General features: G+C 43.2%; 1 protein-coding gene across 1 annotated transcript; it reads right to left on the bottom strand.

Annotated features, from left to right (window-relative positions):
- Positions 1-306,920: 306,920 nt before the first annotated feature.
- LOC120999139 lies at positions 306,921-567,198 on the bottom strand. The gene is made up of 67 exons (XM_040430012.1): positions 567,189-567,198; positions 566,879-566,998; positions 564,787-564,903; positions 563,262-563,375; positions 562,404-562,517; positions 562,205-562,318; positions 559,067-559,189; positions 558,856-558,980; positions 555,562-555,729; positions 555,086-555,259; positions 552,284-552,441; positions 551,888-552,006; positions 551,156-551,377; positions 550,034-550,046; positions 539,115-539,332; positions 538,848-538,967; positions 538,548-538,753; positions 538,371-538,440; positions 528,296-528,463; positions 528,017-528,130; positions 527,518-527,781; positions 526,929-527,075; positions 526,549-526,730; positions 526,270-526,450; positions 524,550-524,675; positions 512,002-512,127; positions 511,608-511,724; positions 510,878-511,111; positions 510,575-510,697; positions 508,978-509,100; positions 498,636-498,761; positions 497,975-498,097; positions 487,945-488,070; positions 486,243-487,850; positions 484,150-484,283; positions 483,896-484,060; positions 483,666-483,812; positions 483,435-483,562; positions 481,691-481,773; positions 480,678-480,857; positions 478,614-478,754; positions 478,364-478,483; positions 476,562-476,642; positions 472,800-472,924; positions 472,531-472,606; positions 453,616-453,792; positions 452,824-452,925; positions 441,112-441,348; positions 414,952-415,089; positions 414,366-414,544; positions 401,168-401,327; positions 397,651-397,746; positions 389,731-389,847; positions 388,082-388,198; positions 384,870-384,986; positions 383,223-383,339; positions 381,580-381,696; positions 379,941-380,057; positions 329,067-329,240; positions 328,735-328,808; positions 322,320-322,399; positions 321,444-321,616; positions 319,093-319,246; positions 317,046-317,228; positions 314,738-314,781; positions 314,511-314,620; positions 306,921-306,983 (listed from the first exon to the last, which is right to left on the bottom strand). Exons 1-67 carry the CDS (start codon positions 567,196-567,198, stop codon positions 306,921-306,923), a joined length of 10,419 nt encoding a protein of 3,472 aa, XP_040285946.1.
- Positions 567,199-576,716: the final 9,518 nt, after the last annotated feature.

Here is a 576,716-nt window from a genome sequence, read left to right as displayed (position 1 = left end):
TTTACCTGGCCTGGGTGGCCTGTAGTTCCTGCAGTCGATAGATGGTCTCTTCTCCAGGTACATTGAGCAGAACTGAGGATCATCTACATCATTGCAGCACCAGTCGTATGCCTGAAGTTCTTCATCTGCTAGGACATAAAACACATTCATTTCATTGCATCTTTTTGCAGTAATCATGATAGCACTGTCATACTTCTCCAGGTTTCCATACATTGTTTGATGAAATTAAATTCTCCCTTACCATTACTTGATGAATAGAAATTCCATGTCCGTTCCTGGAAACCTTCTAAGAACTGATTCTTGCGATAGTATACACATCTTACACCTGCGTTGTACCAAGTGGGAGATGTGCTGCGGAGCAGACTAATATAGCGGGATGCGCCTGAAAGTAAAAAAAATACATGTATAAGAAACTACTTCAAATACATATAGACAATCCTAAAAGATGAATTGCAGCATAAAAGATTGCTTTTACTAACAAATCTTTGACTTGATTTGACAGAGTAGAATTTAAAACCCCCTTGGCCTAAAGTTTGTATTTTGTTTCCATAGCAATTACAGCTTTACTGTAGATCATGTTTAAATGGTCAGGACTTGCACTAGACAAATCCATTGTGAGTATTGTGTACAGAAATTTGAAGATGAAACTCCAGTTTCTGACGAGGCTTGGCATGTGTGATCTCTACATTGTACACAGCTTGGCTCCACTGAAGCTGTCATTAAGTTGATGCTTTTGTGAAATCCATGCCAATTTTGAGATTGCTGTGGAGGGCATAACATGTGAACATGGCCATATAATATTACAACAATAATAATAAGAATAAAACGATGAAGAAGAGAAAATAAGGGTACGGCCACTTGGCCAGGTTTCTGCATCCAGTTTTGGTCGTATCTGTCTTGTATACTTTTTCTCCTTTTATGATCCACTCCTGATTTTGGCTACAACATCAATAAACCTGACTGTGTAACCGTACCCTAAGGCCTCTTTCACATGGGCGTTGCAGGAAAATGTGAAGGTGCGTTACGGGAACACCCGCGATTTTTCCGCGCAAGTGCAAAACATTGTAATGCGTTTTTCACTCGCGTGAGAAAAATCGCGCATGTTTGGTACCCGAACTTCTTCACAGAAGTTCGGGCTTGGGATCGGTGTTCTGTAGATTGTGTTATTTTCCCTTACAACATGGTTATAAGGGAAAATAATAGCATTCTGAATACAGAATGCATAGTAAAATAGCGCTGGAGGGGTTAAAAAAAAATATATATATTATTTAACTCACCTTAGTCCACTTGATCGCGAAGCCCAGCTTCTCGTCTGTCTCCTTTGTTGAACAGGACCTGTGGTGAGCATTAATTACAGGAAAAGGACCTGTGGTGACGTCACTCGGATCATGTGATGGATCATGTGATGACCGGAGTGACGTCATCACAGGTCCTGTTCCTGTAATTAATGCTCACCACAGGTCCTGTTCAACAAAGGAGACAGACGAGAAGCCGGGCTTCGCGATCAAGTGGACTAAGGTGAGTTAAATATTTTACTATGCATTCTGTATCCAGAATGCTATTATTTTTCCTTATAACCATGTTATAAGGGAAAATAAGAATGATCGGGTCTCCATCCCGATCGTCTCCTAGCAATCGTGCGTGAAAATCGCACCGCATCCGCACTTGCTTGCGATTTTCGCGCAACCCCATTCACTTCTATGGGGCCTGCGTTGCGTAAAAAACGCAGAATATAGAGCATGCTGCGATTTTCACGCAACGCATAAGTGATGTGTGAAAATCACTGCTCATGTGAACAGCCCCATAGAAATGAATGGGTCGGTATTCAGTGCGGGTGCAATGCGTTCAACTCACGCATCGCATCCGCGCGGAATACTCGCCCGTGTGAAAGGGGCCTAAGGGTATCAAAGTGAATGAATCCAACACACTTAGGCCCCTTTCACACGGGCGAGTATTCCGCGCGGATGCCATGCGTGAGTTGAACGCATTGCACCCGCACTGAATACCGGCCCATTCATTTCTATGGGGCTGTTCACATGAGCGGTGATCGCGAAGCCCGGCATCTCCTTCTGTCTCCTTTACCGAACAGGACCTGTGGTGAGCATTCATTACAGGTCAAGGACCTGTGGTGACGTCATTTCGGTCATCACATGATCTTTTACCATGGTGATGGATCAGGTGATGACCGGAGTGACGTTACCACAGGTCCTTGACCTGTAATGAATGCTCACCACAGGTCCTGTTCAGTAAAGAAGACAGAAGGAGATGCCGGGCATCGTGATCAAGTGGACTAAGGTGAGTTAAATTATTATTATTATTTTTTTTAACCCCTCCAGCGATGTTTTACTAAGCATTCCTTATTCAGAATGCTATTATTTTCCCTTATAGCTATGTTATAAGGGGAAATAATACAATCTACAGAACACCTAACCCAAGCCCTAACTTCTGTGAAGAAGTTTGGGTTTGGGTACCAAACATGCACGATTTTTCTCACGCAAGTGCAAAACGCATTACAAAGTTTTGCACTCGCGCGGAAAAATCGCGGGTGTTCCCGTAACGCACCCGCACATTTTCCCGCAATGCCCGTGTGAAAGAGGCCTTAAAGAGGTTCTCCGTGTACATGATTTACAGTGCCAGCTTACGCAGAATCAAGTGAATGGAGTCAGAATGCAGTTCCATATAACAGGGCTATAGGCACTCAATGTGCCGCTGCTTGGCATAATTCTTCTCTACAAGCAATGCTTCTATTGAATACTGTCTCTGTAAAATGGCTTCTGAAGAAACGTGCCATGATTCCATGTGAATCCATAAAAAATAATAACACTTCTGCTGTATTGGACCTTGAACAAAGGTAAACTGTGAGAATGAGCCCGTAGAGATAGAATAAGCCTGTTTTGAGAACTGCTAAAACTCTTTATGTGGAAATTATCACACCTTGCACGTAGGAATTATGGCTTCAAAGAGTATTAAAATACGTCACTTGCACAAAGGTAGCAACTTTTTGCTTTTTTTTTTTTGCACCATCGTTACCGTATTGAGTTTCACTCCAGATTTTTAATTGTAATTTTTTATTTATTTTTTAAGTTGTAAACTTCCTCCAGTAGAGGGGTGACATAAATGGAGTAGCATTTCTAGACAAAACAATGTGCGACATTGGATAAATTTGGCACAAAGTATGCCAATGCAGACTCAAGAAAACCTGACTTCAAATATTACCCTTATAATAAATATCCCCTTTTGACCCTTCTGTGCGCCTCGGCTCAGAGCTAATATGCAAAGATTTGAACAAAGTGAGACAGGAGGGTCCTTAGGGATTCACCACCTGACAGTCTCATGATATAGGTTACGGATTGACAACTCCACTAAAAGGCTTCTTGCACATGAACGATTATTTGTTCTGTTTCCGTTCCGTTTTTTGCGTTCCGTATGTGGACCATATACGGAACAATTTATTTCAATGGATCCGCAAAAAAACGGAAGGTACTCCGTATGCCTTCCATTTCTGTATTTCCATTTTTCCATTCAAAGATAGAACATGTCCTATTATTGTCCGCATAACAGACAAGGATAGTACTGGGGCCAGCTGTTCCATTCCGCAAAAAACAAAATGCACATGGACGTCATTCGTTTTTTTTTTTGCGGATCGCAAAATACTGAAAAAGCCGTACGGTCGTGTGCAAGAGGCCAAAGGCAGTTTTGTCTATCACAAGTGAAGAAGCTGTTCAGCTCAAACCTGGATTGGCACTGTACAGAGGATAAAAAGGAAAGTAGCTCAGCAGAAGTCATCGTGAAACTCCACATTTCAGTTTTCTAACACTATACTGTATTTAGGAGGAGAAGTCCCTTGATTTAAAATAAAAACATAAGATTCAGAAATCTTTCTCTACCTGCTTGTGTTGCTCTGAAGCGGGAATCAACCTGTCCTTGCCGATATAAACAGGGGCATGATAATAAACCGGAATTCCAATTTAAGGGATTGGGCTGAGCGTTGAACCAACTGAGACATTTCATACGACTGTTTGTCACTGCAGCATCATTCAGTGGATAAATCCAGAGTCCTCTCATATCTGCAAGAGTAATGTAAGAAACAGTGTCTCAATGTTAGATCTAGTGCAACATACTGTATAGTCTAAACATGTCAGCATCAAGGCTTCCTCCACACACACATTTGATTGTTTTTTTTGCTGTTAAACATAATGTGAAAATGCATGTGTTTGTCATGTTACATGCACATTTTACAGGCATGTATTTATTATAATTTATATTTGTCCCATATTGTTGACAGGCTTTAATTTCATGTTTTTCCTGAATAAAAATCTATGGGAAAACATCTGAAAAATTGCCGTAAACAAACAATGCAGCAAATTTTTTTTAAAATGCCACTGATCCAAAAAGTTAAAGAAAAACATATGCAGCAAAGAAAATGCACGTGAACAGTATACTGTGTTTTATAATTTCCATAGACTTACAGCTAACATCTGGAGGTGGTTTAAAAAAAACACAAGTCAGCAAAAAAGCCAGAAATTAAACTAGGCATGAAACCAGCCTTAAAAAATTATTTGGTTTGTATGCCATCTCACTGCAATGCACTGATGACTTTTAAGGAGAAGCAGCAGTTTATTTAGCTGGCAGAGCTATAAATGCTAGTATTATCTACTCTTACAAATAAAAGGATAAGCTGAAATATGGTGAATTCCAAATTTGTCAACTTTAATTTGATAATAATTGAGCTTAGATCATTGTTTTGGTGATCACAGAAGCTGCTGGAGCTGTCACACCCCGACTGATGGGTTTCACAGTGAATGACAATCTGCAGCTGCTAAGTGTTAGAATATATGTAGTCTGCAGAACAAAGCAGTTCTGTCTTTTTGAATAAAACAAATTACAGACCAGAAATGATTGCCAGCATTTTTTTTAATGTAAAAATCGGACACATACCTGAATTGTTTCCAATGTAGAGGTTTGGGCGGTTTTTATTCACAGCTATGGGATCATTCCAGAAAAATTGATCCTGGTTTCCACTAATCATTAAAAAAATACCATTTAGTTTTTCAGCGAAATCATATATTTGACCAATAAAAGGGGTTACTCAGGCTCTAGATATTGTAGATACTGAAGACTTTTTCTGAGGCCATCAGTATTCAACTGAATGGAAGCTGCTCTGAAGTAACCTAGCATGGCCTCTGTAATATTGCTGGCAGTGGTGGCTGCTGAAAACGTCTGATCAGGAGGTATGCTGGGTGTCAAGTCATCAATATCTAGAGCCCAGAAAACCCATTTAAAGAGGCATTCTGGTTTCATGACATTGATTATCTATCCTCATAATAGGTCATCAATTTCAGATCAGTGGGGGTCTGACTCTCGGTACCACTGCCAATCAGTTGTTTGAAGGGGCCACAGGTCTCTCTTCTCCAATGTTTACTTGCACATCCTCTACACTGTGGTGTCGGTGCAGTGTAATTACAACTGTTCGCCCCATTAGTCCCATTCAAGTGAGAGGTCATCAATATTAGAGATGAGTGAAGGTTTAGAAAGTTTGATTCGGCTGCTTTGCAGAACTTTACAAAAAATGTTGCTTTGTGATGAACCCCTTAGATGCCGCATTCATATATGATTGCGGCATCTGAGAGTAAAAACAGTGTAAAAATCTCGTGCAATCCGTCGCCACGCACGGGATTTCGGCCTAGAACAAGATGGCGGCGGCCGGCATGTCACGAACAAATGGAGGAAGTAAATATGATTTTTGTTTTGTTTTTTAGACTATTTCAGGTTAAATCAATTCGGTGGATTCGATTCGCTCATCTGTAATCAATATCACAAAACTAGACAAAAAAAATACCTCTTCAAGCGACATTTACAGATGATTATCAACATTACAACAAAGTGATTTGTGGAGTATTTTATACCATATTAAAACATACTATGCAATTCAAGCAACAGTGTAGCATCTAGAATTCACATATTGAAATTGAGGTTTTATGGAAATTGAGGTTTTATGGAACTAAAGGAGAGAAATTTACCTAAAAATATAGCACTAATCAGGTACTTGCTAGCTTTATCAGACACTTAATACTGGATGCTTCATTTAAAAGGCCCATTCACACAGGCAGATAATCTGCCTGTGATGAGCACCAATCAATGACATAGCGAACCAAATGATACTTGTCTGCTTCCACTTACGTGACACAATCATTGTCAGTTTGGATAAACAATCTTTTGTAGGATTATTTAGCCCCATACAGTTTGCCTTACTGCTGGTGGTGCATGATGATTTTTATGTCCACATAAAGGATACAATTGATGAGTGAACGTTCAAGCACTTGTCATTTGAATAGCAGATATGTTAACATGGGGGTAATGATTGTGTGGCCAATCAGCTCCCCATGTGAATGGACCTTAAGTGTTGGATTACTATTAGCTTCTATGGATATGGGACCTGCACTAATGAACCTCCTGAGATCTGATTAGCCAAATGTGAAGTCTTCAGCTGACAATTACCATTAGTAATCCTTACCTGCAATAACCAATTAGAGGACTTGGGTAACGAGCTATGTCCTCCCAATTCATTCCACCATCCTTAAACAGAATCAGCACATATGACTGAAATCCATCAGTGGTCAGCACTGCCTGGAACGTATTGGTCTTAAGATGTAAAGAATATGTAATATTAGTAAATGTGGTACAAGATGTCAAAATTGATTCTTTACCTTCACTTTGAAAATTAGTTGTTTTCTCATCTACCAACCTGGTTATTACTTAGTTTTGCATTATATGCAGGAATCTTTTCCCAGGTAATCTTCAATGTCCACTGAGCTGTGTACGAAATCTTTAAGTTGTTGCTGATGATCTTCTCAACGTCAGGAACAATACCATTTTTTTCTGACTTGTATTCCTGAGAAGTAGTAGATTTGAATTTCATTTTATTTACTAAGCTCCCTACTTCACTCCACCAGTTAAATATTGTGGTAAACCTACCCGGTAGTAAGTAGATCCCACAACACTGGACAAGTCTGCATCACTCCAATACACAGCAATGGAAGCCACATTACATGATTCAGTAAATCCATTGACTGGTGGGTAAGCATAAGAGAATATGCTGTTTCTGGATTCCGGGAACACAATTTGACCATTGTCTGTGTACTGCAAAAAGCACATACAGTTTAAGGTTAGCTTTCCATGACCTTTGACTTACTGAGGCAGGGTATCGATCCCTGCAAATAAATACTTACATAAATAAAGTTCCTTAAACTGTTTCCAAAGGGAAATCCTATTTTTGGCTGGAATACTGGAGAGGTAAAATCTGTTGATCCTACGTTGTAGGTGATATCACCTTCACTTGTTCCATATGGGAAAAGGGAAACAGCTACGGCAAAAAAGATAAAACTGTTATGCTACCATTCAAGAATAGTCACATGAACATTTTCTTTGCAACTCAAGATATGATTATCACAACATATGAAACTGAAATGGAAATAAAGCTCTAATCATATGTTCCACATTTGTATAAATAATCAACAAATACATATTAAAAATGAAATATATAAGTCCTATGTCATCAATTCCTGATCAGTGGCGGTTTCTACTACCCAGGCCCCCCATGAGCCTTAGAATAAAGGCGCTGTAGCTGTTCAAGCTCTTTGGCTCTTTCAGATATTTTCCGTGCACAGCGATGCTCCTGGCCTCCCGCTAAGCACACAGCTGCAATGCAAGCCCGTTCACTTGAAAGGACTTTGATGGAGTTCTTTGCACTTGGGGAGGGATGGAAGTGCTGCTTTGTTGGAAAAACTCAAAGGGACCTCTGTCTCCTTGTTTTACGGATTTCAAATCACTGGTCAAAATATTGTGAAATATGCTGGTGATATATCATAAGACTGCATAACGTTAATAACCCCACAGTAGGCACAAATGCATGCAAGTAAAAACACATATGACTCCAGTTTGTGATATCAAGTGATAAATTGTACGAAAACCTTATGTTGTAAAAGATAGCTGAGCATTGTACTTGGCAGTCCCATAGACAGTGAGTGGAATGGTTATTATACACAAGCACTAGCAGTTCATTTACACAGTTCTTGTAGGGGTCCCAGTGGTCACACCCCAAGCAATCACATATTCATCATCTATTCACCAAATGTCGTTCATGAGTTAGTTGCTTTAAATACTGTATTACTTTTCTTTGTTACTTCACACAAACATAACAGTATTTACATGAAATAATTTTAACCACTTAGTGCCGACAATATGCATTTTTACAGCAGTCACTATGGGGCCACAATGCCAAATTGCTGTTTTGTGCTTATTTGCCACCCAAAAAAATCGGGAAAAAAAATTGTTTAAAAAAAGTTTTATCCCAAAAATGATACCTGCAAAAAGTACAAGTTGTCCCTCAAAAATCAAGTCCTCACACTCCATATAACGAAAACAAAATAAGTTATGGGTCTTGGGATGCGACGATTCAAAAACATTTCCTTCTAAAAAGGGTTTCTATTGGGCAAAAGTAGCAAAACTTACAAAAATCTAGATGTATTTGTTATCGCTGTAATCATACTGAAATAAAGTTATAATGTTAGTTATGGCAAAAAAATGCACAGCAAAATTTAAAATGTAAAAACTCAGTGGCAGCATTGCTTTTTTTCCCCCATGCCTCCCCCCAGATAGAGTTAATGAAAGTTAAAAAGGGTTTTTTCAAGACTTTTATACTGATGACCTATCCTAAGTATCTGATTGGTGGGGGTCCGACACACAGGACCTCCGCCGATCAGTTGTTTGAGAAGAAAATGGCGCTCATAGTTGTGCTGTGACCTTCTCTCAGCTTTCTCTTGGCTATGTGATGTCACATTCATTGGTGAGCAGGGAGAAGGCACCAGTACCTTCTCAAATAGCTGATTGGCAGGGGTCCACCACCGATCAGATACTGAAGACCTTTTGAGAGGATAGGTCATCAGTATATAAGTCTCAGAAAACCCCTTTAATCGGTAAGTTATGCGTACCCCAAAATGAAACAATTAAAAACTACAACTTGTCCTGCAAACAACAAGCCCTCATAAAGCTGCAAAGACGGAAACATTAAAAAAAGTTATAGTTCTTTAAATGGGATAATACTCCTGGTTCTATATATTACTGTAACATACTTGACATGGCAGCCCTGGTGTTCCGATGATTTCCTCGTAAAAAGTCCACCTAATGTGTCCAGTGCCGATGGTCACACATGCTCAGCAGCTGAGTCTCACAACTTTGAACCCTGTGTACTTAGGCTGCAGAGTGCCTCCTGCCACACATGCTCAGTAGCTCAGTCTTACAACTTTTATCCCCTTGTACATGGACAGGAAGATGGTTACTGCTAATGTACAGATCAGCCAGTAAGAATAAGTGCAACAGAAGCCGCTTCTTCTCATCAGCACTGGACATGTTAGGCTGACATTTTGTAGGGGGAATCAAAAGAACACCTGAGGGTACCATTGCATGTATGTAACAACAATATCCATATACTGTACACAAGCATTTAAAAAAAAAAAATTCCAATTTAAACGTTACATTTGGTTGTGGGACAATCCTTTCAACTTACTGTTTGGAGTTTGGAATTGATGTTCAAAATGGAAAACATGCACCAATTCCCCCATTACATTATGTTGCTACGGACTTACCAGGAGTGAAAATTCCAGTGGTGCTTGATGGTGTAGATGATGTCAAACTTGTACTTGATGAAACTGTAGGGGTGGTTTTCAACCTCGTAGTTGTTGCAGTGGTTGATATTGAAGTTGATATAACAGAAGTAACTGTTGTACTCACAGATGGACTTTTTGTGAAGATTGTGGTATTTGTACCAGCAGTGGCAGTGCTTGTGTTTGTGACAGGAACAGTAGTGGTAATGTTCGTCTCATTGTCATGTATAGTTGGAACAATGGTGGAAATTGAGGTTTTAATGTCTGAAACTGTTGGACTTGTACTCGGAACTGTTATATTTACTCCTGAAGTTACAAGGGTGGTGTTAGTAATGGGAGAGGTGATAGTGGTCTGATTGTCAGGTATGGTTGGACTTGTAGTTGGAACTGTTGCATTTACTCCTGAAGTTACAAAGGTGGTGTTAGTAATTGGAGAGGTGATAGTGGTCTGATTGTCAGGTATGGTTGGACTTGTAGTTGGAACTGTTGCATTTACTCCTGAAGTTACAAGGGTGGTGTTAGTAATTGGAGAGGTGATAGTGGTCTGATTGTCAGGTATGGTTGGACTTGTAGTTGGAACTGTTGCATTTACTCCTGAAGTTACAAGGGTGGTGTTAGTAATTGGAGAGGTGATAGTGGTCTGATTGTCAGGTATGGTTGGACTTGTAGTTGGAACTGTTGCATTTACTCCTGAAGTTACAAGGGTGGTGTTAGTAATTGGAGAGGTGATAGTGGTCTGATTGTCAGGTATGGTTGGACTTGTAGTTGGAACTGTTGCATTTACTCCTGAAGTTACAAGGGTGGTGTTAGTAATTGGAGAGGTGATAGTGGTCTGATTGTCAGGTATGGTTGGACTTGTAGTTGGAACTGTTGCATTTGTCAGTGGAGTGTCAGTGCTTGCATTTGTGACAGGAGTGATAGTGGTAATAGAGGTTTTATTGTCTGAAACAGTTGGACTTGTACTCTGAATTGTTACATTTACTCCTGAAGTTACAAGGGTGGCGTTAGTAATGGGAGAGGTGATAGTGGTCTGATTGTCAGGTATGGTTGGACTTGTAGTTGGAACTGTTGCATTTACTCCTGAAGTTACAAGGGTGGTGTTAGTAATTGGAGAGGTGATAGTGGTCTGATTGTCAGGTATGGTTGGACTTGTAGTTGGAACTGTTGCATTTACTCCTGAAGTTACAAGGGTGGTGTTAGTAATTGGAGAGGTGATAGTGGTCTGATTGTCAGGTATGGTTGGACTTGTAGTTGGAACTGTTGCATTTACTCCTGAAGTTACAAGGGTGGTGTTAGTAATTGGAGAGGTGATAGTGGTCTGATTGTCAGGTATGGTTGGACTTGTAGTTGGAACTGTTGCATTTACTCCTGAAGTTACAAGGGTGGTGTTAGTAATTGGAGAGGTGATAGTGGTCTGATTGTCAGGTATGGTTGGACTTGTAGTTGGAACTGTTGCATTTACTCCTGAAGTTACAAGGGTGGTGTTAGTAATTGGAGAGGTGATAGTGGTCTGATTGTCAGGTATGGTTGGACTTGTAGTTGGAACTGTTGCATTTACTCCTGAAGTTACAAGGGTGGTGTTAGTAATTGGAGAGGTGATAGTGGTCTGATTGTCAGGTATGGTTGGACTTGTAGTTGGAACTGTTGCATTTACTCCTGAAGTTACAAGGGTGGTGTTAGTAATTGGAGAGGTGATAGTGGTCTGATTGTCAGGTATGGTTGGACTTGTAGTTGGAACTGTTGCATTTGTCAGTGGAGTGTCAGTGCTTGCATTTGTGACAGGAGTGATAGTGGTAATAGAGGTTTTATTGTCTGAAACAGTTGGACTTGTACTCTGAATTGTTACATTTACTCCTGAAGTTACAAGGGTGGCGTTAGTAATGGGAGAGGTGATAGTGGTCTGATTGTCAGGTATGGTTGGACTTGTAGTTGGAACTGTTGCATTTACTCCTGAAGTTACAAGGGTGGTGTTAGTAATTGGAGAGGTGATAGTGGTCTGATTGTCAGGTATGGTTGGACTTGTAGTTGGAACTGTTGCATTTACTCCTGAAGTTACAAGGGTGGTGTTAGTAATTGGAGAGGTGATAGTGGTCTGATTGTCAGGTATGGTTGGACTTGTAGTTGGAACTGTTGCATTTACTCCTGAAGTTACAAGGGTGGTGTTAGTAATTGGAGAGGTGATAGTGGTCTGATTGTCAGGTATGGTTGGACTTGTAGTTGGAACTGTTGCATTTACTCCTGAAGTTACAAGGGTGGTGTTAGTAATTGGAGAGGTGATAGTGGTCTGATTGTCAGGTATGGTTGGACTTGTAGTTGGAACTGTTGCATTTACTCCTGAAGTTACAAGGGTGGTGTTAGTAATTGGAGAGGTGATAGTGGTCTGATTGTCAGGTATGGTTGGACTTGTAGTTGGAACTGTTGCATTTACTCCTGAAGTTACAAGGGTGGTGTTAGTAATGGGAGAGGTGATAGTGGTCTGATTGTCAGGTATGGTTGGACTTGTAGTTGGAACTGTTGCATTTACTCCTGAAGTTACAAGGGTGGTGTTAGTAATTGGAGAGGTGATAGTGGTCTGATTGTCAGGTATGGTTGGACTTGTAGTTGGAACTGTTGCATTTGTCAGTGGAGTGTCAGTGCTTGCATTTGTGACAGGAGTGATAGTGGTAATAGAGGTTTTATTGTCTGAAACAGTTGGACTTGTACTCTGAATTGTTACATTTACTCCTGAAGTTACAAGGGTGGCGTTAGTAATGGGAGAGGTGATAGTGGTCTGATTGTCAGGTATGGTTGGACTTGTAGTTGGAACTGTTGCATTTACTCCTAAAGTTACAAGGGTGGTGTTAGTAATTGGAGGGTTGATAGTGGTCTGATTGTCAGGTATGGTTGGACTTGTAGTTGGAACTGTTGCATTTACTCCTGAAGTTACAAGGGTGGTGTTAGTAATTGGAGAGGTGATAGTGGTCTGATTGTCAGGTATGGTTGGACTTGTAGTTAGAACTGTTGCATTTACTCCTGAAGTTACAAGGGTGGTGTTAGTAATTGGAGAGGTGATAGTGGTCTGATTGTCAGGTATGGTTGGACTTGTAGTTGGAACTGTTGCATTTACTCCTGAAGTTACAAGGGTGGTGTTAGTAATTGGAGAGGTGATAGTGGTCTGATTGTCAGGTATCGTTGGACTCGTAGTTGGAATTGTTGCATTTGTACCAGGAGTGATGCCACTTGTGTTGGTAGATGCCACAGAAGTAGTGGTCATAGTCTGAACTGTGGAGTCATTTAATGATGTTGTTGCTGTTTCATTGCTACTAAGAGTTGTCGTTGGGAATTCAGTTGTAGTTTTTATAGCTAGAAAATAAAATTGTAACAACATTGGTATGCCATATGCAACGTATGTTTAGATATCTGAAGAACTATCTAAAGGGGATCATACTTGACTTACCAATACACTCGTGCTTGCCATCATCTTCAAATCCAGGCAGACACTGGCAGGAGTAGTTCCCAGGTAAATTAGTGCAACTGGAATTTGCAGCACATGGACTTGTTTCATTTTCACACTCATTGATATCTAAAAGATGTAAAACAAACATCAGAAAACATGATATTTGAATGGCAGTGATACAAAATAATTCACAGCATAATACATTGCTTTACTGTGGTTTTATACATTTGATCTCGTGGTTCTGCTAGGAAACTATATTTTGTAAATGTATTTTATTTGACACAGCATGACTTTAGCCCTGTTAAAAGGTGATGTTATTTTATAGCCCATTATATTGTAATACTTTTTTTTTATATCAATGTGCATATTTGTTAGTTTTGTAATAGTTTTGTCTTTAAAGTATGCAAGCTATTGTCTTATCAATGCAAGTTGTTACTTTCTTTATACCAAGGTTTACAGTCACACATGTAATGCACTGTATTATATTAGCATGTGTAGTATTTTCAGAACAGGGAGAAGTAACTGAACATTCATAAGTATCTGTAAATATAAGAAGCTATTTTAATACATGTCTACTTATCAAGAAATGTATAAAACATTAACTGTATCATAAGTCTTATATACTGTTTGTTAATTTGTATGTAAAAAGCTAATAATTAATATATCCATGTATAAAAATATAGACTGTACCATCACACTTAGAGCTGTTCTGTGCATTCACTTTGTAGCCATCGTTGCAACTGCAATTGTGTCCCCCTGGGAAACTGGTGCACTTATGTTCACAATAGGTTGTATTTAACAAGCACTCATCAACTATAAAAAAAAAAAAAGATACATTAGATGAAAAAGTCATTATATTCTCACAGCATTTTGTAAACCTATGGTGCTAAACTTTTCAGTTAAAGGGCTTCTGTCACCCCACTAAACCGTTTTATTTTTTATTTTTGGTTACTTATACACTGCGTGCAGAATTATTAGGCAAATGAGTATTTTGACCACATCATCCTCTTTATGCATGTTGTCTTACTCCAAGCTGTATAGGCTCGAAAGCCTACTACCAATTAAGCATATTAGGTGATGTGCATCTCTGTAATGAGAAGGGGTGTGGTCTAATGACATCAACACCCTATATCAGGTGTGCATAATTATTAGGCAACTTCCTTTCCTTTGGCAAAATGGGTCAAAAGAAGGACTTGACAGGCTCAGAAAAGTCAAAAATAGTGAGATATCTTGCAGAGGGATGCAGCACTCTTAAAATTGCAAAGCTTCTGAAGCGTGATCATCGAACAATCAAGCGTTTCATTCAAAATAGTCAACAGGGTCGCAAGAAGCATGTGGAAAAACCAAGGCGCAAAATAACTGCCCATGAACTGAGAAAAGTCAAGCGTGCAGCTGCCAAGATGCCACTTGCCACCAGTTTGGCCATATTTCAGAGCTGCAACATCACTGGAGTGCCCAAAAGCACAAGGTGTGCAATACTCAGAGACATGGCCAAGGTAAGAAAGGCTGAAAGACGACCACCACTGAACAAGACACACAAGCTGAAACGTCAAGACTGGGCCAAGAAATATCTCAAGACTGATTTTTCTAAGGTTTTATGGACTGATGAAATGAGAGTGAGTCTTGATGGGCCAGATGGATGGGCCCGTGGCTGGATTGGTAAAGGGCAGAGAGCTCCAGTCCGACTCAGACGCCAGCAAGGTGGAGGTGGAGTACTGGTTTGGGCTGGTATCATCAAAGATGAGCTTGTGGGGCCTTTTCGGGTTGAGGATGGAGTCAAGCTCAACTCCCAGTCCTACTGCCAGTTTCTGGAAGACACCTTCTTCAAGCAGTGGTACAGGAAGAAGTCTGCATCCTTCAAGAAAAACATGATTTTCATGCAGGACAATGCTCCATCACACGCGTCCAAGTACTCCACAGCGTGGCTGGCAAGAAAGGGTATAAAAGAAGAAAATCTAATGATATGGCCTCCTTGTTCACCTGATCTGAACCCCATTGAGAACCTGTGGTCCATCATCAAATGTGAGATTTACAAGGAGGGAAAACAGTACACCTCTCTGAACAGTGTGTGGGAGGCTGTGGTTGCTGCTGCACGCAATGTTGATGGTGAACAGATCAAAACACTGACAGAATCCATGGATGGCAGGCTTTTGAGTGTCCTTGCAAAGAAAGGTGGCTATATTGGTCACTGATTTGTTTTTGTTTTGTTTTTGAATGTCAGAAATGTATATTTGTGAATGTTGAGATGTTATATTGGTTTCACTGGTAAAAATAAATAATTGAAATGGGTATATATTTGTTTTTTGTTAAGTTGCCTAATAATTATGCACAGTAATAGTCACCTGCACACACAGATATCCCCCTAAAAAAGCTAAAACTAAAAACAAACTAAAAACTACTTCCAAAAATATTCAGCTTTGATATTAATGAGTTTTTTGGGTTCATTGAGAACATGGTTGTTGTTCAATAATAAAATTAATCCTCAAAAATACAACTTGCCTAAAAATTCTGCACTCCCTGTAATCCCTATATTGCGATTTATGCATACATACTGTAATTAATCATTTTGGTTCAGCAGATTCTTTTAAAAATGTACTTTTAAAATATGCAAATTACCTTGCTACCAGCAAGTAGGGCGGCTACTTGCTGGTAGCAGCCGCATCCTCCTATCCTAAAGACGCCCCCTCCGCATGTTGATTGACAGGGCCAGCAGACGGGATCGTCCTCTGGCTGGTCCTGTCTGCTATCACGATCTCGCGCCTGCGCCGTAACGGTATTCAGTCGGCGCAGGCGCACTGAGAGGATGACGCTCCTTCGGCCGCTCCATCCTCAATGCGCCTGCGCTGATGACGTCACATCTACACCCAGCGCAGGCGCATTGAGGATGGAGCGGCCGAGCGAACGTCCTCCTCTCAGTGCGCCTGCGCCGACTGAAGACAGGTACGGCGCAGGCACCAGATTTTGAATGCAAACAGGGCCAGCAGAGAAAGATCCCGTCCGCTGGCCCTGTCAATCAACATGCGGAGGGGGCGTCTTTAGGATAGGAGGATGCGGCTGCTACCAGCAAGTAGCCGCCCTACTTGCTGGTAGCAAGGTAATTTGCATATTTTAAAAGTACGTTTTTAACAGAATCTGCTGAACCAAAATGATTAATTACAGTATGTATGCATAAATCGCAGTATAGGGATTATAAGTAGCCCAAAAAAAATAAAACTGTTTAGTGGGGTGACAGAAGCCCTTTAAGGATTATTAAGGAATATGTTTTATATAAAACATACATTAATATATTTTTAACTTCATTTGATTAACATCATTGAATTTATGAACTTCAATTAAAGATAAGCGGAAATTTTCGCTGACCTGTACAGTTGACTCCGTCTCCTGTGTAGTTTACCATACACGCGCACACAAAAGATCCGGCTACATTAGTGCAGATTGCGTTAACTGAACAATTATTCATCCCAGGATCACTGCACTCGTTAATATCTGACAAAATAAATCAAATGAAAATATATCTGTAATTACATTGCTTACCTATCGATATTTCTATGTGGTTAATGGTAATGTCACATTAAATGTTAAACATATTAAACCTATGGATAGGGGAGAACTTCAAAAGTTGGCACATCCACTTTAAAGGGGTTGTATAGGGGTTTTATATTGATGACCTATCCTCAGGACAGGTCATCAATATCATATTGGTGGGGATCCAACACCTGGGACCCCCACTGATCATTGGTTTGAAGAGGAGGCAGTGCTGCATGCGAACACTGCTTCCTCTCCATTGTACTACAAGTTATCTCTCTTGTAGCGGCGCCGTAGTGTAATTACATGTACTCATTCTATTCAAGTGAAAGGAGCAAGAACTTGTAATTACTCTAGCTTCTAAAATGATGGGCAGTGTAAAGAAGAGGAAGTAGTGCTCACATGGAACGCCGCCTCCTCTTCAATCACCTGATCAGCGGGGGTCCCGGGTGTCAGACCCCTTCTGATCTGATATTGACGATCTATCCTGAGGATAGGTCATCCATATAAAACTCCTGCACAACCCCTTTAAGTCTTTCTTTAACCTTCCTATAATATACTATTTGAGGCTCTGCTTACACAGAGCAAAAGACAATAATGCTGTACCAGATGTGTCATACAACAGATCCAAAGTTCAACGTCTGACGGGCACTATTGGTTATAATGGGGACACCGAGGTTTCCTCCATTTTGACATCAAGAATAGCGCTGCATGCTGTGCCACTTTTGTTGTTTAGGATGGGGCTACTTGGCATTTTTGTAGGACAGCAAGTCTCAGAAAAGTGGCACAAGCAAAAACATTTGTGCGACCTGTCTGCATCTCTCTGTCACACGACTATATTACAGCTAAATCACAGAACGGTTGTAGACAAGCCACAGTCTCACGTGGCTTGCATTGTGGTCTATGATGGCAAGGTCACATGTACGTAACTTGCGAGCTGCGGCTAAAAATCCAGCAGATTTCTCTGTAATCTGACATGCTGCATGTTTTATCTCAACTCTACTGACAATCATTACAAATGATGTTACAGTGCAACCTCATGATCATGTAAACCACACATGTCGCCAGAAAGAAACTTCAAAGTAATCCCTGGGAGATGTGAACAGAGCCTAAAGCATCTGATGAATGGCCGCTCCATACACATGCACTCTTGGCAGATAATTTTTGCAGGCATAAGATGCATTAGTGTTCATTTCATTCATTTCCGTTAGACTCCATTTGTATAGGATCTAACTATGCAGTATATGGTCTCTGTGGATCTTTTCCATACAAACAGATGTTCTTACCAATACAGCTGCCATTGACTTCATTATAACCTGCTTGGCAAGTACAATAAAAGCTGCCTATTGTATTCATACACTCTCTTCCTGATCCTGTGCAGTACTCTGGTTGGTCACATTCTACAATATCTGTAAAAAAAAAAAGACATATATAGTGGAAGAAAGTCAAATTACCATCGACATTACCGTTGTAATATAGAGATGGTGAATAAGAGCTAAAGAAAAGCAAGAGGTAATTGCTGAGCAGATGTACAGAGCTACTGTGTCAGGTTTACTGCTACATGTGGCTATGCTACAGTATGTCTGCCTGATATGAAAACATTTGGGGTCATTTATTAAGACCGGTGTTTTAGACGCCGGCTTTAATCCCCTTGCGCCAGCACTTGATGAGGTGCCGGCCTCTACATAATTTAGGTGTATCTCCAGCTGGCATACAATAGCCTTAAATCTACGCCAGCTCCCTTACATCACTTTCTACTCCAAAAACTTTCTTAGACAATGAGAAATGAGATGGCCTTGTCTAAGTGCACAAAACTATCAAGGCTAATTAGCATTAGTGTTATCAGTATTGTCACTCATCTAACCTTCACATTTATAATGCATACTTCCACTACGACTGTATGATGACTGAATGATGTATGTCCACCAGTCATTTTTTTATTGCTATGTGACTGGTTTAGTATTGTTTTTACATGTCCTACTTCACATTGGTGCCCCTTGTACTTTTTTACTGGAAATTGTCTGCTACAATAAAAGCAATGAATGCGGTAACCCCGCTGAAGTGAGGTTGCGCTTGTGCAGGGACATGCCTAGGATCAGCAGCAAATTCAGGAAAACAAATCCAGCCCTGCGGTGACTTCAAGTAACACCTCTTCTTTATTGTAGAAAAATGTAAAAGAGTCTGAACACTCATCCAATAGTAGCATAACCTTTCTTACAAATCATTAGACATAGCGAAGTTATGCTACTGTTGGATCAGTGTTCACACTATTTTAAATTTTTCTACAATAAAAAAGAAGATTTACTTAAAGTCACTGGAGTTCTGGATTTGGTTTCTGGAAATTCTATGTGACCCCACCACAGCTCATTAGTTATAATGGTAAAGTACTACAGTATTAGTAGCAATAGCAGTATTAATATAGTAGTAGTGCTAATGGTTTAAATAGTTGTAGTGGTAGTAGTAATAATAATAATAATAATAATAATAATAGTATTAAGTTGAGTAGTAATAATTGTAACAGTAGCACTAGTAATAGTTAGTTGTAGTAGTAGTAATCTTTGTAGTAGTGATAGTAGTAGTGAAAGTTGTAGTAGTGGTTATAGTAGTAATAACAGTAGTAGTTGTATAGTAATAGTTGTAGTGTTAATAGCAGTAGTAATAGCAGCTGTAGTAGCAGTAGTAATAGTAGCAGCAGTACTAGTAGTTGTATAGTAGGAATAGCAGTAGTAACTCTAGTAGTACTACTGTAGTTGTAGTGATAACAGTAGTAGCCGAAATAGTAACTGTAGTAGTAATAGTACTAGCAGTAGTAGTAACTGTAAAGTAGTAGTAGTAATAGTAAGTGCAGTCCTACAATTTTACATGTGATTTATGTGCCATGGCACATTGGAATGTTTTTTATGTGGAGGGCCGACTCTTTACAAATATAAAAAACACAAAGGGGAAATGTACAAAAACAGGAGTTTCATACGCTGGTCTTTAGTTGAAAGTGCACTGGAGTAAGAGGAGATATATTTATTCAGAGACACAGAGACACGCTGTATATAATGTACGGTTTAAGCATTACTTACCCACACACGTTCCATTCACAAGTATAAATCCAGTATGGCAAGAACATTCATAGCTCCCAATCGTGTTGTTACAGGTTCCATTTACTCCACAAATGGAGGCATTTACAAGACATTCATCGATATCTGCAAATTGTATGAAGAACATGAAATTGCTGTGAGATATGGTAGACACGTTCAAGAAGCTGGAGGGAAGCATGAGACAGGGAATCATCGTGAAGAAGGTTAGCACAGATTGCCCACCCAGTTATAAATCTAAAAATGCAGATATGTGAAGTAACTCACCCACACAATCCGTCCCATTACCAGAGTAACCATTCCTGCAGGTACAGTCACAGGAGCCTTCAGTGTTGTGACAGTCCGCCCAAAAACTGCAGTTGTTTGTTGTTGAACACTCATCAATGTCTGTGCAGTTGGCACCACCATACCCTTGGTGACACTCACATAGGTATGAGCCAGGCAGGTTGGTACAATATGAATGGAAAGGACAAGTGGCATTATCCAGGCATTCATCTATGTCTGCAGTGGGGAACAGAAAAAACCTGGTGAGCAAACCCCAGAACAGCTGTGCGGATTCTGACAACCACCCTCAGAAAATATACAAGATGTTGTCACAGCCTGGTAATTGTTACTACGCTAACATACTAATGAGATAATACTATCAGGGTTCAAGAAGAAAGTTAAAAGGGTTGTCCCAGGAAAATATCCTACATTTTATAAACCAGCACCGGGATCTTAATACTTTTGTAATTGCACGTATTAAAATTTTTGTATCGCCACTGAGTCATCTGTATAGCACCACATGCAGTTTGTACATTTCCTCATTTCTCTGTCTACCTCACTGAGATGGGCTTATCTGCTCAGTCCCATCCTTCAGCTTCCACCAGCCAGATCTACGACCAGCCTGAAGATTACTTAGCAGAGCAATTGGAGCAGGGTCTGTGGAGATCCCTATAAATATATACCGGGTAATGCCAATTAAATGCCAACTTTCTGTATTTGTCTAATTAACTCTTACCTGAACAGTTTTCTCCACCATATCCTTTCAGACACTGACACGTATAGGATCCATTGGTATTCACACAGATTGATTTATTGGGACAGATGTACGTGTTAGTGGCACATTCATTGATATCTGTCAGAAATATAGGTATTAAATTAGTGGATATTATAAAATATTCAATACTAATTCACTGCAGTCAATGTATGGCCCGGCCATGTAAAGACAATACAGCCTAAGCAATGCATGTAAATGTGATGACAGAAATATTAGGCCTACAGACTCGACATCTTGAGCAGACCTGACCTTGGCTAACGTTGGTAAAAAGATTACAAGTATTACAGATTGATGGAATTTATGAGGTGCAGTATATATAGTTAAACAACTTTTAGCATTTTTCAGTAAGCCTTACCAACACAGAGTAATAATGGATCTCCTTCGTATCCAGATGAACATTGACAGGTATAATTTCCAGGAATGTTTTTACAGTCGCTGTTGGCAACACATTGGTAGCTACCATTTGTGCACTCATCAATGTCTGTGGAAAAGCAGAGAAAACAATAGCTTTATGGTAACTAATCGTATTTTTTCCTAAAATGGCTGCTGCACGTGTTAGCACACGGAGCAAGGAACTCTGGGAACAAGGGATTACCCACAATGCCATGCATGCAGCCAATCAGCAGCCAGCCGGCCCTGTGATGTCACAGCCCTATAAATAGCCTCAGCCATCTTGGATTCAGCCATTTTCCAGTGTACTTAGTGCCGGGAGAGACGTTAGCAGGCGCCAGGGATAGTGGTAGAAAAGACTTTAAAACTTTTATTTAGCTGTATAGAAGTTCAGGGAAAGTATAGGGAGGAATCATTTCACATTATTGAAGCAGAACAGGGTTCAGTAGGGGAGTTTATAGCCTGGGTAATTGGAACAATCCTATTACACCTTGCTGCACTGACTGCGGATCCAAATTGCCATTATACAGCTCTGTAATTCCAGTAAACCGTTTTTGTTATTGGGGTGCAAGTGCTGTTTGATACAGCCATTAACAGGGTTTATTATAAGGAAATATTTCTATGTCTTATTTGCCCTTGTGCGGTGCAGTTATATGTTCTAAAGCATTTTTTGGCTTATATTAGTGGGAAAAAAGGGCTTATTAGCTGCTGTGTGACAAAGTGAGAAAATTACAGCCCTTTTTGGCGTGTATTAGTGGCACAAAAATATATATTATTTGCTGTTCAGCGGTGCAGTTATATTTTCTAAAGCCCTTTTTGGCGTGTATTAGTGTAAAAAATATATATATTAATGTTGTTCAGCGGTGCAGTTATATGTTCTAAAGCATGCTCGGCCGAACTCGTCACATGGCGTTACTCGGCCAAGTACCGCATGTGCTCGAGCGCCATGCTCGAGTATCCTCCCCGCATGTTCAGGTAAGTACTGGCATAACAGTGATTGGCTGGCCGGAACGCGTCATCGGGAGCTATATAGCACCTAATGACGCATGTTCGGCTCATTCGAAGTCAGGGATAGCTGAGCATAGGAAAGGGACAGAGAGTGTAGGGAGTGTAATTGAATATTTTCTCCTGTTTAAAGTGTGCGCATCCCTAAAATATCAGTGACATCCAGTGTACTTTTTCCGTAGACAGTGTCTGCTGCGGACACTTAAAGGGAACCTGTCACCTCCCACAACCATCCCAAACCGCCAGCAGTACCTGCGTGTAGCCCACAGTGTGTTTCTGATGAAGTACTTTTACGGCATCTGCCTTCAGGAAGAAAGGCATCACCAGAAACACACTGCGGGCTATACGCAGGTACTTCTGGCGACTTGGAATGGTTTTGGGAGGTGACAGGTTCCCTTTAAATTATCCGCGCCACATCTCCTGTTTGAAGTGTGCGCATCCCAAAAATATCTGTGACATCCAGTGAACTTTTTCCATAGATGGCGTCCGCTGCGGACAGTGACAATAGCTACGCCACATCTGCAGTGTAACGTGTGCGCTGAAAACATTTATCTGTGTCATACAGTGTATTTTGTTTATAGATGGTGTCCGCTGTGGACAGTTACATTACCAGGGCCACATCAAAAAGTTTTCGAAGTTTTGAGAAATTCACTCATCTCTATTTTATAGGTTTCTTTTAGTTAAAGGGGTTTTATGAGATTTTTTTTACTGATGACCTATCCTCTGGATAGGTCATCAGTATGTGAGCGCTGGGGGTCTGACACCCAGGACAGCCACGATCAGCTGTTTGAGAAGGCAGCGGCACTCCTGTGAGTGCCGCGGCCTTCTCTCTGCTTGTCCTAGACCAGTGACTACACGTTCATCGATTACGTGTCCTAGGAGAAGCTCAGCCCCATTCGAATGAATGGAGCTGAGCCAGATACCAAGTACATCCGCTATACAATGTACAGCGCTGTAAGATGCGAGAAGGCATCGGTGCTCACAGAAGTGCCAATACCTTCTCAAAACAGCTGATTGGCAGTAGTCCCAGGTGTCAGAATGCCACCGATCACATACTGATGACCTATCCAGAGGAAAGGTCATCAGTAAAAAATTCTTGGAAAACCTTTTTAAGCATCTTCAACATTTTGACATATTTTAGTAGTGTGATATAATATCCTCTCTTGTTCTACAAAAACTACCTTTAGTAACCAAATCAGTGTATAGTGGAAAGACAGAATGGAGCACAGTGCATTACCGACACACAGAGAGCTGTTGTTTTCATCCACTTCGTAGCCTTCATTGCAGCTGCAGTTGTATCCACCCACATAATTATTACATATTTGCTGACAAGTTGATGTGTTGAGATAACATTCATCGATATCTGGAAATAAATAATTATGTTTAAAGACTCTAAAAGGATAAAAACTCAGGACTATTATAACACAGAGCGAACATCCCATGACATGCTTCTATTTTATGGCAGCCATTTAAAAATGACTATAGCAATGGGCATAGTAATGTCGCCATATCACATACAGTACTAATAATACACCATGTTGTTCTGTCCTACTCCTAACCACTACTGCCAGTGTGATTTAAAGGGGTTGTCTCATCTTAAACACTGATGGCATATAGCTAGGATATGCCATCAATGTCAGATAGGTGAAGGTCCCTCCTTTGTGACCACCTCCTATCTCCAGAATGGGGCCCCCAAAGTGAAGGGGAGTGCATCGCACATGCAAGCGAGTATGCTCAGCTATTTCTGAAAGAGATAAAACAAGAGTGCGCTGTGCAAGCATAGCCATCGCTCCATTCACCGCAATGTGACTGCTGGAAATATCGGAACTAGCGTTCAACTCCCATAGCTGTGAAGGGAAGATGGCCACACATGTGCGTCCTGGTGGGACCTATAACTTTCTGACATTGATGGTATATCTTTGATATATATCAAAAATGACATAACCCCTTTAAGTGGTTTTCAGAAGAAACAAATTAGATGAGCAGACCTTCCAAGTTCCTGTGTAATAAAATGGGGTCAGGATTAAAGCAGAGAGTAACAGGACCGAAGCAACATCGAAAGAGCAGCTGCAGGGAATTGGTACAGTAAGTATGGTGTTTTTTTTTAACCCTTGCTGTCACCTTTCATTAAAACAAAATAATCTCCATTGAAAAGCCCTTTAATATGGATCTAAAAAAAAACTTACTCTATGACATTTCAGATTATATCTCCAGATTTTTATTTTTTATTTTTTAAGAAATACAGTATCTATAAATATAGGCCTATCTCTTGCACTTGTATCCCATGCTTTTCAGTGGTGCTTTTGCTAGACCCTGGGATTCAAATAAAAAGTTTTTTTTGTTGTTGTTGTGGAAACAGTGCCCCTCGTTCCCCTGGGATGTGTCTGGTATTGCAGGTCATCTCCATTCAAGTCAGTGGCCAATCACTTTAACTTCTTGAGCATTTGGATGTACAACTATGACCTAAGGAGCTAACTGGCTAACATTTTTTCAGATAATTATTCTTGCTGTCTCCTTACAAACCAACTACTAGCTGTTGACAGGACTCTTTTTTCCATCATGCTTGATGGAAGAAAACCGAACCATTACCCATTATTTATGCCCATAGACATGTATTAGGAGAGAGCAAAAAAGAATGCCTCTCAAAGGGTTTCGTTTTGCATTCCGTCCTAAACTCTCGTTATATTCCGTTATAACCCTGTTATAACAAAACAATATAATGGAAATACGAACGCTAATGCGAACCCACCCTAACAATGTTAATAACACTTCATATGTTTTAAAGACATTTTAAAGCAATGCAATCCTGCTGAAGGGATCCCATGTCCCCAATAAATATTGGAGAGGGAAGCTTAATTTTCCTCACTGAATAATGATAGCTGAACAGTCAGATTTATATTTTCTAAAATCCTTAAAAAGTTTGCATGGAGGAGAAGAAAGATGAAGCTTTTACCGACCTGTGCAGGTTATTCCATCTCCAGTTAGAAAAGGAGGACATGGACCGCACTCAAATCCTTCCTGAGGTGCTTTGTAATCTACACAACTACTGCTGTTAAAACATGTGTTTCCTGCACAAGCATTAAAATCGTCTTCACAGAACGTCCCAGTCCATGCGGCAGAACAGTTACATCCAGCCACCTGCATTGTGAGACAGATAAAGCCACGTATGTAAATTATACAAATTATTAAATATGCTTTCTATTCTTGTAAACCATGATTGATATAATTGCATATGATAGCTTACCCGGAAGGTTGTGGTCTCATTTGCTACACTGGTGACACTATCATAGAGACAACTGCCATTGTTGGTGCAGTTGCAGAACACCAGAGTTAGAAGCACTGCAGTGGTGACTTTGGAATCATTAGCAATTACGGTGACGTTAATTGGCGCTGAACTGGTGGGGTACCATACCAACATCCCAGTAGCTGTACAGAAGTAAAGAAGGAAGAGAATAAAGCATATTTTCAAAGAAAATATATTATTACTATTATGGTAGATGAGAGAGATATGCTTTATATATCAGTGATCACAGTAAATTAATAGGTTGAACTGGATACTTTTAAACAAAAAGTCAGCTGAACCCATATAACCATCAGTACTACCTGACATAGATTCACCTGTTATATTGATGTCAGAGGAGTCTGTCTCCAAAGAGAAGACCACAGTATCATTGTTATCATCAGTGGCTGTGTAATACACTGTTATTGGCTCAAAAAGCTTGGTGTGGATAGTGGTGGGTCCAGTAACATTTGGAGGAAAGTTATCTGTAGAGAAAAGATGTACCATTTATTAACTGGAAGTATAGATTTGGACTATGTTGTCAGTTTGTTCATCTAGAGGATAGCATTTGTATCGTATGTTAAATGACTTGTTAAGAATATTTAGAATGGCCAATGCTGACTATTCTTGGAATTGTGGCCACTCCTACCGTGAATTTGGTTGTAGACTCTACTTTCTCATGAAAAAACCTATACAGAAACATACTAGCAAACACTTGATGGACTGCAATACACAAACCAACTAATTGGTGGCTGTAATAGACACATATAAGATAGACATCTCATGATACAATATCACAAAATGATGTCAAAAAGCTGGTCATCTCGTTCCACATATCTCCAGATATGCTGAGCTATGAGGAGTAACAAAGGACACATCTGTGTATAAAGTTAATGAAATCATATGAAACAGAGTAAAGAATGTTTCTTACTCATTGTGCTGCTTTGTTCAATGGCTGCACTAAGACTGTTAAGGGTGGCTTTTCCTAAAGCATCATTTCCAGTGCTCAGGATATCAAAAATACACTCATCATTTCCTTGACATGTTTGATTTGCTCTCTGGATGTCTTCACTGCTACTCGTCAAGAGAAGCTCATCATAAAACTTTGGCACAAATGTGTTATTGTTGTAGGTGTACCAGGATTCCCTGATTGTTTCATTGTAGATGAAGATGCTGTCCAAAGGAGTAGTTTTCCCTGTGAAATAAAGTAATTGATAATTAGAGATGTAAAATCTTTTTGATCATTTCCCCAAATGTATGCCAAATGGAGAGTCTTTTTGTAAATTCAGGTATCAGTATTCTATTCCATGGAACAGCGAATCAGCTAGCTAATTTACAAAACGCCGAAACAGGTGAATTCACTTGCTCACATCAGAACTGATAGCTCCTCTTAGGAACACTATACCAAATTTATTGATCTAACATGTCACTTACATGTCATTCCAATTTCAAAGATGAGGGAATCATTGGGAAGTTTCACACCATTAAATTCTAGCTTGGTCCCATTGGCTGCCATCAGATCATCTGTCTTATCATCATTGAAGATGCCTGTAAAAAATTTTGTTCACATAGTTATTACACAAAAATATTCATAGTTCTTTTTATTGCTTATATTTATAGCTGTAAACTGCAGTGTACATATCCGATCAATGATAACATATAAATACAGTATAGCAGTGAAGAACTGGAAGGAGACTGGATCTTACCCAGGAGGCCTTCTGTTTTATTCTTGTAGGATATATCTAACATTGTGGTAAAACTCAGAGCTCCCTGATCAGCGGAAACTGTAACTGATATCCCACCATCGAATGAGGCTTTTATTTCATCTTTTTCTGTCTTCTCCAGTGTGATTTGGGTTACATAGGTAGAGTTGTCTTGTAAGAGTTAAATTCGAATATATTAACCAGGTATATCCACACAAAACAGGAATTACATACAACATGTACAATATGCCTTTGGACATTCATTATGGCACTTGTAAATAGTCTTCAATATCTTTTAGCTAAATCTTGCTTCTAAAGTTATAATGTAGCAAGGCATCGGTTGTCCTGAATCTAGCGATCTAAAATCTTGAAACATGTTTCATTCAAGTCAAAAGATACTAACTTTGTATTATTTTATTTAAATTATTTGGTGAAAAAAATTGAAAAGATGCACATTTAAATAACATTCTTTATGTAACACCTGTTTGAGAATGTTATCTTACCTGGTAAAGTAAATTCAGTGCCATTGAGTTTCACAATAGTTGAATTGCTTCCCTGAAGTATCCACTCAATCTATATGAAGAGACCAGTGAAGAGAATGTTGTAGGATGAGTCAGTCATTGTGATTTTCGGCATATATAATGCCATCACAGTAAAAGTGGATACATATAAATCTTTACCGTTGTCCCATTTTGAATTATGGCGGCCAGTCCCACAAAGTTGGTTGCCTGCGTGTCATTGCCAGCCCTAGCAGTACGCCCTTGAAGCCTGAAGATAACCGTGCCATTCTCATCTTTAACATTGGTCAAAATGAACTCTCCCAAGCCATTAAAAGTATATTTTACTCCATCTAATGTGCTGATGTGGGGGTCACCAAATAGAAAGCCTAAAAAAGAACATTAAGCATTGAGTTTAACTGTTTAAAAAGTTTTTTAAAAAAACATCAAATTACAGCTAGGGAGCCTCAAGCTGCTTATGCTTACCAAAATTTGGTGGAAAATATCCAAAGCAGAAATCAGAAGGTCTTCTCTGTTGGTACAAGGAACATAGAGATGAAGAGCCGGAGTACCTGCAGCAGTTATTGTAAGGATCAACTTCAAGTTCTGTAGGGACAAGATAAATGTAAGATGATGGTAACATTTTACACTCAGACAGCAAGAGAAAAAATTAAATAACCAGATGCCGTTATATTTCATTGATCTGCTAAGAACCTAGAATAGTATTAAACTGCACATCATCAATGAGTATCATATTATTATTACCTTTATATTGATTCCGTTGTATCTGTAACTGTGGTAGAAAGTAGCTGTAATAATAGAAATTGTAGTAGTAGTAAGGGTTCCACCATCTCAACCAGCTGTTCTCATATTGCCACGGGGTTGGTGTGTATCTTTCTTTCTCTCCATAGGACAAACTGCCCCAGTAATTGTAGTAACATCGTGTGCCTCCTCCATACCATGATGAAGATGCAGTCTGGAAACTGTAGTATGGACTATACCAATCTGGAGGAGTAAATTGAAATAAATGATTTATGGGAAAATGGTTATTATTTGCATTTTCCCTGTATTTGTTACAACCCTTTAAGTTCCTTCTGATGTTCTTTTTTTAGTTTTTTTTTCTTCATTTTTTTTACCCCCTGCTATATCTTTTTTATTTTTCCGTTCACATAGTCATATGTTTGGGCTTGTTTTTTGACAAATTGTACTTTTTAATGGGGCCATTTAATATTGGATCTGATGTAGTGGGAAGCTGTAAAAAAATTCCAGATGGAGTGGAATTTTTATAGTTTTCTTGTGTTTTAATATTAAAAAATAAAATCCGTTGAATAAACCAACTTTTCTTTACATGACAATATTCTGACCCCATAACTTTTATAAAAAAAACCTTTAGTAACCACGAATATGCCTTTTTACTAACATAAACAAAAGGGGGTTTAAGATAGACAGCTGGCTTTTAATCAATAAATATATGTACCCAAAATAGTGTATTAAAAACTATAAATTGTCCTGCAAAAAATACCCCCTTATACTGTACATTGATAAAAAAAAAAAGTTATAGCTCCTGGAATGTGATCATGACAAAATGTGCATGGTCAATAAGGGGTTAAGTCTACAGAGAGCGATATGAGGACAAATTTTTTGTGGGGTAGTCTCTACTTTTTATTGATACCATTTTGGAGCGTTTATAACTTTTTGATCTGTTTATTAATTCTTAAAAACGGTGAATAGTCTATTTTGATTCTTTATTCACATTACAGTGCTCACCGAATGGGATGAATACATTTATATTTTAATAGTACGGGTGTTTTGGGACATGACATTATCTATTATCAAAAAAAAAAATGTAATGTCTATGTATTTTTATTTTTAATATGGAAAAAGGGCAGTGATTTGAATTTTTATATTTTTCCCATTTTTAACCCTTAGGATACTGGAGTTTTTGCTTTTTACTTTTTCTTCCCTGTCTTCCTAAAGCTATAACAGATTATTTTTCCGTTCACATATCCATATGAGGATTTGTTTTTGCGGGACAAGTTGTACTTTTTAATGTCACCATTTAATATGGCATACAATGTAGTGGAAAGCGGGGGGGAAAAATCCAAATTGAGGGGAATTCCTCCACAGTTTTATGTTTTTTTTCCGTACGGTGTTCCCTTTGTGACAAAACTGACCTGTGCCCTTCATTTCCTGGATCAGTACGATTACAATACCACAAATGTATAGGTTTTATATACTGAAAAAATAAATTAAAACTTTGAAAAAAAAAACTTTTGTCTACTGCTATGTCTACTGAGCTTGTGGGATGATCTGTAGCTTTTATTGATACCATTTTGTTGTGTGTGTGACTTTTTAATCACATTTTATAAAAAAAAATTGGGGTAAGAGAAGCAATGAAAAAATGGCGAATCTGCCATTTTAATTATTTTTTCTGTTACGCCATTCGCCTTATTGGAAAAATATTTTTAGTACGGGTGTTTTCGGATGCAATGTACACTATGCGGTTACAACGATACCACACTTGTATAATTTTTCTTGCGTTTTAATACAGATTTTTTTTTTAAACCTTTAAGGAAAAAAAAAATGTTTAACAATATTCTGACCCCTATAACCTATTTGTAGTTATGTGTATGGGGCTGTGTGCAGGACGATCTGTTCTTTTCAGTGATTTTTATAAAAAAATAATTGAGTAGTTGAAGTGATAAAAAATGGCAAATTGGCTGATTTTATTTTTTCCCCGTTATGCCATTAATATTGTTATATTTTAATTGTATGGGTATTTTCGCACAAGGCAAAGCCCATGATGTTTATTTTTTTATTGGTTAAGTATTTTTATTCATAGTGATTGGAACTTAAAATTTGTAATTTTTTTTTTCTATTTGTGAAATCTTTTTATTTCTTTTTTTTTAAAAACTTTTTTTTAGTCCTCTTGGGTGACAATAACTGGTAATCATTAGATTGCACATTTTGTTCATTGATGGCTACATAGCCATCATTGAACACTTCATTTGCAATATAATAATACAATGCTGCCACCTAGTGGCCTATATTGGTATATTCCTAAAATAGATACCGAAGCCTGCTTGAGGCTTCAGGCTATTTCAGCGATGTAACAGGTTCTAATTGGGGAACGCTGTTACCGGAGCGGAAGCGCGCGACTTGCGCTTCCAGACTGCAAAAATGAAATGGTCACATTTGACCACGGCATCTGAAGGGTAAAATGTATGCGATCAGCCTTATGGCCGCGGGTCTCTGCTATTTAAAATAGCAGAAACCCGGCGGCTATGGCACGTGCGAGGGATGTCATGTTTAGGGACCGGACTTCTGCCGTACATATACGGTGGAGGTCCGTAAGGGGTTAAATGTCTATAATCAGTGACAATGCCAGTCACAAACATTAATTCCGGGTGTCTGCTGTGTAAAACAGCAGACACCCAGCAGCTATCATGACCACTCAGCTTCTGAGCGGGCACCTTGTTTAAATACTGGACTTCCACCGTACATGTATAGTTGAGGTCCAGAAGGGGTTGAAGAGTATATTTCAACTCCCCTATTTTCTGCCAAATAATCATGTTGAGGAAACTTTTGTTAGAACTCTGCAATGTGCCATTTGGCTCCTTCTGGAAAAACATAAATAAAATGACAACTGATGTGATGATTTTCCTTGTTAATAAGATATCTGACACTGATTGTTAGCACAGTGTCTTATTGGGTAGAGACATGCCCCATTGACAGGGGGAATAGTCAAAATCAGTCATTAACTTAATTATGCTTTATATATTAGTTCATTATACAGTGTGAGCCAATAAAAGGTAGCCCGGCTCTAGTATGACAAAATGAATGAGCAAGTGGATTTATTTTTTTATGACCCACAAGTCGCAAAATATGCTTAACCCCTTAACGACCCAGAACAAGAATGCTCGTCCTAAATCGCCGGCACTTAGCGCTAGAGGACGAGCATTCACGTCCTGAAGTTGTCCCTCCCCCCCACGTGCGGTGCCGCGATCAGCGGCAGAGATCCGGCTGTTACTGACAGCCGGATCCCTGCTGCATCCACCAGCATCGGCGATAACGCCGATGCCGGTGGATTAACCCCTCATATGATGCGGTCAGCTCCCTCACCTCATCCATCGGTCCCCGCACTGCTGTGGCGGGGACTCGATGGTTACCATGGCAGCCCCAAGCCAAGCATGTACGGAGGCCTAAGAGGCCCAGCCCCCAGGCTGGGTCTCCTAGGCAACTGTTAGCATCTTACAGTGTAGTGATACAGTGTAGTGATACAGATGTATCGTGCTGCATTGAAACAGGGATCAGACTTGAAGTCCCAGAGTGGGACAAATAATAAAGTGGAAGTTTTACAAAAAAAATTAAAAGTTTCAAGTAAAAAAAAAAAAGCGTCCTTTTCCAAAAATAAAGTAAACAAAATGGTAAAAAATAGGGAATAGACATATAGACATGCTAGGTATCGTCGCATCCGTATCGACCAGCTCTTTAAACATATCACATGACCTAAGCCCTCAGATGAACACCGTAAAAAATAAAAAATAAAAACTGTGCTAAATAAACCATTTTTTTGTCACCTTACATCACAAAAAGTACAACAGCAAGCGATCACAAAGGCGTACGCCCACCAAAATAGTACCAATCTAACCGTCACCTCATCCCGCAAAAAATGAGCCCCTACCTGAGACAATCACCCAAAAAATAAATAAACTATGGTTCAGAATATGGAGACACTAAAACATCATTTTTTTTGTTTTAGAAAAGCTGTTATTGTGTAAAACTTACATAAATAAAAAAAAGTATACATATTAGGTATTGCCGCGTCCGTATCGACCGGCTATATAAAAATATCACATGACATAACGCCTTAGGTGAACACCGTAAAAAAAATAAAAAATAAAAACTGTGTTAAAAAAACAATTTTTTTGTCACCTTACATCACAAAAAGTGTAATAGCAAGCGATCAAAAAGTCGCATGCACCCCAAAATAGTGCCAATCAAACCGTCATCTCATCCCGCGAAAAATGAGACCCTACTTAAGATAATTGCCCAAAAACTGAAAAAACTATGGCTCTCAGACTATGGAGACACTAAAACATTATTTTTTTTGTTTCAAAAATGAAATCATTGTGTAAAACTTACATAAATAAAAAAAAGTATACATATTAGTTATCGCCGCATCCGTGACAACCTTCTCTATAAAAATATCACATGACCTAACCTTTCAGATGAATGTTGTAAATAACAAAAAAAAAAAGGGCCAAAACAGCTATTTCTTGTTACCTTGCCTCACAAAAAGTGTAATATAGAGCAACCAAAAATCATATGTACCCTAAACTAGTACCAACAAAACTTCCACCCTATCCCGTAGTTTCTAAAATGGGGTCACTTTTTTGGAGTTTCTACTCTAGGGGTGCATCAGGGGGGCTTCAAATGGAACATTGTGTAAAAAAAAACAGTCCAGCAAAATCTGCCTTCCAAAAACCATATGGCATTCATTTCCTTCTGCGCCCTGCCGTGTGCCTGTACAGCAGTTTACGACCACATATGGGGTGTTCCTGTAAACTACAGAATCAGGGCCATAAATATTAAGGTTTTGTTTGTCTGTTAACCCTTGCTTTGTAACTTGAAAAACAATATTAAAATGGAAAATCTGCCAAAAAAGTGAAATCTTGAAATTGTATCTCTATTTTCCATTAATTCTTGTGGAACACCTAAAGGGTTAACGCCTTTTGTAAAATCAGTTTTGAATACCTTGAGGGGTGTAGTTTCTAGAATGGGGTCATTTTTGGGTGGTTTCTATTATGTATGCTTTACAAAATGACTTCAGACCTGAACTGGTCCTTAAAAAGTTGGTTTTTGAAAATTTCTGAGAAATTTCAAAATTGACTTCTAAACTTCTAAGCCTTGTAACGTCCCCCAAAAATAAAATGTCATTCCCAAAATGATCCTAACATGAAGTAGACATATGGGAAATGTAAAGTAATAACTATTTTTGTAGGTATTAATATGTTTTATAGAAGTAGAGAAATTGAAATTTTTGGCAAATTTAGTATTTTTTTTATAAATAAAAATGAATTTTTTTTACTTCATTTTACCAGTGTCATGAAGTACAATATGTGACGAAAAAACTATCTCAGAATGGCCTGGATAAGTCAAAGCGTTTTAAAGTTATCACCACATAAAGTGACAGTGGTCAGATTTGCAAAAAATGGCCTGGTCCTGAAGGTGAAAATGAGCCTGGTCCTTAAGGGGTTAAAGTGTTCCCCGCTCACATCTAAGCATCTTTGGGCACGTCTCATTATGTTGGCTGTTACGGCTTGTGATACTGCGGATAGCATTTGTGATGTTTGCCTTGAGTTCATCCAGGGGATGTGGATTGGACACTTTCTATTTAACATTTTCCCACAGATAAAAATTACATGTGGACAAGTCTGGGGAACGCGGTGGCTATAACCCCTTGCTCACAGTTCGCTCCTCTTTAAACAGTTCATGAACCTTTGCCAGTGAGTTCTGTGAAGTGTGGCATGTTTCCCCATCTTGTTGGAAAAATCAGGACATTTTTTCTTCTGCAGCATCACTGTTGAAGAGCTGCAAGCAGTATCAGCCAACCTAATCCGACGTTTCAAAAGATGCATAGATGTGAACGGGGACCACTTTCAGCATCTTTTGTGACTTGTGGGTGATGAAAAAAAAAAATCAGCTTGCTCGTTCGTCTTGTCATACTATAGCTTGTGGCGGGCTACTTTTTGTGGGCCACCCTGTGCTATATGAGGAATAACAGAGGAACAGCACAAAACGAGGATGCTAGTATTTACTATAACACACATACCAGTATAGCTGAGAGGCCTTTTTAACTAAATGTTGCTTTATTATAGCCATATTTAACACATAAAGTAGAGTACAAGCCATTTTTTTCTCACTTTAAAATGAAATGCAAACTTTTTATGGATGTACAAAGATTTCATGGAAAATTGAATATTTAAGGATGCAAGAAAATTGTATAGACATTCATATATGATAAAAAAAGTACAGTACAGACCAAAAGTTTTGACACACCTTCTCATTCAAAGAGTTTTCTTTATTTTCATGACTATGAAAATTGTAGATTCACACTGAAGGCATCAAAACTATGAATTACCACATGTGGAATTATATACATAACAAACAAGTGTGAAACAACTGAAAATATGTCATATTCTAGGTTCTTCAAAGTAGCCACCTTTTGCTTTGATTACTGCTTTGCACACTCTTGGCATTCTCTTGATGAGCTTCAAGAGGTAGTCCCCTGAAATGGTTTTCACTTCACAGGTGTGCCCTGTCAGGTTTAATAAGTGGGATTTCTTGCCTTATAAATGGGGTTGGGACCATCAGTGGCGTTGAGGAGAAGTCAGGTCGATACACAGCTGATAGTCCTACTGAATAGACTGTTAGAATTTGTATTATGGCAAGAGAAAAGCAGCTAAGTAAAGAAAAACGAGTGGCCACCATTACTTTAAGAAATGAAGGTCAGTCAGTCAGCCGAAAAATTGGGAAAACTTTGAAAGTAAGGGCTATTTGACCATGAAGGAGAGTGATGGGGTGCTGCGCCAGATGACCTGGCCTCCACAGTCACCGGACCTGAAGCCAATCGAGATGGTTTGGGGTGAGCTGGACCGCAGAGTGAAGGCAAAAGGGCCAACAAGTGCTAAGCATCTCTTGGAACTCCTTCAAGACTGTTGGAAGACCATTTCAGGGGACTACCTCTTGAAGCTCATCAAGAGAATGCCAAGAGTGTGCAAAGCAGTAATCAAAGCAAAAGGTGGCTACTTTGAAGAACCTAGAATATGACATATTTTCAGTTGCTTCACACTTGTTTGTTATGTATATAATTCCACATGTGTTAATTCATAGTTTTGATGCCTTCATAGTCATGAAAATAAGGAAAACTCTTTGAATGAGAAGGTGTGTCCAAACTTTTGGTCTGTACTGTACTTCATGATATGGAGACTGACCTGCATATTTGTGTTGAAAGCCATAAGAGCTTATACGACTTGCCGGTGTAAAAGAAGAATCAAATATAGCCTGCCAATATGAGCAAGGGCATGGACGTGTGTAATACATCCAGTATGATGGTACGTTGATGTCCGCATAGTACCAATTCAAACATTTCTGCCTGTAATTCTGTGTGTTGGCTGTGTTCATTTCCAGACGATAAGCCCAAAAGCCTTTTTTGTCTGCCATAAGAAAAGCAAAGAAATTAAATGTTTGTCGACACAAAGCTACTGTAGGCTTTAATTTGAGAAATGTTGAGAACCGATACTGTAAAGCAATTTTCAAAGCCATTTGATGAACATGGCCATTCAATGTAAGAGAAGAGACAGTAAGTGGTACTGTCTGCAACAATGTGAAGTACAAGACAGAGGTGAGCGTCTCAGTCTAGTGGTCTGTCAGTAACATTCTGTAGGCTGGTCAAGGTGAGCAGATGCTATGGAATTTAGCATGGCTCCTTGTCTTCCAAAAAGCAAGTTTCTCTAGTCTATAGAGGTTATCAACCGCTACTACCCCTGTGGTATAATGGAAGATGTGGAAAGATTTTTTTTTTCTTATAGATTATTACAGAATCCATGTGAAAAAAAATCCATATATCTCAGAAAGAGTTGTGAAAAGATTCCATGGAAAAAGAGGCTGCATATTACTAGCTGTACAGAAGATAGGAAATTAATAAAATTATTTCTAGTGAAAGAAATGGAGAGTACTTACTTGTATTTCGCCCTATGTATTGATCTTGAGTATATCTCTTGACGATGCTAGCAGTAGAGTCAGTTTGTGGGTCGTTATATGAAGGGAAATTACTAGTAGGATACATTGTGGGTTCTCCACTAAAGTCGAAAAGACATTAAAGAGAAGTTATAGACATTGAGATGTACCCAATTAATATAACACTACATCATAGCTGTACAGTCTATGTTTCTGCAGTATAGGAATTAGGGATGAGCGAATCGACTTCGGATGAAGCAACCAAAGTCAATTTGCATAAAGCTTTGTCCTAATACTGTATAAGAATGTATTGGCTCTGATGAGCCAAAGTTATTGCTTAGTCTAGCGAGACTTCGCTCAATAACTTCATAAATGAATTTGTACTGTAAATTTTTTTTCCAAGGCTGCCATAGCAACCAAACTTCTCTCTTGATTTCTATGACTGGGAGCCGTTCTGGCCCCCAGGAGCATAGCACTACCGGGAAAAGCCTTCTCAGATGCTGTGGTCGCAATTGACCACTGCATTTGAGGGTTTACAAATACATGATCACCATTATCTCTATTCATGGACTTTGCCTGTGGGTGTCTGCTGTTTAAAAGAGCAGAAGCCCGGTGGCTGTGGTACATGCTGAGCTACTGAGTGGGTGTAATATTTAAAGACTGAACATCCACCAAACATGCCGTTAACAGATAAAAAATATGTTTAGCTCAAAAATGTGATTTAAACAATAGGTCATATTCTGAGGTAAGGCAGACATGCAGTGCACAATTAATAAACATCCATTGGAGTTATAGGAAGAAAAATTGCACTAAACTTTAAAACTAAAAATCATGCTTGGAGTAATATACCTTAAATAGCCCATTTTTGGCAGGTAATAACTAGGAAGTGAGTAATATCTCCAATTCATTCCTCCATCTGCAAATCGCATCAGGCAGAAAGAAAAGATGCCATCTGTGACTAACACAGCTTGGTAGGTGTTTGTCTGGAATAAAAATGTTACAGTTAGAACAATAGGTTGCATGCAATAGATTATTAATAAAAATATAATATTAATAAAATAGCTGTTAGTGAAAGTCTTTAATATTAAATCTAATATTACAGTGCCTAGTGATGTATATAACCATTGAATCTAAGTATTGGCTGAGTATTTACAGCTGTCTGCATTCAGTACTAATGATATTAAAAACTAAGAGTTAATAACCTATGAGTCCCGATTTACTGTAGATGGAAAACAGGTGGGAAATAAGCAGAGGCGGACATACTATGTATGCAACCTGTGCAGCTGCATAGGGGCCGAGTAGGTAATGGTGCCTACTGCTACCTTAAAATCAGCTTCCTACTGTCATTTCAAATGCAAGTGCCTAATTTTCTGTCCTTGCACAGGTGCCCTATGCATTCTGCTGCATGTCTGCTCCTTGGTCTAAGAACAGAAAGGTTAAGAGCATCAGTGTATAGAAATTACTATGGGTCAAAGCCATCTGTGATATGGATCACACTAATGAAACAAAATGCTAAGTTTGGCATAAACCACACAGCACCACACCAAATCTCAATCCAATGACCAGGTTATAGCAGTTGTTGTCCTCAAGCAATTTGACTTTTGAGCGTGGAAAGTTTTACAAGTGAATGAGGAAACATTTGAAGAAACCAATGTGTCTTGTCCTGTTGTTCCTAGTTATCTTACCTCAAAGGAATTGAAGAAATACCAAGGATAGGGCAGAACCTGATGCCATGTTATCTTTATGGCCCAAAGAGCTTGAAAATTTTTAGGAAGGGAAGGAAAATATGAATTTATTTCTGCTTCAAGTTGGCTTTTGAAGTTTGGATTTGATTTGGGTGAAGCTTGGAAGTTATATGTCTGAAAAAACAAAGAGCAGAGAGATTCAGATATTTTAGAATCTAAAGGAAAAGTGAACAGCTTTCAATTTTAATACTTTCCTAGCCTTTGATTGTACATACTTTTCATTCAGAGGAACAATATTATTCCAGTTAGTTGATACTATAGTCAAAATAGAATTCAGCAGATGCCATCATTCTTACATCAAAAACATAACAGAACTGGAAATATACAATAGTTTCTCTGATTCTCTCTAATGTTCTACAATTTAGAAGAGCTTGTGTCTATTCAATGCTGATATATTGAGAATTGAGGTATAGAAAGAAATATCTCACCTGATAGTAAAGTTCTCCCATTGCGGAGAAATCTGCATCTGCCCAGAAAACAGCAATCATGGGGGGTGTATAATAATCATTGTTGTAGAAGGTACTATAAGGATATCTCAGTGTATATAATGATTCATAAGAGGTTCGACGAAAAACTATAATGCCATTATCTGTGAACTGTTAAAAAGAAGAAAAAGAGTTTACATAGTTATTAGAAAATAGTTATTAGAACATACAACAGAGGTGTTGGTGTCCCCAAGGCTTGTCTAGCGCCTTCATGACTTGTGCCGTTTATAACACCAGTGTCTTCTTATGTGGCAGAGGAACCTTTTGGTGCACTCAGACTCAGTATAGCTATACCCCTGCTCTGCATCATTGTAGAACTGATATCGACAGTGCTTCTCTTAATATTTGTATCCCTGTAAACTATGTATTTCTTTATTACAAATGCTCTAATACAGATCACTCTCCACATTAATGAATGAGTAGAACCTGTTAAATGTAATCAACTGTTATTTACAGCCTTCAACAGACTGCTGGTATCTACTGTACACTTAAAGTGTGTGTATATATATATATATATATATATATATATATATATAAAATAAACTTTGTAATATATCTTATCAGAGAAAGATGCTTCCTTCTCTTCTTATCAATTCTTCTTATCAATTCACTGCTAAAATTCAAATTCAATGCCTTGCTCAGTGAAGAATCAGAATACATGGAAATCTATGAAGAGGGAGGAGAAGGAGGAGAGAAGGGAGGATCTGCTGGAGACAGACATTGCTGCTTCTCATGGAGTCCTGTGTATGTGCATAAACCCAGCTAGTCTACATCTGCCAGCTCAGAAAAAAAAATTCATTACCGATTGGCAAGGTAAAAGCTGCTAAAAATGTGAGATACAAGTTATATAATGACCAGAAATAATGATAATCCTTATGTACCCCCACACTTAACAGCCAAACCAGTAGTGAAGCCTACACAGAGATAAGGTATAATCGAAAAATTGACACCTCAGGCGAGAGGTGAGAACTCAGGCTTTTTCTGAAAAATTACAGTTACACTTTAAGTCCCTTTTTATATGGCCTGAGGATGGGGTAATTATCAGAAACGAGTGTTCATATGACCTCGTGTAAATGTTCTGCTGTTTATTTGGTAATTGCAATTTTGGGTCTTCTGTTCTGCTACTGGATCCCCCCATAAAGCTGGAATCTTATGAAAATGCAAAAATGGAAAATTGCAAGGGGTTAATAGTCTGTCCATGTAATGCAAGGGTGTGACAGGTCATGTCAATATTCTTTGTAGCCTTCTCTGCTATTGATAGTCTTGAAGAGTGAGCCACCACACTTTATATCCTCAGAGTTCCCTAATACAGTATATAAACCACACAATCGTTTTCATTCAGACATTCCTGTGATTGATCTGAAACTTTCATAGGTTTTCCATTCTGTATTATTGCAGTTATGAGGGGTCACTTATTAGAGCTGGAAATCGGAAACTTACACATAACTGGTTATAAAATGGGAAATCTGAAACTTACATATAACTGGTTATAAAATGATGCACCAAAAGGAAAGCCTGTTGGGATGTTAATTATAGGAGAAAAGAAATCTTGGGTGCGCTGTGTAGCTCTGCCATCAGATCGGTATTCAAACAATCTGTCCTCTGGAATAGAGACAAAATATTCTGTAACTGTGTCATTATCCCAAATGGAATAACTTTAGTCTAATAAACGTGTATACGACATACCTTTGCAAGTAAATCCATTACCCACATAGCCAATGTTGCAAGTGCAGTAATATGACCCCTGGGTGTTTGTACAGTTGGCATTAGGGCTGCAACTATGACGTCCAGTTGTACATTCATCTACATCTGGAAAGCATGAACAGGTACAAAATTAGAGGTTTAATGTAGATCAAATCAAATAAATAATGTAAAATAATAATAATCCATTACCAGTATTGCAGGTTGGGCCTCCCCAGTTAGACGGACATGCACAGGAAAAGCCATTTATTAAGTCAATACAGATGCCACCATTTCTGCACGGTGTTGGGGTACAGTCATTGATATCTACAAGAGAAAATATAGATATCAGTAAAGGTAAAAAGGTACAAATATACACAAAATGCCCCACACTGTGTAAGGTACTCACTTATTTCACAGAATCTACCGGTGAATCCAGGAACACAGGAGCAGGAGAAACTATTGACTAGATTATTGCAGGTGGCCCCATTTCTACAGGGGTTACTCAGACACTCATTAATATCTGTAGGGAAAACAGTGTTATATGTAAAATGATAATCACTTTAAATATAGTAATAATAATAGTAATATTAATAGTAATCATCACAAATACATATGTGACAAATACAATGGCTAGCTATAAACATCATCTTCTAGTACTGTATGTGTATTCTCATTACATAAGCAGTTCAACAACTGTACTAAGATGAAACAATCATGATTATCATAATCATTGAGATATTCTCCCATGTGAAGTATTTTATCTTCCTGACAATGATAGGCGATAATCTGTAGGATTACCAGTACCAGAGAAGTACTCCATAGCAAAGCTGAGTATGGGATCCCCTGCGCCGCCATTTTCCCATTACATGTGCATCAAACACTCTCAGACAATGCAGAATAGAAAGAGCAATGAGCCAGATCTCTGAAAAATGTACAATATTTTTCATTAAGCAGAAGAAAGTTTAATTAAAAAAATATATATATTTTTTTTTATCTTGGCCTCACCCACTTTATCATAATTCTATGTCCAGAAAAGTGGAACTGGTGCTTTTAAAATGTTCAAAATGATGGCGCTCATCCTGAACACCATATTTCTCAATGTATTTACACCAGGAAACGGTCATAAATTCACTGATAAATCTCCTGCTTTACTTCACATATTGCATAGCTCTTCACCTGCAGCCACCACTAGTGGGCGCTCTTTTATAGGACTTAATACAGATACTATTGTCTTTAAAACATGCAGTAAACATCTCTTTGCACTGAGCTCCCTCTAGTGGTAGCTTTAAAATTATGATCAGAAGAAGGTTTTCAGCGCGGGCCCCTCTTCGCTCAGCGTCTCATAGCAGTCAGTTGCATGGTCTGCCTCTGTCTAACTGAAGGGAGGACACTGGCAGTACACAAATTCTGGTTGACACTAAAATGCCTTAAAATAAATTATATATATATATACAGGTGAAACTCGTAAAATTTGAATATCGTGCAAAGTTCATAAGTCTCTTACCTTCATTACAGTTTACTCCAGTGTATCCAGGATAGCAATTACATCCATAACTACCAATGGTGTTATAGCAAGAACCACGATTTCCACATGGATTTTGCAAACACTCATTTACATCTGAGGGGGAAAAAATGTAATACATTTACTCATTTTTACTTATTTCCATGCATTCATTATGATAGAGCAAGCAAATAAAATGCAGTATAGTAACACATTCTGTCATGAAATAAACCTGTCACATTATGTACCATCATTGCAAAATGACAAAATGAATGTCCTGTAGGACCAAGGGATTTATTGGGCATTTCCATCAGGTTGATTCTTACTGCAGGTGAGGGAAGGAGTGCCAGCTCCTCCTGTGGGCGCTGCACTCTTGTACCTTACGTAAATGGAAGTCTGCTAGCATACCTCCCAACTTTAGAAAATTGTAAGGAGGGACAATATGTGCGGCGCTCATCACTTCACTTTTTTTCATACTAGGCCACGCCTCTTACTCCGCCCAAAGCATAATTACTGACTCTGCGGCAGCTGGGGATCGGTTAGGTGAGTATAGGTTCCTTTATATTTCTTTATAGCAAGTGGCGCCCCTGGGACAATTCTGTTCTTGTGTTTCAATATCCATTTAAATATTAAGGTCCAAACAGCACCAAATAAAGAAGTAATGGTCTAATATACAGGTGGAAACCATACAGATAGTTTAGTAAGGAGCAATTTAGTAAATGTATTAATGCACATTTATGCATTAATTCCCCAGGTCAAAAAGAGGGACATTTAAAGATCAAAGAGGGACAGGGGGACCTTGGTCAAAAAGAGGGACTGTCCCTCCAAAAGAGGAACACTTGGGAGGCATGTGCTAGGCGTGGCAGTAACACTGAGTGCCCTGAAGATAGCTACTTTTACACGGGCTTGGTCTGTCAAGAGTAACAGAAAATTGCATTTTTGGGCTTTTATCATTGATCTTTTATATAATTTACACTGACCAGGAACTGAGACAAACCTAAAGGTAACTGGACAGTATAAACCACCTCTTTGAGAGCTCTAGGAAGATGTCTGTACACCCCACCACCATCCACTGTATGCATCCACCTCATGCTCGTCTCCAACTGCAGGCGATTTCAGTGCAGCACATTAGAACTAGGAAAGGATTTTTCTATTAGACACATTGGGGACATTTATCAAAACTGCTGCTAAGGAAAACTAGTTCCCCATAGCAACCAATCAGATTGATCCTTTCCTTTTCCAAAGGAGCTCTGAAAAATGAAAAGTGGAATCTGATTGGTTGCTGTGGCCTTTGATAAGTGTAGTCCATTTTCTGTAGAAAAGCAGGTTTCTGTATTGTAGGCGGTATACTGTATGCATCCACCTCATGCTCGTCTCCAACTGCAGGCGATTTCAGTGCAGCACATTAGAACTAGGAAAGGATCTTTCTATTAGACACATTGGGGACATTTATCAAAACTGCTGCTAAGGAAAACTGGCTTAGTTCCCCATAGCAACCAATCAGATTGATCCTTTCATTTTCTAAAGAAGCTCTGAAAAATGAAAAGTGGAATCTGATTGGTTGCTGTGGGCTTTGATAAGTGTAGTCCATTTACTGTAGAAAAGCAGGTTTCTGTATTGTAGGCGGTATACTGTATGCAGGTGATACAATTCTGTTTGAGACAATTCTCTGTAAGAGCTTTTTATATGGTGGTATTTCCTAAGAAATGCTAATATCATCATCTGTGATTATGAAGGATCTCAGTATTTAACCAATTTACCATCTGAATGGTAATAATAAGTCACCGGTGAAAGGCAGATGGAACATCCTTGGAGTTTTACCTTCAGTACATGCTCGTCCTGTCCATCCCGGCTTACACAGACAAGTATAGGAGCCCATGGTGTTATTACAGGTGCCATGAAAACTGCAGGGGTTGTTTCTAGTACATTCATCAATATCTATAGGAGAAAATAGAAACAGAGACTGAAGTCTATGATAATACAGTACATACAACCCAAGGTCCAGTCATCCCCAGCCCAGCTGCAGGAAAGCTATAGGTAATGCATAGTATCTCATAATATCTGAAGCACTTCTGCTTTTTTACCTGTATTGCAGGTTGTTCCCTCCCATCCACTGAAACACAGGCAGGTAAATCCATATATTCCGTTCTGGCACTGGCCGTGGACACAGGGGGAATTCTTGCAATAATCGTTTTCTAGTGAACCGTAAAAAAATATATATTATTATTTCATATGACATTCAATGATGAGTAGTGTTGAGTGAAGCATTCAAAGCGGAATTCGGTACGAATTTTAGGAAAACTTCAATTTGCAACAAATCCAAATTTCCTCACGCTTCGTGGTAACGGATTCGTTTTTCCTAATATGGCAGCTGCACGTATTACAAAGTGAAAGTAAGAATCCCAGGAATGTGAGATCACCCATAATGCTGTGCAGCCAGCCAATCAGCAGCCTTTTAAAACTCTCATCCCACGCGGTCTCCACCATTGTCCTGTGAGCTGAGTATAGGGACAGTGTTGCTGAAAACGATTATTCTGCGTCAGTTTTATTTATTTATTCCTATATTCACTCATCCCCACTGCTCCCATTCTGACACTTACTGGTCCCTAGCGGGCCTCTACTTTGTGTTGCCTCTTGACACACATGAAAAGACTACTCAGCCAATCACTGGTGATAACCCACCTCCTGCATGTCAAAAGTAACCGGGAAGTTAAAACCAGCAGGAGACTAATAAGCATTCGAACAGGAGCAGTGGGCAATAGGTGAGGTTAGTGTGATATTTTTACTTTTTTTTTGTAAAGCATTCTCGGGCATTTCTCAATAATTTTTATCATCTGGACAAAGACTTTAACAACTTCTTGACCTATAATGAAAATGTATGTTTCAGGGGGTGTTTTACTGGTTGCTAGTTCCCAGTTTGCAAAGTACATCTTTATCCCCTGACTCCACGACATCAGTAGCAGGAGCAGGGCTGTAATACACAGCCAGGCTCTTGCTGCAGCTGCAGAATTGGAAATAACTTCCATCCTAGCAGTTTGGCCACTCAAATGCCACCATTAATAGCAACTGCAGCATCAAAGTGTGTAAAAGATGGATTGGTCTCCCCATTCATTCATAAACCCAACACAGCATTATTGCTGGGTGGAGATGGTTGCTATGGCAGCTGGGGAGCCTAGCACTGGCTATCTCCTAGGTCTTCCATGTACATATGTCTAGAGTTCAACTCTGAGAAATAAATAGTAAAAAAAAAAGTTAAATATAGTGTTTAAAAAGATACAAAAAAAAAATAGGAAACACTACTCCATTTCCCCATTAAGAACTGCTTTTATCTCATATTGATATAAAATAAATGAATGCTATGGTGCAGTAACAAGCTCCATTCACTACACAATCTGCAGAGCTGAGTAGTTCAGACACTGAAGAAACTTCATAATAGGTGATCGGCAAGGTTGCAGGGTGTCAGACAACACCAATCTGATATTGATGGCTTATCCGAAGATTAAATGGGTTTTCTGAGATTTTTTTCCCATCAGTATCTGATCGTGCAGGGGTGACACACAGGACCCCTTCCAATCAGCTGGTAGTAGCTCCATGGCCTATACCCTGCTTTTCCCAGGCCAAGTAATGGCATGTTCATGGCCTAGGAGCAGCTCAGCCCATTGAAGTGAATGGGGCAGAGCGTGATACCAAACACAGATGCTATACTATGTATGGCGCCGTGCTTGGTAAGCTGCGAGAAGACAGCAACGTTCACAGGATGGCTGATCAGTGGGGGTCCTGGGTGTCGGACCCCTACCAATCAGATATTGATGACCTATCCAGAGAATAGTTCATAAAAAAAATCTCAGAAAACGCTTTTAAGCTAGCAATATAAAAATCTTGGACAACCTCTTTAAAGGGACTCTGTCACCACTTTCTAACCCCCCCTTTTAAAAGTATTGTTCTCTCCATGGCGCCCTTGTGATTACAAAGGTGTTGTTATAACATAAATTCGCCGTCTCGTTTTGATAAAAAATACCTTTTATCTAACCTGTCAATCTTGTGGATAAGGTGCCCAGGGCGTTTCTGAAGGTCTGAAGCTGCCGCCCGCCGCCGCCGTTGGTGCCCAGCTCCTCCCCTGATCCTTTCAGCGCCGCCTGAATGTAAAGAAATCCGCCTCCGGCTCTCGCTCAGTGCCCCCTCCTCCTTTTCAAAGATCCCGCGCGTGCGCACAGGCCTGTGCCTGATGCGCCCGTGCAGACATTTAGAATCAGCCTCATTGAGCAAAGTGCGCATGCGCGCACTTCGCTCAACCTCCTCATAAGACGAGCACTGCAGCCAGCCACTCATGCGCACTTTGCTCAATGAGGCTGATTCTAAATGTCCGCACGGGCGCATCAGGCACAGGCCTGTGCGCACGCGCGGGATCTTTGAAAAGGAGGAGGGGGCACTGAGCGAGAGCCGGAGGCGGATTTCTTTACATTCAGGCGGCGCTGAAAGGATCAGGGGAGGAGCTGGGCACCAACGGCGGCGGCGGCGGGCGGCAGCTTCAGACCTTCAGAAACGCCCTGGGCACCTTATCCACAAGATTGACAGGTTAGATAAAAGGTATTTTGATCAAAACGAGACGGCGAATTTATGTTATAACAACACCTTTGTAATCACAAGGGCGCCATGGAGAGAACAATACTTTTAAAAGGGGGGGTTAGAAAGTGGTGACAGAGTCCCTTTAAGGTCCAAAATAGACAGATCGTTAAGAGGTTAAAACTCAATCTTACCAATACATTTTGTGTTGTCATTTGGATTTGGAGAGTAACCATCTTGACAAAAACAGGAATATCCACCAAAAGTGTTGGCGCAGGATTGTTGGCAGATATTCTGTTTACATTCATCGACATCTGTAATACACATACAGGAGGAATTCAGTTAAAATGAATAAAATACCATTTACTTAGTAAATCCTTTCTATAATCACTGTAAAGTGAAGATGGGCTTAGATAGATACATGATAGTTAGCGGATATCAGAAGTGGATATTATCACAGTATTCAACTGATACTATGGAAGCACAAAAAAGGTCAAAAACTCACCAATACACATTCTGTCTGATTGCGCAGGATCAGGAGTAAAGCCATTTTGGCACTGACAGGCAGGGGTTGTAGTTCCAGGCTTAAAATAACATTGACCATGTTCACAAGGAAGGTTGCAATAGACAATTGCTATTTGAAGAAAATGCCAATTAGCCAAGCAGAGATTTTTAGTTGAAATCAAGCTAATATCACCTAGATTCGTGTAACTTGTAAATGCAAATTTATTGTGTATTTTCTAGCAAAACAAGCTTTCTAGTAACTGATACAAATTATCCGCAAGACATCATTATGCCAGCGCAATATTTATGGTTCATGGCAAAGTAAATATATTTTGTTGTGCAATTTTGTGAATTTTGTACACATGCAAAACGATCAAGGAATTTGTGTCCACAATAAGGGCTTGGATGTGTGAATAAGCCCTCATAGGTATGTTGAACTGTTCTATAATATACTGTATTTCTTTCTGTATCAGTGGTAACCAACCTGTGGCTCTCCAGCTGTGATAAACCTACAACTGCCTGACAGACATAGGATCCAAGGTGTAACTGAAGTCTTTTAGTATGCTATGTATGACTATGTCATTTATAAATGACTTCTGAACTTAAAATACTTTCACTTCGAGTTAACACAATTTGTGAATTATTGGCACTGTAGTTAAAAAGTAAAACAAAAGAATACTCACTAGTTGTAGTTATGATTGTGGTTGTAGAGTTGGCTAATGCAGATGTAGATGTTGAGGGTCCAAACGTTGTTGTAATACCTGTGTATTTTCCTGCTGTTGATATCGCTGGTCCAAAAGATGCTGTCATAGGTGTATAAGAAGTTACAGTGGTATTCAAAATGCCTACGGTTGTTAATATGGTTGTGTAACCAGTGTTTACAATAGGCATGGTAGGTGGTGGAGATGAAACAGTTGTTGTTGACTTCAATATACTCATATTCAGTGAAGTTGTAGGCTCTATGGTTGTGGTGATGATGGTGCTTGGTTTGGTTGTACTGGTAATATGTGTGGTTGTAAGGCTGGTCGACGGTTGTGTTGTAATAGAGTCAGTTGCAGTCTGTGTTGTCATGGTTGCTGATGGTTTGATAGCACCGGTGGATTGTGCAGTTACAGGTGGTAAAGTCTCTGATGAAGCACTAGGGCTACTTTGTTCTTCTGTGATTGAGTCTGATGTATTGATTATGTTAGTTGTAGATTCCTGTTCACTTGTAGAAATGCCATGCATAGTAGTTTTGGTTGTCAAAACAGTAGTTGTCCCTAAATTTGTTGTAGATTCAGGTTCCTTAGTGGTCATGATTTCAGGAGTCAATATAATTTGAGAAGCACTGGTGGTTGTATCATGGCTGGTTGTTACCCTATTAGTTGTCCTTTGTTCAGTGGTGGATATGTCAGGTAAGTTACTGGTGATATCAGATATATTTTTTTCTGTGGAGGTGCTTATTGGAGATGTGCTGGTATCGACATTACTTGTAGAACTTGCTTTAGTTGTGTCTTGTTGAGGTTCACTAATAAAACTTGTGCTTACTGTTATTCCTCCATTAGAACTAGTTGTGGTTGGTTCAGGCATTTCAGAAGTAGAACTTCTAAATGATGTTTTTTCCTGTATAGTTGTGCTCATTTCAGGTGCAGTGCTTGTGTCCTGTGAATATGTGGTCCCTTCTGTGGTTCTTTCTTCTGGTGCACTACTAGTAAAACCTAGTGTAGATATTTCCCTGGTTGTACTTACTTCTTGTACAATACCAGTTGTTGTCTGGGTTGTTGGTCTTACTCCTGATGTGCTTAATTTATCCTCAGTAGTGCTAATGGTATCAGTTCCCAGTGTTTCAGCTGTAGCTGTGGGTTCAAGTGGTGTCTCTGTACTTGATTCCTCTGTTTTGGTGGTGAAGTTAATGGTAGATCTGCTGTCAGCTGTGGTGAAATCAGGTGCTTTACTTGTGATGGTATTTTCCAATGTACTAGTAGTAGACATGACATTGGACGTGCTTTCACTAGTTACTTCTACTTTGGATGTTGAGACCGATGTTGTTATCTCAGGAGTAGATGTTGCTCTGTGTGTGCTTATTTCCACACTAGTAGTAACATCAAATGTAGAAGTACCAGAACTTGTGCTTTGAGGTGGCAAGCCAGTACTTATCTCAGTTGTGTCTCCAACTGTGGTTAGTTCAGATTCATTGTTTGCGACCATATGAGAAGTAGGTGTTCCTCTACTTGTGATTGGATTACTGATACTTACATCTTCTGTAGGTCTTGCAGTACTGGTACTTAGTTCGCTGCTAGCTACTGTTGATGTGTCAAGTACACTACTAGTACTTGTCCCAGAAAATGATGAGGTTCCAGTTGTACTTGATTCCGACACAATAGTGGTACTTATTTCAAATGTTGGAATGTCTCCAGTAGTCTTGAGTTCAGGTTCACTGCTTGTAACTACTTCGGCAGTGCTAGCAGTGATCTCTACTGTGGTTCTATCTTCTGCTGTACTCTTTCTTGGTGCCTCACTTGTGTTGATATTAGCTGTTGACATGTCTGCAGATGTACTTAACACTGGATCACTACTGGGGCTTACAGAAGCTGTTGAAATACCTCCAGCTGTACTGACTTCTTGATCATTACTAGTATTTACTTTAACTGTCGTGAAGCCTTTAGTTGGGATCACTTCTGAAGCAGCTATGGTACTTATATCTGATGTTATAATGTTATCAGCAGTATTTATCAGAGTGTTACTAGTGCTTTTGTCAGCCGTTGATAGGCCTAAAGATGTACTTCCTTCTGCAGCATTAGTGGTACTTTTATCAAGAGTTGATAGTATTTCAGCTGTGCTGACATCTGGAGGGTTACTAGTATTTAATACATCTGTTGAAATGCCTTCACCTGTGCTTACTTCAGTAGCGCTGGTGGTACTGGTATCAGCTGTAACTAGGTCTGCACCTGTAGTCACCTCAGGATTACTACTAATACTTGTATAAGCTGTTGTGACTTCAAATGTACTCAGTTCTGAAACACCACTGGTACTTATAACTATTGTTGACATACTTTCAGTACTCACAACTGGTGTATTACTTGTACTGATATCAGCTGTAGATAAACTTTCAGTTGTAAATGTTAAAATTATTTCAGCTGTACTCACGTTTGGATCATTACTTGCACTGATATCAGCTGCAGATATACTTTCAGTTGTACTAATTTCTGGAACATTACTAGTACTGATATCAGCTGTAGATATACTTATAATTGTACTCACTTCTGGAAAATTACTACTTGTACTGACATCAGTTGTAGATATACTTTCAGTTGTACTCACTTCTTGAACATTACTACTTGTACTGACATCAGCTGTAGATATACTTTCAGCTGTACTCACATCTGAAGCATTACTAGTATTGATATCAGCGGTAGATATACTTTCAGTTGTACTTATTTCTGGAACATTACTAGTACTGATCACTGCTGTAGATATACTCTCAGTTGTACTCACTTCTGGAACGCTACTTGCACTGACATCAGCTGTATCTACACTTTCAGTTGTACTAATTTCTGGAACATTACTGGTACTGATAAATGCTGTAGATATACTCTCAGTTGTACTCACTCCAGGAACATTACTTGTACTGATATCAGCGGTAGATATGCTCTCAGTTGTACTCACTTCAGGAACATTACTTGTACTGAAATCAGCGGTAGATATACTTTTAGTTGTACTCACTTCTTGAACATTACTACTTGCACTGACATCAGCTGTAGATATACTTTCAGTTGTACTTATTTCTGGAACATTACTGGTACCGATAACTGCTGTAGAAATACTCTCAGTTGTACTCACTTCTGGAACGCTGCTTGCACTGACATCAGCTGTAGATACACTTTCAGTTGTACTCATTTCTGGAACATTACTGGTACTGATAAATGCTGTAGATATACTCTCAGTTGTACTCACTTCAGGAACATTACTTGTACTGATATCAGCGGTAGAAATACTGTCAGTTGTACTCACTTCGGGAACATTACTTGTACTGAAATCAGCGTTAGATATACTTTCAGTTGTACTCACTTCTTGAACATTACTACTTGTACTCACATCAGCTGTAGATATACTTTCAGTTGTACTCACATCTGAAGCATTACTAGTATTGATATCAGCGGTAGATATACTTTCAGTTGTACTTATTTCTGGAACATTACTGGTACTGATAACTGCTGTAGATATACTCTCAGTTGTACTCACTTCTGGAACGCTACTTGCGCTGACATCAACTGTATCTACACTTTCAGTTGTACTAATTTCTGGAACATTACTGGTACTGATAAATGCTGTAGATATACTCTCAGTTGTACTCACTCCAGGAACATTACTTGTATTGATATCAGCGGTAGATATACTTTCAGTTGTACTCATTTCTGGAACATTACTGGTACTGATAACTGCTGTAGATATACTCTCAGTTGTACTCACTTCTGGAACGCTACTTGCGCTGACATCAACTGTATCTACACTTTCAGTTGTACTAATTTCTGGAACATTACTGGTACTGATAAATGCTGTAGATATACTCTCAGTTGTACTCACTCCAGGAACATTACTTGTATTGATATCAGCGGTAGATATACTTTCAGTTGTACTCATTTCTGGAACATTACTGGTACTGATAAATGCTGTAGATATACTCTCAGTTGTACTCACTTCAGGAACATAACTTGTACTGATATCAGCGGTATAAATACTGTCAGTTGTACTCACTTCGGGAACATTACTTGTACTGAAATCAGCGGTAGATATACTTGCAGTTGTACTCACTTCTTGAACATTACTACTTGTACTGACATCAGCTGTAGATATACTTTCAGTTGTACTCATTTCTGGAACATTACTTGTACTGATATCAGCGGTAGATATGCTCTCAGTTGTACTCACTTCAGGAACATTACTTGTACTGAAATCAGCGGTAGATATACTTTTAGTTGTACTCACTTCTTGAACATTACTACTTGCACTGACATCAGCTGTAGATATACTTTCAGTTGTACTTATTTCTGGAACATTACTGGTACCGATAACTGCTGTAGAAATACTCTCAGTTGTACTCACTTCTGGAACGCTGCTTGCACTGACATCAGCTGTAGATACACTTTCAGTTGTACTCATTTCTGGAACATTACTGGTACTGATAAATGCTGTAGATATACTCTCAGTTGTACTCACTTCAGGAACATTACTTGTACTGATATCAGCGGTAGAAATACTGTCAGTTGTACTCACTTCGGGAACATTACTTGTACTGAAATCAGCGTTAGATATACTTGCAGTTGTACTCACTTCTTGAACATTACTACTTGTACTCACATCAGCTGTAGATATACTTTCAGTTGTACTCACATCTGAAGCATTGCTAGTATTGATATCAGCGGTAGATATACTTTCAGTTGTACTTATTTCTGGAACATTACTGGTACTGATAACTGCTGTAGATATACTCTCAGTTGTACTCACTTCTGGAACGCTACTTGCGCTGACATCAACTGTATCTACACTTTCAGTTGTACTAATTTCTGGAACATTACTGGTACTGATAAATGCTGTAGATATACTCTCAGTTGTACTCACTCCAGGAACATTACTTGTATTGATATCAGCGGTAGATATACTTTCAGTTGTACTCATTTCTGGAACATTACTGGTACTGATAACTGCTGTAGATATACTCTCAGTTGTACTCACTTCTGGAACGCTACTTGCGCTGACATCAACTGTAGATACACTTTCAGTTGTACTAATTTCTAGAACATTACTGGTACTGATAAATGCTGTAGATATACTCTCAGTTGTACTCACTCCAGGAACATTACTTGTATTGATATCAGCGGTAGATATACTTTCAGTTGTACTCATTTCTGGAACATTACTGGTACTGATAAATGCTGTAGATATACTCTCAGTTGTACTCACTTCAGGAACATAACTTGTACTGATATCAGCGGTATAAATACTGTCAGTTGTACTCACTTCGGGAACATTACTTGTACTGAAATCAGCGGTAGATATACTTGCAGTTGTACTCACTTCTTGAACATTACTACTTGTACTGACATCAGCTGTAGATATACTTTCAGTTGTACTCATTTCTGGAACATTACTGGTACTGATAACTGCTGTAGATATACTCTCAGTTGTACTCACTTCTGGAACGCTACTTGCACTGACATCAGCTGTAGATACACTTTCAGTTGTACTCATTTCTGGAACATTACTGGTACTGATAAATGCTGTAGATATACTCTCAGTTGTACTCACTTCAGGAACATTACTTGTACTGATATCAGCGGTATAAATACTGTCAGTTGTACTAACTTCGGGAACATTACTTGTACTGAAATCAGCGGTAGATATACTTGCAGTTGTACTCACTTCTTGAACATTACTACTTGTACTGACATCAGCTGTAGATATACTTTCAGTTGTACTCATTTCTGGAACATTACTGGTACTGATAACTGCTGTAGATATACTCTCAGTTGTACTCACTTCTGGAACGCTACTTGCACTGACATCAGCTGTAGATACACTTTCAGTTGTACTCATTTCTGGAACATTACTGGTACTGATAAATGCTGTAGATATACTCTCAGTTGTACTCACTTCAGGAACATTACTTGTACTGATATCAGCGGTATAAATACTGTCAGTTGTACTAACTTCGGGAACATTACTTGTACTGAAATCAGCGGTAGATATACTTGCAGTTGTACTCACTTCTTGAACATTACTACTTGTACTGACATCAGCTGTAGATATACTTTCAGTTGTACTCATTTCTGGAACATTACTGGTACTGATAACTGCTGTAGATATACTCTCAGTTGTACTTCCTACTTCAATTACATTTGTGTTCATAATAATGGTACTTGCACCTGATGAAGTATAATAGAATAAAAAATATTGTTAAAAAGTTGCGCATGCAAGAGATCTAACAACTAAACAGTGTCTATACTAATTTACAGCACTGAAGGTACTGTGTCTGGGTAAACTAATGATGCTGCAAAATAATGTCAATGGAATCATTTAAGATGGAACTATGTGGCTAGGTTTATTAATGTTCTGCATACATGTTTTAGCCCAAATTAAGGTCACATCTTTAAAGGAGGAGAGGTATAACAATATTGTTGTCTGTGTGGCTCAGCTCCATTAGCGGAGAAGAACCATGAAAATAATGGAAATAATGAAATGAAAATAATGGAAGTGCCAGATTCAGCAAATAACTGAAGCAAACTGAGCCGAACAGACCTCACTGACTATCATTTTGTCACAAGTGCCAGTTTGCTGCAAAATGTGTGACTTTAGCTTTTTCCAACACCCTCACCAAATTTCCAAAAATTGGACAGGGGAACCTCTGCAGACCAAAATAATTTAATAACGTGCAGTAGTTTTTTTTATTGAATGACCCCCTGAATCTATGAGTGCTTGCATACACTGCTCTCCTTGCAGAGCTGTTCAGAGTCACAGCGCTCAGCATGGCCCTTCTGGCCCTTCATTTTAGAAACTAATTGGGGTTTTCAGCCCCCGGACCCCACTGATCAAATCTTCTGGTGTCACTAAAGTTTTATGAAGCATTAAGTATACTTCAAAGGGTGAAAGAAATGTGTAGCAAGTCAAACTGCAAAGGTCATTCAAGCACACATGGTGGGGCAATTTTCATGGTGTAAAAAAGTAGCACATCCTTGTGTGACTTTTTAAACACCCATGCGCCTAAATTTAGGCACACACAGCGTTTTTATGTTTTTATGTTATTGCTATATTGTTTTGAGATCCAGCAGGGGATCTCAAATCCACAGAAAAATGCGTACGTCCTAATAATACAACCAGCTGCATCTGTTCAGAATGGATTCGGTTTTATTATATTGAAACTGAAGAGATCCATCACTAAAACCAAGTCCTTGGTTGCCGGATCTGGGGGTTTTTGTGTCCCCAAAAAAATGGATGCAACACCATTGACTTACATGGTTTTTGGTGCCATATCTGGCTTATTCAGTTTCCCATGCCACACACAAAAGCGATGTTTGCAGCGATTTTGTGTCCGACATGGGAACACGACAAACCGGAACGAAATTCATTCTGGTGCACTATGTTCCGGTTTGTCCCCATTGACAATAAATAGGGATAAAACTGAAGTGTTGTGCTGCGGTTTGGAGAGCCTGTGCCGGATCTCAAAAACACATAGCACAACACTGATGTGAAAGTTGCTCAAGATTTACACCATTAAGGCCTCTTTCACACTACAGTATGTCCATTTCAGTGTTTTGCGTTCCGTTTTTCACGGATCCGTTGTCCCGTTTTTGGGTTCCGTTGTGTCTCCGTTTCCGTTCAGTATGTCCGCAAAAACCTTTCAGTATGGTTTCTGTATGGTTCCCGTATACGGTCCGTTTTTCACGGATCAAAAACGGAAGCCACCTGTATTTATGCTCAGCCAAAGTTTGGCAACAAGAAACACATGGCCACAGTGGGCTGGGCCTAGCATTTGTTAATGACGGATATGCAAAAAACGGATGACATACGGATGACATACGGATGACATACGGATGCCTTCCGTATGCATTCCGTTTTTTTTGCGGACCCATTGACTTTAATGGAGCCACGGACCGTGATTTGCGGACAAACATAGGACATGTTCTATCTTTCCACGGAACGGAAAAACGGAAATACGGAAACGGAATGCATACGGAACACATTCCGTTTTTTTGCGGACCCATTGAAATGAATGGTTCCGCATACGGACCGTATACGGACCGCAAAAAACGGACCGCAAAACGGAAGAAAAAAACTGTAGTGTGAAAGAGGCCTAAGCCTCATGCAGACATCCGTGAAACACGGTCCATTAGATACCGGACTGGCATTGCAGGAGGGCACAGCGTCATTAGTTGCTATGACGCCGTGCGCTCCTGCAATGGCAGTCCGGTATCTCACGGACCGGGTTCGTGTCTGCATGAGGCTTTAAACTGAGGCTTTAAACTGATGTAAATCATGATTGAAATCTACTGCAGTCAGGGGCTGTAGTAGATTTCGATCAAGATGCACAGACTGGAGGAGGATGCGTCTAATTTATGAAGAGGCCTGCACCTTGTCATAAATTAAGTGCATCCTCTTGCAGCGCAGAGAATATCAAAGAGTGGCGTAAAACACCAGTCTTTTACTAATGACCACTAGAGTTGAGTAAATCGAATCCACCAAAGTGGAATTCAATCCAAATTTCAGGATAAATTCAATTCGCAGCGAACCTGAATTTCCTCGTGCTTTGTGATAGCAAATCAATTTAACCTGAAATAGTATACTTCTTAGGCTGCGTTCACACGGGCGAGATTTCCGCGCGGGTGCAATGCGGTAGGTGAACGCATTGCACCCGCACTGAATCTGGACCCATTCATTTCAATGGGGCTGTTCAGATGAGCGATGATTTTCACGCATCACTTATGCGTTGCGTGAAAATCGCAGCATGCTCTATATTCTGCGTTTTTCACGCAACGCAGGGCCCATAGAAGTGAATGGGGTTGCGTGAAAATCGCATGCATCCGCAAGCAAGTGCGGATGCGGTGCGATTTTCACGCACGGTTGCTAGGTGACTGTCTATACACTGTATTATTTTCCCTTATAAGATGGTTATAAGGGAAAATAATAGCATTCTGAATACAGAATGCTTAGTAGGTGATCAATTGAGGGTTAAAAAATAAAAAAAATTAACTCACCTTGTCCTCTTGTTCGCGTAGTTCTCCCGGTCTTTAGTTCTTTAAAAAGATGAACTATGGGCTAAAGGACCTTTGGTGACGTCAGATCACATGCTCCAATCACAGGGTCCATCACCGCGGTAATGTACCATGTGATTGGAGCATGTGATCTGACGTCACCAAAGGTCCTTTAGCCCATAGTTCATCTTTTTAAAGAACTAAAGACCGGGAGAACTACGCAAACAAGAGGACAAGGTGAGTTAATTTTTTTTATTTTTTAACCCTCAATTGATCACCTACTAAGCATTCTGTATTCAGAATGCTATTATTTTCCCTTATAACCATCTTATAAGGGAAAATAATAACATCTACACAACACCGAACCCAAACCTGAACTTCAGTGAAGAAGTTCGGGTCTGGGTACCACAGTCGTTTTTTTATCACGCGTGTGCAAAACGCATTGCACCCGCGCGATAAAAACTGAACATCGGAACGCAATCGCAGTCAAAACTGACTGCAATTGCATTCCTACTCGCGGGGGTTTGCCGCAACACACCGGGACGCATCCGGACCTAATCCGGACACGCTCGTGTGAACGCAGCCTTACTTGCCTCCTCTATTAGCTCGCGATGGGCCGTCGCCCTCTTGATTGAAGATCTCGACTGAAATCCCGTACGCGGTAATCATGTAACTCACTTTTTTTTATTGACAACATTATGGAGATTGTATGACTTTTTGATCACTTTTTATTTGATATTGGGGGGTGGGGGAAGTGAAGTGATGAAAAAAGAGCAATCGGCCATTTTCATAATTTTTTTTATTACTGCTTTCATGGGAATGGGATAATATGGGATACATTTCTTTTAGATTTTAATAGTTTGGACGTTTTTGGATGCGTTGATGCATATAATGCTTTTTTTTTGTTTTGTGTTTTTTTTTGTTTAATCCCATTCCCCGCTCATGCCATGCCCACAATTATAGACCTGGCGTGAGTGCAGTGAAGTTGCAGATTTCTTATTTGTGCCACCATCTGCGCCTGAAATACGCCTAATTTTAGTGTGTTTCAGAATAGTAAATTACCCCCACAGTTTGTAAAGGATTTTTATTATGTAATACTATCTCTCCTATTTCTGTGATATTATTTTATTGTAGTGGGGACTTTTTTCTCCAGTGCTCTTGTCAGTACCCATTTCAGCCTGCAGAGGTCAGCAGTGCCACTTCAACTAGGCTCTGTTCACTTCTGCATCATAGTTTTTTTTAAGAGCATCCGTTATAGATACTGTTGGTTTTGAAAAATAGTTAATTATAAGGCTCTGTTCAGATTGCATTTGAGCCTTTCCCTTAGAGCTCATGCACATAGGCAACATCCGTGCGGCGGCCAGGACAGATCGAGATCGAGATCGAGACCCATTCAACTTAAATGGTTCCGTGATCCGTCCACACCGTAAAAAAATAGAACATGTTCTATTTATTTGCGGTTCGGAGGCACGGACAGAAACACCACGGAAGCACTATGTAGTGCTTCCGTTGGGTTCCTATCAGTTCTTCCGTTCCACACCACACCGCATCCATTGTGAACGGAGTTCACAAGACCGTTGCCTTTGTATTGCGGACCCGCCGTATGCGGGCCGCAATACGGCCAGGGCCAGGCAACGGTCATGTGCATGAGGACTTAGCAGTATAAACTTCGGGAGGATTTCCCAACATATACTTCCGATGGAAGACTTAAATATATGTCACTTCATAGGCTTACAGTTGATACATCTGTGAGCAGAGTCCAACAACAAAAAATCTCCAGGAGAATGATCTGGTCAAGTATATAAAGACATAGGGGTTATATACTGTTAAATTAGATGTATTTCTGAAGCAGATTGCGGCTGTCTTACACTTAGAAGCGGTGGTGGATCCTCTAAACATATGTAAAGGCTGACACCTCTTCATAACTCCGGCAGATCCACCGCCAGGTATAGGGCTTATTAAGACTGGCATCTAAAATGTGCCCCTATAGGGGATTATTTATGACATATACAAGCAACTTTTTGGCATATATTTGTCTCAGATTGCGGTGCAAAGGATATTTGTGCTGCAATCTGTGACTTTATCCCTTTTTCCACCACTCACGCCAGGTCTAAAATAGTGGGTGTGATGTGGGTGGGGAAAAGGGCGGCTGGCAGGTCAGTCTCATTACTCATCTTGTATGCCTGTTTCAGGAGTAAAAAATGGTCTAAATCTACGTCAGCAAGGGAGCTGGCATAGATTTAGACAAGTGTAAAGTCCGTCTAAGGAAATTAGAGGCCGGTGCCTCTACATAACTTAGGGGGATGAACCACCAGCAAAGAAGAGACAAATCACCAGTCTTCATAAATGTCCTCCATAAAGTAGCATGATTATAGATGTCGCAGCTTTTTGTCTTTTGGACTATTTTGTCATCTTTTTATATTATAAATGTATATGTAAAACTTCATTCACATCTGTGTCAGAGAGAGCCTCCATAGCAGATTCCATTAAAAATGTGCATCATTTTTGGATGCTTGCACCCAGCAAACCACAGTTTTTTCCCCATAACACAGTGTGTGTTAAAACACCATTTGCCCTAATAAGGGTTAATTTTTGGAAGGTTTATAATATTAAAAATGCATAATAAATACAAAGGCGCAGTGTTTTTTTTTTTTTGGAAACACGCTGTTCGTTATCACGATCACCATGCATTTACCCACAGGTACATATGACAGTGTCCCTCTGACATTATTTTCTATTGCTGTTATTGCATTCCAGAGCTTAAAAAGGGGGAGGGGAGAAGAGAGAAAGAGCAGAGAAAGATATTTTAAAAAGTCCTAGGAGACCTCAGATCAGCCTATACCAGTGATAGGCAAACTGCGGCTCTCCAGCTGTTGCAGAACTACAACTCCCAGCAGGCAAAGACTGCCTACAGCTTTCAGCCTACAGCAGGGCATGGGGGGAGTTGTAGTTTTGCAACAGCTGGAGAGCCGCAGTTTGCCTATCACTGGCCTATACCAATTTTCATGCAAATTGGTGCATATTTTATTTGTGTAGATTCAATTTGAACATGAATCAATTAATAAAAATAAAAAAACATTTCACAAATCAGGCAAGAAATGTGCTCATCTCTGTATATAGCTGTATATATTTCAGAAGCTGTGACAGGCATAACCTTGTTGCTACCCTGGTCACTGGCCCTAGGGTAAAATACAAGCCTCGGGTGGACCATGGATAAAATATTGTTTGCTCCCTTATTTTTTTAGAAGGTCCACTAGCTATGTAAAAGATGATAATTACACAGCTATGGTACACACATTGCAGAACAACAACCGTGTAGTGCTCACACCCTATCTCCATCCAGAGTTCAAAGAACATCATGCTTCAGGGTTCGCACCATAATCACTATTTGCCCCACAGCCTGTGTGTGACTATAGTTTAGATGGCAGGAGACAAAAGTTTAAGTAAACATAGAAAAAGAAGATTGACAGCAGAAAAAGAACACCTGGTCCATCTAGTCTGCCCTTATATGATTCTTTTTAAGTCGTATAGTTTGGTTTGCTTAAGCATTGTTGGAGCTCCTTAATTACTAAATTGCTTATTCCATCTTGCAAAAGAAGAGATTGGCTAAGGAAGCATATCCATGTTGGTACACAACTGCTAAGAGTTGGAAATGAATAGCTTCATTATTACAGAACTCATGGCAATATATACTGTCAATGTAAACTTGTACTACATACAAGGGAAATATACACGAGGCTACAAGCTTTATAACCTGAATAAAAGAAAGTGGCTCCTGCTTTGTCCTTCTGTATGGCTATTGATCTTCAGGAAGACGTCTTAAATTTATAGTACAGGAATAGTAAACCAGATCATAGATCAAAGTCTTTATACAGCGTATTTGCTAAGTAAATATCAAATGATGTGTAGCAATTGTTAACACTTAAATCATAACATTTTGTCAGCTATAACCGGCGTTTATGACTTAGTTATTATCATGTGGGAGTTGTAAAATGTACCACATCTATCTATTTTCTGCATTTAAAGACAGATCTTTCTAGAAACTAGATTATGTTATTAGGGGCAGAGGACATTTATAAACCTGTCTAAAAGCAAAACTGTCTTTGCTGTGCACAGCAACCAATGAGAGTTCAGTTTTATTTTTCCAGAGCAGCTTAAGAAATGAAAGCTGAGCTCTGATTGGAGGCTTTCGGCACAGTCAGACAGTATTGGTAAATGAGGTCCAATTCTGTAAAACAGAATTGCTTTTCTTTCCTTTTTTATCTTTTCTTTATTTTGTCTTCCAAGACAAAGACAAGCCAAAACCTTGTTAGTGGCCTGCAAATGACACTGAATGGAGAACTGTTTCTGTTTAACTTTCTCATGAGTCAGTGCACTTCAGGTAATACTGGTTTTAGGCATGCTGTTTGCTTCCTTTCAAAGTTCTATGCGAATGCATTAGACTGTTAAGGTGGCCAAACAATAAACAGAAATTGATGAAAATGGATGATCTCAACCCTAATGAGCATTCGTCAGGTAAAATTTAACAACAAATGGTCAGTTAAGCTGAAGGATGAGAGACCTTCATTGTCTGGAAAAAAAAGTTGTCCATGTTTGAATTTTTCATCCGATGGACAAAACATCTTTCATCCATGAATGATCTTTCATTGAAAGAATGTTCCCAGAAAGATTGTTCACCTACCATCCAGTGTCATTGAAAATGTATGCCCAGTTTGAATGACTATAATGGCTAATACAGGCTGTACTGTGTAAGGTTGTGTCTGTGAAATGATCATTTACTCAACAGGTGATCAACCATCAGCCTACTTTCATCTAATGTATATGGTCACCTTTAGACACCTTTTAAAATAACAAAAGCCAAAACCATACCAATACATCAGTGTATTTCAGACATTACGGTAAAGCTTTGTTCACATGTCCCTGTCTGTTTTATGTCAGTGACAAAATAGTGATTTATCCATGATCATTTCTGTGAAGGGTTCTCTTTTGGTCCATGTGTCAGTTTGTGCCCTTCTTGTGTTATCTGTAGTCTATGTGCACTGCTAGGCTGAAAATTTATATTTTCAGAGCTTCTCCCCCCAGTGGATACGTGTACAAGTATCCATACTGGATACTTGTTCACAGTAGCGATAAAGTGGTCTGTCAGGATTTCCATTCCTATTCTTGGCATCAAAATACTGGAATCCCAACAGAACCCAGACAAAATCATTAAAAGTCAATGAGGACAATCAGGATTCTTTGGTCAGTATAACTGGGATGACTAAAGTTCTGATGCTAGTGTGAACAGATCCTCAGCCAGTTTTCTAATAGGCTGCCATTCAGATACATATAAGATGAATTAAATGGGTTTTCAATACTTTTATACTGATAAACAATGTCCTGGATAGGTCATCAAGATCTTATCGATGGCCGTCCGACACCCGGGACCCCCGCGATCAGCTGTTTGAAAAAGCATCGGCACTGACAGTAGTGCCTCTCTCTACTCACCAAGAGTAGCGTCATACATTGTACAATGGCTGTGCTTGGTATCCCAGCTCAGCCCCATTCTCTTCAATGGATCTGAGCTGAGCCTAGGCCATGTGACCAATGAATGTGCCATCACATGGCCTAGGCTAAGCTGTGAGAAGGCCACTGCACTACTGCAAGCGCTGATGCCTTCTCAAACAGCTGATTGGTGGGGTCTCACTGACCAGATAGGTCATCAGGTGCTGATGGCCAATCCAGAGAATAGGTTATCATTATAAAAGTCCCGGAAAACCCATTTAATGATAAAATTAAGCTACTTTATCATGCGTCTTGGGAATTTTTAAGGACATGGTCCCATTACACTCACTATTCTAGAGCCAATGGAGGGATTTTTTTTTTGCATTTAATTTGTTCACTTATTATGAATAAGCCCGACTTATCAATTAGTTGCAATAAAACAATAAAAATACTCCAAATTTATTAGATTACACTATGTAAAGTTCATTTAACCCTTTCATGACCCTTGGCTTACTAGTATGTGATGGCTGCAAGTGACATGTGGACTTTTGACATGCTTGTAGACATAGACATAGATATATCAGATATTGCTGCGTTCAAGTTGCTCTATAAAAATATCATATGACTTACGGCGTAATTTTTTTAAAATAAAAACTGTGCAAAAACAGCCATTTTTGGGTTACCTTGCCCCAAAAAAGTGTAATATTAAATAATCAAAAAATCTTATGTACCCAAAAATAGTACCAATAAAAACGCTAACTATTCCTGCAAAAAACAAAAATTGTACTGCATCTAACACCCCCCCCCCCAAAACATAAAGTAGACATATGGGAAATGTAAAATAATAACTTCTTTATGAGGTATCACTATCTGTCTTAGGCCCCCTGAACACGAACGTGTGCACCCCATGTAGGCCCCCTGAACACGAACGTGTGCACCCCGTGGTCGTGCTGCGGCCCGCAAAATGCAGCCGGCCGTTCCGCAAAAAGATAGGACATGTTCTATCTTTTTGCGGAACGGAAGTACGGGACGAAACCCCACGGAAGCACTCCGTAGTGCTTCCGTAGGGTTCCGTTCCGTGCTTCCGTTCCGCATCTCCGGATTTGCGGACCCATTCAAGGGTCCTCATCCTGGATCGGCACCCGTGTATTGCGGATGCAAATACGGTCTGCAATACGGCAACGGGAAGCACACGTTAGTGTGCAGGGGGCCTAAAAAGCAGAGAAATTGAATTGTGAATTTTTCCAAATTTTGGGTAAATTTGGGATTTATTTTTATAAATAAAGGTGAAATATATCAACACAAATTTAACACTGTCATGAAGTACAATGTGTCACGAGAAAACAATCTCAGAATGGCTTGGATAAGTAAAAGCGTTCCAAAGTTATTACCAAATAAAGTGACACATCAGATTTCCAAAAAAAAGGTGAAAAATGTCTGTGTCCTGAAAGGGTCAGAGAAACTGATTGGAGTTTGAATGTGTCCACAGTCCTCAACTCTACAATCACCCAGAACCTGCTCGATGATATGGGACAATTATCTGGAACAAGTGTTCGTATTCCTGAAAATTGGCCTGAAATCGTGCAGTCAAATCATGCTATCAAGCTGCTATCAGGCACCTGGAGAAAATGATGCTACTGTCTGCCGTCAGCAAACACATCTAGGAATGTTCCTCTACAGTAGCAGTAAGAAAAGATGAAAAAGGTCAAAACCTGTCAAACTGAGACGATCTCTTGATTCTATTTTATATATAGCGGTCAATAAACTATACAAGTACACATGACATGCCATCTTGAGACAAATCTACTTAATGCCAGGTAATAATAATAATCTAAGGTTAATATAAAAAGTAGGCAAATTAGAAAATCTTACCACCCAGAGATATGATACAGAAGATCAGATAAATCCAGGTAGCTAGTCTGGCCATGTTTTCCCTTTATTCCCCTTATTGGGTCAGAACATAGTTGCTGAAATGCTGTCCTCCTCACAGGAACAGGTGTATGTGACTGTCCCCTCCACACTGATTCCACCTTGTTCTTCTGTTAGGGGAGGGCAGCAGGTACTGTTATCTACTGTACATCCACACCCAGATCTCCAGACTCCTATCTCTTCCTTGGTGTTCTTTTTTTCCATTGTTAACACCTTCACTGCTGGTATATGAATTACTTAACTAGCCTGTATTATCGGAGAAGTTTAAGGACATGAGACACTATTAAAATGGAATAGAGAACAGTCTATTGGAAGTTACAGACAGGTCCAAGGAATAAAGGACTTTGTAAAAAAAAAAACAACAAAAAAAAACACTATATCAAAGGAGATGCAAAGTTAGAGAAAATACATAGACTCAAAACCAGTGAAAATTAAATGTATGGAAGACAAGAGCATATCAATAGCTGGTTGACAGAACTGATGAACTGAACAATGAAACAATGTATTGATATATTACTAATGCCTTCATGGAATTATGTGAGATTAACACAAGTATACAAATGGAATTTATATGTAGACATAAATACGCCAATTGCTCCATACACACACAGACACTTGTATAAAGTAGGCTTTTTTTTGTATTTCAGATCTTCCATATGAAGTGGATTTTTCCATGCTATTTCCACAAGGCATAGGTCCACAATGTAGCTCATATAAAGCGCTTTTTTTCCATGCGTGCATTGTAGTTCGCAATAAAATCAATGTGAGATATTGAAACCCAAAACCCATATTAAAATCTGCACAAAAAATGCACCAATAAGAGATACATATGGAAAACCGCATAAAAAACAGCATGGAAAATACACTGAACACTGAATTGTTATGCGAACTCTGTGTCTGTTATCAAGAGGAGTCATAAAACTACATTTCAACTCGGCAAATACACCACACAGATCCGTTGTCTGACTATACTTTCAGCTGATGTCCCTACAAACAGTAAAAGATCCCTAGACACAGCGGCGAGAAGATGTAAATTAAAATGTTTGATAATGTCTGATCTATTATCAACATTTGCATAGAACAACATGACCAATAAATGACCAACAATCTGACAAGATATTCATTATTGGTGGTTTTAGCAGACATTTAAAGGGAATTTATCACTTCCAAAATCTGTTTTAAAATAAGAATACTGTCATGTAGGGTAGGTGCCCAAGAACATGGCGATACCTTTCTTCTGAAACTCCGGCCTGATAATCCTCAAAAATGTTTCTCTTTATTTTTGTGCAAATAAAACGCTTTTGGTGCACTATGGACGGGGACATTCTGGTGCACCTGACCTCCCTTCTGTTATTACTACTGCCTCTGAAATCTCGGAGACTGAGGTGGTGGGCATCATTACTAATTACCTAATTTGTATGTATATATATATATATATATATATATATATATATATATATAGCAAACAAAAAACAGTAGCGCAGTAGTGCTGCTACTGTTTTTTGTTTGCTGTATTATGCCAGGTAGCTTGCACCTGCGATTTGTCTCAGGAGGTGCTGTTCCGTTTTTTTATATAAATATATATATATATTAAAAGCATTTTTCAGGATTAGAGGATCACTTTTGTACAAGAAAACTATGGTTACATGGTGGTATGCTTACTTTGAAACTGATTTTGGAAGTGACAGAGACCCTTTAACATGTGTATGGTTTACTTTCTTCTCCCTGCTGCATCTGGGGATCCTTATTTGTGTATGTTGGAGTTTTTTATTGGAATTTTGTATATCGTATTATCCAGAAGTAAAGTAAACAATTGAAATTCCATGTCTATGACCAGTTTTAGGCTAACATCGCACAAGATAGATAATTTCCACCACGTCTGCTGCAAATCCATGCATTCCAGTGAGTGAACACAGATTGTTAACGTTCTATTAAGAAAAACACTAGAAATAATTTTACCATACTGCATTTTGGAAACAATTTCACTTTGCCCCAAAATGCCATTAAAGCATCATAAATCAAATGTTTAGTATGTACACATTTTTATATTTCACTATAGACTTTTAACTAATTACAAGCAACAGGGTTTTACTGCCATCACAAAGCAAAAAGATGTTGAGAAAAAATACCTTTAAATACACCATTAACAGCGTTCCTGACAGTATACTCATTTATAGCCACTGCACATTTCATATAAATTAGGAATTTTGGCCCAGATTTACTAATGTGCCCGTATAAAAAATATGTTTAAAAAAGGGGTGCAAATTGGCATAATTTGGCATACGGTATCTAGTTTTTTTTTCTGACATGCAGCAGATAATAGCAGCAGACAGCTCAAATGTCCCTCCTAAAATACCACCCTGTTTGATTTGTACAATGACCATTACACAAATGGGTAAATTTCCACACCTCATTGAAATAACCTGCCCTACAACAAAATGTCCCTGTTTTACATTTATATACCAACTTAGTGGCATTCCAGTAACTACGTCAATTCTGGAATTCCGGATTTTACCCTTGTCCAACCTGTTTATCTCATAAATAGAATCTGACTGCCTACTTCAAAGAAAATCAAGGGTCAACAGTTAGAAAAGGGATTTAACTTGGTTTCAGTATAAGATCAAGGTGTATACATTTGTCCATAATACAGTGGGGCGGATTTACTAATCCTGTCCAATATTTAGACAGCATAGCTTGCTCATTTTACTCCAAAACTGTGTCTTATCTGCAGCGGAACAGATTTATAAATCATCTGCAGCAGAAATTAGAGCCATTTGAGCTATGTATGTCATTTTGTAACACTGGCTTGGAGAGTTGGAGGGTTTGTTGCTTAGACAGGATTTAGATTAATTTATGATTTGTGACTTTGTAAAATATAAGTTACAGAATGTTTGCATGTTAATACTCGTATACATAGTTTTTGGCATTAAGATGGCATCTCTAGCCACATTTTGATAGATCCCAATTAATTAATGTTGCCTCTAGGAAAACATGACAAAATTTTAAATTTGATGCCTCTTTAAACACTTTTGTCTACTTGCAACACCTACTGATTGGCTTACTTTACAACAAAATATTGATGCAATTTAGTTGTATCTTGGCAAATCTTAATCCATACCACTTTGATGATATGCCACACCCCATTCTCTCTAAGGCCTCTTGCACACGAACGTTGTGTGCCTGTGGCTGTATTGCGGCCCGCATATGGCGGGTCCGCAATACACGGGCACTAGCCCGTCTGCACTCCGCATCACGGATCGCGGACTCATTCACTTGAATTGGTCTGCAATCACGGAGATGCGGAACGGAAGCATGGATCGGAACCCCACAGAAACACTACGGAGTCCTTCCGTGGTGTTTCTGTCCGTGCCTCCGCACCGCAAAAAAATAGAACTTGTTCTATTTTTTTGCGGTGCGGACGGATCACGGACCCATTGAAGTTGAATGAGTCTCGATCCGTCCTGGCCACCACACAAACGTTGCCCATGCATTGGAGGCCGCCAATTGCTGTCCCCAATGCACGGAACGGATGCACAACGTTCGTGTGCAAGAGGCCTAAGCCATGGCTCTTGTCGAGCAATGGCACAAAAAGTATCGAAAACACAACATTTAGGAGTTAGAGTGGAAAGCTAAGTGCTCTCATATAGTTGCCACCAGATTTGTAGAGAATGTCCCTAATTTTACGAAACAGTCTAGGCAAATTTGGCATTACCGAACTAAAAATGGTTGGGGATTATATAAGCATTGCCTGCAAATGGATAACATAGCGATATTATTGGTCACATGGCTATGAGGTAATCAAAGGTCCTTTCTCTTTACCAGGAGTGTTTCTGCAGCCTGCAGGAGAAGTTTGCCATAATTGTGGAGCTTTTTTTTTTTGAAGATTACATCTGGAAAAGGTGAATGGGGCTGTTATGCTAATATACTGTAAGCTACTGTATAGTGGGGTGCTGTATATTGTGGGGTGCTATACTGCTCGACTGTATACTGCGGGGTGCTATATAGTGTGGAGTGCTATACTGCTCTATTGTATACTTTGGGGTGCTGTATATTGTGGAGTGCTATACTGCTCTACTGTATACTGTGGGGTGCTGTATACTGTGGGGTGCTATACTGCTCTACTGTATACTGTGGGGTGCTGTATATTGTGGGGTGCTATACTGCTCTACTGTATACTATGGGGTGCTGTATAATGTGGAGTGCTATACTGCTCTACTGTATACTGTGGGGTGCTATATAGTGTGGAGTGCTATACTGCTCTACTGTATACTGTGGGGTGCTGTATACTGTGGGGTGCTATACTGCTCTACTGTATACTGTGGGGTGCTGTATATTGTAGGTTGCTATACTACTCTACTGTATACTGTGGGGTGCTATATAGTGTGGAGTGCTATACTGCTCTACTGTATACTGTGGGGTGCTGTATATTGTGGGGTTGTATACTGCTCTACTGTATACTGTGGGGTGCTGTATACTGTGGGGTGCTCTACTGCTCTACTGTATACTGTGGGGTGCTATACTGCTCTACTGTATACTGTGAGGTTATGTATACTGTGGGGTGCTATAATGTTTTAATGTATACGGTGGGGTTCTATATAGTGTGGAGTGCTATACTGCTCTACTGTATACTGTGGGGTGCTGTATATTGTGGGGTGCTATACTGCTCTACTGTATACTATGGGGTGCTGTATAATGTGGAGTGCTATACTGCTCTACTGTATACTGTGGGGTGCTATATAGTCTGGAGTGCTATACTGATGTACTGTATACTGTGGGGTGCTGTATATTGTGGGATTCTATACTGGTCTATCTTATACTGTGAGGTGCTGTATACTGTGGAGTGCTATACTCCTCTACTGTATACTGTGGGGTTCTGTATACTGTGGGGTGCTATACTGCTCTACAGTATACTGTGTGGTTCTATATAGTGTGGAGTGCTATACTGCTTTACTGTATACTGTGGGTCCTGTATATTGTGGGGTTCTATACTGCTCTACTGTATACTGTGGGGTGCTGTATATTGTGGGGTTCTATACTGCTCTACTGTATACTGTGGGGTGCTGTATATTGTGGGGTTCTATACTGCTCTACTGTATACTGTAAAGGTGCTATATAGTGTGGAGTGCTATACTTCTCTACTGTATACTGTGGGGTGCTATATACTGTGGGGTTCTATACTGCTCTACTGTATACTGTGGGATGCTTTATACTGTGGGGTGCTATACTGCTCTACTGTATACTGTGGGGTGCTGTATATTGTGGAGTGCTATACTGCTCTACTGTATACTGTGGGGTGCTGTATACTGTGGGGTGCTGTATATTGTGGAGTGCTATACTGCTCTACTGTATAATGTGGGGTGCTATATATTGTGGGGTTCTATACTGCTCTACTGTATATTGTGGGGTGCTATACTGCTCTACGGTATACTGCGGGGTGCTATATACAGGGAGTGCAGAATTATTAGGCAAGTTGTATTTTTGAGGATTAATTTTATTATTGAACAACAACCATGTTCTCAATGAACCCAAAAAACTCATTAATATCAAAGCTGAATATTTTTGGAAGTAGTTTTTAGTTTGTTTTTAGTTTTAGCTATTTTAGGGGGATATCTGTGTGTGCAGGTGACTATTACTGTGCATAATTATTAGGCAACTTAACAAAAAACAAATATATACCCATTTCAATTATTTATTTTTATCAGTGAAACCAATATAACATCTCAACATTCACAAATATACATTTCTGACATTCAAAAACAAAACAAAAACAAATCAGTGACCAATATAGCCAGCTTTCTTTGCAAGGACACTCAAAAGCCTGCCATCCATGGATTCTGTTAGTGTTTTGATCTGTTCACCATCAACATTGCGTGCAGCAGCAACCACAGCCTCCCACACACTGTTCAGAGAGGTGTACTGTTTTCCCTCCTTGTAAATCTCACATTTGATGATGGACCACAGGTTCTCAATGGGGTTCAGATCAGGTGAACAAGGAGGCCATATCATTAGATTTTCTTCTTTTATACCCTTTCTTGCCAGCCACGCTGTGGAGTACTTGGACGCGTGTGATGGAGCATTGTCCTGCATGAAAATCATGTTTTTCTTGAAGGATGCAGACTTCTTCCTGTACCACTGCTTGAAGAAGGTGTCTTCCAGAAACTGGCAGTAGGACTGGGAGTTGAGCTTGACTCCATCCTCAACCCGAAAAGGCCCCACAAGCTCATCTTTGATGATACCAGCCCAAACCAGTACTCCACCTCCACCTTGCTGGCGTCTGAGTCGGACTGGAGCTCTCTGCCCTTTACCAATCCAGCCACGGGCCCATCCATCTGGCCCATCAAGACTCACTCTCATTTCATCAGTCCATAAAACCTTAGAAAAATCAGTCTTGAGATATTTCTTGGCCCAGTCTTGACGTTTCAGCTTGTGTGTCTTGTTCAGTGGTGGTCGTCTTTCAGCCTTTCTTACCTTGGCCATGTCTCTGAGTATTGCACACCTTGTGCTTTTGGGCACTCCAGTGATGTTGCAGCTCTGAAATATGGCCAAACTGGTGGCAAGTGGCATCTTGGCAGCTGCACGCTTGACTTTTCTCGCCTTGGTTTTTCCACACACTTCTTGTGACCCTGTTGACTATTTTGAATGAAACGCTTGATTGTTCGATGATCACGCTTCAGAAGCTTTGCAATTTTAAGAGTGCTGCATCCCTCTGTAAGATATCTCACTATTTTTGACTTTTCTGAGCCTGTCAAGTCCTTCTTTTGACCCATTTTTCCAAAGGAAAGGAAGTTGCCTAATAATTATGCACACCTAATATAGGGTGTTGATGTCATTAGACCACACCCCTTCTCATTACAGAGATGCACATCACCTAATATGCTTAATTGGTAGTAGGCTTTCGAGCCTATACAGCTTGGAGTAAGACAACATGCATAAAGAGGATGATGTGGTCAAAATACTCATTTGCCTAATAATTCTGCACGCAGTGTAGTGTGGACTGCTATACTGCTCTATTGTATACTTTGGAGTGCTGTATATTGTGGAGTGCTATACTGCTCTACTGTATACTGTGGGGTGCTATATACTGTGGGGTGCTATACTGCTCTACTGTATACTGTGGGGTGCTGTATATTGTGGAGTGCTATACTGCTCTACTGTATACTGTAGGGTGCTGTATAGTGTGGGGTACTGTATATTGTATAGTGTGGGGTGCTGTATACTATATACTGCTGGGAGCTGTATAGTGTGGGCAGGGCCGGCGCCACCAGTAAGGCGAATTAGGTAGTTGCCTAGGGCGCCATTTAGCAGGGGGCGCCCGTTGCAGTGTGTAAAAAAAAAAAAAAAAAAGTGGTTATACAGGCCGGCAGCGCCCCTCATGCTGCGCCGGCTGAGCGCTCACCGCTCTGAAGAATCTTCGGCCGCCGGCTCAGTGCTGTGCAGCCTGCCTGCGCCTGCTGTCATTCTGTGTCTGTGCTGTCCGTGGCCGAGCTCTGTTCGGTCCGCGGTACAGGAGCTTTTGTTTCCTGTACCCGGCCGGACTAACAGGAAGTGCTCACTTAGTGTGCACTTCCTTTCAGTCCGGCCGGGTACAGGAAACAAATGCTCCTGTACCGCGAACCAAACAGAGCTCGGCCACGCTACACTAGAGGTGACCGGGGGGGGGGGGGGGGGGGGGCTGCTGCAATAAGAGTGACAAGAAAGGGGGGGGGGCTGCTTCAATAAGAGTGACAAGAAAGGGGGGGGCTGCTGCAATAAGAGTGACAAGAAAGGGGGGGCTGCTGCAATAAGAGTGACAAGAAAGGGGGGGGCTGCTGCAATAAGAGTGACAAGAAAGGGGGGGCTGCTGCAATAAGAGTGACAAGAAAGGGGGGGCTGCTGCAATAAGAGTGACAAGAAAGGGGGGGCTGCTGCAATAAGAGTGACAAGAAAGGGGGGGGGCTGCTGCAATAAGAGTGACAAGAAAGGGGGGGCTGCTGCAATAAGAGTGACAAGAAAGGGGGGGCTGCTGCAATAAGAGTGACAAGAAAGGGGGGGCTGCTGCAATAAGAGTGACAAGAAAGGGGGGCGGCTGCAATAATGAGAGTGACAAGGAAGGGGGGGGGCTGCAATAATGAGAGTGACAAGGAAGGGGGGGGGGGCTGCAATAATGAGAGTGACAAGGAAGGGGGGGCTGCAATAATGAGAGTGACAAGGAAGGGGGGGCTGCAATAATGAGAGTGACAAGGAAGGGGGGGCTGCAATAATGAGAGTGACAAGTGAGGGGGGGGGCTGCAATAATGAGAGTGACAAGGAAGGGGGGGCTGCAATAATGAGAGTGACAAGGGAGGGGGGGCTGCAATAATGAGAGTGACAAGGGAGGGGGGGCTGCAATAATGAGAGTGACAAGGAAGGGGGGGCTGCAATAATGAGAGTGACAAGGAAGGGGGGGCTGCAATAATGAGAGTGACAAGGAAGGGGGGGCTGCAATAATGAGAGTGACAAGGGAGGGGGGGGGCTGCAATAATGAGAGTGACAAGGAAGGGGGGGCTGCAATAATGAGAGTGACAAGGGAGGGGGGGCTGCAATAATGAGAGTGACAAGGGAGGGGGGGCTGCAATAATGAGAGTGACAAGGAAGGGGGGGCTGCAATAATGAGAGTGACAAGGGAGGGGGGGGCTGCAATAATGAGAGTGACAAGGGAGGGGGGGCTGCAAAAATGAGAGTGACAAGGAAGGGGGGGGCTGCAATAATGAGAGTGACAAGGGAGGGGGGGCTGCAATAATGAGAGTGACAAGGGAGGGGGGGCTGCAATAATGAGAGTGACAAGGGAGGGGGGGCTGCAATGAGAGTGACAAGGGAGGGGGGGCTGCAATGAGAGTGACAAGGGAGGGGGGGCTGCAATGAGAGTGACAAGGAAGGGGGGGGCTGCAATGAGAGTGACAAGGAAGGGGGGGGCTGCAATGAGAGTGACAAGGAAGTGACCATTCACACGTCCGTATGTGTTTTGCGGATCCACAAAACACGGACAGCGGCAATGTGCGTTCCGCATTTTGCGGGCACTAAAAGAATATACCTATTCTTGTCCGCTATTGCGGACAAGAATAGGACATGTTACATTTTTTTCAGGATCGGAATTGCGGATCCCATAGAAATGTATGGGTCCGCAATTCCGCTCCGCAAAAAGAGACAGCTACAAGAAGCTGGATTAACCCTAAGGGAAACATAGCAGTTCTTTTAATTTAAAAGCTGAGAAAGGGGTGGAACATATGTGATGTCATGATATGGGCAGATCATCTGATAAGGGGGGGGGGGGGCGGCAATTTTTATCTTGCCTAGAGCGGCAAAAATCCTTGCACCGGCCCTGAGTGTGGGGTGCTGTATACTGTATAGTGTGGGGTGCTGTATACTATGGGGTGCATTATACTGTATAGTGTGGGGTACTGTATACTGTGGGGTGCTATACTGCACTACTGTATACTGTGAGGTTCTATACTGTATGTTATAGGATACTATACTGCATATTGTGTGGGTGTTATACTTTGTATTGCATACTGTGGGGTACTATATACTGTGGGGTGTTGTATACTGTGGGGTGCAATACTATATATTGCATACTGTGGGGTACTGTATACTATAGGGTGCTAAACTGCATACTGTGGGGTGCTGTATACTATAGGGTGCTATACTGCATACTGTGGGGTGCTGTATACTATAAGGTGCTATACTGCCTACTATGGGGTGCTGTATACTGTGGGGTGCTTTACTGCTCTACTGTATACTGTTGGGTGCTGTATATTGTGGAGTGCTATACTGCTCTACTGTATACTGTGGGGTGCTATATATTGTGGGGTGTTGTATAATGTATAGTGTGGGGTGCTGTATACTATATAGTATGGGGTGCTGTATACTGTATAGTGTGGGGTACTGTATACTATGGGGTGCTGTATACTGTATAGTGTGGGGTACTGTATACTGTGGGGTGCTATACTGCTCTACTGTATACTGTGAGGTGCTATACTGTATGCTATAGGATGCTATACTGCATACTGTGGGGGTGTTATACTATGTATTGCATACTGTGGGGTACTATATACTGTGGGGCGTTGTATACTGTGGGGTGCTATACTATATATTGCATACTGTAGTGTACAGTATACTATAGGGTGCTATACTGCATACTGTGGGGTGCTGTATACTATAGGGTGCTATACTGCATACTGTGGGGTGCTGTAATGCTGTATACTATTGTCACGGCTGAGGATGGGGGAAATCCTCAGCCGTGTGCAGCCCGGTGATGTTTCGGCTGCTTGGCCATGTAGACAGGATTAGGGAGCAGGTCACCTCCTAAGGCATCCCTAACCTGACCCTAGCTCCTAGCTACATGGGCCAACCTTGATGGTAGGAGGGCCCATGCTCCGGAACCTAAAAGTCCCTGCTGGCCCTCAAGATGACCCTCCCCTAGGAGCTAAGTAAGACAAGCCCACTCCTCCTAGACACGGAGGAGCAGGAGTCTCAACGGCCAAGCTGCAGGAAAAGGGGAGACAAACAGCACTATGGATATGGCAGGTGAACCAGAGTTCCACCTACCTGCCACAGCCTTGCTGACTGGATCCCTGTGTTAGCAGGGTGCAGATCATAAACGCATCCCCACACAGGGACCCAGATCCATAGCTGCACAAAGGGAGACATATAAAACATCACACGGACATCACACATAACTAGAAATAACTTAAAGCGACATTATGGTTATGACATTAAGGTTTATGACCACAGGGGTGGCTCTTACTGGCAGGTAACAAATACATGAGGCTGCTCTCAGCTAAGCATGGCTGAAGCAACCTGCAGGCCTACAAAAGCAATGAGGCTTTATAGGCCAAGAAGCCACACCCCACAGTCGGACACACCCAGTGATCACACACACTAGGAAGGGGATTAACCCTTCCAACACCAGGGAAGGGAAAACACCACTTAAAGGAGACGTGCACACAATAACATAAAACACAGTGCACACATCCACACATCACACACAAAACCGCATGCGCAGCGTAGCGAGCTGCATGGCACAGCTCAGCCTGCTACGCTGCCACATACATACTGTTGCCAGCGGCAACCACAGGTGAGGCCAATACCACAGCCCTCACCTGTGATTGAACACCAATGAAAACCGCTGACAACCGCATGCGGTTCAGGAGTCACGGTCATAGCCATGGCCGTGACACTCCCACCCCTCAAAGCCCCCCCACCAAAAAAAAGACACGTGAGGGACTCACACAAGGGGATGAGAGAAAGGGACGTCCACTCTCAGGACATGGTTCCCAGAAAGTCGCTGTCAGCTGCATCCTCTCCCAGCACACAACACAGCCAGTCCGACGAGGCCTGCAGCCCGCACCAGCGACACGGAAATGGAACCACTGAGAGTGGACGAGGGGACTCTCCACTCACGTCCCCACTCCAGTCGCTGCCAGCAGACACTCCTAACCAGCACGCAGCCGGACCACTTACGGAGTGCTGCCAGCAGACGACCAGAGATGGGAACATGGAGAGGGACGAGGGATCCCCAACACGGACACGGATAGTAAGGTAGCGGGGAATAAGCCACCAACCGTGCCGTTAACGGAGAACCCCCAGGAACGCTCTCCCTCCGGAGAACGCGCATGCAGGCCACAAGGATATGGCACTGCATGCTGCACCCTCTTTCGAAGGTGTGCAACTCGCACACCAAACAAACACCCTAGTGCTATAAAATCAGGGGGACGCCAAACGAGGCAACGGTGAAGGGAAGGCGGGGAAACGCCACTCACCGCGCCGTCAGAGGCGAAACCCCCAGAACGCTCTCCCTCCGAAGAGCGCGCATGTAACCCTTCCGCAGAGGGCGGTACATGCTTCACCCTCTTTCGAGGGATGCATACTCCCACCCCTCAAAGCCCCTCCCAACAACAAAAGGGGAAAGTTGGTGAGGCATAAGAAACAATGGGAGGGAGGGAGGGGAAAGACAAACAAAAAGGGGACACCAACACGGACAACGGTGAGCTGGGAATGCCACTCACCGCGCCGTAAATGGTGAAAGCCCCATAACGTTCTCCCTCCGGAGAACGCGCATGCACCCCATCCGCAGATAGCGGTGCATGCTTTACCCTCTTTCGAGGAAGCGCCACGTAAGAAGCGACTGTGGTCATACTGTCACGGCTGAGGATGGGGGAAATCCTCAGCCGTGTGCAGCCCGGTGATGTTTCGGCTGCTTGGCCATGTAGACAGGATTAGGGAGCAGGTCACCTCCTAAGGCATCCCTAACCTGACCCTAGCTCCTAGCTACATGGGCCAACCTTGATGGTAGGAGGGCCCATGCTCCGGAACCTAAAAGTCCCTGCTGGCCCTCAAGATGACCCTCACCTAGGAGCTAAGTAAGACAAGCCCACTCCTCCTAGACACGGAGGAGCAGGAGTCTCAACGGCCAAGCTGCAGGAAAAGGGGAGACATAAACAGCACTATGGATATGGCAGGTGAACCAGAGTTCCACCTACCTGCCACAGCCTTGCTGACTGGATCCCTGTGTTAGCAGGGTGCAGATCATAAACGCATCCCCACACAGGGACCCAGATCCATAGCTGCACAAAGGGAGACATATAAAACATCACACGGACATCACACATAACTAGAAATAACTTAAAGCGACATTATGGTTATGACATTAAGGTTTATGACCACAGGGGTGGCTCTTACTGGCAGGTAACAAATACATGAGGCTGCTCTCAGCTAAGCATGGCTGAAGCAACCTGCAGGCCTACAAAAGCAATGAGGCTTTATAGGCCAAGAAGCCACACCCCACAGTCGGACACACCCAGTGATCACACACACTAGGAAGGGGATTAACCCTTCCAACACCAGGGAAGGGAAAACACCACTTAAAGGAGACGTGCACACAATAACATAAAACACAGTGCACACATCCACACATCACACACAAAACCGCATGCGCAGCGTAGCGAGCTGCATGGCACAGCTCAGCCTGCTACGCTGCCACATACATACTGTTGCCAGCGGCAACCACAGGTGAGGCCAATACCACAGCCCTCACCTGTGATTGAACACCAATGAAAACCGCTGACAACCGCATGCGGTTCAGGAGTCACGGTCATAGCCATGGCCGTGACAACTATAGGGTGCTATACTGCGGGGTGCTGTATACTAAAGGGTGCAATACTGCATACTGTGGGGTGCTGTATACTAAAGGGTGCTCTACTGCATACTGTGAGGTGCTGTATACTATAGGGTGCTATACTACATACTGTGGGGTGCTGTATACTATAGGGTGCTATACTGCATACTGTGGGGTGCTATATACTATAGGGTGCTATACTGCATACTGTGGGCTGCTATATACTATAGGGTGCTATACTGCATACTGTGGGGTGCTAGGGTGCACTGCAACGCTAGGGTGAGCCGAGCCCCGGTTTTCTTCCTGAACTGCAGAGCGGTGCTCACTTCCAGCCTGAGCCCAGCTGCCCAGAGCACTGATCCTGAGCCGCTGGAGTCTTCAGAACTGTAAGTATTTACAGTCATTCACTGTACTCTATGAGGTGTGTGGATTTTTATTTTTTTTTAATGTGCGTGTTGTGGTGGAGTGCGTGATTGCATGCTAGGGTGTAGGCCGGATCCAAGGGGCTCCAGTAAATTCTTGCCCAGGGTCCAATCAATATTAAAGACGGCCCTGAATCCATATACACAAACAGTAATGGCCACATAGTACTAAACAGATATATGCATAGGTAAGATCCTGCTCACATCTAGTTTGGAGCCTCCCATTTTAGGTCTATATCTGGAGTCCCAATGTACACTTCCGATGGAAGGCTGCAACGTGACTGTATAGGCAGACAGTGGAATATCTCGCCTATACAGACGTCAGGGGAGGAACTGAGCTAGAGAAGGGAGAACAGCACACTGGGAAGGACCATTCATTGGGGCAAAGGAATAAGCAGCCACCCCTGAGGTTCACAGAGGAACTGATGAACCCCATGCAAGTTCAAATTATATAATGGTCCACATATGGACAATTACATGTACATCACTGGAGTCATCTGGAGAAGATCCAGTAATGTAACTCTTCATATATGGACATTTACATCACTGGTGGTCAGCTTCTCGGGGTACAGAATCCCAACGTCTGATTTGGACGGATGGGGCACAATTGCAATTTTCAGGGCTCAAGCAGAAGCTGCCCCACCACCTCAGATGAGCAGTCACATTGGTGGCGGAGTGCCTTCCCTGCTGTGCAGCTTCTTCTTCCTCCCAGTATCCAGCAAGAGTTCTGTAGCACTAAAGAAAATGAAGCTGCTGCTTTTCCAGTAGCCCCTTATTGCAGGAAAGGGTGCCTGCAAATTACCAGGTCTCCAAAGTTGTCCCTGGGTCACGGCACTTAAAGGGATTCTGTCATCAGAAATGAGCCCTATAAGCTAAACATATGGCGATGTCCCTTGTAAAACACAGAATCCTAAAGTGAGTTTATCAAATGCCCCTGTGGCTCTATATTCATAAAAAAAGCGGTTTATATCACCTGTCAATCACTTCAAAATGTGTCCAAGGGGACGTCTCATGGTGAAAAGTGCCCGGCTGCAGCCATGTCGTTTAGGTGCCCAGCGCCGCCTTCTGAGCTGAAATCGCCGCCCTCCCTTTCATGCGATCCGCCTACCTCACGTCATCACTGCCTCTCTAACCACCGCTCGCTTCATCCTGATCCCGCGAGCTTTGAACCAGGCTGTAGGAGGTTGGATGGCTGGGATGGGCTGTAATAGGGCAGTCAGTGGAGGTTTGAGCGAAGTGCGCCGGCTGGCGCATGCGCACTTCGCTATACGAGGCCGCTGCCAGTAGTCCGCACGGGCGCATCAGGAATACCTAGTGTGCACGCGCGGGATCTGGATGAGGCGAGCGGTGGTTAGAGAGGCAGTGATGACGTGAGGTAGGCGGATCGCATGAAAGGGAGAGCGACGATTTCAGCTCAGAAGGCGGCGCTGGGCACCTAAACGACATGGCTGCAGCCGGGCACCTTTCACCATGAGAAGTCCCCTTGGACACATTTTGAAGTGATTGACAGGTGATATAAACCTCTTTTTATGAATATAGAGCCACAGGGGCATTTGATAAAATCACTTTAGGATTCTGTGTTTTACAAGGGACATCGCCATATGTTTAGCTCATAGGGCTCATTTCTGATGACAAAATCCCTTTAAGAAAGCTCCAGTGATAACTGTCCTTATATGTATACTGATGTCCCTGGAGATCTCCAAACATATCTGTTTGCAGGGATGGATGTCCGACGGTGGAATTCGTCACCCATGGACTATAATGGCATTCGTAATGGACTATGGAGGAAGGGATACTGCAATTTACTACAATATCCCATACTTACTTTTAGCAATACGCTAGCATAACAAAATGACACTCTTTTGACTTGCATCTGGTAATAAAAGCCTATGAGAATCTTTAATGTGTATGTGGGCAGATTTCCTTACACCACTCACTCCAGTTTTTAAAAGTTGCTAAGAAAATGGGCATATTTTTCCTGTCAAGACTTACCTTATTAACTGCAAATGTTTAAAAAGTTGCAAAAATATTTAGAATCTTACTCCAGAATAACATCCCAAGACGAGGTGTACGGTGGTTATTACAACTGTATCACACTCGTAAAGCCAGTTCCTCAAATTTGTAGAGGGATTAACACCTTTACAAAACCTACCTGATCTGACAGTAAGAGCTGCGGATAACGGGGGTGCTTTATATATACAGTATAGCTGAGTGTTGGATGACTGTTTAAAGGATAACTATCACATTTAGACCCTAATTTCAATTTTCATATATGTAGTTACTAATAACATGATATTCCAGAATCAGTTACTATTAGACTGATTTACCCCATATTTAATAAGATTCAGCCCTTAGCAACCAGTCTGCAATTTCACTATTCAGTTAAGATGGCCGCCACTGCCCTCACCCTGAGGCTCACTAGCCCTCAGTAGCCCTCACTAGCCAGTAACAATAGCCCCCAAAAGTTTCAGTAACCAGAGCTCTCCCCCTAAAGGGTTAATCTCCTGCAGCACAAAGGGGTCCTCTTACCACATGTTGCTTTCATTTATACACTGAGAAGATGGGCTGCTCCAACTCTGCATTCTCCAGCTCTGCTGAGTGAGGGAGCGTCTGCCAAGCGCAGGGACAGGGAGAAGTGCACACAGCCCAGGCACTGTTATCAGCTGCTGGGGAGGACCTGGCTTTAATCATTTACTTACAGTCCCTGGCTGTCAGTAATCTGACCTTGCACGCAGCCTGCTTCTGCATCCTCCGTCCTTCAACAGATAGACGGACCATGCCTAGCAACCCTATTTTAAGCACAGGTAAAAATAGGCAGTACAGGGAACAAAAATGTGGAATTAAGGGGTAATTGAATACACAGTGAAAAGTTGAAATAGGGCCACCAAGGTTATATTAATCTCCACAATCCAATACTCCAAAAAATATATATATACGACAGTTATACTTTAATATATGTGAAAATACCACAACTGCTGACCCCTCTGCATTAATCTCTAATCAATTATAAGATATATTGGACGAAGTTTTTCCATTGAATGTAATCACACAATCTGAGTATGATTATTTACTTTGAGACAGTCCTACTTTTCCAGTATTTCATTCTTTGCTGAAAATTCACAAAGACTGATTCCCGCCAACCATAAGGCCCATTATTGCTGGAATTGGTTCTTTGTATGAAGGCGTATGTGTGTGGGTTGATTAACCCGGTTGTTAGACGTCCTGCATATCTTATGGACACTAAGCACATTAGTGTTAGTGCTGGGTAACAGCAGATATAGAATCACTATATGTGTATTCCTCATACATTGGCAATTTCTGCTGTGTCTTATCACTTATAGAAGTATTCTGGATACTAATAAGATATTGTTCAATTTCCTCTCATTGCCATTCAGTATCTACTGTCTCATGACTACTTTCTGTTCAATAATACTTTTTTCAAACAGCAAATGGGGAAATTGATAGGTGCGAAACTCTCAGTCTCGCTTGCCAACCTGTTTGTATCTTGGTTTGAAGAAAACTATATCTAAGAAATGAATCCTTTCATTCACTGTTTAGCATAGTATGGCCACTATATCGACAACCTACTGGTTGTTTGTTTGATTTAGCGGCCATACTGGCCTTCACTGATTATTTAAATAATAATCCTTTTTTTCTGATTTTCGCCTTTTCATTTAACAAAGACATGATTTCTTTTTTACATATGACTTTGTCCACCGATTCTGTTAAAGGGCATCTGTCAGCAGATTTGTACCTATGAAACTGGCTGACCTTTTACATGTGCGCTTGGCAGCTGAAGACATCTGTGTTGGTCCCTTGTTCATATCTGTCCACACTGCTGGGAAAAATGATGTTTTAATATATGCAAATTAGCCTCTAGGAGCAACAGGGGCGTTACCATTACTCCTAGAGGCTTAGTTGTCTCGGTAACTGTTGCACTCTATGCCTTTTGTAAACATTTACACTGCCTGGCCCTGTCAATCAATATGCAGTGGGCACAGCAGTTGAAGACAGCAGAGCCACTAGGAGTAATGGTAACGCCCCCGTTGCTCCTAGAGGCTCATTTGCATATATTAAAACATCATTTGTCTCAGCAATGAAAGAACATATGAACATGGGACCAACACAGATGCCTTCAGCTGCTAAGCGCACATGCAACAGGTCAGCTAGTGTCATAGGTACAAATCTGCTGACAGATGCCCTTTTAAGGGTTGTATTCACACATGTAATGCAAGCCCACACCCGTAACACCGTATGCTGCATCATGTCACCCCCAGCATGTAATTTGAAATGTACTGGTGGCAAATTATAAGTATAAAAAGAAACTGTTCTACTGATGATGCATTTATCAAGGAAAAATTGGCTAGTAATAAATGTTTAAAAAAATGTGGATATCTGCAATTGATTCTAAACAGAGCGAAAACAGTATGGTTTTTGTTACATTTAGCACTGAATTCCTTAAAATAAAACACTGTTTTATTAACTGCAATACTGAATACATAATTTATCGCATTGCGCGCACTACATGCAAGATAACTTATGTAGGGTATACTAGCAGACAAAAAACAACTAGAGAATGGTGTTATGGGTATGTGTCCTAGGCAGGACCGTAGGTTCCAGTGATTACGCCGTGCCTCACACTAGAGCAGCGGTTCTCCCCCTTTGGGGGTCGATCGGCCATTTCCGGGGGGTCGCCTGAGGCTTCCTATTGTGGGTCCAGGCCCGTCGCTAACAGACAGGCAAAAAAAGCAATTGCTTGGGGCCCCGAGCTGGCCCCGATGGTATATTCTAACCCCCAGGCGTTCCCATGGTGACGGGGACGCTTGCCTGGGGGTTAGAATATAACATCGGATCTGAGTTTTACGAGCTCAGTGAGATCGTAAAAACTCAAATCCGATGGTATATTCAAGCCCCCAGGCGTTCCCATGGTGTTAGGGACGCTTGCCTGGGGGTTAGAATATACAGGGCCACGCCGCTCACAGCAGTATATTTATAAACTAATCAGTAACTACTTTAACTTTAATCATTGCTCATTGCTGAGCTCTTTACTTGGATTATAATTTATTTGGATATGGGATATCTTACTGTGTCTTAGCTCCGGTAATAGCAGGCAGTGCGGGGGGCGGCTCTCACTCACTGACGTCACGCGCCTGCTCCTCCCACTGTGAGCGTCGGGGAGGGAGATCTGTGGATGGCACTGTAGGGGGATCTGTGGATGGCAGTGCCATCCACAGATCCGTCTACAGTGCCATCCACAGATCCCCCCTCCCCTAAACAGTGCCATCCACAGATCTCCCCCCAAAACAGTGCCATCCACAGATCCCCCCTAAACAGTGCCATCCACAGATCCCCCCTCCCCTAAACATTTCCATCATGGCACTGTTTAGGGGAGGGGGAATCTGTGGATGGCACTGTTTAGGGGGGATCTGTGGATGGCACTGTTTAGGGGGGGTCTGTGGATGGCACTGTTTAGGGGGGATCTGTGGATGGCACTGTTTAGGTGGAGATCTGTGGATGGCACTGTTTAGGGGGGATCTGTGGATGGCACTGTTTAGGGGGGATCTGTGGATGGCACTGTTTAGGGGGGATCTGTGGATGGCACTGTTTACGGGGGAGATTTGTGGATGGCACTGTTTAGGGGAGGGGGGTCTGTGGATGGCACTGTTTAGGGGGGATCTGTGGATGGCACTGTTTAGGGGGGATCTGTGGATGGCACTGTTTAGGGGGGAGATCTGTGGATGGCACTGTTTAGGGGAGGGGGATCTGTGGATGGCACTGTTTAGGGGGGGGATCTGTGGATGGCACTGTTTAGGGGGGATCTGTGGATGGCACTGTTTAGGGGGGAGATCTGTGGATGGCACTGTTTAGGGGAGTGGGATCTGTGGATGGCACTGTTTAGGGGAGGAGGGATCTGTGGGTGGCACTGTTTAATGGGGAGATCTGTGGATGGCACTGTTTAGGGGAGGGGGATCTGTGGATGGCACTGTTTAGGGGGGATCTGTGGATGGCACTGTTTAGGGGGGGATCTGTGGATGTCTTTGTGATTAATTACTCTGCTTTAATTTGTAGCAATAAAAATACATCCTGCATATCAGATATTTACATTACAATTCATAACAGTAGCAAAATTAGTTATGACGTAGCAAGGAACAAAATGTAATGGTTGGGGGTCACCACAATATGAGGAACTGTATTAAGGGGCCATGGCTTTAAAAAGGTTGAGAACCACTGCACTAGAGGAATTCGTTTATAGGCAGGTCACCCTACCACTGCCTCCTTGTTACAGCCTCAAGTGAACATCCATATCAGAGGCTGTGGGCTCCAGTTACGGCGCATGTTGCTCCTGATGAAGTGCACTTTTGTGCATGGAAACGCGTTGAGCATAGATTACATTGGACTGTGTCAGGGGAATCGGTGCTCTTGACACACTAGTCAGGGTCAGCGGTTCTCACTCTGTCTCAGTCCTGCACCTGTATTATTTCAGTGCAGTGGATGTCTGCGTGCTGACATCCACTGTTAGTTGTGGTGATATCTGGTGCTACACTTGGTACCAGGTATCCAGTTGTACAGTACTTCACCCAGGTCTCACACCCAGGACCCTGTGGTGATATGCCCCCTAGTGTTGGTTGGTTTTAGTTTGTGGGACCCACCGATCATTCTGCTCCAGTGCAGTTCCACCTTCACCAGTCTGGTTATTATGATGGTTGGTCCCATAAATCAGTGACGTTTCAATTAGCTGCTTTGTGCAGTTTGGGTAGACACCCCTATATTTTACTTAGACATTATAATAAAGCTTTTGTTATACTAGCAGGCAGCTAAAATCTAGAATTAGGGTGCACATAAATGGTGCAATTAATCTGTGTGCTAGTAACTCCTCAAATGTGTCTAAACGCCTTAGAGATGTGCATCTAGGGGATATATTGGGTTTTGTTTTCTCGGGCATAGAACATGTGACTATTTCAAGCAGAGGTGGCAACATAAGGAGACACCTTTTAAATAGGGAGTTTATTGGATTCTGATGTTGAATACATCTTTCCCACAGGGTTTGAATCATAGAACAAACTTGAGTTTACATTTTTCAATTATGTTGTATTTTATGCTTGTTTATGCTTGTAGGAAGCAAGATGTCCCATGTAAGTAGTAGCTTTTTGTCTTCTTCCATCAATTCAATGGAATGTAGATCTCCATTTCTTCAGGATCTATCATCTTGATAGGGCAAAATCATTTAATAAGATATGTTTCCTCAGTATAGTCGTGATATGAGCTAGCTTTTTGTGTAAATACATTGTAGCTGCTGAAAGATATATACAGTCAGGTAAATAAATATTGTGACATCGACACAATTCTAAGATTTTTGGCTCTATACACCACCACAATGGATTTGAAATGAAATGAACTAGATGTACAGGTGAAACTCGAAAAAATTTGAATATCGTGCAAAGTTCATTTATTTCAGTAATGCAACTTAAAAGGTAAAACTAATATATGAGTGTAAAGGGAGAATATTAATTACCAATATTTATGTAAATATCAATAATTAATATTCATAAATAGGCGTGGACCGTCTATTAATGACCCCGCCTATTTATGCCTTTATAATAATAACACACTATTCCTTTGCTTTACACTACCCGTTAAACTAGCTGCAAGCGCCTAACTGAGCTAGCTACCGCTAATAACCACACGTTACATAGTAGGTATGATACAACTAATACAAGATATTTATTATTACCTACAGTACACAATACACACAATACAGCACCATAAATACAGCACTAAATACACTATTCAATCCCAAGTTCCACCCACAAACTAACTATACAATACACTTACATACATTCATTAGCAGCCCACCCAACCTGGCTCTAAACTATCCCTATGGGAGAAAAAAAGGGTTAACACATAGGCAGGGCAGCAGTGAAGGTGTTTAGGATTACAGGGCAGCTACAGGGGTAACTGGGGCTGCCTCAAGAGTTCTGAGGTTAATGCTGCAGGAGGTTAGCAGCAGGGGTAAAAGGGTTAATGTAGGACAGGGCCTGCAGGGATAGGGATTGCAATGGGATGTGTTGGTGGCAGGGAAGGGGTTACTATTGTTGGGGATATAGGGGGTATGTGAGGGGTAGGTAGGGGCTAGACAGGTAGGGGTTAATCAGGGCAGCAGTGAATGGGTTACTGCTGCAGGGGTATACTTAGCCCTTTCAAGGTTACTAGGCCTTCTCCAGGGGCACGTCATGGAGCTGCTCTCTCCCATGTGTCTGTTTGTAGTCCAGTTCCAAGAGCCCCCTGTTCCTGGCTTGGGGTTCATATATCAGCCTCAGAAACAGCTCACCTCCCCCCTCCTCAGGGATTCGACATCATAGTGTGACTGTGACGTATGCCTGCACTCAGGACTCCCAGTTGGCCCCCTGAGGCTAGCAGCACCACACGCCCAGCCATGTCACAAACACAAGGTGGGGGAGAGCATAGTAACTAGGCTGATAAGCTGGGGAAACTCAACAAAAGGCCTCAGATCTATTGATCCCTTAGCCTTTGAAGTCACCAGCCACCTGGAGGCATAAAATTGGCCGCATTTAAGTATATATATAGATACTTGGGGCGCATCTATATACACATACAGTACAGACCAAAAGTTTGGACACACCTTCTCATTCAAAGAGTTTTCTTTATTTTCATGACTATGAAAATTGTAGATTCACACTGAAGGCATCAAAACTATGAATTAACACATGTGGAATTATATTCATAACAAACAAGTGTGAAACAACTGAAAATATGTCATATTCTAGGTTCTTGAAAGTAGCCACCTTTTGCTTTGATTACTGCTTTGCACACTCTTGGCATTCTCTTGATGAGCTTCAAAAGGTAGTCCCCTGAAATGGTTTTAACTTCACAGGTGTGTCCTGTCAGGTTTACTAAGTGGGATTTCTTGCCTTATAAATGGGGTTGGGACCATCAGTTGCGTTGAGGAGAAGTCAGGTGGATACACAGCTGATAGTCCTACTGAATAGACTGTTAGAATTTGTATTATGCCAAGAAAAAAGCAGCTAAGTAAAGAAAAACGAGTGGCCATCATTACTTTAAGAAATGAAGGTCAGTGAGTCAGCTGAAAAATTGGGAAAACTTTGAAAGTAAGGGCTATTTGACCATGAAAGAGAGTGATGGGGTGCTGCGCCAGATGACCTGGCCTCCACAGTCACCGGACCTGAACCCAATCGAGATGGTTTGTGGTGAGCTGGACCGCAGAGTGAAGGCAAAAGGGCCAACAAGTGCTAAGCATCTCTGGGAACTCCTTCAAGACTGTTGGAAGACCATTTCAGGGGACTACATCTTGAAGCTCATCAAGAGAATGCCAAGAGTGTGCAAAGCAGTAATCAAGGAAAAAGGTGGCTACTTTGAAGAACCTAGAATATGACATATTTTCAATTGTTTCACACTTGTTTGTTATGTATATAATTCTACATGTGTTAATTCATAGTTTTGATGCCTTCATAGTCATGAAAATAAAGAAAACTCTTTGAATGAGAAGGTGTGTCCAAACTTTTGGTCTGTACTGTATATACTCATTATAAACCTGGGGCATACATGGGCAGTTATAAGCCCATATATCTAAAATAAATGGATGAGAGGGGCACACCGACAACTAGAATCACAGTGGAGACCAGCCAGTATGTGAATAAGCTATTTATTAGCAACTCAATAAAATAAGGTGAGGATCCTCAAAAATCAATCGTTAAAACATACACATTAAAAGACATATAAAACCATAAGGTGGTGGTATCGTGAGATACAACAATAACACTGATGGATAATAATGTTAGCTGATTGTAACAGGTTTATATAGACGGTCTTTCTAGGAAACAATTCAGGTGCGCAGGTCTAATGCGCAATGTCTCTCTTGTTACTAAGAGTTCAGGCTAAGCCGATAATTGCAAGTACATGCAGAGTCTTTGTAGTATTAAATCTTCACAGCATATATCAATGAATCTGCTGTTAGACTGTACTGTGTATGGACACACTACTCACAGTTTCGATGTAATGGAGCGGCCGATCACTTGTGCTTAGCGTGGCGTCCCACGTGGTACAGCACCGATGGTCTGATTTTGGATCCGCTTATTTATACTGGTGAGTAGATCTCCAGGAAAATGCAAACAATAGGTTTAGGCGCCGGGGTCAAGTGTTTGTCAGGACCCAATAGGTTGTTCGGCGTTGCTGTGTGTCTTTTATCCAGACACAAGAAATCCTATGTTTGTGTCTGGATAAAAGACACACAGCAACGCCGAACAACCTATTGGGTCCTGACAAACACTTGACCCCGGCGCCTAAACCTATTGTTTGCATTGTCCTGGAGATCTACTCACCAGTATAAATAAGCGGATCCAAAATCAGACCATCGGTGCTGTACCACGTGGGACGCCATGCTAAGCACAAGTGATCGGCCGCTCCATTACATCGAAACTGTGAGTAGTGTGTCCATACACAGTACAGTCTAACAGCAGATTCATTGATATATGCTGTGAAGATTTAATACTACAAAGACTCTGCATGTACTTGCAATTATCGGCTTAGCCTGAACTCTTAGTAACAAGAGAGACATTGCGCATTAGACCTGCGCACCTGAATTGTTTCCTAGAAAGACCGTCTATATAAACCTGTTACAATCAGCTAACATTATTATCCATCAGTGTTATTGTTGTATCTCACGATACCACCACCTTATGGTTTTATATGTCTTTTAATGTGTATGTTTTAACGATTGATTTTTGAGGATCCTCACCTTATTTTATTGAGTTGCTAATAAATAGCTTATTCACATACTGGCTGGTCTCCACTGTGATTCTAGTTGTCGGTGTGCCCCTCTCATCCATTTATTTTAGATAATCAAACCATTTTAAAAGATTGGGGATATCTTTTTTAGGGGGAGCACCCATTCCATGCTAATAGAGGGTGAGCCAATCCAATCAACCAAACATATATAAGCCCATATATATATATATATATATATATATATATATACACTCACCTAAAGAATTATTAGGAACACCATACTAATACGGTGTTGGACCCCCTTTTGCCTTCAGAACTGCCTTAATTCTACGTGGCATTGATTCTACAAGGTGCTGATAGCATTCTTTAGAAATGTTGGCCCATATTGATAGGATAGCATCTTGCAGTTGATGGAGATTTGAGGGATGCACATCCAGGGCACGAAGCTCCCGTTCCACCACATCCCAAAGATGCTCTATTGGGTTGAGATCTGGTGACTGTGGGGGCCCTTTTGTTTACAGTGAACTCATTGTCATGTTCAAGAAACCAATTTGAAATGATTCGAGCTTTGTGACATGGTGCATTATCCTGCTGGAAGTAGCCATCAGAGGATGGATACATGTTCTCATTCTGTTTACGCCAAATTCGGACTCTACCATTTGAATGTCTCAACAGAAATCGAGACTCATCAGACCAGGCAACATTTTTCCAGTCTTCAACAGTCCAATTTTGGTGAGCTCGTGCAAATTGTAGCCTCTTTTTCCTATTTGTAGTGGAGATGAGTGGTACCCGGTGGGGTCTTCTGCTGTTGTAGCCCATCCGCCTCAAGGTTGTGCGTGTTGTGGCTTCACAAATGCTTTGCTGCATACCTCGGTTGTAACGAGTGGTTATTTCAGTCAACGTTGCTCTTCTATCAGCTTGAATCAGTCGGCCCATTCTCCTCTGACCTCTAGCATCCACAAGGCATTTTTGCCCACAGGACTGCCGCATACTGGATGTTTTTCCCTTTTCACACCATTCTTTGTAAACCCTAGAAATGGTTGTGCGTGAAAATCCCAGTAACTGAGCAGATTGTGAAATACTCAGACCGGCCCGTCTGGCACCAACAACCATGCCACGCTCAAAATTGCTTAAATCACCTTTCTTTCCCATTCTGACATTCAGTTTGGAGTTAAGGAGATTGTCTTGACCAGGACCACACCCCTAAATGCATTGAAGCAGCTGCCATGTGATTGGTTGACTAGATAATTGCATTAATGAGAAATAGAACAGGTGTTCCTAATAATCCTTTAGGTGAGTGAATATATATATATATATATATATATATATATATATACCTGGGGGAGAGCCATGGCAGATACACATATACAGATGTATGCACTGCATACACACATCCTCATATATACATCTACATAAGAGGGAATATATACACGGCCATACAGAGAATATATATCCCTATTGGCCATATAAGGGGGGCCATATACATACATACCTACACATATCAATGAAGGGGCAGATACATATATATATCCATATACATACGCCCACCTGACTTCCCTCTACAATGAGATAGACTCATTACATGCAAAGCGAGATATTTCAAGCCTTTATTTGTTATAATTTGGATGATTATGGCTTACAGCTTATGAAACCCCAAACTCACAATTTTGAGGAACCCTTTGCTCAGGGGATATGGATTAATTACCTGATTAGAGTGTGACACTTTGAGCCTAGAATATTGAACCTTTTCACAAAACTCTAATTTAAGCTGTATTAATGTAATTCCTTTTAATTTACATTACTGAAATAAATGGACTTTTGCACAATATTCTAATTTTTCACCTGTAATTTAACTGCAGACTGTCAGCTTTAATTTGAGGGTATTTACATCCAAATCAGGTGAACGGTGTAGGAATTACACAGTTTGCATATGTGCCTCCCACTTGTTAAGGGACCAAAAGTAATGGGACAAATGGCTTCTCAGCTGTTCCATGGCCAGGTGTGTGTTATTCCCTCATTATCCCAATTACAATGAGCAGATAAAAGGTCCAGAGTTCATTTCAAGTCTGCTATTTGCATTTGGAATCTGTTGCTGTCAACTCTCAAGATGAGATCGAAAGAGCTGTCACTATCAGTGAAGCAAGCCATCATTAGGCTGAAAAAACAAAACAAACCCATCAGAGAGATAGCAAAAACATTTGGCGTGGCCAAAACAACTGTTTGGAACATTCTTAAAAAGAAGGAATGCACCGGTGAGCTCAACAACACCAAAAAACCCGGATGACCACGGAAAACAACTGTGGTGGATGACCAAAGAATTCTTTCCCTGGTGAAGAAAACACCCTTCACAACAATTGGCCAGATCAATAACAATCTCCGGGAGGTAGGTGTTTGTGTGTCAAAGTCAACAATCAAGAGAAAACTTCACCAAAGTGAATACAGAGGGTTCACCACAAGATGTAAACTATTTGTGAGCCTCAAAAACAGGAAGGCCAGATTGGAGTTTGCCAAACGATATCTAAAAAAAATATTCACAGTTCTGGAACAACATCCTATGGACAGATGAGACCAATATCAACTTGTACCAGAGTGATGGGAAGAGAAGAATATGGAGAAGGAAAGGAACTGCTCATGATCCTAAGCATACCACCTACTCAGTGAAGCATGGTGGTGGTAGTGTCATGGCGTGGACAAGTATGGCTGCCAATGGAACTAGTTCTCTTGTATTTATTGATGATGTGACTGCTGACAAAAGCAGCAGGATGAATTCTGAAGTGTTTCGGGCAATATTATCTGCTCATATTCAGCCAAATGATTCAGAACTCATTGGACAGCGCTTTACAGTGCAGATGGACAATGACCCAAAGCATACTGCAAAAGCAACCAAAGAGTTTTTTAAGGGAAAGAAATGGAATGTTATGCAATGGCCAAGTCAATCACCTGACCTGAATCGGATTGAGCATGCATTTCACTTGCTGAAGACAAAACTGAAGGGAAATGCCCCAAGAACAAGCAGGAACTGAAGACAGTTGCAGTAGAGGCCTGGCAGAGCATCACCAGGGATGAAACCCAGCGTCTGGTGATGTCTATGCGTTCCAGACTTCAGGCTGTAATCGACTGCAAAGGATTTGCAACCAAGTATTGAAAAGTGAAAGTTTGATTTATGATTATTATTCTGTCCCATTACTTTTGGTCCCGTAACAAGTGGTATGCACATATGCAAACTGTTGTAATTGCTACACTGTTCACCTGATTTGGATGTAAATATCCTCAAATTAAAGCTGACAGTCTACAGTTAAAGCACATCTTTTTAGTTTAATTTCAAATCCATTGTGGTGGAGTATAGAGCAAAAAATCTTAGAATTGTGTTGATGTCCCAATATTTATGGACCTGACTGTAGCATACTGTATAAGTCAATATGGTGAGGAGCATGCAGATCCCCCTGCTTTCCTGAGGCTTCCAGCAATTTTTCTTTCACATGAAATAAATGTATTCTGGCAAACACATCTCTAGATGTAGTGCCTGGCACACTATGGGCCAGATTTATCATTAGCTCAGGTCAGAATAATGGAGTGAAAAAGTCCATTAAAAAAAGTCCCAAACGCTAAAACTGCGCACAAATTTGCGACTTTTTTCTGCTCTGCACTATGCTCGCCAGTTTTCTGAAAGTGGGCGTGTTTTCTTATGTAAATGAATCTCTAGACAGATTTACTATTGGGATTATTTAAAAAGTCGCAAAAAAGTCGCAAAAAAGTCGCAATTTCACTCCAGTGAGGACCATGCTTATCTTATGAGACTTTTTAATAGAACATGCGACTTTTTCATAAAAATGTGCGACTTATTCGTAAAGATGTGCGACTTTTGTAAAGCTGCTTACTGACGGATAAACTGCTACCGTCAAACCACATTTATTACAGTCTTAAAGGGCCGATCATAAATCTGACTTGGCTAAAACTAACTTTAGCCATATGTGAAAGTGGAGTGAGCTGTCAGAGTCATGATAAATCTGGCCCTTTGTGCCCTATAAATTGTGATATCATGAGCACCGCACAAAGGTAGTAGGGATTTATGAAGACTTTGTCAAATTTATGGAATGACCTCTTCAACCACCCTAAACTTGTCATTATTACATCTATGGTTATCTTAGTCAATTGTGTTCAGTATGTCATTATGAGCATCCAAAAGCTGATTATGAGATATTGCAAGGTCCTCCATTTTAGTTTAAATGTGTAGGACTCAAGATCCTAAGTTCTGAATTAAGGAGTGGATAGGGGAAATTAGCTTCTCAAAATCCTTGTGCACGGAGTTACTAAATATCAGTAGCATATCTTAAAGAACTGTGCCATATGCAGGTTGGTCAGCAGTATGGAAAATGTGAAAGGCTTCAGCTGAATGTGTGTTGGAAGAGTAAAGCTTGTAGTACACTGCCCGATTTTCCGGCAGATAATTGCTAACATGCATTTGCATGAATGCGCGTTAGCGATGATCTGGGAATTTAATACTGCCTGCGATTGCCATATGAACAAGCTTGATTACAGGCAATCCAAGTCTTTTGACATGTTAAAAAATTATCACTTTCAGGCGTCAGATCGTGGTGTCTAATAACCACTATACAGCATGGGGATGAGCGATGGCATAGTGATCACTCCTCTCCATGCTGTGGAGCATGTAATAGCAGCAGTTTCCTCCACTAGTGCGCATGTGATTGGTGGGATAAAATTGCTGCAAAGTAAAACAAAGTAAGAATGCTTTAAAAAATGGAACAGATTTTTTTTCGAATAACACATTGCAAAGTGAATGAACAACAGAGAAATCTAAATGAAATCAATATTCAGTGTGACCACCATTTTCCTTGAAATCAGCCTCAATTCTTCTAGGTAGACTTGCACACAGTTTTGGAAGAACTCGGCAGGGAGGTTGTTGCAAACATCTTGGAGAACTAACCATAGATCTTCTGTGGATGCAGACTTGCTCAAATCCCCCTGACTCTTCATGTAATCACAGACAGACTGAATGATGAGATGTTGAGATCAGGACTCTGAGAGTGCCATATCATCAATTCCAGGAGTCCTTGTTCTTCCAAAGATAGTTCTTAATTACAATAGCTGTTTGTTTGAGGTTCTTGTCCTGCCATTTATGCATCAGTCTGCTTTGACAGGTGATTGACAGGCCAGTGACAAACTAAAACCCAGCTTGCCTGAAATTTTCACTGGTCTATTTTTTATTATTCCTGCAAGGCAGGGGCGTCATTAGGTTAAAACATTCGGGTCCTGGGCACCGGATGTTTTGTCCCAGGCCCCAGATGTACTGTCTGCTGGACACATATGACTGTACAATTGAATCTCTCCACTGCAGGGTTACCACACTGAATCATTTGCTCGTGGTCCCCTGCTCAGCTGGTCCACAGATAATGAAAAAAATAAGGGTGACTACTGACCAAGATGCACTGCAGGAGCTGAAGGACCTGTGATGACATCACAGTCAGGTGATCTGTGCCAGAGGCAAAGCTCAGTGATGGAGAAGGACCTGCGATGATGTCACCTTCATGTGATCAGTGCGGGGGGGGGGGGGGGGGGGTGGGGAGCTCAGCTGTAAAGAGGTGATTTAGTGGAAAAGACACTAGGATGACTTCTGTGACATCAGGAGAGGTAAGTGAAGGGATAGATTCAGTGTGAGAGCCAGAGTAAGTTGCAGTTCTCTCTTATACCAACTCCCTACTTGGTTGAGGGAGTGATGTTATTTACATAGGACTGTATAATAGGGCTAAAGGGAGGGATGTTATTTACATGTGGAAGGATGTTATTTACATGGGACTGTATGTTAGGGCTGAAGGAAGGGATGTTATTTACATGTGGAAGGATGTTATTTACATGGAACTGTATTTTAGGGCTGAAGGGAAGGATGTTATTTACATGTGGAAGGATGTTTTTTTTTACAAGGGACTGTGTGTTAGAGGGTCTGAAGGGAGGGGAGTGATGTTATTTACATAGGACTGCATATTGAAGGGGCTGAAGGCAGGGGAGTGATATCATTTACATGGCACTGTAAATTGCAGGGGCTGAAGGCAGGGGAGGGATGTTATTTAGGCTACACACACACAAATGTGAAAAAATAGCTGTGTGACAGCAGTTTAAGTATTGTCCATCCCACAGCCATTTTAATAACCAATTGTAGTCTATGTGACTGTTTCTTTTTAACAGCCAGTGAATAGCGGCTGACAAAAAATAGGACATGTCCTATTTTTGGTCATTAAAATAATGGGACTGTTTTTAATGGCCATTTAGACAGGAGTGTGCCCATGTAACAGCCGATAAAAACAGGTACAGTGGTGATAAATGACATTTCAAGAGTTAAAATAATAAAAAAATACTCACCTCATCCAACGCGCGGACACACTGACTTCTCATTGGATGCAACATGATCATGTCAGGTCCTGCTACATCCAGTGAGGAGAAAGCGAAAGTGGATGAGGTGTGTTTTATTTTTATTTTTTCCGGCAGTCAAATGAAAAATCTGTGGGCCATATTATTAAAGCAGGGGGCCACTATGAGGAACATTATTACTCCTAGGGGGCACTATGGGAAACATTCTTAATGCTGGGGGCCACTATGGGGGACATAATTACTCCTGGGGGCCTCTATAGGGAACATTATTAATGCTGAGGGCCACTATGGGGAACATTATTACTCCTTGGGGCCACTATGAGAAACATTAATGCTGGGGGCCACTATAGCAAACATTATTAATGCTGGGCGCCACTATGGTGGACATTATTAATGTTGGGGGCCACTATAGGGGACATAAATAATGCTGGGGGCCACTATGGGGGACATTATTACTGCTGGGGACCATTATGGGGGACATTATTTATGTTGGGAGCCAATATTGGGGCATTATTTACAATTGGGCTGGTGTTTTGGAGTGCATTTACTTCATATATATATAAGTATTTCCATTCATCCTTGCTTTAGGGGTGATATTGTGGCCTGATACAAACAGTTTTGGGGTGTGTTTATTTCATATATTAAAGCACTTCCATTCATCCTTGCTTCTGGGGTGAAATTGTAGTCTGATACAACCAGTTTTGTGGTGTGTTAATTTAAAATACTGTATTTTCCGACCTATAAGATGCACCTGCCCATAAGACGCACCTAGGTTTAAGAGGAGGAAAATAAGAAAAAGGTGTGTTAAACCTTATTGGAGGTGGGGGGGGGGGGATCTGCTGCTGACAAAATATTATGGGGGGATCTGCTGCTGACAATGTTATGGGGGATCTGCTGTGACACACTTATGGGGTGGCTGACACTTATTGGGGGTGTATTACAGTGACACACTTATGGGGGGGCACTTTACTAACACTTCATTGGTAGCTTTTTCATAGGAAAGCCTCTTTTGACTGTACAGTGTAAACAGCACTGTAGATACTGCAGACTACAGCACTGAACAGCACTGACAACCTGTGGACTGGCCTTCTACTGTACAGGGTTGCATGTACAATGGACCGTCAATTGGGACGACGTAGAGGCGGAGCAGGCAAGTATGAAAGGAAAGCCTGCTCCTGTCAATCATCTCCCTGCTTCAGCGCACTGCCAATATTCTAAGCACATGGGCAGGAGCGCTGCCGGTCGGGCTCTCCCCTGCACACAGAAGCGCCCGGCTCTCTTCTGCACACAGAAGCGCCCGGCTCTTTCTTCAAGGTACCCTACCTGTCAGGATCGATGTCTGGTACATCTCAGGCTGCTGTCCTTATGCAGTACAGCCTGCGATGTACCGGGCACATGCAATGCGGTACATTTTTTTTTCTGTCTGTATTCATCCTATAAGACGCATTGTCATTTCCCCCCCCCCACTTTTGGGGGGAAAAAAGTGCATCTTATAGGGAGAAAAATACAGTATATAAAAGTATGTCTATTCATCCTTGCTTTTAGGGTGAATTTGAGGCCTGATACAATCAGTTTTGGGGTGTGTTTATTTCATATGTATAAGTACTTCCATTCATCCTTGCTTCTGGGGTCAAATTGCAGTCTGATACTATTGCTCTTTTACCCTTGAAGTTTCTTTTAATTTACAGTATGTCGGTGTCACAATCCCTCCCGTGACAGAGGTTAGAAGATCTGAGAGACTTGCATCACATGAGGTTATCTGAATGTCTCTCAGTTTTCACTTTGCAGTATTGTTGTTGGTATAACCACACCTCTTGTTTCAGGTGTAGCTAGTGGTTATTACTGCTCCTCTATTTAATCTAGACTCACACTTCTTACCATGCGGTTGATATTCTCTGTCTGTAGCTAAAAGAAGCTGGTGTGTTGTCCTCATCTGAGTTCCTGCTCATCCATTTTCTATATAGGATAAGTGTACTTCTCTTGGTATTCTGTTGCTCCCATTTGCTCGTCGCTTACTAGCCTCAGGGAGATGCTGGTTCTGTCATCTAGGAAGGAACCATTAGTCTCAGACCCTGTCACCAATCCTAGGGATTTTAAGGGTATCTGGGGCCTAGGTTTTCGGTGTATGAATATGCCCACCTTCAGGGTCTATTCATACTGAAAAGAGTCAGGGCTAGGTGTAGGGTTTCCGTAGGGGGTTGGGATAAGCCAATGAAGTTCATCCCTTTTCAACAGCCAGATGGCGAGAAAATTGTCATAAAAAAGGTGACAACGTGTCTGCTTTTAACAGCCTATTTAAATTTTTTTAGAAGTATATATATATATATATATATATTCGTGTGCATGTAGCTATACATGGGACTGTATGATGGTGGCGGTTTGGGAGTGAGTGAGTGATATTTCTTACATGGGTGTCATGCCTTCAGCAAGTTTATTGTTAATTTATGCATAACTTTCATACATAGTTAATATGTTTTCTGTATAATTCTCTATATATTGTGTAACAGCACCATCTAGTGGCCGTTTTACATACAATTGCAGCTATTCATACTACAAGTTTGGTCTACTTCAGCTTCCTTATCTTAGTGACATCATCATCCCTGCAGCCATTTTCTTTATTCACAGTCATCACTGCCTGAGGATAGCACATGGCTTGGAAGCCTCTTGAGACATCCTCTACATCTAAGCTCACAGTAGCATCGCTGGTATATCACATGGCCACATTTCAGCCTGTTTGCATCTGTTTGTATATGTATTTTGCATATCTCTTTCCTTTCCTTTATAGCAGCTTATAGTTATCAGCTAGGGACCATGCTTGTTATGCAGATAGGAAACATGCTCTGGTTAGATATGCATCTGTGTTTGTACATGCATTACTATATGTCATTAGTAAGCGCATTGTTTTTTCTGTTCCCCAGTTTTACCGCACATTTACATCCTTGCAATAAAAATAAAGTTGGATGTTACTCCATTGTCAATTAATTGCCGGGATAAGGTTTAGCTGTCTGTCAAGCTATGCACCTTCACACATAAGGAGGACAGAACAGTAAAACAGCGGCTGCTTACGAGCTAGATGCGAGGAACTGCGACTCCCTGGCCGCAAAAAAAGAAAAACGGCTTCTTACAAGCTAGATACTAGAAACTGTGATTCCCCAAACCCTGCGAGTCAACAACCTCTGACAGGCTGGACTGCATGGTACAGAACCCTGTAAAGTGCAGCATCGTCATCCACAACAGTTGCAAGTGTGAAAACCTGTTTGCAGTGTCATTATGTCGTCAAGAGAACCTGAACTGTACGAGATGAGGTCTCACATCTCGGCTAGCTCCAGAAGTTCAAAGAGATCAGTGAGCAGCTCCATGGTCGCCATTGCCCGCGCAAAAGCTGAAGCCGCCAAAACCCACGCAACATTTGCTGAGCAAGAAAGACAATTAAAGGCGACACTTGCCGAGCAAGAAAGACAGTTAAAGGGGACATTTGACGAGCAAGAAAGACAGTTAAAGATGGATGAAAGCACCTCTGGCTGAACAACAAGCACACATGGAAGCAAACATGCAAGCAGCTCTGGCTGAACAACAAGCAGCTCTGGCTGAGCAACAAGCAGCTCTGGAAAAACTAACTGTGGAAAAAAAATCTGCAGCTGCTTTAGCAGAGGCAGAGGCGTCAGAAGAAGCAACGAACTTCGCAAGTAATAGACCCAGCAGCATTGTTGGGCCTGAACCTGATCATAACGATAACTTGCAACGCACTTCAGATTACGTCATGCAGCATGCGGAGTCAGATGACAGCCTAAATTCAAGTCCAAAAGCGTCAACCCCTGCTGAAGAACCCCGCTTTGAACTAGACAACAGTTTCATAGGACATCAACTCCCAACGCAACCTGCATTTAGACCTACAAATGATCGCAGTATAGTCAAGTCCTTTAAGAAAGAACAAGTATATGGTGACTACTACAGCAACAATTCACCAAACAAAGATCCAGGTATGTTAGAGTTCCTAAAATTACTTGCCCGAGGTGACTTAATAACCAGGGGGCTCTCCAAGTTTGATGACAGACCTGAAAGCTATAGGTCATGGCGATCATCATTCAGAAATACAATAAGAGACCTAGATCTGTCTGCATGTGAGAAAATTGATCTTCTTGTCAAGTGGCTAGGAAATGAATCGTCAGAGCATGCAAAACGGATTAGAGCCATTAATATTAACTACTCAACACTGGGTTAAACATGATATGGGAGAGACTTGAGGACTGTTACGGCTCACCAGAAGTAATAGAGAACACACTCTTCAAAAGAATTGAGGATTTTCCCAAAATCCAGAACAAAGGGTTCCAGAAACTGAGAGAACTGAGTGACCTGCTGACAGAGCTCCAAGTTGCCAAAGCTGAAGGAGATTTACAAGGTCTGGCATTCTTAAATATGCACGTGGTGTAAACCCCATAGTACAAAAACTACCTTATAATCTGCAAGAGAAGTGGATTGCTCAAGGTTCCAGGTACAAGCAACAGCACAACGTCCGATTTCCTCCATTCTCTTTCTTTGTGGACTTCGTGCACCAGCAAGCAAAGACTAGGAATGATCCCAGCTTTGACTTCTCAATGTTTGACATCACTTACCCCAAACCAGGTAGGCCTGTCTTACTCTGTAACATGAAAGGTACACCTGTTGCAGTACACAAGACCAGTGTTTCTTCCAAAGACCCCTCAATCAAAACCTACAGTACCTCAGAGCAGTGTCGGACTGGGGTAAGTAGGGACCACCAGTAAAAATATTTTTGGGGGCCCACCGTATGGATACATTCAAATATAATAAATAATCTAACAATTTCTTTTCTGAACATAGGCTGGTTGAGGTGCTGTACATTGAATATATGTATGCAGTGCAGTAAGTCTAATGTGTTATGTGCCCCTTGTGCAGGGAATGGGAGACTAGGGGCCCACCTTGCTCAGGGGCCCACCGGGGGATTCCCCTGTACCCCTGTGGGCCAGTCCGAGCCTGCCTCAGAGATTGAGAAGATCTCAACAAAAGACCCATGCAGAGAATGTCCTCTACATAAGAAACCACACTCATTGCTGAAATGCAGAGGATTTAGAGAAAAACTTCTCAGGGACCGCAAAACTTTCCTCAAGTAGAACCACATTTGTTACAGGTGTTGTGCATCAACCTCTCATCTTGCAAAAGACTGTACTGTAAACATCAAATGCTCTGAATGCAACAGTGAAGAGCACAATACAGCCTTACACCCTGGGTCAGCTCCATGGACTTTCACACCCTCAGAACAGGCCGTAGAGTACAGCGGGGAGGAGAGAGACACAGTACCTTCGGAAGTGACACCCCAGTGCACCGAAGTCTGCGAAAAAGGTCTTAGTAACAAATCTTGCTCCAAGATCTGTCTTGTCACAGTTTACTCTATTGGACATAAAGAGAAAACGTTAAGGTTGTATGCCATCCTTGATGATCAGAGTAATAAATCTCTTGCTAACTCGACTTTCTTTGATATCTTCAATATTAAAGGACACATATTCACTTAAAACTTGCACAGGTGTAAGTGAAGAAAAAGGCAGAAGAGCTACTGACTTTCAAATTGAATCCATAAATGGTGAAGCATCCCTACATTTACCTACCTTGATCGAATGCAATCGGATGCCAAACAATAGAGAAGAGATTCCTACACCTGAGGCAGCATTACATCATGGACATCTAAAATCCATAGCACATCTCATACCTACACTCGACTCAGAGGCCCAAATAATACTTCTGCTAGGAAGAGATATCATAAGAGTCCACAAGGTAAGGAAACAAATAAACGGTCCTCACGATTCTCCATATGCCCAGAAGCTTGACCTGGGATGGTTCATTATAGGTGATGTCTGCTTAGGAAATGTTCACAAGCCTACCACAGTGAATTCTCTTTACACGAATACCTTGGCGAACGGACGTCCATCCCTCTTTCAGCCTTGTCCTAACAGATTCCTTGTAAGGGAGAAGCCGACAAGTGTGCTGTATCCTGACTTTTCGGAAATCGAGAACCATCCTTGTGGTGAAGACCAAGACCACTTGGGGTGCAAGGTGTTCCAGAGGATAAAGGAAGACTGCCAGATAGTTCCCTCTATTTTAGATGAGGCCATCTTAAACATAATGGAGCAAGGATTCTTCAAGGATAAAATGAACACCTGGGTCGCACCACTACCTTTCAAAACACAGAGACGCCGTCTTCCCAACAACAGAGACCAAGCCTTTAAACGCTTCTGTTCACTCCAACGCAACTTTCAGAAAAGACCATCAATGATGGAACATTTTTTCTTATTCATGGACAAGATATTGGAGAACAGTCATGCAGAAGTAGCTCCACTCCTAAAAGAAAAGGAAGAATACTGGTTCTTACCAATCTTTGGCGTTTACCACCCCAAGAAACCAAGATAAATCTGAGTGGTCTTTGACTCTAGTTCACAATATGAAGGAGTCTCCCTCAATGATGTTCTTTTGACAGGACCAGACCTTCTCGGTGTCCTTAGCAGATTCCGCAAAGAACCCATTGCTGTAGTTGCCAACATATAACAAATGTTCTATTGTTTCCTAGTTAAAGAAGAGCACAGGAACTTCTTAAGATTCCTTTGGTTCAAGGACAACGACCCTACCCCAGACATCATCGAATATCGCATGAAGGTGCATGTTTTTGGCAACAGCCCATCTCCTGCAGTCGCTTTATATGGACTTAAACTTTCTGCCCAAAAAGGTGAAAAAGTCTATGGAGAGGACATTAAGAAGTTTGTTGAAAGAGACTTCTATGTAGATGATGGCTTAAAGTCGCTTCCCTCACCAGAGGCCGCAATCGGTCTACTCGAAAGGACTCAAAGTATGCTTTCCTGTTCAAACCTCAGGCTGCATAAGATAGCTTCAAACAGCAAAGTTGTTATGGAGGCCTTTCCTACTCAAGCTCATGCTAGTGATTTGAAGGATCTAGACTTGGCAACAGACCCATTACCCATGCAGCGCAGCCTAGGGCTCAGCTGGGACCTCAAGTCTGACACCTTTACCTTTCAGGTCCACCAAGAACAGAAACCCTTTGCACGACGTGGAGTCCTGTCCACCATCAACAGTCTATACGATCCACTTGGATTTGCAGCCCCTGTCATCATCCAAGGTAAGACTCTGCTCAGGGAGCTAACCACAGATATATGTGATTGGGATTCGCCACTTCCCTCAGAGAAAGAGACACTGGAGAGACTCTTTAAAGGCATTATCTAACGTGCGTATACATAGGCCATATGCATACTTCTCTCCTGCTGAGGTTCAGTCCAAGCAGCTATGCATGTTTTGTGATGCCTCAGTAAAAGCAATCGCTGCAGTCGCTTACCTTAAAACTATAAACATTAAAGGCCAGGTCCAAATTGGCTTTACAATGGGCAAAGCAAAGCTGGCACCAAGTCCTGAGCTTACCATACCAAGATTAGAACTTTGTGCCGCTGTTCTAGCAGTAGAGCTAGCAGATCTTGTTGTGCCGGAAATAGATGTAAATCTTGATAGCACAGTATTTTATACGGACAGCAAAGTAGTGTTGGGCTACATTTACAATGAGACTAGGAGATTCTATGTCTATGTTCATAACAGAGTTCAAGGAATCAGGAGGTCTACACAGCCTACCCAGTGGCACTATGTACCAACTGACCTCAACCCTGCAGACCATGCTACAAGAGCCGTTCCTACAGCCCACCTTAAGGATACCACATGGCTCACAGGACCACCATTGCTTTACAAACCTGTCCTTGACACTCTTCAGCAAGACAAATTTGAACTACTGGAACCAAATATTGATGCAAAGATTCATCCTCAAGTTTCTGTACTTGCCACAAAAGTTTCTAACAGAGAGCTTGGATCCAAATGATTCAACAAGTTTTCTACGTGGAGATCACTGAACAGAGCTATAGCTGGCTTGATCCACATAGACAAATCTTTCAAAACCAGCAAACCAAGCATGGAGGTTGGTAATGTTGTCCTTGTTAAAGACCCTCAGTCGAAAAGAAATGACTGGCCTTTGTGACTGATAACCAAGGTGAAGATGGGAAGATCAGAAAGGTGCAAGTTAAAGTCTGCAGGCAACATGAGCCTAAAGTCTTCCTCAGACCCGTTACTGAACTGGCTTTGTTGCTCTCTCCAGAAGTGACTTAATGTGGTATCTTATAGATACCAGACGGGGAGTGTCATGCCTTTAGAAAGTTTATTGTTAATTTATGCATAACTTTCATACATAGTTAATATGTTTTCTGTATAATTCTCTGTATATTGTGTAACAGCACCATCTAGTGGCCGTTTTACATACAATTGCAGTTATTTCACACTACAAGTTTGGTCTACTTCAGCTTCCTTATCTTAGTGACATAATCATCCCTGCACATAGCAGCCATTTTCTTCATTCACAGTCATCACTGCCTGAGGATAGCACATGGCTTAGAAGCCTCTTGAAACATCCTCTACATCTAAGCTCACAGTAGCATCGCTGGTATGTCACATGGCCACATTTCAGCCTGTTTGCACCTGTTTGTATATGTATTTTACATATCTCTTTCCTTTACAGGAGCTTATAGTTAGCAGCTAGGGACCATGCTTGTTATGCAGATAGGAAACATGCTCTGGTTAGATATGCATCTGTGTTTGTACATGCATTACTATAAGCCATTAGTAAGCGCATTGTTTTTTCTGTTCCCCAGTTTTACCGCACATTTACATCCTTGCAATAAAGATAAAGTTGGACGTTACTCCATTGTCAATTTATTGCCGGGATAAGGTTTAGCTGTCTGTCAAGCTATGCACCTTCACATATAAGGAGGACAGAGCAATGGTATGTTGGATGAGGCTGAAGGGAGGGAATGATGTTTTGTACATAGGACTGTATGTAGAAGGGGGCTGAATGCAGGGGATTTACATGGGACTATATATTGGAGGAGGCAGGAGAGATGGTGTGATGTTATTTACATGGGACTATATGGTTGAGGGAGGAAAACAATATTAATTATATGTGCCTGTATGTTGGAATGGCAGGGGCATTATAATTTCTGAGGGCACTACAGGGAGGATTATAACTATGCGGGGCACTGCAGGGGGGCATTATAAATACAGGGGACATTATAGGGGTCCTGTTTGCTACAGGGGCCTCTATAGGAGTGCTTATACATCAGCCTTATTTCTACTGAGGGGCTGTAGTGAGCTTTATTACCACTGGGGCACAATATTGGACTGTATTTCTTCTGGGGCTCTGTGAGGGCACTATTAATACTGGAGGGCTCTTCTACTAATAGAGGCACTCTTTGGGAGCATTATCACTGTTGGGGGCACTGTAGGGGGCTCTATTACTAATAAGGGCATTCTATAAAAGAATTATAATTGGTGGGACTATGAGAAGCACTATTACTATAGGGGGACTATCTGTATGGCACTATTATTTCTTCAGGATAGTATTTGGGGGTATTGGGGAGCACAGCGAGCAGCAGAATAACACTTGTGGGAATCGAGGATGGAAGGAATGATAGAAATGTGAGGAACCTAAGAAGTCTGTGTCGCACTTTGCAGAGACGAGACGTGACTGAATAAAGTTGCCCAGACCAAATGGAGAAGATGATGACAGAGAAGATCTATACCAGAGGAGACGACATCTGGGAGGCCCTGGTTGTGAGAGGTATGTCGTGCTCTATACTCCTGTATGTTTGATAGTATCTATGCAGCAAGTAAAGCAAGTACAAGTAAAATGTCTTTAGTGCTAGTGAAGGCAAGGGACGTAGACTGGGGCCATATGCATTGGGGCTTGGGCCCTGGATCTTTTGAAACCCTAGCAAATGCCCCTGCTGCAAGGTATAAAGCATCTAACCATAAAATGACAAAACAATGTGAAATAGCAAGAACAATTTGATTTATTCATTAAAACCATCATTCATTTTTTTTTTTCAAGTGTAACATTTGTGAAGAAAACTCATGACTTTCATGGCATTTTACAAGCACCCCAAAAAATACACATAGGGGGTCATTTATTATCCTGAAATATGCCTATATTAAGCGTATTTCAGGCGCAGATTGCGGTGAAACAGTTAGTTGTGCCGCAATCTGCGACTTTTACCTGCTCACGCCAGGTCTAAAAAGTTTGTGTGGTGTGGGGACGGGCTGGCAGCCTGCTTTAGGTGTAGAAATGTCTAAATGTAAGACAGCAAGGAAGCTGGCTTACATTTAGAATGGCGCTGGATGTGCCAAGGTTATGTAGAGGCCGGCACCTCTTTATAACTTCGGAGGATCCAGGTCAGCTATAGGGGTTATTAAGACCAGCATCTAAAATGCCAGTCTTAATAAATGACCCCTATAGTGTTTCAGCACAGAAAATAAGTGATCTTCACATGTATGAGATATGATCTTGCACTCTCTCACTGTTTTGTTATCACTGTAAACTCATGATACTGGTGATTATACCACATACTGTCAGGAAATGAAGAGACTACAGATTTTCTTATACAGATTGCAAGACAAGAAAGTCTAAAATATCACAAGGTCAACTATGTCACAAAGCTGGTTGTGTGAGTTTAGGTAAGTTCTTTGCCATATATTTCATATGTCTCTGATAAGAATCAAGGAGCAAACTGTGAATGGGCAATACATAACTCATTTAGGCATTCTTTCACAATCATAAGAATGTAGCAAGGTCAAATAATCAGATTTACCGTAAGGGAACTTTCTATCACCATGATGGAGTTTTGCTACCTCAAACATTTCGGGAATAGTAATAGTAAATGTCAGTATTGCTTGATCAGTGGAAGACTTGGCTAATAGTAGTTAGATGTACCTTTTAACTGAAAAAATGTACAGTACAGTGACTCTTTTCAAAATATACTATTAACCCAAATTAACTTGCCAGAAAAACATTGCATTTGTACTGAACACCATTTATAAACTCACTGTAGCACTATTCATGAAGTGGGTAGGCCTTCAGAGTTAGACTTTTGTGACTTATTAAGATGAGAGATACTGTAGATAGATAGACAACAAATAGTCTATGGGCAACTTATGAATAAAGCCACACATACTCTATAATTATGTTAATTAAATGTCAAGTCCATACTGTTGCCAAGAGATGATTGCAGCAAGATGGCTCAGCTCAGTGATTAGCGCTGTCTCCTGGTTTTAAATCTAACCAGGGACAATATTTGCATGGAATGCAAAAAAAATATGAAATTAAAAAACTCCTAAAAATGGGTAACAAATGAGAAGCACACCAAACTGGTATAACAATTATGGATCTTGTTGCCAATTTTTTAAGTTTTTTGCATTTCAAGTTGTAGTAAGTAGGAAGTACCAGTGTGAAGAGTTTCCCGTAGCACTTGCTAACTAGATACTGATCAATCACTAGATTATCTTTTTGCTTTTGAATATACACAAAGTTTGCATGTTCTACCCTCTTTGAGTGAGGTTCCTCCCACATACCTGTCACCAACTTACCTGTTCGGTCTCCATCAATGTGGTCTGGGGATGCGGTGCCGCCATGTCGCGTCAGACGCAATGCAGGGCCACGCCCCCCTTGATGCCCTGTCCAGCCATGCTCCCTGGTAATGGATGCACGTCCATAGCAATGGAGCACTTGCTCTTTTTCTCCCTGCAGTGCATGCACACTGGGGCAGATTTAGTGGTTTGGTGTGTTGGCTTATGATGCAGGCTAAGTGACTGCTCAGCCTGCCTATGTCTGGACTACTCTGTTCTGGTCCAATGGGTTGCTGGTTCAGGTTTTGATCCAGGCACTCAGTGCTCTAATTAAAACCACTGCTGCCTTTGACCACTCTCTGCCTACTGATTTGTACTGTGACTCCCGTCTAGTTCTGATTTCGGCTTGGCTATTCTGACCACTGATTTGATACTCTGTCTATTGTCCGGTTCTGACCCATTCCCGTATGACCACATTTTTGTGTTTTTCTTATCTGTGACTGTGTTTGTCTTGCACTTAACAGAGCAGGTGACGTTGACCAGATGCGGACTTGCCATTTAGGGCTTTCACTGCAAGTAGGCAGGGAAAGCGGGCTGGGTTTCAGTTAAGGCTCACTGTCTGTGTGCTTCCTACCTACTATGCTGACAAAATAGCTGACCATATATTTTTCCCGGGTGACTTAGTATTATAGACACCATGGCAGCAGTAGCCACCCAGATGTAGGTACTTCCATCTGGGTGGCTACTACAGAAGGTTGTACTTCCATCTTTGGCCTCACTTGTCAGAGACAGAAGCACAGAGGGCATCATTATGTTCCTAAATCAGGCAGATCCTCAGGAATGGGTATTTTCCCTGTCGCCCAACTCCCCTGAATTGTTTTTTGTTGACCGCTTTTTCTCATCTTTAGGCCTTCTATATGATGAGCGGGATGGGGCAGCATATGCTGAGAGCTGTCAGTTTTTGTCTTTGTGTCAGGGTAAGCGACCAGTGGAGGAGTACTTTTCTGAGTTCCGCAAATGGTGTACTGCCTCTGGGTAGATCGACACGGCTCTTAGATCTCAATTTAGGCTGGGACTCTCTGACACACTGATAGATGTGCTTTTTAGCAACCCTACTGCAGATATATTACGGAACGTAAGAGAAAAAGATCTGTCTGCCCATCCCTCTTCTCTGTTCCTAAACCCCTCCGATCCAAGGCCCCTGAGGAGTCCTTATGGCTTTATTCTTATAGTATATAACTGGGTTAAATAGTCCACTGTATCCTCTTACTTGGTATATATTACTAGGTGCTATAATTTGCTGCACATTGAATCGGTATATAAAGTGCCAGTTCATACAGCAGTCTTTCTGTTATTGACAAATTTTATATATGTTACGCTATACTATTGATGAGTAATTTATACAATAGTTAGGCAAAGACTGTTGGTGTTATATTGGTATCTTCTTATATTACCGTTAAAAGCCTAATTGCAAAGGCTGCTGTGAGTGAGAGATAGATATCTCTTACCAGTCTTGGTGTTCCTCTGCGTTCGTCTCGCTTGTTTGAATGTGCTGGACGGAGTTTCTTCACGCATGCGCTCTTGGGTCTTACCCACGCCGGACTTCGGATAATGCTTTCTCTTTAGAGTTATTATTAGTGTATCCCCAGATTATATTTATGGTAAGTTCAGCCAGTATCACTGTCACGCTACACACCAGACGCGTTTCGGAACACAGTTCCTTCCTCAGTGGTAAAAAAGAATAAAGACATAAAGATCGTCATTGCGGATAATACATGCGTAAGCTCCGCATGTCATTATTTTTAAAGGGATCGTGACAGTAATTTTTGTGTTTTATGATTGCTATAGTATTATTGAGATGTAATTATGATTTTATTTTTATTTTTTACGGTTATTATAGTAACATAGTAAAATAGTATATAAGGACAAAAAAATACATTTTGTCCATCCAGTTCAGCCTGTTATCCTGCAAGTTGATCCAGAGGAAGGCAAAAAAAAAACTGTGAGGTAGAAGCCAATTTTCCCCACTTAAGGGTAAAAAAATTCCCTTACGACTCCAATCAGGCAATCAGAATAACTCCCTGGATCAACGACCCCTCTCTAGTGGCTATAGCCTGTAATATTATTACACACCAGAAATAAATCCAGGCCCCTCTTGAACTATTTTAGTGAACTCACCATCACCACCTCCTCAGGCAGAGAGTTCCATAGTCTCACTGCTCTTACCATAAAGAATCCTCTTCTATGTTTGTGTACAAACCTTCTTTCCTGGTAAACTATGTTATTAGCTGCTTACCAGATCCATCATTGCCCGCAACATAGTACATATGTGGCTGCATTGAGCTTCGGGATCTCTTGTGAAGCACCTGTTGATTTTCTTACATCCATGCTAGTGCCGGCCCTAACTTCCAACGTACGTTTTCCAACGTATGTAGTTCCAAACTTTGTGTTGGATGATTTGGTTTGGCTTTTTTTTTTAAATGTATGTCTCAGAGCGCTGACACTTAAATTTATTGGACCACATAAAATCTTGTCTGTTATTAATCCAGTATCTTTTAGTCTCCAGCTGACTTCATCATTTACAATCCATGACAAAACTCCTTGCTCGAAAGAGATGTAGCGCCTGCAATTCCTCCACCTAGAATTCCTGACCTGGTTATCTTGGAAAGGTTGGAGTATGAAGTAGAGAGAATCCTTGACTCCCAGAAGGTTCAAAGTTCTTTGGTGGCCCCTCATAAGAGGGGGTGTAATGTCACTAACTTACCTGTCCGGGCTCCAGAACTGCGGTCCGGGGTTGTGGTGCGGCCTAGCCATGTCATATGCCGTGCCCAGCAACGTCCCCTGGTAACACGAGCACATACATAGCAATGGATTGCTCACTCTGTTTCTCCCTGCAGCGCATGCACACTGGGGGAGATTTAGTGGTTTATTTGGCTTAGGTGTGTTCTGACCCAGGGACTCGGCGCTCTATATAAATCCCCTGCTGGCAATACACCCTTGCCAGATATAGGTTTTACTCTGTTGCTGTGCTCCCGGTTTGGATTGCTATTTGTTTTGACCTCAGCGTGCCTTTGACCACTCTCTGCCTCCTGATTTGGAACTTTGACTTCTGTCTAGTTCTGACTTTGGCCTAGCCATTCTGACTACCCTCTGTCTTCTGATTTGGTATTGTATTGTCCACCCAGTTCTGACCCATTCCTATATGACCACATTTTTGTGTTTTCTTGTCTCAGTGAGTGTGTTTGCTTTGCACTTAGAAGAGCAGGGAACATAGACCAGTTGCCAAATTGCCGCTTAGGGCATGCACTGCAAATAGGCAGGGAAAGGCGGCTGGGTTCCAGTCATGGCTGACTGTCTGTGTTTTATGCCTACAGTACTATCAACACCAACACAAGAAACATACTGATATGTTAATTTAAAATGCATATAGTAAGCCCCAGTGATTATAGGAATTATAGTAAGTGATGACAATCTCTGTACAGTACAGTGCTGTGGAATATGTTGGCACTATATTCCATGTACTGATTTCCAGCAGCATATGAATAAAAAACAGTAGACCGCTGTACTCCAGTGGAGCTACACAAGAGAAAAAAGAGTCTCTACTTGCTTCCTTTTAAATAGTTTTAGGAACCTTCATGGCCACAGAATGGATGTACAGAATATAAGGAATTCAGACAACTGGCGAGAGCAAGTCTGTTACTGTAGATAATGGAAGGGAAATAGTTGCTTTGCTTCACATTCACCAAGTGTGACTACTCAATAGCATAATCAAACATGTTTTTATTTTTGAGAAGATATTTTTTTTAAATCTGATTGTCTAATAGTGTATAAAAGAAAGTGCTTAAGAAAACTGTAAAGAAAATTTCACATTATAAATATTTCCTTACTGCAGTTTTGATATAATGTGGAGTAAGGAGGTTTACCCTTTATTCCTTATTTATTCCTTACTTTTTAGAGATGATACAAGCCTGAAAATTCAACCCATTTGTTTAGAAAAGTTCTAAAATGAACAAACCTGAAACTTGTGTGATTCGGTTCAGGAGAATCTCAGTGAGTGAGAGATAGATGAAAAGACTTTTAAAGGCTTTTAGGACACTTTTGGCTCAGGTTGATTTTATTTATTTCAGTCGACTTGGTTGACTAATTTGTCACAATCAGACACAAATTTTATCTAATTACTTTCTTCTCTTTGGGAAAAAAAGACCTCCCAAATAGTTCAAAATAGAATAAAATGCCTCACATGGTAGGGAAATACAGTTTTTCTCTTCTTGTCTCTAGAGTAGATTAATTTAAAAATGTCATATTCTGTCCCACTAGGAAAAGCAGTTAAAATAATATGCATAGGAAACTCCATGCTAAGTAAAAACAATATGAAAGCAGATAGCATCTTTACCTAAGAGCCCAGTTCACCCCTTACTTATTGCTGATGACACCAGACATCTCTAAAATGAACATGCCTGAAATTCTGTTTTGAATTTAGTGTTAAACATAACAAAGGTACATTCCTAAATGTCTTAATGATGAGTTTCTCAGAATACAAAAGATGTATACAATGATGTGGAATGAAGCAAGTGGGCCCAAAGTTCTTTTAAAGGTTTACAGGAAGGGCATTATGATAACTGGAAATTCTGGCTTTTCTTTTGTGCTGTTATGTGTTCTGACAGAGATCAGGTTAGACTGCCATATAGGACTCTTACACCATAGACATGCAGAACATTTCGATTATTTAGGATAAGAGTGTTTTAGTGACGAAAACTGCTGGCAATGTAAAACAAGACAAATATTTGTCTATTTATAGTCAAATAAGACATATTTAACAGGGAACAAATAAAACAGCAGATGTAGAAGAAGCCAAGCAGGGTACTATCAGAGAGTCTGTCACCTACCTTAAGCACTATAAATTGCATTTTTTGCTAATTAACCCTTAGAGGACTCTGCGATTTTCCATTTTTGCATTTTTGTTTTTCACTCCCCACCTTCCCATAGTCCAAAACTTTTTATTTTTCCGTTCACATAGCCTTATGAGGGCTTATTTTTTGCGGGACAAGTTGTACTTTGTAATGGTGCCATTTACGGTTGCATACTATGTAGTGGGAAGTGGAAATAAAATTCCAAATGGGGTAGAATTGGGAAAAAATGCAATTCTGACTTTTTTTTTTTTTTACACCGTACACTATGCAGTAAAATTGACCTGTTTTCTTCAATCTCCAGATCAGTATGGTTACAACAATACCACACTTGTATAATTTCTCTTGCGTTTTAATACTGAAAAGAAAATGTAAACCTTTGTGGGGAAAAAAAATCACCATATTCTGACCCCTATAACTTTTTTGTAGTAATGTGTACAGGGCTGTGTGAGGGCAAATTTTTTGTGGGACAATCTGTACATTTCAGTGATACCAATTTGAAGTGTGTGACTTTTTGATCACTTAATATTAAAAAATTATTGGAGAGTTGAAGTGACAAAAATTGTCGATTGGCTATTTTTCCGTTACGCCATTTGCCGTATGCCATTAATATTGTTATATTTTAATTGTATGGGCATTTTAGCACGCGGCGATGCCCTATGATGTTTTTTTTATTTTTATTGGTTAAGTATTTTTATTTTCAGAAAAGGGGGGTGATTTGAACTTTTATATATTTTTTTACTTTTTTTTAACTTTTTTTTAAGTCATTAGATTGCCCATTGTGTTCATTTATGGCTATATAGCCATCATTGAACACTTAATTTTCAATATACAATACAGTGCTGCCACTTAGTGGCCTGTATTAGTATATACCTCTAATAGACTCCGAAGCCTGCTAGGCTTCTGTCTATTAGATCAATGTAACAGGTTCCCTGAACTCAGCCGAGAAACGATGTTACCGAAGTGGGAGTGCGTGGCTTTCACTTCCGGACTGCTCTAATGCTGTGGTCACATTTGAGGGGAGAATGGTTGATTGCATACATGTGCCGTGGGTGTTTGCTATTTTAAATGCCAGAAACCCAGAGGCTATGGTGCCCGGTGCACGTGCGAGCGGGATCCATGTTTAAAGACCGGACTTCCTGAAGGGGTTAATATCCTGATTCAACCCACACACAGACACTCCAACCCCTGTTGCTCTACTGCAATACATTTTAAGAACTGGAAGTCCTCTCCATTTGTGTGCAAGCTCAGCAGACCTGACAATTCCAGTATTACAGTAGAGTTTTGCGGACACACAGAGGGGAAACAAGATATTAATTAACAATATCAGGTCAGTGGGACTATTACTACTCATGTAGTACTTAGGTTTATAGGCTTAATGTGGATAACAGATTCCCGTTTAGTACTTGTCTCATATACATCAGACAAAGTTAAACCCACAAATTATTTTCTGGCATGTTACTTAGTTGGATAATGACATGCACTGCTCAGTCTCATCATATTTAGGGTGTACCAAAAATCTGTATGAATTAGCAAATTGTTTTATAGAGGTGCATTGTTTTATGTCAGTGATTAACCAGATTTAATGTGTATTCAACTGTATAGATTAATAATGGAAATGATTACATAGGCAACTCACAGTAGTCCTATGCGTACCTCTAAAAAGATTTAGAAGCATCAAGAGCTTCTTCAGACAGTTAGTAAAATGCTCCACAATGTCCAAATTCACATTCTTGCCTGTAAGTGCAGTTTGATTGTAGTCAGTGCCAGTAAACTGAGGACAATTATCTTAGTTTGTCACGTTTCTTCTCTGATTTCTAGAGATTGTTTCAAAATCCTATTCCCCAGGATATTTTTGTCTATTTTCACAGCCAGATGGACCCAATTAAAATGGGCTCATTTTTATGTCTGTTTATACAGGAGTACACTATGTAGGGGGGGGGGGGGGGGGGGTTTGCGGACCATTTGACTTCAATGGGTCCGCTGTCAGCATTTTGCAGACAAGTTCTATCTTTTGCAGAACGGACGTACAGATGCAGAAGGCAGACATAAGTCATAAGTATGCATGAGCCCTGACAACCTATATGTGAATACTATATGTATGGTTTTATTTTCCAAAAAGAAGTGGATGGATTTCTGGATATACATTTTTGAAGTCACTTCAGGTATTCTACTTCCTGCCCTGGCTCTTTAATTTCCTTCTTTGTTTGTACTTTTATCATGGCAATTAGCCTTGCTTGATTTTTATTTTTTTTACTCAGAGCATTCACTGCAGCCAGAGAGCCCATCAGCAGTGACTCAATTAGAGCATCACACATAACACTACTAAGTGTAATGCTCTCTGTCGGCATCTTTATCTAGGCATGTCAGAAGAACAATAGAGCTGCCATATTGCCATCCAAAATTCTACATCTACTATTATACTAGCAGATAACATCTTTCCCTCACAGCCGCAGTAAACTAACAGTTGGGTCACTATCTATATATGAATTTTATCTTTCTGTGCTGACTGCTACAGGAGGACAATATTTTACATTAAATTTTTAATGGCATATTTCTGCTGATATGAAAAAGAAAAGCAGTCATAAATTTGAGTAAAGATTGTTTTCTGTGAATATTGAATGACTAAACAACCCCTTCTGACAAAAGCATCCCTTTCCATTAAATAATACACCAGTCACTATCCATAAAAAATGAAAGAACTAGTGCGCACAAACTAGATTTGCAGATGTGACGCAGAAGTTTAATAACTTAGGACACATTATCATCACTGCTTTGATATAAAATAAAGATGTATTGCCAAAAATATCTATCCATTACTCAAACTATGTATAATTGCGCGGTAAAAAGGAAGGTTAAAAATAATAATGTGTTTGATGAACAGTTGTGATATTTATAGATAAAACTGTAAATTCTGCAGACATACAGGTGAAACTCGAAAAATTAGAATATCGTGTAAAAGTCCATTTATTTTCAGTAATGCAAATTAAAAGGAATTGCATTAATGCAGCTTAAAATTAGAATTTTGTGAAAAGGTTCAATATTCTAGGCTCAAAGTGTCACACGCTAGTCAGCTAATTAATCCATACTCCCTGAGCAAAGGGTACCTCAAAATTGTGACTTTGGGGTTTCATAAGCTATAAGCCATAATCATCCAAATTATAACAAATAAAAGGCTTGAAATATCTCGCTTTGCATGTAATGAGTCTAGTTCATATATTAGTTTTGCCTTTTAAGTTGCATTACTGAAATAAATGAACTTTGCACAATATTCAAATTTTTCGAGTTTCACCTGTATATTATCCAGATAATCTATACTGTGCATTGTTTTTCAACCCAAGAGCATGGTTAAAGGTGTTATCGGGGGTGACGCTAGGGAGGCTCGTCCCTGTCTGCCATTGGCTGCTCTCCCCTGATACCGGATGTTTTCATCAGCGCACGGGGAGAAGCAGCAGTGGCGGTGAGGGGACTAGGAGCGGCACAAGGAGCGTGGACTAAGGTAAGGATATTCAGTGTGGGGGCATGGCATATGGGGGACATTTCATAGGATTGGATTACCCCTTTAATACTTTAACCACACAGTGATAAATGTATGTACATGTAGTTTGCAATGTATTAAATATTTTTTCCATGTTTGATATTACCTTGTCATTAAAATGTTTAGATCACTCTATATAATCTATATATATAAAGAAGGATTTATATATGTATGTATGTATGTTCTGCGATCACTCAAAATTGCAACCATCTATTTCAACGGAACTTGATATACACATACCTTGCTACCTGGAAAGAAATCTTGTGGGGGTCACAGCTCTCTAGCATGTACCATTCCTGAGATATTCCCCAAAAATGCAAATATGGCACATCACATGACCTATATTACCCAATAGAAGCCTGCAGATCTTTCTCTTTATATCCCAACTGCCATACACATGGTCACATGTCCCTTATCAGCCAATAGAAACTTGCAGGTCCTTAGTCTCCGCATACACACAGTTTTACACCAGGTTTCCATAACAACCCAGCCATTTTTCTTCACTGTTGCAGGTCACTTTAAAGGGGCAGGGCACTGTGGATGACACGGTTAAGGGAGCGGAGTGCTGTGGAGGTGACAGTTCAAGGGATTTAAAACCCCGCCCCCAGACCAAGCTAAGCCACTCCCCAATCTGGTTAGGTCACGCCCCCTCCAACTCTGCAGCTGTCAATTGAAAAAATGGAGGTAAAAATCAACTTCTGTCAGCTGCAGGGGTGGGAGGGATGGTTACTTTCTCCCTGCAGCTCACGCTCAGACAGCACAGTGCTGCTGTCTGAGAGTGAGCTGTTCAAAAGGACATCCCTGAGTGAGATATTCCCAAAAAATGCATTAGCCAATAGAATCCTGGTCACACGACCCTTATCAGCCAATTGAAGCTTGCAGGCCCTTAGTCTCCACATACACACAATTTTACTTTAGGTTTCCATAACAACCCAGCCATTTTTCTTCACTGCTGTAGGTCAGCTTTAAAAAAGCAGGGAGCTGTGGATAACACTGTTAACTCCTTAAGGACACAGCCTTATTTCACCTTAAGGACCAGGCCACTTTTTGCAAATCTGACCAGTGTCACTTTAAGTGGTGATAACTTTAAAACGCTTTGACTTATCCAGGCCATTCTGAGACAGTTTTTCGTCACATATTGTACTTCATGACACTGGTAAAATGAAGTAAAAAAAATTCATTTTTATTTATAAAAAAATGCAAAATTTGCCAAAAAGCTGGGAAAATTAGCAAATTTCCAAGTTTCAATTTCTCTACTTCTATAACACATATTAATACCTGCAAAAATAGTTATTACTTTACATTTCCCATATGTCTACTTCATGTTAGGATCCTTTTGGGAATGACATTTTTTTTTTTTTGGGGGACGTTACAAGGCTTAGAAGTTTAGAAGTAAATCTTGAAATTTCTCAGAAATTTTCAAAAACCAACTTTTTAAGGACCAGCTCAGGTCTGGTCACTTTGTGAGGCATACATAATAGAAACCACCCAAAAAAGATTTTTTGTAAAACTGATTTTACATACGTCGTTAACCCTTTAGGTGTTCCACAAGAATTAATGGAAAATAGAGATACAATTTCAAAATTTCACTTTTTTGGCAGATTTTCCATTTTAATATTTTTCATTTTAATATTTTTTTTCCAGTTACAAAGCAAGGGTTAACAGCCAAACTAAACTCAATATTTATGGCCCTGATTCTGTAGTTTACAGAAATACCCCATATATGGTCGTAAACTGCTGTACGGGCACACGGCAGGACGCAGAAGGAAATTAATGCCATACGGTTTCTGGAAGGCAGATTTTGCTGGACTGGTTTTTTAGACACCATGTCCCATTTGAAGCCCCCCTGAGGCACCCCTAGAGTATAAACTCCATAAAAGTGACCACATCTAAGAAACTACACCCCTCAAGGTATTCAAAACTGATTTTACAAACGTCGTTAACCCTTTAGGTGTTCCACAAGAATTAATGGAAAATAGAGATACCGTTTAAAAATGTCACTTTTTTGGCAGATTTTCCATTTTAATATTTTTTTTCCAGTTACAAAGCAAGTGTTAACAGCCAAACTAATTTCAATATTTATGGCCCTGTTTCTGTAGTTTACAGAAACACCCCATATGTGGTCGTAAACTGCTGTACGGGCACACGGCAGGGTGCAGAAGGAAAGGAATGCCATACGGTTTTTGGAAGGCAGATTTTGCTGGACTGGTTTTTTGACACCATGTCCCATTTGAAGCACCCCTGATGCACCCCTAGAGTATAAACTCCAAAAAAGTAACCCCATTTTAGAAACTACGGGATAGGGTGGAAGTTTTGTTGGTACTAGTTTAGGGTACATATGATTTTTGGTTGCTCTATATTACACTTTTTGTTAGGCAAGGTAACAAGAAATAGTTTTGGCACCGTTTTTTCTTTTTTGGTATATACAACATTCATCTGACAGGTTAGATCATGTGGTATTTTTATAGAGCAGGTTGTCACAGACGCGGCGATACCGATTTTTTTTATTTATGTAAGTTTTACACATTGATTTCATTTTTGAAACAAAAAAAATCATGTTTTAGTGTCTCCATAGTCTGAGAGCCATAGTTTTTTCAGTTTTTGGGCGATTATCTTGGGTAGGGTATGATTTTTGCGGGATGAGATGACGGTTTGATTGGCACTATTTTGGGGTGCGTATGACTTTTTGATTGCTTGCTATTACACTTTTTGTGATGTAAGGTGACAAAAAATGGCTTTTTTTACACCGTTTTTATTTTTTTACGGTATTCCTCTGAGGGGTTAGGTCATGTTCTATTTTTATAGAGCAACTTATTACGGACGCGGCGATACATAATATGTATACTTTTTATTTATTTATGTAAGTTTTACACAATAATATCATTTTTGAAACAAAAACAAAATCATGTTTTAGTGCCTCCATATTCTGAGAGCCATAGTTTTTTCAGTTTTTGGGCGATTATCTTAGGTAGGATATCATTTTTTGCGGGATGAGATGACGGTTAGATTGGTACTATTTTGGTGAGCGTACGCCTTTTTGATCATTTACTGTTGTACTTTTTGTGATGTAAGGTGACAAAAAATGGTTTATTTAGCACAGTTTTTATTTTTTATTTTTTACAGTGTTCATCTGACGGGTTAGGTCATGTGATATGTTTATAGAGACGGTCGATACGGACGCGTAAATACCCAATATGTCTACAATTTTTTTTCCCCTATTCTTTACCAATTTTTTTTTACTTTATTTGGGGAAAATGAAGTTTTTTTTTTTTTTTTTTACTTGAAACTTTAAATTTTTGGGGGGAAAACTTAGTTTTTTCACTTAATTTTTTTGTCCCACTTTGGGACTTCAACTTTTGGGGGTCTAATCCTTTACAATGCATTCCAATACTTCTGTATTGGAATGCATTGGCTGTATGAGTAATACAGTGAGTATTACTCATACAGCTTCCGGCCTGTGAGATCCAGGGGGCTGGATCTCACAGGCTTGTCACCGGAAGGCAGCGCTGATTCCTAAGGAAGGCATCGCGCTGCCTTCCATGCCATCGGGTACCCCCTACAGCCCCATGGGGACCCGATGGCACCGCCGCCGCCAACAACATGAAAAGCCGCAAACCGCAGGTCTGAATTGACCTGCGGTTTGCGGCGATCGCCGACATGGGGGGGTCACGGGACCCCCCCGCGCATTTAGCCAAGGTGCTTGCTCAATGATTTGAGCAGGCACCTTGTTCCGATCACCGCCCGCCGCACGGCGGTGATCGGAAATACACAGGGTGTACAGGTACACCCTGTGTCCATAAGTACCAGGACATCAGGGCGTACCTGTACGCCCTGTGTCCGGAAGAGGTTAAGGGAGCGGAGTGCTGTGGAGGTCACAGTTCAGGGGCAGGTAGGATGACCATTCAGGCTACCCTCAAAAGACGGACTTAAAAACCCCACTCTCTGGTCCCGCTAAGCCACACCCCCTCCCTCTCTGCAGCTGACAGGGATTGAAAAAATTAAAGTAAAAATCAACTTCTGTCAGCTGCAGCGGTGGGAGGGAGGGTGACTTTCTCCCTGCAGTTCATGTTTAGACAGACAGCACAAGAACATCCCTGTGTCCGTCCAGGCCCTGCGCTGGATGGAGGACAGGGAGTCTGAAAGCCGAACTGTCCGGCCTAAAACCGGACCTCTGGCCACCCTAGGGGCAGGCTGCTGTGGAGGTCACAGTTAAGGGGACGGTCCGCTATGGAGGTCAGTGTTAAGGGGCAGATTGCTGTAGAGGCCACTGTTAACCTCTTCAGGACACATGACGTACCGGTACAGCATGTTGTCCTGGTACTTAAGGACACATGACGTACCGGTACGTCATGTGTATTTCCGATCACCGCCGCCCGGCGGACGGTGATCGAAGCCCGGTGCCTGCTCAAATCATTGAGCAGGCACCATGGCTAAATGCGCGGGGGGGTCCCATGCCCCTCCCCGTGTTGGCGATCGCTGCAAACAGCCTGCGGTTTGCGGCGGTGATCGGCGGTGCCATCGGGTCCCCATGCGGTTGTGGGGGGGACCCGATGGCATGGAAGGCAGAGCGATGCCTAAGGAAGGCATCGCGCTGCCTTCCGGTGACGAGCCTGTGAGATCCAGTCCCCTGGATCTCACAGGCCGGAAGCTGTATGAGTAATACTCACTGTATTACTGATACATCAAATGCATTCCAATACAGAACTGTTGGAATGCATTGTAAAGGATTAGACCCCAAAAAGTTAAAGTCCCAAAGTGGGACAAAAAAATTAAGTGAAAAAAAAAGTTTAAAAAATAAAGTTTTCCCCCCCAAAAAATAAAAGTTTTAAGTAAAAATAAACAAAAACATCATTTTCCCCAAATAAAGTTAAAACAAATTGGTAAAAAATAGGGTGCGGGGGAAGTATACATATTAGGTATCGCCGCGTCTGTATCGACCAGATCTATAAAAATATCACATGACCTAACCCCTCAGATGAACACCGTAAAAAATAAAAACTGTGCTAAATAAACAATTTTTTTGTCACCTTACATCACAAAAAGTACAACAGCAAGCGATCAAAAAGGCATTTGCCTGCCAAAATAGTACCAATCTAACCGTAACCTCATCCCGCAAAAAATGAGCCCCTACCTGAGACAATTTTCCCCAAAAAATAAATAAATATGGCTCAGAATATGGAGGCACTAAACATCATTTTTTTTGTTTAAAAAAAGCTGTTATTGTGTAAAACTTACATAACTAAAATAAAAGTATATATATTAGGTATTGCCGCATCCGTATCGACTGGCTCTATAAAAATATCACATGACCTAACCCCTCAGGTGAACATCGTAAAAAAATTTGAAATAAAAACTGTGCTAAATAAACCATTTTTTGTTACCTTACATCACAAAAAGTGTAATAGCAAGCGATCAAAAAGTCACACGCACCCCAAAATAGTGCCAATGAAACCGTCATCTCATCCCGCAAAAATTATACCCTACCCAAGGTAATCGCCCAAAAACTGAAAAAATTATGGCTCTCAGACTACGGAAACACTAAAACATGATTTTTTTTGTTTAAAAAAAGAAATCATTGTGTAAAACTTACATAAATTTAAAAAAAGTATACATATTAGGTATCGCCGCATCCGTGACAACCTGATCTATAAAAATATTACATGATCTAACCTGTCAGATGAATGTTGTAAATAACAAAAAATAAAGACGGTGCCAAAACAGCTATTTCTTGTTACCTTGCCTCACAAAAAGTGTAATATAGAGCAACCAAAAATCATATGTACCCTAAACTTGTACCAACAGTACTGCCACCCTATCCTGTAGTTTCTAAAATGGGGTCACTTTTTTGGAGTTTATACTCTAGGGGTGCATCAGGGGGGCTTCAAATGGGACATGGTGTCAAAAAAACCAGACCAGCAAAACCTGCCTTCCAAAAACCGTATGGCATTCCTTTCCTTCTGCGCCCTGCCGTGTGCCCGTACAGCGGTTTACGACCACATATGGGGTGTTTCTGTAAACTACAGAATCAGGGCCATAAATATTGAGTTTGGTTTGGCTGTTAACCCTTGCTTTGTAACTGGAAAATTATTAAATGGAAAATTGGCCAAAAAAGTAAAATTTTTAAATTTTATCTAAATTTTCCATAAATTCTTGTGGAACACCTAAAGGGTTAACAAAGTTTGTAAAATCAGTTTTTAATATCTTAAGGGGTGTAGTTTATAGAATGGGGTCATTTTTGGGTGTTTCTATTATGTAAGCCTCGCAAAGTGACTTCAGACCTGAACTGGTCTCTAAAAATTGGGTTTTTGAAAATTTCAGAAAAATTTCAAGATTTGCTTCTAAACTTCTAAGCCTTGTAACATCCCCAAAAAATTTAATATCATTCCCAAAATGATCCAAACAGGAAGTAGATATATGGGGAATGTAAAGTAATAACTATTTTTGGAGGTATTACTATGTATTATAGAAGTAGAGAAATTGAAACTTGGAAATTTGAAATTTTTTAAAAAAAATTGGTAAATTTAATATTCTTTTTATAAATAACTATTTTTTTTTTTACTCCATTTTACCACTGTCATGAAGTACAATATGTGACGAAAAAACTATCTCAGAATGACTTGGATAAGTCAAAGCGTTTTAAAGTTATCACCACTTAAAGTGACACTGGTCAGATTTGCAAAAAATGGCCTAGTCCTTAAGGTGAAAATGAGCCCCATCCCTAAGGGGTTAAGTTAATTGGGTGTTGTGGAAATCACTGTTAAGGAGATGGGGTACTGTGGAGGTCACTAATAAAGGGGAGGCCGCTGTGGAGGTCACTGTTAAAGGGGCAAGCTGCTGTGGAGGTCACTGTTAAGGAGGCGGGATGGTGTGGAGGTCACTTTTAAAGGGGCGGGCTGCTGTGGAGGTCACTGATAAGGGGGCGGGATGCTGTGGAGGTCACTGTTAAAGGGGTGGGCACTGTGGAGGTCTCTGTTAAGGGGACAGTGAACTGTGGAGGTCCCAGTTAAGGGGACGGTCCGCTATGGAGGTCAGTGTTAAGGGGCGGGGTGCTATAGATGTCACTGTTAAGGGGGTGGGGTGTTGTGGAGGTCACTGTTAACAAGACGGTGTACTGTGGAGGTCACTAATAAAGGGGGGGCTGCTGTGAAGGTCATTGTTAAAGGGGAGGGCGCTATGGATGTTACTGTTAAGGGGGCAGGCCACGGTGTAGGTCACTGTTAAAGGGGCGGGGTACTGTAGATGTCACTGTTATAGTGGATACTGTCGATATCTTTTAATGACATACTGTACAGTCGTGGCCAAAAGTTTTGAGAATTACATAAATATTGGAAATTGGAAAAGTTGCTGCTTAAGTTTTTATAAAAGCAATTTGCATATACTCCAGAATGTTATGAAGAGTGATCAGATGAATTGCATAGTCCTTCTTTGCCATGAAAATTAACTTAATCCCAAAAAAACCTTTCCACTGCATTTCATTGCTGTCATTAAAGGACCTGCTGAGACCATTTCAGTAATCGTCTTGTTAACTCAGGTGAGAATGTTGACGAGCACAAGGCTGGAGATCATTATGTCAGCCTGATTGGGTTAAAATGGCAGACTTGACATGTTAAAAGGAGGGTGATGCTTGAAATCATTGTTCTTCCATTGTTAACCATGGTGACCTGCAAAGAAACGCGTGCAGCCATCATTGCAATGCATAAAAATGGCTTCACAGGCAAGGATATTGTGGATACTAAGATTGCACCTCAATCAACAATTTATAGGATCATCAAGAACTTCAAGGAAAAGAGGTTCAATTCTTGTTAAGAAGGCTTCAGGGCGTCCAAGAAAGTCCAGCAAGCGCCAGGATCGTCTCCTAAAGAGGATTCAGCTGCGGGATCGGAGTGCCACCAGTGCAGAGCTTGCTCAGGAATGGCAGCAGGCAGGTGTGAGCGCATCTGCACGCACAGTGAGGCGAAGACTTTTGGAAGATGGCCTGGTGTCAAGAAGGGCAGCAAAGAAGCCACTTCTCTCCAAAAAAAAACATCAGGGACAGATTGATCTTCTGCAGAAAGTATGGGGAATGGACTGCTGAGGACTGGGGCAAAGCCATATTCTCCAATGAAGCCTCTTTCCCTTTGGGGCATCTGGAAAAAGGCATCTGGAAAAAGGCTTGTCCGGAGAAGAAAAGGTGAGCGCTACCATCAGTCCTGTGTCATGCCAACAGTAAAGCATCCTGAGACCATTCATGTGTGGGGTTGCTTCTCATCCAAGGGAGTGGGCTCACTCCCAATTTTGCCCAAAAACACAGCCATGAATAAAGAATGGTACCAAAACACCTTCCAACAGCAACTTCTTCCAACAATCCAACAACAGTTTGGTGAAGAACAATACATTTTCCAGCACGATGGAGCACTGTGCCATAAGGCAAAAGTGATAACTAAGTGGCTCGGGGACCAAAACGTTGACATTTTGGGTCCATGTCCTGGAAACTCCCCAGATCTTAATCCCATTGAGAACTTGTGGTCAATCCTCAAGAGGCGGGTGGACAAACAAAAACCCACTAATTCTGACAAACTCCAAGAAGTGATTATGAAAGAATGGGTTGCTATCAGTCAGGAATTGGCCCAGAAGTTGATTCAGAGCATGCCCAGTCGAATTGCAGAGGTCCTGAAAAAGAAGGGCCAACACTGCAAATACTGACTCTTTGCATAAATGTTATGTAATTGTCGATAAAAGCCTTTGAAACGTATGAAGTGCGTGTAATTATATTTCACTACATCACAGAAACAACTGAAACAAAGATCTAAAAGCAGTTTAGCAGCAAACTTTGTGAAAACTAATATTTGTGTCATTCTCAAAACTTTTGGCCACGACTGTACAGTACACAAACATTAAATAAAATAAATGAAATATACCCGTGCGAAGCCGGATCCTTCTGCTAGTACTCAAATAAAAATATGGCTGGCTCACAATGCAATTAGTAAAACATTAATTTATTACAATCATAAATAAAATAAAAAAGTTAATAAAAAATAACCCCAATTAATGATAAATATATTATAAACATGCAGCTACGGTCCCTTTAAATGCCGATTAACTGCGCTCACACTTATTTGGCTATTTACATAAGACGACTCTTTTTCATGTCACCACTACTAATATTCTGTACTTAGAACTTAGTTCACTTTATTGCATTATTTATATATCTTGAGTTATTTAACCCCTTAAGGACCCGCGCCGTACATGTACGAAATTGGTGGACGTAACTTAAGGACCAGCGCTGTACATGTATGGCGGGTTGAGCCCAATCAGCGGCACAGACCCGGCAGTCACTGACATCCGGGCCCCTGCTGCATATGCTGGCATCGGTGAAAACATTGATGCCGGCATGTTAACCCCTTGTATGCCGCGGTCAAAGCTCACCGCGGCATGCAGAGGGTTTGCGGAGGGTACGGTGCCCTCCTCTTACCCGTCAGGTCCCCGCGCTGCAGTGGTGGGTACCCGATGGCAGAGAAGGCAAGCCCGATGCCTTCTATGGGCATCGGAGCTTGACTTCTACGGAAGCCTGTGAGATCCAGCCCTTAGGCTGGGTCTCAGAGGCAGGCTGTCAGCATAAAAGCTGACAGCCAATGCATTACAATATAGGTTGTATTGTAATGCATTGCAGTGGGGATCAGACCACAGAAACTGAAGTCCAAGAGTGGGACAAAAATGAAAATAAAAAATAAAGTAAAAAAAAAATGTTTTTCATAAAAAAAATATAATAAAGTTTCAAGTAAAAAAAAAAATTCCCCAAATAAAACACATAAAATTGTAAAAACAATTTAAAAAACAAACAAAAACCAGACATATTAGGTATTGCCACGTCCATAACGACAGGCTATACAAAAATATCACATGATCCACCCTCTCACCTGAACGCCATAGAAAAACTAAAATAAAAAAAGTACAACACCAAGCGATCAAAAAGGCATATGCCCTCCAAAATAGTACCAATCAAATCGTCACCTCATCCTGCATAAAATGATTTCCTATATACAGTAAAACAATCGGGTCAAAAAAACCAAACTATGGCTCTCAGAATATGGAGACACTAAGACATGATTTTTTTGGTTTAAAAAATGCTGTTATGGTGTAAAACTTAAATAAATAAAAAAGTAGACATATTAGGTATCGCTGCATCCGTGAGAACCAGCTGTATAAAAATATCACATGAACTAACCCCTCAGATGAACAGCGTAAAAAAAAAAAAAAAGTGTAAAAAAGCAAAAAAAAATTTGTCACCTTACATCACAAAAAGTGTAATACCAAGCGATCAAAAAGTTATACGCACCCCAAAATCATACCAGTCAAACCGTCATCTCATCTCGCCAAAAAAAAGCCCCTACCTAAGACAATCGCCCAAAAAATAAAATAAAACTATGATTCTCAGAATATGGAGACACTAAAACATGATTTTTTTTGTTTAAAAATTGCTGTTATTGTGTAAAACTTAACCCCTTAAGGACCCAGCCATTTTTCACCTTAAGGACCAGGCCATTTTTTGCAAATCTGACATGTGTTACTTTATGTGGTAATAACTTTAAAACGCTTTTACTGATCCAGGCCATTCTGAGAATGTTTTCTCGTCACATATTGTACTTCATGACAGTGGTAAAATTGAGTCAAAAAATTTCATTTTTATTGATAAAAAAATACCAACACTTCCTGAACTTTATGGCGGCCATTATGGCGCATAACAGGTAGTATTTAGTGTTAGGTTCCCGTCTTACAGAGATCGCCTTGACGTTCAGCAGATGGGCTCAAATGGTTTTGTACAAAATGCATTTGCCAAGCATCTCACTTTATAAATAAGCGTAGAATTAGCACTATAATATTTTTTGTGACTATGGCATTATTGTACTTAATCTGGTTTGCAGAGTGCAGTTACATTGTCTTTTTTTCTCTATGGTTTTAGCCATGGCAGCGTGCACCTGCGCATTGGGATGTGCTGACTAACCCCCTTTTCTTTGCAGATTAACCGATGCTGGCATTCTCGTCCAAGGTCCTTATTGTGCTAAATAAATAAATAAAAAGTAGACATATTAGGTATCGCCGCATCCTTAAAAAAAAAAAAAATGTCCAAAATTTTTTTTTTGTCACCTTACATCACAAAAAGTGTAATACAAAGCGATCAAAAAGTCATATGCACCCTAAAATAGTACCAATCAAACCGTCATCTCATACTGAAAAAATTAGCCCCTACAAAAAAATACAAAATACAATGGCTTTCAGAATATGGAGACACTAAAAAATCTTTTTTTTTCAAAAATACTTAATTATGTAAAACTGAAACAAACAACCAGTATTTGGTATTGTCGCGTCCGTAACAACCTGCTCTATAAAAATAGCACATGATCTGTCAGATGAACAATGTAAAAAACAAAAAACAGCTATTTTTTGTTACCTTGCCTCACAAAAAGATAGAGCAACCAAAAATCATATGTACCCTAAAATAGTACCAACAAAACTGCCACCTAATTCTGTAGTTTCCAAAATGGGGTCACTTTTTGGAGTTTCTACTCTAGGGGTGCATCAGGGGGTCTTCAAATGTGACATGGCAGCTTATAATTATCCCAGTGAAATCTGCCTTCCAAAAACCATATGGCGTTCCTTTCCTTCTGAGTAGGGATGAGCGAACCCAAACTGTATAGTTCGGGTTCGTACCGAATTTTGGGGTGTCCGTGACACGGACCCGAACATTTTCGTAAAAGTTCGGGTTCGGTGTTCGGCGCTTTCTTGGCACTTTTTGAAAGGCTGCAAAGCAGCCAATCAACAAGCGTCATACTACTTGCCCCAAGAGGCCGTCACAGCCATGCCTACTATTGGCATGGCTGTGATTGGCCAGTGCAGCATGTGACCCAGCCTCTATATAAGCTTGGGTCACGTAGCGCTGCACGTCAGTCTGCTGTTACAAGTGTAGAGAGAGGTTGCAGCTGCGACGTTAAGGCGAGATTAGGCAGTGATTAACTCCTCCAAAAGACTTCATTCAGTGATCGATCTACAGCTGTGGATCATTGAACTGCTGCTATTCAATTGCTCACTGTTTTTAGGCTGCCCAGAGCGTTTTTCATTCACTTTTTTCTGGGTTGATCGGCGGCCATTTTGTGTCTTGTGGTGCGCCAGCACAAGCTGCCACCAAGTACATTTAACCATCAATAGTGTGGTTATTTTTTGGCTATATCCTACATCAAGGTCAAGCTGAGCCTGTCAGAAAGTCCATTTAACCATCAATAGTGTGGTATTTTTTTGGCCAAATACTACATCAGGGGCAAGCTGAGCCTGTCACCAAGTGCATTTAACCATCAATAGTGTGGTTGTTTTTTGGCCATATACTACATCAGGGGCAAGTTGAGCCTGTCGCCAAGTGCATTTAACCATCAATAGTGTGGTTATTTTTTGGCTATATCCTACATCAGGGTCAAGCTGTCATCAAGTGCATTTAACCATCAATAGTGTGGTTATTTTTTGGCCATATACTACATCAGGGGCAAGCTGAGCCTGTCACTAAGTGCATTTAACCATCAATAGTGTGGTTATTTTTTGGCCATATACTACATCAGGGGCAGGCTGAGCCTGTCACCAAGTGCATTTAACCATCAATAGTGTGGTTATTTTTTGGCTATATCCTACATCAGGGTCAAGCTGAGCCTGTCACTAAGTTATTCTCAATAACTTCGCACACACGCTACTGTGCAATTCCAAGTCTAATTCTGTGTGTAAACGTATACCTGTCACCCAGCGCCTAAAAAATAGTCCTCAAATTTATATTCATCCAAATCTGTCATTATTGCTTTAGCTGGTCAAGTTATTTAGTGTCCGTCAAAGCACAGTTTTTGTTCTGGGTTGAAATACAATTCCCAATTTTGCAATTCTCTAAATTAGTGGTTTCTGCTGTATCAGGCCTACTTTAAATCTATCCCTAAAAGGGTATATAAGATTCAAGGTGCAGATAGGGTTATTTTCAATAACTTCACACACACGCTACAGTGCAATTCCAAGTCTAATTCTGTGTGTAAACGTATACCTGTCACCCAGCGCCTAAAAAATAGGCCTCAAATTTATATTCATCCAAATCTGTCATTATTGCTTTAGCTCGTCAAGTTATTTAGTGTCCGTCAAAGCACAGTTTTTGTTCTGGGTTGAAATACAATTCCCAATTTTGCAATTCTCTAAATTAGTGGTTTCTGCTGTATCAGGCCTACTTTAAATCTATCCCTAAAAGGGTATATAAGATTCAAGGTGCAGATAGGGTTATTCTCAATAACTTCACACACACGCTACAGTGCAATTCCAAGTCTAATTCTGTGTGTAAACATATACCTGTCACCCAGCGCCTAAAAAATAGGCCTCAAATTTATATTCATCCAAATCTGTCATTATTGCTTTAGCTGGTCAAGTTATTTAGTGTCCGTCAAAGCACAGTTTTTGTTCTGGGTTGAAATACAATTCCCAATTTTGCAATTCTCTAAATTAGTGGTTTCTGCTGTATCAGGCCTACTTTAAATCTATCCCTAATTGGGTATATTAGATTCAAGGTGCTGATAGGGTAATTCTCAATAACTTCACACACACGCTACTGTGCAGATCCAAGTCTAATTCTGTCCGTAAACGTATACCTGTCACCCAGCGCCTAAATAATAGGCCTCAAATTTATATTCAGCTAAATCTGTCATTACTGCTGTGCCTGTATTAGTGTAATACGGTACCTAAATAGATAGCCAGATAGTGTTAGGTGTCTGTAAAAAAAGGCCTGAATTTGAATTCAATACATTGGGCCAAATAATATTTTTCTTATTGTGGTGAACGGTAACAATGAGGAAAACATCTAGTAAGGGACGCGGACGCGGACATGGTCATGGTGCTGTTAGTGGACCCTCTGGTGCTGGGAGAGGACGTGGCCATTCTGCCACAGCCACACGTCCTAGTGTACCAACTACCTCAGGTCCCAGTAGCCGCCAGAATTTACAGCCATATTTGGTGGGGCCGAATGCCGTTCTAAGGATGGTAAGGCCTGAGCAGGTACAGGCATTAGTCAATTGGGTGGCCGACAGTGGATCCAGCATGTTCACATTATCTCCCACCCAGTCTTCTGCAGAAAGCGCACAGATGGCGCAGAAAAACCAAGCCCATCAGTCTGTCACATCACCCCCATGCATATCAGGGAAACTGTCTGAGCCTCAAGTTATGCAGCAGTCTCTTATGCTGTTTGAAGACTCTGCTGGCAGGGTTTCCCAAGGGCATCCACCTAGACCTTCCCCAGCAGTGGAAGAAATAAAATGCACTAACGCGCAACCATTTATGTTTCCTGATGATGAGGACATGGGAATACCACCTCAGCACGTCTCTGATGATGACGAAACACAGGTTCCAACTGCTGCGTCTTTCTGCAGTGTGCAGACTGAACAGGAGGTCAGGGATGAAGGCGATGCAGGGGACAATGAGGTCCTAGACCCCACATGGAATGAAGGTCGTGCCAATGACTTTCACAGTTCGGAGGAAGAGGCAGTGGTGAGACCGAGCCAACAGCGTAGCAAAAGACAAAGAGGGAGCAGTGGGCAAAAGCAGAACACCCGCCGCCAAGAGACTCCGCCTGCTACTGACCACCGCCATCTGGGACCGAGCACCCCAAAGGCAGCTTCAAGGAGTTCCCTGGCATGGCACTTCTTCAAACAATGTGCTGACGACAAGACCCGAGTGGTTTGCACGCTGTGCCATCAGAGCCTGAAGCGAGGCATTAACGTTCTGAACCTTAGCACAACCTGCATGACCAGGCACCTGCATGCAAAGCATGAACTGCAGTGGAGTAAACACCTTAAAAACAAGGAAGTCACTCAGGCTCCCCCTGCTACCTCTTCTGCTGCTGCCGCCTCGGCCTCTTCTGCTGCTGCCGCCGCCTCGGCCTCTTCCTCCGCCTCTGGAGAAACGTTGGCACCTGCCGCCCAGCAAACATGGGATGTACCACCAACACCACCACCTGCGTCACCAAGCGTCCCAACCATGTCACACGGCAGCGTTCAGCTCTCCATCTCACAAACATTTGAGAGAAAGCGTAAATTCCCACCTAGCCACCCTCGATCCCTGGCCCTGAATGCCAGCATTTCTAAACTACTGGCCTATGAAATGCTGTCATTTAGGCTGGTGGACACAGACAGCTTCAAACAGCTCATGTTGCTTGCTGTCCCACAGTATGTTGTTCCCAGCCGGCACTACTTCTCCAAGAGAGCCGTGCCTTCCCTGCACAACCAAGTATCCGATAAAATCAAGTGTGCACTGCGCAACGCCAACTGTGGCAAGGTCCACCTAACCACAGATACGTGGACCAGTAAGCACGGCCAGGGACGCTATATCTCCCTAACTGCACACTGGGTAAATGTAGTGGCTGCTGGGCCCCAGGCGGAGAGCTGTTTGTCGCATGTCCTTCCGCCGCCAAGGATCGCAGGGCAACATTCTTTGCCTCCTGTCTCCTCCTCCTCCTACTCAGCTTCCTCCTCCTCTTCTTCCACCTGCTCATCCAGTCAGCCACACAGCTTCACCACCAACTTCAGCACAGCCCGGGGTAAACGTCAGCAGGCCATTCTGAAACTCATATGTTTGGGGGACAGGCCCCACACCGCACAGGAGTTGTGGCGGGGTATAGAACAACAGACCGACGAGTGGTTGCTGCCGGTGAGCCTCAAGCCCGGCCTGGTGGTGTGCGATAATGGGCGAAATCTCGTTGCAGCTCTGGGACTAGCCGATTTGACGCACATCCCTTGCCTGGCGCATGTGCTGAATTTGGTGGTGCAGAAGTTCATTCGCAACTACCCCGACATGTCAGAGCTGCTGCATAAAGTGCGGGCTGTCTGTTCGCGCTTCCGGCGTTCACATCCTGCCGCTGCTCGCCTGTCTGGGCTACAGCGTAACTTCGGCCTTCCCGCTCACCGCCTCATATGCGACGTGCCCACCAGGTGGAACTCCACCTTGCACATGCTGGACAGACTGTGCGAGCAGCAGCAGTCCATAGTGGAGTTTCAGCTGCAGCACGCACGGGTCAGTCGCACTGCGGAACAGCACCACTTCACCACCAATGACTGGGCCTCCATGCGAGACCTGTGTGCCCTGTTGCGCTGTTTCGAGTACTCCACCAACATGGCCAGTGGCGATGACGCCGTTATCAGCGTTACAATACCACTTCTATGTCTCCTTTAGAAAACACTTAGGGCGTTGATGGAAGAGGAGGTGGCCCAGGAGGAGGAGGAGGAGGAAGAGGGGTCATTTTTAGCACTTTCAGGCCAGTCTCTTCGAAGTGACTCAGAGGGAGGTTTTTTGCAACACCAGAGGCCAGGTACAAATGTGGCCAGACAGGGCCCACTACTGGAGGACGAGGAGGACGAGGATGAGAAGGAGGTGGAGGAGGATGAGGATGAAGCATGTTCACAGCTGGGTGGCACCCAACGCAGCTCGGGCCCATCACTGGTGCGTGGCTGGGGGGAAACGCAGGACAAGGCGATACGCCTCCCACAGAGGACAGCTTGTCCTTACCTCTGGGCAGCCTGGCACACATGAGCGACTACATGCTGCAGTGCCTGCGCAACGACAGCAGAGTTGCCCACATTTTAACGTGTGCGGACTACTGGGTTGCCACCCTGCTGGATCCACGGTACAAAGACAATGTGCCCACCTTTATTCCTGCACTGGAGCGTGATAGGAAGATGCGCGAGTACAAGCGCACGTTGGTAGACGCGCTACTGAGAGCATTACCAAATGTCACAGGGGAACAAGTGGAAGCCCAAGGCAAAGGCAGAGGGGGAGCAAGAGGTCGCCAACGCAGCTGTGTCACGGCCAGCTCCTCTGAGAGCAGGGTTAGCATGGCAGAGATGTGGAAAAGTTTTGTCACCACGCCACAGCTAACTGCAGCACCTCCTGATACGGAACGTGTTAGCAGGAGGCAACATTTCACTAACATGGTGGAACAGTACCTGTGCACACCCCTCCACGTACTGACTGTTTGTTCGGCCCCATTCAACTTCTGGGTCTCCAAATTGTCCACGTGGCCAGAGCTAGCCTTTTATGCCTTGGAGGTGCTGGCCTGCCCGGCGGCCAGCGTTTTGTCTGAACGTGTATTCAGCACGGCAGGGGGCGTCATTACAGACAAACGCAGCCGCCTGTCTACAGCCAATGTGGACAAGCTGACGTTCATAAAAATGAACCAGGCATGGATCCCACAGGATCTGTCCATCCCTTGTGCAGATTAGACATTAACTACCTCCCCTTAACCATACATTATTGTACTCCAGGGCACTTCCTCATTCAATCCTATTTTTATTTTCATTTTACCATTATATTGCGGGGCAACCCAAAGTTGAATGAACCTCTCCTGTGTCTGGGTGCCGGGGCCTAAAAATATCTGACAGTGGCCTGTTCCAGTGGTGGGTGACATGAAGCCTGATTCTCTGCTATGACATGAAGACTGATTCTCTGCTGACATGAAGCCAGATTCTCTGCTATGGGACCTCTCTCCTCTGCCTGGGTGCCTGGGCCTAAATATGTGACAATGGACTGTTCCAGTGGTGGGTGACGTGAAGCCTGATTCTCTGCTATGACATGAAGACTGATTCTCTGCTGACATGAAGCCTGAATCTCTGTTATGGGACCTCTCTCCTCTGTCTGGGTGCCGGGGCCTAAAAATATCTGACAGTGGCCTGCTCCAGTGGTGGGTGACATGAAGCCTGATTCTCTGCTATGACATGAAGACTGATTCTCTGCTGAGTCGCTGACATGAAGCCAGATTCTATGTTATGGGACCTCTCTCCTCTGTCTGGATGCCGGGGCCTAAATTATATGACAATGGACTGTTCCAATGTTGGGTGACGTGAAGCATGATTCTCTGCTATGACATGAAGACTGATTCTCTGCTGACATGAAGCCAGATTCTATGTTATGGGACCTCTGTCTGGGTGCCGGGGCCTAAAAATATCTGACAGTGGCCTGTTCCAGTGGTGGGTGACATGAAGGTTGATTCTCTGCTATGACATGAGGACTGATTCTCTGCTGACATGAAGCCAGATTCTATGTTATGGGACCTCTCTCCTCTGTCTGGGTGCCGGGGCCTAAATTATATGACAATGGACTGTTCCAATGTTGGGTGACGTGAAGCATGATTCTCTGCTATGACATGAAGACTGATTCTCTGCTGACATGAAGCCTGAATCTCTGCTATGGGACCTCTTTCCTCTGCCTGGGTGCCTGGGCCTAAATATCTGACAATGGACTGTTCCAGTGGTGGGTGATGTGAAGCCTGATTCTCTGCTATGACATGAAGCCTGATTCTCTGCTATGACATGAAGACTGATTCTCTGCTGACATGAAGCCAGATTCTATGTTATGGGACCTCTCTCCTCTGCCTGGGTGCCGGGGCCTAAATATCTGACAATGGACTGTTCTAGTTTTGGCTGACGTGAAGCCTGATTCTCTGCTATGACATGAAGACTGATTCTCTGCTGACATGAAGCCTGATTCTCTGCTATGGGACCTCTCTCCAATTGATATTGGTTAATTTTTATTTATTTTATTTTAATTTTAATTCATTTCCCTATCCACATTTGTTTGCAGGGGATTTAACTACATTTTGCTGCCTTTTGCAGCCCTCTAGCCCTTTCCTGGGCTGTTTTACAGCCTTTTTAGTGCCCAAAAGTTCGGGTCCCCATTGACTTCAATGGGGTTCGGGTTCGGGACGAAGTTCGGGTCGGGGTCGGATCCCGAACCCGAATATTTCCGGGAAGTTCGGCCGAACTTCTCGAACTTAAACATCCAGGTGTTCGCTCAACTCTACTTCTGAGCCCTGCCGTTTGCCTGTACAGCAGTTTATGACCACACAGGGGTGTTTCTGTAAACTACAGAATCAGGGAAATAAATATTGAGTTTGTTTGGCTGTTAACCCTTGCTTTGTTACTGAAAAAATGGATTAAAATGGAAAATCTACCAAAAAAGTTAAATTCTGAAATTAATGGTAATTTTTTAATAAATAAAAATGAAATATTTTTACTCAAATTTACCTCCATATGGCCATACAGTGCTTACTTTGTCCCATAGCACACCTATACATGAATGTTATGGTACCTTTGTCTTTTTCGTTACTCTTGCAGAAGCTGGAAAAACGAAGTTTAATTCATATGCAAATGAGCACTCGCAGGTGCCCAGGGGCGGCGTTCAATGTGTTGGAGCCCAGACTGCTCTGCCTTTTTTCATTGTTTCCCCACCCCAGCCTCTGCCTATGCCCGCTCTCCTATTCCCTTGCATTATCCTTTGGTCAGGCCGAGATCCCGCGTCTGCGCACTGCCACGCCGGGCTGGGGCATGCGCACTACAATGTCCATTGTGGGCACGGCATTGCTTTAACTATTGCGCATGTGCTGACGAACGCCCCCCTGCCACTGGTTTCACACCGTTCACTGTCGGAGTAGTTAAAGCAATGACGTGCCCACAATGGGCATCGTAGTGCGCATGCCCCAGCCCGGCGAGGCAGTCCGCAGGAGCGGAATCTCGGGCATACTAAAGGATGACGCAAGGGATTAGGAGGGCGGGCATAGGCAGAGGCTGGGGCGGGGAAACAATGAAAAAAGGCAGAGCAGCCTGAGCTCCAACACAGTGAACGCTGCCCCTGGGCACTTGCAAGTGCTCATTTGCATATGAATTCAACTTTGTTTTTCCAGCTTCTACAAGTGTAAAGAAAAAGACAAAGGTACTATTACATTCATGTATAGGTGTGCTATAGGACAATGTAAGCATTGTATATGGCCATATGGAGGTGACAGACTCCCATAAAGGTAAAAAATGACAGGGTCCTGAAGGGGTTAATCGTCCCACGTTTTGTTGCACATTAAATGTCCTTTCTTTTCATGGGGCACCACAGAAGTGTAGTGTTACAAATAGTTTTAGTACAAATGATGCAGCTCGGATTTGATCACTTTCATATACAGCCTCCTTGTCGTTCACTCAATGTATCAATACATATGTTGAAACTGACAGCGCGTCTTACCCGCCTCAATATTTTGTGTGGTCTGCTGTGTCTTGTGGTTCCACGGATTGCTGGCTTATTCCTCTTTGACTCACCAGCACAGTTTACTTCGCGCATGCGCACCGACCTCTGCCGAACGCCAGCAATCCTTTAACATTTAGTGCGGTATATGGTAATTCAAATCGTGATTTTTCTAAGTATCTCCTCACACTTGTCTAGAACATGGCCGTCTCTTCAGCAGACACATTTCAGAACAAAAGTTCCTTCCTCAGTGGTAGCATTCATGACTATTCAGGGACCATGGCTTTCTTTTATATGCAAAGCAATTTCAGCAAAATCTGAACCTGCATGTTTGGAACATTCATATAGTACCATATACAGAACACTAAAAATTAGCCTGATCATGTCAGCTATGTCTCCAGCCCTCACTGTATAAATCCAAAAATCTCCACCTCAGTAGAGATGTCCCGAACTATTCGCCGGGCGAACAGTTCCTGGCGAACATAGCTTGTTCGCGTTCGCCGCGGCGGGCGAACATATGCGATGTTCGGTCCGCCCCCTATACATCATCATTGAGCAAACTTTGACCCTGTACCTCACAGTCAGCAGACACATTCCAGCCAATCAGCATACCCTCCCTCCCAGACCCTCCCACCTCCTATCAAAAAGCAAGGACAGCATCCATCTTAGATTCATTCTGAAGCTGCAGTGTTTGACTTAGGCTACTTTCACACCTGCGTTCGGGTGTCCGCTTGTGAGCTCCGTTTGAAGGGGCTCACAAGCGGCCCCGAACGCATCTGTACTGCCCTAATGCATTCTGAGTGGACGCGGATCCGCTCAGAATGCATCAGTCTGGCAGCGTTCAGCCTCCGCTCCGCTCAGCAAGCGGACACCTGAACGCTGCTTGCAGCGTTCAGGTGTCCTCCTGGCCGTGTGCGGAGGCAAGCGTATCCGTCCAGACTTACAATGTAAGTCAATGGGGACGGATCCGCTTGAAGATGACACCATATGGCTCAATCTTCAAACGGATCCGTCCCCCATTGACTTTCAATGTAAAGTCTGGACGGATCCGTTCAGGCTACTTTCACACTTAGAATTTTTTTTAAACTATAATGCAGACGGATCCGTTCTGAACGGATCCAAACGTCTGCATTATAGGAGCGGATCCGTCTGAGCAGACATCAGACGGACCCGCTCTGAACGGTAGTGTGAAAGTAGCCTAAGTAATTTGACTAAGTTGTAATCGCAATGCGAATTCAACTAAGAGCTGGGTTCCTAATGGTTGTATTGCTAGAATATAACGAAGATTGAGAATATAGTGCTATATTCGTTATATTCGTCAATTCTAGCAATACAACCATTAGGAACTCAGATCTAAGTTGTAATCGCAATGCGATTAATATAACCTGTATTAATCGCATTGCGATTACAACTTACATCTGAGTTCCTAATGGTTGTATTGCTAGAATATAACGAAGATTGAGAATATAGTGCTATATTCGTTATATATCTCAATTCTAGCAATACAACCATTAGGAACTCAGATCTAAGTTGTAATCGCAATGCGATTAATACAGGTTATATTAATCGCATTGTGAATTCAACTTAGAGCTGGGTTCCTAATGGTTGTATTGCTAGAATATAACGAAGATTGAGAATATAGTGCTATATTCGTTATATTCGTCAATTCTAGCAATACAACCATTAGGAACTCATATCTAAGTTGTAATCGCAATGTGATTAATATAACCTGTATTAATCGCATTGCGATTACAACTTAGATCTGAGTTCCTAATGGTTGTATTGCTAGAATTGACGAATATAGCACTATATTCTGAATCTTCATTATATTCTAGCAATACAACCATTAGGAACTCAGTTCTAAGTTGTAATCGCAATGCGATTAATGCAGGTTATATTAATCGCATTGCGAATTCAATTTACCACACTCTGTGTCAACTACGTAATTTTCCATGGGAGTTTTGCCATGGATCCCCCTCCGGCATGCCACAGTCCAGGTGTTAGTCCCCTTGAAACAACTTTTCCATCACTATTGTGGCCAGAAAGAGTCCCTGTGGGTTTCAAAATTTGCCTGTCTATTGAAGTCTATGGCGGTTCGCCCGGTTCGCCTGTTCGCGACATCTCTACACCTCAGCATTCAGTCCTGCAGGTGCCAAGGATCCAAATTCAAATATTCAAATATAATCTTTGACTCCTTTATTAATGACATCCTTGCTACAAAATCACCTCCCCTCCAATCCTTGCTCACTGACTGAATTGCCATGAATTTCAAACCACTTGGCAGACCTTAAAATTATTTGACAATGTGTGTGTTTCATACGCTTCCTTTTTATTATTAATATGCACATCTATTCTCACTTTTAGTGTCCTACCACTGCGTCAAATGTATTGTTTAGAACATGGACATTCGATTAAATAAATCATTGACTTGCTATTACACAATTGCATTTCCTTAATCTCCCACTCAAACCCATTAGCAGTATGTAGATTTGACTTTTAGAGTTTTTCTAGGGAACTTGGTTTTCTGACAGTTCCTACAAATTCCACCTTGATGACCATGGAGTTAATCTAGATTCTACTTTCCATTAATAGATGCCAATATGTATTGATTATACCTGAAATATGTTTATATTGTGTATTAAATGATAACACAAATGTTATCACGTCTTCATTATCTTGTGAGTCCTGCTTTTTCTCATCAAAGAAAGTGTATCTATCCATTTTTCTAACTCTATCTAATGATTTTTACAATATCTCCTCAGGATATTGTTTGTCAAGAAATTGAGTCTTCATTGCTAATGCCTCTTCTTCAAATTGTTCCTGTTTAGTACAATTTCCCTTAAAGGGCTTCTGTCACTCCACTAAAGTCTTTTTTTTTTTTTTTGGCTACTTATAATCCCTATACTGTGATATATCAATACATAATGTTATTAATCATTTTGGTTCAGTAGTTAATTCAAAAAACAGACTTTTATCATATGCAAATTACCTGTCTACCAGCAAGTAGGGCGGCTACTTGCTGGTAGCAGCCGCATCCTCCTTTCATAATGACGCCCCCTCCTCATGTTGATTGACAGGGCCAGCGAATGCGCTCATCCTCTGACTGGCCCTGTCTGCGTTTTAAATCTCGCGCCTTCGCCGTACCGGTCTTTATCAATTTGCATATGATAAAAGTCCGTTTTTTGAATTAACTACTGAACCAAAATGATTAATAACATTATGTATTGATATATCGCAGTATAGGGATTATAAGTAGCCAAAAAAAATTACTTTAGTGGAGTGACAGAAGCCCTTTAAGTCTTCTAAATTGGCTGGTTGGAACATTTAAAAGCCATCTTGGTAGGTGACAACTTATAATTAATATAAAACTATTTTTAGCAACCAATTTCTGATACGTACTGCATATAAACACATTTTCCTTCATTTCAATCTTTAAATCTAAAAATTCAACCATTTGGGTACTCACATTGGGTGTGAACTTAAGGTTCACTTGGTTGGAGTTGATCTCCTCTATAAACTGTGTAAGTTCTGCCTGTGAATTATCCCAAATTACCAAAATGTTGTCTATATAATGACACCAGAGCCCCAGGCATTCCTTCACCCGTGGTGTCACAACCTCCTGTTCCCACTCTGCCATAAAGAGATTGGCATAGCTGGGGGTGAACCTGGTGCCCATGGCAGTCCCAGTAATTTGTAAATAGTAATTAGAATCAAAGTAAAAATACTTATGTAAAAGCACAAATCGTATTACCTTCAAAATGAACTGAATTTGTTCTAGCTTCAAAATCCCTACTTTGTTGAGAATATTTGACACTGCTTCTATGCCTTGATTATGAGTAATACTAGAATATAAAGAACTAACGTCCATAGTAGCTAATATCCAATGGGGTTGACAAAGGAAAATGTTGAAGTAATTTCACTACTGCTATAGTGTCATTTAAATAGGAAGGACTGTCTCTGACATAGGGTGGAAGAAACCGATCCAAATATTGGGATAGGTTTGATGTTATAGATGCCAGACACAATAGGCCTTCCCAGAGGATTAATTGGATCTTTGTGCACCTTGGGAATACAATAAAATACAATCAGTCTCCTTAGGGTACCCAATATGAACTCTAACTCCGATTTATTCAATATACCCTTTTTCAAAACATGGCAATCAGTTCTTCATAGTATGCGTCCCTTGGATCTTTATCCAATCATTGATACGTGTCTTTATCTGATAATTGTCGTCTACATTTTTCCTCATATTTGTCAATATCAAGAATCACAATTGCCCCGCCTTTGTCTGCAGGGCAAATAGGGATTTGTTCATCGTGCTGAAATAATTGAATGGCTTTTATTTCCTCATTGGTTAAATTTCTATTTTTATGATTTACCACTCTTAATTTCCTTATATCTGCCTCCACAGCTCCTCTAAAGGCTGCAATTTTATGACCTATTTCTTGTCTAGTGTATTTTTGATTTTATTTTTAAATTCACATGCTCATATTCTGTCGCTGTGTGAGCATCATATGTTATAGGGCTTTTCAAATAATATTTCTTACAGCATAGTTTTCTAATATATTTTTCCACCCCTATATAAGCATCAAATTTGCTAAGGCGGACACTTTGGGCAAATTTTAGACCTGTAACTGAGCTTAGATTGATCACATTATCTCCTAAAGCTTCCCTATCTTTTGCCTCGGGCCTTCGATGTCTACCTCCTCCCCGTGTTCTCTTTTTCCCCCCATCCCCTATCTACACTCAAAAATCTCCATCCCATCCATTAATAAACAAGTGTATTATTATTATTATTATTACTTTTTTTGCCAAATAATTTATACGATGTATAGTACAATAGAATAAAATGTATATTATAAGGCAATGTATGCGCTTTGAAAATATATTGCAACAAAATTGTGCTTCTGTATATGGCATTATATGAATGATCCAAACATGCAGTCCAGATTTTACTGAAATTACTTTGCATATAAAAGGAAGCCATGGACCCTGAATAATCATGAATGTTACCACTGAGGAATAAACTTTTGTTCTGAAACACATTTGCTGAGTAGACGGCTATATTCTAGACAAGTGTGAGCAGATACTTTAAAAATAACGATCTGAACTACCACATACTGCGCCAAAGGTTAAAGGATTACTGTCGTTCAGCAGGGGTCAGTGCGCATGCGTGAAGTAAACTGAGTCGGTAAGTCAAAGAGAACTAAGCCAGTGATCCGTGGAACCACAAGACACAGCAGACCGCACAAACTGTTGAGGCAGCGTCAGCGTGAAAGTTTCAACATATGTATCGATGCATTGAGTGCACAACAAGAAGGCTGTATATGAAAGTGGTCAAAACAGAAGGTGCGGGAACCGCGCTCTAAATAAACAGTAAATGTCAGTAATGAATTCCTATAAGTACGGTAAATAATAAAGACTCATCCAAAAACCAGAGGTAAAAGTCGCTGAACCCTATTGTTCATGCGGAGATGAAATGAATTCTCCTACCACTGGTCCATAGATAATGTAATGAGTCTCAAATAGCTGTGACCAAGCTCCGAACCCAAATATAGGAAGCAGATACGTAGTGATCTCAAAAACCTCGTGCTGGTCCACAGATCTCGTGCTGGGGGTCCAACCACTGAATCCAAACACCGGACCTTCAAAAGGAATAAGACAAATGGTGCAATACCCTCGGTATCTTCAACGGTGAGGAATTTATTGTACTTACATTTAATAAGTTACAAACTTGCACATAACAATGCCCAATTGTCTTATTCCTTTTGAAGGTCCGGTGTTTGGATTCAGTGGTTGGACCCCCAGCACGAGATCTGTGGACCAGCACGAGGTGTTTGAGATAACTACGTATCTGCTTCCTATATTTGTGTTCGGAGCTTGGTCACAGCTATTTGAGTCTCATTACATTATCTATGGACCAGTGGTAGGAGAATTCATTTCATCTCCGCATGAACAATAGGGTTCAGCGACTTTTACCTCTGGTTTTTGGATGAGTCTTTATTATTTACCGTACTTATAGGAATTCATTACTGACATTTACTGTTTATTTAGAGCGCGGTTCCCGCACCTTCTGTTTTAGCCATTTTAGGAGATTGAACCTACTCCCTTAAGGGCACCGCTGCTGCCGTTCATTACTTCCATACCAGATAACATTATTTATTTGTATTTCTTGTATGAAAGTGGTCAAATCCGAACTGTATCATTTGTACTAAAATAATTTGTAACACTACACCTCCGTGGTGCCCCATGAGAAGCAAGGACATTTAATGTGTAATACATTTAATGTGCAACAAAACGTGGGAGTATCAAATAAGTCTGGATATATATATATATATATATATATATATATATATATATAATCTCCTCTATAACACACTCAGCATTGCATGACTAACGCATGCAATAAAGTGAACTAGTTCTGAATACAGAATATTACTAGTGCTGACATGAACAAGATTTGTCTTATTATATACAAATAGCCGAATAAGGCTACTTTCACCCTAGCGTTTCTATTTTCTGGTATTGAGATCCGTCATAGGGGCTCAATACCAGAAAAAAAATGCTTCAGTTTTGTCCCCATTGATTGTCAATGGGGACAAAATGTAACTGAACAGAACGGAATGCTCCAAAAATGCATTCCGTTACGTTTGGTTGCGTTCTCATACCGGAGAGCAAACGGCAACATGTTGTAGTTTGCTTTCCGTCCTGGGATGCGGAGCAAGACGGATCCGGCATAACCCCAACGCAAGTCAATGGGGACGGATCAGTTTTTGCTAACACTATCCGACACAATAGAAAACGTATCCGTCCCCCATTGACTTATAAGGGAGTTCATGACGGGTCTGTCTTGGCTATGTTAAAGATAACAACCGGATCCATTCATAGCGGATGCAGATTGTTGTATTATCAGTAATGGAAGCATTTTTGCTGAGCCCTGCCAGATCCAGCAAAAACGCTAATGTGAAAGTACCCTTAGCGTGAGCTCTGCTAATCGGCATTTAACCTGTTGGGGACACATGATGTACCGATACGTCATGATGTCCCGATATTTAAGGACAATGACGTAGTGGTACGTCATGTGTATTTCCGATCACCGCGCGGTTATCACCCTGATCGGGTGTCTGGGGTCCACAGACATTTTTTCGGGCGCAAGCAGTTATTTTATTTTTAGCGTCCGTCGCCCACCCCACCGCTGATCAGCTTCGGATGGCTGATCAGCGAGTTTGAATCTTTTTATTTATTTTTAAATTTTTTGGGCTTTTTTTTTTTCTGTTAGGTTTAGGGATAAGTACGTGAACACCCGTGCCCCCACACACACTAAATAAAGTTTTCCACGCACGCACACACACACATACTCCCCTATGGCCCGCCGTATGTTCTCGGCCAAGGAGGCATACGCCCAGCTTGCCTCCGACTCCGAGAGCCCCAGTAAAGACGAGGATGACCCCACTTTCCTTTTGTCATCCGCGTCCTCCTCATCAGAGCAAGGGGACCATCATGCCAGGGACCCTGTGGCCCACACTAGTACGAGCAGCTCTGGGGTTCGTACTAGTTTTCCGGCCCACCAGATAAGTCCACCTGAGCCCCCTACCGGTGAACTTGCATGGTGTACCCAGAGGATTTTGAGCCTGTGATTCCTGATTTTTTTGGACAACCAGGAATCCAGATTCCCACAGTGGGCTTCACTAAATATGACTATTTTAGTCTTTTTTTCAGTGACCACTTAGTGAATCTGATGGTGGAGCAAACGAACTTGTACGTCCAACAGTTCATTGCTCAACACCCGGGCTCCTTTTTGGCTCCTTTTATACTAGTATCCCCTTGTTCCAGTCCCTCGCCGCCAGATCCACGTCCGCTTGTGGGACCATGCGGAAAAATCAACGTGACCTCCCTACCCACCCCCTCCAGGTACCTATCCCTAGGGGTGAGACCCGTGCCCTTACCAGTGGAAACCTGTTGCTGGTCAGATATAAGGACAAGAGGGATGTCCTTGTACTGTCCACCATTCACGGTAACGGCATCACCCCTGTCCCTGTGCGAGGTACCGCGGCAACGGTCCTCTAGCCCTATTGTATCGTTGACTACAATCGGTATATGGGAGGAGTTGATCTCTCTGATCAAGTCCTCAAGCCATATAATGCCATGCGCAAAACCCAGGCATGGTACAAAAAATTTGTCTTGTACAACTCTTTTGTGCTGTCCCGGAGCGCTGGCAACACAGGGACATTCCTTCAGTTCTATGAGGCAGTCCTCAAGACCCTAATCTTTTCTGACCAAGAAAGAGCAGGCCAGAGTACCTCGGGAACTTGAGGCGCCCAGATCGTCCCTGGCCAACACTTTCCAGGTGTGGTCCCCCATACTGGAAAGAAGGAAAGACCCAAAAAAGGTGCAGAGTGTGTCACAGGAGGGGGATACGGAAGGACACCACCACTCAGTGTGACACGTGCCCCAATCATCCAGGCCTTTGCATTATTGTTTGCTTCAGGTAATACCACACTTCCATGGAGTACTAAATTTATAATCCCCTTCCCGAATTTTTATACCATTTAGACACTGACAATCGAAAAAAAAATATGGTTCTCAGACTTGAGACACTAAAGCAATATTTTTTTTTCTTCAAAAATATTATTTTGTAAAACTAAAATAAATAAAAAAGTAGACATATTAGGTATCGCCGCGTCCGTAAGAATCTTCTCTATTAAAATACCCCATGACCTAACTCCTCAGATGAACACTGTCAAAAAAATAAAATAAAAACGGTTTAAAAAAAGGTAATTTTTTATCACCTTACTTCACAAAAAGTGTAATAGCAAGCGATCAAAAAGTCATATGCCACCCCAGAATAGTGCCAATAAAACCGTTCTCTCATCCTGCAAAAAATGAGCCCCTACCTAACATAATGGCAGGGCGCAGAAGGAAAGGAACGCGATTTGGTTTCTGGACTGCAGATTTTGATGGCCTTTTTTTTTGGCACCATGTCCCATTTGAAGAACCCCTGATGCACCCCTAGAGTAGAAACTCCATAAAAGTGACCCCATATAAGAAACTACACCCCTCAAGGTATTCAGAACTAATTTTACTAACTTTATTAACCCTTTAGATGTTTCTCAACAGTTTATGGCAAATGGAGATTAAATTTCAGAATTTCTATTTTTGGTAACCTTGCCTCAAACAAATGTAATATAGAGCAACCAAAAATCATATGTACGCTAAAAATAGTCCCAACAAAACTGCCACCTTATCCCGTAATTTCCAAAATGGGGTCACTTTTTGTAGTTTCTACTCTAGGGGTGCATCAGGGGGGCTTCAAATGGGACATGATGTAAATAAACCAGTCCAGCAACATCTGCCTTCCAAAAACCACACGGCGCTCCTATCCCTCTACACCCTACCGTGTGCCCGTACAGTAGTTTACGACCACATATGGGGTGTTTCTGCAAACTACAGAATCAGGGCAATAAATATTGAGTTTTGTTTGGCTGTTAACCCTTGTTTTGTTACTGGAAAAAATGGATCAAAATGGAAAATTTGTCCAAAAATAGAAATGTTTTAATTTAATCTCCATTTGCCAATGACTCTTGTGGAATACCTAAAGGGTTAACAAAGTTTGTAAAATCAGTTTTGAATACCTTGAGGGGTGCAGTTTCTTAGATGAGGTCACTTGTATGGAGTTTCTACTCTAGAGGTGCATCAGGGGGGCTTCAAATAGGACATGGTGAAAATTAACCAGTCCAGCAATATCTGCCTTCCAAAAACCACATGGCGCTCCTTTTCCTTTACGCCCTACCGTGTGGCCATACAGTAGTTTACGATCACATATGGGGTGTTTCTGCAAACTACAGAATCAGGGCAATAAATATTGAGTTTTGTTTGGCTGTTAACCCTTCCTTTGTTACTGGAAAAAATGGATTAAAATGGAAAATTTGCCAAAAAATTTAAATTCTTAAATTTCATCTCCATTTGCCAATAACTCTTGTTGAACACCTAAAGGGTTAACAACGTTTGTAAAATCAGTTTTGAATACCTTGAGGGGTGTAATCTCTTAGATGGGGTCACTTTTATGGAGTTTCTACTCTAGGGGTGCATCAGGAGAGCTTCAAATGGGACATGGTGTAAATAATCCAGTCCAGCAAAATCTGCCTTCCAAAAACCACACGGCGCTCCTATCCCTCTATGCCCTACCGTGTGCCCGTACAGTAGTTTACGACCACATATGGGGTGTTTCTGTAAACTACAGAATCAGGGCAATAAATAATGAGTTTTGTTTGGCTGTTAACCCTTGCTTTGTTACTGGAAAAAATTGATTAAAATAGAAAATTTGCCAAAAAATTGAAATTCTTAAATTTCATCTCCATTTGCCAATAACTCTTGTTGAACACCTAAAGGGATAACAACGTTTGTAAAATCAGTTTTGAATACCTTGAGGGGTGTAGTTTCTACACAGGGTGGGCCATTTGTACACATTAATAAAATGGGAATGGTTGGTGATATTAACTTCCTGTTTGTGGCACATTAGTATATGTGAGGGGGGAAACTTTTCAAGATGGCTGGTGACCATGGCGGCCATTTTGAAGTCGGCCATTTTGAATCCAACTTTTGTTTTTTCAATAGGAAGAGGGTCATGTGACACGTCAAACTTATTGGGAATTTCACACGAAAAACGATGGTGTGCTTGGTTTTAACGTAACTTTATTCTTTCATGAGTTATTTACAAGTTTCTCTTTGTTTACAGCCATTGACATGTCGCCGAGGTTAACACGTGAGGAGCGGATAGAAATTGTGTTGATGTCTGGTGAACGCAGTAACCGGGTCATTGCAGAAGATTTTAATGCAAGACCACCCATCTCCCATGCTACAGTTAGCAAACTGCTTGCTAAGTTTCGTGAAACTGGTTCAGTGTTGGATTTGCCAAAATGTGGACGCATGAAATCTGTCTCTAATGAAGAAACATCAGTGGCTGTCCTAGCTTCATTCAGCAAGAGCCCACAGCGTAGCACTCGCCGCATGTCACTGGAGAGTGGCATTAGTCGAACATCCCTTCGGCGGATATTAGCTACTCACAAATGGCACCCTTACAAACTCCAGCTACTGCAGCATCTCAACGAGGATGACCCAGATCGGCGCACTGAATTTGCAGAATGGGCAAAACATAAATTGGAACAGGACCCTCAGTTTACGCAGAAGATTTTGTTCAGTGATGAGGCAAACTTTTATGTGAATGGTGAAGTTAACAAACAAAACCACCGCTATTGGTCTGACACTAACCCACATTGGATAGATCCCTCCAAGACTGTTGGAACAAAAAAATTGATGGTATGGTGTGGTATATGGGGTACAAAGATAGTGGGGCCATTCTTCATCAATGGAAACCTCAAGGCCACTGGATATGCGAAATTGCTACATGATGATGTGTTTCCCTCTTTATGCACTGAAGCTGGCACGTTCCCTGAGTTTTTCCAGCAAGATGGTGCACCACCACATTATGGGTGTCAGGTCCGAGCATTCCTAGATGAACAGATTCCTGGAAAGTGGATTGGTCGTCGTGGGCCAGTTGAATGGCCCCCAAGGTCACCCGATCTGACCCTCTTAGACTTTTATCTTTGGGGTCATCTGAAGGCAATTGTCTATGCTGTGAAGATACGAGATGTGCAGCACCTGAAACTACGGATACTGGAAGCCTGTGCTAGCATTTCTCCTGCGGTGTTGCTATCAGTGTGTGAAGAGTGGGAGAAGAGGGTTGCATTGACAATCCAACACAATGGGCAGCACATTGAACACATTTTATAAGTGGTCAGAAACTTGTAAATAACTCATGAAAGAATAAAGTTACGTTAAAACCAAGCACACCATTGTTTTTCTTGAGAAATTCGCAATAAGTTTGATGTGTCACATGACCCTCTTCCTATTAAAAAAACAAAAGTTGGATTCAAAATGGCCGACTTCAAAATGGCCACCATGGTCACCACCCATCTTGAAAAGTTTCCCCCCTCACATATACTAATGTGCCACAAACAGGAAGTTAATATCACCAACCATTCCCATTTTATTAATGTGTATCCATATAAATGACCCACCCTGTATATCTTTCACTGTGTTCTCCACACCCCTGCCATTCCTCACCCCTGATTGGTACCAAGATGCTCCTCTTTCCTGTGACTCGCTGTTCTAGCCCACACTTTTGATATCTCATTGAGGACATTATGGGTAATGCCCGGCACACATGAAGGTTAGGAGATCTGGGCACATAATTCAAAATCAAAAGGGGGATTCTCTTGCAGCACAGTGTACAGGAAAAAAATTCCCTCTTTTGGGTTAAGGAAATGGGAAAGAGCAGATCTTTCAAATGTGTTGAGCAAAGAGCCTATAACCAACAGTGGTAAACATGAAGTCCCATCCTCAGAATCTTAGGCATTGCACTAGTAAATACATACAGGGAAGGACTGGCCATAAGCCCTATTGGGAAGTTTCCCGGTGAGCTAATGCTAAGGGAGCCACCCATGCCCTCCTCTCTGCATAATGAGCTTTCAGTGGAAATTAATGCTGTGAGAATCAGGTACTCATGTAACCACATATGCCCTCCTGAATTCAACTGCTGTAGCCTGTATCTCATCTCCTAAGCAGTTTCTCACATACAATTCAGCCACGATTCATTGGTATTATGATCAAGCGTATGAGGAAAAAGTTACTCATGCTTCAGAATCTTCAATATATTTGTAGCTTTATTCTTCTTAATAAAAGACATATATGGCACACTTTTTGTTCAGAGGACACTGAGCTGTACCCCACTAGTTCATGCGCGACGTTTCGGGGGTCATGCCCCCTTACTCATGCGTGAACATCAGGTGTAACTAGCAGGCTTAAATGCTCATCTCATCTCCTAAGCCCCATGCTGTGTATTCTAATCAGAGACAACTGGAGGAGGACAGAAAATGGCAGCTATTGATGGCCCGCTTGCTTGCCCCGTCTTCTGTCAATTTGAACCTGCCTAGAACATGGGGCCACTTTTTTTTTTTTCCAGGACCACTTTAAGTTCCTAGTCTGCCCCTGAATACATATACACACATACACACACACACACATACACACATACATCTCCTACAAAATATATCTCTGTCCTGTTTCCAGAGATGTGTATTGTTAGATATGTTCATCAACTGTTAAAGGGGTTATTCGACACAAACAAATGGGCAACACTAGGGAGGCTTGTCCCCGTCACCTCCTGCCATTGGCTAACCCCCCCTCCCCTTCCCCCGACACCGGATGTTTTCATCAGCGGCAGTGCAGGGACCAGGAGCAGCGCAGAGAGTGGGGAGCCAGGTAAGTAGATTCAGTGTCAAGCGTCTGGCATATGGGGGAGCATTTGTTAGTGTTGGATAACCCCTTTAAGTTCTTTTTTTTATACTGTATAGAGAGAATGTTTCCTAGATAAATGGAAACATTTGCTTCACACATTGGAATTTATTTGAATCCACATTCTATCATATTTATAATATATAAATGTATACATGTACACATGTATAAAATTAACAACCATATAAAAACATGGCATAGGGCTTTGGAAAACCTGTGTTGAACTGTTATTTAAAGACATCATTTACGAGAAACCTAGGTCATACTATAGTTTTTGTTATGCGTAAAATAGAGGGTGAGGTACAGAATGAGGAAGCATTTCACATATTATTCTGCCAGCAGCTCATCCACACCTTGATCTTGAAAAAACAAGTCACAGTTATATACTGTATATATTCTGTGCAAAACAATAAAAAAATCTGGAAATTCTATTTTATACTGTGAAATTGCTGACACATAGCAGATTTAAAAGCAAACTTTATTGTGCAGGTTGACTATATATTCATCTTCATTATCTTTCACCTGCTATTCTATTTTAAGTATTATACAAATATATAAGGAAATGAAAAGCTAAATCACCTGTAAAAGCAAATGCTCTACAAGGGTCAACAGAGGCTAGATTTACTGTATCTTGCTTGATTACACATTTTGGTATTGGAAATAATGCCTGTTCTTGCATGAATATTTTTACTGCCTTACGTGGGTCAACTAACATACCTTCACACTCTGTTTAGATGCCCCCAAATGCTTACTTTTCAATTGCTGCTATGTTGACAAATCTCCATGACCTCTCAGTGGAAACAACTACTACTTGGTTCTAAGGTGGTAGCAGCTCTTCTTAATATCACTTAGGGCTCTTTCACACTTGCGTTATTGTCTTCCGGCATAGAGTTCCGTCGTCGGGGCTCTATGCCGGAAGAATCCTGATCAGGATTATCCTAATGCATTCTGAATGGAGAGAAATCCGTTCAGGATGCATCAGGATGTCTTCAGTTCCGGAACGGAACGTTTGTTGGCCGGAGAAAATACCGCAGCATGCTGCGCTTTTTGCTCCGGCCAAAAATCCGGAACACTTGCCGCAAGGCCGGATCCGGAATTAATGCCCATTGGAAGGCATTGATCCGGATCCGGCCTTAAGCTAAACGTCGTTTCGGCGCATTGCCGGAGCCGACATTTAGCTTTTTCTGAATGGTTACCATGGCTGCCGGGACGCTAAAGTCCTGACAGCCATGGTAAAGTGTAGCGGGGAGCAGCATACTTACCGTCCGTGCGGCTCCCCGGGCGCTCCAGAGTGACGTCAGGGCGCCCCAAGCGCATGGATCATGTGATCACATGGATCACGTCATCCATGCGCATGGGGCGCTCTGACGTCATTCTGGAGCGCCCCGGGAGCCGCACGGACTGTAAGTATACCGCTCCCCTGCTCCCCGCTCCTACTATGGCAACCAGGACTTTAATAGCGTCCTGGGTGCCATAGTAACACTGAAAGCATTTGGAAGACGGTTCCGTCTTCAAATGCTTTCAGTACACTTGCGTTTTTCCCGGAAGTGCATGCCGGATCCCAACAACGCAAGTGTGAAAGAGGCCTTAACCTTGTATGGTTGTGCAAATAATGTTTTACATGATCTCATATCTACAGTTATCTTAATTGTATTTAAGGGGAATTTGCCACCTATCATTTTTTTTCTACCAATTAAATACAGATAGTGGCACACATTCCTTTTTTCTAATCTGTTTTTATTTTCTAATTGTAGATTTTTTTAAATGTTATTTTCTATGCAAGATTATGGGGCAGTCGTCTTGCCTGAGATCAATATTCTGTATAGTAGCAATTGTCTTTGTAACCTTAAACAGGAATAGGTCCAATTCCAATATGGTATATTACCAGATATGTGCCGTCAACACTGCAGAAAATTGGGTGAGAAGTTTTGCACCTCCTTCTTTCAACCACCTTGCATCCACTCTGTGTTAACTCCCCAGAGACAGTGTTTTTCCCTGAAACTCCAGCTCAGAAAAAATAACAATTTCTGTCTTGTCATCAATTAGGTACAGCAGTCCGTGCACCTGAACTGAGATCTACTCCATGCAGCGGGGCCGCTGGCCATGCTCCCAACCTACCCTCGCCACATCCCCTTATGTAGAAAGTGGTGAGGCTAGTGGGAAATAGAGATGTCACGAACATAAAATTTTCCGTTCGCAAACGGCGAACGTGAGTTTCCCCAAATATTCGCGAACGGGCGAACCGCCATAGACTTCAATAGGCAGGCGAAATTTTAAAACCCACAGGGACTCTTTCTGGCCACAATAGTGATGGAAAAGTTGTTTCAAGGGGACTAACACCTGGACTGTGGCATGCCGGAGGGGGATCCATGGCAAAACTCCCATGGAAAATTACGTAGTTGACGTAGTCGGGTTTTAATCCATAAAGGGCATAAATCACCTTACATTCCTAAATTGTTTGGAATAACGTGCTTTAAAACATCCAGTGTGTGTATACGATCAGGTATGATGTTGTATCGATCAGGTAGTGTAAGGATTACGCCCGCTTCACAGTGACAGACCAAACTCTGACAGACCAAACTCCCCGTTTAACGCACCGCAAACAACCGCAAACAGTCCATTTGCACAACCGCAAACTCCCCATTTGCACAAGGTTGGATACCAAGCTAGCCATGTCCCGTTCCTTGTCCTCACTGACGTCATTAAAGGTCTCTTCCTCCACCCAGCCACGTACAACACCAAGGGTCCCCGAAAGGTGACAACAAGCCCCCTGGGACGCCTGCTGTGGTTGGTCTTCCACCTCCTCAAAGCCACCTTCCTCCTCTGACTCCTCTTCTTCCTCTCTCAGGGGCCGGTGTATGGAATAGATTTTAGGAACCGGGAGATGGAAAAAGATGCTTGGTTGGTCCTCTTACTTCCATTTTGGGGCACTGCGCGTGCGCCGTGCAATGTACTGTGCCACCCTATATGAGTGGTGTGTTAAGTAGTACTATTCTTATCAGTTTAATCCCTGTTACGTCCCCTATCAGGGGACGTGTATCGAATAGAGTTTAGACAACCGCAAAGAGTTGTCAATAGTTGACACACTCATGACATAAATTTTATTGCTCTATGCGTCAATCTTGGTGTAGTGATGACTGTGCTCGTGCGCACGTTTGGGAGATTGCAGGCGATGGCGGTTTTTCAAAGCCTATGGTCGTGCTGAGGTAGTTCAGTGACAGTTAAGTGACCCAGAAAATTATTCTGCAGTGTGGGCCCATTGTTGGCCTAGTAGGCTTTAATGATCACCTTAGATGATCACAAAGAAAATTAATGTTTTTTCTATGCAAAATTATCCAGCCAATCGCTTTTGGTCTGTTCACAATGAAGCAACGACCTTATCGTCTGGGGTGTGCCAACATTGCCATTGCCAACACACTCATAGAGGAGATCGCTTCATTGTGATACGCAAGCCCCTTTACCACAACAAGGTAACGATCACGAAGGGGAATTTACACATGTATGTGCCTTTTTTTTTGTTTTGTTTTTGCAGCACACAGTGCAGCACCAGAGGCCAGAAAAATTAGGCATTGTTGCAGCCGCTGCTTTTGATGTTTTCCAGGCAGAAAGTGCACTAAAACATTGCGGCTTGAACCCTAGTTGGTGGCGGATAAGTCACGCAAGTCATCCGGCATGCAGATATTAAATACAGCAGCGTGTGGACCATTTTTAGCCCAAGGCATCTCATCAGGCCTTTTTTAGTCAAATGCATCCCCCACTGTCAGTCCCTTCGGGATCCATGCCTCTTAATAAAGGTGAGGTAATCTAGACTTCTCTTCTCAGTGACAATACCTCCTGCTGTGCTGAAGGTCCTTTCTGACAGGACACTTGAAGCGGGGCAGGCCAGAAGTTCTATCGCAAATTGGGATAGCTCAGGCCACAGGTCAAGCCTGCACACCCAGTAGTCAAGGGGTTCATCGCTCCTCAGAGTGTCGATATCTGCAGTTAAGGCGATGTAGTCTGCTACCTGTCGGTCGAGTGGTTCTCTGAGGGTGGACCCCGAAGAGCTGTGGCGATGCGTAGGACTTAAAAAGCTCAACATGTCCTCCATCAACAACACTTCTGTAAAGCGTCCTGTCCTTGCCGGCATGGTCGTGGTAGGAGGAGGATTACTTTCACCTCTTCCCCTGTTAGATTCCCGTTGTGCTGTGACATCACCCTTGTACGCTGTGTAAAGCATACTTTTTAACTTGTTTTGTAATTGCTGCATCCTTTCCGACTTCCGGTAATTCGGTAACATTTCAGCCACTTTCTGCTTATACCGGGGGTCTAGTAGCGTGGCCACCCAGTACAGGTCGTTCTCCTTCAGCCGTTTTATACGAGGGTCCCTCAACAGGCATGACAGCATGAAAGACCCCATTTGCACAAGGTTGGATGCCGAGCTACTCATGTCCCGTTCCTCGTCCTCACTGATCTCATTGAAGGTCTGTTCTTCCCCCCAGCCATGTACAACACCACGGGTACCAGATAGGTGACAACGAGCACCCTGGGATGCCTGCTGTGGTTGGTCTTCCTCCTCCTCAAAGCCACATTCCTCCTCTGACTCCTCTTCCTCAGACTCCTCTTCCAGCGTTGCCGCAGGTCCAGCAAGCGATGCTGATAAGGCTGTTTCTGGTGGTGATGGTGACCACAACTCTTCCTCTTCCTCTTCACGCTCATCTACGGCCTGATCCAGCACTCTTCGCAGGGCACGCTCCAGGAAGAAAACAAATGGGATGATGTCGCTGATGGTGCCTTCGGTGCGACTGACTAGGTTTGTCACCTCCTCAAAAGGACGCATGAGCCTACAGGCATTGCGCATGAGCGTCCAGTAATGTGGCAAAAAAATACCCAGCTCCGCAGAGGCTGTCCTATCACCCCGGTCATACAAATACTCGTTGACGGCTTTTTCTTGTTGGAGCAGGCGGTCGAACATTAGGAGTGTTGAATTCCAACGTGTCGGGCTGTCGCAAATCAAGCGCCTCACTGGCATGTTGTTTCGCTGCTGAATATCTGAAAAGTGCGCCATGGCCATGTAGGAATGCCTAAAATGGCCACACACCTTCCTGGCCTGCTTGAGGATGTCCTGTAAGCCTGGGTACTTATGCACAAAGCGTTGTACGATCAGATTCAACACATGTTCCATGCACGGTACATGTGTCAACTTGCCCAAATTCAATGCCGCCAACAAATTGCTTCCGTTGTCACACACCACTTTGCCGATCTCCAGTTGGTGCGGGGTCAGCCACTGATCCACCTGTGCGTTCAGGGCGAACAGGAGTGCTGGTCCGGTGTGACTCTCTGCTTCAAATTTTTTGAAGGCCTCAGACTCCACCAGCTTGTATGGTAAAAGCTGGCGGGCTAAGAGTTCTGACAAGCCAGCTGTCAGACGCCGGGCAAGGGGGTGACATTGGATTCTTACGCTCAAACATTTCCTTGACAGACACCTGACTGTGGGCAGATGAGCAGGAACTGCTGAAGGTGAGAGGCGGAGAGGCGGGTGGTTGAGAGGGGGCAAGGAGGACAGCAGTGGCTGAAGATGCTGGACCAGGAGGAGGATGGTGGCTTTGAGTTTTTCTGCTGCTTGTACTCATCATGTGTTGATCCCATAGGCGTTTGTGATGTGAGATCATGTGCCTTCGCAAAGCAGTTGTACCTAGGTGGGTGTTGGACTTCCCACGACTCAGTTTCTTTTGGCACAGGTTGCAAATTGCATTGCTGTTATCAGAGGCAGACACACCAAAAAAATGCCACACTGCTGAGCTTTGCAATGACGCAATTCTGGTGGTGGCAACAGCATGTGTTGATTGGCGTGCTGTCTGGCTGACCTGGGGTGCCGATACATGCTGTCTGACTGTGCCACTAGCTCCTTGCGACGACCTCCTCCTGCTTCCAACTCGTCTCCTCCTCCTCTCTGTCTCCCCATCTGAACTTTCCCCCTGTTCTTCTTCTCTTCGAGTGGGCACCCATGTGACATCCACGGACACATCGTCATCATCAACCGCTTCACTTGTATCTGACAACTCAGCAAAGGAAGCAGCAGCGGGTACAACATCATCATAATTACACCGTACGTCCATGTGTGTAATGCTGCCTGACTGAGACATATCCCTGTTATCTACATCCTCTGGCAATAATGGTTGCGCATCACTCATTTCTTCCAACTGATGTGTAAATAACTCCTGTGACAGATCAAGTGAAGCGGCTGTGGTGCTAGTGTTGGTGGTGGCGGCAGACAGGCGAGTGGTAACTTGAGAGGTGCCCGAAGCTAAGCTGGAGGAGGATGGTGCGTCAAGGTTCCGAGCGGAAGCTGTAGAAGATTGGGTGTCCTGTGTTAGCCAGTCAACTATGTCCTACGTGGCCTCTGAACAATGGGCATTATTCTAGGGCCAAAGGAAATCACAGCACCATGACCACGACGGCCCCTGCGGGGTGGCCTGCCTCTGCCTGTCATTTTTTTTAGATTACTGGTACTATGCGTGCAAGGTACTGTGCCACCCCATATGGGTGGTGGGAAGTGGGCACAGTACACTCTGTGGGCCTGACACACACTGGCAGGCAACTGCAATTATATTACAGAAAAAAATTTGTTTTACTGTTTTAAATGCAAGCTACTGTGCCACCAGATATGAGTGGTGGGCACTGGCAGTGGGAACAGTACACTCTGTTGGCCTGACACACACTGGCAGGCAACTGCAATTATATTACAGAGAAAAAAATATTTTACTGTTTTAAATGCAAGCTACTGTGCCACCAGATATGAGTGGATGAGTGGTGGGCACTGGCAGTAGGCACAGTACACTCTGTGGGCCTGACACACACTGGCAGGCAACTGCAATTATATTACAGAGGGAAAAAAAAGCAGACTGATGTACTAGCCCTAAAAAGGGCTTTTTGGGGTGTTGTCAGGACGCTGTCCTTACAGCAGATCAGATGAGTCTTTGAGGACTGGAGTGGACACAGAACACTGGCCTAGCTAACGATTTCCCTATTAAATCAGCAGCAGCTGCCCTGTCCCTGCTCTCACTAACACTGCAGCTTCAGAATGAATCTAAGATGGATGCTGTCCTTGCTTTTTGATAGGAGGTGGGAGGGTCTGGGAGGAAGGGTATGCTGATTGGCTGGAATGTGTCTGCTGACTGTGAGGTACAGGGTCAAAGTTTGCTCAATGATGACGTATACGGGGCGGACCAAACATCGCATATGTTCGCCCGCCGCCGGCGAATAGTTTGGGACATCTCTAGTGGGAAATGCCACTTCCATTGAAAAAGTCACGATCATGCTGTTTGCTACTTCTTCATGCCATAAATGTGGCATATTTGTAATGATAAATTTGGCTCATTATGTTTTCTGTCATTATGATCCTTCATGTGCTGATATAAGATGACTGCTGAAAATGAACTGTACAGAACCAGATGTCTCGACATATTAGTAGGCTTAGATGGTCATTGCAAAACTGCAAGATTTTTGGATTTTTTCATCTAGATAATGACATGAATTTTTTTTTTTACATAAAAACTTGATTCAAAACATTTGATTATTTTCTACTCAGAGATTCCCATTAAGTAACTATTTCTTTAAAGGGATAGGTCATCAGTATCTGATTGGTGGGGGACCACCAATCAGATGCCGTGTGTACAGGTATATAGTAAATACAGCAGTGTATTGACGTGAGGTATGATGTATAAATTACAGCTCATACCTCACATATCGGTACACTGCTGTATATACTATATATCTGTACATATTGCATCTATAATACTGTATAATATATGCTGTGTCTATATACAGTCTTGTGAAAAAATTAGGACACCCTTTGAAAGCATGTGGTTTTTTGTAACGTTTTTAATAAATGGTTATTTCATCTCCGTTTCAACAATACAGAGAGATTAAAGTAATCCGACTAAACAAAGAAAACTGAAGAAAAGTCTTTTCAAGATCTTCTGTAAATGTCATTCTACAAAAATGCCTATTCTAACTGAGGAAAAAGATAGGACACCCTTGCCCCTAATAGCGAGTGTTACCTCCTTTGGCTGAAATAACTGCAGTGAGACGGTTCTTGTAGCCATCTACCAGTCTTCGACATCGGTCTGAGGAAATTTTACCCCACTCCTCAATGCAGAACTTTTTCAGCTGTGAGATGTTTGAGGGGTTTCTTGCACGTACAGCCCTTTTCAAGTCACCCCACAGCATCTCAATGGGATTCAAATCTGGACTTTGACTTGGCCATTCCAGGACTCTCCATTTCTTCTTTTTCAGCCAATCTTTGGTTGATTTACTAGTATGTTTTGGGTCATTGTCATGTTGCATGGTCCAGTTCCGCTTCAGCTTTAATTTTCTAACTGATGGTCTCACATGTTCTTCAAGCACCTTCTGATACACAGTAGAATTCATCGTGGATTCTATGATGGTGAGCTGACCAGGTCCTGCTGCAGCAAAGCAGCCCCAAACCATGACACTTCCACCTCCATGCTTCACAGTTGGTATGAGGTTCTTTTCTTGGAATGCTGTGTTTGGTTTACGCCAAACATGTCCTCTGCTGTTGTGTCCAAATAATTCAATTTTGGACTCATCTGTCCAAAGAACATTATTCCAGAAGTCCTGGTCTTTGTCAACTTTATCGCTGGCAAATGTCAGTCTGGCCTCGATGTTTCTCTTGGAAAGCAAAGGTTTCCTCCTTGCACACCTCCCATGCAAGTTAAACTTGTACAGTCTCTTTCTGATTGTAGAGGCATGTACTTCTACATCAACAGTAGCCAGAGCCTGCTGTAGTTCTCGAGATGACACTTTAGGGTTTTTGGATACCTCTTTTAGCATCTTGCGGTCTGCTCTTGGGGTGAACTTGCTGGGGCGACCAGTCCTGGGCATGTTGGCAGTTGTTTTGAAAGCCCTCCACTTGTAGACTATCTTCCGGACAGTGGAATGGCTGATTTCAAAATCTTTTGATATCTTTTTAAATCCCTTCCCAGACTCATAGGCTGCTACAATCTTTTTTCTGAAGTCCTCTGACAGCTCTTTTGCTCTCACCATGGTGCTCACTCTCACTTCAACAGTCAGGAGCACACCAAACTAAATGTCTGAGGTTTAAATAGGGCAAGCCTCATTCAACATGCAGAGTAACGATCTACTAATTATGTGCACCTGGTGTGATATACCTGTGTGAGATCTGAGCCAATTTAAGAGGGAATACATGTGAGGGTGTCCTATCTTTTTCCTCAGTTAGAATAGGCATTTTTGTAGAATGACATTTACAGAAGATCTTGAAAAGACTTTTCTTCAGTTTTCTTTGTTTAGTTGGATTACTTTAATCTCTCTGTATTGTTGAAACGGAGATGAAATAACCATTTATTAAAAATGTTACAAAAAACCACATGCTTTCAAAGGGTGTCCTAATTTTTTCACATGACTGTATACACTCACCTAAAGAATTATTAGGAACACCATACTAATACAGTGTTGGACCCCCTTTACCTTCAGAACTGCCTTAATTCTACGTGGCATTGATTCAACAAGGTGCTGATAGCATTCTTTAGAAATGTTGGCCCATATTGATAGGATAGCATCTTGCAGTTGATGGAGATTTGAGGGATGCACATCCAGGGCACGAAGCTCCCGTTCCACCACATCCCAAAGATGCTCTATTGGGTTGAGATCTGGTGACTGTGGGGGCCATTTTAGTACAGTGAACTCATTGTCATGTTCAAGAAACCAATTTGAAATGATTCGAGCTTTGTGACATGGTGCATTATCCTGCTTTAACTAGCCATCAGAGGATGGATACATGTTCTCATTCTGTTTACGCCAAATTCGGACTCTACCATTTGAATCTCTCAACAGAAATCGAGACTCATCAGACCAGGCAACATTTTTCCAGTCTTCAACAGTCCAATTTTGGTGAGCTCATGCAAATTGTAGCCTCTTTTTCCTATTTGTAGTGGAGATGAGTGGTACCCGGTGGGGTCTTCTGCTGTTGTAGCCCATCCGCCTCAAGGTTGTGTGTGTTGTGGCGTCAAACGGCCGCTGGCTATGTCCAGATGTTGCAGAGAGCATTCCTCATGACTGAGGGCCCTGGTCTGTGTGGTAACGACTGGGTTTTTCAACAGGACAACGCTACAGTACACAATGCCCGCAGGACAAGGCACTTCTGCCAGGAGAATAACATCACTCTTTTGGCCCATCCTGCGTGTTCCCCTGATCTAAATCCAATTGAGAACCTTCAGAGGTCCCATAGCAGAGAATCGGGCTTCACGTCAGCAGAGAATCAGTCTCTTCATGCCATAGCAGAGAATCTGGCTTCATGTCAGCAGAGAATCAGTCTTCATGTCATAGCAGAGAATCAGGCTTCACGTCACCCACCACTGGAACAGGCCACTGTCACATATTTAGGCCCCGGCACCCAGACAGAGGAGAGAGGTCCCGTAACAGAGAATCTGGCTTCATGTCAGCAGAGAATCAGTCTTCATGTCATAGCAGAGAATCAGGCTTCACGTCACCCACCACTGGAACAGGCCACTGTCACATATTTAGGCCCAGGCACCCAGGCAGAGGAGAGAGGTCCCATAACAGAGAATCTGGCTTCATGTCAGCACAGAATCAGTCTTCATGTCATAGCAGAGAATCAGGCTTCACGTCACCCACCACTAGAACAGGCCACTGTCACATATTTAGGCCCCGGCACCCAGACAGAGGAGAGAGGTCCCGTAACAGAGAATCTGGCTTCATGTCAGCAGAGAATCAGTCTTCATGTCATAGCAGAGAATCAGGCTTCACGTCACCCACCACTGGAACAGGCCACTGTCACATATTTAGGCCCAGGCACCCAGGCAGAGGAGAGAGGTACCGTAACAGAGAATCTGGCTTCATGTCAGCACAGAATCAGTCTTCATGTTATAGCAGAGAATCAGGCTTCACGTCACCCACCACTGGAACAGGCCACTGTCACATATTTAGGCCCAGGCACCCAGGCAGAGGAGAGAGGTCCCGTAACAGAGAATCTGGCTTCATGTTAGCACAGAATCAGTCTTCATGTCATAGCAGAGAATCAGGCTTCACGTAACCCACCACTGGAAAGGGGCACTGTCACATATTTAGGCCCCGGCACCCAGACAGAGGAGAGAGGTCCCGTAACAAAGAATCTGGCTTCATGTCAGCAGAGAATCAGTCTTCATGTCATAGCAGAGAATCAGGCTTCACGTCACCCACCACTGGAACAGGCCACTGTCACATATTTAGGCCCAGGCACCCAGGCAGAGGAGAGAGGTCCCGTAACAGAGAATCTGGCTTCATTTCAGCACAGAATCAGTCTTCATGTTATAGCAGAGAATCAGGCTTCACGTCACCCACCACTGGAACAGGCCACTGTCACATATTTAGGCCCAGGCACCCAGGCAGAGGAGAGAGGTCCCGTAACAGAGAATCTGGCTTCATGTCAGCACAGAATCAGTCTTCATGTTATAGCAGAGAATCAGGCTTCACGTCACCCACCACTGGAACAGGCCACTGTCACATATTTAGGCCCCGGCACCCAGACAGAGGAGAGAGGTCCCGTAACAGAGAATCTGGCTTCATGTCAGCAGAGAATCAGTCTTCATGTCATAGCAGAGAATCAGGCTTCACGTCACCCACCACTGGAACAGGCCACTGTCACATATTTAGGCCCAGGCACCCAGGCAGAGGAGAGAGGTCCCGTAACAGAGAATCTGACTTCATGTCAGCACAGAATCAGTCTTCATGTCATAGCAGAGAATCAGGCTTCACGTAACCCACCACTGGAACAGGCCACGGCACCCAGACAGAGGAGAGAGGTCCCGTAACAGAGAATCTGGCTTCATGTCAGCACAGAATCAGTCTTCATGTCATAGCAGAGAATCAGGCTTCACGTCACCCACCACTGGAACAGGCCACTGTCACATATTTAGGCCCCGGCACCCAGACAGAGGAGAGAGGTCCCGTAACAGAGAATCTGGCTTCATGTCAGCAGAGAATCAGTCTTCATGTCATAGCAGAGAATCAGGCTTCACGTCACCCACCACTGGAACAGGCCACTGTCACATATTTAGGCCCAGGCACCCAGGCAGAGGAGAGAGGTCCCGTAACAGAGAATCTGGCTTCATGTCAGCACAGAATCAGTCTTCATGTTATAGCAGAGAATCAGGCTTCACGTCACCCACCACTGGAACAGGCCACTGTCACATATTTAGGCCCAGGCACCCAGGCAGAGGAGAGAGATCCCGTAACAGAGAATCTGGCTTCATGTCAGCACAGAATTAGTCTTCATGTCATAGCAGAGAATCAGGCTTCACGTCACCCACCACTGGAACAGGCCACTGTCACATATTTAGGCCCCGGCACCCAGACAGAGGAGAGAGGTCCCTTAACAGAGAATCTGGCTTCATGTCAGCAGAGAATCAGTCTTCATGTCATAGCAGAGAATCAGGCTTCACGTCACCCACCACTGGAACAGGCCACTGTCACATATTTAGGCCCAGGCACCCAGGCAGAGGAGAGAGGTCCCGTAACAGAGAATCTGGCTTCATGTCAGCACAGAATCAGTCTTCATGTCATAGCAGAGAATCAGGCTTCACGTCACCCACCACTGGAACAGGCCACTGTCACATATTTAGGCCCAGGCACCCAGGCAGAGGAGAGAGGTCCCGTAACAGAGATTCTGGCTTCATGTCAGCAGAGAATCAGTCTTCATGTCATAGCAGAGAATCAGGCTTCACGTCACCCACCACTGGAACAGGCCACTGTCACATATTTAGGCCCCGGCACCCAGACAGAGGAGAGAGGTCCCGTAACAGAGAATCTGGCTTCATGTCAGCAGAGAATCAGTCTTCATGTCATAGTAGAGAATCAGGCTTCACGTCACCCACCACTGGAACAGGCCACTGTCACATATTTAGGCCCAGGCACCCAGACAGAGGAGAGAGGTCCCGTAACAGAGAATCTGGCTTCATGTCAGCAGAGAATCAGTCTTCATGTCATAGCAGAGAATCAGGCTTCACGTCACCCACCACTGGAACAGGCCACTGTCACATATTTAGGCCCCGGCACCCAGACAGAGGAGAGAGGTCCCGTAACAGAGAATCTGGCTTCATGTCAGCAGAGAATCAGTCTTCATGTCATAGCAGAGAATCAGGCTTCACGTCACCCACCACTGGAACAGGCCACTGTCACATATTTAGGCCCAGGCACCCAGGCAGAGGAGAGAGGTCCCGTAACAGAGAATCTGGCTTCATGTCAGCACAGAATCAGTCTTCATGTTATAGCAGAGAATCAGGCTTCACGTCACCCACCACTGGAACAGGCCACTGTCACATATTTAGGCCCAGGCACCCAGGCAGAGGAGAGAGGTCCCGTAACAGAGAATCTGGCTTCATGTCAGCACAGAATCAGTCTTCATGTTATAGCAGAGAATCAGGCTTCACGTCACCCACCACTGGAACAGGCCACTGTCACATATTTAGGCCCAGGCACCCAGGCAGAGGAGAGAGGTCCCGTAACAGAGAATCTGGCTTCATGTCAGCACAGAATCAGTCTTCATGTCATAGCAGAGAATCAGGCTTCACGTCACCCACCACTGGAACAGGCCACTGTCACATATTTAGGCCCCGGCACCCAGACAGAGGAGAGAGGTCCCGTAACAGAGAATCTGGCTTCATGTCAGCAGAGAATCAGTCTTCATGTCATAGCAGAGAATCAGGCTTCACGTAACCCACCACTGGAACAGGCCACTGTCACATAGTTAGGCACTTGCACCCAGACAGAGGAGTGAGGTCCCCTAACAGAGAATCTGGCTTCATGTCAGCAGAGAATCAGTCTTCATGTCATAGCAGAGAATCAGGCTTCACGTCACCCACCACTGGAACAGGCCACTGTCACATATTTAGGCCCAGGCACCCAGGCAGAGGAGAGAGGTCCCGTAACAGAGAATCTGGCTTCATGTCAGCAGAGAATCAGTCTTCATGTCATAGCAGAGAATCAGGCTTCACGTAACCCACCACTGGAACAGGCCACTGTCACATAGTTAGGCACTTGCACCCAGACAGAGGAGTGAGGTCCCCTAACAGAGAATCTGGCTTCATGTCAGCAGAGAATCAGTCTTCATGTCATAGCAGAGAATCAGGCTTCACGTCACCCACCACTGGAACAGGCCACTGTCACATATTTAGGCCCAGGCACCCAGGCAGAGGAGAGAGGTCCCGTAACAGAGAATCTGGCTTCATGTCAGCACAGAATCAGTCTTCATGTTATAGCAGAGAATCAGGCTTCACGTCACCCACCACTGGAACAGGCCACTGTCACATATTTAGGCCCAGGCACCCAGGCAGAGGAGAGAGGTCCCGTAACAGAGAATCTGGCTTCATGTCAGCACAGAATCAGTCTTCATGTTATAGCAGAGAATCAGGCTTCACGTCACCCACCACTGGAACAGGCCACTGTCACATATTTAGGCCCAGGCACCCAGGCAGAGGAGAGAGGTCCCGTAACAGAGAATCTGGCTTCATGTCTGCACAGAATCAGTCTTCATGTCATAGCAGAGAATCAGGCTTCACGTCACCCACCACTGGAACAAACCACTGTCACATATTTAGGCCCCGGCACCCAGACAAAGGAGAGAGGTCCCGAAACAGAGAATCTGGCTTCATGTCAGCAGAGAATCAGTCTTCATGTCATAGCAGAGAATCAGGCTTCACGTAACCCACCACTGGAACAGGCCACTGTCACATAGTTAGGCCCTTGCACCCAGACAGAGGAGAGAGGTCCCCTAACAGAGAATCTGGCTTCATGTCAGCAGAGAATCAGTCTTCATGTCATAGCAGAGAATCAGGCTTCACGTCACCCACCACTGGAACAGGCCACTGTCACATATTTAGGCCCCGGCACCCAGACAGAGGAGAGAGGTCCCGTAACAGAGAATCTGGCTTCATGTCAGCAGAGAATCAGTCTTCATGTCATAGCAGAGAATCAGGCTTCACGTCACCCACCACTGGAACAGGCCACTGTCACATATTTAGGCCCAGGCACCCAGGCAGAGGAGAGAGGTCCCATAACAGAGAATCTGGCTTCATGTCAGCACAGAATCAGTCTTCATGTCATAGCAGAGAATCAGGCTTCACGTCACCCACCACTAGAACAGGCCACTGTCACATATTTAGGCCCCGGCACCCAGACAGAGGAGAGAGGTCCCGTAACAGAGAATCTGGCTTCATGTCAGCAGAGAATCAGTCTTCATGTCATAGCAGAGAATCAGGCTTCACGTCACCCACCACTGGAACAGGCCACTGTCACATATTTAGGCCCAGGCACCCAGGCAGAGGAGAGAGGTACCGTAACAGAGAATCTGGCTTCATGTCAGCACAGAATCAGTCTTCATGTTATAGCAGAGAATCAGGCTTCACGTCACCCACCACTGGAACAGGCCACTGTCACATATTTAGGCCCAGGCACCCAGGCAGAGGAGAGAGGTCCCGTAACAGAGAATCTGGCTTCATGTTAGCACAGAATCAGTCTTCATGTCATAGCAGAGAATCAGGCTTCACGTAACCCACCACTGGAAAGGGGCACTGTCACATATTTAGGCCCCGGCACCCAGACAGAGGAGAGAGGTCCCGTAACAAAGAATCTGGCTTCATGTCAGCAGAGAATCAGTCTTCATGTCATAGCAGAGAATCAGGCTTCACGTCACCCACCACTGGAACAGGCCACTGTCACATATTTAGGCCCAGGCACCCAGGCAGAGGAGAGAGGTCCCGTAACAGAGAATCTGGCTTCATTTCAGCACAGAATCAGTCTTCATGTTATAGCAGAGAATCAGGCTTCACGTCACCCACCACTGGAACAGGCCACTGTCACATATTTAGGCCCAGGCACCCAGGCAGAGGAGAGAGGTCCCGTAACAGAGAATCTGGCTTCATGTCAGCACAGAATCAGTCTTCATGTTATAGCAGAGAATCAGGCTTCACGTCACCCACCACTGGAACAGGCCACTGTCACATATTTAGGCCCCGGCACCCAGACAGAGGAGAGAGGTCCCGTAACAGAGAATCTGGCTTCATGTCAGCAGAGAATCAGTCTTCATGTCATAGCAGAGAATCAGGCTTCACGTCACCCACCACTGGAACAGGCCACTGTCACATATTTAGGCCCAGGCACCCAGGCAGAGGAGAGAGGTCCCGTAACAGAGAATCTGACTTCATGTCAGCACAGAATCAGTCTTCATGTCATAGCAGAGAATCAGGCTTCACGTAACCCACCACTGGAACAGGCCACGGCACCCAGACAGAGGAGAGAGGTCCCGTAACAGAGAATCTGGCTTCATGTCAGCACAGAATCAGTCTTCATGTCATAGCAGAGAATCAGGCTTCACGTCACCCACCACTGGAACAGGCCACTGTCACATATTTAGGCCCCGGCACCCAGACAGAGGAGAGAGGTCCCGTAACAGAGAATCTGGCTTCATGTCAGCAGAGAATCAGTCTTCATGTCATAGCAGAGAATCAGGCTTCACGTCACCCACCACTGGAACAGGCCACTGTCACATATTTAGGCCCAGGCACCCAGGCAGAGGAGAGAGGTCCCGTAACAGAGAATCTGGCTTCATGTCAGCACAGAATCAGTCTTCATGTTATAGCAGAGAATCAGGCTTCACGTCACCCACCACTGGAACAGGCCACTGTCACATATTTAGGCCCAGGCACCCAGGCAGAGGAGAGAGATCCCGTAACAGAGAATCTGGCTTCATGTCAGCACAGAATTAGTCTTCATGTCATAGCAGAGAATCAGGCTTCACGTCACCCACCACTGGAACAGGCCACTGTCACATATTTAGGCCCCGGCACCCAGACAGAGGAGAGAGGTCCCTTAACAGAGAATCTGGCTTCATGTCAGCAGAGAATCAGTCTTCATGTCATAGCAGAGAATCAGGCTTCACGTCACCCACCACTGGAACAGGCCACTGTCACATATTTAGGCCCAGGCACCCAGGCAGAGGAGAGAGGTCCCGTAACAGAGAATCTGGCTTCATGTCAGCACAGAATCAGTCTTCATGTTATAGCAGAGAATCAGGCTTCACGTCACCCACCACTGGAACAGGCCACTGTCACATATTTAGGCCCAGGCACCCAGGCAGAGGAGAGAGGTCCCGTAACAGAGATTCTGGCTTCATGTCAGCAGAGAATCAGTCTTCATGTCATAGCAGAGAATCAGGCTTCACGTCACCCACCACTGGAACAGGCCACTGTCACATATTTAGGCCCCGGCACCCAGACAGAGGAGAGAGGTCCCGTAACAGAGAATCTGGCTTCATGTCAGCAGAGAATCAGTCTTCATGTCATAGTAGAGAATCAGGCTTCACGTCACCCACCACTGGAACAGGCCACTGTCACATATTTAGGCCCAGGCACCCAGACAGAGGAGAGAGGTCCCGTAACAGAGAATCTGGCTTCATGTCAGCAGAGAATCAGTCTTCATGTCATAGCAGAGAATCAGGCTTCACGTCACCCACCACTGGAACAGGCCACTGTCACATATTTAGGCCCCGGCACCCAGACAGAGGAGAGAGGTCCCGTAACAGAGAATCTGGCTTCATGTCAGCAGAGAATCAGTCTTCATGTCATAGCAGAGAATCAGGCTTCACGTCACCCACCACTGGAACAGGCCACTGTCACATATTTAGGCCCAGGCACCCAGGCAGAGGAGAGAGGTCCCGTAACAGAGAATCTGGCTTCATGTCAGCACAGAATCAGTCTTCATGTTATAGCAGAGAATCAGGCTTCACGTCACCCACCACTGGAACAGGCCACTGTCACATATTTAGGCCCAGGCACCCAGGCAGAGGAGAGAGGTCCCGTAACAGAGAATCTGGCTTCATGTCAGCACAGAATCAGTCTTCATGTTATAGCAGAGAATCAGGCTTCACGTCACCCACCACTGGAACAGGCCACTGTCACATATTTAGGCCCAGGCACCCAGGCAGAGGAGAGAGGTCCCGTAACAGAGAATCTGGCTTCATGTCAGCACAGAATCAGTCTTCATGTCATAGCAGAGAATCAGGCTTCACGTCACCCACCACTGGAACAGGCCACTGTCACATATTTAGGCCCCGGCACCCAGACAGAGGAGAGAGGTCCCGTAACAGAGAATCTGGCTTCATGTCAGCAGAGAATCAGTCTTCATGTCATAGCAGAGAATCAGGCTTCACGTAACCCACCACTGGAACAGGCCACTGTCACATAGTTAGGCACTTGCACCCAGACAGAGGAGTGAGGTCCCCTAACAGAGAATCTGGCTTCATGTCAGCAGAGAATCAGTCTTCATGTCATAGCAGAGAATCAGGCTTCACGTCACCCACCACTGGAACAGGCCACTGTCACATATTTAGGCCCAGGCACCCAGGCAGAGGAGAGAGGTCCCGTAACAGAGAATCTGGCTTCATGTCAGCAGAGAATCAGTCTTCATGTCATAGCAGAGAATCAGGCTTCACGTAACCCACCACTGGAACAGGCCACTGTCACATAGTTAGGCACTTGCACCCAGACAGAGGAGTGAGGTCCCCTAACAGAGAATCTGGCTTCATGTCAGCAGAGAATCAGTCTTCATGTCATAGCAGAGAATCAGGCTTCACGTCACCCACCACTGGAACAGGCCACTGTCACATATTTAGGCCCAGGCACCCAGGCAGAGGAGAGAGGTCCCGTAACAGAGAATCTGGCTTCATGTCAGCACAGAATCAGTCTTCATGTTATAGCAGAGAATCAGGCTTCACGTCACCCACCACTGGAACAGGCCACTGTCACATATTTAGGCCCAGGCACCCAGGCAGAGGAGAGAGGTCCCGTAACAGAGAATCTGGCTTCATGTCAGCACAGAATCAGTCTTCATGTTATAGCAGAGAATCAGGCTTCACGTCACCCACCACTGGAACAGGCCACTGTCACATATTTAGGCCCAGGCACCCAGGCAGAGGAGAGAGGTCCCGTAACAGAGAATCTGGCTTCATGTCTGCACAGAATCAGTCTTCATGTCATAGCAGAGAATCAGGCTTCACGTCACCCACCACTGGAACAAACCACTGTCACATATTTAGGCCCCGGCACCCAGACAAAGGAGAGAGGTCCCGAAACAGAGAATCTGGCTTCATGTCAGCAGAGAATCAGTCTTCATGTCATAGCAGAGAATCAGGCTTCACGTAACCCACCACTGGAACAGGCCACTGTCACATAGTTAGGCCCTTGCACCCAGACAGAGGAGAGAGGTCCCCTAACAGAGAATCTGGCTTCATGTCAGCAGAGAATCAGTCTTCATGTCATAGCAGAGAATCAGGCTTCACGTCACCCACCACTGGAACAGGCCACTGTCACATATTTAGGCCCAGGCACCCAGGCAGAGGAGAGAGGTCCCGTAACAGAGAATCTGGCTTCATGTCAGCACAGAATCAGTCTTCATGTTATAGCAGAGAATCAGGCTTCACGTCACCCACCACTGGAACAGGCCACTGTCACATATTTAGGCCCAGGCACCCAGGCAGAGGAGAGAGGTCCCGTAACAGAGAATCTGGCTTCATGTCAGCACAAAATCAGTCTTCATGTTATAGCAGAGAATCAGGCTTCACGTCACCCACCACTGGAACAGGCCACTGTCACATATTTAGGCCCCGGTCACCCAGACAGAGGAGAGATGTCCCGTAACAGAGAATCTGGCTTCATGTCAGCAGAGAATCAGTCTTCATGTCATAGCAGAGAATCAGGCTTCACGTCACCAACCACTGGAACAGGCCACTGTCACATATTTAGGCCCAGGCACCCAGGCAGAGGAGAGAGGTCCCGTAACAGAGAATCTGGCTTCATGTCAGCACAGAATCAGTCTTCATGTCATAGCAGAGAATCAGGCTTCACGTCACCCACCACTGGAACAGGCCACTGTCACATATTTAGGCCCAGGCACCCAGGCAGAAGAGAGAGGTCCCGTAACAGAGAATCTGGCTTCATGTCAGCACAGAATCAGTCTTCATGTTATAGCAGAGAATCAGGCTTCACGTCACCCACCACTGGAACAGACCACTGTCACATATTTAGGCCCAGGCACCCAGGCAGAGGAGAGAGGTCCCGTAACAGAGAATCTGGCTTCATGTCAGCACAGAATCAGTCTTCATGTCATAGCAGAGAATCAGGCTTCACGTCACCCACCACTGGAACAGGCCACTGTCACATATTTAGGCCCCGGCACCCAGACAGAGGAGAGAGGTCCCGTAACAGAGAATCTGGCTTCATGTCAGCACAGAATCAGTCTTCATGTCATAGCAGAGAATCAGGCTTCACGTCACCCACCACTGGAACAGGCCACTGTCACATATTTAGGCCCCGGCACCCAGACAGAGGAGAGAGGTCCCGCAACAGAGAATCTGGCTTCATGTCAGCAGAGAATCAGTCTTCATGTCATAGCAGAGAATCAGGCTTCACGTCACCCACCACTGGAACAGGCCACTGTCACATATTTAGGCCCAGGCACCCAGGCAGAGGAGAGAGGTCCCGTAACAGAGAATCTGGCTTCATGTCAGCACAGAATCAGTCTTCATGTTATAGCAGAGAATCAGGCTTCACGTCACCCACCACTGGAACAGGCCACTGTCACATATTTAGGCCCAGGCACCCAGGCAGAGGAGAGAGGTCCCGTAACAGAGAATCTGGCTTCATGTCAGCACAGAATCAGTCTTAATGTCATAGCAGAGAATCAGGCTTCACGTCACCCACCACTGGAACAGGCCACTGTCACATATTTAGGCCCCGGCACCCAGACAGAGGAGAGAGGTCCCGTAACAGAGAATCTGGCTTCATGTCAGCAGAGAATCAGTCTTCATGTCATAGCAGAGAATCAGGCGTCACGTCACCCACCACTGGAACAGGCCACTGTCACATATTTAGGCCCAGGCACCCAGGCAGAGGAGAGAGGTCCCGTAACAGAGAATCTGGCTTCATGTCAGCACAGAATCAGTCTTCATGTTATAGCAGAGAATCAGGCTTCATGTCACCCACCACTGGAACAGGCCACTGTCACATATTTAGGCCCAGGCACCCAGGCAGAGGAGAGAGGTCCCGTAACAGAGAATCTGGCTTCATGTCAGCATAGAATCAGTCTTCATGTTATAGCAGAGAATCCGGCTTCTTGTCACCCACCACTGGAACAGGCCACTGTCACATATTTAGGCCCAGGCACCCAGACAGAGGAGAGAGGTCCCGTAACAGAGAATCTGGCTTCATGTCAGCAGAGAATCAGTCTTCATGTCATAGCAGAGAATCAGGCTTCACGTCACCCACCACTGGAACAGGCCACTGTCACATATTTAGGCCCCGGCACCCAGACAGAGGAGAGGTTCATTCAACTTTGGGTTGCCCCGCAATATAATGGTAAAATGAAAATAAAAATAGGATTGAATGAGGAAGTGCCCTGGAGTACAATAATATATTGTTAAGGGGAGGTAGTTAATGTCTAATCTGCACAAGGGATGGACAGGTCCTGTGGGATCCATGCCTGGTTCATTTTCATGAACGTCAGCTTGTCCACATTGGCTGTAGACAGGCGGCTGCGTTTGTCTTTAATGACGCCCCCTGCCGTGCTGAATACACGTTCAGACAAATCGCTGGCCGCCGGGCAGGCCAGCACCTCCAAGGCATAAAAGGCTAGCTCTGGCCACGTGGACAATTTGGAGACCCAGAAGTTGAATGGGGCCGAACCGTCAGTCAGTACGTGGAGGGGTGTGCACAGGTACTGTTCCACCATGTTATTGTTGCCTCCTGCTAACACGTTTCGTATCAGGTGGTGGTGCAGTTAGCTGTGGCGTGGTGACAAAACTTTGCCACATCTCTGCCATGCTAACCCTGCCCTCAGAGGAGCTGGCCGTGACACAGCTGCGTTGGCGACCTCTTGCTCCTCCTCTGCCTTCGCCTTGGGCTTCCACTTGTTCCCCTGTGACATTTGTGAATGCTCTCAGTAGCGCGTCTACCAATGTGCGCTTGTACTCGCGCATCTTCCTATCACGCTCCAGTGTAGGAAGTAAGGTGGGCACATTGTCTTTGTACCGGGGATCCAGCAGGGTGGCAACCCAGTAGTCCGCACAAGTTAAAATGTGGGCAACTCTGCTGTCGTTGCGCAGGCACTGCAGCATGTAGTCGCTCATGTGTGCCAGGCTGCCCAGAGGTAAGGACAAGCTGTCCTCTGTGGGAGGCGTATCGTCATCGTCCTGTGTTTCCCCCCAGCCACGCACCAGTGATGGGCCCGAGCTGCGTTGGGTGCCAGACCGCTGTGAACCTGCTTCATCCTCATCCTCCTCCACCTCCTCCTCATCCTCGTCCTCCTCATCCTCCAGTAGTGGGCCCTGTCTGGCCACATTTGTACCTGGCCTCTGGTGTTGCAAAAAACCTCCCTCTGAGTCACTTCGAAGAGACTGGCGTGAAAGTGCTAAAAATGACCCCTCTTCCTCCTCTTCCTCCTAGGCCACCTCCTCTTCCATCATCGCCCTAAGTGTTTTCTCAAGGAGACATAGAAGTGGTATTGTAACGCTGATAACGGCGTCATCGCCACTGGCCATGTTGGTGGAGTACTCGAAACAGCGCAACAGGGCACACAGGTCTCGCATGGAGGCCCAGTGATTGGTGGTGAAGTGGGGCTGATCCGCAGTGCGACTGACCCGTGCGTGCTGCAGCTGAAACTCCACTATGGCCTGCTGCTGCTCGGACAGTCTGTCCAGCATGTGCAAGGTGGTGTTCCACTTGGTGGGCACGTCGCATATGAGGCGGTGAGCGGGAAGGCCGAAGTTCCGCTGTAGCGCAGACAGGCGAGCAGCGGCAGGGTGTGAATGCCGGAAGCGCGAACAGACGGCCCGCACTTTATGCAGCAGCTCTGACATGGGATGTGCGTCAAACCGGCTAGTCCCAGAGCTGCAACGAGATTTTGCTTATTATCGCACACCACCAGGCCAGGCTTGAGGCTCACCGGCAGCAACCACTCGTCGGTCTGTTGTTCTATACCCCGCCACAACTCCTGTGCGGTGTGGGGCCTGTCCCCCAAACATATGAGTTTCAGAATGGCCTGCTGACGTTTACCCCGGGCTGTGCTGAAGTTGGTGGTGAAGGTGTGTGGCTGACTGGATGAGCAGGTGGAAGAAGAGGAGGAGGAAGCTGAGTAGGAGGAGGAGGAGACAGGAGGCAAAGAATGTTGCCCTGCGATCCTTGGCGGCGGAAGGACGTGCGCCAAACAGCTCTCCGCCTGGGGCCCAGCCGCCACTACATTTACCCAGTGTGTAGTTAGGGAGATATAGCGTCCCTGGCCGTGCTTACTGGTCCACGTATCTGTGGTTAGGTGGACCTTGCCACAGATGGCGTTGCGCAGTGCACACTTGATTTTATCGGATACTTGGTTGTGCAGGGAAGGCACGGCTCTCTTGGAGAAGTAGTGCCGGCTGGGAACAACATACTGTGGGACAGCAAGTGACATGAGCTGTTTGAAGCTGTGTGTGTCCACCAGCCTAAATGACAGCATTTCATAGGCCAGTAGTTTAGAAATGCTGGCATTCAGGGCCAGGGATCGAGGGTGGCTAGGTGGGAATTTACGCTTTCTCTCAAATGTTTGTGAGATGGAGAGCTGAACGCTGCCGTGTGACATGGTTGAGATGCTTGGTGACGCAGGTGGTGGTGTTGGTGGTACATCCCATGTTTGCTGGGCTGCAAGTGCCAACGTCCCTCCAGAGGCGGAGGAAGAGGCCGAGGCGGCGGCAGCAGCAGAGGAGGCCGAGGCGGCAGCAGCAGAAGAGGTAGCAGGGGGAGCCTGAGTGAGTTCCTTGTTTTTAAGGTGTTTACTCCACTGCAGTTCATGCTTTGCATGCAGGTGCCTGGTCATGCAGGTTGTGCTAAGGTTCAGAACGTTAATGCCTCGCTTCAGGCTCTGATGGCACAGCGTGCAAACCACTCGGGTCTTGTCATCAGCACATTGTTTGAAGAAGTGCCATGCCAGGGAACTCCTTGAAGCTGCCTTTGGGGTGCTCGGTCCCAGATGGCGGCGGTCAGTAGCCGGCGTAGTCTCTTGGCGGCGGGTGTTCTGATTTTGCCCACTGCTCCCTCTTTTTCTACGCTGTTGGCTCGGTCTCACCACTGCCTCTTCCTCTGAACTGTGAAAGTCAGTCGCACGACCTTCATTCCATGTGGGGTCTAGGACCTCATCGTCCCCTGCATCGTCTTCCACCCAGTCTTGATCCCTGACCTCTTGTTCAGTCTGCACATTGCAGAAAGACGCAGCAGTTGGCACCTGTGTTTCGTCATCATCAGAGACGTGTTTCCTCATCATCAGGAAACATAAGTGGTTGTGCGTTAGTGCATTCTATCTCTTCCACCCGTGGGGAAGAGCTAGGTGGATGCCCTTGGGAAACCCTGGCAGCAGAGTCTTCAAACAGCATAAGAGACTGCTGCATAACTTGAGGCTCAGACAGTTTCCCTGATATGCATGGGGGTGATGTGACAGACTGATGGGCTTGGTTTTCATGCGCATCTGTGCACTTTCTGCAGAAGACTGGGTGGGAGATAATGTGAACGTGCTGGATGCACTGTTGGCCACCCAATTGACTAATGCCTGTACCTACTCAGGCCTTACCATCCTTAGAACGGCATTGGGCCCCACCAAATATCCCTGTAAATTCTGGCGGCTACTGGGACCTGAGGTAGTTGGTACACTAGGACGTGTCGCTGTGGCAGAACGGCCACGTCCTCTCCCAGCACCAGAGGGTCCACTAACACCACCACGACCATGTCCACGTCCGCGTCCCTTACTAGATGTTTTCCTCATTGTTACCGTTCACCACAATAAAAAAAATATTATTCGTGCCAATGTATTGAATTAAAATTCAGGCCTTTTTTTACAGACACCTAACACTGTCTGGCTATCTATTTAGGTACCGTATTACACTAATACAGGCACACCAGTAATGACAGATTTAGCTGAATATAAATGTGAGGCCTATTTTTTAGGCGCTGTGTGACAGGTATACGTTTAATCACAGAATTAGACTTGTATCTGCACTGTAGCATGTGTGTTAAGTTTTTCAGAATGACACTATCAGCACCTTGAATCTAATATACCCTTTTAGGGATAGATTTAAAGTAGGCCTGATACAGCAGAAACTACTAATTTTGAGAATTGCAAATTTGGGAATTGTTTTTCAACCCAGAACAAAAACTGTACTTTTACGGTCACTAAAAATAACTTGACCAGCTAAAACAGTACTGATTTGGATGAATATTTTTATTTTTTTTATTTTTTTTATTTTCCAGATCATAGTATTAATACATAAAACAATAATAATCACAACGGTATGCCCAGCATGGCAATCACAGATTTTTACAAAAAAAGTTCTATACACCCTCCTAAGAACACCCTCACGACAATATATAATAATAACTATATCAACCCCCCCCCCCCCATTGGCTGCCGTCCGCTCCATTCATTAATGTATAGAATAGTATCAATATTAATTATAGCTATGTAGCTCTGCGTGCAACTCTCCGTTTCCTTTCAATGTCCTCGTAAACTCTAATTTTTTGAAGGTATGAAACCCACTCCCTTATTGAGGGCGGGGAGACAGAGCCCCAATACTTTATCAATATAGCTTTAGCGACCATCAATCCCCGCATCCAAATCCGTCTGACCTGGGGCGGGACTTCCACTTCTGACCCACAATCTCCAAAGATCACTATCAAAATCCCCGGGTTATAGTTCATTGAACTCTCCTTTTGTAGGGTAGCGAAAACCTCATCCCAATAATTTCTTATTTTGCTGCAGCTCCAAAGCAAATGGACATAGTTTGCGTTATCATATCCACATTTAGAGCAGCAGTAATCCCGATCTTTATTTTGGGGAAATTTTCCTTGGGTTTTAGGCGTATAGTAGAGTCTATGGAGCATCTTAAATTGAATTAACCTATGCGCACTGGAAACTGTCGCCTTTCTCACGTTCCTATAGATAGTAGACCACTGTAGTGGAGGGCAATTCAACTCTTGCTCCCACTTATCTGTGCTTTTGAAAGGCGTTACAGTTGCCAGTGCCATTCGGAGCTTCGCATGAAGTCTGGATAACTTCACTTTTTCATACTTCTGAGCGTCACAAAAATCAAAAAATATATTCTCTCGTGGAAAAATGCAGCCCCTATTCCTAGAGGCTTCAAATATATGTTTCAAACGTGAATACATAAATAAGTCTAATGGTGAACTATCAGTAAAACCAAATTCCAAAAGTGATTTAAACCGACCCATATACCCTGTTGATACCGTTACGTACCCAATAACCAAAATCTGTAATTTTGAAAAACTCCTCCAGCCCCCTGTTCTCCCACAGAGGGGTGAAAACAAACGGACCAGAAGATTTAAGGATCTTCTTCAGTCTGTTCCAGACCCTCTGCAGTGAGCACGGGATCAGCAAGGACCTCCTCATCCCCATAAACCCAGTCTCCAAACATGCAAAAATATTATCAACTGGTTTATCAAAAACTTTAGTCAAATATCGTGAAAGTAAACTCTCTTTTGAATAGCAGCAGCGCTGAATCTGTGCACATAAATAATAACTTTGAAAAAAAGGTAATGACAGCCCACCATCTACCTCCGACAACCATAGATATCTCTGCTTTATACGAACCCTCTTCCTTCCCCAAATTAGATCATTGATCATAGTCTCCAACCTATGAAAGAAAATATCATCTATCCAGATGGGGGAGGCACACAGCGGAAACAAAACTATCGGTAAGATAATCATTTTAATCAAAGCTATTCGGTCCGTCTGTGCCAATATCAATTTCCTCCAAGCGCTGATTTTGTCCCAGACTTTATTCAGAACCGGGACCAGATTAAGATCATAAAACCTATTTATAGGGACCCCAATCTTAACCCCCAAATAATCTAAGGTGTCATTGGGGACCAAAACACGAACTCGCCTCCCCTCATCTACAGCTTTGCGGTTCAGCAGGAGGAGCGATGACTTTGACCAGTTGATTCTATAGCCTGATAGTTTACCATAATCTTCTATTACCTCTATGACATACGGGAGAATTTTCCATCCCTGATCCAGGAACAGAATCACGTCATCGGCATATAGACTTATTTTATCGCCCACTCCCGCCACCCCAAAACCGTCTATACGACTATCTAAGCGAATCCGGGAAGCCAATGGTTCAATAAAAAGAGCAAAGAGGAGAGGAGACAGGGGACAACCCTGTCGCATCCCTCTCTGCATCGTAACGGGGGAAGAACTAATACCGTTGACACTGATATATGCAACTGGATGTGCATATAGCATTTGAGTCATTTCCAAAAAAGGATTCCCAAGGCCAAAATGGGACATTGTAGCCCACAAAAAAGGCCACTCCATCCTGTCAAACGCCTTTGCGGCGTCTAAGGACAGGATGGAGTGGTCTATACTACCCCCAACAGACAAATTCAGATAAACCCTATATAGACTCATCTGTATTTGCCGTCCCGGGATAAAGCCCATCTGATTGGGGTGTACCAAACCCGCTATAACCCTCTTTAGACGATTGGCCAAAATTTTGGCGAAAATCTTATAATCCGTATTTAAGAGTGATATGGGTCTATATGACCCAATATCACACGGATCTTTCTCCTTTTTTAAAAACAAGATAATCACTGCCTCTCTAAATGATGGAGGTAAAGAGCAGCATGCGCGAGATTCATTCAGGACCAGAAGCAGGATCGGCAAGAGTACTCTAGCGTGGTACCTTTATAGATCAAACGGCAATCCATCTGATCCAGGGGCTGATTTATATTTTAGAGAAGAAAGAGTCGCCCGGAGTTCCTCTTAAAGAATGGGGGAGTCCAAGCGCTCTCTATCTTGAGAACATAACTGGGGGAGCTCTAATTTTTGAAGATATTGATCCATATCGGTACGACTAAACATAGACTCAGATTTATAAAGAGTAGAATAATATCTCGCAAATTCCTCCCTTATCTCCTCTGCGGAACTCACCCCAGCACCCTGTAAGCTCCTGATTTCTCTTATACTGATAGACTCTCTCTGGTTGGCCACCAGACGAGCCAAAAACCTGCTCGTTTTACCAGATTCGCAAAAACGATTCTGGCCTTGGAATAGGAGCTTATGTTGTGCTTTTTTATAAAGGAGCGTCTTAAGCTGTAAATTGGCCTCTTTTAACTGATTAATGGATTGCTCCGTATAGGAGTCAATTAATGCGGCGCGTAAACTCCTTATTAAGTCTGTCAATTGTTGTTCCCTGCGCCGTACTTCTGTTCTGAACCCATTAATTTTACTAAAGTATAAGCCCCTTATATGAGCCTTCAAAGCATCCCACACGTAGTGAATATGTGCCGATCCTACATTAACCTCTTAAGGACATAGGGCGTACAGGTACGCCCTTGTGCCCTGGTACTTAAAGACACAGGGCGTACATGTACGCCCTGTGTATTTTCGATCACTGCCGTGCGGCTGGCAGTGATCGGAACCCGGTGCCTGCTCAAATCATTGAGCAGGCACCTAGGCTAAATGCGCGGGGGGGTCCCGTGACCCCCCCATGTCGGCGATCGCGGCAAACCGCAGGTCAATTCAGACCTGCGGTTTGCTGCGATTTCTGCAGTTTCTGGTCCCCGCGGTCCCTGACCGCGGGGATCAGAAACTTTATATGCCTAAAAAAAGTTTTATTCACCCCCCCCCTGCACCCCCGAATGATTTTTATGGTGGCGGGAGGTGCAGAGGGAGGGTTGCGGGCGGTGTGGGCGGTGCGGGAGGCGGGCGGTGCGGCAGGCGGGATCGCGATCCCCCGCCCGCCTCCCCTTGAAAATTCATTGGTGTTCAGTGGGTATACCAGGGTGCCAGCACATTGCTGGCACCCTGGTATAAATGGCTGACATCTGCGATGCGATGTCAGCCGTTAACCCTTTCCATACAGCGGTCCGTACGGACCGCTGTATGGAAAAGGTTAACAGCGCAGGGAGCTCCCTCCCTCTCCCATCGGGGGGCTGCTGTGCCTTTGCAGCCCCCCGATGGAGAGGGAGAGAGCCCCCAGACAGCCCCCCGAGAGATCCCCTCCTTACCCTTCCCCGTCTGCGAAGTTCTGAGCAGACGGGGAAGGTTCCCATGGCAACAGGACGCCTCTCAGGCGTCCTGCTGTCCATGGTGCTGAACAGATCTGTGCTGAAAGGCATAGATCTGTTCAGTGTAAGTAAAATACAGTGCAGTACAATATATATTGTTCTGTACTGTATTATACAGACATCAGACCCACTGGATCTTCAAGAACCAAGTGGGTCTGGGTCCAAAAAAAGTGAATAAAAGTGAAAAAAAAGTAAAAATCAAAAAACACATTTATCACTGATAAAAAATGAAAAAAATAAAATTCCCTACACATGTTTGGTATCGCCGCGTCCGTAACAACCTGATCTATAAAACGGTCATGTTACTTTACCCGAACGGTGAACACCATAAAAATAAAAAACTATGATGAAATTGAAATTTTGCCCACCTTACTTCCCAAAAAAGGTAATAAAAGTGATCAGAAAAGTCGCATGTACGCCAAAATTGTAACAATCAAACCGTCATCTCATCCCGCAAAAATCATACCCTACCCAAGATAATCGCCCAAAAACTGAAAAAACTATGGCTCTTAGACTATGGAGACACTAAAACATGATTTTTTTTGTTTCAAAAATGAAATCATTGTGTAAAACTTACATAAATAAAAAAAAAGTATACATATTAGGTATCGCCGCGTCCGTATCGCCCGGCTCTATAAAAATATCACATGATCTAACCCCTCAGATGACCACCGTAAAAAAATAAAAATAAAAACGGTGTAAAAAATGCCATTTTTTGTCATCTTACGTCACAAAAAGTGTAATAGCAAGCAATCAAAAAGTCATATGCACCCGAAAATAGATGCCAATCAAACCGTCATCTCATCCCGCAAAAAAATGAGACCCTAATTAAGATAATCTCCCAAAAACTGAAAAAACTATGGCTCTTAGACTATGGAGACACTAAAACATTTTTTTGGTTTTAAAAATGAAATCATTGTGTAAAACTTACATAAATAAAAAAAATTGTATACATATTAGGTATCGCCGCGTCCGTGACAACCTGCTCTATAAAATTACCACATGATCTAACCTGTCAGATGAATGATGTAAATAACAAAAAAAAAAAGGTGCCAAAAAAGCTATTTCTTGTTACCTTGCCGCACAAAAAGTGTAATATAGAGCAACCAATCATATGTACCCTAAACTAGTACCAACAAAACTGCCACCCTATCCCGTAGTTTCTAAAATGGGGTCACTTTTTTGGAGTTTCTACTCTAGGGGTGCATTAGGGGGGCTTCAAATGGGACATGGTGTAAAAAAAAACAGTCCAGCAAAACCTGCCTTCCAAAAACCATATGGTGTTCCTTTCCTTCTGCGCCCTGCCGTGTGCCCATACAGCTGTTTACGACCACATATGGGGTGTTTCTGTAAACTACAGAATTAGGGCCATAAATAATGAGTTTTGTTTGGCTGTTAACCCTTGCTTTGTAACTGGAAAAAAAATATTAAAATGGAAAATCTGCCAAAAAAGTGAAATTTTGAAATTGTATCTCTATTTTCCATTAAATCTTGTGAAACACCTAAAGGGTTAACAAAGTTTGTAAAATCAGTTTTGAATACCTTGAGGGGTGTAGTTTCTTAGATGGGGTCACTTTTATGGAGTTTCTACTCTAGGGGTGCATCAGGAGAGCTTCAAATGGGACATGGTGTAAATAATACAGTCCAGCAAAATCAGCCCTCCAAAAACCAAACGGCGCACCTTTCACTCTACGCCCTGCTGTGTGGCCGTACAGTAGTTTACGGCCACATATGGGGTGTTTCTGTAAACAGCAGAGTCAGGGCAATAAAGATACAGTCTTGTTTGGCTGTTAACCCTTGCTTTGTTAGTGGAAAAAATGGGTTAAAATGGAAAATTAGGCAAAAAAATTAAATTCTCAAATTTCATCGCCATTTGCCAATAACTCTTGTGCAACACTTAAAGGGTTAACGACGTATGTAAAATCAGTTTTGAATATCTTGAGGGGTGTAGTTTCTTAGATGGGGTCACTTTTAGGGAGTTTATCCTCTAGGGGTGCATCAGGGGGCTTCAAATGGGACATGGTGTAAATAAACCAGTCCATAAAAATCAGCCTTCCAAAAACCATACGGCGCACCTTTCCCTCTACGCCCCGCTGTGTGGCCGTACAGTAGTTTACGGCCACATATTGGGTGTTTCTGTAAACGGCAGAGTCAGGGCAATAAAGATACAGTCTTGTTTGGCTGTTAACCCTTGGTTTGTTAGTGGAAAAAATGGGTTAAAATGAAAAATTAGACAAAAAAATGAAATTCTCAAATTTCCTCCCCATTTGCCAATAACTCTTGTGCAACACCTAAAGGGTTAACAACGTATGCAAAATCAGTTTTGAATACCTTGAGGGGTGTAGTTTCTTAGATGGGGTCATTTTTGGGTGGTTTCTATAATGTAAGCCTCGCAAAGTGACTTGAGACCTGAACTGGTCCCTAAAAATTGAGTTTTTGTAAATTTCTGAAAAATTTCACGATTTGCTTCTAAACTTCTAAGCCTTATAACATCCCCTAAAAATAAAATATCATTCCCAAAACAATTCAAACATGAAGTAGACATATGGGGAATGTAAAGTCATCACAATTTTTGGGGGTATTACTATGTATTACAGAAGTAGAGAAACTGAAACTTTGAAATTTGCTAATTTTTCCAAATTTTTGTTAAATTAGGTATTTTTTGGTGCAAAAAAAATTATTTTTTTGACTCCATTTTACCAGTGTCATGAAGTACAATATGTGACGAAAAAACAATCTCAGAACGGCCTGGATAAGTCAAAGCGTTTTAAAGTTATCAGCACTTAAAGGGACTCTGGTCAGATTTTCAAAAAATGGCCTGGTCCTAAGGTGTAAAAAGGCTGTGTCCTTAAGGGGTTAAGGTCCCAAAATTCCTGAATATCTTGGTCTATTCGAGATTGCTCCCCTATCACCTCAAACCAATGCGGGTTCAGTTTAAAAATTCTACCTGTATTTGGAGCCTCCTCAAATATAACAAGAACTGGGAGTGATCCGAGATTCCATGAGGTTCATACCTCATTCTCAGGACGCGACCCTCAGGATCAGGTACTGCATTAAAATCACCTGCCACTAAAAGCGCACATTGATTTTTTGTGGATATATATTGGACTAGCTGTAAAAACACTGTTGCATTAAATGGTGGGGGGATATAAATAAAAGCCAATATGACCTCCTGCCCTTTCCAATACCCGTGGAGAAATACAAATCTCCCTTCTTTATCAATCAGATTATCTAGCGGTTGATACTCCATCTCGTGATGAATATATACACTAACCCCTCTTGCGTAAGAAGAGTAGCAAGCGTGGTACTCAAGAGAAGCCCATTTCCTTTTCAGTGTGTAAATCCTATCTACTGTAGCGTGGATCTCCAATAGTACCACAATCGCCGGCAGGTGGCGGACTACGAGATCAAATACCACCGTCCTCTTCACCCTGTCTCCCAGCCCTCTCACATTCCAAAATAGAATGTTACACGGCATATCCTATGAATACAGGGATTTCCAAAACCCCCTTCCTTAACGGAGAGGCACGCACATCTACACAGCAAACAACGGCAGCCAATCCCTCCCTTAAACCCACCCCCAAAAACCCCCCCTACCTGGTTGACAGGGCATTTCACAATACCCATCAACCTCTCTCCTTCCACCAAACCTCCCCCCCGCCACCTCCCCTCATTAACCTCCCACCTCACCCACCTTCCGTACTTTTCATAGGCCCTTTAGGTCCAACCATTGCGCCACTTCCGTCTGTGTGGAAAAAAAACGCACCGAATCATTATATACCACTCTCAATTTAGCGGGATATAGCATTGAGTAGTTAATCTTAGCTGCAATCAATCTTTTTTTCACATCAAAAAAAGATCTTCTTTTATTTTGGGTCTCTCGCGAAAAATCAGGAAAGATTGATATCAGATTACCATTAAATTGTATGTCTGCTACTTCTCTTTTGCGTCTAAGGACCCAGTCCCGATCCTTTGAGCAAACAAATTTTGCCAGGATAGCCCTGGGAGGGGCCCCTGGAGGAGGTTTTTTAAAGGGGATTCTATGGGCTCTTTCCACACAGAAGGTAGACACATCATAGTCTGGTCCCAGACTTTCTACCAGCCATTTCTGAATGAAATTCGACGGGTTATCCTGTTCTGCCCCTTCTGGAAACCCTACTAACCGCAGGTTATATCTACGAGATCTATCCTCCAGCTCTACCACTTTTCTTCTTAACCAAGAGCGGTCTTCATCTACCTCTTCTAGTCGGTTCTTTAATAAACCATTCTCTACGGTGACAGAGTTGACTGTAGATTCCAATTCCTTCACCTTTAATCTCAACTTCGACATTTCGTCTCTTATTATGGTGACATCGCCTTGAACTACTGCAAGGGAAGAAGTCAACTCTGCCACCGAAGTACTGGTAGCGTTTACTACCCCCAATATATCCTGGAGTTTTTTATTGATACTGTCAAAACCTTCACTATGGGAGGAGCTGGCCTTTGATAAACCCCGTTCTAACTGATCCGTATTATCTAATCCTGGCTCGATCTGAGAGGCAGATCTATGAACCCCTCCTCTAGTTTTAGGTGGTGGTGACTTCAGAAATGTATCTAATCGGGCCTGTGGGCTCCCCCCTGATCCTCCTTTTGGGGAGGTCACTCCTCCTGATTCGCGAAACTTTGGCGGCATTTTTATCTAAGTAAGTGAACTACAGTTATAAACACACTTCAATGCCCCAACTATGGACCCAACTCAGCCCCTCAAAAGCCGGTTATTAATAGTATCAAATACACATAAGCAGGAGAAGATAAATTACAAATAAACATAACCCCACGGGAGAGCGGGTACTAGATAGATACGCACCCCTAAACACAAAATAGTTGCAGACTGAATAAATAATTACATCCCCCAAATAAAGGACTATAAGCGATTGCAGGTAATTATATAACAATCATCACCTAGGAAGATACAGAGCCACTAACAAACAAAATATAGTTGGTGATCATTCTATGAGAATCATATTCATGAAAGTGTGGCAAAACCACTAAATAACTTATTGAAATAACTAAATAACTTATTGCAATTAGGATTAGTGTGTAAGTCCAGTTTACTGAGTACGACATCAGGGTACCCAGTAATGACGCCGTTCTTGCTTTCTGGTTAGAGCCCCAAAAATATAGCTTTCAGCCACCCCGCTATAATGACAGGAATACCCAAGTAAGTCCCCCACTGACGACTGCAATTTTCAAAGGGTCAATCCATCTAGACAATCCATCCAAATAGGAAAGACAAAGGGAATCCTAACATCTATCAATGGAAAAGGATCCTCTTGGGCCTTGTCGCTTCATCTGTAGAAAAGAGGAGGGGGGGAACCGTTCTTTAAGTTCCCAGGGCCCAGTTCCAGTGACCACAGCGAGTCATAAAGCTGACAGTCCCACGGGGATCCAACAAGGGCCACAGGAATATCGTGGAGTAAAGTATCCCCCAACCTCACAACGCCCCCCGCCAACAACACCAGACCACTGCCGTCTCCCAAAAGAATGTTAGTATGTTAGTCAGGAAAAATCACTGAATTCACCCACCAGACACCAGACCCAGGCTCTCCACTCCACCCACGGAAACCGCAGCTCAGCAACACAGCAGGCTCACCAGCTCCAGCGCCCCCAATACCTCACAGGCAGCAGACCACATGCAGCAAGACACAGGGACACCACCTAATCAGAGGTAATGAACAGCATGAGGCGGGTCACAGCCAGGAGGCAAACGAAGGGCGGAGCAGACACCATACAGCGGGCCGCAGGCAGTGGAGCAAGGCAGGTACCGTAAGGCAGGCGACAAACGGCAGGACGAAGCGGCAGGCAGCGGATCGCATCGAGTAGCTGGGGACCGCTCAGGGCAGGTAACAGACGGTAAGTTGCATCAAAGCGGATCCCAGCAGGTGGCAGATCACATCGGGTAACAGGGGACCGCGCAAAGCAGGTAACAGACAGGAGGTTGCTCTAAGCAGATCACAGTCCCATCGGTCACATCTGGGCTCGATTAGTCAGGGCTGGTCTGGAATCGGCGTTCCTTCGGCGGTTACATCCAGGAGCGAGGTGGGGAGAGAGAGGAGAGGGCAGCCAGAGGAGGAGCGCGGCACACCTACGTCATGCCGCTACGTTGCTTTCCGACCCTGTGATTTGGATGAATATAAATGTCAGGCCTATTTTTTAGGCGCTGGGTGACAGGTATACGTTTAATCACAGAATTAGACTTGTATATGCACTGTAGCGTGTGTGTTAAGTTTTTCAGAATGACCCTATCAGCACCTTGAATCTAATATACCCTTTTAGGGATAGATTTAAAGTAGGCCTGATACAGCAGAAACCACTAATTTTGAGAATTGCAAATTTGGGAATTGTTTTTCAACCCAGAACAAAAACTGTGCTTTTACGGTCACTAAAAATAACTTGACCAGCTAAAACAGTACTGATTTGGATGAATATAAATGTGAGGCCTATTTTTTAGGCGCTGGGTGACAGGTATACGTTTAATCACAGAATTAGACTTGTATCTGCACTGTAGCGTGTGTGTTAAGTTTTTCAGAATGACCATATCAGCACCTTGAATCTAATATACCCTTTTAGGGATAGATTTAAAGTAGGCCTGATATAACAGAAACCACTAATTTTGAGAATTGCAAATTTGGGAATTGTTTTTCAACCCAGAACAAAAACTGTGCTTTTACGGTCACTAAAAATTACTTGACCAGCTAAAACAGTACTGATTTGGAGGAATATAAATGTGAGGCCTATTTTTTAGGCGCTGGGTGACAGGTATACGTTTAATCACAGAATTAGACTTGTATCTGCACTGTAGCGTGTGTGTTAAGTTTTTCAGAATGACCCTATCAGCACCTTGAATCTAATATACCCTTTTAGGGATAGATTTAAAGTAGGTCTGATACAGCAGAAACCACTCATTTTGAGAATTGCAAATGTGGGAATTGTTTTTCAACCCAGAACAAAAACTGTGCTTTTACGGTCACTAAAAATTACTTGACCAGCTAAAACAGTACTGATTTGGAGGAATATAAATGTGAGGCCTATTTTTTAGGCGCTGTGTGACAGGTATACGTTTAATCACAGAATTAGACTTGTATCTGCACTGTAGCGTGTGTGTTAAGTTTTTCAGAATGACCCTATCAGCACCTTGAATCTAATATACCCTTTTAGGGATAGATTTAAAGTAGGCCTGATATAGCAGAAACCACAAATTTTGAGAATTGCAAATTTGGGAATTGGTTTTCAACCCAGAACAAAAACGGTGCTTTTACGGTCACAAAAAATAACTTGACCAGCTAAAACAGTACTGATTTGGAGGAATATAAATGTGAGGCCTATTTTTTAGGTGCTGGGTGACAGGCTCAACTTGCCCCTGATGTAGTATATGGCCAAAAAATAACCACACTATTGATGGTTAAATGCACTTGGGTGACACAGGCTCAGCCTTCACCTGATGTAGTATATGGCCAAAAAATAACCACACTATTGATGGTTAAATGCACTTGATGAAAGCTTGACCCTGATGTAGGATATAGCAAAAAATAACCACACTATTGATGGTTAAATGCACTTGGTAGTAGCTTGTGCTGGCGCACCACAAGCCACAAAATGGCCGCTGATCACCCCAGAAAAAAGTGACTGAAAAACGCTCTGGGCAGCCTAAAAACACTGAGCAATTGAATAGAAGCAGTTCAATGATCCACAGCTGGAGATCGATCACTGAATGAAGTCTTTTGGAGGAGTTAATCTGCCTAATCTCGCCCTAACGTCGCAGCTGCAACCTCTCCCTACGCTTGTATCAGCAGAGTGACGTGCAGCGCTACGTGACCCAAGCTTATATAGAGGCTGGGTCACATGCTGCACTGGCCAATCACAGCCATGCCAATAGTAGGCATGGCTGTGATGGCCTCTTGGGGCAAGTAGTATGACGCTTGTTGATTGACTGCTTTGCAGCCTTTCAAAAAGCGCCAAGAAAGCGCCGAACACCGAACCCGGACTTTTACGAAAATGTTCGGGTTCGGGTCCGTGTCACGGACACCCCAAAATTCGGTACGAACCCGAACTATACAGTTCGGGTTCGCTCATCCCTACAAGGGATCAAAAAGGCGTATGCCCCCCCAAAATAGTACCAATCAAACCGTCACCTCATCCCGGAAAAAATGGAATCCTATCTAAGACAATCGGTCAAAAAATAAAAAAACTATGACTCAGACAATGGAGACACTAAAATCAGATTATTTTTTTTTGCTTCAAAACTGCTTTTATTGTGTTAAAGTGAAATAAATAAAAAAAAGCCATATTAGACAATCGGTCAAAAAATAAAAAAAGCTATGTCTCTCAGACTATGGAGACACTAAAACATCATTTTTTTGTTTCAAAAATCCTATTATTGTGTAAAACTTAAATAAATAAGAAAAAGTATACATATTAGGTATTGCCACATCTGTAATGATCTGCTCTATAAAAATGTCACATGACCTAACCCCTCAGATGAATGCTAAAAAAATAAATAAATAAAAACTGTGCCAAAACAGCCAATTTTTTTGGCCACTTTACCCCATAAAGTGTAATAATGAATTATCAAAAAATCATATGTAAAAATGGTACCAATAAAAATGTCAACTCTTCCTGCAAAAAACAAGCCCCTGCACAAGACGATCGGCAGAAAAATAAAAAAAATATGTCGTTCAGAAAATGGAGACACAAAAACTATAAAAAAAAATAAAAATGCTTTATTATGTAAAACTGAAACAAAGTAGACATATTTGATCTCATTGCGTCCGTAACAACCTGCTCTATAAAAATAGCACACGATCTACCCTGTCAGATGAATGTTGTAAAAAATATAAAAATTAAAACGATGCTAAGACAGCCATTTTTTGGTTACCTTGCCTCACAAAATACGTAATATAGAGCAATTAAAAATCATATGTACCCTAAAATAGTATTAAGAAAACTGGCACCTTATCCCCTAGTTTCCAAAATGGGGTCACTTTTTGGGAGTTTCTACTATAAGGTTGCATCAGGGGAGCTTCAAATGGGACATGGCATCTAAAAACCAGTCCAGCAAAAATCATATGGCACTTCTTTTCTTCTGTGCCCTGCCATGTGCCCTTACATCCGTTTACAACCACATGTGGGGTGTTTATGTAAACTGCAGAATCAGGGTAATAAATATGGAGTTTTGTTTGGCTGTTAACCCTTGATGTGTTAAAGAAAAAAAAATGTATTCAAATGGGAAATCTGCCAAAAAAGTGAAATTAAGAATTGTTATCAGCATTTTCCTTTAATTCTTGTGGAACACCTAAAGGGTTAACAAAGTTTGTAAAATCAGTTTTGAGTAACTTGAGCAGTGTAGTTTCTACATTGGGGTCATTTATGGGGGGTTTCCACTATGTAAGCCCCACATAGCGACTTCAGGACTGAACTGGTCCTTAAAAAGTGGGTTTTGGAAATTTTCTTAAAGATTTTAAGAATTGCTTCCAAAATGATGCCAATATAAAATAGACATATGGGGACTGTTAAGTAATAAATATTTTATGAGGTATTACTTTCTGTTTTAAAAGCAGAGAAATAGAAATTTTGAAAATTGTAAATTTTTCAACATTTTTGATAATTTGCAATTTTTTTCATAAATAAAGGTAAAATATATACTCTAATTTCTGACTATCAGGAAGTATAATGTGTCACGAGAAAACAGTCTCAGAATGGCTTGGATAAGTAAAAGTGTTCCAAAGTTATTACCACATAAAGTGACACATGTCAGATTTGCAAAAAATGGCCTGGGCAGGAGGGGAAAAACTGGCCCGGGGTACAAAGGTGCGGTATAGAACTGTAAAGAAAGCAATAAATGACAAAAAGAAAGCATATAAAACACTAAAACAGGAGGGTAGCACGGAAGCACTGAAAAACTATAAGGAAAAAAATAGAACATGTAAAAAACAAATAAAAGCGGCCAAACTAGAGACCGAGAGATTAATTGCCAAAGAGAGTAAAACTAACCCTAAAATGTTCTTCAATTATATAAATGTTAAAAAGTATAAATCTGAAGGTGTCGGCCCTTTAAAGAGTAATGAGGGGGGAGTCGCACAGAGCGACGAGGAGAAAGCAAAGCTGTTAAATATTTTTTTCTCCAATGTATTCACTGAGGAAAATAAACTCTCAGATAACATGCTGAATGTTGAAATAAATTCCCCATTAAAAGTGTCCTGTCTGACCCAGGAAGAAGTACAACAGCGACTAAAAAGATTAAAATAGACAAATCGCCAGGACCGGATGGCATACACCCCCGTATCCTAAGGGAATTAAGTAATGTCATAGCCAGACCCTTATTTCTGATATTTGCGGACTCTATACTGACAGGGAATGTCCCACAGGATTGGCGCATGGCAAATGTGGTGCCAATATTCAAAAAGGGTACAAAAACAGAGCCTGTAAACTATAGGCCGGTAAGTTTAACATCTGTTGTGGGTAAACTGTTTGAAGGTTTTCTGAGAGATGCTATCTTAGAGCATCTTAACGGAAATAAGCAAATAACGCCATATCAGCATGGCTTCGTGAGGGATCGGTCATGTCAAACTAATTTAATCAGTTTCTATGAGGAGGTAAGTTCTAGACTTGACAGCGGCGAATCAATGGATGTTGTGTATCTGGACTTCTCCAAAGCATTTGACACTGTACCACATAAAAGGTTAGTATATAAAATGAGAATGCTCGGACTGGGAGAAAACGTCTGTATGTGGGTAAGTAACTGGCTCAATGATAGAAAACAGAGGGTGGTTATTAACGGTACACACTCAGATTGGGTCACTGTCACTAGTGGGGTACCTCAGGGGTCAGTATTGGGCCCTATTCTCTTCAATATATTTATTAATGATCTTGTAGAAGGCTTGCATAGTAAAATATCAATTTTCGCAGATGACACCAAGCTGTTAAAGTAATTAACACTGAAGAGGACAGTATACTACTACAGAGGGATCTGGATAGATTGCAGGCTTGGGCAGATAAGTGGCAGATGAGGTTTAACACTGACAAATGTAAAGTTATGAACATGGGAAGGAATAATGCAAGTCACCCGTACATACTAAATGGTAAAACACTCGGTAACACTGACATGGAAAAGGATCTAAGAATTTTAATAAACAGCAAACTAAGCTGCAAAAAACAGTGTCAGGCAGCTGCTGCCAAGGCCAATAAGATAATGGGTTGCATCAAAAGGGGCATAGATGCCCGTGATGAGAACATATTCCTACTACTTTACAAATCAATAGTCAGACCACACATGGAGTACTGTGTACAGTTCTGGGCTCCAGTGAACAAGGCAGACATAGCAGAGCTGAAGAGGGTCCAGAGGAGGGCTACTAAAGTAATAACTGGAATGGGGCAACTACAGTACCCTGAAAGATTATCAAAATTAGGGTTATTCACGTTAGAAAAAAGACGACTGAGGGGAGATCTAATTACTATGTATAAATATATCAGGGGGCAGTACAGAGATCTATCCCATCATCTATTTTTCCCCAGGACTGTAACTGTGACGAGGGGACATCCTCTGCGTCTGGGGGGAAGAAGGTTTGTACACAAACATAGAAAAGGATTCTTTACGGTAAGAGCAGTGAGACTATGGAACTCTCTGCCTGAGGAGGTGGTGATGGTGAGAACAATAAAGGAATTCAAGAGGGGCCTGGATGTATTTCTGGAGTGTAATAATATTACAGGCTATAGCTACTAGAGAGGGGTCGTTGATCCAGGGAGTTATTCTGATTGCCTGATTGGAGTCGGGAAGGAATTTTTTATTCCCCTAAAGTGAGAATAATTGGCTTCTACCTCACAGGGTTTTTTTGCCTTCCTCTGGATCAACTTGCAAGATGACAGGCCGAACTGGATGGACAAATGTCTTTTTTCGGCCTTATGTACTATGTACTATGTACTATGTTACTGTAGCAAGTATCTTGTTCGCAAACCATGCCATGCATTTGCGGAATATCGATGGAGCAGGCTCAGGAACTCAAGGTGGAGAAGAAAATAACCACAAAACAAGTAAAATCCACCCCATTCACCTATTTCATTGCTTCCCCTGAAGTGTGTGGCCCTATGCAGGAGCCAGGCTGGCCCTGGTTTGTCATACTGGTTTGTTTTGTAAAAAATAGAAAACGATGGTTTATAACAACAGTCAGTGAGAAAAAATATATTTTCTGACTAAAGGTGATGCCACATGTGCATCCTTTGCAATATATGGGTCTGCATCCAATCCGAAAAAACACAGATCAGAATCGGACCAAAACAATGGCCCTGTTCATGAGCCGTAAGCCATTAGTCTCCGCTCTGCACTGATGAGAGGCAATCACCCAGAAACAGTTGTCTGCAGATGAGGTGCTGACTTAATTATTATCCAAGTCATGTCTCAAGGGCAATGTAAAGGGTTGAACATTGACTTATAGGATAGCTACTTTACATCTAGTAGCATTAGAGGCAGAGCTTGCTAAGGGCTCACTTTTATGCAATATGCTGAAATGCTTTTTTAATAGCCATAACTTTTTTAATTTATTTATTTTTGTTGACTGAGCTATGTGAGGACAAGTTGTAGTTTTTATTGATACTATTTAGGGGTAGATTTGTTTTAATTTTTTAAATTTTTGGGAGGTGAGCTGGTAAAACATTGCATCATAAGTCATATTTTAAAACATTTATTTTACCCATTTCTGAGACTCATAACCTTTTTATTTTTCTGTCAAGGCAGCTGTGTGAGGGCTTGTTTTTTGTAGCATAAGAGATAGATTTTATTGGTACTATTTTGGGGTACATAAGAATTTTTTATTGTATTATTCATATTTAGGGCACTATAGGGGGCATTATTATGACTGGGGGCACTATTTGTTTCTGCAGTATAGTATTTGGGGTCATTGGGGAGCACAGTAGACAGTGTTGGGGTGACCGCAGGATGGCACTGTTGGAGGACTAGCGTGGGGAGATTTTGTTGAGAAAGTGGGGAGGATGATGGAAAAGTGAGCAATCTAGCATGTCTAGGCAACAAACTCTGCAGAGAGACAACTGAAAGAAGTCGTCACGGTGGTTTGGTCCAAATGTAGAGGATGAGAAAAGAGAAGGCCTGCGTTAGAGGAGATGTTACCGCAGAAAAATGCAGGTGCCAGAGAAGAATCGCACTAAAAGCCTGATGCTATTGTATGTGTTCCAAGTTTTATGTTGCATTTAGTAAAAATGACTGTTACGTTTACCTCTGGCCTCCTTCAGTTCTATCATTTCCACTGCACTGATCCCCAGGGAGCAACAGCCTGAGGGAGTATACTGTGAAACTACACTTTATCAGGGTCACTACCACTCCTATCTTCTACACCAGCTCCAAAGACCACTTTCATGCAAGACAATTTTCCCAGGGACCCGGTGGGGTGGGGGGTGAAATGGTTTCTGGGGCAGGGCTTAGAGGATGGGCGGGGCTTAGAGGGTACTGGTTGGTGCTGACTGATTCACACGCATAACAAAACACAAGGTGGCTATTGAAATATATAACACTATAGAATTGGGCTCTGCTGCACAGGGCTCTGCTGCACTCCTGATATTTTCAAGGTGACATGGAAGAGGAACTGCAGGTCATTCTCCCGCTCACTCCCTCAGATACTAGCTGAAACTGGATGCGACAACCCCCTCGGGCCGTCATGTTTATTTCCATTGGTGGGGCAGTGGGACCTAACCAATCCCTGCCTCACTAGCCCTTTTCAATCATTTCCATTGGTGGCAGTGGCTGTCCGGCATCACTGTACGGCAGCGCGCTGTGTGTAAAGTGCGCGTCGGGCGTCTCCGATCATCTGTATTGCCACGGCCCGGCAAACAATCTTCCAAGGCCCAGTCCTGGGCCGCGGCCCTGCGGTTAAGGACCGCTGCATTAAAGGATCTGCTGATAGCGTTTTGGTACTAGAAAAGTACCACAAGACATCTTAAGAAGTTCTGAGGAGTCCATGCCAAGCAGGAGCTACACACTATGTGATATATGAGTATTAATGTTATAGCTAATAAGTATATGCCACCTGTGAAAACCAAATAAATAACTACAGACATGTCCGATATATATATCTAGCATGGCAAACAGAGTCAACTTAGTAGTAAACAACCAGAAAGTTAAAAGGGGGTGTCTGAGGTAATTTTCTTTTTTTAAGGCAAGGAAACTGTGACTGCTCCAGTCCTCACTTTTAGGCCTTGTTTTCATGACTGAAGCAGTGATGTAGTCAGTCACTGGTCTCATTGGTCTCTGTCATATACTGCTGAAGCCAGTGTTTGGCTGCAGCAGTCAAATGTGACATATGGGCACACCATTGCTGCAGCTAAAAACATTATCGCATGACTGTAGGGGGCGGGGCTGGAACAGAGGGAGCTCGCAACAGAGAGTAATTTGTTTTATTGTTAAGATAGCTTCCCTGCCTTTTGCAACAACATCACCTTTATTCTTTTGACTGTATTTCAGTTAAAATAACTTAACACCTATGCACTAGGTATTATTATTATTATTATTATTATTATTATTTATTATTAAAGCGCTATTCATTCCATAGCACTGTACATATGATAAGCGGTGCACATACATGATACAGACAATTGCACTAATCATAAACAAGACAAGTTACGAACTGGTACAGAAGGAGAGAGGGCCCTGCTCATGAGGGCTTACAATCTACATGGTATCGGAGAAGGACACAGTAGGTGCGAGTTAAGTTGGTCATGGCGGTATAGAGGCAGCAGGGTCACTGGTTTTAGTCTTGTCTGAAGAGGTGGGTTTTCAGGTTTCTTTTGAAGGATTCCAATGTCGGTGAGAGTGTAGGTATTATCTAATATATAAAGCTGAGTGTATGTATGTGTGTGTGTATGTGTGTGTGTATGTATGTCCGCTAAAGGAATCCTCACCGTCGTATTTACAATCGCGAAATATGGCACACATGTAAATCAGGTGTCCGGTAAGGTTTTAGACCGGGTCTCAGCTCTCTAGCATGTACCGTCCCTGAGATATTCCCAAAAAATGAAAATATGGCACATCACATGACCTACATTAGTCAATAGAAGCCTGCAGGTCTTCCTCCTCATATCCCAACTGCCATAGACACGGTCACATGACCCTTATCAGCCAATAGAAGCTCGCAAGTCCTTAGTCTGCACATACACACAGTTGTACACCAGGTTTCCATAACAACCCAGCCATTTTTCTTCACTGCTGTAGGTAAGCTTTAAAGGGGCAGGGCACTGTGGATGACACTCTTAAGGGAGCAGAGTAGGGTTGCCACTCAGACCACCCTCAAAAGACAGACTTTTAAACCCCGCTCCTGGCTATGCCACGCCCCTGACCCGATTATGCCACACACCCTCCCACTCCACAGCCTACGGGGATTGAAAAAATTAAGGTAAAATCAACCTAAGGTCAGGTGCAGAGGTGGCAGGGTGACTTTCTCCCTGCAGCTCACGCTCAGACAGCACAGTGCTGCTGTCTGAGAGTGAGCTGTTCAAAAGGACATCCCTGTGTCCGTCCAGGCCCTGCGCCGGGCGGAGGACAGGGAGTCTGAAAGCTGCACTGTCTGGCTTAAAACCGGACCTCTGGCCACCCTAGAGTGGAGTGCTGTGGAGGTCACAGTTAAGGGGACGGTCTGCTATGGAGGTCAGTGTTAAGAGACAGAGTGCTATAGAGGTCACTGTTAGGGAGGCGGGTTATTGTGGCAAATCTGTTAAGGAGATGGGGTATTGAGGAGGTCACTTATAAATGGGTGGTCGCTGTGGAGGTCACTGTTAAAGGGGCGGGTGCTGTGGAGGTAACTCTTAAGAGCGCGGGGCACTGTGGAGATCACTCTTAAAGGGGCGGAATGCTGTGGAGGTTACTGTTAAAGGAGCAGACACTATGGAGGTTACTGTTAAAGGGGATGACTAATTGTGGAAATCACTGTTAAGGAGACAGGGTACTGTGGAGATCACTGTTAAAGGGGCGGGTGCTGTGGAGGTTACTGTGAAGGAGGCGGGGGACTGTGGAGGCTACTATTAAAGGGGCAGGTCGTTGTGGAGGTCAATGTTAAAGGGGCGGGCACTGTGCAGGTCACTGTTAGGGGGCAGGATGCAGTAGAGGTCACTGTGATGAAGAACACTGTGGATATCTTTTAACCTCACAGAAAAACATTAAATGAAATATACCCGTGCGAAGCCGGGTCGTCCTGCTAGTATGTAATAAATGCTAGATCTGTGATGTTTGACCAAATGGACACCACCCTTTTCTAAATGAAAAATTGTGCTAAATGCTTTTGACTGGAACACCTCTTTAAGCTGAGATGGTACGTCAACCAGAAAAAGCCATTGAAAAGCAATTAAAGGTGTTTGCTTAGTTTAGATAACACAACTCAGAAATCTCAGAAAACAGGAGTGTTAAATCTACTCCATCCGTACTCAGAAGGCAAGACCTGTATTTAAATAACAGGTAAGAAAACTGTTCATTTTCTACATTTTCAGCCTGGTAGCACACACTTTTTTTTATCCAGGCATTACCAACTCCCCTTTATTTTTCTGGTTTTAATCACATGCTTCAGTTGTCTATTTAGGAACTGACCTTCTATATTAATCTACACTTACCCTTCAATAGATACTAATTAAAGGATTTTAAGAATGCACTTTTAAATTAAAGGGCTCTGAAATACCTCTTGGTATGGGGGTAATCTGAGCACCTTGATTACTTGGTACATATACTTCTTGTGCAATAACTCATGCTGGAGCAAGCAAGAAGCCAGGCCTAGCCATTTATGGTCATTGGTTCAGGTGCACCACAGTTATGCAAGGCTTCTACTATTTTATATGCACATGCAATGTCACGGCTTCATCTTTAATACAGCAGCTTAGAGGAAAGTTGCACTTCACCTAGAATATGGCTACACTACTCTGTTATCCTCAGTGGCTCTTTGTCTGCCACACAACCTATCCAGTCCTCTTTACACATAGAAAAGAGAAGAGAGAGGGGGGCGTGACCAGAAGCTGAGCTGAGAAGACACGCTCTCGCTTAGCTCCGCAACAGTGGATCTAATCCATCAACATCAGCAACGACATTCCGATTATATTCGATCCATCTCCACTCCAGGCACACTCAAAATACCCCCTGCAACATTTTGAGCCGTTTGAGGGCCGGTCAGGCTCTTCAGCCTCGAGGATATAGTTGGCGCCTGCAAATCGTGTGAGACCACGGGCACGGCCCGCAGTGGTAAGGAACAACTGTTCGGTCATATACCCCATCGCCCACCATTCTTCAGGACTCTGATAAAGGGGACATTCATTGAGGGAGCGACTCGGATCATAGCTGAGACACTGCTTACCTTTAGGAGTGGCGAGAACATTGAAGAGTCAGCTCACACTGGTGTGACATCCAGCTCATCCATAGTGCCAGCATTCAAATTCAGCTGGGGGCCCGCTGGAACAGCAGCTCTACCCACCCGCTCCGTCACAAGGCAGCTGTCCCGGACAAAGACCACATAGCTCCACAACCAGCGCTCCCCAATATAGTGAGTAGAGCTTCATCGCTCATTCAACCCCGGGGCTGCAGAGGTCACAGACACCTGCAAAGTGACTACCGAACCACTGAGTAAGTCTTCTGCCACCTGACTGGGCCACGTTACCCCCTCCTTAAACTGCATCTTGGGGAGACGGAGAGAAACCTCTGTCCCTCCTTAACCAGAGGAGAAAAGTTAGTCACACAAAGGAGCGAGCAGGTCTCCAATTTTTTCTGGACTAAACCATGTGTTGGTATACATCACTCCTATTCTCCACCAATACTTTGCTTAGTTGACCTGCGACAATTTTCTAAGACTGAGTAGTCAGTCACTACCAACTACCTCACACCCTTAGCTGCGGTCTGCAGTAATTTTTTCTGGACTGCTTTGTTGGTCTATTACAGCTACCTAACCTACTTAGTTGCGGATTGCAACAATATTTGGGGACTACCTTGTTGGTCTACTATAGCTGTCGCTTAACCAAATACATCAGGGCCAGATGCTCTTTTAATACCCTATGTGAGAGAAGTGTGCCCCGTCTTTCCTCACAATACTGGATATATAAATTCTACACCTCACCATGGGCAAAATTGGCAAACCTGAAGTGCCCTCTACTCCGAAACAAAAAAAAAATCACAGTAGGACATGGAGAAATTCCTGCACAAAGGGGCGCCCCGCACCAAGCCCAGTCTACACTTGTCTTCGCCTAGCTCCACACCCCAAGATCCCCTGGAGTCCTCAGATGCAGAAAGCGTAGGCTATGAGCTACCCCCGCCCAAAGATATGCAGCTTGTCACCACACAAAAAGCCTTTCCTAAAATAATAGAATCAGCTCTGCAACCAGTCTTGGCTGACCTCTCAGACATTAAACAAGACATAAGAGAAATTGGAGGTCGAGTGGAACACCTAGAGGAAAATCAAACCTCTCTCATAGCGTTCGGGGAAGCCACATCGGAAGCACTTCAATCATGTCAGGCACGAATGAACAACTTGCTAACATATATAGAAGATCAAGACAATAGAGGGAGGAGAAATAACCTGCAACTCAAAGGGGTGCCAGAAACACAGCCCGATTCTTCCATATTGGACACCACTTACTCAATCCTGAGACCTCTACTAGAACTAGATGCAGCATCTGAACTGACCCTGGAAAGAGCTCATAGGGCATTGAGGCCCAAGCCTAAAGAGGGAGAACTTCCTAGAGACATTATTTGTAAAGCATAGAGACGTAATATTGAATCCAGCCAGGGAGGCACAAAATGTCATGTTTGTAGGTTCCAAAATCTCCTTCTTTCAGGATATCTCCCCGGTCACGCTCAATAAAAGAAGACAACTAAAACCAATCACTGATGCTCTACGTGCAAAAGGGATAAAGTACAGATGGTTGTTTCCATTTGGCATCTCCTTTTCTCTACAAGGATCTACTAAATTCATCAGGAGACCAGATGATCTAATCCCCCTATGTGAGGCACTCGACCTTCCATTCTCAGAGATCCCATCATGGTTGCAGATCACAGATATAGCGGACCTTCCGAAGCTTCCTGAATCAATACCCTAGAAACATCCTAAAGATCGTCATCCACGGAAAAGGCGACCCACCTCGGAGGGCTGAATAACTCTGCCACTCATCTCGTGCCACCATCGTTTTCAGGTCTCACATTGAAGAGCGTGTCTCCCTTTGTCCATCCTGGACACCATACTTGTGAGCACGGCTATACCTACGTATTGCTGTAAGGTCATTACTAACTAGCTCAGACATCCAGATGAGATTGTCACCACAAAACAGTGGTTGAACACGTTGTTTCATCTTCATTCTGACAATTTAGTGTTTAGAGGTATCTATGTTATACTTGAATGCCGGTATATAATAGCTTCAGCTCGAAATCGATACAATGCTAGTTTAGAGGGGGCATCACTTCCTCTTCCAATTGTAATCTATACATAAGAAGAAATCACATTTGGGTTTATTGTTACTATTCAAACTTGGTATTCATATTTGATTTACCCAGTTGTATTTTTGTTTCTATGGTTGCTGTTAAAATTGTGAAATGGAACGCACGAGGTCTGAACTCACCACAGAAAAGATCAAGGTGTTCCAACACTTCAGATCCCTTCAAACGGAAGTAGTAATTATACGAGAAACTCATTTCAAGCTAGGTAAGGTTCCCGCTCTACCTCAGAAATATTTTTCACAATGGTTCCACTCCTGTTATCCTGTTATGGTGAATCCAGGTCCAGAGGTGTAACCATTGCAATCAGAAAAAATGTTCCGTTCACATTATGCTTTAGTTTGACAGACCCTGACTGGAGATTCCTCTTCCTTAAAGGCACTATAGCACATACACCAGTAACTATTGTAGGCCTATATGCTCCAAACTCAGGACAGGTAGATTGGCTCTTGAATACATTAGAAAAACTGAAGTCCTTTGGTACGGGCATGTACAGTATGTTATGGGGGAGGATCTTTATTTAGTGTTCGAACCTACAATGGACTCCAACTCGAAAAGATTACATGTACCACAAAAAAAATGTAAAGCCTTGAGGAAGTCCTTAGCCCTAATGCAACTAAATAACACATGGAGGATAACACATCCGCACAAAAAAGACTACACCTTCTTTTCGTAACCATATCAATCTTACCAGAGAATAGACTATCTACTGGTAACATCGACACATCTACCAAACCTGCTGCAATCCTCTATAGTTAACATAAGAATCTCTGACCATGCCCTGGTTAGTATCTCTATCTCCATTAGCTCCCTTCCCAAGAGATCGTATACGTGGAGACTAAACAAAGCTCTATTAAAATCACTCCCACATCACATCATAGAGATAGGATATTAAAGACGTTATTACATTACTTTGCCGAAAACACCTCTCCTCAAATATCGCCCCCTGTGATATGGGAAGCTCACAAGGCAGTTATACGAGGGGTTTTTATCGCGCTTGGATCCTATGTCAAGAAACAAAGACAGGAAGAAATGGATAACACACTGTAGGCCATTACCAAGTTAGAACAGAGACATAAATATTCCTTAACCTTGCGAGACTTAGCGGAACTCACGATACAGAGAGTTAAACTGAACCAGCTGTTAAATTACAAAGCGACTAAAGCCTATTTACATGCTAAGCAAAAAATCTACATACATGGGAATAGAGGCTCTAGATTGATGGTGCTAATGGCAAAACGTAGACAAAACCAAACATTTATTAATGAAATTTGTAAATCATCGGGTGAGAATACTACAGATACAAAGGAAATAGCGACCCAATTTGAAAGGTTCTATACTTCCTTGTACAACCAAAGAATCGATGATACATCTCAGACACGCACTAATAGGACAGAACAGATATAGAAATTCTTAAGCTCTTTACGGTTGCCATCTTTATCTACTTCGCAGAGAAGTAATCTGTCGACTCCATTTACTGCGCAAGAACTACAATAAGCACTTAGAGAAATTCCCACTGGGAAAAGCCCAGGTCCAGATGGTCTTCCCTTAGCTTATTACAAAACTTTCAGTGAGGAGCTCTCTCCACATAGCTTTCAATTCGGCAGCTAAAGAAAACAATTTCCCTACACAATCATTGGAAGGCAATATCACTGTACTACCAAAAGAGGGAAAAGATGACAAACTGTGCAGTAGCTACAGGCCCATATCTTTACTTAATGCAGATATTAAACTGCCAAAATGATAGCCCATAGGCTTCAACATCTACTTCCCTCCTTGATCAACCAGGAACAGGTCAGATTCATCAAAGGAAGAGAGGGTAAAGATAACACTCTTCAGGTACTACAGATAATACAGTATGCTCGAATCAAACGTATCCCTATTGTACTTCTATCTATGGACGCAGAAAAAGCGTTTGATAGAATTGACTGGGTATATATGAGGAAAGCTTTGGAAACATTAAATTTTCCGGAACCCTTCATACATGTTATATTCGCATTGTACACCAACCCTACTGCCTTCATTAAGATAAATGGTACCCTGTCATCCAGCTTCCAGATCACTAATGGAACAAGGCAGGGTTGCCCTCTGTCTCCACTCTTATTTGTCCTCACTATGGAGACACTTATTCAACACATTAGACAACATCTAGAAATCAGGGGTGTTACGATTAGAGGGCAGTGTCATAAAACGGCGGCATATGCTGACGATTTACTCGTACTCACTTCTAACCTGGACACGTCTTTTTCTATCCTATAACAAATGTTTGAGGAATTCCATTCCCTCTCAAACTTCAAGATAAAAATGAATATATCCTGTCCCCAAAATATGATACATCGGGCTAAAGCTAAAACTGACTTCCCATGGTCAACTAACAAACTACAAATTGGCGTGGTATTAAAAAGCAGGAAGTGCTCAACCCCATATGCAGTGGTGCATCTATACCGGGGGGGGCAGATCCTGCACTTGTGGTCCGCTGCTAATGGCAATCCCTAAAAATGCATACAATGGAGGATGCCTGCAGCGGACCACAAGTACCACAATGGACATCCTACACAGAATAGCAAATGTGTGGATGTGATAAACAGTATATATAATAAAACAAAAACAAAGACAGGTGCACTCTGCGGTCTTACTAAGCCCTCAAACTGGTGTTAAAATTGAGAGATTTGCCAACATGTCCTACGTGAGGACGTGTTTGAGCCCGAGCACCGTGCCAAGGTTTCTCAAGTAGCTTGGGACCTAACGCTAAACCTACCTGGGCCGTGTCGGCAATACCAGGAGCCAGTGGGCGAATTACAGGAGCGCAAGGTCCGACTCAAAGCAATCTCCCAGTAACCTCCAGCATGTGACCATGCATACAATGGGAGGAGGGAGAGAGCTCTGAGCCCCACCCAAGACTGGCTGATATAGCCCGGGCCTCACATGTGCACCAGAATGCTGCCTGTAGATGGAAATAAAGGCACATTCAGACTAGGAGTTTCTACACCTCCCAAAAATTCAAAATACAAACTACAAATTGGCGTGGTATTAAGCAAAACAAAAACAAAGACAGGTGCACTCTGCGGTCTTACTAAGCCCTCAAACTGGTGTTAAAATTGAGAGATTAGCCAACATGTACTACGTGAAGACATGTCTGAGCCCGAGCACCGCGCCAAGGTTTCTCAAGTAGCTCGGGTATTGCCCACACAGCCCAGGTAGGTTTAGCGTTAGGTCCCGAGCTACTTGAGAAACCTTGGCGCGGTGCTCGGGCTCAGACATGTCCTCACGTAGGACATGTTGGCTAATTTCTCAATTTTAACACCAGTTTGAGGGCTTAGTAAGACTGCAGAGTGCACATGTCTTTGTTTTTGTTATATTATATATAGTGTTTATCACATCCACACATTTGCTATCCTGTAGGATGTCCATTGTGGTACTTGTGGTCCGCTGCAGGCATCCTCCATTGTATGCATTTTTTCTGGGGATTGCCATTAGCCCCAGACCACAAGTGCAGGATCTGCCCCCCCGGTATAGATGCACCACTGCATATGGGGTTGAGCACTTCCTGCTTTTTAATACCACGCCAATTTGTAGTTTGTATTTTGAATTTTTTGGAGGTGTAGAAACTCCTAGTCTGAATGTGCCTTTATTTCCATCTACAGGCAGCATTCTGGTGCACATGTGAGGCCCAGGCTATATCAGCCAGTCTTGGGTAGGGCTCAGAGCTCTCTCCCTCCTCCCATTGTATGCATGGTCACATGCTGGAGGTTACTGGGAGATTGCTTTGAGTCGGACCTTGCGCTCCTGTAATTCGCCCACTGGCTCCTGGTTTTGCCGACGTGGCCCAGGTAGGTTTAGTGTTAGGTCCCAAGCTACTTGAGAAACCTTGGCGCGGTGCTCGGGCTCAGACATGTCCTCACGTAGGACATGTTGGCTAATCTCTCAATTTTAACACCAGTTTGAGGGCTTAGTAAGACCGCAGAGTGCACCTGTCTTTGTTTTTGTTATATTTTATACCATGATCAACTAACCATATAAAATATCTAGTCATATATCTATCTTCTAACCCTGATAGTTGGTATGCATTAAATTACACTCCGCTACTTAGTCAGATAGGGAACATAATAAACTCGTGGAAAATCCCATATATATCGTGGATGGGCAGAGTGAATCTTCTGAAAATGATGATAATGCCTAAGGTGTTATACTTGTTTCAAACACTTCCCATATTTCTACCTAGATCTTTCTTTACTCAGCTCCGGGGAGCCTTCCTCAAATACAGTTGGGTGAATGGGATATGCAGAGTTGCTCACTCCACCATGGTCAGACCTAAACACCTAGGAGGAATAGGGTTCCCTGATATGGAAAACTTATATAAATCAGTTCAACTCACTAGAATATTAGATTGGGTTCGGAGCCCTCCATCAAAACTATATGTCGCGATAGAAGAAGAATTAGCAGGTTTTTTACTAACTCAAGCCCTGACCGGGGTGGGGCTGGGAAATCGCTATCCTGCCACCACTCCTTTGTTGACAAAGGCCCACTTATGCGTTTGGGCAAATACCCATCGCACGCAAACTTTTGGCCCATCTATCTCCATTACTAAACGTGGGTGATCTAGGTCTTAAGGACCCATTTACGTCTCACTGGATTAACAAACAATGATTATTGAAAAGTTACAGATTAGGTGACATACTAACAGATGGCATATTCCCAGATATGCCCGATTTGAAACTTGGACTTCCGGGTGTAAAGTTAGATCATCTTACATATTCCCAACTCCTACTTAACTTTAACCATTTGCCGCACACGTAACGCCGATAGGCGTCCTGGCGTCGGCAGTCTCAGGTTAAACGACGCCTATTGGCATCATTTCGTGTGAGCCGAGATTTCCTGTGAAAGTGCGCTAACAGGAGCGCGCGTTCACAGGATCGCGCAGTTCAGAAGTTCAACTACAGCCTGCCGGCAGCGATCATTGGCTGGCAGGCTGTAGATTTTTAAAAGATCCAATGAAATGGGTATGTCAGACGCTATTTTGTAAATAGCGTCTGATATACCTGCTACCTGGTCCTCTGGTGGTCCCTTTTGCTTGGATCGACCACCAGAGGACACAGGCAGCTCTGTAGGTAGCACCAAGCTCCACACACACACATTACACCCCCCCTGTCACTTATTAACCCCTTATTAACCCCTGATCACCCCATATTAGACTCCCTTATCACCCCCCTGTCATTGATCACCCCCCTGTAAGGGTCCCTTATCACCGCCAGTTACTTAGCTAATTGTTAGGTAGTTAGCGCCCAGCCCACCGCACCGCAGTCACTGATTAGTCGCTGATTAGCATCATCGCTGTCGCTAATCAGCACTAGTACTATATAGTATCTGTAAGTGATCAAGACTGATCACAATCAGATCTATATCAGTACATTAGGGTCACCTTAGGCTCTACAAAAAATGCAGTGTTTGCCCGATCAGGACTGATCTTGTGCACACACTTGCGTTCAGTCCGCCCCACCGCAGTGGCAGAATTTTTTTTCCCTGATCACTGCAAAAACACAGTAAAATCGCTGCGCCGCTATAAAGATCCCCTTTGAGCTTTTTGGATCTTTATTAGCGATCGCAGCTTTACTTCGCAAGCACTCCTTTTTACTAGACAGGTTTGCTCTTTTTCCTGGGTAGTCTCAGAGCAGTACCCCCTAAATTTAGTTAGCCCAAAATGTCAAACAAGGGGTATTCCGCTGAAGAGGCCTACAGGATTCTGGCCATGATGGATGAAAGCGATAGGGATGCCTCACCCGCTAAATCCAGTGGTTCAGAATATGAACCTGTAGACAGCAGTGGCACTCTAACCGCTAGTGAAGATGACGAGGTTGAGGTCCCTGCTACGGTCAGGCGTACCCGATCCCATGTCAGTGTTCTGCATACCCCGCGTGATGAGCCTCATTTGCAGCAGAGTGGTGCTAGCGCTGATCTTTTTCATGGTGCGGCATACACCAGCAGCGCAGCACATCCTGGACCTTCTACCAGCACTGCCGTATTCCCTGGTGAAGTGGCGAGCACCAGAAGGGGAGTTCAAGCTGGTACGGTGGCATGTGCAGTAACTCCCCCGTCACATCCACCACGTTCACAGGCCCGTAGAGCCCTTAGTCTCCCAGAGGTGCTGGTAAACCCAAATTGGCACTCCCCTGCTTCAGCCGCACCCGTATTGCCCCCTTTCACCGCCCAGTCTGGAGTTCGCGTGTAGACAGCTCTCGAGTTTTTAGGATCAGCTCTCGAGTTTTTTGAGCTGTTCTTCACAGCGGATCTCTACACTGTGTGCAGAATTATTAGGCAAATGAGTATTTTGACCACATCATCCTCTTTATGCATGTTGTCTTACTCCAAGCTGTATAGGCTCGAAAGCCTACTACCAATTAAGCATATTAGGTGATGTGCATCTCTGTAATGAGAAGGGGTGTGGTCTAATGACATCAATACCCTATATCAGGTGTGCATAATTATTAAGCAACTTCCTTTCCTTTGGCAAAATGGGTCAAAAGAAGGACTTGACAGGCTCAGAAAAGTCAAAAATAGTGAGATATCTTGCAGAGGGATGCAGCACTCTTAAAATTGCAAAGCTTCTGAAGCGTGATCATCGAACAATCAAGCGTTTCATTCAAAATAGTCAACAGGGTCGCAAGAAGCGTGTGGAAAAACCAAGGCGCAAAATAACTGCCCATGAACTGAGAAAAGTCAAGCGTGCAGCTGCCAAGATGCCACTTGCCACCAGTTTGGCCATATTTCAGAGCTGCAACATCACTGGAGTGCCCAAAAGCACAAGGTGTGCAATACTCAGAGACATGGCCAAGGTAAGAAAGCCTGAAAGACGACCACCACTGAACAAGACACACAAGCTGAAACGTCAAGACTGGGCCAAGAAATATCTCAAGACTGATTTTTCTAAGGTTTTATGGACTGATGAAATGAGAGTGAGTCTTGATGGGCCAGATGGATGGGCCCGTGGCTGGATTGGTAAAGGGCAGAGAGCTCCAGTCCGACTCAGACGCCAGCAAGGTGGAGGTGGAGTACTGGTTTGGGCTGGTATCATCAAAGATGAGCTTGTGGGGCCTTTTCGGGTTGAGGATGGAGTCAAGCTCAACTCCCAGTCCTACAGCCAGTTTCTGGAAGACACCTTCTTCAAGCAGTGGTACAGGAAGAAGTCTGCATCCTTCAAGAAAAACATGATTTTCATGCAGGACAATGCTCCATCACACGCGTCCAAGTACTCCACAGCGTGGCTGGCAAGAAAGGGTATAAAAGAAGAAAATCTAATGACATGGCCTCCTTGTTCACCTGATCTGAACCCCATTGAGAACCTGTGGTCCATCATCAAATGTGAGATTTACAAGGAGGGAAAACAGTACACCTCTCTGAACAGTGTCTGGGAGGCTGTGGTTGCTGCTGCACGCAATGTTGATGGTGAACAGATCAAAACACTGACAGAATCCATGGATGGCAGGCTTTTGAGTGTCCTTGCAAAGAAAGGTGGCTATATTGGTCACTGATTAGTTTTTGTTTTGTTTTTGAATGTCAGAAATGTATATTTGTGAATGTTGAGATGTTATATTGGTTTCACTGGTAAAAATAAATAATTGAAATGGGTATATATTTGTTTTCTGTTAAGTTGCCTAATAATTATGCACAGTAATAGTCACCTGCACACACAGATATCCCCCTAAAATAGCTAAAACTAAAAACAAACTAAAAACTACTTCCAAAAATATTCAGCTTTGATATTAATGAGTTTTTTGGGTTCATTGAGAACATGGTTGTTGTTCAATAATAAAATTAATCCTCAAAAATACAACTTGCCTAATAATTCTGCACTCCCTGTATGACTTAGTTGTGGCAGAAACCAACCGCTATGCCACACAGTATATAACCGCCAATCCGGAAAGCTTCTATGCCCAGCCGTTCCGGTGGAAACCAGTCACAGTTTCCGAATTTTAATTATTTTTGGGCCTTATCCTCAGCATGGGTCTAACTAAAAAAAATGTATTGCGGTCCTATTGGTCTAAAGACCCAATACATTACATGCCCATGTTCTCTGCTGCTATGTCCAGGGCACGTTTTGAGGGCATCATGCGCTTTATGCATTTTACTGACAATAAAACCTGTCATCCAAGAGGCCACCCTGCTTATGACCGGCTCCACAAAATTCGGCCCCTCATAGACCGTTTGTCATCCAGGTTTGCAGATGTGTATAGCCCCAATCATCTGCATAGACGAGTCCCTAGTACATCAAACCCCATACCGGGCGCCTTGGCATCAAACAGTACATCCCCAGCAAGCGCGCCCGGTATGGGGTCAAACTGTATAAGCTCTGTGAAAGGGCCACAGGCTATAGATATCATTTTAGGGTCTATGAGGGAAAAGACTCAAAACTGGAGCCGGTCAGATGTCCTGACTACCTGGGGAGCAGTGGCAAGATTGTCTGGGACTTGGTGTCACCCTTACTCCACAAGGGGTACCACTTATACGTGGACAATTTTTACACAAGCGTGGCCCTCTTTCAGCACTTACATCTAGTCGGAATTCAATGCTGTGGCACCGCGCGACCTAGTCGCCGGGGCTTCCCCTAACGGCTCGTTAATACCCGACTTGCACGGGGGGAGAGGGCTGCCTTGTGTGACCAAGAACTGCTCGCGGTGAAGTGGAGGGAAAAGAGGGACGTTTACCTTCTGTCCACCATTCACGCAGACACGACTGTCCAAATTGAAAGGGCAACTAGAGTCATTGAGAAACCCTCTCTGTCCACGACTATAACCTTCACATGGGAGGGGTGGACTTCAATGACCAGATGTTGGCTCCCTATTTAGTGTCCCGCCGCACCAGACGCTAGTATAAGAAGGTGTGTGTTTATTTAATTCAATTGGCTCTGTATAATAGTTTTGTTCTCTACAGTAAGGCTAGGAGAACGGGATCCTTCCTAAAATTCCAGGAAAAGATCATTTCGGAACTCCTGTATCCAGAAGGGTCCGTGCCCCAAGTCCCTGATGTAGTTAGCCGGCTACATGGCAGACACTTCCCGAGTGTCTATCCAGGTACCCCAACTCAGCGTTCCCCAAGAAAAAGATGTTGTGTCTGTAGCAGGGCTGAAATAAGGCGTGACACCACCTTTTTTTGTCCTGACTGTCCTGACCAGCCTGCCCTATGCATAGGGGAGTGTTTCCGCAAGTACCACACACAGGTACACTATTAGTGTAGGGATTGCGTGACACAGGACAGGCACACAGGGGTCTTAGGGCCCTTTTACACAGAGCTGCCACAAACCTCTCCTTTCACCTGGGACAAAGTGCATAATGTACTTCGACACATCTCTGGGCGATTTGCGCTTTGTACATTGTCCCATGGGGAAGGAGAGGTTTGTCCTCTAAAGGTAAAAAAAATAAAAAAATAAATCACAGGTAAGCAAAAAAGTTAATGTTCTGTTTCAAATGTTATATAAAGTTTATAAAAGTTGATGTTAATAAATGTATTGCGTTGCGGCCTGTTTTTTTTTTTTTTTACCTTCTAAGTGGACCAAGCGATCAACCAGCTGCAGCACTGATATGCATTCTGACAGAAGCATTGCGCTGCTGTCAGATTACACAAAGTCGGTGTATGCGGCGCTGCAAGATGAGATTTCTCCTCTGCAGTAAAAAAAGATACGTTTGCCGAGGCTTATGAGCCGAGGGGCGGTGTTCATATGCTTTGGCAAACATTTTTTATAAATTTCTGGCAATGATTTATTCATCCACATCGATTGATGTGAATGGAGAAATCGGGTTTTCCAGGGCATACGAGCTGAGTGGGTTTGGATGTTGGACGGAGCTCCTACGTCCTGGCAGACGCCTTTCCCCTCTTTTTTTTTTTTGCACATTTTTGGGCAGAGATTTTTTCATCCACATTGATCGATGCGAAGGAAGAAATCTGTGCCGTTCATTTTTTCTTTCAGCCCAGAGGCTGAACGGAAAAAAAAATCTCATTACCCGTATGCTCAATATAAGGAGAATAGCAGAAACTCCTAATGCTGGCCATACATGTAATGATTGTGGAGACCCTCAAATGTCAGGGCAGTAAAAAACACCCCACACAGGGCTGTTTCTTGGGGCGGGCGGGCCGGGCAGCCGCCCGGGGTGCCGTCAGAAGGGGGGCGCCGGCAGGGCACAGCAGAAGATGAGCGCTGCGCCTATCAGAGGCCGGTGCAGGCGGCGCGATGACGTCATCGCGCCGCCTGAGCAAGCGAGGGACACAGGCTGGAAGAGGCCTGCATCGCATCCTGGAGGAGGTAAGTATAAGTTTATTTTTTTTTTTTTTATGTAAAAATGATAATCCTGCCACATAAGGGGGGCTGCTCGGCTGGCACAGACATAAGGGGGGCTGCTGGCACATAAGGGGGGATACTGGCTACTGGCACATAAGGGGAGCTGCTGGCACATAAGGGGGGCTACTGGCTACTGGCACATAAGGGGGGCTTCTGGCACATAAGGGGGGCTACTGGCTACTGGCACATAAGGGGGGCTGCTGGCACATAAGGGGGGCTGCTGGCACATAAGGGGGATACTGGCTACTGGCACATAAGGGGAGCTGCTGGCACATAAGGGGGGCTACTGGCTACTGGCACATAAGGGGGGCTACTGGCTACTGGCACATAAGGGGGGCTTCTGGCACATAAGGGGGGCTACTGGCTACTGGCACATAAGGGGGGCTGCTGGCACATAAGGGGGGCTACTGGCTACTGGCACATAAGGGGGGCTGCTGGCACATAAGGGGGGCTACTGGCACATAAGGGGGGCTGCTGGCACATAAGGGGGGCTTCTGGCACAGACATAAGGGGGCTGCTGGCACAGACATAAGGGGGGCTGCTGGCACAAAAGGGGGGCTACTGGCACATAAGGGGGGCTGCTGGCACAGACATAAGGGGGCTGCTGGCACAGACATAAGGGGGGCTGCTGGCACATAAGGGGGGCTACTGGCACATAAGGGGGGCTGCTGGCACAGACATAAGGGGGGCTGGTGGCACAGACATAAGGGGGGCTTCTGGCACATAAGGGGGGCTACTGGCACATAAGGGGGGCTACTGGCACATAAGGGATAAGGGAGGCTACTGGCACATAAGGGGGCTGCTGGCACATAAGGGGTGCTACTGGCACATGATAGGAGGCTACTGGCACATAAGGGGGACTACTGGCACTTGATAGGGGGGCTACTGGCACTTGATAGGGGGGCTACTGGCACATGATAGGGGGGCTACTGGCACTTGATAGGGGGATACTGGCACTTGATAGGGGGCTACTGGCACATGATAGGGGGGCACTCAGTCTACTGGCACATGATGGTGGGGGGCTCTTATTACTGGCACATGATTGGGGGCATCTATGGGGGCACATCTTACTGGCACATTATTTTTTCTCTCACCTAGGTGCGCAAAGGGGCCCAAATTCCAATAAGTACCTTTAGGATTTCATAGGGAATTTTTTACGCATTTGAATTCCAAACTACTTCTCACGCTTTAGGGCCCCTAAAATGCCAGGGCAGTATAAATACCCCACAAGTGACCCCATTTTGGAAAGAAGACAACCCAAGGTATTCTGTGAGGGGCATGGCGAGTTCATGTAAAATTAAATTTTTTGTCACAAGTTAGTGGAATATGAGACTTTGTAAGAAAAAATAAATAAATAAATCATTTTCCGCTAACTTGTGCCAAAAAAAAAAATCTTCTATGAACTCGCCATGCCCCTCACGGAATACCTTGGGGTGTCTTCTTTCCAAAATGGGGTCACTTGTGGGGTATTTATACTGCCCTGGCATTTTAGGGGCCCTAAAGCGTGAGAAATAGTTTGGAATTCAAATGCGTTAAAAATGCCCTGTGAAATCCTAAAGGTACTCATTGGAATTTGGGCCCCTTTGTGCACCTAGGCTGCAAAAAAGTGTCACACATGTGGTATCGCCGTACTCAGAAGAAGTAGGGCCATGTGTTTTGGGGTGTATTTTTACATATACCCATACTGTGTGTGAGAAATATCTATGTAAATGACAACTTCACCATCAAGTCAGCCGACAAAGGTGGTGGGGTTGTGGTCATGGACACCAGTGAGTACATCCGGGAGATCTATGGCCAACTCAATGATTTAAAGGTGTACAAACGGGTAACACAGGATCCCAAATTTGGCTTGCTAAAGGAGTTGGGAGATATTTTAAGTCAGGCCCGTGAGGCTGATATCATTGATGACAAACTTTTTTGCTATTTATATCATGATAAGCCTAGTTCGCCAATTTTGTACACTTTGCCTAAAATCCATAAAGGGGTGTTGCCCCCTCCCGGACGGCCCATCGTGTCCGGGAGAGGGTCCCTCTTCTGTAATGTGGCAATCTTTCTTGATAAAATGCTGCGTCGTTTTGCCATCTCCACGAAATCGTTTATTAGAGACACAGATGACTTTTTGTCTAAGATTGACGGCCTTGACGTTCCTGCGGGCGCAGCCCTGGTATCGTTCGACGTGTGTAGTTTATATACGTCGATCGACCATGAGCTGGGCCTGCGGGCTGTCGAGGCTTGTCTTAAAAATTCTGAATATTCTGCAGCTTGTCAAACCTTTATGCTTTCATTGTTAAGATTCGTTTTAACTAAAAATTACTTTTTATTTCAGGACGATTTCTTTGTTCAGTTGCGTGGGACGGCGATGGGGTCCAACGTGGCGCCCACTTATGCGAACATCTACATGGCCCACCTTGAGGAGTCGTCTATTTATGGCAGCCACCACTTCAGACAGGTTCTGGGGTGGTGGCGCTATATTGACGATATCTTCCTGGTGTGGACGGGCGACACGTTGGGCCTCCTCACGTTCCACGCATTCCTCAATGAAATCGATCCGACAGTGAAATTTACTGTGGTCCATTCCACGGAGAAGATGCAGTTCCTTGATACTGAGGTCCGGATCATGGGACGAGGTCTGAGCACCGATTTATTTGTGAAGCCCACCGATAAAAACACTCTGTTGTGATATGATAGCCATCACCCCCGTTCCATGATCCGGTCATTGCCCTTCAGCCAGTTCCTCCGTGTTCAGAGGATAGTGAAGGATGGACAAATGAGACATATGACATTCAATGAAATGGGTCAGAAATTTGCCACTCGGGGGTACCCCAAGAAATTGGTTAGAGAAACCATTATGCGAGTGGAGAATAACTCCACCATTACCAGCCCCAAGGCTGCCTCCAAAAAAACACGTATTCCCTTCATCTCCCACTTTTCCACTGAGAGTGCGCTAATAGCGGCTGTCATTCGGAAACACTGGAAGATGATAGGGAATAGTTTCCCTCAGGTTGAGGAATTTAACACACCTCCCTTATTCTCTTATCGTAGAGGGCGAAATTTGGGGGATAGACTGGTGAAATCGGATGTGGGCAGCGCCAAGACAAGTGTGAGAGCAATGTGCGGCTCCACTCGGACTGGCTGCTACCCCTGTTATCATTGCATAAATTGCAAACTTATGATAAAAGGAGATACATTTCTCAATCCGGCCAACAACAAAATGATTAAAATCACTCAATATTTGACTTGTGACTCATCCTACGTGGTCTACCAACTGACATGCCCCTGTGATAGGTGGTATGTTGGTGAGACCACATGGGTTGTGAAGACACGGTTAAATCAGCATCGCTATTCCATTAGGAAAGAGAAAATGGACTTACCCGTGTCTAAACATTTTAAAGAGGCAGGAGACACACAGAATGATTTGAAATTTCGCATATTGGAGCAGATAGAATTGGGGAGACGGGGGGGAGACAGACAAGCTCTCCTCAAAAAACGTGAGCTATATTGGATATATACTCTGAAAACTTTAAGACCCAATGGGTTAAATGTCGATTTTAGGGTTGACTAGTGCTGCCTCACTCCGGGGACCGCCTGATCCATATTCCCTACTATATGTTGAATGCACATGTATACATACCAATCAAGTTAACCAACTGTTACTTTTGTATGAAAGGTTATTTTCATACTTTTCTTTTTGTCTTGTTTTTAGATTCACAATATTCTCGGGGTCATGACTGAGGCGCTGTATGGTGTGAAGTACATCACCGTTCCAGCTGGCTACCCATGTTCTTTTTGCATCTTATCCACATACGGGATGACTGGACTGCTGCCGCAGGTAGAGGTGCGGAATATAGTCCGTGCTGCTTTAGGCGCCTACCCTTTCAGTCTTTATATTTAATTTTTCTTTTTCAAGGAGCTTGGTTTATTATTATCACTATTATATATAGCTCTGGCTTGGTTACGTAATGGATGGGTAAGAGAGCGATGTGCCCTGGTGGGGGATGATAGGCGGTTCGCGGGGAGACCCCTGGCGACGCAATATCCCTCCCAAAGTGACACTGATGGGTCCACTAACGTGGCTCATCACTGTCGGGTGACACCTGTCCTCCACTTCATGTATTGTTCCTTTATGGCCAGCATAATGGGTTGATATGACGCTGAATCTAGGGATCCCACATGCATTCGTCATGGGGATCGCAGGTTCGTAGTGTTCTAGACCCCGATACTAATATAGGATTCTTTAAAACCCATCACCAGTAAATACCTGCTTTCTTGTATTTGTTGTTATCCATTCACATGACTGCTATCATGTGATGACTGATGGATGGCCCCGATCGCAGCTAGGACATGCGCACACCGGCTGCTGGGCAGTCGCAGCCATCTTTGTTGTGGTTGCTAGTCAGTCTTCAGACGTGGGAGGAATCGCGATATTTGTTCCTCTCGCGCATGCGCAATCACTGAATGGGAACGCCGCTGAGCTTGTGATGCAGGCTCCATACAGTTACCCGGCTGACCGTGAGCTTTAATTTCACGCTAATCATGGGATTCACCTGCACCTATCAGGATTGGTCACAGTATTTTCTCTATATGTTCAAAATGGTATTTTATTAATTGTATATTATTTACATGCACTGTACTTGGCAATTTGCTGCGGTACTTTATATGAATTTATGTAATCACATGTATCAATATACGTATGAATTTTGACTGTAATTTGCTTCAATTGATGCTAATTTATGCTTGATTGATACACCTGTATAAAATATGCTTGTAACACATGTGCACTAGGCTTAAAAAAAGACAGCAACAAGCTGTTGAAACGTCGTTGTGACTCTGGGTCAATAAACTACACGCTTTCTTTGATAACTTGGAGTGCTGCTGGCCTTCTTTCCTTTTTTAGTACATTGGACCTAGGTGCTGGTCCACATTGGCCGGACGTGCACCCATCCCTTTTTTAGTGTGCTGCATTCTCATTTTCACAAGGTCTATGGTTTTTATATAGCTAAATCAAAAAATATAATGGAGTATTATATATTTATTTTTCCCAGGGGGTGGTAACTGTAGAATGTGTAGTTGTGGAGGGTAACATGGCTGTAAGTACGATCCCCAGACACAGAGGGGATCACACTAACTCTAGCCCAGTGAGTGCAGGAGGGAGAAACATACCCTGCTGCCGGAGAAGAGATCGCCTCGGCTCTGGTGCGTACCGCGCATGCGCGATCGCATACCATCGCCGAGGCAGTGTGAGAAGAGCTGGAGAGGGGAGGGAACCAAAGGCTCTGACGTCTCGTTTACAGAGCCTGGCCACTCCCTCAAGCAGGGAGAAGCTTGTAAACGAGATGTCATCACCAGAGCCGGCTTGCTGACGTCGGGGGTCACATGACCCATAATTGAACTGGCCAAACGGGGAAAGATAGCTAATGTAAGTGATTAGAAGAAACTTTCAATAGACTATAATAAGAGTAATTAGAATGAATTTATTTAAGTCGGATAACCCCTTTAAATTGACCAAAGAAGAAATGATAGAAGTATGCAAGCAAGCTTGTGGACCGTCCAGATGTATCACCATGCAAGAGACATCCTTTAAACTGGTTAGTAGATGGTACAAAATCCCGGTAGCATTACATGCAATGAACTCTCTCATCTACCTGTCTTGCTGGAGATGTAATAAGGATAAAGGCTCATACGTCCAAATTTGGTGGACATGCCCAGTGATCACCCCCTTTTGGTCTGAGGTAGAGAAGATATTACAAAAGGTGTATACAGGTACCCCCAATATTTTACCGTCTCTCTTGTTTCTGAATATCATCCAAGACTCCCAGCCCGGATGCAGAACTTTACTGATACATACGGGTAAGCGACAGCAGGAATGTGGGGAAACACCATTTCAAAAGGTCTAACATTTTAACTTCAATTCTTTACTTATCTTGACATACGTATGTGCATAGTTCCCATGATGAAAAACAACATTTTTAAGTTAGAGTTACATGCATTCAGAGAATCAGTAAAACGTCAGAGACCCACACCTTTCTTCACTGACTGGCATGCTGAAAATGTTGGAAAAAGTAGCAAAAAGAACCACATCTTGTAATAAGCAATTATCCCTAAACTGTAAGCTGCCTTATTCCTTGCTCGTAAAGGGCAATCACTATGAAAGGTAATGAAAGCTTTAGTTCATTATCTAGTTATGTACACAGGCACATGACAATTGGAACAGGTGTTTTTTGTGCTTTGTTTGTGTTTTTTGCTGTATGCAGTTATTGTTCTTTATAACCCAAATGGGATGTGAACAGAATACGAGCCATGCTTTTACTTGGAGGTAGCCTCCAGACAAAACTGATACACTCCATTTTGCCTAGTGCAGAGATTGTGAGGATGGTGTATGGAATCTCCTCTTTGGTGTTGTATAAATACCTTTGTCAGTTGCTGCAATAACGGAGTTTAATTTACTATTCCCAAGAAAATAACTTGTAGTGCCATGCAAATACATGATATTTCACACAATACAAATTATTTTCCATGGGGTCGTTCATATAATGGGGGAATATTTATTAGTGTAAGACAATTTCCTGTCCTGACAGGCAATCAAGGACAAAAAAAACATTTCTCCTATTGAGGGAAAGTCTACAGTATGACCAGAGATAGTACTGATAAACCTGTTAAAGATTTAGGCTACTTTCATACTGGCGTTTTGGCTTTCCGTTTGTGAGATCCGTTCAGGGCTCCCACAAACAGTCCAAAACCGATCAGTTTTGCCCTAATGCATTCTGAATGGAAAAGGATCCGTTCAGAATGCATCAGTTTGGCTCCGTTCCGTCTCCATTCCGCTTTGGAGGCAGACACCAAAACGCTGCTTGCGCACGCACGTGTCTAATAAAATCTACTGGAGGTTGAACTTCAGATTCATTCGACTGACATTTTTCATTGGCTGGTAGATATATTGATAGGACAATGTCACTTTCACCAAGAGAACAGACATTTTTCAGTTGCTTTTTTGTTTTTATATTTAATGGGTACCCTTTGTATTCAATTGTGTTTAACCCCTTAATGACCAGGCCATTATTCACCTTAACCACTTCCCATCTGGGCCCTTTGCCCCCTTCCTGACCAGGCCAAATTTTGCAAAACTGACATATCTCACTTTATGTGGTAATAACTTTGGAACGCCTTTATTTATCCAAGTCATTCAGAGATTGTTTTCTCGTGACACATTGTACTTCATGATAGTCATAAATTTGAGTCAAAATATTTCACCTTTATTTATGAAAAAATCCCAAATTTACCCAAAAATTTGAAAAATTCGCAATTTTCTAAATTTCAATTTCTCTGCTTTTAAAACAGAAAGTGATACCTCATAAAATATTTATTATTTAACATTCCCCATATGTCTACTTTATGTTGGCATCATTTTGGAAATGTCATTTTATTTTTTTAGGACGTTAGAAGGCTTAGAAGTTTAGAAGCAATTCTTAAAATTTTTAAGAAAATTGCCAAAACCCACTTTATAAGGACCAGTTCAGGTCTGAAGTCACTTTGTGGGGCCTACATAGTGGATACCCCCATAAATGACCCCATTGTAGAAACTACACCCCTCAAGGTATTCAAAACCGATTTTACAAACTTTGTTAACCCTTTAGGCGTTCCACAAGAATTAAAGGAAAATGGAGATCAAATTTTTAAATTTCACTTTTTTGGCAGATTTTCCATTTTAATCAATTTTTTTCTTTAACACATCGATGGTTAACAGCCAAACAAAACTCAATATTTATTACCCAGATTCTGCGGTTTACAGAAACACCCCACATGTGGTCGTAAACTGCTGTATGGGCACACGGCAGGGCACAGAAGGAAAGGAACTCCACATGGTTTTTAGATGCCATGTCCCATTTGAAGGCCCCTGATGCACCCTTACAGTAGAAACTCCCAAGAAGTGACCCCATTTTGGAAACTAGGGGATAAGGTGCCAGTTTTATTAGTACTATTTTTGGGTACATATGATTTTTTGATCATTCATTATAACACTTTATGGGGCAAGGTGACCAAAAAATTGGTTGTTTTAGCACAGTTTCTATTTATTTATTTTTACAGCGTTCACCTGAGGGGTTCAGTCAAGTGACATTTTTATAGAGCAGATTGTTACGGACGTGGCGATACTTAATATGTATACTTTTTCTCATTTATTAAAGTTTTACACAATAATAGCATTTTTGAAACCAAAAAAATTATGTTTTAATGTGTCCATGTTCTGAGAGCTATAGTTTTTTTATTTTTTGAGAGATTTTCTGTAGGGGCTTATTTTTTGCGGGATGAGGTGACGGTTTTATTGATACCATTTTGTGGGACATACGCATTTTTGATCACTTGGTGTTGCACCTTTTGTGATGCAAGGTGACAAAAATTGCTTGTTTTGACACAGTTTTTTTTTTTTTTACGGTGTTCACCCGAGGGGTTAGGTCATGTGATATTTTTATAGAGCTGGTTTTTACGGACGCGGCAATACCTAATATGTATACTTTTTTTTATTTGTTTCACTTTAACACAATAATAGCATTTTTGAAACCAAAAAAATGATGTTTTAGTGTCTCCATGTTCTAAGAGCTATAGTTTTTTTATTTTTTGAGAGATTTTCTTATGTAGGGGCTCATTTTTGCGGGATGAGGTGACGGTTCTATTTGTACCATTTTGTGGGACATACGCGTTTTTGATCACTTGGTGTTGCACCTTTTGTGATGCAAGGTTCCAAATTTCTATTTCTCTACTTTTATAATAGATAGTAATACCTCCAAAAATAGTTATTACTTCACATTCTCCATATGTCTACTTCATGTTTGGATCATTTTGTGAATGCCATTTTATTTTTGGGGGACGTTACAAGGCTTAGAAGTTTAGAAGCAAATCTTGAAATTTTTCAGAAAATTTCTAAAACCCACTTTTTCAGGACCAGTTCAGGTCTGAAATCACTTTGTAAGGGTTACATAATAGAAACCACCCAAAAATGACCCCATTTTACAAACTACACTCCTCAAGGTATTCAAAACTGATTTTACAAACTTTGTTAACCCTTTAGGTGTTCCACAAGAATTTATGGAAAATAGAGATAAAATGTCAAAATTTTACTTTTTTCCATTTGAATACATTTTTTCAAGTTACAAAGCAAGGGTTAACAGCCAAACAAAACTCAATATATATGGCCCTGATTCTGTAGTTTACAGAAACACCCCATATGTGGTCGTAAACTGCTGTACGGGCACACGGCAGGGCGCAGAAGGAAAGGAACGCCATAAGGTTTTTGGAAGGCAGATTTTGCTGGACTGATTTTTTTAACACCATGTCCCATTTAAAGCCCCCCTGATGCACCCCTAGAGTAGAAACTCCAAAAAAGTGACCCCATTTTGGAAACTACGGGATAAGGTGGCAGTTTTGTTGGTACTATTTTAGGGAGCATATGATTTTTGGTTGCTCTATATTACACTTTTTGTGAGGCAAGGTAACAAGAAATAGCTGTTTTGGCACAGTTTTTATTTTTTGTTATTTACAACATTCATCTGACAGGTTAGATTATGTGGTATTTTTATAGAGCAGGTTGTCCTGGGCGCGACAATACCAAATATGACTACTTTTATTGGTTGTTTGTTTCAGTTTTACATAACAAAGAATTTTTGGAAAAAAAAAAGATTTTTTAGTGTCTCCACATTCTGAAAGCCGTAGTTTTATTTATTTTTTGGGCGACTGTCTTGTGTAGGGGCTCATTTTTTTTGGGATGAGATGACGGTTTGATTGGCACTATTTTGTGCTGCGTATTACTTTTTGATCGCTTGCTATTAGGTCATGTGATATTTTTATAGAGCAGGTTCTTACGGACGCGGCGATATCTAATATGTCAACTTTTTTTTTATTTATGTAAGTTTTATACAATGATTTCATTTTTTAAACAAAAAAAATCATGTTTTAGTGTCTTCATAGTCTGAGAGCCATAGTTTTTTCAGTTTTTGGTCGATTATCTTAGGTAGGGTATGGTTTTTGCGGGATGAGATGACGGTTTGATTGGCACTATTTTGGGGTGCATATAACATTTTGATCGCTTGCTATTACACTTTTTGTGATGTAATATGACAAAAAATTGCTTTTTTTACACCGTTTTTATTTATATTTTTTTACAGTATTCACCTGAGGGGTTATGTCATGTGATATTTTTATAGAGCAGGTTCTTACGGACGCGGCGATACCTAATATGTATACTTTTTTTATATACTTACGTTTCACACAATACCAGCATTTAAAAAAAATAGAAAATTATGTTTGAGTGTCTCCATATTCTGAGCCATAATTTGTTTTAATTTTTTGGGCGATTGTCTTAGGTAGGGGCTTATTTTTTGCGGGATAAGGTGAAGGTTGGATTAGTACTATTTTGGGGGGCATACGCCTTTTTGATTACTTGGTTTTGCACTTTTTGTGATGTAAGGTGACAAAAATGGCTTTTTTTTACACCGTTTTTATTTTATTTTTTTTTATGATATTTATCGGACAGGGTGGATCATGTGATATATTTATAGAGCCGGTCATTACGGACGCGGCGATACCTAATATGTGTGTTTTTTTTCTTTCTGTTTTTTATTATAAAATAAGGGGAAAGGGGCGTTTTTTTTTTCTTTTTTTACTTTATTAATTGTATTACTTTATTAATTTTATTAAAAACACTTTTTTTTTACTTTTTTTTCTTTACTTTATTTCTGATGTTCACTTTTGGGGGTCTGATCCCCTCTGCAATGCATTACAATACATCTGTATTGTAATGCATTGCCTGTTAGTGTACTACACTGAGGCTGGATCTCCTCTGCTCCCGTAGAAGGCAGGTCCCGATGCCATGCAAGGCATCTGATTCACATTAAGACGCGACTGCTGGGATCCTTTGTTCATATCTGCACCGCATCGGGCTGCCTTCTGAGACATTGAGTCCCCGCCACAGCAGCACGGGGACTCGATGGGTTCCCTCAAACACAAACCCCTTCTATGCCGCGGTCATCGGCATAGAAGGGGTTAATCCGCAGCGATCGCCGATACAGGGGGGTCACAGGACCCCCCTCGGCATTGTCCCAGGGTGCCTGCTGATTGATTTCAGCAGGCACCCAGTTCCGATCACCGCCCACCGTGCGGCGGTTATCGGAAATACACAGGGTACGCCCTGTGTCCTTAAGTACCGGGACATCAGGGCTAATCTGTACGCCCTGTGTCCTTAAGAGGTTAATCACAATTGTGTTTAATCACAAAGTTAGGGCTCGTTCCTACTACCGTATGGCTTTTTCAGTGTTTTGCGGGGCATTTTTAACGGATCCGTTTTTCCATTTTTTTGTTTCAGTAGTGTTTCCGGTTCCGTTCCATTTTTCCGTATGGCATATACAGTATACAATAATTGGGCTGGGCATAACATTTTCAATAGATGGTTCCACAAAAATGGAATGGATACGGAAGACATACGGAGTATATTCCGTATGTGTTCCATTTTTTTAGCGGACCCATTGACTTGAATGGAGCCACGGAACATGATTTGCGGGCAATAATAGGACATGTTCTATCTTTGAACGGAACGGAAAAACGGAAATACGGAAACGGAATGCATACGGAGTACATTCCGTTTTTTTTGGCGGAACCATTGAAATGAATAGTTTCGTATACGGACCATAAACGGAAAGCAAAAAACGTTTGTGTGAACGAGCCCTTAGGGCTGCCTCCTAGCAATGGGCCTGGGCAGCAAACGTGACCCCTCTGGAAGTGCTTGGAAGTGCCTGTGGTGCAAATGGCATTTATCATGTACAGAAAGTTAATACAAGACACTTACTAATGTATTGTGATTGTCCATATTGCCTCCTTAGCTGGTTTGATTAATTTTTCCATCACATTATACACTGCTTGTCTCCATGGTTACAAACACCCTGCAATCCAGCAGCGGTGGCCGTGCTTACACACTATGGCAAAACGCTTTTTCCTATAGTGTGCAAGCACGACCACTACTACTAGATTGCAGGGTAGTCATAACTAGAGATTAGCGAATCAAATCCCATGGAGTGGAATTCGATCTGAATTTCAGGATAAATTTGATTCTCCTAGAAGGCGAATTTCCTCGTGCTTCGTGTCAGCGAATCAATTTAACCTGAAATAGTATAAAAAACAAAAATAAATAAAACTTACCTCCTCCATTTGCTCGTGACGGGCCGCCAGCCTTCATCTTGCTTGAAGATCTCAGCCAAAATCCCATGCGGCATGAGATTACATCATCACGCCGGCCGGCGTGATGATGTCATACGTAACCACGCCAGCCGGCATGATGACGTAATCTCATGCTGCACAGAATTTCGCGAGCAAATGGAGGCAGTAAGTTTAATAGATTTTTTTTTTTATTGTTAATTTTACACTCAGATGCCGCGATCATGTATGAACGCGGCATCTGAGGTGTACAATGACGGGGGCGGCTTTATCGGAGCTCCCTGTCATTGCACCCACTACTTACAAAAAAATGCGCTTCGTGATTAAGTAATTTGTCTCGAAGCAAATCTTTTTGTGAAATTCGGCGAATCAGCCAAATCGAACGTTTAGGAAATCCGCTCATCTCTAGCCGTAACCATAGAAATGAGCAATGTATAATGTGATTGAATAATGAATCTAGCCAGTGAAGGAAGCAATATGGGCAATCACAATACATTAGTAAGGGGCTTGTATTAACTTTCTCTACATGATAAATGTCATTTGCTGAAGTGAGACAACCCCTTTAAATGCCCCTTTTGTAGGGTAATATGATTGCTAATTCGGCTAGCAGGCTTTCTTGATGGTCACCTACATACGGTACTAGATCAAGATTGCTAACAATCCACCGATTGTTTAATGTGTAAGGTGCATTGCTACATTATGGCATCCTGAACTTATTTATCTAACAGGCCTAAGATAAACTGGGCATTTGCTGTAGAATATGTTTCATTTTAGTAAATCTGGATGGGTTAGATACAGGGGTATTGGCAGAATGTAGAATATCCTGTAACAACTAGCTCCCTGGGCATATCGCAAAGCAAAAAAAATCATGGATGTATAAAATGGTAAAGATGCCGATAAAAAAACTTTTGTCATAAACCAATAAAATGTCTAATTTCTATTTTTGTGTACAATTCAGGAAATCGCACATGAGCAGGCATAAAATTGGATACCTGTTATGAACCACCACTTCTTGGTCTGTACAGATAACTTTACTGCAGTTACCTGCTCATCTGTCATTCTAATCCTGTCAAACCTTTGTGTATAGATAAGATGGGATCCACCTTGATTGTCAAAGCTTATTTATTCTTTCCTTGTACAGTGAACTCTGCACAGGTCACAGACCATGAGGTCCATCCCCATCCACTGTGTCAATGGCCCATGTGGCTGCCGTAACACAATTCTTTAAATGCTGTTAAGTACAGCTCAGGTAAGATGGCTGCCCCTTTAATCACGTTCAGGAAATAGATTTAGATTAATGGATATGTGTTGCTATCTGGTTTTGAATGGCAGAAAAAAATGGTGACACATTCCCTTTAATCCTTAGTCATTGTCTTTGCAACAAGGTACTGATCAATTCATGGTCCCAGAGACAGTCTGATCAATGATAACTACACTACAGGAAGGTAAGATTGATGTGTAGCCGGAAATGAGACCCAAACATTAAATGGCAGTGGAAAAGCATTGGACAGGGTCAGAACCAGAAGTGATGTCACAATCCGTGGAACCAGGGGGGACCAGAAATGGAGCACTGTTATTGGAGCATTATGTGAGATACTTTCTCTATAAGAGCAGATAAACTTATTTTTTGGAGTTTGTGTGTTTGGAGGAACGATTGTTTAATTTGGGGTAACATGGTTACTATCTAAAAATGCACATATCCAAGTATCCAATGATGATTAAATTATAACTGGCCACCTTTTGCATCTAGTGGAGAGACAGTTTTACAAAACCGAATAGACTCTGTCAATGAACCATTGAAACTCAGCAGCAGTTTGAAAATAACTTGGTTAAAAATATCCAGAAGTTTTGTGTACACAAATCCTATTTGTCTTCTTGGTTACAGACCGGTTCTAGTCTGTTCTTGCAGTCTTGCAGTGTACTTAGGGGGCAGTGGGAGGCATTGTTTATAGTCTCTAACCATGGAGACAAATATCTCTGTGACACAGAACAATAGATGTTTTAATCAAAACTATTTGCAAAATGATTCACTTCACATTATTTTAGATGCGCTGGAGCAATAACAAAAAGGTATGCAAAAGGTATACATAACCTTTAAAGTGAATACTTCCTGTAAGTATACAAATTACACAACAAGACCTTGAAGGGGTTGTCTGGGAATACCTAACTTTTGAGTGATGATCGCAAGCCTGATTCTGATATTAAAAGATTCATACAGTACTTATCTTCCACTGCATGCTGGCTCCTTTGAGTCCACCTTCCAGCCCCCAACTTGTTTATTCCCTGGAGACCTGATCACTTGCTCTGCTGCAGCCAACCACTGGCTTCAACAGTGGCGTGTCTCTTTAGCTGCAGTAGAGCAGATGACCCATGCCTGGGAGAAAGTAAACAAGCTAAGGACTGGAAGATGGACACATGACAGTCGGCATGCAGGACAGGAGTGACAGGAAGCAGGTAAGTACGCTATGAATCTTTAATAGCTGAGGCAGGCTGCGGGTATCAGTTAAAAGTTAGGTATTCATGTAAAGCCTCATGCACACAACAGTATTTTTTCACGGTCCGCAAAACGGGGTTCCGTTGGTCTGTGATCCGTGACCGTTTTTTCGTCCGTGGGTCTTCCTTGATTTTTGGAGGATCCACGGACATGAAAAAAAAGTCGTTTTGGTGTACGCCTAGCTGTGCGGAGCCAAACGGATCCGTCGTGGCTTACAATGCAAGTCAATGGGGACGGATCCGTTTGACGTTGACACAATATGGTGCAATTGCAAATGGATCCGTCCCCCATTGACTTTCAATGTAAAGTCAGGAGTTAATATACCATAGGATCTGAGTTTTCTCCAATCCGATGGTATATTTTAACTTGAAGCGTCCCCATCACCATGGGAACGCCTCTATGTTAGAATATACCATCAGATTTGAGTTACATCGTGAAAACTCATATCCGACAGTATATTCTAACACAGAGGCGTTCCCATGGTGATGGGGACGCTTCAAGTTAGAATATACTACGAACTGTGTACTTGACTGCCCCCTGCTGCCTGGAAGCACCCGATCTCTTACAGGGGGCTGTGATCAGCACAATTAACCCCTCAGGTGCCGCACCTGAAGGGGTTAATTGTGCGTATCATAGCCCCCTGTAAGAGATCAGGGGCTGCCAGGCAGCAGGGGGCAGACCCCCCTCCCTCCCCAGTTTGAATATCATTGGTGGCCAGTGTGTGCCCCCCCCGGCCCCCCCTCCCTCCCTCTATTGTATTATCATTGGTGGCCAGTGTGCGCCCCCGGCCCCTCCTCCCTCCCTCTATTGTATTATCATTGGTGGCCAGTGTGCGCCCCCCCCCCCGGCCCACTCTATTGTATTAATATCATTGGTGGCCAGTGTGCGGCCTCCCCTCTCCCCCCCCCAATCATTGGTGGCAGCGGAGAGTTCCGATCGGAGTCCCAGTTTAATCGCTGGGGCTCCGATCAGTAACCATGGCAACCAGGACGCTACTGCAGTAGCGTCCTGGTTGCCATGGTTACCGATCGGAGCCCCAGCGATTAAACTGGGACTCCGATCGGAACTCTCCGCTGCCACCAATGATCGGGGGGGGTCGAGGGGAGGCCGCACACTGGCCACCAATGATATTAATACAATAGAGGGGGGGCGGGGGGGCCGCACACTGGCCACCAATGATAATGCAATAGAGAGAGGGAGGGGGGGCCGCACACTGGCTACCAATGATAATACAATAAAGGGAGGAAGGGGGGGCCGGGGGGGACCGCACTGGCCACCAATGATATTAATACAATAGAGGAAGGGGGGGCCGAGGGGGCCGCACTGGCCACCAATGAAATTATAACTGGGGAGGGAGGGGGGTCTGCCCCCTGCTGCCTGGCAGCCCCTAATCTCTTATAGGGGGCTATGATACGCACAATTAACCCCATTAGGTGCGGCACCTGAGGGGTTAATTGTGCGGATCACAACCCCCTGTAAGAGATCGGGTGCTGCCAGGCAGCAGGGGGCAGTCATGTACAAAGTTCTTAGCATATTCTAACATGAAGCGTCCCCATCACTATGGGAACGCCTCTGTGTTAGAATATACTGTCGGATTTGAGTTTTCACTAAGTGAAAACTCAGCTCTGAATAAGCTTTTATGCAGACGGATCTTCGGATCCGTCTGTATGAAAGTAGCCTACGGACACGGATCACAGACACGGATGCCAATCTTGTGTGCATCCGTGTTTTTTCACGGACCCATTGACTTGAATGGGTCCGTGAACCGTTGTCCGTCAAAAAAATAGGACAGGTCATATGTTTTTGACGGACAGGATACACGGATCACAGAGGCGGATGACAAACGGTGCATTTTCCGAGTTTTCAACGGACCCATTGAAAGTCAATGGGTCCGCAGAAAATCACGGAAAACAGAAGAACGGCCACGGGTGCACACAACGGTCGTGTGCATGAGGCCTAAAACTACTTTAAAAGTTCCCAGCCGTTCATTATACTATGAGGAAAAATAGGGCAAAGTACAAAGAGAACACGAGAGAAGGAAAGGCAATGATTTTTTCTTTTTCTTTTTTTTTGCAATTTCTGTGTTTAGTGTTCTTTAGGAGTTATACATAATTCACAGTCTCTGGTTACTGTTTATCTGCTATAGATTTTCTTCATTGTTGGATGCTTGCCCATGTTCCAAGTCTGTTCCTTTACAGTTAAGATATGGTATAATACAATTAGCTAACCCACCAGTGAGAAATAGATTATAAATTAAAGGAATTGGCCTAGATATTAAAAATATTGAATAAGCCGTCTAATTGCCTAAAATAACAAATTATGTTATACTCATTCCTTTCTCCAGCACAATTCTATGGCACTGATCCTGTCCAAACAGCAGTGGTGACATGGTTGTATATGTCACATAACCACTAGAGCCAGTTACTGTCCTCAGCGGTCCACTGCTGAAGACAATGATTGGCTGAAGTGGTCATATTCCTAATTCATATTTTTTTGCTGGCATCACTGGTTGGACAGAATCAGGCTATGCAGGGACAGACTCATAACTGGTAACACCAAGCTTGACTTTATTCCAGATTCCTGAGAAATACAGGCAGATATGAATCTGCAATTTAATCAAGAAAGTGTCTGATTGGCTTTAAATGTATTCTACAGCAGAACAACAACCCAGAAGTACAGCCAATGTCAAGGACTATCTTCAGTGTAAAGAAGAACAAGGAGCCCTCGATCAAATGATATGGTCCCACAGAGCCATGATCTCAATATCATCGAGTCTGCCTGGGATTACATGAAGAGACAGAAGTGTTTGAGAAACATCCATAGAAGATCTGTAATTAGTTCTCCAAGATGTTTGGAACAACCTCCTAGCTGATTCCCTTCAAAAACTATGAGCAAGTGTACCTAGAAAAATTGATGCGGTTTTGAAGCCAAAGCCAAAAATATTTATTTGCTTTAGATTTTTCTTGTCCATTCACTTTGCACTTTGTTAAATGATAAAAATAAACCATTATCACTATTTGTTTAAAGCATTCTTACTTTGTAGCATATTACTGTTGTTATAACATTTTTCTGCTAGTTTATGTACACTAGTCAATTGTAATGCTCTTATGCAGTTAAACAACCCTGGCTGAGACCTCAGTTTATTTGTGTTTAAAATGTTGTGTGAACATGTCATTTCATCCTGACCTAACAAAGGTAGCAAAAGATTCCTGAAACGCTCTGTCAAAATGAAATTTGCTTTGTTGATGTACACGTATGAGCACTTAAATAATTCGCTTAAGGCCTCATGCACACGACCGTATGTATTTTGCGGTCCGCAAAAAACGGATCCGCACAAAATACGCATGGCGTCTGTGTGCATTCCGCATTTTGCGGAACGGAAAGGCTGGCCCCTAACAGAACAGTACTATCCGTGTCCGTAATGCAGACAATAATAGGACATGTTCTATTTTTTTGAGAAACGGAAACACGGAAACTTAACGCACACGGAGTGCCTTCCGTTTTTTTGCTGACCCATTGAAATGAATAGTTCAGTATACGGTCCTCAAAAAACCCCAGAACGGACACGGAATGAAGATACGTTCGTGTGCATGAGGCCTAAGAAGCACACTTCCATAACCCGTCTGTTTGATTAGAGGAAGATGAGCACATGGGAAAAGCATGGAGCTGTCACTATAGTATGTTCTCTACTAGTTGTCAGTAGACTTGAAAGCAATCCGCTTCTCTATCATCTATGCAGTGGGGCTGCTGGGTACACTTTAACTTGGGGAATAATTTCTCTGTGTCAGGTGGTGACAAACCTCCCAGCCTCTGACTAGGGGGACTTGGCCAAGTTCCCAAGTGGTCCTTCTGCCTCTAACAGGGTGTACATAATGGATGATTTTGAGATTTGGTAGAAACTGCATGTCAAACTACCATAAAGCTGTTTCGGAAGACTGTAATAGACATGCATACAATTATGAGTTTATAAAATGAATTGTCTCCTGCAAGTATTTTATTACTCCAGGTTATTCAGTTACAGAACCTGGGCAAAGTACAAGACGTAACCCTTCAATCATACCTAGATGTACTGAACATATAAAGCTACTATAAATAGTCATTCTGGCATACTTCCAGTGTGTAACAATTGTTTTATCAAGCTCTAGTTTTATCAGGTTACTCACGTATTTGCTATGGCTGATCGATGCAGGAGGTCCAATGGATTCCAATAAACCCATCAACGAAAAACAGTAATGTACTATGTAAACTAAGGGAGATGTCAGTAACAAGGCATCACTAACTGCTCGCTTCTCTCCTGGAGACATTCAAATGCAGCGTTTCTTTTGCACTATTTCTAATTGGGAAGGATCAGTAAGGGGGAATGCAGATGCATTCTGCAAGTGTTTGTCAGAGCTGGCCTTGAACAGAAGGACTGTAGTAGGCGTTTTCATTGATTTTTCCTTTCATTTAGAGTATATTTGTTTTTGACATTTTTGTATATCACTAACAAATCATTTTTTAGGACTTCTGCAACATGAATCCCACAGGTTATTTATTCCCAGTGTTTCTAAGGACAAGGTAGACATACACAGACATCTCGCCATTTCTTTCACGTGGTCACCCGTTCTTGAGACCTGCGTTCGCAGATCAAATTATTGCAGAATTTTGTTTCACTGAACTGGATTCTGCCACACATATTTTCCTGCGTTTTTCATGGTATTTTCATTCACACTATTAACTGCATATTTTCAGTTCAAAAATATTGAGGGTAGAGGTTCGCTTAATGTCTATAGTAAAATATGAGAATATCCGCAGACACAGCAGTTTTTTGTTCTGGCACTCTTATGGGCTGCTGTAAGCATGGGACTCGAATAAACAACAGAAATGAGACATTTATTAAATGTCACTAAAAGTAACCAGAAAAAGTCATTAAAACCGCTTGAAAATGAATGGCATTGTTTTCTAAAACACTTTAAAACAATGAAAAAAGTGTGTGAAGAAGCCTTACTGTCTGTTTTTTTTTTCCGTTTTGCATTTTATCCCTTAATAAATGGCAATATGCCTTGCATTAGCCACTAAGGGGCCTTATTCAACAGTGCCACGGAAGCAAATGTTCAGGTGTCTAATGACAGCTGAGCTCCTTCTATAATGTCCAGGAATGGAGGGTCCTGGCCATTTAACCCCTTAGATTTTTCGGTCAATAGGGGTTTACAGAGAGAGGGGGCTTCCCCTGTCATCGGTACCCCCACAATGCCATTGCTGGCTTCCATTGAGTTTCCATGGCAGTGAAGGGCCTATGAGATGACAGGGTGAGACCTTTTCCCTCTGTGGACCACTTAGATTTTTTTTCCAGAGGCAGGGCCTGTTAGCTTGCCTGTCAGTTTTGCACTAACAGGCATAATATACCTAAATACAGCTTTTTTGCAGTGTATTATATAAACAAATGATCATATAGCCAAGCTCCGTAATGGGACTGAAACACTTTTTAAAGTTCCACAAGCTGAAATAAGAATGAAAAATGATTTAAAAACTACTCATAATTAAAGGGGCTGTCTCACTTCAGTAAGTGGCATTTATCATGTAGAGAAAGTTAATACAAGGCACTCACTAATGTATTGTTATTATCCATATTGCCTCCTTTGCTGGCTGGATTCATTTTTTAATCACATTATACACTTCTAGTTTCCATGGTTACAGACTACCCTGCAATCTATCAGTGGTGGTCGTGCTTGTACACTATAGGAAAAAGCGTCAACCTTTCTGGTGGCCGGGACCATGGGAGCTTACATGGGCTGGTGCTTTTTCCTATATTGTGCAAGCACGGCCACCACTGATGGATTGCAGGGTGGTCTGTAGCCATGGAAACGAGCAGTGTATAATGTGATTAAAAAATGAACCCAGCCAGCAAAGGAAGCAATATGGATAATCACAATACATTAGTAAACGCCTTTCTCTACATAATAAATGCCACATAATGAAGTGAGACAACCCTATTACTAGTGCTGCATCGATAAAGCTGAATTGTAAAATGATCACATTATTCATCCAGTATGGTGATTGCTGTAAAAAATAAGAATAAACTTAAGCAACATGCCCCCCCCCCAAAAAAAAAAAAAATGAATAAGAAGTACCGTAATTCAATCCTGAAAAAAAATGCCTCCGTACAGCTCTGTTAATAAAAATGATACGGCCTCGGAATGTGGGTACAGAAAAAATAATTATTTTTAAAACTGCTTTTATTGTGCAAAACAAATAAAAAAAAACTATATAATTGTGGTATCATGAGTTGAGATGAGCTAATTGACTCTAAGGCTACTTTCGCACAAGCATGACGGATTGGCTCCGGATGCGTTCAGGATGCGTTCAGTGAAACTCGCACCATTTTGCAAGCAAGTTCAGCCAATTTTGTCTGCAATTGAGTTCAGTTGTTCCGTTTTTTCAGCACGGGTGCAATGCGTTTTGATGAGTTTTTCACGCGTGTGATAAAAAACTGAAGGTTTATAAAACAACATCTCCTAGCAACCATCAGTGAAAAACGCATTGCATCCGCACTTGCTTCCGGATACAATGCGTTTTTCACTGAACCCCCGTTCACATCTATGGGGCCAGGGCTGCGTGAAAAACACTGAATATAGAAGATGCTGCGTTTTTCACGCAACGCAGAACTGATGTGTGAAAAAAATGTACACAGACCCTTTTGAAATGAATGTGTCCGGATTCAGTGCGGGTGCTGTGCGTTCACATCACGCATTGCACCCGCGCGGAAAACTCGCTCGTGTGAAAGGGGCCTAACAATTCGATTCATCACACTCACAGGAGCTCTTTACCTGTCAGGGACTGTCCCCACAGGTGAAGAAGCGCCCACCTGCCTGATGATTGACAGGGCCAGACATCTCGCTTGCCCCTGACAATATAGCACTTGCAGCGTCACCTGGCCCAGATTGTCAGGGCCGGGCTAGATGTGTGGGCCTGTCAATCAACAGACAACGGTCATTAAAAGGGGTTTAGGTGGAAACCCTTCTGTCCTGTGTGGGGGGCCTGGTTTGATCCTTGCTATAGCGCCAGTGACTCCACTGTTTCGATACATGTTGCCCAATGTCTGTAGACCAGGGATGCCCTCCAGCCGTTGCAAAACTACAACTCCCAACATGCCTACAGCTATTGGAGCATGCTGGAAGTTGTAGTTTTGCAACAGCTGGAGGGCCGCAAGTTTGGCATCCCTACAGATACTCATACGTTCCGGTTGGGTAAAGGCAGACATCGAGCTGCAGAGTTTCTGGATAAGATAAATGCCCCTAAATGATGTGTGTTAATTCAACCTGAAAAGAAGTTGTGTATCCAAAATCTACAATGCAACATTAAGCTGCTACAGTAAAATAATTCAGCACCCAAAGTACAGCAAACTATTGAATGTACTCAGTGTCTATATTCTGCTATAGAAGGAGTAATTCCAATACTAATATTGTATTAATAAGCCTTCGTTCCCATCACCGCTCAGCCTTTCCGTTCAGTTTTTTTTTTTCTATTGTTCTGAATTCCAATAATATGACACATCAGAAACAGGTTCACACATGACATTTCTAAGTTTGGGTTATAGCCAACAGTTGGTAAAAGGAAGAGATTTAATAAACTATTTTCCATTTGTAATTTAAATCAGCAAAAGCAAGTGCATAATAGCATATGAAATTACCAAACATCCTATAATGAGCACAGCAAATAGTAACTGATGAAATGTAACAATATCTTGGCGTGGGATCCTTCGTTGTGCAATCACTGAATATGGCAGTTAGGCCTCATGCACACGAACATATCTTCTTTCTTTGTCCGTTCCGGGTTTTTTTGCGGACCGTATGCGGAACCATTCATTTCAAAGGGTCCGCAAAAAAAACTGAAGATACTCCATGTGCATTCTGTTTCCGTATGTCCGTAGTTCCGTTCCGCAAAAAAAAAAAGAACCTGTCCTATTATTGTCCGCATTATGGACAAGGATAGGACTGTTCTATTAGGGGCCAGCTGTTCCGTTCTGCAAAATACGGAATGCACACGGACGTCATCTGTATTTTTTGCGGATCCGTTTTTTGCAGATGGCAAAATAGATACAGTCGTGTGTATGAGCCTTAAGACTGCTGCAGGTAATCAGGATATTCCTATAAAGGATTTTATCACATGCGACTACTTATTTACACTCTGGAATGCCGATGCAGTAAAAAAATATAGGGAGAACCACACATAAATTAAAAACATGTATAAAGGAACATTGGGGAGATTTATGAAACTGGTGTAAAGTAGAACTGGCTTAGTTGTCCATAGCAACAAATCAGAATCCACCTTTCATTTTTCACAGCTCATCTGGAAAATGAAAGGTGGAATCTGATTGGTTGTTATGGGCAACTAAGCCAGTTCTACTTTATACCAGTTTTTCCCCATTGTTCTAATATACGGAAACAGGGGCGTACATAGAAATCACTGGGCCCCATAGCAAGAATCTAAATTGGGCCCCCATTCCCCTTTTATAGCCCCTCCCAATACCCATTCCCGGCCTCTCCCTTTGCTTCATGAACTATTCTTGCTGCTGCGTTTTATATTTTATACCATCAGGGCCAGATTGGGATTACAAAACAGCCCTGGCACACAAAAGAGGTGTAATAGATGCGGTGTGTACAGATATACAGTATATACAGCAGTGTACTGTTATGTGAGGTACGAGGTATAATAGATGCAGTGTGTATAGATTTATAGTATATACCGCAGTGTACTGATATGTGAGGTACGAGGTATAATAGATGCAGTGTGTACAGATATATAGTATATACAGCAGTGTACTGTTATGTGAGGTACGAGGTATAATAGATGCAGTGTGTATAGATTTATAGTACATACAGCAGAGTACTGATATGTGAGGTAAGAGGTATAATATATGCAGTGTGTACAGGTATATAGTATATACAGTAGTGTAATATGTGAGGTACGAGGTATAATAGATGCAGTCTGTACAGATATGTAGCTTAACCACCTCCGGACCGCCTAACGCAGGATCGCGTTCCGGAGGTGGCAGCCCTGCGCACAGTCACGCATATATGCGTCATCTCGCGAGACGCGAGATTTCCTGTGAACGCGCGCACACAGGCGCGCGCGCTCACAGGAACGGAAGGTAAGAGAGTTGATCTCCAGCCTGCCAGCGGCGATCGTTCGCTGGCAGGCTGGAGATGTGTTTTTTTTTAACCCTAACAGGTATATTAGACGCTGTTTTGATAACAGCGTCTAATATACCTGCTACCTGGTCCTCTGGTGGTCCCCTTTGTTTGGATCGACCACCAGAGGACACAGGTAGCTCAGTAAAGTCCCACCAAGCACCACTACACTACACTACACCCCCCCCCCCGTCACTTATTAACCCCTTATTAGCCCCTGATCACCCCTGATCACCCCATATAGACTCCCTGATCACCCCCCTGTCATTGATTAGCCCCCTGTCATTGATCAACCCCCTGTAAAGCTCCATTCAGACGTCCGCATGATTTTTACGGATCCACTGATAGATGGATCGGATCCGCAAAACGCATCCGGACGTCTGAATGAAGCCTTACAGGGGCGTGATCAATGACTGTGGTTATCACCCCATATAGACTCCCTGATCACCCCCCTGTCATTGATTACACCCCTGTCATTGATTACCCCCCTGTAAAGCTCCATTCAGACGTCCGCATGATTTTTACGGATCCACTGATAGATGGATCGGATCCGCAAAACGCATCCGGACGTCTGAATGAAGCCTTACAGGGGCATGATCAATGACTGTGGTTATCACCCCATATAGACTCCCTGATCACCCCCCTGTAAAGCTCCATTCAGATGTCCGCATGATTTTTACGGATGCACTGATAGATGGATCCGATCCGCAAAACGCATCCGGACGTCTGAATGAAGCCTTACAGGGGCATGATCAATGACTGTGGTGATCACCCCATATAGACTCCCTGATCACCCCCCTGTAAAGCTCCATTCAGATGTCCGCATGATTTTTACGGATGCACTGATAGATGGATCCGATCCGCAAAACGCATCCGGACGTCTGAATGAAGCCTTACAGGGGCATGATCAATGACTGTGGTGATCACCCCATATAGACTCCCTGATCACCCCCCTGTAAAGCTCCATTCAGATGTCCGCATGATTTTTACGGATGCACTGATAGATGGATCCGATCCGCAAAACGCATCCGGACGTCTGAATGAAGCCTTACAGGGGCATGATCAATGACTGTGGTGATCACCCCATATAGACTCCCTGATCACCCCCCCTGTAAAGCTCCATTCAGATGTCCGCATGATTTTTACGGATGCACTGATAGATGGATCGGATCCGCAAAACGCATCCGGACGTCTGAATGAAGCCTTACAGGGGCGTGATCAATGACTGTGGTGATCACCCCATATAGACTCCCTGATCACCCCCCTGTCATTGATTACCCCCCTGTAAAGCTCCATTCAGACGTCCGCATGATTTTTACGGATCCACTGATAGATGGATCGGATCCGCAAAACGCATCCGGACGTCTGAATGAAGCCTTACAGGGGCGTGATCAATGACTGTGGTGATCACCCCATATAGACTCCCTGATCACCCCCCTGTCATTGATTACCCCCCTGTAAAGCTCCATTCAGACGTCCGCATGATTTTTACGGATCCACTGATAGATGGATCGGATCCGCAAAACGCATCCGGACGTCTGAATGAAGCCTTACAGGGGCGTGATCAATGACTGTGGTGATCACCCCATATAGACTCCCTGATCACCCCCCTGTCATTGATTACACCCCTGTCATTGATTACCCCCCTGTAAAGCTCCATTCAGACGTCCGCATGATTTTTACGGATCCACTGATAGATGGATCGGATCCGCAAAACGCATCCGGACGTCTGAATGAAGCCTTACAGGGGCATGATCAATGACTGTGGTGATCACCCCATATAGACTCCCTGATCACCCCCCTGTCATTGATCAACCCCCTGTAAAGCTCCATTCAGATGTCCGCATGATTTTTACGGATGCACTGATAGATGGATCGGATCCGCAAAACGCATCCGGACGTCTGAATGAAGCCTTACAGGGGCATGATCAATGACTGTGGTTATCACCCCATATAGACTCCCTGATCACCCCCCTGTCATTGATCACCCCCCCTGTCATTGATCACCCCCCCTGTCATTGATCACCCCCCCTGTCATTGATCACCCCCCTGTCATTGATCACCCTCTGTAAGGCTCCATTCAGACATTTTTTTGGCCCAAGTTAGCGGAATTTTTTTTTTTTTTTCTTACAAAGTCTCATATTCCACTAACTTGTGTCAAAAAATAAAATCTCACATGAACTCACCATACCCCTCACGGAATCCAAATGCGTAAAATTTTTTAGACATTTATATTCCAGACTTCTTCTCACGCTTTAGGGCCCCTAGAATGCCAGGGCAGTATAAATACCCCACATGTGACCCCATTTCGGAAAGAAGACACCCCCAGGTATTCCGTGAGGGGCATATTGAGTCCATGAAAGATTGAAATTTTTGTCCCAAGTTAGCGGAACGGGAGACTTTGTGAGAAAAAAATTAAAAATATCAATTTCCGCTAACTTGTGCCAAAAATTTTTTTTTTCTATGAACTCGCCATGCCCCTCATTGAATACCTTGGGGTGTCTTCTTTCCAAAATGGGGTCACATGTGGGGTATTTATACTGCCCTGGCATTCTAGGGGCCCCAAAGCGTGAGAAGAAGTCTGGTATCCAAATGTCTAAAAATGCCCTCCTAAAAGGAATTTGGGCACCTTTGCGCATCTAGGCTGCAAAAAAGTGTCACACATCTGGTATCGCCGTACTCAGGAGAAGTTGGGGAATGTGTTTTGGGGTGTCATTTTACATATACCCATGCTGGGTGAGAGAAATATCTTGGTCAAATGCCAACTTTGTATAAAAAAATGGGAAAAGTTGTCTTTTGCCAAGATATTTCTCTCACCCAGCAAGGGTATATGTAAAATGACACCCCAAAACACATTCCCCAACTTCTCCTGAATACGGCGATACCACATGTGTGACACTTTTTTGCAGCCTAGGTGGGCAAAGGGGCCCATATTCCAAAGAGCACCTTTAGGATTTCACAGGTCATTTACCTACTTACCACACATTAGGGCCCCTGGAAAATGCCAGGGCAGTATAACTACCCCACAAGTGACCCCATTTTGGAAAGAAGACACCCCAAGGTATTCCGTGAGGGGCATGGCGAGTTCCTAGAATTTTTTATTTTTTGTCACAAGTTAGTGGAAAATGCTGATTTTTTTTTTTGATTTTTTTTTCATACAAAGTCTCATATTCCACTAACTTGTGACAAAAAATAAAAACTTCCATGAACTCACTATGCCCATCAGCGAATACCTTGGGGTGTCTTCTTTCCAAAATGGGGTCACTTGTGGGGTAGTTATACTGCCCTGGCATTCTAGTGGCCCAAATGTGTGGTAAGGAGTTTGAAATCAAATTCTGTAATAAATGACCTGTGAAATCCGAAAGGTGCTCTTTGGAATATGGGCCCCTTTGCCCACCTAGGCTGCAAAAAAGTGTCACACATCTGGTATCTCCGTACTCAGGAGAAGGTGGGGAATGTGTTTTGGGGTGTCATTTTACATATACCCCTGCTGGGTGAGAGAAATATCTTGGCAAAAGACAACTTTTCCCATTTTTTTATACAAAGTTGTCATTTGACCAAGATATTTCTCTCACCCAGCATGGGTATATGTAAAAAGACACCCCAAAACACATTCCCCAACTTCTACTGAATACGGAGATACCAGATGTGTGACACTTTTTTGCAGCCTAGGTGGGCAAAGGGGCCCATATTCCAAAGAGCACCTTTCGGATTTCACTCGTCATTTTTTACAGAATTTGATTTCAAACTCCTTACCACACATTTGGGCCTCTAGAATGCCAGGGCAGTATTACTACCCCACAAGTGACCCCATTTTGGAAAGAAGAGACCCCAAGGTATTCGCTGATGGGCATAGTGAGTTCATGGAAGTTTTTATTTTTTGTCACAAGTTAGTGGAATATGAGACTTTGTATGAAAAAAAAAAAAAAATCATCATTTTCCACTAACTTGTGACAAAAAATAAAAAATTCTAGGAACTTGCCATGCCCCTCACGAAATACCTTGGGGTGTCTTCTTTCCAAAATGGGGTCACTTGTGGGGTAGTTATACTGCCCTGGCATTCTAGGGGCCCAAATGTGTGGTAAGGAGTTTGAAATCAAATTCTGTAAAAAATGACGAGTGAAATCCGAAAGGTGCTCTTTGGAATATGGGCCCCTTTGCCCACCTAGGCTGCAAAAAAGTGTCACACATCTGGTATTGCCGTACTCAGGAGAAGGTGGGGAATGTGTTTTGGGGTGTCTTTTTACATATACCCATGCTGGGTGAGAGAAATATCTTGGCAAAAGACAACTTTTCCCATTTTTTTATACAAAGTTGGCATTTGACCAAGATATTTATCTCACCCAGCATGGGTATATGTAAAAAGACACCCCAAAACACATTCCTCAACTTCTCCTGAATACAGAGATACCAGATGTGTGACACTTTTTTGCAGCCTAGGTGGGCAAAGGGGCCCATATTCCAAAGAGCACCTTTCGGATTTCACTCGTCATTTTTTACAGAATTTGATTTCAAACTCCTTACCACACATTTGGGCCCCTAGAATGCCAGGGCAGTATAACTACCCCACAAGTGACCCCATTTTGGAAAGAAGAGACCCCAAGGTATTTCGTGATGGGCATAGTGAATTCATAGAAGTTTTTATTTTTTGTCACAAGTTAGTGGAATATGAGACTTTGTAAGGAAAAAAAAAAAAAAAAAAAAAAATCATCATTTTCCGCTAACTTGTGACAAAAAATAAAATGTTCTATGAACTCACTATGCCCATCAGCGAATACCTTATAGGGTGTGTACTTTCCGAAATGGGGTCATTTGTGGGGTGTTTGTACTGTCTGGGCATTGTAGAACCTCAGGAAACATGACAGGTGCTCAGAAAGTCAGAGCTGCTTCAAAAAGCGGAAATTCACATTTTTGTACCATAGTTTGTAAACGCTATAACTTTTACCCAAACCATTTTTTTTTTACCCAAACATTTTTTTTTTATCAAAGACATGTAGAACTATAAATTTAGAGCAAAATTTCTATATGGATCTCGTTTTTTTTTGCAAAATTTTACAACTGAAAGTGAAAAATGTCATTTTTTTGCAAAAAAATCGTTAAATTTCGATTAATAACAAAAAAAGTAAAAATGTCAGCAGCAATGAAATACCACCAAATGAAAGCTCTATTAGTGAGAAGAAAAGGAGGTAAAATTCATTTGGGTGGTAAGTTGCATGACCGAGCAATAAACGGTGAAAGTAATGTAGGTCAGAAGTGTAAAAAGTGGCCTGGTCTTTCAGGGTGTTTAAAAGCACTGGGGGCTGAGGTGGTTAAGGCTGACATGTCAGCCTGCATTTGTGGGAGGGGCGCAGGCGCTCTTAAAAGGAGGCACGCCCTCTCCCCAGGTGCGTGCGTTTTCTGGTGCATCCCGCCTTAACGTCACGCCCTGTGCTGCCATGCTGCTCACCAGGTAAGTTGCCGAGGGTTCCCGATGCTCGCCGCTCATTGCTGCTGCAAGGGTAAGTTATTTGCTGTCCTCCCGAACCCCCTTCCCGGCGTGCGTCTCCCCCTCCGCCCGGTTCAATCGCTACCCACCTTCCACTCCAGGTGGTGCGGCCGGCACTATCCGTGCTTCCGGCGCCGCCCTGTGCAGGTCACGTGGGACGCCGGGTAGCGCCTCCGTTGCCTTGGCAACGGAGCCTGCGTCTCGGGTCAGGCTCCCTCTCTCGGCTCCGGCCGTCGCAGCAGCCTGCCGCTTCCTGGTCCAGGCCCTGTCGCCTGGGGGTGGGTCCGTCCAGACTCAGGGCCGCACTGGGGGTGCCGCTTCAACTCCGTCGCAGCTGCCGGCCGGCGGTTGTCAATTTTCAATAAAGTTTGTTTGAAAAAAAAAAAAAAAAGTTGTTCTCATACATACAGGCTCGGGCTCACGTGAGCAGCACAATCACAAATTCATCTATTTATTTCAAATACTACATGAACGCTATGGTTATACAGTAAAACTACATGGTCCCCATGTGCCCTCCTCTGTCATCCTGAGCTGCACTCAGCCGACGCGGCAATACTTCCCCCCTACCCCCCTCCCCCATTACTCTGTCTGCACCCGCACACTCCGGCCTAAAAATAAAAAATAAAAAAAATAAAAAAGGTACTTTTAAATAATTTGCACTACGGAGATAAGCTACCCCACAAGTCAACCCTTCACACCACACGGTAGCAATCCCCGCTACCCTCCACGTCAGGTCCTGCAAACGCAGGTCATCCGCAGCTCACCAGTAGTATTCCGTCAGATCACAGGGACATATAAGATCCCTGGGTCATGGGCCAGTAAATGGCGCAGTCCATGGACTGCTACGCACCCCCCCCCCCTCATGATACTAATTATTGTTGCAGACCCTGGGCACTCTGCCGTTAATCTTCAACCAAGGATCCATGCATCCTTACAGAGGTTATGAATCCCCACTCAGGGTTCAACAGATAGGTGCGGGCTTTTCAGTCCTTCTCACTCCAGTCACACCCAAAGTTTCCATTCTCTCCACACAGTCAAAGCAGCAGCATCAAAATAAAAAAAAAATAATAATAAAATGACGGTTCCCCAGGTCACGGTTGGGGCGCATTGGTGCGTTCCAGTCGGCGTAGTCTCCCCCTCACGTTACCATTTATGTTGCAGACCCCGGGTGCTGTGCCACTCTGGCTGCGCTCGTCACCCAGGTTGCGCTCATTTGTCCCGTTTGAGCCGACCTTCGCTTTTCCACTCACTACATACACGGACATTTCCGGTAACTGCTTCATTTGAACCACACATTCGCGGTCTTCAGTCCACGCTGCAATGCAACTTCCTATTCCTTTTTGTCACCAGCGTCAGGGTCACTTAGTAGTCACCGGGTTGTCTCCAGTCACGTCTCAGGTTACTTCTTGTCCATGTCACCATGTTTTGTTTCACTATCATATCTGTCCATGACAGGCTGTTGCTGTCACGTGTCAGGCCTATGTATCATTTGGCGGTCACGGCCAGGCTCTCGCCTCCTGCCTCCCACGGCCTGTTCTGTCCAGGCGTCCGTTCCTTCTTCAAACCATTGGCCTGTCACGTTCCAGACTCACGCATCATTACCATTTCCACCTATTGCGCTCCAGGCTTACGTACACATCTCACCATGTCGGGTGCCGGCCACGGTTCAAGCTCACGTGTTTGTTCAAGTGTATCATCTGTCGCCTGTTACGTTCAAACGCACGTTCAATCTGTCATCTTTTTCCAACGTATTATCTGTTGCCTGTTACGCTTCAGGCTTACGCGTTATTTTCGTTATCTGTTACCTGTTACGTTTCAGACTTACGTTTTTAATCGCTTCAGGCTTACGTGTTATTCTCCGTATTTGTTGCCTGTTACGTTTCAGGCTTACGTCTTTAATTTATCTATGTTGCCTTTTACGCTTCAGGCTTACGTGTTATTTTTCATCATCTGTTGCCTGTTACGCTTCAGGCTTACGTGTTATTTTTCATCATCTGTTGCCTGTTACGTTTCAGGCTTACGTTTTAATTTAGCTAAGTTGCCTGTTACGCTTCAGGCTTACGTGTTATTTTCATTATCTGTTGCCTGTTACGTTTCAGGCTTACGTCTTTAATTTATCTATGTTGCCTTTTACGCTTCAGGCTTACGTGTTATTTTTCATCATCTGTTGCCTGTTACGCTTCAGGCTTACGTGTTATTTTTCATTATCTGTTGCCTGTTACGTTTCAGGCTTACGTTTTTAGTTTATTTTAGGTTGCCTGTTACGCTTCAGGCTTACGTTTCATTTTCATTATCTGTTGCCTGTTACGTTTCAGGCTTACGTTTTTAATTTATCATATGTTGCCTGTTACGCCTCAGGCTTACGTGTTATTTTCATTATTTGTTGCCTGTTACGTTTCAGGCTTACGTTTCATTCATCATCTGCTGTCTGTTGCGCTTTAGGCTTAAGTTTTTCATGGATCATCTGCTGCCCGTCACGCTTCGGGCTTACGTTCATGCCACGCCGTGTCTGCCACCGGCGGCGCATTGATGTACGTTTCCGGTTTCCGTTGCCTCTCACGTTTAGGGTACACGTTCGTCACTTCTCATGCCATGGTTTATCGCGCTCAGGCGTACATAGATTTCTTATCTCTGCCAGTGTCCGTATCACTCAAGGTCTTACGTGGTATTATTTATTTTCTGTTGCCTGTCACTTCAGGTTCACACTGTTAATTTACTGTTTCTGTCGCCTGTCATGTTTAGAGTCGATTCGATAGTCCTTTCTCCGGTACGATTGCAGGTTTGATGTTTGTTTTCTCTTCAGCTTTCATTTTCCTGTCTGGGGCCAAGTACGGTTAGCCTTCTCACGTCATTTCACGCTTAGTCCATGGTCCCGCCGTTCAGAGCACTAGACACTCGCTAGTCCTCCTTTAACCACCATTCACGACTCGGGTGTCGCTTGCAAGGTACGGGGCTTCCTGGTCAAATGTTATTTTCTATTTGTCACTTAAAAGCTGCAGTATGTCGCATATTTCCAACATCGAAGAAGCCTATCGGTACCGGAAACACCCGCATCCGAGCGGCCCCTAAGGAGTTGGTCAATTCCGAAGTTGATCGCGGAGCTTAACCGGAGAGGGATCCATACCCTGCCTCCGCCGTAAAGCAGAGCGGTATAGGCTACTGTTGGCTGAAACAGCAGCCCCGGTCTTGGAGCAAGTCTCCTTGTCCACCCTTCAGGTGTCCCTGGCGCAGCCACATGCTGGGGTGAACTCCGTCGCCTCCTTGGTTTCGGACGTCCAGTCCAGCCTCCTGGCCGTCAAGTTCTACCGGGGGCTGCCACCTGACCGGTCCACTCTAGCCTTGCCAATAACCTCTACCCTAGGGCCCGTTCCCCCAGGTAGGGTTCCGTACGCTCCAGAGATTGCTCCCTCGCTTTCCATTCCCCGCCGCATCCAAACTGCTTGTCATTACAACAAATCTAGGGCCCTTCATGCACGCGCTGCATGTTCCAGGGCTCACCCCCAGTTGATGTGTCCTCAAGATCCAGGCCATCCTGTTCAGGCGGGGCAGTGTGGTCTGCTAGAATCCCCGCGCCAGAATCATTATGACCCACAGTTTGTACAGTTCCCGGTCTGCGGGTTCGCCACGGCTTTTCCACACAGGCCTGGTAGGTCTCCCACAAGCCTCTTGGGAGGGTCCCAATCTTCTGTCGGCAATCGGGGATCCCAAGCCGGTGGGGACTCTGATAATCAAGCCCAGACTGCCAGCCGAGCAAGCTCCAGGCGCTGCCCCAGCGGTTTGCTCAATTCAATGTTCCGGTGGCACCCGTAAGACGGAAGGCCCCAAGACGGTAATCACCTTCCTAATACGGCCGCAGACGCCTTGTCCCGCTTTAATTTCAAAACTTTCTTTCAGGTCATGCCAGAGGCAGACCGAGTGGGGCTCCCTCCTCCGATGCATCAAACTCTCGTGAGGGAGTAAACCTTTTTATTGCTTCAGCAAAATCTCGATGCAGAAGTCTTCATCTGGCAACACGGCTAGGAACCACAGGTCCGCTTGGAACACCTTCATCAGGTTCATGTGCTTGCAGCCAAGATAAGACACTGACAAGACCACTCACATCACAGCTTGCTAGCTTACTATCATACTGACCGCAACTATCCTTCAACACCATCAACGACGGTTGGCCGAAGTCCAACATTCCTCCATCTTGGAAGACCCCGAAATAGGTCGGTTTTTCGGTCCCAAACGGTTAGGGGGGGTTCAGAAGAGTAGTCACGCGGTCGTCCCAAGCAGGCAGGCTGTGTCAGGGGTTTATTTAGAGGCTTTCCACCTCCCTAGATGGTCTTCCTTTTGGGCTCCTTTCCAGCACTGTCATAAAGGCTGCCATGTACTTCAGTTCCGCGGGTCTTAGGACACAGCGAATTCACCCTCAGTTCGGCCAGGTCCAAGGGTTTAACCGGGGGTCAGCTGGTATGGCACGACGACCATTTCTCCTCACATCTCCTCACTTCCAACCTCACAGGTGGGACCACCAGGGGAGGTGCAGTTCTTCCAGTCCACCAACGCATGGTGCCCGGTCCAGGTGCTCAGGATGCTGGCTGGCAGCTCTGGGGGACTCCGCCCCTGACCGCCCATTGCTCCCGTTCCAGGTCTCGGCCCGCACGGCCTCGCAGTTTCATCTCCCACGTCCGCACCCTGGCGGCGGGCTTGGGTTTCAACCCCAAGACCATTTCAGGACACTCCTTCCGCACTGGAGCTGCATCCGCGGCTTCAAAGCACAACGTCCCCGGCCACGCCATCCGCAAATGGGTCGCTGGCTTCTCACGTCACATACCTACCCTCAGGCTGAGGTATCCCAGGCTTTCCACAGTTCAGTATTGTAACTTGATCAGTTGCATAAAGGTTTTCTCTCCCTACTCCATGTATTTTTGCCCCCTTTTAGGCTTACCCGCGGCATGGCTAAGGGCACCTCTCCAGCCATATTAGTTTAGGCAGGTTGGTTTCCTCTCTCAGGTCTCGGCACGTTCGGGGCACTAGCTCTCTGCCGTAGCCATGACCACAAGTAGCTTAAGGCTGACATGTCAGCCTGCATTTGTGGGAGGGGCGCAGGCGCTCTTAAAAGGAGGCACGCCCTCTCCCCAGGTGCGTGCGTTTTCTGGTGCCCCACCCACCCTTCCCTTTTCTCTTTCATACTCCTCAGGGTATGCCCCCTTTTAGGCTTACCCGCGGCATGGCTAAGGGCACCTCTCCAGCCATATTAGTTTAGGCAGGTTGGTTTCCTCTCTCAGGTCTCGGCACGTTCGGGGCACTAGCTCTCTGCCGTAGCCATGACCACAAATTATATCCAGCAGTCTACTGATATATGAGGTATAATAGATGCAGTGTGTACAGATATATACTAAATACAGCAGTGTATTGACGTGAGGTATGAGGTATAAATTATACTGCGTACCTCACAGATCAGTACACTGCTGTATATACTATATGCCTGTACACACTGCATCTATTATACCTCGTATCTCACATATCAGTACACTGCTGTATATACTATAAATTTGTACACACTGCATATATTACATAGTATTATAGATGCAATGTGTGTGTGTGTGTATATGTAGGTAAGGCTGCCGTGCAGCCTGTATTTGTGGGAGGGGCAGAGGCCATTCCCCTTGGCTATATAAAACCCACGAGGTTCAAGGGACGGGACGTGCAGCCAGGTACTTCCGGGTTACGTCTACATGCCTGGTTCCCTGCACGTCCCGCACCATCGCGTCCAGGTTTGGGTGAGTATCGTGGCAGGTCGGCGTTTCCTCAGTTCATGCGGCCACAGGTAAGCGGTGAAGTCCGGTGCCGGGCATCGGCGTCGGCTGCTCGCACGAGCATCACATTTACTTACCCCATTGCAGGAGGGTGGATGTCGGGTGCTCAGCTCACGATCACGGGGCAGGCCGGACGGCGCAGGGCCGCCCTCGTCGGTCACATGTTCTGGGTGCGGCGGCGGGTGCCGGTTGCTAGGCACGCTCGGCGGCTAGCCCCCTTGCCACGCTCGCTCCTATTAGAGGGATCCCTCCTGCAGCCAGTGGCATCTTGTATTGAATCTCTATCGCCTGCAGGAGCCTCTATACGTTCATGTCCTATAGATATATACATTCAGGCTTGGGGGTACAGATGTTACTAAGCATGTCCACACGAGGTCCCGGGACAGGGCGTCTCCATTTATTGTGCATTGCTTGGCCATACTGCGGCGGCAAGTATTTGTATATGTGCCGCCATATGACGCTATGTCCTATTTGCATTTCACCTATTGCTGTGTAGTTTCAAGGTGTCCATGCCCTGTGTTACAGATACTACTAAGTCAATGGGTGCTGCAGGGGATTCTTTAAACTGGTACACATAACATAGGTTGCTGGGGGTGTTACACGGGACGCGGTCACTTTCTGGTTTCAGTTTTATCCATTGTATTCATCAGTTCACTTTCATGCTTGTTTGTGTTAGCTGGAGCTATGGTGCATGGGTTAAATATTTCACTAGAAGTTGAGGGGGTCCCCGTTCTGGATCCACGGTTGGCCGTGTTCAGGTGCAGACCAGTGGCTCTGGCTGGAGGATCTTGCCTGTCCTGCGTAAGGCAGGCTACTCAATAAGGGTGACAAAAAAATAAATAAAAAAATAATAATAATTTTCCTTAAGCCTCGATCCGGGTAAGTATTGGATCGGCTTCGCCTCGTCTCGGTCGCCCAGGTAAGCAAGGTATCCGATGCCAGTCGGTTGGTCGGATCCTTACCACGGTGTGGGGGGTGGAGTAACGGCTGCTCAAGTCCTCACCTCACAACGGGGATGGCGCAGACACGCGGGGGGTTGGGGCCGGAGCTCCGCTCACCTCCTTGTTTCAGGCCGGGCGGCGCAGGCAAGTCGCGGGCAGGCGTGTGTTCCGAGGGCGGTTGCTAGACGCGCTCGACGGCTCCGCCCCTGGTTACGCTCGCACGGTATTGGTAACCCCACCGCCGGCCGGGGGGTCTGCGGTCGCATTTGCAGAGGCGCATGTACACCAGCACGTGCACATTACTAGGCACGTGGCTGGTTTTCATGGGAGCGGTCACCCATTTACCTTGTTCCCAGTGTTCCACAAACGGGCATTATTGTTTATAGGTGCTTTACATTTCTGAACACAACCTCTTTAAATCATAATGGGAAATGATGTCATGTCTGGGATTTTAGCTTACTTACGTGAACATTCGCCCCAAACGTATTGCACTGTCTACCTACATACCACATAGATCTGCTATTTAGTTCCATTTAAGGTAATGTTTGTGCAGTTGAGACACAGTTTAACAATTCAGTATACTTCTTAAGCACCACATAAAGTTGAAGTGACGTGTCAGATAGATACGACACACGTCGGGTGAACCTAGACATGAATTCATTGTGGCACATTTCTCATTCTGATCATATGGGCTTCTACGGTATATTTAACCTGCGGCCTTTACAGTGCCTGTCTGTGATTGTCATATACAGTATGAATACCTCAAGCTTCTCGATATCTTCTACTTTCCCTGCTATAGAGCGGGTTGTGGGGCTCTCCGTGCGGGAGCAGCAGTGCCTGCGTTCTGTGGGAAAGCTGGGTTGGGACCTAAAAAATAAAAATAAAATATACATTCACATTGTTGTCATGCATTATCATTGCAGTGTCTGTTTCTTGTCGGTTATCTGACGCTCCACTCCATTCCAAGGATTCCTTACTTGCAGTAGGTGGTACGTCCTGGTTTCTATACGGGTATGGTATGTGTCACGGGGGTTTGGCCGCAGGCACATTCACACGTCCCATATGTGATGTCCGCCGCACCAGTGGCATGTGGTCCCTCTTGGCACGTCCAGGTTGTCATACCCGTCTCTCTCCCTCGTTGCTCGTCTGCTTGAAACGTTCAGGCGCTATTCTGTCTGCCACCCCGGTGACACATGATTCTGCCTGGAACGTCCAGGTTGTCACTTTGTCTATTGTGGTACGTCTGCTTGAAGCATTCAGGCATTGTTGCGTCCGCCACTCCGGTGGCATGTAGTCCTGCCTGGAACTCCAGGTTGTCGCTTTGTTTATTGTGGTACGTCTGCTGGAAGCGTTCAGGCAATGTTACGTCCGCCACTCCGTGGCACGGTGTCCTGCCTGGATCTCCAGGGTGTCTTTTCATCTCATGAGGTACAACGCTTGAAGCGTTCAAGCATTATTATGTTGGTCACTCCAGTGACAGGTGGTCCTGCCTGGAACGTCCAGGTTGCCATACTCGTCTCCTGTTGCACGTCTGCTTGAAACGTTCAGGCAAAGTATGTCTGCCACGCCGGTGGCTCATGGTCCTGCCTGGAACGTCCAGGTTGTCATATTCATCTCGTTATCTTGTCTCACGTCTGCTTGAAGCGTTCAGGCAATGTTACGTCTGCCGCCCCGGTGGCATGTTGTCCCGCCTGGAATGTCCAGGTTGTCATACTCGTTATCTTGTCACACGTCTGCTTGAAGCGTTCAGGCAATGTTACGTCTGCCGCCGGGGCACGTGGTCCTGCTTGGAATGTCCAGGTTGTCATACTCGTCTGTCTTGTTGCACGTCGGCTTGAAGCATTCAGGCAATGTTTCGTCTGCTGCCCCGGTGGCATGGTGTCCTGTCTAGTACGTCCAAGTGGTCATACTCGTCTTGTCGCACGTCCGCTCGAAGCAGTATGTTGTGTCATGGCAGCGCCTGTGGGGGCATGTCATCCCGGGGTCGTCCTGGTTGGTCTGTTCGTCAGTCCTCATCGTTGTCCGCCTGGAACGGTCAGGCCCATGTTTTTCGTTGCCCATGGTAGCAGGCTGTCCGGCCTGGTACCTCCAGGTGAGTTAAGTTCCGGTGCATTAAGGGTTCATTCATTATTTTTCGTTTATATGGCAGCACGCTGGCGGGATTCTGTTCCTTCGGCCTTCCTAAAACAAGGCCTCTACCTCCGTCAGTGGGTCCGGCCCTCCGGTACGGTATCTGTTCCATTTTTTTCCAATTCCATAACCAGGTGAGTATCAGTACTGGTCCTCTGGGGCTCCGGCCACAGTCAGATGGTCGGTCCCCCCTCTTTTCTAACGGGCAGGGGTCAGGTGTGGGCACCGGGGAGTCCGCGGTACGCTTGCTCTCCTCACAAGTAACGAAGGTTTTGTTCTCAGGTGGTGGCCCGGGTCGTAGAATCAGTCGGCGCAGTCAACATGTCCCAGGCCTCAGACATTGATGATGCCTCGCCCATCTCCGGGTCCCAGGTATCAGGTTGGACAAGTTGGTAGGCCGATTGTGTGTCTGGGCAAGAGCCAGATATGCAATAATTGTAACTTTGGTCACTGCATGTTCAGTGGGTGCAGGGCCCTCCACGTGTGCACGGTCTGTTTTCAGGCACATCCCATGTCCACCTGTCCGAAAAAATCCTCCAAGCAGGCGTGACTGACTGACATCAACGTGGACCTCCTGGAGGCGCTCCTGAAAGGTCATGACGACCAGCAGTTGGGTTACATTTGATTTGTTCATTGGACCAACAGGCCATGGCAGACCTGTCCATGTGGAGCACATTCATGTCCTCATGGAATGGCGTGAGGTTGTTCTGCCCCCCCCCCCCCCCCCCCGGGTCCCGTCCTCTCCCACGATCTATTCTGACGCAGCCGCATCCAAGGGCTTTGCTGCCATATTTGGCAATCATTGGCTGGCCGGTGCCTGGCCATCCCAGATTGTGATGGATGGAGAGGCACTTCGGTCATTCCCCCTTTTGGAGTTGTATCCGTTGGTAGCAGCGGCCCAGGTTGGGGCCACGATTGGTCAGACTCGAGGGGGTTGTTTATCACCGATAGTCAGGACTTGGTGGACATCATCCGCAATGGCAGAGCAAAACCCCCTAAGATCATGGCCCTCATGAGTAGGCTGGTTTGGTTGTCCATGGTGCATCATTTTGCATTGAGTGCTCCCACATTCAGGGTTCCAGGAGACGGCTGCGGATGCGCTGTCCCGGTTTTAACGTTAATGTCTTTTGTCAGAACATGCCACACGCAGACGCAACGGGGGCAGGCATTCCAGCATACAGCGGCCTGGTGTGGGATTACGTCATTGATCAGGACAGCAAGGACCTGTTGCACCAGAGCCTGTCTGGAAATACAGTCAGGAACCATCGCACGAGCTGGAATCTTTGTAGGGAGTTTGCCAAGAATCACCCACAGGGCCACGTGGATGACGTGTCACTCATTATGGCTTTCATCGCGCATTGCCATGCCGTCCTCGGTCTCGCTCACAATACCATCCGCCTGTATTGGCGGGGGTTCAACATCAGTTCACGTTGAACAATCCGGCCCGCATCTTTCTTTACATCGCAGGCCATCATGGCCACACTCCGGGGCATTGAGGAAGCTGGTGCAAGTAGGCCGGTGGTCCGTCAACCCATGTCCGGCTCCTTGTTTAGGCAGTTGTCCTTGGCTCTGGATGGTGATCCTTTTGGGCCCTTGGTTAGCACCATCATTAAAGCCACCCTTTACCTAGGGTTTACGGGTTCCTTCGGCCGGGGGAATTCACCGGTTCTGTCCTGAACAGCCGTCATCTCCAGAAGCAGCATTTGACCTGGCAGCACAACCTTTTGTACTGAGCATTCCGTCTACCAAGACCGCTCAAACAGGGCCTCCAACCCTGGTGACGTTCTACCCCTCGCACAACAACTGGTGCCGGTCAAGGTGCTGCGTCAATTACCAGTGGGGCTGCAGGCGGCGGCAGCTGATAGCCATCTACTTCCCTTCAAGGGAGGGCCGTTGTCCACACCCCAGTTCATGTCACACGTACGCTCTTTTTGTGGTGGGGTTAGGTCAGGACCCGAAGGCCATCTCAGGCCACTCCTTTCGTTGGGGCGGCCTCTGCGGCGTCTAGGCACCAGATACCTCCTCATGTGATCAGGTGCATGGGGCGTTGGAGGTCATCGTGCTTTTCCAGATAGGTTCCAAATCCTCAAGCAGGGATCCGTAATACTTTCTGTTTCACTTGCCCTGTACCGGTGCAATTAAATGTTTGACAGTATGGTTGTGTCTCCTTTTTGGCCCCTTTTAGGCCTATCCTCGTTACGGGCTCCCGGCATTCACCAGCCAGAGGCTAGCTCTAGTTCCTACGTCCAGGGGCCGTCGCCCTGACCACAAATATATATATATATATATAGATATACACACAAAGCAGTGTATTGATGTGAGACATACAATGTATAATACTGTAGATGCAGTGATTACAGAGATATGTGGTCAGTTATACATTATGGTCACTGTGTGTGAGGTACATGAGGTAATGGTCACTAACTGTCTGAAGTATTATACATAAGTGAGCAATGAGTAAAAACAGGGGGGGGTGTAAATGATGAGAAGTGGAGGACCTCCTCTTACCACTCCATTCCAGTCTGTATGGATCAATGCATAGCTGATTGTGAACTTCTAATACTTGGTGTAAGGAGTTGAAGGACCTGTGATGATGTCATCACAGGTCCTGGTAGATGTACCTTTCAAACCTAGGAACTACACCATTTTTGGCGCAGTGCCTTTGCTAGATCCTACAGGACCTGTGACGTTGAAGATGATGTCATCACAGGTCCTGGCAGATGCACTGTTCTAACCTGGGAACTACACTTTACACTGTTCAGTTCCCTTACAGGACCTGTGATGACATCATCAAAGGTCCTTTAGCTTTAGAAAGATAGACAGAAGCAATTAGGGGGTGGGGCCTCTCCACCACTGCGGGCCCCTCTTCTTCATGGTAGGTACTCCACTGTACGGAAAGGACTTTTGAGTCACAGTGTGTCGGTTTAAATTAAATTAGAGCACAATTCTAGTCCTACAAGATTGTGTTTTTGGGGACTGGAATTATTATAGAGTTGGTGGAGTGTTGAAGATGTGGAAAATAAGCTGAACAAACATGAGGGGTATTGGATAAATTTACATAGATTTTGAAATGAACTGTCAGCTTTTGGGCAGCATGGTCGCTCAGTGGTTAGCACTGGTGCCTTGTAGCAGTGGAGTCCTAGGTTTGAATCCGACAAAAGACAACATCTTTATGGACTTTGTATGTTCTCCTCATGTTTGTGTGGGTTTCCTCCGGGTACTATGGTTTCCACCCACACTCCAAAGACATACTGATAGGAAACTTTTGATTGTGAGCCCCATTGGGGACAGTGTGATGGTGATGTCTGTAAAAGTCTGCGGACTATGTCAGCACTATAAAAGTGAGCAAATGTAAAATTAAATAAATCCCTGCAAAAGTAGGTTCTATAAGTAGAATATCTTATGGTGTCCTTTGTAGCTACGATAGTCTGTTTGTTCATGAAGGTGTGTATTTTTACTGAAAAGTCAACAGTTTATTTAATAAAGATCTATTACTTCAAGATATACAAACACAAGGCATTGGTGCTAGTATTCATAGAACATTGTTTTAAATATAGTAAAAATCTCATAGACTCCAATGCACAAAAAATGTAAATAAGAAGTGATCAAAAATTCATACACACCTAAAAAATAAAATGATTCAAAAATACAAATGGCCCCGCAAAAAATGAGCTCCATTGACATAAAAAAAGTTATAGAGGTCAGAATATAGCAATGAAAAGAAAAGGCTCATTTATTTAAAAGTTTTTATCTTCTTCTTTTTTTTTTCAGTATTAAAACCCAAGAAAAACTATACAAATGTGGTAACTCTGTAACCATACTGACCTGGAGAATGAAGTTAACAGGTCAGTTTTACCAAATAGGGAACACCATAAAAACAAACCCCATAAAACTGAGAGAATTGTGTTTTTCTTCAAATGTTCCCTCATTTGGATTTTTTTTCAGCTTCCCACTACATCGTATGCAATCGTAAATGGTGCAATTAGAAAATACACTTTGTCCTGCAAAAAGGTGAACATAAAAAATAAAATAAAAAGTTATGTCTCCAGAAAGGCAGGGAGCCAAAAACAAAAATGCTAAATATAAAAGTTCTCCAGGGGTGAAAGGGTTAATATTTATGGTTGCGAGTATGGAGATTAAAATGACATGCTTTTAACCCTTCCATGCAGTCTACACATTTCCTTCCTGGCCCTTATATACTCAGCACGTGAAGACCCTGAATATTGTGGATGACTTTCACCTTGACCCGCATGGATCTGAGAGTGTACTGAGGTTAGTGTCAAGCTCCGGCATGGCTGCTCGGGCAGACAAGTGGAGAATTGGCCGGGCACAAACCGCAGCATGCAGCAGTTTGTGTCCGGCAGGTTTTTCCGTTTGTCTGTCGGAATGCGTACGGATCTCCCAGACCCCATTATACTTTATAGGGCCGGCGTATATTCTGTCCGCATCCGGCAGAGCCGGATACAGTGAATTCCACTATTCACACCTGAGGTTTTAAAGTCGTCTTATGTGACTTCCTTGACATGATGATTTTATTTTCCACTGTTATGTCTTAAAACGTGTAACTACATTGTGTGTAACTCAGATGCTTCCTCAAGCCTTTTATTGAACCATAAAATAAATGACATTTTAAATTTAACCCAAAGTTCAGTTTATTTCAAATTTCCTTATAACAATCCCAGCATATGATCCCTTATCTTGCTACACATTACTCAGTCCCATCATCCTACAATCATAATGTTCCTCTCTTGTCTCACCCTTAGGCCTCTTGCACACGACCGTATGGCTTTTTCTGTATTTTGCAGTCCGTTTTTCACAGATCCGTTGTTCAGTTTTTTGTTTCCAAACAGAAACATACATTTTTTAATCATTAATGTAATGTACAGTAATGTGATTTAACAGTATACACATGGGCAAAGTGGGCATTGATCTGCAAAAACCGGATGACATACGGATGTGTTCCGTATGCATTCTGTATTCTTTGCGGACCCATTGACTTGAATGGAGCCACGGATCGTTATTTGCGGGCAATAATAGGACAAGTTCTATCTTTCAGCGGAACGGATATACAGAAATACGGGAACGGAATGCATACAGAGTACATTCGATTTTTTTTGCGGACCCATTGAAATGAATGGTTCCGCATACAGACCGCAAGTGGAATCCACAAAACAGAACGGAAAAAAAACGTTCGTGTGCAAGTGGCCTTAGGACTTATGCACACAAACGTATTTTCTTTCCATGTCTGTTCCATTTTTTTGGGGACCGTGTGCAGAACCATTCATTTCAATGGGTCCGTAATAAAGACGGAAGTTATTCCGTGTGCATTTCGCTTCCATATGTCCGTTACGTAAAAAAATAGAACGTGTCCTATTAGTGTCTGCATAGGGTCCGTTGAAAACTCGGCTAATGCACCGTTTGTCATCCGCGTCCGTGATCCGTGGTTCCAGTCCGTCAAAAAAATATAACCTGTCCTATTTTTTTCACGGAAAACGGTTGGCGGACCCATTCAAGTCAATGGGACCGTGAAAAAAACGCAGAGGCACACAAGATTGTCGTCCGCGTCCGTTTTCTTCCTATCATTTGCATGGCAAACTTGATTAGACTTTTTTTTACTTTCCTTCATGTCTGGTGATCCTCCAAAAATAAAGGGAGACACACGGAAACGGAAACGGATCCCGGAACAACGGAACCCCATTTTGCGGAACGGAACACAACGGTCGTGTGCATGAGGCCTTACAGACAAGGATAGGACTGTTCTATTAGGGGCCAGCTGTTCCGTTCCGCAAAATACGGAATGCACACGGACGTCATCCATATTGTTTGCAGATCCGTGTTTTGCAGACCGCATAATACATACGGTCGTGTTCATGAGCCCTTCTCTTGGAACAGCTTATCCTTAAAGTGAACTTGGACCTACTGTATGTGATAACAATAACATCATATTTACAGCAAACCTGCAAACTTGGAGACATGACCAATTATTGGAACTATTTTATTAACTTTTGTGGTTTTCAATTCGTTGGTACCAATGGTGGTACGAATCAGTCCACAAATTCTATTTAGAGGAGCACATTTCTTTGCACAAATGTTAATGAACATGTCTCTGTCTAGATATTTAAAAATCAAAATATTTTATTTAGCACAGTTTTTATTTTTTACGGTGTTCATCTGAGGGGTTAGGTCATGTGATATTTTTATAGAGCTGGTCGATACGGACGCGGAGATACCTAATATGTATACTTTTTTTTTATGTACGTTTTACACAATGATTTCATTTTTGAAGCAAAAAAAATCATGTTTTAGGCTGCGTTCAGACCTGAGCACATTTTTTATGCGCGTTTAACGCGCGTTTTTGTCGTGCGTTTTTGTCGTGCGTTTTTATGCGTGTTTTTTGCAATAGTAAACGCGCGTTTGACGCGCGTTTGTGTGATTGACTGCAGTGTCCTATGGTCACAAACGCACGTCAAAACGCCCCAAAGAAGCTCAAGAACTTGTTTGAGCGTAGGGCGTTTTTCAGCGCGTTCAAACGCGCTGTAAAATGCTCAAGTGAGAACTAGGGCCATAGGGAAGCATTGGTTTTCATCTGTTGAGCGTTTTACAGCGCGTTTGAACGTGCTGTAAAACGCTCAATTGTGAACCCAGCCTTAGTGTTTCCATAGTCTGAGAGCCATAATTTTTTCAGTTTTTGGGTGACTACCTTGGGTAGGGTATGATTTTTGCAGGATGAGATGACTGTTTTATTGGCACTATTTTGGGGTGCGTGTGACTTTTTGATCGCTTGCTATTACACTTTTTGTGATGTAAGGTGACAAAAAATGGTTTATTTAGCACAGTTTTTATTTTTTATTTTTTACGGTGTTAATCTGAGGAATTAGGTCATGTGATATTTTTATATAGCCGGTCGATACGGAGGCGGCGATACCTAATATGTATACTTTTTTTTAAATTTATGTAAGTTTTACACAAAAATATCATTTTTGAAACAAAAAAATAATCATGTTTTAGTGTCTCCATATTCTGAGAGCCATAGTTTTTTCAGTTTTTGGGAGATTATCTTAGGTAGGGTCTAATTTTTTGCGGGATGAGATGACGGTTTTATTGGCACTATTTTGGGGTGCATATGACTTTTTGATCGCTTGCTATTACACTTTTTGTGATGTAAGGTGACAAAAAATGGTTTATTTAGCACAGTTTTTATTTTTTATTTTTTACGGTGTTCATCTGAGGGGTTAGGTCATGTGATATTTTTATAGAGCCGGTCGATACGAACGCGGTGATACCAAATATGTATACTTTTTTTATTTATGTAAGTTTTACACAATAACAGCTTTTTTAAAACAAAAAAAATCATGTTTTAGTGTCTCCATATTCTGAGCCATAGTTTTTTTTATTTTTTGGGCGATTGTCTCAGGTAGGGGCTCTTTTTTTGCGGGATGAGGTGACAGTTAGATTGGTACTATTTTGGTGGGCAAACGCCTTTTTGATTGCTTGCTGTTGTACTTTTTGTGATGTAAGGTGACAAAAAAAATTGTTTATTTAGCACAGTTTTTATTTTTTATTTTTTACGGTATTCATCTGAGGGGTTAGGTCATGTGATATGTTTATAGAGCCGGTCGATACGGACGCGGCGATACCTAATATGTATACTTTTTTTCCCCCCCTATTTTTTAACAAGTTTTTAAAACTATTTGGGGAAAATTACGTTTTTGTTTATTTTTACTTGAAACTTTTAATTTTTTGGGGGGAAAACTTTATTTTTTCAACTTTTTTTTTTACTTTATTTTTTGTCCCACTTTGGGACTTGAACTTTTGGGAGTCTAATCCTTTACAATGCACTCCAATACTTCTGTATTGAAATGCATTGGCTGTATGAGTAATACTGTGTGTATTACTCCTACAGCTTCCGGCCTGTGAGATCCAGGGGGCTGGATCTCACAGGCTCGTCACCGAAAGGCAGCGTGATGCCTTCCTTAGACATCGCGGTGCCTTCCATGCCATCGGGTCCCCCCTACAGCCGCATGGGGACCGGATGGCACGCCCGATCGCCGCCGCAAACCGCAGGTAAAGCCGCAAACCGCAGGTAAAGCCGCAAACCGCAGGTCTGAATTGACCTGCGGTTTGCGGCGATCGTCGATACGGGGGGGTCACATGACCCCCCCGGCGTTGTGACAGGATGCCCGCTGAATGATTTCAGCGGGCATCCTGTCACATCTAACCCCCGCCGCAATCTTTTTTTAAACTTAGGACGTACCGGTCCTTAAGGACTCGGGAAACAGGGCGTACCGGTACGCCCTAAGTCCTTAAGGGGTTAAAATATGCACCGCAGGTCAAAATTTGCGCGGAAAAAATCTTCATCGTGTGCATTCAGAATTTCTAATTCTCATACAATACAATGTACATGACCTACGGTGCGGATTTTCCACGTGGAAAATCTGCAAGCAATCCTGATCGTGTGCATATAGTCAGAATATTCTTGTCAAATTACTAAGGCTCCATTCACACGTCCGCAAATGGGTCCGCATTCGTTCCGCAATTCTGCGGAACGGGTGCGGACCCATTCATTTTCTATGGGGACGGAATGGATGCGGACAGCACACAGTGTGCTGTCAGCATCCGCATTTGCGGAGCGCGGCCCCGATCTTCAGGTCCGCAGCTCCGCAAAAGATAGAACATGTCCTATTCTTGTCCGCAGCTTGCGGACAAGAATAGGCATTTCTATAAGGGTGCCGGGCGGGTGTGTTGCGGATCCGCAATTTGCGGGTCCACAACACACCACGAACGTGTGACTGGAGCCTTATGCTGAGCGAGGGGAAGAGTTAGGCCTCTTACACTACCGTATGGCTATTTCAGTGTTTTGCGGTCCGTTTTTCATGGATCCCTTGTTCCGTTTTTTTGTTTACGTTGTGTTCCCGTCTCCATTCCGTTTCTCTGTTCTGTTTTTCCGTATGGCATATACAGTATACAGTAATTACATAGAAATTTTTTTAGAACATTTTCAATAGATGGTTCTGCAAAAACGGAACGGATACGGAAGACATACGGATGCATTTCCGTATGTGTTCCGTTTTTTTTGTGGACCCATTGACATGAATGGAACCACGGAACATGATTTGCGGGCAATAATAGGACATGTTCTATCTTTCAACGGAACGGAAAAACCGAAATACGGAAACGGAAAGCATACGAAGTACATTCTGTTTTTTTTTGCGGAACCATTGAAATGAATGGTACCGTATACGGACCGTAAACGGAACGCAAAAACGCACGCAAAACGAAAAAAAAAAAAAACGATAGTGTGAAAGAGGCCTTAACCACCTCAGCCCCCAGTGCTTAAACACCCTGAAAGACCAGGCCACTTTTTACACTTCTGACCTACACTACTTTCACCGTTTATTGCTCGGTCATGCAACTTACCACCCAAATGAATTTTACCTCCTTTTCTTCTCACTAATAGAGCTTTCATTTGGTGGTATTTCATTGCTGCTGACATTTTTACTTTTTTTGTTATTAATCGAAATTTAACGATTTTTTTGCAAAAAAAAGACATTTTTCACTTTCAGTTGTAAAATTTTGCAAAAAAAACGAGATCCATATAGAAATTTTGCTCTAAATTTATAGTTCTACATGTCTTTGATAAAAAAAAAATGTTTGGGTAAAAAAAAAATGGTTTGGGTAAAAGTTATAGCGTTTACAAACTATGGTACAAAAATGTGAATTTCCGCTTTTTGAAGCAGCTCTGACTTTCTGAGCACCTGTCATGTTTCCTGAGGTTCTACAATGGCCAGACAGTACAAACACCCCACAAATGACCCCATTTCGGAAAGTACACACCCTAAGGTATTCGCTGATGGGCATAGTGAGTTCATAGAACTTTTTATTTTTTGTCACAAGTTAGCGGAAAAAGATGATTTTTTTTTTTTTTTTTTCTTACAAAGTCTCATATTCCACTAACTTGTGACAAAAAATAAAAACTTCTATGAACTCACTATGCCCATCACGAAATACCTTGGGGTCTCTTCTTTCCAAAATGGGGTCACTTGTGGGGTAGTTATACTGCCCTGGCATTCTAGGGGCCCAAATGTGTGGTAAGGAGTTTGAAATCAAATTCTGTAAAAAATGACGAGTGAAATCCGAAAGGTGCTCTTTGGAATATGGGCCCCTTTGCCCACCTAGGCTGCAAAAAAGTGTCACACATCTGGTATCTCTGTATTCAGGAGAAGTTGAGGAATGTGTTTTGGGGTGTCTTTTTACATATACCCATGCTGGGTGAGATAAATATCTTGGTCAAATGACAACTTTGTATAAAAAAATGGGAAAAGTTGTCTTTTGCCAAGATATTTCTCTCACCCAGCATGGGTATATGTAAAATGACACCCCAAAACACATTCCCCACCTTCTCCTGAGTACGGAGATACCAGATGTGTGACACTTTTTTGCAGCCTAGGTGGGCAAAGGGGCCCATATTCCAAAGAGCACCTTTCGGATTTCACAGGTCATTTATTACAGAATTTGATTTCAAACTCCTTACCACACATTTGGGCCACTAGAATGCCAGGGAAGTATAACTACCCCACAAGTGACCCCATTTTGGAAAGAAGAGACCCCAAGGTATTCGCTGATGGGCATAGTGAGTTCATGGAAGTTTTTATTTTTTGTCACAAGTTAGTGGAATATGAGACTTTGTATGAAAAAAAAATCAAAAAAAAAAATCAGCATTTTCCACTAACTTGTGACAAAAAATAAAAAATTCTAGGAACTCGCCATGCCCCTCACGGAATACCTTGGGGTGTCTTCTTTCCAAAATGGGGTCACTTGTGGGGTAGTTATACTGCCCTGGCATTTTCCAGGGGCCCTAATGTGTGGTAAGTAGGTAAATGACCTGTGAAATCCTAAAGGTGCTCTTTGGAATATGGGCCCCTTTGCCCACCTAGGCTGCAAAAAAGTGTCACACATGTGGTATCGCCGTATTCAGGAGAAGTTGGGGAATGTGTTTTGGGGTGTCATTTTACATATACCCTTGCTGGGTGAGAGAAATATCTTGGCAAAAGACAACTTTTCCCATTTTTTTATACAAAGTTGGCATTTGACCAAGATATTTCTCTCACCCAGCATGGGTATATGTAAAATGACACCCCAAAACACATTCGCCAACTTCTCCTGAGTACGGCGATACCAGATGTGTGACACTTTTTTGCAGCCTAGATGCGCAAAGGTGCCCAAATTCCTTTTAGGAGGGCATTTTTAGACATTTGGATACCAGACTTCTTCTCACGCTTTGGGGCCCCTAGAATGCCAGGGCAGTATAAATACCCCACATGTGACCCCATTTTGGAAAGAAGACACCCCAAGGTATTCAATGAGGGGCATGGCGAGTTCATAGAAAAAAAAAAATTTTGGCACAAGTTAGCGGAAATTGATATTTTTAATTTTTTTCTCACAAAGTCTCCCGTTCCGCTAACTTGGGACAAAAATTTCAATCTTTCATGGACTCAATATGCCCCTCACGGAATACCTAGGGGTGTCTTCTTTCCGAAATGGGGTCACATGTGGGGTATTTATACTGCCCTGGCATTCTAGGGGCCCTAAAGCGTGAGAAGAAGTCTGGAATATAAATGTCTAAAAAATTTTACGCATTTGGATTCCGTGAGGGGTATGGGGAGTTCATGTGAGATTTTATTTTTTGACACAAGTTAGTGGAATATGAGACTTTGTAAGAAAAAAAAATAATAATTCCGCTAACTTGGGCCAAAAAAATGTCTGAATGGAGCCTTACAGAGGGGTGATCAATGACAGGGGGGTGATCAATGACAGGGGGGGTGATCAATGACAGGGGGGTGATCAATGACAGGGGGGTGATCAGGGAGTCTATATGGGGTGATAACCACAGTCATTGATCATGCCCCTGTAAGGCTTCATTCAGACGTCCGGATGCGTTTTGCGGATCCGATCCATCTATCAGTGCATCCGTAAAAATCATGCGGACATCTGAATGGAGCTTTACAGGGGGTTGATCAATGACAGGGGGGTGATCAGGGAGTCTATATGGGGTGATCACCACAGTCATTGATCATGCCCCTGTAAGGCTTCATTCAGACGTCCGGATGCGTTTTGCGGATCCGATCCATCTATCAGTGGATCCGTAAAAATCATGCGGACATCTGAATGGAGCTTTACAGGGGGGTAATCAATGACAGGGGTGTAATCAATGACAGGGGGGTGATCAGGGAGTCTATATGGGGTGATCACCACAGTCATTGATCACGCCCCTGTAAGGCTTCATTCAGACGTCCGGATGCGTTTTGCGGATCCGATCCATCTATCAGTGGATCCGTAAAAATCATGCGGACGTCTGAATGGAGCTTTACAGGGGGGTAATCAATGACAGGGGTGTAATCAATGACAGGGGGGTGATCAGGGAGTCTATATGGGGTGATCACCACAGTCATTGATCACGCCCCTGTAAGGCTTCATTCAGACGTCCGGATGCGTTTTGCGGATCCGATCCATCTATCAGTGGATCCGTAAAAATCATGCGGACGTCTGAATGGAGCTTTACAGGGGGGTAATCAATGACAGGGGGGTGATCAGGGAGTCTATATGGGGTGATCACCACAGTCATTGATCACGCCCCTGTAAGGCTTCATTCAGACGTCCGGATGCGTTTTGCGGATCCGATCCATCTATCAGTGCATCCGTAAAAATCATGCGGACATCTGAATGGAGCTTTACAGGGGGTTGATCAATGACAGGGGTGTAATCAATGACAGGGGGGTGATCAGGGAGTCTATATGGGGTGATAACCACAGTCATTGATCACGCCCCTGTAAGGCTTCATTCAGACGTCCGGATGCGTTTTGCGGATCGGATCCATCTATCAGTGCATCTGTAAAAATCATGTGGACATCTGAATGGAGCTTTACAGGGGGGTGATCAGGGAGTCTATATGGGGTGATCACCACAGTCATTGATCATGCCCCTGTAAGGCTTCATTCAGACGTCCGGATGCGTTTTGCGGATCGGATCCATCTATCAGTGCATCCGTAAAAATCATGCGGACATCTGAATGGAGCTTTACAGGGGGGTGATCAGGGAGTCTATATGGGGTGATCACCACAGTCATTGATCATGCCCCTGTAAGGCTTCATTCAGACGTCCGGATGCGTTTTGCGGATCGGATCCATCTATCAGTGCATCCGTAAAAATCATGCGGACATCTGAATGGAGCTTTACAGGGGGGTGATCAGGGAGTCTATATGGGGTGATCACCACAGTCATTGATCACGCCCCTGTAAGGCTTCATTCAGACGTCCGGATGCGTTTTGCGGATCCGATCCATCTATCAGTGGATCCGTAAAAATCATGCGGATGTCTGAATGGAGCTTTACAGGGGGGTAATCAATGACAGGGGTGTAATCAATGACAGGGGGGTGATCAGGGAGTCTATATGGGGTGATAACCACAGTCATTGATCACGCCCCTGTAAGGCTTCATTCAGACGTCCGGATGCGTTTTGCGGATCCGATCCAGCTATCAGTGGATCCGTAAAAATCATGCGGACGTCTGAATGGAGCTTTACAGGGGGTTGATCAATGACAGGGGGGTAATCAATGACAGGGGGGTGATCAGGGAGTCTATATGGGGTGATCAGGGGCTAATAAGGGGTTAATAAGTGACGGGGGGGGGGTGTAGTGTAGTGTGGTGGTGCTTGGTGGGACTTTACTGAGCTACCTGTGTCCTCTGGTGGTCGATCCAAACAAAGGGGACCACCAGAGGACCAGGTAGCAGGTATATTAGACGCTGTTATCAAAACAGCGTCTAATATACCTGTTAGGGTTAAAAAAAAACACATCTCCAGCCTGCCAGCGAACGATCGCCGCTGGCAGGCTGGAGATCAACTCTCTTACCTTCCGTTCCTGTGAGCGCGCGCGCCTGTGTGCGCGCGTTCACAGGAAATCTCGCGTCTCGCGAGATGACGCATATATGCGTGACTGTGCGCAGGGCTGCCACCTCCGGAACGCGATCCTGCGTTAGGCGGTCCGGAGGTGGTTAATGTCAGAGGATGTGTGACACAAAGCATTCTGACTGATCTACAAAATAGGAGTTTGTACCCTCAAGCACATGTACAGAGTTGCCCTAGTAGTCTAAGAAAAATGTTCAGCGGTGTTCACCTGCCAAATTACTTAGGAAACATGGAAATGCCTGAAACCGAGCATGCATGGCAATCTTGAAAATAAGAGATGCATCCAGCTTCCAATAAAAGAGATGACCTTTATTTCTTGACTCAGTAAAATCCAAACAATACACAATGTGCAAACAATGTCTACGCGTTTCGGATCATAGATTTCAGACCCTTAGGTCAAGTCTTAGTGGAGAGTTTGGGACTAGGGATGAGCGAACCCGAACTGTATAGTTCGGGTTCGTACCGAATTTTGGGGTGTCCGTGACACGGACCCGAACCCGAACATTTTCGTAAAAGTTCGGGTTCGGTGTTCGGCGCTTTCTTGGCGCTTTTTGAAAGGCTGCAAAGCAGCCAATCAACAAGCGTCATACTACTTGCCCCAAGAGGCCATCACAGCCATGCCTACTATTGGCATGGCTGTGATTGTCCAGTGCAGCATGTGACCCAGACTCTATATAAGCTTGGGTCACGTAGCGCTGCACGTCACTCTGCTGATACAAGCGTAGGGAGAGGTTGCAGCTGCGACGTTAGGGCGAGATTAGGCAGTGATTAACTCCTCCAAAAGACTTCATTCAGTGATCGATCTACAGCTGTGGATCAGTGAACTGCTGATATTCAATTGCTCAGTGTTTTTAGGCTGCCCAGAGTGTTTTTCAGTCACTTTTTTCTGGGGTGATCGGCGGCCATTTTGTGGCTTGTGGTGCGCCAGCACAAGCTACCACCAAGTACATTTAACCATCAATAGTGTGGTTATTTTTTGCTATATCCTACATCAGGGTCAAGCTTTCATCAAGTGCATTTAACCATCAATAGTGTGGTTATTTTTTGGCCATATACTACATCAGGGGCAAGCTGAGCTTGTGTCACCCAAGTGCATTTAACCATCAATAGTGTGGTTATTTTTTGCTATATCCTACTGTACATCAGGGTCAAGCTTTCATCAAGTGCATTTAAACATCAATAGTGTGGTTATTTTTTGGCCATATACTACATCAGGTGCAGGCTGAGCCTGTGTAACCAAGTGCATTTAACCATCAATAGTGTGGTTATTTTTTGGCCATATACTACATCAGGGGCAAGCTGAGCCTGTGTCACCCAAGTGCATTTAACCATCAATAGTGTGGTTATTTTTTGGACATATACTACATCAGGGGCAAGTTGAGCCTGTCACCCAGCGCCTAAAAAATAGGCCTCACATTTATATTCATCCAAATCTGTACTGTTTTAGCTGGTCAAGTTATTTTTTGTGACCGTCAAAGCAGTTTTTGTTCTGGGTTGAAAAACAATTCCCAAATTTGCAATTCTCAAAATTAGTGGTTTCTGCTGTATCAGGCCTACTTGAAATCTATCCCTAAAAGGGTATATTAGATTCAAGGTGCTGATAGGGTCATTCTCAAAAACTTAACACACACGCTACAGTGCAGATCCAAATCTAATTCTGTGATTAAACGTATACCTGTCACCCAGAGCCTAAAAAATAGGCCTCACATTTATATTCAGCTAAATCTGTCATTACTGGTGTGCCTGTATTAGTGTAATACGGTACCTAAATAGATAGCCAGATAGTGTTAGGTGTCTGTAAAAAAAGGCCTGAATTTTAATTCAATACATTGGCCCGAATAATATTTTTCTTATTGTTGTGAACGGTAACAATGAGGAAAACATCTAGTAAGGGACGCGGACGCGGACGTGGACATGGTCGTGGTGGTGTTAGTGGACCCTCTGGTGCTGGGAGAGGACGTGGCCGTTCTGCCACAGCCACACGTCCTAGTGTACCAACTACCTCAGGTCCCAGTAGCCGCCAGAATTTACAGGGATATTTGGTGGGGCCCAATGCCGTTCTAAGGATGGTAAGGCCTGAGCAGGTACAGGCATTAGTCAATTGGGTGGCCGACAGTGCATCCAGCACGTTCACATTATCTCCCACCCAGTCTTCTGCAGAAAGCGCACAGATGGCGCATGAAAACCAAGCCCATCAGTCTGTCACATCACCCCCATGCATATCAGGGAAACTGTCTGAGCCTCAAGTTATGCAGCAGTCTCTTATGCTGTTTGAAGACTCTGCTGGCAGGGTTTCCCAAGGGCATCCACCTAGCCCTTCCTCAGGGGTGGAAGAGATAGAATGCACTAACGCACAACCACTTATGTTTCCTGATGATGAGGACATGGGAATACCACCTCAGCACGTCTCTGATGATGACGAAACACAGGTGCCAACTGCTGCGTCTTTCTGCAGTGTGCAGACTGAACAGGAGGTCAGGATCAAGACTGGGTGGTAGACGATTTAGGTGACGATGAGGTCCTAGACCCCACATGGAATGAAGGTCGTGCCACTGACTTTCACAGTTCGGAGGAAGAGGCAGTGGTGAGACCGAGCCAACAGCGTAGCAAAAGACAAAGAGGGAGCAGGGCCACGGCCAGCTCCTCTGAGGGCAGGGTTAGCATGGCAGAGATGTGGAAAAGTTTTGTCACCACGCCACAGCTAACTGCACCACCACCTGATACGGAACGTGTTAGCAGGAGGCAACATTTCAATAACATGGTGGAACAGTACCTGTGCACACCCCTCCACGTACTGACTGATGGTTCGGCCCCATTCAACTTCTGGGTCTCCAAATTGTCCACGTGGCCAGAGCTAGCCTTTTTATGCCTTGGAGGTGCTGGCGTTTTGTCTGAACGTGTATTCAGCACGGCAGGGGGCGTCATTACAGACAAACGCAGCCGCCTGTCTACAGACAATGTGGACAAGCTGACGTTCATAAAAATGAACCAGGCATGGATCCCACAGGACCTGTCCATCCCTTGTGCAGATTAGACATTAACTACCTCCCCTTAACAATATATTATTGTACTCCAGGGCACTTCCTCATTCAATCCTATTTTTATTTTCATTTTACCATTATATTGCGGGGCAACCCAAAGTTGAATGAACCTCTCCTCTGTCTGGGTGCCGGGGCCTAAAAATATCTGACAGTGGCCTGTTCCAGTGGTGGGTGACATGAAGCCTGATTCTCTGCTATGACATGAAGACTGATTCTCTGCTGACATGAAGCCTGAATCTCTGTTATGGGACCTCTCTCCTCTGCCTGGGTGCCTGGGCCTAAATATGTGACAGTGGCCTGTTCCAGTGGTGGGTGACGTGAAGCCTGATTCTCTGCTATGACATGAAGACTGATTCTCTGCTGACATGAAGCCTGAATCTCTGTTATGGGACCTCTCTCCTCTGCCTGGGTGCCGGGGCCTAAAAATATCTGACAGTGGCCTGTTCCAGTGGTGGGTGACATGAAGCCTGATTCTCTGCTATGACATGAAGACTGATTCTCTGCTGAAATGAAGCCTGAATCTCTGTTATGGGACCTCTCTTTTCTGCCTGGGTGCCTGGGCCTAAATATGTGACAGTGGCCTGTTCCAGTGGTGGGTGACATGAAGCCTGATTCTCTGCTATGACATGAAGACTGATTCTCTGCTGACATGAAGCCAGATTCTCTGTTACGGGACCTCTCTCCTCTGTTTGGGTGCCGGGGCCTAAAAATATCTGACAGTGGCCTGTTCCAGTGTTGGGTGACGTAAAGCATGATTCTCTGCTAGGACATGCAGACTGATTCTCTGCTGACATGAAGCCAGATTCTCTGTTACGGGACCTCTCTCCTCTGCCTGGGTGCCTGGGCCTAAATATCTGACAATGGACTGTTCCAGTGTTGGGTGACGTAAAGCATGATTCTCTGCTAGGACATGCAGACTGATTCTCTGCTGACATGAAGCCAGATTCTCTGTTACGGGACCTCTCTCCTCTGCCTGGGTGCCTGGGCCTAAATATGTGACAGTGGCCTGTTCCAGTGGTGGGTGACGTGAAGCCTGATTCTCTGCTATGACATGAAGACTGATTCTCTGCTGACATGAAGTCTGAATCTCTGTTATGGGACCTCTCTCCTCTGCCTGGGTGCCGGGGCCTAAAAATATCTGACAGTGGCCTGTTCCAGTGGTGGGTGACGTGAAGCCTGATTCTCTGCTATGACATGAAGACTGATTCTCTGCTGACATGAAGCCAGATTCTCTGTTATGGGACCTCTCTCCTCTGCCTGGGTGCCTGGGCCTAAATATCTGACAATGGACTGTTCCAGTGTTGGGTGACGTAAAGCATGATTCTCTGCTAGGACATGCAGACTGATTCTCTGCTGACATGAAGCCAGATTCTCTGTTACGGGACCTCTCTCCTCTGCATGGGTGCCTGGGCCTAAATATCTGACAATGGACTGTTCCAGTGTTGGGTAACGTAAAGCATGATTCTCTGCTATGACATGCAGACTGATTCTCTGCTGACATGAAGCCAGATTCTCTGTTACGGGACCTCTCTCCTCTGCCTGGGTGCCGAGGCCTAAATATATGGCAATGGACTGTTACAGTGGTGGGTGACGTGAAGCCAGATTCTCTGCTATGGCATGAAGAGACTGATTCTCTGCTGATGTGAAGCCAGATTCTCTGCTATGGTACCTCTCTCCAATTGATATTGGTAATTTTTATTTATTTTTATTTTTATTCATTTCCCTATCCACATTTGTTTGCAGGGGATTTACCTACATGTTGCTGCCTTTTGCAGCCCTCTAGCTCTTTCCTGGGCTGTTTTACAGCCTTTTTAGTGCCGAAAAGTTCGGGTCCCCATTGACTTCAATGGGGTTCGGGTTCGGGACGAAGTTCGGGTCGGGTTCGGATCCCGAACCCGAACATTTCCGGGTAGTTCGGCCGAACTTCTCGAACCCGAACATCCAGGTGTTCGCTCAACCCTATTAAACACCCTTAATGACCAGGCCACTTTTTACACTTCTTACCTACACTACTTTCACCATTTATTGCTCGGTCATACAACATGCCACCCAAATGAATTTTACCTCCTTTTCTTCTCACTAATAGAGCTTTCATTTGGTGGTATTTCATTGCTGCTGCCATTTTAAAAATTTTTGTTATTAATCGAAATTTAACGATTTTTTTGCAAAAAAATGACATTTTTCACTTTCAGTTGTAAAATTTAGCAAAAAAAACGACATCCATATATAACTTTTTCTCTAAATTTATTTTTCTACATGTCTTTGATAAAAAAAAATGTTTGGGTAAAAAAAAAATGGTTTGGGTAAAAGTTATAGCGTTTACAAACTATGGTACAAAATTGTGAATTTCCGCTTTTTGAAGCAGCTTTGACTTTCTGAGCACCTGTCATGTTTCCTGAGGTTCTACAATGGCCAGACAGTACAAACACCCCACAAATGACCCCATTTCGGAAAGTAGACACCCTAAGGTATTCGCTGATGGGCATAGTGAGTTTATAGAACTTTTTATTTTTTGTCACAAGTTAGCGGAAAATGATGATTTTTATTTTTTTTTCTTACAAAGTCTCATATTCCACTAACTTGTGACAAAAAATAAAAACTTCCATGAACTCACTATGCCCATCACGAAATACCTTGGGGTGTCTTCTGTACAAAATGTGGTCACTTGTCGGGTAGTTATACTGCCCTGGCATTTTAGGGGCCCAAATGCGTGCGAAGTAGTTTGAAATCAAAATCTGTAAAAAATGGCCGATGAAATCCGAAAGGTGCTCTTTGGAATGTGGGCCCCTTTGCCCACCTAGGCTGCAAAAAAGTGTCACACATGTGGTATTGCCGTACTCAGGAGAAGTTGGGCAATGTGTTTTGGGGTGTCATTTTACATATACCCATGCTGGGTGAGAGAAATATCTTGGCAAAAGACAACTTTTCCCATTTTTTTATACAAAGTTGGCATTTGACCAAGATATTTATCTCAGCCAGCATGGGTATATGTAAAATGACACCCCAAAACACAGTGCCCACCTTCTCCTGAGTACAGAAATACCACATGTGTGACACTTTTTTGCAGCCTAGGTGGGCAAAGGGGCCCACATTCCAAAGAGCACCTTTAGGATTTCACAGGTCATTTTTTACAGATTTTGATTTCAAACTACTTACCACACATTAGGGCCCCTAGAATGCCAGGGCAGTATAACTACCCCACAAGTGACCCCATTTTGGAAAGAAGACACCCCAAGGTATTTCGTGATGGGCATAGTGAGTTCATGGAAGTTTTTATTTTTTGTCACAAGTTAGTGGAATATGTATTGCCGTACTCAGGAGAAGTTGGGCAATGTGTTTTGGGGTGTCATTTTACATATACCCATGCTGGGTGAGATAAATATCTTGGTCAAATGCCAACTTTGTATAAAAAAATGGGAAAAGTTGTCTTTTGCCAAGATATTTCTCTCACCCAGCATTGGTATATGTAAAATGACGCCCCAAAACACATTGCCCAACTTCTCCTGAGTACGGCGATACCACATGTGTGACACTTTTTTGCAGCCCAGATGCGCAAAGGGGCCCACATTCCTTTTAGGAGGGCATTTTTAGACATTTGGATCCCAGACTTCTTCTCACGCTTTAGGGCCCCTAAAATGCCAGGGCAGTATAAATACCCCACATGTGACCCCATTTTGGAAAGAAGACACCCCAAGGTATTCAATGAGGGGCATGGCGAGTTCATAGAAATTTTTTTTTTTTGGCACAAGTTAGCGGAAATTGATTTATTTTTTTGTTTTTTCTCACAAAGTCTCCCTTTCCGCTAACTTGGGACAAAAATTTCAATCTTTCATGGACTCAATATGCCCCTCAGTGAATACCTTGGGGTGTCTTCTTTCCAAAATGGGGTCATTTGTGGGGTGTTTGTACTGCCCTGGCATTTGAGGGTCTCCGCAATCATTACATGTATGGCCAGCATTAGGAGTTTCTGCTATTCTCCTTATATTGAGCATACAGGTAATGAGATTTTTTTTTTCCGTTCAGCCTCTGGGCTGAAAGAAAAAATTAACGGCACAGATTTCTTAATTCGCATCGAAAAAAAAAAAAGGAGGGGAAAGGCGTCTGCCAGGACATAGGAGCTCCGCCCAACATCCATACCCACTTAGCCCGTATGCCCTGGCAAACCAGATTTCTCCATTCACATCAATCGATGTGGATGAATAAATCATTGCCGGGATTTTTTTTTTTTTTTTTATATATATACAAAGTGTTTGCCAAAGCATATGAACACCGCCGCCTCCTCAGCTCATATGCCTCGGCAAACGTATCTTTTACTGCAGAGGAGAAATCTCGTCTTGCAGCGCCGCATACACCCACTTGTGTGTAATCTGACAGCAGAGCAATGCTTCTGTCAGAATGCACATCAGTGCTGCATCTTGTCGATCGGTTGGTCCACCTGGAAGGTAAAAAATAAAAAAAAATACACAATAAATTTTATTAACTTTATAATAACTTTTGAACAGAACATATAAACTTTTTTTTTACTTTTTGAACTGAAAGTTAACTTTTTTGCTTACTGGTGTTTTTTTTTTTCCTTTATAGGACAAACCTCTCCTTCCCCATGGGACAATGTGCAAAGCGCAAATCGCCCAAAGATGTGGCGAAGTACATTATGCACTTTATGCACTTTATCCCAGGTGAAAGGAGAGGTTTGCAGCAGCTGTGAGAGAAAGGGCCCTAATAGCCCTGTGTGCCTGTCCTGTGAGATGCAATCCCTATGCTAAGTGTACCTGTGTGTGGTACTTCCGGAAACACTCTCCAAAGCATAGGGCAGGGTGGTCAGGGCAGTCAGGACAGAAATAGCGGGTGTCACGCCTTATTCCACTCCTTCTACAGACACAACATTTTTTTTGGGGTGGCGGTCGGTTTGAGGTACCAGCAACGACACTGGGGAAATGTCGCTAGTGTAGACGGCTCACTACACTGGTGGTTGGGGCCACGGAACCTCCTGGATACAGGAGGTTCGCGATGATCTCTTCCTGAAATTTGAGGAAGGATCCTGTTCTCCCAGCCTTACTGTAGAGAACAAAACTATTATTTGCAGCCAATTGAATTAAATATACAGACACCTTCTTATACCAGCGTCTAAGGTTGTGTTGTCGCTAAAGTGCAGGAAACGCAGGATGGTCTCAAAACGTGTCCTGGACATAGCAGCAGAGAACATGGGCATGTGATGAATCGGGTTCGTGGACCAATATGACCGCAATTCATGCTTTTTGGTTAGACCCATGTTCAGGAGAAGGCCAGAAAAATTTTTAATTCGGAAACTTGGACTGGTTTCCACTGGAAAGACTGGGCATAAGAGCTTCCCGGGTTGGCGGCTATAAATTGAGTGGCATACCGATTTGTTTCTGCCACGACTAAGTCCAAGAGCTCCGCAGTCAAGAACAGCTCAAAAAATCCCAGGGCCAAACCGATCTGAGCTGTCTCAACCCGAACTCCAGACTGGGTGGTGAAAGGGGGAACTAATGGTGCGGCTGAAGTTGGGCACTGCCAATCAGGGTTTGCCAGCACCTCAGGAATTCTAGGGGCTCTACGGGCCTGTCTTTGCGGTGGCTGCGACGGGGTAACTATTGCACGTGCCACCGTACCAGCTTCAACTGCCCTTCTGGTGCTCGCCACTTCACCATGTTATACGGCAGTGCTGGTACTAGGTCCAGGATGGGCTGCGCTGCTGGTGTATGCCTCACCACGTAATCAGACAGCGCTAGCCCCACTCTGCTGCCCTTGAAACGGATCCTGCGCAACCTGTGGTCTAGCAACAAGGGGCCGGGTACGCCTGGTGCTATCAGGGACCTCAACCTCCTCGTCCGAACTTTGGGTCAGACTGCCACTGCTTTCTACAGGTTCATATTCTGACCGGCTAGATTCGTCAGATGAGGGTTTCCATTCCTCATCCGACTGGGTCAGAATCCTGTAGGCCTCTTCAGAAGAATACCCCCTGTTTGACATTTTGGACTACTAAATTTAGGGGTATTCCCTGAGACTACCCAAGAAAAAAAGCAAGCCTGTCTTACAAAGGGGAGGCTAGCGAGGTACCGGAGGCTGCTGCGATTGATAAAAAATATCAAAACAGATTTTTTTTATCGCCGCAGCGCTTGTAAAGTGATTGTGCAGTGATCAAAAAACAAAAAAAAATTTGGCACTGCGGCGGGGCGGGCGTAGGTGAACGCACGTGTGGGCGACCGATCAGGCCTGATCGGGCAAACACTGCGTTTTGGGTGGAGGGCGAGCTAAGGTGACACTAATACAATTATAGATCTGACTGTGATCAGTTTTGATCACTTACAGATACTATAAAAGTACAAATGCTGATTAGCGATACGCTAATCAGCGAATAAGTGACTGCGGTGCGGTGGGCTGGGCGCTAACCGACGCTAACTACCTAACCAAGGGACCTAAACTATCCTAAAACTATAAATCAAAACCAGTGGAAAAAAAAAAGTGACAGTTTACACTGATCACTTTTTTCCCTTTCACTAGGTGACTGACAGGGGCGATCAAGCGGTTAATTGGGGTGATGGAGGGTGATGGAGGGTGATCTGGGGGCTAAGTGTGGTGTTGGTGGGTACTCACAGTGATGTGTGCTCCTCTGCTGGAACCAACCGACGAAAAGGACCAGCAGAGGAGCACAGAAGCCATTTAACACATTAAATTTATAAATATAATGTGTTAGGTGGCTTCTGATTAGATTTTTTTTAAAATCATCAACCTGCCAGCGACGATCATTGGCTGGCAGGTTGATGACGAACTTGTCTTTTAAATTTTGCCGGCCCGCGATGCGCATGCGCGGGCCGGCTTTACCCGAAATCTCGCGTCTCGCGAGAGGACGCACCGGCGAGTCCACCCAGAGTAACAGGACCGCCGCAAAGACGCAATCCTGCGTACGGCGGTCCTGAGCAGGTTAATAATGTCTCCCACACCGCTGCTAAAAGAGATCCAAAACTACCTAAAATCCCTGTCCATTCTGTATGTCTCGTGGATGGGCCGTAAGAACTTGCTCAAGGCTTTTATTATGCCCAAACTACTTTACGTTCTGCAAATGCTCCCTATGCATGTACCTATGTATTTTTTCAAGTAGGTCAGGTCCTTGGTAACAACCTTCCTATGGAAACACAAAAAAGCAAGGTTAGCATATAATAGACTGATAATGAGGATGGAACATGGTGGATTTGGTCTCCCTAACCTCCTAACATACTACATGGCAGTGCATCTCAAAAGATTGCTTCAGCTAAATACTAGGCACAATCAGATATTGGGCATTGAGTTAGAGCTGCTATCCATGACACCTGAACAACTCGCCAGTCTGTGGGGTCTGGGGTCTCCGGAAACACCCAGCAACCCTCTGATAAAACGGACACTGAAAGTAATGAGAGATGCGATAAGAGACCAAGATGTTTTAAACACTCCCTCTCTGCTACTACCGGCACAGATAAACCTATATATCGCATGCCCCTCTATTAAACAAACCCCCCCAATTTGGCATAAATTCAAAGGCCAGACGCTGTCCACATTTTTAGAAGATATAACCTACCGTACATAGAAGGGGTACCACAACCTAAATCCTTATCATCTAAAACAAATAACTTCCTAGAAAGGGTAGAGATCTTACTAGCTTGCAAGAAATTGACACAGAACAAAATAGTAAGGGACAATTATTCTTGGTACGAGAAATTACTCACTCAGGAGAGGTTCCCTCATAAACTGATTTCTATCATTTATAACTCCACGCTGGCCAATCAAAACAAAGGAACCCCAGCTTACCTTACAAAATGGTCAAATGAGCTAGGTAGGCCCTTCTCTGAAATGGAACGCCTACGTATACACGCATGCTCACATGGCTACTCCAGATGTATGAGAATTCAGGAACACTCCTATAAAATTATGATATATTGGTATAATACTCCTCAGAAATTATATATGTTGGAGTTACAGCCTTCAGATAAATGCTGGAGATGTGAGGATGGAGTGGGCAACCTGAGCCATATTTTTTGGTCGTGTCACAGGATAACGAGCTATTGGGCTAAAATACTAAATTAGGTCAATAAAATCACTAAATCTGGCATTCGGCTTACCCCTGAGACGGCTCTGCTGTGGCTACCAAATGATTCTTGGAGACCGGCCAAAACGGATTTAGCCACGCACCTGATTCAGGCCGCTAGGCTTTTAATCCAGTTAAAATGGCCCAATAAGGAGCCTCCAACAATGGATCAGACAAAGTGGACCACATCTGCCAACTAGAGGAGTTAACAGAATGGGAAGACAGAAATCATCAAGGCTTCATGAAACTTTGGGGTCCATGGAAGTCATACCGTAGCACACCATAATAATTCAGCCATATCGGTTGTCTCTTACTTGAGTCTTGCGCTCAGTGGGTTTCAGGAGTGTTCTGGAGATGATATAATGTATATCCAAGGCAAAGTAGTCCTGCGATATATATATATATATATATATATCTCCATCACTACTGGAGAAATTAGTTTCCCACTACCACCTCCCTCCCCCCTCTTCCCTTTTCTTTCCTTCTTCTTATTCTTCACCCCCCCCCCCTGTTCTTCTTAAGTTTTATTGAAAACCCATACTATATGTATAATTAGTTTGCACTAAGTCTTCTCTTATTACATGGAGTAATACGACTCTTCTAAACTGAGCATGTTCATTAGAGGAGACACCATGTAATGTTGTGAACTTCTTTTTTTTTCTCTGCTTAATTAAGGCGAGTGCCCGGGGAAACCAGGTGCTATAAATTGAGCCACTTATACTCTTCAGAGCCTGCTCTTTCTGAGGCTTGCTCTACTAAGTGGCTTCTTATTAAGTGGAGTTAAAAAATAAGGCGTTCTAGAGCTGTGTGTGGTTTTGTGGGAGTGATTGCAGGTGGCTGAGTGTGGATTGCAGCAGAGATCATTGAAAGTTAAGTGTTTGTATTTTTGTACTTGCATTTAAAATCTTTTTTTTTTTTTCTCTGCTTAATTAAGGCGAGTGCCCGGGGCAACCAGGTGCTATAAATTGAGCCACTTATACTCTTCAGAGCCTGCTCTTTCTGAGGCTTGCTCTACTAAGTGGCTTCTTATTAAGTGGAGTTAAAAAATAAGGCGTTCTAGAGCTGTGTGTGGTTTTGTGGGAGTGATTGCAGGTGGCTGAGTGTGGATTGCAGCAGAGATCATTGAAAGTTAAGTGTTTGTATTTTTGTACTTGCATTTAAAATCTTTTTTTTTTTTTCTCTGCTTAATTAAGGCGAGTGCCCGGGGCAACCAGGTGCTATAAATTGAGCCACTTATACTCTTCAGAGCCTGCTCTTTCTGAGGCTTGCTCTACTAAGTGGCTTCTTATTAAGTGGAGTTAAAAAATAAGGCGTTCTAGAGCTGTGTGTGGTTTTGTGGGAGTGATTGCAGGTGGCTGAGTGTGGATTGCAGCAGAGATCATTGAAAGTTAAGTGTTTGTATTTTTGTACTTGCATTTAAAATCTTTTTTTTTTTTTCTCTGCTTAATTAAGGCGAGTGCCCGGGGCAACCAGGTGCTATAAATTGAGCCACTTATACTCTTCAGAGCCTGCTCTTTCTGAGGCTTGCTCTACTAAGTGGCTTCTTATTAAGTGGAGTTAAAAAATAAGGCGTTCTAGAGCTGTGTGTGGTTTTGTGGGAGTGATTGCAGGTGGCTGAGTGTGGATTGCAGCAGAGATCATTGAAAGTTAAGTGTTTGTATTTTTGTACTTGCATTTAAAATCTTTTTTTTTTTTTCTCTGCTTAATTAAGGCGAGTGCCCGGGGCAACCAGGAGCTATAAATTGAGCAACTTATACTCTTCAGAGCCTGCTCTTTCTGAGGCTTGCTCTACTAAGTGGCTTCTTATTAAGTGGAGTTAAAAAATAAGGAGTTCTAGAGCTGTGTGTGGTTTTGTGGGAGTGATTGCAGGTGGCTGAGTGTGGATTGCAGCAGAGATCATTGAAAGTTAAGTGTTTGTATTTTTGTACTTGCATTTAAAATCTTTTTTTTTTTTTCTCTGCTTAATTAAGGCGAGTGCCCGGGGCAACCAGGAGCTATAAATTGAGCCACTTATACTCTTCAGAGCCTGCTCTTTCTGAGGCTTGCTCTACTAAGTGGCTTCTTATTAAGTGGAGTTAAAAAATAAGGAGTTTAAGAAAAGGATTTTGGAAACTAAGGTTGGATATAATTTCCTTGTGTGTTGTTGGCTTAATTTTACGTGGTCCTTCGACTACAGCAGACAGGGTCTAAATCTAAATCATTTATACTGTTTTACTTTTTTACTGTTGTAATCCCCATTTAGTATGTGTTGCACAATTTACAACGCAGTCCAGTGCACATCTTGCATGATGTATGCAGTCCTGGAACAGCCGTTCGAGGGTGTATATCTTTGTTCTAGATGTGAGCAAATTACCCGTTTGGAATCGCAGATCGAGTCTCTAAATGGGCAAGTTGCAACACTGAGAGGCATTGATAATTTGCAAAAGAGTTTGCTTCTCACCGAGCAAGCACTCTTTGGGGTAGATGAGGGGGAGGGTGACAGAGAGGAGGCTGAGGAAAGTGAGGTAGCTAGCTGGGTAAAAGTTAGAAAGCGGGGTAGAGGGAAGAGTGCCAGGGAGGCTAGCCCTGATCTGACACACCCCAACAAGTTTGCACGTTTGGCAGATGAGGGGGATGTCAGTCCGGGGACGGCACTGCTGCAACCAGACACTTCCTCTGCCAGTCAGGGGAATGTCAGCTCCAGTAAGCAGGGAACCAGGAGAGCAGGGCAGGCCAGACAGGTGCTGGTAGTGGGAGACTCCATTATTAGGGGAACAGATAGGGAAATCTGTCACAAAGACCGTGATCGCCGAACAGTGTGCTGTCTTCCTGGCGCTAGAGTTCGACACATCGCGGATCGGGTTGACAGATTACTGGGAGGGGCTGGAGACGATCCAGCGGTCATGGTCCATATCGGAACCAATGACAAAGTTAGAGGTAGGTGGAGAGTCCTTAAAAATGATTTCAGGGATTTAGGTCAAAAGCTGAGGGCAAGGACCTCAAAGGTAGTATTTTCCGAAATACTGCCTGTACCACGAGCCACACAAGAAAGGCAATGGGAGATTAGGGAGATTAACAAGTGGCTCAAGAACTGGTGTAGGATGGAGGGGTTTGGGTTCCTGGAGAACTGGGCCGATTTTTCTATCGGCAACAGGCTCTATCGTAGGGACGGGCTGCACCTCAATGGGGAAGGGGCAGCTGTGCTGGGGAGAAAGATGGCTAGAAGGTTGGAGGAGTGTTTAAACTAGGGACTGGGGGGGAGGGTAATTACGTTATAGGAGGGGAAGATAGTGCAGATAGAGACCGGGGGCAAGGTAATAAGAATGGGGGAGGAATGGAAGGAGGGACTAGAACAATTCAGAAGGAAAGGTGTAGGGTAAAAAATATACATAAACCTATCAAATGTATGTATACTAATGCCAGAAGCCTGACTAATAAAACTGGTGAACTGGAATTAGTGATGTGTGAGGAGGACTATGACATAGTGGGAATAACTGAGACATGGCTGGATGATAGCTATGACTGGGCGGTTAATGTACAAGGTTACAGTCTGTTTAGAAAGGATCGTCAAAACCGGAGAGGGGGAGGGGTCTGCCTTTATATAAAGTCCTGTCTAAAGCCCACAGTCCGAGAAGATATAAGTGAGGGACATGAACATGTGGAGTCACTATGGGTAGAGATACATGGAGCTAAAAACAACAATAAATTACTAATAGGAGTTTACTATAAACCACCTAATATACCAGAGTCCACAGAAAATCTACTACTAAACGAGATAGACGAGGCGGCAAATCATAATGAGGTGGTTATTATGGGGGACTTCAACTACCCAGATATAGACTGGGAAACTGAAACTTGTATATCTCATAAGGGAAACAGGTTCGTGGCTATAACCAAAGACAATTACCTCTCCCAACTGGTTCAGGACCCGACTAGAGGGACGGCCATACTGGACTTAGTATTAACCAATAGACCTGACAGAACAACAGACGTGCAGGTCGGGGGACACCTGGGAAATAGTGACCATAAAGTAATAACCTTCCAATTATCATTCAAAAGAGCGTTTCTACAGGGAGGAACAAAAATACCAAACTTCAAAAAAGCTAAATTTAGCCAACTAAGAGAGGCCATAGGCCAAACTAACTGGGACAAAGTCCTCACAAATGCAGACACAAAATGGGATATCTTTAAAAACATCCTAAAAACTCATTGTGAGAGGTACATACCGTATGGTAATAAAAGGTTAAGGAACAAAAAGAAACCAATGTGGATAAATAGAACTGTAAAGAAAGCAATAAATGACAAAAAGAAAGCATATAAAACACTAAAACAGGAGGGTTGCACGGAAGCACTGAAAAACTATAAGGAAAAAAATAGAACATGTAAAAAACAAATAAAAGCGGCCAAACTAGAGACCGAGAGATTAATTGCCAAAGAGAGTAAAACTAACCCTAAAATGTTCTTCAATTATATAAATGTTAAAAAGTATAAAGCTGAAGGTGTTGGACCTTTAAAGAGTAATGAGGGGGGAGTCGCAGAGAGCGACGAGGAGAAAGCAAAGCTGTTAAATATTTTTTTCTCCAATGTATTCACTGAGGAAAATAAATTGTCAGATGACATGCAGAATGCAAAAATAAATTCCCCATTAAAAGTGTCCTGTCTGACCCAGGAAGAAGTACATCAGCGGCTTAAAAAGATTAAAATAGACAAATCGCCAGGACCGGATGGCATACACCCCCGTATCCTAAAGGAATTAAGTAATGTCATAGCCAGACCCTTATTTCTGATATTTGCAGACTCTATACTGACAGGGAATGTCCCACAGGATTGGCGCGTGGCATATGTGGTGCCAATATTCAAAAAGGGGCCAAAAACAGAGCCTGGAAACTATAGGCCGGTAAGTTTAACATCTGTTGTGGGTAAACTGTTTGAAGGTTTTCTGAGAGATGCTATATTAGAGCATCTCAACGGAAATAAGCAAATAACGCCATATCAGCATGGCTTCGTGAGGGATCGGTCATGTCAAACTAATTTAATCAGTTTCTATGAGGAGGTAAGTTCTAGACTTGACAGCGGCGAATCAATGGATGTCGTATATCTGGACTTCTCCAAAGCATTTGACACTGTACCGCATAAAAGGTTAGTATATAAAATGAGAATGCTCGGACTGGGAGAAAACATCTGTATGTGGGTAAGTAACTGGCTGAGTGATAGAAAACAGAGGGTGGTTATTAACGGTACACACTCAGATTGGGTCACTGTCACTAGTGGGGTACCTCAGGGGTCAGTATTGGGCCCTATTCTCTTCAATATATTTATTAATGATCTTGTAGAAGGCTTGCATAGTAAAGTATCAATTTTTGCAGATGACACTAAACTGTGTAAAGTAATTTACACTGAAGAGGACAGTATACTACTACAGAGGGATCTGGATAGATTGGAGGCTTGGGCAGATAAGTGGCAGATGAGGTTTAACACTGATAAATGTAAGGTTATGCACATGGGAAGGAAAAATGCAAGTCACCCGTACATACTAAATGGTAAAACACTCGGTAACACTGACATGGAAAAGGATCTAGGAATTTTAATAAACAGCAAACTAAACAGCAAAAACCAGTGTCAGGCAGCTGCTGCCAAGGCCAACAAGATAATGGGTTGCATCAAAAGGGGCATAGATTCCCGTGATATGAACATAGTCTTACCACTTTACAAATCGCTAGTCAGACCACACATGGAGTACTGTGTACAGTTCTGGGCTCCTGTAAACAAGGCAGACATAGCAGAGCTAGAGAGGGTTCAGAGGAGGGCAACTAAAGTAATAACTGGAATGGGGCAACTACAGTACCCTGAAAGATTATCAAAATTAGGGTTATTCACTTTAGAAAAAAGACGACTGAGGGGAGATCTAATTAATATGTATAAATATATCAGGGGTCAGTACAGAGATCTATCCCATCAGCTATTTATCCCCAGGACTGTGACTGTGACGAGGGGACATCCTCTGCGTTTGGAGGAAAGAAGGTTTGTACACAAACATAGAAGAGGATTCTTTACGGTAAGAGCAGTGAGACTATGGAACTCTCTGCCTGAGGAGGTGGTGATGGTGAGTACAATAAAGGAATTCAAGAGGGGCCTGGATGTGTTTCTAGAGCGTAATAATATTACAGGCTATAGCTACTAGAGAGGGGTCGTTGATCCAGGGAGTTATTCTGATTGCATGATTGGAGTCGGGAAGAAATTTTTTATTCCCCTAAAGTGGAGAAAATTGGCTTCTACCTCACAGGGTTTTTTGCCTTCCTCTGGATCAACTTGCAGGATAACAGGCCGAACTGGATGGACAAATGTCTTTTTTCGGCCTTATGTACTATGTTACTATGTTACTATGTGGTTTTCACTGTCTGTTAAATAATGAGAGTCATGGCACTGTTAGGCTTTATTGCAAAATGTAAGGCAGTTTATTCATTTATGTCTCTCAATAAAGAGAAATTTAAAAGAAATTTGGTAAGAGTAATTATTGTTTTTCAGTTAAGTTGTTTACTAAGCATTGGGCTTTGTATGCCAAGGCAGCCAGAAAGCATTAATAAGACAACTCCAGATCTACCTGCTTTCGCTGAGTTTCACCACTATCATTATTATGAAATGCAGTCGTGCCACCAGCACATTCAGGCTTGGCTATTAAGAAGAGAAAATGGTAGCGAGTAACCGGTACTATACGGTGGATTTATTTCTTTGTAATTAGTAACTTCATTTAAAATGAAAATTTTTTTGGGCCATGGCTCCAGTTAATCGCAACATGTCTCCTCATCCTGCTGTTGCACAAGGGTCTAGAAATGTGAGATGGTGAGCTCTAGAGATGAGCGAATCGAAGTTGACGAAGTGGAATTCAATCCGAATTTTAGGAAAAATTTGATTCGCACCGAATCCGAATTTCCTCATGCTTCGTGGTAATGAATCGCATTTTTTTCTAAAATGGCTGCTACACCTGTTACGACATTGAGCAAGGAACTCTGGGAATGAGGGATCACCCACAATGCCATGCATGCAGTCAATCAGCAGCCAGCCAGCCCTGTGATGTAACAGTCCTATAAATAGCCTCAGCCATCTTGGATTCAGCCATTTTCCAGTGTACTTAGTGCAAGGAGAGACGTCAGCAGGCGCTAGGGACAGTGGTAGAAAAGACTTTAAAACTTTTATTTTGCTGTATAGAAGTTCAGGGAAAGGATAGGGAAGAATCATTCCACAGTATTGAAGCAGAAGAGGGTTCAGTAGGGAAGTTTACAGCCTGGATAATGGGAATAATCCTATTACACCTTGCTGCACTGACTGGGAATCCAAATTGCCATTATACAGCTCTGTAATTCCAGCAAACAGTTCTTGTTATTGGGGTGCAAGTGCTGTTTGATACAGCCATTAAAAGGGTTTATTACAAGGAAATATTTCTACATCTTATTTGCCATTGTGCGGTGCAGTTATATGTTCTAGAGCATTTTTTGTATTAGTGGGGAAAAAGGGCTTATTAGCCGTTGTGTGGTGAAGTGAGAAAATGCCTTTTTGGCGTGTATTAGTGGCAAAAAAATATATTATTTGCCATTCAGCGGTGTAGTTATATGTTCTAAAGCCTTTTGTGGCGTGTATAAGTGGAAAAAAGTAAGGGCCTATTTGCTGTTCAGTGGTGCAGTTATATGTTCTAAAGCCTTTTAGGCGTGTATTAGTGGTTAAAAAATATATATTATTTGCCAGTCAGCGGTGCAGTTATACGTTCTAAAGCCCTTTTTAGAGTGTATTAGTGGCACAAACAAAAGTATTTGCCGTTGTGTGGTGAAGTGAGAAAATTACAGCTCTTTTTGGCGTGTATTAGTGCCATAAAATATATATATTATTTTCCGTTCAGCGGTGCAGTTATATGTTCTAAAGACCTTTTTTGGCATGTATTAGTGGCAAAAAAATATATATTATTTGACATTCAGCGGTGTAGCTATATGTTCTAAAGCCTTTTGTGGCATGTATAAGTGTAAAAATATAAGGGCCTATTTGCCGTTCAGCGGTGCAGTTATATGTTCTAAAGCCCTTTTTGGTCTGTATTAGTGGGGAAAAAAGAGCTTATTAGCCGTTGTGTGGGGAAGTGAGAAAATTACAGACTTTTTTGGGTTGTTTTAATTTCCTTTTTATTTATTTATGTGATCTAACAGTATGTCAGACAGAGAAACACCAGGCCTTGCAGAGGGGAGTGGCAGAGGCCTAAACGTTTCTGGCGCAGGCACAGGTCGCAGCAGAGTAAGGGGCGTAGCAGCAGGAGTCGCAGTGAGAGGCCTGAGCTCACGCTGTCATCTAGAGATCGAATAGTTTTTTTTTAATCAGATCATTTTTATTAAAGGTTTTACATACAGCCAATTGTTCAGATAAACCATACATTATATGACAATAGGATATCAATACAGTAAAATCAATCATACTTTATCCAAACAGCATGTCAATAACACTGCATCAAAAAAATAAAATAATGGATCGAATCGTTGACTCGGTCATCCACTTCGTCCCAAGTGAAATCAGACACCCCCAGCCAACAGTCAGTGGGTTCGTCAGACACAACCCTTAGTTGGCATGGCCCGGGAGCAGGCCATGTGCCCTCACCTGTCCTCAACCTGCCTCTGTCCTTTTATGTTCCCTCAGCCAGAGAAGTACGGATGTGGCAGGGTTAACACACATGCTTTATGAGACATGTTATCTAAACTAAATGCAACTAAATGCGTTAAGCAATTGCTTTTCAATGCCTTTTGTTTCAAGATAATGCCATGAGTTAAGAAATTTTAGTTAAGAGTGTGTGTGTTACCCCTGCTACATCTGTATTATATGCTGTATGCTCAGCTCCACTATACAGCAAGGACAAGATACTAGAGGACAATCAGCAGCTACTGGCCAGCCAAGATGTGGAGGAGACATCTGCCGCTTCCTCCGGTAGGTGGGCAAGTAGTGATGAGGAGAGTGGCAGGGGAGCTGGTGTTGCGAGCGGTCAGGCTCCTGACCCAGAGACTGTTGAGGAGGACATCAGTGACGTGCAGACAGTACTCAATGATTATGTAGCTGATCTCACTTGGGAGCCGGGTGAATTAGGGGCTTCATTATCATTGGGAGAAGGGGGTGGCAGCTTGCCTGTGAGGCAGCGGCTGAGCCAGCAAGTCGCTTGCGTGGCTGGGAGTCAGCAGGGTGGCAGCAGTGGAAGGTCGGGAGCCAAACATGCCAGGGGTAGACCACCCACTTTGGAGGAGCCTACCTGCTCAGAAAGTAGTGGTGCAGGGGTTCACAGAAGCAGCGGCAGTAGCAGTCAGTCAGTGCGGAGTGTTGGGAGTAAAATCACCTACTCGGCGGTGTGGCAGTTTTTTGTTAAGCTGCCAGAGGAAGTGAACATGGCCATTTGTAGAATCTGTGGGCAGAAGGTGAAGCGTGGCCAGGGTGCCAATGTTAGCACCACGGCCCTGCGTCAACATGTGCAGCATCACCATAAAATGGCCTGGGAGAACCGTAGCTCCGATGTGGTGGTCCAGCCTGCCGCAACAACCGCTGCATCACCCATTGGCACACACCCGATTTCAGGCAGTCAAGGCTCAACTAACTCAGGCGAAGGGAGCTGTCTGTCCTTCCCATCATCTGCTGGTCCTGATGCTCCTGCTCCTCCTCCTGCTCCTAGTCAGTCATTCAATCAGCAATCGATCACTGAAGCGATTGCCAAGAGACAACAGTATGCGTGCACTCATCCAACGGCGCAGAAACTGAATGTGCTCCCGTTCAAGTTGCTGGTGCTGCAGTCCCTCCCTTTCCAAGTGGTGGACTCTGCACCTTTCAGAGAACTGATGGCTTGTGCCGAGCCAAGGTGGAGAGTTCCAAGCGGTCATTTCTTTGCCAAAAAGGCAGGACCAGCCCTGCACACACATGTAGAACAAAATGTGGGCCAGTCCTTGAGCCTGTCAGTGTCTGCCAAAGTGCACGGCAGCACCGACGTGTGGAGCTGTAACTAAGGTCAGGGACAATACATGTCCTTTACGGCCCACTGGGTGAATGTAGTACCTGCACAGCCACACCAGCAACTTGGCCAGGTGATGCTGCTTCCGCCTCACGTTCTCACGCTGTTGGTCCTGCAACAATGTCCGCCTCTGCCTCTTTATCCTCCAAAGTGTCCCCAGCCTCCACCACTTGCCTGGGCGAATGGAGTCACACAGGGGAGGAACTGCTCCATGACCTTCATCAAGAAATCGGATCATGGCTTTCTCCGTGACAACTCAAAATCTGAACCATGGTGACCAACAACGGGATTTCCATGGTGTCGAGTCAAGGAGGTCTGAGCCATGTGCCCTGCATGGCACACGTGTTCAATCTGGTTGTCAAGCGGTTCCTGAAGTCTTCCATCCATCTGCAAGACATCCTAAAAATGGCCAGTAAACTTTGCATGCACTTCAAACTTTGCATACACTGCAAAGCACACGCTTCTTGAGCTGCAGCGGCAGAACGGCATTCCCCAACATAGGATGATCTGTGACTTTTCCACCCATTGGAATTCCACCCTCTATATGTTGGACCGACTATACGAACAGAGAAAGGCCATAAACATTTTCTTGATGATCCAAGCGGACAGGAGTAATCCCCTGTGTAACTTCGATGTCAGCCAGTGGCAGCTCATGCGTGACACCTGGCGTTTACTCAGACCCTTTGAGGAGGCAACGTTATTTGTCAGTCACAAGGACTGCGAGATGAACAATGTCATTCCACTGCTTCATGTCCTGGAACAGATGCTGCTACATCTGGCTAGTCAGGGGACTGGAGACATGGCACCTAGATTTCACGGCCACATGAGCCCTGTGGGGTTTGAACTGGATGAGGAGGAGGAGGAGGACATTGGGGCACAAGCAATGTGTAGCGAAATGGGTGGTTTTTCTACACAGGTGATAGGAGAGGAGGAGCAGCCAGAGGAGCTACAGGGCGATGAGGAAGACGAAGCAGAGGACCCAGACACACTGTGACAATATGCAGTGGAGATGGAGGCAGGGAGTCCCTCCGAGTCGCACAAATGGACAGCTGCATGCTCACTTGCTTGCGTAGTGACAGCCAAATTGTCGCCAACTGGCAGAGGGATGACTTCTGGCTCTCCAATTTGTTGGACCCTCTCTACCAGTCCAAAATGGGGGCCTGTTTTACACCCACTGAGAGGGAGGAAAAACTGAACTACTATTGAGACATCCTATGTAGTCAGTGGCAGCTGCCTATCTGCGCTATAGTCCATCCTCTCGCAGGTCTGAGCAGGGGGGCCCTCTGTGCCCACGTCCCACTGCCATGGCTGCTAGGGAGGGGTGGGGTGGCAAGAGCAGTACCAGCTCCATCAGCATAAGTCTAAAGTCACTGATGAGCAGCTTTCTTCACCCGCATAGTGAAGAAACTTCTCACCAGCAGCTAGACCTGGAGCAGGACCTGAACCACCAGGTGGTGGCATACTTGGACAGCACACTGCCACCCCACATTAAAGATCCACTGGACTACTAGGCAGCCAAACTGGATTTTTGGCTGCAACTGGCAGAGTTTGCCCTGGAAAAGCTGTCCTGCCCAGCCAGTAGTGTGGCATCAGAGCGGGTGTTTAGTGCGGCAGAGGCCATAGTTACCCCAAGAAGAACTCGTCTTTCCACCCAAAATGTGGAGAGACTGACCTTTGTCAAGATGAATCAGGTGTGGATCAGCCAGGATTTCCACCCACCAATGCCTGATGCATCAGACTAGATCATCCATGGTGCCACAACAACATTTTGACAAAAGAGACCGGTTTCTTCTGGCTACCTGCCTCAGCTACTATTTTGATGCTGCCACCAACCTGATGCCACACATATGATGCCAAGTGCTCCTTCTTTCACCCACCATCTTCAGCTGGTACTTGTATTGCCACCCACCTCCCCACTGTGTCACCGGGTCACTCTGTGGTCTCATGCTGCTGCCACCTCCTCACTATGTCACCTTGCCACTCTGTGGTCTCCTGATGCTGCTGCCTCCACCTCCGAACTGTCATTGTGCCACCCTGTGGCCTCCTCCTGATGCTGCTTCTGCCGCCACCTCCGCACTCTGTCATTGTGCCACTCTGTGGCCTCCTGATGCTGCTGCCACCTCCACACTCCGTCATTATGATGCTCTGTGGCCTCCTGATGCTGCTGCCACCTCCAGACTCTGTCATTAGGCCACTCTGTGGTCTCTTCATGCTGCTGCCATCTCCACACTCTGTAATTGTGCCACTCTGCTGCCTACTAAAGCTGCTGCCACCTACAAACTGTCATTGTGCCACTCTGTTGTCTGCTCATTGTTAGCCCAGTGATCCATGCCGGCGCTGTTGTCCCTAACCGCGTGCAGGGGTGCCGGGCTCCCTCTTTCCCTCCTGCGTGCCGTGCTGACAAGGGCGGGCAGCAGGTAACTTAAATATTGTATCTGTGCTCCATGCCAGAGTTTACTTCCTGCTGGAGACCTGTTCTGTTTTCAGGGCTTGTATGGGTGTGTCTCTCCTCCCTTGTGAGGCAGCACATACACGCCCCCTGTCTCACCAGCCAATGGCTAGATTGTAGGAAGTATTTAAAGATGCTTCCTACAACAGGAAGATACCTGAACAACTCATGGTCTCTATCTTGTCTATCTCCAAGTGCAAAGGTGTTTCTCTTGACTGCTTCACTGTGTTCCGATCCCTGCTTATTGAACTCCTGGACTTTTCCTGTTTACTGCCTGCCTCTGACCTCAGACTTTGTTTATGGACTTTGCCTGTTTGCCACCTGCCTCTGACTTAGTTTAGGGACTTTGTTTGTTTGCCGCCTGACTTTGACCTTGGACTTTGCTTACTGACCTTGCTTGATCACTACCTGTCCTGACCCGGAACCTCCTGGCCTCGCACATCCCCCGATGCTTGCACTGGGTACTCTGACCCCCTGGTCAGCTGCCACTGACCCGGGGAATGCTCTGGAGTGGCACCTGGCAACTACCCTAATGGTTTAAGCCTATCCTCACCATCAGAGGCTCAAGTGAAGACCAGGTAGTTGCTTAGTCACGCCTCTCCAGAGTATAGCCAGTCAGTGGCGCAGTGGGTCAACACCTGCTTGCATAACAGTTTGCTCAGGCTATGGACCCCACTGATCTGAACCCTCCCAGTCTCACCGAGTTACACCAGGAGTTGTCCCAGCAGCGTGAGCGCCAGGATCAAATCCTGTCATATTTACATAATGTAAATATGCGTCTAAGTAACCTGACATCTGCTAACCCACCATAATCGGGTACCTCTGCTCCAAAAGCAGTAGTATTAGACCACTATTTCACCCCAATTATAGAATCAAGGCTTAATGAAATTACTTTTCTATAACACAAGGTGTAAAACCAAATAAGAGAAAAAATAGAGCGCTATTTCAACCCAATTACAGAATCAAGACCTAATGGAGTTAGTTATGTACTGTATAAAACAATGTAGACACCCCAACAGTAGTAGTATTAGTCCGCTATTTATACCCCAATTACAGAAGCGAGGCCTAATGGAATTATTTATGTATAAAACAATGTTGACAACCCAATAGCAGTATTATTATACCATGATTTCACCACAATTACAGAATCAAGGCCTTATGAAATTACCTAGTTATAAAACAAGGTGGAAAACATAATAACTTAAAAAATAGAGCGCTTTTTCACCCCAATTACAGAATCAAGGCGTTATAGAATTACTTATGTATAAAACAGTGTGGACACCTCAATAGCAGTAGTATTATACCGCTTTTTAACACCAATTACAGATTCAAGGTCTTATGGAATTCCCTATCTATAAAAAAATGTGGAAAACAAAATAACTGAAAAAATAGAGCGCTTTTTCTCCCCAATTACAGAATCAAGGTGTTGTGGAATGACTCATCTATAACACAATGTTGACTCCCCAAAAGCAATAGTATTAGAACGCTGTTTTTCACCCCAATTACAGAATCAAGGCGTTATAGAATTTCTTATCTCTAACCAAATGTGGACACCCCTATAGTAGCAGTATTAGACCACTTTTTAACCCCAATTAGAGAATCAAGGTGTTATACAATTACGTATGTATGAAACAATGTAGACACCACAATAGCAGTAGTATTAGACAGCTTTTTCACCCCAATTAGTGTATCAAGGTGTAATAGAATTGCTTATCTCTTAACCAAGGAGAACACAGTTAAATTTGACCCTGTACTCTCCCTATGCTCTCCCTATAGTGTGTATAAAGTCTCCCTACACTGTCACTGTGCTGTCCCTGAACTCTTCCTATCCAATATTTTACAATTAAAGGCTTTCCTAATCACTGTCCCTAGCACTTGTCATATCTCTCCCTGCACGAACTTCACAATAAAATGGCGGAGACCGGGCAGCATGAGGCTTTTTATAGGGCCGTGACATCACAGGGGCTGGCTAGCTGTTGATTGGCTGGCTGCCCGGCATTATGGGTGATCCCTCATTCCCGGGCTTCTTTCTTTCACTTTATAACATTTGGATTTGCGACTAATCAAATGTTTCCTAAAGTTCGGATTGAATTCCACTTTGATTTGCTCAACACTAATCCAAATGTATAACAGGGTAATCTAGAGCACTTACCCTTAGTGCTAAAACACAGTAGTAATGGCCACCTTGTTCCCCCTTACAGTAGTAATGTCCACATTGTGAATCCCTCACAGTAATAATTCCCACATTGTGCCCACTCAGTAGTAATGCCCACTTTGTGCCCCCTCACAGTAGTAATGCCCACACTGTTCCCTCCTCACTGTAGTAATGCATACATTGTGTCCCGCTCATAGTAGTAATGTCCACATTGTGCCCCCCTCACTGTAGTAATGCCCATATTGTGCCCCTTCACTGTACTAATGCCCAAATTGTGCTCCCTCAGTAAAAATGCCCACATTGTTCCCCTCCCTCAAATAGTGCCCACATTGTGCCCCCTTACAATAGTAATGCCACACTGTACCCTCCTGATTGTAGTAATGCCAACATTGTGCCCACCTCACAGTATTAATGCCCACATTGTGCACCCATCACAGTAATAATTCCCACATTGTATCCCCTCACTGTAGTTATGCCTACATTGTGCCCCTTACAGTAGTAATCCCCAGATGATGCATCCTTCACAGAATTAATGCCCACTTGGTGCCCCCTCACAGTAATAATGCCCACTTTGTACCCCCTCACATTAATAATGCCCACATTGTGCCCTTCTCACTGTAGTAATATCCACATTGTGCGACCCTCACACTAGTAATGCCTTCATTGTGCCCCCTCACTGTAGTAATGTCCATATTGTGCCCCCCTCACTGTAGTAATGCCCACATTGTTCCTCTCCCCTCACTGGAGTAATGTCCACATTGTGTCCTCTCACTGTAGTAATGTCCACATTGTGTCCTCTCACTGTAGTAATGTCCACATTGTGCCCCCCTAACTGTAGTAATGCCCATATTGTGCCCCCATCACAGTAGTAAGGCCCACAGTGTGCCCTCTCACTGCAGTAATGTCCACATTGTGCTCCCCTCACTTTAGTAATGCCCACATTGTGCCCCTCCACTTCACTGGAGTAATGCCCACATTGCATCCTCTCACTGTAGTAATGTCCACATTGTACCCCCCTCACTGTAGTAATGCCCACATTGTGCCCCCTCACTGTAGTAATGTCCACATTGTGCCCCCCTCACTGCAGTAATGCCCACCTTGTGCCCCTCTCACAAAAGTAATGCCTACCTTCGGCTCCATTAATAAAGTTAAAGAACTAAACAAAACAAAAAACACAAATTACTCACCTGTTTCCCTGATGAGCTGACATATCTGGGATTCCCCAGCAGCAGCAGTATGGCATTGTCACACCCACATCACGCTGCTGGCTGTGAAGAAGGCTTATTCCTAGGCTTTCACTGCTCCTCCCACACAGCCTGGCAGCATGATGATACGGCCTCCTGAAGAGAGCCGCAGCTCAATTGAATGGTGAAGAAGGGAGACGATGTCTGCAACTTGATGTATCTTTAATCTTACAAACATTGACACAATGTTCCTGTACAGTATATGTATAAATTTATGTTATCAACAATTTGAAATTATTATGCATATGTTTATTAAAATTGGCAGGTTTATTAACCCCTTAAGGATACATGACGTACCGGTACGGCATGTTTCCCGAGTCCTTAAGGACACATGACGTACCGGTACGTCATGGCTTTAAATCGCGATTCCGGCGCCGCGGGGGTTAATCGGAACAGGATGCCGGCTGAACTCATTCAGCCGGCATCCTGTAACAACGCCGGGGGGGTCATTTGACCCCCCCCCCATATCGGCGATCGCAGAAAACCGCAGGTCAATTCAAACCTGCGGTTTGCTGCGTTTCTGGTCCATTCGGGTCTCCGGTGACCCGATAAACCGGAATAAGACTGCGATCGGTGACGTGATTACACACCACCAATCAGAGTCCGAAGATTTGAAGAGGCGGTGCTGGACCTGGTGCTGAATGCTGCTGTCCAGGGTGCTGATTGGTGCAGGGGAGAGAGGCGCGAGATTCAAACTTCCTGCGCTCCTCTCTCCCCTCCTCTTCCTGTTCTGCACGAGCACCCTGCAGCACCGTCCAGCACCAGCTCCTGAGTCCCCCTAATCGTCATCCATCACCCTCCTGCACCCATCGCCCTCCAGGTAGGTTAGGGTCAGTGAGGGAGAGGCACCGTTAGGCAGGGATAGAAGGGAAAAGTTAGTTAGGTGAAAAAAAAAAAATGCACTTTTATTCTAAACTTTTTTGTTTCAGCTTTCAGACCCTAGACCCCCCCCCTGCCACTTGCCCATTTTTTTGTTTGGACTTTTTTGTAAGCGAACACCCATGCCCCCACACACACGCACATACAATAAAGGTTTACACACACGCACATACACACGCACACACATACCCATGGCCCACCGGATGTTCTCGGTGGAGGAGGCATACGCCCAGATTGCCTCTGACTCCGAGAGCCCCAATGAGGATGACCCCACGTTCCTTTTGTCATCCGCATCCTCCTCATCATCATCTGATTACGATGAGCCCCCAAAGCGGCTGAGACGCCGCCAGGCGGAGCCAGGGGCCCCACATGCTACGGATCCTGTAGCCCACCCTTGTACGAGCCGCCCTGGGGTTCGTACTGGTTTCCCGGCCCACCAAATAAGCCCACCGGAGCCCCCTGCCGATGAACTTAGCTGGTGTCCCCCAGTGGACTTTGAGCCCGAGATTCCGGATTTTGCTGGCAATCCAGGAATCCAGATTCCCACAGTGGGGTTTACTGAAATGGACTTTTTTAGTTTTTTTTTCAGTAGCCCATTTGTGAATCTGATGGTGGAGCATACGAACCTGTACGTCCAACAGTTCATTGCTCAGCACCCGGTCTCATTTTTGGCTAGACCCGGTGGCTGGACGCCGGTCAGTGCAGCCAAGATGAGGACATTTTGGGGCCTCGTGCTGCATATGGGTCTAGTGCAAAAGCCCAGTGTCAGGCAATACTGGAGTGGGGGACATCCTCTACCAGACCCCACTCTACAGTATGGCCATGACACGCTCCCGGTTTGAGGCCATCCGGAAATGTCTGCATTATTCCGATAATGCAGCATGTCCCCCCGAGGTGATCCTGCCTATGACCGTCTGTATAAGATACGGCCGGTCATCGATCACTTTGGGGCCAAATTTGAGCAGCCCTACGTACCTGGAAGGGAGGTCGCAGTTGATGAGTCTCTCGTTGCGTTCAAGGGGAGACTAAGGTTTCCGCCAATACATTCCCACTAAGCGGGCGAGGTATGGCGTGAAGCTATACAAAATTTGTGAGAGTGCCTCAGGGTACGCTTACAAATTTTGTGTGTACGAGGGGCGAGATTCCCGTATTCAACCCCCAGAATGTCCCCCCACTCTGGGTGTTAGCGGGAAACTCGTGTGGGACCTTATGTACCCACTGCTAGATAAGGGTTACCACTTGTACGTGGACAACTTTTATACTAGCATTCCCTTGTTCAGGTCCCTTGCCGCCAGATCCACGTTCGCTTGTGGGACCGTGCGGAAAAATCTGCGCGGCCTCCCTGCCCACCCCCTCCAGGTACCTATCCCCAGGGGTGAGACCCGTGCCCTTACCAGTGGAAACCTGTTGCTGGTCAGGTATAAGGACAAGAGGGATGTCCTTTTGCTGTCCACAATCCACGGTAATGGCATCACCCCTGTCCCTGTGCGAGGTACGATGGCAACGGTCCTCAAGCCCGATTATATCGTCGAGTACAATTGGTATATGGGAGGAGTTGATCTCTCTGATCAAGTCCTCTAGCCATATAACGCCAAAACCCGGGCATGGTACAAAAAAGTTGCGGTCTACTTGGTACAGGTTGCCATGTACAACTCTTTTGTACTATCCCGAAGCGCTGGCAGCACAGGGACATTCCTCCAATTCTATGAGGCAGTCCTGAAGGACCTGATCTTTTTGGACCGGGAAAGAGCAGGCCGGAGTACCTCGGGAACTAGAGGCGCCCGGATCGTCCCTGGCCAACATTTTCCAGGTGTGGTTCCCCATACTGGAAAGAAGGGACGAACCCAAAAAAGATGCAGAGTGTGTCACAAGAGGGAAATACGGAAGGACACCACCACTCAATGTGACACTTGCCCCGATCATCCGGGCCTCTGCGTTATTGATTGCTTCAGGGAGCATCACACTTCCATGGAGTACTAAATTTTTATAATCGCCAACAGTCCCCTGTTGTTTTTTCCCGTGGAGACACGGGAAAAATTATTTTTCCCAAAAATATTAGTTTTAGTGCAGGCATCCTCAAACTGCGGCCCTCCAGATGTTGTAAAACTATAACTCCCAGCATGCCCAGACAACCTACAGCCATCAGCAGGGCATGGTGGGAATTGTAGTTTTACAACATCTGGAGGGCCGCAGTTTTAGGATGCCTGCTTATTGTTTCCAAAGTCTGAGAGCCATACATATTGGGCATCGCGTGTCCTTAAAAATCTTCTCTATAAAAGTAACATGTAACCCAACCCCCCCGGATGAACAGCGTTAAAAAAAAAAAAAAAAAAAAAAAACTGGAAAAAAATTCCATTTTTGGACACCTATCACAAAAAGTGTAATAGCGAGCGATCAAAATGTCATATGCACCCCCATTTAGTGCCAATAAAATCGCCATCTCATCCCGTAAAAAATGAGCCCCTACATTAGATAGTCGCCCAACAAAAAAAATAAAAATTTAGATCCCAGGCTATGGAGATACTAAAATATTTTTTTTTGGTTCCTAAAATGATAATATAGTGTAAAATCTAAATAAATTCTAAAATGTAGACATATTGGGTATCACCGCGTTCGTAAGAATCTGCCCTATAAAATCAACATTTGACCAAACCCCTCGGATGAACAGCGTTAAAAATATAAAATAAAAACGGTGCCAAAACACCCATTTTTGGGCAAAATTTCCATTTGAATCCTTTTTTTCCGGTAAAGCAAGGGTTAACAGCCAAACAAAACTCAATATTTATGGCCCTGATTCTGTAGTTTGCAGAAACACCCAATATGTGGTCGTAAATGGCTATATAGCCACACGGCAGGGCATAGAACAAAGGGAACTCCATATGGTTTCTGGAAGGCAGATTTTGATGGACTGTTTTTTTCGACACCATGTCCCATTAGAACCCCTTCCTGATGTAGCCTAGACTAAAAACTGCAAAAAAGTGACCCCATCTAAGAAACTACACCCCTCAAGGTATTCAAAAGTTACTTTACAAACTTTGTTAACCCTTTAGGTGTTCCACAAAACTAAATAGCAAATGTAGAAACAATTTTAGAATTTACATTTTTTGTTACCTTGCCTCAAAAAAGTGTAATATAGAGCAACCAAAAATCATATTTACCCCTAAAATAGTCCCAAAACAACAACCACCTTATCCCATAGTTTCCAAGATGGGGTCACTTTTATGGAGTTTCTACTCTAGGTGTCAGGATTCGAACCAGCGACCAGCCATGTCCCAGGCAGTAGCTCTAGCCACTAGACTACCAACCCTTCTGGACATTTCCTTCTACTGAACTCTTTGATCTACCTTGTTCCAGCCTTGCCTTGTTAATCTCTGTGATTCCTTGCACCTGCTACTTCCTCTTTATAAGCCCAGCCTCTTGCACCAGATCCCTGCTGGTTATTGTTCTTCTGGACATGATCCTGCTGCATCTACTGCTGTTCCTCTGTTACTACTGCTACCAACTTGACTGCTGCCGACCTTGGAATTGTCCCCGACTACTCTTCTGCTTGTCCCTACCAACTGAACTGCTTCCACCGTTCCCGATCCAGATTGTCTGACCACGCTCACTGCCGCCTGCCCTGACCCACCGCCTGCTAACCGATTATGCCTCTGCCTGACTTCCTGCAACTACAACCTGCCTGCGGTCCTTGCCACTGGGCTCCACCTCCAGCCAGCTGTCCTCTGACTCAGGTGAGCCTGTAGGATTGCAACAGAATAACCAGCCCAAAAATGGAGTCCCCGATGGCCACCCTGCGCAAACAAGTCTCCGAACTTCAGGAGTTTAGCACCTCTGCCCAAAAGGAAATGACTCAACTTCAAGGCGCAATCCAGAGCCAACAGAGGGAAATTATCGACTTACAGCGTCAACTACTGGACGTACGCGGCGCGGTCACAGACTCCCGCATGCCTCTCCCGTCAAAGTTTAACGGCGATCGGAGCCAGTTTCGGGGGTTCCTCAACCAGTGCCGTATCTACTTTCAGATGCAGCCGGGCTCCTTTTCCTCGGACAGAAAGAAGATCCTGTTCATCATTAACCTTCTAACTGACGAGGCCCTGGCATGGGCATCCCCATATGTGGAGTCCCACAGTCTCTTATTAAATAATCTAGACAACTTCACCGCAGCCATGAGCCAAGTCTTCGACGACCCTAACCGCTGCGCGACTGCCGAGGCTAGGCTGCACAGTCTACGGCAGGGAAGACGCTCTGTAGCCGAGTATTCCTCCGAGTTCCGCCGCTGGGTCACGGACACCACCTGGAACCCCGCTGCTCAGAAAAGTCAATTTCGCCGCGGACTCTCCGAACTTATAAAGGATGAGCTCGCCAGGGTAGACGCCCCAGACGATCTGGATGACTTCGTCCAACTGTGCATCCGAATTGACCGGAGACTCGCGGAAAGAAGGAGAGAAAGACTCTGGTCCTTAGATAACAGGCCCGCGTACCCTTTCACTCCAATGACTCAGCCGGCTCACCAACCCTCCACCGAACCGATGCAGGTCGACACACTGCGCAAGACTCTATCGGCTGCTGAAAAGGAGAGACGACTGGCCGCGGGCCTCTGCCTTTACTGTGGCGAGCCAGGGCACTTCGCTATTAGGTGCCCCAATAAGACTTGCCGAACCATTGCTGTCACTGAATTACGGGAATTACAACAAGCTACAATTTCACCCTTGGCCTCTGAAACCATGGACACTACAGGTACCGGGTCCCACTTCATTGTTCCCATCCTTATCACCATTGGGGAACGACAGCTTCCCTGCTCCGCAATGCTTGACTCGGGGGCCGGCGGAAATTTCATGGACTTGACCTTCGCCCATGAGAACAACATACCACTAGTAACCAGGACAGCCCCCATCGATCTGGAAACCGTCGATGGGACCCCGCTCTCTTCTGGGCCGGTTACGCACCAGACCGCTGATCTTCAACTTCTCGTCAAACCCGATCATCAGGAAACCATTCACTTCTCCCTGATCACCTCCCCTAAGTTTCCGGTGATCCTAGGCATCCCTTGGTTGGAAACTCACAACCCCTCGGTGGACTGGGATGCCCGCTGCATACGGTTCCGCTCGGACTTTTGTTCTCAGAACTGTTTACGTGAATCCGTCCCTTCTCCGCCCGAAGAACCTACCATATTCGGACTATCCACCAAGGAGCTTTTACCCCCTCAATATCTGGAGTTCCAGGATGTCTGTGACAAAAGAAATGCAGACAAACTGCCCCCACATCGGCCTTATGACTGCCCGATTGAGCTGCTACCTGGAGCCGAAATACCCTTCGGCAGTATATACTCCCTCTCCGAGCCGGAACTAAAGGCCCTGAAGGAGTACTTAGACGAAAATCTAAAAAAAGGTTTTATCCGACCTCCCACATCCCCTGCAGGGGCCCCTTTCTTCTTCGTGGAGAAAAAAGACTCTTCTCTACGCCCTTGCATAGATTATTGAAAGCTCAACAACGTTACTGTGAAGAACCGGTACCCTCTCCCCCTGATTTCTGAACTCCTTGAGAGACTTCGGGCGGCAAAAGTCTTCACTAAGCTCGATCTCCGAGGAGCCTACAACCTGGTCCGAATTCGCCCGGGGGACGAGTGGAAAACCGCCTTCCGAACCCGCTATGGTCACTTTGAGTATCTGGTCATGCCTTTCGGCCTCTGCAATGCCCCTGCTACCTTCCAACATTTTATCAACGACGTCCTCAGGGACATGCTTGACCAATTTGTGGTAGCATATCTGGACGATATTTTGATTTTCTCAGAAGACCCTGAACAACATCGTGGGCATGTCCGCAGGGTGCTACAGAAACTCCGTGAACAGTCTCTCTATATTAAACTGGAGAAGTGCGAATTTGAACAGACTTCCACCCAATTCCTCGGCTATATTATTTCACCGGAGGGCTTAAGTATGGATCCCCGGAAGATCCAGGCCGTGACTGAGTGGCCCGCCCCGAAGAACGAAAAGGAGGTCCAGAGGTTTGTAGGTTTTGCAAACTTTTATCGGAAGTTCATCAGGAACTTTTCGAAAATCATCGCCCCAATCACTCAACTAACAAAAAAGACTGTCCCCTTCGTGTGGACTCCGGAGGCACAGGAGGCTTTTGCTAAACTGAAGTCCCTCTTCACCTCTGCCCCGATCCTGGCCCACCCAAACCCTGAATTACCATTTACGGTCGAGGTGGACGCCTCCGACGCTGCGGTGGGCGCAATTCTGTCTCAACGTTCAGGGGAAAAGATGCTCCTACACCCTTGCGCTTTCTTCTCCCGCCAGATGTCCCCCGCTGAACGGAATTACGACATCGGGAATAAGGAACTGCTGGCAATCAAGGACGCTTTCACCGAGTGGAGACACTTGCTGGAGGGGGCCCATAATCCCATCTCTGTATACACTGACCACCGGAACCTAGAGTTTATCCGCAGCGCCAAGAGACTCACCGCCAGACAGGCCAGGTGGAGTCTGTTTTTTCTCCAGATTCAATTTTGTTATCTCCTATCGCCCTGGGTCGAAGAACGGCAAAGCGGATGCTCTCTCAAGGATGTTCTCTGAACCCTCTCAGATCAATGAGGCTCCGGCCGGTATCCTTCCCGACAGAAGCATCATAGGAGCCACCTACTTGAGGGAACTCCTGGGTTCCCTCAAGGAAGGGTATGAGAACGATCACCTCCTCACCTACCCACCTGGAGCTGTAAACCTTACTCTCAAGGGTGGCTACTGGTTGTACCGGGATCAGCAGTTGTACGTACCAGAATCTGCACGACTTGACGTACTTAAACTCAACCACGATTCCAAACCGGCCGGCCATCTGGGTATCAGAAGGACCCAGGAGCTCCTCTCCCGTTTCTTCTGGTGGCCAACTTACAGAAAAGATACCGAGAGGTTTGTCTCCTCATGCACGACGTGCGCCCGCAACAAGACCCCCCGCTCCTCCCCCGTGGGCTTGCTATGTCCACTTCCGGTTCTCTCCCGCCCCTGGGGTTCAATCTCCATGGACTTTATTGTGGAACTTCCTCCCTCCAAAGGCATGAACACCGTTCTGGTCGTCGTCGACCGTCTCACCAAAATGGCCCACTTCATCCCCTGCAAGGGCCTACCTACCGCCAAACAGACGGCCGATCTCGTACTCCGAGAGGTTTTTAGGCTACATGGGGCCCCGGACGATGTTGTTTCGGATCGGGGAGTACAGTTCACTTCCAGGTTCTGGAGAAACTTCTGTCAAGCCCTTGGGATCAAGGTGAACCTGTCTTCTGCGTTCCACCCCCAATCCAATGGGCAGACCGAGAGAACGAATCAAACCCTCGAGCAATATTTGCGCTGTTTCGTCACCCATCTGCAGGACGACTGGCTGGACCACCTCTCTACGGCCGAGTTCGCCTATAACAATGCGGAGCACAGTTCTACCCAATACAGCCCGTTCTACGCTAACACCGGCCTACACCCAACCTTCATCCCTTACTTGCCCATTTCCACCACAGTCCCAGCTGTGGCCGAACGTCTTGCAAGTCTACAACAGGCACAGGAAAATATTCGGGACAATCTACATCGAGCCCAGAGCCGCTTCAAGCAGGCAGCGGATAAACACCGCAAACCCGCTCCGGAATTCCAGGTAGGGGACAAGGTGTGGCTCTCCACCAGAAACCTAAGCCCAAAGGTTCCCTCCCGGAAGTTGGGCCAAAAATACATGGGTCCTTTCCGGATCACGGCTCGAATCAACGAAGTCACCTTCCGACTCGACCTTCCCGACTCCATCCGAGTGCACCCGGTTTTCCACTGCTCTCTCCTGAAACCACATGTTGAGAACACTTTCCCAGGCCGCCACCCCCCTCCTCCTCCTCCGGTAAGAGTACAAGACCAGGAGGAATACACTGTGGCCAAGATCCTTGACACCAGACTCCACCGTGGAAGGCTGCAGTATCTAGTTGGGTGGAAGGGCTATTCCCCCGAGGATAACTCCTGGGAGCCGGAGGAAAATGTCCATGCCCCCAGACTGGTAAAATCTTTCCACCAAAGACATCCCGATAAACCATCATCTGCGGTGCCCGGAGGTCACCTTGGAAAGGGGGGAGTACTGTCAGGATTCGAACCAGCGACCAGCCATGTCCCAGGCAGTAGCTCTAGCCACTAGACTACCAACCCTTCTGGACATTTCCTTCTACTGAACTCTTTGATCTACCTTGTTCCAGCCTTGCCTTGTTAATCTCTGTGATTCCTTGCACCTGTTACTTCCTCTTTATAAGCCCAGCCTCTTGCACCAGATCCCTGCTGGTTATTGTTCTTCTGGACTTGATCCTGCTGCATCTACTGCTGTTCCTCTGTTACTACTGCTACTAACTTGACTGCTGCCGACCTTGGAATTGTCCCCGACTACTCTTCTGCTTGTCCCTACCAACTGAACTGCTTCCACCGTTCCCGATCCGGATTGTCTGACCACGCTCACTGCCGCCTGCCCTGACCCACCGCCTGCTAACCGATTACGCCTCTGCCTGACTTCCTGCAACTACAACCTGCCTGCGGTCCTTGCCACTGGGCTCCACCGCCAGCCAGCTGTCCTCTGACTCAGGTGAGCCTGTAGGATTGCAACACTAGGGGTGCATCAGGGGGCTTGAAAGGGTACATGGTGTAAATAAACCAGTCCAGCAAAATCTGCCTTCCAAAAACCATATGGCGTTTCCCTTCTTCTATGTCCTGCGTTTAGCCAAATAGTAGTTTACGACCACATATGGGGTGTTTCTGAAAACTACAGAATCAGGGCAAACCCATATTGAGTTTTGTTTGGCTGTTAACCCATTTTTTCCAGTAATAAATTAAGGGTTAAAATGGAAAATTTTCCAAAAAATAGAAATTCCAAAATTGTTTCTCCATCTGCCATTAACTCTTGTGGAACACCTAAAGGGTTAACAAAGTTTGGAAATCCAGTTTTGAATACCTTGAGGGGTGTACTTTCTTATATGGAGTCACTTTTTTGGAATTTCTATTCTAGGGGGTGCAAGGGGGGGCTTGAAATGGGACATGGTATAAACGAAACCAGTCCTGCAAAATCTGCCTTCCAAAACCCATATGGCGTTCCCCTCTTTCTATGTCCTCCTGTTTGGCCAAACAGTAGTTTACGACCACATATGGGGTGTTTTTGCAAACTACAGAATCAGGGCAACCCATATTGAGTTTTGTTTGGCTGTTAACCCTTACTTTATTGTTGGAAGAAAATGGGTTAAAATGGAAAATTTTCAAAAAAATAGAAATTTCTAAATTGGTTCTCCATCTGCCATTAACTTTTGTGGAACACCTAAAGGGTTAACAAAGTTTGTAAACCCAGTTTTGAATACCTTGAGGGGTGTACTTTCTTAGATGGAGTCACTTTTTTGACATTTTTATTCTAGGGGTGCAAGGGGGGGCTTAAAATGGGACATGGTATAAACAAAACCAGTCCTGCAAAATCTGCCTTCCAAAACCCATATGGTGTTCCCATCCTTCTATGTCCTCCCGTTTGGCCAAACAGTAGTTTACGACCACATATGTGGTGTTTCTGCAAACTACAGAATCAGGGCAACCCATTTTGAGTTTTGTTTGGCAGTTAACCCTTGTTTTTTTCCTGAAAAAAATTGATTATATTGGAAAATTTTCCAAAAAATCAAAATTCTTAACCACCTCAGCTCCCCTAGCTTAAACACCCTTAATGACCAGGCCACTTTTTACACTTCTGCACTACACTACTTTCACCGTTTATTGCTCGGTCATGCAACTTACCACCCAAATGAATTTTACCTCCTTTTCTTCTCACTAATAGAGCTTTCATTTGGTGGTATTTCATTGCTGCTGACATTTTCACTTTTTTTGTTATTAATCGAAATTTAACGATTTTTTTTGCAAAAAAAATAAAATTTTTCACTTTCAGTTGTAAAATTTAGCAAAAAAAACAACATTCATATATAAATTTTTCTCTAAATTTATTGTTCTACATGTCTTTGATAAAAAAAAAATGTTTGGGTAAAAAAAAAAATGGTTTGGGTAAAAGTTATAGCGTTTACAATCTATAGTACAAAAATGTGAATTTCCGCTGTTTAAAGCAGCTCTGACTTTCTGAGCACCTGTTATGTTTCCTGAGGTTCTACAATGACCAGACAGTACAAACACCACAGAAATGACCCCATTTCGGAAAGTAGACACCCTAAGGTATTCGCTGATGGGCATAGTGAGTTCATAGAACTTTTTATTTTTTGTCACAAGTTAGCGGAAAATTATGATTTTTTAATTTTTTATTTTTTTCTTACAAAGTCTCATATTCCACTAACTTGTGACAAAAAATAAAAACCTCCATGAACTCACTATGCCCATCACGAAATACCTTCGGGTGTCTTCTTTCCAAAATGGGGTCACTTGTGGGGTAGTTATACTGCCCTGGCATTTTAGGGGCCCGAATGCGTGCAAAGTAGTTTGAAATCAAAATGTGTAAAAAATGGCCGATGAAATCCGAAAGGTGCTCTTTGGAATGTGGGCCCCTTTGCCCACCTAGGCTGCAAAAAAGTGTCACACATGTGGTATTTCCGTACTCAGGAGAAGTTGGGCAATGTGTTTTGGGGTGTCATTTTACATATACCCATGCTGGGTGAGAGAAATATCTTGGCAAAAGACAACTTTTTCCCATTTTTTTATACAAAGTTGTCATTTGACCAAGATATTTATCTCACCCAGCATGGGTATATGTAAAATGACACCCCAAAACACATTGCCCAACTTCTCCTGAGTACGGCAATACCACATGTGTGACACTTTTTTGCAGCCTAGGTGGGCAAAGGGGCCCACATTCCAAAGAGCACCTTTCGGATTTCACCGGCCATTTTTTACAGATTTTGATTTCAAACTACTTCGCACGCATTTGGGCCCCTAAAATGCCAGGGCAGTATAACTACCCCACAAGTGACCTTATTTCGGAAAGAAGACACCCCAAGGTATTTCATGATGGGCATAGTGAGTTCATGGAAGTTTTTATTTTTTGTCACAAGTCAGTGGAATATGAGACTTTGTAAGAAAGAAAAAAAATAATAATCATAATTTTCCGCTAACATGTGACAAAAAAAAATAATTCTAGGAACTCGCCATGCCCCTCACGGAATACCTTGGGTTGTCTTCTTTCCAAAATGGGGTCACTTGTGGGGTAGTTATACTGCCCTGGCATTTTTGTATTCCTGCCAAATAAGGGTGACACCAAGTCCCAGACTGTCTTCCCACTGCTCCCCAGGTAGTCAGGGCAACCGACCGGCTCCAGGGTCTGATCTTTTCCCTCATAGATCCGAAATTTGTGGGTATAGCCTGTGGCCCTTTCACAGAGCTTATACAATTTGACCCCATACCGGGCGCACTTGCTTGGGATGTGTTGTTTGAAGCCATGGCGCCCGGTAAAATGTATTATGGACTCGTCTACGCAGATGTTTTGCTCAGGGGTATACAAATCTGCAAATTTCTGGTTGAAGTGGTCTATGAGGGGCCGAATTTTGTGGAGCCGGTCAAAAGCTGGGTGGCATCTGGGACGGGAGGTTGTGTTGTCGCTAAAGTGCAGGAAACGCAGGATGGTTTCAAAACGTGTCCTGGACATAGCAGCAGAGAACATGGGCATGTGATGAATCGGGTTCATGGAACAATATGACCGCAATTCATGCTTTTTGGTTAGACCCATGTTCAGGAGAAGGCCCAGAAAAATTTTCAATTCGGAAACTTGGACTGGTTTCCAACGGAAAGACTGGGCATAAGAGCTTCCCGGGTTGGCGGCTATAAATTGAGTGGCATATCGATTTGTTTCTGCCACGACTAAGTCCAAGAGCTCCGCAGTCAAGAACAGCTCAAAAAATCCTAGTGCCGAACCGATCTGAGCTGTCTCAACCCGAACTCCAGAACTAATGGTGCGGCTGAAGTTGGGGACTGCCAATCAGGGTTTGCCAGCACCTCAGGGACTCTAGGGGCTCTACGGGCCTGTCTTTGCGGTGGCTGCGACGGGGTAACTATTGCACGTGCCACCGTACCAGCTTCAACTGCCCTTCTGGTGCTCGCCACTTTACCATGTTGTACGGCAGTGCTGGTACTAGGTCCAGGATGGGCTGCGCTGCTGGTGTATGCCTCACCACGTAATCCGACAGCGCCAGCCCCACTCTGCTGCCCTTGAAACGGATCCTGCGCAACCTGTGGTCTAGCAACAAGGGGCCGGGTACGCCTGGTGCTATCAGGGACCTCAACCTCCTCGTCCGAACTTTGGGTCAGACTGCCACTGCTTTCTACAGGTTCATATTCTGACCCGCTAGATTCGTCAGATGAGGGTTCCCATTCCTCATCCGACTGGGTCAGAAGCCTGTAGGCCTCTTCAGAAGAATACCCCCTGTTTGACATTTGGACTACTAAATTTAAGGGTATTCCCTGAGACTACCCAAGAAAAAAAGCAAGCCTGTCTTACAAAAGGGAGGCTAGCGAAGTAAAGGAGGCCGCTGCGATTGATAAAAAATATCAAAACTGATTTTTTTTTATCGCCGCAGCGCTTGTAAAGTGATTGTGCAGTGATCAAAAAACAAAAAAAAATTTGTCACTGCGGCGGGGCGGGTGTAGGTGAACGCACATGTGAGCGACCGATCAGGGCTGATCGGGCAAACACTGCGTTTTGGGTGGAGGGCGAGCTAAGGTGACACTAATACAATTATAGATCTGACTTTGATCAGTTTTGATCACTTACAGATACTATAAGGCTGGGTTCACACTTGAGCGTTTTACAGCGCGTTCAAACGCGCTGTAAAACGCTCAACACATGAAAACCAATGCTTCCCTATTGCCCTGGTTCTCACTTGAGCGTTTTACAGCGCTGAAAAACGCGCTGTAAAACGCCCTACGCTCAAACAAGTACTTGAGCTTCTTTGGGGCGTTTTGACGCGCGTTTGTGGCCATAGGACATTGCAGTCAATCACACAAACGCGCGTCAAACGCGCGTTTACTATTGCAAAAAACGCTCGTCAAAAACGCGCATATCAAACGTTAAACGCGCATATCAAAGACGCTCAGGTCTGAACCCAGCCTTAAAGTACAAATGCCGATTAGCGATACGCGATCAGCGAATCAGTGACTGCGGTGCAGTGGGCTGGGTGCTAACCGACACTAACTACCTAACCAAGGGACCTAAACTATCCTAAAACTATAAATCAATACCAGTGAAAAAAAAAAAGTGACAGTTTACACTGATCACTTTTTTCCCTTTCACTAGGTGATTGACAGGGGCGATCAAGGGGTTAATTGGGGTGATGGAGGATGATCTGGGGGCTAAGTGTGGTGTTGGTGGGTACTCACAGTGATGTGTGCTCCTCTGCTGGAACCAACCGACGAAAAGGACCAGCAGAGGAAGACAGAAGCCATTTAACACATTATATTTATAAATATAAAGTGTTAGATGGCTTCTGATTAGATTTTTTGAAAATCATCAACCTGCCAGCGACGATCATTGGCTGGCAGGTTGATGACGAACTTTGTCTACCCAGAGTAACAGGACCGCCGCAAAGACGCAATCCTGCGTACGGCGGTCCTGAGCAGGTTAAATTTTATGTCCATTTGCCATGAAGTCTTGTGGAAGACCTAAAGGGTTAACAAAGTGGTTTCTATTATGTAAGCCTCACAAAGTGACTTCAAACCTGAACTGGTCCATAAAAAGTGGGATTTTGAAGATTTCTGAAAAATTTCTAAATTTGCTTCTAAACTTCTAAGCTATGTAACATCCCCAAAAAATAAAATATCATTCCCAAAATGCTACAAACATGAAGTAGACATATGGGGAATGTAAAGTCATCACAATTTTTGGGGGTATTACTATGTATTACAGAAGTAGAGAAACTGACACTTTGAAATTTGCAAATTTTTCCAGATTTTTGTTAAATATGGTATTTTTTTATGCAAAAAAATTTACTTTTTTGACCAAATTTTAGCAGTGTCATGGAGTACAATATGTGACAAAAAAACTATCTCAGAATGGCCTGGGTAAGTCAAAGCGTTTTTAAGTTATCAGCACTTAAAGTGACACTGGTCAGATTTGCAAAAAATTGCCTGGACCTTAAGGTGAAATAGGGCTGTGTCCTTAAGGGGTTAAGAAAGCCTTTGACATATGCTGAAATTACAATATCATATTTTAAAGTTTCAATGTGTTGTAGACATTAAACACTACTGCATAGTTTCATAAATTAAACATTTAGAAGGTAAAACATTCCTTAGTTTGATATAAAAATCTAAAACAAGAATAGATTATTCATTACTCAGGACAATCGAGAAGAACAGTGCATCATAATTTGCTATTTTGTTCAAGTTTCAAAGATATACATTTTTAGATATAATTTAATAGAAAAGAATATATTATTATACAATACATAATAGGATAAAAAAAAATAAAGCTTGTGCCTTCTCATATAGCTACCCATCATTACAGTCCAGTGATTAAGATCTAGTCCAGTATCTGCAGTGGCCAACTTGTAAACATTTTCATTTGGGTAAAACAGTACGAGTGTTAAAATAAAACAAAAAATTGTTTATTAAGTAATCAAGTATAAAAAGGATAATCGGGTGTGAACCCACTTAATTCTTACACACAGGCACTGGAAGGCATATATGGCTCAAATGGTGGAACTCTGATCTAGAGCTACCGCCAGTCAGAGCAATGGTCATATCACTGAGCCAGTAATCAATATACCCTGGCAGACAGCAAAGATCAATGTGTAATATATGCCAAGAGTTAGTAACTGTCCCTGATGGTAAGTTCTAACAAGGCTACGAAAATATAATCAGGGACAGGATTTGCGGATCCCAAGTCTGCAAGCTGGTATACCATACACGCCAGCAGATAGTGGGTAACCACAAAAATACAAGCGTCAATTAGGGTCTCTGCCTGACATAACCCAGCCTGGTAATTGTAATGACCAGCTGGTTACAGCAGATGGCACTGCCTGACGTAACCCAGCCTGGTACTAGTAATGACCAGCTGGTTACCACATACTGCTCAACGCGTTTCTCTGGTGATAGAAAGCTATCCCACTTCATCAGGAGCACTTCAGACACTTATTCAATCAGGACCCCTGCCTAACACTTTCATCTAAAGTTCAGACGCTGTCATATGTAGTGACTGCTCTGGTGTGAGTAGGTTAGATTGATCTATAGTGTAGCTAATAGGTTCCAGTGCAGGGTGTTAGGTAGTGTGACAGGTTCTGCTGTCCATACATACATGCTACAGACATAGTGCTGTGATACACATAAAAAAACACTTTATCCAGCTCACCTTCCTGGTCAAGTATGTTCACCCGACTCCTGAACCTTTGGGGTGGGTCCCCTTTGCAATCAGCAAGAAACTTGGAAACGAAATGGTTCTGGATTCAAATAGAGGTCCTCTTTAAAACTTCTTCTTTATTTATTTGTCATTCATTTACAGCAGACAGCCACTTGGTACACAAGACAAGTTGACGCGTTTCGGGTACTGGACCCTTAGTCGTAACAATACAACACAGTGAAACACAAAAATTTTAATGGATTTTGAGCCCACCTCTCCAGGTTTCTGGGGAGGAGAGCAACCTTCTCATTGGTTGTTTCACTGCAGTGAACACCCATCATCTAGACTGCTAATCACAGAGTAGATGTCCTTCACATTGTGCTGGATTTCTCAAGTCCATTATCCCCGTATGTGGTATGCCTAATTATACTTGGCTTGAGAATGGAAGAAAGAAAAACCGCACAATATGAGTGATGTACTACATATAAAAACATATGGTAACATTACTAAAATGACCTTGATCATGCCAATAAATTCTCAACATAGGGGATCTGTTTTTTGCCTCTAGGAGGAAAGTATATATAATTAGAAATAAAAATAATAGATATAAACATATAAACTTGACCTCCCTGCAGCAATTTTACTGATAGATGTACATTAACTCCCTTTTTAAGTTCAAGCCGACCGGGACTCTAGTATTTAATTTAAATATCCAAAACGCCTCCCGCAGGAGAAGTTTTTTCCGATGGTCCCCACCTCTTGGGGGTGCAATTACTTTCTCAATTGCAAAAGCATTAAAGCTTCTAACTCTGCGGGCATGCATCTGCACGAAGTGTCTTGCTGCATTGGAGATATTCAATGCGTTTGGATTATTAATGTAATTCAAATGCTCTAATAGCCGATTTCTGAATTTTCGCATTGTACTCCCGACATACAGCAAGTCACATTCAGTGCAACAGATAATATAAACCACCCCTGTAGTGTTACAATTGATATAACTTTTGATTGGAAAACTACAGGAGTGGTCAGAATTTTCAAAAGATTGTAAAGGAGTCACGTAGTTACAGGTTTTGCATGGATGGCCCCCACACCTAGTGAACCCCTTATAGCTGAGCCAGTTCTGTTTTTTGTTTAAATTCCGACTATTGGAGGTGAATAGAGACGGAGACAGAGAGCAGGACAACGTAGCCGCCCTTCTTGGAACTATTCTGCAGCCAGATTTTAATGCATTATATAAGATGTCATCATCATATAGTATCGGCAAGCATGCCTTGACCACAGAACAGATTTTATTAAATTCCTTACTGTATTTAATGGATAAAATCGGAACTTTATCCTGCTCTCTGTCCCCATGTCCCATCACCCTCCTTCCTGGATTTCTGGATTCTCTCCCCTCCTTTTTAGAAGCAAAAAGCATGTCAAATCAATTTTTCTGCAACGCAATTTTCCTGCCCCTCAACAACATCCAATCAGGATAGTTTCTTGCTTTTAACCTCTTATCAACTAAACTAAATTCCTCTTCTAAGTACATAGGTAAACTGCAATTTCTCGCAGTCCGAATGTATTCTCCTATCGGGATCGCTTTTATGGTGTGCAGAGGATGATGGCTTCTGGCATTCAGAATTGAATTACCCGCCACTTTTTTCCTATATGTTCGAGTATGAACAGTCTCTTTCGGGCAGCCATGGAGTGTCAAGTCCAAGAAGTCAATACTGGATTCACTCACCACGAACGTGTATCTGCCGTACCAGACCAATTCAGACAAAAACGGGTTGTTCGCACTGTAGACAAATTTGTCTTCCCAGTATGCCATAGTTAGATTTGCCAATGAGGGCGAAAATTTCGCCCCCATTGACACTCCACGTATTTGTAGATAATGGGCACCATCGAACATAAAATAGTTATGTGTTAATAAAAAGTTCTCAACTTCACATGCATAGTCTATAGACCCAGAACTCAGTCCCGTATGTCTATGGACATGACACTCCATGGCTAACATGGCGACTCTATGAGGAATAGAGGGATACAATGCTATTACATCAGCCGCAATCCATTTATAATTTGATTCCCATTTGAGACTGTACATGCCTCTTAATACATCTGCCGTATCCTTTAAAAAACCTGGTGTGCGCCTGACCAACGGCTGCAATAAATTATCCAGCCAATTGCCCAGGCGCTCTGTCAGGGACCCCATTCCCGACACTATTGGGCGCAAGGGGGGAGGGTGGACATCCTTGTGGATCTTGGGCAAGGCATGCATTATGGGAGTCACAGGCGCATCAACGCATAAATACCTGAACTCGGTCTCATTAAATATACCTAAGTCCCGGCCCTTTTGTATCAATATCATATACCCAGTTTCATATTCCTTAAGTGGGTTTCTAGTTAATTTTCTATACGTTGATGTGTCTGATAACATATCCTGCATCTGCTTATTATATACCATACTGTCCAAGACAACCACCGCTCCCCCCTTGTCTGCCATTTTGATTACAATCTCATCACATTTTTGCAATTCCGTGAGGGCCTGGATCTGAGAGCGGGTTAGGTTGTCAGAACCTCTGACATCATTCCTCTCTAATTCTAATCTTCCCAGCTCTTTTTCCAGTACCTCTTGGAATATATTCATGCTATCTGTGCGTGACATAACTGGGTAAAATTGGGGGTTACGGGTATACAATTTCCTACCCTGTTTGGCCAACTCCATGATTCCCTGCTCCTGCTGAAGCCCCGCAAGGCAACACAGTGACACTTGTTCTTTGAACAGTAAATCCTTGTATACATTCTCCTCCTGGGTCTCTGGTTGTATCAGCGGGGCATCAGCAGGAACGGGGATATCATGGAAATGTCAGGAGACTGTTAGATTACGGACAAACTTATTAATGTCTAATATAGTAGAAAATGTGTGGATGGCGCAAAATTGAGCCCTAATGACAAGACATGTTCCTGCTCATTGCTTAATGCAATATTTGACAAATTTAATACATTTAAGTAGTCCCGAGTTACTTGTGCATTGTCTGAAGTTGGGTTGATCTTGGATGTTGCTGTCTGGTGTTTCCGTCCAGCTCTGGTTCTACGTTTTTTGTAACACCCCCTGGATTTCTTTTATCTTTATCTGATTTAGATTTTTTATAATATGATGCTTTATTCTCGCCGGTGTCAGATGGTATGGAAGGGACGGATGCACCAGACTCAATGTCCAATGTCCCTGCTGTATTCGAATAATCCGACATATCAGTGTCCGAAGAAAAGCTGACTCGGGATACTCTTTTTTGCAATTTTCCTTTTTTTCGGTTTTTCAGGATCGATTTGGGTGTGGAGTGCACATTATCCCGCCTCCCCCATTCATAAACCTGATTAGACATATAATCATGGAGATTCCGTTGATATTTATTATGCTTGAATTCCATGATATTGTCCTCTAGCTGGTTTATGGATACTTTCATTTGCTCTTCCAGAGTAATAAAGTCCGCATTTGTATTATATTTAGACAAGGACTCTTTACAGGATTGTATATCCACCTGTAAGCCCACTAGCTTATCATTCTCACATTCAATGATCAATTTCATTAGCTTTAGTGAGCATTCTGACAGGATGATATTCCATTTAGAGACAAAGTCCTCTGAAAAAATAGTGGTGGGGATTTTTTTAATTCTCAACCCACGTGGGATCATGCACTTTTCAGTGTATTTTGTGAGGGTGGTACAATCCCACCAAACCCGGGTTTCCTGTGTCAGGAGTTTTTCCAGATCACATAGCTTGCTCTATTTGAATCCAGAACCATTTCATTTCCAAGTTTCTTGCATAGTGCTGTGATGTCACAAGTTGCACGTATTGTGAAAAAATATGCGCATCATTAATTGCCGAAAATATTGGAGCACTCTATCTGCATATAAAGCTATTCTAATGTTCTGCATTGCCAACCATTTTCTCCAGTCTCAGGAAACTTATACCAGCTTGAAACATGTAGCATACGTGACCCACGCCTGTATTTCACGTGCATTAAGCGAATATTACATTGCTGATTTTCACAATCAAGAATATAATTGCAAATTCTCAAATTCGCGAATATATGACGAATATTCTACAAAATATTTGCGAAATATCGCAAATTCGAATATTGCTCTTGCCGCTCATCACTACTTCTAACAGAAGAATGGCTGGTGACAGTTGAAAATTTCAACTAAGAGTTTGTGACCACCTCAGTTAGGAGGACAAGAAATACTGTAAGGAAAAGAACAAACAGCAGGTTGCACTGTACAGATACAGATTTATTGAATAGATCAGTGTATTCAGATCCAGGACCTTGTTTAAAAAATGTAGAATATTTTTCATGGCACATTCCTTTAAATATTTAAAATGTACCAATAATGTAGAGCACAAAACAACACATCTGAATTCTGATAAGTCAGAATTGAATTGCATCCTTTGAGGATAGAGTTCATACAGTATTTCATATGGTAAATATCTTTGATGTATTTTACAAGGTGCAATACTGAGGGAGGTCAGCACCATACACATTCAGAATCAACTATGCCTTGCAATCACTAGAGAATTTTTGTTCTCTGCACATTAAATATATCTCAATTTTAGATATTCAACTAAAATATCATAGAAATAAAATAATTTTATTCAGAAGTCATTCCATTCTTGACCGAGCCCGGTATTATTTCTGGTCGTTTTATCTTAACCTAGAGGGGGGGAAAAAAGATATGCCGTTGGAAAGGTTTACAAATATGGACTATTTCACATAGGTTAAAAAGACACAAGACCAACAAGTTCAACCTTTCTCAATCAATTATACAGGATTAATTGCTATTTAAACCTAAGATTCCCAACACTATTTTCCCACTATTTTCTATTCTATTGTTTACATGGTCTGAATGGGCCACCGGTTTACCAGAGGCTCTGCCAGAGAATCCTACAGCGGGCTCAAGCTCTGACATAGAATCCTATAGTGGGACCAAGGACTGTATTTCTAACTTATACTGCTCTAGACAATGAGATCTAATTTTTCCCAATGTAGACAATGCTCTCAAAATTCTAGTGCCTGAATATGTGCATACAGATGAAAGAGGGGCATAAATAGAAAATAATAGGCGCCACAGTAAACTTTTAAACCTATAAATTAATTTAGGCCATAGATCAGAGTCCATAAATTTACCAAACCCCAGTCCAAACTCCCTAAATGAATCAGACTCCAGACTAGATCAACTAAATTCATCAGACCCCAGACCAGACCTCCTAAATGAATTAGACCCCAGATCAGTTCCCTTAATTACCATATTTTTTGCTTTATAAGACACACCTAGATTTTTGAGGAGGAAAATAAGAAGAAAAAAAAGTTGAACCAAAAAGTGTGCTTTTGGTGGGTTTTGAACTAATGGTGGTCTGTGGATGACAGTGTTATGGGGGATCTGTGGATGACGCACTGTTATGGGGGATCTGTGGATGGCACTGTTATGGGGTATCTGTGGATGGCACGGTTATGGGGTATCTGTGGATGACACGGTTATGGGGTATCTGTGGATGACACGGTTATGGGGTATCTGTGGATGACACGGTTATGGGGTATCTGTGGATGACACGGTTATGGGGTATCTGTGGATGACACGGTTATGGGGTATCTGTGGATGACACGGTTATGGGGTATCTGTGGATGACACGGTTATGGGGTATCTGTGGATGACACGGTTATGGGGTATCTGTGGATGACATTGTTATGGGGATCTGTGGATGACACTGTTATGGGGGATCTGTAGATGATACACAGTTATAGGGAGATCTGTGGAGGACACTGTTATGGGGGATCTGTAGATGATACACAGTTATAGGGAGATCTGTGGAGGACACTGTTATGGGGGATCTGTGGATGACGCACTGTTATGGGGGATGTGTGGATGATACACTGCTATGGGGGATGTGTGGATGACACAAATATAGCATCTTATGTAATGGGGGTCACTATTCACACAGGGACAATATACTGTGACACATATGCTACTGTGACCAGCATAAGATGATCTTTATGCTGGTCACAGTATCATACAGTATGTGTCACAGTATTTTGTCTCTGTGTGAATAGTGACCTCCATTACACCACCGGGCACCCGCTCACAGCAGTCTTTATATGTAAAATATTTTTATGTAATGCTCCAGCACTGACTGTTTTCTTCTGTAACAGTACTCACTATCAAAGCAGTGGTCCGGCCAGCAGCGTAACGTAACTCACTCCGTTAGTCACGCTACTTCCAGCTTCATTAATTAAGTGGGAGGAGTGTAGTGTACGGGGACGGTAATGCCCGTCACTACAAAAGGGTCACCTTGTGTGCTGTCGTGTCCCCTTATTTATGGGGAGGTTGGTTATAAAATGTAATTGAATGTAATGCTATGTATTTCCCTGTTACTGTGAAACTTGCATGTACAGGCCTGCTAGGGGGTGTCATTCCAGCTTTTAGTCATTAGAGGGAGCTAGGGAGCCGTAGTTTATATAAGGCCCGGCCTAGGAAGTGAGGGGAGTTCAGAAGTTTCTAGAGTCTAAGGAAGCAGTCTAGTCTAACCAGTTGGAGATTAGACAATGTCCGAGTCAAGCCCAGGCCTGAAGCCTGCAGACCAGGAGAGGGTATTGTAGTCCCTGTAACCGGGTTCCAGATTCAAGAAGAAGGTTCCCCTCCTGAGTTCCCATATGCAGAAGCAGGAATACCTCATTTAAAGAGCCTGAGGAAGCTGAGAGGGACAGAGGCAAGCCAAGGAAAGCAAGAGGTACTTAAGACCACAGAGGAGGTACTTTATAAGGATAAAACCAAGGATATACGCCAGAGCAGGGCATTGGACCTTGGAGAAGAGTTTCTATGTTCCAGGATCAGTCAGGAATAGAGTGCAAGCTGCCTGTACTGCAAGTCCTGAGTTAAACACTCTGAAGTCACCTTGCTGTAACTGTATTGCCTGCATCAACTGTATTGAAAAATCGACTGTATGCAAAGGAACTGCGTTTCCGTTAATGTCCCTATATTTATGATAACTACTAAAGTTGGAGTTCTGCTTTAACCTCACGTGTTCCTCAGTTATTCCTGCTATCCGCAAACGGCGTGCCACCGTTTAATTGGCACTGGCGTCACGAACATTTCCTATCATCACCTGCCCTTGCAGAGAGTCAGCCGTCTCAGGTCAGTGTCTATTGCACTACAACACCCAGGGACATTTATAAACACAACTTGAGTACGCTGCACCTCTCTTTTGGCGTCACGAACAGGATACGCACGCTTTCTAGTGCAAGAAGCGTGAACTTTGTGCCTTATACCGTTGCCCTGTGACCAAAGTGACAATTTGCCTGTTTTATTAAAGTGGACTTTGTGGACTGAAAAGCATACCCAAAGTGTACCTAAAACCTCCAAAAAGCGCTGTGCAGTGTTGCGCTATCAAGAGGAAGAAAATCGCCGCATTGGAGTGTGGTTTTATGGACTTTTTATCATCCTGCTTGCTGTCAGTGAATCGACAGCGTTTCTTGCTAAAGATGGCCGCTGAGCTTGCTGAATTTACTGCTGCGTCATCTTCATCCCGAAAATGCGGGAAAAATTGGCGCCTTTCTGATGAAGAAGCGGGAAAGGGTTCAAGGTCAGGCGCCACAGCCTGTCTGGACATTTGCATGTCTGCCAGCATGGACTCCGCCTTCCATATACTGGAATACCTGGGGGGCGGCCTCCCAGGGCAATGGGAGGATCTGGCTGAACTTGTTGGCGCCACCCTGTCGCTCTCCAGAAAAGGATCGAGCATGTTGGAGAGTGAACAGAGCTTTGCTGCGACGTCCACGCCTGAAAGACCGAACATGGACATTGGTGTAGAGCCAGAAGAGGCTCCACCGGCCTACTCTCCGGGACCGGAGAAACCCACCTGCCTGCCACGGGAGAAAGAACCAGAGCCCTGCTATGGCTCTTGGAGAGACTTCTTTCAGCCCTCTTTCAAGTGGTCTTCGTTAATGGCAGAGATCCGGGAGGCCGCTATAAAGCGGAATACAAAGACTAAAATCTATTATGAGGAATTGACCAAGACTATCCATGAACGACACACCAGCACCCAACCCCGCCTGGAAAGGAGAAAGGGGTTGGTGGTGTCCTTTGATAAAACCCGTGGCTACGGGTTCATCCAAGATTATTTGACTGGCAGAGACTTATATGTTAACAGAAGATCTGTCAAAAGAGACTACCTCCCTTCCTATCAGCACAGCCTCCGCGAGGGAGAGGAAGTGGAGTTCACCCCTGCCGAGAGCCTGAGAGGCCCTTATGCAACTGCCGTGACCCGTCCCAAGCGAGGACCTGAGGACTGGGAAGCAGAAGAAGAAGACTACTCTGGCTGCGAGCGGGAACCGGAACGCTCTCCAGAGCCGGCCCATCACGCCTTCCAGGAGCGGAGCTCCTTCATTGGGCCTAACGTCTTCTGGCAGCCAACCGTGTTGGAAAAATGGGTGAGCCCCTATCCTTCCCCCGAGCTGCCCCGTCGGGAGAAGACCATACAAGATATGGAAAACTTAAAAGGACTTCGCAATACCTTTGAGAACATCCGGAGGGGTCGGAGACCCGATGCACCACCAGAACCTGCAGAGGCCGAGTCCGCGCCATCGTTGACTGTACCTGCGCCGGCGGCGCCAGCAGATGACAGCGACTCCGACACGGAGAGCATCGGTGAACAGACTGTTCGGCTGGAGGAGAAGTTGCGGGAGCTGCGCAAGATCGCGACCGCCAGGATCCGGACGCCGCCAAAGAAGGATGAGGTAAGGGTGCCTGTCACCACCCGTAGACCACCTTCTGCTGCCACCGCTCCGTCGGTGCCCCAAGGAAGACCCGTTATTCCTGTGAGTTGCTGCACCGAGCCCACCGGACCGCGTGCGGCGGCGGTACCAACTGCCTTACATCCCACAATCATCATGCCGGGACCAGTTCGGTCCACCCAAGGGTTTACCCCTGGGCCCATGGGGCCAATACCTATTAGGGGCCCCTTTACCTTGCAGCTGCCCCCTAACACAGTTATGTGGGCACATCCTCCTGTAGAGGACTACTACAGGCCGTACTTGCCAGCAGAGCCGGGTAATTATGACATACCCCTGTGAATCAGCCTGCTAGGCCTTTGATTTATTCCACCCAGGAATTATGTTGTTAACCCTTTCAGGACAGGAGTCCTATGTTTACTGGTCGTTTGTTGCTGCTGCCAGTTCATCCACGGCTCAGTGGTGGGTGTTGACCACTGAAGTATTAAAGTCAACGAAGCCCAGTTTGTTTCCAGGACCTCCTGCCTGCTTTTGCTATCCCACGCCAAGTTGTGCCTGTTCCTTAGTTGCACCTTTTTACCCTTAACCCCCTTTTCAGGTTGATCAGGGGTGTTACAGCACTTGTCTTTGCTGTCATTTTATTGTGCCATTTCATACTAAGGAACCGTGCCCGGAGACAGACTCAAAAGAACCTGAGCCTCTGAGATTTTTGCTCTTTTAAAAGGAAATGTGCCCAGAGATGGACTCCACCGCATGAGAGCCTCTGTCATTTAATAGGAAAGTAATCTGGGTACGGACTCATGTTTGTTCTTTGAGCCTCCAAGAACTTTTATACTGTTTTATCTATTTCGCTGTTCTAATATGGACTTATTCATTGTTATGGACTATCCTGGTTATAATGTTACGCTGTGCCAGGTCAGCGCCCCAGTTCCATTCACTATCCTGAGAAGAAGAGAACGACGCCCCTTGTCACTACCCTTCACCTTTATCAATTGGACCTGATCTGAATGTAAATGCAGATGAATTACATATATGTATGCCTGCATGTGTTTTTTCTGTTTCAGGTAGAGATTCCAGTTGGGCGAGCCCTGATGGAGTACGAGGTCGTACTTAGCTTAAAGCAGTGGGGTATGTAGTGTACGGGGACGGTAATGCCCGTCACTACAAAAGGGTCACCTTGTGTGCTGTCGTGTCCCCTTATTTATGGGGAGGTTGGTTATAAAATGTAATTGAATGTAATGCTATGTATTTCCCTGTTACTGTGAAACTTGCATGTACAGGCCTGCTAGGGGTGTCATTCCAGCTCTTAGTCATTAGAGGGAGCTAGGGAGCCCTAGTTTATATAAGGCCCGGCCTAGGAAGTGAGGGGAGTTCAGAAGTTTCTAGAGTCTAAGGAAGCAGTCTAGTCTAACCAGTTGGAGATTAGACAATGTCCGAGTCAAGCCCAGGCCTGAAGCCTGCAGACCAGGAGAGGGTATTGTAGTCCCTGTAACCGGGTTCCAGATTCAAGAAGAAGGTTCCCCTCCTGAGTTCCCATATGCAGAAGCAGGAATACCTCATTTAAAGAGCCTGAGGAAGCTGAGAGGGACAGAGGCAAGCCAAGGAAAGCAAGAGGTACTTAAGACCACAGAGGAGGTACTTTATAAGGATAAAACCAAAGATATACGCCAGAGCAGGGCATTGGACCTTGGAGAAGAGTTTCTATGTTCCAGGATCAGTCAGGAATAGAGTGCAAGCTGCCTGTACTGCAAGTCCTGAGTTAAACACTCTGAAGTCACCTTGCTGTAACTGTATTGCCTGCATCAACTGTATTGAAAAATCGACTGTATGCAAAGGAACTGCGTTTCCGTTAATGTCCCTATATTTATGATAACTACTAAAGTTGGAGTTCTGCTTTAACCTCACGTGTTCCTCAGTTATTCCTGCTATCCGCAAACGGCGTGCCACCGTTTAATTGGCACTGGCGTCACGAACATTTCCTATCATCACCTGCCCTTGCAGAGAGTCAGCCGTCTCAGGTCAGTGTCTATTGCACTACAACACCCAGGGACATTTATAAACACAACTTGAGTACGCTGCAGGAGCATGACTGACTGAGTGACGTCTTGCGCCGGCCAGACCGCTGCTTTGATAGTGAGTACTGTTACAGATGAAAGCAGAGCCATTGCTGGAGCATTACATAAAAAGATTTTACATATAAAGACTGCTGTGAACGGCGGCCCGGTGTAATGGAGTACAGTGAGTGCACCGGGCCTGCTCACAGCAGTTTTCATATGTAAACTCCATTCATGTAATCCTAAAGCAGTGGCTCTGCTTTAAACTAGCACAATCCTCTGTAGTAGTACTCACTATCAAAGTGGCAGGCAGGCCGGAAGCGTAACCTCACTCACTCATTCACGCTCGCTCCTCCCACTTCATTAATGAAGCAGGAGCGTGAATGAGTGAGTGAGGTTACGCTTCCGGCCTGCCTGCCACTTTGATAGTGAGTACTACTACAGAGGATTGTGCTAGTTTAAAGCAGAGCCACTGCTTGAAGATTACATGAATGGAGTTTACATATGAAAACTACTGTGAGTGAGGCCCGGTGTAATGGAGTACAGTGATTGCACCAGGCCCCGCCTCGAGTGAAACAGCAGTTTCCAGCCTCCAGCCCCTCCTCGCTGATACATTGCAGGCCGCTCTGTGTAGCATAGCGGCCGGCGATGTATCAGTGTCAAGACATTTAAAAAGCACACCATTCATTTTATAAGACACACTGCCATTTCCCCCCCCCCACTTTTGGAGGAAAAAACTGAGCCTTATAAAGTGAAAAAAAAACGGTACTTAGACTCCACACCAAACCCACTTAATTAATCAAAACCTAGATGAGCTCCATGAATTAATCAGACCCAAGATCGAACCTCCTAAAGAAAGATGATGGCAACAACTTAAAATTGTAGAAGCTTATTTGGGTTGTGTTTTCATTTCTATGATAGACTTGTTTAGATCCTGTGATCACCATGGTCATAACTATAGATCAATCACACCCTGGAAGGGTCTGTCTGTGCCTCTTCATGTTGTGCCCCTCTCTGTCCAGCATAGTGTGCATTTCGCTTGTTCATCTGGTACTCAGCGTTACATTTACATCACCAGATAATCACTAGCAAGTGTTCCTATTAACGCTCGATACCGACTATCTTGGCCTATATAAAGGGCCCCTACACAGCTCAGAAGTCTCCTTAGGGCACATGCTGTGTGTGAATAACGATAAAATACTGTGACAACAGAGGATTCTACAGTGTTCAGGAGCAATCTAGTAATAATTACTGTTCATCAACTAACATAAACAAGAGTAAATTGTTTTAAAAAATGCTTCAAGTGAAGCCAAACATTATTATTATAGTCATACCGGTATAAAATAAGGAAATTAAGCTGTACTGATACATATTTTGAAGATGTAACATATTAGTTCTCATACCTCTACTAAACTATTGACTTTTTCAAGGTGAGGTTTCCAGTTGACCAAATGTGGAGCTTTAGTGCCTTCTTCTGAACTTGGAATTTCTGATTCTCCAAGCCGCTCAAAGGCTAAAATGGATTCACATAATAAGTGTTAGTACTGTTAACATTAAGAAATGAGCAAATAACATATATATATATATATATACATTTTATTGTTAACATGAGATATGTACTTGTACTTACATGAAAATAGAGATGTTTTCCAGCTAAACCGGGTTTCGTACATTCTAATTAAGAAAATAAAATAAATAATATTATATTAGTAGATGATGAGAGAAAACAACACTCAAAAAGTTAAAAGGGTCAAAAGGTGAAAAAATGCACTTAAAACTATGAGCAAGGCAGTACTTAGATAGTGTTACAAAAATGGCATTTAGCACAAATTTATTAAGCTTATGCTACACGTTTTATAAGCCAAGATTGACATTTTCTGCATATTACAAAAAACAGGTGGGCTTACCCTACACCAGATTCATCAACAGGACATGCTCCCTGTTATAATATTTGGGCTTCACTGCACTATGGGAAAGACCAGTGCATCTCTTATACGATGTGTATTAATAAATCCTCCTTTACATGTAAAATGGTAGAATAACTGGCATGCGTTCGGTGTCATTTTTATGATTACATACAGTACAGACCAAAAGTTTGGACACACCTTCTCATTCAAAGAGTTTTCTTTATTTTCATGACTATGAAGGCATCAAAACTATGAATTAACACATGTGGAATTATAAACCTAACAAACAAGTGTGAAACAACTGAAAATATGTCATATTCTAGGTTCTTCAAAGTAGCCATCTTTTGCTTTGATTACTGCTTTGCACACTCTTGGCATTCTCTTGATGAGCTTCAAGAGGTAGTCCCCTGAAATGGTCTTCCAACAGTCTTGATGGAGTTCCCAGAGATGCTTAGCACTTGTTGGCCCTTTTGACTTCACTCTGCGGTCCAGCTCACCCCAAACCATCTCTATTGGGTTCAGGTCTGGTGACTATGGAGGCCAGGTCATCTGGCGCAGCACCCCATCACTCTCCTTCATGGTCAAATTGCCTTTACTTTCAAAGTTTTCCCAATTTTTCGGCTGACTGACTGACTTTCATTTCTTAAAGTAATGATGGCCACTCGTTTTTCTTTACTTAGCTGCTTTTTTCTTGCCATAATACAAATTCTAACAGTCTATTCAGTAGGACTATCAGCTGTGTATCCACCTGACTTCTCCTCAACGCCACTAATGGTCCCAACCCCATTTATAAGGCAAGAAATCCCACTTATTAAACCTGACAGGGCACACCTGTGAAGTGAAAACCATTTCAGGGGACTACCTCTTGAAGCTCATCAAGAGAATGCCAAGAGTGTGCAAAGCAGTAATCAAAGCAAAAGGTGGCTACTTTGAAGAACCTAGAATATGACATATTTTCAGTTGTTTCACACTTGTTTGCTATGTATCTAATTCCACATGTGTTAATTCATAGTTTTGATGCCTTCAGTGTGAATCTACAATTTTCATAGTCATGAAAATAAAGAAAACTCTTTGAATGAGAAGGTGTGTCCAAACTTTTGGTCTGTGCTGTACATTTACATGTTATTATAAAAGAAAAATGAATGTGGCCACTATATCTTTATTTCTACACATGTTCTAGGAACAGCATTCATCTTTACACACAGCTCGGTGCTCCAGTTAAAAAATGTCCGCTGACAGATTGTCATGTGACCAGTCCTGTCCAATCACTTAGCACAGCATTAGAAACTAGCACATGAAAAGTGCTGTGAGCAATGATAGTCAACAGAGGCTGCTGATGGATAGAAATAGTCACATGATCCTCCATCAGTGACCTTTTTCTTTTTGGACCGGAGCATCTGGCTGTGAGTTATAATGAATGCTGTAAACAAGAATTAAAGGGGCTTTTCCAACATTTTTATACTGATGACCTGTCCTCTGGATAAGTCATCACTATCTGATTGGTTGGGTCCGTCACCCAACTCCCCTACTGATCAGCTGGTTGAGAAGGCAGTGGCGCTCCTGTGAGTGCTGTGGGCTTCTCGCTGCTTTTTCTAGGTCAGTGACGACACGTTCATGTGTCACCTGGCCTAGGAGGATGTACAGCGCTGTACTTGGTGAGCTGTGAGAAGGCGACAATGCTCACAGGAGCGCCACTGCCTTCTCAAAACAGCTGATCAGCGGGGGTCCTCACCAATCAGATACCTTTTCAGAGGATAGGTCATCAGTATAAAAATGTCGGAAAACACTATTAAGCATTTTAAACCTAAATCTAACATTGGTGTGTGCCTCTTAATAAATTTGGAGCATATGAAACATGTGAACCTGATTACCAAGACTGACATATGAAATGACAGTCTAAGTAATTCAAGCCTATAGTGGCCAATCCATTTAATATTTCACAGAAAATTGCATTGCTCTGACAAAAGGTAATTTTCTTTTTTTTTTTTTTATGTGCATTTGATATAAAAATCTACAGTAGTTGTCACTTACTCATCTGTATCACCATGATTCTGTTTTCTCTTTCTATACCACCGTACTCCAAACCAGATTCCCAGGAGCAGCAGAAGAAGGAAGGCCAAAGATCCAAATAATATGCCAAAGAATGCATTCAGGTTCATAGAGAGATTTTCACATGTTGGTCCAGATGTGATATATATAGAAAAGGGTTTACAACTGAAATAAGAAAAATGCAGAAAAATATAAAGTCTTGTTGTGTTTATATATGATATCATGAGTATAAGAGCTAAACTGATCACACGGGAGGCTGGTATCCTCTAGCTGTAGATGGCATTCCCTTTATATTGCTTGGAAAGAATTATTCAGGGTGAAGACCATTTCTATGTATGCTGAATTTACACTTGCAAATTACTACCGACAAATTAGATTCTATTTGGCATAAATTAAAACATAATCCAGTTAGAACATATTTTTGTTTTTCTTCCTTTCTAGCCCACATAGGGGAGTGATAACCACAATGGTTTCCGCAGTGTTTGTCAGGTGCATTGATAACTGAGTTTGGGGCTAGCAGCCCTCTACAGAATAAATGGTGCGGCAGCATCCATGTGATACCTGCTGTTCCATGCATACAGTTGAATGGAACCCACATTCTCTGTACCAGTGGTTGGCCCCCACCAATTAAATGTGGATAGGGCATAATTTAAATATAAATGGAGTAAAAAAAACATTAAAATAAAGTAAATCTTAACAGGACCCCTAGGAGAGACAATAAGAGTCCTGATTACCTTGCCAACTCAGGATAACTGACAGCTCTCCCTGTATCAGTGTGTGCACAGAAAGCTGTCAATCATACAGTGTGGGTAGCGGAATCATGACTCTCACTGTCTCTCCTAGGAGCCTTTATTTTTCCCAATAATTGCCTGCTGTCTTAGAAGAATCCAGCTCCCTAAATACCAATACCCTTTATCTCTATATTATCTAAATTCCTGTTAAATGTACCGTATTTTTCACCCTATAAGACGCACCTGCCCATAAGACGTACCTGGGTTTTTGAGGAGGAAAATAAGAAAAAAAATATTTTGAACCAAAAGGTGTGCTTTTGGTGGGTTTTGAACTACCGTAATAGTGGTCTGTGGATGACACTATTATGGGGGATCTGTGAATGACACTGTTATGGGGGCATCTGTGGATGGCACTGTTATAGGGGCATATGTAGATGGCACTGTTATGGGGCATATGTGGATGGCATTGTTATGGGGGCATCTGTGGATGGCACTGTTATGGGGGCCTCTGTGGATGGCACTGTTATGGGGGCATCTGTGGATGACACATATATAGCATCTTATGTGTCATCCACAGATCCCCCATAAAAGTGTCCCTGTGTAGTGAATGGGGGCGGCATCTGTTTCTGTAATGGCAGCGGGGCCCGGTGCAGTCACTATATTCTACTACACCGGGCCCCGCTCTCTGTAGTACTGTATACGGTAATCATAAACTATTCCAATCATCTTAAATCTAGCGCTATACTAATTACAACTAACTTCTTGGCAGTCAGGAGGCCAGGCGGGCACACGTAGCGTAGCTCACTACGCTCACTGCGCCTGCGACGCCTGCTTCATTCATAAAGTGGGCGGCGCAGTGAGCGTAGTGAGCAACGCTACGAGCTCCTGCCCGGCCTCCTGACTGCCAAGAAGTTAGTTGTAAGTAGTACAGCGCTAGATTTAAGATGATTGGAATAGTTAAACAATACCCACAAGTTTGATATGATTACCGTATACTACAGAGAGCAGGGCCCGGTGTAGTAGAATACATTGACTGCACCGGGCCCCGCTGCCATTACAGAAACAGATGCCGGCCCCCAGCCCCTCCTCCCTCTCAGCATATTCACCGGACGGCCGCAGCATTCGCCCCCATAAGACGCACTGCTATATATTTTTTTTGGGGGGGGGAGTGCGTCTTATAGGGCGAAAAATACTTGTATGTTACAGTACTGCTGTATGCTGTATAATTGCTTTTAGATGACTTCCTGTAAATCCGTTTTGAACATAAAATACTTTAAAATGAAAGCATAACAACATACCTGCAGCTAACATTTCCATCAAGAATCTGACAGATGCCATCATTCTTACAGTATGCACTGTTGGCACACTTTGAGACACACTGCAAGTTCGTAGGATCCAAGTCGTATCCGTTATAAGGACAACTGGCATACTTCAGCAAATCTTGTACACTCGCTACGGGAAAAAAGAACAGCTATGAAACAAAGTGATGCTGACAATTATAAGACTTATGGTTTGTATTATTAATAATAATAATAATAATAATAATTTTTATTTATATAGTGCTCTCATATTTCACAGCACTTTACAATAGGAGGGTTCATGTACAAACAGAGTCATACATTACATTGCAACAAACAAGTCAAAAATTAAAACAAGAGGAATGAGGGCTCTGATCGCAAGAACCTACAATATGTTAGGAGATACGAGTGATAAAAAAGGTAAAAAGTGCTTGTCTTGTACAATGATCCAGCCATCTTAATAAAATAGAGGAGTAGATATAAAGCTGCAAGAGCCAATCACTAGCAGATATCTGTAGTGCTTCTAAGTGCATGGGGTGTGGTGGATATAGCTGGATGATGGATCAGGCTATGAAGAATGAGATTCATATTAAGCCTTCCGCAGGCCTACCTGCACTACATGTGCTTACAGTCAGGATGCTGGATTTTTTAAATATATATATATATATATATATATATATATATATATATATTCCTTTCATGGTCAGTGTGTGAGACCAGATGCTAAAATTGTTGCGAAAAAGTACCTAGCACATGATAATTTTCACGTTATATCCCACTTTACCTCTTTCCCCATTATCCTTAGCCCTCCAAGTATACAAGTCCTGAGCCAAGGGAAGAGTAAAGCAGAAAGCCATGATGTCATACAACACAGGTCCCTAGAGCTCATGCCATGGCATAATTATGGCACAGGCTTTAAGCAGCTTCTCTAGCTATCAGGCAGCCAAAGTTCGGCAACCAAATGTCAAAGACAACCAGGGATCCTGAAGTAGGTAGAACACATTTTTTAAAACTATAGGACTAAAGATTCTAAAAAATCATAAATGATGTCCCTAAAAGGATATGAAAATAATCCTGCATTATTCACAAAAAAATAAAAAATAGAAAAATTACATTGAATCACATTGCTAGCCCATCAAATAAAAGGTTATAACCCCCTTAAAGGGGTTATCCAATTTCAATAAAACCCCCCCCCACATGTGCCAGGACCCTCACCAGTAATATACTTACCCTGCTCCCATGGCGGCGGTGTGGGGACCAGGAGTGGCGCCGGAAGCAGGGAATGGGGTAAGTATATTACCGGTGAGGAGCTCGGCACATGTTGGGGGGGGGGTTTCTTGAAATTGGATAACCCCTTTAGGGACACAGCCTATTATAGACTTCAGGATGCTTGAATGTCCACATTTCATTGAGATAGCCATGTGGGGGCTTTTTTTTTGTGGAACAAGTTATGTACTTCTGGCGTATATATAATGTTTTATGTATAACTTATTAGTCAATGTGGAGATGACATTCACTGTGCTGTGTAAGTGATATAATAATTATTAATAATTATTCTGTGAGTTAAAATGATCATGGCAATACCAAATATATATTTTTTATGTTTTTATATGTGGGTATGCTTCTCACGCAAAATCGTAATCTTGAATATCACATAGAACATATGATAAAGCCCTGGGCATTGAGGTGTGCGAAAATGCCCATGCTATTAAAATATAAAAGTATTTAGTCCATAAGACAAACAGCGATATGGGAAAAAAATCTAAATGGCCAATTCAACTTTTTTTGGTCTCTTCACTTCCCACAAAAATATTTGCTTTTTCCAACTTTTTTCAGTATTAAAATGCAAGAAAAAGTATACATATGTGGTATCGTTGTAATCGTCCTCACCCAGAAAATGAAGGGAACAGGTCAGTTTTACCACATAGGGAACGCTGTAAAAACAAAACCCATATAACGGTGGTGGAATTGTGTTTTTTTTTTATAATTCCACCCCATTTGGATTTTTTCCCACTTCCCACTACATTGTATGCAACCATCAATAGTTCCATTAGAAAATACAACTTGTACCACAAAAAATAAGCTCTCATAAGGCTATGTGAATGGAGGAATAAAAAGGTTATGGTTTGGAAAGGCTGGGAGTAAAAAAGGAAAATGAAAACTTTAAAAATTGCCCGCTCTTGAAGGGGACAATCAATCCCCTCCCAATCTCCAGGTCTTTGTTAATGATATATGGTTGGTTGGCTTCCTGTTTTCTCATATGTTACAAACCAAATAATGCACTGTATGATAAAACAGAGAAAGGTCTAATATATATAATTGTCCATTTACAGATACGGAGGAACACTTACATTTGTTACCATCAGTTACATCACTAATTGTAATTTGGTCTGTTGAACGCTTGCTTTGACCAGTGCTGTTCAGAAATCCTATGAGATCATCATTTAGATAGCTAATGATTGTTTCATTTGCCACATAGTTAAATCTTGCAGTGAATTTTGCTGAGAAATTGGCAGTTGTAATCCTGGAAAAACACATACAAATGTAAATGCATCAAACTGTTTCATTTTAGTAGGGAGGCTTATAAAACGTGTTCTAGTTATTTAAAAATGCTCAAAAAAAATACTGTGCTGAGCTTTAGAAAAAAGAAAAACTCCCACGTTGCATACTTATTATGAGCCCTTATGGCAAAACTCAGAATAGGACCCGCCTCCCACTGACAGATCTGCCAATGTACTTGAATTAATTTCCACCATTTCATGTTTAGTTCTAAATTTCTGTGCTTGTTAATTTCATATTATACCTACAGAATATAAAGGAGCTCTGTTTTTCCAAATAGACAAATGATATAATTCTGATTGCATGTATGCACCACTAGAGGGTGCTAACTGCATACTGTACTAGGCCTGGAAGGTAATGGAAAACTATGAACTGAATGTAATGCAGAGATTATTTCTGTTTACTTAGTTTGTTAGACTTTATTATAATAATCCATGCAAACACACACAAATATATACATACATAAACATGTACACAATGTATAGTAATTCCCTGGCCACCAGCAATGTGGAAGAACGCTGCATTTTGCTAGTTCATTTAGATTTTTTTTTCCACTGAGGGAACTTTGGTTAATGACATGTATGAGCATAATTAAAAAATATTAAAAGCATGGACAGAGCTGCAATGTAAGTAATGACCATAAAAATGCAGTTTAAGATGAGACTCACCCTGGTGGATCCATTTCACTTGCAGTTTTATCAAACAAATTTGCCACATCATATGGAGCACCATTAAGTTTTGTTTGAATCTGCAAAAGGTAAAAAATATATATAAATATTTTCATGCAAATTTCAAATAATATGAATCATCTGAATACAAGAATTGCCGTAAGCTTAACCATATGAAGCCTCTATGTCCCTCTGTAGATATCCTCTGCTCCAGGGCCCATTATAGTTCTATCACTTCATTTATCATATACCCAAATGGGCCTGCTATGAAAACATGACCGCTATCTAAAACTATTTAATTATTTGTATGGAAGCATGCTTAAAGTGGTATTCCAGGATTTCCCTACTGGTGGCCTATCCTCAGGATATGTCATCAATATCTGATTGGCGGGAGTGCAACACACTTTTTCTAAGCAGCTCCGGAACCACACAGCTCTAGAACCGATTACTGCAGCATTTCCGTTCAGTTCACCTCAATGTGGAGCTTTTTAGTTCCAGAGCTGATGTCTGCAGTGTTGGACACCCATTGATCAGATATCAATGGAATCATTTAAGTATAGGCCATCAGAAGTAAACTCCTGGAATACCCCTTTACGGTAGCTATATACATACTGTATATCTATCAAAAAATAAAAAGGAAATAATACAAGGGCAAACTATAGTGAATGACCACTGTATTGGAGACACCTATCTTGTAGAGCGTTGGACCTCTGTCCTTAAAAACCACTGCAACTTATTGTGGTACATATTCCACTAGGCATTGAAATCATTCTGCAGGAATATTGGCTATTGGCTCATGTAGAAAGGATAGGTTACCACTTTTGTTGCCACAAATTAGATGGAGGAGCTGACGTGGTCTGAACAGCCCATTATAACTTGTCCAAGAAATACTCTATTGGATAAGGATCTGGAGACTTTGAAGGCCAGGGAAGCAAGGAAAACCTGCAGTCATGTTTCTGGAACCAATCAATAAATATAATACCCCTGTGCCATGGTGCATGGTCCTTCTGAAAGTGTCCTTCTGCTATAGTGTAAACAGCTGCCATAAAGGGAGGAACTTGGTGTGCCACACAGATTAGGTAGGCCATATTGTCCAAACCTCAATGCACTGTTATCAGAGGGCCTTGGGTGTGCTAAGAAAACATTCCCCACACCATTACTCCAGTTCCACCGGCCTGAACTGTTAACGTCTGATGGGAATGGTTCATTGATTCAAAGTGGGTATAAGAGAGAGAGAGAGAAAGTGTGAGGGTCAAACGGATCTCTTGGAATGGCTTTCCACTAGATCTGAAAGACTTGAGGCGCCTCGGGTGGATAGGAGCGGGGTGGAGAGAAAGTAGGGTGATAGATGCTAGAGGCTGCTCCGGGTTTGGTCAGGTCGACAAGGAAGTCTGCCTGTATAGGGTGAGGTAGTGAGCCAAAAAAAAGGGGGACTGGTGGATGGGGATACCCTCCAAATCTCGCCTCTTTTTTATATAAACCCTTGTGGGCGCCAATAGAGGATTAGTGTTGGGCTGCTAGAGTGTGTGATAGCTTGTTGTTAGCGTTATGTTATATTAATATGTAGAGGGATATCAATTGTGTAGGAAAAAATTGTACAGGAAAAAATTGTACATACATGTATGTAAAAAATTTTTAAACAAGCGAAATAAATAAAACCTGCATACAAAGAGCGAGTGAAAAGTATACACATATAAAATCTGCTGAGAGAATAAAAGGATAAAAAATAAAAAATAGATTGTACATAAAAGTGGGATCACTGCATACAGCCTCTATTGCCTAAGAGGCCGTGTTCTGCAGCGTCGTACACAGTAGATGTGGTACAGTAGGATAGAACAATGGATAAAAGGTTTTTTTTGTTTAAAAATACCGACATATATATTATAATATTGTGGTATCATAAGTAAGTTTACTCACTTCACGAGGGGGGCGGTTTACCAGGATAAGCATAATACACCTGTAAACCGAGTACCCCCCCAGCCTGGATCGCTTCTAGAGTTATAACGGATGAAGGCAGCCAAACAACACGGGTGCTTCTCTTCAAAGGTCTTTATTTGCATGTAAAAAAATCCGGCTCAAGAGCCGGATTTTTTTACATGCAAATAAAGACCTTTGAAGAGCCGGATTTTTTTACATGCAAATAAAGACCTTTGAAGAGAAGCACCCGTGTTGTTTGGCTGCCTTCATCCGTTATAACTCTAGAAGCGATCCAGGCTGGGGGGGTACTCGGTTTACAGGTGTATTATGCTTATCCTGGTAAACCGCCCCCCTCGTGAAGTGAGTAAACTTACTTATGATACCACAATATTATAATATATATGTCGGTATTTTTAAACAAAAAAAACCTTTTATCCATTGTTCTATCCTACTGTACCACATCTACTGTGTACGACGCTGCAGAACACGGCCTCTTAGGCAATAGAGGCTGTATGCAGTGATCCCACTTTTATGTACAATCTATTTTTTATTTTTTATCCTTTTATTCTCTCAGCAGATTTTATATGTGTATACTTTTCACTCGCTCTTTGTATGCAGATTTTGTTTATTTCGCTTGTTTAAATTTTTTTTACATACATGTATGTACAATTTTTTCCTGTACAATTTTTTCCTACACAATTGATATCCCTCTACATATTAATATAACATAACGCTAAAAACAAGCTATCACACACTCTAGCAGCCCAACACTAATCCTCTATTGGCGCCCACAAGGGTTTATATAAAAAAGAGGCGAGATTTAGAGGGTATCCCCACCCACCAGTCCCCCTTTTTTTTGGCTCACTACCTCATTGATTCAAGCCATTTTGCACCAAATTATAATCCTCTTATCAACATGGAGCATCAGAAATCTGAATTCTTATGACCAATTTATTTCCAGTTTGTGTGCTCTTTGCACACACGAGTTTCCTTTAGACTGCAATGGCACTTAAACTGGTCATCTGCTATCATTGCCCATCCGTGATAAGGAATGATGAGTTGAGCATTTGGACCTAATTGCCTGAGCACCGACATTGTTTTGCTTTCAGCTGAAATTTGCTTGATTGTGCACCATCTATTCATTAGATCAATTTTTTATGTCCTCCTCTGACCCTTTTCTTCAAGAAGTTGATTAAAATTCCATAGTACCGTTCTCTGTATAGTCTCAACACCACTGTCCAAAAAAAATCCACGAGGTGGAAAACTGGCCTGGCCAGTGTAGAATGGATGCCTTCTTCGAAGTGACCTAGATTGCTCAATTTTTCCATTATAATGTGGATTCACAGTAAGGGCTCATGCACACAACCATATGTATTTTGCAGTCTGCAAAAAACACGGATGACGTCCGTGTGCATTCCGTATTTTGCGGAACGGAACAGCTGAACCCTACTAGAACAGTTCTATCCTTGTCCGTAATGTGGACAATAATAGGAAATGTTCTATTTTTTTTGCAGAACGAAAATACGGACATACGGAAACGGAATGCACACAGAGTATCTTCCATTTTTTGGTGGACCCATTGAAATGAATCGTTCCACATATGGTCCGGAAAAAAAAAAAGGAACTGAGACGGAAAGAAAATACATTTGTGTGCATGAGCCCTAATCCACAGAAATCTTGCTTACCTGATTTTATGCCACACTCCGGCACCACATGCCTAATTTCCATACAGTGGGGCTCCAACTGTTAATAGGCAGATGTCTCAAATAAAGTGTAAATGGACCATATTACATTTTTCTGCTGTTATTATTCTATATTTGTTTGTTTTAAATTTAATAGCTGTTTTAGCCAACCAATGTCCATGTTTTAAATTTTTGCCACCAATCCATGAATGATCATTCAGTGAACGATCTGCCCAGAAAGATGATACATCATTCGCCCAGTGTCATTGAGCATGTATGGCTAGTTTAACCACTTTCCGACCGCCCATAGGATATAAACGTCCTATGGGTGGTTGTTTAACTCTGAATTGACGTTTTAAAACGAGCGGGGGGCCTGTTGTCAGTGACAGCAGGTCACCCCAGAGAGAAGGCAGGGACAGTTCCCGGGTGTCCCTGCCTTCTAGATCACTCAACGAGTGCTGTGTATACAGATCAGGAAGCGCAATGCGCTTCCTGTCTCAGCCCGCATCGCACCAGCAGGCAATGGGAGAGGCTGTGAACAGGTGAGCTCTTTGCACCTGTTCACATTATGGTGCGGTGTGGGGGCACAATAGTCGCTGCACAGTGCCGCGCCAAAGTTAGAGTAGGTCCCCACTTGAAGAGGCAACCTTTATGTGGTAAGTGGGCCTATGCTCTTTGATCAAACTGTATACCAATGCCTCCTAATAGTGCATAGCAATAGGTCATATTTATTGATAATAGTGCTGTAAAGCCATGTTTTATCATGCTGAAATTTAAAACAGTTGTTATATCAAAAGCATAGTAATGAGGATGTGCGATTTAGATTCTCTCTCACATATTGAATACATTGTTTAGACTTTCCTTTTCCCCCCTCTGGATCAGAACTCCTCCCCATTCGGCGCAGGTGCTTTTAATTAGCAGAAGTCTGCAAAGGGTTTATAAATTCCTACCACCTCTCAGTTGGTGTTCCTGAGAGGCTGTGAACAGGTGAGCTCTTTGCACCTGTTCACATTATGTGGTGCTGGGCGGTGGCCGTCGCTGCTTTTGTGCTGTGCTGGTGGACTTATGGGGCCCGGGGTCTAGGTGGCTTTGCTGCACAGTGAGGGCGCTGTGTGGCTGCTGGCTCCCATTGCCTGGTGGTGTGGTGTGGGGGCATGATAGTTGCTGCACAGTGCCGCGCTAAAGTTAGAGTAGGTCCCCACTTGAAGAGGCAACCTTGTCGTGGTAAGTGGGCCTATGCTCTTTGATCAAACTGTATACCAATGCCTCCTAATAGTGCATAGCAATAGGTCATATTTATTGATAATAGTGCTGTAAAGCCATGTTTTATCATGCTGAAATTTAAAACAGTTGTTATATCAAAAGCATAGTAATGAGGATGTGCGATTTAGATTCTCTCACACATATTGAATACTGGGAGTTGTAGTTTTACAACAGTTGGAGAGCCGCAGTTTGCCCATCCCTGATATACCCTGTCAGACGAATGTTGTAAAAAATAAAAACAGTGCCAAAACAGCAATTTTTTGGTTACTTTGCCTCACAAAAAACGTAATATAGAGCAATTAATAATCATATGTACCCCAAAATAGTACCAATAAAACTGGCACCTTATCCCCTAGTTTCCAAAATGGGGTCACTTTTGGGGAGTTTCTACTGTAAGGGTGCATCAGGGGGGCTTCAAATGGGACATGGCATCTAAAAACCAGTTCAGCAAAATCTGCCTTTCAAAAACCATATGGCACTCCTTTTCTTCTGCGCCCTGCCGTGTGCCTTTACATCAGTTTATGACCACGTGTGGGGTGTTTCTGTAAACCGCATAATCAGGGTAATAAATATTAAGTTTTGTTTGGCTGTTAACCCTCGATGTGTTAAATTAAAAAAATTATTAAAATGGAAAACCTGCTAAAAAAGTGAAATTTAGAAATGTAATCTCCATTTTTCTTTAATTCTTGTGGAACACCTAAAGGGTTAACAAAGTTTGTAAAATCAGTTTTAAGTAACTTGAGGGGTGTAGTTTCTACAATGGGGTCATTTATGGGGGGTTTCCACTATGCAAGCCCCACAACGTGATTTCAGAACTGAACTGGTCCTTAAAAAAGTTGACTTTGGAAATTGTCTTAAAAATTTCAAAAATTGCTTCAAAAATTCTAAACCTTCTAACATCCTAAAAAAATAAAATTACATTACCAAAATTATGCCCACATAAAGTAGATATATGGGGAAGGTTAATTAATGAATATTTTATGAGGTATCACTATCTGTCTTAAAAGCAGAGAGATTCAAATTCAGAAAATTAGAATTTTTAAAAATTTTCGTTAACTTTTGGATATTTTTATTAATAAAGGTGAAATATATTGAATCAAATTTACCACTGTCATGAAGTACAATGTGTCACGAGAAAACAATCTCTGAATGGCTTGGATAAGTAAAAGCGTTCCAAAGTTATTACCACATAAAGTGACATGTTAGATTTGCAAAATTAGGCCTGGTCAGGAAGGGAGTAAATGGCCCAGTCTGGAAGTGGTTAAACAACTGAAACTGCCAATATGGACTTAAATGTTTATGGCTATGTTGATGTAACAGTCGTTCAACAGATGATCGTTCGTTCAGTGGTTATTCAACCATCAACATACTGTACTTCTATCTAATGTGTTTGATGCCTTTCATATTTATCAAACGCACATAAATCTAGCATTGCTACAACAACAAAAAAAAACATTTTACAAGATGAAGATGAAATGAGGCATGTTCATCAGACACCAGCAGAATTAAGGTGACTTCAATGACTATGTACAATATATCAAAAAGACACCTACCACTTCATAACCGCCTTCTGAAGTGAAATTACTGACAGAGGTAAGGGATACAATTACAGACCTCTTTGGTGCACCTAAAGAACATAGAAACATGGCATTGTTAGATGTGAAGTAAACCATCACTGCAGACATGTTATAAAGGGAATATGCAGTAAAGGGAATAGACACACTAATCCTAAATGTGAATAGCAATGTAGGTTGACCTTATATATGTTCACTCCACAATATCAGTTTAGAACAACTGCACAATTGGTTCCATTGAATGTTCTGAATTATGAAGTATAGTTTATAAAAAAAAAAAAGAAGTGTGAGATCTGAGAATGCTTACTTACCTGGGCTTAAGTCTGCCATGAAGGACTCGGCCATATCTATACATTTTTCACCAGAGAATTCTGGAAGGCAGTTGCATTGAGGGGTGCAATTTGGACCAATCCTTGTACATGTTCCTCCATTACTACAGTAGTTTGTTTCACATTGTGTGGTACAGGAACAGTATGTGCCATTGCCTGGAAATATCAAAGAGAACAGACCAGTTATTGGCAATCATATTTAGATTTCTAGTAAGGAACAAAATAATATGCTGCAAGGAGGTCCAGTACTACATTTATTAGGATGAACTGTAGCCCCAAAATGGTCTACTGTAAGATTCTGATAAGTGAATGTATATCTATGAACTAGAACTGTTTAAAAAAGTTTATTTCCCTCTAGAGGAGGAAGCTCATCCTTATGTTACACAGATAGCCCCCTGATTTCAATGGAAACTGTGTAATGCTCTATTTCCAATACTGCACCTCCCACCTGCTTGTTTATAAATGGCTTTTGTCTATTGTACTCAATGCTCATCAGTTCAGCCTTCTGCCCACTTTCTATCAGAAACCATACTGAATTTTAGAGGCCAGTGTAATTTTTTTCCAATCTATATTCCTTTGATTAAGCTTAGAGGAAGCTTCATCTTCTTCATTGTAACTGTATGACAGGAGCCTGTGTAATCATCAGCAATAACTATGATGGTAGTTTGTGGCCCTCACTATGAACAGCCTGTGTGGAACACTTCATACTTCATAGTGTCAAGTCTAAAAAATTGTTTCATTGAAATACTCTTATGCAAAGGTCTCAATCTAACATATATAGACATAGAACCCACATGAAAAGGAAGAAGAAACTGACAAATACAATTCCATAAAGAAACACATGGGAATCTTTAGCTTTGGCCAGAGAATCCATTTAAAGGGCTTAGGTCATAGATTTCCCTATCATGCTATTTTATAAGGCAGGTGTCTATGATGGGAGTCCCTACTTCAAGAGTGCTGAGCGAGGCTGACGGCGAATGCTCCTACTGGACAAATAATCATATATAATGTGCTAGGTCTGCATTAAAGAGTGAATAGATGATAAATTCAACCAAAATTCTAAAAAAATTTGGGTCAAATTGGATTCAGACCAATTTCTCAAAAAGACATTAGCCATTTTTCAGATCAAAACACAGGGAAGATGAAGAAGTATCACATGACCCCAAACTGTGTGTGTATACCCGCTGGCAGACATTCATCACCAAAAACAGAACATTTGTGGCGAGTTAAAAAAAACACCTAAAGTTACAGTTTGTTTTCGAAGAGGCTGTTTCTTACCACAGCTTCCATGTGTTTACTTATGGCTTGGCGTTAAATTGCTTGAAATGAGTTGCATATACTGTACTACTAGGAGACCCTAGAGTGTCACACACCACTTTTCGGGACAAATGATGCATTTCCAGTTCATTCAGACCCAAATCAATTTGCCAGACCGATTCATCTGAATCAAGTGTGAATCGAATTTCAAGAAATTCCTTCATTACTAGTCTGCAACAATCTCTATTAGTGGAGACTGATGCAAGAAGCTACATACAACACTGATCACGGAGACAGCATCCTGTTTGCAGAGGTGTATCGAAGTTTCAGAGGTGAGTCTATGAGGAGAGGTGGGGGTTCTGCTATGGCCACTGTGGAAAGCAGATTAGAGGATTGGATATTGATTGCCCTTACAGTGTATACAAGGGGCTGTGCCGAAAGCAGCTCAACCGCATTCACATGAATAAGGCTAAATAATAACTAATTAATCAATTCATTCAATTCATTTTGAGCAGTACAAAAGTAAATTCATATTATGGATGAAATGAGACTAAAAGCCCCAGTTGCTGATGTGCTATAAAGGATATATTCCCTCACCTATGAATCCATCCTTACAGGTACAGATATAGCTTCCTTCTGTATTAGTGCAGGTGGCATTAGGTGAACAGGGATTGTTCTTACATTCATCGGTATCATCACAGTGGGTTCCATTACCTAATCAATATCAAGTGTTTCACAGTTAAATCAGGGATATTACATACTTCTGCATACGTTTACTTGTTGGACATAACATAATTGACTGTTCTGTTACTGAAACACAGCAATGTTCCCACATGGGGCGATTAAATAAAAAGGATTCAAAACATTCCAACACAGGTTCCCTTGTTCTGGGCTGACCTCAGAGTTATCTACTGAAAGCCTAAAGCCTTATTCACACATCAGTGTTTTGTAGCCAAAACAGCAATTGTGAGCCAAAACCAGGACATGAGGTATAAGGCTACATGCACACGACCGTATGTGGTTTGAGGTCCGTATGCCATCCTTTTTTTTTTGCGGATCCATTGTAACAATGCCTAAAACGGACAAGAATAGGATATGTTCTATTTTTATTTTTTTTGCGGGGCTATGGAACGGACATACTGATGCGGACAGCACATGATGTGCTGTCCGCATTTTTTACGGACCCATTGTAATGAATGGGTCTGCATCCTATCCGCAAAAATAAAACGGAACGGACACAAACAACGTTCGTGTTCATGTAGTCTAAGTGAAAGATCTGCACTAGTGTTCGGCGAGCATGCTCGGCCAAACACCAGTTAGGGCTCGAGCATCGCGGTGTTTGCCCGAATATCACGTGTGCTCGAGCACGATGCTCGAGTCAGTGTATTTATGTTTAAACAATGTTTATTGAATCATTTCAAATATTGTACAAAATAAAGAAACAGGGGGGCGGAGCCAGCAAGCCATGGTGTAGGTCGTCTTCACCAGAGCTCCTCACCGCTAGCCCAGCTTTTTCAGCTTTAATCAGTAGATACAGACCCCAAGATGGGGAAAACTCTCAGAGACAAGGACGGAGCGTCGGGGAACACTCTGAAGACAAAAAAGACTCAGGGAGACCTGAATAAATTCCTCAATAGAAGATCTACATTGCACCCTGATGGCGCGAGAGGCGCGCAACAACTCTGAGCGGGAAGGAGCTGATTCGGATGCTGATAGTTCCGACACTGAAGCGTATAATAGAGGTGAGTCGGACTCCCTCCCCCTCACCCGGCGCTTCCTTCAGCAGTCGCTAGCCCAGGCCCTCACACTGGTCATGAAAGAACTGTCGGATATCAAAGCTGAATTCCAGCAGCTCGGCCACCGGGTGGAAAATCTGGAAGACAGTCATGACCTTTTAGTCCAGCATGGAGCTGGTGTTCAAAACCACCTGACGGCTATGTCCAAGATGGTTAACACAGCTTTCCTGAACCTGGAGGACCAGGAAAACAGGGGACGGAGGAAAAATGTCCGCCTGAGGGGAATACCCGAGACTGATACCGTACGTCGCTTGTTTGCCTCCCTAGTAGGAGAAGATCAGGCCGCCGCCATTGTCATCGAAAGAGCTCATAGGGCTTTTAGACCCAAACCAGCTACCGGAGAACCACCTAGGGACGTTGTCTGTGCCCTCATGAACTTTCTAGACACTGCTGCCGTCCTGAGAGCGGCTAGAGAGAAGGGCGATGTTTCACTGGACGGCAATAAGGTGCTTTTGTTCCAAGATCTAGCGGCGAGTACGCTGGCCAAACGCAGGAACCTACGGCCGTTAACCACGTTTTTGAGAGACAAGAAATTGCCGGTCAGATGGCTGTTCCCTTTCGGTCTCAGCACTGCAATTGGAGGGAAATAATACACTGTGAGACTACCGGAGGACTTACCGCCTATATGGGAAGCTTTGGGATCAGAAGCCCTGGACATTCAATCATGGCTCCCCTGTAATCCGATACCAGATCTTCCATGCCTGCCACAGACGGAGGGTTGGCGTCTAACGCAGAAGAAGAGATCCCCGAAGAAGAGGATCCCCTGACCTGCTCCCCACAGAAGGCCTTGAGAACTATCTGAAACGGGACTCAGAGGTCCTTAACCATTAAGATCGCGGCGGCTGCCGCATCTCCTCCTTGCAGGTTCCAGGTTCTATGTTCCCTGCCTACCTGCCTCTTTAATGTCTCCCCTGTGTACTATATTATAATTTCCTTGACCTTCATGTTGTCGATCCTGTCTTGCCCCACTTCTTCCTTACCTTCCTTATGTATCCCTCTTTTCCCTTTCTTGCTTCATTTCTCCCCCCTACTCCCCCTACCACTCCGCTTCCACTCTTTCTTATTTATATATTACATGCCGCTCGACCGTTTTTCTGATTGCCGCATATAGGGTCCAGCTACCCAGATTGAGTTTTAGCTGGCGGCAGTTGTACTGTGATGTATTTTAGAGGGCTTCTCTCCTGTATTCCGTTCCCAATATACATCGCTTATCATATGTCTACTGTCTGTTATATTTGTACTGGGCTTAGTGTGTGGGACCTGTTTTTTCGGGTGTTTTCACACTAATCCCCCCTACCGGGGTTCGTGACGCCCCCTAGGTAGATACTACCCTTGCAGTATGCCTTTATTTTCTTTACAGCAGCAATGTTCATATTTTGTTTTTTGTTAGTTGCCCTGTGTCGCCCTCCACTTGGTTTTTTAGCCTTTTTGCTCAGACCTGCACATTATTGACATGTCTGATTTGAAGATTTTGTCCTTCAATGTGAATGGTATGAAAACCCCGCAAAAAAGAAGCCAAATTTATAATTTGCTTCAAAAGGAATGCGCTGACCTGGTGCTTATACAGGAGACCCATTTTAGACACTTGCACATACCTAAAACTGTAAACAAACATTTTCCTGAGTGGCATCATGCCTACTACTCCTTAGCAGCAAGAGGGGTTTCCATAGCGCTGGGGCAGAATTTTCCTTTTACTTTGGCGTCTAAACTGGCTGACCCTGATGGGCGCTACCTGTTTTTGAAAGGTAGAGTAGCAAATACTATGTTTACACTGGTGAACCTGTATGCTCCAAACAGTGGGCAGATAACCTGGCTGCTCCGTGCTCTGGAGACTCTAAAAACCTTTAAGGAGGGATACCTCATCATAGGGGGAGACCTTAACCTCACGCTTGACCCTTCCAAGGTCTCATCCTCTACAGGTCGACCCCCCTCTAGGAGGCAGTTGAGGAGACTGCTTATTTCCTTCAAGGACTTAGGGGTCTCGGACGCCTGGCGCCTCCTCCATCCTGAGGAAAATGATTACACCTTCCACTCACGGACGCATAATACTTACCAGCGTCTGGACTATATACTCTTAACTAACCATCTGTTGTCCTCGGCTACTGAGGCCAGTATTGGTAACATAGTCGTTTCTGATCATGCGCCAGTGAGTGTGAAGGTGAAGATTCATGCTTTGCCTCCGAGATCCTGGGTCTGGAGGTTAAATGAGACGCTCTTAATGGAGGAACCGCATAGACAAGCTGTTGAGCAGTGCCTTAAAAATTGCTTCAGGGAAAATGCTAGAGACCTCGCTAATGGGACATCACTCTGGGAGGCACATAAGGTTGTGGTCAGAGGAGAGCTTATAAGTTTGGGTTCTAGAGCCAAGAGACATAGACAGAAACAGTTAGATTCCCTCCTTCAGCAGATCTCCACACTTGAAACTCTCCACAAGAGAACGAGATCAGATGAGATCTTAGAGTCGCTTAAGAGATTGAGGCATGAGGTTGCTGACCTCTTGAACGTCCGAGCTGCTAGAGCACTGAAGACCTTACGTTTTAAACAATACTTACATGGGAATAGAGGCTCCAAATTAGTCTCCAACCTTCTTAAGGGTCAAAGGAACAAGTCCTTTATTCAAGCCATCAAATCGGCCTCGGGCCCCCGACTTATCAATACCCCAGCGATAGCTCAGGAGTTTTGCTCCTTCTATTCGACTCTGTATAACCTCCCGGTACCCCTCACTAGACAGCAACTCGATGAATGTACAATGGAGTTTCTTAGCTCCATCACCATCCCGAAGCTGTCTGCGGATGATATGCGCGAGTTGCTTCAACCATTCACAGTAGAAGAGGTGGATCATGTCCTTACCTTTATTCCTTCTGGCAAGAGCCCTGGGCCTGATGGGTTCCCGATCTCTTATTACAAAAAGTTTAAAGATATCCTAACCCCCCACTTTGCTGATGTCTGTAATCTCCTCCTCAAGGGTGGTTCTCTGACCCCACAAGCCCAGGAGGCACACATAGCGATTATCCACAAAGAAGAGAAGGATAAAGAGGCCTGTGGAAGTTACAGACCGATTTCATTGCTAAATACTGATCTGAAATGGTGGGCTAAATTGCTGAATAGCAGGATTTCGAGGTTGCTCCCTGGGCTTGTGGGTGAAGAACAAGTGGGTTTTGTAGCAGGTAGAGAGGGCAGACATAACATTAGCAGAGTAATTCATATGATCACCCATGCCATCAAAATCAAGTCCCCCCTTGAGCTCTTAGGCACAGACGCTGAGAAGGCGTTGGATAGGGTCAGCTGGGATTATATGAGGAAAGCATTAAATGCCTTTGGTTTCCCAGAGGACTTCATAAGAGCCATTTATACTTTGTACTCAGCACCGTCTGCGAGAGTGTTGGTTAATGGCACCCTATCGGACGCCTTCCAAATTAAAAATGGTACCCGTCAAGGTTGCCCACTATCCCCCACCTTATTTGTCCTCACCCTAGAGATGCTTCTACTAAAGTTTCGCCAATCTCCCGTGATCAATGGGGTAAAATTAGGAAGCTACACCCACAAGATGGCCGCCTTCGCGGATGATTTATTGCTCTGGATGACAAACCCTGAAGTGGCTCTGCCGGAGGTTATGCAGATATTCAAATCTTTTGGGAAGATCTCATATTTTAAGATAAACTTTGATAAGTCGGAGGCCTTGGGCATCTCTATGTCGGCTGCCCCACGTACTAAGGTTAAGGCCCTCACGTCATTTAAATGGCCTGCACAGGCAATAAAATATCTCCATTCTCTCAAACAGCTACTCACCTTTCCTCACCTGGCTAGGCAGGAAAAATGTCCTAACCACCTACATTCTGCCTTTGATAATGTATACCTTAAGAGCCCTTCCTATTTTAATCCCAGGCAACTTTATAAATAAATTACAAGTTATTATGAGCAAATACTTTTGGGACAAGGGTCGCCCTAGAGTGTCCCTACGCCTTCTTTCCCGTAGGAAAAAACATGGGGGTATTTCCCTCCCAGACATATCGACCTATATTCAGGCCATTAGTTTAGAAAGGTGGCTTAGGCTGACCAGACAAGAGACTCACTGTATGCATGTAGACTTAGAATTGGCCCTGCTAGGTAAAGATTTATTCCACAGGCTATGGACACCTGGGAGGGCAGGAGAAGGGATCAAAATAGATAGCGAACTTACTAGAGGGATGCTTCATGTCTGCCACAAATCTAAGGAACTGGACTCTGGTCAAGCCAAGATCTCTCCTTTGGCTCCCTTATCAGTTGTGCCCACCCTCATGCATCCACAAATTAAGTCTCCGTCAGACATTTGGCTCTCATTGTCCCATCACAGATTGGGAGACCCTACTGGCTTTTATACTGCCCTCTCAGGTGATACAGAACCTGGGAAAGATTTCATCCAAAGGAATGATTTTGAGAATATCTGCAGTTTATGGCCTCCAAGTTCATTCCACTGCCTGACCCGACGTGGCTAGAGAACTTCATTTTATTGCCCAGCTTACCCCATAAGTGTACCACCCTCATTTATAGACAAATCCTCAGTGCGAGAGACTCGCTGTGGGTCGCTGAGTGGGAAAGAGAACTTCACCTGGTGTCAGATGACACTAGCAGAAAGTGGATCCAAAAATGTTCGCATGGTTTCTGCAAGTGCATAAAAATACAAGAAAACTCTGTTAAAGTAGAGCTAAGATGGTATAGGACCCCTGAATACCTTTTTAAAATTAAGCTGCTTCCCACTGATCTTTGCTGGAGGTGTAACGCCGCCACTGGTTCCATCTCTCACATCTGGTGGTTCTGTTCGGCCATACGACCTTTTTGGGCAGATGTTGAAAGTGTTATGAATAAGATTTGTGCCACAATCCTAAAGCCCAGCTGGTACTACTCTGGTTGCCCACTTCAAATTTTCACCCGGGGAAAAACAATCTGATCACACACTTGCTTATGGCCGCAAAGCTCTTGATCTCGGTAAAATAGAGATCAGTTGACCCGCCAACGTTAGACATGTGGTGTGACAGGGTCCACCAGATGTGCCAAATGGAGGAATTGATAGGGTGGACGTATCACTGTAGAGACCGATTTCTACAGCTCTGGCAACCCTGGTTAAACTATAAGGCAAGTCTTCTTAATCCCCAGCAATCAGGAACTAATTAGAAATACAGAATAGCAGTTACCTCCTACTGCCGCTTTGTAAGCCCATTCCTTTTTTACTTTGTTCTTTTTCATTTTCTTTTTCTTTACGTAGCCGCCTATGGGGGTTTCCTTTTCAAGAATTACTCATACCATGCTTTAGATAATGTGTTTAGTATTAGCATCATTGCTATTCCTGAGCGAATTGTAGAATGTATATTGGGTTGACACAATGTTGGGGCTGTTAGTTCTTTAAATGTGTGCAACTGATGTTTTGTAAGATCATTCACCCATGGGCCTTTTGGCCCTAGATGAGTGATTGTCTCATCCTAGCCTGTATTGTTAGGCCGTGCCTTCGAAGATTTATGCCTTGCTATCTATGTGCTAATTGTATCTATGTGCTAATTGATGATCTTTGTTTGTCCAATAAAAAGAGATTTCAAACAAAATAAAGAAACAGTCATCTGTCGGTATAGACAAGTCAAAAGAATCATATCAGTAAATTTCAAACAATACCGTCATGAGAACAGTATAATATTCTTTCCATGTAGGACATATACGTACAAGAAAGAAAGGAGGAAGGGAAGGGAACTGTGAAGCTGAAGTAAGGTGATGAAGGGAGGAGGAGGGTAAGGAAGGGGAGAAAAAAAAAGGGGGGGTAACCCCAACAATGTCATAATTAGTGTATTTCGTGGCTTATTATGGGGAAGCTTAGGTCTCAAGAAGCGATTAGGGCCAAAAATTCAGGTGAGCCTTGAGAATCAATCCAATTTCACCATATGTTATAATATTTGGGAGATGCATTGGACATATCGGCAGAGATTTCTTCCATTCTAGCAATAAGTTGCATTTCCTCATACCACTCTCTCAGAGTCGGTACCACGGGGGAACGCCAATGTCTGGGAATTACTGATCTAGCTGCTGTAATACAAAATCTCAAGATGTCTTTTTTTTTAGAAGCAATAGTGCCTAGGAGGATTGAGAGGAGCACCACTTTTGGAGAATTAGTCACAGTGTTCTTAGAGACAAGGCTGTATATTTCGAATATTTTTTCCCAAAACAGTTTGATTAGACCACAACTCCACCAAATGTGAAGCATCGTCCCTCGTCTGTTGCAGCACCAACACGAATCAGGAACCGTTGGAAAAATTCTGTGCAACCGGACCGGGTACCTATACCAGCAGGACATAATCTTATAATTTTCTTCTTGTGCCGAGCATGCCATAGATAATCTATGTGTGAACAAAAATGCTTTTTGTTGCTCGGTTTTCTCCAATGATACGCCTATCTCTTTTTCCCATCCCTTGATAAAGTTCGGGATATCCTTTTGTTGTCCTAATAGGATCTGGTACAATTGTGAGATCAGGTGAGTCAGTGGAGAAGAGAGATTAAATAATTTTTCCATTTCTGTCAATGAAGTTCCAAAGGAACACTGCTCCCATTCGGAAAATATGTAAGATCTTATCTGTTCGCATTCAAGCCAGAAGATCCGTGTGTTCGGATACTTAGCTGTCACGAGGGTGTCAAGAGCCACATCTGACTCCGTTATACCCGGGGTCAGGAAGTCGCAGCGGGTGGCTGCGCGTTCTATGTACAAAGACAGTGCTGTTTCGTAATGGTAGCTTTCTGGGTTTGCCTTGCAATCCTTTTTGGCTCACTCAGGGATCCATAGCTTCTCCTCCTCAGCTGTTTCTTGTCCAGCAATTCCAACCTCCTTATATTCCCATCTCCCACGTATCTGGTTGCCAGATATAGAGCTTCCTGCCTGGACTTCTATACTGACCCACTGGAGCCGTGTAGCTGTGTTCCCTGGTTGTTGTTCCAGAACGTTACCCTCCGGATCCCTGTTGGGCCATGGTGGTCTGCTGTTGTCGCCCACCTGGGATTATATGTTTGTCTGTATGGTCTGTCCTCTCCTTGGTGTTTTCCTCTTAGTGTCAGTGGTGCGGACTAGTGATCCCACCGCCCCGTTCACTACACAGGACTCATCTTAGGGAAAGCCAGGGTTTAGGCACGTGATCGGCGTACGGGTGAGGAACCCGTCTAGGGACGTCAGGGCAGTCAGGTGCCAGCCGCAAGGTGAGTCAGGGGTCACCACCTTTCCCTCTCCCTTGGACAGGGCCTTCCCATTTCCCTCCCTTTGCGTGACGCCGGTCATTACATTAGCGGAAAGTACATCTAGATTCGGGAGAGTATTTCCCCGATAATAAATGATAGAAACGCGGATCATCTGCAGCTCGCAATCCGAGAAAGGAGTCTCTACCTGTGCTGGCAAGGAAGGACGGGTTATTAAAGATCGGTGCAAGTGGGCTGGATCTTCTATGCCAGTCCCCGATTCGTGTCAGGGAATCCCATAACTTGACATTTTGTTTTAGTAAAATGTTTTGACCTGTTATATATGGTCGGACTTCAGGGTGAATCCAGGGGGCATGTTTGAGGGGAAGAGGATATTGAGTTTGCTCCAGTTTTACCCATTGTTTGGTCGATTCATTGTAAGTCCAATCTAACAGCCTGGTCAGTGAGGCTGCAGCATGGTACAATTTAAGGTCTGGGAGACCTACACCACCTCGGGACTTCGATATCGCTAAGATGGCATGACTTATCCTAGCTCTCAAGTGGCCCCAAATGAATCTGGTACATGCAGTTGTCAATTTACGAAAAAATTGAGTCAGTGTATTTAAATCAAATTTAGCCTCTATTTCTTAAATGTTCACTACACTATAGAGCTGCATGGCCAGATACTTTAGAAAAAAAATTATAATATGACACTTCTGCTGTATAGGAATACTTACTAGTATTAAGTATTCCTATAGAGCAGAAGTCTCATATATATATATATATATATATATATATATATATAGATCCATAGAAAAGGTCAGGCAGCACTCCTTTTTTCTGTTATATGGTGCCCGCGGTGGTCCCTCGACCCAGGACAAATAAACAAATAAAGAAAGTCCGCAGCACTCCTTGAAGTAAAAAAATTGCAGTTTATTCACACATGTCAGAAAAATGACAACGTTTCAGTTCTCTCACAGAACCTTTCTCAAGTCAAGTCTTGACTTGAGAAAGGTTCTGTGAGAGAACTGAAACGTTGTCATTTTTCTGACATGTGTGAATAAACTGCAATTTTTTTTACTTCAAGGAGTGCTGCGGACTTTCTTTATTTGTATATATATATATATATATATATATATATATATATATCAGGTCCATAAATATTGGGACATTGACACAATTCAAACATTTTTGGCTCTATACACCACCACCACAATGGATTTGAAATGAAGACTTTTTTGAATGCTTTAAATGCAGACTGTCAGCTTTAATTTGAGGGTATTTACATCCAAATCAGGTGAATGGTGTAGGAATTACAACAGTTTGCATATGTGCCTCCCATTTGTTAAGGAACCAAAAGTAATGGGACAGAATAATAATCATAAATCCAACTTTTACTTTTGAATACTTGGTTGCAAATCCTTTGCAGTCAATTACAGCCTAAAGTCTGGAACGCATAGACATCACCAGACGCTGGGTTTCATCCCTGGCGATGCTCTGCCAGGCCTCTACTACAACTGTCTTCAGTTCCTGCTTGTTCTTGGGGCATTTTCCCTTTAGTTTTGTCTTCAGCAAGTGAAATGCATGCTCAATTGGATTCAGGTCAGGTGATTGACTTGGCCATAGCATAACATTCCACTTCTTTCCCTTAAAAAACTCTTTGGTTGCTTTTGCAGTATGCTTTGGATCATTGTCCATCTGCACTGTGAAGCGCCGTCCAATGTGTTCTGAAGCATTTGGCTGAATATGAGGAGATAATATTGCCCAAAACACTTCAGATTTCATCCTGCTGCTTTTGTCAGCAGTCACATCATCAATAAATACAAGAGAACCAGTTCCATTGGCAGTCATACATGCCCACACCATGACACTATCACCACCATCTTCACAGATGAGGTGGTATGCTTAGGATCATGAGCAGTTCCTTTCCTTCTCCATACTCTTCTCTTCCCATCACTCTGGTACAAGTTGATCTTGGTCTCATCTGTCCATAGGATGCTGTTACAGAACTGTGAAGGCTTTTTTAGATGTCGTTTGGCAAACTCTAATCTGGCCTTCCTGTTTTTGAGGCTCACCAATGGTTTACATCTTGTGGTGAACCCTCTGTACACTCTGGTGAAGTCTTCTCTTGATTGTTGACTTTGACACACATACACCTACCTCCTGGAGAGTGTTATTGATCTGGCCAACTGTTGTGAAGGGTGTTTTATTCACCAGGGAAAGAATTCTTCGGTCATCCACCACAGTTGTTTTCCGTGGTCTTCTGGGTCTTTTGGTGTTGCTGAGCTCACCAGTGTGTTCCTTCTTTTTAAGAATGTTCTAAACAGTTGTTTTGGCCACGCTTAATGTTTTTGCTACCTCTCTGATGGGTTTGTTTTGTTTTTTCAGCCTAATCATGGCTTGCTTCACTGATAGTGACAGCTCTTTGGATCTCATCTTGAAAGTTGACAGCAACAGATTCCAAATGCAAATAGCACACTTGAAATAAACTCTGGACCTTTTATCTGCTCATTGTAATTGGGATAATGAGGGAATAACGCACACCTGGCCATGGAACAGCTGAGAAGCCAATTGTCCCATTACTTTTGGTTCCTTAACAAGTGGGAGGCACATATGCAAACTGTTGTCATTCCTACACTGGTCACCTGATTTGGATGTAAATACCCTCAAATTAAAGCTGACGGTCTGCAGTTAAAGAACATCTTGTTTGTTTCATTTCAAATCCATTGTGGTGGTGTATAGAGCCAAAAATGTTACAATTGTGTCGATGTTCCAATATTTATGGACCTGACTGTATATATATATATACACTCACCTAAAGAATTATTAGGAACACCTGTTCTATTTCTCATTAATGCAATTATCTAGTCAACAAATTACATGGCAGTTGCTTAAGGAGTGTGGTCCTGGTCAAGACAATCTCCTGAACTCCAAACTGAATGTCAGATTAGGAAAGAAAGGTGATTTAAGCAATTTTGAGCATGGCATGGTTGTTGGTGCCAGACGGGCCGGTCTGAGTATTTCACAATCTGCTCAGTTACTGGGATTTTCACGCACAACCATTTCTAGGGTTTACAAAGAATGGTGTGAAAAGGGAAAAACATCCAGTATGCGGCAGTCCTGTGGGCAAAAATGCCTTGTGGATTCTAGAGGTCAGAGAAGAATGGGCCGACTGATTCAAGCTGATAGAAGAGCAACGTTGACTGAAATAACCACTCGTTACAACCGAGGTATAGGGCTACAACAGCAGAAGACCCCACCGGGTAGCACTCATCTCCACTACAAATAGGAAAAAGAGGCTACAATTTGCACGAGCTCCATAAAATTGGACTGTTGAAGACTGGAAAAATGTTGCCTGGTCTGATGAGTCTCGATTTCTGTTGAGACATTCAAATGGTAGAGTCCGAATTTGGCGTAAACAGAATGAGAACATCTATCCATCCTCTGATGGCTACTTCCAGCAGGATAATGCACCATGTCACAAAGCTCAAATCATTTCAAATTGGTTTCTTGAACATGACAATGAGTTCACTGTACTAAAATGGCCCCCACAGTCACCAGATCTCAACCCAATAGAGCATCTTTGGGATGTGGTGGAACGGGAGCTTCGTGCCCTGGATGTGCATCCCTCAAATCTCCATCAACTGTAAGATGCTATCCTATCAATATGGACCAACATTTCTAAAGAATGCTATCAGCACCTTGTTGAATCAATGCCACGTAGAATTAAGGCAGTTCTGAAGGCAAAAGGGGGTCCAACACCGTATTAGTATGGTGTTCCTAATAATTCTTTAGTTGAGTGTATATACGGTACAGACCAAAAGTTTGGACACACCTTCTCATTCAAAGAGTTTTCTTTATTTTCATGACTATGAAGGCATCAAAACTATGAATTAACACATCTGGAATTATATACATAACAAACAAGTGTGAAACAACTGAAAATATGTCATATTCTAGGTTCTTCAAAGTAGCCACCTTTTGCTTTAATTACTGCTTTGCACACTCTTGGCATTCTCTTGATGAGCTTCAAGAGGTAGTCCCTTGAAATGGTCTTTTAACAGTCTTGAAGGAGTTCCCAGAGATGCTTAGCACTTGTTGGCCCTTTTGCCTTCACTCTGCGGTCCAGCTCACCCCAAACCATCTCGATTGGGTTCAGGTCCGGTGACTGTGGGGGCCAGGTCATCTGGCGCAGCACCCCATCACTCTCCTTTATGGTCAAATAGCCCTTACTTTCAAAGTTTTCCCAATTTTTCGGCTGACTGACTGACCTTCATTTCTTAAAGTAATGATGGCCACTCATTTTTCTTTACTTAGCTGTTTTTTTCTTGCCATAATGCAAATTCTAACAGTCTATTCAGTAGGACTATCAGCTTTGTATCCACCTGACTTCTCCTCAACGCCACTGATGGTCCCAACACCATTTATAAGGCAAGAAATCCCACTTATTAAACCTGACAGGGCACACCTGTGAAGTGAAAACCATTTCAGGGGACTACCTCTTGAAGCTCATCAAGAGAATGCCAAGAGTGTGCAAAGCAGTAATCCAAGCAAAAGGTGGCTACTTTGAAGAACCTAGAATATGACATATTTTCAGTTGTTTCACACTTGTTTGTTATGTATATAATTCCACATGTTCATAGTTCATAGTTTTGATGCCTTCAGTGTGAATCTACAATTTTCATAGTCATGAAAATAAAGAAAACTCTTTGAATGAGAAGGTGTGTCCAAACTTTTGGTCTGTAGTGTATATATATATAAATATATATATATATATATATATATATATATATTTTTTTTTTTAAGTAACTGGCCATGCAGCTCTATAGTGTAGTGGATACGTTTCTTGGCTGTAATGAATTTTGTCCCAACTCTATAAATAGTAAATATGTTTGAAATCTGTATTTGACACTCTTTTGAATAAAGTAAATAGGGCTGTAGGGAATTTTACCTTTATAAAGATGGCTGATGTTGCCTCAGTTGTGCTATGCACATGTCAGCAGTTACGTCTTCCTCTGTGTTGCCGATGTGGATACGTACGTCATAATGGACATGCGCACTTTGATCCTGGACATGCTGAGCCCGACATGTGGAATTTGCCGGACGCCATGACGCTGGATTAACCACCACCGGACCGCGGAACGCAGCGACGCGTCCTGGAGGTGGTTGATTGATTCCTCCTGGACGTATATACGCGTCCTCTCGCGAGACGCGACATTTCGGTCACAGCCGGCCCGCGCATGCGCATCGCGGGCCGGCAAAAGTTCGAGGAGTATTTCATCAGCAAACTGCCAGCCAATGATCGTTGCTGGCAGGTTGCTGATTTTTAAAAAACCGAATCAGAAGCCATCTAACACCTTATATTTATAAATATAAGGTGTTAAATGGCTTGTCTGCTCCTCTGCTGGTCCTTTTCGTCGGTTGGTTCCAGCAGAGGAGCAGACAAAACTGTGAGTACCCACCAAACACTACACTTAGCCCCAGATCACCCTCCATCACCCCCATCATCTAAATTAACCCCTTGATCGCCCCCTGTCAATCACCTAGTGAAAGGGAAAAAAGTGATCAGTGTAAACTGTCACTTTTTTTTTCCCACTGGTATTGACTTACAGTTTTAGGATAGTTTAGGTCCCTTGGTTAGGTAGTTAGCGTCAGTTAGCGCCCAGCCCACCGCACCGCAGTCACTTATTCGCTGATTAGCGTATCGCTAATCAGCATTTGTACTTTTATAGTATCTGTAAGTGATCAAAACTGATCACAGTCAGATCTATAATTGTATTAGTGTCACCTTAGCTCGCCCTCCACCCAAAACGCAGTGTTTGCCCGATCAGGCCTGATCGGTCGCCCACACGTGCGTTCACCCACGCCCGCCCCACCGCAGTGACAAAAAAATATATATTTTTTGATCACTGCACAATCACTTTACAAGCACTGCGGCGATAAAAAAAAAAATCAGTTTTGATATTTTTTATCAACCGCAGCCGCCTCCGGTACTTCCCTAGCCTCCCCTTTGTAAGACAGGCTTGCTTTTTTTCTTGGGTAGTCTCAGGGAATACCCCTAAATTTAGTAGTCCAAATGTCAAACAGGGGGTATTCTTCTGAAGAGGCCTACAGGATTCTGACCCAGTCGGATGAGGAATGGGAACCCTCATCTGACGAATCCAGCGGGTCAGAATATGAACCTGTAGAAAGCAGTGGCACTCTGACCCAAAGTTCGGACGAGGAGGTTGAGGTCCCTGATAGCACCAGGCGTACCAGGCCCCGTGTCGCTAGACCACAGGTTGTGCAGGATCCTTTTCAAGAGCAGCAGAGTGGGGCTGGCGCTGTCGGATTACGTGGTGAGGCATACACCAGCAGCGCAGCCCATCCTGGACATAGTACCAGCACTGCCGTACAACATGGTGAAGTGGCGAGCACCAGAAGGGCAGTTGAAGCTGGTACGGTGGCACGTGCAATAGTTACCCTGTTGCAGCCACCGCAAAGACAGGCCCGTAGAGCCCCTATAGTCCCTGAGGTGCTGGCAAACCCTGATTGGCAGTCACCAACTTCAGCCGCACCATTAGTTCCCCCTTTCACCGCCCAGTCTGGAGTTCAGGTTGAGACGGCTCAGATCGGTTCGGCCCTGGGATTTTTTGAGCTGTTCTTGACTGCGGAGCTCTTGGACTTAGTCGTGGCAGAAACAAATCGGTATGCCACTCAATTTATATCCGCCAACCCGGGAAGCTTTTATGCCCAGCCTTTCCGGTGGAAACCAGTCCAAGTTTCCGAAATTAAAATTTTTCTGGGCCTTCTCCTCAACATGGGCCTGACAAAAAAGCATGAATTGCGGTCATATTGGTCCACGAACCGGATTCATCACATGCCCATGTTCTCTGCTGCTATGTCCAGGACACGTTTTGAGACCATCCTGCGTTTCCTGCACTTTAGCGACAACAGCACCTCTCGTCCCAGAGGCCACCCAGCTTTTGACCGGCTCCACAAAATTCGGCCCCTCATAGACCACTTCAACCAGAAATTTGCAGATTTGTATACCCCCGAGCAAAACATCTGCATAGACGAGTCCCTAATACATTTTACCGGGCACCTTGGCTTCAAACAATACATCCCAAGCAAGCGCGCCCAGTATGGGGTCAAATTGTATAAGCTCTGTGAAAGGGCCACAGGCTATACCCACAAATTTCGGATCTATGAGGGAAAAGATCAGATCCTGGAGCCGGTCAGTTGCCCTGACTACCTGGGGAGCAGTGGGAAGACAGTCTGGGACTTGGTGTCACCCTTATTTGGCAAGGGGTACCATCTTTATGTGGACAATTTTTACACAAGTGTGCCCCTTTTCAGGCATTTGTTCCTAGAACAGATTGGCTGCTGTGGCACCGTGCGACCTAGTCGCGTGGGTTTCCCCCAACGGCTCGTTACCACCCGTCTTGCAAGGGGGGAGAGGGCTGCCTTGTGTAACGAAAAACTGCTCGCGGTGAAATGGAGAGACAAGCGTGACGTTTACATGCTCTCCTCCATTCAAGCAGACACGACAATCCATATTGAAAGGGCAACCCGTGTCATTGAAAAGCCCCTCTGTGTCCACGACTATAATGCGCTCATGGGAGGGGTGGACTTCAATGACCAGATGTTGACTCCCTATTTAGTTTCCCGACGCACCAGATGCTGGTATAAGAAGGTGTCTGTATATTTAATTCAATTGGCTGCCTATAATAGTTTTGTTCTCTACAGTAAGGCTGGGAGAACACGATCCTTCCTCAAATTTCAGGAAGAGATCATCGAGAACCTCCTGTATCCAGGAGGTTCCGTGGCCCCAACCACCAGTGTAGTGAGCCGTCTACACGAGCGACATTTCCCCAGTGTCGTTCCTGGTACCTCAAACCAACCGCCACCCCGAAAAAAATGTTGTGTCTGTAGCAGGAGTGGAATAAGGCATGACACCCGCTATTTCTGTCCTGACTGCCCTGACCACCCTGCCCTATGCTTAGGGGAGTGTTTCCGGAAGTACCACACACAGGTACACTTAGCATAGGGATTGCATCTCACAGGACAGGCACACAGGGCTATTAGGGCCCTTTCTCTCACAGCTGCTGCAAACCTCTCCTTTCACCTGGGATAAAGTGCATAATGTACTTCGCCACATCTTTGGGCGATTTGCGCTTTGCACATTGTCCCATGGGGAAGGAGAGGTTTGTTCTATAAATGTAAAAAAAAATTTTAAAAAAAAAAGTATTTATACTGCCCTGGCATTTTAGGGGCCCCAAAGCGTGAGAAGAAGTCTGGCATCCAAATGTCTAAAAATGCCCTCCTAAAAGGAATGTGGGCCTCTTTGCGCATCTAGGCTGCAAAAAAGTGTCACACATGTGGTATCTCCGTAGTCAGGAGAAGTTGGGAAATGTGTTTTGGGGTGTCATTTTACATATACCCATGCTGGGTGAGATAAATATCTTGGTCAAATGCCAAATTTGTATAAAAAAAAATGTGAAAAGTTGTCTTTTGCCAAGATATTTCTCTCCCCCAGCATGGCTATATGTAAAATAACACCCCAAAACACATTGCCCAATTTCTCCTGAGTACGGAGATACCACATGTGTGACACTTTTTTGCAGCCTAGGTGGGCAAAGGGGCCCACATTCCAAAGAGCACCTTTAGGATTTCACAGGTCATTTACCTACTTACCACACATTAGGGCCCCTAGAATGCCAGGGCAGTATAACTACCCCACAAGTGATGCCATTTTGGAAAGAAGACACCCCAAGGTATTCCGTGAGGGGCATGGCGAGTTCCTCGAATTTTTTATTTTTTGTCACAAGTTAGCGGAAAATTATGATTTTTTTTTTTTTTTTTTCTTACAAAGTCTCATATTCCACTAACTTGTGACAAAAAATAAAAACTTCCATGAACTCACTATGCCCATCAGCGAATACCTTGGGGTGTCTTCTTTCCAAAATGGGGTCATTTGTGTGGTAGTTATACTGCCCTGGCATTCTAGGGGTCCAAATGTGTGGTAAGTAGTTTGAAATCAAAATGTGTAAAAAATGGCCGGTGAAATCCGAAAGGTGCTCTTTGGAATGTGGGCCCCTTTGCCCACCTAGGCTGCAAAAAAGTGTCACACATGTGGTATCTCCGTACTCAGGAGAAGTTGGGCAATGTGTTTTGGGGTGTCATTTTACATATACCCATGCTGGGTGAGAGAAATATCTTGGCAAAAGACAACTTTTCCCATTTTTTTTTATACAAAGTTGGCATTTGACCAAGATATTTTTCTCACCCAGCATGGGTATATGTAAAATGACACCCCAAAACACATTGCCCAACTTCTCCTGAGTACGGAGATACCACATGTGTGACATTTTTTGCAGCCTAGGTGGGAAAAGGGGCCCACATTTCAAAGAGCACCTTTCGGATTTCACCGGCCATTTTTTTACACATTTTGATTTCAAACTACTTACCACACATTTGGGCCCCTAGAATGCCAGGGATGTATAACTACCCCACAAGTGACCCCATTTTGGAAAGAAGACACCCCAAGGTATTCCGTGAGGGGCATGGCAAGTTCCTAGAATTTTTTATTTTTTGTCACAAGTTAGCGGAAAATGATGATTTTTTATTTATTTTTTCTTACAAAGTCTCATATTCCACTAACTTGTGACAAAAAATAAAAACTTCCATGAACTCACTATGCCCATCAGCGAATACCTTGGGGTGTCTTCTTTCCAAAATGGGGTCACTTGTGGGGTAGTTATACTGCCCTGGCATTCTAGGGGCCCAAATGCGTGGTAAGTAGTTTGAAATCAAAATGTGTAAAAAATGGCTGGTGAAATCCGAAAGGTGCTCCGAAAGGTGTGACAAGTGTCACACATGTGGTATCTCCGTACTCAGGAGAAGTTGAACAATGTGTTTTGGGGTGTCATTTTACATATACCCATGCTGGGTTAGAGAAATATCTTGGCAAAAGACAACTTTTCCCATTTTTTTATACAAAGTAGGCATTTGACCAAGATATTTATCTCACCCAGCATGGGTATATGTAAAATGACACCCCAAAACACATTGCCCAACTTCTCCTGAGTACGGAGATACCACATGTGCGACACTTTTTTGCAGCCTAGGTGGGCAAAGGGGCCCACATTCCAATGAGCACCTTTCAGATTTCACCGGCCATTTTTTACACATTTTGATTTCAAACTACTTACCACACATTTGGGCCCCTAGAATGCCAGGGCAGTATAACTACCCCACAAGTGACCCCATTTTGGAAAGAAGACACCCCAAGGTATTCCGTGAGGGGCATGGCGAGTTCCTAGAATTTTTTATTTTTTGTCACAAGTTAGCGGAAAAATGATGATTTTATTATTTTTTTTTTTCTTACAAAGTCTCATATTCCACTAACTTGTGACAAAAAATAAAAACTTCCATGAACTCACTATGCCCATCAGCAAATACCTTGGGGTGTCTTCTTTCCAAAATGGGGTCACTTGTGGGGTAGTTATACTGCCCTGGCATTCTAGGGGCCCAAATGTGTGGTAAGTAGTTTGAAATCAAAATGTGTAAAAAATGTCTGGTGAAATCCGAAAGGTGCTCTTTGGAATGTGGGCCCCTTTGCCCACCTAGGCTGCAAAAAAGTGTCACACATGTGGTATCTCCGTACTCAGGAGAAGTTGGGCAATGTGTATTGGGGTGTCTTTTTACATATACCCATGCTGGGTGAGATAAATATCTTGGTCAAATGCCAACTTTGTATAAAAAAATGGGAAAAGTTGTCTTTTGCCAAGATATTTCTCTAACCCAGCATGGGTATATGTAAAATGACACCCCAAAACACATTGCCCAACTTCTCCTGAGTACGGAGATACCACATGTGTGACACTTTTTTGCAGCCTAGGTGGGCAAAGGGGCCCACATTCCAAAGAGCACCTTTCGGATTTCACCAGCCATTTTTTACAGATTTTGATTTCAAACTACTTACCACACATTTGGGCCCCTAGAATGCCAGGGCAGTATAACTACCCCACAAATGACCCCATTTTGGAAAGAAGACACCCCAAGGTATTCGCTGATGGGCATAGTGAGTTCATGGAAGTTTTTATTTTTTGTCACAAGTTAGTGGAATATGAGACTTTGTAAGAAAAAAAAAAATAAATCATAATTTTCCGCTAACTTGTGACAAAAAATAAAAAGTTCTATGAACTCACTATGCCCATCAGCGAATACCTTAGGGTGTCTACTTTCCGAAATGGGGTCATTTGTGGGGTGTTTGTACTGTCTGGCCATTGTAGAACCTCAGGAAACATGACAGGTGCTCAGAAAGTCAGAGCTGCTTCAAAAAGCGGAAATTCACATTTTTGTACCATAGTTTGTAAACGCTATAACTTTTACCCAAACCATTTTTTTTTTTACCCAAACATTTTTTTTTTTTATCAAAGACATGTAGAACAATAAATTTAGAGAAAAATTTATATATGGATGTCGTTTTTTTTTGCAAAATTTTACACCTGAAAGTGAAAAATGTCATTTTTTTGCAAAAAAATCATTAAATTTCGATTAATAACAAAAAAAGTAAAAATGTAGCAGCAATGAAATACCACCAAATGAAATCTCTATTAGTGAGAAGAAAAGGAGGTAAAATTCATTTGGGTGGTAAGTTGCATGACCGAGCAATAAACGGTGAAAGTACTGTAGGTCAGAAGTGTAAAAAGTGGCCTGGTCATTAAGGGTGTTTAAGCTATGGGGGCTGAGGTGGTTAATGAGTTATTGTATCGCCTCTCCCCTCCTCCCTCTTCCCCAGCTGTATGTATCCAAGTATGATAAATTCACTAATTGCACTATGCACTTTATACATATGAACTCTATTTGGTAATTATTAAAAATTTATGAATTTTGTATATTGCAACACTGGATATTATGAATATAACTGTTAATTGTTGGATATTACTTATCACTATCACATAGTTACTTGGATGTTTTAATTTATGATTTTGTGAAAGATGTATTCATTATTTGTGAAGGTTTGCGTATTAATGTTTATTGATCTGGTATAATTATGTTGGTTATAAATTATGTTGCACTATGTCCTCACTATTGCTTGAGAAAGGCTCTAGTGCTGAGCCGAAACGTTGCGCTGCCCACATGGGTGAATAAATGGTGATTGTTTATTCATTTATTTCCTGGAGTGCTGCCTATTTTTTATATTTTTGTATTGAAAGGACTGCTTATCCTTTGGGCCGTGCACCCTTCCACTGATTGAATCCTCTGTGCTGCCTTATTTTTATATATACAGGGAGTGCAGAATTATTAGGCAAGTTGTATTTTTGAGGATTAATTTTATTATTGAACAACCATGTTCTCAATGAACCCAAAAAACTCATTAATATCAAAGCTGAATATTTTTGGAAGTAGTTTTTAGTTTGTTTTTAGTTTTAGCTATTTTAGGGGGATATCTGTGTGTGCAGGTGACTATTACTGTAAATAATTATTAGGCAACTTAACAAAAAACAAATATATACCCATTTCAATTATTTATTTTTACCAGTGAAACCAATATAACATCTCAACATTCACAAATATACACTTCTGACATTCAAAAACAAAACAAAAACAAATCAGTGACCAATATAGCCACCTTTCTTTGCAAGGACACTCAAAAGCCTGCCATCCATGGATTCTGTCAGTGTTTTGATCTGTTCACCATCAACATTGCGTGCAGCAGCAACCACAGCCTCCCAGACACTGTTCAGAGAGGTGTACTGTTTTCCCTCCTTGTAAATCTCACATTTGATGATGGACCACAGGTTCTCAATGGGGTTCAGATCAGGTGAACAAGGAGGCCATCTCATTAGATTTTCTTCTTTTATACCCTTTCTTGCCAGCCACGCTGTGGAGTACTTGGACGCGTGTGATGGAGCATTGTCCTGCATGAAAATCATGTTTTTCTTGAAGGATGCAGACTTCTTCCTGTACCACTGCTTGAAGAAGGTGTCTTCCAGAAACTGGCAGTAGGACTGGGAGTTGAGCTAGACTCCATCCTCAACCCGAAAAGGCCCAACAAGCTCATCTTTGATGATACCAGCCCAAACCAGTACTCCACCTCCACCTTGCTGGCGTCTGAGTCGGACTGGAGCTCTCTGTCCTTTACCAATCCAGCCACGGGCCCATCCATCTGGCCCATCAAGACTCACTCTCATTTCATCAGTCCATAAAACCTTAGAAAAATCAGTCTTGAGATATTTCTTGGCCCAGTCTTGACGTTTCAGCTTGTGTGTCTTGTTCAGTGGTGGTCGTCTTTCAGCCGTTCTTACCTTGGCCATGTCTCTGAGTATTGCACACCTTGTGCTTTTGGGCACTCCAGTGATGTTGCAGCTCTGAAATATGGCCAAACTGGTGGCAAGTGGCATCTTGGCAGCTGCACGCTTGACTTTTCTCAGTTCATGGGCAGTTATTTTGCGCCTTGGTTTTTCCACACGCTTCTTGCGACCCTGTTGACTATTTTGAATGAAACGCTTGATTGTTCGATGATCACGCTTCAGAAGCTTTGCAATTTTGAGAGTGCTGCATCCCTCTGCAAGATATCTCACTATTTTTGACTTTTCTGAGCCTGTCAAGTCCTTCTTTTGACCCATTTTGCCAAAGGAAAGGAAGTTGCCTAATAATTATGCACACCCAATATAGGGTGTTGATGTCATTAGACCACACCCCTTCTCATTACAGAGATGCACATCACCTAATATGCTTAATTGGTAGTAGGCTTTCGAGCCTATACAGCTTGGAGTAAGACAACATGCATAAAGAGGATGATGTGGTCAAAATACTCATTTGCCTAATAATTCTGCACTCCCTGTATATATATATATATATATATATATATATAATGTAATGGTCACATGTACCCCTTGTGATCAGTGCATCATCGCTGCTTAATGCCAGGTCCTATACCTTTTTGCCTGTTTGGCCCTCCTCTTAATCACATGATCTGATATGCGATGCCTGATTGGAAAGCATTGTTCAAGGACACATCTGGTACCAATTTTACTGTATTTGATTATGGGAAGACGCTATAAAGAGAGGAGTTTGTGCAATTGTTTCTTATCCCCGGTAGAAGCTAGGTGTTACTGGCGAAACGATGTCGGGAGGAGGCGGCTGAGGGTTCCACACGGATTCTTGGGTAGTTATTTGCTTATCCTTTCCACACATAGGTCTGTTTATGCCTTACTTAGGATTTTTATGTCTGATGGCTTCTCTTGTCTTATTGGCCTGCTTGTATGTGGCTTCTCTCTGCAATCTATATACCCTTGTGTGTTGACCCCTCAGCCTCCTCTAGGGTTGTTTTTTCCTCACTGAAGGTTTCCCCCTTCCTTTCTGCTGTTTTTACAAAGTATATTTTTATACATGTTAAATTAATGTATGTTAAATAAAGACTTTTTCATGTTTATATATACATGTGTTTGGTGCTAATTTTTGGTGTGTGCAGGGGGTATCTGGTTTAATGCTCGGGTTCTCCTATTGACTTCCATTGTGCTCAGGAGCACCCGAGCATCGGGAAGTGTTCTACTCGAGCACCAGAGCACACGAGGACTTTGGTACTCGACCAGCACTAATCTGCACCTGTTCTCTGTTTAGACCCGCACCTTGGCTCAAAATCACTGATGAAAATCACTGACCGAACACTTACTGGGTGACTAAGGCATATGGCTTTATACTTGAACCTTCTATCATACTTTCATATGCCTTTGATTTCTTATGGAGGCATGGTGATGGTTTGCTTTTCTAATAGGAATCAGGGCATGTACAGCAACACATGTATGATGGAGCTCCTATCTCTACGGTGCTCATGAGCCCTACAAGAAATGTCAGATTGCTTGAATATTTGTTCTGTGTCACACGGCAGCAAAAACATGCATTTTTTTAACGACAAATTGCTGTTTTTCAATGCAGATTTTGTCATACACTGCGTGCAGAATTATTAGGCAAATGAGTATTTTGACCACATCATCCTCTTTATGCATGTTGTCTTACTCCAAGCTGTATAGGCTCGAAAGCCTACTACCAATTAAGCATATTAGGTGATGTGCATCTCTGTAATGAGAAGGGGTGTGGTCTAATGACATCAACACCCTATATTAGGTGTGCATAATTATTAGGCAACTTCCTTTCCTTTGGCAAAATGGGTCAAAAGAAGGACTTGACAGGCTCAGAAAAGTCAAAAATAGTGAGATATCTTGCAGAGGGATGCAGCACTTTTAAAATTGCAAAGCTTCTGAAGCGTGATCATCGAACAATCAAGCGTTTCATTCAAAATAGTCAACAGGGTCGCAAGAAGCGTGTGGAAAAACCAAGGCGCAAAATAACTGCCCATGAACTGAGAAAAGTCAAGCGTGCAGCTGCCAAGATGCCACTTGCCACCAGTTTGGCCATATTTCAGAGCTGCAACATCACTGGAGTGCCCAAAAGCACAAGGTGTGCAATACTCAGAGACATGGCCAAGGTAAGAAAGGCTGAAAGACGACCACCACTGAACAAGACACACAAGCTGAAACGTCAAGACTGGGCCAAGAAATATCTCAAGACTGATTTTTCTAAGGTTTTATGGACTGATGAAATGAGAGTGAGTCTTGATGGGCCAGATGGATGGGCCCGTGGCTGGATTGGTAAAGGGCAGAGAGCTCCAGTCCGACTCAGACGCCAGCAAGGTGGAGGTGGAGTACTGGTTTGGGCTGGTATCATCAAAGATGAGCTTGTGGGGCCTTTTCGGGTTGAGGATGGAGTCAAGCTCAACTCCCAGTCCTACTGCCAGTTTCTGGAAGACACCTTCTTCAAGCAGTGGTACAGGAAGAAGTCTGCATCCTTCAAGAAAAACATGATTTTCATGCAGGACAATGCTCCATCACACGCGTCCAAGTACTCCACAGCGTGGCTGGCAAGAAAGGGTATAAAAGAAGAAAATCTAATGACATGGCCTCCTTGTTCACCTGATCTGAACCCCATTGAGAACCTGTGGTCCATCATCAAATGTGAGATTTACAAGGAGGGAAAACAGTACACCTCTCTGAACAGTGTCAGGGAGGCTGTGGTTGCTGCTGCACGCAATGTTGATGGTGAACAGATCAAAACACTGACAGAATCTATGGATGGCAGGCTTTTGAGTGTCCTTGCAAAGAAAGGTGGCTATATTGGTCACTGATTTGTTTTTGTTTTGTTTTTGAATGTCAGAAATGTATATTTGTGAATGTTGAGATGTTATATTGGTTTCACTGGTAAAAATAAAAAATTGAAATGGGTATATATTTGTTTTTTGTTAAGTTGCCTAATAATTATGCACAGTAATAGTCACCTGCACACACAGATATCCCCCTAAAATAGCTAAAACTAAAAACAAACTAAAAACTACTTCCAAAAATATTCAGCTTTGATATTAATGAGTTTTTTGGGTTCATTGAGAACATGGTTGTTCAATAATAAAATTAATCTTCAAAAATACAACATGCTTAATAATTCTGTACTCCCTGTATAGCTTCTACATGTGAATCACATTGAAGTCATATTCTTCACCAGTACAAGCTGAGCGATTAAAAGCAGCAATGTTGAACCGCATCAATTCACTATAGAACCACCGATCACTCTAAAGAGGTTTCAACATGAACATGAACAACGCACCATACAAGCAAAAATATTCCCAGACTGATGAATATATAGATCCTACAGATCTCTCACCGTTATTCACTGGAACCTCCCTGCTTTACATCAAATTTCATCGACAAGTCAATATGTCACCCTATTGCTAATGCTGATGTTACAGATTACTGGCCCGATCACTAGGGTCAGTAGCCAGTTTTGTTATATAGAGGATCTTTAACAAATCGTCCTACAATATACCACAGTATTTCTCAGAAAATAATTGTACCCTTAGTATTATACTATAGTAACCTTCTTTTATCTATGACTCTTTGCCGCACATTTGTTACTTGTATTACCTATATACAGTATGTAGTTACTTATGGTCTTATTTACTCTCACTGATATTGAGAAGAGCAGGACAATAACTATCTTTACAAGCAGTTAATATAAGGTGATCAGTCCATTTTCTCACCTGTGAATTAGAGATGTCCCGAACTATTCGCCGGCGAATAGTTCCCGGCGAACATCGCTTGTTCGCGTTCGCCGCGGCGGGCGAATATATGCGATGTTCGGTCCGCCCCCTATTCGTCATCATTGTGTAAACTTTGACCCTGTACCTTACAGTCAGCAGACACATTCCAGCCAATCAGCAGCAGACCCTCCCTCCCAGACCCTCCCACCTCCTGGACAGCATCCATTTTAGATTCATTCGGAAGCTGCATTCTTAGTGAGAGGAGGGACAGTGTAGCTGCTGCTGATTTAATAGGGAAATCGATAGCTAGGCTGGTGTATTCAGTGTCCACTACAGTCCTGAAAGACTCATCTGATCTCTGCTGTAAGGACAGCACCCCAAAAAGCCCTTTTTAGGGCTAGAACATCAGTCTGCTGTGTAATCTAATTGCAGTTGTCTGCCTGCCAGCGTGTGTCAGGCCCACAGCGAATACTGTGCCCACTTGCCCAGTGCCACCACAGCTTGCATTTTAAAAAATATATATTTTTAGACTGTAATATAATAGCAGTCAGTTGCCGGCACGCGCGTGTGTTTCATGACCTGCAAGTGCACAGTGTCACCAGCACAACTCATATCTGGTGTCACATTCGATTCTATTTAAAGAAAAACAACAATTTTGACTGTGAATAAAAAGCAGTCAGTTGCACACACGTGTTTGTGTGTTTAAGGCCCAGCTGCAAGAACATAGTGTCACTTCAGCGCCATTCATATCTGGTGTCACATTCGATTCCATTTAAAGAAAAACAACAATTTTGACTGTGAATAAATAGCAGTCAGTTGCACACTAGAGATGTCGCGAACATAAAATTTTCAGTTCGCGAACGGCGAACGCGAATTTCCTCAAATGTTCGTGAACGGGCGAACCGGGCGAACCGCCATAGACTTCAATAGGCAGGCGAATTTTAAAACCCACAGGGACTCTTTCTAGCCACAGTAGTGATGGAAAAGTTGTTTCAAGGGGCTAACACCTGGACTGTGGCATGCCGGAGGGGGATCCATGGCAAAACTCCCATGGAAAATTACATAGTTGACGCAGAGTTGGGTTTTAATCCATAAAGGGCACAAATCACCTAACAATCCTAAATTTTTTTGAACAACATGGTTTAAAACATCCAGTGTGTGTATACGATCAGGTATGATGTTGTATCGATCAGGTAGTGTAAGGGTTACGCCCGCTTCACAGACATTGACAGACCAAACTCCCCTTTTAATGCACCGCAAACAACCGCAAATAGTCCATTTGCCCAACCGCAAACTCCCCATTTGCACAAGGTTGGATACCAAGCTAGCCATGTCCCGTTGATGTAATTGAAGGTTTCTTCCTCCACCCAGCCACGTACAACACCAAGGGTCCCCGAAAGGTGAATTGAATAGATTTTTCGAACGGGGAGATGGTTAAAAAAACGCTGGCTCCCTCCCCTTTGTTTGAATCCACGGTCACTGCGTCTGCGCCGTGCAATTTACTCTCACACCCGATATGAGTGTTATTTTCTGTAGTTCTCTTCTAATCAGTTTAATCCCTGTTACGTCCCCAATCTGGGGTCCATTTATTGAATTGATTTTTCGAACGGGGAGATGGGTAAAAAAACGCTGGATCCCTCCCCTTTGTTTGAATCCACGGTCACTGCGTCTGCGCCATGCAATTTACTCTCACACCCGATATGAGTGTTATTTTCTGTAGTTCTCTTCTCATCAGTTTAATCCCTGTTACGTCCCCAATCTGGGGTCCATTTATTGAATTGATTTTTCAAACGGGGAGATGGTTAAAAAAAATGCTGGCTCCCTCCCCTTTGTTTGAATCCACGGTCACTGCGTCTGCGCCGTGCAATTTACTGTCACACCCGATATGAGTGGTATTTTCTGTAGTACTATTCTCATCAGTTTAATCCCTGTTACGTCCCCTATCAGGACGTTTATTGAATGGATTTTAGACAACCGCAAACAGTTGTCAAAAGTTGACAAACTCCTTGCAGAAATGTGATTTATCTGTGTGCGTCCTTCTTGTTACTTCCAACTTGGGGCACTGCGCGTGCGCCATGCAATGTACTCTGCCACACGGTATGAGTGGTGTGTTAACTATTCTTATCAGTTTAATCCCTGTTACGTCCCCTATTCGGGGACTTGTGTTGAATTGATTTTAGGAACCGGGAGATAGAAAAAGCAGCTTGGTCGGTCCTCTTACTCCCAAATTGGGGCACTGCGCGTGCACGGAGCAATGTGCTGTGACACCCTATATGAGTGGTGTCTTAACTAGTACTATTCCTATCAGTTTAATCCCTGTTTCGTCCCCTATCCGGGGACGTGTGTCGAATTGATTAACCATTGTCGAATTAACGAACCATTACGACATCCTGAAATAATTTAGTTCTGAGCTCCGTACTTGCTTTGTATTGGAATTGATGGGGATTTTTTAAATTGTCTGCATTATTTCTAATAAACTATTAAGAGACTTTATTATGATTTTTTTATTTTATGTATTAAAAACCCATACAACTTAAAAAAAAATTAAAAAAATAATGTTTTTTCTATGAAAAATTATCCAGCCGATCGTTTTTGGTCTGATCATAATGAAGCAACAGCCTTATCATCTGGGGTGTGGCAACATTGCCAACACACTCATAGAGGTGATGATCGCTTCATTGTGATACGCAAGCCCCATTACCACAACAAGGTAACGATCACGAAGGGGAATTGACACTTGTATGTGCCTTTTTTTGTTTTGTTTTGTTTTTGCAGCCACAGTGCAGCACCAGAGGACAGAAAAATTAGGCATGTACACATACCTGAAAAATAATGGTATTATTGCAGCCGCTGTTGTAGCAGAGGCCGGGAAAATTGATGTTTTCCAGGCAGAAAGGTGACCTAAAACATTGCGGCTTGAACCCTAGTTGGTGGCAGAGAATTTACGAAAGTCATCCGGTATGCAGACATTAAATACAGCAGCGTGGGGACCATTTTGAGGACAAGGCATCTCATCAGGCCTTTTGTTAGTCAAACGTATCCCCCACTGTCAGTCCCTTCGGGATCCATGCCTCATTCATCTTAATGAAGGTGAGGTAATCAACACTTTTTTGACCGAGGCGACTTCTCTTGTCAGTGACAATGCCTCCTGCTGCACTGAAGGTCCTTTCTGACAGGACACTTGAAGCGGGGCAGGCCAGAAGTTCTATCGCAAATTGGGATAGCTCAGGCCACAGGTCAAGCCTGCACACCCAGTAGTCAAGGGGTTCATCGCTCCTCAGAGTGTCGATATCTGCAGTTAAGGCAAGGTAGTCTGCTACCTGTCGGTCGAGTCGTTCTCTAAGGCTGGATCCCGAAGGGCTGTGGCGATGTGTAGGACAGAAAAAGCTCTGCATGTCCTCCATCAACAACACATCTGTAAAGCGTCCTGTCCTTGCCGCCGTGGTCGTGGTAGGAGGAGGATTACTTTCACCTCTTCCCCAGTTAGATTCCCGTTGTGCTGTGACTTCCCCCTTATAAGCTGTGTAAAGCATATTTTTTAGTTTGGTTTTGAACTGCTGCATCCTTTCCGACTTTCGGTAATTTGGTAACATTTCCACCACTTTCTGCTTATACCGGGGGTCTAGTAGCGTGGCCACCCAGTACAGGTCGTTCTCCTTCATCCTTTTTATACGAGGGTCCCTCAACAGACATGACAGCATGAAAGACCCCATTTGCACAAGGTTGGATGCCGAGCTACTCATTTCCCGTTCCTCGTCCTCACTGATGTCATTGACGGTCTGTTCTTCCCCCCAGCCACGTACAACACCACGGGTCCCAGATAGGTGACAACAACGAGCACCCTGGGATGCCTGCTGTGCGTGGTCTTCCTCCTCCTCAAAGCCACATTCCTCCTCTGACTCCTCTTCCTCATACTCCTCTTCCAGCGTTGCCGCAGGTCCGGCAAGCGATGATGGCAAGGCTGTTTCTGGTGGTGATGGTGACCACAACTCTTCCTCTTCCTCTTCACGCTCATCTACAGCCTGATCCAGCACTCTTCGCAGGGCACGCTCCAGGAAGAAAACAAATGGGATGATGTCGCTGATGGTGCCTTCGGTGCGACTGACTAGGTTTGTCACCTCCTCAAAAGCCTACAGGCATTGTGCATGAGCGTCCAGTAACGTGGCAAAAAAATTCCCAGCTCCGCAGAGGCTGTCCTAGCACCCCGGTCATACAAATACTCGTTGACGGCTTTTTCTTGTTGGAGCGGGTGGTCGAACATTAGGAGTGCTGAATTCCAACGTGTCGGGCTGTTGCAAATCAAGCTCCTCACTGGCATGTTGTTTCACTGCTGAATATCGGAAAAGTGCGCCATGGCCGTGTAGGAAGGCCTGAAATGGCCACACACCTTCCTGGCCTGCTTGAGGACGTCCTGTAAGCCTGGGTACTTAGACACAAAGCGTTGTACGATGAGATTCAACACATGTGCCATGCACGGCACATGTGACAACTTGCCCAAATTCAATGCCGCCAACAAATTTCTTTAATTGTCACACACCACTTTGCCGATCTCCAGTTGGTGCAGGGTCAGCCACTGATCCACCTGTGCGTTACGGGGCGGACAGGAGTGCTGGTCCGGTGTGGCTCTCTGCTTTCAGGCAAGTCAACCCCAAGACAGCGTGACACTGTCGTATCCGGGATGTGGAATAGCCCCTGGGGAACTGGGGGGATTCAGTTGATGTGCAGCCAGACGCCGCAGCAGAAGAGGACTCAGTCGAGGAGGTTATCGAAGAGGATGGAGTAGGAGGAGTAGAGGAGGTGGCAGTAGGCCTGCCTGCAAGTCGTCGCGGTGTCACCAACTCTGCTGCAGAGCCACACATTCCATGCTTGTCAGCCGTCAGCAGGTGACCCAATGCGCAGTGTATGTGATATACCTGTCCTTTGCAGACCAGGTATCAGTGGTCAGATGGACCCTTGCCCCAACACTGTATGCCAGAGATGCCATGACTTCCTTTTCAATAACAGAGTAGAGGTTTGGGATTGTCTTTTTTGAAAAAAAAATTCGTCCGGGTACCTTCCACTGTGGTGTCCCAATAGCGACAAATTTTTTGAAGGCCTCAGACTCCACCAGCTGGTATGGTAAAAGCTGGCGGGCTAAGAGATCCGTCAAGCCAGCTGTCAGACGCCGAGCAAGGGGGTGACTCTGTGACATTGGCTTCTTAAGCTCAAACATTTCCTTGAAAGACACCTGACTGTGGGCAGATGAGATGGAACTGCTGAAGGTGAGAGGCAAAGTGGCGGGTGGTTGAGAGGGGGCAAGGAGGACAGCAGTGGTTGACGTGGCTGAAGATGCTGGACCAGGAGGAGGATGGTGGCTTTGAGTTTGTGTGCTGCTTGTACTCATGTGTTGATCCCATTGGCGTTTGTGATGTGAGATCATGTGCCTTCGCAAAGCAGTTGTACCGAGGTGGGTGTTGGACTTCCCACGACTCAGTTTCTTTTGGCACAGGTTGCTAATGGCATTGCTGTTATCAGAGGCAGACACACAAAAAAATGCCACACTGCTGAGCTTTGCAATGACGGCATTCTGGTGGTGGCAACAGCATGTGTTGATTGGCGTGCTGTCTGGCTGACCCCTGGTGCCGATACATGCTGTCTGACTGTGCCACTAGCTCCTTGCGATGACCTCCCCCTGCTTCCAACTCGTCTCCTCCTTCTCTCTGTCTCCCCTTCTGAACTTTCCCCCTCTTCTTCTTCTCTTCGAGCAGGCACCCACGTGGCATCCACGGACACATCGTCATCATCAAACACTTCACTTGTATCTGACACCTCAGCAAAGGAAGCAGCAGCGGGTGCAACATCATCATCATCATCATCATCACACTGTACGTCCATGTGTGTAATCCTGCCTGATTGAGACATATCTCTGTTATCTACATCCTCTGGCAATAATGGTTGCGCATCACTAATTTCATCCAACTGATGTGTAAATAACTCCTCTGATGGATCAAGTGAAGCTGCTGTGGTGGCTGTGGTGGTAGTGGTGGTTGTGGCGGCGGGCGGGAGAGTGGTAACTTGAGAGCAGGTGACCGAAGCTGAGCTGGAGGAGGATGGTGCGTCAAGGTTCTTAGCGGAAGCTGTTGAAGATTGGGTGTCCTGTGTAAGCCAGTCAACTATGTCCTCAGAATTTTTCGGGTTCAGATTACATGGCCTCTGAACACTGGGCATTATTCCAGGGCCAGTGGAAATCACAGCACCACAACCACGACGACCCCTGCGGGGTGGCCTGCCTCTGCCTGTCATTTTTTTTTAGATAAGTGGTACTATGCGTGCAAGGTACTGTGCCACCCTATATAAGTGGTGGGCAGTGGGCACAGTACAGTCTGTGTGGGCCTGACACATACTGGCTTGCAACTGCGATTATATCACAGAAAAAAAAAAATTTGACTTTAGTTTTATCTGCAAGGTTTTGTGACACCCTGTAACGATATGAGTGGTGGCCTGGCCAGTGGCCACAGTAAAGTCTGTGTGGGCCAGACATTCACTGGCTTGCAACTGCGATTATATCATAGAGAAAAAATAAATTGTCTTTAGTTTTATCTGCAAGGTATTGTGACACCCTGTAACGGTATGAGTGGTGGCCTGGCCAGTGGTCAAAGTACAGTCTGCGTAGGCCAGACACTCACTGGCTTGCAACTGGCCCACACTCACTGGCCCACAGGCTTGCAACTGTGATTATATTTATTACAGAGAAAAAATAAATTGACATTAGTTTTATCTGCAAGGTATTGTGACACCCTGTAACGGTATGAGTGGTGGCCTGGTCAGTGGCCACAGTACAGTCTGTGTGGGCCAGACACTCACTGGCTTGCAACTGCGATTATATTTTTTACAGAGAAATAATAAATTGACTTTAGTTTTATCTGCAAGGTATTGTGACCAGGGCTTTTTTTCTCTGAGAAAAGGTGGTGGAACTCAGCCCCCCTCCCCTGGCCACGCCCCTACCCACCCCTAGGACCGCCCCCTAAAACCACCCCTTTAGAGAACAGGGATGCAAGTAAAATTTGGGGGACTATAAAAGTCCAGCCCAGCAAAGAAACCCCCCAGATGGGGATGGCACTGTTAATGGGGGATCTGGGGATGGCACTGTTAATGGGGGATCTGGGGATGGCATCCGCAGATCCCCCATCCTATAACAGTGCCATCCACAGACCCCCCCACCCCATAACAGTGCCATCCACAGACCCTCCCCTTAACAGTGCCATCCACAGCCCCCCCACCCCATAACAGTGCCATCCACAGACCCCCCCACCCCATAACAGTGCCATCCACAGACACCTCCCCACCCCATAACAGTGCCATCCACAGACCCCCCCTTAACAGTGCCATCCACAGACCCCCCCACCCCATAACAGTGCCATCCACAGACCCCCCAATCCCTTTACAGTGCCATCCACAGACCCCCCCCCATCCCTTTACAGTGCCATCCACAGACCCCCCCACCCCTTAACAGTGCCATCCACAGACCCCCCCACCCCTTAACAGTGCCATCCACAGACCCCCCCACCCCATAACAGTGCCATCCACAGACCCCCCCACCCCATAACAGTGCCATCCACAGACACCCCCCACCCCATAACAGTGCCATCCACAGACCCCCCTACCCCATAACAGTGCCATCCACAGACACCACCCCCACCCCATAACAGTGCCATCCACAGACACCCCCCCACCCCATAACAGTGCCATCCACAGACACCCCCCCACCCCATAACAGTGCCATCCACAGACACCCCCCCACCCCATAACAGTGCCATCCATAGACACCCCCCCCACCCCATAACAGTGCCATCCACAGACACCCCCCCACCCCATAACAGTGCCATCCACAGACCCCCCTTAACAGTGCCATCCACAGCCCCCCCCACCCCATAACAGTGCCATCCACAGACCCCCCCCTTAACGGTGCCATCCACAGACCCCCCCCCATAACACTGCCATCCACAGACCCCCCCCATTGCCATTCCAGTACAGTTATAAAATGTGTAAAATTAATAATGATTCTATTCATGAGGCCCCCTCTGTAGTAGAACATTCAATATATCCACCCTACTCACAGGGCTGTTATCGTAATCCAGGCTGGCCGGGCAGACGAGCGGCAGCGTCACTGACTGACGTCACGTGCCTGCGCCACCTGCTTCATTCATAAAGTAGGCCGGGCAGGCACGTGACGTCAGTCAGTGACGCTGCCGCTCGTCTGCCCGGCCGGCCTGGATTACGATAACAGCCCTGTGAGTAGGATGGATTTATTGAATGTTCTACTACAGAGGGGGCCTCATGAATAGAATCATTATTAATTTTACACATTCTATAACTGTACTGGAGCTGCGGGGCCGGAGCACAGTGAACGCACCGGCCCCCAGCTCCTCCTCCCTGTCCCTCCCCGCTGATACATCGCAGCCTGGGATGCTGGAGCATGGCAGGCTGCGATGTCAAAAGTTGGCGGAACGCCGTTCCGGTGCGTTCCACCAGAAAAAAAGCCCTGATTGTGACACCCTGTAACGGTATGAGTGGTGGCCTGGCCAGTGGCCAGAGTACAGTCTGTGGGCCAGACATTCACTGTCTTGCAACTGCGATTATATTTATTACAGAGAAAAAAATAAATTTACTTCAGTTTTATCTGCAAGGTATTGTGACACCCTGTAACGGTATGAGTGGTGGCCTGGCCACTGGCCACAGTACAGTCTGTGTGGGCCAGACACTCACTGGCTTGCAACTGCGATTATATTTATTACAGAGAAAAAATTAATTGACTTTAGTTTTATCTGCAAGGTATTGTGAAACCCTGTAACGGTATGAGTGGTGGCCTGGCCAGTGGCCACAGTACAGTCTGTGGGCCAGACACTCACTGGCTTGCAACTGCGATTATATTTATTACAGAGAAAAAATAAATTGACTTTAGTTTTTTCTGCAAGGTATTGTGACACCCTGTAACGGTATGAGTGGTGGCCTGGCTAGTGGCCACAGTACAGTCTGTGGACCAGACACTCACTGGCTTGCAACTGCGATTATATTTATTACAGAGAAAAAATAAATTGACTTTAGTTTTATCTGCAAGGTATTGTGACACCCTGTATGAATGGTGTGCACACAGTACAGTCTGTGAGCCTGCAGCCTCTCACTGTCTGGCAACTGCGATTATATAAAAATAATAATAATAAATTGACTTTTTTTTATCTGCAAGGTACTGTGACACCCTATATGAGTGGGGTGCATATAGTACAGTCTGTCCTTACAGCAGATGAGTCTGTGGACACAGGGCCGTCTTTAATATTGATTGGACCCTGGGCAAAAATTTACTTGGGCCCCCTGGATCCCGCCTTCCCACACCCTAGCATGCAATCACGCCCTCCACCACAACACACACACAAAAAAAAAAATCCACACACCTCGTAGAGTAGTGAACTACTACTGCAGTATTATTTATTTAGGGACTGTAAGGCCTCATGCACACGACTGTGCCGTTTTTTGCGGTCCGCAAACCCGCAAAAAACGGAAGCCGCCCGTGTGCCTTCTGCAATTTGCGTAACGGAACGGGCGTCCCATTGTAGACATGCCTATTCTTGTCCGCAAAACTGACAAGAATAGGACATGTTCTATTTTTTTGGCGGGGCCACGTAACGGAGCAACGGATGCGGACCCAAACAACGGCCGTGTGCATGAGGCCTAAGCACATGCAGTCTCAGGAGTGGTCCACACCACACCTCTGCCTTGCAGCCTCACAGGAGTACAGGACCAATATCTGTACACGTATGTATGGCATAATTGGGATGCACATCACACATGACATGACACAGGTCTTTACCAGGCTGCAGGCCAGCAGACACGTTATTATTGCCACATGTGTCACATGCCACTACTGACTGTACAGCCGTTCAGAGTCCAGACAGTTCACAGTTCCACTTCCTTCAGAAAAGCGAGCCTGCCGTGCACTCCAGCGACTTACAGATAGAGGCAGTGGCGTTGCTATGGCTGGTGTCACCCTTTGCTCAGGGGGGCCCTCATGAATATAGTTTAACCGTTTATGTGCAAAAGAGAAAAAAAGAAGTCACTATGTCAGGTCCAATCAGATATCTGCACATAGACCAAGAGTCTTGGTCTATGTGCAGATATCTGATTGGAGCTGACTTCTTTTTTTCTCTTTTGCACATAAATGGTTAAACTATATTCCTTAGTAAAAATGACCAGTCCACACCACACCATGAGGGCCCCCCTGAGCAAAGATTAGTAAATGTGGCCGGTGGTGGCCCCAGGCCACAGTTCAGCAGACAGAGAGAACCCAACCCCTTATGTCTCCCGTCTCTATAATAATCCCCCACTAATGGGGTTATTTAAATTACTGGTCGATTATTAGACGACTGACGAGAGAAATAAGGGATTTTCTCTGTCTGTCTGCTGAACTGTGGCCTGGGGGACACCACTGGCCACATTTACTAATCTTTGCTCAGGGGGGCCCTCATGGTGTGGTGTGGAATGGTCATTTTTACTAAGGAATATAGTTTAACCGTTTATGTGAAAAAGAGAAAAAAAGAGGTCACTAAGTCAGCTCCAATCAGATATCTGCTCTGCACATAGACCCAGAGTCTTGGTCTATGTGCAGATATCTGATTGGAGCTGACTTCTTTTTTTCTCTTTTGCACATAAATGGTTAAACTATATTCCTTAGTGAAAATGACACCATGAGGGCCCCCCTGAGCAAAGATTAGTAAATGTGGCCGGTGGTGGCCCCAGCCCCCAGGCCAGTACAGCAGCAGACAGAACCCAACCCCTTATGTCTCCTGGGGCCGTCCGTCTCTATAATCCCCCACTAATTTATGAATGGATCTGGGGTGGTTAACTATTAATTTGGTGATCAGCCTGACCGGTCTAAATTTCTAATGTAGAATTAAGTCAATATATATGCGTGCTTTTTGCTTTAAAGCCTTTACCTACCGAGTCCTCCCCAACTGGCGCGGCAGTGGCAGGTCTGGTCTGGCCTGTAGGTAAGGTGAGTGAGTCACTGGAGCCTGGTCTGGTCACGTGAGGCCGTGACTCACCACCCAATCCCTTTAGCTCCGGACCGGAGGCGGAGACTTATTCCCTGATGCTGGCTGCTCCGCCGTGGCGCCACTCTACTCGGCTGCGGTGAGTCACATCACACACCCCTTTTACCACGTGACGGCGGGGCGCCGTCGTGCTTGCTAACTAAGCAGCGCAGCGCAGTTGTAACTTGTTCTGAAGAGTGTCTGCTGCGCTGCTGCATAGTGAATCGGAGTCGGGCGTCGGGCCCCCAGGAGCAACTGGGCCCGGGGCAGCTGCCCCTTTTGCCCTGCGGCAAAGACGGCCCTGTGTGGACACAGAACATTGCCCTAGCTAACGCTTTCCCTATTAAATCAGCAGCAGCTACACTGTCCCTCCTCTCACTAAGAATGCAGCTTTCGAATGAATCTAAAATGGATGGTGTCCATGAGGTGGGAGGGTCTGGGAGGGAGGGTCTGCTGCTGATTGGCTGGAATGTGTCTGCTGACTGTGGGGTACAGGGTCAAAGTTTGCTCAATGATGATGTATAGGGGGCGGACCGAACATCGCATATGTTCGCCCGCTGCGGCGAACACGAACAAGCCATGTTTGCTGTGAACTGTTCGCCGGCGAATAGTTCGGGACATCACTATTGCACACATGTGTTTGTGTGTTTAAGGCCCAGCTGCAAGCGCATAGTGTCACTTCAGCGCCATTCATATCTGGTGTCACATTCGATTCCATTTAAAGAAAAACAACAATTTTGACTGTGAATAAATAGCAGTCAGTTGCACACACGTGTTTGTGTGTTTAAGGCCCAGCTGCAAGCGCATAGTGTCACTTCAGCGTAACTCATATCTGGTGTCACATTCGATTCCATTTAAAGAAAAACAACAATTTTGACTGTGAATAAATAGCAGTCAGTTGCACACACGTGTTTGTGTGTTTAAGGACCAGCTGCAAGCGCATAGTGTCACTTCAGCGCCATTCATATCTGGTGTCACATTCGATTCCATTTAAAGAAAAACAAAAATTTTGACTGTGAATAAATAGCAGTCAGTTGCACACACGGGTTTGTGTGTATAAAAGCCCAGCTGCAAGCGCGTAATGTCACTTCAGCGCCATTCATATCTGGTGTTACATTCGATTCCATTTAAAGAAAAACAACAATTTTGACTGTGAATAAAAAGCAGTCAGTTGCACACACGTGTTTGTGTGTTTAAGGCCCAGCTGCAAGCGCATAATGTCACTTCAGCGCCATTCATATCTGGTGTCACATTCGATTCCATTTAAAGAAAAACAACAATTTTGACTGTGAATAAATAGCAGTCAGTTGCACACACGTGTTTGTGTGTTTAAAGGGAACCTGTCACCGGGATTTTGTGTATAGAGCTGAGGACATGGGTTGCTAGATGGCCGCTAGCACATCCGCAAAATCCAGTCCCCATAGCTCTGTGTGCTTTTATTGTGTAAAGAAACAGATTTGATACATATGCAAATTACCCTGAGATGAGTCCTGTCCCTGACTCATCTCAGGGACAGGACTCATCTCAGGTTAATTTACATATGTATCAAATCGGTTTTTTTTACACAATAAAAGCACACAGAGCTATGGGGACTAGATTTTGCGGATGTGCTAGCGGCCATCTAGCAACCCATGTCCTCAGCTCTATACACAAAATCCCAGTGACAGGTTCCCATTAAGGCCCAGCTGCAAGTCCATAGTGTCACTTCAGCGCAACTCATATTTGGTGTCACATTCGATTCCATTTAAAGAAAAACAACAATTTTGACTGTGAATAAATAGCAGTCAGTTGCACACACGTGTTTGTGTGTTTAAGGCCCAGCTGCAAGTGCATAGTGTCACCAGCGCCACTCATATCTGGTGTCACAGTAGCTTGCACGCATAGTACAACTTAACGAATCTAAAAAAAATGACAGGCAGAGGCATGCCACCCCGCAGGGGCCATCGTGGTCGTGGTGCTGTGATTCCCTTTGGCCCTAGAATAATGCCCAGTGTTCAGAGGCCACGTACCCTGAACTCGAAAAGTTCTGAGGACATAGTTGACTGGCTAACACAGGACACCCAATCTTCTACAGCTTCCGCTCGGAACCTTGACGCACCATCCTCCTCCAGCTCAGCTTCGGGCACCTCTCAAGTTGCCACTCGCCCGCCTGCCGCCACCACCAACACTAGCACCACAGCCGCTTCACTTGATCTGTCAGAGGAGTTATTTACACATCAGTTGGAAGAAATGAGTGATGCGCAACCATTATTGCCAGAGGATGTAGATAACAGGGATATGTCTCAGTCAGGTAGCATTACACACATGGACGTACAGTGTGATGATGATGATGATGTTGTACCCGCTGCTGCTTCCTTTGCTGAGTTGTCAGATACAAGTGAAGCGGTTGATGATGACGATGTGTCAGTGGATGTCACATGGGTGCCCGCTCGAAGAGAAGAAGAACAGGGGGAAAGTTATGATGGGGAGACAGAAAGGAGGAGGAGACGAGTTGGAAGCAGGAGCTAGTGGCACAGTCAGACAGCATGCATCGGCACCCCGGGTCAGCCAGACAGCACGCCAATCAACGCATGCTGTTGCCACCACCAGAATGCCGTCATTGCAGAGCTTAGCAGTGTGGCATTTTTTTTGTGTGTCTGCTTCTGACAACAGCGATGCCATTTGCAACCTGTGCCAAAAGAAACTGAGTCGTGGGAAATCCAACACCCACCTAGGTACAACTGCTTTGCGAAGGCACATGATCGCACATCACAAACGCCTATGGGATCAACACATGAGTACAAGCTGCACACAAACTCAAAGCCGCCATCCTCCTCCTGGTCCAGCATCTTCAGCCACGTCAACCACTGCTGTCCTCCTTGCCCCCTCTCAACCATCCGCCACTCCGTCTCTTGCCTTGAGCAGTTCCTGCTCATCTGCCCACAGTCAGGTGTCTGTCAAGGACATGTTTGAGCATAAGAAGCCAATGTCACAAAGTCACCCCCTTGCCCGGCGTCTGACAGCTGGTTTGTCTGAACTCTTAGCCCGCCAGCTTTTACCATACAAGCTGGTGGAGTCTGAGGCGTTCAAAAATTTTGTAGCTATTGGGACACCGCAGTGGAAGGTACCCGGCAATCCACAACCTGTACTCGATTGTGCAAAAGGAAGTAATGGCATGTCTGGCACACAGTGTTGGGGCAAGGGTCCATCTGACCACTGATACCTGGTCTGCAAAGCACGGTCAGGGCAGATATATCACATACACTGCGCATTGGGTAAACCTGCTGACGGCTGCCAAGCATGGAATGCGTGGCTCTGCAGAGAAGTTGGTGACACCGCCACGACTTGCAGGCAGGCCTGCTGCCACCTCCTCTAGTCCTCCTACTCCATCCTCTTCCATAACCTCCTCGGCTGAGTCCTCTTCTGCTGCTGCGTCTTGCTCCACATCAACGGCACCCCCCCAGCTCCCCAGGGGCTATTCCACATCCCGGATACAACAGTGTCACGCTGTCTTGGGGTTGACTTGCCTGAAAGCAGAGAGTCACACCGGACCAGCACTCCTGTCCGCCCTGAACGCACAGGTGGATCAGTGGCTGACTCCGCACCAACTGGAGATCGGCAAAGTGGTGTGTGACAACGGAAGCAATTTGTTGGCGGCATTGAATTTGGGCAAGTTGACACATGTGCCGTGCATGGCACATGTGTGTAATCTGATCGTAAAACGCTTTGTGCATAAGTACCCAGGCTTACAGGACGTCCTCAAGCAGGCCAGGAAGGTGTGTGGCCATTACAGGCGTTCCTACACGGCCATGGCGCACTTTTCAGATATCCAGCGGCGAAACAACATGCAAGTGAGGCGCTTGATTTGCAACAGCCCGACACGTTGGAATTCAACACTCCTAATGTTCGACCACCTGCTCCAACAAGAAAAAGCCGTCAACGAGTATTTGTATGACCGGGGTGCTAGGTCAGCCTCTGAGGAGCTGGGAATTTTTTTGCCACGTTAATGGACGCTCATGCGCAATGCCTGTAGGCTCATGCGTCCTTTTGAGAAGGTGACAAACCTAGTCAGTCGCACCGAAGGCACCATCAGCGACATCATCCCATTTGTTTTCTTCCTGGAGCGTGCCCTGCGAAGAGTGCTGGATCAGGCCGTAGATGAGCGTGAAGAGGAAGAGGAAGAGTTGTGGTCAACATCACCACCAGAAACAGCCTTATCAGCATCGCTTGCTGGACCTGCGGCAACGCTGGAAGAGGATTGTGAGGAAGAAGAGTCAGAGGAGGAATGTGGCTTTGAGGAGGAGGAGGAAGACCAACCACAACAGGCATCCCAGGGTGCTCGTTGTCACCTATCTGGTACCCGTGGTGTTGTACGTGGCTGGGGGGGAAGAACATACTTTCAGTGAGATCACTGAGGACGAAGAACGGGACATGAGTAGCTCGGCATCCAACCTTGTGCAAATGCTGTCTTTCATGCTGTCGTGCCTGTTGAGGGACCCTCGTATAAAAAGTCTGAAGGAGAACGACCTGTACTGGGTGGCCACGCTACTAGACCCCCGGTATAAGCAGAAAGTGCCTGAAATGTTACCGAATTACCGCAAGTCGGAAAGGATGCAGCAGTTCCAAAATAAATTAAAAAGTATGCTTTACACAGCGTATAAGGGTGATGTCACAGCACAATGGGAATCTAACAGGGGAAGAGGTGAATGTAATCCTCCTCTTCCCACGACCACGCCGGCAAGGACAGGACACTTTACAGACGTGTTGTTGATGGAGGACATGCAGAGCTTTTTAAGTCCTACGCATCGCCACAGCCCTTCGGGGTCCACCCTCAGAGAACGACTCGACCGACAGGTAGAAGACTACCTCACCTTAACTGCAGATATTGACACTCTGAGGAGCGATGAACCCCTTGACTACTGGGTGTGCAGGCTTGACCTGTGGCCTGAGCTATCCCAATTTGCGATAGAACTTCTGGCCTGCCCCGCTTCAAGTGTCCTGTCAGAAAGGACCTTCAGTGCAGCAGGAGGTATTGTCACTGAGAAGAGAAGTCGCCTAGGTCAAAAAAGTCTAGATTACCTCACCTTTATTAAGATGAATGAGGGATGGATCCCGAAGGGACTGACAGTGGGCGATACATTAGACTAAAAAAGGCCTGATGAGATGAGCTGCCTTGGGCTAAAAATGGTCCACACGCTGCTGTATTTTATCTCTGAATGCCGGATGACTTGCGTGACTTATCCACCACCAACTAGGGTTCAAGCCGCAATGTTTTAGGGCACTTTCTGCCTGGGAAACATCAATTTTTCTGGCCGCTGCTACAGCAGCGGCTGCAACATTCCCTAGTTTTTCAGGCAAGTGTACATGCCTAACTTTTCTGGCCTCTGGTGTTGCACTGTGGCTTCAAAAACCAAACAAAAAAAGGCACATACATGTGTCAATTCCCCTTCGTGATCGTTACCATGTTGTGGTGAAGGGGCTTGCGTATCACAATGAAGCGACCACCTCTATGAGTGTGTTGCCAATGGCAATGTTGGCACACCCCAGATAATAAGGTCGTTGCTTCATTGTGAACAGACCAAAAGCGATCGGCTGGATAATTTTGCATAGAAAAAATATTAATTTTCTTTGTGATCATCTAAGGTGATCATTAAAGCCTACTAGGCCAACAATGGGCCCACACTGCAGAATCATTGTTTTCTGGGTCACTTGACTACCTCAGCACGACCATAGGCTTTGAAAAACCGGCATCGCCTGCAATCTCCCAAACGTGCACACGAGCACAGTCATCACTACACCAAGATTGACGCATAGAGGTATAAAATTTATGTCATGAGTGTGTCAACTATTGACAACTCTTTGTGGTTGTTTAAAATCTATTCCATACACGTCCCCTGATAGGGGACGTAACAGGGATTAAACTGATAGGAATAGTACTACTTAACACACCTTATAATAATAATAATAATAATAATAATACTAGTGGACGTAACAGGGATTAAACTGATATGAATAGTACTACTTAACACACCGCTCCTATCTGGTGGCACAGTAGATTGCACGCGCAGTGCCCCAAATTGGACGTAGGAGAACCGACCAAGCATCTTTTTCCATCTCCCGGTTCCTAAAATCGATTCCATATACACGTCCCCTGATAGGGGACGTAACAGGGATTAAACTAATAAGAATAGTACTACTTAACACACCGCTCCTATCTGGTGGCACAGTAGATTGCACGTGCAGTGCCCCAAATTGGACGTAGGAGGACCGACCAAGCATCTTTTTCCATCTCCCGGTTCCTAAAATCGATTCCATATACACGTCCCCTGATAGGGGACGTAACAGGGATTAAACTGATAAGAATAGTACTACTTAACACACCTTATAATAACGCAGAGAGAGGCAACGCAGAGAGAGGAGTCTGAAGAAGAGAAGTCAGAGGAGAAAGGTGGCTTTGAGGAGGTAGAAAACCAACCACAGCAGGCGTCCCAGGGGGCTTGTTGTCACCTTTCGGGGACCCTTGGTGTTGTACGTGGCTGGGTGGAGGAAGAGACCTTCAATGACGTCAGTGAGGACAAGGAACGGGACATGGCTAGCTTGGTATCCAACCTTGTGCAAATGGGGAGTTTGCGGTTGTGCAAATGGACTGTTTGCGGTTGTTTGCGGTGCGTTAAACGGGGAGTTTGGTCTGTCACTGTGAAGCGGGTGTAACCCTTACACTACCTGATCGATACAACATCATACCTGATGTTTTAAAGCATGTTATTCCAAACAATTTAGGAATGTTAGGTGATTTATGCCTTCTAGATTAAAACCAGACTCTGCGTCAACTATGTAATTTTCCATGGGAGTTTTGCCATGGATCCCCCTCCGGCATGCCACAGTTCAGGTGTTAGTCCTCTTGAAACAACTTTTCCATCACTATTGTGGCCAGAAAGAGTCCCTGTGGGATTTAAAATTCGCCTGCCTATTTGCAGATGGCATTAGGTGAACAGGGATTGTTCTTACATTCATCGATATCTTCACAATGGGTTCCATTACCTAATCAATATCAAGTGTTTTACAGTTAACTGAGGGATATAACACTGAAGATTTTAGTGAAAATAAAATGTTTTTAATCTACATCTGTTAGGCAATCAGTTATGCAGACATTAGCACATCCAGATATGAGACAAAATATTTCAATGCACTAGTTATGGGCAAACTACTGAGAAATCTACAGGACCTTAAAGGGGTTGTCTCACATCAGCAAATGGCATTTATCAGGAAGACAAAGTTATTACAAGACACTTACTAATGTATTGTGATTCTCCATATTGCTTCCTTTGCTGACTAGTTTTATTTTTTTACCTATATCTATTTATCTATTTGCCTGTCTAACTTTGTATCTATCTATCTAAACACATCTATCTACAATGAACAAAAATATAAACGCAACACATTCGGCTTTTCTCCCATTTTGCATGAGCTGAACTCTACATACACAAAATACCCATTACTCTCAAATATTGTTCACAAATCTGTCAAAATCTGTTTTAGTGAGCACTTCTCCTTTGCCAAAATAATCCATCCCACCTCACAGGTGTGGCATATCAAGGTGCTGATTAGACAGCATGAATATTGCACAGGTGTGCCTTAGACTGTCCACAATAAAAGACCACTCTGAAATGTGCACAGTTTTTTGCCTTACTGGGGGAGGGGGGGGGTAGAAAACCAGTCAGTATCTGGTGTGGCCACCATTTGCATCGCGCAGTGCAACACATCTCCATCGCATAGAGTTAATCAGGTTGTTGATTGTGGCCTGTGGAGTGTTGGTCCACTCCTCTTCAATAGCTGTGCGAAGTTGCAGAATATTGGCAGGAACTGGAACACGCTGTCGTATACGCCGCTCCAGAGCATCCCAAACATGCTCAATGGGTGACATGTCCGGTGAGTATGCTGACTATGCAAGTACTGGGATGTTTTCAGCTTCCAGGAATTGTGTACAGATACTTGCAATACGGGGCTGTGCATTATCATGCTGCAACATGAGGTGATGTCGTGGATGAATGGCACATCAATGGGCTTTGATATGCGGCTGCCACATCTGTGAGATGGGATGGATTATCTCGGCAAAGGAGAAGTGCTCACTAACACAGATTTAGACAGATTTGTGAACAATATTTGAGAGTAATGGGTCTTTTGTGTATGTAGAAAATGTTTCAGATCTTTGAGTTCAGCTCATGCAAAATGGGAGCAAAACCGAAAGTGTTGCGTTTATATTTTTGGTCAGTGTACAACTGCATCCATTCATAACAGATGCGGATGGTTGTGTTATCAGTAACGGAAGTGTTTTTGCTGAACCCTGCCAAATCCAGCAAAAATGCTAGTGTCAAAGTACCCTTAGTATTATACTATAGTAACCTTCTTTAAGGCTACTTTCACACCTGCGTAAGGTGCAGATCCGTCTGGTATCTGCACAGACGGATCCGCACCTATAATGCAAACGTTTAGATCCGTTCAGAACGGATCCGTTTGCATTACCATGAAGAAAAAAAAAAGAAAAAAATTATTATTATTTTTTTTTTTTGTTCATGATAATGCAAACGGATCCGTTTTGACTTTACATTGAAAGTCAATGGGGGACGGATCCGTTTGAAAATTGAGCCATATTGTGTCAACTTCAAACGGATCCGTCCCCATTAACTTACATTGTAAGTCTGGACGGATCCGCTTGCCTCCGCACGGCCAGGCGGACACCCGAACGCTGCAAGCTGCGTTCAGGGGTCCGCCTGCTGAGCGGAGCGGAGGACAAACGGTGCCAAACTGATGCATTCTGAGCGGATCCGCATCCACTCAGAATGCATTAAGGCAGTACGGATCCGTTTGGGGCTGCTTGTGAGAGCCTTCAAACGGAGCTCACAAGCGGAGCCAAGAACGCTAGTGTGAAAGTAGCCTTATCTATGACTCTTTGCAGCACATATGTTACTTGTATTATCTATATACAGTATGTAGTTACTTATGGTCTTATTTACTCTCACTGATATTGAGAAGAGCAGGACAATAACACTTTCTTTACAAGCAGTTAATATAAGGCGATCATTCCATTTTCTCACCTGTGAATCCATCCTTACAGGTACAGGTGTAATTTCCTATTGTATTATTGCAGATGGCATTAGGTGAACAGGGATTGTTCTTACATTCATCGATATCTTCACAATGGGTTCCATTACCTAATCAATATCAAGTGCTTCACAGTTAATTGAGGAATATAACACTGAAGGTAGATGTGAAAATAAAAAGTTATTAATCTTCATCTATTAGGCAAACAGTTCTGCAGACATTAGCACATCCAGATATGAGACAAAATATTTCAATGCACTAGTTATGGGCAAACTACTGAGAAATCTACAGGACCTTAAAGGGGTTGTCTCACATCAGCAAATGGCATTTATCATGAAGACAAAGTTATTACAAGACACTTACTAATGTATTGTGATTCTCCATATTGCTTCCTTTGCTGACTGGATTTATTTTTTTACATATATCTATTTATCTATCTGCCTGTCTAACTTTGTATCGATCTATCTAATCACATCTATCTACACTGAACAAAAATATAAACGCAACACATTCGGCTTTGCTCCCATTTTGCAAGAGCTGAACTCTACATACACAAAATACCCATTACTCTCAAATATTGTTCACAAATCTGTCAAAATCTGTTTTAGTGAGCACTTCTCCTTTGCCAAAATAATCCATCCCACCTCACAGGTGTGGCATATCAAGGTGCTGATTAGACAGCATGAATATTGCACTGGTGTGCCTTAGACTGCCCACAATAAAAGGCCACTCTGAAATGTGCACAGTTTTTTGCCTTACTGGGGGGGTAAGGTGTTAGAAAAACAGACAGTATCTGGTGTGGCCACCATTTGCCTCACGCAGTGCAAAAAAACTCCATTGCATAGAGTTGATCAGGTTGTTGATTGTGGCCTGTGGAATGTTGGTCCACTCCTCTTCAAAAGCTGTGCGAAGTTGCAGAATATTGGCAGGAACTCGAACACGCTGTCGTATACGCCGATCCAGAGCATCCCAAACATGCTCAATGGGTGAAATGTCCTGTGAGCAGGGCTGGGACAAGGCCATTTGGTGCCCAGGGCGAAGATGGCAAACTGCGCCCCCCCCCCCCCCCCCCCCCCCCCCCCCCCCCCCCCCGTTTTTAAGAAAGAATCAATGTTGTTTCAAAACAAGAATATACTTAAAGCAATAGAACAAAGGACTGTGGGACTTTGAAAGTATTCATTTTAAAACACGTGTGTAAACACGAATATGAACTTTGCCCCACGATAGCTCTTTTGTAGAACCCCCATAAAAACTTACAGTTACTTGACTTGGCCCTTGGGGATCTCGGACGCCACTTCAACACTTGGCCGGGGGCTCGGCGGAGCTGATGTTGTGCTTTATCCTAATGAGAAAGATTTCATAATAAGGATTTGGAGAAGGGGCAGAGGAATAGCAGAGCAGGGAGAGGCTGGTGCTGCTACTAGGGGGTCATACCATGGGGGAGTAATAAAGCCCACCATAATGCCCCCCCCAGTAGTAATAATTCTCCTTATAATATGCAAAACATACCCCTTTGTAATGCCCCCAGTTGAGCTAATGTTCCCATAATGTGCCAACATAAAATACCCCTTCTCAGTGCCCCCGTAGATGACCCCCATAGTGCTCCCCCCTTCCCCATAGTACCCACCATAATGTGTCCCAGTATAAAATGCCCCTATACAGAGCCCCCCATATAAAATATCTTCTTTTTAGCCTCAGTAGATGCCCCTAAATAATCTGCAGTAAGATGTGCCCCCATAGATGCCCCCATATCATGTGCCAGTAGCCAGAGCCCCCCCCCATATCATGTGCCAGTAGCCAGAGCCCCCCCCCCCCATATCATGTGCCAGTAGCCAGAGTGCCCCCATATCATGTGCCAGTAGCCAGAGCCCCCCCCCCATATCATGTGCCAGTAGCCAGAGTGCCCCCATATCATGTGCCAGTAGCCAGAGTGCCCCCATATCATGTGCCAGTAGCCCCCCATATCATGTGCCAGTAGCCCCCCTTATTGCCAATAGCCCCCTTATGGGCCAGTAGCCCCCCTTATGTGCCAATAGCCCCCCTTATGTGCCAGTAGCCCCCTTATGGGCCAGTAGCCCCCCTTATGTGCCAGTAGCCCCCCTTATCATGTGCCAGTAGCCCCCCTTATCATGTGCCAGCCCAGTAGTCCCCCCTTATCATGTGCCAGCCCAGTAGCCCCCCTTATGTGCCAGCCCAGCCCAGTAGTCCCCCCTTATCATGTGCCAGCCCAGTAGGCAGCCCCCCTTATCATGTGCCAGCCCAGCCCAGTAGTCCCCCCTTATGTGCCAGCCCAGCCCAGTATTGTACCTATATAAATAAAAAAAATAATAAAAAAAACTTATACTTACCTCCAGCAATGTGATGCGATGCAGGCCGCCTCTTCCGTCTGTGTCCCTCGCTATACGGCAGTCAGGCGACGCGATGACGTCATCGCGCCGCCTGCACCGGCCTCTGATAGGCTGCCAGCATTAGGCCGGCAGCCTATCAGAGGAACAGGAGGGGACACACCTCTCCCTCCTCTGCCGCAGCGCAGGCATCTGTATTGCAGTCCTGAGGACTGCAATACAGATGACTATGGAGATGAGCGCTTCCGCAATGGAAGCGCTCATCTCCTGCTCTGCCCTGCCGCCGGCCGCGGCCGCCCCCACTTGTCACCAGGGCCGCGGCCTTGCGGCACTCAGGCTTGCCGGCCCACCTGCGCCCCCCTCCTTGTAGCGCCCAGGGCACCCGCTCCTTCGGCCCCTGCCTTGTACCGGCCCTGCCTGTGAGTATGCTGGCCAAGCAAGAAGTGGGATGTTTTCAGCTTCCAGGAATTGTGTACAGATCCTTGCAATATGGGGCCGTGCATTATCATGCTGCAACATGAGGTGAAATCAAGGATAAATGGCACAACAATGGGCCTTGATATGCCACACCTGTGAGGTGGGATGGATTATCTTGGCAAAGGAGAAGTGCTCACTAACACAGATTTAGACAGATTTGTGAACAATATTTGAGAGTAATGGGTCTTTTGTGTATGTAGAAAATGTTTCAGATCTTTGAGTTCAGCTAATGCAAAATGGGAGCAAAACAGAAAGTGTTGCGTTTATATTTTTGGTCAGTGTACAACTGCATCCATTCATAACAGATGAGGATGGTTGTGTTATCAGTAACGGAAGCGTTTTTGCTGAACCCTGCCAAATCCAGCAAAAATGCTAGTGTCAAAGTACCCTTAGTATTATACTATAGTGACCTTCTTTTATCTATGACTCTTTGCAGCACATATGTTACTTGTATTATCTATATACAGTATGTAGTTACTTATGGTCTTATTTACTCTCACTGATATTGAGAAGAGCAGGACAATAACACTTTCTTTACAAGCAGTTAATATAAGGCGATCAGTCCATTTTCTCACCTGTGAATCCATCCTTACAGGTACAGGTGTAATTTCCTATTGTATTATTGCAGATGGCATTAGGTGAACAGGGATTGTTCTTACATTCATCGATATCTTCACAATGGGTTCCATTACCTAATCAATATCAAGTGCTTCACAGTTAATTGAGGAATATAACACTGAAGGTAGATGTGAAAATAAAAGTTATTAATCTACATCTATTAGGCAATCAGTTCTGCAGACATTAGCACATCCAGATATGAGACAAAATATTTCAATGCACTAGTTATGGGCAAACTACTGAGAAATCTACAGGACCTTAAAGGGGTTGTCTCACATCAGCAAATGGCATTTATCATGAAGACAAAGTTATTACAAGACACTTACTAATGTATTGTGATTCTCCATATTGCTTCCTTTGCTGACTGGATTTATTTTTTTACCTATATCTATTTATCTATCTGCCTGTCTAACTTTGTATCTATCTAATCACATCTATCTACAATGAACAAAAATATAAACACAACACATTCGGCTTTGCTCCCATTTTGCATGAGCTGAACTCTACATACACAAAATACCCATTACTCTCAAATATTGTTCACAAATCTGTCAAAATCTGTTTTAGTGAGCACTTCTCCTTTGCCAAAATAATCCATCCCACCTCACAGGTGTGGCATATCAAGGTGCTGATTAGACAGCATGAATATTGCACTGGTGTGCCTAAGACTGCCCACAATAAAAGGACACTCTGAAATGTGCACAGTTTTTTGCCTTACTGGGGGGGGGGGGTAGAAAACCAGTCAGTATCTGGTGTGGCCACCATTTGCATCACGCAGTGCAACACATCTCCATCGCATAGAGTTGATCAGGTTGTTGATTGTGGCCTGTGGAATGTTGGTCCACTCCTCTTCAATAGCTGTGCGAAGTTGCAGAACATTGGCAGGAACTGGAACACGTTGTCGTATATGCCGATCCAGAGCATCCCAAACATGCTCAATGGGTGACATGTCCGGTGAGTATGCTGACTATGCAAGTACTGGGATGTTTTCAGCTTCCAGGAATTGTGTACAGATACTTGCAATATGGGGCTGTGCATTATCATGCTGCAACATTAGCTGCTGATGTCGTGGATGAATGGGACAACAATGGGCCTTGATATGCGGCTGCCACACCTATGAGATGGAATGGATTATCTCGGCAAAGGAGAAGTGCTCACTAACACAGATTTAGACAGATTTGTGAACAATATTTCAGAGAAATGGGTCTTTTGTGTATGTAGAAAATGTTTCAGATCTTTGAGTTCAGCTCATGCAAAATGGGAGCAAAACCGAAAGTGTTGCGTTTATATTTTTGGTCAGTGTACAACTGCATCCATTCATAACAGATGCGGATGGTTGTGTTATCAGTAACGGAAGCATTTTTGCTGAACCCTGCCAAATCCAGCAAAAATGCTAGTGTCAAAGTACCCTTAGTATTATACTATAGTAACCTACTTTTATCTATGACTCTTTGCAGCACATATGTTTCTTGTATTATCTATATACAGTATGTAGTTACTTATGGTCTTATTTACTCTCACTAATATTGAGTAGAGCAGGACAATAACACTTTCTTTACAAGCAGTTAATATAAGGCGATCAGTCCATTTTCTCACCTGTGAATCCATCCTTACAGGTACAGGTGTTATTTCCTATTGTATTATTGCAGATGGCATTAGAGGAACAGGGATTGTTCTTACATTCATCGATATCTTCACAATGGGTTCCATTACCTAATCAATATCAAGTGCTTCACAGTTAATTGAGGAATATAACACTGAAGGTAGATGTGAAAATAAAAGTTATTAATCTACATCTATTAGGCAATCAGTTCTGCAGACATTAGCACATCCAGATATGAGACAAAATATTTCAATGCATTAGTTATGGGCAAACTACTGAGAAATCTACAGGACCTTAAAGGGGTTGTCTCACATCAGCAAATGGCATTTATCATGAAGACAAAGTTATTACAAGACACTTACTAATGTATTGTGATTCTCCATATTGCTTCCTTTGCTGACTGGATTTATTTTTTACCTATATCTATTTATCTATCTGCCTGTCTAACTTTGTATCTATCTATCTAATCACATCTATCTACAATGAACAAAAATATAAACGCAACACATTCGGCTTTGCTCCCATTTTGCATGAGCTGAACTCTACATACACAAAATACCCATTACTCTCAAATATTGTTCACAAATCTGTCAAAATCTGTTTTAGTAAACACTTCTCCTTTGCCAAAATAATCCATCCCACCTCACAGGTGTGGCGTATCAAGGTGCTGATTAGACAGCATGAATATTGCACTGGTGTGCCTAAGACTGCCCACAATAAAAGACCACTCTGAAATGTGCACAGTTTTTTGCCTTATTGGGGGGGGGGGGTTAGAAAATTAGTCAGTATCTGGTGTGGCCACCATTTGCATCACGCAGTGCAACACATCTCCATCGCATAGAGTTGATCAGGTTGTTGATTGTGGCCTGTGGAATGTTGGTCCACTCCTCTTCAATAGCTGTGCGAAGTTGCAGAATATTGGCAGGAACTGGAACACGTTGTCGTATATGCCGATCCAGAGCATCCCAAACATGCTCAATGGGTGACATGTCCGGTGAGTATGCTGACTATGCAAGTACTGGGATGTTTTCAGCTTCCAGGAATTGTGTACAGATACTTGCAATATGGGGCTGTGCATTATCATGCTGCAACATTAGCTGCTGATGTCGTGGATGAATGGGACAACAATGGGCCTTGATTTGTGGCTGCCACACCTATGAGATGGAATGGATTATCTCGGCAAAGGAGAAGTGCTCACTAACACAGATTTAGACAGATTTGTGAACAATATTTGAGAGTAATGGGTCTTTTGTGAATGTAGAAAATGTTTCAGATCTTTGAGTTCAGCTCATGCAAAATGGGAGCAAAACCGAAAGTGTTGCGTTTATATTTTTGGTCAGTGTACAACTGCACCCATTCATAACAGATGCGGATGGTTGTGTTATCAGTAACGGAAGCGTTTTTGCTGAACCCTGCCAAATCCAGCAAAAATGCTAGTGTCAAAGTACCCTTAGTATTATACTATAGTGACCTTCTTTTATCTATGACTCTTTGCAGCACATATGTTACTTGTATTATCTATATACAGTATGTAGTTACTTATGGTCTTATTTACTCTCACTGATATTGAGAAGAGCAGGACAATAACACTTTCTTTACAAGCAGTTAATATAAGGCGATCAGTCCATTTTCTCACCTGTTAATCCATCCTTACAGGTACAGGTGTAATTTCCTATTGTATTATTGCAGATGGCATTAGGTGAACAGGGATTGTTCTTACATTCATCGATATCTTCACAATGGGTTCCATTACCTAATCAATATCAAGTGCTTCACAGTTAATTGAGGAATATAACACTGAAGGTAGATGTGAAAATAAAAGTTATTAATCTACATCTATTAGGCAATCAGTTCTGCAGACATTAGCACATCCAGATATGAGACAAAATATTTCAATGCACTAGTTATAGGCAAACTACTGAGAAATCTACAGGACCTTAAAGGGGTTGTCTCAAATCAGCAAATGGCATTTATCATGAAGACAAAGTTATTACAAGACACTTACTAATGTATTGTGATTCTCCATATTGCTTCCTTTGCTGACTGGATTTATTTTTTATCCTATATCTATTTATCTATCTGCCTGTCTAACTTTGTATCTATCTATCTAATCACATCTATCTACAATGAACAAAAATATAAACGCAACACATTCGGCTTTGCTCTCATTTTGCAAGAGCTGAACTCTACATACACAAAATACCCATTACTCTCAAATATTGTTCACAAATCTGTCAAAATCTGTTTAGTGAGCACTTCTCCTTTGCCAAAATAATCCATCCCACCTCACAGGTGTGGCATATCAAGGTGCGGATTAGACAGCATGAATATTGCACTGGTGTGCCTAAGACTGCCCACAATAAAAGGCCACTCTGAAATGTGCACAGTTTTTTGCCTTACTGGGGGGGGAATGGGGGTTAGAAAACCAGTCAGTATCTGGTGTGGCCACCATTTGCATCACGCAGTGCAACACATCTCCATCGCATAGAGTTGATCAAGTTGTTGATTGTGGCCTGTGGAATGTTGGTCCACTCCTCTTCAATAGCTGTGCGAAGTTGCAGAATATTGGCAGGAACTGGAACACGTTGTCGTATATGCCGATCCAGAGCATCCCAAACATGCTCAATGGGTGACATGTCCGGTGAGTATGCTGACTATGCAAGTACTGGGATGTTTTCAGCTTCCAGGAATTGTGTACAGATACTTGCAATATGGGGCTGTGCATTATCATGCTGCAACATTAGCTGCTGATGTCGTGGATGAATGGGACAACAATGGGCCTTGATATGCGGCTGCCACACCTATGAGATGGAATGGATTATCTCGGCAAAGGAGAAGTGCTCAGTAACACAGATTTAGACAGATTTGTGAATAATAATTGAGAGTAATGGGTCTTTTGTGTATGTAGAAAATGTTTCAGATCTTTGAGTTCAGCTCATGCAAAATGGGAGCAAAACCGAAAGTGTTGCGTTTATATTTTTGGTCAGTGTACAACTGCATCCATTCATAACAGATGCGGATGGTTGTGTTATCAGTAACGGAAGCGTTTTTGCTGAACCCTGCCAAATCCAGCAAAAATGCTAGTGTCAAAGTACCCTTAGTATTATACTATAGTAACCTTCTTTTATCTATGACTCTTTGCAGCACATATGTTTCTTGTATTATCTATATACAGTATGTAGTTACTTATGGTCTTATTTACTCTCACTGATATTGAGTAGAGCAGGACAATAACACTTTCTTTACAAGCAGTTAATATAAGGCGATCAGTCCATTTTCTCACCTGTGAATCCATCCTTACAGGTACAGGTGTTATTTCCTATTGTATTATTGCAGATGGCATTAGGGGAACAGGGATTGTTCTTACATTCATCGATATCTTCACAATGGGTTCCATTACCTAATCAATATCAAGTGCTTCACAGTTAATTGAGGAATATAACACTGAAGGTAGATGTGAAAATAAAAGTTATTAATCTACATTTATTAGGCAATCAGTTCTGCAGACATTAGCACATCCAGATATGAGACAAAATATTTCAATGCATTAGTTATGGGCAAACTACTGAGAAATCTACAGGACCTTAAAGGGGTTGTCTCACATCAGCAAATGGCATTTATCATGAAGACAAAGTTATTACAAGACACTTACTAATGTATTGTGATTCTCCATATTGCTTCCTTTGCTGACTGGATTTATTTTTTTACCTATATCTATTTATCTATCTGCCTGTCTAACTTTGTATCTATCTATCTAATCACATCTATCTACAGGGAGTGCAGAATTATTAGGCAAGTTGTATTTTTGAGGATTAATTTTATTATTGAACAACCATGTTCTCAATGAACCCAAAAAACTCATTAATATCAAAGCTGAATATTTTTGGAAGTAGTTTTTAGTTTGTTTTTAGTTTTAGCTATTTTAGGGGGATATCTGTGTGTGCAGGTGACTATTACTGTGCATAATTATTAGGCAACTTAACAAAAAACAAATATATACCCATTTCAATTTTTTATTTTTACCAGTGAAACCAATATAACATCTCAACATTCACAAATATACATTTCTGACATTCAAAAACAAAACAAAAACAAATCAGTGACCAATATAGCCACCTTTCTTTGCAAGGACACTCAAAAGCCTGCCATCCATAGATTCTGTCAGTGTTTTGATCTGTTCACCATCAACATTGCGTGCAGCAGCAACCACAGCCTCCCTGACACTGTTCAGAGAGGTGTACTGTTTTCCCTCCTTGTAAATCTCACATTTGATGATGGACCACAGGTTCTCAATGGGGTTCAGATCAGGTGAACAAGGAGGCCATGTCATTAGATTTTCTTCTTTTATACCCTTTCTTGCCAGCCACGCTGTGGAGTACTTGGACGCGTGTGATGGAGCATTGTCCTGCATGAAAATCATGTTTTTCTTGAAGGATGCAGACTTCTTCCTGTACCACTGCTTGAAGAAGGTGTCTTCCAGAAACTGGCAGTAGGACTGGGAGTTGAGCTTGACTCCATCCTCAACCCGAAAAGGCCCCACAAGCTCATCTTTGATGATACCAGCCCAAACCAGTACTCCACCTCCACCTTGCTGGCGTCTGAGTCGGACTGGAGCTCTCTGCCCTTTACCAATCCAGCCACGGGCCCATCCATCTGGCCCATCAAGACTCACTCTCATTTCATCAGTCCATAAAACCTTAGAAAAATCAGTCTTGAGATATTTCTTGGCCCAGTCTTGACGTTTCAGCTTGTGTGTCTTGTTCAGTGGTGGTCGTCTTTCAGCCTTTCTTACCTTGGCCATGTCTCTGAGTATTGCACACCTTGTGCTTTTGGGCACTCCAGTGATGTTGCAGCTCTGAAATATGGCCAAACTGGTGGCAAGTGGCATCTTGGCAGCTGCACGCTTGACTTTTCTCAGTTCATGGGCAGTTATTTTGCGCCTTGGTTTTTCCACACGCTTCTTGCGACCCTGTTGACTATTTTGAATGAAACGCTTGATTGTTCGATGATCACGCTTCAGAAGCTTTGCAATTTTAAGAGTGCTGCATCCCTCTGCAAGATATCTCACTATTTTTGACTTTTCTGAGCCTGTCAAGTCCTTCTTTTGACCCATTTTGCCAAAGGAAAGGAAGTTGCCTAATAATTATGCACACCTAATATAGGGTGTTGATGTCATTAGACCACACCCCTTCTCATTACATGATGCACATCACCTAATATGCTTAATTGGTAGTAGGCTTTCGAGCCTATACAGCTTGGAGTAAGACAACATGCATAAAGAGGATGATGTGGTCAAAATACTCATTTGCCTAATAATTCTGCACGCAGTGTACAATGAACAAAAATATAAACGCAACACATTCGGCTTTGCTCCCATTTTGCATGAGCTGAACTCTACATACACAAAATACCCATTACTCTCAAATATTGTTCACAAATCTGTCAAAATCTGTTTTAGTGAGCACTTCTCCTTTGCCAAAATAATCCATCCCACCTCACAGGTGTGGCGTATCAAGGTGCTGATTAGACAGCATGAATATTGCAATGGTGTGCCTAAGACTGCCCACAATAAAAGACCACTCTTAAATGTGCACAGTTTTTTGCCTTACTGGGGGGGGGGGGGGGGGGGGTAGAAAACCAGTCACTATCTGGTGTGGCCACCATTTGCATCACGCAGTGCAACACATCTCCATCGCATAGAGTTGATCAGGTTGTTGATTGTGGCCTGTGGAATGTTGGTCCACTCCTCTTCAATAGCTGTGCGAAGTTGCAGAATATTGGCAGGAAATGGAACACGTTGTCGTATATGCCGATCCAGAGCATCCCAAACATGCTCAATGGGTGACATGTCTGGTGAGTATGCTGACTATGCAAGTACTGGGATGTTTTCAGCTTCCAGGAATTGTGTACAGATACTTGCAATATGGGGCTGTGCATTATCATGCTGCAACATTAGCTGCTGATGTCGTGGATGAATGGGACAACAATGGGCCTTGATATGCGGCTGCCACACCTATGAGATTGAATGGATTATCTCGGCAAAGGAGAAGTGCTCAGTAACACAGATTTAGACAGATTTGTGAATAATAATTGAGAGTAATGGGTCTTTTGTGTATGTAGAAAATGTTTCAGATCTTTCAGTTCAGCTCATGCAAAATGGGAGCAAAACCGAAAGTGTTGCGTTTATATTTTTGGTCAGTGTACAACTGCATCCATTCATAACAGATGCGGATGGTTGTGTTATCAGTAACGGAAGCGTTTTTGCTGAACCCTGCCAAATCCAGCAAAAATGTTAGTGTCAAAGTACCTTTAGTATTATACTATAGTAACCTTCTTTTATCTATGAATCTTTGCAGCACATATGTTTCTTGTATTATCTATATACAGTTTGTAGTTACTTATGGTCTTATTTACTCTCACTGATATTGAGTAGAGCAGGACAATAACACTTTCTTTACAAGCAGTTAATATAAGGCGATCAGTCCATTTTCTCACCTGTGAATCCATCCTTACAGGTACAGGTGTAATTTCCTATTGTATTATTGCAGATGGCATTAGGGGAACAGGGATTGTTCTTACATTCATCGATATCTTCACAATGGGTTCCATTACCTAATCAATATCAAGTGCTTCACAGTTAATTGAGGAATATAACACTAAAGGTAGATGTGAAAATAAAAAGTTATTAATCTACATCTATTAGGCAATCAGTTCTGCAGACATTAGCACATCCAGATATGAGACAAAATATTTCAATGCACTAGTTATGGGCAAACTACTGAGAAATCTACAGGACCTTAAAGGGGTTGTCTCACATCAGCAAATGGCATTTATCATGAAGACAAAGTTATTACAAGACACTTACTAATGTATTGTGATTCTCCATATTGCTTCCTTTGCTAACTGGATTTATTTTTTTACCTATATCTATTTATCTATCTGCCTGTCTAACTTTGTATCTATCTATCTAATAACATCTATCTACAATGAACAAAAATATAAACGCAACACATTCGACTTTGCTCCCATTTTGCATGAGCTGAACTCTACATACACAAAATACCCAAAACTCTCAAATATTGTTCACAAATCTGTCAAAATCTGTTTTAGTGAGCACTTCTCCTTTGTCGAAATAATCCATCCCACCTCACAGGTGTGGCATATCAAGGTGCTGATTAGACAGCATGAATATTGAACAGGTGTGCCTTAGACTGCCCACAATAAAAGACCACTCTGAAATGTGCACTTTTTTTTGCTTTACAGGGGGTGGGGGGTGCGGGTTAGAAAACCAGTCAGTATCTGGTGTGGCCACCATTTGCCTCATGCAGTGCAACACATCTCCATCGCATAGAGTTGATCAGGTTGTTGATTGTGGCCTGTGGAATGTTGGTTCACTCCTCTTCAATAGCTGTGCGAAGTTGCAGAATATTGGCAGGAACTGGAACACGCTGTCGTATATGCCGATCCAGAGCATCCCAAACATGCTCAATGGGTGACATGTCCGGTGAATATGCTGACTATGCAAGTACTGGGATGTTTTCAGCTTCCAGGAATTGTGTACAGATACTTGCAATATGAGGCCGTGCATTATCATGCTGCAACATGAGGTGATGTCGTGGATGAAAGGCACATCAATGGGCCTTGATATGCGGCTGCCACACCTGTTAGGTGGGATGGATTATCTCGGCAAAGGAGAAGTGCTCACTAACACAGATTTAGACAGATTTGTGAACAATATTTGAGAGTAATGGGTCTTTTGTGTATGTAGAAAATGTTTCAGATCTTTGAGTTCAGCTCATGCAAAATGGGAGCAAAACCGAAAGTGTTGCGTTTATATTTTTGGTCAGTGTACAACTGCATCCATTCATAACAGATGCGGTTGGTTGTGTTATCAGTAACGGAAGCGTTTTTGCTGAACCCTGCCAAATCCAGCAAAAATGCTAGTGTCAAAGTACCCTTAGTATTATACTATAGTAACCTTCTTTTATCTATGACTCTTTGCAGCACATATGTTTCTTGTATTATCTATATACAGTATGTAGTTACTTATGGTCTTTATTTACTCTCTCTAATATTGAGTAGAGCAGGACAATAACACTTTCTTTACAAGCAGTTAATATAAGGCGATCAGTCAATTTTCTCACCTGTGAATCCATCCTTACAGGTACAGGTGTAATTTCCTATTGTATTATTGCAGATGGCATTAGGGGAACAGGGATTGTTCTTACATTCATCGATATCTTCACAATGGGTTCCATTACCTAATCAATATCAAGTGCTTCACAGTTAATTGAGGAATATAACACTGAAGGTAGATGTGAAAATAAAAGTTCTTAATCTACATCTATTAGGCAATCAGTTCTGCAGACATTAGCACATCCAGATATGAGACAAAATATTTCAATGCATTAGTTATGGGCAAACTACTGAGAAATCTACAGGACCTTAAAGGGGTTGTCTCACATCAGCAAATGGCATTTATCATGAAGACAAAGTTATTACAAGACACTTACTAATGTATTGTGATTCTCCATATTGCTTCCTTTGCTGACTGGATTTTTTTTTTTTACCTATATCTATTTATCTATCTGCCTGTCTAACTTTGTATCTATCTATCTAATCACATCTATCTACAATGAACAAAAATATAAACGCAACACATTCGGCTTTGCTCCCATTTTGCATGAGCTGAACTCTACATACACAAAATACCCATTACTCTCAAATATTGTTCACAAATCTGTCAAAATCTGTTTTAGTGAGCACTTCTCCTTTGCCAAAATAATCCATCCCACCTCACAGGTGTGGCATATCAAGGTGCTGATTAGACAGCATGAATATTGCACTGGTGTGCCTAAGACTGCCCACAATAAAAGACCACTTTGAAATGTGCACAGTTTTTTGCCTTATTGGGGGAGGGGGTGAGGGTTAGAAAACCAGTCACTATCTGGTGTGGCCACCATTTGCATCACGCAGTGCAACACATCTCCATCGCATAGAGTTGATCAGGTTGTTGATTGTGGCCTGTGGAATGTTGGTCCACTCCTCTTCAATAGCTGTGCGAAGTTGCAGAATATTGGCAGGAACTGGAACACGTTGTCGTATATGCCGATCCAGAGCATCCCAAACATGCTCAATGGGTGACATGTCCGGTGAGTATGCTGACTATGCAAGTACTGGGATGTTTTCAGCTTCCAGGAATTGTGTACAGATACTTGCAATATGGGGCTGTGCATTATCATGCTGCAACATTAGCTGCTGATGTCGTGGATGAATGGGACAACAATGGGCCTTGATATGCGGCTGCCACACCTATGAGATGGAATGGATTATCTCGGCAAAGGAGAAGTGCTCAGTAATAGGGATGAGCGAACCCAAACTATATAGTTCGGGTTCGTACCGAATTTTGGGGTGTCCGTGACACGGACCCGAACCCAAACATTTTCTTAAAAGTCTGGGTTCGGGTTCGGTGTTCGGCGCTTTCTTGGCGCTTTTTGAAAGGCTGCAAAGCAGCCAATCAACAAGCGTCATACTACTTGCCCCCCCTACTATTGGCATGGCTGTGATTGGCCAGTGCAGAATGTGACCCAGCCTCTATATAAGCTGGGTCAAGCATAGGGAGAGGTTGCTGCTGCGACGTTAGGGCGAGATTAGGCAGATTAACTCCTCCAAAAGACTTAATTCAGTGATCGATCTCCAGCTGTGGATCATTGAAGTGCTGATATTGAATTGCTCACTTTTTTTAGGCTGCCCAGAGCGTTTTTATATCACTTTTTTCTGGGGTGATCGGCGGCCATTTTGTGGCTTGTGGTGCGCCAGCACAAGCTACCACCAAGTGCATTTAACCATCAATAGTGTGGTTATTTTTTGCTATATCCTACATCAGGTGCAGGCTGAGCCTGTGTCACCCAAGTGCATTTAACCATCAATAGTGTCGTTATTTTTTGGCCATATACTACATCAGGTGCAGGCTGAGCCTGTGTCACCCAAGTGCATTTAACCATCAATAGTGTGGTTATTTTTTGGCCATATACTACATCAGGGGCAAGTTGAGCCTGTCACCCAGCGCCTAAAAAATAGCCCTGACATTTATATTCCTCCAAATCTGTACAGTTTTAGCTGGTCAAGTTATTTGTAGTGACCGTAAAAGCACAGTTTTTGTTCTGGGTTGAAAAACTATTCCCAAATTTGCCATTCTCAAAATTAGTAGTTTCTGCTATATCAGGCCTACTTTATATCTATCCCAAAAAGGGTATATTAGATTCAAGGTGCTGATAGTGTCATTCTGAAAAACTTAACACACACGCTACAGTGCAGATACAAGTCTAATTCTGTGATTAAAGGTATACCTGTCACACAGCGGCTAAAAAATAGCCCTGACATTTATATTCCTCTAAATCAGTACTGTTTTAGCTGGTCAAATTATTTTTAGTGACCGTAAAAGCACAGTTTTGTTCTGGGTTGAAAAAGTATTCCCAAATTTGCCATTTTCAAAATTGTGGTGAACGGGAATAATGAGGAAAACATCTAGTAAGGGACGCGGACGCGGACGCGGACGTGGACATGGTCGTGGTGGTGTTAGTGGACCGTCTGGTGCTGGGAGAGGACGTGGCCGTTCTGCCACAGCCACACGTCCTAATGTAACAACTACCTCAGGTCCCAGTAGCCGCCAGAATTTACAGCCATATTTGGTGGGGCCCAATGCCGTTCTAAGGATGGTAAGGCCTGAGCAGGTACTGGCATTAGTCAATTGGGTGGCCGACAGTGCATCCAGCACGTTCACATTATCTCCCACCCAGTCTTCTGCAGAAAGCGCACAGATGGCGCATGAAAACCAAGCCCATCAGTCTGTCACATCACCCCCATGCATATCAGGGAAACTGTCTGAGCCTCAAATTATGCAGCAGTCTCTTATGCTGTTTGAAGACTCTGCTGCCAGGGTTTCCCAAGGGCATCCACCTAGCCCTTCCCCAGGGATGGAAGAGATAGAATGCACTAACGCACAACCACTTATGTTTCCTGATGATGAGGACATGGGAATACCACCTCAGCACGTCTCTGATGATGACGAAACACAGGTGCCAACTGCTGCGTCTTTCTGCAGTGTGCAGACTGAACAGGAGGCCAGGGATCAAGACTGGGTGGAAGACGATGCAGGGGACGATGAGGTCCTAGACCCCACATGGAATGAAGGTCGTGCCACTGACTTTCAGAGTTCGGAGGAAGAGGCCAAGAGACTCCGCCTGCTACTGACCGCCGCCATCTGGGACCGAGCACCCCAAAGGCAGCTTCAAGGAGTTCTCTGGCATGGAACTTCTTCAAACAATGTGCTGATGACAAGACCCGAGTGGTTTGCACGCTGTGCCATCAGAGCCTGAAGCGAGGCATTAACGTTCTGAACCTTAGCACAACCTGCATGACCAGGCAACTGCATGCAAAGCATGAACTGCAGTGGAGTAAACACCTTAAAAACAAGGAAGTCATTTAGGCTCCCCCTGCTACCTCTTCTGCTGCTGCCGCCTCAGCCTCTTCTGCTGCTGCAGCCTCGGCCTCTTTCTCCGCCTCTGGAGGAACGTTGGCACCTGCCGCCCAGCAAACATGGGATGTACCACCAACACCACCACCTGCGTCACCAAGCATCTCAACCATGTCACACGGCAGCGTTCAGCTCTCCATCTCACAAACATTTGAGAGAAAGCGTAAATTCCCACCTAGCCACCCTCGATCCCTGGCCCTGAATGCCAGCATTTCTAAACTACTGGCCTATGAAATGCTGTCATTTAGGCTGGTGGACACAGACAGCTTCAAACTGCTCATGTCGCTTGCTGTCCCACAGTATGTTGTTCCCAGCCGCCACTACTTCTCCAAGAGAGCCATGCCTTCCCTGCACAACCAAGTGTCCTATAAAATCAAGTGTGCACTGCGCAACGCCATCTGTGGCAAGGTCCACCTAACCACAGATACGTGGACCAGTAAGCACGGCCAGGGACGCTATGTCTCCCTAACTGCACACTGGGTAAATGTAGTGGCAGCTGGGCTACAGGCGGAGAGCTGTTTGACGCACGTCCTTCTGCCGCCAAGGATCGCAGGGCAACATTCTTTGCCTCCTGTCTCCTCCTCCTCCTACTCAGCTTCCTCCTCCTCTTCTTCCACCTGCTCATCCAGTCAGCCACACACCTTCACCACCAACTTCAGCACAGCCCGGGGTAAACGTCAGCAGGCCGTTCTGAAACTCATATGTTTGGGGGACAGGCCCCACACCGCACTGGAGTTGTGGCGGGGTATAGAACAACAGACCGACTAGTGGTTGCTGCCGGTGAGCCTCAAGCCCGGCCTGGTGGTGTGCGATAATGGGCGAAATCTCGTTGCAGCTCTGGGACTAGCCGGTTTGATGCACATCCCTTGCATGGCGCATGTGCTGAATTTGGTGGTGCAGAAGTTCATTCGCAACTACCCCGACATGTCAGAGCTGCTGCATAAACTGCGGGCCGTCTGTTCGCGCTTCCGGCGTTCACACCCTGCCGCTGCTCGCCTGTCTGCGCCACAGCGTAACTTCGGCCTTCCCGGTCACCGCCTCATATGCGACGTGCCCACCAGGTGGAACTCCACCTTGCACATGCTGGACAGACTGTGCGAGCAGCAGCAGGCCATAGTGGAGTTTCAGCTGCAGCACGCACGGGTGAGTCGCACTGCGGAACAGCACCACTTCACCACCAATGACTGGGCCTCCAAGCGAGACCTGTGTGCCCTGTTGCGCTGTTTCAAGTACTCCACCAACATGGCCAGTGGCGATGACGCCGTTATCAGCGTTACAATACCACTTCTATGTCTCCTTGAGAAAACACTTAGGGCGATGATGGAAGAGGAGGTGGCCCAGGAGGAAGAGGAGGAAGAGGGGTCAATTTTAGCACTTTCAGGCCAGTCTCTTCGAAGTGACTCAGAGGGAGGTTTTTTGCAACAGCAGAGGCCAGGTACAAATGTGGCCAGACAGGGCCCACTACTGGAGGACGAGGAGGACGAGGATGAGGAGGAGGTGGAGGAGGATGAGGATGAAGCATGTTCACAGCGGGGTGGCACCCAAAGCAGCTCGGGCCCATCACTGGTGCGTGGCTGGGGGGAAACACAGGACGATGACGATACGCCTCCCACAGAGGACAGCTTGTCCTTACCTCTGGGCAGCCTGGCACACATGAGCGACTACATGCTGCAGTGCCTGCGCAACGACAGCAGAGTTGCCCACATTTTAACGTGTGCGGACTACTGGGTTGCCACCCTGCTGGATCCCCGGTACAAAGACAATGTGCCCACCTTACTTCCTACACTGGAGCGTGATAGAAGGATGCGCGAGTACAAGCGCACGTTGGTAGACGCGCTACTGAGAGCATTCCTAAATGTCACAGGGGAACCAGTGGAAGCCCAAGGCGAAGGCAGAGGAGGAGCAAGAGGTCGCCAACGCAGCTGTGTCACGGCCAGCTCCTCTGAGGGCAGGGTTAGCATGGAAGAGATGTGGAAAAGTTTTGTCACCACGCCACAGCTAACTGCACCACCACCTGATACGGAACGTGTTAGCAGGAGGCAACATTTCACTAACATGGTGGAACAGTACCTGTGCACACCCCTCCACGTACTGACTGATGGTTCGGCCCCATTCAACTTCTGGGTCTCCAAATTGTCCACGTGGCCAGAGCTAGCCTTTTATGCCTTGGAGGTGCTGGCCTGCCCGGCTACCAGCGTTTTGTCTGAACGTGTATTCAGCACGGCAGGGGGCGTCATTACAGACAAACGCAGCCGCCTGTCTACAGCCAATGTGGACAAGCTGTCGTTCATAAAAATGAACCAGGCATGGATCCCACAGGACCTGTCCATCCCTTGTGCAGATTAGACATTAACTACCTCCCCTTAACAATATATTATTGTACTCCAGGGCACTTCCTCATTCAATCCTATTTTTATTTTCATTTTACCATTATATTGCGGGGCAACCCAAAGGTGAATGAAACTCTCCTCTGTCTGGGTGCCGGGGCCTAAATATGTGACAGTGGCCTGTTCCAGTGGTGGGTGACGTGAAGCCTGATTCTCTGCTATAACATGAAGACTGATTCTGTACTGACATGAAGCCAGATTCTCTGTTACGGGACCTCTCTCCTCTGCCTGGGTGCCTGGACCTAAATATGTGACAGTGGCCTGTTCCAGTGGTGGGTGACGTGAAGCCTGATTCTCTGCTATGACATGAAGACTGATTCTGTGCTGACATGAAGCCAGATTCTCTGTTACAGGACCTCTCTCCTCTGTCTGGGTGCCGGGGTCTAAATATGTGACAGTGGCCTGTTCCAGTGGTGGGTGACGTGAAGCCTGATTCTCTGCTATGACATGAAGACTGATTCTGTGCTGACATGAAGCCAGATTCTCTGTTACGGGACCTCTCTCCTCTGTCTGGGTGCCGGGGCCTAAATATGTGACAGTGGCCTGTTCCAGTGGTGGGTGACGTGAAGCCTGATTCTCTGCTATGACATGAAGACTGATTCTGTGCTGACATGAAGCCAGATTCTCTGTTACGGGACCTCTATCCTCTGTCTGGGTGCCAGGGCCTAAATGTGTGACAGTGGCCTGTTCCAGTGGTGGGTGACGTGAAGCCTGATTCTCTGCTATGACATGAAGACTGATTCTGTGCTGACAAGAAGCCAGATTCTCTGTTACGGGACCTCTCTTCTCTGTCTGGGTGCCGGGGCCTAAATATGTGACAGTGGCCTGTTCCAGTGGTGGGTGACGTGAAGCCTGATTCTCTGCTATGACATGAAGACTGATTCTGTGCTGACATGAAGCCAGAATCTCTTTTACGGGACCTCTATCCTCTGTCTGGTTGCCAGGGCCTAAATGTGTGACAGTGGCCTCTTCCAGTGGTGGGTGACGTGAAGCCTGATTCTCTGCTATGACATGAAGACTGATTCTGTGCTGACATGAAGCCAGATTCTCTGTTACGGGACCTCTCTCCTCTGTCTGTGTGCCAGGGCCTAAATGTGTGACAGTGGCCTCTTCCAGTGGTGGGTGACGTGAAGCCTGATTCTCTGCTATGACATGAAGACTGATTCTGTGCTGACATGAAGCCAGATTCTCTGTTACGGGACCTCTCTCCTCTGTCTGGGTGCCGGGGCCTAAATATGTGACAGTGGCCTGTTCCAGTGGTGGGTGACGTGAAACCTGATTTTCTGCTATGACATGAAGACTGATTCTCTGCTGACATGAAGCCAGATTCTCTGCTATGGCATGAAGAGACTGATTCTCTGCTGACGTGAAGACAGATTCTCTGCTATTGGACCTCTGTCCAATTGATATTGGTTAATTTTTTTTTATTTTTTTATTTTTTTTATTTTAATACATTTCCCTATCCACATTTGTTTGCAGGGGATTTACCTACATGTTGCTGTCTTTTGCAGCCCTCTAGCTCTTTCCTGGGCTGTTTTACAGCCTTTTTAGTGCCGAAAAGTTCGGGTCCCCATTGACTTCAATGGGGTTCGGGTTCGGGACGAAGTTCGGGTCGGGTTCGGATCCCGAACCCGAACATTTCCGGGAAGTTCGGCCGAACTTCTCGAACCCGAACATCCAGGTGTTCGCTCAACTCTACTCAGTAACACAGATTTAGACAGATTTGTGAACAATATTTGAGAGTAATGGGTCTATTGTGTATGTAGAAAATGTTTCAGATCTTTCAGTTCAGCTCATGCAAAATGGGAGCAAAACCGAAAGTGTTGCGTTTATATTTTTGGTCAGTGTACAACTGCATCCATTCATAACAGATGCGGATGGTTGTGTTATCAGTAACGGAAGCGTTTTTGCTGAACCCTGCCAAATCCAGCAAAAATGCTAGTGTCAAAGTACCCTTAGTATTATACTATAGTAACCTTCTTTTATCTATGACTCTTTGCAGCACATATGTTTCTTGTATTATCTATATACAGTATGTAGTTACTTATGGTCTTATTTACTCTCACTGATATTGAGAAAAGCAGGACAATAACACTTTCTTTACAAGCAGTTAATATAAGGCGATCAGTCCATTTTCTCACCTGTGAATCCATCCTTACAGGTACAGGTGTAATTTCCTATTGTATTATTGCAGATGGCATTAGGTGAACAGGGATTGTTCTTACATTCATCGATATCTTCACAATGGGTTCCATTACCTAATCAATATCAAGTGCTTCACAGTTAATTGAGGAATATAACACTAAAGGTAGATGTGAAAATAAAAAGTTATTAATCTACATCTATTAGGCAATCAGTTCTGCAGACATTAGCACATCCAGATATGAGACAAAATATTTCAATGCGCTAGTTATGGGCAAACTACTGAGAAAGCTACAGGACCTTAAAGGGGTTGTCTCACATCAGCAAATGGCATTTATCATGAAGACAAAGTTATTACAAGACACTTACTAATGTATTATGATTCTCCATATTGCTTCCTTTGCTGACTGGATTAATTTTTTTACCTATATCTATTTATCTATCTGCCTGTCTAACTTTGTATCTATCTATCTAGCTAATAACATCTATCTACAATGAACAAAAATATAAACGCAACACATTCGGCTTTGCTCCCATTTTGCATGAGCTGAACTCTACATACCCAAAATGCCCAAAACTCTCAAATATTGATCACAAATCTGTCAAAATCTGTTTTAGTGAGCACTTCTCCTTTGTCGAAATAATCCATCCCACCTCACAGGTGTGGCATATCAAGGTGCTGATTAGACCGCATGAATATTGAACAGGTGAGCCTTAGACTGCCCACAATAAAAGTCCACTCTGAAATGTGCACTTTTTTTTGCTTTACAGGGGGGGGGGGGGGGGGGGAAGGGGGCGGGTTAGAAAACCAGTCAGTATCTGGTGTGGCCACCATTTGCCTCATGCAGTGCAACACATCTCCATCGCATAGAGTTGATCAGTTTGTTGATTGTGGCCTGTGGAATGTTGGTTCACTCCTCTTCAATAGCTGTGCGAAGTTGCAGAATATTGGCAGGAACTGGAACACGCTGTCATATACGCCGATCCATAGCATCCCAAACATGCTCAATGGGTGACATGTCCGGTGAGTATGCTGGCTATGCAAGAACTGGGATGTTTTCAGCTTCCAGGAATTGTGTACAGATACTTGCAATATGGGGCCGTGCATTATCATGCTGCAACATTAGCTGATGTCGTGGATGAATGGGACAACAATGGGCCTTGATATGCGGCTGCCACACCTATGAGATGGAATGGATTATCTCGGCAAAGGAGAAGTGCTCACTAACACAGATTTTGACAGATTTGTGAACAATATTTGAGAGTAATGGGTCTTTTGTGTATGTAGAAAATGTTTCAGATCTTTGAGTTCAGCTCATGCAAAATGGGAGCAAAACCGAAAGTGTTGCGTTTATATTTTTGGTCAGTGTACAACTGCATCCATTCATAACAGATGCGGATGGTTGTGTTATCAGTAACGGAAGCGTTTTTGCTGAACCCTGCCAAATCCAGCAAAAATGCTAGTGTCAAAGTACCCTTAGTATTATACTATATTAACCTTCTTTTATCTATGACTCTTTGCAGCACATATGCTACTTGCATTATCTATATACAGTATGTAGTTACTTATGGTCTTATTTACTCTCACTGATATTGAGTAGAGCAGGACAATAACACTTTCTTTACAAGCAGTTAATATAAGACGATCAGTCCATTTTCTCACCTGTGAATCCATCCTTACAGGTACAGGTGTGATTTCCTATTGTATTATTGCAGATGGCATTAGGTGAACAGGGTTTGTTGTTACATTCATCGATATCTTCACAATGGGTTCCATTACCTAATCAATATTAAGTGTTTTACAGTTAACTGAGGGATATAACACTGAAGATTTAAGTGAAAATAAAAAGTTATTAATCTACATCTGTTAGGCAATCAGTTATGCAGACATTAGCACATCCAGATATGAGACGAAATATTTCAATGCACTAGTTATGGGCAAACTACTGAGAAATCTACAGGACCTTAAAGGGGTTGTCTCACATCAGCAAATGGCTTTTATCATAAAGACAAAGTTATTACAAGACACTTACTAATGTATTGTGATTCTCCATATTGCTTCCTTTGCTGACTGGATTTATTTTTTTACCTATATCTATTTATCTATTTTTCTGTCTAACTTTGTATCTATCTATCTAATTATATCTATCTACACTGAACAAAAATATAAACAAAATACTTTCAGTTTTGCTTCTATTTTGCATGAGCTAAACTCAAAGATCTGAAACATTTTCTACATACACAAAATACCCATTACTCTCAATATTGTTCACAAATCTGTCTAAATCTGTGTAAGTCAGCATTTCTCCTTTGCCGAGATAATCTATCCAACCTCACAGGTGTGGCATATCAATGTGCTGATTAGACAGCATGAATATTGCACAGGTGTGCCTTAGACTGCCCACTATAAAAGGCCACTCTGAAATGTGCAAATTTATCACGTAGCACAATACCACAGATGTCGCAACATTTGATGGAGCGCGCGATTGGCATGCTGACTGCAGGAATGTCTACCAGAGTTGTGTCCCTTGCAATGAATGTTTATTTCTCTAGACTGCCCACAATAAAAGATCACTCTGAAATGTGCACAATTTTACCTTACGGGGGGGGGGGGTTAGAAAACCAGTCAGAATCTGGTGCGATCAACATTTGCATCACGCAGTGCAACACATCTCCATCGCATAGAGTTGAACAGGTTGTTGATTGTGGCCTGTGGAATGTTGAACTACTACTCTTCAATAGCTGTGCGAAGTTGCAGAATATTGGCAGGAACTGGAACAAGCTGTTGTATACGACGATCCAGAGCATCCCAAACATGCTCAATGGGTGACATTATTAAACCTACAAAAACCTCTCTGTCTATAGTCGACAGCGCAACACTCCACCTGGGACAACACACAATGTCATAACAAAAAAAGCCAGTGGAAATAATGTATCAAAAATAATATCAATTTTATTGCATATAAAAATATGAAGGAAAAAAGGCAAGATGGAAAACATAGATTTTTGACAGATTTGTGAACAATATTTGAGAGTAATGGGTCTTTTGTGTATGTAGAAAATGTTACAGATCTTTGAGTTCAGCTCATGCAAAATGGGAGCAAAACCGAAAGTGTTGCGTTTATATTTTTGTTCAGTCTATCTATCTATCTATCTATCTATCTATCCATCTATCTTTCTACATCACTGATTATCTGTGCACATGTATGAAACAAGGACTAGACTAGATGTTAGTTTTTCTTTTTAAATACAGAAGACGGGGCACTGATTACACATATGTACTTGTACCCTGTTATTAAGCTCACAGTGAATACTCACCCATAAATCCCTCTTTGCAGGTACAATTATAGGTCCCTGGGGTATTTTCACACACTGCATTCGGTGAACATGGGCTACTACTTACACATTCATCTATATCTGTGGATGGATAGATGGCAATACAAGATCAGTACATCAGTCAGGTATTAGAGAACACTTTACCATATAATTTACCACAAAGAAAGCTAAATGCTTTACCTGAACAATGTACTCCATCTCCAGTGAAACCAGTAGGACAGTCTCCGCAACCAGTTTCATTGTCACATGGTACACCAGGGAAACATCCTTGAGCACACAGATTAGGTGGAATTTCACAGAACTCTCCAGTGGAATTATTAGTGCAGTTGCAGCTTGTGATCTTTAATTAGTTAAGATAAAAGATTAAGTTAAAAAAAATCTGATTTATATTGTAAATACCCAATGGTCCACATGTATTTATTTGCCAGTTTATCTGGTGCATTTTACTTCAAAATGATGTATTCGGGTACTTTCAAACTTGCGTTGCTGGATTCCGGCAGGCAGTTCCATCGCCGGCAATCTGTATGCAAACGGAAACCATTTGTAGATGGATCTGGATGCAGATTCGTCTCACAAATGCATTGTAATACCGGATCCGTCTCTCCGGTGTCATCCAGTAAAACGGATCAGGTATTTATTTATTTTTTTCATTTTTAAAGGTCTGCTCATGCGCAGGCCGGAAGACCATATCTGTCAATGCGGCAATTTTAATGCCAGATCCGGCACTAATACATTCCAATGGAAAAAAATGGCGGATCCGGCATTCCGGCAAGTGTTCGGGACTTTTGGCCGGAGAGAAAAATGCAGCATGCTGCGGTTAATTCTCCATCCAAATACCGTAAAAGGACTGAACTGAAGACATCCTGATGCATCCAGAACGGATTGCTTTCCATTCAGAATGCATTAGGATAAAACTGATCATTTTTTTCCTGGTATTATTGAGCCCCTAGGACGGAACTCAATACTGGAAAACATTGACACAAGTGTGAAAGTACCCTTATCCACTGTCGGTCACATATTTTTAACCATTTGGCCCAGAAATTAAAACATTTTGCACCAAGGATTTCAGTTTGTGAAAGTTTAGTGAAAAGTGGGCATGCTGGGTTTACACACAGTAAAATGTATTCAAACCTTTGCATTTCTCACTCCAGGAGGGAAATCTCTCTGTACAAATACAGCTTTGGCAATGCTGCTTTCAGCAAAACTGACGTAAGAATAAAACACATCATATATTCCCTAAAGTAATATGATGCAGCCAGAAACTGTGTAGACACATAAGGCTACGCAGAAGTACTGTATATGGATATGACCTCCATCTGCATGTCATGTTCATCTAAATATGACCCCACACAGCATAAGCAGATATTATGGTCACATCAAAGAAAGTACAGTCACACTGTAAACCATGACCTTACCAATTTCCATGTCATAAACAAAGACTACAAGGTGGCCATTCACATTAGATAGTAGTAGGTTGATGGTTGAACAATCATCTGGTGAACGATGTTTTCACAGACACGGCCATACACATAATAGTCTTTATTGGTCATTACAGTTGCTCAAACTGACCATACATGTTCAATGAAACCAGGTGATGGATGAAAGATTTCTCTTTCTAAGAAAGATCTTTCATCCAATTATCCAAAATGTTCAAATGCTGCTGATTTCTTGTTAACTGTTAAATGGAGTCTGTTACCAGTAGTGTTGAGCGCGAATATTCGTATTACGAATAAATACAAGGCCGTCCATAACCTGTCCCCTCCCTACATTTCTGATCTACTTTCCCGATATACCCCCACACGCTCTCTCCGATCCTCACAAGACCTCCTTCTCTCCTCTCCTCTTATCGCCTCTTCCCACAATCGACTCCAAGATTTCTCCCGTGCATCCCCCATACTCTGGAACTCGCTACCCCAACATATCAGACTCTCACCTACATTGGAATCCTTCAAAAGAAACCTGAAAACCCACCTTTTCAGACAAGCCTACAATCAGTGACCCTGCTGCCTCTATACCGCCATGACCAACTTCACCCGCACCTACTGTGTCCTTCTCCCATACCATGTAGATTGTAAGCCCTCACAGGCAGGGCGCTCTCTCCTTCTGTACCAGTTTGTAATTCGTCTTGTCTATGATTAGTGCACTTGTCTGTATTATGTATGTGCACCTCTTATCATGTGTACAGCTCTATGGAATGAATGGCGCTTTAATAATAAATAAATAATAATAATAATAATCGGCACTTCGAGAATTCGCAATATATATATATATATATATGTTTTTTTTTTAACACAGTACACATCAGGTGATCATCCCTCCCTTCTTCTAGTTTGTGGGCCAATGAGAAGGCTTTGTCACAGCTTAGCAACATCCCTAGCAACCAATAGAAAAGTTTCCTACCCCTTCACTATATAAATTAAGACACTCCCCAGCAGGCATTTTTTGGAGTTTCATGTGAGAGAGAGAGGAGCTTAAATACTGTGCTGTGCTTTTTCAAATTGCATTCCAATTCGCATATAAATATTGCAGATAGTTAGTGTTAGATAGTAATAGGGAATTGTGTAGCTGAATAACTGATAGGATCCAGTGCAGGGTGTAGTGTAGGTTAGAGAGATAGCTGAAATATATAATCCAGATAGTTAGTGTTAGATAGTATAGGTTATAGTGTGTGGCAGGAAAATAAATGTGCAGTGTGCATGTGAGAGAGATTTCTCTGCTGTCCATACATACATGCTACAGAAATAGTGCTGTGATGTCCCAACAATACTAAGTTCAACAATAAGTATTATGTTGTAAGACCTGATTAAAGGTGAAGTTGTATGTATTGCGCTAAAATATTCTTAGAAAATACTTAGAAAAACTCTATCTGCATATAAAGCTATTGTTATGACATGCATTGAATTTTAATCTAAAACAGTGCTGTAATGTACGATTACTTACCGTGATCAGAAGTTCTTCCTCACTATCTCGAAAGTTGCAGCCAACCATTTTCATCACTTATGTAGCTAATAGTGCGTGCGTACATGCACGCGGGCGAATCGATTGCCCCTGCCGCTCATCACTAGTTACCAGGAAATTCACTGTTAGACCAGGCACATCATCTTGTAGAACTAGCTCAGCTGAATGTAATGATACCTCTTACTTAGCTATCCCTTGCTTTTTCTGGAGAAATATACAAATAAACAGTTAAAGGGTTTCTATCACTTTGTTTCACCTATTTAGCTTTCAGACACTAGCGATCCGCTAGTGTCTGCTTTATCTAACCATCCTAATATAAGAGCTTATTGTCCTGCCGTTTAGCTAAAAAAATAACTTATATAGATATGCAAATGAGCCTCTAGGTGCTATGGGGGCGTGATTAGCACCTAGAGGCTCCGTCTACCTTAACAAACTGCCGCCGCCCAGCGCGTCCCACCAGCCCGCCCATCTCCTCCGGAATGCGATGCTCCTCGTATTCGGCGCATGCGCAGTGAATGTCTGACCGCTTCCCTGCTCAGACATCTCCACTGCGCCTGTTCCTCGGAGCACTATGACGTCATCGGCGCAGGCGCAGTGGAGATGTCTGAGCAGGGAAGCGATCAGACATTCACTGCGCATGCGCCGAATACGAGGAGCATCGCATTCCGGAGGAGATGGGCGGGCTGGAGGGACGCGCTGGGCGGCGGCAGTTTGTTAAGGTAGACGGAGCCTCTAGGTGCTAATCACGCCCCCATAGCACCTAGAGGCTCATTTGCATATCTATATAAGTTATTTTTTTAGCTAAACGGCAGGACAATAAGCTCTTATATTAGGGTGGTTAAATAGAGCAGACACTAGCGGATCGCTAGTGTCTGAAAGCTAAATAGGTGAAACGAAGTGATAGAAACCCTTTAAGTGCATCAAGGTTGGGCCCAAGACTCTGTGAACCCTTACTCCTCCTGCTTCCTCTGCCAGCCCCTCCCTCTCCATCTTGATTCATAGGGCCAGTTCCATGCATAGTCCGAGTTCACACCAGTTATTCGGTCAGTTATTTTCATCTGTTATTGTGAGCCAAAACCAAGTGCTGGTCCAAAAACAGAAAACAGGAGATAACCATTCCATTATACCTTATCTCTGTGTAGGTTTCACTACTGTTTTTAGCTCACAATAACTGATGGGAATAACTGATCATGTAACTGAAGTGTGAACTCGGCCTTACTTGCTTCTGTCTATCATGGAGAGGAAGGGGGTGAAAGAGGAAGCAAGAGGAGCAAAAAGGCACAGAGAGGCTTGGCTTGCTTATATGCATATGGATTAGAAGTGCTTTTCTCCTGAATGAAGCAACGGACCACTAAGTGAAAGGTATCATTACACTCAGCTGAGTTAGCCTTACACGGTATTGTGGATGGTTGAACAAGAAATTTACTGCTGACAGACTTTATTTCAGTTTCACCCAATAAATGATCTTTTGGTTGAAAGCTGGCCATATACAAAAGATTTTAGATGGCTCCAAAGATCAATTTGGGGTGGAAATAACTTCTTCAGCTCATCAATGGAATAAAGTATATATTATTGAAATCAGTTTGACAATTATTGTTAATTTATGGTTTTAATTAGGGGTGAGCGAATCGAGCTTCAGATCCAAGATTCATTCCAAAACTTCGTTTTAATGCTGTACGGAGACAGGATACATTAAAGGGGTTGTTCCACCAAAAATACTGTACAGTTTTTAAACCAGCTCCTGACTCTGAATACTTTTGTAACTGCATGTAATTAATAATTTAGCATAGCCACTGAGTTGTTCAATAAAATGTATCTGTATAGCGCCTCCTGCTCTTTGTTCTTTTTCTTATTTCTTTGTCCGGCTCACTGAGATGGTCGCACATGCTCAGTTTTATCTTTCATCTACCTCCTGAGTTGTGATGGGGAGAGCATGGACACGCCCCCTTAGCTGCAGCAGAAAAGACACTCCCCTTGAGCTTTCAGCTTGATATAACTCTAGCAGAGCAATGAATGAGGAAATCTCTGGATCCATGTGAGGTACAGGGCTGGTTCTAGCTTTGTTAGAAAGAGATTGCCATGTACTATGTGATGTCTGATTTTCATTTTTAACATTAATCCTTGGATAACCCCTTTAAATGCATGTGCTTCAATGAGGCAAAATTCCTAAATCGCGCAAGACTTCGGTGAATAACTTTGGGCTTTAAAAACATTTTAAAACAGGAATCCGAAGTTGGCTTCGGTACCGAGGTACCAGCCAGTACCGAAGCCGACGTCATATTCCTGTTTTAATATGTTTTTGAAGTCATGTAAGCAAAACCCAATGTTATTTATCAAAGTCTCGTGCGACTTCGGACTTAATGAATTTTGCCTCTCTGAAGCACATATATTTTAAGGCTGTACGGAGACAGGTCTCCGTAGAGCATTAAAACAAAGTTTTGGAATGAATCGACTTTGGATCTTGGATCCGAAACTTGATTTGCTCACCCCTAGTTATAATTTACAGCATTGTAGACCAGAATGACAGTATTCAGAGACAATGCCTTTCAGAATTCAGTCTCCAAAGTAATCAGCTGATCAAGTCCTTCCCTGGCACTTGTAGCAAACAGCTTATTTTGCTAGAGGAAGTCATAGCCATCCAGATATGTATCACTCTGCATCGGTCACTACAAGGGAATGTAGTATTACATGGTGGTCATTTCAATGACTGGCCAATACAAGCATGGCTTGAGTCTGCCAGAATGGGAAACACTCATAGAGATTGGCTCTCAATACTAGCTCACAAAGGTGCTTCCTAAGCAAGGGAACCCCCTGTATGATATCATATAACCTATATGTCATACAGGCAGGAGTTGTCTTCATGATATAGCCCCTTTAACACAATATTTATGACATAGCTGCAACACTTTTTTGTGCCAGAACCGGATTCCCAAGAAAATTCTTTAGTGCTCTTTTGGGCTGGTATATCATTGGAACTTATAGTAAGAATACATGCATGTGTGTAATGCTAAAGGATCTACCCGCTCTGTATACATAATAGTGCATGGAAAAGAGAATCATAGGGGCATTTATTATGAGGGGAATATTTGAAGTTAGTTGTAATTGAGTCTGCGATGGTGTGCTTTGCACCAAATTTATCAAATGTTGCACATTGATAATTTAGTTATAACACTTTAGTCTAGAAATGCTATACCACTTTTCCTACTTCACCCTCCTACTGGAGTGAGTTTTTTTGTGACTTTTTAAAAACTCACAATTGATAAATTAGTTGCTAAATCTGGAGTAAAAATAACCTACCTAATCACACCCACTTTTCAAAACTAGAGTGGTGTACTGTAAAGCCTCATTCACACGTCAGTGTTTTGGTCAATAATTTCCATCAGTGATTGTGAGTCAAAACCAGGATTGAAGCCTCCACCGACATAAGATATAAGGGAAAGATCTGCTCCTGTTCTGTTTATAGAGCCGCACCTGGTTTTGGTTCACAATCACTGATGGAAATCACTAACCAAAATACTGACATGCGAATAAGGCATAAAATGGCAAAACAAAATAAAAAATCAAAATTTTTTTTTAGCTAGTGACTAGGGATGAGCAAACCTGAACTGTATAGTTCGGGTTCGTACCGAATTTTGGGGTGTCCGTGACACGGACCCGAACCCGAACATTTTCAAAAAAGTCCGGGTTCGGGTTCGGTGTTCGGCGCTTTCTTGGCGCTTTTTGAAAGGCTGCAAAGCAGCCAATCAACAAGCATCATACTACTTGCCCCAAGAGGCCATCACAGCCATGCCTACTATTGGCATGGCTGTGATTGGCCAGTGCAGCATGTGACCCAGCCTCTATATAAGCTTGGGTCACGTAGCGCTGCACGTCACTCTGCTGATACAAGTGTAGGGAGAGGTTGCAGCTGCGACGTTAGGGCGAGATTAGGCTAGTTAACTACTTCAAAAGACTTCATTCAGTGATCGATCTACAGCTGTGGATCATTGAACTGCTGCTATTCAATTGCTCAGTGTTTTTAGGGTGCCCAGAGCGTTTTTCAGTCACTTTTTTCTTGGGTGATCGGCGGCCATTTTGTGGCTTGCTTGTGCGCCAGCACAAGCTGCCACCAAGTACATTTAACCATCAATAGTGTGGTTATTTTTTGCTATATCCTACATCAGGGTCAAGCTTTCATCAAGTGCAATTAACCATCAATAGTGTGGTTATTTTTTGGCCATATACTACATCAGGGGCAAGCTGACCTTGTCACCCAAGTGCATTTAACCATCAATAGTGTGGTTATTTTTTGCTATATCTTACATCAGGCTCAAGCTTTCATCAAGTGCATTTAACCATCAATAGTGTGGTTATTTTTTGGCCATATACTACATCAGGGGCAAGTTGAGCCTGTCACCCAGCGCCTAAAAAATAGGCCTCACATTTATATTAATCCAAATCTGTCATTACTGCTTTAGCTGGTCAAGTTATTTTTAGTGACCGTCAAAGCACAGTTTTTGTTCTGGGTTGAAAAACAATTCCCAAATTTGCAATTCTCAAAATTAGTGGTTTCTGCTGTATCAGGCCTACTTTAAATCTATCCCTAAAAGGGTATATTAGATTCAAGGTACTGATAGGGTAATTCTCAAAAACTTCACACACACGCTGCAGTGCAGATCCAAGTCTAATTCTGTGATTAAACGTATACCTGTCACCCAGCGCCTAAATAATAGGCCTCAAATTTATATTCAGCTAAATCTGTCATTACTGGTGTGCGTGTATTAGTGTAATACGGTACCTAAATAGATAGCCAGATAGACTTAGTGTTAGGTGTCTGTAAAAAAAGGCCTGAATTTTAATTCAATACATTGGCCCGAATAATATTTTTCTTATTGTGGTGAACGGTAACAATGAGGAAAACATCTAGTAAGGGACGCGGACATGGTCGTGGTGGTGTTAGTGGACCCTCTGGTGCTGGGAGAGGACGTGGCCGTTCTGCCACAGCCACACGTCCTAGTGTACCAACTACCTCAGGTCCCAGTAGCCGCCAGAATTTACAGCCATATTTGGTGGGGCCCAATGCCGTTCTAAGGATGGTAAGGCCTGAGCAGGTACAGGCATTAGTCAATTGGGTGGCCGACAGTGCATCCAGCACGTTCACATTATCTCCCACCCAGTCTTCTGCAGAAAGCGCACAGATGGCGCATGAAAACCAAGCCCATCAGTCTGTCACATCACCCCCATGCATATCAGGGAAACTGTCTGAGCCTCAAGTTATGCAGCAGTCTCTTATGCTGTTTGAAGACTCTGCTGGCAGGGTTTCCCAAGGGCATCCACCTAGCCCTTCCCCAGGGGTGGAAGAGATAGAATGCACTAACGCACAACCACTTATGTTTCCTGATGATGAGGACATGGGAATACCACCTCAGCACGTCTCTGATGATGACGAAACACAGGTGCCAACTGCTGCGTCTTTCTGCAGTGTGCAGACTGAACAGGAGGTCAGGGATCAAGACTGGGTGGAAGACGATTCAGGGGACGAAGAGGTCCTAGACCCCACATGGAATGAAGGTTGTGCCACTGACTTTCACAGTTCGGAGGAAGAGGCAGTGGTGAGACCGAGCCAACAGCGTAGCAAAAGACAAAGAGGGAGCAGTGGGCAAAAGCAGAACACCCGCCGCCATGAGACTCCGTCTGCTACTGACCGCCGCCATCTGGGACCGAGCACCCCAAAGGCAGCTTCAAGGAGTTCCCTGGCATGGCACTTCTTCAAACAATGTGCTGACGACAAGACCCGAGTGGTTTGCACGCTGTGCCATCAGAGCCTGAAGCGAGGCATTAACGTTCTGAACCTTAGCACTATCTGCATGACCAGACACCTGCATGCAAAGCATGAACTGCAGTGGAGTAAACACCTTAAAAACAAGGAAGTCACTCAGGCTCCCCCTGCTACCTCTTCTGCTGCTGCCGCCTCGGCCTCTTCTGCTGCTGCCGCCGCCTCGGCCTCTTCCTCCGCCTCTGGAGGAACGTTGGCACCTGCCGCCCAGCAAACATGGGATGTACCACCAACACCACCACCTGCGTCACCAAGCATCTCAACCATGTCACACGGCAGCGTTCAGCTCTCCATCTCACAAACATTTGAGAGAAAGCGTAAATTCCCACCTAGCCACCCTCGATCCCTGGCCCTGAATGCCAGCATTTCTAAACTACTGGCCTATGAAATGCTGTCATTTAGGCTGGTGGACACAGACAGCTTCAAACAGCTCATGTCGCTTGCTGTCCCACAGTATGTTGTTCCCAGCCGGCACTACTTCTCCAAGAGAGCCGTGCCTTCCCTGCACAACCAAGTATCCGATAAAATCAAGTGTGCACTGCGCAACGCCATCTGTGGCAAGGTCCACCTAACCACAGATATGTGGACCATTAAGCACAGCCAGGGACGCTATATCTCCATAACTGCACACTGGGTAAATGTAGTGGCGGCTGGGCCCCAGGCGAAGAGCTGTTTGGCGCACGTCCTTCCGCCGCCAAGGATCGCAGGGCAACATTCTGTGCCTCCTGTCTCCTCCTCCTCCTACTCAGCTTCCTCCTCCTCTTCTTCCACCTGCTCATCCAGTCAGCCACACACCTTCACCACCAACTTCAGCACAGCCCGGGGTAAACGTCAGCAGGCCGTTCTGAAACTCATATGTTTGGGGGACAGGCCCCACACCGCACAGGAACAACAGACCGACGAGTGGTTGCTGCCGGTGAGCCTCAAGCCCGGCCTGGTGGTGTGCGATAATGGGCGAAATCTCGTTGCAGCTCTGGGACTAGCCGGTTTGACGCACATCCCTTGCCTGGCGCATGTGCTGAATTTGGTGGTGCAGAAGTTCATTCACAACTACCCCGACATGTCAGAGCTGCTGCATAAAGTGCAGGCCGTCTGTTCGCGCTTCCGGCGTTCACATCCTGCCGCTGCTCGCCTGTCTGCGCTACAGCGTAACTTCGGCCTTCCCGCTCACCGCCTCATATGCGACGTGTTCACCAGGTGGAACTCCACCTTGCACATGCTGCGAGCAGCAGCAGGCCATAGTGGAGTTTCAGCTGCAGCACGCACGGGTCAGTCGCACTGCGGAACAGCACCACTTCACCACCAATGACTGGGCCTCCATGCGAGACCTGTGTGCCCTGTTGCGCTGTTTCGAGTACTCCACCAACATGGCCAGTGGCGATGACGCCGTTATCAGCATTACAATACCACTTCTATGTCTCCTTGAGAAAACACTTAGGGCGATGATGGAAGAGGATGTGGCCCAGGGGGAGGAGGTGGAAGAGGGGTCATTTTTAGCACTTTCAGGCCAGTCTCTTCGAAGTGACTCAGAGGGAGGTTTTTTGCAACAGCAGAGGCCAGGTACAAATGTGGCCAGACAGGGCCCACTACTGGAGGACGAGGAGGACGAGGACAAGGAGGAGGTGGAGGAGGATGAGGATGAAGCAGGTTCACAGCGGGCTGGCACCCAACGCAGCTCGGGCCCATCACTGGTGCGTGGCTGGGGGGAAACGCAGGATGATGACGATACGCCTCCCACAGAGGACAGCTTGTCCTTACCTCTGGGCAGCCTGGCACACATGAGCGACTACATGCTGCAGTGCCTGCGCAACGACAGCAGAGTTGCCCACATTTTAACGTGTGCGGACTACTGGGTTGCCACCCTGCTGGATCCACGGTAGAAAGACAATGTGCCCACCTTACTTCATGCACTGGAGCGTGATAATTAGATGCGCGAGTACAAGCGCACATTGGTAGACGCGCTACTGAGAGCATTCCCAAATGTCACAGGGGAACAAGTGGAAGCCCAAGGCGAAGGCAGAGGAGGAGCAAGAGGTCGCCAACGCAGCTGTGTCACGGCCAGCTCCTCTGAGGGCAGGGTTAGCATGGCAGAGATGTGGAAAAGTTTTGTCACCACGCCACAGCTAACTGCACCACCACCTGATAGGGAATGTGTTAGCAGGAGGCAACATTTCAATAACATGGTGGAACAGTACCTGTGCACACCCCTCCACGTACTGACTGATGGTTCGGCCCCATTCAACTTCTGGGTCTCCAAATTGTCCACGTGGCCAGAGCTAGCCTTTTATGCCTTGGAGGTGCTGGCCTGCCCGGCGGCCAGCGTTTTGTCTGAACGTGTATTCAGCAAAGCAGGGGGCGTCATTACAGACAAACGCAGCCGCCTGTCTACAGCCAATGTGGACAAGCTGACGTTCATAAAAATGAACCAGGCATGGATCCCATAGGACCTGTCCATCCCTTGTGCAGATTAGACATTAACTACCTCCTCTTAACAATATATTATTGTACTCCAGGGCACTTCCTCATTCAATCCTATTTTTATTTTCATTTTACCATTATATTGCGGGGCAACCCAAAGTTGAATGAACCTCTCCTCTGTCTGGGTGCCGGGGCCTAAAAATATCTGACAGTGGCCTGTTCCAGTGGTGGGTGACGTGAAGCCTGATTCTCTGCTATGACATGAAGACTGATTCTCTGCTGACATGAAGCCAGATTCTCTGTTACGGGACCTCTCTCCTCTGTCCTGGTGCCGGGGCCTAAATATGTGACAGTGGCCTGTTCCAGTGGTGGGTGACGTGAAGCCTGATTCTCTGCTATAACATGAAGACTGATTCTGTGCTGACATGAAGCCAGATTCTCTGTTACAGGACCTCTCTCCTCTGCCTGGGTGCCTGGGCCTAAATATGTGACAGTGGCCTGTTCCAGTGGTGGGTGACGTGAAGCCTGATTCTCTGCTATGACATGAAGACTGATTCTCTGCTGACATGAAGCCAGATTCTCTGTTACGGGACCTCTCTCCTCTGTCTGGGTGCCGGGGCCTAAAAATGTGACAGTGGCCTGTTCCAGTGGTGGGTGACGTGAAGCCTGATTCTCTGCTATAACATGAAGACTGATTCTCTGCTGACATGAAGCCAGATTCTCTGTTACGGGACCTCTCTCCTCTGTCTGGGTGCCGGGGCCTAAAAATATCTGACAGTGGCCTGTTCCAGTGGTGCGTGACGTGAAGCCTGATTCTCTGCTATGACATGAAGACTGATTCTCTGCTGACATGAAGCCAGATTCTCTGTTACGGGACCTCTCTCCTCTGCCTGGGTGCCTGGTCCTAAATATGTGACAATGGCCTGTTCCAGTGGTGGGTGTCGTAAAGCCTGATTCTCTGCTATGACATGAAGACTCATTCTCTGCTGACATGAAGCCAGATTCTCTGTTACGGGACCTCTCTCCTCTGTCTGTGTGCCGGGGCCTAAATATGTGACAGTGGCCTGTTCCAGTGGTGGGTGACGTGAAGCCTGATTCTCTGCTATAACATGAAGACTGATTCTCTGCTGACATGAAGCTAGATTCTCTGTTACGGGACCTCTCTCCTCTGCCTGGGTGCCTGGTCCTAAATATGTGACAATGGCCTGTTCCAGTGGTGGGTGACGTGAAGCCTGATTCTCTGCTATGACATGAAGACTCATTCTCTGCTGACATGAAGCCAGATTCTCTGTTACGGGACCTCTCTCCTCTGTCTGTGTGCCGGGGCCTAAATATGTGACAGTGGCCTGTTCCAGTGGTGGGTGACGTGAAGCCTGATTCTCTGCTATAACATGAAGACTGATTCTCTGCTGACATGTAGCCAGATTCTTTGTTACGGGACCTCTCTCCTCTGTCTGGGTGCCGGGGCCTAAATATGTGACAATGGCCTGTTCCAGTGGTGGGTGACGTAAAGCCTGATTCTCTGCTATGACATGAAGACTGATTCTCTGCTGACATGAAGCCAGATTCTCTGTTACGGGACCTCTCTCCTCTGTCTGGGTGCCGGGGCCTAAATATGTGACAGTGGCCTGTTCCTTTGGTGGGTGACGTGAAGCCTGATTCTCTGCTATAACATGAAGACTGATTCTCTGCTGACGTGAAGCCAGATTCTCTGCTATGGGACCTCTCTCCAATTGATATTGGTTAATTTTTATTTATTTTATTTATATTTTTATTCATTTCCCTATCCACATTTGTTTGCAGGGGATTTACCTACATGTTGCTGCCTTTTGCAGCCCTCTAGCTCTTTCCTGGGCTGTTTTACAGCCTTTTTAGTGCCGAAAAGTTAGGGTCCCCATTGACTTCAATGGGGTTCGGGTTCGGGACGAAGTTCGGGTCGGGTTCGGATCCCGAACCTGAACATCTCCGGGAAGTTCGGCCGAACTTCTCGAACCCGAACATCCAGGTGTTCGCTCAACTCTACTAGTGACCTCAAAATGTTGCAAAAGTCCTATTTTTGGACCTTCTTAAGTCAAGAATTCTGGCGTGCAAGGTGTAATAAATTAGCCTCATAAATTTATATTGTTTATGAACAGTCTGTAAAATAATAACAGAAAATACTTGTGAGGTACTTTTTCTGCTACTTACTGAAAGAGAACTTCCATTGACTTTAGATGTTATACTATAGTCACACTCAGAAGAGAGATTACAACTGCAGACAATAAAGGACGGATTGAAAGTCGATGACAGATTTTGGGAGTCAGTTGCTATTAGGTTGTACGTAAAACCTTCCCCTTTTGTTGGTGTCCACGTCAAAGTTCCATTCTCTTTTGAATAAATAAAAAATAAAGATAAGAAAAATCTCAACATATCACAGTATATAATAAATATATATTTTCTAGACACAGTGAACCATATGTAGAACCCTAATGATCTTTCATACTGGCAAATCAAATCCTTATGATTTGTATGCTTCATTTGCTTGCAGATCTGGCAAATGGAGACATAATTATTATCAAAATCATAATTTATCTAAATATTATTATCTCTTATCCCATTGACAACATAGGTTTGTGGGTCATACATTCAGACTGTAACACAAGAAAAGTCAAATATGATGAATAGGATAGAGAGGTCGGGCAACCTATTATCAAAAGCAAATAACAAACTGCAATATCTTGCGAAAGGCAATATAGTCTCATGTATCTGGTATATAGTAAGTGAGATAACTCACCATACAGTTTAATATCTGAAGTTGCATCAGTTTCAGAGAAAACGACTCCTGTGCCATTGGCCGTATACTGAACTGTAACACTGGACCCCATGAAGGTTGTAATAGTGGAATCTCCAGTAATGTATGGAGGTACAGCATCTGAAAACATAAAGAGAATGGTTTAAACACTGATTACAGAGAACAGCTTCTGTACCATAGAGGTGAGGGTTCAGAGGACTGCAGGTAATCTGCTTATCATTGCTGCAAAATCAAGCCATGGGTTAAATAGAGCAACTACATAGAATCTCCTATATATTTCCATTGATATTTTGTTGCTTTTATCGCTTAGATGTAAAATTAGGGAGTTCCCCTGAAACTAGCTCTATAATGTTCACAGGATGCCCTTGTTTCTGTGTTGTGCTAAGGCAGTGCAAGGCAGAGAAATTTGGTAGCATCTAGTGTTGAGCGAGCATGCTCAGCCGAACATCAGTACGGCTCGAGCATCGTGATGCTCGGCACATCGCGGTGTTCGGCCGAATACTGTGTGTGCTCGAGCGCGATGCTCGAGCCTCCTCCCCGCACATTTGTTGGCTGCTACGCAGCCAATAACTGTGCAGGTAGGTACTGACACTCACTGTAATTCCGTAGCCATGTTGGTTACTGGCATTACAGTGATTGGCTGGCCGGAACGCGTCATTGGGTGCTATAAAGCACCCGATGACACGTGGTTTGGCTCAGTCTTAGTCAGGGGGAGCTGTGCTGTAGAAGGGACAGATAGTGCAGGTAATTGAATTTTATTTTATTGTTAGGCAGGGTTGGTGGTAGAGACCCAAAAGTCCTTTTAAGGACTATTGTTGTGTCTGGCAGCAATATATATATTTATCGCAACCTGTGCTAAATTTTGTGCAATTGTAGAGACCCAAAATTCCTTTTAAGGACTATTGGTGTATCTGGCAGAAATATATATTATGAGCGCAACCTGCGCTAAATTACGTGCAATTGTTAGAGACCCAAAAGTCCTTTTAAGGACCATTGTTGTATCTGTATATCACTGAGGGCAACTTTAAAACTTAACCTTTATTCTACATATATAGGATAATAATATTTGGTCCAAACAGGACCCTGATATCCATAGTACAAAAAGCTATCAAAACAATGGACAGTTAGCAAAAATACAGACAATATTATGCGGATAAGGACAGAGGATTAGGATATATCTGTCCTTATTCTTGCCCTTAAAGAGACTGCTAAGCCCAGAGATGCACCTTAAAGGTAGGTGCACTCTGTCCACGTTCCTAGGCTAACCTGTCCTTATATAGCCCTATCACTTTCTGACACGACATACAATGCCCCAAAAGTTGTCAATACAATGGGTGGTGAGCAGAAATACGGACAAGGTTATGCTGATAAGGACAGAGGATTAGAATATATCTGTCCCTATTCTTGCCCTTAGAGAGACTGCTCAGCCCAGAGATGCACCTTAATCTATCTATCACTTTCTGACACGACATACAATGTCCCAATGTGTTTCCCCTTACAGATAATTAAAGGTTCTTCAGGGGACTAAAAGCATCAGTATATTAATAGGTTGCAATATACAGAGTAAACATAAATAACCGATAAATCAAAACATTACTGGAGCACCCCATGCAAGAGAACATCTGTGATGAGGTAAGAGGCGTTAAGCGTCTATTCACAGTGTGTGGACACTTAAATGCACTTGATATCAGTCCACCACATATTAGATAATATTGGCAACACTTTTTGACAATGCAAAGCAACTTAGCAGAATCAGATGGATAGCGTGTTGGTCCAGGCTGGGGGACTCCAGGGGGCAAAATAACAGCTCCATTTTGCCAAGGGAATGTACTCTCATTTAAATGATGGTATCCTGGGCGGGCTTCAACCAGATTCGTCAGCTCCACACATAGATCCGTCCCCCTTGGTCTCATGATCGCAAATTGCCACTATCATTGGTTGGCAGTCTAATACTGACTTCCTCTATAATCCCTAACCAATTATCTAAAGACGCTATGCGTCCCAGGCCTCACTTGGAAGCGCGTCTCCCCGCCCCACTGTCCTCCACACCTCTCACTGAACCACCACAGATGAAACCAAGATGGCGGTGCATTCCAACTATATCCACCATGGAATGCGTAGTCATGTGGGGCAAACCAAGATGCATTCCACATCGGAGACTAGGCACACCAGATAATACAATCAGGGCGCGCTGCCCACATCTCCAGAGGCATGAATGGTGGATTCACTTGTGTCCTCCCTAAAGGCTTCACCCCCTACCGCAATATAAAGGGTATTAGTAAAGATAAAGGGGATACCATAATAGAATCTATTTATAACGGGACAATACTTGAACACACTTATTAAATAGATGACAACATATATGACAGTATAAATGATCATTCTATACTGCATTACTGAATACAACTAAATGTGTAGCTACAAAAGAGGCGGAGGAATTACTATCAGTTTTGTTACTAATTCATTACAGTTGGCATGAATCAGGACATAATATATAGGGAAGAAATAGCAAACAAGATGCTGATGGTCAAGTAAAGACACATGAGAGAACTCTCCCTTGGCAAAACGCATCACTACGCAATTATAATAATATGATACTCAATTAACCATCAGATAGAAGACAGTTTTTATATAATGAAAAAATGACGCTTCCTGCATCGATATCCATTTCTGTCAGAGAAGAGAGGTGAAGATATTAAGTACAGATAAGGGGCAATCCATCAGATATAACAAGAGAAGGTAAGTCTCTCAGTTAATCCCCTGGGTGACTGAGACAGGAACCTATAAATCCAATCTGTTTCTTTTTGGAGGATTCTATGGTCCCAGTCACCTTTCCTGGGGGAGGGTCTTATCAGTTCCAATGCCGAGAAAGATAACGACCTAAGGTCTCCATTATGACATTCCCACATGTGATTTGCCATGGGAGTGTTGTTCTTTTTCTTGATGTCATTTACATGCTCAAGGATACAACGATGAAATTCTCTGAATGTTTTCCCCACATAATGCAAGGGACAGGAGCACTGACAGAGGTACACTACCCCTTTGCTCCTGCAATTGATAAAACCCCTTACGGTATAACTTCTATTTGTGGCTGAACATATATTGACTTTTGAATTCCTAACATAACGACAGGCCTAGCGTGTCCCACACCGGAAAATACCCAACGGTTTCCTGTCTAACCATGTCCCAGTTGGAACTGGACGTGAGAGGTGGCGGTGGATCAATCGGTCTCGTAAACATCTACCACGTCTGAATGTGATACTCGGGCGGGGTAATAAAACTTCAGCCATGTCTGGATCCATCCTGAGGATTGGCCAATATTTCTCAAGTATCTCCCTCACCCTCTGATTCTCAACATCGAAAGTTAAGACAATCCTGATGACACACCTTCCCCCCCCCCCCTTGGAATCTAGTTGCTTAGGGACCAAAAGAGTATTCCGTTCCCGTGACTCGGCATTCTGGAAGACATTACTAAGGACCTGCTGGGGATACCCTCTCGCCCTAAAGCAGTCACGAAGCTTTCTTGATTCGCAATAAAAACTCTCTGGGTCTGAACAGCTTCTCTTCATTCGCAAATACTGGCCACGAGGTATCCCTTTTTTTAGGTTCGTGGGATAGTAACCTTCCCAGTGAAGTAAATTATTCATGGCGGTGGTCTTCCTGAAGGTGGTTGTGACTAATCTGTCTATCTCCTTGGTAACTCTGACATCTAGAAACGTTAATGTGTCTAGATGAAACTCAAAGGTAAATGCCAGACCAATCTCATTTGTATTCAACATCCTGACAAATGATTTGAATTCATCCAGGTTAGCATTCCAGATAACAAAGACATTGTCTATGTAAAGTGTCCAGAAGACAATTTTGTCACACCACCATGATTTAATATTAGAAAAGACCACATTATCCTCCCACCAGCCCAGGAGGAGATTAGCGGTCCCCCTGAGCTGGTGGAATAAGCATGAATCAAATAAAAAATAATTATGTGTCAGGACGAATTCCAGGAGAGTCAACACAAATTCATTATGGGCATGATAACAGACTGCCCTTGTTTTTAAAAACTCTGCTACCACCATTAGCCCTTTCGAATGAGGAATTGAACTGTATAATGATTCTACATCAATGCTCGCAAATGAGCATGATGGTTCTAAATTGATAGTTTCAATTTTCCTTAAAAAGTCCATTGTGTCCCTTGTAAATGAGGGGAGGGCCGACACAAAACCCTTTAAAATCTTATCGATTTAGATACCACTATTTTGGCTAATCGAGTTCACCCCAGATACAATAGGGCGACCCTTCAAGGGAGATAACGCTTTATGGATCTTTGGTAATCCATAAAATGTGGCTATCTGGGGTGAATTCGGCCTCAGGTTGCGATATTCCACCTCATTGATGACATCTTTTTTGAGACCTCCATCAAGAATGGACACAAGTTGTTTAGAAAAAACATCCGTAGGGTCAGATGGTAAAATACGGTAGCAGTTTTGATCACTTATGAAATGGAGGCGCAGAGGATCCTCAGTGATACATCCTACTACACCAAGGTCACACATAACCCATTTCCGGAGGTTACTAAGAAATTAAATAATCTAATTAAGTTTGCCTATGAAAAACAATATATAAATAAAAAAGAAAAGAACTTCCTATTACCACGTATTCCCTGTAACCCCTATTTTTACCATCTTCCCAAAATACATAAGAGTAGAGTTGAGCGGACACCTGGATGTTCAGGTTCGGCCGAACTTGAAAAAAAAGTTCGGGTTCGGGACCCGAACTTGACCCCGAACCCGAACCCCATTGAAGTCAATGGGGACTCGAACTTTTGGCCACTAAAATGGCTCTAAAATAGGCCTGGAAAGAGCTAGAGGGCTGCAAAAGGCATCAAAATGTGCTTAAGAGCATGGCAAATGCTCTGCAAACAAATGTGGATAGGGAAATGAATAAAAAATAACATAAAAGACCTTAAAAAAATAAAAATTAGGAATGATGTAGGAGGAAGAGGTTGAGGAGGCGGTGAATGGGTGGATGTGGCCGTGTAGGCTCACGTGGCGGTCTAGGTGGAAGCGGCGGCGAAGGAGGAATAGGTAGCCAACACAGATGTGTGTTATTTTGCATTTTTACATATGGGTATCCACCAAAATATTGGGACATATAAAAAAAAGAAAAAGGAATAAGTGCACTTGAGTACAAGTGTCACAGCCAGACAGCTGAGAAGCACTCACAGGAGCTTCTCAAATCCTCCTCCTTGAATTTCTTTGTTTTGGTTTAGTTTCTCATCTCGTTAGTCTATCTCAGCTGTCATGCAGTTGGACTGATTGCTACCCTTTAAGTTCCTCCCCATAATGCAGTAGTGTGCGGCTGATACAACTTCCTGGAGTGTGTGTGCATGCTGTTCCCAGTTCCCAGTTCCCAATCGTTAGTCGTCAGTCGTCATTCGTCTGCAAGATAAGTGCTGTTTATGTATTTATGATTTTGTCTTTTCTGGATCCAGGTGACCCTGACTCCCTCCCTGTCAGTGTAGGGAGCCGGTGGTCGTGTCCCTTCACTATTGTAGGGTCTTCAGGTAATAGATAGCCGAGGAACGTGGATATGCGGCCATCCACCTTTGGGGTGTTCGCATAGGCTGAGCAGTGAGGGAGAGCGGCAGGTCTATTGCAGGGGTCTCCCTTTGTTCCTTAGTTGTGGATCCAGAGAGACATTGTTTATATGGTATTGTCTTGTTTCCTGTACACCATCCGTGACAACAAGGATGGATGGTTGAGGCTGATAGAACTGTCTATTCTGCACAAGGTACAGACAAGTCTTGTGGGAACCAGGCCTGGTTCATTTTAATGAACGTGAGCTTGTCCACGTTGGCTGTTGACAGGCGGCTGCGTCTGTCTGTAATGACGCCTCCTGCCATGCTAAATACACGTTCAGAGAGTACACTGGCTGCAGGGCAGGCCAGCACCTCCAAGGCATACAGGGCAAGCTCTGGCCATGTGGACAATTTGGAGACCCAGAAGTTGAATGGGGCAGAACCATCAGTAGTGTCGTGTAGTCATGTGCACAGGTGCTGTTCCACCATGTTGTTCAAATGCTGCCTCCTGCTAACAAGCTCCATATCAGCAGTTGGGGTCGGTTGTTGCGGCGAGGTGACAAAGCTTTTCCACATGTCGGCCATGCTAACCCTGCCTTCTGAGGTGCTGGCGCTGACACAGCTGCGTTGGCGACCTCTTCTTCCTCCCCTGCCTTCGCCTTGTGCTTCCACTTGTCCCCCGGCATCAGTCGGGAATGCTCTCAGGAGCGCGTCTACCAGCGTGTGCCTGTAGTCGTGCATCTTCCGATCACGCTCTAGTGAGGGAATTAAGGATGGCACATTGTCTTTGTAACGGGGATCCAGCAGGGTGGCCACCCAGTAGTCAACACACGTAAAAATGTGGGCAACTCTGCTGTCATTGCGCAGGCACTGCAGCATGTAGTCGGTCATGTGTGCCAGGCTGCCCAGAGGTAAGGACAAGCTGTCCTCTGTGGGGGGCATATCATCTGCGTCCTCCGTATCCCCCCAGCCACGCACCAGTAATGGGCCCGAGCTGCGTTGGGTGCCACCCCGCTGTGAACATGCTTCATCCCCATCCTCCTGCTCTTCATCCTCCTCCTCCTCGTCCTCCAGTAGTGGGCCCTGGCTGGCCAAATTTGTACCTGGCCTCTGCTGTTGCAAAAATCCTCTTTCTGAGCCACTTCTAAAAGACTGGCCTGAAAGTGTTAGAGATGACCTCTCTTCCTCGTCCTGGGCCACATCCTCTTCCATCATCGCCCTAAGTGTTTTCCCAAGGAGACATAGAAGTGGTATTGTAACGCTGATAACGGTGTCATCGCCACTGGCCATGTTGGTGGAGTACTCAAAACAGTGCAACAGGGCACACAGGTCTCGCATGGAGGCCCAGTCATTGGTGGTGAAGTGGTGCTGTTCCGCAGTGCGACTCGCCCGTGCGTGCTGCAGCTGAAACTCCACTATGGCCTGCTGCTGCTCGCACAGTCTCTCCAGCATGTGCAAGGTGGAGTTCCACCTGGTGGGCACGTCGCATATGAGACGGTGAGCGGGAAGGCCGAAGATACGCTGTAGAGCAGACAGCCGAGCGGCGGCAGGATGAGAACGCCGGAAGCGCGCACAGACGGCCCGCACTTTATGCAGCAGCTCTGACATGTCGGGGTAGTTGTGAATGAATTTCTGCACCACCAAATTCATCACATGCGCGGCAAGGGATGTGCGTCAAACCGGCTAGTCCCAGAGCAGCAACGAGATTTCGCCCATTATCGCACACCACCAGGCCAGGCTTGAGGCTCACTGGCAGCAACCACTCGTCGGTCTGTTTTGTTCTATACCCCACCACAACTCCTGTGCGGTGTGGGGCCTGTCCCCCAAACACATCAGTTTCAGAATGGCCTGCTGACGTTTACCCCTGGCTGTGCTGAAGTTGGTGGTGAAGGTCTGTCACTGACTGGATGAGGAGGTGGTAGAAGAGGAGGAGGAAGCTGAGTAGGAAGAGGAGGAAACAGGAGGCAAAGAATGATGCCCTGCGATCCTTGGCGGCGGAAGGACGTGCGCCAAACAGCTCTCCGCCTGGGGCTCAGCCGCCACTACATTTACCCAGTGTGCAGTTAGGTAGATATAGCGTCCCTGGCCGTGCTTACTGGTCCACGTATCTGTGGTTAGGTGGACCTTGCCACAGATGGTGTTGCGCAGTGCACACTTGATTTTATCCGATACTTGGTTGTGCAGAAAGGGTACGGCTCTTCTGGAGAAGTAGTGGCAGCTGGGAACGACATACTGTGGGACAGCAAGCGACATGAGCTGTTTGAAGCTGTCTATATCCACCAGCCTGAATGACAGCATTTCAAAGGCCAGTAGTTTAGAAATCCTGGCATTCAGGGCCAGGGATCGAGGGTGGCTAGGTGGGAATTTACACTTTCTCTCAAAGGTTTGTGAGATGGAGAGCTGAACGCTTCCGTGTGACATGGTGGAGATGCTTGGTGACGGAGGTGGTGTTGTTAGTGGCACATCCTCTGTTTGCTGGGCGGCAGGTGCCAACGTTCCTCCAGAGGCGGAGGAAGAGGCCGAGGCAGCAGCAGAAGAGGGAGCAGGAGGGGCCTGAGCCCTTTCTTGGTTTTGAAGGTGCTTACTCCACTGCAGCCCGTGTCTCGCATGTAGATGCCTGGTCATGCAGGTTCTGCTAAGGTTCAGAACGTTAATGCCTCGCTTCAGGCTCTGATGGCACAGCGTGCAAACCACTCGGGTCTTGTCATTAGCACATTGTGTGAAGAAGTGCCATGCCAGGGAACTCCTTGAAGCTGCCTTTGGTGTGCTCGGTCCCTGGTGACGGTGGCCAGTAGCAGGTGAACTGTTTTGGCGACGGCTGCTCTGCTTTTGAACCCTGCTCCCTCTTTTGCTACACTGTTGGCTCGGCCTCACAACTGCCTCTTCCTCCGAACTCTGAAAGTCAGTGGCACGACCTTCATTCCATGTGGGGTCTAGGACCTCTTCGTCCCCTGCATCGTCTTCCACCCAGTCTTCCTTCCTGACCTCCTTTTCGGTCTGCACACTGCAGAAAGATGCAGCAGTTGTCACCTGTGTTTCATCATCATCAGAGACGTGCTGAGGTGGTATTCCCATGTCCTCATCAGGAAACATAAGTGGTTGTGCGTCAGTGCATTCTATGTCTTCCACCCCTGGGGAAGGGCTAGGTGGATGCCCTTGGGAAACCCTGCCAGCAGAGTCTTCAAACAGCATAAGAGACTTCTGCATGACTTGAGGCTCAGACAGATTCCCCAATATGCACGGGGGTGATGTGACAGACTGATGGACATGGGTTTCAGGCGCCATCTGTGCGCTTTCTGCAGAAGATTGGGTGGGAGATAATGTGAACGTGCTGGATCCACTGTCGGCCACCCAATTGACTAGCGCCTGTACTTGCTCAGGCCTTACCATCCTTAGAACGGCATTAGGCCCGACCAAATATCGCTGTAGATTCTGGCGGATACTGGGACCTGAGGTAGTAGGTTCAGTAGGACGTGTAGCTGTGGCAGATTGGCCACGTCCTCTCCCTGCACCAGAGGCTCCAACAACACCACCACCACGACCATGACCGCGTCCCTTATTAGATGTTTGCTTCATAGTTAGCGTTCACCAAGCAAAATAAAAAGTGGTTAAGTCTGTTAAAAATAATTAACCGCCAATAAAAACCCTGATGTAGGGTATTGCACAATTTTTATATTTTTTAAACTCTATATGACAGCGGTATTTGTGGCCTAAATTTCACAGTAACTTATGCACGTCTAATCCCAGATGTGCACTATATCAGAGGTTTTTTTTAACCCCAGTAAGCAAAAAGCCATATTTCTGGCCTAAATGTGACACTCACTTATGCACATCTAATCCCAGATGTACAGTATATCAGATGTTTTTTTTAACCCCAGTAAGCAAAAAGCCGTATTTCTGGCCTAAATGTGACACTCACTTATGCACTTCTAATCCCAGATGTGCACTATATCAGAGGTTTTATTTAACCCCGGTAAGCAAACAGCCGTATTTGTGGCCTAAATGTGACACTCACTTATGCACGTCTAATCCCAGATGTGCACTATATCAGAGGTTTTTTTTAACCCCAGTAAGCAAAAAGCCGTATTTGTGGCCTAAATGTGACACTCACTTATGCACGTCTAATCCCAGATGTGCACTATATCAGAGGTTTTTTAACCCCAGTAAGCAAAAAGCCATATTTGTGGCCAAAATGTGACACTCACTTATGCAGGTCTAATCCCAGATGTGCAGTATATCAGAGTTTTTTTTTAACCCCAGTAAGCAAAAAGCCGTATTTGTGGCCAAATGTGACACTCACTTATGCACGTCTAATCCCAGATGTGCAGTATATCAGAGTTTTTTTTTAACCCCAGTAAGCAAAAATCCGTATTTGTGGCCTAAATTTTACAGTCACTTATGCACGTCTAATCCCAGATGTGCAGCATATCAGAGGGTTTTTTAACCCCAGTAAGCAAAAAGCTGTATTTCTGGCATAAATGTGACACTCACTTATGCACCTATAATCCTAGATGTGCACTATATGAAACAGATGGGTTTTTTTTCACACCAGTATGCCCCAGTAAGCAAAAAGCCGTATTTGTGGCCTAAATTTCACAGTCACTTATGCACGTCTAATCCCAGATGTGCAGTATATCAGAGGGTTTTTTAACCCCAGTAAGCAAAAAGCTGTATTTCTGGCCTAAATGTGACACTCACTTATGCACCTATGATCCTAGATGTGCCCTATATGAAACAGATGTTTTTTTTTCACCTCAGTATGCCCCAGTAAGCAAAAGCCGTATCAGTGGCCTAAATTTCAGTCACTTATGCACGTCTAATCCCAGATGTTCAGTATATCAGAGGGTTTTATAACCCCAGTAAGCAAAAAGCTGTATTTCTGGCCTAAATGGGACACTCACTTATGCACCTATAATCCTAGATGTGCCCTATATGAAACAGATGTTTTTTTTCACCCCAGTATGCCCCAGTGAGCAAAAAGCCGTATTTGTGGCCTAAATTTCACAGTCACTTATGCATGTCTAATCCCAGATGTGCAGTATATTAGAGGGTTTTTTAACCCCAGTAAGCAAAAAGCTGTATTTCTGGCCTAAATGTGACACTCACTTATAATCCTAGATGTGCACTATATGAAACAGATGTTTTTTTATTCACACCAGTATGCCCCAGTAAGCAAAAAGCTGTATTTGTGGCCTAAATTTCACAGTCACTTATGCAAGTCTAATCCCAGATGTGCAGTATATCACAGGGTTTTTTAACCCCAATAAGCAAAAAGCTGTATTTATGGCCTAAATGTGACACTCACTTATGCACCTATAATCCTAGATGTGCCCTATATGAAACAGATGGGGTTTTTTTCACCCCAGTATGCCCCAGTAAGCAAAAAGACGTATTTGTGGCCTAAATTTCACAGTCACTTATGCAAGTCTAATCCCAGATGTGCAGTATATCACAGGGTTTTTTAACCCCAGTAAGCAAAAAGCTGTATTTATGGCCTAAATGTGACACTCACTTATGCACCTATAATCCTAGATGTGCACTATATGAAACAGATGTTTTTTTCTCGGCCCAATATGCCCCAGTATGAGAAAGCCGTATTTGTGGCCTAAATTTCACAGTCACTTATGCAGCGATAATCCTAGATGTGCATTATATGAAAAAAATGTTTTTTTCAAAGCAGTATTTCTGGACTTGCAGACATGCAGATATCCTGTGCTGGTGCACTATCGTTGCATAAAATGGCTGCTGATTATGTATTGATATTGACTAACTGAAGGAAAAAAGGTTTGTTTTCAGTAGTAGTTGGCTCAGGGCAGGCTTAAAACAATTGTACACTGCACCCACAAAACACATTTGCTGTAGATCGCTGAGTAAAGAAGCAGTTCTTCATAAGATTTCTCCGTGATCTCTCCCTCACAGCAGCTGCAGCCTCTCCCTACACTAATCCGAGCAGAGTGACGGGCGGCGCTACGTGACTCGCGCTTAAATAGAGGCTGGGTCACATGCTGCAGTTGGCCAATCACAGACATGCCAATAGTAGGCATGGCTGTGATGGCCTTTTGGGGCAAGTAGTATGACGCTTGTTTATTGGCAAATGTTCGGGTTCAGGTCCGGGTGCCGAAAACCCTAAAGTTCGGTACGAACCCGAACTTTACGAACCTCCCTGGCAGGCCAATCGTATCTAACACTAGGTGTGCTACCAGAAATGTATCTCATTTCATTGACCTATATCTACAACCATACGTTAAAGAACTACCCAGCTATCTCCACAACTTTAGCCAATTAATTAGAGAAATGTATACTATTGACTGGCATCACTATTACGCATTCCTTACCCTAGATGTCACAGCACTATATTATAATATCCAGCATGAACTGGGGATCAATTGCATCAAGACAGTACTAGAACAAGACTGCACACTGAAACCACCAAACTCAATTTCTGCTCGACAGCTTACGGTTTATCCTGGAAAACAACTACTTCATATATAATAATACCACATACCATCAATGCAAGGGTACCGCGTCCCACGGGTAGCGCCTTCAAAAGATACATAGACGATATCTTTATAATTTGGGATGGAGATGAGGTATCGGCCAAATCATTCAGCAAGTCTCTGAACGGCACAGACTGGGGGATCACTTTTACCCCCATGTTCAATAAAAAAGAAATATAATTCTTGGATATTATTGTTACAAATACTAACAACTCCTTATCTACCAGAACTTATTTTAAATCAGTCGACACCAACAGCTATATTCACTTCACCAGTTTCCATCACAAAATATGGTTAAAAAACATCCCGTACAGCCAGTATAAAAGAATCCGGCGTAATTGCACCAACAATGATGACTTTTTAACACAGGCCAAAATACTCAAAAAAAGATTTGCAGAAAAAGGATACCCAAGACAATTAATCAAAAATGCAGTGGATAGGTGTAGGTCAAAAACACAGAAAGAACATTTAAATACATACCCCAAAGAACAAGAAGGATTTGACCATATAAACTTTATCACCCAACATAGTACTTCAAACAAATATATCCAGGCGACACTCAGAAAGCACTGGCACATATTACTCCATGATCCATACTTGGCAAAGCATCTACCAAAGACTCCGAGGATTACCTACAGGCGGGCACCCACCATAAAGAGTGTCCTAGCCCCTAGCAAACCAAAACAGCATAAAATAAGGGTAAGACACCAACATACAAACCCCTAAGAACAGGAAGCTTCAGATGTGGAATAAATAGATGCGTATGCTGCAAGACAATTACGCAACCAAACTAAGTTTACGTCTAAACATAATGGCGCAACATTCCCCATCAAACAACGCATGTCCTGTCAAGCAAACTACGTCATCTACTTGATCGAATTTAGTTGCGGCCTACAATATGTTGGCCGCACTACACAACCATTACACTGCTGGATGAATCAACATCGTTACAACATTCAAAGACACTATGCAAAACACAGTCTGTCCAGACATTGTGCGTCTACCTTAGAAAAAGAAAAACACCCAATCCGAGTGACACCCATTGAACAAATACCAGAGAATCCCTTCAATAGATTTGATAACCTTCAAAAGAGAGACGTTTTCTGGATCTATCAACTTGATACATTAGCCCCATACGGGCTAAACGAAATGAAAGAGACTATACTATGAACCATTCCTGATAAACCTGTATACCTCCTTACGATTACAAAAAAATCGACACAAAAAATCAAAAAACTAAAAACTAATAAAGAAATATATGACCAACTAGGATATAAGCACCCATAGGTGCCTGACATATGCCTCTATCCCTTATCTGGGTGAGGGATTTTTATATAGACCCCTTAAATATATAATTAAATATAACTTGCATTTTAATTTACATATATATATATATATATATATATATATATTTGTGTAAGGCGCTTACAATAGTACAGTGAGGAACCCTAGGAAATAGGGTAATAAACGCAGTTGGTTGTGGTGTGCCGAAACTGAGGATGAGGTAGGCCTGAGAAAGAAGAGGGCCTACCCAAGGAAAAGATATGGAAAGGAATGAGTGTGAATAAGTGGAGTGGTGGGAGGGTCAAGCAGTTCTGACCTCGGACGGTACAGTCGCCAGGTAAGGGGAGTGCCTTAAATAGGCTGGAGGTGGATCTCAGCCCCTCCCACAAATCCAGGCAAATTGCCTTAATACTTGTGTAAGGTGCTTACAATAGTACAGTGAGGAACCCTAGGAAATAGGGTAATAAACGCAGTCGGTTGTGGTGTGCCGAAACCGAGGATGAGGTAGGCCTGAGAAAGAAGAGGACAAAATGAAGAGAACAGGTTTATGCAGACAATCAATACACGTATTTCTCAACCAGACATGTTTTTGAAAGCAACCCTAACCTCCTGAACTGGATGGGTATGTATCGCGATTAAGCGGATGATTTCCAGCGCCCTAATGTTTTGATGACATGAGTTGGGATGTTGGCACTGGAGGCTGTGGATGCAGTTCCTATACGAAAGGAGTGCCCTGAGTAGTTGGCCGCGTTGAGGCCTAGTTGTGTGAGGGAAGACCTGACATAAGTCATGAAGGTGGTGGTGGTGAGTACAGAACTCTGCAGCTGTAGAAATGGCTGTGAGGGTAGAAGATTATGACGCTGCCTGTAGGCATCAAGAACCCTGACTGGACCCATCTGTTATGCGTGGGGTAGTACAGAATGTTTATAGGAATGTGCTGACTGTTCTTGGAGTGAGGTAAGGTCAGGATGTAACGATCCATGTGTTCTGACAAGTGGGAGACAAGGAGAAAAGGCGTAGTTTGGGTCGTGGAAGATGTAGTGAATTCACCCGGCCTTAGGAATCCGTAGAAAGCCAAGTATATCGCTGTTTTGAAGATGGGGTTTGTATCTGTGTCAAAAGGCCTTGCGTCTAGTAGGTCGGATAACTCCTTGAAGACATGATTGTCTATGGGTAGCCTCTGGGCTGTGCGTGCGGGTTCCGCTTACTGAATACCTCTGATTATGGTTTTGATTTGGTGAGAAGCCATGAAACTGATGTTATTAGGGTGTAAGATTAGCATGTGGTGTTGAATGCCAGTGAGATAGAGTATGATGGCGTTGTATGACATTTGAGTTTAAGGTGGCAAAAAGAAGCAAACCCCAGAAGAGAAGACATGACCAAAGGGGGCGTGATGTTATGTTCCAGGAGGAATCTGATAACCTAGAAAATAAAAGTCAGAGAAAATGATAACGTGAGAGAGACTCTAATGGCGCAAGCCACGCGTGTGAGTCACCACAAGATAATTGTATTGCAAGTAACAGATGACCGAGCCGTGCGAGCGGGTCTGAAGGCAGAAAAGACATGGAACCTACTGGTCGTGGAACCACGCAGCCGGCCTCGACTGGCGTAGTTATGTGTGTGGAATTTGAATGGGGAAGCGACACGTGAGAGACTCTAATGGCGGAGCCATGCGTGAGAGACTCTAATGGCGGAGCCATGTGTGTGAAATTAACACGAAGAAGCCATGCGTGAGAGACTCTAATGGCGGAGCCATGCGTGAGACTCTAATGGCAGAGCCATATGTGTGAAATTAACACGAAGAAGCCATGCGTGAGAGGCTCTAATGGCGGAGTCATGTGTGTAAAACTAGAATGGAGAAGCCATGTATGAGAGGCTCTAATGGTGGAGCCATATGTGAAAAAATTAACGCGGAGAAGCCATGCGTGAGAGACTCTAATGGCGGAGCCATGCGTGAGAGACTCTAATGGCGGAGCCATGTGTGTAAAATTAACACGGAGAAGCCATGCGCGAGAGACTCTGATGGCGGAGCCATATGTGTAAAATTGACGCGGAGAAGCCATGCGTGAGAGGCTCTAATGGCGGAGTCATATGTGTAAAACTAGAACGGAGAAGCCATGCGTGAGAGGCTCTAATGGCAGGGCCGTGCGTGAGAGATTCTACTGGCTAAGTCATATGTGTGACACTAAACGGAGAAGCCATGCGTGAGACTGATGGCGGAGTCATATGTGTAAAACTAAAACGCCAAAGTAATGTGTGAGACTCTAATGGCGGAGTTATATGTGTAACACTGAAACGGAGAAGCCATGCGTGAGAGATTCTACTGGCAAAGTCATATGCGTGACACTGAACGGAGAAGCCATGCGTGAGACTAATGGCGGAGTCATGTGTGTAACACTAAAACGGAGAAGCCATGCGTGAGACTCTAATGGCGGAGTCATATGTGAGAGACTCTAATGGCGGAGTTATGTGTGTAAGTAAAACGGCAAAGTAACGCGTGAGAGACTCTAATGGTGGAGTTGTATGTGTAACCTAAAACGGCGAAGAAATGCGTGAGAGTCTGTAATGGCGGAGTGATTTGTGTAAAACTAAACGGTGAAGTGATGCGTGAGGGACTCTAATGGCGGAGTTATATGTGAGACACTAAAACGGAGAAGCCATGTGTGAGAGACTCTAATGGCGCAGTTGTATGTGACACACCAAAATGGAGAAAGCCATGCGTGAGAGACTCTAATGGCGGAGCCATGCGTGAGACTCAAATAGCGGAGTCGTATGTATACAACTGAACGGAGAGACCATGCGTGAGCGACTAATGGTGGAGTCGTATGTGCGTACTAACAGGAGAAGCCACGCGTGGGAGACCAATGGCGGAGTTCTGTGTGTAAAACTAAAACAGAGAAGCCATGCGTGGGTGACTAATGGCAGATTTTTTTATTTTATTTATTTATTTATTATTATTATTTTTATTTATTTTTTCACTTATGCGGCACCAATAGGACTCGCATAACCATGACCATCTCCGATAATGAACTTGAGACACTGAGCCGCCGACAACCGTATGGTACCCCTAATGGACAACACGAAGAACGATCACCGGGCCCCCGAAGCCCAGGGACTGAACTGGATGACCTCACGGTGATGATAAGTAGTTAAACATGAGCCAGACCTGATGGAAAAATGCATGGACAGTAGTGATCCGAACCACGTGCACAACCGAAACATTAATCAACCGCGAACCGTGAAATTGAACTGATGGAGAAAACAAGAGCCAGAGGCATTGCAGCTCGCTAAGAGAAGACCCTTGTCGTGTCAAACGAATAACCAACTTGTGAACATAGTAGGCCTAGAAATGAAAATAAATGCAGCATTAGTGGAAGCAGGGTAAAACGCATGATGTAAGAACAAGTGGGTGAATGCAGCACTGGATGTGAGTGGTGCCTCACTCTTATAGGCCTAGAAATGAAAAGAAATGCACATCGTGAGAGCAGGTGTACGTACCTGGTGGTAAGAAAATTCACAGAACACATGTGTAGAGAAAAATATGTCTATGCTAGACCGCCTAAAAGGGGTTGAAAGAAAGTGGTAAGATGAGTGTGGACTGTGGTGCGAACGGACACATGACCTTGATGGGATCATGAACGTGGGTGTGAAAACAAGTACAAGTACATGCTTGCGCGCGTGACTGGTTGGATCGAGACGTGAGAAATGAGGCTTCACATGTGGGCTGAAAAGACCGTCGTAAACGTGTGACCGCATGGACTACGTAGGCGCCACACCATTTATTTATTTAAAAAAGAATAATTAAAACCTTTTTTTTTTTTTTAAATACGTAGTTGAACGTGTGACCATGGGACTATATGGCGGGGTTTTTTTTTTTGTTTTTTTTTTGGGGTGGACCATGTGACCATAAGGGTTATGTGGCGGGTTTCTGTTTTATTGTTTTGGGGAGCTGCTTGACCTGATGTTGGAGGGATGCTTAACATGAAGTGGTTGTTTTGGAAGTGATCAAGGCTTGGATGCCCCCACGGACTGTGCTGCCTATGTGGGTGGGGGCATGTATCTGATTGCCTGGTCCGGAGCTCCGCCGGCTAGTCAGGAGGCCGGACAGACCCGCCGGCGGCTCCCCGCACCAGCCGCGCCGGCGGACGGCTGCCGGGACACCGCGCATGCGCCGACGGAAACGCCACGCATGCATAGTACCCCGGGCCGCGCGTGCGCAGACCAGGCACGGAGACGCGGCCGGCCGCCATCGGCAGCGTGGTAGGAGGAGTGGTGGAACGGGACCGGAGGCAGAGGGGGGGACCTGAAGCGACGGCGCGTGCCCAGCGGTGATGTCCATGAAGGGAGGGTGTATGGAGTGTGGCCTGTGTTGCCTGTGAGCTACTGATGGGTCATGTAAGCAAGTGTGTGAACTTTCTGGCCATGGCTGTTTAACAAGAAAAAGGGGGCACGTTGTATGTGAGTTTGCAGGGAGGTGGACCGAATGAGAACTAGAATGGGAGGTAATATGCACAGGAAACAATAACCTGGCTGGTTTACTGCAGGGTTGGTGACTGGAGCAGAGCTCCTGTGCAGTCGTATCCTTATGCATGATCCAGGAAAGGCATGACAGACATGAAATATGGCAAGTGACTTGCAAGCGAGAAACGTGACATGAGTTCAACGGTGGTGAAAATGAAATGAGTTGGTACAGGGGACAAAACAGTGAGGCCCCGTGCTGTACCGTGTGGATGACTTACAGTTTAACGGGCAAACGCGACCCACAGTGAAACCGGGTGAAGCAGGACGAATGGAACAGGTATGCTCCAAATCCAGAACGCCGATGGCAATCGAAACTTCCAGAAACTCAGCAACTCGCCAGTAACTCTCCAGTAACTCCACAAGCGACTCTCTCTCAAGCAGTTCTGACCTCGGACGGTACAGGAGCCAGGTAAGGGGAGTGCCTTAAATAGGCTGGAGGTGGATCTCAGCCCCTCCCACAAATCCAGGCAAATTGCCTTAATACATATATATATACCTTTTTCATGTACCTTTACTTTTTATTATGTTTAATTTTGCGTATTTTTATAATCACCTTGTACTTAGGTTAATAATAATATTTGTCCCCCTTCTCCTATTTTTTAATCCCGCACCTCTGGCAATGCCATACCTACAAAAGCACCCTAGACATGCGAATAAATCATACCAATCATCACGCAGGTCCAAGCATATGAAACATTCACGAAGTGTCTCCTGTGACCCAATCGGCGCATTACCCAATCAGCCCATATAATATGGATTAAAAATACCAACAAGGTAGTTGTTATATTATAATGAATTTAATAGTAGGGACTATCACATCCCTGCATTTTATTGAACCTGTCTATCAACAGAAATATATAAAACATCTGGCACACCTATAAAGTACCAACTTATATTACCCAGCTACATTGGATCCTATGTACTACACTCCTATCTGGTATAGCGCTCGCTCATGCTGCGGTGACATGACAGTAAGCAGCACAGCGAACACACGAGGAGCTCTGGACACTGGCCGGGGGCGTGGCTATGACGTCACCACTGAGGGAACCAATCATGCGAGGCCAAAGTGGAGGTGGGACCCTAGGCCACACCCCCATACCGGCCGAGCGCACTAGCGCTATTGAGAAGATACCTGCGGCACACCACACCCCCTCCTACATGCCGATCGCTTCAGAGCATGTGTTTACATATACAGCTGAGCTGACACAGCTCTGATGCGATCCACCAGAACACATCCCAATCGGCACTGTAGACACACCCTCCCCAAACTCCCCCCCCCCCACAGTGGTTTTGGCGCCAGAACACAAGCACAATAGCATATAAATTAGGGTTGCCACCTTTTCTTCAAGCCAAAAAGGGAGGGAGGGCCCCCTTCCAGGCCCCACCCATGTCCCACCTCCAGACATGCCCATGGCCTGCCTACAGCCACGCCCATGTCCCACCTCCACCCCTGGTCGCTGTCGCACCGCGATCGTTACGCAGAATAACATTTTGTCGCCATTTTTCGTCTCTGCAGTTTGACAACAACCAAAAAAAAATCTTAGTTTACTACTTTTCCATCATCCTCCTATCTTCTGGACAAATCATCCTACTACCCCCAATACTGTGCCGCTGTGCTCCCCAATACTATACTGCAGAAACAAATAAATCCCCTGATAATACTAGTACAATGCAGAGCCCCCCATATAAAATACCCCTTCTTTGTGGCCTCAGTAGAAGCCCCCAAATAATGTGCCAGTAAGAAGTGCCCCCCATAGATGCCCCCCATGTGTCAGTAAGAAGTGCCTCTTTTCTCCTCCCAAATATGTGCCAGTATAAGATGCCTCTCCCCCCCCTTCCCTTATATGTGCCAGTATCAAGTGCCTCATTTCTCCCCCCCCCCATATGTGCCAGTATAAAGTACCTCTCTCCCCCCTTCCCTTATATGTGCCAGTATCAAGTGCCTCATTTCTCCCCCCCCCATATGTGCCAGTATCAAGTACCTCTCTCCGCCCTTCCCTTATATGTGCCAGTATCAAGTGCCTCATTTCTCTCCCCCCCAATATGTGCCAGTATAAGGTGCCTCTTTCCCCCCCTTCCCCCCCATATGTGGCAGTTTCAAGTGCCTCATTCTCCCCCCCCAATATGTACCAGTAGGAGGTGCCTCTTTCCCCTCCTTCCCCCATATGTGGCAGTTTCAAGTGCCTCATTCCCCCCCCCAATATGTGCCAGTATAAGGTGCCTCTTTCCACTCCTTCCGCCATATGTGGCAGTTTCAAGTGCCTCATTCCCCCCCCAATATGTGCCAGTATAAGGTGCCTCTTTCCACCCCTTCCCCTATATGTGCCAATTTCAAGTGCCTCTTTTATCCCGCCCCAAATATGTGCCAGTATAAGGTGCCTCTCCCCCCCTTCCCCCATATGTGCCAGTTTCAAGTGCCTCATTTCTCCTCCTCCCCAATATGTGCCAGTATTATGTGCCTCTTTCCACCCCTTCCCCCATATGTGCCAATTTCAGGTGCCAATTTTTTTTTTTACTTACCTCCAACTATGCGATGCAGGCCTCTTCCCGGCCTGTGTACTGTGCTGATGACGTCATCGCGCCGCCTGCACCGGCCTCTGATAGGCTGCAGGCACAGGGCCCGCAGCCTATCAGAGGAACAGGGGAGGGAGACGCCTCTCCCTCCCCTGCCACAGCACAGCCGTCTGTATCGCTGTCTTGAGGACGGCGATACAGATGTCTATGGAGATGAGCGCTTCCACAATGGAAGTGCTCATCTCCCTGTTCCCAGCCGCCGCCGCCATCATTCACAGCTGATCCTGTGCCCGAGTCTGAGAAAGACTTGTACCCGGGCACAGGATTGCAAACCCAGACTGTCCGGATCATTCCCGTACGGGTGACAACCCTAATATGAATACATGTGGCCCCTCTGTTATATATTTGTTTTAATGTCCTGATGAAGGGGGTTATTCACCCCTGAAACGCGTAGACAAATAAAAGCCATTTAAACTATACGCTTCATTTGAATGGTATCCTTGGCAGCGCCCGTAGAAGAGATTCATCTGTTTATATCTCATCCACGTCTGACTTCTACTTCGGCACCCGTACGTTTTTTGGGCGCAGGCAAGAACCCAGGCTGCAGCCAAGACCCCGTTTGCTGGTCGAGATATACACCAGCAGGAGCCTATACAGCTGTTGTGACTACCTCACTAAAGCATCTGGTAAGCGAATCTTTTAAGCATATATAATAATATTGTTAGCTATACCACACATGAGGCGCTGTCCTCTCTCTCTTCCTTTTTTCCCCTGTTCTGCAGTTTCGATCACTAAGCAGATGTTCACACATTTGTCTGTATTGACTACAATCCATAACAACAAGATTACCCCCTTTGTCAGCAGGTTTAATAACTATCGAGGAATCTTTCTCAAGATACATAAGAGCCTCCATTTCAGGACCAGAGAGATTACGATATGATGGAACTGCCCACGACAGCTTCTCTATGTCCGCGGTCACCATTTCTAAAAAGATATCTATATGATCATAATTCATGGGGGGAGGTAGTTTTGTACTTTTTGGACAAAGGTCCATAAAGGGACAGTGTCCTGGATTGTTTGTTCCTTCCTCCAGGAGATCCACAAATATTTTAAGGTCTGCATATTTACTATCCTGATTGCCGAGTTGTTCACAAGTAAGTTTATTATTATATTTCATAAATTTCTGCCACTTCAATTTTCGGGAAAACAAATGGAGATCTTTAACCCATGTAAAAGAGTCAAACTTAGTTGTGGGAACGAATGATAGTCCCTTCTTTAATAAATTACTTTCAGTCTCACTGAGGGTCCGGGAAGAGAGATTGATGATTTGTAGTTCATCCCTTCCCTCTATTTCTCTCCTACCCTCGTACGATCCCGTAGCTGATAGGGAATGCCTTTGGCTAAAAAATCCCCCCGGGTGCTGGGTGTCAGTGACAGGTTGACTCTTATCAAAATGAACAAGGCCTGGCTTGCACCTGACTTCTCTACTCCACCAGAGGAAAGCGGCTGAACATAAAGGCACTTTAAATGTGGCTTTTATGGTGAATAGAATACACTATTCCCATGCACCCCTTCCACCACAAAAAAGGGTATATGGTTCAATCTTCCTTTTCTTGTCCTCCTCCTCCTACTCCATCATATCAACATGCTTATTAGTCTGCCCTCGCTCCTAATGTTTTAGAGGTTCAGCTCAGCAGCAGGCCCTCAACAATATTTTTTTTGATGGTCAGCTCAGCAGCAGGCACTCGCCCGTAATGTTTTATAGAGTCAGCTCAGCAGCAGACCCTCAACCATAATTTTTTCGATGGTCAACTCAGCAGCAGACCCTCGCCCATAATTTTTTCCATGGTCAGATCAGCAGCAGGCCCTCGCCCATAATTTTTTCCATGGTCAGCTCAGCAGCAGGCTCTCAACCATAATTTTTTCGATGGTCAGCTCAGTAGCAGGCCCTCACCCATAATTTTCTCCATGGTCAGATCAGCAGCAGGCTCTTGCCCCTAATGTTTTAGAGAATCAGCTCGGCAGCAGACCCTCACTCCTAATGTTTTAGATGGTCAGCTCAGCAGCAGGCCCTCGCCCATAATTTTTTCCATGGTCAGCTCAGCAGCAGGCCCTCGCCCATAATGTTTTCCATGGTCATATCAGCAGCAAGCATTCGGCCCTAATGTTTTAGAGAGTCAGCTCAACAGCAGACGCTCACCCGTAATGTTTTAGATGGTCAGCTCAGCAGTAGGCACTCGCCCCTAATGTTTAGAGAGTTAGCTCATCAGCAGACCCTCAACCATAATATTTTCGATGTCAGCTCAACAGTAAGTGAGGCTGATAGGCATTTTGAATTGTCAATAATGGTTTATGACCTGTCATGGGTACTATATTAGGAGTAGGTGGTAGATCTTGAGACACGCCCCCAAGAGGAAGCGACAGCGAAACGTACATCGGGGTGGTGTGTCTCCTGATCGCTGGTTGGTATACCCACAGTTGTGTCCATTCATGTGTATGTTATTAGGCTGCGCAGGAGTAATATTGTGTTGGGGACTTGCTGTTAGCACTCCCGGTCGGGGGTGTAGGCACTTGTCTCTATTTACACAGTTAGGCATTGTGCCCTCCGAGATGGATTGTTATTTATGGATGCTGGGTGGGTGTAGGACTTGGGCAGTGTTTGTTACTTAACCATGATGGTTATAATTTGATGTTATTGCCTTTGTGTCCTTACCATTTCAGTGTAATCGGAGGAACACACATTTTTCCATATTCTCTCCTGCATAATCTGTCCATTATGGGTTTTATTATGTCTATAATGTATTCATGGTATATAATAAAATTTGATATTTTGAATATGTGTGTTCTCAAATTGGTCAGCTCAGCAGCAGGCCCTCGCTCATAATTTTTTCCATGGTCAGATCAGCAGCAGGCCCTCACCCATAATTTTTTCCATGGTCAGATCAGCAGCAGGCCCTCGCCCCTAATGTTTTAGAGAGTCCGCTCAGCAGCAGATCCTCACTCCTAATGTTTTAGATGGTCAGCTCAGCAGCAGGCCCTCGCCCATTATTTTTTCCATGGTCAGCTCAGCAGCAGGCCCTCGCCCATAATTTTTTCCATGGTCAGATCAGCAGCAGGCACTCACCCCTAATGTTTTAGAGAATCAGCTCGGCAGCAGACCTTCACTCCTAATGTTTTAGATGGTCAGCTCAGCAGCAGGCCCTCGCCCATAATTTTTTCCATTGTCAGCTCAGCATCAGGCCCTCAACCATAATTTTTTTCGATGGTCAGCTCAGCAGCAGACCCTCGCCCATAATTTTTTACATGGTCAGATCAGCAGTAGGCACTGGCCCCTAATGTTTTAGAGAGTCAGCTTACCAGCAGACCCTCAACCATAATTTTTTAGATGGTCAGCTCAGCAGCAGACCCTCGTCCATAATATTTTCCATGGTCAGATCAGCAGCAGGCACTGGCCCCTAATGTTTTAGAGAGTCAGCTTACCAGCAGACCCTCAACCATAATTTTTTCGATGGTCAGCTCAGCAGCAGGACGTCAACCATAATTTTTTCCATGGTCAGCTCAGCATCAGGCACTCGCCCCTAATGTTTTAAAGTGTCAGCTCAGCAGCAGACCCTCACCCGTAATGTTTTAGATGTTCAGCTCAGCAGCAGGCCTTCGCCCCTAATGTTTTAGATGGTCAGGTCAGCAGCAGGCACTCGCCCCTAATGTTTTAGAGAGTCAGCTCGGCAGAAGACCCTCACCCCTAATGATTTAGATGGTCAGCTCAGCAGCAGGCCCTCGCCCATAATTTTTTACATGGTCAGATCAGCAGCAGGCACTCGCCCCTAATGTTTTAGAGAGTCAGCTTACCAGCAGACCCTCAACCATAATTTTTTAGATGGTCAGCTCAGCAGCAGGCCCTCAACCATAATTTTTTCCATTGTCAGATCAGCATCAGGCACTCGCGCCTAATGTTTTAGAGAGTCCGCTCAGCAGCAGACCCACAACCATAATTTTTTCAATGGTCAGCTCAGCAGCAGGCGCTCACTTCTAATGTTTTAGATGGTCAGCTCATCAGCAGGCCCTCGCCCATCATTTTTTCCATGGTCAGATCAGCAGCAGACTCTCACCCCTAATGTTTTAGATGGTCAGCTCAGCAGCAGACTCTCAACCATAATTTTTTTCGATGGTCAGCTCAGCAGCAGACCCTCGCCCATAATTTTTTCCATGGTCAGATCAGCAGCAGGACCTTGCCCCTAATGTTTTAGAGAGCCAGCTCAGCAGCAGACCCTCACCCCTAATGTTTTATATGGTCAGCTCAGCAGCAGGCCCTCGCCCATAATTTTTTTCATGGTCAGATCAGCAGAAGGCACTTGCCCCTAATGTTTTAGAGAGTCATCTCAGCAGCAGACCCTCAACCATAATTTTTTCGATGGTCAGCTCAGCAGCAGGCCCTCGCCCATAATTTTTTTTCATGGTCAGATCAGCAGCAGGCACTCGCCCCTAATGTTTTAAAGAGTCATCTCAGCAGAAGACCCTCACCCCTAATGTTTTAGATGGTCAGCTCAGCAGCAGGCCCTCGACAATAATGTTTTAGATGGTCAGATCAGCAGAAGGCACTCCCCCTAATGTTTTAGAGAGTCAGCTCAGCAGCAGGCCCTCACCCCTAATGTTTTAAATGGTCAGCTCAGCAGCAGGCCCCTGCCCATAATGTTTTAGATGGTCAGATCAGCAGAAGGCACTCCCCCTAATGTTTTAGAGAGTCAGCTCAGCAGCAGGCCCTCACCCCTAATGTTTTAGATGGTCAGCTCAGCAGCAGACCCTCACCCCTAATGTTTTGGATGGTCAGATCAGCAGCAGATCCTCGCCCCTAATGTTTTAGAGGGTCACCAGTAGGTCCTTGCTCCAAATGTTTTTGAGGGTCACTAGCAGGCTATCAATCATAATTTTTCAATGGTGTGTCAGATGCCCTCCTTTATGTGTAATAAAGGGTGTATTGTAGTACCGGTTCCTTGTAATTTTTGGCAACCCTTTCACTTAGTGCATAGGCTTTATGAGTGTAGGAGTCACACTTCCTGAACAATTGTACCACAATGTGAATGAGGCCCTCCTCTATGTGATATACAGGTTGTATCAGAGTGCCTCTTCCTTGCACTTGCACTTTATATACAAGTAAATATACAGGAAAGAATATTTCCTAACAATTTTAACTCTAAAATCGATTTAATCTTCGATTTTATGCGTATTAGTGTCAGTCTGTATAATTGGCATACTACTTCGTTCCCAGCAGCGACCTGGGGGTCCAAGATGCATCCAGATATCCTCCCCATGCGGTTCCTGAACCATTTCAGTGATGTTTCCATCAATTTCTGACCTTTTCATGTGAACCAGACACCCTCCCCTCTTCAGAGCAGGGGGTGCCTGGTTTAATGCTTGGGTTCTCTCATTGACCTTCATTGTGCTCGGGTGCTTGGTAGAGCACCCGAGCATCCCGAGGTGTTCTACTCGAGCACCCGAGCACTTTGGTGCTCGATCAACACTAGTAGCAATCTCATGAAACTATAATTATACAGCATAGAAGCAATGTTAACATATTGTAGCATAATTCATTTTTCTAATTTCCTTTTGATAGGTATCTAAATAACAGATGTGAATAAACAATACATATAGACAAATAAATATACCGAATCCTCTGAATCCCCACTGATTTGTTGTCATGACCAGTGATGTATGAGAACAGCATTGCTGGATAGTTTAGGTAAAGATACTTACTTAAAGTACTGTTGTTTTCTTCCAGTTGTACTGACGCATCCCGTGTCGCTATGGCCAGCTCTGTGTTATTGGTGCTTAAGGCATCATATATGCATTCGGTGTTATTACCACAAAGCTTCTGATAATTTTCATATTCTTGTGGAAATTGACTTTTCAGGTCACTGAAGAAAAGTGGTATGAATGTGCTTCTTGCAGTCACTTGTGTCTTGCTAAATAGACTTGGCTCTTTGGCTTTCCCTGCATCGGAAACACATAGAACATGTATATCTCAAGATACAACGTTAAAGGGAATGTTTCATCAGAAAATGACCTAATGTCAACATTAATGGTTATCTTTCATTTTTCATGTCACTAAATTAAAAAAAAAATTGTCACCACTTCTTGGTCTGTACAGATCACTTTTCGGCAGTTGTCTCATTATCAACACAGGTTTACAATGACAAATATCACCTATATATAGATAACACTTAACCCACAATTCACAATAGGTGTTTGTCAAAGCTTATCTTCTGTACTACTTTTCACATTGAGATCTGCACAAGGTCATAGGGTTTGCCTAGAATGTTTTCTTTGCATTGCCATATTCTGACTCCATAACTTTTAAATTTTTATGTGTATGGAGAAGTGTGAGGGCTCATTTTTTGTAGAATGATCTGTACTTTTCATTGATACACATGGGGTGTGTATGACTTTTTGACAATTTTTAGAGGGAGGTAAAGCGACCAAAAATGGTGAATCGGGCATTTTGATTTTTCTTACATCTCGCTGTTTGTCATATGGGATAAATAGTTGTATATTTATAATAGCAGAAGGACCCGGCTTCGCACCGTTATATTTCATCTATTTAATTTAATGTTTGTGTGTGTTGTTAAAAGATATCAACAGTATCCACAAGAACAGTGAAATCTACAGTACCCCGCTGCTTCAACAGTGACCTCCACAGCAGCCTGCCCCCTTAACAGTAACATCCACAGCGCCCTCCCCTTTAACAGTGACCTACACAGCGGCCGCCCGTTTATTAGTGCTCTCCACAGTACCCCGTCTCATTAACAGTGATTTTCAAAATAACCTGCCCCCTTAACAGAGCTCTGTTCCCTTAAAATGTTACCTCCACAACACCCCGTCCCCTTAACAGTGACCTCTATAGCACCCCGCCCCTTAACACTGACTTCCATAGCGGACCGACCCCTTAACTGTGACCTCCACCGCGCCTGCCCCTTTAACAGTGACCTGCACAGCGGCCACCTCTTTATTAGTAACCTCCACAGTACCCCATTTCCTTAACAGTGATTTCCACAAAACCCCGTCTCCTTAACAGTGGTCTCTACAGCAATCTGCCCCTTAACACTGACCTTCATAGCGGACAATCCCCTTAACTGTGACATCCACAGCAGCCTGTCCCTAGGGTGGCCAGAGGTCCAGTTTTTGCAGGACAGTCCAGCTTTCAGACTCTCTGTCCTTCGTCTGGCGCAGGACCTGAATGGACACAGGGATGTTCTTTTGAAGCTGCACTGTGCTGTGTGAGCGTGAGCTGCAGGGAGAAAGTCACCCTCCCTCCCACCCCTGCAGCTGACAGAAGTTGATTTTTTTACCTTAATTTGTTCAATCCCCATTGGCTGCAGAGTGGGAGGGGGCATGGCCTAACCGGATCTAAAGGAATGGCTCAGTGGGGCCTGGGGGCGGAGATTTTAAGTCCGTCTTTTGAGGGTGGCCTGAATTGCCACCCTATCTGCCCCCTGAACTGTGACCTCCACAGCACTCCGCTCCCTCAACAGTGTCATCAATAGCGCCCTGCCCCTTTAAAGCTGACCTACAGCAGTGAAGAAAAATGGCTGGGTTGTTATCGAAACCCGGAGTAAAACTGTGTGTATGGCAGTTGGGATATGAAGACAAAGACTTTTAGGCTTGTATTGGCTAATGGAGGTATTTTGGGAATATATCAGGAATAGTACGCCCTAGAGAGCTGTGACCCCCACAAGATTTCTTTCCAGGTAGCAAGGGATGTGTATACCAAGTTTCGTTAAAATCGATGGTTGCGTTTTTGAGTGAACTCGGAATATACACATATATACATACATCTATACGTTCTTCTTTATATATATAGATTTTAATAGTATGGGAGTTTTTTTATTGTTTATGTATTTTTATTTTCATTTTGAGGAAAGGAGGATTATTTGAATTTTTATCATTTTTTCATATTTTTAAAAACTTCTTTTTTTTAAATACTTTTTAATAGTTCACCTAGGAAACTATAACAAGCAATGATTAGATTGCACTCCTCAGACAGACTCTCCATATGAACTAACATGCGGCAGCCTTGTACCACCCCTGAGTACAGATGCTGCTGCACACTACATCCAGCTCCCACAATCCTTGCTAGGGGGAGCTGATATATGTCCGGGAGTGCGCTCAAGGTCGTTTCATAGTGATCAAGACAGTCCTGACACCTGTCCTAGACACTTCTAAAAAGGTATATAAAACATTTGAAGTGTGTAAATGTAACTGTGTTTAAAGGGTTTCTACCACCAGAAATACCGTTATGTAGCTGACTGATATAGCGATGCGCTAATGTCAGCACTACATAACAGTGTGTTTCTAACATTTGTCCCTGCAGCCGTTTTTGCTAAAAAAGCACTTTTATTATATGCTAATGAGCCTCTAGGTGCTATGTGGGCGTAAAATCAGCACCTAGAGGCTCCGTCTACTCACGCTTTATCCCGCCCAGGTCCTCTGTTCTGCCCGCCCAGCTCCTCTTGATCGATGGCACGGTCCGCCGCAGCGTTGACAAAATCCCGCGCCTGCGCCGTTCACTTCTGTCTTCGGCGCAGTGAGTGAAGGCCGCTCTCCTGATGCCGGCTTCCTCACTGTGACGTAGTCGCGCAGGCGCAGTGAGGAATCCGGCACCAGGATCGCATCATTCACTCACTGCGCCGAAGACAGAAGTGAACTCGCGCAGGTGCGGGATTTCGGCAGCGATGCAGCGGACCGTGCCATCAATCAAGAGGAGAGGGGGGCGGGCAGAACACTGGACCTGGTCGGCATAATGGGTGAGTGGACGGAGCCTCTAGGTGCTGATTTTACACCCACATAGCACCTAGAGGCTCATTAGCATATAATAAAAGTGCTTTTTTAGCAAAAATGTCTGCAGGGACTAATGTTAGAAACATACTGTTATGTAGTGCTGACATTAGCGCATCGCTATATCAGTCAGCTACATAACAGTATTTCTGGTGGTAGAAACCCTTTAAACAGGTTTCAGAATCTGTCAATCATCAGAAGAAACGTTACGTTATGTAGCTGACTGACATTAGTGATGGGCTGATGTCAGCAGTACATAACAGTTGTATAGTAAGGACCAGCACTCGCTCTAATAGTAATTTCAAGTAGATTTAATGGTCACATACAGGTGGTAAGTGACGCCTTTCGGCTACTGTGAGCCTTTGTCAAACATAATGGATACAAGTTGCAAACAATTTAAATAGCCCCCATGGAGCCGGAAATGACATCAGGTTACCATGACAACGTTGTAAACAGAGGACACAACAATGCAGAGATAATGATTAAACAAGTGGATGAACAGATAACTATCATTGCTTAACAGGGCACCATGCTTTGCAGTGCTACATTCTATTGATCATCATAATATTATTATAGTATAATGTTCCATACTGGATGCTAGAAACTGTAGCAAACTTATACAGAAGAAAAAAGGAAAAAAAGAACATAATTAATTCTCAGTGCACCATGCTTTACAGTGCCACATTTTGCTAAACCTTATATAATGATGTAAAATACTGAATGCAGCGGTGCTACAATTTTGCGTGGTAAACTTACGCCCTGATCAAGCACTAAATGACATGGATTGGAGTCAAGTTCTCTGTGGATGAAAGAAAGAGGGAACATGTTGAGAGGGTCACTGCACACTGTAGCTTACAGAAAACTATTTAAATCATAATCACGATTTAATCCCTTTGGTTCTATGGTTTGGAGGCGATGAATCCAGAAGGCTTCTCTCTTTTTGAGCATTTTACACCTGTCTCCTCCTCTCCTTGGTAGTGATACGTGTTCTATAATCTGGAAGCGTAGCTGGGAAATGGCATGTCGGTGTTCCTCAAAATGATATGGGATGGGGAGTAGTAGATTTTTCTTTCTAATGGTAGATTTATGTTTACAGAAACGGTCTTTCATCCTCATGGAGGTCTCACCGACATACACAAGTCCACAGGGACACTTCAAGAGATAGACCACGAAATTACTATTACAGGTAAAGAAGCCATTTATTTTAAATTTTTCCCCTGTGTATGGGTGGATGAAGTGTTCTCCTTTAATGGCACTAGAGCAGTGTATACATTGAAGGCATGGGTACGTCCCATTCTTGGGTGTTGAGAGCGTGGCCTGGCGTAGAGTATGTCTGTCGCTACCTACATCAGCCCTGACTAGGATGTCTCGGATATTTTTACACCTTTTTCCCCCTATGATATGCTACAAAAGGTGTAAAAATATTCGAGACATCCTAGTCAGGGCTGATGTAGGTAGCGACAGACATACCCTGCGCCAGGCCACGCTCTCAACACCCAAGAATGGGACGTACCCATGCCTTCAATGTATACACTGCTCTAGTGCCATTAAAGGAGAACACTTCATCCACCCATACACAGGGGAAAAATTTAAAATAAATGGCTTCTTTACCTGTAATAGTAATTTCGTGGTCTATCTCTTGAAGTGTCCCTGTGGACTTGTGTATGTCGGTGAGACCTCCATGAGGATGAAAGACCGTTTCTGTAAACATAAATCTACCATTAGAAAGAAAAATCTACTACACCCCATCCCATATCATTTTGAGGAACACCGACATGCCATTTCCCAGCTACGCTTCCAGATTATAGAGCACGTGTCACTGCCCTGGAGAGGAGGAGACAGGTGTAAAATGCTCAAAAAGAGAGAAGCCTTTTGGATTCATCGCTTCCAAACCCTAGAACCAAAGGGATTAAATCGTGATTATGATTTAAATAGTTTTCTGTAAGCTACAGTGTGCAGTGACCCTCTCAACATGTTCCCTCTTTCTTTCTTCCACAGAGAACTTGACTCCAATCCATGTCATTTAGTGCTTGATCAGGGCGTAAGTTTACCACGCAAAATTGTAGCACCGCTGCATTCAGTATTTTACATCATTATATAAGGTTTAGCAAAATGTGGCACTGTAAAGCATGGTGCACTGAGAATTAATTATGTTCTTTTTTTCCTTTTTTCTTCTGTATAAGTTTGCTACAGTTTCTAGCATCCAGTATGGAACATTATACTATAATAATATTATGATGATCAATAGAATGTAGCACTGCAAAGCATGATGCCCTGTTAAGCAATGATAGTTATCTGTTCATCCACTTGTTTAATCATTATCTCTGCATTGTTGTGGCCTCTGTTTACAACGTTGTCATGGTAACCTGATGTCATTTCCGGCTCCATCGGGGGCTATTTAAATTGTTTGCAACTTGTATCCATTATGTTTGACAAAGGCTCACAGTAGCCGAAAGGCGTCACTTACCACCTGTCTGTGACCATTAAATCTACTTGAAATTACTATTAGAGCGAGTGCTGGTCCTTACTATACAACTATCTGTGGATCTTCTCCGGGACACACGTACCGCATCACTGAGAGCAGAAGTGCCGCTTGTATCTTCACACACACACACACACTTAAAATTTAACGATATAAACAACCCACAGTTTACTGAATAAGAATATACCCGGCGAGCAAAAATGCTGTCCCCCCCAGATTAATGGGGGTTCCTACACCCATGAAGCCAGTTTTCCTTTACACCAGTTTTAATACATCTCCCCTAAAGTGTCACTTTCTTGCATTAGACTAGAATGTATGCTAGTGCTTAATGTACACTGTAGAATGTACATTGTATAATATGATGTTTTTTCCACAAAAAATTACTTGATTATATGAATGCTTGACATATATATGTATATATATATATATATATATATATATATACTTCCACTGCTGTGTGCTAATGTTGCCTGACAAACTGCCTCGTGGAGTAGGGCTGGAATGTCACATGGGGGAATAAAGATTTGGGGGTACTATCTCTCCTTGGGGAATGAGTGCCTTAATCGGCGTGAGGAGACTTAGGCTGGGTTCACACGGGCGTCACATTTTTGGCTCAGGATGCGTCCCGGGTGCATTGCGACAAACCCGTGCGAGTAGGTACCCAATTGCAGTCAGTTTTGACTGCGATTGCGTTATGTTGTTCAGTTTTTATCGCGTGGGTGCAATGCGCTTTGCACGCGCGTGATAAAAAACTGAATGTGGTACCCAGACCCATACTTCTTCACTGAAGTTCAGGTTTGGGTTCGATGTTGTGTAGATGTAATTATTTTCCCTTATAACATGGTTATAAGGGAAAATAATAGCATTCTTTTATACAGAATGCTTAGTACAAGGTCAATTGAGGGTTAAAAAATAAAATTAACTCACCTCCTCCAATTGATCGCGTAGCTGCCGGTCTCCTGTTCTTTCTTCAGGACCTGTCAAAGGACCTGTGGTGACGTCACTGAGCTCATCACAGCTCATCACATGGTCAAATCACATGGTCCATCACCACGGTGATGGACCATGTGATTGGACCATGTGATGTGACGTCACCACAGGTCCTTTAGCCGGCAGCTCATGATTAAAGAAGTAAGAAGAGATCGGCAACTACGCGATCAAGAGGAGGAGTAGAGTTAATTTATTTAATAACCATGTTATTGGACCACTTGCTTGCGGATGCTTGCGATTTTCACGCAGCCCCATTCACTTCTATGGGGCCTGCATTGCGTGCACAGCCCCATAGAAGTGAATGGGTCCGGATTCAGTGCGGGTGCAATGCGTTCACCTCACGCATTGCACCCGCGCGGAAATCTCACCTGTGTGAACCCAGCCTTATAGGACATACATGTTCTTCTGGAATCCTGAGAAGAAAGGGATGCAAACAAGCTCTGCCTCTAATGCCACCACATGTAAAGCACCTATCCTATAAGTCAATGTTCGACCCTTTAACCCCTTAAGGACCAGGACATTTTTTGCAAATCTGACCAGTGTCACTTTATGCATTAACAACTCTGCGATGCTTTTACCTATCATACTCATTCCGAGATTGTTTTTTCATAACATATTCTACTTTATGTTAGTGGTAAATTTTCGCCGATACTTACCTCATTTCTTTGTGAAAAATTCCAAAATTTCATGAAAAATTGGAAAATGTATTTTTCTAAGGCTACTTTCACACTGGCGTTTTGGCTTTCCGTTTGTGAGATCCGTTCAGGGCTCTCACAAGCGGTCCAAAACAGATCAGTTTTGCCCTAATGCATTCTGAATGGAAAAGGATCCGTTCAGAATGCATCAGTTTGCCTCCGTTCCGCCTCTATTCCATTTTGGAGGCGGACACCAAAACGCTGCTTGCAGCGTTTTGGTGTCCGTCTTACGAAACTGAGCCAAACGGATCCGTCCTCTGAGCCAAACGGATCCGTCCTTCATTTTCCGTCCTCCAAACGGATCCGTCCTCCGTTTTCTATGACACAATCTGGCATAATAGAAAACTGATCTGTCCTCCATTGACTTTCAATGGTGTTCAAGACGGATCCATCTTGGCTATGTTAAGGATAATACAAACGGATCCATTCTGAACGGATGCAGACGGTTGTATTATCTGAACGGATCTGTCTGTGCAGATCCATGACGGATCCGCACCAAACGCGAGTGTGAAAGTAGCCTAACTTTGAAACTCTCTGCTTGTAAGAAAAATGGACATGCCAAATAAAATATATATTGGTTCGCATATTCAATATGTCTACTTTATGTTGGCATCATAAAGTTGACATGTTTTTACTTTTTGAAGACGTTAGAGGGCTTCAAAGTTGAGCAGCAATTTTCTAATTTTTCATGAAAATTAAAAAATCTGATTTTTTTTCAGGGACCAGTTCAGTTTTGAAGTGAATTTGAGGGTCTTTATGTTAGAAATCCCCCATAAATGACCCCATTATGAAAACTACACCCCTCAAAGTATTCAAAATGACATTCAGAAAGTTTGTTAACCCTTTATGTGTTTCACAGGAATAGCTGCAAAGTGGAGGTGAAAATTAAAAATCTCCTTTTTTTCACTAACATGTTCTTATAGCCCCTTTTATTTCATTTTTACAAGTGTTAAAAGGAGAAAAAGCGCCACAAAATTCGTAGCCCAATTTCTCCCAAGTCAGAAAATACCTCATATGTGGATGTAGAGTGATCTGCGGGTGAACTACACGGGTCAGAAGAGAAGGAGCGCCATTGGGATTTTGGACAGAGAATTTTGCAAATGTTTTTTGGGGGGCATGTCACATTTAGGAAGCCCCCATGGTGCCAGAACAGCAAGAAACCTCCACATGGCACACCATTTAGGAAACTAGACCCCTCAAGGTACATAACAAAGAGTCTAGTTTCCTAAATGGTGAGCCATGTGGGGGTTTATTGCTGTTCTGGCACCATGGGGGCTTCCTAAATGTGACATGCCCAATAAAAAACATTTCAGCAAAATTCTCTGTCCAAAATCCTAATGGCGCTCCTTCTCTTCTGAGACGAGTAGTTCACCCGTAGATCACTCTACATCCACATATGAGGTATTTTTTACACTAAATTGCTGGTGTTACCCCAGGAGAAAAATCGGACGAACTACACGGCTCAGAAGAGAAGGAGCGCCAATGGGATTTTGGAGAGAGAATTTGGGGGTTTAAAATTTGGAAGACTGTGGACAAATAAATTAAAATGGGGGAAGGGGATTGTAAATGTAGTACTCCATGTAAGTGTGGTACTCCTTGAAGCAACTGTTAATGCAGAGGCCCGGATGATTGGGACACGTGTCACACTGAGTGGTGGTGTCCTTCCGGATCCCCCTCCTGTTACACACTCTGCACTTTTTTTGGGACCATCCCTTCTTTCCAGTATGGGGGACCACACCTGGAAAGTGTTGGCCAGGGACGATCCGGGCGCCTCCAGTTCCTAAGGTACTCCGGCCTGCTCTTTCCCGGTCAGAAAAGATCAGATCCTTGAGGACTGCCTCATAGAACTGCAGAAATTTCCCTGTGTTGCCAGGGCTCCGGGACAGCACAAAAGAGATGTACAGGCAACCTGTACAAAGTAGACCGCTTTTTTGTACCAGTGCCCGAGTTTTGCGCATGGCGTTATATTGCTTGAGGACTTAATCAGAGAGATCAACTCCTCCCATATACCGATTGTAGTCGACGATACAATCGGGCTTGAGGACCCTTGCTGCGGTACCTTGCACAGGGACAGGGGTGATGCCGTTACCGTGAATTGTGGATAGTTCAAGGACATCCCTCTTGTTCTTATATCTGACCAGCAACAGGTTTCCACTGGTAAGGGCACGGGTCTCACCCCTGGGGATAGGTACCTGGAGGGGGTGGGTAAGGAGGCCGCGTCGATTTTTCCACACGGTCCCACAAGCAGACGTGGATCTGGCGGCGAGGGACTGGAACAAGGGGATACTGGTATAAAAGTTATCCACATACAGGTGGTAACCCTTATCTAGCAGTGGGTGCATAAGGTCCCACACAAGTTTCCAGCTAACACCCAAAGTGGGGGGACATTCTGGGGGTTCAATACGGGAATCTCGCCCCTCTTACACACGAAACTTGTAAATGTACCCTGAGGTACTCTCACAAAGTTCGTACAGCTTCACTCCATACCTCGCCCGCTTAGAGGGAACATACTGGCGGGAAATTAGTCTCCCCTTGAAAGCAATGAGAGACTCGTCAACAGCGACCTCCCTTCCAGGTACATAGGCCTCCAAAAATTTGGGGGGGACATGCTGCATTATCTGCCTCAAAACGGCAACGTGTCATGGCCATACAGTAAAGTGGGGTCTGGTAGAGGACGTCCCCACTCCAGTACTGCCTGACACTGTGTTTTTTGACTAGGCACATGTGCAGCACGAGGCCCCAAAACATCCTCATCTTGGCTGCACTGAGTCCAGCCACCGGACCTAGACAAAAAGGAGCCCCGGTGTTGAGCAATAAACTGTTGGGCAAACAAGTTCGTTTGCTCCACCATCAGATTCACAAAGTGGTCACTGAAAAAAAAAAAAAAAAAAAAGTCATATTCAGTAAAGCCCACTGTGCGAATCTGGATTCCTGGTTGGCCAACAAAGTCAGAAATCATGGGCTCAAAATCCTCTGGGGTACTCCAGGCAAGTTCACCGGTAGGGTGCTCAGGTGGATTTGCCTGGTGGGCTGGAAAATTAGTATGAGCCCCAGGGCTGCTCATACCAGTGTGGACCACAGGATCCCTGGCATGGGGGGCTCCTGGCTCCGCCTGGCGGCGTCTCCACCACCTTGGGGGCTCTTCATCATCACTAGATGATGAGGAGAACGAGGACGACAACAGGAAAGTGGCGTCATCCTCGTCCTCACTGGGGCTCTCGGAGTCGAAGAGCAGCTGGGTGTATGCCTCCTCATCCAGCGGGCCAGCTAAAGAGGAGTGTGTGTGTGTGTGTGTAAAACTTTATTTTGTGTGTGTGTATGGGGGGACGGTGTGTTTTTATGTATACCCTACCCTAACCCACCCTAATCTAACTGAAAAAAATATATAAAACGAAATTTTAAAAAACGTGAGAGTCACCGCCACCTCACAGGATCTACGGAGGGTGATTAGTGGTGTATATTACACCACCGATTCCAGGTCATCGAGTCACCGGAGACCCGAATGACCCGGAAATGCTGCAAACCACAGGTCTGAATTGACCTGCGGTTTGCAGCGATCGCCAATACGGAGGGGTCACAGGACCCCCGTCGGCATTGTCACAGGGTGCCTGCTGAATGATTTCAGCAGGCACCCTGTTCCAATCACCACCCGCTGTGCGGCGGTGATCGGAAATACACAGGGCGTACATGTCCGTAAGAGGTTAAACAGGCCTTGAGACATGACTCAGATATTACATAATAAAGTACCACAAACTTTTTCAGCAGATCCTTAAAGGGCTGCCTCATTTTTTGGGTGTTTACTTCATTAGTGTAGATAATGATCTTACAATATGGTTTGGTGAAAAGATATTCAGTTGGAGAAATTTTACTCTGTAAACTGATCATTCTGCAGAAAGATCTGTAATATCCCCCAGTACAAGTTGTAATCAGATACTGGATGACAAAGACTGGATCCATGTGACAGCATACAATGTTTAGGCTGAGTTCACATCAGCGTTCAGCCTTTCCGTTCTCCTGCTCCGTTATAGGAGCAGGAGAACGGAAAGGACGGATTCGGCACATAACTGAGCCGAACGGAGCCTACGGACCCCATAGACTATAATGGGGTCCGTTAGGTTTCCGCTCAGAGGAAGATTTTTGAAGCGGAAACAAAAGTCCTGCGCGCACAACTTTTGTCTCCACTTCAAAATCATCTTCTGAGCGGAAACCTAACGGTCCGTAGGCTCCATTCGGCTCAGTTATGTGCCGAATCCATCCTTTCCGTTCTCCTGCTCCTATAACGGAGCAGGAGAACGGAAAGGCTGAACGCTGATGTGAACTAAGCCTTATTCTAGTGTATTCCAAAAGTCATTTGTGTAGCACTAACAAAAATTTTTCTTGTTTTGTTTTGTTTTTCTAAAAAATACATTACTAGGTGATCCTAGAATGGAGATCTGCCCAATGACCTAGTTATTGAGAGTTACTTACAATCCATTCCATAGTAGAATATCTGTTCTTCTGAGCTGTTGATCGGAATGGTTGTGCCATTATCAAAAAATAAATCGTCGCTTTGGTCATTGTTCCAGGTACCTATTAAAATTTACATTACAATTAATGACTAGATGACGACAATCAATTTTATAAAAGCACTAATGGAAGGTGGGGCATCAAATACTGAGCCGAGGACATATGAAGGCAAAAGTACTAATTGAGGTACATTTAATACATTTATATATTTTTTGTCTATGTAGTATTTGCTTGAGGGAGTGGCACCTTCAAGTGTGAATACACGCCTTGATTAGGTGGTACATATAGGTGTGCTGACTCCTCCTCCCATTGGTTGCTTGATGCACATGGAGGTGACTAGGAGCAGCACACCATATGTGCGGCGTCTGCGCTCCTGAACATAGAAGCCCAATGGCTTAGGTAGGTTTAGCGTATGACCCGCCTGACCTGAGATCACCTTGGCGCTTGGTAGGCGGGCTTAGATGTGTTTTGATCAAAATATATTGACTAAGTGTCTCAGATATTATCATATCAGAGTGAGGACTTTGTCCATATATAATGCTTGCATCTACTTTACTAAGTGCATTATTATCTTATTTCTGTGGTTTTCTACATTTCATAAATGGGCTGCTGGAAGTACAGCCCTGACTTGAACAAAATGAGATCTTTCTGGCATTGTTTTTCAATTATATGGAGAAGGAATTAAATAAAATTAATAGAAAATTACAATTTGAATTGACTAACCTTACCTAGATTAAAAAGACTAATACTTACCGAGAAGTCCTTTAGTATTGTTTAAGAAGTTATTAGGAAGATTGGTAATAGCAGTCAGCACATCAAGCTGGGCCGACACTCCCACAGAAACAGAACCTTCAAAAGTCGCAGTGATCGTTGAGCTGTCATTTTTGAGGAAGACGGCTGGATTGGTGTCATTAATATAGGTCCCCGTTTCTAGGAATAAAAAGAGATTACATGATTGTTTATAAGAAAGAAGCAGACCTTCATTTAATAATAATTTTTATATACCTCAATTAATTCCTTCACTAATACAAATAGATGTAGATTCATAGATAAATGGGAGGAGGAACTAGATATAAAGTTTGATAAATGGGAATTGCCAAAGGTATTATCAGCCTCAGGAAAAGTTTCTAGGTGTGTAAAACTACAAGAAAATAGCTACAAGGTTCTTACACATTGGTATTATACACCAAAACGTTTACATACTATGTTTCCAGAAGTCAGCCCTATTTGTTGGAGATGTGACCTCGCTATAGGCTCCCAGAGCCATATCTGGTGGTCGTGTTCTAAAATACAAAATTATTGGCAGGAGGTTTGTAGGATTTTATCCAATATAAGCAGAGTAACAGTCAGGGCGTCACCCAAATTATGTATTTTTAGTTTAATGGGAGAAATAGCGGGTACAAAATCAAAAATGACCCACATCTTATGCAAAACACTATTGGCTGCTGCCCGTATTCTTGTGGCGGTGTATTGGAGGAAATCTGAACCCCCACCATTACAACATTGGTACTTGAAATGTGACCAAATTTATAGATTGGAACAATTAGCCCATTGGGATGCCAGAACACCTCAACGTTTTTCGGAAATATGGAGTCCATGGAAAAAATTTAGAGGGTTTGATGACTAAGATAGCACCCCCCCCAAGAGAGAATATGGCGTTGTCTTCTAGTAATAGTCTTGGATGATAAAGTGACTGTGATACTAAGACTAACGTTACCTATACCCTCTTTCCCTCTGCTTCCCCCCCCCCCCTAGTTCCCAGAACCCTCCCTACCTACCCTTTGATTATGTTTTTCCTCAGGTTATGTTGTGTTTTTACCTGATAAAGCGATATAATGATACATTCAATATATGTTTTCCTACTGTATTGGCTGTTATTTAACTATGCTGATATGTACAAGATCTTGTTAATGCAAATCTTTTACCAACTTTCCATGTATTTTTCATATTGCTATGAAACAATAAAAAACAATTTGAAGTAAAAATAATAATTTTTATATAGCACCAACATGTTCCACAGCGTTTTACAATCAGCGAGTACGGTATGTGTACAGTCACACAGCACATAGATACAAACAAGCCAACAATTAAAGGGAACCTGTCACCTCTACTATGCTACCCTCACTGAGCGTTTCTAAATGTTCATTGTTTTAACCTAAACATATAAATTACACTTTTAATTTCATTTGCAGACGAATTCAATAATTATGCATTTTTGTACTTCCCGCCTTTTATGCAAATTAACATAAAAGAGTCATATCTTACTTGTGTGACCAGAGAAGAGTCATATTTTCAAGCTCTGACTCATCTCAGGTTCATTTGCATATGTATCAATGGGCACTGGATATTGTGGATGTGCTAGCGGCCATCTAGCAACCCATGTCCTCAGCTCTATACCCAAAATCCAGGTGACAGGTTCCCTTTAAAGAACCCCCACAAAACATTTTATTCTCTGACATGCTAGAAAGGTACATGATGTAATCTGCAGTGAGTGTAATCTTCTCATCTGTGTATTTGTGAGCTATCCCCTCCTTTCTAATTTTTAGCTGTGCCATGTGACTAACTCTCTGATCTTCAATTGACCCAGGACAGGAAGCCTGTGAATTCTCTATTCATTCCTATGAGACTAATATTGAGGCTCCCATAGGAATACATAGAGAAACGGACTTCCTGTCCACACATAAGATGCTGTGTTATTTGGAAAGTCTGATTGTTGGTGACATGGATGAGAAGCAGAATGGAGTGGACAGCTCACAAATACAGACACTGGTAAAATGATTACATTCACTACAGATTACATCTTGTACCTTTCTAGCAGGTCAGAGAATAAACATTTTTGCAGGAGTTCTTCTTTAAGTGAGGGCCCTGCTCACAAGAGCTTACAATCTATGAAGCGTGTTCTGTCCCCAGGTAAAGATCTAGTTGTTTCTGTCTGTTTAGCAATTGATATTGCATTTACTGTGTTGTAATTCATTTGCATTACATTGTGTGGTAACAGCACCATCTATTGATGAGTTTAGGTATTTCATCCTGCCTGTTTTTCTCTATGCATTATGGGAGTCCCATAACATTGTGGGTAGTTCCTGGTTCTTGCTAGTCTTGTGCTGGTACAGCAAGCAGCCACCATCTTATGTCTCAGGAGCTGCACACTCTCACTGGTTTTCCTGCCACATCTTCTGTTATTCAGCCTGTTTTTGAGCATAGTCAGTAAGAGCACTATCTATGTTCATTTACTGCAGTTTATTATGTTTATTGTATCTGATAGCTCACTATCATTGTATTATCTCATATACTGAATGTATAGCAGATTATTCAGTGTTTTATGCCATGTACCATGTTATTTATGTTCTAAAATATTACTATTTATTCTGTAGTTTCACCTTTCCTGTCAGTCTATGAGCAATAAAGAGAACCTTAAAGCGGAACAGTCTCTTTTCTCTCAGAGGACAAAGGTTTAGCTACATGTCAGATTACACACCGTGCTAACGTGTATGAGGACAGTATAGTGAAACGACTGCTGAGAACAAGCTCAGTGAATAACTGCCAAAGACAGCAGTGAAACGACTGCTGAGAACAAGCTCTGAAGATTAGACTGACGGAGCCGCCATTATCCACTCGGAGCCTGCATACAGATATCGCAACAGTCTCCTAACAGTAGCACTGAATATCTGACTATACGGAGCCCGCCATTATCCACGCAGAGCCTACTTACGGATATCACAGCAGTCTCCTAACAGTCACAACATGTCTAATAGTCGAGCATCTTCCATTAAGACAAGGTCTCAGATAAGTGGCTCTAATAGGACATCGATCAGAGAAGCTGCCGCCATTGCCCGCGCAAAAGCAGAAGCTGCAAAGGCAAAAGCCAGCTTCACAGTACAAGAGATGCAGATAAAGCTGGAGAAAGCGCAACTTGAAGCGACTCTAGAAAAACTCGCCGCAGATAAAAAGACAGCAGATGCCATAGCAGAAGCAGAATTTCTAGAAGCCACAGAACTTCAGGAAACCAAGAGTCATCACAGCATTGTCCATCCAGAAATTGAATTCCAAGATCCAGAACAGCGTACCTTACAATACGTAGGTATTTAGAGAGTGCTCACCTGTATAGTCAAGAATGGAAATGGGTGCTCCTACAAAGAGGATTCACTCTAAAAATATTAGAATCAAGAGAAAAGTAGTAGGGCACACCAATATTCGGTTCCACACGGACAATTAATATAACAATATTTATTAGTAATATACACTATTAAATGGACATGCATAAAATTACACATTATAAAATGCTAAAATTAGTAAAATGTTAAATACAGTAAAACATAATATTATTATTTAATACATTTTTCTGTATTTTGACCAGAGTTTGTTGTATGGTACGATAATGTCCTTCCAGACGGGTTAATTAACCCAATCAATATCCCAGTAAGTGAAATTTCAATATTGGGAGTAGACTTGATATTTAGATACAGTCTTTTAAATAATCACTTATATTGTTGCGACTTAATAGTCGTTGCACATATATTATCGCTACAATGTTGCTGCCTGTTGATAGGAATAAGCCGGAGCTATTTTACTCACAGTTTGAAATGGAGTGATATCGGCTTTTATTGCATCACTGGTGGCGTCCCACGTGTGATGAAATTTTTGCAGGCTGCGGCGTGTAGAAATGATGCGGCTTCGGGATCCTCGGTGATCGTATGCAGCCGTACTGTATTGGAGGTCAGTCGGTAGTATGTTCCTTCTGCGTTTTAGTGGATATCTCGCAGGAGTGGACTTTGCCAAAAAACCGACTCTCCAAAGAAACAGGTGTCCGGCTTGTCTTGTCTTTTAAAGATAGAAGTTCACCGATCCCTCGCTTCTTTCTTTTCTTTCAGCGCTTTTGATCCTCCGGTATTGTGCTTCATTCCATGGGATAGTTACCATACGCGTTTCGGAGTGGGCTACGACTCCTTCTTCAGTGGCCACTGAAGAAGGAGTCGTAGCCTACTCCAAAACGCGTATGGTAACTATCCCATGGAATGAAGCACAATACCGGAGGATCAAAAGCGCTGAAAGATAAGAAAGAAGCGAGGGATCGGTGAACTTCTATCTTTAAAAGCAAAGACAAGCCAGACACCTGTTTCTTTGGACAGTCGGTTTTTTGGCAAAGTCCACTCCTGCGAGATATCCACTAAAACGCAGAAGGAACATACTACCGACTGACCTCCAAAACATTACGGCTGCATACGATCACCGAGGATCCCGAAGCAGCATCATTTCTACATGCCACAGCCTGCAAAAATTTCATCACACGTGGGACGCCACCAGTGATGCAATAAAAGCCGATATCACTCCATTTCAAACTGTGAGTAAAATAGCTCCGGCTTATTCCTATCAACAGGCAGCAACATTGTAGCGATAATATATGTGCAACGACTATTAAGTCGCAACAATATAAGTGATTATTTAAAAGACTGTATCTAAATATCAAGTCTACTCCCAATATTGAAATTTCACTTACTGGGATATTGATTGGGTTAATTAACCCGTCTGGAAGGACATTATCGTACCATACAACAAACTCTGGTCAAAATACAGAAAAATGTATTAAATAATAATATTATGTTTTACTGTATTTAACATTTTACTAATTTTAGCATTTTATAGTGTGTAATTTTATGCATGTCCATTTAATAGTGTATATTACTAATAAATATTGTTATATTAATTGTCCGTGTGGAACCGAATATTAGTGTGCCCTACTACTTTTCTCTTGTACCTTACAATACGTCTATCAACATTCCAAGTCAGACGACGACCCAGATACACAGCTTAATACAAAGCGGTTTGTTGATAAACCAAGCCAACCTGCTTATTTGGATCATCAGAAAGTCGACTATCAGTCTCCTTGCAGCAGACTAGAGAATACACATCAGAGTGAAACTGCCTACAACAACTTCTCTCCAGAACAGAGAATCAGAAATCTGCCCCTGCTAAGAGAGATGCCCTTTGCTTCAGAACGGTATTACACAGACCGGATTAAACGAGACTTCCAACAGGTATGGCCGTGCACCACACATTCACTCTGACAACACACCACCAGCCGGTTCCAGCGCCAATCAAGCCACAATGGACTTTGCCAGGTTCCTTGCTCGACGTGAGCTGGTCACCAAGGGACTTGTAAAGTTCAGCGACCGTGCTGATAACTATCGAGCTTGGCGAGCTTCCTTCCAAAATGCCATCAGAGACTTAGGTCTGTCATGTAGTGAGGAACTAGATCTCCTGGTAAAATGGCTGGGAAGTGAGTCTGCCGAACACGCTAGAAGGATTAGAGACATCAATGTAAATTATCCAGACATTGGTCTAAAAAGGGTCTGGGATAGATTTGATGAGGTTTATGGCGCAGCAGAGGTCATAGAAAGCTCCTTATTTAAGAGAATTGAGGACTTTCCTAAAATAGCGAACAAAGGCTATTCAAAGCTTAGAGAGTTAAGTGACTTATTAACCACCTCAGCTCCCCTAGCTTAAACACCCTTAATGACCAGACCACTTTTTACAATTCTGCACTACACTACTTTCACGGTTTATTGCTCGGTCATGCAACTTACCACCCAAATTAATTTTACCTCCTTTTCTTCTCACTAATAGAGCTTTCATTTGGTGGTATTTCATTGCTGCTGACATTTTAACTTTTTTTGTTATTAATCGAAATCTACCGAAATTTTTGCAAAAAAAATGACATTTTTCACTTTCAGTTGTAATTATTATTTTTTTTAAACTACATTTCTATATAATTTTTTCTCTAAATTTATTGTTCTACATGTCTTTGATAAAAAAAAATGTTTGGGTAAAAAAAAAAATGGTTTGGGTAAAAGTTATAGCGTTTACAAACTATGGTACAAAAATGTGAATTTCCGCTTTTTGAAGCAGCTCTGACTTTCTGAGCACCTGTCATGTTTCCTGAGGTTCTACAATGCCCAGACAGTAGAAAAACCCCACAAATGACCCCATTACGGAAAGTAGACACCCTAAGGTATTCGCTGATGGGCATAGTGAGTTCATAGAACTTTTTATTTTTTGTCACAAGTTAGCGGAAAATGATGATTTTTTATTTTATTTTTTTTCCTTACAGAGTCTCATATTCCACTAACTTGTGACAAAAAATAAAAACTTCCATGAACTCACTATGCCCATCACGAAATACTGTGGGGTGTCTTCTTTCCAAAAAGGGGTCACTTGTGGGGTAGTTATACTGCCCTGGAATTTTAGGGGCCCTAATGCGTGAGAAGTAGTTTGAAATCAAAATGTGTAAAAAATGCACTGTGAAATCCTAAAGGTGCTCTTTGGAATGTGGGCCCCTTTGCCCACCTAGGCTGCAAAAAAGTGTCACACATGTGGTATCGCCGTACTCAGGAGAAGTCGGGCACTGTGTTTTGGGGTGTCTTTTTACACATGCCCATGCTGGTTGAGATAAATATCTCTGTCAAATGACAACTTTGTATAAACAAATGGGAAAAGTTGTCTTTTAGAGAGATATTTCTCTCACCCAGCATGAGTATATGTAAAAAGACACCCCAAAACACATTGCCCAACTTCTCCTGAGTACGGTGATACCACATGTGTGACACTTTTTTGAAGCCTAGGTGGGCAAAAGGGCCCACATTCCAAAGAGCACCTTTAAGATTTCACAGGGCATTTTTTGCACATTTTGATTTCAAACTACTTCTCACGCATTAGGGCCCCTAAAATGCCAGGGCAGTATAACTACCCCACAAGTGACCCCATTTTGGAAAGAATACACCCCAAGGTATTTCATGATGGGCATAGTGAGTTTATGGAAGTTTTTATTTTTTGTCACAAGTTAGTGGAATATGAGACTTTGTAAGAAAAAATAAAGAAAAAATCAACATTTTCCGCTAACTTGTGACAAAAAATAGAAAAATTCTAGGAACTCGCCATGCTCCTCACGGAATATCTTGGGGTGTCTTCTTTCCAAAATGGGGTCACTTGTGGGGTAGTTATACTGCCCTGGCATTTTAGCGGCCCTAATGCGTGAGAAGTAGTTTGAAATCAAAATGTGTAAAAAATGCCCTGTGAAATCCTAAAGGTGCTCTTTGAAATGTGGGCCCCTTTGCCCACCTAGGCTGCAAAAAAGTGTCACACATGTGGTATCGCCATACTCAGGAGAAGTTGGGCAATTTTTTTGTTTTGGGGTGTCTTTCTACATATACCCATGCTGGGTGAGAGAAATATCTCTCTAAAAGACAACTTTTCCAATTTTTTTTATACAAAATTGGCATTTGACCGATATATTTATCTCACCCAGCATGGGTATATGTAAAATGACACCCCAAAACACATTTCCCAACTTCTCCTGAGTACGGCGATACCAGATGTGTGACACTTTTTTGCAGCCTAGGTGCGCAAAGGGGCCCAAATTACTTTTAGGAGGGCATTTTTAGACATTTGGATTGAAGACTTCTTCTCACGCTTTAGGGCCCCTAAAATGCCAGGGCAGTATAAATACCCCACATGTGACCCCATTTTGGAAAGAAGACACCCCAAGGTATTCCGTGAGGGGCATCGCGAGTTCATAGAAGTTTTTTTTTTTTGGCACAAGTTAGCGGAAATTGATTTTATTTTGTTTTTTCTCACAAAGTCTCCCTTTCCGCTAACTTGTGACAAAAAGTTCAATCTTTCATGGACTCAATATGCCCCTCAGCAAATACCTTGGGGTGTCTTCTTTCCGAAATGGGGTCACTTGTGGGGTATTTATACTGCCCTGGCATTTTAGGGGCCCTAAAGCGTGAGAAGAAGTCTGGAATATAAATGTCTAAAAAATTTTACGCATTTGGATTCCGTGAGGGGTATGGTGAGTTCATGTGAGATTTTATTTTTTGTCACAAGTTAGTGGAATATGAGACTTTGTAAGAAAAAAAATAAAAATCAATTTCCGCTAATTTGTGACAAAAAAAATAAAAATCTTCTATGAACTCGCCATGCCCCTCAAAAGTGATCTTTTTATAGCGCCGTAGCGATTTTACGGTGATCAGAAAAAAAAAATTCTGCCACTGTGGTGGGGCGGACTGAACGCAAGTGTGCGCACAAGATCAGGCCTGATTGGGCGAACACTGCCTTTTTTGTAGAGCATATAGAACATGTCCTATTCTTGTCCGCAATTGCGGACAAGAAAAGGCATTTTCTATATAGTTCTGGCAATGTGCGGATCCGCAAAATGCGGAAAGCACATTGCCGGTGTCCGTGTTTTGCGGACCCGTGGATCCACGGATCCGCAAAACACATACGGACGTCTGAATGGAGCCTTACAGGGGGGTGATCAATGACAGGGTGGTGATCAGGGAGTCTATATGGGGTGATCACCCCCCTGTAAGGCTCCATTCAGACGTCCGTATGTGTTTTGCGGATCCGCGGTGATCAGGAAGTCTATATGAGGTGATCAGGGGTTAATAAGGGGTTAATAAGTGACAGGGGGGGGTATAGTGTAGTGGTGTTTGGCGCTACTTTACAGAGCTGCCTGTGTCCTCTGGCGGTCGATCCAAGCAAAAGGGACCACCAGAGGAACAGGTAGCAGGTATATTAGACGCTGTTATCAAAATAGCATCTAATATACCTTTAAGGGGTTAAAAAAATCTGATCTACAGCCTGCCAGCGAATAATCGCCGCTGGCAGGCTGCAGATCCACTCGATTACCTGCAGTTCCTGTGAACGCGCGCGCCTGTGTGCGCGCGTTCACAGGAAATCTCGCGTCTCGCGAGATGACGCACCGGCGCGTCCACTTGGAAAAACAGGGCCGCCGCAAAGACGCAATCCTGCGTACGGCGGTCCTGTAGTGGTTAATGGAGCTGAGTGTAGCGAAGGCAGAAGGGGATCTGGTGGGATTGACATTCCTTGACACTGCTAGAGGTGTGAATCCCATAGTTCAGAAGCTCCCATACAACCTGCAAGAGAAGTGGGCCATGTATGGTTCTCGGTATAAACAGACTTACAATGTACCATTTCCTCCATTTAATGTGTTTGTAGATTTTGTCTCTGAACAAGCAAAAATCAGAAATGATCCTAGCTTTGATTTCATGATATCATGTGCCACCACCTCAGTCAGTAAACCTCGTAGGGCAATGGTGGAGATCAACAAAATTAACGTTTCTTCCACAGGTTCAGCCCATAAAGAGTTCAGCTCCTATCAAGGAGGAGACAAACCCAAGGACCCGACCAGACAGTGTCCCTTACACAGGAAGCCTCATTCTCTACTTAAGTGCAGAACCTTCAGAGAAAAGTCATTGGAAGACCGCAAGACCTTCCTCAAGGAGAACAACATCTGTTTTAAATGCTGCTCTTCAACTTCGCACTTTGCCAGGGACTGTGAGATTAGTGCAAAGTGTGCCGAATGTGACAGCTCAACACCCTGGGCCACCATCGTGGGCTTCACCCAAAAACCAAGAGCATAGCGGGGAGCTGAAGGACACAAATACTGACACTTTGGCAGTTACTTCTAAATGTACAGAGGTTTGCAGAGACCTCAGGGGAGGCAGATCCTGCTCTAAAATCTCCCTAGTGAAGGTTTACCCAGCAGACGACCAATGCAAAGCCATCAAAGTGTATGCAATTCTAGACGATCAAAGCAACAGGTCGTTAGCGAAGTCTGCCTTCTTTGATAGCTTCGACATCAAAGGACCCGGTGCCCCCTACTCTCTAAGAACTTGTGCTGGTACTGTGGAAACAGCCGGAAGGAGGGCAAGCGGCTACATAGTTGAGTCCAGCGATGGTCAAATGTGTCTACCTTTACCAACTATACTGGAATGTAACCAGATTCCTGACAACAGGTCCGAGATACCCACGCCAGAAGTAGCAGCGCATCAGCCTCATCTGAAGCGTATAAGACACCTGATCCCGAACCTTGATCCTGAAGCTCAGTTAGTATTACTCCTCGGGAGGGATATCCTACAGGTCCACAAGGTTAGACAGCAGATTAATGGACCTCACAACGCTCCATATGCCCAAAGACTTGACCTATAATGGGTCATTGTAGGAGAAGTCTGTTTGGGAGGTGTACACAAACCAACAACTGTCTACAGCATGCTTACCAGTACACTTGAGAATGGACGCCCATCTCTTCTCCAATCATGCGAAAATCACTTCTTCATCAAGGAACTGCCTCAAAGCACTTCATCACCAGGTACCTTTGCAGGTCCCACCTACGATGACTTCGTCTGGGATGCCAATCAAGACCACCTGGGATCCACAGTCTTCCGAAAGACTAAAGAAGACAATCGTATAGCGATGTCATTCAAAGATAGACTGTTCCTAGATATAATGGAGCAGGGAATGGTGCAGGACGAAACAAGAAGCTGGGTTGCACCTCTACCCTTTAAGCCTCAAAGACAACGCTTACCCAACAATAGAGAGCAAGATTTCAAGTGATTTGTCTCTCTCAGGCACAACCTACGAAGCAAACCTGAGATGAGAGATCACTTCTTTACCTTCATGGAAAAGATATTCCAGAACGGTCATGCAGAGCTTGCACCTGTACTTCAAGAATCAGAAGAGCACTGGTACCTCCCCATGTTTGGCGTGTATCACCCGAAGAAGCCAGGTCAGATCAGAGTAGTGTTTGACTCAAGTGCCAAGTGTGAAGGCGTATCATTGAACGACGTTTTGCTGTCAGGCCCGGATCTAAACAATAAGCTCATAGGAGTGCTTCTCCGTTTTCGCAGAGACTCCATTGCATTCACGGTCGATATCCAACAGATGTTCCATTGCTTCCTAGTTAAGAAGGAACATAGAAATTTCTTGAGATTCCTATGGTTCAAGGACAACGATCCCTCTAAAGATGTTACAGAGTATCGTATGAAAGTTCACATCTTCGGCAATAGTCCTTCTCCTGTAGTTGCCATCTATGGATTAAGACGCGCAGCTCAGAAAGTAGAAGAAAAGTACGGAGCGGATGTCACTCTTTGTAGAGAAGGAGTTCTATGTGGATGACTGACTGAAATCAATGCCCTCAGATGAGACTGCAATCAGTCTTCTTAAAAGAACCCAGGAGATGCTCTCTCTGTCTAACCTGAGTCTACACAAGATCGCTTCTAACAGCCAGAAATTGATGGAAGCCTTTCCTTCTCAAGACCATTCAGAAGACTTGAAGGATTTAGACCTAGGCTTTGACTCACCTCCGATGCAACGGAGACTTGGCCTACTATGGAACATAAAAGCTGATACTTTCACTTTCCAGGTTAGCAGAGAAGAAAAACCCTTTACTCGCAGACGAGTACTGTCGGCCATAAGCAGTTTATATGACCCACTGGGATTTGCAGCCCCTATACTCATCGAAGGTAAAGCTATGTTAAGAGACTTCACCAGAGAAGGGTCGAATTGGTACACTCCCCTTCCCATGAAGGAAAGAACCACGTGGATGGCCTGGAAGAATTCCCTTACAGCCTTATCGGATCTTCACATAGCTTGTCCATATGTTTCTGTACCAACTACCAAGGTTGAGACACAAAAACATTGTGTTTTCTACGATGCTTCAGTCAAAGCAATTGCGGCTGTAGCTTACTTGAAGGCGTTAGATATCAGCGGACAATGCCATGTAGTGTTCATCATGAGTAAAGCGAAACTAACCCCACTCCAGGAACACACAATACCACGCCTGGAACTATGTGCCGCGGTGTTAGCGGTGGAGTTAGCCGAACTCATCGCTGCAGAAATGGACCTGGAGATTAAAGACTCTGAGTTCTATACAGATAGCAAGATAGTACTGGGATATATCTGTAATGAAGCTAGACGCTTCTATGTCTACGTCAACAAGAGTTCTAAGGATCAGAAGATCTACCTCTCCTGAACAATGGAAACATGTACCTACTCATCTCAACCCTGCAGACCAAGCAACCAGATCCGTCGCTGCTGACCGTCTCAAGGATACAATTTGGTTTACAGGCCCCGCTTTTTTTTTGTATAAACCGACGCCCAACACAACAGAAACTGCCATGTTTGAACTAGTAGACCCACATGCTGATGTTGAGATACGTCCTCAGGTATCTGTGTTACATACGGGGACTGTGGACCACCACCTGAAATCCCACAGATTCAGTAGGTTCTCTACTTGGAGATCTTTTGTCCGTGCCATCACTTGCCTAACTCACATTGTCCGGTCGTACAAAGCAACCTCATCGGCAGATAAAAATATCTGTAGAGGCTGGCATCATTGTAAACGTGTCTACTCAGCTCTCGATCTAGAGCGGTCAAAAAATGTAATAATCCAAGCTGTACAGTGTGAAACCTATGCAACGGAAATCAACTGAGTAGTCAGCCAAAGACCCGTGCCCAAAGGTAGTGTTTTAAGGAAACTTTACCCAGTGATCGGCGAAGATGGGCTCTTAAGAGTAGGTGGACGCCTTATGGAAGCCAATGTAGGCCTAACAGAGAAACATCCTGTGAAAGTTCCTGGACAGCATCATATAGCCACTCTGTTCGTGCAACATTACCATGAACAGACAAAGCACCAAGGTCGTCTGTTCACTGAAGGAGCTCTAAGAGCAGATGGACTGTGGATAGTTGAAGCTAAAAGATGTGTATGCAGATTCATATTTAAATGTGTTACCTGTCGGAAACTTCATGGTATGTCACAGGCACCGAAGATGGCAAGCCTCCCATATGACTGACTAAGTACGGATCCACCCTTCACTAATGTTGGCCTAGACGTGTTTGGTCCTTGGCCTGTTGTTGTCCGGCAAACCAGGGGAGGCCGTGCGCACCGAAAACGTTGGGCGATTATGTTCACCTGTCTGTCCATCAGAGCTGTCCATATTGAAGTAATTGAATCTATGGATACTTCCTGTTTCATTAATGCTTTCCGACGTTTCATTGCCATTAGAGGACCTGTCAAACACATTCGTTCTGACCGAGGCACAAACTTCGTTGGAGCAGCGAGAGAACTACAACTCTCTTCCAACTTGGATGTTAATAACATAGAAAGATACCTCAGTGAACGAGAATGCACTTGGACCTTTAACCCACCACACTCTTCTCACTTGGGAGGTGCTTGGGAGAGGATGATAGGCATCGCACGGAGAATCCTCGACTCAATCTTCTTACAAGAAGGATCTTCAAAGCTGACTCATGAAAGCCTGACTATCTTCATGGCAGAAGTATCGGCTATCATAAATGCCAGACCGCTAACTCTGATTTCCAGCGATCCTGATGACCCAACAGTTCTCACACCTGCCACACTGCTTACCCAAAAGACTGAACAAGTTTGTGCTCCACCTGGAGAATTCAATTCCAAAGATCTTTACAAGAATCGATGGAGACAAATACAGAGTCTCTCAAACTCGTTCTGGGACAAGTGGAAAAAGCAATACATTCCCACTCTGCAACCAAGGAGAAAGTGGTAAACCAGCAAGCCTAACCTCCAGACCGGCGATGTAGTCCTAATGAAAGACTGCCAGTCATAAAGAAATGAGTGGCCGTTAGGTCTTGTGACTAAGACATTCCCAAGTAAGGACGGAATTATATGCAAAGTAGAATTGAAAATACGGAGACAGGGAGAGACCAAATTGTTCCTCAGACCAGTAGGAGAACTCATTCTACTGTTTGCACCCAACAAATACAATAGTGACGTCGGTTGACGTCAAGCGGGGAGTGTTCTGTACCCAGGTAAAGATCCTGTTGTTTCTGTCTGTTTAGCAATTGATATTGCATTTACTGTGTTGTAATTCATTTGCATTACATTGTGTGGTAACAGCACCATCTATTGATGAGTTTAGGTATTTCATCCTGCCTGTTTTTCTCTATGCATTATGGGAGTCCCAGAGCATTGTGGGTAGTTCCTGGTTCTTGCTAGTCTTGTGCTGGTACAGCAAGCAGCCACCATCTTATGTCTCAGGAGCTGCACACTCTCACTGGTTTTCCTGCCACATCATCTGTTATTCAGCCTGTTTTTGAGCATAGTCAGTAAGAGCACTATCTATGTTCATTTACTGCAGTATATTATGTTTATTGTATCTGATAGCTCACTATCATTTTATTATCTCATGTACTGCGTGTATAGCAGATTATTCAGTGTTTTATGCCATGTACCAAGTTATTTATTTTCTAAAATATTACTATTTATTCTGTAGTTTCACCTTTCCTGTCAGTCTACGAGCAATAAAGAGAACCTTAAAGCGGAACAGTCTCTTTTCTCTCAGAGGACAAAGGTTTAGCTACATGTCAGATTACACACCGTGCTAACGTGTATGAGGACAGTATAAAGCGATAGAGGTGACACAGAAGGTAACAAGTGCTTGACTTGTACAATGGTTCAGCCATCTTAACACAGTAGGGGAGTAGATATAAAGCTGCATGAGCCAGTCACCAGCTGATATCTGTAGTGCTTCTGAGTGCATGGGGTGTGGTGGATGTTGCTGGATGATGGATCAGATTCAGAAGAATGTTGTTAAAGGGGGGGTTAAAAGAGAAGAAAGAAAGATTTGTTTTAGGGAGAACCTAAAACTATGGATGTTGTGATTTAACCTAATTGGTTTGGGTAGCAATTAGATGGGAGGTGTGAGAGGTTTAGGTTGAGAATGGAAAGGGTGTTAGCCAGGAATGAGGGAGGAGATGTAAGTGGGTGCAGCACTGTGGATAGCTTTGTGGGTGTGAATAATGTATAGGTAACCAGCGCAATAGCTGGCATAGGGTGGAGGCTTCAGAGTAGAAGATAAATTAGCCTGGCTGCTGCACTAAGGACAGATTGGAGAGAGGAGAGTTTAGTGAGGGGGAAACCAATTAATAATGAGTTACATAAATGAAGACAAGACTGAATTAGGATCACAATGAGAGTTTTCACAGTGAGAAAATAGCTAATTCTAGAGATGTTCTTCAGGTGTAGGTGGCATTAGAGGCATGGAGATTGATAATAGGGAGTGAAGGAAAGGTCAGTGTCAAACATAACTCCCAAGACAGTGGGTGTGCTGCCTAGGCATTATGGTAGTGCCACACATTAAGAGGGGGATACCCGGTTATATTTCATTTAATATACTTGTTTTCCTTTTAAAATGTATTCATACAACAATCCAATGCCAATATGCTCTGCTCTTCATTAACTCCCTAGACTTAAATGGAGGAAGTCAGAGGTGGAACCACTACTTGGAGTATGACACGCAGTACATATGTTTTGTCTGAGATGAAAAACCCGTTACATCATTAATAATCTCTAGGTTGCAACATTTTTACCTATTCATTTAGAACGTACTGTCCTTAATTCCCTAACTGGAGCTTGATCGTAAGATGCGCGAGTACAAGCGCACGCTGGTAGACGCGCTGCTGGTGGCATTCCCATCTGACAGCGGGGGAACAGTGGAAGCACAAGGCAGAGGAAGAGGTCGCCAACGCAGCTGGGGCACCGCCGGCACCTCAGAAGGCAGGGTTAGCATGGCCGAAATGTGGAAAAGCTTTGTCAGCACGCCACAACAACCAGCACCCCCAGCTGATATGAAACGTCTTAGCAGGAGGCAGCATTTCACCAACATGGTGGAGCAGTATGTGTGCACACGTACTGAATGACGGGTCTGCCCCCTTCAACTTCTGGCTCTCAAAATTGGGCAAATGGCCTGAGCTTGCCCTTTACGCCTTGGAGGTGCTGGCCTGCCCTGCAGCCAGTGTATTATCTGAACGTGTGTTTAGCACGGCAGGGGGCGTCATCACAGACAAGCGCAGCCGTCTGTCCACAGCCAATGTGGACAAGCTCACGTTCATTAAAATGAACCAGGCATGGATCCCACAGGACTTGTCAGTACCTTGTGCAGAATAGACATGTATACCTGCCTTTACCAGCCATTGTTATACTGCAGCACAATTGCTCATTCATGTATTTTGGATATTTCACACTCTTTGGGAGTGTACCCTAATTAAAATAAATAATAATAATTTAAACCAAAAACCAGTGTTGGCTACCACTTACTCCTCCAACGCTGCGTCCACCTACACCACTATGTCCACTGCCTCCTCAAACTCCTACTCCATATGGACCTCCACCTCATAAATACATTTTTTTTTTTATTTGTATGTATTTTATTTTAGGTAATTTCACTACTTTGTCTGTTACATTTTCGGGTGATATTCACCAATTTTTGGGTGTAATGTACCACTGCTATACCTCCGTAGTAGACAGGTAAAAAAAATTAAAAAATTTGACAGTTAAATTTTTGGGTGAAATTCACTAATTTTTGGGTGTGATGTACCTCTGCTATACCTAGTAGACAGGTAAAAAACAAAAACAAATTTGTCAGTTAAATTTTTGGGTGAAATTCACCAATTTTTGGGTGTGATGTACCCCTCCTCTACCTAGTTGACAGCTTAATAAATTTCAATATTTTACATTTTCAGGTGACAATAAACAATATTTTTATGTCATAGACCCCTGCTCTACCAAATAGACAGGTTAATAAATTTATGTAATTTTTCTGTTACATTATTGGGTTGACATTTTACAATTTTGGATGTGAATAAACCCCTGCTCTGCATAGGTGACAGGGAATAACATTTCAGAAATTCTTCTTTAACTGTTGCACGCCACCTCCTTTAAATCAATGCTTAAACTTTAACAAGTTGTACCACATTTGCGCTTCAATAATTTGTCCCACAATTGCGCTTTACTAATTTGTCCCACATTTGCACTTCAATAATTTGTCCCATGTTTGCGCTTCAGTAATTTGTCACCCATTTGCGCTTCAATAATTTTTCCCACATTTGCGCTTCGGTAATTTGTCCCACATTTGAGCCTCAATAACTTTTCCCATATTTCCGCTCAATACAAAAATTTATTTTTATACATTTATCTCCCTTGGATGTGGCAAATACAGTGAAGGGGTTGTAAATACAGTGAAGGGGTTTAAGCATGCATGGGATAGGCATAAGGCTATCCTTCATATAAGATAGGGCCAGGGACTATTAATAGGATTCAGATATATTGGGCAGACTAGATGGGCCAAATGGTTCTTATCTGCCGACACATTCTATGTTTCTATGGTCTCTCTTTCTCACGCTCCCTCTCCGGCGCGGAACCCTGATTCGCCGATAACCGTGATCAACATGGTAGGCTCAGAAAAGAACATCGAAAGTTGATAGAGAAGATATCCAAATGGATGGTGGACGTCACAGGGACGTGCGATCAGGCAGAAGTTATCTAAAGTCAACAAAGCGGCAGCAGGGCCTCTCCTGGCTATTGTTTCCAAATCCAAAATACCACAGTGACATTCCCTATAATTTTTTATTAATCATTCCAATAACAGGGCATCTTAAGAGTCCTGTAATGTTAATCGGGAGTGGGTAATTACCGTGCGCCCCCTCCTTTCCTTCAATTCTTCAGTTTTAATAGCTTCTCCCACATTTCCGCTCAATCACAATTAAACTTCATCCATTGATCTCCCATGGATGTGGTCTCTCTTTCTCACGCTCCCTCTCCGGGGTGGAACCTGAGTCACCGATAACCGTGATCACCATGGTAGGCGCAGAAAAGAACATCGAAAGTTGATAGAGCAGATATCCAATTGGATTGTGAACATCACGGGACATGGTGGGACAGTATGTGAGCACACGCCTACATGAACAGACTCACAGGGGTGAACCCCTGCAACTTCTGGGTCTCCAAATTGGGCACATGGCCTGAGCTTGCCCTTCAGGCCTTGGAGGTGCTGGCCTGCAGCCAGTGTATTATCTGAACGTGTGTTTAGCACGACTGCAGGGGGTTATCACAGGTTATATTTCCCAATGTTTTGGGGTGTACCCTAATTTAAAAAAATAGAAATAAATTTAAAACCTAAAAACTGTGTAGGCTACCTCCTCCACCGCCACTTCCACCTACACCGCCACATCCACCGCCTCCTTAACCTCCTACTCCATATGGACCTCCTCCTCCTAGATCAAGATTATTATTTTTTATTTTTAAGTATTTTATGTTATTTAAAGTCATTTTCCTATCCACTTTTGTTTGCAGAGCACTTGCCATGCTCTTAACCACATTTTGCTGGCATTTGCAGCCCTCTAGCCCCTTTCCATGACATTTTTACAGCCATTTTAGTGCTCAAAAGTTCGGGTCCCCATTGACTTCAACCGAACATCCAGGTGTCCGCTCAACTCTAGTTGTTAGTCATGCCCAGCTGGGAATTTAGTTCTGACAGCTATCATTAAAGTGGTTGTCTCACTTCAGCCAATGGCATTTCACCCATGGCATACCTAGAGATCTTAGATGGGCCAAATAATGCTCTGGTAACTCATGGGCACACTGCATTTGTTTAGTGGACTTATTGAGGGGGCTCCCTTACTCCAGCAAAACACCTCACAAGCCATGATCGCTGCTGAACACATAGAGAAGTTATCTTCCATCTTGGCAGCTGGAGCAGAAGTTTAACTATGTATATGTATCAGCTGTACCCCGGTGCAAGAATACTGGATACTCACAAGATCAGTGTCATATATATCTGTGACATCAGTAGCAAACTTGTGCCCTTCAGATACCATTAGAGAGTTAATGGTCTTCAGGGTCCAGGTGACAAATAAGATAAATTAAGGTATTTTAAGTAATATTTGACATAGACCAATGATGAGGTCTAGGCATTGCTATGTTCTGGTGCTGATGATGCCCCAGTAGAAGAACATTGAGAACCCTTGTCCTAGTGGACATACACACACACTTACCATCTTTAGTGAATGACACATCGTAACCGTTTATGAGAACAATTGTATTGTTAGAGTCCGCCAGATACCATTCCACCTGTGGGTTGCATAAAAGGGAAATTGTCTTATTCTGTAGAATACTGGAAAAGTATTTTCATAAAGATAAGAATGTAACACATGGTAAAATACAATGCGCAGGTTCATACTACAAGAAAACAACAATTTTACAGCTTGATGTAAAACCTTTAGCTTTAGGTAACATTTCTCCTTAAAGTTAATATGACACTTACTGTAACACTGGCATTGGTTGATATGTACTGCATTGCAAAAGCCTGGAAGTTTGTGGCCATTGCTGTTCCAGTCTGCACCGTACGACCTTGTAAAACTATAGAGATTCCTGGAACTGATGCATTAACCTCTTAAGGACATAGGGCGTACAGGTACGCCCTTGTGCCCTGGTACTTAAGGACACAGGGCGTACAGGTACGTCCTATGTATTTCCGATCACTGCCGTGCGGCTGGCAGTGATCGGAACCCGGTGCCTGCTCAAATCATTGAGCAGGCACCTAGGCTAAATGCGCGGGGGGGTCCCGTGACCCCCCCATGTCGGCGATTGCGGCAAACCGCAGGTCAATTCAGACCTGCGGTTTGCTGCGATTTCTGCAGTTTCTGGTCCGCGCGGTCCCTGACCGCGGGGATCAGAAACTTTATATGTCTACAAAAAGTTTTATTCACCCCCCCCTGCACCCCCGAATGATTTTTATGGTGGCGGGAGGTGCAGGGGGAGGGTTGCGGGCGGTGTGGGCGGTGCGGGAGGCGGGCGGTGCGGCAGGCGGGATCGCGATCCCCCGCCCGCCTCCCCTTGAAAACTCATTGGTGTTCAGTGGGGATACCAGGGTGCCAGCACATTGCTGGCACCCTGGTATAAACGGCTGACATCTGCGATGCGATGTCAGCCGTTTAACCCTTTCCATACAGCGGTCCGTACGGACCGCTGTATGGAAAAGGTTAACAGCGCAGGGAGCTCCCTCCATCTCCCATCGGGGGGCTGCTGTGCCTTTGCAGCCCCCCGATGGGAGAGGGAGAGAGCTCCCAGAGAGCCCCCCTCAGCCCTGTACTTACCCTTCCCCGTCTGCGCAGTTCTGAGCAGACGGGGAAGGTTCCCATGGCAACAGGACGCCTCTCAGGCGTCCTGCTGTCCATGGTGCTGAACAGATCTGTGCTGAAAGCATAGATCTGTTCAGTGTAAGTAAAATACAGTACAGAACAATATATATTGTTCTGTACTGTATTATACAGACATCAGACCCACTGGATCTTCAAGAACCAAGTGGGTCTGGGTCAAAAAAAGTGAATAAAAGTGAAAAAAAAGTAAAAATCAAAAAACACATTTATCACTGATAAAAAATGAAAAAAATAAAATTCCCTACACATGTTTGGTATCGCCGCGTCCGTAACGACCTGATCTATAAAACGGTCATGTTACTTTACCCGAACGGTGAACACCATAAAAATAAAAAATAAAAAACTATGATGAAATTGAAATTTTGCCCACCTTACTTCCCAAAAAAGGTAATAAAAGTGATCAAAAAAGTCGCATGTACGCCAAAATTGTAACAATCAAACCGTCATCTCATCCCGCAAAAATCATACCCTACCCAAAATAATCGCCCAAAAACTGAAAAAGCTATGGCTCTTAGACTATGGAAACACTAAAACATGATTTTTTTTGTTTCAAAAATGAAATCATTGTGTAAAACTTACATAAATAAAAAAAAAAGTATACATATTAGGTATCGCCGCGTCCGTATCGCCCGGCTCTATAAAAATATCTCATGATCTAACCCCTCAGATGACCACCGTAAAAAAATAAAAATAAAAACGGTGTAAAAAAAGCCATTTTTTGTCATCTTACGTCACAAAAAGTGTAATAGCAAGCAATCAAAAAGTCATATGCACCCCAAAATAGATGCCAATCAAACCGTCATCTCATCCCGCAAAAAATGAGACCCTACTTAAGATAATCGCCCAAAAACTGAAAAAACTATGGCTCTTAGACTATGGAGACACTAAAACATTTTTTTGGTTTTAAAAATGAAATCATTGTGTAAAACTTACATAAATAAAAAAAATTGTATACATATTAGGTATCGCCGCGTCCGTGACAACCTGCTCTATAAAATTACCACATGATCTAACCTGTCAGATGAATGTTGTAAATAACAAAAAAAAAAACGGTGCCAAAAAAGCTATTTCTTGTTACCTTGCCGCACAAAAAGTGTAATATAGAGCAACCAAAAATCATATGTACCCTAAACTAGTACCAACAAAACTGCCACCCTATCCCGTAGTTTCTAAAATGGGGTCACTTTTTTGGAGTTTCTACTCTAGGGGTGCATCAGGGGGGCTTCAAATGGGACATGGTGTCAAAAAACCAGTCCAGCAAAACCTGCCTTCCAAAAACCGTATGGTGTTCCTTTCCTTCTGCGCCCTGCCGTGTGCCCGTACAGCGGTTTACGACCACATATGGGGTGTTTCTGTAAACTACAGAATCAGGGCCATAAATAATGAGTTTTGTTTGGCTGTTGACCCTTGCTTTGTAACTGGAAAAAAAATATTAAAATGGAAAATCTGCCAAAAAAGTGAAATTTTGAAATTGTATCTCTATTTTCCATTAAATCTTGTGCAACACCTAAAGGGTTAACAAAGTTTGTAAAATCAGTTTTGAATACCTTGAGGGGTGTAGTTTCTTAGATGGGGTCACTTTTATGGAGTTTATAATCTAGGGGTGCATCAGGGGGGCTTCAAATGGGACATGGTGCCAAAAAAACAGTCCAGCAAAATCAGCCCTCCAAAAACCAAACGGCGCACCTTTCACTCTACGCCCCACTGTGTGCCCGTACAGTAGTTTACGGCCACATATGGGGTGTTTCTGTAAACAGCAGAGTCAGGGCAATAAAGATGCAGTCTTGTTTGGCTGTTAACCCTTGCTTTGTTAGTGGAAAAAATGGGTTAAAATGGAAAATTAGACAAAAAAATGAAATTCTCAAATTTCATCGCCATTTGCCAATAACTCTTGTGCAACACCTAAAGGGTTAACGACGTATGTAAAATCAGTTTTGAATACCTTGAGGGGTGTAGTTTCTTAGATGGGGTCACTTTTAGGGAGTTTCTCCTCTAGGGGTGCATCAGGGGGGCTTCAAATGGGACATGGTGTAAATAAACCAGTCCATAAAAATCTGCCTTCCAAAAACCATACGGCGCACCTTTCCCTCTACGCCCCGCTGTGTGGCCGTACAGTAGTTTACGGCCACATATGGGGTGTTTCTGTAAACGGCAGAGTCAGGGCAATAAAGATACAGTCTTGTTTGGCTGTTAACCTTTGCTTTGTTAGTGGAAAAAATGGGTTAAAATGGAAAATTAGACAAAAAAATGAAATTCTCAAATTTCATCCCCATTTGCCAATAACTCTTGTGCAACACCTAAAGGGTTAACGACGTATGTAAAATCAGTTTTGAATACCTTGAGGGGTGTAGTTTCTTAGATGGGGTCATTTTTGGGTGGTTTCTATTATGTAAGCCTCGCAAAGTGACTTCAGACCTGAACTGGTCCCTAAAAATTTAGTTTTTGTAAATTTCTGAAAAATTTCAAGATTTGCTTCTAAACTTCTAAGCCTTATAACATCCCCAAAAAATAAAATATCATTCCCAAAACAATTCTAACATGAAGTAGACATATGGGGAATGTAAAGTCATCACAATTTTTGGGGGTATTACTATGTATTACAGAAGTAAAGAAACTGAAACTTTGAAATTTGCTAAATTTTTCCAAATTTTTGTTAAATTAGGTATTTTTTGGTGCAAAAAAAAATAATTTTTTGACTTCATTTTACCAGTGTCATGAAGTACAATATGTGACGAAAAAACAATCTCAGAACGGCCTGGATAAGTCAAAGCGTTTTAAAGTTATCAGCACTTAAAGGGACTCTGGTCAGATTTGCAAAAAATGGCCTGGTCCTAAGGTGTAAAAAGGCTGTGTCCTTAAGGGGTTAAGGAGGGTGAAATCTCCACGTCCATTGAAAGTGTAACCGACCCCATCTAGAGTCGTAATGTGAGGATCTCCAAACATCCATGCTGCAGTAAAAAATGCAAAGATTGATAAATTAATAAATGATCCTTACGACAACTAGATCAGAGGTTTACCATATGTTAAATGTGAATAAAACAGGCAACTAACAAAGAAGTTGCTTAAAGCTGGGTTCTTATTCTTAAGGTGTGCCCGACGGTTGTTTAGTGGAAAACTTTTCTTGTTCGCGATACGCCGAACATGCGAACATATGGAGATATTCACGCCCGCCATATTCTTTAACATTGTGAAGAATTTTGACCCATGATACATCCATCAGGTGGTACAGGACAGCCAATTGAGACGTTTCAGCACATGGACATACCCCCTACCTTATAAATAGACCTGATCTGGCCGCCATTTTACATTCAGTGTTTTGCCAGTGTAGGGAGAGGTTGCTGTGTGGAGCAGGGACAGGCTGTTAGGGACACCAAACGCTAGCTAATAGGGCCACAAAAGTCCTTTTAAGGACTGGTATAGGTGTGCTATCGATAGGTGTGATACACAGAGGGGTGCGAGATACTTATAATATACTTTTATAATGAGTCAAAAACACATAGATCTATATAGTGATCATCTGGAAGTCAGGTGCCTAGGGGCTTGCTAGGGCCATTTTTATATAGGGTAAGGTACGGACGGGGTCGCTCTTATCAGGGTGAGTGGTCTGTGGTTAGGCTATCAGGGCCAGAATAGCACCCCCTTGTAGGGCAATATCAGGGACAGTTCTTTGCCCACCCTGTCCTTCAATACCACATCATCTAGCCCAGGGATAGATGATTTTTGATTTTATGAATGGAGATCGCAAATTAGAATAATACATCTGGTATGTCACTGTCCATGTTGTGGGACTATTTTTGCACTTCTAGTAATTATTTCTTGGCTGCAAATATGACCTGGAGGTTTTTCAGATTCGCCTGCCATTAGAATGAATGGGACCCGCCGCGAACTTGCGGTTCGCAAACATTTGATTGTGTTAGAGTCTGCAGTAAGGGTACAGAGGGCTGGTAACCAGTTGGATGAGGGGGGGGGGGGGGCACAGCACAGTCTGACAATGGCAGCACTTACTGGTTAGAGTCAGACTGTGCAGGGACACCCCCGAAAAACTGGTTACCACCCCTCTGTACCCTTACTGCAGACTGCTAGTAATTCATTCATAACGTCTAGCATGAATAATAAAGGAATGGCACAACATAGAGTAATAAGAATAGATGTTTTCCTGATGTAGTTTTGGAACCCAAAACCAGGAATGAATAAAAAGAAGAGGAGACATCGTATCGGTTCCTTATACATTCTTTCCTTTTATGGTTCACTACTGATTTTGGCTTCAAAAACAGCATCAGGAAACCTGACCATGTGGCTATACTCTAATGGCCGCGTGATTCTTTTAGCAAACAAGCTGCCTTGAGCAGCAGGCAATTTAAAAACTGCACTCATCTGCATGTCATTTGAACTACTATGAGAGTAATAAATACTTGCTTATATAGTTATTTTATTTAGATTGTTATTAATGTATACTAAAATGATGCCCCTGGAATTGACAAAAAATACTTAAAATTAATATTTCAAAAGAAGATTTTAAAGAACATTTTCCCCCAAAATATACATTTTTAAACTAGTTAATTGCCTTTAGACTAAACTATGAAAGGTCTATTTTTATACTATATTTTAAGTAACCTTATGACTATTATGTTGCCCTGCTATATAAATGGTTGACTAGTAAATAATTCACCTGGCCTGGGTGGCCTGTAGTTCCTGCAGTCGATAGATGGTCTCTTCTCCAGGTACATTGAGCAGAACTGAGGATCATCTACATCATTGCAGCACCAGTCGTATGCCTGAAGTTCTTCATCTGGTAGGACATAAAACACATTCATTTCATTGCATCTTTTTGCAGTAGTCATGATGGCACTGTCATACTTCTACAGGTTTCCATACAAGTAGTGTCCCATTGTTTAATGAAATTAAATTCTCTTCCTTACCATTACTTGATGAATGGAAATTCCATGTCCGTTCCTGGAAACCTTCTAAGAACTGATTCTTGCGGTAGTATACACATCTTACACCTGCATTGTACCAATTGGGAGATGTGCTGCGGAGCAGACTAATATAGTGGGATGCGCCTGAAAGTAAAAAAATACATGTATAAGAAACTACTTCAAATACATCTAGACAATCCTAAAAGATGAATTCTAGAATAAAAGATTGCTTTTACTAACAAATCTTTGACTTGATTTGACAGAGTAGAATTTAAAACCCCCTTGGCCGTTAACGTTTGTATATTTTTTTTTCATAGCAATTACAGATTTACTGAAGATCATGTTAAAATGGTCAGGACTTGCACTAGACAAATCCATTGTGAGTATTATGTACAGAAATTTGAAGATGAAACTCTAGTTTCTGCCGAGGCTTGGCATGTGTGATCTCTACATTGTACACAGCTTGGCTCCACTGAAAATGTCATTAAGTTGATGCTTTTGTGAAATCCATGCCAATTTTGAGATTGCTGTGGAGGGCATAACATGTGAACATGGCCATATAATATTACAACTATAGTAATAGGAAGAAAACGATGAAGAAGAAAAATAAGGGTACGGCCACTTGGCCAGGTTTCTGCATCCAGTTTTGGAAGCCAAAATCAGTCGTATCTGTCTTGTATACTTTTTTTTCCTTTTATGATCCACTCCTGATTTTGGCTACAACAACTACATCAAAAAACCTGACTGCGTGGCCGTACCCTAAGGGTAACAAAGAGAATGAACCCAACACACTTAAAGAGGTTCTCCATGTACATGATTTACAGTGCCAGCTTACGCAGAATCATGTGAATGGAGTCAGAATGCAGTTCCAGATAACAGGGCTATAGGCACTCAATGTGCTGCTGCGTGGCATCATTCTTCTCTACAAGCAATGCTTCTATTGAATACTGTCTCTGTAAAATGGCTTCTGAAGAAACGTGCCATGATTCCATGTGAATCCATAAAAAATAATAACACATCTGCTGTATTGGACCTTGAACAAAGATAAACTGTGAAAATGAGCTCGTAGAGATAGAATAAGACTGTTTTGAGAACTGCTAAAACTCTATGTGAAAATTATCACACCTTGCAAGTAGGAATTCTGGCTTCAAAAAGTATTAAAATAGGTCACACAAAGGTAGCTTTTTTTTTTTTGCACCATTCACTCTGGTTATCGTATTGAGTTTCACTCCAGATTCTTCATTGTAACTTTTTTTTTTTTTAAGTTGTAAACTCCCTCTAGTAGAGGGGTGACATAAATGGAGTAGCATTTCTAGACAAAACAATATGCGACATTGGATAAATTTGGCACAAAGTATGCCAATGCAGACTCAAGAAAACCTGACTTCAAATATTACCCTCATGATAAATATCCCCTTTTGACCCTTCTGTGCGCCTCGGCTCAGAGCTAATATGCAAAGATTTGAACAAAGTGAGACAGGAGGGTCCTTAGGGATTCACCACCTGACAGTCTCATGATATAGGTTACGGATTGACAACTCCACTAAAAGGCCTCTTGCACATGAACGTTTATTCCTCCTGTTTCCGTTCCATTTTTTGCGTTCCGTATGCGGACCATATACGGAACTATTTATTTCAATGGATCCGCAAAAAAACGGAAGGTACTCCATATGCCTTCCGTTTCTGTATTTCCATTTTTCCGTTCAAAGATAGAACATGTCCTATTATTGTCCGCATAACAGACAAGGATAGTACTGGGGCCAGCTGTTACGTTCCGCAAAAAACAAAATGGACATGGATGTCATTAGTTTTTTTTTGCGGATCGCATAATACTGAAAAAGCCGTACGGTCGTGTGCAAGAGGCCAAAGGCAGTTTTTGTCCATCACAAGTGAAGAAGCTGTTCAGCTCAAACCTGGAATGGCACTGTACAGAGGATAAAAAGGAAAGTAGCTCAGCAGAAGTCATTGTGAAACTCCACATTTCAGTTTTCTAACAATATACTGTATTTAGGCGGAGAAGTCCTTTGATTTAAAATAAAAACATAAGATTCAGAAATCTTTCTCTACCTGCTTGTGTTGCTCTGAAGCGGGAATCAACCTGTCCTTGCCGATATAAACAGGGGCATGATAATAAACCTGAATTCCAATTTAAGGGATTGGGCTGATTGTTGAACCAACTGAGACATTTCATACGACTGTTTGTCACTGCAGCATCATTCAGTGGATAAATCCAGAGTCCTCTCACATCTGGAAGAGTAATGTAAGAAACAGTGTCTCAATGTTAGATCTAGTGCAACATACTGTATAGTCTAAACATGTCAGCATCAAGGCTTCCTCCACACACATTTGATTGGGTGTTTTTATTTTTTATTTTTTTGCTGTTAAAAATAATGTAAAAATGCATGTGTTTGTCATGTTACATGCACATTTTACAGGCATTTATTTATTATAATTTATATTGTTGACAGGCTTTAATTTCATGTTTTTCCTGAAGATAATTCTATGGGAAAACACCTGAAAAATTGCCGTAAACAAACAATGCTGGAATGTTTTTTTTTTATTACATTGACCCAAAAAGTGAAAGAAAAACTTACGCAACAAAAAAATGCACATGAACAGTATACTGTGTTTTATAATTCCCAAAGACTTACAGCTAACATCTGGAGGTGGTTTAAAACAATGCAAGTCAGCAAAAATGCCAGAAATTAAACTATGCATGAAACCAGAAGCAGCAGTTTATTTAGCTGGCAGAGCTATACATGCTAGTATTATCATTACTCTTACAAATAAAAGGATAAGCTGAAATATGGTGAATTCCAAATTTGGCAACTTTAATTTGATAATAAATGAGCTTAGATCATTGTTTTGGTGATCACAGAAGCTGCTGGAGCTGTCACACCCCGACTGATGGGTTTCACAGTGAATGACAATCTGCAGCTGCTAAGTGTTAGAATAGATGCAGTCTGCAGAACAAAACAGGTCTGTCTTTTTGAATAAATCAAATTACAGACCAGAAATTATTGCCAGCATCAAGCATCTTTTTTTATTTAATTTTTTTCATGTAAAAATCTGACACATACCTGAATTGTTTCCAATGTAGAGGTTTGGGCGGTTTTTATTCACAGCTATGGGATCATTCCAGAAAAATTGATCCTGGTTTCCACTAATCATTGAAAAAATACCCAGTTAGTTTTCTGCTAAATCATATATTTGACTGATAAAAGGGGTTACTCAGGCTCTAGATATTGTAGATTTTGATGACTTTTTCTGAGGCCATCAGTATTCTGCAGTAACCTAGCATGACCTCTGTAATATTGCTGGCCTTGGTGGCTGCTGAAAACGTCTGATCAGGAGGGAAGTCATCAATATCTAGAGCCCAGAAAACCCATTTGAAGAGGCATTGATGAACTATCCTCATAATAGGTCATCAATTTCAGATCGGTGGGGGTCTGACTCTCGGTACCACTGCCAATCAGTTGTTTGAAGGGGCCAAAGCTCTCTCTTCTCCAATGTTTACTTGCACATCCTCTACACTGTGGTGTCGGTGCAGTGTAATTACAACTGTTTGCCCCATTAGTCCCATTCAAGTGAGAGGTCTCAATATTAGAGATGAGCGAAGTTTTAGAAAATTTGATTCGGCTACTTCGCAGAACTTTACAAATAAATTAGCTTTGTGATGAACCCCTCAGATGCCGCGTTCTTTGTATGATCGTGGCATCTGAGTGTAAAAACTGTGTAAAATTAACAGAAAAGAAAAAATTTCATCAAACTTACTGTTTCCATTTGCTCACGACGGGCCGGCAGCCGGCATCTTGCTTCAAGATCTGGCGCGAAATCTTGCGCACTCCGAAATGACGGCATGATGTCATATGTCACCACGCATGGGATTTCGGCCTAGAACAAGATGGTGGCAGCCGGCCCGATGCGAGGAAATGGAGAAAGTAAATATGATTTTTTTTTTTTTTTAAGTATTTCAGGTTAAAATCGATTCGGTGGATTCGATTCGCTCATCTGTAATCAATATCACAAAACTAGACCAAAAAAAGACCCCTTTAAGCGACATTTACATATGATTATCAACAATACAACAAAGTCTTATATTTAGATTTTGTAGGCATAACAGTAGCCATGATTTGCGGAGTATTTTATGCCATATTAAAACATACTATGCAATTCAAGCAACAGTGTACCATCTAGAAATCACATATTGAAATTGAATTGAAAAGCACATGCCTTAAAAACCCACATCTAAATTATGGAGAGTTACATAAAAGACGTTTTATGGAAAGTACTAGGAGAGAAATTTACCCAAAAATATAGCACTAATCCTGTACTTGCTAGCTTTATCAGATACTTAATACTGGATGCTTCATTTAAAAGGCCCATTCACACAGGCAGATAATCTGCCTGTGATGAGCACCAATCAATGACATAGCGAACCAAATGACACTTGTCTGCTTCCACTTACGTGACACAATCATTGTCAGTTTGGATAAACAATCTTTTGTAGGATTATTTAGCCCCATACAGTTTGCCTTACTGCTGGTAGTGCATGATGATTTATATGTCCACATAAAGGATACAATTGATGAGTGAACGTTCAAGCACTTGTCATTTGAATAGCAGATATGTTAACATGGGGGTAATGATTGTGTGGCCAATCAGCTCCCCATGTGAATGGACCTTAAGTGTTGGATTACTATTAGCTTCTATGGATATGGTTACCTGTACTAATGAACCTCCTGAGATCTGATTAGCCAAATGTGAAGTCTTCAGCTGAAGACATTAATAGAAATGTGACAATTATCATTAGTAATCCTTTACCTGCAATAACCAATTAGAGGACTTGGGTGACGAGCTATGTCCTCCCAATTCATTCCACCATCCTCAAACAGAATCAGCACATATGACTGAAATCCATCAGTGGTCAGCACTGCCTGGAACGTATTGGTCTTAAGATGTAAAGAATATGTAATATTAGTAAATGTGTTACAAGATGTCAAAAAAAATTCTTTACCTTAACTTTGAAAATTAGTTGTTTTCTCATCTACCAACCTGGTTATTACTTTGTTTTGCAGGATATGCAGGAATCTTTTCCCAGGTAATCTTCAATGTCCACTGAGCTGTGTACGAAATCTTTAAGTTGTTGCTGATGATCTTTTCAACGTCAGGAACAATACCATTTTTTCCTGACTTGTATTCCTGAGAAGTAGTAGATTTGAATTTCATTTTATTTACTAAGCTCCCTACTTCACTCCACCAGTTAAATATTGTGGTAAACCTACCCGGTAGTAAGTAGATCCCACACCACTGGACAAGTCTGCATCACTCCAATACACAGCAATGGAAGCCACATTACATGATTCAGTAAATCCATTGACTGGTGGGTAAGCATAAGAGAATATGCTGTTTCTGGATTCCGGGAACACAATTTGACCATTGTCTGTGTACTGCAAAAAGCACATACAGTTTAAGGTTAGTTTTCCATGACCTTTGACTTACTGATGCAGGGTATCGATCTCTGCAAATAAATACTTACATAAATAAAGTTCCTTAAACTGTTTCCAAAGGGAAATCCTATTTTTGGCTGGAATACTTCAGAGGTAAAATCTATTGATCTTACGCTGTATGTGATATCACCTTCACTTGTTCCATATGGGAAAAGGGAAACCGCTACGGCAAAAAAGATAAAACTGTTATGCTACCATTCAAGAATAGTCACATGAACATTTTCTTTACAACTCGAGATATGATTATCGCAACATATTAAACTGAAATGGAAAGAAAGCTCTAATCATATGTTTCACATTTGTATAAGTAATCAACAAATACATATTAAAAATGAAATATATAATTCCTATGTCATAAATTCCTGATCAGTGGCGGTTTCTACTTCCCAGGCCCCCCATGATCCTTAGAATGAATGCGCTGTCGGTGTTGTTAAGCTCTTTGGCTCTTTCAGATCTTTTCCGTGCACAGCGATGCTCCTGGCCACCCGCTAAGCACACAGCTGCAATACAAGCCCGTTGACTTGAAAGGAGTTTGATGGAGTTCTTTGCACTTGGGGAGGGGGTGGATATGCTGCTTTGTTGGAAAAACCCAAAGGGACCTCTGTCTCCTTGTTTTACGGATTTCAAATCACTGATCAAAATATTGTGAAATATGCTGGTGATGTATCATAAGATTGCATTTTTACAGCAGTCACTATGGGGCCACAATGCCGAAATTGCTGTTGTGTTTATTTGCCACCCAAAAAAATCTAAAATAAAAATTGATAAAAAAAGTTTTATCCCAAAAATTTACCCTCAAAAATCAAGTCCTCACACAACTCCATATAAAGTAAACGAAAAAAGTTATAGGTCTTGGGATGTGACAATTCAAAAACATTTTCTTCTAAAAAAGGTTTTTATTGGACAAACAAGCAAAACTTGAAAAAAAAACATATGTATTTGTTATCGTTGTAATCATACTGAAATAAAGTTCTAATGTTATTTATGGCAAAAAAATACACAGCAAAATTTTTTACGTAAAAACTCTGTGGCAGCATTGCTTTTTTCTACATCCCTTCCCCCAGATAGAGTTAATGAAAGTTAAAAGGGTTTTCCGAGACTTATATACTTATGACCTATCCTAAGTATCTGACTGGTGGAGGTCCGACACCCAGGACCTCCGCCGATCAGTTGTTTGAGAAGGAACTGGATCTCATAGTTGTGCAGTGGCCTTCTCTCAGCTTTCTCTAGGCTATGTGATGTCATATTCATTGGTGAGCAGGGAGAAGGCACCAGTGCCTTCTCAAATAGCTGATTGGCAGCGGTCCACCACCGATCAGATACTGATGACCTTTTGAAAGGATAGGTCATCAGCATATAAGTCTCAGAAAACCCCTTTAATCGTAAGTTATGCGTACCCCAAAATTGAACCATTAAAAGCTACAACTTGTCCTGCAAAAAACAAGTCCTCATACAGCTGCAAAGACAGAAAAATTAAAAAGTTATAGCTCTTCAAATGGGATAATGAAAAGAATCACTTGGTCATAAAGGTCAAAAACTGGCTGGTCACTAAGCGGTTAAAATAAAATACTCCTGGTTCTAGATATTACTGTAACATACTTGACATGGCAGCCATGGTGTTTCAATGATTTCCTCTTAAAAAGTCTACCTAATGTGTCCAGTGCCGATAGTCACAGATGCTCAGCAGCTGAGTCTCACAACTTTGAACCCCGTGTACTTAGGTTGCAGAGTGCCTCCTGCCGCACTTGCTCAGTAGCTCAGTCTTACAACTTTTATCCCCTTGTACATGGACAGGAAGATGGTTACTGCTAATGTACAGATCAGTCAGTAAGAATAAGTGCAACAGAAGCCGCTTCTTCTCATCAGTACTGGACATGTTATGCTGACATTTTGTAGGAGAAATCGAAAGAACACCTAAGGGTACCATTACATGTATGTAACAGCAATATCCATATACTGTACATAAGCATTTTTTTTTAAAACAATTCAAATTTACATGTAATATTTGGTTGTGGGACAATCCTTTCAACTTACTGTTTGGAGATATGGAATTGACGTTCAAAATGGATATTGCATAAACATGCACCAATTCCTCCATTACATTGTGTTGCTACAGACTTACCAGGAGTTGAAATTCCAGTGGTGCTTGATGGTGTAGATGATGTCAAACTTGTACTTGATGAAACTGTAGGGGTGGTTGTCAACCTTGTAGTTGTTGCAGTTGATGATATTGTAGTTAATATAACAGAAGTAACTGTTGTACTCACAGTAGCACTTTTTGTAAAGATTGTGGCATTTGTACCAGGAGTGGCAGTGCTTGTGTTTGTGACAGGAACAGAAGTGGTAATGTTCGTCTGATTGTCATGTATAGTTGGACTTGTAGTTGGAACTGTTGCATTTGTCAGTGGAGTGTCAGTGCTTGCATTTGTGACAGGAGTGATAGTGGTAATGGAGGTATTATGGTCTAAAACTGTTGGACTTGTACTCGGAACTGTTATATTTACTCCTGAAGTTACAAGGGTGGTGTTAGTACTTGGGGAGGTGATGGTGGTCTGATTGTAAGTTATTGTTGGCCTTGTAGTTGGAACTGTTGCATTTGTCAGTGGAGTGTTAGTGCTTGCATTTGTGACAGGAGTGATAGTGGTAATGGAGGTTTTATTTTCTGAAACTGTTGGACTTGTACTCGGAATGGTTATATTTACTCCTGAAGTTACAAGGGTGGTGTTAGTAATTGGAGAGGTGATAGTGGTCTGATTGTCAGTTATTGTTGGACTTGTAGTTGGAACTGTTGCATTTGTCTGTGGAGTGTTAGTGCTTGCATTTGTGACAGGAGTGATAGTGGTAATGGAGGTTTTATTTTCTGAAACTGTTGGACTTGTACTCTGAACTGTTATATTTACTCCTGAAGTTACAAGAGTGGTGTTAGTAATTGGAGTGGTGAGGGTTGTCTGATTGTCAGGTATCATTGGACTTGTGGTTAGAACTGTTGAATTTGTCAGTGGAGTGTCAGTGCTTGAGTTTGTGACAGGAGCGATAGTGGTAATGGAGGTTTTATTGTTTGAAACTGTTGGACTTGTACTCTGAATTGTTACATTTACTCCTGAAGTTACAAGAGTGGTGTTAGTAATTGGAGTGGTGAGGGTTGACTGATTGTCAGGTATCATTGGACTTGTGGTTGGAACTGTTGAATTTGTCAGTGGAGTGTCAGTGCTTGAGTTTGTGACAGGAGCGATAGTGGTAATGGAGGTTTTATTGTTTGAAACTGTTGGACTTGTACTCTGAATTGTTACATTTACTCCTGAAGTTACAAGAGTGGTGTTGGTAATTGGAGAGGTGATGGTGGTTTGATTGTCAGGTATGGTTGGACTTGTAGTTGGAATTGTTACATTTGTCAGTGGAGTGTTAGTGCTTGCATTTGTTATAGGAGCAATAGTAGTAATGGAGGTTTTATTGTCTGAAACTGTTGGACTTGTACTCTGAATTGTTACATTTACTCCTGAAGTTACAAGAGTGGTGTTAGTAATTGGGGAGGTGATGGTGGTCTGATTGTCAGGTATCGTTGGCCTCGTAGTTGGAATTGTTGCATTTGTACCAGGAGTGATGCCACTTGTGTTGGTAGATGCCACAGAAGTAGTGGTCATAGTCTGAACTGTGGAGTCATTTAATGATGTTGTTGCTGTTTCATTGCGACTAGGAGTTGTTGTTGGGAATTCAGTTGTAGTTTTTATAGCTAGAAAATAAAATTGTAACAACATTGGTATGCCGTATGCAACATATGTTTAGATATATGAAGAACTATCTAAAGGGGATCATACTCGACTTACCAATACACTCATGCTTGCCATCACCTTCAAATCCAGGCAGACACTGGCAGGAGTAGTTCCCAGGTAAATTAGTGCAATTGGCATATGCAGCACATGGACTTGTTACATTTTCACACTCATTGATATCTAAAAGATGTAAAACAAACATCAGAAAACATGATATTTGAATGGCAGTGATACAAAATAATTCACAGCATAATACATTCCTTTACTGTGGTTTTATAGACTTGATCTTGTGGTTCTCCTAGCAAACTATATTTTGCACAGCATGACTTTAGCCCTGTTAAAGGGTCACATTATTTTATAGCCCATTATATTGTAATACTTTTTTTATTTCAATGTACATATTTGCTCGTTTTGTCTTTAATCCCTTCACTACCGAGCCACTTTTCACCTTAAATCCCAGGCAGATTTATGCAAGTCTGACATGTGTCCCTTTATGTGGTAATAACTTTGGAACGCTTTTACTTATCTAAGCCTTTCTGAGATTGTTTTCTCGTGACACATTGTACTTCATGACAGTGGTAATTTTTAGTCAATATATTTCACCTTTTTTTATTAAAAAGCCCAAAAATGACAAATTTTGGAAAAATTCACTATTTTCTAAATATGAATTTATATGCTTTTATGGCAGATAGTGATACCTCACAAAATAGTTATTATTTTACATTTTCCGTATGTATACTTTATATTGGCTTCATTTTGTAAATGTCATTTCATTTATTTAGGACGTTAGAAGGCTTTCAATTTTAGATGCAATTTTTCAAAATTTCAACAAAATTTCCAAAACCATTATTTTAAGCACCAATTCAGTTATAAAGTGATTTTCAGGGGCTTATGTAATGGAAACCACCCATAAATTACCTCATTTTTGAAAATACTCCCCTCAAATTATTCAAAACTAATGTTACAAACTTTGTTAACTCTTGAGGTGTTCCACAAGAATTAACGGGAAATTGAGGCAAAATTTCTTAATTTCTAATATTTTTTTCCTCAGACTTTCCATTTTCTTCCATTTTTGCTGTAACATAGCAAGGGTTAAAAGAAAATTAAACATCATTATTTATTACCCTGATTCTTCAGTTTACAAACCCCTTAAAAATGTGCTCAAAAATAGTCGTATGAGTGCATTGCAGGGTTCAAAAGGGAAATGCGCCATAGGGCTTTTGGAGGACAGATTTAGCAGGATTGGCTTTTTGGGAGCTATGTCGCATATGAAGACACCCTGAGGTGGCCCTACAGTGGAAACCCCCAATAAGTGACCCCATTCCGGAAACTAGACCCCCTCATTGAGTTTTTAAAGGTGTTTAGTGAGCACTTTGACCCATCAGGCGTTTCACAGAATTAGGAAACACTTGGCTGTGAAAATGAAAAATGTAAAAAGAAATCCAGAAAAAGTTGCTTTACACCCACATTTTTCACTTTCACAAGGGGTAACAGGACAAAATGCACCCCACATTTTGTTACCCATTTCCCCCTGAAAATGGCAACACCCCACATGTGCTCAAAAACGGATGCATGAGCGCATGTCAGGGTTCAAAATGGAAAGGACGAATAAGGCTTTTGGTGGACAAAAGTGGATATGTAAGCTATGCGAACTAAATCAGAGATATAAGGTGGTAAAACTACCTTGAGTTCATCAAGGATGAAATTTAATTAATGCTTCATGGATGAGTCGTAGATTCTGAAACAATCTTTGATGCACAGGCCAGGTTTTTCAGGGCAAATAGTAAATGGTAAATAGTGTCTTTCCTTATCCCCCTTTTGGAACACACCCTGCATCTTTTTTTGTGTCTTTCCCTTCCTCGCTTATTGGGGGACTTCACCAGGGAAATGTTGCCCTGGTACAACTCGGGCACCATAACTTGCAGAAGTACTGGGGCCCTCCATTGCTTGGTTTGAAAGAATTAGGGCCTTTATTACCACCTCTTGAAATTGTAGGAATGTTCTTGTCTGGCCTCTAGATCTAAATAGCACGTATGCATTGTACAGCGCCAGCTTTTTGTACCACACTTTTGTTTTTCGTGTGGCACTGTAGGGCTACAGAACTTGATCTGAAAGATCAACCCCGCCCATGTGCCTGTTGTAATCCAGAATGCAGTCTGGTTTGGGGACAGTGGGTAGTGGTACAGGGGCAGGGGAGATGGTGTTACTGTGAATGGTGGTCAGCAAAAGGACATCCCTCTTGTCCTTGTACTTAATAGTGATGAGCGGTAGGGGCAATATTCGAATTCGCGATATTTCGTGAATATTTGGGTGAATATTCGCCATATATTCGAGAATTCGCGAATTCGTGATCTCCTGGCATTATTTTCTTGAATTCGCATAAATATTTTCGCATAAAAATTCGCATGAACTGGTATTTTTTTTAAAATCGAATATTCGCGATTAGGAATATATTTTGGGATATTCTAAATATTCGCGAATTCTCAAAGTGCCGATATTCGCGATTAAAATTTGCAATTCGAATATTCGTGATCAACACTAGTACTTAACCACCAACATGTTCTCATTGAGGAGAACACAGCTGTCTCCTTTTCTTAATGGTTGCCCTACCAGGGATCTAGGGAGGCCTCTCTGATTTTTGCATACTGTGCCGCACACCACAGTACCTCTGGAAATTAGTGACCGGAACAGTGGTAAACTTGTGTAGTAATTATCCACGTATAGATGGTAACCCTTATCCAGCTGTGGGTGCAGTAATTCCCACACTATCTTCCCACTAACTCTCAGGACAGGGGGCATTCTGGGGGTTCAATCCAGGTGTCCCTCCCTTCATAAAACCAGAACTTGTGAGTATACCCAGAGCTACTCTCACAGATTTTATACAGTTTTATGCCATACCTTGCCCGCTTGCTGGGCAGGTACTGGCAGTATCTTACCCTCCCTTTGAAAAGTAATAGGGATTCGTCTATGCAGACATTTTGTTCTGGGGTGTACACTTCTGAAAACTTTGTGTTGAAGTGGTCAAGAACGGGCCAAATTTTGAACAGATGGTCAAATGCGGGGTCATTCTGGGGTGGGCACTGTGCATTAGAGTTGTAATGCAAAATCGAGCCATGGTATTACTGTAAATTGGAGTGTAGTACAAGACATCCACACTCCAATACTGATAAATCTTTTTTTTTTTTTTATAATGCCCATATTCAGCAAGATTCCCCAAAAGAAAATCATCTCTGCTGCATTTACTGGGGTCCAGCCTTGGGATCTAGCGTATGGCATTGTGGGGTTCTGGGAAATAAATTACTGGGCGTATAAATTTGTTTGGGTTACCATCAAATTTATAAAATCTTCAGATAAAAAGATTTTAAAAAAAAATCTATTTCTGTGAAGCCCGCACAATCTAAAATCCTGAGTTGCCCACAAACTCAGGAATTTGGGACTGATAATTCTCAGGGGGTGGGGTCCATGTGGGCTCACTCTGGGGGGCTGCCTCAGCTGTTGTTCTGGGGCACCGTCTAGAGGGTCCCTCATCAGCGGATGATGATGAGGGTGTAGAGGAGTAGAGGAAAGTGGCATCCTCTTCTCCCTCACTGGCAGACTCAGTATCGGAGGCAAGCATGGTGTATGCCTCTTCAGCTCAGTATACTCGTTGGGGTGGATGGGCAATTTTTTTTTTATTGGGGTGTGACGTGTGAAATGTGTAAACTTTTATTTAGTGTGAGGGGTGTGTATGTTGTGTTTTCACACGTGAATGGGGCTTGTAATAAATGTGAAATTAACTTTAGGAGAAAAAAAAGGAGAAAAAAATTTGTAAAAGAAAAATACAAAAAAAGTATTTTCTGCAAAAAAAAGTATTTTCTGCACACACAAAAAAACTTGCAGTGCAAACTGAGCATACGCGATTAGTAATGGACACTACTAATCAATGCTCAGTGGTTGCAAAATGCAAGCACGCAGATGGTGCGTTTGTGCAAAATCCTAAACTGACACCAACTGAAATTTATATATATACAGTTGCAAGAAAAAGTATGTGAACCCTTTGGAATGATATGGATTTCTGCACAAATTGGTCATAAAATGTGATCTGATCTTCATCTAAATCACAACAATAGACAATCACAGTCTGCTTAAACTAATAACACACAAAGAATTAAATGTTACCATGTTTCTATTGAACACACCATGTAAACATTCATAGTGCAGGTGGAAAAAGTATGTGAACCCCTAGACTAATTACATTTTTAAGAGCTAATTGGAGTGAGGTGTCATCCAACTGGAGTCCCATCAATGAGAGGAGATTGGAGGTGTTGGTTACAGCTGCCCTGCTGTATATAAAACACACACCAGTTCGGGGTTTGCTTTTCACAAGAAGCATTGCCTAATGTGAATGGTGCCTCGCACAAAAGAGCTCTCAGAAGACCTACGATTAAGAATTGTTGACTTGCATAAAGCTGGAAAGGGTTATAAAAGTATCTCCAAAAGCCTTGCTGTTCATCAGTCCACGGTAAAACAAACTGTCTATAAATGGAGAAAGTTCTGCACTGCTGCTACTCTCCCTAGGAGTGGCCGTCCTGTAAAGATGACTGCAAGATCACAGCGTAGACTGCTCAATGAGGTGAAGAAGAATCCTAGAGTGTCAGCTAAAGACTTACAAAAGTTATGGCATATGCTAACATCCCTGTTAGCGAATCTACGATACGTAAAACACTAAACCAGAATGGATTTCATGGGAGGATACCACAGTGGAAGCCACTGCTGTCCAAAAAAAACATTGCTGCATGTTTACAGTTTGCACAAGAGCACCTGGATGTTCCACAGCAGTACTAGCAAAATATTCTGTGGACAGATGAAACCAAAGTTGAGTTGTTTGGAAGAAACACACAACACTATGTGTGGAGAAAAAGAAGCACAGCACACCAACATTAAAACCTCATCCTAACTGTGAAGTATGGTGATGGGGGCATCATGGTTTGGGGCTGCTTTGCTGCGTCAGGGCCTGGACGGATTGCTATCATCGAAGGAAAAATGAATTCCCAAGTTTATCAAGACATTTTGCAGGAGAACTTAAGTCCACCAGCTGAAGCTCAACAGAAGATGGATATTGCAACAGGACAACAACCCAAAGCATAGAAGTAAATCAACAACAGAATGGCTTAAACATTCTGGAGTGGCCCTGACCTCAACCCGATTGAGATGCTGTGGCATGACCTCAAGAGAGCGATTCACACCAGACATCCCAAGAATATTACTGAACTGAAACAGTTCTGTAAAGAGGAATGGTCAAGAAATACTCCTGACCGTTGTGCACATCTGATCTGCAACTACAGGAAACATTTGGTTGAAGTTATATCTGCCAAAGGAGGTTCAACCAGTTATTAAATCCAAGGGTTCACATACTTTTTCCACCTGCACTGTAAATGTTTACATGGTGTGTTCAATAAAAACATGGTAACATTTAATTATTTGTGTGTTATTAGTTTAAGCAGACTGTGATTGTCTATTGTTGTGATTTAGATGAAGATCAGATCACATTTTATGATCAATTTGTGCAGAAATCCATATCATTCCAAAGGGTTCACATACTTTTTCTTGCAACTGTATATATCTCTTAAATATATAAAAATGAGTTTGTCTGTCTGTCTGTACGTTCTTTATGCGCGACCAAGCGACTGGACCGATCTTCACCAAATTTGGCACACAGGTACATCAGGTGTCCGGGAAGGTTTTAGACCGGGTCTCAGCTCTCTGACCCACATTAGCCAATATAAGACTGCAAGTCTTTCTCTTCAAATCCCAGCTGCCATAAACACAGTTTTACTCCAGGTTTCCATAACAACCCATTTACTGCTTAGAGGGGTGGGCACTGTGGAGGACACTATTATTAACCACCTCCGGACCGCCTAACGCAGGATCGCGTTCCGGAGGTGGCAGCCCTGCGCAGAGTCACGCATATATGCGTCATCTCGCGCGAGCCGAGACTTCCTGTGAACGTCATTGATTACCCCCCTGTAAAGCTCCATTCAGACGTCCGCATGATTTTTACGGATCCACTGATAGATGGATCGGATCCGCAAAACGCATCCGGACGTCTGAATGAAGCCTTACAGGGGCATGATCAATGACTGTGGTGATCACCCCATATAGACTCCCTGATCACCCCCCTGTCATTGATCAACCCCCTGTAAAGCTCCATTCAGATGTCCGCATGATTTTTACGGATGCACTGATAGATGGATCGGATCCGCAAAACGCATACGGACGTCTGAATGAAGCTTTACACGGGCGTGATCAATGACTGTGGTTATCACCCCATATAGACTCCCTGATCACCCCCCTGTCATTGATCAACCCCCTGTCATTGATCACCCCCCTGTCATTGATCACCCCCCCTGTCATTGATCACCCCTCTGTAAGGCTCCATTCAGACATTTTTTTGGCCCAAGTTAGCGGAATTATTATTTTTTTTTCTTACAAAGTCTCATATTCCACTAACTTGTGTCAAAAAATAAAATCGCACATGAACTCAACATACCCCTCACGGAATCCAAATGCGTAAAATTTTTTAGACATTTATATTCCAGACTTCTTCTCACGCTTTAGGGCCCCTAGAATGCCAGGGCAGTATAAATACCCCACATGTGACCCCATTTCGGAAAGAAGACACCCCCAGGTATTCCGTGAGGGGCATATTGAGTCCATGAAAGATTGAAATTTTTGTCCCAAGTTAGCGGAACGGGAGACTTTGTGAGAAAAAAATTAAAAATATCAATTTCCGCTAACTTGTGCCCAAAATTTTTTTTTTCTATGAACTCGCCATGCCCCTCATTGAATACCTTGGGGTGTCTTCTTTCCAAAATGGGGTCACATGTGGGGTATTTATACTGCCCTGGCATTCTAGGGGCCCCAAAGCGTGAGAAGAAGTCTGGTATCCAAATGTCTAAAAATGCCCTCCTAAAAGGAATTTGGGCACCTTTGCGCATCTAGGCTGCAAAAAAGTGTCACACATCTGGTATCGCCGTACTCAGGAGAAGTTGGGGAATGTGTTTTGGGGTGTCATTTTACATATACCCATGCTGGGTGAGAGAAATATCTTGGTCAAATGCCAACTTTGTATAAAAAAATGGGAAAAGTTGTCTTTTGCCAAGATATTTCTCTCACCCAGCAAGGGTATATGTAAAATGACACCCCAAAACACATTCCCCAACTTCTCCTGAATACGGCGATACCACATGTGTGACACTTTTTTGCAGCCTAGGTGGGCAAAGGGGCCCATATTCCAAAGAGCACCTTTAGGATTTCACAGGTCATTTACCTACTTACCACACATTTGGGCCCCTGGAAAATGCCAGGGCAGTATAACTACCCCACAAGTGACCCCATTTTGGAAAGAAGACACCCCAAGGTATTCCGTGAGGGGCATGGCGAGTTCCTAGAATTTTTTATTTTTTGTCACAAGTTAGTGGAAAATGCTGATTTTTTTTTTTTTTCTTCATACAAAGTCTCATATTCCACTAACTTGTGACAAAAAATAAAAACTTCCATGAACTCACTATGCCCATCAGCGAATACCTTGGGGTGTCTTCTTTCCAAAATGGGGTCACTTGTGGGGTAGTTATACTGCCCTGGCATTCTAGGGGCCCAAATGTGTGGTAAGGAGTTTGAAATCAAATTCTGTAAAAAATGACCTGTGAAATCCGAAAGGTGCTCTTTGGAATATGGGCCCCTTTGCCCACCTAGGCAGCAAAAAAGTGTCACACATCTGGTATCTCCGTACTCAGGAGAAGGTGGGGAATGTGTTTTGGGGTGTCATTTTACATATACCCATGCTGGGTGAGAGAAATATCTTGGCAAAAGACAACTTTTCCCATTTTTTTATACAAAGTTGGCATTTGACCAAGATATTTATCTCACCCAGCATGGGTATATGTAAAAAGACACCCCAAAACACATTCCCCACCTTCTCCTGAGTACGGCAATACCAGATGTGTGACACTTTTTTGCAGCCTAGGTGGGCAAAGGGGACAATATTCCAAAGAGCACCTTTCGGATTTCACAGGTCATTTTTTACAGAATTTGATTTCAAACTCCTTACCACACATTAGGGCCCCTAGAATGCCAGGGCAGTATAACTACCCCACAAGTGACCCCATTTTGGAAAGAAGAGACCCCAAGGTATTCGCTGATGGGCATAGTGAGTTCATAGAAGTTTTTATTTTTTGTCACAAGTTAGTGGAATATGAGACTTTGTAAGAAAAAAAAAAATAAAATAAAAAATCATCATTTTCCGCTAACTTGTGACAAAAAATAAAAAGTTCTATGAACTCACTATGCCCATCAGCGAATACCTTAGGGTGTGTACTTTCCGAAATGGGGTCATTTGTGGGGTGTTTGTACTGTCTGGCCATTGTAGAACCTCAGGAAACATGACAGGTGCTCAGAAAGTCAGAGCTGCTTCAAAAAGCGGAAATTCACATTTTTGTACCATAGTTTGTAAACGCTATAACTTTTACCCAAACCATTTTTTTTTTACCCAAACATTTTTTTTTTATCAAAGACATGTAGAACTATAAATTTAGAGCAAAATTTCTATATGGATCTCGTTTTTTTTGCAAAATTTTACAACTGAAAGTGAAAAATGTCATTTTTTTGCAAAAAAATCGTTAAATTTCGATTAATAACAAAAAAAGTAAAAATGTCAGCAGCAATGAAATACCACCAAATGAAAGCTCTATTAGTGAGAAGAAAAGGAGGTAAAATTCATTTGGGTGGTAAGTTGCATGACCGAGCAATAAACGGTGAAAGTAGTGTAGGTCAGAAGTGTAAAAAGTGGCCTGGTCTTTCAGGGTGTTTAAGCACTGGGGGCTGAAGTGGTTAAAGGGGCGGTCACTGAATAAAGGGGCGGGACCTATGAAGGTCCCTGTTAAAAGGGCGGTCACTGTGAAAGTCACTGTTAAAGGGGCGGTCACTTTGAAAGTCACTGTTAAAGGGGCGGTCACTGTGAAAGTCACTGTTAAAGGGGCGGTCACTGTTAAAGGGGCGGTCTCAAAAAGTGGTGCAGAGCTGGAAAATTGTAAAAAAAATAAAAATAAGAACAAAAAAGCGCACAGACCAAATGGCATCCGTAAAAAAAAAAGGGCGGGGTGAGCCGGGGGGAGGGAGGTGGGACGGGAAGAGACAGGGACGGAAGGTGGTTTAGGGATTTGGAACTGCTGCAAATGTAAAAGATAAATCAGAGCAGCAATTCCAGATGTTCTTCTTCTTTTCTTGTTTCTTCAGGAAAAGTTGAAATAGCATTGGTGGTGCACCACAAGTCCCAGCAAGCCTGCAGAAGCACAGTCACCAGCTAGAATGGCTGCCTGCAGACAGGTTCAGCCTTTTCCTATAGCTCTGCCATTGGCTGGAGCGTTGTTCCAGCCAATCTCAGTGCTGGCAGGGGAGGCCAAACAGTGGTGTCCCCTGTCTGACCCTGGGGGAGACTGGTGCTGGCTAGTTCAGCACCAGTCACCCCTGTACAGCCCCCCTGCAGCTCCATGAATAATTAAAAAATTATCCGGAGCTGTGATTGGCCGGTCTGAAGAAACCGGCCAATGGCAGCGATCGGGGCTGCAGGGGGCGGAAAACCTCCCCGTGCCCATAGGAAAGATAGCTTCATTGCCGTGCAGAGCAACTATCGTACCCCGCTCACCGAGCGATTTTGTTCAGAGACCGGGTGTAAACAGCGCCGTAGCTGTACGGTGCTGGGATTTTTGACCCACTTTCCAGCGTTGTACATGTACGGCGCTGGTATCCTACGGGTTAAATTATGCAGCCATTGTCTTATCAATGCAAGTAGTCACTTTCTTCATACCAAGTTTTACAATCACACATGTAATGCACCGTATTATATTAGCATGTGTAGTATTTTCAGAACAGGGAGAAGTAACTGAACATTCATAAGTATCTGTAAATATAAGAAGCTATTTTAATACATGTCTACTTATCAAGAAATGTATAAAACATTAACTGTATAAGTCTTATATACTGTTTGTTAATTTGTATGTCAAAAGCTAATAATTAATATATCCATGTATAAAAATATAGACTGTACCATCACACTTAGAGCTGTTCTGTGCATTCACTTTGTAGCCGTTGTTGCAACTGCAATTGTGTCCCCCCGGGAAACTGGTGCACTTATGTTCACAATAGGTTGTATTTAACAAGCACTCATCAACTATAAAAAAAAATTGATAAATTAGATGAAAATGTCATTACATTCTCACAGCATTTTGTAAACCTATGGTGCTGAAATTTCCGGTTAAAGAGGACCTTTCACCAGAATAAAACTTCTAAACTGACTATACAGACGTCTCTTTCTCCTATGCTGTAGCGCTGGCCAATCACAGCGCTCAGCTCATAGCCTGGCTATGAGCTGAGCGCTGCGATTGGTCAGCGCTACAGCATAGGAGAAAGAGACGCTGTCAGGTTCCCCTGGGTGGAGCCTAACTATGAAGATACCGGAGGCTATACCGGGCGAACGGAGCGGCGCCCGGGGATAACAGTAAGTGCAGGAGGATCCCTGGGCGCCGCTCTACACGTCTGTATAGTTAGTTTAGAGGTTTTATTCTGGTGAAACGTCCTCTTTAAGCATTATTAGGGAATATGTAATTTATATAAAATACACATACAATTAATATATTTTTTTACTTCATTTGATTAACATCATTGAATTTATTAACCTCAATTAAAGATAAGCGGAAATTTTCGCTAACCTGTACAGTTGACTCCATCTCCTGTGTAGTTTACCATACACGCGCATACAAAAGATCCGGCTACATTAGTGCAGATTGCGTCAACTGAGCAATTATTCATCCCAGGATCACTGCACTCGTTAATATCTGACAAAATAGATCAAATTAAAATATGTCTGTAATTACATTGCTTACCTATCGATATTTCTATGTGGTTAATGGTAATGTCACATTAAATGTTAAACATATTAAACCTATGGATAGGGGAGAACTTCAAAAGTTGCCACATCCACTTTAAAGGGATTGTATATGGGTTTTATACTGATGACCTATCCTCAGGACAGGTCATCAATATCATATTGATCGGTTTGAAGAAGAGGCAGTGCTGCATGCGAACACTGCTTCCTCTTCATTGTACTACAAGTTATATCTCTTGTAGCGGCGCCGTAGTGTAATTACATGTACTCGCTCTGTTCTGTCTTCATACACTTTCACACAGTGTGCAGTCTGACATTCAGCATAAACCATTTCTGTCTTCCAAATAACAGGACTGTATTCTGTAGTCTAACTTGTTTATTGGTCAACAGGATTGTGAATTGGTAAAACTACAAGAATACAAATGGCTTGTATAAGTATAAGGCATAACATGTATCAGCAGAAAGCATAGAACAGCATGTATTATAACATTTGCATAACACTGAGCATATGTCCAAAATGGCTGCCTATACATACTGTAGATTGCATGGCCAGCTAACAGAAATAACTCTGAGTAACACTACAACTACTTGAACAGCTCTGGATAACATACTGTCCCTGAAACAAAGGTAGATGTCACTCACCAGATATATTTGCACAAAGTTGGTGGAGTTTAAGAAGGAGAACCGCAGGAAACAGCTCTGCTGATGTCCTGTAGTCTGTATGTAGACTGGAGACTGGCTTTTCCTTCCCAGAATGCCTTGCACTACCCGCAATGCCTAGCATCTCCCACAAAGGAGTAATCTTTATTAACAAGAAAACAAGGTGCAATACATTTTTACCACCACTAGGAGGCACTGTTACCTAACTAATAACTACAGGAATACAGAAAGTGCAGCAGAATGACTTAGAAATGAAATAGACGTGAACTGAAATGAATCTCCCTCTGCTGGAGGCAGAACACTCCCCGTCTGGCCTGAACAGACGCCACCACTGAATCCATCTTCTTAGCAACCTATTTTGGTCAATGTTGGGACCAAGCTTTTCCAAAGTGTTGTCTTTGGAGACAGTTTGGCTTTTGCTGAGGTACACTATTTCCTTAAAAAAAATAGAGCTGCTGTTAACCATTAGGACACGGCTCTTTAGGCAGGGTTGCACTAGATGCGGTATTTTACCTGTTAGCCTAAGAGTGTGTGTGCAGCCAAAATACATTGGCTGCTAATGTATGGATGGAGCCAAAAAATACTGTCTGTTGGTGTGTGGATTGAGCCAAAATATACTGGCTACAAGTGACTGTACACAGCCATAATATACTGGCTGCAAGTGATAGGTCATAGCTTATACACTGGCCGCAGGCTATTTCAAAGGCTGGTCTGAACACTGCACTACAAGCGTGCTGGATACACTGATCTTCAGTACGGATCTAGGGTGTAGCACTTAGCACAGGCAGTGCGATCAGTTGTACATAACTTATACGGCTAATGGATGAGCTGGAATATCCATACTTGAGTACATATCTAATAGGGTCACATGCTACAAACATATGAGTGTCCATTCATATTTTTAACCGTGTCCTAATTTCCGGCTTGCAACCAATCAGCAACTACTTGCTAGCAAGTCAGGTCTCTAGCCCAGTCCTCCTATTGTACAGAGGATTTATTTATAAGTTTTCTCTGTGCATTTTTGGGACTGGTTGCCTGATGGTCACAGTCTGTGACATATAGGCTTTTTGCCCTTCTTTTTAAACGGACTTCAAATAAAAGTTTAGTTTTTTTGTTTTTAAACATTCATCAGGCTGTGAATTTATTAGTATCAAGGAACTTCTACCTACGCATCTGTATTAAGTGTGATACACTATTTCCTTAGCATGACATTAACGTTGTATTGTGCGAATTATCATGTTCTTGAACCTTTTCAGATTAGGAGCGGTAAAGCCATGTTCACAGTGATGCCAACCTTTGCAGGGCTTCAGACTCATAGGTAATGTCTGAGCTGTATGAACTACACAGGCTATAGCACAATAGAGCAACATCCAGATGGAGAACCTGTTGAAATGATAGGATTTGCGTTGGTGGTTTGAAGTCACTGCACGTAGAGTAGATACTTCAGGTCAGATTTCTTCATCTGTATCTGGGTCTACCAATTTCAATGTGTCAGATACGATGTTGCAAGACGTTGAATGGTACAGGAATGCAGGAGCCGTAAACCATGTTGTGTCTTTAAGGTGGCTTGGTGCGACGGATCTAGTCGTGTGGTCCACAGGTTTATGCTGTGTAGGTATGTAGTGCCACTGTTCAGGACAAGTAAATCTCCTGATCCTTAGCACCCGATTTCAGACGTAGACATAAAAACATGGTTTCGTTGGAGATATATCCTAGGAATACCCTGCTGTCCATATAAAACTCGACTTCTTCGATTTCTAGGTTCATTTCTGAAGTTATAAGTTCAGCCAACTCCACTGCAAGCACAGCAGCGCAGAGTTCCAGTCTGGGAATCGTGTGTTCGCGGAGTGGTGCCAGTTTGGTCCGGCTCATGACAAACCCTATATGACATTGTTCTATGATGTCAATGGTCTTTAAGTATGCTACGGATGCAATCACCTTGACTTCAACATCGTAGAAGATATACAGTCTTTGCATCTTGTCTTCAGTAGATAGCACGGAAGCATATGGTCATGCCACATGAAGGCTGGACAAAGCTTCGAGAGACTTCTTCCAACCTGTCCATAGGTCCTTTTTCTCTGTGGGAAGCGGTTCATCCCAATCACACATCTATGTGGTGAAGTCTCTTAACATCATTTCACCTTGGATGGTAACAGGCGCTACGAATCCTAGAGGATCATATAAGCTGTTTATGGTGGATAGAACTCCTCTGCGTGTGAAGGGGTTTTCTTCCTTGCTAATTTGGAAGGTGAATGTGTCTGCCTTTAAATCCCAGAGCAAACCGAGGTCCGCTGCATGAGAAGGGAGTCGGTGCCAAGATCCAAGTCCTTCAGATCACTTGAATGGTCTTGGGTTGAGAAGGCTTCCATTAACTCAGCGATTTTGTGCAACCTCAAATTACTTGAGTCTTTTTGAGGACACTGATTGCGGTCTCATTCGTGGGTGTGGATTTCAAGCAGTGGTCCACATAGAAATCTTTTTCCACAAAGGATCTGACATCTGACCCATACTTTGCTTCACCCTCTCGGGCTGAATGTCTGAGACCATAGATAGCAACTGCAGGGGAAGGACTGTTTTCGAAGATGTGTGCTATCATTCGGTACTCTATAATATCTTCATTAGGGTTGTTGTTGCGATACCAGAAGAATCTCAAGTAATTTATGTGTTCTTCCTTGACGAGGAAGCAGTGGAACATCTGTTGTATGTCGGCCATAAATGCAACGGAATCTCTGCGGAAGCATAGAAGTACCTCTAGAAGTCTGTTGAGTAGTGTTGATCGCGAATATTCTAATCTCAAATTTTTATCTCGAATATTGGCACTTCAAGAATTTGCGAATATCTAGAATACAGTGCTATATCTTCGTAATCGCGAATATTCTAGAATTTTTTTCATCAGTACCCATGATGATCTCTCGCTGCTTCTTGCTTGTGGGCCAATGAGAAGGCTGCAATATCTTTGACTTTAGGAGTAGTGTTGATCGCGAATTTTCATATCACAAATTTTTATTGCTAATTTTCGCAATCAAGAAAATAATGACTGGAGATCACGAATTCTCGAATTTGCGAATATATGACCAATATTCACCCAAATATTCACAAAATATCGCAAATTCGAATATTGCCACTGCCACTCATCACTGTTGTTGAGGTCTGCACCAGACAGTAAGACATAGTTTAGGGAAACGCCGTTGCACCTGCCACTCGAGTCGAATACTACTTGCATCTGCCCTGGTTTTTTAGGGTGATACACACCGAATATGGGTAAGTACCAGCACTCCTCAGAGTCTCTTTGCGCGGGTCCCATTTCTGCATGGTTGTTCTGGAATATTCTTTCCATGAAGGTAAAGAAATGTTCTCTCATCTCTGGTGTCCTCTGAAGTTTGTGCTTGAGAGATATAAATTGGCTGTAGACAAGTTCTTTGTTGTTAGGTAAGCGTTGTCTCTGGGGTTTAAATGGTAAAGGTGCGATCAAACTTTTTTACTTGTATTTTATTATTCCTTGATCCATGATCTCCAAGAACAGCCTGTCTTTTATGGACATTACGATCCTGTTGTCTTCTTTTGTCCTGTGGAAAACTGTGCACCCTAAGTGATCCTGCTCACCATCGCAGGCGTGGTCTTCACAGGAGGACAAGGCACAGGAGCTCTGTGTGGCAATTCTTTTATCAGGAAAATGCTCTGACATGGCTGGAATAGGGAAGGACATCCATTTTCAAGTGTGTTGGTGAGCATACTGTTGACTGAGGTCGGCTTGTGTGCTCTTCCTAGACAGACATCTCCTATGATGACCCATCCTAGGTCAAGTCTCTGGGAGTATGGAGTGGTTTGGGGACCGTTAGTCATCTAAACTTATGAACTCGTAGTATGTCTCTTCCAAGGAGTAGGACTATTGGGGCTTCTGGGTCCAGTTCCGGTATCAAGTGAGCTATACGTCTCAGGTGGGGGTGGTATGCTGCTACCTCTTGTGTAGGTATCTCAGAACGGTTGTCAGGAATGTGATTGCACTCCAGTATGGTTGGCAGGGATAAGCAGGTCCGACCATCTATAGACTCTACCTTGTACCCAGTTGCCTTCCTCCCCACCGTCTCAATGGTACCTGCACATGTCCTTAAGGAGTAGGGAGAACTGGGCCCTACGATGTTGAAGGTGTCGAAGAAGGTGGATTTAGCTTAAGACCTATTGCTTTGATCATCTAAAATTGGATATATCTTAATCGCCTTATCTCGGTGACCGACCGGATAAACTCTGACAAGGGAGATTTTTGAGCAGGACTTCCCTCCTGCGAGTCCTTTACAGATCTCAGTAAAGTGAGAAGTGACTACTTGGGTATCTATGTCGGTGTCTATCTGCTTTCCGTCATGCTCCTCTGCTTGGAATAATACCTGAGAGGGTGGTCCAGGGTGTACAGCCATGTTGTGTTCTGTGCTACAGCATTCTGTGCATGTCACACTGACCTTACAGTTCTTGGCGAAGTGCGATGTTGTAGCGCAGCACCTGAAGCAGACATTGTTTTCTTTGAGGAATTCTTTGCGGTCCTCTAAAGGCTTTTCCATGGAGGCTCTGCATTTTAGTAGAGAATGTGGTTTCTTGTGCAGGGGGCATTCTTTGGTACAATCTTTGAGTTTGTTCTCTTCTCGAGAAGACTTAAACGGCCTGTAGGGAGAACCTGTGGAGGCAACGTTAGTTTTGTGGACTGCCACTGGTGTTTTATGAGGTTTGACACCAGGGGTAGGGGAACATAACAATGTAAAGTCAAAACTGGGATCATTCCTAATCCTCACCTGTTGAGTAACAAAGTCTACAAATACAACGAAGGGGGAAAATGATACATTATGAACCTGTTTGTAATGGAAACCATGAGTGATCCACTTCTCCTGTAGATTATAAGGGAGTTTTTGGACAATTGGATTGACATCTCTGGCGGTGTCCAGGAATGCTAGTCCTGGCAGATCTCCTTCTGCCTGAGCAACCTGTACCTCTATCAACACGTCACTGAGTTCCCTGAGCTTCTGGTAACCCCACTATTCTGGGAAAATTATCAATTCTGTTATATAAAGAATTTTCTATAGCTTCTATTGACCCATAACACTCAAGTCTTTCCCACACCATCTTTAGGCCTTTGGCCGGATAGTTTATGTTATGTTATGTTATGTTGTCTCTGATTCTTTTGGCATGTTCAGCAGACTTGTTTCCGAGCCACTTTACCAAGAGATCTAACTCCTCACTACAGGAAAGATCTAAGTCTCTTATGGCGTTTCGGAAGGAGGTTCACCATGTCCTGTAATTCTTGGGGTGATAGGTGAACTTTATAAGTCCTTTGGTAACCAGCTCCCGTTTAGCAAAGAATTTAGCGAAGTCCATGGCGGCCTGGTTTGTGCCAATATTACCTGGTGTGTTGTTGTTATGCTGCATATATCGTGTATCACCATACATTTTAGGGGTTTCTGTCTTAGGGAAGTCTGTATAATACCTTTCTGATGCGAACGGTGTCCCTTTAAGTCGAAGCAAAGGTTGTAGCTTTTGTTCTGCGGGGCGGTAGTTGTGGTCAGCATCTTCTTGTCGTATACCATCCTGCTTGAGGTACTGTGGTTCAAAGTAGGATCTTTGACACTCTGTATAAGCTGGCTGATATTCTGGATTATAGTTGTCATCTTCTGTCTTGGGATGCTGATGCTGATCTTTCTTTAGTTGCATCTCTTGTGCAGCAAAGGAAGACCTTACTTTTGCAGCCTTAGCTTCTGCACGGGCGAGAGTAGCATTTTCTATTATTGAGGACTTGTTAGAGCAGCTTACTTGTGATCTGGTCCTGTATGATGATGTCTGGCTAGTGTACATTGTGAGTCTTTGCTGGCTGCTTAATGTCTCTGTGCGGACATTGTCTGGATCGTGCTGCACTTGTTTGGGGCTGCACTTTCACTTCTTAGGTCTGTCTGGCGACCACTGCAATCTTTTACGCAGGACCGCATGTGTGAGGGCGGCTCCATGTAGTCAGATTCCCTATCATTGGTGACTAGCATCTGTTTTACTGTTCTGTCTTCATACACGTTCACACAGTGCAGACTGACATTAAGCATAAACCATTCCTGTCTTCCAAATAAGAGTACAGTTTTCTGTAGTCTAACTAGTTCATTGGTCAACAGGATTGTGAATTGTAAAACTACAAGAACACAAATGGCTTGTATAAGTATAAGGCATAACATGTATCAGCAGAAGGCATAGAACAGCATGTATTATAACATTTGCATAACACTGAGCATATGTCCAAAATGGCTGCCTATACATAGATTGCATAGCTAGCTAACAGAAATAACTCTGAGTAACACTACAGCTACTTGAACAGCTCTGCATAACATACTGTCCCTGAAACAAAGGTAGATGTCACTCACCAGATATACTTGCACAAAGATGGTGGAGTTTAAGAAGGAGAACTGCAGGGAACAGCTCTGCTGATGTCCTGTAGTCTGTATGTAGACTGGAGACTAGCTTTTCCTTCCCAGAATGTCTTGCACTACCCACAATGCCTAGCACCTCCCACAAAGGAGTAATCTTTATTAATTAGAAAACAAGGTGCAATAAATTTTTACCTAATTAATAACTGCAGGAATATAGAAAGTGCAGCAGAATGAATTAGAAATAAAATGGACGTGAACTGAAATGAATCTCCCTCTACTGGAGGCAGCACACACTCTATTCAAGTGAATGCAGCAAGAACTTGTAATTACAATAGCTTCTGAAATGATGGGCAGTGTAATGAAGAGGAAGTAGTGCTCACATGGAACGCCGCCTCCTCTTCAAACACCTGATCAGCGGGGGTCCTGGGTGTCAGACCCCTTCTGATCTGATATTGATGATCTATCCTGAGGATAGGTCATCCATATAAAACTCCTGCACAACCCCTTTAAGTCTTTCTTTAACCTTCCTAAAATATTCAATTTGAGGCTCTGCTTACACAGAGCAAAAGACAATAATGCTGTACCAGATGTGTCATACAAAAGATCCAAAATTCATTGTCTGACGGGCACTATTGGTCATAATGGGGACACTGAGGTTTCATCCATTTTGACATCAAGAATAGCGCTGTATGCTGTGCCACTTTGTTGTTTAGGATGGGGCTACTTAGCATATTTCTAGGACAGCAAGTCTCAGAAAAGCTGCACAAGCAAAAACATTTGTGCGACCTGTCTGCACCTCTCTGTCACACGACTATATTACAGCTAAATCACAGAAGGGTTGTAGACAAGCCACAGTCTCACGTGGCTTGCATTGTGGTCTATGATGGCACATTGTAACTTGCGACCTGAGGCTAAAAATCCAGCAGATTTCTCTGTAATTTGACATGCTGCATGTTTTATCTCAACTCTACTGACAAATCATTACAAATTATGTTACAGTGCAACCTCATGATCATGTCAAACCACACATGTCGCCAGAAAGAAACTTCAAAGTAATTCCTGGGAGATGTGAACAGAAATGTAGCTGAATAAGTGGGGTCACCTTAAAAAGTAACTTTTAATAGTCAATGTTAAAATAAACAACCCAATAATTATCAAATAGAAACTGCATGCATCAGTAGTCATGCACCACCAAATAATAGTATGGTAAAGAGTAGGAGCAAATGTGAAGTGTACACTCTTGCTTAGAGGGTGAGTTCTAGAAACATAGGGATACAAATAAAGAGGGAGACAGATGCTGGGTCTCTTCCTCTATTTATCCCTAAGTTCTAACTCAAAATTGAAGCCCTCACTTTATGTCCCTTGGTGACCCTTGAAAGCCATTGAACTCATCCCTCCCCTGAAGAGAGGAGGAGACTGGGATAGGAAAATAAGGGAGACATGGTGGATATTCAAATTGAGGACCTCTCAACCAAATGGCCTCAATGAGCAACTTTCATTTGTTTGCTACATTGAGGGAATAAGGTCGTCCTGTTGACTATCCGTATCCCCCTACTGAGTAACCTCTTTTGAGAGTAATGTTCACATTTAGTACATTCTATCTTACAAATTTTTTTTAATTGGCGTGTCCTTAACACACATAAGGGCTGCTGTTCTGTGTGTTTTGTATATGCACAAGGGTAAATTGCCGCTGTGGGTCCGTATGCTCGACCACTTCAGGCTACACCGATTAATACTGTTCTAACTTTCCTGTTGATAATTTCCTTGTGTTCCGAATGTACACAAGGGTCTATTTGCCGCTATATTTCTGATCACCGTAGGCTTTAATGAGTAGCAATACATCTATTCATTATCCTTCCAACTGATATGTTGTCCTTCTAACCTGCTGTTCTAATTTCCTGGTAGAGCCTTCTTTGATTCTATTGAAGTGACGCACCTTACTTGGCCATTAATGCCATTGTGAATGTTCGATTTAGAGAGTTTGAGTTTGTCCATTTCTAGAACTCCCTACTTCCATATCCCCACCCCTTTACGCTATCCGACATATCTCCTTTCCACATTGTGATAGGGAAGGACAACAGGCAGCGCTGACACACCTTCAGTGTGTGTCCCGATCATGTGACATCCTTCTGTGACGCGGGGAACTTGTAACCATCTACGTCACGATACACGTGACGGATCATGTGACCCAAGGGGCGGACTTATTCAAGCCTGCGCTGTTTTAAAGAATGCCAGCAAGGGCATTCGATTCTGTCACTGCCATATGCAGGAGAGGAGCGGACCATGGATCTCGTATACATGGAAAGCTAAGTATTTGTTTTACCTGCAATACTGTTATTTCCTTGTTCACCCCAGCATACTTGGAAGCGCCTTGGATTGGATGTTTGTCCATTGTTTGTACTTGTGTACCTTATGGTGTCTATTGGTCCCCTGATAACCTGGCTGACTGCCAGTGAAACGCATTCGGGACTTTGTTCATTTTAAGTACTGTCTGTGTGTTCCTTGGTGAGTGTCACCTTTGTATTCTGATGAAGCTGGGCAGTCACTGTCACTGCTTTCAAGGGTCACCAAGGACATAAAGTGAGGGCTTCAATTTTGAGTTAGAACTTAGGGATGTATTGGGGAAGAGACCCAGCATCTGTCTCCCTCTTTATTTGTATCCCTATGTTTCTAGAACTCACCCTCTAAGCAAGCGTGTACACATTTGCTCCTACTCTTTACCATACTATTATTTGGTGGTGCATGACTACTGATGCATGCAGTTTCTATTTGAAAATTATTGGGCTTATTATTTTAACATTGACTATTAAAAGTTACTTTTTAAGGTGACCCCACTTATTCAGCTACATTTCCAATACGTATGGGTGCCATATTATAATTACTGTAATGACTGGCAATAACTCCGGTTAAGTTATCAATTTGAGATGTGAACAGAGCCTAAAGCATCTGATGAATGGCCGCTCTATACACATACACTCTTGGCAGATAATTTTTGCAGGCATGAAATGCATTAGTGTTCATTACATTCCTTTTAGTTAGACTCCATTTGTATAGGATCTAACTATGCAGTATATGGTCTCTGTGGATCTTTTTCATACAAAAAGATGTTCTTACCAATACAGCTGCCATTGACTTCATTATAACCTGCTTGACAAGTACAATAAAAGCTGCCTATTGTATTCATACACTCTCTTCCTGATCCCGTGCAGTACTCTGGTTGGTCACATTCTACAATATCTGTAAAAAAAAACACAGAGTGGAAGAAAGTCAAATTACCATCGACATTACCATTGTAATATAGACATGGTGATTAACAGCTAAAGAAAAGCAAGAGGTAATTGCTGAGCAGATGTACAGAGCTACTGTGTCAGGTTTACTGCTACATGTGGCTATGCTACAGTATGTCTGCCTGATATGAAAACATTTGGGGTCATTTATTAGGACCGGTGTTTTAGACGCGCTAGCACTTGATGAGGTGCCGGCCTCTACATAATTTAGGCGCATCCCCAGCTGGCATACAACAGCCTTAAATCTACGCCAGCTCCCTTAGATCACTTTCTACTCCAAAAACTAGCTTAGACAATGAGAAATGAGATGGCCTACCGGCCCGCCCTTGTCCCTCTCCAATCCACTTTTTTTTTTAGAACTGGCGTAAGTGACGTGATAGGAGAATAAATCACAGATTTTGATGCAAATCACCTTTGCGACCAAATCTGTGCCAAATATACACCAAAAAGTTCTGTATATTTGGTAATAAATGACCCCATTGTTCCTTTCATTGCTGTATAATCGTAAGACGCAAAATCATAAGTCAGACAGTGATTGGAGAACATTTATTGATTTGTGAGCAATCTGCAATCAGTGCCTTCTCTAAGTGCACAAAACTATCAAAGTTAATTAGCATTAGCTTTATCAGTATTGTCACTCATCTAACCTTCACATTTATAATGCCTACTTCCATTACGACTGTATGATGACTGAATGATGTATGTCCACCAGTCACTTATAGCTTTTTAAAAGAAATTGCTATGTGACTGGTTTAGTATTGTTTTCACATGTCCTACTTCACATTGGTGCCCCTTGTACTTTTGTACTGGAAATTGTCTGCTACAATAAAAGCAATGAATGCGCTCACACCGCTGAAGTGAGGTTGCGCTTGTGCAGGGACATGCCTAGGATCAGCAGCAAATTCAGGAAAACAAATCCAGCCCTACGGTGACTTCAAGTAACACCTCTTCTTTATTGTAGAAAAATGTAGAAAAATGTAAAAGAGTCTGAACACATCTAATAGTAGCATAACCTTTCTTACAAATCATTAGACATAGCGAAGGTATGCTACTGTTGGATCAGTGTTCACACTATAGAAGAAGCTTTACTTGAAGTCACTGGAGTTCTGGATTTGGTTTCTGGAAATTCTATGCGACCCCATCACAGCTCATCATTAATTATAGTGGTAATGTACTAATAATAGTAGTAGTAAGTGCGGTCCTACAATTTTACATGTGATTTATGTGCCATGGCACATTGGAATGTTTTTTATGTGGAGGGCAGACCCTTTACAAATATAAAAAACACAAAGGGGAAATGTACAAAAACTGGAGTTTCATACGCTGGTCTTTAGTTGAAAGCGCACTGGAGTAAGAGGAGATACATTTATTCAGAGACACAGAGACACTGTATTATTATGATGTACGGTTTAACCATTACTTACCCAGACACGTTCCATTCACAAGTATAAATCCAGTATGGCAAGAACATTCATAGCTCCCAATCGTGTTGTTACAGGTTCCATTTACTCCACAAATGGAGGCATTTACAAGACATTCATCGATATCTGCAAATTGTATGAAGAACATGAAATTGCTGTGAGATATGGTAGACACGTTCAAGAAGCTGGAGGGAAGCATGAGACAGGGAATCATCGTGAAGAAGGTTAGCACAGATTGCTAACCCAGCTGTAAATCTAAAAATGCAGATATGTGCGATCACAGGTCTGTTATGTGAAGTAACTCACCCACACAATCCGTCCCATTACCAGAGTAACCATTCCTGCAGGTACAGCCGTAGGAGCCTTCAGTGTTGTGACAGTCCGCCCAAAAACTGCAGTTGTTTGTTGTTGAACACTCATCAATGTCTGTGCAGTTGTCACCACCATACCCTTGATGACACTCACATAGGTATGAGCCAGGCAGGTTGGTACAGTGTGAATGCAAAGGACAAGTGGCATTATCCAGGCATTCATCTATATCTGCAGTGGGGAACAGAAAAAACCTGGTGAGCAAACCCCAGAACAGCTGTGCGGATTCTGACAACCACCCTCAGAAAATATACAAGATGTTGTCACAGCCTGGTAATTGTTACTACCCTAACATACTAATGAGATAATACTATCAGGGTTCAAGAGGAAAGTTAAAAGGGTTGTCCCAGGAAAATATTCTGCATTTTATAAACCAGCACCGGGATCTGATTACTTTTGTAATTGCACGTATTTTAAATTTTTGTATCGCCACTGAGTCATCTGTATAGCATCACATGCAGTTTGTACATTTCCTCATTTCTCTGTCTACCTCACTGAGATGGGCTTATCTGCTCAGTCCCGTCCTTCAGCTTCCACCAGCCAGATCTACGACCAGCCTGAAGATTACTTAGCAGAGCAATTGGAGCAGGGTCTGTGGAGATCCCTATAAATATATACCGGGGAATGCCAATGAAATGCCAACTTTCTGTATTTGTCTAACTCTTACCTGAACAGTTTTCTCCGCCATATCCTTTCAGACACTGACATGTATAGGATCCATTGGTATTCACACAGCTTGATTCATTGGGACAGATGTACGTGTTAGTGGCACATTCATTGATATCTGTCAGAAATATAGGTATTAAATTTGTGGATATTATAAAATATTCAATACTAATTCACTGCAGTCAATGTATGGCACGGCCATGTAAAGACAATACAGCCTAAACAATGCATGTAAATGTAATGACAGAAATATTAGGCCTACAGACTCGACATCTTGAGCAGACCTGACCTTGGCTAACGTTGGTAGAAAGATTACAAATATTACAGATTGATGGAATTTATGAAGTGCAGTATATATGGTTAAACAACTTTTAGCATTTTTCAGTAAGCCTTACCAACACAGAGTATTAATGGATCTCCTTCGTATCCAGATGAACATTGACAGGTATAATTTCCAGGAATGTTTTTACAGTCGCTGTTGGCAACACATTGGGGAATACCATTGGTGCACTCATCAATGTCTGTTGAAAAGCAGAGAAAACAATAGTTTTATAGTAGACATGAGCAAATCAAAGTTGATGAACTGGAATTTGATCCGAATTTCAGGAAAAAAAAACGATTTTCATTGAATCTGAACTTCCTTACGCTTCGTGGTAACGAATCGCATTTTTTTTCTTAAAATGGCTGCTGCACATGTTAGGACATGGAGCAAGGAACTCTGGGAACGAGGGATCATGCACAATGAAATGCATGCAGCCAATCAGCAGCCAGCCAGCCCTGTGATGTCACAGCCCTATAAATAGCCTCAGCCATCTTGGATTCAGCCATTTTCCAGTGTACTTAGTACAGGGAGAGACGTCAGCAGGTGCTAGGGACAGTGCTAGAAAAGACTTTAAAACTTTTATTTTGCTGTATAGAAGTTCAGGGAAAGGATAGGGAGGAATCATTCCACAGTATTGAAGCAGAACAGGGTACAGTAGGGGAGTGCAGTTATATGTTTTAAAGCCTTTTGTGGAGTGTATAAGTGGAAAAAATTAAGGGCCTATTTTCCATTTAGCAGTGCAGTTATATGTTCTAAAGCCCTTTTTGGCATGTAGTAGTGGCAAAAAATATATATTACTTGACGTTCAGCGGTGCAGTCATCTGTTCTAAAGCCCTTTTTGGCGTGCATTAGTGGCAAAAAATATATATATTATTTGCCATTCAGCGGTGTAGTTATATGTTCTAAAGCCTTTTGTGGGGTGTATAAGTGGACTAAAATAAGGGCCTATTTGACGTTCAGTGGTGCAGTTATATGTTCTAAAGACATTTTTGGCGTGTACTAGTGGCAAAAAATATATATTATTTGCTGTTTGGCGGTGCAGTTTTATGTTCTAAAGCCTTTTGTGGAGTGTGTAAGTGGAAAAAAGTAATTGCCTTTTTGCCGTTCAGTGGTGCAGTTATATGTAGAGATGAGCGAATCAAAGTTGACGAAGTGGAATTCGATCTGAATTTCAGAAAAAAATTGAGTAGCACCGAATCTGAATTTCCTCACGGTTCGTGGTCACGAATCACATTTTTTCCTAAAATAGCTGCTGCACGTGTGAGGACATAAAGCAAGGAACTCTGGGAAGGCGGGATCACCCATAATGCCGTGCATGCAGCCAATCAACAGCCAGCCCTGTGATGTCACAGCCCTATAAAAAGCCTCAGTCATCTTGGATTCTGCTAATTTCCAGTGTACTTAGTGCAGGGAGAGATGTCAGTAGGCGCTAGGGACAGTGCTAGGAAAGACTTCATTGTGCCAAAAAAAAAGATTTACAAGTTCAGGGAAAGATTATTCAAGGTGTAGGGAAAGGATAGGGAGGAATCATTTCACAGCATTTATGTTGCACAGAGTTCAGTAGGGGAGGTTACAGCCTGGGTAATAGGAACAATCCTATTACACCTTGCTGCACTGATTGGGGATCCAAATTGCCATTATTCAGCTCTGTAATTCCAGCAAACCTTTCTTGTTATTGGGGTGCAAGTGCTGTTTGATACAACCATTAACAGGGTTTATTACAAAGAAATATTTCTATGTCTTATTTGCCCTTATGCAGTTCAGTTATATGTTCTAAAGCATTTTTTGGCTTGTATTAGTGCGGGAAAAAAGGGCTTATTAGCCGTTGTGTGGTGAAGTGTGAAAATTACAGCCCTTTTTGGCGTGTATAAGTGGCACAAAAAAAAAAATTATTTGCCGTTCAGCGGTGCAGTTAAATGTTCTAAAGTTCTTTTTGTTGTGTATTAGTGGCAAAACAAAAATATATTTGCCGTTCAGCAGTGCAGTTATATGTTCTAAAGCCCTTTTTTTGTGTATTAATGGCAAAAGAAAAATATATTTGCCATTTAGATGTGCAGTTATGTGTTCTAAAGCCTTTTGTGGAGTGTATTAGTGGAAAAAATAAAAATATATTTCCCTTTCAGCGGTGCAGTTATGTATTCTAAAGCCTTTTTTGTCGTGTATAAGTGGGAAAAAAATAAGGGCCTATTGGCCGTTCAGTGGTGCAGTTATAGGTTTTAAAGTCCTTATGTGGAGTGTATAAGTGGAAAAAATAAAAATATATTTGCCATTCAGCGGTGCAGTTAAATGTTCTAAAGCCCTTTTTGTCGTGTATTAGTGGCAAAAGAAAAATATATTTACCATTCAGTGGTGCAGTTATATATTATAAAGCCCTTTTTTGCGTGTATTAGTGGCACAAAAAAAGTATTTGCCGTTGTGTGGTGAAGTGACAAAATTACAGCCCTTTTTGGTGTGTATTAATGGGGGGGGAAAGGGCTTATTAGCTGTTGTGTGGTGAAGTGAGAAAATTACAGACTTTTTTGGGGTGTTTTAATTTCCATTTTATTTATTTAGTTGATCTAACAGTATGTCAGACAGAGAAGTGCCAGGCCCTGCACAGGGGAGTGGCAGAGACCTAAATGTTTCTGGCACAGGTCGCAGCAGAGTAAGTGGGCATGGCAGCAGGAGTCGCAGCGAGAGGCCTGAGCTTCCGGGGTCATCTAGCGGTCGTGTCGTGACCAGCAACCCAGAGGTTCTTAAATGGTTGACTCGGTCATCCACTTCGTCCCACGTGACATCAGGCACCCCCAGCCAAGAGTTGGTGGGTTTGTCAGACACAACCCATAGTTGGCATAGCCCAGGAGCAGGCCATGTGCCCTCACCTGTCCTCAACCTGCCTCTGTCTTTTTCTGTTCCCTCAGCCAGAGAAGTATTATATGCTGTGGGCTCAGTCCCACTATACAGCGAGGACAAGCTACTAGAGGACAGTAAGCAGCTACTGGCATACCAAGATGTGGAGAAGACACCCGCCACTTCCTCCGCTAGGTGGGCAAGTAGTGATGATGAGAGTGGAGTGGGAGCTGGAGTTGCGAGCGGTGAGGCTCCTGACCCAGAGACCATTGAGGAGGACATCAGTGACGTGCAGACAGTACTCGATGATGATGATGTAGCTGATTGCACTTGGGAGCCGGGTGAATTAGGGGCTTCATCATCATCGGGAAAAGAGGGTGGCAGCTTGCCCGTGAGGCAGCGGCGGAGCCAGCAAGTCGGTAGCGTGGCTGGGAGTCAGCAGGGTGGCAGCAGTAAAAGGTCGGTAGCCAAACGTGCCCGGGGTAGACCACTAGCTTTGCAGGAGCCTACCTGCCCAGAAAGCAGTGGTGCACAGGTTCACGGAAGCAGCGGCGGTAGCAGTCAGTCAGTGCGTAGTGTTGGGGGTAAAATCACCTACTCGGCGGTGTGCCAGTTTTTTCTTAAGCCGCCGGAAGAGGTAAACATGGCCATATGTAGAATCCGGTGAAGGTGAAGCGTGGCCAGGGTGCCAAGGTTGGCACCACAGCCCTGCGTCATGGCCTGGGAGAACAGTGGCTCCGATGTGGTGGTTCAGCATGCCGCAACAACCGCAGCATCACCCAGTGGCACGCACCCAGTTTCAGGTAGTCAAGGCTCCACCACCTCAGCCGAAGGGAGCTGTCTGTCCTTCACATCATCTGCTGGTCATGATGCTCTTGCTCCTCCTACTCCTTGCCAGTCATTCCGTCAGCAATCGATCACCAAAGCGATAGCCAAGAGACAACAGTATGCGTGCACTCATCCAACGGCGTAGAAGCTGAATGTGCTCCTTTCCAAGTTGCTGGTGCTGCAGTCCCTCCCTTTCCAAGTGATGGACTCTGCACCTTTCAGAGAACTGATGGCTTGTGCCAAGTAGACAGGAGTACTTCCCTGTGTAACTTCGATGTCAGCCAGTAGCAGCTTATGCTTGACACCTGCCGTTTGCTAAGGCCCTTTGAGGAGACCACTTTATTTGTCAGTCACCAGGATTACATCCCGTAGTCCTGGCGACTGACAAATAACATGGCAGGCAGGTGTCAGCAAATGGCAGGTGTCACGTATAAGCTGCCACTGGCTGGCATCGAAGTTACACAGGGGAGTACTTCTGTCGGCTTCATTTCATTCCACTGCTTCATGTCCTGGAACAGATGCTGGTAAATCTGGCTGGTCAGGGGACTGGAGACATGGCGCCTATATCTCATGGCCACATGAGCCCTGTGGGGGCTGAACTGGAGGAGGAGGAGGACATTGGAGCAAAAGCAATGTGTATCGAAATGGGTGTTTTTTTCTACACAGGTGACAGGAGAGGGGGAGCAGGAACAGCAAGAGGAACTACAGGGTGATGAGGAAGACGAGGCAGAGGACCCAGACACACTGTGTCAGTATGCAGTGGAGATGGAGGCAGGGAGTCCCTCCGAGTCACTTGCACAAATGTTCCAATGCAGGCTCACTTGCTTGCGTAGTGACAGCCGAATTATCACCATTCGGCAGAGGGATGACTTCTGGCTCTCCACCTTTTTGGAACCCCGAAACCAATCCAAAATGGGGGCCTTTATTACAACTGCTGAGAGGGAGGACAAACTGTACTACTATAGAGACATCCTATATAGTCAGTGGGCCGCTGCCTATCTGCGTCATCGTCCATCTTCTCTCAGGTCTGACTGGGGGGCGCTCTGCGCTCACGTTCCTCTGCCATGGCTGCAGTGGCAGGGTGGGGAAGTAGGAGTAGTTCCAGCTCCATCAGCGGCAACTTGAGCCTAGAGTCGCTGATGAGCAGCTTTCTTCACCTGCCTAGTGAAGAAACTACTCACCAGCAGCAGCAGACCTGGAGCAGGACCTGAACCAGCAGGTGGTGGCATACTTGGACAGCACCCTGCCACCCCACATTGAAGATCCACTGAACTACTGGGCAGCCAAACTAGAATTGTGGCCGCAACTGGCAGTTTGCCCTGGAAAAGCTGTCCTGCCCGGCCAGTAGTGTGGCATCAGAGCGGGTGTTTAATGCGGTGGGGCCATAGTTACCCCAAGAAGAACTCGTCTGTCCCTCCAGATGGACAGATGGTAAGCTCCTCCCACCTACCAACATATAGATTGGCGAAACTCGGCGTGGGGGACCGCTATGGGTACTCGATTCGCGCTGAGTTTCGCCAATCTATATGTTGGTAGGTGGGAGGAGCTTACCATCTGTCCATCTGGCGGACTCGGTGCGGATCTAGTCCTCTGGAAAAGATTTATTGATGATGTGGTTTTTATTTGGAAGGGAGGGGAATCTCATCTGAACCAATTTTTAGATAACTTAAATAAAAATTAATTTTATTTGCATTTCACATCAACTTGGAGCCGACAACAGATCAATTTTCTGGATCTAACGATTTATATAGAGAAGGGCAAAATACAAACAAGAACATTCCACAAACCAACAGATTGTAATAGCTTCATACCATTGGAAAGCTGCCACCTGTCAACCTGGTTGACGAATATCCCCAGGAGTCAATTTATCAGGACCCGTAGAAACTGTAGCAATATAACACATTTTGAGGAGGAAACAGCAGAGCTCAACAGAAAATTTATCAAAAAAGGTTACAGATTAACTGATCTAGAACCAATAGTAGAGGAAGTGAAAAAGTTAGACCGTAATAAACTAATAAAAAATAAACCAATGAATAAAGAACAAGAATCCCCAGCACCAATAAGTGGGAAAGTAAAGGATATAAATATAAATAAAAATAAAGATAAAAAAATATATAAACATACAAACGAAAATGGAGACACTTTACTCAAAATCCCAATTATAACCAAGTACAGTGAAGGGGATAGGGTCCTTAAACGGATCGTTGGGAGACATTGGGATATCCTAAAAAAGGACAAACTGATAGGTGAAAGAATCCCCAAAGCACCTACCTTCATCTTTAGAAAAGCGCAAAATCTAGCATACCTAATAGCTCCATCTGTCAAAACTGTTCTAAAGAAAAGTAACATACAAAACGGAACAAAAATAGGTTTCTTCCCTTGTAAAATGTGCAAAAACTGTAGGGTGACTAGACAATATAACCCTATTTTGGAAATAGGAGATGATCCAACCACTTACAAAATAAAAAATCATATTACCTGTGACACCAAGGGGGTAATATATTTCATCAAATGCCCCTGTCAGAAAATCTATGTCGGCAGGACTAAACGCCAAATGAAGATTAGAATACAGGAGCATACTAGGAATATAAATAAAAAATTTGATGGACATCCATTATCCAAACACTATACAGAATATCATGGCAGTTCATTTACAGGTTCAATCTTTGGCGGCATTGAAAGGGTTAAAACAGATATGAGGGGTGGAAATTACATTCATCAGATGTCACGCTGTGAAAGTAAGTGGATCTTCAGATTAAATAGTCTGGCACCAAAGGGGCTAAATCAGGAAATCGAGTTATTTGCATTTAAATAGAGACATGGACCCTATATAACAAAGGGCTGGGATAGCGTATAGTGAATAGGGGTGTGCCCCTAGGTTTCTGAGAACAGATACTGCAGGAATGATTATGGGAATGGAAAACCTATTTAACCCCCAGGACTTGTACCATGAACTATCCCTGACGAAGGAACCCGTAGGTTCAGAAACGCGTTGGATGGAAATTTGTCCCTTGGAGGCACCCAGAGCGAGGTTGTGACGTCACACGAAGACGCTCCTGAACTCATCCCTGCAGGCTCCTCCACGCGTGCGCTAGCTACCGGCCGGGGCAGCGCGCAAGGTGAGAGTTAGAGCAAGAAGCGTCCCATCAGATCTTTACAACGCTTCCTGGAACAACGGGATCACATCACATCACGGAACGACTATTTATCAGCTACAGGTAGAGATCTCATAATTAGTGTCCTGTGTATATACATGTAATAATTTTCACCCTCCCCTACCCTCTCTGTGTGCCAGCGCCGGTATTATATATATATATATATATATATCTATATGAATGGCAAATATATTTTTCTTTTGCCACTAATATGCGACAAAAAGGGCTTTAGAACAGATAACTGCACTGCTGAACAGCAAATTGGCCCTAATTTTTTCCACTTATGCACTCCACAAAAGGCTTTAGAACATACAATGCGTGCAGAATTATTAGGCAAATGAGTATTTTGACCACATCATCCTCTTTATGCATGTTGCCTTACTCCAAGCTGTATAGGCTCGAAAGCCTACTACCAATTAAGCATATTAGGTGATGTGCATCTCTGTAATGAGAAGGGGTGGGGTCTAATGACATCAACACCCTATATTAGGTGTGCATAATTATTAGGCAACTTCCTTTCCTTTGGCAAAATGTGTCAAAAGAAGGACTTGACAGGCTCAGAAAAGTCAAAAATAGTGAGATATCTTGCAGAGGGATGCAGCACTCTTAAAATTGCAAAGCTTCTGAAGCGTGATCATCGAACAATCAAGCGTTTCATTCAAAATAGTCAACAGGGTCGCAAGAAGCGTGTGGAAAAACCAAGGCGCAAAATAACTGCCCATGAACTGAGAAAAGTCAAGCGTGCAGCTGCCAAGATGCCACTTGCCACCAGTTTGGCCATATTTCAGAGCTGCAACATCACTGGAGTGCCCAAAAGCACAAGTTGTGCAATACTCATAGACATGGCCAAGGTAAGAAAGGCTGAAAGACGACCACCACTGAACAAGACACACAAGCTGAAACGTCAAGACTGGGCCAAGAAATATCTCAAGACTGATTTTTCTAAGGTTTTATGGACTGATGAAATGAGAGTGAGTCTTGATGGGCCAGATGGATGGGCCCGTGGCTGGATTGGTAAAGGGCAGAGAGCTCCAGTCCGACTCAGACGCCAGCAAGGTGGAGGTGGAGTACTGGTTTGGGCTGGTATCATCAAAGATGAGCTTGTGGGGCCTTTTCGGGTTGAGGATGGAGTCAAGCTCAACTCCCAGTCCTACTGCCAGTTTCTGGAAGACACCTTCTTCAAGCAGTGGTACAGGAAGAAGTCTGCATCCTTCAAGAAAAACATGATTTTCATGCAGGACAATGCTCCATCACACGCGTCCAAGTACTCCACAGCATGGCTGGCAAGAAAGGGTATAAAAGAAGAAAATCTAATGACATGGCCTCCTTGTTCACCTGATCTGAACCCCATTGAGAACCTGTGGTCCATCATCAAATGTGAGATTTACAAGGAGGGAAAACAGTACACCTCTCTGAACAGTGTCTGGGAGGCTGTGGTTGCTGCTGCACGCAATGTTGATGGTGAACAGATCAAAACACTGACAGAATCCATGGATGGCAGGCTTTTGAGTGTCCTTGCAAAGAAAGGTGGCTATATTGGTCACTGATTTGTTTTTGTTTTGTTTTTGAATGTCAGAAATGTATATTTGTGAATGTTGAGATGTTATATTGGTTTCACTGGTAAAAATAAATAATTTAAATGGGTATATATTTGTTTTTTGTTAAGTTGCCTAATAATTATGCACAGTAATAGTCACCTGCACACACAGATATCCCCCTAAAATAGCTAAAACTAAAAACTACTTCCAAAAATATTCAGCTTTGATATTAATGAGTTTTTTGGGTTCATTGAGAACATGGTTGTTGTTCAATAATAAAATTAATCCTCAAAAATACAACTTGCCTAATAATTCTGCACTCCCTGTATAACTGCACAGCTGAACGGCAAATATTATTTTTCTTTTTTCCACTTATACATTCCACAAATGGGCTTTAGAACATATAACTGCACCGCTGAACGGCAAATAGGCCCTTATTTTTTTTCCACTTATAGACTCCACAAAAGGCTTTAGATCAAATAACTGCACCACTGAACGGCAAATATATATTTATTTTCTCCACTTATACACGTAACAAAAGGCTTTAGACCATAAAACTGCACTGCTGAACGGCAAAGATATGTTTCTTTTGCCACTAATACACAACAAAAAGGGCTGTAATTTTCTCACTTCACCACACAACGGCAAATACTTTTTTGTCCCACTAATACACGCAAAACAGGGCTTTAGAAAAAATGACTCCACCGCTGAACGGCAAATATATTTTTCTTTTGCCACTAATACACGACAAAAAGAGCTTTAGAACAGCACTGCACCACTGAACAGTAAATAGGCCCTAATTTTTTTCCACTTATGCACTCCACAAAAGGCTTTAGAACATATGACTGCACAGCTGAACGGCAAATATATTTTTCTTTTTTCCACTTATACACTCCACAAAAGAGTTTTAGAACATATTCTTGCACCGCTGAACGGCAAATAGGCCCTTATTTTTTTCCACTTATACACTCCACAAAAGGCTTTAGAACATATAACTGCACCGCTAAACGGCAAATATATATATTTTTTTTCCACTTATACATTCCACAAATTGGCTTTAGAACACGGGCAAATAAGACATAGAAATATTTCCTTGTAATAAACCCTGTTAATGGCTGTATCAAACAGCACTTGCCCCCCAATAACAAGAACGGTTTGCTGGAATTACAGAGCTGTATAATGGCAATTTGGATCCCCAGTCAGTGCAGCAAGGTGTAATAGGATTCCTATTACCCAGGCTGTAACCTCCCCTACTGAACCCTGTTCAACATAAATGCTGTGGAATTATTCCTATCTATCTTTTCCCTACATCTTGAATAATCTTTCCCTGAACTTGTAAATATTTTTTTTAGCACAATGAAGTTTTTTCTAGCACTGTCCCTAGTGCCTGCTGACGTCTCTCCCTGCACTAAGTACACTGGAAAATGGCAGAATCCAAGATGGCTGAGGCTATTTATAGGGCTGTGACATCAAAGGGCTGTCTGGCTGCTGATTTACTGCATGCATGGCATTATGGGTGACCTCGCCTTCCCAGAGTTCCTTGCTCCATGTCCTCACACGTGCAGCAGCCATTTTAGGAAGCGTGAGGAAATTCGGATTCAGTGTGAATCAAATTTTTCCTGAAATTCAGATCAAATTGCACTTCGTCAACTTCGATTTGCTCACCTCTAGACAGGATCCGTTATTTGGGGGTTATTGTTCTGATGGATCAGAGGAAGGGCAAAATAATCAGTGAGCTCAACACAATCTTACTGCTGACATCCACTCCACTCTGTCGGGGGGGGGGGGGGGGGGGCTTTATTTGTATAAGCGTTTAATAGAACAGGTTCTGTAGACATCTATGTGGAATCAGCTGACAGCAGTGTAAAAGGAGTGCGCTTCTTCTTGACGCTAACATTGACTTGTTTCGCTGAGTTCATACTTGAGTTATTTGGTCAGTTTTGGCCCCGTCACTGCCCAAATAAGTGGAGTGTGCAGTCATTCTAAGAGCGACACCTGTCATCTACATGTCATACTGACTCACAGTATTGTTTCACTACCACAGCAGACTCCCTATGGGTGTTACTGCAAGGCACAGTGTTCTACACCACTATAAAGGCTCTCTGCAGCCAGGAAATAGCCATTTTTATTGCAATTCGCCACGAAAAAATTCAGATCAAAACGAAAAAAAATTAAAATGCGGATCAAACAAAGATTTTTTTTTTTAGCTCATCAGTATGTGATCGCTGGGTTTCTGACACCCCGGACCACCAAAATCAGCTGTATGAGAATGCAGCAGCACTCCTGTGAGCGCCGCGGCCTTCTCTCTGCTTGTCCTAGGCCAGTGACTTCACGTTCATTGATTACGTGGCCTAGGAGCAGCTCAACCCCATTCGAATGAATGGAGCTGAGTGAGATACCAAGTACAACCGCTATACAATGTAAGCTGCGAGAAGGCAGCGGCGCTCACAGAAGTCCCAATACCTTCTCAAAACAGCTGATTGGCAGGGGTCCAAGGTGTCAGAATGCCACCGATCACATACTGATGACCTATCCAGAGGAAAGGTCATCAGTAAAAAAAAAAATTAATTTTTTTTTAAGCATCTTCAAAATTTTTACATATTTTAGTAGTGTGATATACAGGGAGTGCAGAATTATTAGGCAAATGAGTATTTTGACCACATCATCCTCTTTATGCATGTTGTCTTACTCCAAGCTGTATAGGCTCGAAAGCCTACTACCAATTAAGCATATTAGGTGATGTGCATCTCTGTAATGAGAAGGGGTGTGGTCTAATAACATCAACACCCTATATTAGGTGTGCATAATTATTAGGCAACTTCCTTTCCTTTGGCAAAATGGGTCAAAAGAAGGACTTGACAGGCTCAGAAAAGTCAAAAATAGTGAGATATCTTGCAGAGGGATGCAGCACTCTTAAAATTGCAAAGCTTCTGAAGCATGATCATCGAACAATCAAGCGTTTCATTCAAAATAGTCAACAGGGTCGCAAGAAGCGTGTGGAAAAACCAAGGCGCAAAATAACTGCCCATGAACTGAGAAAAGTAAAGCGTGCAGCTGCCAAGATGCCACTTGCCACCAGTTTGGCCATATTTCAGAGCTGCAACATCACTGGAGTGCCCAAAAGCACAAGGTGTGCAATACTCAGAGACATGGCCAAGGTAAGAAAGGCTGAAAGACGACCACCACTGAACAAGACACACAAGCTGAAACGTCAGGACTGGGCCAAGAAATATCTCAAGACTGATTTTTCTAAGGTTTTATGGACTGATGAAATGAGAGTGAGTCTTGATGGGCCAGATGGATGGGCCTGTGGCTGGATTGGTAAAGGGCAGAGAGCTCCAGTCCGACTCAGACGCCAGCAAGGTGGAGGTGGAGTACTGGTTTGGGCTGGTATCATCAAAGATGAGCTTGTGGGGCCTTTTCGGGTTTAGGATGGAGTCAAGCTCAACTCCCAGTCCTACTGCCAGTTTCTGGAAGACACCTTCTTCAAGCAGTGGTACAGGAAGAAGTCTGCATCCTTCAAGAAAACATGATTTTCATGCAGGACAATGCTCCATCACACGCGTCCAAGTACTCCACAGCGTGGCTGGCAAGAAAGGGTATAAAAGAAGAAAATCTAATGACATGGCCTCCTTGTTCACCTGATCTGAACCCCATTGAGAACCTGTGGTCCATCATCAAATGTGAGATTTACAAGGAGGGAAAGCAGTACACCTCTCTGAACAGTGTCTGGGAGGCTGTGGTTGCTGCTGCACGCAATGTTGATGGTGAACAGATCAAAACACTGACAGAATCCATGGATGGCAGGCTTTTGAGTGTCCTTGCAAAGAAAGGTGGCTATATTGGTCACTGATTTGTTTTTGTTTGGTTTTTGAATGTCAGAAATGTATATTTGTTAATGTTGAGATGTTATATTGGTTTCACTGGTAAAAATAAATAATTGAAATGGGTATATATTTGTTTTTTGTTAAGTTGCCTAATAATTATGCACAGTAATAGTCACCTGCACACACAGATATCCCCCTAAAATAGCTAAAACTAAAAACAAACTAAAGACTACTTCCAAAAATATTCAGCTTTGATATTAATGAGTTTTTTGGGTTCATTGAGAACATGGTTGTTGTTCAATAATAAAATTAATCCTCAAAAATACAACTTGCCTAATAATTCTGCACTCCCTGTAATATCATCTCTTGTTCTACGACAACTACCTTTAGCAAACCTGTAAATCAGTGTATAATGATAAGACAGAATGGAGCACAGTGCATTACCGACACACAGAGAGCTGTTGTTTTCATCCACTTCGTAGCCTTCATTGCAGCTGCAGTTGTATCCACCCACATAATTATTACATATTTGCTGACAAGTTGATGTGTTGAGATAACATTCATCAATATCTGGAAATAAATAATTATGTTTAAAGACTCTAAAAGGATAAAAACTCTTAAAAAAAAGCACTATTATTACACAGAGCGAACATCCCATGACATGGTTCTACAGTATTTTATGGCAGCCATTTAAAAATGACTATAGCAATGGGCATGGTAATGTCGCAATATCACATACAGTACTAATAATACACCATGTTGTTCTGTCCTACTCCTAACCAGTACTGCCAGTGTGATTTAAAGGGGTTGTCTCATCTCAAACACTGATGACATATAGCTAGGATATGACATCAATGTCAGATAGGTGAAGGTCCCTCCTTTGTGACCACATCCTATCTCCAGAATGGGGCCCCCAAAGTGAAGGGGAGTGCATCGCACATGCAAGCGAGTATGCTCAGCTATTTCTGGAAGTCCCGCAGAGATAAAACAAGAGTGCGCCATAGCCATAGCTCCATTCACCGCAATGTGATTGCTGGACATATCGGAACTAGTGTTCAACTCCCATAGCTGTGAAGGGAAGTTGTCCACGCATGTGTGTCCTGGTGGGACCTGTAACTTTCTGACATTGATGGTATATCTTTGTGATATATCAAAAATGACATAACCCCTTTAAGTGGTTTTCAGAAGAAACAAATTAGCTGAGCAGACCTTCCAAGTTCCTGTGTAATAAAATGGGGTCAGGAAGGAAGCAGAGAGTAACAGGACCGAGGCAACATCAAAACAGCAGCTGCAGGGAAATGGTGCAGTAAGTATGGTTTATTAAATTTTTTTAACCCTTGCTGTCATCTTTCATTAAAACAAAATTTTCTCCATTGAAAAGCCTTTTAATATGGATCTAAAAAAAACTTACTCTATGACATTTCAGAATACATCTCCAGATTTTTTGTGTTTTTTATTTTTTATTTTTAAGAAATACAGTATCTAAAAATATAGGCCTATCTCTTGCACTTGTATCCCATGCCATTCAAAGAAAAGTTATTTATTTAGATTTTTTTGTAGAAACAGTGCCCCTCGTTCCCCTGGGATGTGTCTGATATTGCAGGTCATCTCAATTCAAGTCACTGGCCAATCACTTTAACTTCTTGAGCATTTGGATGTACAACTATGTCCTAAGGAGCTAACTGGTTAACATTTTTTCAGATAATTATTCTTGCTGTCTCCTTACAAACCAACTACACGCTGTTGACAGGACTCTTTTTTCCATCATGCTTGATGGAAGAAAACCGAACCATTACCCATTATTTCTCCCCTTAGACATGTATTAGGACGGAGCAAAAAAGAATGCCTCTCAAAGGGTTCCGTTTTGCATTCCGTCCTAAACTCTCGTTATATTCCGTTATAACCCTGTTATAACGAAACAGTATAATGGAAATACGAACGCTAATGTGATCCCACCCTAACAATGGTAATAACACTTCATATGTTTTAAAGACATTTTAAAGCAATGCAATCCTGCTGAAGGGATCCCATGTCCCCAATAAATATTGGAAGGGGAAGCTTAATTTTCCTCACTGAATGATGATAGCTGAAAAGTCAGATTTATATTTTCTAAAATCCTTAAAAAGTTTGCAGGGAGGAGAAGAAAGATGAAGCTTTTACCGACCTGTGCAGGTTATTCCATCTCCAGTTAGAAAAGGAGGACATGGACCACACTCAAATCCTTCCTGAGGTGCTTTGTAATCTACACAACTACTGCTGTTAAAACATGTGTTTCCTGCACAAGCATTAAAATCCTCTTCACAGAATGTCCCAGTCCATGCGGCAGAACAGTTACATCCAGCCACCTGCATTGTGAGACAGATAAAGCCACGTATGTAAATTATACAAATATACTTTCTATTCTTGTAAACCATGATTGATATAATTGCATATGATAGCTTACCCGGAAGGTTGTGGTTTCATTTGCTACACTGGTGACACTATCATAGAGACAACTGCCATTGTTGGTGCAGTTGCAGAGCACCAGCGTTAGAAGCACTGCAGTGGTGACTTTGGAATCATTAGCAATTACGGTGACGTTAATTGGCGCTGAACTGGTGGGGTACCATACCAACATCCCAGTAGCTGTACAGAAGTAAAGAAGGAAGAGAATAAAGCATATTTACAAAGAAAATAGATTATTACTACTACTATTATGGTAGTTGATAGGGATATGCTTTATATATCAGTGATCACAGTAAATTAATAGGTTGAACTGGATACTTTTAACTGAAAAGGCAGCTGAACCTATATAACCATCAGTACTACCTGACATAGATTCACCTGTTATATTGATGTCAGAGGAGTCTGTCTCCAAAGAGAAGATCACAGTATCATTGTTATCATCAGTGGCTGTGTAATACACTGTTATTGGCTCAAAAAGTTTGGTGTGAATAGTGGTGGGTCCAGTAACATTTGGAGGAAAGTTATCTGTAGAGAAAAGATGCACCATTTATTAACTGGAAGTATAGCTTTGGACTATGTTGTCAGCTTGTTCAACTAGAGGATAGCATTTGTATGTTAAATGATTTGTTAAGAATATTTAGAATGGCCAATGCTAACAATTCTTGGAATTGTGGCCACTCCTACCGTGAATTTGGTTGTAGACTCTACTTTCTCATGAAAAAATCTTTACAGAAACATACTAGCAAACTCTTGATGGATTGCAATACACAAACCAACTAATTGGTGGCTGTAAGTAGACACATATAAGATAGACATCTCATGACACAATATCACAAAATTATGTCAAAAAGCTGGTCATCTCGTGCCACATATCTCCAGATATGCTGAGCCATGAGGAGTAACAAAGGACACATCTGTGTATAAAATGTATGAAATTATATGAAACAGAGTAAAAAATGTTTCTTACTCATTGTGCTGCTTTGTTCAATGGCTGCACTGAGACTGTTAAGGGTGGCTTTTCCTAAAGCATCATTTCCAGTGCTCAGGATATCAAAAATACACTCATCATTTCCTTGACATGTTTGATTTGCTCTCTGGATTTCTTCACTGCTACTCGTCAAGAGAATCTCATCATAAAACTTTGGCACAAATGTGTTATTGTTGTAGGTGTACCAAGATTCCTTCATTGGTTTATTGTAGATGAAGATGCTGTCCAAAGGATTAGTTTTCCCTGTGAAATAAAGTAATTGATAATTAGAGACGCAAAGACTTTTTGATCATTTCCCCAAATGTATGTCAAATGGACAGTCTTTTTGTAACTTCAGGTATCAGTATTCTATTCCATGGAACAGCGAATCAGCTAGCTAATTCACAAAACGCCAAAACAGGTGAATTGACTTGTTCACATCAGAACTGATAGCTCCTCTTAGGAACACTATACCAAATTTATTGATCTAATCACTTACATGTCATTCCAATTTCAAAGATGAGGGAATCATTGGGAAGTTTCACACCATTAAATTCTAGCTTGGTCCCATTGGCTGCCATCAGATCATCTGTCTTATCATCATTGAAGATCCCTGTAAAAAAAAAATTGTACACATACGGTAGTTATTACACAAAAATATTCATAGTTCTTTTTATTGCTTATATTTATAGCTGTAAACTGCAGTGTACATAGCAGATCAATGATAACATATAAATACAGTATAGCAGTGAAGAACTGGAAGGAGACTGGATCTTACCCAGGAGGCCTTCTGTTTTATTCTTGTAGGAAATATCTAACATTGTGGTAAAACTCAGAGCTCCCTGATCAGCGGAAACTGTAACTGATATCCCCCCATCGAATGAGGCTTTTATTTCATCTTTTTCTGTCTTCTCCAGTGTGATTTGGGTTACATAGGTAGAGTTGTCTTGAAAGAGTTAAATTAGAATATATTAACAAGGCATATCCACACAAAACAGGAATCACATACAAAATGTACAATATGCCTTTGGACATTCATTATGGCACTTGTAAATAGTCTTCAATATTTTTTAGCTAAATCTTGCTTCTAAAGTTATAATGTAGCAAGTAGTGTTGAGCGAACAGTTCGAGCATAGTTCGGGTCCGTACCGAATTTTGGGGTGTTCGTGACACGGACCCGAACCCGAACTTTTTCGTAAAAGTTCGGGTTCGGGTTCGTCGTTCGGCATGTATTTTGGCGCATTTTGAAAGGCTGCAAAGCAGCCAATCAACATGCATCATACTACTTGCCCTAAGATGCCATCGCAGCCATGCCTACTATTGGCAAGGCTGTGATTGGCCAAGTGCAGCATGTGACTCAGCCTCTTTATAAGCTTGTGCGCACGTCGGGACGTGCTCACTCCCGATGTGAATAGAACAGGGATAGACGCAGCTGATGCTAGGGCGAGAATAGGCAGGGATAATTGAATAACTGGAAGCAAATTTCTCTCCTCCACCTGTGATTCATCTGAACAACTGCAGCTGAGCTGCTTTTTTGATAGGGATTGGCTATTTTTAGAGTGGCCAGAGTGATTTTTCCATCCACATGTACCTGGGCTGACCGCCGGCCGCCATTTTGCGACTTGTAGTGCTGCAGCAGAAGCTGCCACAGTGTGCATTCCAAAGCTCCAAACAAGTCAGACATCTACACCTGGGATTCAGACCAATAGCGATTTAGCAGCACAGTCCAAGGCTATTTTTTTTAAAGGTTGTGCAGACCATTTTGTGGCACATGTTACTGGGCTGATAGGCGGCGGCCATCTTGGGACTAGTGCTGCAGCACAATCTCTCCCAACGTCCATTAATCACTTGTAATAGTGGTCTGTGCCATAGAAATCCTACATCAGGGACTTGGGTGTGCTTGTGTCACCCCTACTAATACCAGTCCACCTGTAATCCATACAGTGAAAAGCCATAAAGTATTCCAGTGAGGGAATTTTTTTTTAATTTAAAAAAGGCCAAGTTAGTTTATCTGGCGTTCAATATACTAGATACAGTTAGGCCTGCGTTTCATACATCTGGAATTAGCAAACTAATGTGCTGGGGTTGGGAAAACATATATGTACCCATACTAGAATCTGTCAAAGAAAGCGGTACTCACATATAACAGTCATTCCATCTGTAATCCATACAGTCAAAAGACTGAAAGTATTCCAGTGAGGGAATTTTTTTTATTTAAAAAAGGCCAAGTTAGTTTATCTGGCGTTCAATATACTAGATACAGTTAGGCCTGCGTTTCATACATCTGGAATTAGCAAACTAATGTGCTGGGGTTGGGAAAACATATATGTACCCATACTAGAATCTGTCAAAGAAAGCGGTACTCACATATAACAGTCATTCCATCTGTAATCCATACAGTCAAAAGACTGAAAGTATTCCAGTGAGGGAATTTTTTTTATTTAAAAAAGGCCAAGTTAGTTTATCTGGCGTTCAATATACTAGATACAGTTAGGCCTGCGTTTCATACATCTGGAATTAGCAAACTAATGTGCTGGGGTTGGGAAAACATATATGTACCCATACTAGAATCTGTCAAAGAAAGCGGTACTCACATATAACAGTCATTCCATCTGTAATCCATACAGTCAAAAGACTGAAAGTATTCCAGTGAGGGAATTTTTTATTTATTTAAAAAAGGCCAAGTTAGTTTATCTGGCGTTCAATATACTAGATACAGTTAGGCCTGCGTTTCATACATCTGGAATTAGCAAACTAATGTGCTGGGGTTGGGAAAACATATATGTACCCATACTAGAATCTGTCAAAGAAAGCGGTACTCACATATAACAGTCATTCCATCTGTAATCCATACAGTCAAAAGACTGAAAGTATTCCAGTGAGGGAATTTTTTTTATTTAAAAAAGGCCAAGTTAGTTTATCTGGCGTTCAATATACTAGATACAGTTAGGCCTGCGTTTCATACATCTGGAATTAGCAAACTAATGTGCTGGGGTTGGGAAAACATATATGTACCCATACTAGAATCTGTCAAAGAAAGCGGTACTCACATATAACAGTCATTCCATCTGTAATCCATACAGTCAAAAGACTGAAAGTATTCCAGTGAGGGAATTTTTTTTATTTAAAAAAGGCCAAGTTAGTTTATCTGGCGTTCAATATACTAGATACAGTTAGGCCTGCGTTTCATACATCTGGAATTAGCAAACTAATGTGCTGGGGTTGGGAAAACATATATGTACCCATACTAGAATCTGTCAAAGAAAGCGGTACTCACATATAACAGTCATTCCATCTGTAATCCATACAGTCAAAAGACTGAAAGTATTCCAGTGAGGGAATTTTTTTTATTTAAAAAAGGCCAAGTTAGTTTATCTGGCGTTCAATATACTAGATACAGTTAGGCCTGCGTTTCATACATCTGGAATTAGCAAACTAATGTGCTGGGGTTGGGAAAACATATATGTACCCATACTAGAATCTGTCAAAGAAAGCGGTACTCACATATAACAGTCATTCCATCTGTAATCCATACAGTCAAAAGACTGAAAGTATTCCAGTGAGGGAATTTTTTTTATTTAAAAAAGGCCAAGTTAGTTTATCTGGCGTTCAATATACTAGATACAGTTAGGCCTGCGTTTCATACATCTGGAATTAGCAAACTAATGTGCTGGGGTTGGGAAAACATATATGTACCCATACTAGAATCTGTCAAAGAAAGCGGTACTCACATATAACAGTCATTCCATCTGTAATCCATACAGTCAAAAGACTGAAAGTATTCCAGTGAGGGGATTTTTTTTATTTAAAAAAAGCCAAGTTAGTTTATCTGGCGTTCAATATACTAGATACAGTTAGGCCTGCGTTTCATACATCTGGAATTAGCAAACTAATGTGCTGGGGTTGGGAAAACATATATGTACCCATACTAGAATCTGTCAAAGAAAGCGGTACTCACATATAACAGTCATTCCATCTGTAATCCATACAGTCAAAAGACTGAAAGTATTCCAGTGAGGGAATTTTTTATTTATTTAAAAAAGGCCAAGTTAGTTTATCTGGCGTTCAATATACTAGATACAGTTAGGCCTGCGTTTCATACATCTGGAATTAGCAAACTAATGTGCTGGGGTTGGGAAAACATATATGTACCCATACTAGAATCTGTCAAAGAAAGCGGTACTCACATATAACAGTCATTCCATCTGTAATCCATACAGTCAAAAGACTGAAAGTATTCCAGTGAGGGAATTTTTTTTATTTAAAAAAGGCCAAGTTAGTTTATCTGGCGTTCAATATACTAGATACAGTTAGGCCTGCGTTTCATACATCTGGAATTAGCAAACTAATGTGCTGGGGTTGGGAAAACATATATGTACCCATACTAGAATCTGTCAAAGAAAGCGGTACTCACATATAACAGTCATTCCATCTGTAATCCATACAGTCAAAAGACTGAAAGTATTCCAGTGAGGGAATTTTTTTTATTTAAAAAAGGCCAAGTTAGTTTATCTGGCGTTCAATATACTAGATACAGTTAGGCCTGCGTTTCATACATCTGGAATTAGCAAACTAATGTGCTGGGGTTGGGAAAACATATATGTACCCATACTAGAATCTGTCAAAGAAAGCGGTACTCACATATAACAGTCATTCCATCTGTAATCCATACAGTCAAAAGACTGAAAGTATTCCAGTGAGGGGATTTTTTTTATTTAAAAAAGGCCAAGTTAGTTTATCTGGCGTTCAATATACTAGATACAGTTAGGCCTGCGTTTCATACATCTGGAATTAGCAAACTAATGTGCTGGGGTTGGGAAAACATATATGTACCCATACTAGAATCTGTCAAAGAAAGCGGTACTCACATATAACAGTCATTCCATCTGTAATCCATACAGTCAAAAGACTGAAAGTATTCCAGTGAGGGAATTTTTTATTTATTTAAAAAAGGCCAAGTTAGTTTATCTGGCGTTCAATATACTAGATACAGTTAGGCCTGCGTTTCATACATCTGGAATTAGCAAACTAATGTGCTGGGGTTGGGAAAACATATATGTACCCATACTAGAATCTGTCAAAGAAAGCGGTACTCACATATAACAGTCATTCCATCTGTAATCCATACAGTCAAAAGACTGAAAGTATTCCAGTGAGGGAATTTTTATTTTATTTAAAAAAGGCCAAGTTAGTTTATCTGGCATTCAATATACTAGATACAGTTAGGCCTGCGTTTCATACATCTGGAATTAGCAAACTAATGTGCTGGGGTTGGGAAAACATATATGTACCCATACTAGAATCTGTCAAAGAAAGCGGTACTCACATATAACAGTCATTCCATCTGTAATCCATACAGTCAAAAGACTGAAAGTATTCCAGTGAGGGGATTTTGCTTATAAAAAATAATATATTTCATTGTGGTGCGAGTTGAATCGCAACAATGAAGAAAAATACTATTAAGGGACGAGGACGCGGTCGTGGTGGTGTCCGTGGAGCCTCTGTTGCTGGTAGAGGACGTGGCCGTTCGGCCCCAGGCGCACACAGTAGGGAACGAACTCCCTCAACTAGCCGGCAGAATGTACCGCAATATCTCGTGGGGCCCAATGCCGCTCTTAGGATGGTAAGGCCTGAGCAGGTACAGGCATTAATCGATTGGGTGGCCGACAGTGCTTCCAGCACGTTCACCACATGGTCTTCCACCCAGTCTTCTGCGGAAAGCGCACAGGTGGCACCTGAAAACCAAGCCCATCAGTCTGTCACATCACCCCCAAGCATATCAGGGAAACGGTCTGAGCCACAAGTTATGCAGCAGTCTCTTCTTCTGTTTGAAGACTCTGCTTCCAGGGTTTCCCAGGGGCGTCCACCTAGCCCTTCCCCAGTGGAGGAAGACATACCATGCACTGACGCACAACCACTTATGTCTCCAGATGAAGAGGACATGGGAATACCACCACAGCAGAGTCACCGACTCTCTGATGATGACGAAACACAGGTGCCCACTGCCGTGTCTTTTTGCAGTGTGCAGACTGAACAGGAGGAGGTCAGGGAGGGAGACTGGGTGGAAGACGATGCAGAGGACGATGAGGTCTTAGACCCCACATGGACTGAAGGTCGTGGCGATGACTTTCACAGTTCAGAGGAAGAGGTAGTGGTGAGACCGAGATAACAGCGAAGCCAAAGAGGGAGCAGGGGGCCAAAGCAGACGAGCCGCCGCCCCCAGAGTTCGCCTGCTACTGGACATCGCCAACAGGGACCCAGCCCCACAAAGGCAGCTTCAAAGAGTTCCCTGGCATGGCACTTCTTTAAACAATGTCCTACCGACAAGACCCGAGTGACTTGCACGCTCTGCCATCAGAGCCTGAGGCGAGGCATTAACGTTCTGAACCTCAGCACAACCTGCATGACCAGGCATCTACATGCAAAGCATGAACTGCAGTGGGGTACACACCTTAAAAACCAGGCACTCGCTGAGGCTCCCCCTGCTCCCTCTACCGCTGCTGCCTCGGCTTCCGCCTCGAGAGGAATGTTGCCACCTGCCGAGCAGCAAACAGAGGATGTGCCACCGACACCACCACCACCGCCACCGTCAACTAGCGTCTCCACTATATCACACAGCAGCGTTCAGCTCTCAATATCTCAAACCTTAGAGAGGAAGCGCAAATTCCCCCCGAGTCACCCTCGAGCCCTTGGCCTGAACGCCAGCATTTCTAAACTGCTGGCCTTTGAAATGCTGTCATTCCGGCTGGTGGACACAGACAGCTTCAAACAGCTGATGGCCATGGCTGTCCCGCAGTATGTGGTTCCCAGCCGCCACTACTTCTCCAAGACAGCCGTGCCTTCCCTGCACATGCAAGTGTCCGATAAAATCAAGTGTGCACTGCGCAACGCCATTTGTGGCAAGGTCCACCTAACCACAGATACGTGGACCAGTAAGCACGGCCAGGGACGCTATATCTCACTAACTGCACACTGGATGAATGTAGTGGCGGCTGGGCCCCCGGCGGACAGTTCCTTGGCGCACGTCCTTCCGCCCCCTAGGATCGCAGGGCATCATTCTCTGCCTCCTGTAGCCTCCTCCTCCTACTCGGCTTCCTCCTCCACTGCTTCCACCAGCTCATCCGGTCAGCCACACACCTTCACCACCAACTTCAGCACAGCCCGGGGTAAACGTCAGCAGGCCATTCTGAAACTCATATGTTTGGGGGACAGGCCCCACAGCGCAAAGGAGTTGTGGCGGGGTATTGAACAACAGACCGACGAGTGGTTTCTGCCGGTGGGCCTCAAGCCAGGCCTGGTGGTATGCGATAATGGGCGAAATCTCGTGGCAGCTCTGGGACTAGCCGGTTTGACGCACATCCCTTGCCTGGCGCATGTGCTGAACTTGGTGGTGCAGAGGTTCATTCACCACTACCCCAACATGTCAGAGCTGCTGCATAAAGTGCGGGCCGTCTGTGCGCGCTTCCGCCGTTCACATCCTGCCGCTGCTCGCCTGTCTGCGCTACAGCGGAACTTCGGCCTTCCCGCTCACCGCCTCATATGCGACGTGCCCACCCGGTGGAACTCCACCTTGCACATGCTGGAGAGACTGTGCGAGCAGCAGCAGGCCATAGTGGAGTTTCAGCTGCAGCACGCTCGCGTCAGTCGTACTGCCGAACAGCACCACTTCACCACCAATGATTGGGCCTCCATGCGAGACCTGTGTGCCCTGCTGCGCTGTTTCGAGTACTCCACCAACATGGCCAGTGGCGATGACACTGTTATCAGCGTTACAATACCACTTCTATGTCTCCTTGAGAAAACACTTAGGGCAATGATGTTAGAGGAGGTGGCCCAGGTGGAGGAGGAGGAGGAGGATGAGGGCTCGTTTCTAACACTTTCGGGCCAGTCTGTTCGAAGTGGCTCAGAGGGAGGTTTGTTTAAGCAGCAGAGGACAGGTTCACAAGTCGCCAGCCAAGGCACTGTACTGGAGGACGAGGAGGAGGAGGAGGTGGAGGGGGACGAGGATGACGCAAGTTCACAGCGGGGTGGCAGCCCAGGCCCATCACTGGTGCGTGGCTGGGGGGATACGGTGGACGATGACGATACGCCTCCCACAGAGGACAGCTTGTCCTTACCCATGGGTAGCCTGGCCCACATGAGCGAATATATGCTCCAATGCCTGCGCAACGACAGCAGAGTTGCCCACGTTTTAACGTGTGCAGACTACTGGGTGGCCACCCTGCTGGATCCCCGGTATAAAGACAATGTGCCCACTTTAATTCCTGAACTGGAGCGCGACCGTAAGATGCGCGAGTACAAGCGCACGCTGATAGAGGCGCTCTTGAGAGCATTCCCACATGTCACAGGGGAACAGGTGGAAGGTGAAGGCAGAGGAGTGGCAAGAGGTCGCCAACGCAGCTGTGTCACGGCCAGCTCATCTGAGGGCAGGGTTAGCATGGCAGAAATGTGGAAAAGTTTTGTCTCCACGCCACAGCTATCTGCACCGACACCTGATACGGAACGTGTTAGCAGGAGGCAGCATTTCACTAACATGGTTGAACAGTATGTCTGCACACCCCTCCACATCCTGACGGATGGTTCGGCCCCATTCAACTACTGGGTTTCGAAATTGTCCACGTGGCCAGAGTTAGCATGTTATGCCTTGGAGGTGCTTTCCTGCCCGGCGGCCAGCGTTTTATCTGAACGCGTATTCAGCACGGCAGGGGGCGTCATTACTGACAAGCGCAGCCGCCTGTCCACAGCCAACGTGGACAAGCTGACCTTCATAAAGATGAACCAGGCATGGATCCCACAGGACCTGTCCCTCCCTTGTGCAGAGTAGTCCTTATTAACTGCCTAAAACATGTCTTGTTGTGCTACGGGCCACTTCTTTATTTGATACAAATTTTATGAAACCCACAGTTGAATGAAACTCTTCTCTGTCTGGGCGCCGGGGCCTAACCAGATGAAAGTGGCCGGTTAAACTAACGGGTGACATGAAGCCATAACCTCTGCCATGCTACCTCTGTCTTCTGTCTGGGTGCTGAGGCCTAAGTCAAATAAAGCGGTCTTCTGCTGTGCTGGGGGATATGAAGCTAATCTCTGACCTCTCTCCTCTGTCTGGGTCCAAAGGCCTAAATCACTGAAAGAGGCCTTCTCCTGTGGTGTGTGATATGATGCCAGAATATGTGCTGTGGGGCCTCTCTCTTCTTCCTGGGTGCAGGGGTCAAATAAACTAAATTGTGGCCTACTCCTGTGGTGGTTGATATGATGCCTGATTCTCTGATGTGGAACCTCTCTCCTCTGTTTGGGTGAAGGGGTCAAAGTAACTAAATGGTGGCTTCTCCTGTGGTGGCTGATATGATGCCAGAATATGTGCTGTGGTGCCTCTCTCCTCTTCCTGGGTGCGGGGGTCAAAGTAACTCAATGGTGGCTTCTCCTGTGGTGGCTGATATGATGCCAGAATATGTGCTGTGGTGCCTCTCTCCTCTTCCTGGGTGCGGGGGTCAAAGTAACTCAATGGTGGCTTCTCCTGTGGTGGCTGATATGATGCCAGAATATGTGCTGTGGTGCCTCTCTCCTCTTCCTGGGTGCAGGGGTCAAAGTAACTAAATGGTGGCTTCTCCTGTGGTGGTTGATATGATGCCTGATTCTCTGCTGTGAAACCTCTCTCCTCCATCTGGGTGTAGGGGTCAAAGTCTTTCAAAGTCGCCTTCTCCTGTGCTGATTGATATAAAGCTGATGGTTGTGCCATCTGACATGGTTGCCAGGGTCTGATTCAATGGGGGCCTACTCCTGTGGTGGGTGATCTAAATGCCTGATTCTCTGCTGTGAAACCTCTCTCCTCCGTCTGGGTGTAGGGGTCAAAGTCTTTCAAAGTCGCCTTCTCCTGTGCTGATTGATATGAAGCTGATGGTTGTGCCATCTGACATGGTTGCCGGGGTCCCATTAAATTGGGGCCTACTCCTGTGGTGGGTGATCTAAATGCCTGATTCTCTGCTTTGAAACCTCTCTCCTCCGTCCGGGTGTAGGGGTCAAAGTCTGTCAAAGTCGCCTTCTCCTGTGCTGATTGATATAAAGCTTATGCTTGTGCCATCTGACATGGTTGCCGGGGTCTGATTCAATGGTGGCCTACTCCTGTGGTGGGTGATCTAAATGCCTGATTCTCTGCTGTGTAACCTCTCTCCTCCGTCTGGGTGTAGGGGTCAAAGTAACTAAATGGTGGCCTACTCCTGTGGTGGGTGATATGATGCCTGGTTCTCTGCTGTGGGACCTCTCTCCTTTGTCTGGGTGCTGTGGTCAAAATAATAGTAAGTGACCTTCTCCATTGGTGGGTGACTTGAAGCCTGATTCTGTGCTATGGGACCTCACTCCAATTAATATTGTTTAATTTTTATTTATTTTATGTTAACTCATCATTTCCCTATCTACATTTGTTTGCAGGGGATTTAACTACATTTTGCTGCCTTTTGCAGCCCTCTAGCCCTTTCCGGGTGTGTTTTACAGCCTTTTTAGTGCCCAAAAGTTCGGGTCCCCATTGACTTCTATGGGGTTCGGGTTCGGGATGAAGTTCGGGTCGAGTTCGGATCCCGAACCCGAACATTTTTCGAAAGTTCGGCCGAACTCGTCGAACCCGAACATCCAGGTGTTCGCTCAACTCTAGTAGCAAGGCATCGGGTGTCCTGAATCTAGCTATCTAAAATCTTGAATCATGCTTCATTCAAGTCGAAAGATATTTACAATATTAACATTCTGAGTTTTTGGTACTAACTTTGTATTATTTTATTTAAGTTATTTGGTGAAAAAAATTGAAACGTTGCCCATTTAAATAACATTCTTTAAGTAACACCTGTTTGGAAATGTTATCTTACCTGGTAAAGTAAATTCAGTTCCATTGAGTTTCACAATAGTCGAATTGCTTCCCTGAAGTATCCACTCAATCTATATGAAGAGACAAGTGAAGAGAATGTTGTAGGATGAGTCAGTCATTGTGATTTTTAGCATATATAATGCCAACACAGTAATAGTGGATACGTATAAAACTTTACCGTTGTCCCATTTTGAATTATGGCGGCCATTCCCACAAAGTTGGTTGCCTGCGTGTCATTGCCAGCCCTAGCAGTACGCCCTTGAAGCCTGAAGATAACCGTGCCATTCTCATCTTTAACATTGGTCAAAATGAACTCTCCCAAGCCATTAAAAGTATATTTTACTCCATCTAATGTGCTGATGTGGGGGTCACCAAATAAAAAGCCTAAAATATAACATTAAGCATTGAGTGTAACTGTTTAAAAAGGTTTAAAAAACATCAAATTACAGCTAGGGAGCCTCAAGCTGCGTATGCCTACCAAAGTTTGGTGGAATATATCCAAAGCAGAAATCAGAAGGTCTTCTCTGTTGGTACAAGGAACATAGAGATGAAGAGCCGGAGTACCTGCAGCAGTTATTGTAAGGATCAACTTCAAGTTCTGTAGGGACAAGATAAATGTAAGATGATGGTAACATTTTACACTAAAACAGCAAGAGAAAAATTATATATTATATTTCATTGATCTGCTAAGAACCTAGAATAGTATTAAACTGCACATTATTTATGAGTATCATATTATTATTACCTTTATATTTATCCCTTTGTATCTGTAACTGTGGTAGAAAGTAGCTGTAATAATAGAAATTGTAGTAGTAGTAAGGGTCCCACCATCTCAACCAGCTGTTCTCATATTCCCATGGGGTTGGTGTGTATCTTTCTTTCTCTCCATAGGACAAACTGCCCCAGTAATTGTAGTAACATCGTGTGCCTCCTCCATACCATGATGAAGATGCAGTCTGGAAACTGTAGTATGGACTATACCAATCTGGAGGAGTAAATTGAAATAAATTATTTAGTGGTAAATGGTCATTATTTGCATTTTCACTGTATTTGTTACAAACCTTTCAGGACAGGGCCTTCTGATGTTCTGTTTTTTTTTTTTTTTTTGTGTTTTTTCTTTTACCCCCTGCCATATCTTTTTTATTTTTTGTTCACATAGTCATATGTTTGGGCTTGTTTTTTGACAAATTGTACTTTTAATGGGGCCATTTAATATTGGATATGATGTAGTGCAGGGATGCTCAACCTGCGGCCCTCTAGCTGTTGTAAAACTACAACTCCCACCATGCCCTTCTGTAGGCTTATAGCTGTAGGCTGTCCGGGAATGATGGGAGTTGTAGTTTTGTAACAGCTGGAGGGCCGTAGGTTGAGCATGCCTGATGTAGTGGGAAGCTGAAAAAAAATTCCAAAGGAGTGGAACTTTTATAGTTTTCTTGTGTTTTAATATAAAAAAATAAAAACCGTTGAATAAATCGACTTTTCTTTACATCACGATATTCTGACCCCATAACTGTTATAAATGACCTCTTAGTGACCACCAATATGCCTTTTTACTGACATAAACAAAGGGTGTTTAAGCTAGATAGCTGGCTTTAATCAATGATTATATGTATCCAAAATGGTGCATTAAAAACTATAAATTGTCCTGCAAAAAAATACGCCCTCATACAGTACGTTGATGAAAAAACTAAAAAGTTATAGCTCTTGGAATGCGATTATGAAAAAATGTGCATGGCCACTAATGGGTTAAGTCTACAGAGTGGTATGAGGACTCATTTTTTGTGGGGTAATCTCTAGTTTTTATTGATACCATTTTGGAGCGTTTATAACTTTTTGATCTGTTTTTATTAATTCTTAAAAACAGTGAATAGTCTATTTTGATTCTTTTTTCACATTACAGTGCTCACCGAATGGGATGAATACATTTATATTTTAATAATACAGGTGTTTTGGGATATGACATTGCCTATTATCTTTTTTTTTATTGTCTATGTATTTTTATTTTTAATATGGGAAAAGGGCAGTGATTTGAATTTTCATATTTTTTAACCCTTAGGATACCAGAGATTTAGCATTTAAATTTTTCTTCCCTGTCTTCCTGGAGCCATAACTTATTATTTTTCCGTTCACATATCCATATGAGGACTTGTTTTTTGCGGGACAAGTTGTACTTTCTTATGTCACCATTTAATATGGCATACAATTTAGTGGGAAGTGGGAAAAAAATTCCAAATGGGGGGAATTCCTCCACAATTCTATGTTTTTTTTTCCGTACAGTGTTCCCTTTGTGACAAAACTGACCTGTGCCCTTCATTCCTTGGTTCAGTACGATTACAACGATACCACAAATTTATAGGTTTTATGTTTAACCACTTACCGTCACACTAACGCCGAAAGGCGTCATCTCTGCGGCGCTCCCAGGTCACACTAACGCCGATTGGCGTCATCTCGCGTGAGCCGAGATTTCCTGTGAACGCGCGCACACAGGAACGGAAGGTAAGAAAGTGGATCTCCAGCCTGCCAGCGGCGATCGTTCGCTGGCAGGCTGGAGATGTGATTTTTTTAACCCCTAACAGGTATATTAGACGCTGTTTTGATAACAGCGTCTAATATACCTGCTACCTGATCCTCTGGTGGTCCCCTTTGTTTGGATCGACCACCAGAGGACACAGGTAGCTCAGTAATATGTTGCACCAAGCAGCACTACACTACACCCCCCCCCTGTCACTTATTAACCCCTTCTTCACGCTTGATCACCCTTGATCACCCCTGATCACCCCATATAGACTCCCTGATCACCCCCCTGTCATTGATCACCCCCCTGTAAGGCTGCATTCAGATGTCCGTATGATTTTTACGGATCCACTGATACATGGATCGGATCCGCAAAACACTTACGGACATCTAAATGGAGCCTTATAGGGGAGTGATCAATGACGGAGGTGATCACCCCATATAGACTCCCTGATCACCCCCCTGTCATTGATCACCCCCCTGTCATTGATCACCCCCCTGTCATTGATCACCCCCCTGTAAGGCTGCATTCAGATGTCCGTATGTTTTTTACGGATCCACTGATACATGGATCGGATCCGCAAAACACATACAGGCATCTGAATGGAGCCTTACAGGGGGGTGATCACCCCATATAGACTCCCTGATCACCCCCCTGTCATTGATCACCCCCTTGTAAGGCTCCATTCAGATGTCCGTATGATTTTTACGGATCCACTGATACATGGATCGGATCCGCAAAACACATACGGACATCTGAATGGAGCCTTATAGTGGGGTGATCAATGACAGGGGGGTGATCACTCCATATAGACTCCCTGATCATCCCCCTGTCATTGATCACCCCCCTGTCATTGATCACCCCCCTGTAAGGCTGCATTCAGATGTCCATATGATTTTTACGGATCCACTGATACATGGATCGGATCCGCAAAACACATACGGACATCTGAATGGAGCCTTATAGGGGGGTGATCAATGACAGGGGGGTGATCACCCCATATAGACTCCCTGATCACCCCCCTGTCATTGATCACCCCCCTGTCATTGATCACCCCCCTGTAAGGCTGCATTCAGATGTCCGTATGATTTTTACGGATCCACTGATACATGGATCGGATCCGCAAAACACATACGGACATCTGAATGGAGCCTTACAGGGGGGTGATCAACACATATAGACTCCCTGATCACCCCCCTGTCATTGATCACCCCCCTGTCATTGATCACCCCCCTGTAAGGCTGCATTCAGATGTCCGTATGATTTTTACGGATCCACTGATACATGGATCGGATCTGCAAAACACGTACGGACATCTAAATGGAGCCTTACAGGGGAGTGATCAATGACGGAGGTGATCACCCCATATAGACTCCCTGATCACCCCCCTGTCATTGATCACCCCCCTGTCATTGATCACCCCCCTGTCATTGATCACCCCCCTGTAAGGCTGCATTCAGATGTCCGTATGATTTTTACGGATCCACTGAAACATGGATCGGATCCGCAAAACATATACGGACATCTGAATGGAGCCTTATAGGGGGGTGATCAATGACAGGGGGGTGATCACCCCATATAGACTCATTGATCACCCCCCTGTCATTGATCACCCCCCTGTAAGGCTCCATTTAGACATTTTTTTGGCCCAAGTTAGCGGAAATTATTATTTTTTTCTTACAAAGTCTCATATTCCACTAACTTGTGTCAAAAAATAAAATCTCACATGAACTCACCATACCCTTCACGGAATCCAAATGCGTAAAAATTTTTAGACATTTATATTCCAGACTTCTTCTCAAGCTTTAGGGCCCCTAGAATGCCAGGGCAGTATAAATACCACACATGTGACCCCATTTCGGAAAGAAGACATCCCAAGGTATTCCGTGAGGGGCATATTGAGTCCATGAAAGATTGAAATTTTTGTCCCAAGTTAGCGGAAAGGGAGACTTTGTGAGAGAAAAAAAAATCAATTTCTGCTAACTTGTGCCAAAAAAAAATAATTTCTATGAACTCGCCATGCCCCTCATTGAATACCTTGGGGTGTCTTCTTTCCAAAATGGGGTCACATGTGGGGTATTTATACTGCCCTGGCATTCTAGGGGCCCTAAAGCGTGAGAAGAAATCTGGGATCCAAATGTCTAAAAAATGCCTTCATAAAAGGAATGTGGGCCCCTTTGCGCATCTAGGCTGCAAAAAAGTGTCACACATCTGGTATCGCCGTACTCAAGAGAAGTTGGGCAATGTGTTTTGGGGTGTCATTTTACATATACCCATGCTGGGTGAGATAAATATCTTGGTCAAATGCCAACTTTGTATAAAAAATGGGAAAAGTTGTCTTTTGCCGAGATATTTCTCTCACCCAGCATGGGTATATGTAAAAAGACACCCCAAAACACATTGCCCAACTTCTCCTGAATACGGCGATACCACATGTGTGACACTTTTTTGCAGCCTAGGTGGGCAAAGGGGCCCACATTCCAAAGAGCACCTTTCGGATTTCACAGGTCATTTACCTACTTACCACACATTAGGGGGGCCCCTAGAATGCCAGGGCAGTATAACTACCCCACAAGTGACCCCATTTTGGAAAGAAGACACCCCAAGGTATTCCGTGAGGGGCATGGCGAGTTCCTAGAATTTTTTATTTTTTGTCACAAGTAAGCGGAAAATGATGATTTTTTTTATTGATTTTTTTCCTTACAAAGTCTCATATTCCACTAACTTGTGACAAAAAATAAAAACTTCCATGAACTCACTATGCCCATCACGAAATACCTTGGGGTGTCTTCTTTCCAAAATGGGGTCACTTGTGGGGTAGTTATACTGCCCTAGCATTTTAGGGGCCGAATGCGTGAGAAGTGGTTTGAAATCAAAATCTGTAAAAAATGGCCGGTGAAATCCGAAAGGTGCTCTTTGGAATGTGGGCCCCTTTTCCCACCTAGGCTGCAAAAAAGTGTCACACATCTGGTATCTCCGTACTCAGGAGAAGTTGGGCAATGTGTTTTGGGGTGTCATTTTACATATACCCATGCTGGGTGAGAGAAATATCTTGGCAAAAGACAACTTTTCCCATTTTTTTATACAAAGTTGGCATTTGACCAAGATATTTATCTCACCCAGCATGGGTATATGTAAAATGACACCCCAAAACACATTGCCCAACTTCTCCTGAGTACGGAGATACCAGATGTGTGACACTTTTTTGCAGCCTAGGTGGGCAAAGGGGCCCACATTCCAAAGAGCACCTTTCGGATTTCACCGGTCATTTTTTACACATTTTGATTTCAAACTACTTACCACACATTTGGGCCCCTAGAATCCCAGGGCAGTATAACTACCCCACAAGTGACCCCATTTTGGAAAGAAGACACCCCAAGGTATTCGCTGATGGGCATAGTGAGTTCATGGAATTTTTTATTTTTTGTCACAAATTAGTGGAATATGAGACTTTGTAAGAAAAAAAAAATCATTTTCCGCTAACTTGTGACAAAAAATAAAAAATTCTAGGAACTCGCCATGCCCATCAGCGAATACCTTGGGGTGTCTTCTTTCCAAAATGGGGTCACTTGTGGGGTAGTTATACTGCCCTGGCATTCTAGGGCCCAAATGTGTGGTAAGAAGTTTGAAATCAAAATGTGTAAAAAATGACCGGTGAAATCCGAAAGGTGCTCTTTGGAATGTGGGCCCCTTTGCCCACCTAGGCTGCAAAAAAGTGTCATACATCTGGTATCTCCGTACTCAGGAGAAGTTGGGCATTGTGTTTTGGGGTGTCATTTTACATATACCCATTCTGGGTGAGAGAAATATCTTGGCAAAAGACAACTTTTCCCATTTTTTTATACAAAGTTGGCATTTGACCAAGATATTTATCTCACCCAGCATGGACTCAATATGCCCCTCACGGAAAACCTTGGGATGTCTTCTTTCCGAAATGGGGTCACATGTGTGGTATTTATACTGCCCTGGCATTCTAGGGGCCCTAAAGCTTGAGAAGAAGTCTGGAATATAAATGTCTAAAAAATTTTACGCATTTGGATTCCGTGAAGGGTATGGTAAGTTCATGTGAGATTTTATTTTTTGGCACAAGTTAGTGGAATATGAGACTTTGTAATAAAAAAAAAATAATTTCCGCTAACTTGGGCCAAAAAAATGTGACCCCATTTTGGAAAGAAGACACCCCAAGGTATTCGCTGATGGGCATAGTGATGTCATAGAAGACACCCCAAGGTATTCGCTGATGGGCATAGTGAGTTCATAGAAGTTTTTCTTTTTTGTCACAAGTTAGTGGAATATGAGACTTTGTAATAAAAAAAATAAAAAAAATAAAAATCATAATTTTCCGCTAACTTGTGACAAAAAATAAAAAGTTCTATGAACTCACTATGCCCATCAGCGAATACCTTAGGGTGTCTACTTTCCGAAATGGGGTCATTTGTGGGGTGTTTGTACTGTCTGGGCATTGTAGAACCTCAGGAAACATGACAGGTGCTCAGCAAGTCAGAGCTGCTTCAAAAAGCGGAAATTCACATTTTTGTACCATAGTTTGTAAACGCTATAACTTTTACCCAAACCATTTTTTTTTTACCCAAACATTTTTTTTTATCAAAGACATGTAGAACAATAAATTTAGAGAAAAATTTATATATGGATGTCGTTTTTTTTGCAAAATTTTATAACTGAAAGTGAAAAATTTCATTTTTTTGCAAAAAAATCGTTAAATTTCGATTAATAACAAAAAAAGTAAAAATGGCAGCAGCAATGAAATACCACCAAATGAAAGCTCTATTAGTGAGAAGAAAAGGAGGTCAAATTCATTTGGGTGGTAAGTTGCATGACCGAGCAATAAACCGTTAAAGTTGTGAAGTGCCGATTTGGAAAAAAGGGCCTGGTCACTAGGGGGGTATAAACTTGTGGTCCTTAAGTGGTTAAATACTGAATAATTAATTAAAAAACTTTGGGAAAAAAATTGTCTACTGAGCTGTGTGGGGCTCATTTTTTGTGGGGTGATCTGTAGCTTTCCAAACGCAACATCTTTAAAGTGCAACTCTTTAAGTGCACATACTGAATTATACCAGAATATAATATTATGGATATGGAATCCACTTTGTCATCACTGCCTACTGACCATCACCCAATTCTCTCCTCTCTGGGTATGTCTCCATTGAAGTTAACTGCTGCACCTGGCTTTTCCACAGTCTGATATTGTCCACACCCCTCATCTTTCCTTCTCATTCCCTGGTATGTCTCCATTGAAGCTAACTGCTGCACCCAGCTTTTCCACAGTCTGATATTGTCCACACCCCTCATCTTTCCTTCTCATTCCCTGGTATGTCTCCATTAAAGCTAACTGCTGCACCCAGCTTTTCCACAGTCTGATATTGTCCACACCCCTCATCTTTCCTTCTCATTCCCTGGTATGTCTCCATTGAAGCTAACTGCTGCATCCAGCCTTTCCACAGTCTGACATTGTCCACACCCCTCATATTTCCTTCTCATTCCCTGGTTTGTCTCCATTGAAGCAAACCGCTGCACCCAGCGTTTCCACAGTCTAATATTGTCCACACCCCTTATTTTTTTATCTCATTCCCAGGTATGTCTCCATAGAAGCTAACTGCTGCACCCAGCTTTTCCACAGTCTGATATTGTCCACACCCCTCATCTTTCCTTCTCATTCCCTGGTATGTCTCCATTGAAGCTAACTGCTGCACCCAGCCTTTCCACTGTCTGACATTGTCCACACCCCTCATCTTTCCTTCTCATTCCCAGGTATGTCTCCATAGAAGCTAACTGCTGCACCCAGCTTTTCCACAGTCTGATATTGTCCACACCCCTCATCTTACCTTCTCATTCCCTGGTATGCCTCCATTGAAGCAAACTACTGCACCCAGCTTTTCCACAGTCTGATATTGACCACAACCCTCATATTTCCTTCTCATTCCCTGGTATGTCTCCATTGAACTTTAATGTTTCTTTCCCTGCTGTATTTATTGAGTATTTGTTTACATTGACTATTTCACCCCTGTATCTGGCCCTCCATTGATTAGGCCATATGTAGCCCCCTCCCCTGTTGGTCACGCCTAATTGAACACTGAGTGGTATAAATCCTAAGGTCTTTCCAAATGCAACATCTTTCCAGTGCAACTCTTTAAGTGCACATACTGAATTACACCAAAATGGAACCAGAAGTGACACACAGGTAATTACAGAAATAGTTAATGCAAACAATGTTTCAATCTTTCATCGTACTCTTCCCACTTTTCCAAAACCTTCTGAAATACCCCCACATCCATTCACCCAGCAAGGAACTATTCATCTCTCACTCCATCTTACCTTCGCATCTGACCGCTTGCACAAACCTGTTTGGCAATGTAAAACACTTCCTTCCCAAACACACACAGATACCTCATGCCCTCTCTTATTCTCACCTACTAACACTTTCGCTGCTTCTCCTTATTGCTGGTGATAACTCTCCAAATCCAGGCCCCCCTCAGCAAATCCCCACTATCACCTCTACGTCCTAGTACAAATCTCCTTCTACAAATTTCTGCAACCCCTTAAATCTAATAACCATTCCTCTGACCCCTGCTCCTTTGGTCCCTCTTGCAGGAGCATTATGGAATGCATGCTCTGTCTGTAACAAACTGTCCTACATTCATGATCTTTTCATCTCTCAAAAACTTTCCTTTCTGGGTCTCACAGAAACATGGCTGACACCTCCTCCCCTGCTGCACTCTCTTATAGTGGATTTCATTTCACTCACACCCCCTGCCCCGGCTGCAAACATGGTGGAGGAGTTGGTCTTCTCCTATCAGACACCTGCTACTACAGCCCAACTCCACTGCCACCCTCCATTAAGCTAACTTCATTTGAAGTACACTCTGTTCGCATCTACTCTCCCTCCAACCTTCAACTAGCTGTCATTTAACGCTCCCTAGGCGAGCCACCATGTTTCTGACCACTTTAACACCTGGCTACTACACTTTATTTCTGCCGACATCCCCACTATCATCATGGGTGACTTCAACATCCCTATTGACACCTGCCAATCAGCCACCTCTAAACTCCTATCACTCTCTTCCTCCTTCAGCCTCTCACAGTGGTCTTCAGCTCCCACCCACAGAGAAGATCACACTCTGGATCTTATCTTTACCCGCCTCTCCTCCCTATCTAACCTTTTTAATTTGCCTCTCCCCCTATCCGACCACAACCTACACACCGTCTCTTTATTGGTCTCTTCTGCTGCTCCTCCGGTCTACACACTAGCACACCCCCACAGGAACCTTAAACATCTTGACTTTCGCTTGCTTTCTGACTCTCTTCTGCCACTCTCTACTATTTGTTCCTTTCAAGACCCAGATGCTGCCACCACCCTGTATAACACCACAACAAGAACAGCTCTGGACACTGTTGCCCCCCTCACACACAACAAACCCCAAAAAAACAGACAACCCTGGCACACCAACCTGACAAAAAAAGTCAGACGATCTTCCAGGGCTGCTGAGCGGCAATGGAAGAAATCCCATTCTAAAGATCAATTCACCGCATACAAGCAATACCTCCTCATATTCAAATCCTCACTCGCTGATGCAAAACAAGCCTACTTCTCATCTCTCATATCTCTAAACAACTTTTTAACACTTTTAACTCCCTTCTCCTCTCATCTCAGCTGAGGACTTTGCCGCATACTTCAAACAAAAGATAGTCAACATCAGAGAAAGCTTCAGTACATAGTCCCCACAGACCCTTTACACAACTGCTCAGTCCTTTTCTCCCAAAACCCGCTTCTCCACCATTACAGAAGAAAAACTCTCCACTCTACTCTCCAGATCACATCTCACCACCTATGCACTTGACCGAATCCCATCCCACCTCATCCCTAACCTCACCACAGTGTTTATCCCAGCCCTAACTCATCTCTTCAACCTATCACTAACCTCTGGTGTCTTCCCATCTGCTTTTAAACATGCTACCATTACCTCCATCCTCAAAAAGCCTTCACTTGACCCATCTTCTTTGTCCAGTTATCGCCCCATATCACTTTTTCCGTATGCCTCAAAGCTACTTGAACAACATGTCCATTGTGAACTGTCCTCTCACCTCTCCTCCTGCTCCCTATTTGACTGGCTACAATCTGGCTTCCAACCCCACCACTCGACTGAGACTGCCCTTACCAAAGTCACCAATGACCTACTAACAGCAAAAAACAAAAAACATTATTCTGTCCTCCTTCTCCTTGATCTGTCCTCTGCCTTTGACACTGTCGACCACTCCCTTCTGTTGCAAACTCTCTCATCTCTTGGCATCACTGACCTGGCCCTCTCCTGGATCACATCATACCTCACAGACCGGACGTTTAGCGCCTCCCACTCACACACCACCTCCTCATCTCATTCCCTCGCTGTTGGTGTCCCGCAAGGCTCTGTCCTAGGATCCCTGCTCTTTTCTATTTACACTTTTTGCCTGGGACATCTCATAGAGTCCCATGGCTTTCAGTATCACTCTTAGGCTACATGCACACAAATGTTGTTTGTTTCCGTGTCCGTTCCGTTTTTCTTTTGCGGATAGGATGTGGACCCCAGTCATTTCAATGGGTCCACAAAAAAGGCGTATGACGTTCCGTATGGCATCCTTTTTTTTTGCGGATACATTGTAATAATGCCTATCCTTGTCCGCACACTAGAAAAAAATAGGACATGCACTATGTTTTTTTGCGGGGCAACGGAACAGACATACTGATTTGGACAGCACCCGGTGTTGTCCGCATCAGTAAGTTCGTTCCGTTGCCCTGCAAAAAAAATAGTGCATGTCCTATTTTTTTCTAGTTTGAGGACAAGGATAGGCATTATTACAATGGATCCGCAAAAAAAACGGATGCCATACAGAACGTCATCCGTTTTTTTTGCGGATCTGCAATTTGCGGACCGCAAAACACATACGGTCGTGTGCATGTAGCCTTATGCTGATGACACACAAATCTACCTCTCTGGTCCAGACATCACCAACTTATTATCCAGAATCCCACAATGTCTATCTTCTTTATCATTCTTCTTCTCCTCTCGCTTTCTAAAACTTAACATGGATAAAACAGAATTCATCATCTTTCCCCCATATTGCTCCACCCCCCCCCCCCCTTCCCCGCTATATACCTAATATACCTATCTATCACAATCAATGGCACACTCTCCCCGGTCAACCAAGTCCACTGCCTTTGAGTGACCTTGGATTCTGCCCTCTCCTTCCAACCGCACATCCAAGCCCTTTCCACCACCTGCCGCCTCCAACTCAAAAACATCTCCCGCATCCGCACTTTCCTTAACTTTGAATCTGCGAAAATGCTTGTACATGCCTTCATCATCTCCCGCCTAGACTACTGCAACATTCTCCTCTGTGGCCTTCCATTTAGCACTCTCTCACCCCTCCATTCTATCCTGCCCGACAAATCCACCTCTCACCCTGTTACTCCTCTGCCTCTTCCCTCTGCCAATCCCTTCACTGGCTCCCCATTGCCCAGCAAATTCAGTTCAAAATACTAACAAATACATACAAGGCTGTCCACAACCTGTCCCCTCCCTACATCTCTGAGCTACTTTCCCGATACATCCCCACACGCAAACTCTGATCCTCACAAGACCTCCTTCTCTCCTCTCCTTTTATCACCTCTTCCCAAAATCGCCTCCAAGATTTCTCCCGTGCATCCCCCACACTCTGGAACTCGCTACCCCAACATATCAGACTCTCACCTACAGTGGAATCCTTCAAAAGAAACCTAAAAACCCACCTCTTTAGACAAGCCTACAACCAATGACCCTGCTGCCTCCATACTACCATGACCAGCTTTACCCTCACCTACTGTGTCCTTCTCCCATACCATGTAGATTGTAAGCCCTCATGGGCAGGGCCCTCTCTCCTTCTGTACCAGTTTGTAACTCGTTTTGTTTATGCTTAGTGCAATTGTCTGTATTATGTATGTATACACCTTTTCATATGTACAGTGCCATGGAATGAATGGCGCTTTAATAATAAATAAAAATAAATAATAATAATACCATTTTGTAGTGTGTGACTTTTTGTTCACATTTTATTACTTTTTTTGCTTAAGAGAAGCAATGAAAAAATGGCCAATCGGCAATTTTTTCTCACTTTAAAATAAAATGCAAACTTTTTATGGATGTACAAAGATTTCATGGAAACATGAATATTTAAGGATGCAAGAAAATTGTATAGACATTCATATATGATAAAAAGTACTTTATGATATGGAGACTGACCTGTATATTTGTGTTGAAAGCCATAAGAGCTTAGACGACTTGCCGGTGTAAAAGAAGAATCAAACACAGCCTGCGAATATGAGCAAGGGCATGGACGTGTGTAATACATCCAGTATGATGGTACGTTAATGTCCGCATAGTACCAATTCAAACATTTCTGCCTGTAATTCTGTGTGTTGACTGTGTTCATTTCCAGACGATAAGCCCAATAGCCTTTTTTGTCTGCCATAAGAAAAGCAAAGAAATTAAATGTTTGTCGACACAAAGCTACTGTAGGCTTTAATTTGAGAAACTTTGTGAACCGATACTGTAAAGCAATTTTCAAAGCCATTCGATGGACATGGCCATTCAATGTGAGAGAAGACACAGTAAGTGGTACTGTCTGAAACAATGTGAAGTACAAGACAGCGGTGAGCGTCTCAGTCGAGTGGTCTGTCAGTAACATTCTGTAGGTTGGTCAAGGTGAGCAGATGCTATGGAATTTAGCATGCCTCCTTGTCTCCCAAAAAGCAAGTTTCTCTAGTCTATAGAGGTTATCAACCGCTACTACCCCTGTGGTATAATGGAAGATTATTGATTATTACAGAATCCATGTGAAAAAAAAACCATTCATATATCTCAGGAACAGCTGTGAAAAGATTTCATGGAAAAAGAGGCTGCATATTACTAGCTGTACAGGAGATAGGACATTTATAAAAATTATTTCTAGTGAAAGAAATGGAGAGTACTTACTTGTATTTTGTCCTACGTATTGATCTGGAGTATATCTCTTCACAATGCTAGCAGTAGAGTTAGTTTGTGGGTCGTTATATGAAGGGAAATTACCAGTAGGATACATTGTGGGTTCTCCACTAAAGTAAAAAAGACATGAAAGAGGAGTTATAGACAATGGGATGTACCCAATTAATATAACAGTATATCATAACTGTACAGTCTATGTTTCTGCAGTATAGGAATGTTCTACATTTATTTTTAGGATTTTGTGAACAAAAGACATATATTGACCTGTTAATTCATTTCTGTTAATTCATTCCTTGATGCTAATACTGGTACAAAGACAAGCCCACCATTACCTTAGCTTGGTTTTGGTTAAAGGTTTTGTCCAGGATTTAGCAATTCATGCCCTACCCCTGGGATAGGTTATCAATATCAGACCATTGTGGTCTGATACCCTGCATCTTCATCGATAAGCTGTTCTCGAGTACTGGGATGGAGTTGGATAGTGCAGTGCTGCTCTCATTCTCTTCAAAAGGTTCCGCACTGAAGTAACCAGTTCCATTAACTAACTAGTGGACAGAACAGTAGTCCTAGTACCAGAACTACTGAAAAACACTGAAGAGACGTTGATGTCCTATCCCAGGGACAGGTCATCAATTGTTACATCCTAGAGAACCCCTTTAACAGAAATATCTAATGAAACCAGCTTAATACAGTACCATGACCTGTTATAAAAACCCTGGACCCTGAAACCACTGGGTGGTCATACACAGAAATAGATACAGATAGATACAGCATTGCAATAATAATAATAGTAATAAAAAAAACTGGTAATCACGTGCTACACATCTAAGGATATGTTGTGTCAAGAGGGAAAGGGAAGTAGCTGTTTCCAGTGGATTAAATGTGTGAATACATTTATTAGATTATTATTAATCATAATATATTGATAATTCATAATGCTTCCAGAATTCCTAAAAGCTTTGAATGTATTTGGTAAGTTTATATTTGGATTACTTTGTGACTCTATCATTTTTACATGCTATTAAGTTAATTTAAAAGGCAGCTAAAAAGGGAAGGTGTTGTCTAAAAAAAAAAATGTCTGCTAGTTTAAACCAGATAGCGACACATATGCATTTTTCTAATCTGTTATCATCTGATTGTAGATTATTTTTTAATTTTATTTCCTAAAAATTATCAGGGTGGCTATCTTGGTTGAGCTGTTCTTAACAGCATTTAAAAAAAATATGCTTTACAGCAGCCACTATGGGTCATACACACAATACAAAATGAGGGGGCCTCATTGACTTCTATAGGAGAGTTATCTAGGCATGCTCTGTGACCTGTGCAGTTCTCAGGAGGAGGTACGGTAGATAAGCTTTGACAATGGTTATCCTTCTATAGGTGATATCTGTCATTATAATCCAAGTTGTTATGATAATTAATATTGTAATATTGTATATTATAATAGTTTGGGCATTTTGGAATGTGGTCATGGCAATAATTTTTTTGTTTAATTATTTTTGTCTGATTTTTATGATTAGAATTTTTGTACAATTAAAATTTTTGCATATTTTTATTTTTTTTGTATTTTTAAAAACTTTTAAAAACTTTCTTTACACTTTTTTAAAGTCCCCCAAGAAAAGTGATACTACAACTCCCAGCATTCATTCATTTCTATAGAGTTCTGAGAACAGCCAAGCAAGTTTACATCTTGAGAGTTTTACCACAGCTGGAGTGCCAGAGGTTAGCCATCACAGCCCTAGGGGATTTTAAAATGCAATCATCTGATCTCTTCTCCCATAGACTGCAAAGAATTACCCTTGCAGTCTATGGGAGATTCAATACATTCCTATGGAGACCTGCTGCAGTCAGGGCTCCCTAGAATATTGCTGTGGGAGGCCTCGTATCCTTTGAAGGGTCCAAGGATGCTATAACAACCAAACTTCTCTCTTGATTTCTATGACTGGGAGCCGTTCTGGCCCCCAGGAGCATAGCACTACCAGGAAAAGCCTTCTCAGATGCTGTGGTCGCAATTGACCACGGCATCTGAGGGTTTACAAGTACATGATCACCATTATCGCTAATCATGGACTTTGCCTGTGGGTGTCTGCTGTTTAAAAGAGCAGAAGCCCGTTGGTTGTGGAACATGCTCAGCTACTGAGTGGGTGTAATATTTAAAGACTCAACATCCACCAAACATGCTGGTGACTGATTAAAAATATGTTTAGCTCAAAAATGTGATTTAAACAATAGGTCATATTCTGAGGTAAGGCAGACATGCAGTGCACAATTAATAAACATCCATTGGAGTTATAGGAAGAAAAATTGCACTAAACTTTAAAGCTAAAAAACAATCTTGAAGCAATATACCTGAAATAGCCCATTTTTGGCAGGTAATAACTAGGAAGTGAGTAATATCTCCAATTCATTCCTCCATCTGCAAATCGCATCAGGCAGAAAGAAAAGATGCCATCTGTGACTAACACAGCTTGGTAGGTGTTTGTCTGGAATAAAAATGTTACAGTTAGAACAATAGGTTGCATGCAATAGATTATTAATAAAATAAAATATAATATTAATAAAATAGCTGTTAGTGAAAGTCTTTAATATTAAATCTAATATTACAGTGCCTAGTGATGTATATAACCATTGAATCTAAGTATTGGCTGAGTATTTACAGCTGTCTGCATTCGGTACTAATGATATTAAAAACTAAGAGTTAATGACCTATGAGTCCCGATTTACTGTAGATGGAAAACAGGTGGGAAATAAGCAGAGGTGGACATACTACGTATGCAACCTGTGCAGCTGCATAGGGGCCTAGTAGGTGATGGTGCCTACTGCTACCTTAAAATCAGCTTCCTACTGTCATTTCAAATGCAAGTGCCTAATTTTCTGTCCTTGCACGGGTGCCCTATGCGTTTTGCTGCATGTCTGCTCCTGGGTCTAAGAACAGAAAGGTTAAAAGCATCAGTGTATAGAAATTACTATGGGTCAAAGCCATCTGTGATGTGGATCCCACTAATGAAACCAAATGCTATGTTTGGCATAAACCACACAGCACCACACCAAACCTAAATCCAATGACCAGGCTATAGCAGCTGTTGTCCTCAAGCAATTTGACTTTTGAGCATGGAATGTTTTACAAATGAATGAGGAAACATTTGAAGAAACCAATGTGTCTTGTCCTGTTGTTCTTAATTATCTTACCTCAAAGGAATTGAAGAAATACCAAGGATAGGGCAGGACCTGATGCCATGTTATCTTTATGGCCCAAAGAGCTTGAAAAGTTTTAGGAAGGGAAGGAAAATATGAATTTATGTCTGTTTCAAGTTGGCTTTTGAAGTTTGTAATAAAATTGGGTGAAGCTTGGAAGTTATATGTCTGAAAAACAAAGAGCAGAGAGATTCTTATATTTCAGAATCAAAAAGAAAAGTGAACAGCTTTCCTAGCCTCTGATTGTACTTAATTTTCATTGAGGGGACACTCTTATTCCAGTTACAGTAGTTAATACTATAGTCAATATAAAATTCAGCAGATGCCATCATTCTTACATCAAATACATACCAGAACTGGAAATATACAATAGTTTCTCTGATTCTCTCTAATGTTCTACAATTTAGAAGAGCTTGTGTCTATTCAATGCTGATATATTGAGAATTGAGTTATAGAAAGAAATATCTCACCTGATAGTAAAGTTCTCCCATTGCGGAGAAATCTGCATCTGCCCAGAAAACAGCAATCATGGGGGGTGTATAATAATCACTGTTGTAGAAGGTACTATAGGGATATCTCAGTGTATATAATGATTCATAAGAGGTTCGACGAAAAACTATAATGCCATTATCTGTGAACTGTTAAAAAGAAGAAAAAGAGTTTACATAGTTATTAGAACATACACCAGAGGTGTTGGTGTCCCCAAGGCTTGTCTAGCGCCTTCATGACTTGTGCCGTTCATAACACCAGTGTCTTCTTATGTGGCAGAGGATCCTTTTGGTGCACTCAGACTCAGTGTAATATGAACTCCCTATAGCTATACCCCTGCTCTGCATCATTGTAGACCTGATGTTGACAGTGCTTCTCTTAATATTTGTATCCCTGTAAACTGTTATGTATTTCTTTATTACAAATGCGCTAATACAGATTACTCTCCACAATAATGAATGAGTAGAACCTGTCGAATGTAATCCACTGTTATTTACAGCCTTCAACAGACTGCTGGTATCTACTGTACACTTAAAGTTTGTATATATAAAAAAGAACACGGAAGGAAATAGATATGAGGAAAGGGGGGAGATAAGGAGTAGGTGAGATGTGCTTAAAATTTATAATTTAGAAGTAAGATAATGATATGGGAAATGCAGGAGGGAGGATTGAGATCCCAGATATCCCCGATATGAGATCAAGAAATCAAACTTTTTTTCTTTTTGTTTTTGTAGAAACCACCAAGACAACCAAGGGGGGTGGGAGGGGGGGGGCTTATAATTTGTCTTTATAATTTGTTATTATAATTTGTTATGATATATGTAGGATTTAGAAAGGGAAGGGTGGGGGAGGAAAAAAAAAAAAAAAAGGTTAATGATAGACTCTTGATGATCAAGTATAATTGTAATTATGTAACAAACTTTTGTGTATATATGGGAATCATTATTGTTTATCTTTTTTTTATCTTTGTCTGTTATTTTGTTATTTTTTATATGCTGAAAATGAAAATAAAAAATTAATAAAAAAAAAAAAAAGTTTGTGTATATATATATATATATATATATATATATTACACAAAGAAAGGACAGCAGCACTTGTTGCTAGAGTCAGGTGCAAAAAAAACCTCAAACCTTGGGCCAAAAGGTCATCAATGTAGTTTTCCAAAAATTAGGCAGCACTCCAAGATAAAAGTGAAAATGACCTGCTTTATTCCCCTCTGCAACGTTTCAACTGCTCCTTGCAGTCTTTCTCAAGCATACAATTGGTGTCAAAATATCCACATTTATACCCACAAAGCCTAGTGGGTCAATTAATACAATAAGTGACAATTACATAATCAATCGTACAAAAAATGTCCAGTGAACATAATTCAGTGTAAAATAATTGCATACAACATATGTCAAATCATCAGGGCATATACATTGTGAAATCATCGTCACATGACGTCACACATCAGGGGGCGTGTCGCGGGTTGTGTGCACTGGTTGCCTGGCTACCGAGCATGCGCAATGGAGGACCGGGGACGCCGAGACAGACGCCATCACAGTACTCCGCTGTGTAAGTTTATTTTTTTTATAATTTGCCGGCCGATTGACCGCCACTTAGCATACACAGGTGATCACTTCAATTAAAGCACAAGGCACTTTATGAGAATGGTTATTTATGTTTGCGATCTCTTGAAGATTAATGACGATGATTTCACAATGTATATGCATTGATGATGCACTGATGATTTGACATATGTTGTATGCAATTATTTCACACTGAATTATGTTCACTGGACATTTTTTGTACGATTGATTATGTAATTGTCACTTATTGTATTAATTGACCCACAAGACTTGGTGGGTATAAATGTGGATATTTTGACACCAATTGTATGCTTGAGAAAGACTGCAAGGAGCAGTTGAAACGTTGCAGAGGGGAATAAAGCGGGTCATTTTCACTTTTATCTTGGAGTGCTGCCTCATTTTTGGAAAACTACTATATATATATATATATATATATATATATATATATATAAGTGATGAAAATTCAGGGCAGCACACCTAGCAGAAAATGCTGGGTGCCAGCGGTGTCGACACGAGATCCAAAAGCGTCAATAGACAAAGAAATAAGCACACCGCAGCACATCCATCTGGTGAAAAAGTGGTGGGATCCTTTATTCACCCAGGTAGCGACGTTTCGGTCCGCTTACTGGGACCATTTTCAAGGCTTGAAAATGGTCCCAGTAAGCGGACCGAAACGTCGCTACCTGGGTGAATAAAGGATCCCACCACTTTTTCACCAGATGGATGTGCTGCGGTGTGCTTATTTCTTTATATATATATATATATATATATATATATATATATATATATATATAAGAAACTTTGCAATATATCTTATCATGGAGTTCTGTGTATGTGCCTAAACCCAGCTAGTCTCTATCTGCCAGCTCAGAAAAAAATTGAATTACCGATTGCAGAGGGAAAAGCTGCTAAAAATGTGAAATACAAGTTATATAATGACCAGAAATAATGATATTCCTTATGTACCCCCACACTTAACAGCCAAACCAGTAGTGAAGCCTACACAAAGATTAGGTTTAATAGAAAGATTTACACCTGTTCTGTGTTTCTGACCCGCACCTGGTTTTGGCTCACAATGGCCAAAATAACTGATCAAATAACTGAGGTGAGAACTCAGGCTTATTCTGAAAAATTACAGTTATACTTTAAGTCCCTTTTATATGGCTGGAGGATGGGGGAATTATTGAAAACGAGTGTCCATATGACCTTGTGTAAAGGTTCTGCTGTTTATTCGGTAATTGCATTTTTTTGGGTTTTCCACAGTGAGCTGGATCCCCCATAAAGCTGTAATCTGTGGGAGGAGGGCTCAATTTCCTTACAGTGCCCAATAGGTGAAATTGAGCATTGCAAAGTTACCACTGAATGTAACCCTTTCTGGACCTCCACTGTATATTTATGATGTAAGTCCATCTTTAATAATAGCACCCACTCGTGAGCACAGGGGGCACCAGCAGACACCACACTTTATAACCTCAGAGTTCCCTAAAAGAGTATATAAACCACACAATCGCTTTCATTCAGACATTCCTCTGATTTATTTGCCCTTTACGGAAAATTTCAATAGGTTTTTCATTCTGTATTATTGCAGTTATGAGGGGTCACTTATTAGAGCTGGAAATCAGAAACTTACACATAACGGGTTATAAAATGGGAAATCTGAAACTTACACATAACGGGTTATAAAATGGGAAATCTGAAACTTACATATAACTGGTTATAAAATGATGCACCAAAAGGAAAGCCTGTTGGGATGTCAATTATAGGAGAAAAGAAATCTTGGGTGCGCTGTGTAGCAATTCTATCAGATCGGTATTCAAACAATCTGTCCTCTGGAATAGAGACAAAATATTCTGTAAGCGTGTCTCATTATTCCAAAAGGAATAACTTTAGTCTGATAAACGTGTATACGACATACCTTTGCAAGTGAATCCATTACCCACGTAGCCAGAGTTGCAAGTGCAGTAATATGACCCCATTGTGTTTGTACAGTTGGCATTGGGGCTGCAACTATGACGTCCAGTTTTACATTCATTCACATCTGGAAAGCATGAACAGGTACAACATTAGAGGTTTAACCCCTTCTACCCCAGGCCAGTTTTCGCCGTTCTGCCTAGGCCTTTTTTGCAAATCTGACATGTGTCAATTAAAGTGGTAATAGCTCTGGAACACTTTTATTTATCCAAGCCATTCTGAATTTGTTTTCTCGTGTCACATTGTACATGACGTACAATGTGACACGAGAAAACAAATAAATTAGAGTCAATATATTTCACCTTCATTTATGAAAAAATCCCAGATTTACCAAAAATTTTGAAAAATTTGCTATTTTCTAAATTTCTAATTCTCTGCTTTTAAAACAGAAAGTGATACCTCATAAAATATTTATTATAATTCCCCATATGTCTACTTTATGTTGCCATCATTTTGTAAATGTCATTAAATTTCTTTAGTACGTTAGAACGCTTAGAATTTTAGAAGCAATTCTTAAAATTTTTAAGAACATTTCCAAAACTGAAGTCTGAAGTCAACTTTGTGGGGCTTACATAGTGGAAACTTCTCATAAATGACCCATTGTAGAAACTACACCCCTTAAATTACTCAAAACTGATTTTACAAACTTTGTTAACCCTTTAGGTGTTCCACAAGAATTATAGGAAAATGGAGATGAAATTTTTAAATTTCACTTTTTTGGCAGATTTTCCATTTTAATAAAAAAAAAATCTTTAACACATCGAGGGTTAACAGCCAAACAAAATATTTATTACCCTGATTCTGCGGTTTGGAAACCGTTTTTATTTTTTACAATGTTCATCAGGTGCAATTTTTATAGAGCAGGTTGTTACGGATGCAATGATATCAAATATGTCTACTTTGTTTGTTTCAGTTTTACATAATAAAGCATTTTTGAAAAAAAAGTTATGTTTCTATGTCTCCATTTTCTGAACACCTTATTTTTTTATTTTTCTGCCGATCGTCTTGTTCAGGGGCTCGTATTTTGCAAGAAGAATTGACGTTTTTATTGGTATCATTTTTGGGTAAATATGATTTTTTTTGATCATTCATTATTACACTTTAAGCAGCAAGGTGACCAAAAAATTTGTAATTTTAGCACAGCGTTAGGTCATTTGACATTTTTATAGAGCAGATTGTTACGGATGCAGCAATATCTAGTATGTATACTTTTTCTTATTTATTTAAGTTTTACACAATAATAGCATTTTTGAAACAAAAAAATGATGTTTTAGTGTCTCCATAGTCTGAGAGCCATAGCTTTTTTATTTTTTGACCGATTGTCTTAGGTAGGATCTAATTTTTGGCGGGATGAGGTGCCGGTTTGATTGATACTATTTTGGGGGGGCTTATGCCTTTTTGATCGCTTGGTGTTGGAATTTTTGTGATGTAAGGTGACAAAAAAATAGATTAATTTTTTTACGGTATTCAACTAAGGGGTTATTTCATGTGATATTTTTATAGAGCAAGTTGCTACAGACACGGTGATAACTAATATGTCTACTTTTTTTATTTATTTCACTTTAGCACAATAATAGCAGTTTTGAAGCAAAAAAATCATATTTTAGTGTCTCTGATGGTTTTATTGGTACCATTTTGTGGGACAAATGCCTTTTTGATCGCTTGGTGTTGCACTTTTTGTGATGCAATGTGACAAAAATGGCGTTTACCGAACGGGGTGGATCATGTGATATATTTATAGAGCCGGTCATTACGGATGCGGCGATAGCTAATATGTGTGTTTTTTTTTCTTTTTTTCAATTTTTTATTATAAAATCTGGGGAAAGGTTTTTTTTATTTTTTTTTATTAAAAACACTTTTACTTTATTTCTATCCCACTATGGGACTTCAACTTTTGGGGGTCTGATCCCCTCTGCAATGCACCTGTTAGTGTATTACACAGATTAATAAACTACTAAACTCAAAAAGTAGCAAGCGGACCAAGCACACACACCCTTCTTTCCTTCCCTGGACGGCCATTGATTGGAGTACACTAATTACTGTTGAATGATCCCAGCTGGGTACCTGGCTTATATTGTGGGTAGCAACTCAGTGATCTCATTCCCTTGGACAAAGCTAAGGCAAAACGTACGTCATTGAGTCGTCCCCTTCCTCCCTCCCCACGGATACTTGGGTTAGTATACTGTTTGTTTGTGTCAGTCAGTGACTGTTCATATCACTTTTACTGCTGCTGGTCACACTTACCGGGTTTCCCTGAGTTGGAGCCATGGGATTTGGACCATACTTTGGGGGGAACCTGGGTATGTTTTGACTATGCGAGATGAGTTTTGGACTCTCTTTTGTTGTACCGGCTACAGATGATTACACTTTATTATTGTAGAAGCACTTTATTATGTGCCATTCATTGATGTGTGTGTATCATTTGTACATGTATAATAGACGCATTACACTTGTGTGTGTGTGTGTGGGGGGGGATTCTTGCTCTGTAGCCCTCACCCGCAAATTTTATATCGTATTGTATGATTTTTGTGTAACAATTATGTGTAATTAAGATAATTTTCTATACTACATGTGTGGTTCTACTTTTTGGGTTTAGTTGTACATATATTATTTTCTATGGTCATTTTGGTTTAGTGTTTTAATAAACTAACAGGTTGCCTAGGAGACCCAGTCTGAGGCTGGATCTCCTGGGCACCCGTAGAAGGCAGGTCCAGATGCCGTGCAAGGTATTTGGCAGCCTCTGCACTGCACTGGGTTGCCTTGTCAGCCATCGGGTCCCCGCCACAGCAGCGCGGGGACCCGATGGGCTCCCTCTCCTGCAGCAAACCCCTTCTATGTCGCGGTCAGTTGTAAAAGCCGATGCCAGCAGATACAGCAGGGGCCCAGCTATCAGTGACTGCCGGGCCCCTGCAGTGATTGGGAGCACACCGCACAGGTGCCCGCCCGATCACCATGACATACTATTACATCAAAATGCGGGTAGTCACTGACTTCCATGACGTAATATTACGACATGTGTCAGGAAGGAGTTAATGTATATCATCATTTAAAGAAAAAATTTAAAATAATAATAATCCATTACCAATATTGCAGGTTGGGCCTCCCCAGTTAGAAGGACATGCACAGGAAAAGCTATTTATTAAGTCAATACAGATGCCATTATTAAAACACGATGTTGGGGTACAGTCATTGATATCTGCCAAAGAAATTATAGATATCATCAGTAAAGGTAAAAAGGCACAAATATACACAAAATGCCCCACACTGTGTAAGGTACTCACTTATTTCACAGAATCTACTGGTGAATCCAGGAACACAGGAGCAGGAGAATGTATTGACTAGATTATTGCAGGTGGCCCCATTCCTACAGGGGTTACTCAGACATTCATCAATATCTGTAGGGAAAACAGTGTTATATGTAAAATGATGATCACTTTAAATATAGTAATAATAGTAATATTAATAGTAATCATCACAAATACAGTACATATGTGACAAATACAATGGCTAGCTATAAACATCATCTTCTAGTACTATATGTGTATTCTCATTACATAAGCAGTGTAACAACTGTACTAAGATGAAACACAGTCATGATTATCATAATCATTGAGATATTCTCCCATGTGAAGTATTTTATCTTCCTGGCAATGATAGGTGATAATCTGTAGGATTACCAGTACCAGAGAAGTACTCCATAGTAAAGCTGCAAGAATAGAAAGCGCAATGCGCCAGATTTCTGGAAAAATTTTCAATCTTTTTCATTAAGCAGAAAAAAGTTTAATAAAATTGTTCTAAAAATTTTTCCCCTTGCTTCAAAATGATGGCGGTCATCCTGAACACCATACTTCTCAATGTATTTACACCAGGAAAGTGTCATAAATTCACTGATACATAAATCTCCTGTTTCACTTCACATATTACTTAGCTCTTCACCTGCAGCCACCACTAGTGGGAGCGACTTAATAGAGTTACTATTGTCTTTAGAGGGTTTCTGTCACGAGAATTAACCCTATTTAACTGGCTGACATTAGCGATGTGCCAATGTCAGCAGACCCTAAATCTCCTAATCTCATGCTTATGGATGCCCCCATTACTGCACAATTTTAACTTTAATGATATGCTAATTAGCCTCTTACCTTCATTACAGTTTACACCAGTGTATCCAGGATAACAATTACATCCATAACTACCAATGGTGTTATAGCAAGAACCACGATTTCCACATGGATTTTCCGAACACTCATTTACATCTGAGGGGGAATAAAATAAATGTACTGTTATTTTCATGCATTCATCATGATAGAGCAAGCAAAACAAAATGCAGTATAGTAACACATTCTGTCATGAAATAAACCCGTCACATTATGTACCATCATTGCAAAATGACAAAATGAATGTCCTGTAGGACCAAGGGATTTATTGGGCATTTCCATCAGGTCGATTCTTACTGCAGGTAAAGGAAGGAGTGCCAGCTCCTCCTGTGGGCGCTGCACTCTTGTACCTTACGTAAATGGAAGTCTGCTAGCATACCTCCCAACTTTAGAAAATTGTAAGAAGGGACAATATGTGCGGTGATCATCACTTATCTTTCATAGTAGGCCACGCATCTTACTCCAACCAAAGCATAATTACTGACTCTGCGGCAGCTGGGGATCGGTTAGGTGAGTATAGGTTCCTTTATTACTTTATAGCAAGTGGAGCCCCTGGGACAATTCTGTTCTTGTGTTTCAATATCCATTTAAATATTAAGGTCCAAATAGCACCAAATAATGAAGTAATGGTCTAATATACAGGTGGAAACCATACTGATAGTTTAGTAAAGAGCAATTTAGTACATTTATTAATGCACATTTATGCATTAATTCCCCAAGTCAAAAAGAGGGACATTTAAGGATCAAAGAGGGACAGAGGGACCTTGATCAAAAAGAGGGACTGTCTCTCCAAACGAGGGACACTTGGGAGGCATGTGCTAGGCGTGGCATTAACACTGAGTGTCCTGAAGATAGCTACTTTTACATGGGCTTGGTCTGTCAAGAGTAACAGAACATGGCATTTTTTGTCTTTTATCATTGATCTTTTATATAATTTACACTGACCAGGTACTGAGACAAACCTAAAGGTAACTGGACAGTATAAACCACCTCTTTGAAGGCTCTAGGAAGAGGTCTGTACATCCCACCACCATCCACTGTATGCATCCACCTCATGCTCATCTCCAACTGCAGGCGATTTCAGTGCAGCACATTAGAACTAGGAAAGGATTTTTCTATTAGACACATTGGGGGACATTTATCAAAACTGCTGCTAAGGAAAACTGGCTTAGTTCCCCATAGCAACCAATCAGATTTATCCTTTCATTTTCCATAGGAGCTCTGAAAAATGAAAAGTGGAATCTGATTGGTTGCTGTGGGCTTTGAAAAGTGTAGCCCATTTACTGTAGAAAAGCAGGTTTCTGTATTGTAGGCGGTATACTGTATGCAGGTGATACAATTCTGTTTGAGACAATTCTCTGTAAGAGCTTTTTATATGGTGGTATTTCCTAAGAAATGCTAATATCATCATCTGTGATTATGAAGAATCTCAGTATTTAACCAATTTACCATCTGAATGGTAATAATAAGTCACCGGTGAAAGGCAGATGGAACATCCTTGGAGTTTTACCTTCAGTACATGCTCGTCCTGTCCATCCCGGCTTACACAGACAAGTATAAGAGCCCATGGTGTTATTACAGGTGCCATGAGAACTGCAGGGGTTGTTTCTAGTACATTCATTAATATCTATAGGAGAAAATAGAAACAGAGACTGAAGTCTATAATAATACAGTACATAACAATCCAAGGTCCAGTCATCCCCAGCCCAGCTGCAGGAAAGCTATAGGTAATGCATAGTATCTCATAATATCTGAAGCACTTCTGCTTTTTTACCTGTATTACAGGTTGTTCCCTCCCATTCACTGAAACACAGGCAGGTAAATCCATATATTCCGTTCTGGCACTGGCCATGGACACAGGGGGAATTCTTGCAATAATCGTTTTCTAGTGAACCATAAAAAAATCGGATTATTTGATATGACATTCAATGATGAGTAGTGTTGAGCGAAGCATTCGAAGCGGAATAAGGTCCCAATTTTAGGAAAAATCCAAATTCCCTCACGCTTCGTGGTAATGGATCAGTTTTTCCTAAAATTGCAGCTGCACATATTACAAAGTGAAAGTAAGAATCCCAGGAATGTGAGATTACCCATAATGCTGTGCAGCCAGCCAATCAGCAGCCTTTTAAAACCCTCATCCCACGCGGTCTCCACCATTGTCCTGTGAGCTGAGTATAGGGACAGTGTTGCTGAAAACGATTATTCTGCGTCAGTTTTATTTATTTATTCCTATATTCACTCATCCCCACTGCTCCCATTCTGACACTTAGCGGGTCTCTACTTCGTGTTGCCTCTTGACACACATGAAATGACTACTCAGCCAATCACTGGTGATAACCCACCTCCTGCATGTGAAAAGTAACCAGGAAGTTAAAACCAGCAGGAGACCAATAAGCATTGGGACAGGAGCAGTGGCCAATAGGTGAGGTTAGTGTGAACTTTTTTTTGTAAAGCATTCTCGGGCATTTCTCAATAATTTTTATCATCTGGACAACCACTTTAACACCTTCTTGACCTATGATGAAAATGGGGGTGTTTTACTGGGTGCTAGTTCCCAGTTTGCAAAGTACATCTTTATCCCCTGACTCCACAACATCAGTAGCAGGAACAGGGCTGTAATACACAGCCAGGCTCTTGCTGCAGCTGCAGATAACTTCAATCCTAGCAGTTTAGCCACTCAAATGCCACTATTAATAGCAACTGCAGCATAAAAGTGTGTAAAAGAGGGATTGGTCTCCCCATTCATTTATAAACCCATCACAGCATTGTTGCTGGGTGCAGATGGTTGCTATGGCAGCTGGGGAGCCTAGCACTGGCTATCTCCTAGGTCTTCCATGTACATATGTCTAGAGTTCAAGTATGAGAAATAAATAGTAAAAAAAGAAATATAGTGTTTAAAAATATAAAAAAATAAAATAAAATTAGGAAACACTAATCCATTTCCCCATTAATAACTGCTTTATCTCATATTGATATAAAATAAATGAATGCTATGGTGCAGTAACTAGCTCCATTCACTACACAATCTGCAGAGCTGAGTAGTTCAGACACTGAAGAAACTTCGTAATAGGTGATCGGCAAGGCTGCAGAGTGTTAGACACCACCAATCTGATATTGATGGCTTATCCGAAGATTAAATGGGTTTTCCGAGATTTTTTTTCTGATGACCTATCCTCTGTATAGGCCATTAGTATCTGATCGTGCAGGGGTGACACCCAGGACCCCTGCCAATCAGCTGGTAGTAGCTCCATGGCCTATACCCTGTTTTTCCCAGGCCACATGATGACATGTTCATGGCCTAGGAGCAGCTTAGCCCATTGAAGTGAATTAGGCAGAGCGTGATACCAAGCACAGATGCTATACTATGCATGGCGCCATGCTTGGTAAGCTGCGAGAAGACAGCAACGTTCACAGGATGGCTGATCAGTGGGGTCCTGGGTGTCGGACCCCTACCGATCAGATACTGATGACCTATCCAGAGAATAGGTCATCAGAAAAAAAAATCTCAGAAAACCCTTTTAAGCTAGCAATATAAAAATCTTGGACAACCTCTTCAAAGTCCAAAATAGACAGATCGTTCAGAGGTTAAAACTCAATCTTACCAATACATTTTGTGTTATCATTGGGATTTGGAGAGTAACCATCTTGACAAGAACAGGAATATCCACCAAAAGTGTTGGCGCAGGATTGTTCGCAGATATTCTGTTTACATTCATCGATATCTGTAATACACATACAGGAGGAATTTAGTTAAAATGAATGACATACCATTTACTTAGTAAATCCCTTCTATAACCACTGTAAAGTGAAGATGGGCTTAGATAGATACATGATAGTTAGCGGATAGCAGAAGTGGATATTATCACAGTGTTTAACTGATACTATGGAAGCACAAAAATGTCAAAAACTCACCAATACACATTCTGTCTGATTGCACAGGATCCGGAGTAAAGCCATTTTGGCACTGACACGCAGGGGTTGTAGTTCCAGGCTTAAAATAACATTGACCATGTTCACAAGGAAGGTTGCAATAGACAATTGCTATTTGAAGAAAATGCCAATTAGACAAGCAGAGATTTTTAGTTGAGGTCAAGATAATATCATCTAGATTCTTGTAACTTGTAAATGCAAATTTATTGTGTATTTTCTAGCAAAACAAACTTCCTAGTAACTTCCTAGTAACTGATAAAAATTATCCGCAAGACATTATGCCAGCACAATATTTAGGGTTCATGGCAAAGTAAATATATATTGGTTTGCAATTTTCTGAATTCTGTACACATGAAAATTTCCAGAGTACTGTCTGCCAAATTACACTTTTTATGAGCTTTTCCTCTGTTTGTTAATCATGGAAATGTGATGTCCGTATTGTCCACTGATAACATGTATCCATTTTAGTGTGGACCACGCATACCCACAGAAGTCTTTGTGTTTGTGCAAAGACAGATAGAACACAAAGATGCCATCTGTCTGAGCTTCCTGAACTCAAACCTTTCCCGATTCAAATCTGGGCTGCAAATTGATCAAGAAATATGTGTCAACAATAAGGGCTTGGATGTGTGAATACATCCTCATGGGTATGTTGAATAGTGATGAGCGGCATAGGCAATATTCGAATCCGCAATATTTAGCGAATTTTTGGCCGAATATTCGCCATAAATTCGCAAATTAATGAGAAAATCAGCAATGTAATATATTTGCGATAAAAATTCGGGGGGATAGACAACTTTTCTATTGGTTGCTAGGGATGTTGCTAAGTGCCGATATTTGCGATAAATTTGCGATAAATTTCTGTATCAGTGGTAACCAACCTGTGGCTCTCCAGCTGTGATAAGCCTACAACTGCCTGACAGACATAGGATTCAAGGTGTAACTGAAGTCTTTTAGTATACTATGTATGACTATGTCATTTATAAATGACGTCTGAACTAAAAATAAAGACTTTCACTTCCAGTTAACACAATTTGTGAATTACTGGCACTGTAGTTAAAAAGTAAAAAAATAATACTTACTAGTTGTAGTTATGATTGTGGTTGTAGAGTTGGCCAATGCAGATGTAGATGTTAAGGGTCCAAACGTTGTTGAAATACCTGTGTATTTTCCTGCAGTTGATATCACTGGTCCAAAAGATGCTGTCATAGGTGTATAAGAAGTTACAGTCGTATTCAAAATGCCTATGGTTGTTAATATGGTTGTGTAACCAGTGTTTACACTAGGCATCGTAGGTGGTGGTGATGAAACAGCTGTTGACTTCAATGTACTCATATTCAGTGAAGATGTAGGCTTTATGGTTGTTGTGGTGATGACTGTGCTTGGTTTAGTTGTACTGGTAATATATGTGGTTGTAGGGCTGGTGGACTGTTGTGTTGTAATAGATTCAGTTGCAGTCTGTGTTGTCATGGTTGCTGATGGTTTGATAGCACCAGTGGATTGTGCAGTTACAGGTGGTAAAGTCTCTGATGAAGCACTAGGGCTACTTTGTTCTTCTGTGATTGAGTCTGATGTATTGATTTTGTTAGTTGTAGATTCCTGTTCACTTGTAGAAATCCCTTGCATAGTAGTTCTTGTTGTCAAAACAGTAGTTGTCCCTAAGTTTGTTGTAGATTCAGGTTCCTTAGTGGTCATGATTTCAGGAGTCGATATAATTTGAGAAGCACTGGTGGTTGTATCATGGCTGGTTGTTATCCCATTAGTTGTCCTTTGTTCAGTGGTGGATATGTCAGGTAAGTTACTGATGATTTCAGATGTATTTTTTTCTGTGGAGGTGCTTATTGGAGATGTTGTGCTGGTATTGACATTACTTGTAGAACTTGCTTTAGTTGTGTCTTGTTGAGGTTCACTAATAAAACTTGTGCTTACTGTTATTTCTCCATTAGAACTAGTTGTGGTTGGTTCAGGCATTTCAGAAGTAGAACTTCTAAATGAAGTTTTTTCCTGTAGAGTTGTGCTCATTTCAGGTGCAGTGCTTGTGTCCTGAGAATAGGTGGTCCCTTCTGTGGTTCTTTCTTCTGGTGCACTACTAGTAAAACCTAGTGTAGATATTTCCCCGGTTGTACTTACTTCTTGTACCATGCCAGTTGTTGTCTGGGTTGTTGGTCTTACTCCTGATGTGCTTAATTTATCCTCAGTAGTACTAATAGTATCAGTTCCCAGTGTTTCAGCTGTAGCTGTGGGTTCAAGTGGTGTCTCTGTACTTGAGCCCTCTGTTTTTGTGGTGAAATTAATGGTAGATCTGCTGTCAGCTGTGGTGAAATCAGGTGCTTTACTTGTGATGGTATTTTCCAATGTACTAGTAGTAGACATGACATTGGACGTGCTTTCACTAGTTACTTCTACTTTAGATGTTGTGACCGATGTTGTTATCTCAGGTGCAGATGTTGCTCTGTGTGTGCTTATTTCAACACTAGTAGTAACATCAAATGCAGAAGTACCAGAACTTGTGCTTTGAGGTGGCAAGCCGGTACTTATCTCAGTTCCTGTGTCTCCAACTGTGGTTTCAGATTCATTGTTTGTGACAATATGAGAAGTAGTTGTTCGTCTACTTGTGATTGGTTCACTGATATTTGCATCTTCTGTAGATCTTGCAGTACTGGTACTTAGTCCGCTGCCAGCTACTGTTGACGTGTCAAGTGCACTACTAGTACTTGTCCCCATAAATGATGAAGTTCCAGTTCTACTTGATTCAGACACAATAGTGGTACTAATTTCAAATGTTGGAATTTCTCCAGTAGTCTTGAGTTCAGGTTCACTACTTGTAACTACTTCAGCAGTGCTGGCAGTAATCTCCACTGTGGTTATATCTTCTTCTTTACTCGTTCTTGGTGCCTCACTTGTGTTGATATTAGCCGTTGACATGTCTGCAGATGTACATGACACTGGAGCAATACTGGGGCTTACAGAAGCTGTTGATATACCTCCAGCTGTACTGACTTCTTGATTATTACTAGTATTTACATCAACTTTCGTGAAGCCTTCAGTTGGGCTCACTTCTGAAGCAGCTATGGTACTTATATCTGATGTTATAATGTTATCACCAGTATTTATCGGAGTGTTACTAGTGCTTTTGTCAGCCGTTGATAGGCCTAAAGATGTACTTCCTTCTGCAGCATTACTGGTACTTTTGTCAAGAGTTGAAAGTATAACAGCTGTGCTGACATCTGGAGGGTTACTAGTATTTATTAAATCTGTTGAAATGCCTTCACCTGTGCTTAATTCAGTAGCGCTGGTGGTACTGGTATCAGCTGTAACTAGGTCTGCACCTGTAGTCACCTCAGGAGTGCTACTGATACTTGTATAAGCTGTTGATGTAACTTCAAATGTACTCAGTTCTGAAACAGCACTGGAACTTATAACTACTGTTGACATACTTTCAGTACTCACAACTGGTGTATTACTTGTACTGATATCAGCTGTAGATATACTTTCAGTTGTACTCACTTTTTGAACATTACTACTTGTACTGACATCAGTTGCAGATATACTTTCGGTTGTACTCATTTCTGGAACATTACTAGTATTGATATCAGCGGTAGATATACTTTCCGTTGTACTAATTTTTGGAGCATTACTGGTACTGATAACTGCTGTAGATATACTCCTAGTTGTACTCACTTTGGGAACAATACTGGTACTGATATCAGATGTAGATATACTTTCAGTTGTACTCACTTCTGGAATGCTACTTGTACTGGCATCAGCTGTAGATGTAATTTCAGTTGTACTCACTTCTGGAACATTACTTCTACTGACATCGGCGGTAGATATACTTTCAGTTGTACTGACTTCTTGAACATTTCTACTTGTACTGACATCAGTTGTAGATATACTTTCAGTTGCACTCATTTCTGGAAGATTACTGGTACTGATAACTGCTGTAGATAAACTCTCAGTTGTACTCACTTCTGGAACGCTACTTGTACTGACATCAGCTGTAGATACACTTTCAGTTGTACTCATTTCTGGAATATTACTGGTAAGGATAACTGCTGTAGATATACTCTCAGTTGTACTCACTTCGGGAACATTACTTGTACTGATATCAGCGGTAGATATACTCTCAGTTGTACTCACTTCGGGAACATCACTTGTACTGATATGAGCGGTAGATATACTTTCAGTTGTACTCACTTCTTGAAGATTACTACTTGTACTGACATCAGTTGCAGATATACTTTCGGTTGTACTAATTTCTGGAACATTACTAGCACTGATATCAGCGGTAGATATACTTTCAGTTGTACTCACATCTGGAGCATTACTACTTATACTAGCATCAACTGTAGATAAACTTTCAGTTGTACTCACTTCTGGAACAATACTAGTAATTATATCAGATGTAGGTATACTCTCAGTTTTACTCACTTCTGGAACGCTACTTGTACAGGCATCAGTTGTAGATGTAATTTCAGTTGTACTCACTTCTGGAACATTACTAGTATTGATATCAGCGTTAGATATACTTTCAGTTGTACTCACATCTGGAGCATTACTACTTATACTAGCATCAGCCGTAGATATACTTTCAGTTGTACTCACTTCTGGAAAGCTACTTGTATTGGCATCAGCTGTAGATGTAATTTCAGTTGTACTCACTTCTGGAACGCTAATTGTACTGGCATCAGCTGTAGGTGTAATTTCAGTTGTACTCACTTCTGGAACGCTACTTGTACTGACATCAGCTGTAGATACACTTTCAGTTGTACTCATTTCTGGAACATTACTGGTACTGATCACTGCTGTATATATACTCTCAGTTGTACTCACTTCAGGAACATTACTTGTACTGATATCAGCGGAAGATATACTTTCAGTTGTACTCACATCTGGAGCATTATTACTTATAGTAGCATCAGCTGTAGATAAACTTTCAGTTGTACTCACTTTTGGAACAATACTGGTACTGATATCAGCGGTAGATATACTTTCAGTTGTACTGACTTCTAGAACATTTCTACTTGTACTGACATCAGTTGTAGATATACTTTCAGTTGTACTAATTTTTGGAACATTACTGGTACTGATAACTGCTGTAGATATACTCTCAGTTGTACTCACTATGGGAACAATACTGGTACTGATATCAGATGTAGACATACTTTCAGTTGTACTCACTTCTGGAATGCTACTCATACTGGCATCAGCTGTAGATGTAATTTCAGTTGTACTCACTTCTGGAACCTTACTTGTACTGACATTAGCGGTAGATATACTTTCAGTTGTACTGACTTCTAGAACATTTCTACTTGTACTGACATCAGTTGTAGATATACTTTCAGTTGTACTAATTTTTGGAACATTACTGGTACTGATAACTGCTGTAGATATACTCTCAGTTGTACTCACTATGGGAACAATACTGGTACTGATATCAGATGTAGATATACTTTCAGTTGTACTCACTTCTGGAATGCTACTTGTATTGGCATCAGCTGTAGATGTAATTTCAGTTGTACTCACTTCTGGAACCTTACTTGTACTGACATTAGCGGTAGATATACTTTCAGTTGTACTCATTTTTGGAACATCACTGGTACTGATAACTGCTGTATATAAACTCTCAGTTGTACTCACTTCTGGAACGCTACTTGCACTGACATCAGCTGTAGATATACTCTCAGTTGTACTCACTTCGGGAACATTACTTGTACTGATATCAGCGGTAGATACACTTTCAGTTGTACTCATTTCTGGAACAATACTGGTACTGATAACTGCTGTAGATATGCTCTCAGCTGTACTCACTTCAGGAACATTACTTGTACTGACATCATCTGTAGATATACTCTCAGTTGTACTCACTTCGTGAACATTACTTGTACTGATATCAGAGGTAGATACACTTTTAGTTGTACTCATTTCTGGAACAATACTGGTACTGATAACTGCTGTAGATATACTCTCAGTTGTACTCACTTTGGGAACAATACTGGTACTGATATCAGATGTAGACATACTTTCAGTTGTACTCACTTCTGGAATGCTACTCATACTGGCATCAGCTTTAGATGTAATTTCAGTTGTACTCACTTCTGTAACATTACTTGTATTGACATCAGCGGTAGATATACTTTCAGTTGTACTGACTTCTTGAACATTTCTACTTGTACTGACATCAGTTGTAGATATACTTTCAGTTGTATTCACTTCTGGAACATTACTAGTATTGATATCAGCTGTAGATATACTTTCAGTTGTACTAATTTTTGGAACATTACTGGTACTGATAACTGCTGTAGATATACTCTCAGTTGTACTCACTATGGGAACAATACTGGTACTGATATCAGATGTAGATATAATTTCAGTTGTACTCACTTCTGGAATGCTACTTGTATTGGCATCAGCTGTAGATGTAATTTCAGTTGTACTGACTTCTGGAAAATTACTTGTTCTGACATCAGCAGTAGATATACTTTCAGTTGTACTGACTTCTTGAACATTTCTACTTGTACTGACATCAGTTGTAGATATACTTTCAGTTGTACTCATTACTGGAACATTACTGGTACTGATAACTGCTGTATATAAACTCTCAGTTGTACTCACTTCTTGAACGCTACTTGTACTGACATCAGCTGTAGATATACTCTCAGTTGTACTCACTTCGGGAACATTACTTGTACTGATATCAGCGGTAGATACACTTTCAGTTGTACTCACATCTGGAGCATTACTACTTGTACTGATATTAACTGTAGATACACTTTCATCTGTACTCATTTCTGGAACATCACTGGTATAAGCTGTAGAAGAACTTTCAGTGGTACTTGTGTCAGAATTGGAAACAGATTCATTTGTACTTCCTACTTCAGTGACAGCTGTGTTCATAATATTGGTACTTCCACCTAATGAAGTATAATAGATGAAAAAATGCATGCAATGCAAGAGATTTAACAACTGGACAGTGTCTATACTAATTTATATTGATCTCTTCCAATACCAATTGATACATTACTAGTATGGTGTACAGCACTGAAGGTACTGTGGCTGGGTAAACTAACGATGTTGCAAAATAATGCCAATGGAATCATTTAAGATGGAACTATGTGGCTAGGTTTATTGTTCTGCACGCAGTTTTTAGTCCAAATTAAGGTCATATCTTTAAAGGGGGAGAGGTATAAAAAATACATTTCAGGCTGAATTCACATCAGTGTTGTTGTCTGTGTTGCTCAGCTCCATTAGAGGAGTAGAACAATGGAAATAATGGAAATGTCACATTCAGCAAATAACTGAAGCAAACTGAGCCGAACTGACTATAATTTTGTTACAAGTGCCAGTTTGCAACAAAAATGTGACATTTTATCCTATTTCAAACACACTCATCAAATTTCCAAAAAGTGTACAGTAAGTGGGCGGCTCAAGAGGGGGACCACTGCAACAAAACACATTAAATAATGTGCGCCAAAAAACTGGTGCACATTGCAGCAGAAGCTGCAACAAATTCATTAATAGGTCAGCTCTTCCTCCAATGGCATTTTTACTAAACTGGTATGTGAAATGCTAGTTTTCAGTAAATGACCCCCTGAGTCTATGAGCGCTTGCATACACTGTTCTCCAAAGAAAGCAGTTCAGAGTCACATCTCTCAGCAAGGCTCTTTTGTCCCTTCATTTCAGCAGCTGATTGGGGATTTCAGCACCTGGAACCCACTGATCAATTCTTTTGATGTCACTATGACATGTGAAAAGTGTTATGCAGCGTTAAGTATTCTTCAAAGGGTGAAAAAAAATGTGTAGTTGGTCACACTACAAAGGTCATTCAAGCGCATGCATTTAGGGGCATTTAACATGGTCCCTTGTGCCACTTTTTGCAGTAAAAAAGTTGCACATCCTTGTTGTGCATCTTTTAAACACCTGTGCACCTAAATTTAGGCACAACAGCTTTTCTACTCCACCCTCAATAATGGGTAGTTGTCAGGGTGGCGTGGGAGAGGGACGAGGCCATCAGCTTCGCAAACATCAACATTTACACCATGAAACTGATGTAAATAATGATTGAAATCTACTGCAGTCAGGGGCTGGAGTAGATTTCAATAAAAATGCATAGATTGAAGGAGGATGTTCCTAATTTATGATGAGGCCTGCACCTTGTCATAAGTTAGGCGCATCCTCCGGCAGCACAGAGAATATCAAAGACTGGCATAAAATGTCCGTGTTTGATAAATGACCCCCATTCTCTTTCTTTTTCGCATTCATTTTACTGTCTACTAATTGATCTAGACAGCTGCACCTGGTACTCCATCTCTTCCCATTCATTGATTAAACCCTGATGGACTATCCTATTGATAGGCTCTTCCTGGTAAAGTCCCGGAGAACGCTTTAAGCTTAGCTATTAGATATTTCTGCTAACACTCTATTGAGTGGCTCCAACAGAAGCTAGGAGAAAGCTGAATGTAGTTCTGGACATGGTCATTTACTAAATTGTTTATGCTACTACTGAGGTGTAAAAAAAAAAGTTGCAACTTATGGCGCACGCCATCCTTGTGCCATAATTTGCGACTTTTTGAGCTTCTTAGCACTTTGGCAAAAAAAGGGGCAGGACTTCATGTAGCCATTTACTATAACATGCCAGAAACAGGCGTAAGTTATAGCTGAAGTCTATGCCAGTCCCTAGCTGGAGTAGACATCATTCTCTGGTGCATTGACTGCCAGAGTTGCGACTAATTTATTAAGAGGCATCTCTCTTAACAAATTAGGTGCATCTCACTCCAGCACACAGCTATCAAGACTGGCATCAGGTGCATCTAAGGCAGATGTTGATATAGTTTCATATGTAGTTACTGCAGTAGCATCACTGGGACTTGTGTCAAAAGCACTTCCATCTTTATTAAAATCTGTGGACATACCAGTGGTAGTTCCATCATCAGTTCCCAATCCTGATAAACTATACAGATCAGTGGTACTTGTGGTACTTGTGGTACTTGTACCTAATGGAACATAATAGAAGAGAATATATTACAAAATGTTATGCATATAGGAAATCTAACAACTAGACAGTTTGTATAATAATTACAGTCAGGTCCTTAAATATTGAGACATCAACACAATTGTAACATTTTTGGCTCTATACACCACCACAATGGATTTGAAATGAAACAAACAAGATGTGCTTTAACTGCAGACTGTCAGCTTTAATTTGGGGGTATTTACATCCAAATCAGGTGAACCTCTGTAGGAATTACAACAGTTTACATATGTGCCTCTCACTTTTTTTTTTTCCTGATCCTTGACCAGCTTCATCCAATGGGGATTTAATCTGAAACTTCTAGTTTTCTTCTCCATATATCCCATTTTAATTGTTACTAAAATAGGAGAATGGTCAAAAATCGTATGTACTTCATATTTCATTTTTGTAACACAATCCAAAAAATCTGAGTTAGCTAGAGCTAGGTCTATTCTGGACATAACCGTGCTTGCCCGGCTAAAACAAGAGAAAACTATTTT

The sequence above is a fragment of the Bufo bufo genome, chromosome 4 (genome assembly GCF_905171765.1).
Source record: "Bufo bufo chromosome 4, aBufBuf1.1, whole genome shotgun sequence".
Classification (NCBI taxonomy): Eukaryota; Metazoa; Chordata; class Amphibia; order Anura; family Bufonidae; genus Bufo; species Bufo bufo.
This window is presented reverse-complemented; position numbering and strand designations above follow the sequence as displayed.

Bases quoted from the DNA above. Each gene is read 5' to 3' on its own strand.
- LOC120999139 (XM_040430012.1), bottom strand. The intron at 487,851-487,944 runs GTAAGTCGAGTA...TTTATTTTCTAG, and splicing joins TGGCAAGCATGAGTGTATTG to CTATAAAAACTACAACTGAA. The intron at 317,229-319,092 runs GTATGTTGTTAT...TTCTTATTTCAG, and splicing joins GATGGAAATGTTAGCTGCAG to TTGTAAACCCTTTTCTATAT.